This window comes from Kogia breviceps, chromosome 3, assembly GCF_026419965.1.
Source record: "Kogia breviceps isolate mKogBre1 chromosome 3, mKogBre1 haplotype 1, whole genome shotgun sequence".
Lineage (NCBI taxonomy): Eukaryota > Metazoa > Chordata > Mammalia > Artiodactyla > Physeteridae > Kogia > Kogia breviceps.
This window is the reverse complement of record NC_081312.1, coordinates 91674830-92116736: the sequence shown is the minus strand read 5'-3', so window position 1 is coordinate 92116736 and position 441907 is coordinate 91674830. Positions and strand designations below refer to the sequence as shown.

The 441907-nt window shown below is 39.3% G+C and overlaps 1 protein-coding gene across 2 annotated transcripts; it reads left to right on the top strand.

Moving 5' to 3' along the window:
• Window positions 1-156672: 156672 nt before the first annotated feature.
• On the top strand, window positions 156673-413254 carry FBN1 (fibrillin 1). 2 transcript variants are annotated; one of them, XM_059058585.2, is made up of 66 exons: window positions 156673-156751; window positions 157938-158282; window positions 191741-191823; window positions 194104-194202; window positions 203742-203837; window positions 207236-207331; window positions 269265-269462; window positions 272885-273010; window positions 282159-282284; window positions 287833-287991; window positions 295982-296161; window positions 296795-296935; window positions 298645-298764; window positions 301773-301898; window positions 303519-303641; window positions 306871-306993; window positions 308087-308239; window positions 310117-310170; window positions 311760-311885; window positions 314303-314428; window positions 315218-315337; window positions 315560-315697; window positions 316541-316591; window positions 318256-318381; window positions 320161-320388; window positions 322084-322209; window positions 322329-322457; window positions 323280-323405; window positions 323509-323634; window positions 324821-324943; window positions 326207-326332; window positions 328336-328461; window positions 336404-336526; window positions 336680-336802; window positions 338707-338832; window positions 340630-340752; window positions 342501-342623; window positions 343161-343325; window positions 345490-345558; window positions 345644-345769; window positions 346996-347118; window positions 347773-347931; window positions 350665-350736; window positions 354210-354335; window positions 357215-357337; window positions 361026-361151; window positions 363116-363232; window positions 364042-364170; window positions 364767-364886; window positions 367489-367614; window positions 371611-371760; window positions 372106-372171; window positions 372452-372568; window positions 374302-374421; window positions 376397-376519; window positions 377806-377937; window positions 379795-379920; window positions 380500-380706; window positions 382529-382654; window positions 382909-383031; window positions 394090-394206; window positions 394469-394597; window positions 395345-395464; window positions 407545-407776; window positions 410293-410467; window positions 411965-413254. In XM_059058585.2, exons 2-66 carry the CDS (start codon window positions 158119-158121, stop codon window positions 412352-412354), a joined length of 8616 nt encoding a protein of 2871 aa, XP_058914568.2. In that variant the 5' UTR covers window positions 156673-156751; window positions 157938-158118; the 3' UTR covers window positions 412355-413254. The 2 variants fall into 2 exon arrangements, with proteins under 2 accessions (XP_058914568.2, XP_066885316.1); XM_067029215.1 differs by lacking the exon at window positions 156673-156751 and adding an exon at window positions 157132-157308.
• The last annotated feature ends 28653 nt before the right edge of the window (window positions 413255-441907 follow it).

Sequence of the window (441907 nt, the reverse complement as noted above, 5' to 3'; positions counted from 1 at the left end):
GCTGCATCCCATATGTTTTGGATCATTGTGTTTTCATTGTCTTTTGTCTCTAGGTACTTTTTGATTTCCTCTTTGATTTCTTCAGTGATCTCTTGGTTATTTAGTAACGTATTGTTTAGCCTCCATGTGTTTGTGTTTTTTACGTTTTTTCCCTGTAATTGATTTCTAATCTCATAGCGTTGTGCTCAGAAAAGATGCTTGATATGACGTCAGTTGTCTTAAATTTACTGAGGCTTGATTTGTGACCCAAGATGTGATCTTCTCCTGGAAAATATTCCATGCACACTTGAGAAGAAAGTGCAATCTGCTGTGTTCGGATGGAATGTCCTTTAGATATCAATTAAATCTATCTGGTCTGTTGTGACATTTAAAGCTTGTGTTTCCTTATTAATTTTCATTTTGGATGATCTGTCCATTGGTGTAAGTGAGGTGTTAAAGTCCCCGACTATTATTGTGTTACTGTCGATTTCCTCTTTATAGCTGTTAGCAGTTGCCTTATGTATTGAGGTGCTCCTATGTTGGGTGCATATATATTTCTAATTGTTATATCTTCTTCTTGGATTGATCCCTTGATCATTATGTCATGTCCTTCCTTGTGTCCTATAACATTCTTTATTTTAAAGTCTATTTTTTCTGATATGAGTATTGCTACTCCAAGTTTATTTTGATTTCCATTTGCATGGAATATCTTTTTCCATCCCCTCACTTTCAGTCTGTATGTGTACCCAGGTCTTCAGTGGGTCTCTTGTGGACAGCATATATATGGGTCTTGTTTTTGTATCCATTCAGCAAGCCTGTGTGTTTTGGTGGGAGTATTTAATCCATTCACGTTTTTGGTAGTTATCGATATGTATCTTCCTATGACCATTTTCTTAATAGTTTGGTGTTTGTTTTTGTAGGTCCTTTTCTTCTCTTGTGTTTCCCACTTAGAGAAGTTCCTATAGCATTTGTTGTAGAGCTGGTTCGATGGTGCTGAATTCTCTTATCTTATGCTTGTTTGCAAAGCATTTGATTTCTCCATCAAATCTGAATGAGATCCTTTCCGGGTAGGGTAATCTTGGTGGTCAGTTCTTCCCTTTCATCACTTTGAGTATACCATGTCACTTCCTTCTGTCTTGTAGAGTTTCTGCTGAGAAATCAGCTGTTAACCTTATGGGAGTTCTGTTGTATGTTATTTGTTGTTTTTCCCTTACTGCTTTCAATAATTTATCGTCTCTAATTTTTGCCAATTTGATTACTCTGTGTCTCGGCATGTTTCTTCTTGGGTTTATCCTGTATGAGACTCTCTGTGCTTCCTGGACTTGGGTGGCTATTTCCTTCCCATGCTAGGGAAGTTTTCAAGTATAATCTGTTCAAAGATTTTCTCGGGTCCTTTGTGTCTCTCTTCTCCTTCTGGGACCCCTATAATGCAAATGTTGTTGTGTTTAATGTTGTCCCAGAGGTCTCTTAAGCTGTCTTCATTTCTTTTCATTCTTTTTTCTTTATTCTAATCCTCAGCAGTGAATTCTACCATCTGTCTTCCAGGTCACTTATCTGTTCTTCTGCCTCAGTTATTCTACTATTGATTCCTTCTAGTGTAGTTTTTATTTCATTCATTGTATTGTTCATCTCTGTTTGTTTGTTCTTTCATTCTTCTAGGTCTTTGTTAAACATTTCTTGCATCTTCTCATTCTTTGCCTCCATTCTTTTTCCGCCGTCCTGGATCATCTTCACTATCATTATTCTGAATTCTTTTTCTAGAAGGTTGCCTATCTCCACTTCATTTAGTTGTTTTTCTGGGGTTTTATTTTGTTCCTTCAGGTACATAGCCCTCTGCCTTTTCATCTTGTCTATTTTTCTGTGAATGTGGTTTTTGTTCCACAGCCTGCCGGATTGTAGTTCTTCTTGCTTCTGCTGTCTGCCCTCTGATGGATGAGGCTATCTAATTGAAGCATTACATTTTGAAAATGGAAATAATGTTTGTCATATAGTAAAAAATTTTAAACTATTAGATTTTTATGTTCATTTATTTGGCTAACTTATTAATGCTGTAGGTTGAAGATTGTATTCCAAACCATGCTTCATTTTCGGGTTCTTAGAGATGGCTTTTAAAGTGTCAGCTATTTGCAAGTGCTTCCTGAAAACGGCATAGCTTTCTCTCATGTCTCTCACCCCAAACATATTTTGGATTGTATTTGTGAGTTGATCTAGTATATTTGTACACTAGGCTAACTTGGCTAGTGGTTGAATGGGTGGCAAGGTGCATCATCACCCTCTGATAACCATCTCTAAAAGCAAGAACTTAGAAGTGAACCTTCTAGGGCTTGGAAAGCTCTGTCATCTTAACTGCAGAGAGGAACACACCAGCTGTGTGTTGACAAGCAGCTGGAGAGAGGAACACACCATCTCTTCAAAGTCTTACTTGTATTTCTGAAGATACAATGCCTTTTTCCCAATAATTAGGGTGTCATTTCTCACTCTAGGAAAATCCCTAAATTAACTGAATTTATCTTCCACATGGATCTTGTTGGTTCTTGATTATTTTGAGCCCTGGATATAACTGAACTGAGAATTAAGCTCATGGCTCTCCTACTTTTTCATCTTTGTTTGTTTTAAATCCTTGTCAGGTATTTATGCCCTCACCATCAAGGCTAAAAATGGAAGTCTTCTTGCTCTCTGCTCCTTTTATGGTATCCTTAATCTCTTTTTGATATCCATAATTTCAATAGGATTAGATTACTTTACTTCATACACCTTATACATAACCACCAAGAAAGGTCTACATTGATTAGCGTGTAAATGAAAGGAGTACACAGCCAAACTACCACAATTTTTTAAAATTTATTTTAACATGTTTATTGAAGTATAATTGCTTTACAATGGTATGTTAGTTTCTGCTTTATAACAAAGTGAATCAGCTCTACATATACATATATCCCCATATCTCCTCCCTCTTGCTTCTCCCTCCCACCGTCCCTATCCCACCCCTTTAGGTGGTCAGAAAGCACCAAGCTGATCTCCCTGTGCTATGTGGCTGCTTCGCACTAGCTATCTATTTTACATTTGGTAGTGTATATATGTCCATGCCACTCTCTCACTTCGTTCCAGCTTACCTTTTCGCCTCCACATGTCGTCAGGTCCATTCTCTACGTCTGCGTCTTTATTCCTGTCCTGCCCCTAGGTTTGTCAGAACCTTTTCTTTTCTTTTTTTTTTAGGTTCCATATATGTGTGTTAGCATACGGTATTTGTTTTTCTTTTTCTGACTTACTTCACTCTGTAGGACAGACTCTAGGTCCATCCACCTCACTACAATTTCATTTCTTTTTATGGCTGAGTAATATTCCAATGTATATATGTGCCATATCTTCTTTATCCATTCATCTGTTGATGGACAGTTAGGTTGCTTCCATGTCCTGACTATTGTAAATAGAGCTGCAAAGAGCACTGTGGTACATGACTGTTTTTGAATTATGGTTTTATCAGGGTATATGCCTAGTAGTGGAATTGCTGGGTCATATGGTAGTTTTATTTTTAGTTTTTTAAGGAACCTCCGTACTGTTCTCCATAGTGGCTGTATCAGTTTACATTCCCACCAACAGTGCAAGCGGGTTCCCTTTTCACCACACCCTCTCCAACATTTATTGTTTGTAGGTTTTTTGATGATGGCCATTCTGACTGGTGTAAGGTGTTACCTCATTGTAGTTTTGATTTGCATTTCACTAACGATTAGTGATGTTGAGCATCCTTTCATGTATTTGTTGGCAATCTGTATATCTTCTTTGGAGAAATGTCTATTTAGGTCTTCTGCCCATTTTTGGATTGGGTTGTTTGTCTTTTTGATATTGAGCTGCATGAGCTGCTAGTAAATTTTGGAGATTTATCCTTTGTCTCTAGTTTCATGTGCAAATATTTTCTCCCATTCTGAGGGTTGTCTTTTCATCTTGTTCATGGTTTCCTTTGCTGGGCTAAAGCTTTTAAGTTTCATTAGGTCCCATTTGTTTATTTTTGTTTTTATTTGCATCACTGTAGGAGGTGGGTTAAAAAAGATCTTGCTGTGATTTATATCATAGAGTGTTCTGCCTATGTTTTTCTCTAAGAGTTTTATAGTGTCTGGCCTTACATTATGGTCTTTAATCCATTTTGAGTTTATTTCTGTGTGTGGTGTTAGGTAGTGTTCTAATTTCATTCTTCTACAGGTACCTGTTCAGTTTTCCCAGCACCAGTTATTGAAGAGGCTGTCTTTACTCCATTGTATATCCTCACCTCCTTTATCAAATATAAGGTGACCGTATGTGCATGGCTTTATCTTTGGGCTTTGTGTCCTGTTCTATTGATCTATATTTCTCTTTTTGTTCCAGTACCATACTGTCTTGATGACTGTGGTTTTGTAATATAGTCTGAAGTCAGGGAGCCTGATTCCTCCAGCTCCGTTTTTCTTTCTCAAAGTGCTTTGGCTATTCGGGGTCATTTGCATTTCCATCCAAATTGTGAAATTTTTTGTTCTAGTCTGTGAAAAATGCCATTGGTAGTTTGATAGGGATTGCATTGACTCTAGATTGCTGTGGGTAGTATAGTTATTTTCACAATGTTATTTCTTCCAATCCAAGAACATCGTATATCTCTCCACCTGTTTGTATCATCTTTAATTTCTTTCATCAGTGTCTTAGTTTTCTGCATACAGGTCTTTTGTCTCCTTAGGTATGTTTATTCTTAGGTATTTTATTCTTTTTGTTGCAGTGGTAAATGGGAGTGTTTCCTTAACTTCTCTTTCAGATTTTTCATCATTAGTGTTTAGGTATGCAAGATATTTCTGTGCATTAATTTTGTATCCTGCTACTTTACCAAATTCATTGACTAGCTCTAGTAGTTTTCTGGTAGCATCTTTAGGATTCTCTATGTATAGTATCATGTCATCTGCAAAGCAAACTATTACAATTTAAATCTTTCTGAAGGGTGATGTCAGAGAGGAGGGAGGAACCCCATAAATGTCATTGTCACATAAATCCCATTTCATCATGGTTTTAGTCTTTTTTATATGCTTCTGGGTTTCATTTGCTAACATTGTGTTATGGATTTTCATGTGCATGCTCACAGCAGATATTGGTCTCTAGTTTTCTTGTGATATCTGTCTTGCTTTGATAAAAAGGTAATACTGGTCTTATAGAATGAGTTGAAAAGTTCCCCTGCCTCTATTTTATGAAAGAATTTGTGTAGGATTGCTATGATTTCTTCTTTAAATATTGGATAGAATTCACTGGATAAAGCCATCTAGCTTGGGCTTGTGTTTGTGTTATGTGGTAGGAAGGGAGGGGAAGATTTTTAATAGTAATTTATTTATTTTTCTTGTTATAGAGCTATTAGATTTTCTTTTTCTTCCTTAGTCTTGGTAATTTGTGAGTTTTAAGGAATTTGTTCATTTTGTCTAAGTTGTCCAATTTGTTGATATAAAGTTGGTCATAGTATTCTCTTATAAACCTTTTAATTTTTGTAAGGTTTGTAATTAATGTCCCCTCTTTCATCCCTGACTTTAGAATTCTGTGTCATCTGTTAGTCAGCCTAGCTAAAAGTTTATCATTTTTGTTGATTTTTTTTTCCCAAAGAACTTTTGGTTTCTTTGATTTTTTTCTGTTGTTTTTGTTTCCTATTTCATGAATGTTTCCCTTCTAATCTTTATTTCCTTCCTTCTGCTCGCTTTAGGTTTAATTCACTCTTCTTTTTCTATTCTTAAAGTGGAAGCTTAGATTATTGATGTGAAACCTTTCATTTCTAATATAGGTATTTAAACTGCTGAATTTCCCTCTAAGCATTGGTTAACCCATACTTCATAAATTTTCTTATGTTGTATTTTTGTTTTCATTTAGTTCAAAATATTTTCTAATTTTCCTTGTGATTTCTTTTTTGACCCATGGGTTGTTGAGAAATATGTCACTTCATTTGAGACTTGTTTTTTTGCCTAGCATTTGAACTATCCTGGAGAATGTTTTACATGCATCTGAAAAGAATGCATATTCTGCTCTCATTTGATGGAGTGTTAAAAAATGCCAGTTAGGTCAAGTTGGTTGACAGTATTGTTCAAATCTGCTATAGCCTTGCTGATTTTTGGCCTACTTGTTCTGTTAGTAATTAAGACTGGTGCAAATTGTTAATTTGTCTATTTCTCCTCTTGATTCTATCAGTTTTTGCTTCATGTATTTTGAGACTGTTTTTACGTGTATATACCTTTATATTTGTTACAGTTTTTTTATGTATTGGCCTTTTATCATTACAAAATCTGTCTTTTTATCTAGTAATATTTCATAAAATTCACTTTGTTAGATATTATTACAGCCATTCCAGTTGTCTTATGATTAGTATTTGCATGGTATATCTTTTTCTGTCCTTTCTCTTTTAATGTATTTGTGTCTTGATTTGAAGTTGGTCTCTGAAATACAGTGCATTGTTGGATCTTGCTTTTTTTACACAGTCAGACAGTATTTGCTTTTGGATTGGAGTTTTAGTCTGTAAAATTTAATAAAATTAAGGTTGGACTTACATCTGCCATTTTGCTTTTGGCTTTCTCTATTCTTTGCTTTCTCTATTTCTCCCCTGTGATATTTGTCTGCTTTTTTAAATATCTTATGCCTTTTTTGTTTCTGGGTTGCTCCTTTACTGCCTTCTTTTGTGTTAAACAGGTAATTATTAGGGTATCATTTTAATTACTCTTGAGTTTTTACTATTTTTTAAGTTATTTTCTAAGTGGTTGTTCTAGACATTACAGTAGGTAACTTATTGTGGACTACTTCAGATTAAAATTGACTGACTTCTGGTAGAATATAGCAACTTTATTCTGGTATAGCTTTATTTCATTCCCCTTTCTTTGTGCTATTAATTGTCATATATATTACATTTATATATATATTATTATGTATGTGTGACAAAAATACCATTATAATTATTGCTTTATACAATGTCTTCTAAAATATTTAAGAGAAAAAAAGAAAAAATATATATTCCTTTATATTTACCCACATATTTACCATTTCTGCTGCTCTTCATTTTTTTCCCATGGATTCAAGTTACTAAGTCTGTTGTCATTTCCTATCATCTGAAGGACTTCCTTTAATATTTTTGTGTGAGGTAAGTATGCCAGCAACAAATTCTCTCAGTCTTTATTTTGTACTATATTTTAAATTCATTTTTGAAAGATAGCATTTGATGGATTTAGAATTCTCTGTTGGCATTTCTCCCCCAGCCCTCTGAATATGTCATTATACTGCCTTATGGCCACCATGTGTTTGATGAGCAGTTAGCTGTGAATTGTATTCTTTTTCTATTTTCAGTGAGTTATTTTTCTCCTACTGCTTTTAAGATTTTCCCTTTGGTTTTCAACCATCTGAGCATGCTGTGTCTAGGTGTGCATTTGTTTGTGTTTATCTTACTCAAGGTTTGTTGAGCTTCTGGGATTTGTAGATTAATATTTTTAGCAAGGCCATTATTCCTTCCATTATTTTTTTCTGCCCTTTTTTTTGTTTTCCTCTCCTTCTGAGGATCTCATGTATATTGATATGCTTGCTGTTGTGCCACAGGTCTCTCAGGCTCTATAAATTTTTCTTCAATCTTAATATCTTGTTTTTCAAATTGGATAATTTTTATTTATCTGTCTTCAAGTTTGGTGGTTTTTCTGCCATATCAATTCTCTTGTTGAACCTATCCTGGAATTTTCATTTCAGTTATTTTACTTTTTGATTCTAGAATTTTCATGATTCTTTTTTATAGTTGCTATTTTTTTTTTCAGATTCCCTGTTTGAGTCATTGAGTCATTGTCATAATTCCCTTTAATTCTTTAATCATTGTATCCTTTAATTTTTTAAAACAAATTTACAATAGCTGCTTTGTAGTCTTTTATTATTATTGTGGTATGAACACTTAACATGAGATTTACTCTTTAAAATGCATTTTTAAGTGCGTAATCAGTACTGTTAACTATAGGCACACTATTGTACAGCAGATCTTTAGAAGTAATTCATCTTGCATAGCTAAAATTGTATACCCTTTTGACCCAACTCCCCATTTCCTCCTCCCCGCTAGAAACCACCATTTTACTCTGTGTTTCTGTGAGTTTGACTATTTTAGATATATAAGGAGAATCATGCAATATTTGTCCTTCTGTGAGTTGTAGTCTTTTTTTTTTTATTAAGTTCAACATCTGAGCACACATGTAGTTTCTCTTGACCTCTTTTGTCTTGAGTATGGGTCACACTTTCCTATTTCTTATATACTTCATAAGTTTGCTGTAAAATGGAGATTTTATGTAACATATTGTAGCATCTCTGGATTTGACATTTGTTCCTTTGGGGGTTGTTGCCACTACTTGGTTGTTGCTGTTTTGTTAGTTTTGTAATTTGCCTGGACTTAATCTGAAAAATCTCTTCCCTGAAGTATGTGTCTGCTGATTTTTCTGCTCAGTTATTTTAATTTGAATTTTTAGTTTTTAAGCGTGGCTTTTTAGAGGATGCCTCTGCATCTTTGTAGTTTAGTGGTCATCCAATGATTGGTAAGAGATTGTGCTCAAAAACCTTGAGTGAGTAGGTCTTTCACCCTCGGATGATTTATCAGTGGGTGTGTGGAGCATGTATTCAAAGTTCAGGCAATTTTCTAGTCTTCTCCCACTTTTACTTCCCCCTGAGCCTTTTCAGGGTACTCATCCTCCCTGTCAGCCCAGGGATATGTGAAGAGCTTGGGCCCTCTTAGGTTCCCCTCTATAGATTTCACCCACTACCAAAAGTAGAGTGTTTCTTTGAAATCTTTCTAAGCCAAATGGCATGAAATGAGGAAGCAATTACCTTACCATCTTGCCAGTGAGCACACAAGATAAACTGAGATCAAGAACAGATGTTCACAGACACTATTCAAAGCTATGGCCATTTGATGCTTAGGTACTGAGTGTAGTTGCTATGGAAGGAGCTTGGCAGTGTCATTCTCGCTACTTGGGGTGTTTGCTGCATCTGTAAGGGCTTGCTGTTTTTGCTTTTCACCTATTTTCATAAAAGTGAAAGTCCTCTGGATTTCTTTTGGTTAAACGAAAACAGGTACTAATCAAGTCTTTTGTAAAATGAAGTGGTGTAAAGCAAACTTCTCGAAAAAGTAGGAGAAACTGGTATATGCGTGCAGCCTCCCACTCATTTGCAGACTTTCTCCCTGCAAATTTTAAAATTAGTCTGCCCATATCTTGTCCCAAATTAGACCACAGTTTCAGCCAAGCAGAACTGTAGACTTTCCTTGTTTTTGTCCCTTTAATTTTGCTGTTTTTTCTCACGATTACCACTGGGGAAGGGCTCTTTGCCTTCCACTCCAGATCAAGTCTTCTCACTCTGCCACAGAAGCTGTTGGTTTTCACTGCCATCCCTACCCTCTTAGCACTTCTGCACCCATCAGGCTGGGGAGGAGAATAGGAGTAGCTCAGGTAAGAATTCCTCAGAGTACCACTCATCTTCCAAAGTTCAGTAGCTTCTCAATTTATTTTTCCCTTTGGTTTATTTCCGGAGCCCTGAAATGGTTGTTTTTGACTATTTTTTTCCAGTGTTTTAGTGATCTTATTTTATTTTATTTATTATTTATTTTTATTTTTTATTTTTTTATTTTTTTGCGGTACGCGGGCCTCTCACTGCTGTGGCCTCTCCCGTTGCGGAGAGCAGGCTCTGGATGCGCAGGCTCAGTGGCCATGGCTCACGGGCCTAGCCGCTCCGCGGCACGTGGGATCCTCCCGGACTGGGGCACGAACCCATGTCCCCTGCATCGGCAGGCGGACTCTCAACCACTGCGCCACCAGGGAAGCCCTGTTTTAGTGATTTTAGGGGGAGGAGAGGGGCTGCTGACCTCTTCACTCTACCAGAAGTTCTCTTATTTTTTTTATGAGTATTGCTGTTCAATCTCAAAATACTTATTTTTCCTCTATTTTGTTCATTATTTTATCTTGAAAAACCTCACAATCTATAGAAAATAAACACTTGTGTACTTTTCATTTAGATTTACCAATTGTTAAATTTCTACATTTGCTTTATATTTATTTGTCAATATACATATATATGCATATATGTAATATATAATTTTTTCCTTAACCATGAAAGTTAGTTGCAGACACCATGACAATTCATTCTTAAATACTTTAGCATGCATCTCCTAAGAACAAAAGCATTTTTTACATAAATACAATCATATTTAGGAAATTGAATATTGATAAACATATACAATCTATATTCAAAATGTGCCACATATCACAATAATGGGTTATAATTTTTCTTTTAGATCTTTGCTGTTTGCCTTCAAACTCAGGACTCATTGCTTTTCTTCATTTATGAAAAATGCTCAGCCATTAATTTTCAGTCACCAATTATTTATGAAATGTAACAATTGCTTGTTGATGTTCTAGAGGGATTCAATAGTTACTGAAACGGATGTGTTTCTGTTCTCATTAATTCTCACATTCTAGTTGCAGGAGACAATATATACGCATAATTTATGTAGTACTTTAGAAGCTGGTAAGTGCTATGGAGAAATATAAGGCCAAATAGGGGAAGAAGGAATGGGAGGGTAGAGGTCATCACAATTTTAAATGGAATAGAGGGGTTAGGTTACACTGATATGGTAATGTTTGGGTAAAGATTTGAAGGAGATGAATATAACTTCACCATTTTTAGATTGTCTACTTCTGAAGTTGTTATTACATATAATCCCATCCTCTGTCTCTCTTAACTGTTGTGTATTTTTATCTCTTCCTGTGCTGCTTTGTGTAATCCTCAGTGTCATCTTCCAGTTTACTAGTTCTGTCTTCATTTATTACATTTGTTGGGTTTTCTATTTCACTTCCAAGATTTCTAGTTGGTGTGTTTATATCTACACCTTTTGCTTCTTTTGTTTAGTAATCTTGTTTTTTAAAAATATTCTATTTCTTTATGTTTTTAGAGACTTAAAATACTTTAATGTTACTTCTAGAGTAATTATTGATATCACTTGGGAGTGAGGTCATATCCAAATCGTTGCTTTTGTTACCCTTTGTAGAATTAGTTTCCCCATGTGTATGGAATTCTAGCTTGCAGTCTAACTCCTTCTGAGTTGTCTTTCTCCATCCTGTCTAGATTTTTGTGGTTGCTTCCACCTGGACCCTTGGGTCCCCAGTCTAAGATCAGGTCTTATATAGGTGGTTTATGATCCATTAAGGTTATTCTAAATCTAGTCACTGAGCCAGCAGGCAGTTTGGCCTGGGTCCTGGTTGCAAGGCTCTGCCTGTATCCTCCAGGCTCTCTAGGTGCACAGCTTTTATATAAACTGTGGTCTCAGGTACTGATTGTAGTTTTTCAATCTCTACTTGGGAGCTCTACTTTGGTTACTAGTTTAAACAGTTATCTTGTCCTTTGTCCCCTTCAAGTAGGATGCTTTTAGTTCTTGCTATTCTTAGGAACTCCTGGCCACCTCTACTGCTTTTGGACCCGGAGGAGGTAGTACATTACTTTGAAGTCCTCAGAGATATCTTGGGGGTTTTTTGTTTGTTTGTTTGTTTGTTTTAATGTCTTTTTTCTCTATTTTTTTCCAGCACTGCTATGCTGGCAGATGTTGGGTACTCCCCCAGTATTAACTTACAATGCCATCAATGACTTAAAGTCTGCTTTGCCATGAATTCTGTGACTTTTGGCTATTTTCTTAGCATCTCTGGGCCTCAGTGTCTGCTCTCATTAAGGTTTAGGTATATCTCACAACTGGCTAATGATTCAGGTAAATTACATCTAAGAGTACATGAAGGAGAGTAGTGGGAAATACAGCTGGAAAGGTAAATTGAAGTTAGATCATGGGTGGTCTTGAATCCCAAACCAAAGAATGAGAAATGTAGTTCATAAAAAATGTAGAGTTGGTAAAGGTTAGGTAGCATGATTTAGAGAGATTAGTGAGGCCATGCTGTAGGGGGGCTTGTGAGGAGCAGAGGAAATAGGGAAGGACAGGAGGACAATGTCCTGGTATGTTTAGGTGGGAAGAAGGACAAAGTCAGGGTAGAAATAGTTGTGAGAAAGAGGTGATAAGATTGAGAATATTACAGCAACAGGTTTAACAGGATCTGCTGCCTGACTGAATACAAGGTCAAGGGGAAGAAAAGCACCAAAAAGGGGTTTAGAGCCTGGGTGATTGTGAAGATTATTGGGCTATCAACAATTATTGGGAAATCAGGACATGGTGAGTTTTAGTGGCTGTGCCTTCTATTGAATAGTGCAGTGCCTGGTCCTTTGGTGGGCACACTAATGATAACAAAACTATACAGACTAACTTCATGCTGAGCACTGTGCCAAGCACTTCGTTAGCTCATCTAATCCTTACATCCATCTTTTGAAGTAGGCTCCATATGGGCACTTTTTTAAAAATTGAAGTATAGTTGATTTACAATATGGTGTTAGTTTCAGCTGTACATTATAGTGATTCAATTTTTTTTTCAGATTAAATTCCATTATAGGTTAATACAAGATATTGAGTATAATTTTTTATGCTATACAGTAAATCCTTGTTGCTTATCTATTTTATGTATAATAGTTTGTATCTGTTAATCCCATATCCCTAATTTTCCCTCCCACCCCTTCTCTTTGGTAACCATAAGTTTATTCTATTTCTGTGAATCTGTTTTGTATATATATACATTTGTATTATTTTTTAGATTCCACATATAAGTGATATCATTTACTATTTGTCTTTCTCTGATTTGTTTCACTAAGCATAATATTCTCTAGGTCCATCCACATTGCTGCCAATGGCAATATTTCATTCTTTTTTTATAGCTGAGTAATATTCCATTATATGTACATACCACATCTTCTTAAGCCAGTCATCTACTGATGGGCACTTGGGTTGCTCCCATGTCTTGGCTATTGTAAATAGTGCTGCTATGAACATTGGGGTGTATGTATCCTTTTAATTAGTGTTTTTGTTTTTTTCAAATGAATACCTAGGAGTGGAATTGCTGGATCATAAGGTAGTTCTATTTTTAGTTTTTTAAGGAACCTTCCTAACATTTTCCATAGCAGCTGCACCAATTTACATTCCCACCAACAGTGTATGAGGGTTTCCTTCTCTCTGCATTCTCTCCAGCATTTGTTATTTGTAGACTTTGATGATAGCCATTCTGACAGGTGTGAGGGTGATGCCTCATTGTGGTTTTCATTTGCATTTCTCTAATTAATTAGCTATGTTGAACATCTTTTCATGTGCCTGTTGGTCACCTGTATATCTTCTTTGGACAAAGGTGTATTCAGGTTTTCTGCCCATTTTTTAACTCAGTTGTTTGTTTTTTGATATTGAGTTGTATGAGTTGTTTATATATATATATATATATATATATATATATATATATATATTTTTTTTTTTTTTTTTTTTTTTTTTTTTTTTGCGGTACATGGGCCTCTCACTGTTGTGGCCTCTCCCGTTGCGGAGCACAGGCTCCGGGCGCGCAGGCTCAGCGGCCATGGCTCACAGGGCCCAGCCGCTCCGCGGCACGTGGGATCCTCCCGGACCGGGGCACGAACCCACATCCCCTGCATCGGCAGGCGGACTCTCAACCACTGCACCACCAGGGAAGCCCTGTTTATATATTTTGGATATTAATCCCATGTTTGTTGTATCATTTGCAAGTTTTTCTCCAGTTCTGTGGGTTGTCTTTTTGTTTTGGTTTCTTTTGCTGTGCAAAAGCTTTTAAGTTTGATTAGGTCACATTTGTTTATTTTTGCTTTTATTTCTTTTGCCTTGGAAAACTTATCTAACAAAATATTGCTATGATTTATGTCAGAGTGTTTTGCCTGTGTTCTCTTCTAGGAGTTTTATGGTGTCATGACTTACACGTAGTTCTTCAAACCATTTTGAGTTTATTTTTGTATGTGTTGTGAGGGAGTGTTCTAATTTCAGTGATTGATATGTAGCTGTCCAGCTTTCCCAACACCACTTGTTAAAGAGACTGTCTTTTCTCCATTATTTCTTCTTGCCTCTTTTGTCATAGATTAATTGACCACAGTTGCATGTGTTTATTTCTGGGCTCTCTATTCTGTTCCATTGATCTATATGTCTGTTCTTGGGCCAGTACCACACTGTTTTGATTACTGTAGTTTTGTAGCATAGTCTGAGGTCTGGAAGGGTTATGCCTTCATTTTGTTCTTTTTCCTCAGATTTGCTTTGGCAGTTCTAGGATTTCTGTGGATTCATATAAATTTTAGGATTACTTGTTCTAGTTCTGTGAAAAAATGTCATCAGTATTTTGATAAGGATTGTATTAAATCTGTAGATTGCTTTGGTCATTTTAATAATATTAAGTCTTCCAATCCAAGAACATAGGATATCTTTCCATTTCTTTGAATCATCATCAGTTTCCTTAATCAACGTTTGATAGTTTTAAGAATATAGGTCTTTTACCTCCTTGGTTAAGTTTATTCCTAGGTTTTTTGGGGTTTTTTAATGTGATTTTACACAGTATTTTTTTTTTTTTTTACTGTCTGTTTCTGATATTTCATTGTTACTGTATAAAAATGCAACAGATTTCTGTATATTAATCTTGTTACTAGTTTAAACAATTATCTTGTCCTTTGTCCCCTTCAAGTAGGATGCTTTCAGTCCTTGCTATTCTGAGGAACTCAGAATATTGTATCCTGCAAACATGCTGAATTCATTTATTAGTTCTAATAGTTGTTGGGTGCAGACTTTAGGGTCCTCTACATAGAATATCATGTTATCTGCAAATGGTGGCAGTTTTACCTCTTCCCTTCTTGTCTTTTTCTTGTCTGATTTCTGTCACTAGGACTTTCAATACTATGTTAAATAGAAGCGGTGAGAGTGGGCATCCTTGTCTTGTTCCTGAATTTAGTGGGAAGACTTTCAGCTTTTCACTGTTGAGTATTACTTTTTGGGTAAATGAAATTGAGACTTAGAGAGGTTAAATAATTTGCTCAAGGTTAACACACCTAACACATTGCAGAGCCAGAAGTCACACCCAGGTCTTTTTTTTTCTTTTTAATAAACTTTCCACTTAAAATAGTTTTAGATTTACAAAAAGGTTGTAATGATAGTACAGAGTCTCCATATACCTCTCACCCAGATCCCCCTATTGTTAACAACATCCAGCATGATGTATTTGCCACAACTAAGGAACCAATTTTATCTAGCTTTTTTTCCCCCTTTTTTGATTTACTCCAGGGCCCATGGTCTTAATCCCTATACTGTCTTTATTTGGCTTGGTTTACGGGTGAGTTGGAATTCATTTTAAAGGGGAGTTCTTTCCTCTTTCCTCTCCTTCCACTTTTCCGCCCATGCTCCCATGAAAGAAAATGAGTTCAGCAGGCTTCTCCACATGTAAAATTTGTATAACTTTCTTTCTTGGTAGGATGTAGAATAAAACCAGGTCTTTAGTGCAGATTTATGGACTAGGACATTATATAGAGGTCATGTTGCAACTCTGAATTACCATCACAACTGGAAAACCCATAATACAATGAACCATCTTTTGTAATTTTAAAATTCAACCAGTAGTGATTCATCTAAAAAGAAAAATTAAAAGACGTTTACAAATTTCTTAGCAGTAAATATGCCATTCGAAAACTTCTTGATATTATTATAACAACATTTTTCCTTAAGGACCAGAACAGGAAATTAATTAGAAATCAAAATTGTGAATGGCATTGAAGAGAAACTTCTTTATTTTTAAAAGTAACATAAATGGAATGGCTTCTTCCATAAAGTTCAGGAATAATATGGAAACTTTGTGATCAAATTAAATCTTGTGCTCTTGAAAATGTTATCTAATGAGTAAATTGAATAGAACTAACAAAAAATGTGGTTTTAAAAATTGTTTTGTTTTGATTCAGACATAGTCCTTGCCTGAAAGATTTTGTTTGCTCACAACAAATTTGATTTTGCAATTTTACTAATCATGTTGCATACATTATGTACTGGACCAAATTCTGCTTTCTATAATTCTCTGACCTTATGAACCCTAGAAATTCAGTTCATTTGTAAATATAAGAACATAGGGTGAACCTAGTTCATGCATTAACACAATGGCCCTGTAGATATTAATGGGTTTCATTGGCTGCCGGTGAGTCTTTCCAGAGATTTTTTTTTTTAATGTGGTATAGTTTCACAGTCTACTCTGCAAAGTCGCCAAGACTTTGATTATTCATTAAACAGTTACTTTGATTCTTGGATGCTGAAGTATTCACATATTAGGTTTATAACCTTCCCATGAATGAATTCAAACTTCTGTTTTAACTGACTAAAAGTTTTTCAAAATTCTTACCTGCTGGGTTTCTTAAGGCTTGGCTCATGTATAAACACAAAGTAATAGCATATGCTTTGGGGTTACCTATAATGGACCAGTTACCATATTAAGTTCCATGCTTCAATTTTCTCACACTCCTTCCAACAGCCTTTCAAAGTAGGTTTTATCATCCTCATTTTACAGATGAGAAGGGAGATTGAAAGACATGAAGGGACTTAATGCAAGGACTCTCATCCTATGGCTGAGCAAGCAAGGTGTCTATGGGCCCATATGCTTACCAAGCATTGTCTATAAACCCAAACCATATATCTCTAACATTGATACTCCTTCTTCTCCCTGAATATATGTAGATGTTACTATATCATAAATTAGAGGCCTCCATACTAAAAATGGTTAGGAGTTGCTGCAGTGTCCTAAAAATGCTTTCTTAAAACCAGATTAGGTCTGCACTGAATAGCTCAAATCCAGTTAGTCCAACAGACTTTTCTCAGGTTAGGAGACTGAGGTAGTGATTAGGATCAGACTTTGGAATCAAAAATGGTTCAAATCTTTATTCTATCACTGATCAGTGAACTTAGATTTCACATCTGAAAATGGGTTTATTAGCTGACACTTGATTGTAAAGCCAACATTACTACCTACCTCTTCCTTCTTAGCAGCAAGGAGGGGGCTCTGTTTCTTCTCCTTATGACTTAGTCTCAGTTCTAGAGTCGACTCCTGTTTGGTGTGAGCTAATCACAGTGACCCCAATTCCTGTTTTCTCTGATTGGTTTAGGGGTGGAACTACGATTCAGTTCTGGACACTGTGATATAAGGGAAGGGCTAGAGGGCTTCTGGAAAATGTTTCTGCTTAGATCGTGCCCTTTCCATACTGGAAAGGAGAACTGACCTACAATGACAAATGTGCAACTCCTAGATCAGTGGTGAGAGCCACTTTCTAGATATCTCACCTACTGAAAGCAAGCTGTCATCCTCCAGTTGCCTCCTGAATAAATGTGATAGGAAGTTTACTTTTAAAGGTCTTTTCCATGGAGCAAATCAAATTATTTACATATATTTGCCCACTCTGAAGCAAAAAACGAACACCAGTAGAAATTCCGAACTTGCTCAAAAGCAAAACATGTAAGATTAACCCAAGAGGCTTCCTTAGGAGAAATGAAAAGTTCTGTTGTTCTTGGAAGAAGTCTTCAAGGATTATAGAACCAAACACATATGGGTATGGGCACTATAAGATACAAAAAGATCTCAGAAAAATGAATATGTTTGCTCTCTAAGCTCCTCAGAGTAATTAACATGTTGCTGTAGCTGACGAAATCTATGGCCAAATAGATAGAAACTTGCAAGTTGAAAAATTTGGAATCCTCTGACTTCCCACTTCTGCCTAAGACTGTGAGCAAACAGCTGCTCTCTTCCTCCTTTCCATCAGCCTGCTTAGAGTCAGGCTCCCAGAGAAGGTGCAGAGATAAGTGGCAGAGGGGCCAAAGCCCAGCGCCAGACTTAGCTTTCAAAATGTTCCACGTGATGAAGGCTCAATTCAGAACAACCCCTTGGCCAGAGAAAGGGTTTTGGAAACAGCAGAGTGGCTAACATTCTTCATTCTTTTGTGCTCATTTTCCAGCAAGGACAAATATTTGATTATATAATGAAGAAGTTATGTCTCCTGGCACCCAAAGAACTGACCTACAATGACAAATGTGCAACTTATTAAGCAAATTCCATTGAGCCTGCAACACGTACTAGTCATTTTCTCAAGACACGTAGTTGCTTTACACCAAGAGCCCTTTCCCAATGCTTCCAGCTGGCAAATCTCACTCTCTTTCGGATCCATTACTTCGTAATCACACAAAGCTTCTCTGTGGGTTTTTTTAAATAGAAAATAACTTGATGTGCTCTCATTCCCCTGTGCTGCCATGATTCTAGAGACCATAGATAATCATTTAAGCCCAAACCCATAACATACATTTCTACTGGAGAAAAACCAGAGAAAGAAAGAGTCCCTCCCTGATGTCTCTCATATGTATTGCCTTCTCTGCCGTGGGTACAGCTTTGTTTTCTTGATTGAGATGCACATCCTAAGCAGAGATGTCTGGTTTCTATTTAAATGGCTACAAAATGTGTTCCCTTTGTTCTGGAGTGCTCACTAAAGCTAGTCCAGAAAACTTGGCTCTATATGTTATTGGAGTTTTTCCTTTTCCAACAAAACACGTGGGATGGATGGTTGTGCCAGTGGTGAGCACAATCGCTGCAGCTCATTAAGTTAACTGGCACAAGTCCTGTGTTTGCTGAGGAGGAATAGAATCATAAGCGGAAATACCTCTACGGGGAGTAGCGCGTCGCTGTCATAACAGGTTAAGCATTGGAGAGGCTTAAGAAAGAGATAAGGATTGCAGTAGCTGTCTGCTATGTGTATTTTACCTGTATCTACGGATGTGTTGTGGTTGTAGTAGATAGAATGATCAATATATATGGTGAGAATTTGTTCATAAGCGAGTTTATATTGTATTAAAAATACTAATATACACAAATGGTAGGTTGAATGCTACAGGATGTATAGTGAAAAGCCTCCTTTCCAGCTCTGACCCATTTCCCTAGTTCTCCACCTTGAAGCAGAATCTGTTACTCTGCAGTCTATGTACACAGGTGTATGTGCATATATAACCCTTATTTTACATAAGTGGTAGCATATTATATTCACTGTTTTGTACCTTTCTTTTATATCAAAAAAATTTAAAGCAAGTGCATGAACAACAAATTGTCATGTTTTTTTAATGTTCAAAAATAATGAAAACCTGAAAATCGTGAAAACTGGATTAAAAAATCAGTCACATAAGTATGGGGTGGTTCTTCACCGATAATTTATGACTGGAGTGTAGGGTGACTTTCCAGTGGGGACAGCCATCCTTACCCCAAGGTTGGATGGAAGCAACCTGGCAAAGGAGGACAAAGATAAACATAGGTGTCCCCTGCTAGCCTTCTCTTCCTCCTACTGTCCTACTCTGTCCCTTCCTCCAGACCTTCCCCTCTGTGCCTTTTCCACCATCCATCCTGCTTGCCCACCCCTCTTCTGCAGATCACTCACTCAGTTCTTTTCATCCATTCTTTACTACCCCCATCTCTTCCACCAGGCCATTCTTCTGGATTTCTTGACTAGTGCCCTTCCTTGCTTTTGAGGTCTTCCTTCTTTAGTTGGAAGGCAGGAGCTACCTGTGATATTGGAGGTCATAAGAAGGACATTAAGGGTCACAGCAAGTGGGTCTGAAGAGGGTGACATTGAGCTGTGTGAAGAAGGGGCTTCAGGCGCTGGAATCAGGACTGCCTTCCACTGCCTTCCCTGCCTGCTCAACTGTAAGAAGTAGTATTATTCAACCAGAGAGGCAGAACCAGTAGGAGGGATAGAGAGGAAGGTAGGCAGATAGGTAGGTAGACAGATAATAGATAGATAGATGGATAGATGGATGGATAGATAGATAGATAGATAGATAGATAGATAGATAGATAGATAGATAGATATTAAGGGATTTATATAAGGAATTTGCTTATGCAATTGTGATAGCCGGATAAGCAGGTCCAAAGTCTATAGGATGGGCAGTAAAGAAGGGAAGAATGCAGCTTCATCCATTGTCCATAGGCAGGGTCTCTCTTTCTTATAAGGCCTTCCAAACTGTTAAGTCAGGCCCACCCAGGATAATCTCCTTAACTTAAAATCATATGATTTTGTGTGACTTAAAACCACTTACCGCCTGCCGACGCAGGGGTCACGGGTTCGTGCCCCGGTCCTGGAAGATCCCACATGCCGTGGAGCGGCTGGGCCCGTGAGCCATGGCCGCTGAGCCTGTGCGCCCGGAGTCTGTGCTCCGCAACGGGAGAGGCCACAACAGTGAGAGGCCCGTGTACCACAAAAACAAAACAAAACAAAACACTTAAATCTGCAAACTCCCTTTATAGCAGCACTTAAATGAGTTTTTGATTGAGTAACTGGAAGAAGGTATGTGAATGCATCAAAATGTCTGCCACTTTTCCTTCCGTCTTCCAACTCTTGCAAGAGAATATCTTTTATAGCCCACCGTATCCAGAAACATATGAGAAAGGGAATTCTGGGTCACACAGTTTAACCCAAGCAAATTGAAACACTATGAAATCATCACAAATAGTTAACATGCTGGGCAGTTGCTAGATGAATGTCCCAGTCCTCACCAAGCCAGATGCATCCTAGAAGAACTTGCAGCTTTATTTTTGCTTTACTGCTGCTTTTGTAGTGTCCTAAAGGAATGGCATGGACAAAAGTAGGACATTCTTTACCCTGTCTGGCTTCCAGTTGGGTTTGGCCAATGGTGGTGCTGGCAGGAGATAGGAGGAAAGAAGAATGAAGTCCAAGTGTTTAATTCCCTGGCTCCAGCCCTTGGATTACCTCAGGATGCTTGTGTCCCTGAACTAAATGGAATGCTTACCTCAAGGCATCCTTCTCTACACCAGCACTTCTCAAGCCATACATGGTGAAGGACCAGGTTTGGTTGTTTTCGTTTTTATTTCATCATGGACTGATCTTATTTTCTCTTATAATAAGATATTACAGGCTTGGTCGTCTCAGTGATGTTAAATTGTTATGAAAGTTTTAAACTACATTCTCTCAATTTTTATGCTCTCCTCTCATTGTAGACCACTAATTTTGCAAACTGGAACCCGTTCACAGGCCACACTTTGAGTAGCACTGCTTTCCATGACTCACTCTCTCTGAGTCAGAGTAATCTCTCCCTCCTCTCATCTAGTAGAGCTTGGAGATAACATCAATCCAGTTGTTACTCGCCCCTAGGGTTCCTTCATTAACTCTTATGGTTACCCTGTATCTACATCTTTGTAAATAAGCCATTCTCAAATCGTCCTATTTTGATTATTATATGTTTCCTGTTACACTACTCTGGTTTTTTTTTTTTTTTTTCATATTTATTTATTTATTTTTGGCTGTGTTGGGTCTTCGTTTCTGTGCGAGGGCCTTCTCCAGTTGCGGCAAGCGGGGGCCACTCTTCATGGCGGTGCGCGGGCCTCTCACTATCGTGGCCTCTCTTGTTGCAGAGCACAGGCTCCAGACGTGCAGGCTCGGTAGTTGTGGCTCACGGGCCTAGTTGCTCCGCGGCATGTGGGATCTTTCCAGACCAGGGCTCGAACCCGTGTCCCCTGCATTGGCAGGCAGATTCTCAACCACTGCGCCGCCAGGGAAGCCCAACTGTTTTTTAAAGCATATGAAATGGTCAGTACTTTTACCATCATTTACTAATTTATCAATTCAACGTATTTTTCATTTAATATTTAACAGACATGGTTTATTAAAATTTTGTTATAATTTTCTTAATTTATTTACTATCATTGAGTTATTTAGATCATAAGCTTTGGAACACTAAGACCATGCTTTGAATGTAGAAGATTTGAGTCATATGGTATACTAATTTGAGTCTGAGCTCTCTCTGGAGGATTAGTGGCTTTCCTGAAAGCTGTTTGCAAGAGGGACCTAAGTAACTCCGAGGAGATAACTTATCCTGATGGAAGAGGGCGTTCTCATAATGAGGGAGAAAATCTGAATATGGCTTGGTGTTTGTCTCTCAGATTAGTCTGTGGGGTAATGCCTGAGGCCTTTGGACGACAGTGCAGTTGTATTTAACCACCGAAAGCTGGTTCATGAAAATCTTTTAAAAAATCGACAGTACAAGATAGCATACCTCAATACTCCCTCTAACAATATGTAAAGCAAAGGAGATAGTAAGTTGCTGGCAAAGGTGGTGATTCCAGGGATGTCTGCAGTGTTCTGTGGATGTGGTACAAACTGTAGGCATCAGAACATCATACAGAAAGTTATCTGACATATGTGTGAGTTTCTGGACTTCCTATGTTTGCTCACATTCAGGTCAGATAAGTATTACCCAAATAGTGCATGGGGAAAAGTAGAATTTAAATTTGAATTTCAGGTAACAAATACTTGTTTATTATAGGTATGTCCCCAATACTGCATGGGACTCACACTAAAAAATTACTTGCTTACCGGAAATTTGTATTTAGTGGGGCATCCTGTATTTTAACTGGCAAACTTAATCATTAATCTTCTCTCCTTGGCCATAAATGTAGGCACATGACTTAGACCTGGATGGGGCTCTGCATAACACTCAAGCTTGGGCAATCAGTCTTCCTCTAGGATTTTATTATTCTGGTTGTTGAAAGAAAGAGACACTGTCTTTCTGGAATGAAGTCAGTTTTGAGATCCTCCTCCATTAGCCAAATGAAGGAAACAGTATACTGTTCTAATACAATACAGGGACTCTAGAATAAAATAACAGACAGAGAGAGGCAGACCTGGTGACATTGTACACAACATAATTTGAGTTGGATTTCTATCCCTTGTAACTGAAGAGTCTTGCTTCATATTTTGTGACTCTGGAAAGATTACATAAATAGCTCCACGTCACACAGTTAGAAGTCACTTCATCTTTCTAGGGTTTTTCTGACTCCAAAGTTAATGTTTTCTCTACTTTATCATTCTGCAACTACTAGGAAACTAAAAAAATTATGAAACCCTGAAGAAATAGAGAACACGGTGTGACTGAATTCTTCTAATACCTGGTCCTCTGAGCTGAGTCTCCAGTGGAGCCCCACTAAGGTACTTCTTTCTCCTGCCTCTGTCCTTCCTGTCCATTGAAGCTGGTTCCCTGATAATAAAAATGAGAGGCCCAGGTCTCCTAAAACTACTCTGAAAGAGAAGATGGACTAGTTATATTAAAAGTATAGTTCTTGAACGTAAAAATATTAAACCAATAGGTCAGCGGTCTCTAAACACCTTAATGTGAGGGGACCTCCCCACCTAAGGAATCTTTCCTTCATCATTCGGAGTGCAAAGAACTAGGAACACAGATAAGGTTCTGAGGTCTCTTTAAATATTGAACTAGTCAAGTGTTGGGAACACTGGAGTTGCTCTGACCTTTCATTAAGAATTTAGTTGTTCAGATGAAGTATCTTCTGAATTAAGGATTAGCGTATCTTTTGGCCACTGTAACTCAGTTGTAAATAAAAAGAAAACTAGAAATAAAACAGGTACCCCTAGTTCTAAGGAACTGTTCTTGTTCCATTAGCAAGAGTACAAAGAATGCCTAGCCCCTGGTTTAGGGCTGTACTCCACAGAGCAGAAGATTTCCACATGGAAATTGTGATTCCCTCACATCTTTGTATTTTAAAGCAATTAACTGGGACTGATCAGAAACAATAGACATTAGGCAACAGTTGCAAATATAATTTATGTAGGATACCCAAATTGAGTTGTGGTATGCTTTCATCTAATGTTTTACTCCCCTCTAGTGGATTTTTATATAGCACATGATGCCATAAGCATGGTATAGGATAGCAGATTTTAGAGGAAAAAAAAAATTTAATGTATTTAAAGCAGTTCATGTTCTATAGAATTTCTGTGCAATTCTGTAGAATTTCAAAGATTAAAAAAATGAAACTTAGAGTTCTGTTAGTTCATGCTCCTCATTTTGCAGGTGAAGAAACCAAGACCCAGAAAGGGGAAATGACTCACCTAAGATCACTTTTTTGGTTTCTAACAGAGCCTCTCATCACTAATGGCAATATTGAACGTATAAACCTGTGGTTTCCATGGAAGTAGAAAGCCTGCACATGTCCATTCAGATGTTAATAAACTGGGGAAAGAATATTGTCTTGGAGGAAATTGGAAATCAAGTTCAGTAAGTGTATTATGGGCTCTGAGCACTCTGGAGGGGAGGGCCTTGCACTGGTAAGGGAAGTTTAAGTGTTAACAAGGATACCTAGAGATGAAAATACTAACCAGGTAAGCCTGTTTGGCATCCTCTTTGCTAGTGCTAATGGGTGCAATACCTGCTCAGAGGTGGCCTTTGGCTTAGAGACATTTCTGTTTTATAGTCTGAATCTGACTGTAGTTTTCAGCTCTGTTTTATTCTCCTAAACTTTCACTATCATTCTCAAAAGAATTTCTGCTTCCCTCTGTTCTCCATGTAAATGTAAAGTTTCATTTTTTTTTGTATTGGAAGTTTCCATTTGAAATACAATACTAATATAATTTTTAAAACTTCCTATTATATTCTCATTCAATATGGACAATATATTGAAATTTTAATACTCTCTCACAATGGTGATTCACTTCAAGAATGTCTGACTAAGATCCTAATAGACCAGTCCTCCCACAGATAACAACTGTAAACTCTGGACAAAATAAACAAACATAAAAAAAAAAATACCTGAACAAAATTAAACAGATTATGGTGATAAATTAGTATTTGGAAGAAGGAAATAGCAAAGGGTAGTTTTCTTTGTTTTTATAGCTTTTAGCCTCAAGGCAGATTATGTTTCACCACATGGAGCAGTTAAAATGCCTATAGAAAACCAATAGTCTTTCTGTCCTGAAAAATCAGAGAACAGTTTAAGGCATCCTCAGCCACTAGAAAGTTAGGGAAGAATCCTAGCAATGAGAAAGTAAGAAAGGGGAACTAAAAATTCTGTGTAAAAATTGTGCTAAAATCTCTGCTGAGGCCAAATTCTGCATGAATCGGCCAGATTCTAAGTAGCTTAAATAAGAATAGAATGTCTGTAGTTTAAGTCCATCTAAGTTACTTACCTGCTAAACCAAAACAAACAAACAAACAAATAAAAAGTAATGCTTTCCTGAGGAATGTAACAGAATACAGTTTCCCCAGATAATGTTCACAAATGTCCAGGATACAAGCCTAAATTACTGAACATAATAGAAACAAACAAAAATATGATCGATTCTTGAGAAAAATGACAGTAAACAAAGATAATACCAAATATGATTCAGTTGTTGGAAATAGCAGACATGGATTTTAAAGCAGCTATTATAACCATATACAATGATATAAAGGAAAATATACTTACAATGAATGAAAAGATACAAAATTTCAGTAAGGAAATAAACCATGGAAAGAACAAAATATATTCTTAATTGAAAAATTACCTGAACTATAAAATTTACTTGATGAGCTTAACATCAGAAGGAGATGTCAGAGGAAGGAGCCACTGAACTTGAAGACAGATCAATGAATATCTAATCTGAATTACAGTGAGCAAAAAACACTTAAAAAAAAAGAAATAGGACCTCAAAGATTTGTGGTACAATATCAAAAGGTTAACATATGTATACTTGCAGGCCTAGAAGAGAGAAGAAAAAGTAAATGGGACACAAAGAAACATTTTAAGAAATAGTGGCCAAAATACCCCTAATTTTGTGTAAACTATAAATTTACATTTTAAAAGAGCTCAGCAAACCCCAAGTCAGAGAACAAACAGCTGAAAACTAAGGATAAAGAGAAAATCCTGAAAGCAGCCAGAGAAAAACAATACATTACATACAGGGGAAAAATGATTTGAATGACCACTGAAATCTCAGAAACAATGAGGACGGAAGACAGTTAACCAATATCTTTTTTTTTTTTTTTTTTTTTTGGTACGTGGGCCTCTCACTGTTGTGGCCTCTCCCGTTGCGGAGCACAGGCTCCGTGGCCATGGCTCACGGGCCCAGCCGCTCCGTGGCATGTGGGATCTTCCCGGACCGGGGCATGAACCCGCGTCCCCTGCATCAGCAGGCGGACTCTCAACCACTGCGCCACCAGGGAAGCCCTAACCACATCTTCAAAGAAATGCAAGGAAATAAAAACAACCTGTCATCCCGAAATTCTATATCAACAGAAATATTCTTCAATAAATGAAGGTAAATAAAGACATTTCAGATGAAAGAAAGCTAAGGAAATTCAGAGAACTTGTGATCATAACTGCACTAAAGAAATGCTGAAAGAAGTTCTGTGGGCTGTAGGGAAGTAAGAACAGATGGAAACCTAGTTCTTCAGAAAGGAAGGAAGGAAAGAAGGGAAAACATCAGAACTGGTCAATATAAAATAATTTTTCTCCTAATTTGTTTAAAATACATGACAGTTTTAAGCAAAACTTATAACACTGTCTCATGGGTTTACAATATAGAGTTGACGCCTGAAAAACACGGTTTTGAACTATGTGGGTCCACTTCTAAGCAGGTTGTTTTTAATAAATACATTGGAAAATTTTTGGAGATTTTTGAGCCAACTTGAAAAAACTCACAGATGAACCACACAGCCTATAAATATCAAAAATATTTAAGAAAAATTTGGGTATGTCATGAATGCATAAAATATATGTAGATACTAGTCTATCCTTACAAAAGCATAGGGTGAGTGATGCCTCTCTCTTCTAATTTGTGAAACTGTATATCAGCCTATCATCAAGGTAAGTGGTTTTTTAAAAAATATAACAATGTTTCTGATTCTGTATTATGAATATGACTAAAAATGTATGCCATAAAATTTTATAATGATGTATTCATTAGTGTATAGATTAGGCTACTGTGAAGCAAATGTATCAATTACACTCAGCTACTATAAAGCTACTATATATTGCTGCTGACACACTAGGAAGCCCCTACACTGGAGGAGATGGGGGGTGAGGGGGGAAGCTTCGGAGCCATGGAGGAGAGTGCAGCAATAGGGGTGCACAGGGCAAAGTGGAGAGATTCCCGCACAGAGGATCAGTGCCAACCAGCATTCACCAGCCTGAGAGGCTTGTCTGCTCACCCACCAGGGTGGGTGGGGGCTGGCAGCTGAGGCTTGGGCTTTGGAGGTCAGATTGCAGGGAGGGAACTGGGGTTGGTTCTGTGAACACAGCCTGAAGGGGGCTAGTGTGCCACAGCTAGCTGGGAGGGAGTTCGGAAAAAGTCTGGAACCGCCTAAGGGACAAGAGACCATTGTTTCAGGGTGCGCGAGGAGAGGGGATTCAGAGCACTGCCTAGAAAACTCCAGAGATGGGTGCGAGCCGCGGCTATCAGCAAGAACACTAGAGATTGGTGTGAAACGCTAAGGCTGCTGCTGCAGCCACCAAGAAGCCTGTGTGCAAGCACAGGTTACTATCCATACTTTCCTTCCTGGGAGCCTGTGCAGACTGCCACTGCTAGGGTACCGTGATCCAGGGATAACCTCTCTGGGAGAACACACGGCCTGCCTCAGGCTGTTGCAACGTCACACCAGCCTCTGTCGCCACAGACTCGCACTGCATTCCGTACCCTTCCCTCCCCGTGGCCTCAGTGAGCCGGAGCCCCCAAATCAGCTGCTACTTTAACCCTGTCCTGTCTGAGTGAGAAACAGATGCCCTCAGGCGACCTACATGCAGAGGCAGGGCCAAATCCAAAGCTGAACCCCAGGAGCTGTGCGAACAAAGAGAGAAAGGGAACTTTCTCCCAGCAGCCTCAGGAGCAGCAGATTAAATCTTCACAATCAACTTGACATACCTTGCATCTCTGGAATAACTGAATAGACAATGAATCATCCCAAAATTGAGTTGGTGGACTTTGGGAGTAACTGTATGCTTGGGGTTTGCTTTCTGCATCTTATTTGTTTCTGGTTTTATGTTTATCTTAGTTTAGTATTTAGTTTATTATTATTGGTAGATTTGTTTATTGATTTGGTTGCTCTCTTCCTTTTTTGATATATATATATATATATATATATGTTATTTTTTCCTGTTCCTCTTTTTGTGAGTGTGTATGTGTATGCTCCTTTGTATGATTTTGTCTGTATAGCTTTGCTTTTACCATTTTTATATTTAATAATTTTTTTATTTTAATAACTGTTTTATTTTGTATTATTTTTCTTTCTTTCTTTTTTTTCCTCCCTTTTCTGCTGAGCAATGTGGCTGACAGGTTCTTTGTGCTCTGGCCAGGTGTCATGCCTGTGCCTATGAGGTGGGAGAGCTGAGTTCAGGACATTTGTCCACCAGAGATCTACTGGCTTCATGTTATATCAAACAGAGAAAGCTCTCCCAGAGATCTCCACCTCAATGCTAAGACCCACCTCCACTCAACGACCAGCAAGCTACAGTGCTGGACACCCTATGCCCCCAAACTAGCAAAACAGGAACACATCCCCACCCATTAGCAGAGAGGCTGCCTAAAATCATATTAAGGTCACAGACACCCGAAAACACACCACCGGACGTGGTCCTGCCCACCAGAAAGACAAGATCCAGCCTCATCCACCAGAACACAAGCACCAGTCCCCTCCACCAGGAAGCCTACACAACCCACTGAACCAAACTTAGCCACTGGGGACAGCCACCAAAAACAATGGGAACTATGAACCTGCAGCCTGTGCAAAGGAGACCCCAAAAACAGTAAGTGAAGCAAAATGAGAAGACAGAGAAATACACAACAGATGAAGGAGCAAGGTAAAAACCCACCAGACTTAACAAATGAAGAGGAAATAAGCAGTCTACCTGATAAAGAATTCAGAGTAATGATAGTAAAGATGATCCAAAATCTTCTAAATAGAATGGAGAAAATACAGGAAATGTTAAACGAGGACCTAGAAGAACTAAAGACCAAACAAATGATGATGAACAACACAGTAAATGAAATTAAAAATTCTCTAGAAGGAATCAATAACAGAATAACTGAGGCAGAAGAATGGATAAGTGACCTGGAAGATAAAATAGTGGAAATAACTACCGCAGAGCAGAATAAAGAAAAAAGAATGAAAAGAATTGAGGACAGACGCAGAGAGCTCTGGGACAACATTAAATGCACCAACATTCGAATTATAGGGGTCCCAGAAGAAGAAGAGGAAAAAAAAGGGACTGAGGAAATATTTGAAGAGATTATAGTTGAAAACTTCCCTAATATGGGAAAGGAAATAGTCAATCAAGTCCAGGAAGTGCAGAGAGTCCCATACAGGATAAATCCAAGGAGAAACACGCCAAGACACATATTAATCAAACTATCAGAAATTAAATACAAAGAAAAAATATTAAAAGCAGCAAGGGAAAAACAACAAATAATATACAAGGGAATCCTCATAAGGTTAACAGCTGATCTTTCAGCAGAAACTCTGCAAGCCAGAACGTAGTGGCAGGATATATTTAAAGTGATGAAAGGGAAAAACCTACAATCAAGATTACTCTACCCAGCAAGGATCTCATTCAGATTTGACAGAGAACTTAAAATCTTTGCAGAGAAGCAAAAGCTAAGAGAATTCAGCACCACCAAACTAACTTTACAACAAGTGTAAAGGAACTTCTCTAGGCAGTGAACACAAGAGAAGGAAAAGACCTACATTAACAAACCCAAAACAATTAAGAAAATGGTAATAGGAACATACATAGTGATAACTACCTTAAATGTAAATGGATTAAATGCTCCAACCAAAAGACATAGACTGGCTGAATGGATACAAAAACAAGACCCATATATATGCTGTCTACAGGAGACCCACTTCAGACCTGGGGACACATACAGACTGAAATGAGGGGATGGAAAAAGATGTTCCATACAAATGGAAATCAAAAGAAAGCTAGAGGGCTTCCCTGGTGGCACAGTGATTGAGAGTCCGCCTGCTGATGCAGGGGACATGGGTTCATGCCCCAGTCTGAGAAGATCCCACATGCCACGGAGCGGCTAGGCCCGTGAGCCATGGCCACTGGGCCTGCACGTCCGGAGCCTGTGCTCCACAATGGGAGAGGCCACAACAGTGAGAGGCCTGCGTACTGCAAAAAAAAAAAAAAAAAAAGAGAGAAGAAAAAGAAAGCTGGAGTAGCAATTCTCATATCAGACAAAATAGACTTTGAAATAAAGACTATTACAAGAGACAAAGAAGGACACTACATAATGATCAAGGGAGCAATCCAAGAAGAAGATACAACAGTTGTAAATATTTATACACCCAACATAGGAGCACCTCAATACATTAGGCAAATGTTAACAGCCATAAGAGGGGAAATCGACAGTAACGTGATCATAGTAGGGGAATTTAACACCCCACTTTCACCAATGGTCAGATCATCCAAAATGTAAATAAATAAGGAAACACAAGCTTTAAATGCTACATTAAACAAAATGGACTTAGTTGATATTTATAGGACATTCCATTCAAAATCAACAGAATACACTTTCTTGTCAAGTGCACATGGAACATTCTCCATGACAGATCATATTGTAGGTCGCTAATCAAGCCTTCATAAATTTAAGAAAATTGAAATCATATCAAGTATGTTTTCTAACCACAATGCTATGAGACTAGATATCAATTACAGGAAGAAATCTTTAAAAAATACAAACACATAGAGACTAAACAATACACTACTAAATAACCAAAGGATCACTGAAGAAATCAAAGAGGAAATCAAAAAATACCTAGAAACAAATGAGAATGAAAAGACGACGACCCAAAACCTATGGGATGCAGCAAAAGCAGTTCTAAGAGGGAAGTTTATAGCAATACAATCATACCTTAAGAAACAGGAAACATCTCAAACAACCTAAGCCTACACCTAAAGCTATCAGACAAATGAGAACAAAAAAAAAAAAACCAAAGTTAGCAGAAGGAAAGAAATCATAAAGATCAGCACAGAAATAAATGAAATAGAAACAAAGAAAACAAGTAGCAAAGATCAATAAAACTAAAAGCTGGTTCTTTGAGAAGATAAACAAAATTGATAAAACATTAGCCAGACTCATCAAGAAAAAAAGAGAGAAGACTCAAATCAGTAGAATTAGAAATGAAAAAGGAGAAGTAACAACTGACCTTTGCAGAAATACAAAGGTTCATGAGAGATTACTACAAGCAACTCTATGCCAATAATAATGGACAACCTGGAGGAAATGGACACATTCTTAGAAAAGCACAACCTTCCGAGACTAAACCAGGAAGAATAGATTATATAAACAGACAAATCACAAGCACTGAAATTGAGACTGTGATTTAAAATCTTCCAACAAACAAAAGCCCAGGACACAATGACTTCAGAGGTGAATTCTATCAAACATTTAGAGAAGAGCTAACACCTATCCTTCTCAAACTCTTCCAAAATATAACAGAGGGAGGAACACTCTCAAACTCATTCTACAAGGCCACCATCACCCTGATACCAAAACCAAACAAAGATGTCACAAAGAAAGAAAACTACATGCCAATATCACTGATGGACATAGATGCAAAAATCCTCAACAAAATACTAACAAACAGAATCCAACAGCACATTAAAAGGATCATACACCATGATCAAGTGGGGTTTATCCCAGGAATGCAAGGATTCTTCAATATATGGAAATCAATCAATGTGATACACCATATTTATGTATCACCAATGTGATACATCACATATTTTTGTGTTACCATACACAAAAATAAACTCAAAATAAATTAAAGACCTAAATGTAAGACCAGACACTATAAAACTCTTACAGGAAAACATAGGCAGAACACTCTATGACATACATCACAGCAAGGTCCTTTTTGACCCACCTCCTAGAGAAATGGAAATAAAAACAAAAATAAACAAATGGGACCTAATGAAACTTAAATGCTTTGGCACAGCCAAGGAAACTATAAACAGGATGAAAAGACAACCCTCAGAATGGGAGAAAAGAGTTGCAAATGAAGCAACTGACAAAGGATCAATCTCCAAAATTTACAAGCAGCTCTTGCAGCTCAATGTCAAAATACAAACAATCCAATCCAAAACTGGTCAGGAGACCTAAATAGACATTTCTCCACAGAAGATATACAGATTGCCGACAAACATATGAAAGGAAGCTCAACATCATTAATCATTAGAGAAGTGCAAATCAAAACTACAATGTGGTATCACCTCACACTGGTCAGAATGGCCATCATCAAAAAATCTACAAACAATAAATGTTGGAGAGGGTGTGGTTAAAATGCAACTCCCTTGCACTGTTGGCAGGAATGTAAATTCAGACAGCCACTATGGAGAACAGTATGGATGTTCCTTTAACAACTAAAAATAGAACTACCATATGACCCAGCAATCTCACTACTGGGCATATACCCTGAGAAAACCATAATTGAAAAAGAGTCATGTACCACAGTGTTCATTGGAACTCTATTTACAATAGCCAGGACATGGAAGCAACCTAAGTGTCCATCAACAGCTGAATGAATAAGATAAAGAAGATGTGGCACATATATACAGTGGAATATTACTCAGCCATAAAATGAAACGACATTGGGTTATTTGTAGTGAGGTAGATGGACCTAGAGTCTGTCATACAGAGTGAAGTAAGTCAGAAAGAGAAAAACAAATACTGTATGCTAACACATATATATGGAATCTAAAGCAAAAAAAAATGCTTCTGAAGAACCTAGGGGCAGAATAGGAATAAAGATGCAGACGTAGAGAATGGACTTGAAAACATGGGGAGGGGGAAGGGTAAGCTGGGACGAAGTGAGAGAGTGGCATGGACGTATATACACTACTAAATGTAAAATAGATAGCTAGTGGGAAGCAGCCGCATAGCACAGGGAGATCAGCTTGGTGTTTTGTGACTACCTAGGGGGGTGGGATAAGGAGGGTGGGAGGGAGACACAAGAGGGAGGAGATATGGGGATATATGTATATGTATAACTGATTCACTTTATTATAAAGCAGAAACTAACACACCATTGTAAAGCAATTTTACTACAATAAAGATGTTAAAAAATAATTGCTGCTTCTTTGTTATCAATGCATGAATTGTTATACCTTTAAATATGAATTTATTTTTCACATTATCTTTTCATTTTTGATGTCTATTTAGGAATACATGTAACATGTACAGTGTTTTGTATTATATAAGACAGTATTGATATAGGTACTGACATAATTTGTCTTGTAAACAGATGATATAAACTTACAGTATTGATAAATATAGTGCAGTACTATAAATGTATTTTCTCTTCCTTATATTTTCTTAATAATATTTTCTTTTCTCTATATTATTTTATTCTAAGAATACAATATATAATGCAGTATAACATACAAAATATATGTTAATCTACTGTTTATGTTACCTGTGAGGCTTGTGGTCAACAGCATGCTATTAGTAGTTAAGTTTTGGGGGAGTCAGAAGTTATATACAGATGTATGGCTGCATAGGGGGTCATAGGGCTTCATAGGCTGCATGAGATCTTCAAGGGTCAACTGTATTTTGGTATAATACTTGTGACAATTATAGCATAAAGGATGGAAGTGGCTGATAGGTAGACCTATATGGTTGCAAGGGTTGTATATTTTACATGAAGTGTTACAGTGATATTACATCTTGATAACAGTTTGCATTGCACAGGTGCATGCATTTTTCAAAGCTCAATGAAAGTACATTTCAGATTTGTACATTTTACAGTATGTGAATTTTACCTCAAAAGAAAAGTACTACAAACAATATTAAACTCTAGTTTATAATATGCAAGCTGCAACATTTTAAGAGATGTGTACTAATGTCTGCTATTTATTCTGAAGTACATAAAAAATTGAAGATTAATGTATAGTTAGTGGATATTTGATAAAGCAAGTATAGTAAGTATTATTGGTATAACCAAAGTAGTAGATATACAGTTGTTCACTGACAAATTTCTTTAACTTTGCTATGTGTTTAAAATGTTTATTAAAAATTTTGGAAATATGAGATTAAAGTGACAGTTATAAAGATTTATATTAATATGCTCCTTTGTTGATTTTTATAGTGTAATGATGATATTTATTACTAGTTTAAAGATGACTTTTAACATGGCATAAGGACACTTTTTTAAACCCAAGCATAAAAATAAACACAGGTTCCAGAAATATATTTAATATAGAAGTATCTTAGCTTGGGCTGCTATAACAAAATACCACAGACTGGGTGGCTTAAACAACAAACATTTATTTCTTATTGTTCTGGAGACTGGGAAGCCCAAGATTAAGGTGTTGGCAGGTTTGGTTCCTGTAAAGAACCTTGGTTCCTGGTTTTCAGACTGCCGCCATCTCTGTGTTCTCACATGTTGATGAGAGAAAAAGCTCTGGTTTCCCTTCCAATTCTTATAAAGAGTTAATCCCATTATGGGAGCCCACCTTCATGATATCATCTAAACCTAATTACTTCCCAAAGAACCAACTCCATATACCATCACATGGTGGGGGGAGGGGGGGAGGGGGGTGTCCGAGCTTCAACATATTAATTTGGGGGGAACACAAACATTCAGTCCAAAATAAGAGGTACTAAAATAGCAAGCTCCACAGATTTTATCATACAAAAGTGCCACTTTTAGTATTTTGGTGAATACTTTCAGTATTTTAAAATGTTAATTTAATCTCCCTTTCATCAAGGTAATTTTATTATGCCATTAAATATTTCTCTAAAATATGATCTTAATCGGTAAATTATATGAAATTATCAAATTAAATTAATATTTTTCCTATTATTTGACATGTAAGTTATTCTTGAATTTTCACATAAATGTCACGTAAAAAGAGATCACAGAGTAAGAGTCAAGAATCAGAGGGCAGGAGACTTCTCAATTGCAACGAGTAAAATTCAAAGACAGTGGAACAGTGCATTCAAAATTCCAATGGAAAAATGATTTTCAATTCATATTTCAATAGTCAGCTTGTCAATAAAATGAATAATACAAATTTACCTCAAAAAAACACTATGGGATGTGCTTCACCAAAACAAGTTGGCAAACAGAGTGAAAGACACAGGATCCAGAGAAGGATCCAGTGCAACACAGTGGAGAAGGCAGGACATATTCCCAGGATGTTTGTGAAGGGAAGTTCCAATGGTACAGCAAGCCTAAGGTGGAATCAGTCTGGAATAATGGAAAAGGATGGAGATAGCCAAGACAGAGAATTCTTAAAGAAAAATGAAATGTAAAGAATATCTTATGAGTTGAACTTGAGACAGTATTTTTAATTCCGTTGAAGAATTGTGGATGAAGTAGGAGAGGTACATTTAAAAAAATTAAGGAAATATAAAAGAGCAGTATTTCCTTTAGAGAAAATAAAAAGTTGCCTGTGGAAAGAAATCTTATTGTATACTATAGGCTCATTCATGAATAATATTTAATTTATTATTATAAACACTTCATACTGATTTAAGCAAAAAGGTTAAGTAGTTATATTGAGATTATCAGGGAGGAAAAGTATATTATACGTCGGGGCAGGCAGGGTATGTATGAGCTAAAACTTTATTTTCTATGGTTGGAAATAAACTATAAAACTAAAAAAAATTAAGAATCAGTATAAACATGTTATTTAGAAATTTGGAGGTAAACACTAGAAGACACAGCTAAAGGAACCGAAAATTGTCCCTGGAGAACAGTAACTGGGAGTAGAAAAGGATGGGGCATGATTTCACTGTTTTTCATTATACATGTTTTTCTTTATAAGTTTCAAAAATTCTTAATGGGAGATGTGTATGTATTCTGCTAGTCTAAAAATTGAGTTCCTTGTGTTCCAGGTTGCAAGAAGCTCTGAGGAGGTCTTACAAAGCCTAACCATGTTATCCTGAAACTCCACATAATTGCCTTGTGTGCTTATACAACTGCTTTTAGTAGTCCCTATACCCTACATGTAACGTCGGGGTTCTGGGTAGAATTTCTTACATCATCACCAGACCCATCCTATGACATTGTCCACACACTAAGATAATGACTGGTTATCTCAGAGGTACAGTTGAATTGCTGCTGTGAAAGAGTGACTCACTTGAAGGCATGCCAACTGGTTAAAGGCTGGGAGGGCGCTAGACATGGTAGGGTTGCCCAGGGACCCCACAGCTCCCTATCATGGAGAGGTTTAAACAAAAGCTAGATTAAGGCTTAGGGGAATGTTACGGTGACTTTTGTATTCTCTATAGAGTTGGAGTAGGCAACTGTGAAGTACCTCCACCCTGAGATTCTGTGAAGTTTTATTCTTATTTAGAATGGCTCCTAGTTAGTATTTGAGACAAGGATTAGAACCCAGGAAGAGGTGTTAATTACCTCTTTACTTCTTTTCCTATCAGCATTAACTTACACTCAATATCTTGTCATTTTCTGTCGGTGTTCCATGTGTGTTTTAAAAGAGTGTATATTATCCATTTCAGAAGTCCATGTTCCATATGTGATCATTTGATTAGCTTGACAAATATGTTTGTTTAAATTTTCTATGTCCTACAGTTTTTTTTGTTCACTCAATCTGTGAACTATTATAGGAATGTGAAATCTCTAAGACAGTAAGTTCATTAATTTCTCCATGTAGTCATCTCAATTTTTCTTATATATTTTGAAGCTATCCTATTATGTCCATACACATTTAGAATTCTTATTCCTTCCTGGTTTATAAAACCTTTTTTTCTTCCAGTTTTTTTGAGATATAAGTGACATACAGCACTGTATAAGTTTAAGGTGTATAGCATAATGATTTGACTTACATAATCATGAAATGATCACCACAGTAAGTTTAGTGAACATCCATCGTGTTATATAGATACCAAATAAAAAGAGAAAATATTTTTTGCTTGTGATAAGAACTCGGGATTTACTCTCTTAACTTTATAACATACAGCAGTGTTAATTATATTAATCATGTTACATTCCTAGAACTTACATATCTTGTAACTGGAAGTTTGTACCTTTTCACTACCTTCATCCAATCCCCACCCACACCTCCACTGCCTCAGGTAACTACAAATCTGTTCTTTTTTCTATGAGTTTGTCTGTTTGCTTTTTGAAGTATAATTAACCTATAACACTATGTGAGTTCTTGATATACAACATAAGATTTGATATTTCTATAAATTACAAAATGATCACCACAAGTCATTACCATCTGTCACCATACAAAGATATTACATTATTTTTGACTATATTTCCCACACTGTACTTTTCATCCCCATAGCTCATTCATTTTGTAACTGAAAGTTTGTACCTCTTAATTTCCCTCACCTATTTCAGGTATCCCCCTCACCCCCAGCCCTCTGTCAACCACCAGTTTGTTCTCTGTGTCTATGGCACTCTTTCTGTTTTATGTTTAATTTGTGTTTCAGATTCCATGTATAAATGAAATCATAATATCTGTCTTTCCAGACTATTTCCCTTAGCATAATACCCTCTAGGTCCATTCTTGTTGCACAAATGGCAAGATTTCATCTTTTTTATGGCTGAGTATTATTCCATTTTGTGTGTGTATGCATATATATATATGCATACACACACACACATACCACTTCTTCTTTATCTATTTTTCTATTGATGGACAATTAGATTGGTTCCATATTTTGGCTATAGTGAACAAAGCTGCAAGGAATGTAAGGGATGCATATATCTTTTTGAATTAGTGTTTTGGTTTTTTAGAGAGAAAATACCCAGAATTAGAATTGTTGGGTTGTATGGTAGTTCTGTGTGTGTGTGTGTGTGTGTGTGTGTGTGTGTGTGTGTGTGTGTGTGTGTGTGTGTGGTACACAGGCCTCTCACTGTTGTGGCCTCTCCCATTGCGGAGCACAGGCTCCGGATGCACAGGCTCAGTGGCCATGGCTCACGGGCCCAGCCGCTCTGCAGCATGTGAGATCTTCCCAGACCGGGGCATGAACCCGTGTCCCCTGCATCAGCAGGAAGATTCTCAACCACTGTGCCACCAGGGAAGCCCGGTAGTTCTACTTTTAATTTCTTTTTTAAAAATTTTATGTATTATTTATTTTAATTTTACTTATTTTTGGCTGTGTTGGATCTTCACTGTGCGTGGGCTTTCTCTAATTGCAGAGAGTGGGAGCTACTCTTCGTTGCGGTGCACAGGTTTTTCATCGCGGTGGCTTCTCTTGTTGCAGAGCATGGGCTCTAGGCATGAGGCCTTCAGTAGTTGTGGCACGCAGGCTTCAGTAGTTGTGGATCTCAGGCTCCAGAGCACAGGCTCAGTAGTTGTGGCACATGGCTTAGTTGCTCCACAGCATGTGGGATCTTCCCGGACCAGGGCTTGAACCCATGTCCCCTGCGTTGGCAGGCAGATTCTTAACCACTGCACCACCAGGGAAACCCTATTTTTAATTTGTTGTTGTTGTTGTTGTTGGGGGTGGGAGTTTATTAATTTATTTATTTTTGCTGTGTTGCGTCTTCCTTTCTGTGCGAGGGCTTTCTCTAGTTGTGGCAAGCGGGGGCCACTCTTCATCGTGGTGTGCTGTCCTCTCACTATCGCTGCCTCTCTTGTTGCAGAGCACAGGCTCCAGAGCCCAGGCTCAGTAGTTGTGGCACATGGCTTAGTTGCTCCGTGGCATGTGGGATCCTCCCAGACCAGGGCTCGAATCTGTGTCCCCTGCATTAGCAGGCAGATTCTCAAAAACTGCACCACAAGGGAAGCCCTATTTTTAATTTCTTGAGGAACTTCCTTATTGTTTTCTATAGTGGCTGCACCAATTTACATTCCCACCAACAGTGCATGAGGGTTCCTTTTTCGCCACATCCTTGCCAACACTTGTTATTTGTTGTCTTTTTGATAATAGCCATTCTGAAAAGTGTGAAGTGATATTTCATTGTGTTTTTGATTTGCATTTCCCTAATGATTAGTGATCTTGAGTATTTTTCATGTGTTTGTTGGCCACCTGTATGTCTTCATTGGAACAATGTCTATCAGGTCTGCCCAATTTTTAATCATGTTGTTTGTTTTTCTGTTGTGAGTTGTATGAGTTCTTTGTGTATTTTGGATATTAACCCCTTATCAGATATATCATTTGCAAATATCTTCTCCAATTCAGTAGTCAGCATTTTCGTTTTTTTGATGGTTTCCTTTGCTGTACAGAAGTGTTTTAGTTTGATGTAGTCCCATTTGTTTATTTTTACTTTTGTTTCTCTTGCCCGAGGAGACATATTAAAAAAATATTGCTAAGACTGATGTCAAAGAGTGTATTATGTTTTCTTCTAGGAATTTTAGGGTTTCACGTCTTATATTTAAGTCTTTAATCCGTTTTGAGTTTATTTTTGTGTTTGGTGTGAGAAAGTAGTCCAGTTTCATTCTTTTCCAGGTAGCTATCCAATTTTCCCAACACCATTTATTGAAGAGGCTATCTTTTCCCTACTGTATATTTTTGCCTCCTTTGTCCTAGATTAATTGCCCATAAAATTGTGGGTTCATTTCTGGGCTCTCTATTCTGTTCCATTGATCTATGTGTCTGTTTTTGTGCCCGTACCATATTGTTTTGAATACTGTAGTTTTGTGGTATAGTTTGAAATCAGGGAGTGTGATACTTCCAGCTTTATTGTTCTTTCTCAAAATTGTTTGGGCTATTCAGGATCTTGGGTGTTTCCATGAAATTTTTAGAATTGTTTGTTATAGTCTGTGAAAAATACCCTCAATATTTTGATAGGGATTGCACTGAATCTATAGATTTCCTCAGGGAGTATTGTCCTTTTAACAACATTAATTCTTCCAATCCATGTGCAGAGATATCTTTCCATCTGTTGTGTCATCTTCAATTTCTTTCATCTGTGTCTTATAGTTTTCTGAGTACAGTTCTTTTATCTCCTTAGTTAGATATATTACTAGGTATTTATTCTTTCTGATGCACTTGTAAATGGGATTGTTTTCTTAATTTCTCTTTCTGATAGTTTATTATTAGTATATAGACATGCAACTGATTTCTGTGTATTAATTTTGTAACCTGAAACTTTACTGAATTCATTAATGCGTTCTAGTAGTTCTTTTTTTTTTTTTTTTGGTGGTGGTGTTCTTAGGATTTTCTGTGCATATTATCATATTTTCTGCAAATAGTGACAGTTTTACTTCTTCCTTTCTAATGTTGGATGCCTTTCTTCTCTTTCTTGTCTGATTGTTGTGGCTAGGACTTCTGATACTATGTTGAATAAAAGTGTTGAGAGTGGGCATCCTTATCCTTGTCTTGTTCCTGATCTTAGAGGAGAATATTACAGCTTTTCAACATTGAGTATGTTAGCTGTGGGCTTGTCATATATGGCCTTTATTATGTTGAGTTATGTGTCCTCTATTCTCACTTTGTGGAGAGTTTTTTAATCACAAATGGATGCTGAATTTTGTTAAAAGTATTTTTTTGCATCTATTGAAATGATTATATGATTTTTATTCTTCAGTGGGTTAATCTTGTGTATCATGTTGATTGATTTGTGGATATTGAACCATCCTTGCATCTCTGGGATAAATCCCACTTGACCATGGTGTATGTATCTTTTGATGTACTGTTGAATTGAGTTTGATAGTATTTTGTAGAGGATTTTTTCATCTACATTATCTATGTTCATCAGTGACATTGGCTTTTAATTTTTTGTGTATGTGGTTTCTTTGTCTGGTTTTAATTATCAGGGTGCTCCTGTCTTTGTGACATGAGTTCAGAAGCATTCCTTCCTCTTCAATTTTTTAGAATAGTTTGATAAAGATAGGCATTAATTCTTCTTTAAATATTTAGTAGAATACAGCTCTGAAGCTGTCTGGTTGTAGAAATTTGTTTGTTGGGAGGTTTGTTTTTTTGTTTTAACTGATTCCGTTTCATTACTGGTAATTGTTCTGTTCATATTTTGTATTTCTTCCTGACTAAGTCTTGGGAGATTGTATGTTTTTAGGAATTTATCCATTTCTTCCAGGTTGTCCATTTTATTGGCATATAATTGTCCTCAGTCATCTCTTATGATTCCTTTGTATTTCTGTGGTGTTGGTTGTAACTTCTCCTTTTTAAAAAATTTTATTTATTTGGATACTCTCTCTTTTTTCTTGATGAGTCTTTATCTTTTTAAAGGGCCAGCTCTTAGTTTCACTGATCTTTTCTATTGTTTTTAAAGTCTCTATTTCATTTATTTCTGCTCTGATCTTTATTATTTCTTTTCTTCTACTGACTTTGGGTTTCATTTGTTCTTCTTTTCCTAGTTTCTTTAGGTGTAAGATTAAGTTGTTTATTTGACATTTTTCTTATTCCCTCTTAGAACTGCTTTTGCTGTGTTCTTTATACTTTGGATTGTTGTGCTTCCATTTTCATTTGACTCCAGGTATTTTTTGATTTCCCTTTTGATTACTTCAGTGATCCATTAGTTGTTTGGTAGCATATTGTTTAGCCTCCACATTTTTTTTTTTTTGCAGTTTTTTTTCTTATAGTTGATTTCTAGTCTCATAATGTTGCTGGAAAAGATGATTTCAATCTTCTTAAATTTACTGAGACTTGTTTTGGGTTCTATCATGTGACCTAAACCAGATAATGTTCCATGTGCATTTCAGAAGAATGTGTATTCTGCTGCTTTTGGATGGAATATTCTATATAAAACTATTAAGTCTATATTATCTATCATTTAAGGTCAGTGTTTTCTTATTGATTTTCTGTACAGTGATGTATGTGGGGTGTTAAAGTCTCCTACTATTACTGTGTTACTGTCAATTTCTCCCTTTATTTTGTTAATATTTGCTTTATGTATTTTGGTGCTCCTATGTTGGGAGCGTATATATTTACAATTGTTATATTTTCTTGTTGGTTTGATCCATTTCTCACTATGTAATATTTTATTTTTGTCCTCTTGTTACAGTCTTTGTTTTAAACTCCATTTTGCCTGATACAAGAATTGGTATTCCAGCTTTCTTTTTATTTCTATTGGCATGGAATACCTTTTTCTGTCCCCTCATTTTAATGTGTGTCTTTAGAACTGAAGTGAATCTCTTGTAGGCAGCATATATATGGGCCTTTTAAGCAAAATCTATTCAGCCTTTGTTTTTTGATTTGAGCACTTACTACATCCACATTTAAAGTAATTATTGATAGGTATATATTTATTGCCATTTTGTTAATTGTTATGTTTGGATTCTTTTCTCTTTTTTTGATGTGTATATATCATAGTTTTTGGTTTGTGGTTACCATGAGTTAGGTAGATAGACAGATAGATAGATAGATAGATAGATAGATAGATAGATAGATAGATAGATAGATAGATAGATAGATAGATATTTTAAGTTGAGGATATCTTAAGTTCTAATGCATTCTAACAACTTTGTATTCCCCCTCCCTGCCTGTTTAATGTATTTTTACATCACATTTTACATCTTTTTCTTTTGTGTATCCCTTGACTACTTATTGTGAATATAGATTATTTTGCTACTTTTATCTTTAAACCTTCCCACTAGCTTCATAAATGGTTAATCTACTACCTTTACTGTATATTTGCCTTTACCAATGAGATTTTTATTTTCATAATTTTCATATTTCTAATTGTAGGCTTTTCTTTTTCACTTAGAGAAGTCCCTTTAACATTTTTTGTAAAGCTGGTTTAGTGGTGCTGAACTCTTTTCTCTTTGGCTTTCTTGTGAAACTCTTTATCTCTCCTTCAAATATGAATGATAACCTTGCTGGGTAGAGTATTCTTAATTATAGGTTTTTTTCTTTCACCACTTTTACTATATTGTGCCACTCCCTTCTGGCGTGCAAAGTTTCTGGTGAAAAGTCAGCTGATAATCTTATGGTAGTTTCCTGTATAAACTAGCTGCTTTCCCTTTCTGCTTTTAATGTTCTCTTTTTATCTTTGAATTTTGCCATTTTTATTGCATTGTGTCAACCTTTTTGGGTTCTTTTTGTTTGACACTCTGTGCTTCGTGGACCTGGACGTCTGTTTCGTTTCAAGGGTTAGGGAAGTTTCCAGCTATTATCACTTTAAGTAAGCCTCTACTCCTTTCTTTCTCTTTCCTGTTTCTGAGACCCCTATAATGAAAATGTTAGTATGATTAATGCTGTCCCAGAGGTCTCTCTCTTAAACTTTCCTCATTTCTAAAAATTCTTTTTTCTGTTCAGCTTATGTGATTTTCACTATTCTGTTTTCCAGTTTGCTGATCTGGTCCTCTGTATCATCTAATCTACTGTTGATTCTTTCCAGTATATATATATATATTTAAATTTCAGTTATTGTATTCTTCAGCTCTATTTAGTTTTTCTTTATATTTTCTAACTCTTTGTCAAACTTCTCACTGTGTTCATCGATTTTTCTCCAGAGTTCATTGAGTATCTTTATGATCATTACCTTGAACTCTTTATTGCATAGATTGCTTATCTCCACTTTGCTTAGTTCTTGTTTCTAGGGTTTTATCCTCTGTGTGTTTATTTGCATATATTAGGTAGGTCAGTTATATTTCCTAGTCTTGGAGAAGTGGCCTTTTGTAGGAGTGTCCTATGGGGTCCAACAGCACATTCCCCTCTTGTCACCAGAGCTGTATGATGTAGGGGTGACCCCTGTGTGGGCTAAGTGGGCCCTTCCGTTCTGGCAGGGATGCCTACTGTGGGCACACTGGTAGGTGGGACTGATCCTCAGCCTGATTGGCTGCCAGGCCTTGCTTCATGTGGAGGCTGCCAACCACTGGTGGGCAAGGCCAGGTCCTGGCTAGGCTGGCTGCACAGCCTAGGGATTCCAGCTGGTGACCAGTGCTGGGTCCTGGCTCAGCTGATTGTGGGCCCAAGGGGCTCTGGGGCTGTTCCTGTCCTGTTGGTGTGTGGTGCTAAGTCCCAGGATAGCTTATTAGAGACCTTTGGGGAGTCCAGGACTGATGCCAGCCTGCTGGTGTGCAGGGCTCCATCTTCCTGCAACTGGCTGCATACTTGGAGGGTGTCTGGGGACTGATTCCGACCAGCTGGTAGATGAGGCCAGGGCCTAGCACTAATAGCCTAGAGAGAGGACTTCATCATGGTGCTTGCCAACACCTTCTCATGGTAAAACAAGATCCCCAGAATGGCTGCCACCAGCATCTCTGTCTCCAGGAGGAGTCCCAGCGGCCTCCTGCCATTCTTGGAACCTTCTCTAAGATCAGCAAGTGGTTCTGACCCAAGCTCCTTTCAAATTACTACCTCTCTGCATCTTGGAGTGTGAGATTTTACATGCCCTTTAAGAGCAGAGTCTCCATTCCTTACAGACCTCAGGCTCTCCTGTATGCATGCCCTGCTGGCCTTCAGAGCCAGACATTCTGGGGAATTGTCTTCCCAGTGCAGAAACCCGAAGCTGCGGAGCCTAACGTGGGCCTTGGAACCTTCACTCCTTGAGGAGAACCTCTGAGATTGTGATTATCCTCCCATTTATGGGTCCCCTACCCAGGGGTGTGGATCTTAACTATTCTGCATCTCTGCACCTGCCTACCTGTGTTGCAGTGGTTATTTCTTTAAAGCTTTCATTGTGGAAAATATTTTCTGCTAATCTTCAGGTCATTACCATTGTTAATAGTTGTCATTTTGGTGTGCCTAAGGGAGGAGGTGAGCTCAGCTTCTTCCTACTCTGCCATCTTGGCCACTCACCTATTAAAACTTTTAAAACTACCTAGTGGCCTCCATTATCTTTATTAGTGGTTTCCCCTTCCATTTAAAATGAATATAGCTATAACAGATTTTTTCATTAGCATTTTCCTGGTCTGTCTTTTTCATCCTTTGGCTTTTAACTTTTCTGTTTAATGCTTTCCTTGTGCAGGATTTTAGTTCACTTACAAGGCAATCACACAAGTTAGATACTATTATTATTACCATTATATGTATGGTATGTCTTCTATTTCATAGTTGTTGTTTTTGTTTGTTTGTTTGTTTTTGCGGTACATGGGCCTCTTGCTGTTGTGGCCTCTCCCGTTGCGGAGCACAGGCTCCGGATGCGCAGGCTCAGCGGCCATGGCTCACGGGCCCAGCTGTTCCGCGGCATGTGGGATCTTCCCAGACCAGGGCACGAACCCGTGTCCCCTGCATCGACAGGTAGACTCTCAACCACTGCGCCACCAGGGAAGCCCTATTTCATAGTATTTTATTCTATTTCAGACTTTTCTTTTGAGATTATTTTCTTTCTTCCTGATTTACTTACTTTAGTAGTTCTTTAGTAAAGATAAGTTGAGAGTTAATTCCTTCAGTTTGTTTGTCTGAAATTTTATTCCTTTTAATTTATTTTATATTTCAATATTCAGTATTTCAGAGTTCTGGATTAGTTGTTATTCAAAATTCTAAATCTATGATCTAAGACTCTTGACTTCTTTTTCATGTTTTCTATTTCTGTATCTCTTGAATTACATTCTAGTTAATTCCTTCAGCCCTATTATTCACTACACAAAGACTTTTTTCAGCTGTGTCCAATCTACTGTTTAACCTGTCACTGAATTTCCAGTTCCAGTTTCTAAACATTTTGTGATTTTCAAAAACTGATTTCTAGCTACTTTTGATAAACTCTTATTCCTTGCCATATTTTTGATTGCCTCCATTTTTGTTTAAGCATATTAAACAAAGTTATTTCTGTTTTTGATTTTTCTAACATATCCAATCTTTATAGATGCAATTCTGAAGTTTGTTATTTCTTCTGCTTCTGACTCATGGTGTTTTGTTTCTTTATGAGTTTGGTGATGTTTTTTAATGAGAGCTCAAGTGCCTAGGGACTTTATCCTTAGGAATTTACCAAAGCCTTGGTTTAATTAAGGTGTGCTACTCTGCAAGGAATAATGTTTGCTTGTCAACATATCTGTGTGGCCTTTCCAACTTGAGAACAGTTAAAATAAAAAATAGGGGAGGAGCTTCAAGATGGCAGAAGAGTAAGACATGGAGATCACCTTCCTCCACACAAATACATCAGAAATACATCTACATGTGGAACAACCCCTACAGGACACCTGCTGAACACTGGCAGAAGACCTCAGACCTCCCAAAAGGCAAGAAACTCCCCACGTACCTGGGTAGGGCAAAAGAAAAAACAGAGACAAAAAACAGGGTCAGGACCTACACCAGTGGGAGGCAGCTGTGAAGGAGGAAAGGTTTCCACACACTAGGGAGGCCCTTCCTGGGTGGAGACTGCAGATGGTGGAGGGGGGAAGCTTTGGAGCCATGGAGGAGAGTGCAGCAACAGAGGTGTGGAGGGCAAAGGGGAGAGATTCCTGCACAGAGGATCCATGCTGACCAGCACTCACCAGCCTGAGAGGCTTGTCTGCTCACCCGCTGGGGCGGGTGGGGGCTGGGAGCTGAGGCTCCAGCTTCGGAGGTCAGATCCCAGGGAGAGGACTGGGCTTGGCTGCGTGAACACAGCCTGAAGGGGGCTAGTGCACCACAGCTAACAGGGAGGGAGTCTAGGAAAATGTCTGGAGCTGCTGAAGAGGCAAGAGGCTTTTTCTTGCCTCTTTGTTTCACGGTACGTGAAGGAGAGGGGACTCAGAGCACCGCCTAAATGAGTTCCAGAGATGGGCGTGAGCTGTGGCTATCAGCGTGAACACCAGAGACGGGCATGAGATGCTAAAGCTGCTGCTGTAGCCACCAAGAAGCCTGTGTGCAAGCACAGGTCACTATTCACCCCACTACTACCTGGAGCCTGTGCAGCCCTCCTCTGCCAGGGTCCCGTGATCCAGGGACAACTTCCCCGGGAGAACACACGGCATGCCTCAGGCTACTGCAACGTCATGCCAGCCTCTGCCACCGCAGGCTTGCCCTGCATTCCGTACCCCTCCCTCCCCCCATCCTGAGTGAGCCAGAGCCCACAAATCAGCTGCTCCTTTAACCCATCCTGTCTGAGCAGGTTCATATGCCCTCAGGCAACCTGCACACAGAGACGGGACCAAATCTAAAGCTAAAACCCAGGAGCTGTGTGAACAAAGAAGAGGAAGGGAACTTTCTCCAGCAGCCTCAGAAGCAGCAGATTAAATCTCCACAATCAACTTGATGTACCCTCCATCTCTGGAATACTTGAATAGACAACGAATCATCCAAAATTGAGGTGGTGGACTTTGGGGGCAATGATATATACATTTTTTTCCCTTTTTCTCTTTTTGTGAGTGTGTATGTATATGTTTCTGTATGTGATTTTGCCTGTATAGCTTAGCTTTTCCCATTTGTCCTAGGGTTCTGTCTGTCCGTTTTGGTTTTTTTTTTAGTATAGTTTTTAGCACTTGTTATCATTGGTGGATTTGTTTTTTAGTTTGGTTGCTCTCTTCTTTTTTTTTAATTACTTTTAAAAATTTTTTAATTTTTAGTATTTATTTTAATAACATTTTATTTTATTTTTCTTTCTTTTTTTCTCCCTTTTATTCTGAGGCATGTGGATGACAGGGTCTTGGTGCTCTGGCTGGGCATCAGGGCTATGCCTCTGAGGTGGGAGAGCCAACTTCAGGACACTGGTCCACAAGAGACCTCCCAGCTCCATGTAACCATGTAATATCAAATGGCAAAATACTCCCAGAGATCTCCATCTCAATGCCAAGACCCAGCTCCACTCAAGACCAGCAAGCTACAGTGCTGGACACCCTATGACAAACAACTAGCAAGACAGGAACACAACCCCACCCATTAACAGAGAGCCTGCCTAAAATCATAATGACATATGACATAATGACATAATGACATAATCAGAGACACCCCAAAACACACCACCAGACACGGACCTGCCCACCAGAAAGATAAGATCCAGCCTCATCCACCAGAACACAGGCACCAATCCCCTCCACCAGGAAGCCTACACAGCCCAATGAACCAACCTTAGCCACTGGGAGCAGACACCAAAAACAACAGGAACTATGAACCTGCAGCCTGGGAAAAGGAGACTCCAAACACAGTAAGTTAAGCAAAATGAGAAGACAGGGAAACACACAACAGATGAAGGAGCAAGGTAAAAACCCACCAAACCTAACAAATGAAGAGGAAATAGGCAGTCTACCTGAAAAAGAATTGAGAATAATGACAGTATAAGTAAAGATGATCCAAAATCTTGGAAATAGACTGGAGAAAATACAAGAAATGTTTAACAAGGATCTAGAAGAACTAAAGAGCAAACAATGATGAACAACACTATAAATGAAATTTAAAATTCTCTAGAAGGAATCAATAGCAGAATAACTGAGGCAGAATGGATAAGTGACCTGGAAGATAAAATAATGGAAATAACTACTGCAGAGCAGAATAAAGAAAAAAGAATGAAAAGAATTGAGGAGACAAAGGATTAATCTCCAAAATTTACAAGCAGCTCATGCAGCTCAATATCAAAAAAACAAATATCCCAATCCAAAAATGTGCAGAAGACCTAAATAGACATTTCTCCACAGAAGATATACAGATTACCAACAAACACATTGAAAGAATGCTCAACATCATTAATCATTAGAGAAATGCAAATCAAAACTACAATGCAATATCATCTCACACAGTCAGAATGGCCATCATCAAAAATTCTACAAACAATAAATGCTGGAGAGGGTGTGGAGAAAAGGGAACTCTCTTACACTGTTGGTGGGAATGTAAATTGATACAGCCACTATGGAGAAGAGTATGGAGGTTCCTTAAAAAACTAAAAATAGAACTACCATATGACCCAGGAATCCCACTACTGGTTATATACCCTGAGAAAACCATAATTGAAAAAGAGTCATGTACCACAATGTTCATTGCAGCTCTATTTACAATAGCCAGGACATGGAAGCAACCTAAGTGTCCATCAGCAGATCAATGGATAAAGAAGATGTTGCACATATATACAATGGCATATTATTCAGCCATAAAGAGAAAAAAAATTGAGTTATTTGTGGTGAGGTGGATGGACCCAGAGTCTGTCATACAGAGTGAAGTAAGTCAAAAAGAGAAAAACAAGTATCATATGCTAACACATATATATGGAATCTAAAAAAAAAAAAAAGAAAAGAAATTGTCACGAAGAACCTAGGGGCAGGATGGGAATAAAGCCACAGACCTACTAGAGAATGGACTTGAGGACATGGGGAGGGAGAAGGGTAATCTCAGACAAAGTGAGAGAGTGGCATGGACATGTATACACTACCAAATGTAAAATAGATAGCTAGTGGGAAACAGCTGCATAGCACAGGGAGATCAGCTTGGTGCTTTGTGACCACCTAGAGGCGTGGGATAGGGAGGGTGGGAAGATGGGAGACACAAGAGGGAAGAGGTATAGAGATATATGTATATGTATAGCTGATTCACTTTGTTATAAAGCAGAAACTAAGACAGCATTGTAAAGCAATTATATTCCAATAAGATGTTAAAAATGAAGAAAGAAAGAAAGAAAGAGAGAGAGAGAGAGAGAGAGAGAGAGAGAGAGAGAGAAAGAAAGAGAGAGAGAGAGAGAGAGAGAGAGAGAGAGAGAGAGAGAGAGAGAAAGAAAGAAAGAAAGAAAGAAAGAAAGAAAGAAAGAAAGAAAGAAAGAAAGAAAGAAAGAAAGAAAGAAAAAGAAAGAAAGAATAATGGTATTTTTGTTTGTTTTTTTTTTGCACCCAATAGAATTTCAACTGCAAACTGTGACTTTGGTTAGAAATTTCAGGAAATAATTTTTATTTCCTTCAACCTGAGGCAAGTATGAAGTAACAAAGTTTTCTTATAATTGACCTCTTTGGAGCTTTTGTTTCTTGTTTTTCTATTTTGCCCACTAAGGGTTATCTTCCAGAGGTCTCACTTTCTTCTATACCCCTTTTCCCATAGGCCACCAGGGATTGACAGATGGTTTTAGTGCAACATTTGGCTTCATTGTTGGCTCACCCTCTCAATTCATGCTGTCTTGTGATTTTGGGCCTCTGAAGATTTTCCGTATGAACTATTCATTTAATGACTTGTGCGTTTTGTAAAATGCATATATCTTTTATCCAGTATTTTAAAGTGTATTGTACTAGGAGGAAAATCTGTAACTATTTAGTTTAGCATATTGAAGAAAATATAAATACCTTGCTTCCTTTCATTGTTTCTTTTTTGACTTTTTCTGTTTTTCCCTCTCTCTTTCTTTCTTCTCTGTTGCTTTTATTTTTTTTAATCCTTTTTCATTATTTTATTTTTCTTTTTGTCATTTTTATTTTCAGTTGTCCTTGCTATTTTTTCTCTTTTCTGTTTACTCTTATGTTTCTTTTTTTCTGTGTTTTCCTTCTTGTCCTTTTATTCCTTTCCTTTCCTTTTTCCTCTTCTTTTTCCTTCTATCATTCATGTAATTTTTCACCAAAGGCCAAAGAATGATTCTTTGTTTAACACAGAATAATACTTTAATAGTCTCTTTTTAGGGCTTGCCTGGTGGCGCAGTGGTTGAGAATCCGCCTGCCGATGCAGGAGACACGGGTTCGTGCCCTGGTCTGGGAAGATCCCACATGCCGCGGAGCAACTAAGCCCGTGAGCCATGGCTGCTGAGCCTGTGCGTCCGGAGCCTGTGCTCCGCAACGGGAGAGGCCACAACAGTGAGAGGCCCGCATACCGCAAAAAAAAAAAAAAAAAAAAAGTCTCTTTTTAGAAAATTAGCTTACCCATCACTAATTAGGACAAAGTTTCTATGTCATTGGAATGAGATCAAATTTATAGTGCCTTTCAAATTTATAGTAAGTGCTCAATAAATGTTTTTGAATAAAACTTTATTAAAGGTTCCAAGTCTACTATGGTAAGCACATTGTGAAATCAAAGTGTGGCCAAGTAGACTGTACCTGTGACTCAGTCAAGCCTAACTCAAACTGACAGAGAAATCAATGGAATGTTAATTGATAGCAGCTGGATGACTGGCATGAGTGCACCCACAGCAAAGGACCAAGGATCTCTCAGGGAGTATAACATTTACATTTATCAGAGACCCCAGAGGCTTTTTAATGAGAATGAACTCTGGTTAAAATTAGAGTAAAAGGGAAATAAAGATAGTAATTTGGAGACTTTTGGTCTTAGCATATTTTCCACTTAATAGCCACGGACTTAGAAAATGAAACTCATGGAAGTCTCATAATAGTAATGACCTGGGCTTAATGACCTCAAACACCCCATTAGGTGGGTTCATGACTTGTTGGTTAGCAACACTGGAAAATATATTTACTAAGCGGAGAAAACAGAGATAAGTCCCAAATTTTAAGTACTCTTATCCGTGTCTTGGCTGGTAGAAAACAGGCTGTGGTGATTGACTTTGCCTCTTAGAGTAGCCTGAGAGGGATTGCTTACTCACTGGAATTGAAAGATAATCTAGTTGGCTTTGAAATTAATAAGACTGGAGTTTTTGTGGATTACTAGCTGGCTGTGTCACTGTAAAGACCTCCCACTATACAAAAAGTCCTAAGTTGATACTGGAATAAAGTCACAAGGCTAAACCTTACTGGCAGGTTCTAAGATATATTTTTGTTGGGGGACTTGGACAATCTCCTTTTGGGGGCTTGGGATTTTCCTAAGAGAAATTAGTAGTCACCCTGTCCACTAAATGAGGCCTCCGCTTTGTGAATATAAAGCTGGCTGATGCAACTAGATTGGAATACACTAGTTTGACTTTGGGTATGTTTGAAATATTGAAGTATAATTAGTGTTTAACTGTATACTGGTGGGTTATCTATTTTTTCCTTTGTCAGTAAACACCTTTATTTTCTGGAGCATAATAAAGCAAATTCCTGACTTTGTAGTATTTTATCCATAAATAATTTAGAATCCTGGCTACTGCTGAGAAGGGTCAAGGTTATACCCAGCTGGTCCAATAGATAGAGGAAGGCCCAAGACCTGAACTTGGTACATGATACTTCCTCCTCACCTGCTGATGCTAACATTTGCATAGCGATTTCTATGTATATGTCAGGAACATTTTAAGTGCTTTACATTTGTTAGCCTATTTAATACCCTTGATAAACTTGGAGGGAGTTGATTTACTTAGGGACCCATAGGCTATCAAACCAACTCTACCACCACCTCTGCCATCAGCACATGTTCCACTTCTGTAAGAAGTGCTGGGAACTGTGACAATTTGGACCACCCTTGGCTAGGGTTTCTCCTTTTTTCTTTCTCTCTGAGCCTCAGGAAGATGGAGCTGACTTTACTGCTTGCTGGTGTTTTACCTATATGTAAAAAGTCCATTTCTCTGAATAAAAGATCATTCATTCAAGAGAGAAAGATCTGTTTTCATTTTTGGAACTTGAAAGGTATTCGTGCCTTCATCAAACTAGTACTTGACATCATCTTTACATTTTTACCATTAAATATTGTTTATTTCAATATGGGTTCTGCTTCTTTATGATTATGAAGAAATGGAAGAAGGTATACTGAACAGATAGATTTAGTCTGGAATTAACCAGCTTACTTTTCCTCAGAGGTACAAGGAAAGTAGGTAAATCAATAAGGTGTAATACTATATCCATCTGCTATAAATTATTATCTACTATTGTGATCGTTCAGGTTGGAATATTTTAGCTTGGAAAAGGGAATCTTTTCCAACTCTAAACCAAGGAAGGCTGACCATTTGCATTTTAACTCAAAAAATAAAATTTGAGAGTTACTTGGATATTTTAAAGGGAACAAATGAAGAAATTGTATACTATTTTATTTCACAGTTTAAAAATTATGAATATAAAGTTTTGTCTCTGAGAGTTCAGGTATTTAAAAGAAGAATTTTTCACCAGAGAAAGGCCCTGAGTAGGGATCATCCTCCAAGATTATGTAACTATTTTCATATATAACTATTTCTATATGCGTGTGTGTGTGTGTGTGTATCCTTGTAGCACTCTTATGGGTTCATGTTTACATTTAATGTTTAGTCCTTGGAAATATTTTTGGTCAGTATTACATATTTCTAAGTAGTCAGATAGTGGTCACAATGCTTTATATTGAATAATCCATCCTTTCTTCAAATGTATAAAATCCCACTTTGTTCCCAGAGTAATTTCTTAAATATAAGTGTTTCTGACCTTTTATCCTGTTCCATTAGTGTCCATAGTTCTGGCACCAATATTATACACTGTTGAAATTCAGATAACTTTAAAATAAACTTTCATATCATATAAGGGAATTCTTCTGCATCAGAATTCCCTAGAAAGTTCTGAAAAATTCTGATTCCCTGGCACATTCCAGACCTACTCAGTCAGACTCTTAAGGAGAAGTCCGAGAATACATCTTTTTGGAAACCTCCCCTTCAACCAGTTAATATAGAACTATATCATGATATTTAATGGCTGTATAATATCTATTCTATGTGTATATATTTTATTGCTATTACAAACAATATTATAACAAATATTACTGACCCATAGGCATTTGTCCAACTATTTATTTAAAGTCAATACCTAGAAATAAATTTTCTGAGTCAGAGTGTGCATATTTTTATGAATTTTGATGCCTAATGCCTATTGGTCATTTAGAATGATTTAACACTCCCTCTTATTATTGTGTGAGAGTACCCAGTACCTACATCCTTCCCAATTTGGGGCATTCTATTTAATCTTTGCTCATTGTATAAATAAAGATTATTTTACTGTACTTTTTTTGAATTTTATTTTATTTATTTTTTTATACAGCAGGTTCTTATTAGCCATCCATTTTATACATATCAGTATACACACGTCAATCCCATTCTCCCAATTCATCACACCACCACCACCCTGCCGCTTTCCCCCCTTGGTGTCCATTCATTTGTTCTTCACATCTTCTCTGTCTCAATTTCTACACTGCAAACCGGTTCTTCTGTAAAATTTTCCTAGGTTCCACATATATGTGTTAATATACGATATTTGTTTTCCTCTTTCTGACCTACTTCACCCTGTATGACAGTCTCTAGATCCACCCATAACTCAACAAATGACCCAATTTCATTCCTTTTTATGGCTGAGTAATATCCATTGTATATATGTACCACATCTTCTTTATCCATTTGTCTGTCGATGGGCATTTAGGCTGCTTCAATGACCTGGCTATTGGAAATACTGCTGCAATGAACAGTGGGATGCATGTGTCTCTTTGAATTATGACTTTCTCTGGGTATATGCCCAGTAGTGGGATTGCTGGATCATATGGTAATTCTATTTTTAGTTTTTTAAGGAACTTACATACTGTTCACCATAGTGGCTGTATCAATTTACATTCCCACCAACAGTGCAAGAGGGTTCCCTTTCCTCCACACCCTCTACAGCATTTGTTGTTTGTAGATTTTTTGATGATGCCCATTCTAACTGGTGTGAGGAGATACCTCATTGTACTTTTGATTTGCATTTCTCTAAGAATTAGTGATGCTGAGCAGCTTTTCATGTGCTTATTGACCATCTGTATGTCTTCCTTGGAGAAATGTCTATTTAGGTCTTCTGCCCATTTTTGGATTGGGTTGTTTGTTTCTTTAATATTGAGCTGCATGAGCTGTTTATATATTTTGGAGATTAATCCTTTGTCCGTTGATTTGTTTGCAAATATTTTCTCCCATTCTGAGGGTTGTCTTTTTGTCTTCTTTATGGTTTCCTTTGCTGTGCAAAAGATTTGAAGTTTAATTAGGTCCCATTTGTTTATTTTTGTTTTTATTTCCATTACTCTAGGAGGTGGATCAAAAAAAAAAATGTTGCTGTGATTTATGTCAAAGAGTGTTCTTCCTATGTTTTCCTCTAAGAGTTTTAGAGCACCAGGCCTTACATTTAGGTCTCTAATCATATTGAGTTTATTTTTTGTATATGGTGTTAGGGAGTGTTCTAATTTCATTCTTTCACATGTAGCTGTCCAGTTTTCCCAGCACCACTTATTGAAAAGACTGTTTTTTCTGCATTATATATCTTTGCCTCCTTTGTCATTGATTAGTTGACCATAGGTCTGTGGATTTATCTCTGAGGTTTGTATCCGGTTCCATTGCTCTATATTTGTTTTTGTGCCAGTACCATACTGTCTTGATTACTGTAGCTTTGTAGGATAGTGTGAAGTCAGGGAGTCTGATTCGTCCAGCTCCATTTTTTTCCCCTCAAGACTGCTTTGACTAGCAAACAGAATCCAACAGCACATTAAAAGGATCATACACCATGATCAAGTGGGGTTTATTCCAGGAATGCAAGGATTCTTCAATATACGCAAATCAATCAACGTGATACACCATATCAACAACCTGAAGGAGAAAAACCATATGATCATCTCAAGAGATGCAGAGAAAGCTTTTGACAAAATTCAACACCCATTTATGATAAAAACGCTGCAGAAAGTAGGCATGCAGAGAACTTTCCTCAACATAATAAAGGTCATATATGACAAACCCACAGCCAGCATTGTTCTCAATGGTGAAAAACTGAAACCATTTCCACTAAGATCAGGAACAAGACAAGGTTGCCCACTCTCACCACTCTTATTCAACCTAGTTTTGGAAGTTCTAGCCACAGCAACCAGAGAAAAAAAAGAAATAAAAGGAATCCAAATAGGAAAAGAAGAAGTAAAGCTGTCACTGTTTGCAGATGACATGATACTATACATAGAGAATACTAAGGATGCTACCAGAAAACTACTAGAACTAATCAATGAATTTGGTAAAGTAGCAGGATACAAAATTAATGCACAGAAATCTCTGGCATTCTTTTCTTTTTTTTGCATTACGCGGGCCTCTCACTGTTGCGGCCTCTCCCGTTGTGGAGCACAGGCTCTGGACGTGCAGGCGCAGCGGCCACGGCTCACGGGCCCAGCTGCTCCACGGCATGTGGGATCTTCCCGGACCGGGGCACGAACCCGTGTCCCCTGCATCGGCAGGCGGACTCTCAACCACTGCGCCACCAGGGAAACCCTCTGGCATTCTTATACACTAATGATGAAAAATCTGAGAGGGAAATTAAGAAAGCACTCCCATTTACCATTGCAACAAAAAGAATAAAATATCTAGGAATAAACCTACCTAAGGAGACAAAAGACTTGTATGCAGAAAACTATAAGACACTGGTGAAAGAAATTAAAGATGATACAAATAGGTGGAGAGATATACCATGTTCTTGGATTGGAAGAATCAACATTGTGAAAATGACTCTATTACCCAAAGCAATCTACAGATTCAATGCAATCCCTATCAAATTACCACTGGCATTTTTTACAGAACTAGAACAAAGAATTTCACAATTTGTATGGAAACACAAAAGACCCCGAATAGCCAAAGCAATCTTGAGAATGAAAAATGGAGCTGGAGGAATCAGGCTCCCTGACTTCAGACTATACTACAAGGCCACAGTAATCAAGACAGTATGGTACTGGCACAAAAACAGAAATATAGATCAATGGAACAGGATAGAAAGCCCAGGGATAAACCCACACACATATGGTCACCTTATCTTTGATAAAGGAGGGAAGGATACACAGTGGAGAAAAGACAGCCTCTTCAATAAGTGGTGCTGGGAAAACTGGACAGCTACCTGTAGAAGTATGAAATTAGAACACTCCCTAACACCATACACAAAAATAAACTCAAAATGGGTTAAAGACCTAAACGTAAGGCCAGACACTATCAAACTCTTAGAGGAAAACATAGGCAGAACACTCTGACATAAATCACAGCAAGATCCTTTTTGACCCATCTCCTAGAGAAATGGAAATAAAAACAAAAATAAACAAATGGGATCTAATGAAACTTAAAAGCTTTTGCACAGCAAAGGATACCATAAACAAGACCAAAAGACAACCCTCAGAGTGGGAGGAAATAGTTGCAAATGAAGCAACTGACAAAGGATTAATATCCAAAATTTATAAGCAACCCAGGCAGCTCAATAACAAAAAAACAAACAACCCAATCCAAAAATGGGCAGAAGAACTAAATAGACATTTCTCCAAAGAAGATATACAGATTGCCAACAAACACATGAAAGAATGCTCAACATCATTAATCATTAGAGAAATGCAAATCAAAACTACAATGAGGTATCATCTCACACCAGTCAGACTGGCCATCATCAAAAACTCTAGAAACAATAAATGCTGGAGAGGGTGTGGAGAAAAGGGAACACTCTTGCACTGCTGGTGGGAATGTAAATCGATACAGCCACTATGGAGAACAGTATGGACGTTCCTTAAAATACTACAAATAGAACTACCATATGACCCAGCAATCCCACTACTGGGCATATACCCTGAGAAAACCATAATTCAAAAAGAGTCATGTACCAAAATGTTTATTGCAGCTCTATTTACGATAGCCAGGACATGGAAGCAACCTAAGTGTCCATCGACAGATGAAAGGATAAAGAAGATGTGGCACATATATATAATGGAATATTACTCAGCCATAAAAAGAAATGAAACTGAGTTATTTGTAATGAGGTGGATAGACCTGGAGTCTGTCATACAGAGTGAAGTAAGTCAGAAGGAGAAAAACAAATACCGTATGCTAACACATATATATGGAATCTAAAAAAAAAAAATGTCATGAAGAGATTAGTGGTAGGATGGGAATAAAACACAGACCTACTAGAACATGGACTTGAGGATATGGGGAGGGGGAAGGGTAAGCTGTGACGATGTGAGAGAGTAGCAGGGACATATACACACTACCAAATGTAAATTAGATAGCTAGTGGGAAGCTGCCGCATAGCACAGGGAGTTCACCTCTGTGCTTTTTGACCACCTAGAGGGGTGGGATCGGGAGGGTGGGAGGGAGGGTGACGCAAGAGGGAAGAGATATGGGAACATATGTATATGTATAACTGATTCACTTTGTTGTAAAGGAGAAACTAACACACTATTGTAAAACAGTTATACTCAAATAAAGATGTTAAAAAAATTTTTTTAAAACAACATAAACCTTGTAAACGCATTAAGTAAGCAATCCACACATGGTTACTTGAACACTGAAACTGAATCAGTAAATTGCTTCATTTAAAAAAAAAAAAAAAAGACTGCTTTGGCTATTTGGGGTCTTTTGTGTCTCCATACAAATTTTAAGATTTTTTGTTCTAGTTCGTAAAAAATGCCATTGGTAATTTGAAAGAATTTGCATTGAATCTGTAGATTGCTTTGGGTAGTAAAGTCATTTTCACAATGTTGATTCTTCCAATCCAAGAACATTGTATATCTCTCCATCTGTTGGTATCATCTTTAATTTCTTTCATCAGTGTCTTTTAGTTTTCTGCATACAGGTCTTTTGTCTCCCTAGGTAGGTTTATTTCTAGGTGTTTTATTCTTTCTGTTGCAATGGTAAATGGGAGATTTTTCATCATTAGTGTATAGGAATGAAAGAGATTTCTGTGCATTAATTTTGTATACTGCAAATTTACCAAATTCATAGATTAGCTCTAGTAGTTTTCTGGTGGAATCTTTAGGATTCTCTATGTATAGTATCATGTCATCTGTGAACGATGACAGTTTTACTTCTTCTTTTCCAATTCATATTCCTTTTATTTCTTTTTCTTCTCTGATTGCCATAGCTAGCACTTCCAAAACTATGTTGAATAATAGTGGTGAGAGTGTACATCTTTGTCTCATTCCTGATCTTAGAGGAAATGCTTTCAGTTTTTCACGATTGAGAGTGATGTTTGCTGTGGGTTTGTCGTATATGGCCTTTATTATGTTGAGGTAGGTTCCCTCTATGCCCACTTTCTGGAGGGTTTTTATCAAAAATCGGTGTTGAATTTTGTCAATACTTTTTCTGCATCTTTTGAGTTGATCATATGGTTTTTATTCTTCATTTTGTTAATATGGTGTATCACATTGATTGATTTGCATATACTGAAGAATCCTTGCATCCCTGAGATAAATCCCACTTGATCATGGTGTATGATCCTTTTAATGTGTTGTTGGATTCTGTTTGCTAGTATTTTGTTGAGGATTTTTGCATCTATATTCATCAGTAATATTGGTCTGTAATTTTTTTTTGTAGTATCTTTGTCTGGTTTTGCGATCATGGTGATGGTGGCTTCATAGAATGAGTTTGGGAGTTTACCTTCCTCTGCAATTTTTGAAGAGTCTGAGAAGGATGGGTGTTAGCTCTTCTCTAAATGTTTGATAGAATTCACCTGTGAAGCCATCTGTTCCTGGACTTTTGTTTGTTGGAAGATTTCTAATCACAGTTTCAATTTCAGTGCTTGTGAATGGTCTGTTCATATTTTCTATTTCTTCCTCGTTCAGTCTTGGATGGTTATATCTGTCTAAGAGTATGTTCATTTCTTCCATGTTGTCCATTTTATTGGCACAGAGTTGCTTGTAGTAGTCTCTTAGGATGCTTTGTATTTCTGTGGTGTCTGTTGTAACTTCTTTTTCATTTCTCACTTTATTGATTTGAGTCTTCTCTCTCTTTTTCTTGATTAGTGTGGCTAATGCTTTATCACTTTTGTTTATCTTCACAAAGAACCAGCTTTTAGTTTTATTGATCTTTGCTATTTTTTTCTTTGTTTCTATCTCATTTATTTCTGCTCTGATCTTTATGATTTCTTTCCTTCTGCTAACTTTGGGTTTTGTTTCTTCATCTTCCTCTCATTCCTTTAGGTGTAAGGTTAGGTTGGTATTTGAGATTTTTCTTGTTTCTTGAGGTAGGATTTTATGGCTATAAACTTCCCTGTTAGAACTGCTTTTGCTGCATCCCATAGGTTTTGGATCATCATGTTTTTCATTGTCATTTGTCTCTAAGTATTTTTTGATTTCCTCTTTGATTTCTTCAGTGATCTCTTGGTTATTTAGTAATGTATTGTTTAGCCTCCATGTGTTTGTGGGTATTTTTTTACGTTTTTTCCCTGTAATTGATTTCTAATGTCATAGTGTTGTGGTCAGAAAAGATGCTTGATATGATTTCAATTTTCTTAAATTTACTGAGGCTTGATTTGTGACCCAGGATGTGATATATCCTGGAGAATGTTCCATTAGCACTTGAGAAGAAAGTGTAATCTGCTGTTTTTGAATGGAATGTCCTATAAATATCCATTAAATCTATCTGGTCTGTTGTGACATTTAAAGCTTGTGTTTCCTTATTAATTTTCTGTTTGGATAATCTGTCCACTGGTGTAAGTGAGGTGTTAAAGTCCCCCTTTATTATTGCATTACTGTCGATTTCCTCTTTTATAGCTGTTAGCAGTTGCCCTATGTATTGAGGTGCTCCTATGTTGGGTGCATATATATTTGTAGTTGTTATATCTTTTGTTGGATTGAGCCCTTGATCATTATGTAGTGTCCTTCCTTGTCTCTTGTAACATTCTTTATTTTAAAGTCTATTTTATCTGATATGAGTATTGCTACTCCAGCTTTCCTTTGATTTCCATTTGCATGGAATATCTTTTTCCATCCCCTCACTTTCAGTCTGTATGTGTCCCTAGGCCTGAAGTGGGTGTCTTGTAGACATCATATATGTGGGATTGTTTTTGTATCCATTCAGTATGCCTGTGTCTTTTGGTTGGAGCGTTTAATCCATTCACATTTAAGGTAGTTATCGATATATATGTTCCTATGACCATTTTCTTAATTGTTTTGGTTTTGTTTTTGTTGTTCCTTTTCTTCTCTTGTGTTTCCCACTTAGAGAAGTTCCTTTAGCATTTGATGTAGAGCTTGTTGGGTGGTGCTGAATTCTCTTAGCTTTTGCTTTTCTGTAAAGGTTTTGATTTCTCTGTCAAATCTGGATGAGAATCTTGCCAGATAGAGTAATCTTGGTTGTAGCTTCTTCCTTTTCATCACTTTAAGTATATCATGCCACTCCCTTCTGGCTTGTAGAGTTTCTGCTGAGAAATCAGCTCTTAACCTTATGGGAGTTCCCTTGTATGTTATTTGTCATTTTTCCCTTACTGCTTTCAATAATTTTTCTTTGTCTTATTTTTTGCCAGTTTGATTACTATGTGTCTCCACATGTTTCTCCTTGGGTTTATCCTGTATGGGACTCTCTACACTTTCTGGACTTGGGTGGCCATTTCCTTTCCCATGTTAGGGAAGTTTTCAACTATAATCTCTTCAAATATTTTCTCGGGTCCTTTTTTTCCTCTCTTCCCCTTCTGGCACCCCTGTAATATGAATGTTGTGTTTAATGTTGTCCCAGAGGTCTCTTAGGCTATCTTCATTTCTTTTCATTCTTTTTTCTTTATTCTGTTCCACAGCAGTGAAGTCCACCATTCTGTCTTCCAGGTCACTTATCCGTTCTTCAGCCTCAGTTATTCTGCTGTTGATTCCTTCTAGTGTATTTTTCATTTCAGCTGTTGTATTGTTCATCTTTGTTTGTTCTTTAATTCTTCTTGATCTTTGTTAAACATTTCTTACATCTTCTCGATTTTTGCCTCCATTCTTTTTCCCAGGTCCTGGATTATCTTCACTATCATTATTCTGAATTCTTTTTCTGGAAGGTTGCCTATCTCCACCTCATTTAGTTGTTTTTCTGGGGTTTTATCTTCTTCCTTCATCTGGTACATAGCCCTCTCTGTTTTCATCTTGTCTCTCTTTCTGTGAATGTGTTTTTTATTCCACAGCCTGCAGGATTGTAGTTCTTCTTGCTTCTGCTGTCTGCCCTCTGGTGGATAAGGCTAAGAGGCTTGTGCAAGTTTCCTGATGGGAGGGACTGGTGGTGGGTAGAGCTGGCTGTTGCTCTGGTGAGCAGAGCTCAGTAAAACTTTAATCTGCTTGTCTGTTGATGGGTGGGGCTGGGTCCCCTCCCCACTGGTTATTTGGCCTGAGGTGACCCAACACTGGAGCCTACCCAGGCTCTTTGGTGGGGCTAATGGCACACTCTGGGAGGGCTCATGCCAAGGAGTACTTCCCAGAACTTCTGCTGCCAGTGTCTTTGTCCTCATGATGAGACACAGCCACCCCCGCCTCTGCAGGAGACTGTCCAACACTAGCCCGTAGGTCTGGTTCAGTCTCCTATGTGGTCATTGATCTTTCCCTTGGGTCCCCATGTGCACAGTACTTTGTGTGTGCCCTCCAAGAGTAGAGTCTTTCTTCCCCCAGTCCTGTCGAAGTCCTGCAATCAAATCCCACTAGACTTCAAAGTCCGACCCTCTAGGAATTCCCCCTCCCATTTCTGGACCCCCAGGTTGGGAAGCCTGACGTGGTGCTCAGAACCTTCACTCCAGTGGGTGGACTTCTGTGGTATAAGTGTTCTCCAGTAGTTGAGTCACCCACCCACCAGTTATGGGATTTGATTTTATTGTGATTGCGCCCCTCCTACCATCTCACTGTAGCTTCTCCTTTGTCTTTGCATGTGGGGTAACTCTTTTGGTGAGTTCCACTGTCTTCTTGTTAATGATTGTTCAGCAGTTAGCTGTGATTTCAGTGTTCTTGCAAGAGAGAGTGAGAGCACGTCCTTCCACTCCGCCATCTTGAACCAATCTCCCTACTGTAGTTTTAATTTGCATTTTTTGGAATATATTTATATGTGCATGGACACCATTTTTAGATTGAAAGCTCTGAAAATTATTTCTTTTTGGGAGTAGTGTATCTGTGTGGGAGTTGAGACTGGAGGCCCTCAGGAAGAATGAGGAGGATGAAGCATAACTTGAACTCACATTGGTGGAGAGTTCACTCTGGGGTAGATGGGATTTGGAGAAATGATACTGTTGTACTGTTTTCCTAAATCCTTCCTTGTAGAGGTATAGTACTTCTAGAAATTACTGAAGCCTAGCTGTTATTATCCTGGGGTGGGATGGTGCTGAGGGTGGAGATTTGTATATAAGAGGTGGAATTTTCTGTAAACACATGGACATCAGGCAGTTGTTCTGAAACGGGAGAGGCCATCTAGGAGAAAACACAGGTGGGAGTTTGGAGTGGAGTTTGTGAGCAACCATGCAAAAGAGTAAGTCTTGATATTTCAAGAAATATCAAATAGGAGGCTAGATTTCTTACAATTACCCAAGATGGAGGTTGGAATTATTTTATTTATACTTTTTTAATATCTCAAGTATTTTCACTGTGTCATACATATCACAAATATTTTTCTCCATTTATTGTTTCCTTTTTTAATGTTTATGGTGGCTTTTATTTTTTGACATATAGACATATTCTTTTCTTTTATGATTTTCATCTTTAGTGCCTAGCCGTTATTCGTATTTTTCCAGGTGAAGTTTTTAATCATTTGGCTAAGATTTTTTGTGTTTTTTTTTTTTAATTTTTATTTTTTGTGCTATGCGGGCCTCTCACTGTTGTGGCCTTTCCCGTTGCGGAGCACAGGCTCCAGACGCACAGGCCCAGCAGCCATGGCTCACAGGCCCAGCCGCTCCGTGGCACGTGGGATCCTCCCGGACCGGGGCACGAACCCGCGTCCCCTGCATCGGCAGGCGGACTCCCAACCACTGAGCCACCAGGGAAGCCCCTGGCTAAGTTTTTAAAATGGCAGTGAAATTCTGTGAATTTGATTCATTTAGATAAAATTGACATATTTGTGGTGTTGAATTTTTAAATTTGAGACATATTACATCTGTCCTTTTATTTTTTAATTACTTTGTTAAATTTTATATTGGACTATAGGTGATTTACAATGTTGTGTTAGTTTCAGGTGTACAGCAAGGTGATTCAGTTATACATATACTTATATTTATTCTTTTTCTTATTATTTTCCCATTTAGGTTATTACAGAATATTGAGCAGAGTTCCTTATTGTATACAGTTGGTCCTTGTTGGTTATCCATTTGAAATAGAGCACATCTGTCCTTTTAATTTTTTTTAACATCTTTATTTGAGTATAACTGTTTTATAATAGTGTGTTAGTTTCTCCTTTACAACAAAGTGAATCAGTTATACATATACATATGTTCCCATATATCTTCCCTCTTGCATCACCCTCCCTCCCACGCGCCCTATCCCACCCCTCTAGGTGGTCAAAAAGCACAGAGGTGAACTCCCTGTGCTATGCGGCAGCTTCCCACTAGCTATCTAATTTACATTTGGTAGTGTGTATATGTCCCTGCTACTCTCTCACATCGTCACCGCTTAGCCTTCCCCCTCCCCATATCCTCAAGTCCATGTTCTAGTAGGTCTATGTTTTATTCCCATCCTACCACTAATCTCTTCATGACATTTTTTTTTTTTTTTAGATTCCATATATACGTGTTAGCATACGGTATTTGTTTTTCTCCTTCTGACTTACTTCACTCTGTATGACAGACTCCAGGTCTATCGACCTCATTACAAATAACTCAGTTTCATTTCTTTTTATGGCTGAGTAATATTCCACTGTATATATGTGCCACATCTTCTTTATCCTTTCATCTGTCGATGGACACTTAGGTTGCTTCCATGTCCTGGCTATCGTAAATAGAGCTGCAATAAACATTTTGGTACATGACTCTTTTTGAATTTTGGTTTTCTCAGGGTATATGCCCAGTAGTGGGATTGCTGGGTCATATGGTAGTTCTATTTGTAGTTTTTTAAGGAACCTCCATACTGTTCTCCATAGTGGCTGTATCAATTTACATTCCCACCAGCAGTGCAAGAGTGTTCCCTTTTCTCCACACCCTCTCCAGCATTTATTGTTTCTAGAGTTTTTGATGATGGCCAGTCTGACTGGTGTGAGATGATACCTCATTGTAGTTTTGATTTGCATTTCTCTAATGATTAATGATGTTGAGCATTCTTTCATGTGTTTGTTGGCAATCTGTATATCTTCTTTGGAGAAATGTCTATTTAGTTCTTCTGCCCATTTTTGGATTGGGTTGTTTGTTTTTTTGTTATTGAGCTGCCTGAGTAGCTTATAAATTTTGGATATTAATCCTGTCAGTTGCTTCATTTGCAACTATTTCCTCCCACTCTGAGGGTTGTCTTTTGGTCTTGTTTATGGTATCCTTTGCTGTGCAAAAGCTTTTAAGTTTCATTAGATCCCATTTGTTTATTTTTGTTTTTATTTCCATTTCTCTAGGAGATGGGTCAAAAAGGATCTTGCTGTGATTTATGTCAGAGTGTTCTGCCTATGTTTTCCTCTAAGAGTTTGATAGTGTCTGGCCTTACATTTAGGTCTTTAACCCATTTTGAGTTTATTTTTGTGTATGGTGTTAGGGAGTGTTCTAATTTCATACTTCTACAGGTAGCTGTCCAGTTTTCCCAGCACCACTTATTGAAGAGGCTGTCTTTTCTCCACTGTGTATCCTTCCCTCCTTTATCAAAGATAAGGTGACCATATGTGTGTGGGTTTATCCCTGGGCTTTCTATCCTGTTCCATTGATCTATATTTCTGTTTTTGTGCCAGTACCATACTGTCTTGATTACTGTGGCCTTGTAGTATAGTCTGAAGTCAGGGAGCCTGATTCCTCCAGCTCCATTTTTCGTTCTCAAGATTGCTTTGGCTATTCGGGGTCTTTTGTGTTTCCATACAAATTGTGAAATTCTTTGTTCTAGTTCTGTAAAAAATGCCAGTGGTAATTTGATAGGGATTGCATTGAATCTGTAGATTGCTTTGGGTAATAGAGTCATTTTCACAATGTTGATTCTTCCAATCCAAGAACATGGTATATCTCTCCACCTATTTGTATCATCTTTAATTTCTTTCACCAGTGTCTTATAGTTTTCTGCATACAAGTCTTTTGTCTCCTTAGGTAGGTTTATTCCTAGATATTTTATTCTTTTTGTTGCAATGGTAAATGGGAGTGCTTTCTTAATTTCCCTCTCAGATTTTTCATCATTAGTGTATAAGAATGCCAGAGATTTCTGTGCATTAATTTTGTATCCTGCTACTTTACCAAATTCATTGATTAGTTCTAGTAGTTTTCTGGTAGCATCCTTAGTATTCTCTATGTATAGTATCATGTCATCTGCAAACAGTGACAGCTTTACTTCTTCTTTTCCTATTTGGATTCCTTTTATTTCTTTTTTTTCTCTGGTTGCTGTGGCTAGAACTTCCAAAACTAAGTTGAATAAGAGTGGTGAGAGTGGGCAACCTTGTCTTGTTCCTGATCTTAGTGGAAATGGTTTCAGTTTTTCACCATTGAGAACAATGCTGGCTGTGGGTTTGTCATATATGGCCTTTATTATGTTGAGGAAAGTTCTCTGTATGCCTACTTTCTGCAGCGTTTTTATCATAAATGGGTGTTGAATTTTGTCAAAAGCTTTCTCTGCATCTATTGAGATGATCATATGGTTTTTCTCCTTCAGTTTGTTGATATGGTGTATCACGTTGATTGATTTGCACATATTGAAGAATCCTTGCATTCCTGGAATAAACCCCACTTGATCATGGTGTATGATCCTTTTAATGTGCTGTTGGATTCTGTTTGTTAGTATTTTGTTGAGGATTTTTGCATCTATGTTCATCAGTGATATTGGCCTGTAGTTTTCTTTCTTTGTGACGTCTTTGTCTGGTTTTGGTATCAGGGTGATGGTGGCCTCATAGAATGAGTTTGGGAGTGTTCCTCCCTCTGCTATCTTTGGAAGAGTTTGAGAAGGATAGGTGTTAGCTCTTCTCTAAATGTTTGATAGAATTCGCCTGTGAAGCCATCTGGTCCTGGACTTTTGTTTGTTGGAAGATTTAAAATCACAGTTTCAATTTCAGTGCTTGTGATTGGTCTGTTCATAGTTTCTATTTATTCCCGGCTCAGTCTTGGCAGCTTGTGCATTTCTAAAAATTTGTCCATTTCTTCCAGGTTGTCCATTTTATTGGTATAGAGTTGCTTGTAGTACTCTCTAATAATCTTTTGTATTTCTGCAGTGTCAGTTGTTACATCTCCTTTTTCATTTCTAATACTATTGATTTGAGTCTTCTCCCTTTTTTTCTTGATGAGTCTGTCTAATGGTTTATCAATTTTATTTATTTTCTCAAAGAACCAGCTTTTACTTTTATTGATCTTTGCTATTGTTTCCTTCATTTCTTTTTCATTTATTTCTGATCTGATATTTATGATTTCTTTCCTTCTGCTAAATTTAGGGTTCTTTTGTTCTTCCTTCTCTAATTGCTTTAGGTGCAAAATTAGGTTGTTTATTCGAGATGTTTCCTGTTTCTTAAGGTATGATTGTATTGCTATAAACTTCCCTCTTAGAAGTGCTTTTGCTGCATCCCATAGGTTATGCGTCGTCGTGTCTCCATTGTCATTTGTTTCTAAGTACTTTTTGATTTCCTCTTTGATTTCTTCAGTGATCACTTCGTTATTAAGTAGTGTATTGTTTAGCCTCCGTGTGTTTGTATTTTTTACAGATCTTTTCCTGTAAGTGATATCTAGTCTCATAGCGTTGTGGTCGGAAAAGATACTTGATACGATTTCAATTTTCTTAAATTTGCCAAGGCTAGATTTGTAACCCAAGATATGATCTATCCTGGAGAATGTTCCACTTGCACATGAGAAAAATGTGTATTCTGTTGTTTTTGGATGGAATGTCTTATAAATATCAATTAAGTCCATCTTGTATAATGTATCATTTAAAGCTTGTGCTTCCTTATTTATTTTCATTTTGGATGATCTGTCCATTGGTGACAGTGGGGTGTTAAAGTCCCCTACTATGATTGTGTTACTGTCGATTTCCCCTTTTATGGCTGTTAGTATTTGCCTTATGTATTGAGGTGCTCCTATCTTGAGTGCATAAATATTTACAATTGTTATATCTTCTTCGTGGATCGTTCCCTTGATCATTATGTAGTGTCCTTCTTTGTCTCTTGTAATAGTCTTTATTTTAAAGTCTATTTTGTCTGATATGAGAATTGCTACTCCAGCTTTCTTCTGATTTCCATTTGCATAGAATATCTTTTTCCATCCCCTCACTTTCAGTCTGTAAGTGTCCCTAGGTCTGAAGTGGGTCTCTTGTAGACAGCATATATATGGGTCCTGTTTTTGTATCCATTCAGCCAGTTTGTGTCTTTTGGTGGGAGCATTTTATCCATTTACATTTAAGGTAATTATTGATATGTATGTTCCTATTACCATTTACTTAATTGTTTCGGGTTGTTCTTGTAGGTCTTTTCCTTCTCTTGTGTTTCTTGCTTAGAGAAGTTCCGTTAGCATTTGTTGTAGAGCTGGTTTGGTCGTGCTGAATTCTCTCACCTTTTGCTTGTCTGTAAAGGTTTTAATTTCTCCATCAAATCTGAATGAGATCCTTGCTGGATAGAGTAATCTTGGTTGTAGGTTTTTTTCCTTCATCACTTTAAATATGTCCTGCCACTCCCTTCTGGCTTGTAGAGTTTCTGCTGAAAGATCAGATGTTAACCTTATGGGGATTCCCTTGTGTGTTATTTGTTGTTTTTCCCTTGCTGCTTTTAATATGTTTTCTTTGTATTTAATTTTTGACAGTTTGATTATTATGTGTCTTGGTGTGTTTATCCTTGGGTTTATCCTGTATGGGACTCTCTGTGCTTCCTGGACTTGATTGACTATTTCCTTTCCTATATTAGGGAAATTTTCAACTATAATCTCTTTAAATATTTTCTCAGTCCCTTTCTTTTTCTCTTCTTCTTCTGGGACCCCTACAATTTGAATGTTGGTGCGTTTAATGTTGTCCCAGAGGTCTCTGAGACTGTCCTCAGTTCTTTTCATTGTTTTTTCTTTATTCTGCTCTGCAGTAGTTATTTCCACTATTTTATCTTCCAGGTCACTTATCCGTTCTTCTGTCTCAGTTATTCTGCTATTGATCCTATCTAGAGTATTTTTCATTTCATTTATTGTGTTGCTCATCAGTACTTGCTTCCTCTTTATTTCTTCTAGGTCCTTGTTAACTGTTTCTTGCAATTTGTCTATTTTATTTCCAAGATTTTGAATCATCTTTACTATCATTATTCTGAATTCTTTTTCAGGTAGACTGGCCATTACCTCTTCATTTGTTAGGTCTGGTGTGTGTTTTTATCTTGCTCCTTCATCTGCTGTGTGTTTTTCTGTCTTCTCATTTTGCTTATCTTACTGTGTTTGGGGTCTCCTTTTTGCAGGCAGAAGACTCGTAGTTCCCATTGTTTTTGGTGCCTGTCCCCAGTGGCTAAGGTTGGTTCAGTGCGTTGAGCAGGTTTCTTGATTGGGGAGACTAGTGCCTCTGTTCTGCTGGATGAGGCTGGATCTTGCCTTTCTGGTGGGCAGGTCCACGTCTGGTGGTGTGTATGGGGATGTTGGTAGCCTTATTATGATTTTAGGCAGCCTCTCTGCTAATGGATGGGGCTGTAGACCTGTCTTGCTCTTTGCTGGGGATAGGGTGTCCAGCACTGTTCTTTGCTGGTCCTTGAGTGAAGCTGGGTCTTGGTGTTGAGATGGAAATCTCTGGGAGATTTTCGCCATTTGATATTACATGGAGCTGAGAGTTCTCTTGTGGACCAGTGTCCTGAGGTTGGTTCTCCCACCTCAGAGACACAGCCTTGACACCTGACTGGAGTGCCAAGAGCCTTTAATCCACATGGCTCAAAATAAAAGGGAGAAAAAAATAGAAAGGCAAGAAAGGAAGGAAGGAGGAAGGGGGGGAAGGAAGGAAGGAAGAAAGGAAGGAGGGAATAAAGGAAGGAAGGAAGGAGGGAGGGAAGTAGGAAAGAAAGGAGGGAAGAAAGATAGAAAGAAAGGGAGAAGACAAAATAAAGTAGGTTAAAATACAGTTATTAAAATAAAAAATAATTATTAAGAAGAAAAATTTCTATTAAAGAAAAAAAAATACCAAAAACAAACAAACAAACAAAAAAAAACCAGGTCGGTCTAACCCTAGGACAAATGGTGAAAACAAAGCTGTACAGACAAAATCTCACACAGCAGCACACACATACACACTCACAAAAAGAAAAAAGGGGAAAATAATAGTATATCTTGCTCCCAAAGTCCACCTCTTCAACTTGGGAAATTTCGCTGTCCATTCAGGTTTTCCACAGATGCACGGCACTTCAAGTTGACTGTGGAGCTTTAACCCCCTGCTTCTGAGGCTGCTGGGAGAGACCTCTCCCTCTCTTTGTTTGCACAGCTCCTGGGGTTAAGCTTTGGACTTGGCCCCACCTCTGCGTGTAGGTCGTCCGAGGGCATCTGCCCTTCGCTCAGACAGGATGGGGTTAAAGGACCAGCTGATTCGTGGTCTCTGGCTCACTCAGGCACGGGGGAGGGAGGGGCATGGATGTGGGGCAAGCCTGCAACGTCAGAGGCCGGCATGACGCTGCACCGGCCCGAGGCGCACCACGTGTTTTCCCGAGGAAGCAGTCCCTGGATCCTGGGACCCCAGCAGTGGCGGGCTGCACAGGCTCCCGGGATGGCCTGTGTGGAGAGTGACCTGTGCTCGCACGCAGGCCTCTTGGTGGCGGCAGCAGCAACCCTAGCGTCCCACACCCATCTCTACTGTCCGTGCCGACAGCCGCGGCTCCCGCCCGTTTCTGGAGCTCTTTACGAGGTGCCCTTAATCCCCTCTCCTCGCGCCCCAGGAAGCAAAGAGGCAAGAAAAAGTCTCCTGTCTCTTCGGCAGCTCCGCACCCGTTTCTGGAGCTCCTTTAAGAGGTGCGCTTAAACCCCTCTCCTCGCGCACCAGGAAGCAAAGAAGGAAGAAAATGTCTCTTGCCTCTTTGGCAGCTCCAGACTTCAACCGGACTCCCTCCCCGCCAGCCATGGTGCACTAACCCCTTCAGGCTGTTTTCACTCTGCCAACTCCAGACCTTTCCCTGGCATCCGACTGAAGCCTGAGGCTCAGCTCCCAGCCCCGCCCGCCCCGGCGGGTGAGCTGACAAGCCTCTCGGGCTGGTGAGTGCTGGTCGGCACCGATCCTCTGTGGGAATCTCTCCGCTTTGCCCTCCGTACCCTGTTGCTGCGCTCTCCTCCGTGGCTCCGAAGCTTCCCCCTCCGCCACCCACAGTCTCCGCCCGCGAAGGGGCTTCTAGTGTGTGGGAACCTTTCCTCCTTCACGGCTCCCTCCCACTGGTGCAGGTCCCGTCCCTATTCTTTTGTCTCTGTTTATTCTTTTTTCTTTTGCCCTACCCAGATACGTGGGGGAGTTTCTTGCCTTTTGGGAGGTCTGAGGTCTTCTGCCAGCGTTCGGTGGGTGTTCTACAGGAGAAGTTCCAACGTGTAGATGTATTTCTGATGTATCTGTGAGGAGGAAGGAGATCTCCGCGTCTTACTCTTCCGCCATCTTCTTGCTCCCCCTGTTCTTTTAATTTTTTATGTTTTTCAGAAAATTTTTCTACTTGTATTGCCTTTGCTTTTTTTATGATGTACTGCATATTCCTTAAGTTTATTCCCAGATATTTTATATTTTTGTTCTATTTTGTAATTTCTAATGGACTAATATTGGAATATAAGGAAACTATTGATTTTTAAGTATTAATTAGTAAAAAGCTGGTTCTTACTAGTTTTCATAGTCTTTCCAGTTGTTTTTCCTGTTGGTCTAGGATGGCAATCATCAGCAGTAAATAATAATGATTTTGCCTTTTCCTTTTCAAAAAATATATATCCCTTGTTCTGTTAGCTTCTCTGCTTGTGTTGGTTAGCACTTCTAGAATGATTTTAAATCATAATGGTAACAGGATCCATTCTTGCCTTATATCTATTTGAAAAGAGAATGTCTTTGTAGCACTGGTTCTCAACGTCCCATCTCATGTTCTTTAAAAAAATAGTTCAGTAGTCAAATATATTTTGGAGACAAATATTAATATACTTAAGGCTCTGAAGTATCTGTAGTAAACATACTTGTTTAAATTTGTTTAATATATGCTTGCCACTTTCTAATAGTATTTAATAATGAACTATAAACTCCTCATCCCTTATTTTTTTAACACAAGAACTACAGTCTTATTCAACTAGTGCTTACATGTTTAAGTGTGTTATTGAATTTGGTTTTAAACAATTTTAAGCCTACATTACATAAATTCCTTTGTTTCCTATTTTACTAGTAACTGAATGACAACTCTTACAAAATAATTTTAGTATTCACTTATGATTTAAATGCATTTTCCTTTGATCAATGTGATAATCCATATTAATAGATTTTTTTAATATTAAACTATCTTTGAATTCCAAATATGAACTATTCCATGACCATGGGATTTCATATCTTTGGTATTCTTATTTGCTAATATTTAATATTTCTGGATTTACTCTCACAAATGGTATTGATCTCTAGTTTTCTTTAACATGTTGTTATCAGCCTTAAGCCAGCTTTATAAAATGAATTTCTCTGTACCCCAGACCAGTATTATAGCATAAAAATTCTGTTTCTCAAATATTTGAAAGAACTTGCTGGTGGAACACATAGGGTCTGATGTATATTTTGGAAGTAGTTCTTTGACAACCCTTTCAGTGTCTTTCATGGTATATCCAGAGTTTCTCTTTGGTCAGTTTTTGTGGCAGGTTGAGTGCATCAAAGGACCCAATTAATGATATCCTTGTATCCATGTTCTTTGCAGTGTGGCTTTGCAGCTCTTCCCATCAAAGTGTGAATTTCCTTTCTCAGCACCTTAAATCTTGGCTGATCTTGTAACTTGCTTTAGTCAGTAAAATCTGATAGAAGTGACAATGTTTCATTTCCAAGCTTGGGCCTCAAGTAGCCTTGTGTAATTCTGCTCTTGCTCTTGAAACCCTGCCACCTTTATGTGAATAAACCCAAACTAGCCTGCTGGAGGCTGACAGAGCACATGGAGGAAACTGCAGTGTCCCATCCAAGGCCATCCTAGACCGCCTGAAGACAGTCATCTGCTAAACATGTGCAAGATCCCAGGAAGATTAGCAGAACTGCCTAATCAATCTGCAGCTGACTGCAAACTAATGAGTGAGCCCAACAAGATCAGAAGAACCGCACAGCTGACACACAGACTCATGAGCAGTAATAAATGCTTATTGTCTTAAAATACTGACTTTATTATGCAGCTCTTGTTAACTAATAGTTATATTTCCTTAGAAAATTATCCTTTATGATGATAGTTTAAAATGTATTGCAGTAGTTTTATATGGCTTTCTCTTATGAATTTTCTGTATTTCCTTCATATTGGTAGTAATACCTTCTTTCTTAATGTTTTTACTCATTTCCTTTTGTGTGTAACTATGTCTTTAGTTTTGCCAACGTTCTATTTTATTGGTCTTTTCAAATAATACACTTCTAAAATATACGTAACTGTAATATGCTCCAGTATATAATTCTCTTATTTCTTCTCATATTTTCTCTTTTGTATTTTCCTGGAATTTATTCTGTTGCTATTTTTTTCTAAATTTTTTTCAGTTAAATTCTGACTTCATTTGTGTTACTTTATTTAATAAAAATGCATTAAGATTATGAATTTTCCTCTCAATTCAGCTTTGGCAGAATCTCGTGTTTTAAGGTACAACATTGTCATCTTTGTTATGTCTTATTATATATAAATTATAATTATAATCACTTTTATTTCTTGTTTCACTATAAAATTGTATAGAAAATGAATTTTTGGTTTTTAAGAGTGTTTGAAGTTTTCTACTTATCCTTTAGTTATAAACTCCCAATTTTATGGCACCATGATCAGAAAATATCATCACTACAATTTTGAGAATGTGAGAATTTTGGGGTGGCTTGGGAGAGTGTTACTTTCTGAAAATAAACCCCTCAATTTTCAACCAAAACAAACCCCTTGATTTTGCTTATTAGTAAAAGGTGAGACTCTTTATAGGTCGGGTGTTCAATAATACATTGGGTAGTTAATATTATATTATAGAAGAGAATTATAAAACAAACAAGAAGGAGGTAATAGGAAATGGGCACAAGAAATGTTGATGGAATAGCCAGGATAAGCAGAAAGGGAAAAGAAATTCTTGTTATCCCTGGTCTTGTTTGATAATGTTGCCTTTCTGTTTTAGTTTAGTTAAGGATTGTGTAAGTCAAGACACCCTGAATGTTGTCCCATCCCCCATTCTACACCCACTCATCCTAGTCTATGGGAATATAACTTTTATCACTTGGGGAAAAACAGCAATTTGCCAGCAGGTACCAATAGGTATGACAGTCATGGTGTGGACCTGCATGTAGGTTCTGTCACCTAGCCTGCCCTGGGGAGAAAGCTATGGGGTTCCCCACCTGGGTGGCTAACTGGGAAGACATGGTCCATAATGAGGACAGCCAGGCAGTAATGATCTAGGATGCCTAGATACAAGAAACCCACCAACCCTTGCAAATGACTTTTACCAACAATAATAACATATCCATGTCTAAACTCATACTACTGTGTTATATACAAGCTATATTCTTAATATATATTGATATGATCCCAGCTGATAATTTTGCTGCTATTCACATCTTTATCAATGAAAGATTGTATATAAATTTTTACCAGAAAATCAAAAGGAATTTCAGATCTCTTCACTATCAAAAATACAATACTTTCTTCTTTTTATCTCTTTCATTTAAAAAAATACAATTTTATCCAGTTTTGTTAGTTTTTAATATTAAAGAATAGGAGAAGAGAAGGGAATTAGTTATGGCTTGTTAATCAGCTGGGTCAAACCATGCTTGTCAAATGGATGATTTGAAGGAGGTAAAGTACTTTGAAAGAAATAAATATTGTGTAACAGTAAATCTTGACTAGACTCTGAAATAGATAAACAGAGAGTAAAATTATTCAATCTCTTTTTTAGGGGAAGAAATGCTTCTTTGCACATCAGGAAGGAAACCACCAGGGGGCCTAGTAGTGTACAGGCTTGGTAAGTTGAAGTTCGAGGTTAATATGGCTGCATCCTTCCACCCTGTGTTAAGTTGCTAAGAGCCCTTAGCAACTGCAGATATCAGGGAGCATTTCTGTTTTTCTTGCTAGATGTTTATGAAAATGAGAAAAAACCCAACACATTTAAACAAAATTCTATACCTGAGGTAGAAAATCTAAAGTCCAAAGGGCGGAATCTAGGCTTTTGCTTAATAATTATTCCATGTATGAGGACAATTCTGAAAACAAGTCTATTTTATCAGTAGTTGCAGGTTCAACTTCAGTAGCATTTTTAGTGGGGGTAATTATAACCTAATGGCAATGAATATAAATGAGTAAGCAGTAACTTGTGAATTTGTTGCTGATTGTATCTGTCAGGGTTTGGGACAAGTTTTAGAAATCACCCTATAGAGGACCCTGTTCTTCATGTGCCTCCTAGGTCCTTATTTAATGTTTCTTTGTGTCATTCCCCCAGCTTCTATAGGGCTTTGCTTTTAGCCACCCACACGTCACTGAGGACTGACCTTGTGTCCCTGGAGTCACTTTCTCTGCAAGCACAATGTGTCCCCCTGCACCCACAGTGTGGCCCATAGCCAGTGACAGATAGTGTGAATGTCTGAAAGCCCAGCTAGTTACCTTGCCTCAACTTAGGTCAACCTCTGAGATTATAATTTATCACCAGAGCACTTCTGTGAGATCTGGCTGAGACTGGAACTATGCCTATAATTTTACCCTCACTTGGCTTCTTCCCTTTCCCAGTCCCACTCCCCCAACCCCTTAATGGTTTCTCCTAGAAGCACTTCATTAATAAATTACTTGTGTACAAATGCTCATCTCAGACCTGCTTCTGGAAAATGTGACCCAAGACACAGCTTAAGTATTTTAAGAAGGGATTTAATACAGGGAAGTAGGTGCTTTCAAAATCATTGAAAGAGAGCAGAAATCAGAGGCCACCCTTAATTTTAAGAATATACTGCCACAGGGGACTTCCCTGGAGGTCCATTGGTTAAGACTCTGCTCTTCCAATATAGGGGACGCTGGTTTGATCCCTGGTTGAGGGACTAAGATTTCACATGCAGGCTGCATGGCCTGGCCAATAAATAAATAAATAAAATAAAATAAAATAATATACTACCATAGTCATAATCCAAGGGAAGCTGCTGCCACCATGGGCACAACTACTTCTCAGCAGCTAAAGCTGTTGACTAGACATCAGAATACTGTGCCTGGCTACTGTCATTTAGATGCCATGTCTTTAAGATGTTGCTTCCAGTTGGAACTGTCTAAAATCTAGAGCACATTGGGTCTGACTCAGTTCCAACTTCCTACTTATGATACTGCAGCTAACTTGCAGAGCCTATTTTAAATGTAGAACCTAGCTGCAAGGGAGTCTGGGAAATGTATTTTTTACTTCTCAGTTTCTGCAGTACAGGAAGACACCCTAAAAGTAAGTAGAAACAGTAACTGGTGGCTAATTGATCATAATCACACTAGGGATGACAGGAAATGAATCAACATGCATTAACTTCATGGACCTTGTGTGTAATGTGTTTTGCCTGGGACATGTGTCTGTTACTGTCAATTCCTACTCTACCCCAGAATTGGTTAATTGGTACTCATCTTTAGTGTTTGCTTTACATCACTTTTTTTCAAACTGCAGGTTATCACTAACCAGGTCATAAAATTACTGTAGTAGGTGTAGTAGGTATTTTTTAGCAAGAGAAAAAGTATAGAATTAAATGAAATGGAATAGAAAAATTGTATTGTTTCATGAGATGTCTGTTTTGGTTTTGTGTGAATAAGTAGGTTGCATTCTAGATTATATTTCTTAGTGTGGTCATGGTCAAAAGGCTTGAAAAACAGTCCCTTAAATGTAACTCCCTCAATTCCATGGTATTTTAAGTCTGGGTGTGATACCTCCCCTGTGTATTGCAGGGAACTCTGATTCACTCATGACAGTTCTTATTACACACACACACACACACACACACACACACACACACACACACACACACACACCACTCACACACATTCACTGTCTGTGCTTCTCATTAGACTCCAGCTCCCAGAGGAGAGGTCAGATTCTGTGTTTGTCTTGCTTTCTGTTACCTTGGCATGAGGTCTGTCACAGAGTAGCTTTTTACATCTGTTGAATGAATAAAGGAAAAAGGGAATGTTTTGGACCCTTGTACCATTTAGCTACTCCTAGGATTCGTAAGAAGACTGAAGACTCAGAGAAGACTTCGAAGAAGTACATAAGCTAGAAATGAGATTAGTAACAGGAGAACAGAAAGGATATCCCAGCACAGATCAACCAGTAATATAGAGCAAAAGCATCATGGTTCCTCTTCACAGAGGAGAAACTCTGACCAGATCAGCATAAAGACTCCTCCTCTAGCCTCACTGCAAAAGCTAGTCACCAGGTCCTTAGTGCAGGGGAATAGGAAGCATGTGAAAAACACATTCCAAATGGGTCTGTGTAATTTATTGACTAAAATTCTCATCTGAGTGTGGGTTCCATTATTCTCAAAAAGTCTTTATGTGTTCCCTAGGAAGTCTTGGGAATACATAGTTCTTGACCAACAAATGTTATGTAGATCATATCATTCCATTAAGGGTTAGGTGTTCCTACCTAACCAGAGTGGAGATTCTTATGAGTAAAGCCAGTAAACAGTCTCTTACCCCTTGGAGAATTCTTCTGGAGGGTGGGTATGCACAACTGCCATGTTACTTAATGAAAGGTACTGATGGTGAGTTGAGTCATAGTACAACAATATATTAAAAATAATAAATTAATAAAGTCAGCATATATTAAATATTTATCATGTGCCAGTGACTGTGATAAGAATGTTATGTCATATAATTCTTACAACTCTGGAAGGTTTTAGCCATATTTTACAGGTCAGAGAACTCAGATTCAGAGAGAGTAACTAACTAGCTCAAGGTGGTGGAGCAAAGGCCTGGCAGTGAGGACTCAAACCCAGATCCATCTCACTCCTGCCTCTATGCTCTCAACGACTCTGGCAAATCAAGTGGTGACTAATTGTCTAATCCCTTTTCTAACCCTTAAGTATTGCCTTCTGCTTCTTTGTGGTCCATGATCTATTTTAATTTTTCCTGTGGTTGATGACCCATGATATAAGATTCCACATTCATATACTATAATTGCAAAAAGCTCATGTGGATGGCCAAGAAAAACTTCCCCTTCAGATTGCAATCACTTGGAAACACTTGCCTTTACTCTCTAAGCTTGGATTTATGGTTGGAATACATAAGCATTCCGAGTTATTCTGCTTGTTCATTTATTTAAAAACAAATTTGTTGAATACTTACTACATGTCAGGCAGAATTCTAGACATTGGAGATACTGACCAAGTCCCTTATCTGACAGAGTTTACATTCTCATGTTGACATTATCTTACTGGAGGAGATACATAATTAAATTTCAATTTGAGGTCTATAATATAAAAGGTGGTAGGGGGAGGGGCAATACAGTGCGAGGGGATTAAGTGATATAAACTAAATATTATGTATAAAATAAGATACAAGGATATATTGTACAACACAGGGAATACAGCCAATATTTTATAATAACTCTAAATGGACTATAACCTTTAAAAATTGTGAATCACTCTATTGTACACCTGTAACATATAATATTGTACATCAACTATACTTCAATTTAAAAAGTGGTAATAAGTACTAATAAAACCAGTATTGGGAGATAGTGGCAGCTGTATATGTGTGTGAGTGTGTAATATATTTTTTCTGTAATGGTCAGTGTAGGCTTTTGTGATAAGATGACATTTGAGAAAGGATATAAAAAAAGAAAGAGTCCTGTGGATATGTGGGGTAGCACTTTCAAGGCAGAGGACCAAGCAGGGTAAAGTTCCTGGGGTAGAAGTGCATTTGGCTAGTCTGAGAAACAGCAAGGAGGCAGATTTCACTGTAGTTAAGTGAGGAGGAAATGGTAGAGATAAATGTAAGATAATATTTCATCTTATAGGCTCTGGTCAGGACTCTGGCTTTACTCACAGTGTGACATTATAGAACATTTATCAGAGGAGTAACATGATCTGAGTTACTTTTCCAAAGAATCACTCCTGTTGATGGAGGGAGGCTATAATAAAGGGAGGCAATGATGGAGGCTGAAAGCCAGCCAAAAGAGGAGGCTATGGGGATACCCCAGGTGTAACAAGGATTGGACTCTCACGGCAGTGGTGGAGCTGGAAGAAAGAGGTGAGAACCTGGATATAATCTGAAGAGAAACTTATAGGATACAGAGTTCAGGTGAGTGGATGGGGCTGGAGATATTTCAGAGGAGTTGTCAGCATAGAGATGGGACTGAATGAGACATCTGAAGAAGGAAGGTAGAGAGAGGGAAGAAGAGGTCCTAGGATTGAACTCCGGGACACCAGTGATCAGAGGTCAGAAAGATAAGGAGGAGCTGACCAAAATGACTGAGAAGGAGTGGACAGTGATGGACAAGGGAAACCAAAAAGTGTGGCATTCTGGCCAGAGCCAAGTAAAGAAAGTGGTTCATGAAGTGAGGGATCAGCTACATCAGATGCTGCTGAGAGGTTGAGTAGGACAGGTTTTAGATGATTGAGGATTTCCCGTTGGATTCGACAACTTTGAAACTGTTGACAATTTTGATAAGAGCTGTTTAGGGGAGTAGTGGCATAGAACAAATGAGAAGAGGGTGTTGCGATAGCAGGAGAGATTCAATGAACTTGAAGAAATGGCAAAAATATTTTTCTCAAACTAAATGCAGAGGAAAAAGAATAATAATAATTTTTTAAAACCCAGTCAGAACAGAACATCCAAAACCTGCAGGATAATTTCAAAAGGTATAATATACATGTAACTACAATACCAGAAATAAAGCAGAAGAAATATTTGAAGTAATAATGACCAGGAATTTTCCAAAATTAATTACAGACACCAAATCACAGAATCAGAAACCCAGATAACAACAGGCAGGATAAGTACAAAAAGACGACCCTTACACACATTATATTCAAACTGCTTACAGGAGAAGATTTTGAAAGAAGCCAGAGGAAAAGAATTCTTAGCTATAGAGGAACAAGGATAAGAATTACAACAGAACTTTCCTGGTGGTCCAGTGGTTAAGACTTCATGCTTCCACTGCAGGCGGTGCAGGTTTGATCCCTCGCTGGGGAAGTTCTGCGTGCTGTGGTACAGCCTAAAGAAAGAAAGAATAACAACAGATTCCTCATCATGTAAGAAGGAAGCAAAGTACTTAAAGTGATGAAAGAAAAAAAAAACAACCCTACCAACTTAGATTCTGTATCCAGTGAAATTATCCTTCAAAGTGAAGGAAAAATAAGATTTTCTCATGGAGATAAAACAGAAAATTCATTGCCAAAAGATCTGTCCTGCAAGAAATATTAAAAGTAGTTCTGTAGGGAGAAGGAAATTCATATTGTTAGAAACTTGGATCTATATAAAGCAGGGAGAAGCATCAGAGAAGAAATAAATGATGATGTATAAAATCATTTATTTTTCTTATTCTTAATTGTTCCAAAAGATAGCTGTTTGTTTTAATTAATGATAATAGTGATGGATTGGGTGATAATGTCATACAGATAAGTGAAGTGAAGGGCAGTGATGTCATAAGGGACAGGGAGATGAAGGGGGATACTCAGTTATGAGGTGCCTGCACTGCATGTGAAGTGGAACAGTGTTATTTGAAGGTGGACTTAGATTAATTATAAATGTATATTGCCAACTCTAAGTCAACCATTCAAATTTCTTTTAAAAGAAGTATCATTGATAAGAGAGAAAATGGAATTATATAAAATGTTCAATTAATACCAGAGAAGGCAAAAAAAAAGGAAAAAGAAAAAAAGAAACAAGGAATAAATATGATGAATACAAAACAGTTACAAAGATGGTAAATAAGTTTACATTATATATCTTTGCATATACCATTGCTTGTTTTAAGGGACTTTTTCATTATCCTCCATCTCTCAGTTCCAAACAGATCAGGTGTGAGGATACCCGCTGCATTTGTGGGAACAGTTCCCACATCTGTGAGAACACAGAACAACAGTGCCCTCAGTTTGGGTTCTTTTACCTATTCCTGGGACTCTTTTGCCTTTGCTACCTCCTTTGTGCAGTTGACTTGAATGGAACCCGGGGAGTCTTAGACCAGAGGGAGAACCCTTGACCAATGTTGGGGAAGAATTGTTTATGCCAAAGGGAGACTGTGCTGACTGTTCTGCTCATTTCTCTGCCCCACAGAGTCCTCAGGAAAGATGTCTCAGAATTTTCTGATAAGCTAATGTGGGTAGGAATGACAATAAACCCTTGGGGAAATAACCATACAATTCATATCCTGGAATTCCATGATGCCATCGACTCATGAGAATAATAAGCAAGTTCTGGCTCTGTGCTTCCTCCACTGGAATAGTCTAATTTCCAGGTGCATTTATCAAGTGTTAGTTTTGCTATAAGTCATATACCATAAAGTTTCAGGCATTGATATTGAGCTAATGAGTAATCATTCGATAAATATTGTCAATTGACATAATGTTCAATTTCAGGATTCATATGGAGTAAGTAAAAGGGCTCTTGCCAGTGCAGGACCTTCAGAAATATTTCCATGTTTTTTCTCCTCAAGCATCTCCTTCCCATGATGCCTTTCTACCTCTTCTTCCTCTATTAAAATTCTATTTTTAATCTTTATTTTTACCGTAGAATTAACATAGGCTCATTTTGTCACAGAAAACATATGCAAGTGATTCACTGTCATATTTATTTGTCACTGAATTGAGTCCATTCTTCATACCCTATATAGAATTTACATTTAACTTGATCATGATAAATGTGTTTTCAAGTACTGAGGAACAATTGCCTAGAGTTATGACATTCTGGAGTGACAAAAGATCCAGTTCTCACTCTTCATTTTTTCCTAGGGATTACAAGAATGTCTGTTAGGAAAAAAATAGAATCTGCCTTTATTTTCCACACTCAACAAATACTGGTCAGTTTATTTGCCTTCAGAGGTCCATCCAATATTAATCATTGTAAATTATCATTGTAAATTACTACAGCTTCAAGTTTCCAAGAGGGCATTTAAAATGTTTCCCATATTTTAATGCATTCAGATGATTTCACATAATTAGACCAAAATTTCCTAAATTGATGTTCCACGGATGTAATAGCTTGCCACAAAAATTTTTTGCTGAAATATTTTTGAGAAATTGTACTAAAATAACTTTAAAATATAATATACTAATATACATAATAAATTTCTAGAAAGAGGTGTATTGTTAAATACTTGGACGGTGTTTAATAGGACAGTTTTTAGAAGTCCCTGCATGATGAGTTATCAGTTAACAGGCAATTTTATTATTAATTTTTAGTAGACATTTTCAAGGGAAACTATGGTAATATATTAAAATTCAAGAAGTCTGAACTCACAAAATTCCTTAGTAACCTTGTTTGTGTTGTGTTTGTTTTTGTGCATGAAGTAATCACTAATCATGCAGTGACTTGGCTTGAAGATAAGATGATAAACTTTATGATAGTACCAATATTCTGACTGATTAGAAGAGATGAAAAGATTCTTAGGACAGATCAAATACTTAGAGTAGGAAGGTGGAGGTGGGGATAGGTGGGGGGAGATTCTTGATAAAGAACTTGGAAGTTGGAAGTAGGTCAAGGGGTTGGTGAAAGGAAGAAAAGAAGAAATTAACTGACTTCCCCAAAGTGATACAACAGATCAGATCTTTTGTATCTGATCTGGATCTGTGTACTGAATCTGTAACTGGATCTGTAGATCCAGTTCTCTCTGTAGAGAGAACATCCAGAAATGAAGCAGTAGCATCCACTTCTTGCTCCAGAATATTAAGGAACCTTCTCAATTGTTGGCAGTTTATGGAATCCTATTATCCTAACCTGAGGAAGAAGAGACATATCCATGGCAGTTGGTATAGACTCCTTGATGAGAAGAATGGAGCTGGCCAGAGAGAGCTCATACATGGTGAATAGGGAAGAATGCATTTCTCCTGGATTATATTTCCAAAACAAGATGGCCTGTGCTAACCCAAGTTGCTGCTGTGTCCTTTTGCAGGTTAACATGGAATGACTTACGTTGCCTCAGGAGACACAGACTGTTTATCAAGTGGTTACACTCCGCAGAAGGGAGCTGAAGGGCATGTAGCAGAAAATAGTGAGTTTGGAGTAAAAAAATCTGGGTCCCAATATAGGCTGTTGCTCACAAGTAGTGTGATTTGGGACAAGTTACTTAGCTTTCCTAAATCTGTGAGGTTTTTTTTTTTTTTTTTTTTTTTTTTCATTTCTAAAATGGGGATGGTGTCTGCTTATTCAGAACATACTAAGATGTCTAGAATAGAATTTTGCACATAGAAGCCACTTAAATGAATACACTTTAAAAGCTCCAAATTTTTTTTTTAAACAGAGAACAGGAGTATTTATTTATTTATTTTTAAATTTATTTATTTATTTAGGGCTGTGTCAGGTCTTCATTTCTGTGCAAGGGCTTTCTCTAGCTGCGGCGAGTGGGGACCACTTTTCATCGTGGGGCATGGGCCTCTCACTGTCGCGGCCTCTCTTGTTGCGGGGCACAGGCTCCAGATGCGCAGGCTCAGTAGTTGTGGCTCACGGGCCTAGTTGCTCCGCGGCATGTGGGATCCTCCCAGACCAGGGCTCGAACCTGTATCCCCTGCATTAGCAGGCAGATTCTCAACCACTACACCACCAGGGACGCCCCGCCCCCAAATATCTTTAATTAAGCTCTGATTAAAGCTAAAACAAGAGGCCCACAAGTTATTTCAAGTGAGAAATTTTAGAGACTAAGAAGCCACGTGGTTTTAAAACATCAAAACATGATATTTTGGGAAAGAGAAAACTATGGAGCTTCATTCTCTTAGTTCCTAGTCCCAGGGCTCACTTTCCCTGCCTGTCTCCCTCATCCCTACGATGCTTCTCTTTTAGAAATGGTTTCTGGCTCTGGGGGATTCCACACCAACATGGCTCAGGTCCTTATATTCTGAATAAACACAAAACTTCACTCAGGAGCGTGAATCAGCCTGTGCCCAGAAGGGAACACATGTTGCAGCAGCCCTGATGCTGGAGCCTGGGCATGATACAAGGAGTGTGATGGCAGCACAGCACCAGGTGGCCTGATGGGCAATATGGATATTCTTACTGTCCACATCTTCTCAGCACCCTGTCCAGGGAGCTTTAGGCAGGACTACTTCCTTTCTTAAGGCAAGTCCCTTGACTGACAATCAAACTTGGGCTCAAATTTGACCAGTGCTTTAAAATATAGTGATTAATAGAAAATTTGGGATCTAGTAAGACCAACATATCAGGAAGCAATTGCAATTGGAAAGATGGTTTGTTATTCACAGTTCCCAAGAGGATGGGGTAAGCCATGCCATGGCAAGGGTGCGGTTGGGGGGATACATGGGGAAGCACCAGGGTGCTTAAGAGGCAGAGGGAAAGGGAGAAACTGTTGGCAAGAGACTTTATTGTAGTTTCTGCAGCGATGGGATTTATAATTTGCATCAAAAGAGTTGTCATACCCTCCATCTAACTGAACAATTTGTATTATATTCTCATTGCATCATTGGTTTCTTGATGCACCATAATATTAAAAATAATGTAAACTATTCTAATTAAAATAGAATTATCAGCAAACCCAGAGGCAAAGGAAGCTTTTATGTCAAGGTAGGATGCTTTTGACCATTCAGAATTTGCATAGTGGCTGACTATGAGGAGAATTCTGAGCTTTCTGTGTGGTTACAAAGCAGGTAACTCAGAGACTAAAGATGGTAGACTTGACAATTTTGTGGTCCCCAGAGAGTAGGCTATACGTGAATGGGGTTTGAACTAAATAAACTCTATACCTATCTAGCTATAGGGACCATAAGATAACAGATGGAGCAGCTCAAGGAGAGAAGACAATAGGCCAGCTTGATCCCCAGTTCAAGTCTTGGTTTTCATCTCAAGAATACCAGACCACAAAGAACTAGGCACCGCTTCTGGTTACAATAGAGCCAGAGTATTTTCTGTGTCTCCATAGAGATAAATTGCTGTTGACGTCAATCCCAACATGCCTTAAACAGGGTGGCCAAAGGCTCCCTGGACAGGGTTGGCTGGGAAACTGTATGTGGAGTGAGCCATACTAGGAAGTGAGTGGAGGCAATCTTGTAATAGAACAGGGGATCCTGAAACAACGGAGAAGATGGTCATGTTGGTGCGCCTAACCTAGGACAGTTCCCCATGGTTTTCTGGTATTTATGTTACTGCTTATTTTTTCTGTAGCACTGGCTAATAAATTGAGGGCTGAATGGGGTGGTGAGTACCAGTCTAGCGCCCACACGGATGACTTCTTACTTCTGACTTTGTGAGTCCTTGCTCTGGATCTGTATCAGTTTTGTCTTCCTCTGCTACCTCCTAATCCCTCCCAGTTCACATATTTCCCTAATGATATCTGACTCACAGCTGGCTCTCTAGAGAGTCTGAGGAATATTTTATACTAAGTGACTGCATTGTTCACCTGTGTGAAATCAGTTGGGGGCCTTGCACTTTTGGATCATTTGTTTTTATGTTGGGCCACCTAAGAGAGCATTGGCTATACTGCTATCTAAGTTATTCCTCTCTCCTGTGGTGTCTGGCTCCAACCTTCTGGTGATACCTCAGGGTATATCCCCTTTACATTTGTTTTGATCACCCAACTGCCAGCTAGAACTGACTTAGATGTCCTGGGTGGTAAGATTTAATGAGTAGATTTTCTTGATTCCTACATAATAGAATTTAAAAATAAGTCTTGAGAAGCATTTAAAAATGTGTCATGTATTATTTTAGGCATGTGAACTATGAAATAATGGCAATAATGATGTGTTTAAACCCATTAAATCATGTAGCTAGCTGAAAATGTTCCATAAAATAGAGTGGGAGTAATAACTATAGGTCAAATGGAATTCTGAAAGATGACCACACAGGGACTCGGCAGGCTCAAGAACATGACTATACTCTGAGGCAGAAATCATTTTACTGGAATTTCCTGAGGTCCACAGAGAACATATATAGTTTATAAGACAAGGATAGTGTGAAGGTCCAGACATTCAATAACTGATGCAGAGGTCAAGTAGGATGGCCTGCTGGGATAGTTCTGCCATGTGTCAATCAGTGTTGGACAAGTTCTGTGTGTAAAGGAATCTGGAAGGCACTGAGGAATTCACAGCTGGTTGGCTCTAAGGTGCTTTTATGTATCCCATTTAGTTCTCTCATGAATCCTAGTAAGGTAGACAGAGCAAATAGTTGTCTCCCCATTTCACAAATAAAGAAATTGAACCTGTGGCACCTTTTAAATTTTAATGCACATAAGAATCAACTGGAGCTTCTGTTAAAATGCAGATTCTGCTACTGTAGGTCTAGAGTGGAGCCTGAAATTTTGCATTTCTAACAAGTTTCCAGATGATACTGATGCTTGTGTGTGTGGTAAGATCTTACAGGGCATGAATGATTCCATTTGGTCTGGTCAGGAAAAGTCAGAACGTTTCAAGGCATAGTGAAGAAATCAATGGACATCATATGTTTGCTTGAGTAAGTTTTACCCTGATGCTATTGGCTAATAGTTAAAGTATTTAGTACAGACCTCAATAATAGAACTTACCATGATGAATTGTATCTACTGAAGACTGAGCTGCTTCCTCTAGCAACCTGTAGGTTCCTTGAGGAGAAGTAATAGCAGTGGTGTTGGTGTTGATGTTAAGAGGGTGAGGTGGTAATAAGTAACGATGTAGACGTCAATCCTGAGAATAATAGTTAAAATTTATTGATCACTTACCTTGTGTCAGGCATTGTACTAAGTCCTTCATATTGCTGCCCTTAATCGTTACCACAATCTTTACCGTAGGATAAGTACTATCACATCCCTAACCGAAAAAGAGGTATTTAAGGGCTAGAGAAGATGAGTAGCTTAGAGCTGATCTTTGAACCCAGGTCTGTCTAGTTCAAGACAAAGGCCATATCTTACTGTTCTTTGCCTTTTGACAGCTGGCATAGAACTGGAGAGGGGAGGCTCTCCAGTTCTTTGGGACCAAGATGAGGTTGGGCTTCCTCATAACTGTCACAACAATAGAATAGGCTGCCCTGATGGAGTGAATGCCCTGACTCTATGGATTCTTGAACAAGGTGGGCAATTGTACTAACTTGAAGGTTTTCTGACTGTGTTTTTCAGAGCTGCTTCAGAGGTGACCTGAATGGAGTCTCAAGTATAGGCTTAAAGGGAAAGCTCTGAACCCTCCTCTTCTTTTATCAGAGTTAGCACTGTTTTATCTGATTTGTATATTTGGGTTAGTGTAAGGTTGTGTTTGAATAAGGGTTTCTGATGCTATACATATATTCAAAGTCTTCAGACCAGTTGATCTCTAAGATCTTGTCTAAAATTAACATTGTATAATTTGGCCAAGGTTTTATGCCCATGAGTGGGCAGAGCTTGGATTAGAATTCAGGTCAACTGGCGCTTTCTTCTAACCCATGCTATCCTGATGCCCAGACCTAGTATCCCCTTCCTCACACAATTCACTGACAAAGTTACTGCTCTGAGACCCAGTAGTCTGCAGAAAAGAACTGAAGGTTGAGTAACAAAACCTAACTCCTCCACTAATTAGCTGTGGAACTTGGAGCAATTGTGTATTTATCCATCAATATTTATTCTACCTCATTGTGGACCAGGCACTGTTTTGTGCACTGGTAATATAATGGTGAACAAGGCAGACAGAGTCCCTGTTCTCATTGAAAGGGTGATACAGAGAATAAAAAGTAGATAAACAGGCAATTTCTACGAATAAGGACCACCACACACACAAAAAGAAAATAAAATGAGTAAGATCAGATTGGAAGTGAGAAGCCTCGAATGAGGATTTACCTTGGGTTATAGCAGAGGCTCATGAATAGCTCTTTACCCTTTCACCTTCCAACAGGATGAAAAATTCTCTAGAAAAACAAAATTTTAAAAACCCCAAAGAGATCCACAGCTCTTTGCAGTTGGATCCATCCTTTTGGTGTTGGCTGACCATACTCGGTGGGAAGGAGCAGACATGCTCAGATCTTCTGAGACCCCATCTTCAGAAGACCTGCCCTGGGACCCTGAACAGATGCTCAGGTAGGGACAAGAAAGCCCCGGGTGTGGCTCTGAAATATTCTGGGTCTCCCTCCCCCTTGTTTCTCACAACCAGCCTAAGCTGTGAGCAAATGTCCTAAGAAACAAACATTGGCTTCCACGTGATTATGCTGTTCCCTCCTTCTGCCTTGCCTTGGCAGGCGGTTTGCTTTTGTAAAAAGAACACTTCACTTAGGAGGCCTGAGTTCCAGTTAGAGATTTGTCACTAACTAGTTGACTGGCCTTGGAGAGTCCTAAAATTTTAGAGCACAAAAAGATCTTAAGGAAATTCTTTATTTTACAAAGAAGGAAATGCGATTCCAAGAGGTCAACCTTAATTCAAGGTCATTTGGTGCATGCAGTCAGGTCTAGACCCTCAGGTCTCATGATTTACCGAGTGGTGTTCTTTCTATCATAAAATGTTCTTGCCCCTTATCTGGGCCTCAGGTACCTCATGTGTAAAAGGAAGGGACTGACTTGACTCATGGGCCTGAACAGTGCACAGATGTGCTTTATCCAGCGAGCATGGGGTTGTAAAAGTCCTTCAATGGGTAGAAAAGTCCTCGGGGTAGGTCATCGAGTCTCCAGTTTGACACAGATCCAGTGACTCCCTTTCACCATTCTGTCATCTGCCTATCCCTCATTTGCAAGACGTTAGGACCCTGGACCAGAGGATCCCTAAGATCCTTTCTAACCTTGAATGTGTCTGATCCCGAGTCTTCTCCCTTCACGTTTTTAGACAGCAGACAGGATTTCTGATGGGATAAGAGACTCCTTTGGACTGACTTTGTCCCTTTCTGGCAAAAATACCACCCATCAAATCAGAGAGGAGTGAGAAATTACAAAAGTTTAGTCATCTCAACCCAGGGAGGCCAAAATCTGACTAAAGACAGCCTCAACTTATTAAGTTTAACTTGCAGAAAACCACCGGGCAAGATCAAGGGGGCGAGCTCCTTTGGCCTTAGGAATAAAGGGCCCCTTGTAGCTAAAACTCCACCCTTTCGGGGAGACCCCTGCATCACACATGCAGAAAGTATGTGAGGCTGGAACACCATGTTTTCTGGGATGGCAGCCTCCCAGTGGATCCAATCTGAAGTTTAGTGCTGGGAGGAGTGATGTTGGCTGCAGACATTGGCTTTGAATGAAACAATGACTATGCATGCTTCAGGGAATTTTACTATGAGATCACCCCGGCTGTGCTGGGCTTTCTTCACACAGCCTGTTATCTATAACAGCAGAGTTAGAAAAGGCAATGAGCCTTTCCCCTGCCCCACAAAGTGAAACTCCTTCTCCACCCCTGCTGTATCCCTACCCGCAGAACACTGGCCTCAGATTTAAGGGGGATTTTACCTCACATCTCTCTGCAGTCGAAATGTAAATTGCTGCGTGGCTTGCTCCCTCAAAGGACCCGTGTAGCCTGAGTGACAAAACGTCAGTTCCTTTTTACCTCATCTTCCTGATCTCTTTATCCATTCATTTACTCATTTATTCAACAATTAATGCCTGCTATGTGTGTTTACTAGGTACCAGACGTGATTCTAGTTCTTGGGATACATGAGTGAACTAATCAAGAAAAAAATTATTGTGCTTACATTCTATCTGTGCAATAGGTAGTTATTCCGTATGTATCCTAAAAAGGTCTAGATTTTTTATGGGTATCTTTTTGGCTACCCGACAGTCTCTTTGATGGCATTTTAAGGGATACTAAGGGTCCAACACACGTTCTATTCACTCACTTTTCTCCTTACACCCACAGTAGCTGTGGGGAGCAAAAATATGATTTCCCAGATTCTACACCTCTTTTTCTTCCTCCAATTTTATAACCAGTAGAAAGCCTCAAGGCTTAATTATCATAGCCTCAACTCCCTCCCTAGCCTTCTGAATGCCCAAAAGGGGCTTTTTAAACCCCCTGGTTTATACCTAGAGTTTAAAGGCACTTCTCCAATGTCCATGTGAAAACTCAAGCTGCCTGTAAATGAACTGGTCTCTCTACAACCAGGTATCCATCCTGGTTTTGATATCTCTGTCATCAACACCAGTTTTTGCTTTTGTTTTTCCCCCTCTCATTTTCCAGGTTTGAAACCTTGTCTTCAGTCACTTCTGATATCTCTGATACTCAATCAGCTAATCGACTGCCTGCCTTCATCTTGTTGCTTGTGTCTGTTCCTGTCTCTTTGTTGTCACTGCCTCCCCCATCTCTTCTCCAGCTCATTCTTGGATCAGAACATCAGCCTCGCAGGGAACCTCCCTGACTTCAGCCCCCCACCCTGTCCCCACTCCAGTCTGTCCTGCACATGGACCCCAGACCACTGTTCCTTAAACATTGCTTTCATCTCACCACTCCCTACCCCTATCAAATGTAAATCCCTTGCCAGGTTTCTGAGACCTTTCATGGTCTGACTCCTCTTTACCGATCCAATAGCTTTTCCCATTTTCTTCTACACGTGCTCTCTGCTCTTAGTCAGGTGGGTCTCTTAATGTCCCTCAAACACACAAAACTCATTCCATTTATGTTCATGCTTTTTCTCCCCAGCCTGGGCAGACTCCTCTTCTTCCTTTAGCCTAAACAGATCACACACCTATCGTTTGGAGTATAACTCCAGTGTCACTTCCTCCATGAAGCCTTCGTTGACCAACTCAGAACCCCCTTCCTGTGAGCTTCCACAGGTCTGCAGTTCAACCACAGTGTTTAGCGATCGTTTACATTAGTCTTTAATGGTTTGTCCATTGTTTCATATATTAATCACATCTCCCCAAATGAGTCAAAGCTCTTTGGCCAGGAACACTGCACTACACCATACTATACAATTTCATACCTAAGTTTTTGAGTCTAAGCGCTTTGGTTGATTGTATTTAGGTAGACTCTGTCCCAATCCACATTTCCCCATGAAATAGAACACAATTGCACTTCATCGTCCACTCATAACTCCACCATGTCAGAGATAAATACAAGTTTATTTTTATTAAGAAAAAAGTGTATATAACTAGCCATGTTTATCCCATCTTTTAGAATCCTTATTTATGCACACAGATACATTATAAATTTTCAGGCACATGGTTTATTCTGGTGTTCTTGGTCATATCTTTTAAAATTTGTTTGAAAATACTAATCAAATAAGAATTAATTAAACCCCTCACTTTTTTTAAACCTTCTAGTCACCTTATACCAAAGGAGGAAAATAATTTTAAAAGACTATTAGAGAGGTTCACACATCTTCAACATGGGTATTTTCTTGTCAGAGGGCTAAGGTTTTACAATCATTTACATCGAAGAAAAATCACTTTATGCCTGTCAACGTGAAAAATAATTTGCTTAGAAGAAACGGGAATATGGTTGTTTATCCTTTGGCAATATATGCAACTTCAAACTCAATGAGCTAAAAATCTGTTCATTTTAGAATATAAATTGACTGTCAGGAATCTGTGTACCAAATGATTATGTGCTGCATATTTCTCTCTTAATTCATGCACACCATGTATTGTATAACATTACCTCATATGCCGTAATCATCACGTGTCACATGCAGGATACATAAAATACATCATGAATGTCTCACCAGATATCAAAGCCATCCAAGTATAATTAACTTATTTACAGACTGTTTCTAGTTCTTGCCCCAGAACATATAAACATCAGATATCAGAAGTCAGTCTAAATGTTTGAATATCCTATTGTAGTAAGTTGTAATATCTTAAGTTTGCCACTCTTCGGTTATCTGTACGTTTAGTCTGGATTTCTTTCAAGTGTACTTCTTGTTTTTTAATACTTTGGAGCAGTTTTAAAGATGACACAAACAGAAACTCCTTTTCATATTTAATAGGCTCATGAACTGTGAATTATTGCCTGTGGGTCGGTCACCATTTTAATGCACCATAGGTTTTTCCAGAGTTAAAAGACTCTATCTTGCTTCGTTGCAGAGCAAAACTTATACTCCTTTTAATTCAGGAGAGTCCATAGGGGATAGAAAAATCTGCAGAAGAGAATGGAGCTGATTTTCTTCATAAATCTCATGGACATGCTGAGGTTTCTAGCAATTTGGGATCTGTACTACCTCAGTGGAAGATAACACCCAGAACTTGGAGGCCACAGAAGGAAAGTGCATGGTGTGGCTTGGCCTCCTTTGTCTTTTCGCTGCAGGGTGATTGTGTCCACAGAGCTCTGACATAGAGGGTATGAGCTCTGGTCCATGATTTTGTACATGTCCCTTACTCACCAAGGGCACAAACCTTATAAACATAATCCTCCATCCCCACTCCATTCCCCTCTTCTTCTGACAGCTGCCTCATGTACCCTCTACTTTTCCCATGTGCATCAGTGTCTGGAACAACGTAGGGGTAACACAGGCCACACAGGTTGGGGACACTCTGTATCAAGAACAGTTATTTGCTCCCCTCACCTCACACTGGTTAGAATGGCCATCATCAAAAAGTCTACAAATAATAAATGCTGGAGAGGGTGTGGAGAAAAGGGAACCCACCTACACAGTTGGTGGGAATGTAAATTGGTACAGCCACTATGGAGAACAGTATGGAGGTTCCTTAAAAAACTAAAAATAGAACTACCATATGACCCAGCGATCCCACTCCTGGACATATATATGGAGAAAACCATAATTCGAGATGATACATGTACCCCATTGTTCATTGCAGCACTATTTACAATAGCCAAGACATGGAAGCAACCTAAATGTCCATTGACAGAGAAGTGGATAAAGGAGATGTGGTACATATATACAATAGATTATTACTCTGCTATAAAAAAGAATGAAATGCCATTTGCAGTGACATAGATCATCCTAGATATTGTCCTACTGAGTGAAGAAAGTCAGAGAAAGACAAATATCATATGATATTGCTTATATGCGGAATCTTTAAAAAATGGTACAAATGAACCTATTTACAAAACAGAAATAGTCACAGATGTAGAAAACAAACATATGGTTACCAGGGGGGAAAAGGAGGGAGGGATAAATTGGGAGATAGAGATTTACATATACACACTACTATATATAAAATAGATAACTGGTAAGAACCTATTGTATAGCACCAGGAACTCTACTCAGTACTCTGTAATGACCTATATAGGAACAGAATCTAAAAAGTGGATATATGTATATGTATAACTGATTCACTTTGCTGTATAGCAGAAACTAACACAACATTGTAAATCAGGTATACTCCAATAAAAGTTAATTAAAAAATTAATAAGCAACAAGAAAAAAAAAGCAGTTATGTGCTCCTTGTCTTGTAAGAAATAGAAATTCTTCCTCTCGAGAAAACTTGCTGCTTTCAAACAAAAAGAAGAAAGAAAAAGAAGCAATCCTTACTCCTTAGAAGCCCTCACCCATTCCTACTTTAAAAAGCAGGACCTTGTGCCTCTTGAAACAAAACCCTCAGACCAAGGGTTAAAATGTCTGAAGTTCAGAAGCATACTCAGACACTTGTTGCCAGTCAAGAATCAGTGGCTGAGTATCAGGGTTCACCAACCATCTACCCTGAGGCAGCTGGCTGTCTCCACGTTCATCCTGGTAAGTCTGCTAGGAAGAACCCCAATCTCAGGGTGGAGGAAGCCTGAGCTTTCCCAGAAGACCACAAAGGAAAGGAAAACTCTAAGAAATCTTGCCAGCTTGGATTGTAATTTCAGCACTTTTATGACAAATTCTTGTAACGTTTACTCATTTTTCCAATTTTTTTTTCCCAGAAAAGGGTGCATCTCTGCCTCCCAGGGTTTTACAAGTAATGCTGACACATTTTTGTAACAGCTGTCATTGAACGATACTTACTTTTCTCCTAGTTTTCATTATGAAGTTAGAATTCATTGATGTGGGACATATGAAATATTTTTTTCTGTGGTTTGAGACCATCTTGAGGCAGCAGCAATAAAGGAAATGGGTGGAGAATTGTTACTGACTCTATTGAACTTGAGTTCTCCCAAACTGAACACATTATCTTTCTATAAATTTATTCTGAGTTCCCTGAATACCAAATTCCTTTCTTTTGCTCATTCCAACTTTATCTCTTCTCTTTTAAACTAATCTGAAATGTGAATTATTTTCCCTAGTGAATGACATAGAATAACTATGTGGAACAGGGATTTACAAATAATAAGTAGTCAATAAATTGTTCTAGAATGAAAGAAATTCAACTGTGGTTTTAACTGTCATGCTTAGGAGAGGTGAATTCCAACAAATCTTTCTTTTCCTGCCTTTATTGACTTCTTTCTAATGCATATTTATAGTAAATTATATTTAGTATAAATGAGATAGTGAAAAATCACCCATAATTGCCTCATTACAATGATAATATATTGATGTGTATTTTTTGTATTTTATATATATAAAATACATACATACACACACATGCATACAAAGCAAGATTTTATTGAGGTAACATTGGTTTATAACATTATATAAGCTTCATGTGTACAACATTAAATTTTTGCTTCTGTGTACCCTACAGCATGCTAACCACCAAAAATTTAGTTTCCATCCACTACCATACTGTTGATCTCCTTTACCTATTTCATTCTCCCCAAACCCTTCCCCTGTGGTAACTGCTATTCTCTTCTCCATATCTATGTGTTTATTTTTGTTTGGTTTAATTTGTTCATTTATTTTGTTTGTTTCTTATATTCCACATATGAGTGAAATCATATAGTATTTGTTTTTCTCTGTCTGACTTATTTCACTTAACATAATACCCTCCAGGTCCATCCATGTTGTCGTAAATGGCAAGATTTGATCTTTTTCACTTTTTTAGGCTGAGTAGTATTCCATTGTGTGTATGTGTGTGTGTGTATATAAACACATGTATATACATACACACATGTATATATATATACACACAATATATTGTGTATATACGTGTGTATATACACATTGTGTGTATGTCTGTGTGTCTATATATATATATATAAGTATATATAGACACACACACATATGTATACATACACATATATATAAGCATACATACCATGGCTTCTTTATGCATTCATCTGTTGATGGACACTTAGGTTGCTTCTATATCTTGGCAATTGTAAATAATGCCGTTATGACTATAGGGTTACATATATCTGTTTGAATTACTGTTTTTGTTTTCTTTGAGTAAATACCCAGAAGTGGGATTGCTGGATCATATGGTAGTTCTAGTCCTAATTTTTTGAGGAACTTCCATACTGGTTTCCATAGTGGCTGCACCAATTTACATTCCCACCAACAGTGTATGAGGGTTCCCTTTTCTCCACATCCTCACAACACTTGTTTATTTCTTAACTATTTGATTTCCTATTTTTAAAATTTTCCATCATATTGTGAGCATTTTCCCAAATCATTAATGGCATGATTTTTAATAGGAATATCATGTAATATCATATGCCATATTCATATGAATGCATCATAATATATTTAACTATCACCCTTTTGTTAGTCAACAAGATTATTTCTAATATTTCAGTCTTATAAATATTGAAATAAGCATGCTGTGACCAACCTTATACAAAAATCTGTTTTTATTTTTATTTTTTATTTTTTTAACATCTTTATTGGAGTATAATTGCTTTACAATGGTGTGTTAGTTTCTGTTTTATAACAAAGTGAATCAGCTATACATATACATATATCCCCATATCTCCTCCTTCTTGTGTCTCTCTTCCACCCTCCCTATCAAAAATTTGCTTTTAGTTCTGAGTGTTTCCTTAGAGTTGATTTCTGGAATTGAAATTACTAGGTAAATACGTATTGACATTTTAAGACATTTTTATTATATATAATTTAAAGCATAAAGAAAATGCAAGAAGAGTAAAGTGAAACCCATGTACCCATCACTCAGCCTCAACAATGATCAACTTACAAACAATCTCACTTCTTCATCACTACCCACACTCCCACCCACAATCCTGGGTGTTTTGAAGCAGATAATACCTTCTAGGTCTATCCATGTTTTGCAAATGGCAAGATTTCATTCTTTTTTTTTAAATGGCTGAATAATATTCCATTCTGTATATGTACCACATCTTCTTTATTCTCATCTATTGATGGACACTTATGTTGCTTCAGTATTTTGGCTATTGTAAACAATGCTGCAATGAACATAGAGGTGCATGTATCTTTTCAAATTATTTTTTTTTGTTTTCTTTGGAAAAATACTCAAAAGTGGAATTGCCAAATCATATGGTAGTTCTATTTTTAATTTATTGAAGAACATCCATACTGTTTTCCGTAGTGGCTGCACCAATTTGTATTCTCAGCAATAGTACCTAAGGATTCCCTTTTCTCTACATCCTTGCCAACACTTGATTTTTGATGTCTATTTAATAATAACCATTCTGACAGGTGTGAGGTGATATCTCATTGTGGTTTTGATTTGCATTTCCCTGATGATTACTGATGTTAATCATCTTTTCATATGTCTTTTGGCCATGTTCTTGAAAAAAATGTCTGTTCAGGACCTCTGCCATTTTTGAATTGAATTGTTTATTTTTTAAATACTGAGCTGTGTGAGTTCTTTATATATTTTGGATATTGACCCCATGTCAAATATTTGCAAATATCTTCTCCTATTCGGTAGGTTGCCTTTTCATTTTGTTGATGGTTTCCTTTGCTGTACAAAACAGTTTGATGTAGTCCCATTTGTTTATTTTTGCTTTTGTTTCCCTTGCTTAAAGAGACATCTCTAAAAATATATTGCTAAGACCAATGTCAAAAAGCATACTGCCTATGTTTTCTTCTAGGTGTTTTATGGTTTCAGGTCTTTCATTTAACTCTTGAATCCATTTTGAGTTTGTTTTTGTATAAGGTGTAAGAAACTGGTCCAGTTTGATTCTTTTGCATGTAGCTATCCAGTTTTCCCAACACCATTTATTGAAGGGACTGTCTTTTCCCCATTGTATATTTTTGCCTCTTTTATTATAGATTAATTGACTATATAAGTGTGAGTTTGTTTCTGAGCTCTCTTTTTGTTCCATTGATCTATGTATCTGTTTTTGTGCCAGGACAATATACAGTTTTGATTATTATAGCTTTGTAGTGCGGTTTGAAATCAAGGAGATTAACATCTCCAGCTTTGTTCTTTCTTGTGATTGCTTTGGCTATTTGTGATCTTTTATGGTTCCATACAAATTTTAGGATTGTTCTAGTTCTGCAAAACATGCCTTTGATATTTTGATAGGAATTGCAATTGAATCTGCAGATTGTTTTGGGTAGTATGGACATTTTAACAATATTAACTCTTTTAACACATGAGCATGGTATATTTTTTCCACTTATTTGTATCATCTTCAACTTCTTTCATCAGTGTATTAGAGTTTTCAGAGTACAGGTCTTTCACACCCTTGGTTAAATTTATTCATAAGTATTTTATTCTTTTTGATACAATTGTATTTTTTCTTCATTTCTCCTTCTGATAATTCATTGTTACTTTATATAAACACAACATATTTCTGAGTACTAATTTTGTATCCTGCAACCAATTCATTTATTAGTTCTAATAGTTTTTTGGTAGTGTCTTTAGGATTTTCTATATATAGTATCATGTCATCTGTAAGCAGTAAGAGTTTTAATCTTTCCTTTCCAATTGGGTTGTCTTTCTTCTCTTTTTCTTGTCTGATTGCTGTGGCTAGGACTTCCAAAGCTATGTTGAATAAAAGTAGCAAGAGTGGGCTTCCCTGGTGGCACAGTGGTTAAGAATCCACCTGCCAATGCAGGAGACATGGGTTCAAGCCCTGGTCCAGGAAGATTCCCACATGCCGTGGAACAACTAAGCCCATGTGCCACAACTACTGAGCCTGTGCTCTGGAGCCCATGAGCCACAATTACTGAAGCCTGTGTGCCTGGAACCTGTGTTCCGCAATAAGAAAAGCCACTGCAATGAGAAGCCTGTGCAATGCAATGAAGAGTAGCCCCTACTCCCAGCAAGTATAGAAAAGCCCGTGTGCAGCAACAAAGACCCAATGCAGCCAAAAATAAATAAATTTATTTTTTTTTAAAAGAGTAGCAAGAGTGGGCATCCTTGTCTTGCTCCTGATCTTAAAGGAAAAGTTTTCAGCTTCTCACTGTTGAGTATTACGTTAGCTGTAAGTTTGTCATATATGACCTTTATTATGTTGAGGTATGTTCCCTCCATACCCACTATGTTGAGAGGTTTTTTTTTTCTCATAAATGGGTTTTAAATTTTGTGAAATGCTTTTTTTACATCTATTGAGATAATCATGTGACTTTTATTCTTTGTTTTTTTTTTTTAACATCTTTATTGGAGTATAACTGTTTTACAATAGTGTGTTAGTTTCTCCTTTACAACAAAGTGAATCAGTTATACATATACATATGTTCTCATATCTCTTCCCTCTTGCATCACCCTCCCTACCACTCTCCCTATCTGACCGCTCTAGGTGGTCACAAAGCACAGAGGTGTTCTCCCTGTGCTATGTGGCAGCTTCCCACTAGCTATCTCATTTACATTTGGTAGTGTATATATGTCCCTGCCACTCTCTCACTTCGTCACATCTTACCCTTCCCCCTCCCCATGTCCTCAAGTCCATGCTCTAGTAGGCCTGTGTTTTAGTCCTGTCCTATCATTAATCTCTTCATGACATTTTCTTTTAGATTCCATATATATGTGTTAGCATACGGTATTTGTTTTTCTCCTTCTGACTTACTTCACTCTGTATGACAGACTCCAGGTCTATCCACCTCACTACAAATAACTCAGTTTCATTTCTTTTTATGGCTGAGTAATATTCCATTGTATATATGTGCCACATCTTTATCCATTCATCTGTTGATGGACACTTAGGTTGCTTCCATGTCCTGGCTATTGTAAAATAGAGCTGCAATGAACAATTTGGTACATGACTCTTTTTGAATTATGGTTTTCTCAGGGTATGTGCCCAGTAGTGGGATTGCGGGGTTGTATGGTAGTTCTATTTGTAGTTTTTTAAGGAACCTCCATACTGTTCTCCATAGTGGCTGTATTTAATTTACATTCCCACCAGTAGTGCAAGAGTGTTCCCTTTTCTCCAACACCCTCTCTAGCATTTATTGTTTCTAGATTTTTTGATGATGGCCAATCTGACTGGTGTGAGATGATATCTCATTGTAGTTTTTTTTTTTTTTTTTTCTTTTGTGGTATGCGGGCCTCTCACTGCTGTGGCCTCTCCCATTGCGGACCACAGGCTCCGGACGTGCAGGCCCAGCGGCCATGGCTCACGGGCTCAGCTGCTCCACGGCATGTGGGATTTTCCGGGACCGGGTCACAAACCCATGTCCCCTGCATCGGCAGCAGGCTCTCAACCACTGCGTCACTAGGGAAGCCCCTCATTGTAGTTTTGATTTGCATTTCTCTAATGACTAATGATGTTGAGCATTCTTTCATGTGTTTGTTGGCAATCTGTATATCTTCTTTGGAGAAATGTCTATTTAGTTCTGCCCATTTTTGGATTGGGTTGTTTGGTTTTTTTTATTGAGCTGCCTGAGTTGCTTATAAATTTTGGATATTAATCCTTTGTCAGTTGCTTCATTTGCAAATATTTTCTCCCATTCTGAGGGTTGTCTTTTGGTCTTATTTATGGTATTCTTTGCTGTGCAAAAGCTTTTAAGTTTCATTAGGTCCCATTTGTTTATTTTTGTTTTTATTTCCATTTCTCTAGGAGATGGGTCAAAAAGGATCTTGCTGTGATTGATGTCATAGAGTGTTCTGCCTATGTTTTCCTCTAAGAGTTTTATAGTGTCTGGCCTTACATTTAGGTCTTTAACCCATTTTGAGTGTATTTTTGTGTGTGGTGTTAGGGAGTGTTCTAATTTCATACTCTTACAGGTAGCTGTCCAGTTTTCCCAACACCACTTATTGAAGAGGCTGTCTTTTCTCCACTGTATATCCTTCCCTCCTTTATCAAAGATAAGGTGACCGTATGTGTGTGGGTTTATCTCTGGGCTTTCTATCCTGTTCCATTGATCTATATTTCTGTTTTTGTGCCAGTACCATACTGTCTTGATTACTGTGGCCTTGTAGTAGAGTCTGAAGTCAGGGAGCTTGATTCCTCCAGCTCCATTTTTCGTTCTCAAGATTGCTTTGGCTATTCGGGGTCTTTTGTGTTTCCATACAAATTGTGAAATTTTTTGTTCTAGTTCTGTAAAAAATGCCAGTGGTAATTTGATAGGGATTGCATTGAATCTGTAGATTGCTTTGGGTAGTAGAGTCATTTTCACTATGTTGATTCTTCTAATCCAAGAACATGTTATATTTCTCCACCTATTTGTATCATCTTTAATTTCTTTCATCAGTGTCTTATAGTTTTCTGCATACAAGTCTTTTGTCTCCTTAGGTAGGTTTATTCCTAGATATTTTATTCTTTTTGTTGCAATGGTAAATGAGAGTGTTTTCTTAATTTCCCTCTCAGATTTTTCATCATTAGTGTTTAAGAATGCCAGAGATTTTTGTGCATTAATTTTGTATCCTGCTACTTTACCAAATTCATTGATTAGTTGTAGTAGTTTTCTGATAGCATCCTTAGTATTCTCTATGTATAGTATCATGTCATCTGCAAACAGTGACAGCTTTACTTCTTTTCCTATTTGGATTCCTTTTATTTCTTTTTTTTCTCTGATTGCTGTGGCTAGAACTTCCAAAACTAGGTTGAATAAGAGTGGTGAGAGTGGGCTACCTTGTCTTGTTCCTGATCTTAGAGGAAATGGTTTCAGTTTTTCACCATTGAGAACAATGCTGGCTGTGGGTTTGTCATATATGGCCTTTATTATGTTGAGGAAAGTTCCCTGTATGCCTACTTTCTGCAGGGTTTTTATCATAAATGGGTGTTGAATTTTGTCAAAAGCTTTCTCTGCATCTATCGAGATGATCATATCGTTTTTCTCCTTCAGTTTGTTGATATGGTGTATCACGTTGATTGATTTGCACATATTGAAGAATCCTTGTATTCCTGGAATAAACCCCACTTGATCATGGTGTATGATCCTTTTAACGTGCTGTTGGATTCTGTTTGCTAGTATTTTTTTTGAGGATTTTTGCTTCTATTTCATCAGTGATATTGGCCTGTAATTTTCTTTGTTTGTGACGTCTTTGTCTGGTTTTGGTATCAGGGTGATGGTGGCCTCATAGAATGAGTTTGGGAGTGTTCCTCCCTCTGCTATCTCTTGGAAGAGTTTGAGAAGGATAGGTGTTAGCTCTTCTCTAAATGTTTGATAGAATTCGCCTGTGAAGCCATCTGGTCCTGGGCTTTTGTTTGTTGGAAGATTTTTAATCACAGTTTCAATTTCAGTGCTTGTGATTGGTCTGTTCATATTTTCTATTTCTTCCTGGTTCAGTCTCGGCAGCTTGTGCATTGCTAAGAATTTGACCATTTCTTCCAGGTTGTCCATTTTATTGGCATAGAGTTGCTTGTAGTACTCTCTAATAATCTTTTGTATTTCTGCAGTGTCTGTTGTTACATCTCCTTTTTCATTTCTAATACTATTGATTTGAGTCTTCTCCCTTTTTTTCTTGATGAGTCTGTCTAATGGTTTATCAATTTTATTTATTTTCCAAAGAACCAGCTTTTACTTTTATTGATCTTTGCTATTGTTTCCTTCATTTCTTTTTCATTTATTTCTGATCTGATCTTTATGATTTCTTTCCTTCTGATAAATTTGGGGTTTTTTGGTTCTTCTTTCTCTAATTGCTTTAGGTACAAAGTTAGGTTGTTTATTCGAGATGTTTCCTGTTTCTTAAGGTATGATTGTATTGCTATAAACTTCCCTGTTAGAACTCCTTTTGCTGTATCCCATAGGTTTTGGGTCATCGTGTCTCCATTGTCATTTGTTTCTAAGTACTTTTTTATTTCCTCTTTGATTTCGTCAGTGATCACTTCGTTATTAAGTAGTGTATTGTTTAGCCTCCATGTGTTTGTATTTTTTACAGATCTCTTCCTGTAATTGATATCTAGTCTCAAAGCGTTGTGGTCGTAAAAGGTACTTGATATGATTTCAGTTTTCTTAAATTTGCCAAGGCTAGATTTGTGACCCAATATATGATCTATCCAGGAGAGTGTTCCATGAGCACTTGAGAAAAATGTGTATTCTGTTGTTTTTGGATGGAATGTCCTATAAATATCAAGTAAGTCCATCTTGTGTAATGTATCATTTAAAGCTTGTGTTTCCTTATTTATTTTCATTTTGGATGATCTGTACATTGGTGAAAGTGGAGTGTTAAAGTCCCCTACTATGATTGTCTTACTGTTGATTTCCCCTTCTATGGTTGTTAGTATTTGCCTTATGTATTGAGGTGTTCCTATGTTGGGTGCATAGATGTTTACAATTGTTATATCTTCTTCATGGATCGATCCCTTGATCATTATGTAGTGTCCTTCTTTGTCTCTTGTAATGGTTTTTATTTTAAAGTCTATTTTGTCTGATATGAGAATTGCTACTCCAGCTTTCTTCTGATTTCCATTTGCATGGAATATCTTTTTCCATCCCCTCACTTTCAGTCTGTATGTGTCCCTAGGTCTGAAGTGGGTCTCTTGTAGACAGCATATATATGGGTCTTTTTTTTGTATCCATTCAGTCAGTCTGTGTCTTTTGGTGGGAGCATTTAATCCATTTATATTTAATGTAAGTATTGATATGTGTGTTCCTATTACCATTTACTTAATTGTTTCGGGTTGTTCTTGTAGGTCTTTCCTTCTCTTGTGTTTCTTGCCTAGAGAAGTTCCTTTAGCGTTTGTTGTAAAGCTGGTTTGGTGGCACGGAACTCTCTCAGCTTTTGCTTGTCTGTATAGGTTTTAATTTCTCCATCAAATCTGAATGAGATCCATTGCTGGGTAGAGTAATCTTGGTTGTAGGTTTTTTTCCTTCATCACTTTAAATATGTCCTGCCACTCCCTTGTGGCTTGTAGGGTTTCTGCTGAAAGATCAGTTGTTAACCTTATGGGGATTCCCTTGTGTGTTATCTGTTGTTTTTCCCTTGCTACTTTTAATATGTTTTCTTTGTATTTAATTTTTGACAGTTTGAATATTATGTGTCTTGGCATGTTTATCCTTGGGTTTATCCTGTATGGGACTCTCTGTGCTTCCGGGACATGATTGACTATTTCCTTTCCTATATTAGGGAAGTTTTCAACTATAATCTCTTCAAATATTTTCTCAGTCCCTTTCTTTTTCTCTTCTTTTTCTGGGACCCCTATAATTCGAATGTTGGTGCATTTAATGTTGTTCCAGAGGTCTCTGAGACTGTCCTCAGTTCTTTTCATTGTTTTTTTCTTTATTCTGTTCTGCAGTAGTTATTTCCACTATTTTATCTTCCAGGTCACTTATCCGTCCTTCTGCCTCAGTTATTCTGCTATTGATCCCATCTAGAGTATTTTTCATTTCATTTATTGTGTTGCTCATCATTGCTTGCTTCCTCTTTATTTCTTCTAGGTCCTTGTTAACTGTTTCTTGCAATTTGTCTATTCTATTTCCAAGATTTTGAATCATCTTTACTATCATTATTCTGAATTCTTTTTCAGGTAGACTGCCTATTTCCTCTTCATTTGTTAGGTCTGGTGTGTTTTTATCTTGCTCCTTCATCTGCTGTGTGTTTTTCTGTCTTCTCATTTTGCTTATCTTACTGTGTTTGGGGTCTCCTTTTTGCAGGCTGAAGATTCGTAGTTCCCATTGTTTTTGGTGGCTGTCCCCAGTGGCTAAGGTTGTTTCAGTGGGTTGAGTAGGTTTCCTGGTTCGGAGGACTAGTGCTTCTGTTCTGGTGGATGAGGCTGGATCTTGTCTTTCTGGTGGGCAGGTCCACGTCTGGTGGTGTGCTTGGGGATGTTGGTAGCCTTATTATGATTTTAGGCAGCCTCTCTGCTCATGGATGGGGCTGTTGTCCTGTCTTGCTCTTTGTTGGGCATAGTGTGTCTAGCACTGTTCATTGCTGGTCCTTGAGTGAAGCTCGTCTTGGTGTTGAGATGGAGATCTCTGGGAGATTTTCACTGTTTGATATTGCATGGAGCTGGAAGGTCTCTTGTGGACCAGTGTCTTGAGGTTGGTTCTCCCACCTCAAAGACACAGCCCTGACGCCTGGCTGGCATAATAAAGGCCAAGAGCCTTTATTCCACACGGCTCAAAATAAAAGGGAGAAAAAATAGAAAGGAAAGGAAAGGAAAGGAAAGGAAAGGAAGGAAGGAAGGAAGGAAGGAAGGAAGGAAGGAAGGAAGGAAGGAAGGAAGGAAGGAAGGAAAGAAGGAAGGAAGGAAGGAAGGAGGGTGGGAGGGAGGGAAGGAAGGAAGAAAGGAAGGGAAGAAGGAAGAAAGGAAGGAAGGAAGGAAGGAAGGAAGCCAGAAAGGAAGGAAGGAGGAGAGGAAGAAAGGGAGGAAGGAAGAGAGGAGAGGAGAGAGGAAGAAAGGGAGGAAGAACAGGAGGAAGAAAGGGAGGAAGAAAGGAAAGAAGGAAGGGAGGAAGGAAGGGAGGGAGGAAGGAAGGGAGGATGGAAGGAAGGAAGAAAGGAAGGAAGGAGGGAAGAAAGGAAGGAAGAAAGGGAGAAGACAAAATAAAGTAGGATAAAATATAGTTATTAAAATAAAAAATAATTATTTAGAAGAAAAATTTCTATTAAAAAAAAATGGGTCGGTTTAACCCTAGGACAAATGGTGCAAGCAAAGCTATACAGACAAAATCTCACACAGCAGCACACACATACACACTCACAAAAAGAAAAAAGGGGAAAATAATAGTATATATTATAATAGTATAATATAAATAAATAATAATATAAATAAATAATAGTATATCTTGCTCCCAAAGTCCACCTCCTCAACTTGGGATATTTCGCTGTCTATTCTGGTTTTCCACAGATGAAGGGCACTGCAAGTTGATTGTGAAACTAATCCACTGCTTCTGAGGCTGCTGGGAGAGACCTCCCCCTCTCCTCTTTGTTCACACAGCTCCTGGGGTTCAGCTTTGGACTTGGCCCCGCCTCTGCGCATAGGTCGTCCGAGGGCGTCTGCCCTTCGCTCAGACAGGACAGGGTTAAAGGAGCCGCTGATTCGGGGGCTCTGGCACAGGCCGGGTGGAGGGAGGGGCATGGATGTGGGGCGAGCCTGCAGCAGCAAAGGCCAGCGTGACACTGCACTGGCCCTAGGTGCGCCGCGCATTCTCCTAGGGAAGCTGTCTCTGGATCCCAGGACCCCGGAAGTGGCAGGCTGCACTGGCTCCCAGAAGGGGCTGTGTGGAGAGTGACCTGTGCTCGCACGCAGGCCTCTTGGTGGCGGCAGCAGCAGCAGCAACCCTAGCGTCCCACACCCGTCTCTACTGTCTGTGCCGACAGCCGCGGCTCGCACCCGTTTCTGGAGCTCTTTACGAGGTGTCCTTAATCCCCTCTCCTCGCGCCCCAGGAAGCAAAGAGGCAAGAAAAAGTCTCCTGTCTCTTCGGCAGCTCCGCGCCCGTTTCTGGAGCTCCTTTAAGAGGTGCGCTTAAACCCCTCTCCTCGCGCACCAGGAAGCAAAGAAGGAAGAAAATGTCTCTTGCCTCTTTGGCAGCTCCAGACTTCAACCGGACTCCCTCCGGCTAGCCGTGGTGCACTAACCCCTTCAGGCTGTTTTCACTCTGCCAACTCCAGACCTTTCCCTGGGATCCGACTGAAGCCTGAGGCTCAGCTCCCGGCCCCCACCGGCCCCACCCAGGGAGCAGACAAGCCTCACGGGCTGTTGAGTGCCGTTTGGCACCCGTCCTCTGTGGGAATCTCTCCGCTTTGCCCTCCGCACCCTGTTGCTGCGCTCTCCTCCACGGCTCCGGAACTTCCCCCCTCCGCCACCGCAGTATCCGCCCACAAAGGGGCTTCTAGTGTGTGGGAACATTTCCTCCTTCATGGCTCCCTCCCCCTGCTGTAGGTCACGTCCCTATTCTTTGTCTCTGTTTATTCTCTTTTCTTTTGCCCTAACCAGGTACGTGGGGAGTTTCTTGCCTTTTGGGAGGTCTGAGGTCTTCTGCCAGCGTTTGGTGGGTGTTCTATAGGAGAAATTCCACGTGTAGATGTATTTCTGATGTATCTGTGAGGAGGAAGGTGATCTCTGCGTTTTACTCTTATGTCATCTTCTCGTCTCCCCTCTCTATTCTTTGTTTTGTTAATGTGGTACATTACCTCAATTGATTTGCAGATATTGAACTGTCCTTGCATCCTGGAATAAATTCCACTTGATCATGCTGTGTGTGCCTTTTATTGTATTCTTGAATTGTGTTTGCTAATGTTTTGTTGAGGGCTTTTGCATGTATGTTCATCAGTGATATTGGCCTGTAATTTTCTTCTTTTGTGGTATCTTTGTCTGTTTTTGATATCAGGGTGATACTGTCCTTGTAGAAAGAGTTCAGAAGTGTTCCTTCCTTTTCAGATTTTTGGGATAGTTTTAGAAGGATAGGTGTTAATTCTTCTTTAAATATTTTGTAGAAACACCTGTGAAACTGTCTGGTCCTGGACTTTTGTTTGTTGGGAATTTTATTAAAAATTTCATTCATTTTATTACTGGTAACTGATCTGTTTATATTGTGTATTTCCTTCTGATTCAGTGCTGGGAGATTGTATGGATCTAAGAATTTATCCAATTCTTCCAAGTTGTCTATTTTATTTTATTGGTGTATAATTGTTCTTAGTAATCGCTTAATGGTCATTTTTACTTCTGTGGTGTTGTTTGTAACTTCTCTTTTGTTTCTGATTTTATTTATTTGGACCCACTCTTGATGAATCTGGCTAAAGATTTATCAATTTTGTTGTTTTTTCGTGGAAACTGCTCTTAGTGTCATTGATCTTTTCTATTGCATTTTAAGCCTCTATTTCATTTATTTCTGCTCTGATCTTTATTATATCCTTTCTTTTACTAACCTTGGGCTTTGATTGTTCTTTTTCTAGTTCCTTTAATTGTAAGGTTAGAGCATTTATTTGAGATTTTTCTTGTTTTTTGAGGTAGATCTATATTGCTGTAAACTTCCCTCTTAGAACTGCTTTTGCTTCATCCCATAGATTTTAGGATGTTGTGTTTCCATTTTCATTCATCTCAAGGTATTTTTTTGTTATACTCTTTATTTGTTGATTCATTGATTTGTTTAGTAGCATGTTGTTTAGACTCCATGTGTTTTTGTTTTTTCCAACTTTCTTATAATTGATTTCTAGTTTCATATGGTTGTGGTAAGAAAAGATACTTGATATGATTTCAAGTCTTAAATTTATTGAGACTTGTTTTGTGGCCTATCATATGATCTATTCCGGAGAGTGTTCCATGTGCACTTGAGAAGAATGTGTAATCTGCTTCTTTTGGACTTGAGAAGAATGTGTCATCTGCTTCTTTTGGATGGAATGTTCTTTATTTATATCTATTAAGTTCATCTTATCTAATGTCTCTTTTAAATCAAATGTTTCCTTATTGATTTTCTATCTGGATGATCTATCCATTGATGTAAGTGGGATGTTAAAATCCCCTACTATTATTGTATTACTGTCAATAACTCCTTTTATATCTGTTAACATTTGCTTTATGTATTTGGGTGCTTCTATGTTGGGTGCATAGATATTTATGTGTGTTATATCCTCTTGCTGGATTGATCCCTTTATTATTATGTAATGCCCTTCTTTGTCTCTTGTTACAGTCTTTGTTTTAAAGTCTGTTTTGTCTGATGTCGGTATTGCTACCTCAGCTTTATTTTCATTTCCATTTGCATGGGAATATCATTTTCCATCCCTACACTATTAGTGTGCGTTTTAGATCTGAAGTGACTCTCTTGTAGGTGCATATGTATGGATCTTGGTTTTTTTATCCATTCAGCCACACTGTCTTTTTATTGGAGCATTTGGTCCATTTACATTTAAACTGATTATTGATAGGTATGTACTTATTGCCATTTTGTTAGTTGTTTTCTGGTTGTTTTATAGTTCTTACCTGTTCCTTCCATCTTCTCTTGTTCTCTCCTCTGACTTGATGACTTTCTTTACTGTTACTTTTGTATTCCTTATTTATGTGTAAGTATTACAGATTTTTGTTTTGTGGTTAGCATGAAGTTCATATATAACAACCTATGCATATAGCAGTTTATTTAACTTGATGGTCACTTAAGATTGAGCACATTCTAAGAGCGTTACATTTCTACGAACCCCCCCATGTTATGTTTTTGATGTCATATTTTACATCTTTTATTTTGTGTATCACTTAACTAATTATTTTATATATAGATGATTTTGCTACTTTTTTGCTTTTAATCTTCATATTAGCTTTATAGGTGGTTGATCTACTACCTTTACTGTATGTTTGCCTTTACCAGTGAGTTTCTTTTCCCCCACAATTTTCTTGTTTCTAGTTATGTCCTTTTATTTTTTATTTAAAGAAGTCCCTTTAACATTTCTTGTAAGGTCAGTTTAGCATTGATGAACTCTTTTAGCTTTGCTTATCTTGGAAACTCTTTATCTCTCCTTCAGTTCTGAGTGATAACCTTGCTGGATACAGTATTCTTGACTGTAAGTTTTTTCCTTTCATTACTTTGAATATATCATACCAGTCACTGCTAGCCTGTAAAGTTTTTGCTAAAAAATCAGCTTATAGTCTTATGGGAGTTCCCTCTTACATACTAGTTATTTTTATTTTGCTGCTTTAAGATTATCTTTAACTTTAAAAAAATATATTTATTGATTGAGTGATTTAATTTTTGGCTGCATCAGGTCTTAGTTGCAGCATGCAGGATCTTCATTGTGGTGTGTGGGCTCTTCGTTGCACCACACAGTCTCTCTAGTAGTGGAGTGTGGGCTTCAGAGTGTGTGGGCTCTGTAGTCGCAGCATGTGGGCTCTCTAGTTATGGCTCACATGCTCAGTAGTTGTGTCACACGGGCTTAGTTTCCCCGCAGCATGTGCAATCCTAGTTCCCCGACCAGGGATCGAATCTGCATCCCCTGCATCAGAAGGTAGATTCTTAACCACTGGACCACCAGGGAAGTCCCTCTCTTTAACTTTTGACATTGTAATTATAACGTATCTTGATGTGGGTCCCTTTGGGTTCATTTCATTTGAGACTTTCTGTGCTTCTTGGACTTGGATGTCTGTTTCCTTCACTAGGTTAGGGAAGTTTTCAGCCATTATTTTTTCAAATAGGTTTTCTGTTACTTTCTCTGTTTGTCTCCTTTCGTACCCCTATAATGCAAATATTAGTATGATTGATGTTGCCCCAGAGGTCCTGTAACCTATCCTCATTTTTATTTTTTATTTCATTTTATTTTATTTTTTATTTTGGGGTGCATTGGGTCTTTGTTGCTGCATGTGGGCTTTCTCTAGTTGCGGCGAGTGGGGGCTACTCTTCATTGTGGCACACAAGCTTCTCATTGCAGTGGCTTCTCTTGTTGCAGAGCACGGACTCTAGGCACATGGACTTCAGTAGTTGTGGCTCGCGGGCTCTAGAGCACAGGCTCAGTAGCTGTGGCATGCGGGCTTAGTTGCTCTGTGGCATGTGGGATCTTCCCCAATCAGGGCTCAAACCCATGTCCCCTGCATTGGCAGGAAGATTCTCAACCACTGTGCCACTAGGGAAGCCCCTATCCTCATTTTTAAATATTCTTTTTTATTTTTTGCTTTGCTGTTTTGATTGAGTGATTTCCATTACCTTGTTTTTCAGTTCTCTGATGGTTCTACTGCATCCCTTAATCTATTGTTGATTCTGTCTAGTGTATTTTTTATTTCAGTTATTAAGTTCTGATTGGTTTCTTTTTATATTTTCTGTCTCTTTGTTGAAGTTCTCACAGAGTTCATCCATTCTTCCCCTGAGTTCAGTGAGCATCTTTCTGACTATACTTTCAACTTTTTATATGGTAAACTGCTTATCTCCACTTCATTTCGTTCTTTTTCTGAGGTTTCGTCTTGTTCTTTAATTTGGAATGTATTCATCTGTATCCTTATTATGCCTAACTCTCTATGTTTGTTTCTATGTATTAGAAATATCAGCTACATCTCCCAGTCTTGAAAGTGTGGCCTTATGTAGAATGTGTCCTGTGTGGCCTGGTGGGGCAATCCCCCTCATCACCATAGCTGGGTGCTCCAGGGGTATCCCCTGTGTGGGCTGCATGTGCCCTCCTGTTGTTGTTGGGCCACAATTGCTATGGATCCACTAGTATGTGTGGTTGGCCCCCAGGCCAGCTAGCTGGGAGTCCTGGCAGCAACTGCTGCAGTTGTCTGGTGGATGGGGCTGACCCCCACCCTGACTGGCTGAGATGTTTGGCTGCAATTGCTGTGGATGTCATGATGTGCAGGGCTGGCCCCCTGGAGTGGAAGCTGCCTTGGAGGAGTTCTGATGCCAGCTAAGGGTGCCCACCAGGTGGGGCAGGGTGGGAGCTTCTTTGGAGTGGGAGGACAGTTCTGGCCCAGGCAGGTAGCTTGGGCAAGGCTGGTCCTCAGAAGAACACTGGGGCAGGGAGCATGGTATTCACTATGTTGATTCATAGTGACAGAAATGACACCCTCCAGCACTGGGCCAGTTAGATGGAAGGAGAGCAAACAAGATTTGGTGCCTGTCAATTCTTCCATCTCCAGAGAATGTCCCACCAGATCTCTGCCTCTCCAGCACACACTCTGAAAATTAGTCAATGAATCTATCTCTTATATGACCCAGGTATTTTTCAAGCTCCTGCCTATGCACTGGGATTTGGAGGAAGTGAGTCTGTGCATGAACTTGATTTCCCAGAGCCCTCCAGCTCTCCTGAACATAAGCCCTGTTGATTTTGAAAGAAACACGTTATGGGATCTTATCTTCCCAATGCAGGTCTCGTGGCCTGGGGGCCTGAAGTAGGGCTCAGACCCTTCGCTCCTTAGGGGGAAAACTCTGAGACTGTGACATCCCTCCTGCTTGTGGTTCATTGTACCCAGGGTGTAGGTTCTGACTAGACTGTGTCTCTGCCCCTTCTCCCCATCTTGATATGTCTTTTTCTTTATACTTTTAGTTGTAGAAAATCTGTTGTGCTAGTCTTTAGGTCATCCTTTGAGGTAGTTGTTCTATATGTTGTAGTTTTGGTGTGTTTGAAGGAGGAGGTGAAATCAGGATCTTCCTACTTCTACCATCTTGATCAAGAGCCTCAGGCAGCTCTTATGAAATACTTCTGATCTCTTTGTCTCACCAGTCTGTTTGGCAACCACCTCTATGCAGAGTTCTACCAGTTTTATTCAAGTGCAATGGTATAGCCACTTCCTCAAGATGGCCCCATAGCTACTTCACATGCCTCTCACCTTCTGAACACATATACTTCCCAGGAAAGCCTACTCTAAGCCCATGCTTGGAAGAATGACAAAATTAATGCCTTGTGGGGTAAAACATAAATGGATAAATGTTACTTCCTTTCTTTGCCTGGATACAGTTCTATGAAGCATTTTGTAGTGTTCCTTGTCCACTTGTTAACACATCTTGTACTGACTCTCCATCTTTCCCTGTGCTGTGCCCACACCCCCTCCTGTAGTAGGCCGTCTCTAAAAGGCCCCCAGTGTACTACCTCAAGATGTTCATGCCCTTGGGTAATCCTCTGTCCTTGAGTGTGGGCTGGACCTAGTGATTCTTCTAAAAACAGAATAATACAACAGTGGGAGGATGTCACTTCTGAGATTAAGTTGGATAAAGACTGTGACTTCCATCTTGTTTGCCCTCTCTTGCTCTCTCTCTTCCTCTTGGAACTCAGCTTTTGGGAAAGGCCACCTGCCATGTTGTGAGCCTTGTGTAGAAGCCCATATGCCAGGGAACAGATATCATCAACCAACAACCAGAGAGGATGTAAAGGCTGCCAACCCCCACCTGAGTGAGTTGGGAGCAGATCCTATACCAGTCCAGCCTTGAGGTGACCACAGGCCCAGCAGATGCCTTAATTGCGGCCTTGTGAAAGACCCTGTGTGACAGGCACTCACTTAAGTTGCTCCTGGATTTCTGACCCACAGAAACTATGAGATAATAAATGCATTTTTTTAAACAGCTTTGTTTTGGGGAATGCATTTGTAACACAGCAATAGATAATGAATGCATCCTACACCCTACATCACCCCTATCCTTCATTTCTGCTCGCTGGGATCCAACTCCACAATAAAGTGCTCACACATAGGTTTTGTCTCATGCTGTGCTTTCTGAGGAAACTTGGCGGAGACATATTTTCTTCATGTTCTCTGGTGTTTATTTGTTCTTTAGCTCATACTTTATGTTCCATGCAAACCTATTTATTTATTTATTTATTTACCCTAGAATAAGGTAAATCCTTTTGATCTGCTCTCTCCTCTCTTTTCTCAGCTCAGGATAGTTTTTCTGATTCAGTTTTCAGCTAAGTTAGTTATTTTCATTACCAGCTCCAAATGATAGTGACTTATAGAATTGATAAAGATACCTCTTATGAAAATCCCTTAGATATTTCTAATTAAGTTTTACATCACCCTTTATTTGGTTGATAATATTTTTGTGATATAAAAGGTTATGGTAAAAGCCTAATACCCTGGGGAATTCAGGAGAGGGACAAATCAATGCAGGACCAGGTGGCAGTGACTTGAGGACAATGTAGAGAAAGTGAAGAGTGTGCTATTAGCTAGCTTTAACAACAAGCACAACTGTATTATGATCAGCCTACATTTCCCATGAGATTTCACTATAAGAAGTGCAGGCTGCACAGTATCCTCCTCTTATGTGTTCCCCTAAGACTGCAGGTAGCCTTTCTGTGATTTCTTGTCTCCTTCAAAGCTACACTTGATATGCATTTGAATTAGGTTTCATTTATGTCAGAATATTTAGGGTGGGGCCATACTACTGTGGCTTATTCCAGGTTCCACCCTCTCCCAGGAATGGCCTTGGCAGTAAGCAAGTAGTGTCTTTATTTCACAGCTGGGAAAAACTGGTTCATAGCGAAGTTAAATAATGTATCCAAGATCAGAAATTGAGGGGAATGGCAGAGGACTTTATAACATTCTCCTATATGCAGAAATTATTCATTTTAACAATTATACTGTTTTCAAATAAGTATATTTGAAAGTTTTTTTTAAATTTAAATTGGGGATGACTTTTGGTGAAGTCCTCAAAATTTATCTTCAGTATGTCCAGTTTTCCACTTCTTTTCCTCCTTCCCTCTTTTTCCTATCTCTGCCTACCTGTGATGTTTCAACAAATGATTCCTTATCAAAACATGGTCTAGGCAAAAGAGCTGAATCTGTACCCTCATATAAGAGAATTATTTATTAGTGTTTAGGTTACTACTTATCCCTAAGAATTATAAATGAGTCTCTAATTGTGGAATATGGGAACTCCAAAAGCTGGGATAGAGAATTGGTGAACTGAGGTGAAGAGTGGGGAAAGAAGTTTGAAAAAAATTCTTTTCTTGGTTCTTGGAGCTTACCATGTAAGTTCCACTTACTTCTGTGGTTGGAATATGCCTTGCAGTGACAAGCAGGATGCCCCTAGGAGACTACATCAGGAATAGTTATCCTACTTGGCTCAGACTTTCACATTAAAAAAAAATGCACTATATTTTTAAAATCAGTTTTAGGTTCACAACAAAAATGAAGAGAAAGTACACAGAATTTCCAATTTTACCCTAACTGTCCCCACCTGCAGCCTCTTCCACTGTCAACATCTTGCACCAGAGTGGGACATTTGTTACAACTGATGAACCTACACTGATACATCACCATTACCTGAACTCCAATAGTATACATTAAGGTTCACTCTTGGTCTTATATGTAATATGCATCTGGGCAAATATATAATGACATGTGTCCACCATTATAGTATCATGCAGAATAGTTCTACTGTCCTAAAAATTCTCTGTGTTCTGCCTATTAATCTCTCCCTCCACCAACCCCTGGCAATTACTGATCTTTTAACTGTCTCCGTAGTTTTGCCTTCTCCTGAAAGTAATATAGTTGGAATCATACAGTATGTAACCTTTCAGATTGGCTTCCCTCACTTGGTAATAATAAGGTTCTTCCATATCTTTTCACAGCTTGATAGTCCATTCCTTTTTAGTGGTGAATAATATTCCATTGTCAAGAGGTATCACAGTCTATACATCTAGTTTACCTACTGAAGGACATTGGTTCCTTCCAAGTTTTGGCAATTATGAGTAAAGCTGCTGTAAACATCCAAGTGCAGGTTTTTTTGTTGGTTTTTTTTTTTAGGTAGGAGGCCATCAGAATTATTTTTTCTACATGTATGTATGTTATACAAAATTAATACATACACATGTATGCTTAACATACAAAATTAATAAAGAAAAAGCAAATATTTCAGTGTTCATTGTATTTTTTAACAGCTTTATTGAGGATTAATTGACATTCAAAAAAGTGCCATGTTATTTATTTTTTTATACAGCAGGTTCTTGGTAGTTATCTATTTTATACATATTAGTGTATATATGTCAATCCCAATCTCCCAGTTCATCCCACCACCACCCCACCACAGCTTTCCCCCCTTGGTGTCCATACATTTGTTCTCTACATCTGTGTCTCTATTTCTGCCCTGAAAACTAGTTCTTCTGTACCATTTTTCTAGATTCCACATATATGCATTAATGTACGATATTTGTTTTTCTCTTTCTGACATACCTCACTCTGTATGACAATCTCTAGGTTAATCCACATCTCTAAAAATGACCCAATTTCATTCCTTTTTATGGCTGAGTAATATTCCATTGTATATGTGTACCACATCTTCTTTATCCATTCATCTGTCGATGGGAATTTAGGTTGCTTTCATGACCTGGCTATTGTAAATAGTGCTGCAATGAACATTGGGGTACATATGGTTTTTTGAATTATGGTTTTCTCTGGGTATATGTCCTGTAGTGGGATTGCTGGGTCATATGGTAATTCTATTTTTAGTTTTTTAAGCAACCTCCATACTGTTCTCCATAGTGGCTGTATCAATTTACATTCCCACCAACAGTGCAAGAGGGTTCCCTTTTCTCCACACCCTCCCCAGCATTTATTGTTTGTAGATTTTCTGATGATGCCCATTCTGACTGGTGTGAGGTGATACCTCATTGTAGTTTTGATTTGCATTTCTCTAATAATTAGTGATGTTGAGTAGCTTTTCATGTGCCTCTTGGCCATCTGTATGTCTTCTTTGGAGAAATGCCTCTTTAGGTCTTCTGCCCATTTTTTGATTGGGTTGTTTGTTTTTTAATATTGAGGTGCATGGGCTGTTTATATATTTTGGAGATGATTCCTTTGTCCATTGATTAGTTTGCAAATATTTTCTCCCATTCTGAGGGTTGTCTTTTTGTTGTGTTCATAGTTTGCTTTGCTGTGCAAAAGCTTTTAAGTTTCACTAAGTCCTATTTGTTTATTTTTATTTCCAATACTCTAGGATGTGGGTCAAAAAAAATCTTGCTATGATTTATGTCCAAGAGTGTTCTTCCTATGTTTTCCTCTAAGAGTTTTATAGTGTCTGGTCTTACACTAAGATATCTAATGCATTTTGAGTTTATTTTTGTGTATGGTGTTAGGGAGTGTTCTAATTTCATACTTTTACATGTAGCTGTCTACTTTTCCCAGCACCACTTATTGAAGAGGCTGTTTTCTCCATTGTATATCCTTGCCTCCTTTGTCATAGATTAGTTGACCATTGGTGTGTGGGTTTTTCCCTGGGCTTTCTGTCCTGTTCCATTGATCTATATTTCTGTTTTTGTGCCAGTAGCATAGTCTTGATGACTGTAGCTTTGTAGTATAGCCTGAGGTCAGGGAGTCTGATCCGTTTTTTGTTTTTCTTTTTTTTACCTCAATATTTCTTTGACTATTCAGGGTCTTTTGTGTCTCCATACAAATTTAAAGATCTTTGGTTCAAGTTCTGTGAAAAATGCCATTGGTAATTTGTTAGGGATTGCATTGAATCTGTAGATTTCTATGGGTGTATAGTCATTTGGACAATATTGATTCCTCCAGTCCAAGAACATGGTATATCTCTCCTTCTGTTTGTGTCATCTTTGATTTCTTTTATCAGTGTCTTATAGTTTTCTGAGTACAGGTATTTTACCTCCTTATGTAGGTTTATTCCTAGATATTTTATTCTTTTTGTTGCAGTGGTGAATGTGATTGTTCCCTTAATTTATCTTTCTGATCTTTTGTTGTTAGTATATAGGAATGCAAGAGATTTCTGTGCTTTAATTTTGTATCCTGCAACTTTACCAGATTTACTGATTAGCTCTAGTAGTTTTCTGATGGCATCTTTAGGATTATCTATGTATAGTATCATGCCTTCTGCAAACAGTGACAGTTTTACCTCTTCTTTTCCAATTTGTGTTCCTTTTATTTCTTTTTCTTCTCTGATTTCCATGGCTAGGACTTCCAAAACTATGTTGAATAATAGTGGTAAAAGTGGATATCCTTGTCTTGTTCCTGATCTTAGAGGAAATGCTTTCAGTTTTTCACCATTGAGAATGATGTTTGCTGTGGGTTTGTCATATATGTTGAGGTAGGTTCCATCTGTGTCTACTTTCTGAAGAGTTTTTATCATAAATCTCTGTTGAATTTTATCAAAAGTTTTTTCTGCATCTATTGAGATTATCATATGCTTTTTATCCTTTAATTTGTTAATATGGTGTATCACATTGATTGATTTGTGTATACTGAAGAATCCTTGCATCCCTGGGATAAATCCCACTTGATCATGGTGTATGATCCTTTTAATGTGCTGCTGGATTCTGTTTGCTAGTAGTTTTTTGAGGATTTTTGCATCTATATTCATCAGTGATATTGGTCTGTAATTTTCTTTTTTGTTGTTGTATCTTTGTCTGGTTTTGGTATCAGAGTGATGATGGCCTTTTAGAATGAGTTTGAGAGTGTTCCTTCCTCTGTAATTTTTTGCAAGAGTTTGAGAAGGATGGGTGTTAGCTCTTCTCTAAATGTTTGATAGCATTCACCTGTGAAGCCTTCTGGTCCTGGACTATTGTTTGTTGGAAGAATTTTAATCTCAGTTTCAATTTGATTACTTGTGAATGGTCTGTTCATATTTTCTATTTCTTCCTGGTTCAGTCTTGGAAGCTTATACCTTTCTAAGAATTTGTCTATTTCTTCCAGGTTGTCCATTTTATTGGCATAGATTTGCTTGTAGTAGTCTCTTAGGATGCTTTGTATTTCTGCAGTATCCATTGTAACTTCTCCTTTTTCATTTTGAATTTTTTTGATTTGAGTCCTCTCTCTTTTTCTTCATGAGTCTGTCTAAAGGTTTATCAATTTTGTTTACATTCTCAAAGAACTATCTTTTAGTTTTATTGATCTTTGCTATTGTTTTCTTTGTTTGTATTTCATTTATTTCTGCTCTGATCTTTATGATTTCTTTCCTGCTACTCCTTTGGGCTTTGTTTGTTTTACTTTCTCTAGTTCCTTTAGGTGTAAGGTTAGATGGTTATTTGAGATTTTTCTTGTTTCTTGAGGTAGGATTGTACTGCTATAAACTTCCCCCTTAGAACTGCTTTTGCAACATCCCATAGGTTTTGGATCATTGTGTTTTCCTTGTCATTGGTCTCTAGGTGTTTTTAAATTTCCTCTTTGATTTCTTCAGTGATCTCTTGGTTATTTAGTAACGTATTGTTTAGCCTCCCTGTGTTTGTGTTTTTACACTTCTTTCCCTGTAATTTATTTCTATTCTTATAGTGTTGTGGTCAGAAAAGATGCTTGATATGATTTCAATTTTCTTAAATTTACTGAGGCTTGATTTGTGACCCAAGATGTGATCTATCCTAGAGAATGTTCCATGTGTACTTGAGGAGAACATGTAATCTGCTGTTTTCAGATGGCATGTCCTATAAATACCAATTAAATCTATCTGGTCTGTTGTGTCATTTAAAGCTTTTGGTTTCTTATTAATTTTTTGTCTGGATGATCTGCCCATTGGTGTGTTAAAGTCCCCCACTATTATTGGTTTACTGTCAATTTCCTCTCTTACAGTTGTTAGCATTTGCCTTATGTATTGAGGTGCTCTTATGTTTGGGTGCATATATATTTATAATTGTTATATCTTCTTGGATTGATCCCTTGATCATTGTGTAGTGTCCTTCCTTGTCTCTTGTAACATTCTTTATTTTACAGTTTATTTTATCTGATATGAGTATTGCTACTCCAGCTTTCTTTTGATTTCCATTTGCATGGAATATCTTTTTACATCCCCTCACTTTCAGTCTGTATGTGTCCCTAGGTCTGCAGTGTGTCTCTTGTAGACAGCATATATACAGGTCTTGTTTTTGTATCCATTCAGGTAGCCTGTGTCTTATGGTTAGAGCATTTAATCCATTCACATTTAAGGTAATTATTGATTGGTATGTTCCTATTACCATTTTCTTAATTGTTTTGGGTTTGTTTTTGTAGATCCTTTTCTTCCCTTGTGTTTTCCACTCAGAGAAGTTCCTTTAGCATTTGTTGTAGAGCTGGTTTGGTGGTGCTGAATTCTCTTAGTTTTGCTTATCTGTAAAGCTTTTGATTTTTTCATCAAATCAGAATGAGATCCTTGCCAGGTAGACTAATCTTGGTTGTTGGTTCTTCCCTTTCATCACTTTAAATATATCATGCCAATCCCTTCAGGCTTGTAGAGTTTCTGCTGAGAAATCAGCTGTTAACCTTATGGGAGTTCCCTTGTATTTTATTTGTCATTTTTCTCTTGTTGCTTTTAATAATTTTTCTTTGTCTTTAATTTTTGTCCATTTGATTACTATGTGTCTTGGTATGTTTCTCCTTGGGTTTATCCTGCCTGTGACTCTCTGTGCTTCCTGGACTTGGGTGGCTATTTCCTTTCCCATGTTAGGGACGTTTTTGACTATAATCTCTTCAAATATTTTCTCGGGTCCTTTCTCTCTCTCTTCTCCTTCTGGCACCCCTATAATGTGAATGTTGGTGCATTTAATGTTGTCCCAGAGGTCTCTTAAGCTGTCTTCTTTCTTTTCATTCTTTTTTCTTTATTCTGTTCCGTGGCAGTGAATTCCGCCATTCTGTCTTCCAGGTCACTTATCTGTTCTTCTGCCTCAGTTATTCTGGTATTGATTCCTTCTAGTGTATTTTTCATTTCAGTGGTTGTATGGTTCATCTCTGTTTGTTTGTTCTTTATTTCTTCTAGTTATTTGTTCTTTAATTCTTCTAGGTCTTGGTTAAACATTTCTTGCATCATCTTGATCTTTGCCTCCATTCTTTTTCTGAGGTACTGGATCATCTTCACTGTCATTATTCTGAATTCTTTTTCTGGAAGGTTGCCTATCTCCACTTCATTTAGTTGTTTTTCTGGGGTTTTATTTTGTTCCTTAATCTGGTACATAGTCCTCTGCCTTTTCATTTTGTCTGTCTTTCTGAGACTGTGATTTTCATTCCACAGGCTGCAGGATTGTAGTTCTTGCTTTTGCTGTCTGCCCTATGGTGGATGAGGCTGTCTGAGAGCCAGGTGCAGGTGTTTATGGGGAATAAGTTTTAATGAGAGTGTGATTGTTGGATTGTATGGTAAGAGTTTAATTTTGTAAGAAACTGCCAAAATGTGTTCCAAAGTGGCTGTACAGTTTTGCAATCCCACCAGCAATAAATGAGAGTTTCTGTTGCTCTACTTTCTTGTCAGTATTTGGTGTTGTCAGTATATTGGATTTTGGTCATTTTAATAGGTGTATAGGGGTATCTCATCGTTGTTTTACCTTATAATTCCTTAATTACATATGATGTGGAGCATCTTTCCAGATGCTTATTAGCCATCTGTATGTCTTCTTTGGTGGGATATCTGTTCAGGACTTTTGCCCATTTTTAAAATGTGGAATACATTGTCTTACTGTGAAGTTTTAAGAGTTCTTCATATATTTTGAATAACAATTCTTTATCAGCTATGTCTTCTGCAAATATTTTCTCCCAGTCTGAGGCTTGTGTTTTCATTCTCTTGAGACTCACATTTCTATATATGAAAAATACTTTCTTTTTCATGTTCATTTACTTCCTGGTTCCTGAGAAGCAGCCAAAAGAACTGAGGTGAAATGAAAAGGGCATTATGTTCTGGTACCCATGGGGCATGGAGAACCTAAAATGCACAATTTATTTCTTGTATCTTCTCAGCTGCTGACTTATATACATCTCATAACTAGCAGCTTATATAGTGGGACCAAGGAATGGGGTATGTGGCTTCTTGGATTGAAGTTACTCTTAGGGATTTCTGCTATATTCCTTGGAACCTTAGGACCTTGTTGTCTTGGAAGTTTCAGATTAAAAATATGTGTTTCTTTACCATATTGACTGCAGGACCAGCCCTGTCTCACAGACCTACTTATCAATGAAATTAATTAATTCCTCCATTGTGTATTAATATCATTGTGGTTTTAATTTGCATTTCTCTGATAACTAATGATATCAAACACCTCATTATGTACTATTTGCATATCTTCTTTTGTGAAATTTAAATATTTTGAACATTTAAAAATGCGTTCTCTTCTTATTAGAATTGTAGGAGTTCATTATATATTCTGATATAAGCCCTATGTTGATACATATATATATGAAACACATAAATAAGATAGATAGATAGGTCTGAAACAACCATTTCTCCTTTTACCTTTGTATTTTCTTAACAGTATCTTTGATAAGCAAAAGGTTTTAATTTTGAGGAAGTTCAATTTATCAATTTTTTCCTTTTATGATTAGTGCTTTTGTTTTTCCTATCTAAAAAATCTTTGCCTACCCAAAGTTCACAAAGATATTATACCCTATATTTTTATCTAAAAATTTAAAATTTTTATTTTTCACATAAATCTTTTCTGAGTTAAGTTTTTTTTATTGTGTGAGATAAAGCTCAGGGCTCATTTTTATGCATGTGACTCTGTTTTCCAGCATCATTTATTGACAAGACTATCCTTTCTTCCTTGACTTACCTTGGCACTTGTATAAAAATCAATGGATCAAAAAGTAGAAGGGAGACCTTCAATATGGCAGAGGAGTAAGATGTAGAGATCACCCTCCTCCCCACACATACATAAGAAATACATCTACATGTGAAACAACTCCTACAGAACATCCACTGAATGCTGGCAGAAGACCTCAGACCTCCCAAAAGGCAAGAAACTCCCCACGTACCTGGGTAGGGCAAAAGATAAAAGAATAAACAGAGACAATAGAATAGGGATGGGACCTGCACCAGTGGGAGGGACCTGTGAAGGAGGAAAAGTTTCCACACACTAGGAAGCCCCTTCACTGGTGGAGATAGGAGCTGGGTGACAAGGAGAAGCTTCAGATCCATGGAGGAGAGTGCAGCAACAGGGGTAGAGAGGGAAAAGCAAAGGGATTCCTGCACAGAGGATCCGTGCTGAGCAGCACTCACCAGCCCAAGAGGGTTGGCTGCTTACCTGCTGGGACAGGTGGGGCTGGGAGCTGAGGCTCTGGCTTCAGAGGTCAGGTCCCAGGGAGAGGACTGTGGTTGGCTACATTAACACAGCCTGAAAGGGGGCTAATGCACCACAGCTAGGTGGGAAGGAGTCAGGAAAAACTCTAGAGGCAAGAGACCATTGTTTCGGGGTGCGCGAGGAGAGGGAATTCAGAACACTGCCTAAGCAAGCTCTGGAAATGTGTGCAAGCTGTGGCTATCAGTGCGAACACCAGAGATGGGCATGAAACTCTAAGGTTGCTGCTGCAGCAACCAAGAAGCCTGTGTGCAAGCACAGGCCATTATCCATACCTCCCCTCCCAGGAGCCTGTGCAACCTGCCACTGCCAGGGTCCCGTGATCCAAGGACAACTTCCCCAGGAGAACACATGACATGCCTGAGGCTGTTGCAACGTCATGCCAGCCTCTGATGCTGCAGACTAACCCCGCATTCCATACCCCTCCCTCACCATGGCTTCAGTGAGCCAGAGCTCCCTAATCAGCTGCTACTTTAACCCCGTCCTGTTGGAGTGAAGAACAAATGCCCTCAGGCAACCTACACTCAGAGGCGGGGCCAAATCCAAATCTGAACACGAGGAGCTGTGTGAACAAAGAAGACAAAGGGAAATTTCTCCCAGCAGCCTCAGGAGCAGTGGATTATATCTCCACAATCAAATCCAAGGAGAAACATGCCAAGACACATGTTAATCAAACTATCAAAAGTTAAATACAAAGAAAAAATATTAAAAGCAGAAAGGGGAAAACAACAAATAACATACAAAGGAACTCCCATAACGTTTACAAACAATCTTTCAGCAGAAACTCTGCAAGGCAGAAGGGAGTGGCAGGACATATTTAAAGTGATGAAAGGGGAAAACCTACAACCAAGATTACTCTACCCAGCAAGGATCTCATTCAGATCCAATGGAGAAATTGAAACCATTACAGATAAGAACATTTAAGAGAATGCAGCACCACCAAACCAGCTTTACAACAAATGCTAAAGGAACTTCTCTAGGCAGGAAACACAAGAGAAGGAAAAGATCTACAATAACAAACCCAAAACAATTAAGAAAATGGTAATAGGAACATACATATGGATAACTACCTTAAAGGTAAGTGTATTAAATGATCCAACCAAAAGACATAGACTGGCTGAATGGATACAAAAACAAGACCTGTATATATGCTGTCTACAAGGGACCCACTTCATACCTAGGGACACCTACAGACTGAAAGTGAGGGGATGAAAAAAGATATTCCATGCAAATGGAAATCAAAAGAAAGCTAGAGGAGCAACTCTTGTGTCAGACAAAATAGACTTCAAAATAAAGACTATTATAAGAGATAAAGAAGGACACTACATAATGATCAAGGGATCAATCCAAGTAGAACATATAACAATTGTAAATATTTATGCAACCAACATAGGAGCACCTCAATACATAAGGCAAATGCTAACAGCCATAAAATGGGAAATCAACAGTAACCCAATCTAGTAGGGCACTTTAACACCCCACGTTCACCAATGGACAGATCATCCAAAATGAAAATAAATAAGGAAACACAAGCTTTAAATGATACATTAAACAAGATGGACTTAATTGATATTTATAGGACATTCCATCCAAAAACAACAGAATACACTTTCTTCTCAAGTACTCATGGAACATTCTCCAGGATAAATTATATCTTGGGTCACAAATTAAGCCTTGGTAAATTTAAGAAAATTGAACTCGTATCAAGTATCTTTTCCAACCACAATGCTCTGAGACTAGATAACAGTTACAGGAAAAAATCTGTAAAAAATACAAACACATGGAGGCTAAACAATACACTCTTAAACAACCGAGAGATCACTTAAAGAATCAAAGAGGAAATTAAAAAATACCTAGAAACAAATAACAATGAAAACACGACAACCCAAAACCGACGGAATGCAGCAAAAGCAGTTCTAAGAGGGAAGTTTATAGAAACACAATCCTACCTCAAGAAACAAGAGACATCTCAAATAAACAACCTAAGATTACACCTAAAGCAATTAGAGAAACAAGAGCAAAAAAACCCCAAAGTTAGCAGAAGGAAAGCAGTCATAATTATCAGATCATAAATAAATGAAAAAGAAAAGAAGGAAACATTTACAAAGATCAGTAAAACTAAAAGCTGGTTCTTTGAGAAGAGACACAAAATTGATAAACCATTAGCTAGACTCATCAAGAAAAAAAGGGAGAAGACTCAAATCAACAGAATTAGTAATGAAAAAGGAGAAGTTACAACTCACATTGCAGAAATACAAAGGATCATGAGAGATTACTACAAGCAACTATATGCCAATAAAATGGACAACCTGGAGTAATGGACAAATTCTTAGAAAAGCACAACCTTCTGAGAGTGAATCAAGAAGAAATAGAAAATATAAGCAGATGAATCACAAGCACTGAAATTGAGACTGTGATTAAAAATTTTCCAATAACCAAAAGCCCAGGACCAGATGGCATTACAGGCGAATTCTATCAAACATTTAGAGAAGAGCTAACACCTATCCTTCTCAAACTCTTCCAAAATATAGCAGAGGGAGGAACACGGCCAAACTCATTCTACAAGGCCAACATCACTGTGATACCAAAACCAGACAAAGATGTCACAAAGACAGAACACTACAGGCCAATTTCACTGATGAACATAGATGCAAAAAACCTCAACAAAATACTAGTAAACAGAATCCAACAGCACATTAAAAGGATCATACACCATGATCAAGTGGGGTTTATCCCAAGAATGCAAGGATTCTTCAATATACAGAATTCAATCAATGTGATAAACCATATTAACAAATTGAAGGAGAAAAAACATATGATCATCTCAATAGATGCAGAAAAACCTTTTGACAAACTTCAACACCCATTTATGATAAAAACCCTCCAGAAAGTAGGCATAGAGGGAACTAACCTCAACAGAATAAAGGCCATATATGACAAACCCACAGCCAGCATCGTTCTCAATGGTGAAAAACTGAAAGCATTTCCTTTAAGATCAGGAAGAAGACAAGGTTGCCCACTCTCACCACTGTTATTCAACATAGTTTTCCAAGTTTTAGCCACAGCAATTGGAGAAGAAAAAGAAATAAAAGGAATCCAAATCAGAAAAGATGAAGTAAAGTTGTCACTGTTGGCAGATGATGTGATGCTATACATAGAGAATCCTAAAGATGTTGCCAGAAAACTGCTAGAGCTAACCAATGAATTTGGTAAAGTAGCAGGATAGAAAATTAATGCAGAGAAGTCTCTTGCATTCCTGTACACTAATGATGAAAAATCTGAAAGAGAATTTAAGGAAACACTCCTATTTACCATTGTAACAAAAAGAATAAAATACCTAGAATAAACCTACCTAAGGAGAAAAAAGACCTGTATGCAGAAAAGTATAAGACATGGGATCAACATTGTGAAAATGACTATCTACCCAAAGCAATCTGCCGAGTCAATGCAATCCCTATCAAAAAATCTATGGTATTTTTCACTGAACTAGAAGAAAAAAATTCATAATTTGTATGGAAATGCAAAAGACCCCGAATAGCCAAAGCAATCTTGAGAAAGAAAAACAGAGCTGGAGGTTCAGGCTCCCAGACTTCAGACTATACTACAAAGCTACAGTAACGAAGACAACATGGTAATGGCTCAAAAACAGAAATATAGATCAATGGAACAGGATATAAAGCCCAGAGAGAAACCCACACTCATATGGTCACCTTATTTTTGATAAAGGAGGCAAGAATATACAATGGAGAAAAGACAGTCTCTTCAATAAGTAGTGCTGGGAAAAGTGGACAGCTAGCTACAAGTAAAAGAATGAAATTAGAACATCCCTAACACCATACACAAAAATAAACTCAAAATGGATTAAAGACCTAAATGTAAAGCCAGACACTATAAAAGTCTTAGAGGAAAACATAGGCAGGACAACCTATGACATAAATCACAGCAAGGTCCTTTTTGACCCACCTCCCAGAGAAATGGAAATAAAAACAAAAATAAACAAATGGGACCGAATGAAACCAAAGCTTTTGCATAGCAAAGGAAAACATAAACAAGACGAGAAGACATCCCTCAGAATGGGAGAAAATATTTGCAAATGAAGCAACTGACAAAGGATTAACCTCCAAGGTTTACAAGCAGCTCATGCAGCTCAATATCAAAAAAAAACCAAGCAACCCAATCCAAAAATGGGCAGAACACCTACATAGATATTTCTCCAAGAAGATATACAGATTGCCAACAAACCCATGAAAGGCTGCTCAACATCACTAATCATTAGAGGAATGCAAATCAAAACTACAATGAGGTATCAGCTCACACCAGTCACAATGTCTCTCATTAAAAATTCTGCAAATAATAAATGCTGGAGAGGGTGTGGAGAAAAGGGAACCCTCTTGCACTGGTGGTGGGGATGTAAATTGATACAGCCACTATGGAGAACAGTAAGGAGGTTCCTTAGAATCTAAAAATAGAACTACCATACGACCCAGCAATCCCACTACTAGGCATATACCCTGAGAAAACCATAATTCATAAAGAGTCATGTACCAAAATGTTCATTGCAGCTCTATTTACAATAGACAGGACATGGAAGCAACCTAAGTGTCCATCAACAGATGAATGGATAAAGAAGATGTGGCACATATATACAAAGTAATATTACTCAGCCATAAAAGGAAATGAAATTGAGTTATTTGTAGTGAGGTGGATGGACTTAGAGTCTGTCATACAGGGTGACGTATGTCAGAAAGAAAACAAATACCACATGTTAACACATATATATGGAATTTAAAAAATAAGTAAATAAATAAAAATGGTTCTGAAGAACCTAGGGGCAGGACAGGAATAAAGACACAGATGTAGAGAAATGACTTGATGACACAGGGAGTGGGAAGTGTAAGCTGGGATGAAGTGAGAGAGTGGTGTGGACATATATACACTACCAAATGTAAAATTGATAGCTAGTGGGAAGCAGCCGCATAGCACAGGGAGATCAGCTCCATGGTTTGTGACCACGTAGAGGGGTGGGATAGGGAAAGTGGGAGGGAGACACAAGAGGGAGGAGATATGGGGATATATGTATATGTATAGTTGATTCACTTTGTTATAAAGCAGAAACTAACACACCATTGTAAAGCAATTATACTCCAGTAAAGATGTTAAAAAAAAAAAATCAATGGCTTATATACATGTGCATCTACTTCTGGGCTCTCTTGTTTATTCCACTGATCTATGGAATATCCTTTCACTATTACTACACTGTTTGGATTACTCATTTGATTACTTAATCATAGGGTAAGTCCTCTAACTTTGAAGTTTATATTTCCAAATTATTTGGGGAAATTCTAGTTCACCCAAGATTGCATAGCCCTATCCCTCTCAGCTCCTTCTCCTTGCAACTAAGAGTCCCTAGACAAAACACAATTATGAGCATAGGAAGTCTCTGAAAGGTGGAAAAAAGAAAAATAGCTGCCTAGAGATTTCCCGACTTAAGGAAGAATAGGTGGTGAGTTTCTGAATTTCCCTATAACCTCTTATATATCTTGAACAGGGAGCTGCAGAAACCTCTAACCTAGAACTACCAACAGACACAGACAAATGCTCCCCCAAATCTCCCAAACAAATAGTAAATAACTCTCTTCCTCCTTGTCAAAGAATGGGCAAAAGGGTGGCCTAACAACAAAAAGCATTTTTGGCCATACCTGCCCCACTCCAAACACCAGTGGAAAAACCACAGCCCCCTCTCCCACCCCACAAAAACAGACTGTGTGCTCCAGTCCCCCAGCCTGTCATCAGGGCTGAGTGGGAAGCTGATCTTCGATTCCCTGCTCTGATTTTCACATCAGGGTAGTGTCTGCAGAGTCCAGTGGTAAGCTGAGACTCCATGCCTACTGAGCAGCAACAAGAACTAAGGAGGCAGTGCGAGGCAGTGCTAGTCACCAGTAGGTTGAAAGGAGAGATAGATGAATCCATAGTTATATTTGGGGACCTCAATACCCCATTCTTAGCAATTGATAGAATTACTAAGCAGAAAACTCCTTTGGCTATTTTAGATCCTTTGTATTTTCCCTATAAATTTTGAATCAGTCTTTCAATCTGCATAAAAGCCTACTGGGATTTTATTTGGAGTTATGTTTATCTATAGGTTATAGGTCTATAGATCAATTTAGGAAGAATTTGCTTCTTAATATTGAGTCTTTAGATCTGTAAACTGTTATATCTTTCCATTTATTTAGCTCTTTAAATTCTTTTTGCAGTGTTTCATAATTTTAAGTATACAAGTCTTGCACATATTAATACATTTATTTTCTATTTTTGATTATATTTTAAATATTTTTTTAAAATAAAAATGTCTTTATTTAGCCTTCAAGATATTTTTGCTAGATATAGAGTTTGGGACTAACATTTTATTTTATTATTTTGTTTCAATTCTGAAGGCATTTTCCATATTTTTCTTTCCTCCATAGTTTCTGATGAGCAGTCAATATTCATTTTTGTCACTGTTCCCCTGTATATAGTGTGTAATTTCATTGTCTCCTTTCAGGATTTTCTCTTTCTCTTTGATTTCCAGCAGTATCAGCATAGTTTTCTTCATGTTTATTCTTCTTAGGGTTTGCTGAGCACCTTCAATATATAAATATAATTTTCTCCAAAATAGGAAAATTTTGGGATTTTATGCTCTCTGCTCTCTCTCTCTCTCTCTCTCTCTCTCCTCTCCTTCTATAATGTCAAATACATGCATGTTTGACCCTACTGTGTTCCCATAAGTCCTTGAGATTCTGTTAATTTTTTCTCAGTCTTTTATTCCTGTGTTCTTCATATTGGATACTTTCTTTTGATTGATATTCAAGTTCTCTGACTCTTTTCTCTATCACCTCAATTCTATTGTTAATCTCATACAGTATATTTTAAATTTCAGATATTTATCAATTCTGGATTTTCCCTTTTGTTATTTTTTTTTCATTTCTATTTCTCTACCTTTTCATTCATTATGGGCATATTTTCCTTTACTTCATTGATCAGAATTATAATACCTGCCTTAAAAATTCTTGTCTGCTAATTCCAACAACTGGATCACTTTAGGGCTTGTCTCCATTAATTGTCTTTTCTCCTGAAAATTACTTGCCTTTTTCTGTTTCTTTGTATGTTGAGTATTTTGGATTGTATCCTAGACATTGTGAATTTAAGTTGTATAGACTTTTTATTTTGTTGTATTTCTCCAAAGAGAGATGTGATTTTGTTTTCTTAGGAGGCAAGTAACTTGTTGGACTCAAACTATGAACTCAGTCTCTTTGGCAATAGTTCAAATTACAGTTTACTTCTCATATCCTTAAATGGGTTTGTTGCAGTCTGTCTACCTATACAAATTTAAGGGTTAGGCGGATATTTGGGATGAATGTATACACAAAATTTGTGGCTCCCCCTCTCTGGCATTCTCCTTTTTGGGGTTACACCCTCACTTTCCAGCGGCTATGTTGCCCCAAACTCTGTACTCTGTTTCTTTGGTCCAGAAAGTCTGTGGATTGTCTCTCAAGTTTTAGTCACTCTGCAGAGTACTGGTTGCAGCCTGTCATCAGACTTAATGCCATAAAAATGGGATATGCACTGCACCCTGTGCCATATGCTCCCTTTTTTTTTTTTTTTTTTTTCCTGTAGTACGCGGGCCTCTCACTGTTGTGGCCTCTCCCGTTGCGAAGCACAGGCTCCGGACGCGCAGGCTCAGCGGCCATGGCTCACGGGCCCAGCCACTCCGCGGCACGTGGGATCTTCCCGGACTGGGGCACGAACCCGTGTCCCCTGCATCGGCAGGTGGATTCTCAACCACTGCGCCACCAGGGAAGCCCCCATGTGCTTCCTTTAGGTGTGAACTTCCCTCTATAATCTGACTGCTTTTCTTCACACTGCAGTCTTTTAGATAATTTTGTGGTTGTTTTTATTTTTGTTGTTTTGTTTTTTATATTTTTTCCAGGATTTATTGTTATTATCTGTGGAAGGGTCGGGCTAGTAGGAGCCTATTCAGCCAAACTAAAAGTAGACTACCCAATGGTAGTGTTTAAAAGTTTTTAAAAATCCATTTTACATTATTTTTTATGCTAGCAAATAGAATTATAATGGACTTCTATAAAGATCTGTGTGCTGTATCCTTGCTGAATTTATAGTTCTAGTCATTTTTTTGTAGATTCTTAGTGTGTTCGATATACACCATCATTCTAAATTTTGAACACACTATCATACTATTCCTTAACCATTTTTAAATTTTTTTGTGGTACGCGGGCCTCTCACTGTTGTGGCCTCTCCCGTTGCAGAGCACAGGCTCCAGACGCACAGGCCCAGTGGCCATGGCTCATGGGCCCAGCCGCTCTGCGGCACATGGGATCCCCCCGGACCGGGACACAAACCCGTGTCCCCTGCATCGGCAGGCGGACTCTCAACCACTGCGCCACCAGGGAAGCCCCTCCTTAACCTTTTAACATCTAGAATTTTTAATAATGTCCCCTTTTTTATATTCCTGATAATGGTAATTTGTATCTTCTCTCACTTTGTCTTGAAGAGTGCTGAACTTATATTATCCATAACAAGCTTTTAGGAATGTTGAAAATATTAGACCACACCCTAGGAGGTGTCACCTTGGGCTAGGCAGTTCCCTATGGCCAAGGGCAGTGTTCAGTTAGGGACACAGCTGTGAGCTGTTAGCAGTTAACATTCCCAGCAACTGGGGGATGGGCACATTGGTCCAGAAGAAGAGATCTTGGCAGAGAACAGTATATTATCCACTTTGGAAGAGAAAACACATTTTGAGTGTGAGATAACTGAGCAAAAGCAGGGTGTTAAATAGCAAGATATTTGCAGAGACAATATTAAATTTGGCTTGGTGAGGGCCAAGGGGCAGAGAGGCAAATGTGGAAAGTGCCCAAAACAATGCCCAGAAACTTGGGTTGCCTGGGCCCCTAGGGACCAAGGAAATTAGTAATGTCTAACCTAGACACAATGATAAGTCTGCCCAACTAACTATCAACATTGCTTTCTAATGCTCATGGTTATCCTGTGCTGCAGGGCACCTAGACTAATGGAAATGGATATTTATTTTTACTCAGTACTACATTATAAAATATTTCAAAACATGGGTCTTCAGTGAAAAATTAATAAAGGGAGACTTTGGTGGTAAAAAGTTGGAGGTCTTTGGCCTGGAGCATCTGGTGAAAGCCTTTTGGCTTAAAATCTGCAGCAGGAATATACTTCTAGGTTTCTGACCAAGAGGGTAATTCTAACGTACTCTCAAATCTTAAGTAAATTTGTTTTTGCATATTGTAGACAGGTTTTAAACAAAGAATTCTCTTCTCTTAAAAGAATAAAACACATTTGTAAAGTTTTCTTTAATTGATGTTATTTGAGTATCTACATGCAATTATAATATTTATCATTCACAGATCATTCAGAAGTGAGTGTGATACATGAATGTAGTTTCTTAACCATCCCCCCAAATTCCAACCACTGTTCCAGATGGAGGTGTGTAATTCTTTTTTATCCTGGTGTTTCCTAGGAGCAGAGTTCGTTTCTAGTGTCCCACCTTTCCTCTTTAATTACTCAAAATTATTACCCTGCTTGCCTTCAGAATCTCTTCCTAAGAATATGTCTGAAACTCAAAGAACAAATGCTGGTTAACAAGAGGGTTATCCGTTCGAGATCAATTTGCAGGTTTTTCAGGAATCAAAACTCTAAACTCTAGGAGAATGCAATTTCAATTAGCTAATGAATGTGATTTCTTACTGATGCTCAAAAATCTAAACCCCAAATCTCTCCATAGCAGACCTCGGCATCTCCTTGCCTACTGGCTACTCCACCTTGGTTGAGCTGCCTTCAGAATTGCCACATAAAAAAAGAATCAAACTCACCATCTTCTCCCTTCTGCATTCCCAATTTCTCTCCTCCTCCATTTCTCAATTTTGTTCATCCCCCATCCAACCATCTTCAAGTCTCAGTGTCATCTGGCTTTCCTTCTGCATTGCTGTTCATATTCAATCATTCACTCAGCCATGATGGTTCTACCAAAATCACACAGTCATTTTGCTATTCTGTTTCATGTGTGCTCCCACCTCTCTGGAGCACAGTCTCATCACCAAGGCCCAGAGGCTGCATTAGCCTCCTGACCTCCTTTCTTAAAGATTTCTGTTCTTCAGTCCTTCCAGCATGGTGACAAAATATTAATTTTCTAAGTCATGTCACTCCCATGCTTTAAGTTCTTTAATAAGGTGTATTTCCTTACAGTCCTCAGTCTTCTGGCCGCAACCAACTTTCTAATCTTGTTTCTCACCCTCCTTCCGCTTTATACAGCCCACCTAGTTTTGTCCACCTTCTACACAGGTTGTATACTTCCCTGTTTTGTTTGGCCTTCCCTTGTACAAGAATCCCCCTCCCATATGAGAGGAGGGCTCCACTGCTCTCCTGCAAAAGATTTTTCCAGTTTTCAACCCCTGGCTAATCTCCTCTTTTCTCCACAGCCTCTCTGGTTCTACTCTCTCTCTCCTCTGAACATCTAGAATTCCGATTCTCTGTCTACTTAGTATTTAAGTATATATTACTTAATTTTGTTGGTTCCACTTTCTTAGTGTACAGGGTTTAAAATATTATATTAGACATAACTGAACCTGTGTCTCCCTTCAACTGAAGGTGGATCCCAGGCTGATCCTTTTCTTTTGTGGAACACATAGGAGAAGCTGAGAAAGGGAAAAACTCTGCCTACCCAAGGTCAGTGGGCTGGGAGGGTAGGTTGCAGAATCCTAGGAGAGAGGGTCGGGGAGGAGAGGAAGAGAACTGGGGTGAGGACAGGTGGAATTGTTGATCTGAGAGATTTGGTGAGAGTGAAATAGGGTTTGAGGGAGGGTTTTGGCAATAAAGTCTTGCTGTGTGCAGCGTGGACTTTACACCTTTACACCTCCTCAAGAGAACTTCAGTAAAGACTTACAGTACTTTTTACTGAAGATTGTATCAGATGTTTTCTCATGAAGTCAGATTCTGTTTCTTTTTTAATGTGTGCTATGGACTGAATATGTCCTCCTCAAATTCATTATGTTGAAGCCCTAATCTCCAGTGTGATTATTTAGAGATGGGGTCCTTGGGAAGTAATTAAGGTTAGATGAGGTCATGAGGGTAGAGCACCCATGTTGGGATTAGTGGCTTTATAGGAAGAGGAAGAGTGAGAGATTTCTCGCTTTCTGCCATGTGAGGACTCAGAGAGAAGACTGTCATTTGCAAACCAGGAAGATGGCCCTTACTAGGAACTGAATCAGCCAACACTTTGATCTTGGACTTCTGATCACAAAAACTGTGAGAAACACAACTGTCTGTTGTATAAGACACCCAGTCTGTGGTATTTTGTTAACGGCAACAGGAACAGACTAATAAAATGTGACACTGTGCTGTGATAGGCTTTCAGGTGAGGACAAGAAGGGCTAACTCTGTACACACACACACACACACACACACACACACACACACACACACACACACATTCTCATCCAGTTTGTAAATTCTTTTGGAACAATATCTTTCATTTCTCAGTATCTCATACAATGCCACGCAATACCGTGACTATAAGAATCCCACTTGCTACCCTGACTTGTTGGTTTGTCTTTGGTAATCCTGGACATTTGTGCCCCTCTTCACTCAGTTCCAGAAGATCTGTCATAGTCTTCATGGGGTCTTCCAATGAAGTGCATGGGTCCCAGTGACTATGCAAGGAGACACATCAGGGTTTGGGAAGAAAAGAAAATGAAAACATATACATATATGCACACACACAAAATCATCCTTTAGAATTTTAATTTTTGGTATACTTTACAATGTACATGCAAAGCAGAATAGGCATATAATGAAAACTTCTTGGTAATTACAGTATTAGACTTGAAATCTCCTTTGAAAGGAGATAGTTCAGGATTCTCATTCCTGGATTTACTTCAGGGAGATGGTCACTTTAGAAATACAGATGCCTATGGCCCATCTCAGTCCTACTGTCTCAGCCTGGGCTGAGTGTTCGCAGCAGGAATATGAAGTTTAATAAACTCCCTAGTTAATTCCGAAGCAACCCCCTCATGGCTCTGTTTCCCACTGAAATCTAACACCTTCATTTTCCTGAAGAGAAAAGTGACTCTTGAAGAAATTAAATGACTTGCTGAGGACACAGCAGATTAGTAGCAGAGTCTAGACCCATGTCTTCTGTCTTCTAATCCTGTGCTTGTTATCTCACATAAAATGTGGTTCATTTTCAAACTATAGGCATAGTTTCCTAGCGTTTCCCAGACTCTCCCTTCTCCCATTCTATCACTCTGGATACTTCCCAAGGGTTTATTATTTGTGGAAAGATATCCAGAGTGATGTCATTAATATCATTGCTCGCAGACTCATGCACAAACCGAGAAAGTTCAAGCTGAAGCATGTTATGTTGCACAAATGACTTAGTTTCCAGATGGAATTCACAGGGGGCAAATTTTAAACCTACTAAGTCATGTTGATTGGCATTAGAAAATACAAAAGCATGTGAGCTTTTGTAGATGTAAGAAACACAAAGGGAGGACCTCTAGCAAACCTATTGTCAGCATAGGTGGACTGGATACATAGTAGTCCTAGCAGTTAAATAGAGAATTTAGAGGAAGGAACAGGTTTGGGGAGTTTGCTGATACAATAGTTATCTATTTCTGTAGAACGAATTACCTCAAAATTTAGTGGCTTTAAACAGCACACATTTTATTTATTTATTTATTTATTTATTTATTTATTTATTTATTTATTTATTTATTTAATTTTTTTTAACATCTTTATTTGAGTATAACTGTTTTACAATAGTGTGTTAGTTTCTTCTTTACAACAAAGTGAATCAGTTATACATATACATATGTTCCCATATCTCTTCCCTCTTGCGTCACCCTCCCTCCCACCCTCCATATCCCACCCCTCTAGGTGGTCACAAAGCACAGAGGTGAACTCCCTGTGCTATGCGGCAGTTTCCCACTACCTATCTAATTTACTTTGGTAGTGTGTATATGTCCCTGCCACTCTCTCACTTGGTCACAGCTTATCCTTCCCCCTCCTCATATCCTCAAGTCCATGCTCTAGTAGGTCTGTGTTTTATTCCCATCCTACCACTAATCTCTTCATGACATTTTTTTTTCTTAGATTCCATATATATGTGTTAGCATACGGTATTTGTTTTTATCCTTCTGACTTACTTCACTCTGTATGACAGACTCCAGGTCTATCCACCTCATTACAAATAACTCAGTTTCATTTCTTTTAATGGCTGAGTAATATTCCATTGTATATATGTGCCACATCTTCTTTATCCTTTCATCTGTTGATGGACACTTAGGTTGCTTCCATGTCCTGGCTATCGTAAATAGAGCTGCAATCAACATTTTGGTACATGACTCTTTTTTTTTTTTTTTTATATTCTCTCTTTTTTATTTACTTTCTATCAACATCTACCCCGCTTTGACAGAATAAGAAACCATTTTATTCATTAATATAATTTCTCTTCTAGTTGAATGTTAGTTGGCAATAACTCTAGGTCCGAACCTCAGAAATTCGGTTAAACTAGCTGAAGAGGTATGCACTGTGTTTAATTTACCATTATTCATTGATTTTGTGCTTTTTTAATCAGGTCTCGGATACTGCATTGCTATTTAATAAGTTGAATTTCAGCTCTGAGAATCACCAGTGTACAACCTCACCTTTATCCCTGAACTGATTTTATCTAACATATAAATTAGAGGAAGCATGCTTGAGGAAATACGAAGCTACCATGAAAAATTTAATGGTTACATAATTTAAAATACAAACAAGCAGGTGTTTTGTACAAACATACCGGTTTTTCTAAATGAAGCATTTCTCTTCACTAATTTTAGACTAAATAAAAGATGCAGTAACTAATTGCAAGAACCTAGATTTTACTTTCAGGAAAGCAAGAATCATTCAATAGAGAATGCATATGAGGCCTAAACCATGTAAAATGGCTATTTTAGCATACTTCTTCAAAGGACAGGGTTTCATTATATTTGAAAGTTCAACTCAACAGCAACCTCTAAGTCTGAAGCAATTAATAAAATGTGCATCTTATATAGAATTGCAGTACTATTAGGAAAAGGAGGAAGATGAGCTGTAAATATCAATTAATGAAACCTACTTATTTGTATATCTATTCATAGAGTGGAAACTCATAAAGCAAAAAGTATACCTATTTACTTTAAAAGATCAATTTTCCCTATCTAAATAAGCTCAGATAATATTTTAAAGTGTTTCTCTTTCTGCAAGAAAATATTTTGTGCAACCTTAAATATAAGTACTTCCACACAGCCACCATCCTAAAAAGTTAGTGGCTACCTCTTTGAAAATATTAAATCAAAATTAGGCTGACACTGAATTTCTATGTAATATGCACCTGCTTGTTGATACATCCTGAAGAAAGGGCACAAACAAGGAAGGATAGAGTCCTGGTTCTTAAGTAGTTTGCAATAAAAAAGCTATCATCAACAAAGAAAAGGGAATTATCGATGTGAAGATGAAAAAAATGACTTAAAAATACAACTATAAGAGAGGTGACAAGGCAGTTCATGACTGCCTTGTCAAATGAGTTGCAGAAAGTGACTGCAGGATTTCAAATGAGAGAAAAGTCATTGGGAGGAATAGGTGGTATATTGAATAGAGCACCAGTCAAGTAGGTAGAAGGAGTTTTCCATTTCTAGTTTTGTTACCGATTAGTTGTATGACCTACAAAAATCCATTTTCTTTCCTTGTAATTGTTTCATTTATTAAATGAAAGCTATGGCTATCATGGATGGTATATATAGTGCGTTCCAACTCTGAAAGTCTATGCTCTGATCATGACTATGAAAAGCTTAATAACGGAAGACGATAAGGCAGCTGAGCTGGATCTGTTTTAATGTGATTTGACCAGTCAAGAGGCAGCATGAGGATATTACCTGAAAGGGAAAGTACCTAAGCCAAGATGTAGATGTAGGTACCACAAGGTTTAATTAAATAGAATTCATCAATGTGGAATCGGTATTTTTTCCCTAATTTTCCTGATTGTGATAACACATTTTAGGTTATTTTTTTCTTTGACTATAATAAAAACTCTTTGTGAGATACCCAGGCTTCATTTCCCCAACGGTAATCAACATTAGGACATTGGAAGGTGACTCTGAATAGACTTCCAGTATATCGCTTTAAATGAACCATGGATTCCTTAAAGTAAGACACACAAAATTTCAGAACCTCTCTCTTCACAGTGGATCTCAGGTCAAATCTATTAATTTTCAGTTTTCCTATTTGAAATTTAAAGTGAGGAAAGAAAAATGCAAAACCTAGACTGATCAGAATCTTTCTCTATGCAGGAGAGGTGCCAGGTCCTAGTCTTTATTAAATTTCTTGTCATTTGATGAATTAAATATAATTACAATGAATTCACCTGGGATTTGATTATAATCTATGGAGTTTTTCTTTCCAATTATATAGTTTCATATTAACTCTTTTTTTTTTTTTTTTTTGAAAGCTCTGTTTTTTTATTTTTTATTTTTTTTTTTATTTTTTTTTTTAACATCTTTATTGGAGTATAATTGTTTTACAATAGTGTGTTAGTTTTCCCTCTACAACAAACTAAATCAGTTATACATACACACATGCTCCCACATCTCCTCCCTCTTGCATCACCCTCTCTCCCACCCTCCCTATCCCACCCCCCCAGGCGGTCACAAAGCACAGAGGTGATCTCCCTGTGCTATGGAGCAGCTTCCCACCAGATATCTAATTTACATTTGATAGTGTATATATGTCCCTGCCACTCCCCCACTTCGTCACAGCCCACCCCTCCCCCTCCCCATATCCTCAAGTCCATGCTCGAGTAAGTCTGTGTTTTATTCCCGTCCTACCACTAACCTCTTCATGACATTTTTTTCCCTTAGAGTCCATATATATGTGTTAGCATACGGTATTTGTTTTTCTCCTTCTGACTTACTTCACTCTGTATGACAGACTCCAGGTCCATCCACCTCATTATAAATAACTGAGTTTCATTTCTTTTTATGGCTGAGTAATATTCCATTGTATATATGTGCCACATCTTCTTTATCCATTCATCTGTTGATGGACACTTAGGTTGCTTCCATGTCCTGGCTATTGTAAATAGAGCTGCAATGAACATTTTGGTACATGAGTCTTTCTGAATTATAGTTTTCTCAGGGTATATTCCCAGTAGTGGGATTGCTGGGTCGTATGGTAGTTCTATTTGTAGTTTTTTAAGGAACCTCCATACTGTTCTCCATAGCGGCTGTATCAATTTACATTCCCACCAGCAGTGCAAGAGGGTTCCCTTTTCTCCACACCCTCTCCAGCATTTATTGTTTCTAGAGTTTTTGATGATGGCCAATCTGACCGGTGTGAGATGATATCTCATTGTAGTTTTGATTTGCATTTCTCTAATGATTAATGATGTTGAGCATTCTTTCCTTTGTTTGTTGGCAATCTGTATATCTTCTTTGGAGAAATGTCTATTTAGTTCTTCTGCCCATTTTTGGATTGGGTTGTTTGTTTTTTTGTTATTGAGCTGCCTGAGTTGCTTATAAATTTTGGATATTAATCCTTTGTCAGTTGCTTCATTTGCAAATATTTTCTCCCATTCTGAGGGTTGTATTTTGGTCTAGTTTATGGTATCCTTTGCTGTGCAAAAGCTTTTAAGTTTCATTAGATCCCATTTGTTTATTTTTGTTTTTATTTCCATTTCTCTAGGAGACGGGTCAAAAAGGATCTTGCTGTGATTTATGTCATAGAGTGTTCTGCCTATGTTTTCCTCTAAGAGTTTGAGACTGTCTGGCCTTACATTTAGGTCTTTAACCCATTTTGAGTTTATTTTTGTGTGTGGTGTTAGGGAGTGTTCTAATTTCATACTTTTACAGGTAGCTGTCCAGTTTTCCCAGCACCACTTATTGAAGAGGCTGTCTTTTCTCCACTGTATATCCTTCCCTCCTTTATCAAAAATAAGGTGACCATATGTGTGTGGGTTTACCCCTGGGCTTTCTATCCTGTTCCATTGATCTATATTTCTGTTTTTGTGCCAGTACCATACTGTCTTGATTACTGTGGCCTTGTAGTAGAGTCTGAAGTCAGGGAGCCTGATTCCTCCAGCTCCATTTTTCGTTCTCAAGATTGCTTTGGCTATTCGGGGTCTTTTGTGTTTCCATACAAATTGTGAAATTTTTTGTTCTAATTCTGTAAAAAATGCCAGTGGTAATTTGATAGGGATTGCATTGAATCTGTAGATTGCTTTGGGTCGTAGAGTCATTTTCACTATGTTGATTCTTCCAATCCAAGAACATGTTATATTTCTCCACCTATTTGTATCATCTTTAATTTCTTTCATCAGAGTCTTATAGTTTTCTGCATACAAATCTTTTGTCTCCTTAGGTAGGTTTATTCCTAGATATTTTATTCTCTTTGTTGCAATGGTAAATGGGAGTGTTTTCTTAATTTCCCTCTCAGGTTTTTCATCATTAGTGTATAAGAATGCCAGAGATTTTTGTGCATTAATTTTGTATCCTGCTACTTTACCAAATTCATTGATTAGTTGTAGTAGTTTTCTGGTAGCATCCTTAGTATTCTCTATGTATAGTATCATGTCATCTGCAAACAGTGACAGCTTTACTTCTTCTTTTCCTATTTGGATTCCTTTTATTTCTTTTTTTTCTCTGATTGCTGTGGCTAGAACTTCCAAAACTAGGTTGAATAAGAGTGGTGAGAGTGGGCAACCTTGTCTTGTTCCTGATCTTAGTGGAAATGGTTTCAGTTTTTCACCATTGAGAACAATGCTGGCTGTGGGTTTGTCATGTATGGCCTTTATTATGTTGAGGAAAGTTCCCTCTATCCCTACTTTCTGCAGAGTTTTTATCATAAATGGGTGTTGAATTTTGTCAAAAGCTTTCTCTGCATCTGTTGAGATGATCATATGGTTTTTCTCCTTCAGTTTGTTGATATGGTGTATCACGTTGATTGATTTGCACATATTGAAGAATCTTTGCATTCCTGGAATAAACCCCACTTGATCATGTTGTATGATCCTTTTAATGTGCTGTTGGATTCTGTTTGCTAGTATTTTGTTGAGGATTTTTGCATCTATGTTCATCAGTGATATTGTCCTGTAGTTTTCTTTCTTTGTGACGTCTTTGTCTGGTTTTGGTATCAGGGTGATGGTGGCCTCATAGAATGAGTTTGGGAGTGTTCCTCCCTCTGCTATCTCTTGGAAGAGTTTGAGAAGGATAGGTGTTAGCTCTTCTCTAAATGTTTGATAGAATTTGCCTGTGAAGCCATCTGGTCCTGGGCTTTTGTTTGTTGGAAGATTTTTAATCACAGTTTCAATTTCAGTGCTTGTGATTGGCCTGTTCATATTTTCTATTTCTTCCTGGTTCAGTCTCGGCAGGTTGTGCATTTCTAAGAATTTGTCCATTTCTTCCAGGTTGTCCATTTTATTGGCACACAGTTCCTTGTAGTAATCTCTAATAATCTTTTGTATTTCTGCAGTGTCAGTTGTTGCATCTCCTTTTTCATTTCCAATTCTATTGATTTGAGTCTTCTCCCTTTTTTTCTTGATGAGTCTGGCTAATGTTTTATCAATTTTATTTATCTTCTCAAAGAACCAGCTTTTGCTTTTATTGATCTTTGCTATTGTTTCCTTCATTTCTTTTTCATTTATTTCTGATCTGATCTTTATTATTTCTTTCCTTCTGCTAAATTTGGGGTTCTTTTGTTCTTTCTCTAGTTGCTTTAGGTGCAAAGTTAGGTTGTTGATTCGAGATGTTTCCTGTTTCTTAAGGTATGATTGTATTGCTATAAACTTCCCTCTTAGAACTGCTTTTGCTGTATCCCATAGGTTTTGGGTCGTCGTGTCTCCATTGTCATTTGTTTCTAAGTACTTTTTGATTTCCTCTTTGATTTCTTCAGTGATCACTTCGTTATTAAGTAGTGTATTGTTTAGCCCCCATGTGTTTGTACTTTTTACAGGTGTTTTCCTGTAATTGATAACTAGTCTCATAGCGTTGTGGTCGGAAAAGATACTTGATAATATTTCAATTTTCTTAAATTTGCCAAGGCTAGATTTGTGACCCAATGTATGATCTATCCTGGAGAATGTTCCATGAATACTTTAGAAGAAAATGTATTCTGTTGTTTTTGGACGGAATTTCCTATAAGTATCAATTAAGTCCATCTCCTTTAGTGTACCATTTAAAGCTATTTTTCTTATTTATTTTCATTTTGGATGATCTGTCCATTGGTGAAAGTGGGCTGTTAAAGTCCCCTACTATGATTGGGTTACTGTTGATTTCCCATTTTATGGCTGTTAGCATTTGCCTTATGTATTGAGGTGTTCCAATTTTGGGTGCATAAATGTTTACAATTGTTACATCTTCTTCATGGATTGATCCCTTGATCATTATGTAGTGTCCTTCTTTGTCTCTTGTAATGGTTTTTATTTTAAAGTCTATTTTGTCTGATATGAGAATTGCTACTCCAGCTTTCTTCTGATTTCCATTTGCATGGAATATCTTTTTCCATCCCCTCACTTTCAGTCTGTAAGTGTCCCTAGGTCTGAAGTGGGGCTCTTGTAGACAGCGTATATATGGGTCCTGTTTTTGTATCCATTCAGCCAGTCTGTGTCTTTTGGTGGGAGCATTTAATCCATTTACATTTAAGGTAATTATTGATATGTGTGTTCCTATTACCATTTACTTAATTGTTTCGAGTTGTTCTTGTAGGTCTTTTCCTTCTCTTGTGTTTCTTGCTTAGAGAAGTTCCGTTAGCATTTGTTGTAAAGCTGGTTTGTTGGTGCTGAACTCTCTCAGCTTTTGCTTGTCTGTAAAGGATTTAATTTCTCCATCAAATCTGAATGAGATCCTTGCTGGGTAGAGTAATCTTGGTTGTAGGTTTTTTTCCTTCATCACTTTAAATATGTCCTGCCACTCCCTTCTGGCTTGTAGAGTTTCTGCTGAAAAATCAGATGTTAACCTTATGGGGATTCCCTTGTGTGTTATTTGTTGTTTTTCTGTTGCTGCTTTTAATATGTTTTCTTTGTATTTAATTTATGTGTCTTGACGTGTTTATCCTTGGGTTTATCCCGTATGGGACTCTCTGTGCTTCCTGGGCTTGATTGAGTATTTCCTTTCCTATATTATGGAAGTTTTCAACTATAATCTCTTCAAATATTTTCTCAGTCCCTTTCTTTTTCTCTTCTTCTTCTGGGACCCCTGTAATTCGAATGTTGGTGCGTTTAATGTTGTCCCAGAGGTCTCTGAGACTGTCCTCTGTTCTTTTCATTGTTTCTGCTCTGCAGTAGTTATTTCCACTATTTTATCTTCCAGGTCATTTATCCGTCCTTCTGCCTCAGTTATTCTGCTATTGATCCCATCTAGAGTATTTTTCATTTCATTTATTGTGTTGCTCATCATTGCTTGCTTCCTCTTTATTTCTTCTAGGTCCTTGTTAACTGTTTCTTGCAATTTGTCTATTCTATTTCCAAGATTTTGAATCATCTTTGCTATTATTATTCTGAATTCTTTATGAGGTAGACTGGCTATTACCTCTTCATTTCTTAGGTCTGGTGTGTTTTTATCTTGCTCCTTCATCTGCTGTGTGTTTTTCTGTCTTCCCTTTTTGACACATTTTATTATCTCATAGTTTCTGTGGGTCACCAGTTGGGCACTGCTTAGCTAAGTGCCTCAGACTCAGTGTCTCTCATGGCTGCTAGCAAGGTGATGGCTGTGGTTGCAGTCTCTGCTGAAGACTTCCAAACTCACTCATGTGAGTGTTAGCAGAATTTAGTTCATCCAGGGCTGCTGGACTGAGGGCCTTAGGTCCTTAATGGCTGTTGATCTGAGACGTCCATCAGGTGCTTGCCACAGGCCTCTCATAGGGCAGCTCAGAACATGGCGGCTGGCTTCCAACAGCTGGAGCAAGCAGGAGAGCCAGAAAGGGTAAATAAGATGGAATCCAGAGTCTTTTTGTAATTTAATATTGGAAATTATGTCCCATAAGCCCCACTCAATAGGTCCAGCCCACAGTCAAGGGGAGGGGATCCCCCAAGGGTGTGAGTACCAAGAGGTGGGGCTCTTTGGGGGCCATATTGAAGGCTGCCCACCACGCCTGTGGGAGGACTAGGTGGAGATCCCCAGCAGGAACATGGACATCTGAATTTGAAGCTCTAGGGAGATATCTGGGCTGCAGATACAGATCTGGGAGTTAGAAGCATTTTATGAGCAGGAGGTGAAATCATGGGAATAGATAAAGTCAGCCAAGAAGAACATTTTTTTTAAGGTATCCAGCAATTACTAGTATCCACAAATTGTTAACTTCTTAGAGAAACTTCATACTCAAAGTAAAAACAAAAACATGTAGGGAAAGATACATGTCACTAATCAAAGCTACTTGTCACTCCTAAAGTGATTAAAACTTTCAGATTGGCCATGAAAATGTTGGTTAGGGCATTTGGCATTTCCTGTTAAGATTAGAATATTATTAAGATTCTGAGGAAAAGCTCATTCTCCACAAAAATTCCATAACATAGGTGACTACATGAAACCTGGAAAGTCTCCTGATGAAGAAAAATAGTCTAGCTTGTTCTCCATCAGTTTTAAACTAAAGATCTGATGGATCTCAGAGTTTCCAAGTTTGGGGTGGTAAATATTATAAATATTCATATGATTAATTGTAGTCATTGAAAGGCCTACTCCCACACTCCCACGATACACCTCCTGTTCATAAACAACCAGCCCAGGGCGTGTCACAGAAGCCTTGGAGAGTTAGAGCTATGTCATAGTGAAGGATGGGGAAACACCTCATATGACCACTTTGGCCTTTGACCTTTCTTCCCTCTGTGCCTTTACCTCATGCTCACCGCTTCCTCCTGGAATGTTCTACCCAGACTCTTCTATGCAGTGAAATCCTACCCTCTCTTCAAGGCTCTGCTCAAATTCCATCTCTTCCATTAAGGCTTCCTGACTGGACCACCCCCACGTCCCTCCTCTCTGGACTCCTGTTTTGGTGCCACTCATTTTTGGATACTAATGACCGGGGACATTTTCTGTGCTTGCTTTTATCTTATTCATCAGGGGTTGGCAAACTATCAGGGGTCGGCCTGTGCGGCAAATCTGGCCCCACTGTCGGTTTTTATGTGGCCTGCAGGCTAAGAATGTTTATTGCATTTTCAAATTGTTGAAACAACTCGAAGAATAGTAATATTTTGTTACATGTGAAAATTATAGGAAATGCAAATTCAATGTCCGTAAAGTTTTATTTTGGTCAATAAAATGCTTGCAGAAGTTTGCTTTCTTTTGCCTCTCAGCCCACAAAACCTAAAATATTTAGTCTCTGTCACTTTATAGGAAGATTGCTGACCCCAGCTACAGGTACTCAGTTCCTGCCTCCTGAGAGAGGGTGCTGCCCTTCAGGGAGGTCACCATTCTGACACTTTCTGGTTACTTCTGCTGGGTCTACCGTGGTCTGGAGCACAGAGCTGGTGTTTGGTAAATGCTGTTGAATGGAGCTGAGAGGGAATCTGTTTTTAATTTGCGTTGGATACAATGTTATGTCCTTTCTTGCTATCCAGGCCTTTTCTTTATTCCTCTCTGCTGTTGGGTTGGTATCTGTTATGTCTGGTAGAAAAAATGACAGGGAATACCAGGGTGGGTCACAGAACTCATGAAAAACACAAATGAAGTGAGGTCTGGGAACCAGAGCTTTTGTTTTGGGTGGAGAGGAACTGTTTGCTTTGGGGGATTGAGGTAATGAAAGTTATTTCAATAACATAATTTAACAGTTGTACATGCTTTCTGCCAGAAGTACAGCTAGGCAAACCTCGCCCAGGGACCCCAACTGCAAAGTGCAAAGGTTAAACACTGAATGAGTTCCCCTAACTGTTCAGCAGAACACAAAACTATACACACACCTTGGTTAGACTATGTAAAATATACCATATGGTCAAAGACTGGAGGGGAACTGAAAAAATACGAAGCGTGTTAGGGTGGTAGGATTATGGGAAAATACTTTAAAAAAACCTTTCCTTTAGTCACTAAAATATTTCTATAATAAACAAAGCTTCTGAAAATGATTAAAATGAAAAAATTCTTTTAAAAAATTTATTCTTTTTTTATTGAAGCAGTTGATTTACAAATTATGTTAGTTTCAGGTATACAATTAAAATGAAAAATTCTATTCCTTCTCTGCATGTAAAAATTTTTACCTGTTTCTTTTTTTCTCTTTTTCACCTTTCCCCCTCACAAAAATAGAATTTTGCAGTGAAGTGGGAATTTTTTAGAATCTTGAGCATAAATACAGACACAAACATGTACAAATTTTCCCTAAAAGAAATATATATTTGGCTTCCCTGGTGGCGCAGTGGTTGAGAATCCGCCTGCCAATGCAGGAGACACGGGTTCGTGTCCTGGTCCGGGAAGATCCCACATGCCGCGGAGCAACTAAGCCCGTGAGCCATGGCCGCTAGGCCTGCGCATCCGGAGCCTGTGCTCCGCAATGGGAGAGGCCACAACAGTGAGAGGCCCGCATACCGCAAAAAAAAAAAAAAAAAAAAAAAAAAGAAATATATATTTATGTCATTTTAGACTGTTCTCCATTAAACCTTAATCTCACTAAAACATTAAATGGGAAGAACATTACTAACCTCTCACTTAACACTGTACCTGCACAACCAAGTCTTAATCAATGGTAATTGTAACTGTAAGGCCCCCTTCCAATGCCCTAGACCTTGTGATTCTTCTAGGCAGAAATAGAGTCTCCTTCATGGTTGAATCCTGAGTTTCTGACAGTGTCTGGCACATAGTGCCTGGCTTTCAATTAAAATGGTTAAGTGAATAAAGAAACTAAGCAAGAATTTTTAAAAAGGGAGGGAACATATGTGGAGGTACTCTGCTAGCAAGAAGGCAACTTAATTCTTTTTTTAAAAAAATTAATTTTTTTATTGAAGTATAGTTGATTTCCAATGTTGTGTTAATTAATACTGTATAGCAAAGTGACTCAGTTATACATATATATATATTCTTTTTCATATTCTGTTTTTTACATCTATGTACTGTTTATTTATATAGATTATATGTTCATTGTAATTAATTTCTTTTTTCTTTTCCTTTTTTTTCTCTTTTAAACATATTTATTGAAGTATAATTGCTTTACAATGGTGTGTTAGTTTCTGCTTTATAACAAAGTGAGTCAGCTATACATATACATATATCCCCATATCTCCTTCCTCTTGTGTCTCCCTCCCACTTTACCTATCCCACCCATCTACATAGTCACAAAGCACCAAGCTGATCTCCCTGTGCTATGGGGCTGCTTCCCACTAGCTAGCTATTTTACATTTGGTAGTGTATATATGCCCATGTCACTCTCTCACTTCATCCCAGCTTCCCCTTCCCCTTCCCCGTGTCCTCAAGTTCATTCTCTACATCTGCATCTTTATACCTGTCCTGCCCCTAGGTTCTTCAGAACCTTTTTTTTTTTCCTTTTAGATTCCATATGTATGTGTTAGCATACGGTATTTGTTATTCTCTTTCTGACTTAACGTCACTCTGTATGACAAACTCTAGGTCCATCCACCTCACTACAAATAACTCAATTTCATTTCTTTTTATGGCTGTGTAATATTCCATTGTATATATGTGCCACATCTTCTTTATCCATTCATCTGTTGTTGGATACCTAGTTTGCTTCCATGTCCCATTTATTGTAAATAGAGCTGCAACGAACATTGTGATACATGACTCCTTTTGAATTATGGTTTTCTCAGGGTGTATGCCAGGTAATGGGATTGCTGGGTCATATGGTAGTTCTATTTTTAGTTTTTTAAGGAACCTCCATACTGTTCTCCATAGTGGCTGTATCAATTTACATTCCCACCAACAGTGCAAGAGGGTTTCCCTTTTCTCCACACCCGCTCCAGCATTTATTCTTTGTAGGTTTTTTGATGATGGCCATTCTAACTGGTGTGAGGTGATACCTCATTGTAGTTTTGATTTGCATTTCTCTAATGATTAGTGATGTTGAGCATCCTTTTATGGGTTTGTTGGCAATCGGTATATCTTCTTTGGAGAAATGTCTATTTAGGTCTTCTGCCCATTTTTGGACTGGGTTGTTTGTTTTGATATTGAGCTGCATGAGCTGCTTGTGAATTTTGGAGATTAATCATTTGTTAGTTGCTTCATTTGCAAATATTTTCTCCCATTCTGAGGGTTTTCTTCTCGTCTTGTTTATGTTTTCCTTTGCAGTGCAAAAGCTTTTAAGTTTCATTAGGTCCCATTTGTTTTATTTTTGCTTTTATTTCCATTTCTCTGGGAGGTGGGTCAAAAAGGATCTTGCTGTGATTTATGTCATAGAGTGTTCTGCCTATGTTTTCCTCTAAGAGTTTTATAGTGTCTGGCTTTACATTTAGGTCTTTAATCCATTTTGAGTTTATTTTTGTGTATGGTGTTAGGGAGTGTTCTAATTTCATTCTTTTACATGTAGCTGTTCAGTTTTCCCAGCACCCCTTATTGAAGACACTGTCTTTTCTCCATTGTATATTCTTGCCTCCTTTATCAAAAATAAGATGACCCTATGTGTGTGGATTTATCTCTGGGCTTTCTCTCCTGTTCCATTGATCTATATTTCTGTTTCTGTGCCAGTACCATACTGTCTTGATTACTGTAGCTTTGTAGTATTGTCTGAAGTCAGGGAGCCTGATTCCTCCAGCTCCATTTTTCTTTCTCAAGATTGCTTTGTCTTTTCGGGGTCTTTTGTGTTTCCATACAAATTGTGAAATTTTTTGTTCTAGTTCTGTGAAAAATGCCAGTGGTAGTTTGATAGAGATTGCACTGAATCTGTAGATTGCTTTGGGTAGTAGAGTCATTTTCACAATTTTGATTCTTCCAATCTAAGAACATGGTATATCTCTCCAATTGTTTGTATCATCTTTAATTTCTTTCATCAGAGTCTTATAGTTTTCTACATACAGGTCTTTTGACTCCTTAAGTAGCTTTATTTCTAGTATTTTATTCTTTCTGCTGAAGTGGTAAATGGGAGTGTTTCCTTCATTTCTCTTTCAGATGTTCATCATTAGTGTATAGGAATGCCAGAGATTTCTGTGCATTAATTTTGTATCCTGCTACTTTACCAAATTCATGGATTAGCTCTAGTAGTTTTCTGGTAGCATCATTAGGACTCTCTGTATAGCATCATGTCATCTGCCAACAGTGACAGCTTTACTTCTTCTTTTCCAATTTGGATTCCTTTTATTTCTTTTTCTTCTCTGATTGCTGTGGCTAAAACTTCCAAAACTATGTTGAATAATAGTGGTGAGAGTGGACAACCTTGTCTTTTTCCTGATCTTAGGGGAAATGGTTTCATTTTTTCACCATTGAGAATGATGTTGGCTGTGGGTTTCACATATATGGCTTTTATTATGTTGAGGTTAGTTGCCTCTATGCCTACTTTCTGGAGGGTTTTTATGATAAATGGGTGTTGAATTTTGTCAAAAGCTTTTCCTGCATCTATTGAGATGATCATATGGTTTTTCTCCTTCAATTTGTTAATATGGTGTATCACATTGATTGCTTTGCATATGTTGAAGAATCCTTGCATTCTTGGGATAAACCCCAGTTGATCATGGTGTATGATCCTTTTAATGTGCTGTTGGATTCTGTTTGCTAGTAATTTGTTGAGGATTTTTGTATCTAAGTTCATAAATGATATTGGCCTGTAGTTTTCTTTCTTTGTGACATCTTTGTCTGGTTTTAGTATCAGGGTGATGGTGGCCTCATAGAATGAGTTTGGGAGTGCTCCTCCCTCTGCTATATTTTGGAAGAGTTTGAGAAGGATAGGTGTTAGCTCTTCTCTAAATGTTTGATAGAATTTGCCTGTGAAGCCATCTGGTCTTTGGCTTTTGTTTGCTGGAAGATTTTTAATCAGAATCTCAATTTCAGTGCTTGTGATTGGTCTGTTTATATTTTCTGGTTCAGTCTTGGAAGGTTGTGCTCTTCTAAGAATTTTTCCATTTCTTCCAGGTTGTCCATTTTATTGGCATATAGTTGCTTGTAGTCATCTCTAATGGTCCTTTGTATATCTGCAGTGTCAGTTGTGACTTCTACTTTTTCATTTCTAAATCTATTGATTTGAGTCTTCTCACTTTTTTTTCTTGATGAGCCTGGCTAATGGTTTATCAATTTTGTTTCTCTTCTCAAAGAACCAGCTTTTAGTTTTATTGATCTTTGCAATTGTTTCCTTCTTATTTCTGATCTGATCTTTATGATTTCTTTCCTTCTGCTAACTTTGGGGTTTTTTTTGCTTTTGTTTCTCTAATTGCTTTAGGTGTAAGCCTATGTTGTTTTTTTGAGATGTTTCTTGTTTCTTGAGGTAGGATTGTATTGCTATAAACTTCGCTCTTAGAACTGCTTTTGTTGCATTCCGTCGGTTTTGGGTTGTCGTGTTTTCATTGTTATTTGTTTCTAGGTATTTTTTAATTTCCTCTTTGATTCTTTAAGTGATCTCTTGGTTGTTTAATAGTGTATTGTTTAGCCTCCATGTGTTTGTATTCTTTACAGATTTTTTCCTGTAATTGATATCTAGTCTCATAGCATTGTGGTCAGAAAAGATACTTGATAATATTTCAATTTTCTTAAATTTACCAAGGCTAGATTTGTGACCCAATATATGATCTATCCTGGAGAATGTTCCATGAGTACTTGAGAAGAAAATGTATTCTGTTGTTTTTGGATGGAATGTCCTATAAATATCAATTAAGTCCATCTCCTTTAATGTACCATTTAAAGCTATTTTTTCTTATTTATTTTCATTTTGGATGATCTGTCAATTGGTGAAAGTGGGCTGTTAAAGTCCCCTACTATGATTGGGTTACTGTTGATTTCCCATTTTATGGCTGTTAGCATTTGCCTTATGTATAGAGGTGTTCCCATGTTGGATGCATAAATGTTTACAATTTTTATGCCTTCTTCTTGGATTGATCCCTTGATCATTATGCAGTGTCCTTCTTTGTCTCTTGTAATGGTCTTCATTTTAAAGTCTGTTTTGTGTGATATGAGAATTGCTACTCCAGCTTTCTTCTGATTTCCATTTGCATGGAATATCTTTTTCCATCCCCTCACTTTCAGTCTGTATATGTCCCTAGGTCTGAAGTGGGGCTCTTATAGACAGCATATATATGGGTCTTGTTTTTGTATCCATTCAACCAGTCTAAGTCTTGGTTGGAGCATTTAATCCACTTATATTTAAGGTAGTTATTGATATGTATGTTCCTGTTACCATTTTCTTAATTGTTTTGGGTTTGTTATTATAGGTCTTTTCCATCTCTTGTGTCTCCTGCCTAGAGAAGTTCCTTTAGCATTTGTTGTAAAGCTGTTTTGGTGGTGCTGAATTCTCTTAGCTTTTGCTTGTCTGTAATGGTTTTAATTTCTCTGTCGAATGTGAATAAGATCCTTGCTGGGTAGAGTAATCTTGTTTGTAAGTTTTTCCCTTTCATCAGTTTAAATATATCCTGCCACTCCCTTCTGGCTTGCAGAGTTTCTGCTGAAAGATCAGGTGTTAACGTTATGGGGATTCACTTGTATGTTATTTGTTGTTTTTCCCTTTCTGCTTTTTTTTTCTTTGTATTTAATTTTTGATAGTTTGATTAACATGTGTCTTGGCGTGTTTCTCCTTGGATTTATCCTGTATGGGACTCAGCACTTCCTGGACTTGATTGACTATTTCCTTTCCCATATTACAGAAGTTTTCAACTATAATCTCTTCAAATATTTTCTCAGTCCCTTTCTTTTTCTCTTCTTCTTTTGGGAGCCCTATAATTAGAATGTTGGTGTATTTAATGTTGTCCCAGAGGTCTTTGAGACTGTCCTCAACTCTTTTCATTCTTTTTAATTTATTCTGCTCTGTGGTAGTTATTTCCACTATTTTATCTTCCAGGTCACTTCTCCATTCTTTTGCCTCAGTTATTCTGCTATTGATTCCTTCTAGAGAATTTAAAATTTCTTTTATTGTGTTGTTCATCATTGTTTGTTTGCTCTTCAGTTCTTCTAAGTCCTTGTTAAATGTTTCTTGTATTTTCTGCATTCTATTTCCAAGATTTTGGATGATCTTTACTATCATTACTCTGAATTGTTTTTCACGTAAACTGCCTATTTCCTCTTCATTTGTTTGGTCTGGTGGGTTTTTACCTTGCTCTTTCTTTCTTTCTTTCTTTCTTTCTTTCTTTCTTTCTTTCTTTCTTTCTTTCTTTCTTTCTTTCTTTCTTTCTTTTTTTGTACCTTGCTCTTTCATTTGCTGTGTGTTTATCTGTCTTCTCCTTTTCCTTCACTTACTGTGCTTGGGGTCTTCTTTTCGCAGGCTGCAGGTTCGTAGATCCCATTGTTTTTGATGTCTGCCCCCAGTGGCTAAGGTTGGTTCAGTAGGTTGTGTAAACTTCCTGGTGGAGGGGACTGGTGCCTTTCTTCTGGTGGATGAGGCTGGATCTTGTCTTTCTGGTGTGCCAGAATGTGTCTGGTGGTGTGTTTTTTGGGTGTCTGTGAACTTACTATGATTTTAGGCAGCCTCTGGTAATGGGTGGGGTTTTGTTTCTGTCTTGCTAGTTGTTTGGCATAGGGTATCCAGCACTGTAGCTTGCTGGTCGTTGAGTGGAGCTGGGTCTTAGCGTTGAGATGGAGATCTCTGGAAGAGCTTTCGCTGTTTGATGTTACATGGAGCCAGTAGGTCTCTGGTGGACCAATGTCCTGAACTCAGCTCTCCCACCTAGGAGGCACAGGCCTGACATTGGCTAGAGCATGAAAACCCTGTCAGCCACACAGGCCAGAAGAAAAGGGAGAAAAAGAAACAAAGAATGAAAAATAATAAAAATAAAATATTGTTATTAAAATAAAAAAATTAAAAATAAAAAAAATTGAAAAGTAATTTGAAGAAAGAAAGAAAGAAGAGAGCAACCAAACCAAAAAACAAACCCACCAATGACAACAAGCGCTAAAATGTATACTAAAAAAAGCAAAAAAAACAAAACAAAACGGACAGGCAGAACCCTAGGAGAAATGGTAAAAGCAAAGCTATACAGACAAAATCATGCAAAGAAGGGTTCACATACACACTAACAAAAAGAGAAAAAGGAGAAGAATGTATACGTATATAGTAAAAAAAGAAAAGGAAGAGAGCAACCAAGTCAATAAACAAATCTACCAATGATAATAACCTCTAAATACTAAACTAAGATAAACAAAAAACAAAAACAAATTAGATGCAGAAAGCAAACCCCAAGTCTACAGTTGCTCCCAAAGTCCACCACCTCAATTTTGGGATGATTCGTTGTCTATTCAGGTATTCCAGAGTTGTAGGGTACATCAAGTTGGTTGTGGAGATTTAATCCGCTGCTCCTGAGGCTGCTGGGAGAGATTTCCCTTTCTCTTCTTTGTTTGCACAGCTCCTGGGGTTCAGCTTTGGATCTGGCCCTGCCTCTTCATGTATGTCTCCTGAGGGCGTCTGTTCCCTTTTGGGAAGTCTGAGGTCTTCTGCCAGTGTTCAGTAGGTGTTCTGTAGGAGTTATTCCACATGTAGATGTATTTCTGATGTATTTTTGCAGAGGAAGGCGATCTTCACGTCTTACTCCTCTGCCATCTTGAAGGTTTCTCCATATTCTTTTCCTTTATGGTTTCACAGAATATTGAATATAGTTCCCCGTGCTATACAGTGGGACCTTGTTGTTTATCCATTCTATATATGCCAGTTTGCATCTGCTAATCCCGAACTCCCAATCCATCCGTCTCCCACCCCCCTCCCCCTATGGCAACCACCAGTCTATTCTCTATGTCTGTGATTCTAGTTTTGTTTCATAGATAGGAGAAGGCAACTTAATTCTACCTTTAGTTCTTTTTCAAAGCCAAGTCCCATTCATTCATATCACATCCCAAGAGGGAGTGATGGACACAGAAGCACAACCAGGCAATGTAACACACTAGGGCTCTGTCTATAGCTGCAGAGGTTTAGGTCTTTCCTTAACACACAGAGTGATAAGGAAGACTGGGTTGAGGTTTTAAAGTTGCCATCATATCACCGTCTTGAAAGGAAGTTTATGCATTTATCTGTTCATTCAACAAATATTCTTTCAGCTCCTGTTATTCACAAGGAATTCTTCTATGTGTTGGGGATGTGAGGGGGCTGGAAACTGAAGTAGAGAGGCAGAGAAGTTGACTACAGCAGCTTTTATGATCCCTTTGTTTCCTGGGAGATCTTAGTGACTGCAGCATGGAATAAATGGAGCTCTCAAATAGGATGCACTGTAGGTTCAGATTGCAATGAAGCTCCAGGGGTGAAACCTTAGCTTCCCAGAAGACATCAGGGAAGTGTTATGGATACAGGGAATGGCTCTAGTGTACTGCAAACCAAGATCTTGAGTGAGATTTTATGGCAGATGGATGAAGTGATGAAATGAAAAGTACTTTTAACTTGTTGTCAAAAGCATGGTTTTGAATCCAGCCCTGACTCCAGTTCTAGTTCTATGAATTTTAGCAAGTTTCTCAGTGTTTCTGAATGTGAATTTATTCATCTATAAAACAGAGAGAAATATTTTCCCTTATAAGTTTGTATTAGTTATCTATCCCTGTGTAATAGACTATCATAATAATTAAGTGGCTTAAAATTATAGCGATACTGTATATTTATTCTGTGAATTCACTGGGCAATTTTTCTGCTGATTTGCTAGGATCACACATGTGGCTGCAGTTAGTTGGTGGCTTGGTGAGGATCTCAGATTAGCTGGGACATACTTTTTCATCCTGAACTTCTGCAAGCCATGGCTATTTCAGGGCAGCATCTAAGAGGGTGAAGGAGGAAGCTGCAAGGTCTCTTAAGGCCTAGCCTTGGAAGTCACACAATGTCACTTCTACCATATTTCTATTGATCACAGGAAGCCACAAGACCAGCTCAGATTCAAAAGGTTGGGAAATAGACTCCAGTTCTTGATGAAAGATGATAAGAAATACTGTGGCCTTATTTTTCAACCTCCTATAAAGTGCTGGTGAGGATTAAATGAGATTATCTATGTGAGGATATTGTTTTTCTGCTATACGTATATATGGTTTTTGGTAGCGTCTATATGCATTATACTTTTGTAACTGCAAAATTCTACAACACTCAGTCAAAAGCTAGTTTTTGATGATATAGCTGGTTGTATTATAAATGATCTAGGGCTTCCCTGGTGGTGCAGGGAAGAGAGGTTGAGAGGCGTAGGTTGAGAGTCCGCCTGCTGATGTAGGGGACACGGGTTTGTGCCCCGGTTCGGGAGGATCCCACAAGCTGCGGAGCGGCTGGGCCCGTGAGCCATGGCCGCTAGACCTGCGCATCTGGAGCCTGTGCTCCGCAACAGGAGAGGCCACAGCAGTGAGAGGCCCGCGTACCACAAAACAAAACAAAACAAAAAATGATCTATTTACCACCATCAATGGATCAATGGAGGGAATTAGGACTACATGAGAGTCAAGTTAACTCATTTCATAAAGAAATGTTTTAGTTTGTATTGAATGGCTTAGTATCTGATTTTAGAGTATGCTTCTTATGCTCTTGGAAACAGTTTATCTCATAAATTATAAATATCCTCAAAAGTTCTTGAGATGGTATAGGGAACACCTGGACAGTGTGTGTGTGTGTGTGTGTGTGTGTGTGTGTGTGTGTGTGTGTGTGTGTATCTTACAAACATACATGCTCCCGGTTTTTGGTAATAGTATTTCAGTCATTCTTTATAGAGTAACCCCTTTCCCATGACATGCATTCTTATGGAGACCATCCATCAGGATGCTCCATCATTCTCTGGCCAGGACTGGGGGCAGCTTCCTTATGTTAGCTAGGCCAGTTGGACCCTAGCCTTTGAATCTGAACCCTGAGTGGGGTGGCAGAACGACCAAATGATTGGAATCAATTCACCCAAATAGTATCACCCTGAAGAAGGTCTCCATTTGTTTCTGCTGCCTCTACCCAGACCTGCCTGCACTAGCCCCCATATAATTCCAACGTCAGGGTCAATGAGCCCTCTTTTAACCTGATAATACTTAAGGCAATTTTTTTGCTTAAATTGTCTAGAGTTAGTTTTCTTGCTTGTAGATAGAGAACCCTGCTGACACATGTATTTATTCAGGGGATATAAAGTGATGAGAATGGTCTTGAAGCTAGAATATCAGAAGATTCCAACTGATAAAACAACAGCCAACGAACTAGTTATCTTTTGTAACAGTTTTTAGTACACTGTACACATTTCCTTGAATAAAGAATGTGACCTTGGCCTTAAGGATCCATAATCCATGTAGGAAGAATAAGTACAGTGATTAAAAAAATAGTTTAGCACAACAATATAATAAATATGCCAATTATCAGTGCCCAGCATAATGCTTGGCACATAGTAAGCATACTACAATTATGTATTACAATTAATAAATTATTAAATGAATGATTCAGGTAATAAGTACAATGAAGTTTGAACAAGAGAGAGAGATCATGAGCAAAAAGTCCTCATGAACAAGGAGCGACTTGAGCAGATTCTCTTAGGATGGGTGGAGTTTTTTGAAATGAAGAGGAGAAATAAGGGAATTCTAGCCCCATGGACTTATTTTGCAAGGAGTATGATAAGTTTAAAGAGAGGTGACTCCTGAATCATCTGGCATCAAGAAAATCTTATTGCAAATACATAATTTTCTTTATTTGCTACTGAATTTTGGTACTGGTAGCACACTGCTCTAATATATGTCGATTGCCTAGATAATGGGTGTATTTCTTACATATTTGAAATAAATCTTTTTCAGTAGTTATGTTTTCTCCCCCTTCTCGCTCCAACACTATAGTTAAACCATGAGACTTATTGCCTGAAGAGGAGAATATATGGCCTAGGACTCCCACCCAATATGAAGAGGAACTAGAAAGTCTCCCCTCTACTCGAGGAAGGGGCCAAGGAGAAAAAAGGAGACAAAAAAGGGCCAAGGCCTGAAGCAAGCATTTAATCTAAATTTCCTCTAGAGGTGAAACCCTGGAAGGCAGTTTAGGAGGTAATAGAAATGTTCAGAAATGTTGGAAGGGGGGACTTGCAGGGCACCAGTGTTCACTATTTGCTTCATGGGCAAAAGCCTTAGAAAAGCCCTATGTTCAGCTGCTGCTGTCCAACATGTCACTGAGGGAGGACTCTAAGAGAGAGTACAGAGTGTCTCACATGCTGCTGGAGTGTAGAGAAAGCAGGCAGTTTCGGGATTCCCCAGAGGGTGCGGAACAGTCCAGAAAACTGGTGGGCAGGACAAGGCCTTTGTGGATCTCCAACAAAGCCCTACTTCTCCTCAGCCATGGTCACTCTGCCCAGATTCTTTTCCCAGTCTGAACACCACCCTTACCTCTCCCTACCTGGGGAGCTTTTAAAAATGCCTGTGTCAAGGCTCCACTCGAGACTATTTAAATCAGAACCTCCAGGGATTGAGTCCTGGTGTCAGATTTTTTTTTTTTTTCTCAAGTTCCCAGGTCATTCTACTGTATAGCCCGGGTTGAGAACCACTGCCCTAAGTAAAGTCTAGTCATGTGTTTGGATTTAAGTTAGACATCACTTCCTCAGGAAAGCCTTCCCTGGTCAGCCACAACCTAGGTCAAGTACTCTGTTATATACCCTCCAAGCAAACAACCAGGACTTCTCCTTCTTGGCATTTAAAATTTGAGTCATCATTTGTCTCAAGTCTGCCTCTCCCTGTAGACTATTATGTGAGGGGAGAAACATTTCTGCCTTGCTCACCCAGTAGCGTGGTTCAACCACACACCAACTGGTACACAGTTTGTGTTCAGTAAATGCCTCTTGAACAAAGGCTCGCCTTTACTCAACCATGGGTGTGTGATCAAGGCTCCAATTCATGAATTTGGTAAGAGAATTTTTGCAGGTGAGGACTCAAACTAGACCACATACTTATAGGGCTGTGACTTTAAGTGGGCTTATATTTTTGACAGTTTCACTGTTTTTATCTTTGAGATCATTGTGTCATAACAGTTCAGCAGGCTCATCATCACCATTGCAGCCCTGTGTGGTCAATATTACTATTCCCGTCTTGCAATTGGAAAGAAGTTAAATAACTTGCCCAGGTCCCTATACCCTATTGTCTAGGCACAAATAATCGCAAATAAGGAAAACCCCTTTCAACAGGATTCCTGTTTGTTTGTGCTGTGCTCTTATTTCTGGCTTGACAGCTGGTGGGGGATTTCTGGGGGTCTCCAGTACCAGTGCCTAGGGCCCAGAGTGTGATTTCCTGCCCTCCTACACCATTATAGGGTGCAGGCAACACGGGGCCTTATCTATATAAGGATACCATAAATACTATATTCTTCAAAGTCACTGTGCCCTGCTTGTCCTGGAGAGGCAGCCTGTGTGTGTGTGTGTGTGTGTGGAGAGAGAGAGAGAGAGAGAAGAGAAAGAGAGAGAGAGGAGAGAGAGAGAGAGAGAGAGAGAGAGAGAGAGAGAGAGAGAGAGAGAGAGAGAGAGAGAGAGAGAGAGAGAGAGAGAGAGAATATGAATGTTTGGGGAGGTGAAATAGGTTGTAGGGTCGTCCAGGAGAAGCCCAATCTTAGCTGTGGGCTGAGGAAAAGGACCGCCCCTTCACTGCCTCCATCCCAAATCCCAGGTTCCAACATTCACAGGCCTCTGGGTCGGAATCCCACTCAGACTCTTGGAGCATCTTGGGTTCAGCCTGGGTGACTTGAACCAAGGCTCAGAACCGCACCTCGAGTGGGCTCTCGACGCCGGTGGCAGCGGCGGAGCCCCCTCCCCCGCTCGCACATCAGCCCCGGCCGCCGCCGCGCCCCCGCCGCGCCCTGCCCCGGCCTCCGGGCCTCCGGCCTCAGCTCTGTGCCCAGCCCGAGAGACACAGTGAGGCGGCGCCGGGCAGACGCGGGCAACCGGGACGCGTCTCCTCTCTCGCCGGGGCCGCTGGGGACTCCGAGCCGCTGTCTCCATCGCGCGTTCTAGGTACAGGTGGCACAGCCTTCCGCGCCCGCAGGGCTTCCCAGATCGCGGGGGAGGCTAATCTCGGGTCTAGATCTTCCAGCCGCACTGCGGGTGAAACCGCTACTCGACTTCTTCCCATTCCCTCAAATCCTCACCCCCAAACGCGAAATCCCAGGCCGGGCAGGACCCGATCACCTCTGCCTCCTCCCACTGCGCTAATCCTGCGAGCGAGGGAGGCCCCCGCGCCGAGGCGGTGGCTGGCAAAGGGGAGTGGAAAGGGAGGATGGATGGGGCCGAGGGTGGGGTGGTGATGAGGGGGATGTAGGAGGGGGTGTCATTTTCTTTTTCTTTCTTTTTTTTAAAAAAGTATTTCTCTCGCGAGAAACCGCTGCGCAGACGATACTTGAAGAGGTGGGGAAAGGAGGGGGCCGCGGGAGCCGCGGCAGAGACTGTGGGTGCCGCAGGCGGACAGGCGGCCACAGCTGGGACAGCTGCGGGCAGAGCGGGGCAGCGGCTGCCGCGGCCAGGACCGAGGAACAGCTGCCACCGCCTCGGAAGCCGGAGCCGCCACTTCTCCAGTGGGTGCTGCCGGGGTCCCGACAGGGATCGGGCGGCCACCGGGGCTGGAGCTTCAGCCACGGAGGCTTTTGCGTTTGCGCCGCGCTGAGGGCAGGGACAGGGACTGGGGTGAGGGGCTGTCCCGGAACGTCCAGAGCTGGCGCTGGCCCTCCCCTGCCTGACAGCTTCCTGGCCCGGGGCTCCCGGTGCCGGGCTCGGCGTCAGATGCTCGGGGGGCGGTGGCAGTGCCCGGAGCCGGCCGGGGACGGCGCGGCGGGCTTCCAGCCCCGCGGCTTGGCGGAGAGGACAGGCTGGGGAGCTGGGGCGTCAGAGCGCGCATTGCGCGCAATTCGTGATAGTAAAAAATAAACCCAGCGAGGTTGCCGCAGGGTTTAGAACTGCTCGGGACATGGGTACTTTGCGGCGCTTTTTTCAGGCGGCGCCCGGGAGGCCGAGGGGCTGGCTGGAGCCGCTGCCGCCGGGGGCCTGGGCTTTTCAGCCAGCTGTGGACCAAACGGTCTTCACTTACCCAAAGTAACTGCGCCACGCGCAGGCGGCGCGCGGGTTGGGCTCGGGAATGGGGACCCCGAGGCTTCAGCATCCCGAAGCCCTGAATGTCTCCCCCGCTTCGGCGATTTGTCTGTTGCAGCTGGCAGGGGCCGCCTGAAGTGGGAGCAGCGCCTGGAGAAGGCGGGAGGAGCCCGGCCCGGGGGACGGGCGGCGGGAGAGCGGCACCCCGGCGGCGCGGCGCGCTCCAGGGCGCAGCGGCGGCCCCGGACCGAGCCCGGGGCGCAGCGAGAGACGGCGGGAGCCGGCGGCCGCTCGACATCATGCGGCGAGGGGGGCTGCTGGAGGTCGCCCTGGGATTTACCGTGCTCTTAGCTTCCTACACGAGCCATGGGGCGGACGCCAATTTGGAGGCTGGGAACGTGAAGGAAACCAGAGCCAGCCGGGCCAAGAGAAGAGGCGGTGGAGGACACGACGCGCTTAAAGGGTAATAGAACGGGCCAGCTCCTTTGGTGTGGGTGACCCCTCCCTCTTCTCCCGAGTATCAAGATCCAGAGGAACTGACAGGGTCGATTCTCTACAGTAGAAGGATCCTTGACTAGACCTCCTGGGGGCTCCTTAGAGATGCAAGGGTTATCCAGTTATCGCCACGTTTGTGGCTAACCCACCTTGCCTCTACGCTTTAAGGATTTCTGCCCCAGAGGAGAGGTCATGGCTAAAAGGAATCTTGGGCCATTGTCGAGGCTGATTTGGGGAGGCGAGAAGGGTTCTTTGAGGAAGAAGGGGAGGAGCTGCGACTGAGAAGAGGAGCAGAGCCCATCCTTTCCCTTCATACCAATTCCGGTTGTGTTTAGGGAAAGTACTTGCCTTGTGGGTATCTTTGTGGATGCTCTGTTTGGAAGGGAGCAAGGAAAGAGGGATTTCAGGGGCAGACAGAGAAGACAAATAGTTAATGGTTGGTTCTCCTCAAAGTTATGGTTATTAAAATTAGGGACTGAATTTTCCTTTCAGATGTCTACACTGGAATCAGAGCAGGGCAAGTGTTTCTGAGAAGTTGTTTTGCGGTTGTTAGAAGCTCTTTATTTCATCCGGGCAGTAATGCTGTTGTGGTTGGCCTTGAAGGAGTGTTTTAACCTGTCGTGTGTGTAACTCAGGTGCAACTGAGCATTTCACCACCTTCTTATGCCCCTATTACAGAAAATGTTTCAGCAGAAAATATTTAAATCAGGCAGGTTGACTGTGTAAGGATTGCCAGTTCCCTGAATTGAAGAAGGGTGGGAGTACACTTCCCTTAAAATTGTTCAAATTGAAAAGGAAGTATCTCTTTCTGAGAGTGTTTAAATTCAAGCCTCTGGAGAAGCAGCAGGATGGATTATAAATGATCCATTTTGTCTCCTTGGAGGATCCTGTAATGAGCCTAGACAGTAAATACACAGAGGTTTCTATTAAGTTCTTATGATTCTCATTGCTGCTCTTTTTTGAGTAGTTGTGTAGTTTGATTATATGACGCTGAGTGACCAAGTGATGGTGTCCACTTAGATATGTGGCTGGACATTTCACGTCTTCTTTTTTGTTATGGGCTGTTGTTATTATATATATGTAGTGAAATTTGTGTTTGTATGGCTCAGGTATGGGAAGGAAAAAGTACAGTAAACTGAATGGACCAGTTTTTGAGTCCTGCTCTAGATCTGGGATGACATGATTGTCAGGGCCAACCACTTAGGCTGTGGTGAAATATGCATGATTTTCTGACCCTAGGAAATAGTTATGATTAACTTAGTTCCTTCCATCTTGGCCTTTGTGGAAAATAAATCACGGATTCCAACAGTGCTGGAGAGGAAATTTGCTTATCATGTTAAGCCTGATACTGATCAGGCAGCAGACATGACTTGCCCTGTGTGCACGGCCCATGGCCAGTTCAGTAGATGGACTGAAACTGATTTTCACCCGTTCTCAAAAGGACCTGATTTAGCCTAGCATTTTAACTTCAAAAAATATATTTCTGCCATATGTATTATCTTAATAGCTAAGCTTGATGGCATTGCTCCCATAGAGAGAGAGGAAGTAGGGGTTTAATTCTGTGGATGAAGGTCTGCAGGGAGACATTAGGCCTAGCCAGACATTTGTCTCATCTCTATGTGCTATCACCAACCAGCGTGTTTCCTCGGGGGGCCCTAACTCAATGTGAAAACAGAAACTAAGCCTTACTTTGTTGCTTAACAGGCTGTCCATGCTTTTACTCACACCAGCACTTAGTTCTTCTGGGTTTTACATTTTTTTAAGTTTATAAAGAAACACTTCTCTATGTTATAGTATTTGGTCACTAACGTGGACGTTACCTTATTGCAAACTCTTCATAAAGCCTTCCCCCAAACATGGTATTAATAGATCAGTAGTTATGAGTGTTCCTAATTCTCATGTTATCTTATGAGATTTTGCATACATATGAAAAGTTTAACAAATAATTATAATTAACCTTTATAGCATAATATTATATATTAATATGCTATATAATGAACCTTTATAATATAAAGGTTTTTATTTTTATAGTTGTTATGTTATCTAAAATGTTATGTGTATATAATATATGTATTATATACATATACTTGGGGTAAAAAATAAAAATTTAAAAGGATATACAATTAAAAATATTTAAATGTAAATACCTCTCAGACACCATTTTCTTATGTATTTTTCTAGAAATAGTATAATACATATCCAAATATATATATATATATAATATATATGTATATATACACACACAGATAAATATGTGTGTGTATCCTTTTTAATGCATGGAATATACTGTACATACTGTTCGAACCTTGCTTACTTTTATATATCTTTAGTGCATCCATCTATCAACTCATAGGGATCTACTTTGTGCATTCTCTTGGAGTATAGAATCCCATAATGATGGCTGGAACATTTCCCTAATGGTGGCTCTTTAGATTATATTAAATTTTTTGCTGTAACCAACATTCTTCTACTTGCATGTTTGTGTACATGTGAATATTTATATGTAATATAAATTAAGAAAGGAAAATAGAATAGCTGGATCAAAGGTTTACCCGTAAGTTTTAAACAAATGCCAATTTTGATCTTAAATTTGAATAGCATTTAAGATGTATTCTCTCTGCTTATTGCTATTACAGTTTCACATGAATAAGTCTTTTAACCACACCGTGCTGTATAAATCATCAGGAAAAAGAGCAGTTGTGTGTTCCATTTTTCCAGTTATTGCTTAAAACTTCTATTTTTGCTAGTTAAAATATTACCGGCTTCAGAACCAACCATTACAGTAAAACCTGTTTACCATTTTGATGCACAGTTTATGAAGTGAAAGTGATTTGTAACCTCTAAGTCCACCTGATGCCCAGTTGGTGGCAGCAGCTTTCAGCACCTCACTAATATTTCCTCTAGGTAAAAGGTGCTTTAAACTCATCAGTGTCTTCCATTTATTCGTCTGGGCTCTCCTACAAATTACTGGCTTCTTCTCTTTCTCTGATGTGACAGGTGACCACAGAATTTGCCTAAGTATTCTTCTTGGGATATGTATTCCTTTCCTGTCAGCTCCTTTGCATCCCAGACTAGGGGCCTGCGTGTTTTTTCCCTCTTTGGGTGTGTAGTCCTAGCCTGTCTTTCTCTCCTCCCATCCTGTTGCAGGTGTTCTTTTTTTTCCCCCCTTCTCACTGGGCAGCAGAAGTTGTTCCACAGTGGAAATTTAAGCATCCTCAAGTTTCTTCCCAGCTTTCACTGTGTTTTCTTAGAGTAAATCGCCAATTTCTGTTTTTACAGGAAATCCTTTTTTTTTTTTTTTTTTTTTTTTTTTAGGAAATCCTTTTTTTAATGGAATGAGTGTGGTCCCCAGTCACTCTGAAAAAATTACATTTCTCTGAATTTTGAAATGAGAGTTTTGCAAGTTTCAAAAACGTTTTCAAGTAATAAATGTGTAGTAGGTTTTGTTTGCCTGGGCACTGCTTAACGTGTGAAATGACTTTATGAGATAATAAAATCCTAGCTTTATTGTTTGAATTTTAGTTCAGTAGAGTTTTTCTCAGCTAAATTATTTTTTTTTCTAAATTTTAATTAATTAATTTATTTTTGGCTGTGTTGGGTCTTCGTTTCTGTGTGAGGGCTTTCTCTAGTAGGCTCAGTAGTTGTGGCTCACGGGGCTAGTTGCTCCGCGGCATGTGGTATCTTCCCAGACCAGGGCTCGAACCCGTGTCCCCTACATTAGCAGACAGATTCTCAACCACTGCGCCACCAGGGAAGCCCCTCAGCTAAAGTCTTAACTTCTGTGATTAGGCAAAAAGTGTGGGAGACAATCTAATTTAAAAAAAAAACACATAACTCTACTTGAATAGCAGTACTTATGCACCATTTATGTATGTTTGCCTTATTGCTTTAGCTCCCAAATAAGGAAATATTACAGTTTCCCATCAAAGGGAAAAATTCTTTAGAGTGAAACCTCCTTTTCCCAAATCTCTGATAAGATGGACTGAGAACTTCTGTGCTTATTGCCTGGCTTATAAGTGTATGAGACTGGTTGTATTTCACACAATTTGTCCCCTTGTGCATGATTCCTTTTGGTCTTTGTTTATTTTTTTCCAGGGGTCTTGTTACCAGAAAAATACACATGGAACAGTTCATACACAGGATAGATCATGTGATGGCAAACTCAGAGGGATTAATTACACAGAAGTGTTATTAAAATAAAAAACTTTAGCAGGGCACACAGAAAAAGTTCTGTAGACTTCATGAAGTCCATTTTACTTTATAAAGAAGACTTTAAGCCTTCATCTGAAGTCAGATAGGCTAATAATTAAATATGGGGAAAAACTCCTGCAGTGGTATGGTTTGTCATTTCATTTACTAAATAGATTAAGCTAAAATATTGCGACAGCATTAAAAAAAGATATTCTTAAATGAAAGGTTTCAGCAATTCCACGTTTTAAACAAGAAGATGGAGACAAAATATTATTTATGGGATTTATTTTGTAACATTTAAGACACAGAGATTATTTACAAAAATGCATATGTTGTTGGTATCACAAATTAATTTAAACATATTGATACATCAAGTTATAGTGAAATGAGGTTAGGGATGATGGAAATGGCAGTACAGACATCCCTACAAGCTTATTCGGAATTTTTTTAAAAAATAGTGAAACATTCCTCTGTCTTCTTGTATAGCAGGTACTTTAAAAGATTATAGTATTATGCTACTGGCTCTAAGCAAGCCAAATGCTGGACAAATTATTAGAATACTCACACATAATTTGTTTGCTTTTTCCTGCAATAAACCAAACAATAAGCCTAACCAATTTCTGAATTTTAGCCTTAATTTTCAAGGTGAAAATAAGATTCAAAAAATGCTTTCTTGAAAGAGAAATAAACTGTATTAACAATTTCTTTGCGTCTAGAAACTAACCCAACAAATAGGCCTATTCTAGAAACTTAGAATTTTGTTCCATGAAATTTTTAAAGAAAGCTGCAATCAGTAACATATCAGGCCTATTTCAGAATAGAGTTGCAAGAGATGTTTCTCTTTCCAGGGGAAACTGGTATGTGTCTTAAGTTCTCATCAATATGATGAGCTATTTAATTCTTTCTGTGTCATTTTTCACCTTGGTTGTATCCTATGGGAAAGAATAGCAAGCTCTGGTGTATCACTCACTATTGCACTGTACATATATTATTCATTTAATACACAGCTCCTTTATGAGGAAGATTCTACCTACTTGCCCATTTAACAGATGAGGAAACTAAGGGATGCAGTTTTTCATTAATTTTAGTTATTCCTCCAGGGACATAAATTAGTAAGAGATAGAGTTGGGCAATCTGGCTTCCTAGTGAGTGCTCTTAACCAATATATTTTAATGATTCTCAATTACAATAAATCCTATATGTGGTAACTTTCTTTCTTCCACATTCTTGATACCTTCATTTCACCAGAATCTTCTACCATTGCTGTGGAGAAAGACTCAATGTTTATTGAAGGCAGATGCAGTCCTATGACTAGGGACGCATCTTTGTGGGAATGGGATTTTTCAGAAAAGACTTCACAGTGAAAGTCTGTCAGGGGTCAGCAAACCGTGGACCAGACTGCCTGTTTTGTAAATAAAATTGTATTGAAACAAAGACATGCCCATTTGTTTACGCTTTATCTATGTCTGCTTTCACACATAGTGGCAGAGTGAGAGTAGTTGTGAGAGACAGTAGGGCATCGCAAAACTGGATTATTTGCTGCTTGGCCCTTTACAGAAAAGTTTTGCTAATCTCTGGTGTATGTGATAAACAAATGACTATTTAGTAGTACCGAGAACTTCTTGAAGGCTCAGTTTTTGTTTGTTTTATCATGGGGTATACCTAGGAACTGGGCACATGGTAAGAATTCAGTAGACAGTTTTTGAATGTCTGACCAATTTGATTGATTGACTGGGTAAGGTAAATTATATATATATATTAGAGCTTGGAGGAAGTATAGGAGAGAAATAAGGAAAAATTTGAGTGAAAAAGGCATGAAACAAAAAGGATATAAGGTGTTTGGGATTGAGGGACCTTGAGTATGACGGGCAGGGTTTGCACTGCATGGCTTCGGAGGGCACGGTTCATAGTGTAGCTAGTAGTGCCCCCTGAAGGTGTGCAGCATGCGACCGTGTGTGTCTGTCCATAGGTTGGGGTGGGAGAGGGACTGAAGGACACATGATGCTACTATCTGATTGTTGTGAAAGCTGAGGATGGTGAGCGAGTAAAGGATTCTAAGATGGGAACATGATCCGATCTCTGCCGCTCTGGCCAAAGTGTCAAAGGTATATGGTTTAGTGAGTAGGGAGACTAGAGGCAGGGAGATTTGGGAGGCTAACAAAGGAGTCAAGTCATGGTGAGAGTGGGTGATGGCCAGAGCAACAGCAGTGGAGGGGGTGAAGAGGAGGCTCGAGTGGCGGCATGAGCAGTACTTGACCACTTGGTTGTGAGAGGCAAAGGCGTGGAGGCACCTGGGGTGCTCCCACGTCCACATACATTGAAACTTATTATATGTAAAAACATTATAGCATCATTAATGAGAAACTAAAGAGAGACAAAGTCATTCCTAGTCCCTCTACTACAAGGAAACAAGCTCTTTTTGTTTGTGAGTGTTTTGGTTATCTTATTGCTATGTAACAAATTACCCCAAATTTAGTGGCTTAAAGCAGCAATAATTTTGTTATTTCTTATGATTCTGGAGGGCAGGAATTTGGACAGGACACAGTGCGGAATGTTGTCTCTGCTTCCCACAATGTCTGTTGGGTCTAGAATGAGTAAGATGACTTCTCCACGTGTGTGTTTCTGCTTCTGTGATCATGGACTGGCACCTGCAGCCCTGTTTACTTTGGTGTGGTTGATCCAAATGGATGGACAGAGGAAGGGACTAAAGGAAGCAAAGAGACTCGTCTGGCTCTGCTGGGGGCCTTACAGCTTTTAAAGCTATCTCCTATGTGATCTCCTGCCTAGGCCTGCCCCTGAGGATGGGGCCACTGAGTGTGTTTTTGGAAATGGGGAAACTGAGCCCCAGGTGCAGCTACCAGGCCTTGTTCAGGGAAAGTGTCTGTTGGGGCTGGATCTTGAACAATAGCCTCTTCATCTCTGGTCACATGTTTTAACCCCATATGTTGTCCACAGACTGAGCTGAATGGCTAAGAGCTGGCTGGAAGGGCTTGAGTGGGTTCATATGTTATCAGGGTTGGCTGGGTTTCTTGCATGCAGTCTCAGATTGTCTCCCTTTCCATATGGATCATACAGCAGCATAGCCAGACTTTTTACAAGGCAGCTCAGGATACCAAGAAAACAAAAGTGGAAGCTACCAGACTTTCTTCAGACAGCCTGGTCCGAAATTCCATGCAAGTCACAGACCTTGCTCAGATTCAAGGGCATGGACCAATAAGCTCTGCCTCTTGATGCAGGTGAGGGGCAGCCTATGTCTGCAGGGAGGGGAGGAATTTGGGGCAGCCTCTTTGGAGATAAGCTACCACAGTGAGGCAGCGGGTTTTTGAGAAGGATAATCAGATGTTTCAATTCTAACTGGATCGAGTCTCATTGACTTAGTTTCCCATTGAAGATGCTTCATTGTATTTTGCTTACTGCAACCTCAGAATGCAAAACGCTGCATGAATAATGTATCTCTGTGATCTTTTAGATTAATGTTAAGGGCATTGTTCTTAGTTTGCATTTAAAGAACTCACAAACCCCAGGAATAAAATCATAGTTCCTAAAAAACTGGCAAATTTTGTTTTTACAAATAAAAGAATTATAAAACTCCTAACTTTCCGCCCATTTCCTTTAGCCTCTAAGAAACTCAGGGACAAATTTAATGCAGTTACTTAATTTTATTAATTTAGGTATCTGATATGTTTTACATTTCTTCTACGTGAGATTTTACTTTCAATTTCTATTAATAGCCCCATTTCTGTATATCTGTTGGTATAATATACCTCAGAAACATTTTTTTCTGGAATCAGGGATTATAATTAGTAAATAAAGATAGATGTGCAATCGTCAATAGAATTGGTATTGTAGTGAGCTGAACTAGATTATTTTTTGCGTAAATGGAGTAACCACATTATTAACAGAATAAAATTGGGTTAGGAATACAGTTGTTTGGATTGTAGATCCAAAGCTCTGTTATATCAAATCCTAGTTTTAAGTTCTTGTGACTTACCACTTTCTCAAGTGGCTTTTTTTTTTGTGGAAGTTATCACTGAGTCTATTTATTCAGCCTCCTCAGAACGGAAGGGAGAGAGGAAAATTCGCTATCTCCACCATTCCCAGCCAAAGATGTATTCCAGACGGCAAGCAGGCTCAGAGCAGGGGAACTGTGCAGTTAGACAAGTGATTTGGTTCAGTGTTTTGAAGGGTTGTGAATTCCTAGACCATCAGTCATACTTACATTCAAATATAAGTATCCAAACACATCTAAGTCCAAATATAGTACAACCATTCTATGATGTTGGTGTTGGGAGGCAAGATTTATGTCGGCTCTATGGACGCATTATGTCTGCTGTTAAGTTCGTGGTTTTGAACTGAAGTGTAGTAAAATCTCTATTAATAAGGAGATGTATTCCAGAGACAGGCTTTTGTTTTCAGATGCTGAAACTGAGGCCCAGAGAAAGTTCGTTAGAAAGTGCTCAGGGTTCTTATTTTCTTCTCGACTTCATAGGTGTGGAAGCTGAGCCACACGGTGGCAAAGGCGGATTTAAGTAGAAGTGTGTTATTGGGTAGGAGATTAAGCCTCCTATTTGTCTTCTTACCCTAGAAAGGGTGACTCATATCTGCACGTCCTCAACTGTGCTGCAAATAAGCAAACTTCCTACATCATGTGGGCATGAACCTTTTTTTTGTTCTTATTTATTTGGCCGTAGGCAGTGTGATCAGTCTCTCAGAGGGCAAACCTGATGGCAGGCTGCGCACTGGAGTTTTAGCTCCACAGTTCTACCTTGCTGTCAGTGGAAGCCTCCAGATTAGGTGGGCTTGGGTGGGATGGGGCTTTTTAAGGGAGGTGATTGCTAGGGAAGGGGGTAGGGAGGGGGTGGAAGAAAGAGAAGTGGGAGTCTTCTCTGGGGGTCTTATGGGTAACTCCTTCCGTCCCCACACTCACACTGATAATTAGCAATTAAAGCATCAGATGTCCTAGGATGAGCCATGGCAGTTCTAGGTCTGTAAGCTCAGACTCTTCTCTTATAACTTGCTGACTCAGCTATCTACACTACTAATTTATAAATTTAGATTCCAAGCAAGAAGCATGCCAGTGAAGAAAAAAAATCTTAAATTCTTGTCTGTATCATCTATCCCACCAATTTTGTAGAACACTTGCCTACTCCAAGTGACAACTATTTATTGAGCATCAGCTATGTTTGAATTGGACCTAATGCTGAATTCTCCGAATGAACACCCTGTCTCAAGCCTGTTGATATTATTATCTTCTTCCAGTGATTCTAGGCAGAGCTACATGTGGACTCTCTTTCTCTCCCTTTACTGATGGGGTTAATGTCTGAGCTGATGTGAACAAGTGCCTTTCAGGGAAGGACTTGCTATACAACCTTCAAGTCGGCACCTAGTTTTTAGTCTTTCATGGACTGCTGCTGCTTCACACCCCAGAGTTTAGGCCACTGACCTCAAGTTTGCAAATTTTATATCCCATTACCACCCTGTGAGCTCTGTATCCCCCAGGGCCACATAGTTGATGTTTTAGCTGGAATCTGAGAAAGTGTCTGCACATTTCCTGAAGAGTTGGCTAGGAGTGATTTGGCAGTTCAGTCATAAAAACCCAGAGCTAGTGGCTGGGGTATACGTTATAATTACCACACACTGTTTCCTATTTGAGCCTGGTTGTGGGTAGCTGGGTAGAGTGGTATTGCTTGTGGGATTATATTTGAAAGGACCAAGGAGTCATTTTCACTGAACACTAATAACCATTGGCTCTGTTTTCAGGGAGGCTTGGAAGTGTGGATACAGACATGCCTGGGGTCAAATCCTGGCTCCACCACCTACTAGGAAGGAATCTCAGACAAGTGCCTTGACCTGTCTGAGCCTCAGTTTCCTCACTTGTAAAATGAGATTATAATACTCACCTTTCTGAGTTGTCCCAAGATTTAATGAGATAATACATTTCAGGTTCCTAGTACAGGGCCTGATGCATTTATCTAAAGTTAGATGATCATTAATATCTGGATACCACAGTCTCCACTTTCTCATCTTGGAGCTAATTACTTCCAGAAACATAGGAAGCAAACTTGAACTTCAAAAAATTTTAAATTATAATCTTAATGGAAACTTACTTTGTGTGTGGAGATCTGGTTGTACATACCTAAAGGCAATGTATGGATAAGGTTTTTACTTTTTTCAATTTCCCCTTCCCCCAAATTATTCCTTATTAATATTGCCCCCCCCCCACTGCCCCACCAATGCGCTCAAAGAAGTTTGCATTTTTTTACTGGCAGATCTGGCAAACAGTCTTGTCTCCTTCCTGATGAACACTTTTTTTTTTTTTTAAGAACCTTTGTGAAAGGAATTTATATTTTAGGAAATGGAAGCACTGGCCTGAAAACCACTTTCTTTGGCAGTATTGCAAAGAGATGCCCTGAGAGTTGGGACTGTTTTGTGGTCACATGGTTGGCCGTTTTAGAAATGTGCTTTAATTGCCTTATCAGAGTAAAGATTTGGTTATGATTGGGTAGACAAGATGACCACTGGTAATTCCAAGTCATACTACCTTTCAGCTTATGATCTCAGAGGTAAAGAGAGAAACTCTTTCCCAGCGTTCACACATCAGATCTCACTGAGAACTCTGGCACTGCTCCTGTCACATGCCCATCACTGTGACCAAAGAAATTGGGCACTTGGGCTGTCCAGGACTGAGGGATGTGGAATGGGTTCCTCTTAGGAAAGAGGAGTTCAGGTAGCAAAACAATAGGAAGGATGCTGAGTGGGAAACACAACACATCTGCCTCTGGACCAAGAAAGCTCCCTTTTCCACAGACCCAGTACTCCGTCTCGCTCCGTCGTTGCTGTTCTCTCTAGGCGCCTTGTGGACAGGCCTTGCTTGTGTGATTTGGGGCCAGGCTGACTCAGATTAGCCGCCCTTGAGAAGAGCCATGGCCTTCACTTTCCAACTGAGTATTCCCTTCCTTTGGCTTCATGCCTTGCAGCAACGTAATGCTCAGTCAGTACAAAGGGATTCTTATTTGTTGTTTTTCTTCTGTGCCCTATTTCTTTTGAGAAATTGAACATCTTTTTAGTTTTTTCATTTTCTTTTAATGATTCCCATTTTGATTTTAACAAGAGTTGGCTTTGAAGAGATCTTAAACTCTTGAACATCTGAGAAAGTGGACCAAAACATACATTATCTTAATTTAGACAAAGCTTTGATAGAATTCCTGTATCCTGCGCCCTTATACAGCAACCTCTGGTTAACTGATTGCCAGTAAACTCTAAGAAGTTGCGGTTGCTTCATATTTATTCACAGCCTATAAAAATAAGACTGCTTTAAGTAAAGAATAATTTAAACAGATAATAGTTATTTTTCTGCTTGTCATTAAAAATGTTCAAATTACCTAATATCTCTCATTCCCTTGGGGTAAATCACATAACCACCATTACCATCAAAGTTAATAAAAAAGCAAAAATATAGATACAAACAAACAAACAAATACCAGGTACTTTCTCTACTCTGCCAACTTCCCAGGAAATAAATAAACCTCAAATAACAAAATAAGCTTTTCTTTTTAAACTTTTGAAAACCTTTTAAGAATTTTACAAGAATATGTACGCCAGGTTTTCCTACTTCTTCTTCTTCTTCTTTTTTTTTTTGTCAGCAATTCTGACTTATTATATTGTTGGACATTTGGCAGAATTCTAGACAACATGTCTAATTTGACCTTGGATTGACCCAACTGCTCATATGCATTTGGGTCCCTCCTTGAAAATACGTTGACACATTGTTACACATCGAAGAATCAGAAAACATAACAGGCTTCCTTGCTAAATTATTTCCGCCTTTTGTTTCCTGTTTCCCATGACTATAAGAATTCTTGCATTTGTGAACATGTCAGCCCTTTTATGGACCGGATACAAATCAGTACCTTTCCCCTCAAACTCTTTTATTAACTGATAGATTTACGTTTGTCATAAAGAAAGATACGGTATCCTTATGAAAATGAATCATGTCAGAAAGTAGTTCAATGCCCAAGGGAACCCATTCCCTGGGCTAATATGCTTAATTATTTGCACAAGCATGATTAAGTCATTTGTTCTTGGATTCCTCGTCTAATGAACATTAACCTTATTTGAGTAGCCGCATATGTGAGATTCACAGAAGCATTTTGGTTCTTGCCACTTGCTTAAGATGGTAAACATGGTGGGATTGGACTGTTATTATATCTAAATGGGGATCCCCATCCTGCTCAAGAATGTTGAGTTGCATAGCAGATAGAAACGGTTATTATATGAATGAATTTAAAAAAAGCAGAAGTGTGGTGTCATGATATGTAGGAGAGTATGGCTATAGGATGAACTAGGCCAGATGCTGCTGCAAAGTTGTTGTTTTCTAACTTTTTAATATGGAAAATTTCAAATATATACAAAACTAGAGAGAGTACTTCAATGAAGCTCCAACTTTAGCAGTTATCAATGAATGGTCAATCTTATCTTATCTACTTCTCTTCCCTGCCACAGATTATTTTAAAGTAAATCCCTGAAAAATAATTTAATTAGAGAACATTTCATTATGCATCTGTAAATGGCAAGGACTCTTTAAGAAACAAACACAATGATAACTAATAAGAACCTGCTGTATAAAAAAATAAGTAAAATAAAATTCAAAAAAAAGAAACACACAATACTATCACATTTAAAATTAGCATTACTTTAAAAAATATCAAATATCTAGTGAGTATTTGATAATATTATTTTGATATTTGCTAATATATAAATTTGATTAGTATTATCAAATTTCCCTGATTAGGTTAAATTTTATTTTTTTTTATAGTTCATTCAAATCAGGATCCAAATTAAGTCCATATTTTGTAATTGGTTGATAAATCTCTTAAATATTTTAAAATATATAGATTGTCCCTCTGTCATTTTTTTCTTGTAATTTATTTATTGAAGCAATTGGTTCATGCTGTATATCACTTCTATGTGGAATGTAAAAATGCTGAACTTAGAAACAAAGAGTAGAGTGGTGGTTTCCAGGCGCTGGATGGTGGGGGAAATGAGGAGAGATTGGTCAGAGGGTTACAAACTTCCAGTTATAAGATGAAAAAGCTTTGAGCATCTAAGGTGCAGCATGTTGAGTATAGCTAGTAATATTGTATTAAATACTTGCAAGTTGCTAAGAGAGGAGTCTTAAATGTTCTCACCACACACACACACACACACACACACACACACACACACACACACGTAATTATGTGACCAAGTGCAGGTGTTAGCTAATGCTTTGGTGGTAATCATTTTGGTAATCAATTTGATATATAAATATATCAAATTGTCATGTTGTATACTTTAAACTTATACAATATTATGTGTCAATTATATCTAATAAAGCTGGGGAAAAAATAAAAAGAAATTGGTTCATGACCTGTAGAGCAGTGTTACTTAAAATGCCAGTCCATTAGATGCTTGTTTTCAGTCTGTGATGAGATGAGAAGCATGTGCCAGAATATAAATGCAGTATGTTACTAAGCACGCTATTTAGATGAGCTGATATTTTTTCATAGCAAGACTTTCTAGATGAAGGAAGCAGTGAGATGACTTACATTCAAGCTTAAGCTCCTTATCTCATTATAAATTAGTAATATATAGTGTGTGGACCAGCACTGGCCAGTCTTTGGACCACACTTGGAGTACACAGCTGCAGGGTTTCTTACAGTCTGTTGATAACTGCTTCCCAGTGGTGGTTCCTCTGTTCCCTATATTTGCTGTGACTTTCTAACTAGAGCTAGAAGCTTGATTCAATTCAGAATCAACTTTTTGGCAAGAAGACTTTGTAAGTGGTGTTTATACTTCCATTCGGAGGCATATCATGTCTGCTAGTCCCTCTTTTTGTGATGTTAGCAGCCATTGATGATCATTGTTGAGGTCCATTAATTTATTAGGGTAGCAGAATGGGAATATTTGAATTCTGTCATTTCTTATTGGTTTATTAGTACTGGAAAGTTTTACATCTAGTTTTGAACTTATGCTCAATGCCTCACAGCCACCAATGTCTGCAATGCTGCCAGACATGCTTTTTCTGCACTTGTCTAAACTGACCCATGACTTTGACGGTTGTGGAAGGATTATTCAATATCTAATGCTAGGCATAGCAATTTTGAGGTGTAACACTGTGGAAAATTTACACAGAAGGAGCCAGGCACTTGAGAGGGCAAACAAGGAAGGATATAATTCTGCAAGGGTTCATTCCTCTCCTGTCAGCCCATGATCTTTTGTGCAAGTCAAGATGGAGATACTCAATGCATTGAGTAGGAGTTTCAGGCAAGGGGTTATAAAAAGTTGGTGAGATTTTGGACAATGAGTGGAAAGAAGATGTTTGAAGATATTTTAACATTCAGAAGGGAATGTTTGTACCCTCATTTCAGCATTGCTTTCTCAGGAATGCTCTTTTTATTTAAGAAATAGGAGCTTTTAACTATACTTATTGTGGTAATCGTTTTATAATATATGTAAGTCAGATAATTATACTATATACTTTAAGCGTATGCAGTGCCATATGTCAATTATATCTCAATAAAACTGGAAAAAAACAATCAAAAAGAGATAGGAACTAATACTAATAAGCTTTAGTGATTCAAATGAAAGATTCTGAAAAACACTGGTATATCCAGATCCCCTTGGGAAAGGTATAAAGGGATTAGAGCTGCTCCAGTAGCTTCACTCTGAGTGTTTGTGGGGGATAGTGTGTGTGTGTGTGTGTGTGTGTTTGTGTGTGTTTGTGTGTGTGTGTGTGCATGTGCTCACACTAGCATACAAGCTGTACTTCCTGTATGTTTCATGTCAGTGAAAGATGTATGCCATTCTATGGGGCCTGACATATTTCTACTACCTGGTGTCAAACTCCCTGGGAAACTGATTTTAAAACAGAAGCTTTGTCTTTGGGAGCTGCTGTAGAGAAGATCTGGAAACCTTTTAGGTATGTTAGGAGGTAGAATGGGGTGGATGTGCCAGCAGCAGCTCCTTCTCAGAGGTTGTCACTATGTGCAAGTGTTGGCTAGTATTTAGCACCCACTCTGCTTGATGATGAAACACCAATACTGTCACACCTTCTCCAGAGCCCGAAAGGTATTGAGAAGACACTGCTGTCATCACTCAGGCTGAGAGGGGTATCTTTTAGATTGGATTTCAGGGAAGAGCTGTGCTGGTGTTTGGGATGAGAGTTGCCACTTTCTCCATGTAATGGACAGCGAGCCAGCAGCCTCTGAATTAAGTCATAGAGACATGAATCTGGAGAGTTTTTTAGAACATCATCTGGGTCACCCTGGCCTTTGTGCAGCTTGTTGTCTTCCTAAGCCAGGTCAGATAGCGGCTGCATGACCTGATGGTTTTGCTTGAAGCTACTTTACAAAAGACAAGATGTACCTGTGTTCAAGTGTATACACAGAACACATTCCAGTAGCAACTATGAGTAGGTGTTGAATTATCCACGTTTTGAATCTCTACATTGCTCCCCATCCACCACTCCCCCAAACACTGAACATGTTAAGAGCTGAGAGATATTTTTTACCAGAGGGAGCAGGGCAGGATATTCACCATGTAGCAACCTTCAGAAACAGAAGTACCAGTCTGTAGGAGTGAATGTTCCTAAAAATGTATTCCTTTTACCATTGCGTTCCTTTTCCAATATACTTTGTGAGATCTGCTTAAAAATTTTGTTTTTGCAGACCTAAGAAAAGAAAACCAGAGCACAAAAAATTATGCACAAATGAGTTTATATAAAGGAACACATTCTCTTTGGGGTATTTATGGAAACATCTTTTCCAATCTCTAATCTAAAAATCTTTAGTACTAGCCTTGGAATGTTTTATTAATAAATTCTTTTGGTTTCTAATTAGTGATTTATGACATGTTTCCATTGTGTAGCCTTTGAACAATTACTTCACTTCCCTGACTTTCAGGTTCCTCATCTGAAAATGAGGGCAGCAATGCATATTCTTGATAGGATTTGGGGGAGAGTCACACAATCATTTTGTAAATTATAAAGCTCTCTAAACATTGCTAATTATTCTTTTTATTCTACATGGTGATCTCATATGGACTAGATACATTCCTGATTCAGTCAGATTCCCTCAAATTTAAATTAGACGCAAGAGGGAAGAGACATGGGAACATATGTATATGTATAACTGATTCACTTTGTTATAAAGCAAAAACTAACACTGGGCTTCCCTGGTGGCGCAGTGATTGAGAGTCCGCCTGCCGATGCGGGGGACATGGGTTCGTGCCCCGGTCCGGGAAGATCCCACATGCCGCGGAGCGGCTGGGCCCGTGAGCCATGGCCGCTGAGCCTGCGCGTCCAGAGCCTGTGCTCCGCAACGGGAGAGGCCACAACAGTGAGAGGCCCGCGTACCGCAAAAAAAAAAAAAAAAAAAAAAAACCACTAACACACCATTGTAAAGCAATTATACTCCAATAAAGATGTTAAAAAAATTAGACTGTTTTTATTAAAATTGTTCCAATATCCAAAAGTTTAGAAATAAATGCTTACAACCTTACCTCAGTTGCAAAGCTTAAAAAAAATTTTGTCAAGTTCTTAATTCCTAATATAGTGAACTGTTAATTTCTATGAAATAATCTCAACTACCGCATGCCATTTCCTCTGCCTTTTTAGAAACTTAAACTCTATCAATGATTTATTTTCCTTTTTTTTTGTTCCTTAGCAACAACGTTGCCTCTGTTCTGATGATAAGGTTTCCTAGAGAAATGTTTTTAAAAGACCCATTGCCTGTTGACACTTGTGAAATCAGAGTTTGAGATACAAGATCTCCAAAGCTTTTGAAGCTGTAAAATATTTCTAAATGATCCATCAGAAACATGGAAAAATTTTACTGTTTTACCCCATGAATTCCATTTATGTGTGTCTTTTGTTATGTATTTGATTTTTCATTTTAATTTTTTAAACTTAAAAACGTGGATGAAATGACATTGATTTCTTATTAGAAATGATCTTTCTCATCCCTTTATTTTATTATTTAATTTCTTATAAACTTATTTATCTTTTCGTTAAATGAAATCCTTACCACTCTGACAGAATTCTCTCTAACTTAGGTTGTCTTAATTGGAAGTACATTTGAAATCCTAAACCTTCATTTACCATTTAAGATGCAGGTATTGTGTGAGGTGCTGGGCTTGTAAAGATAAATCTGAACTTTCTGTCTTTAAAGAGCTCACATTCTAAAAGAGAGGGTAATTACTCAGTTCCAGGGGATCTGAAACGCTCAAATAACTAGAATACAAGAGTGAAGCCACTAAATACAGTTCAAAACTGACCTGCTCCCTTGCTTCTTTTGGAAGCCACTCTTTTTGGAAATGGATCATTGAACCCTTTGGTCTGTGATCTAGTCCTGGGTCCTGATTTTATATCATAGTGGCTGGTGAGGTAGGATCTTCTGGTTTGTAAAATAATTCAAGTACGTTGAGGATTAGAATATCCAATTACTCCCCGTTTTTTAAGTTCCTGATTTATGGACTTAGGGATATCCCATATTGGCCCTAATGGGCTCCTGCTGGGGGTGGGGGATGGCACTGGGCCTGGGGCTGGGAAGGCTTCCATTCTGGCTGCCCTCTCAGGACTGTGTGGAATGGCCTCAGTTTAAGGTGGTTGGTTCTCACAGCTCACCGGGCAGCTTGCTGTAGCTGTAGGGACCATGGGCTTGAGTGGCCAATTTTTCCTCTGGTTGCCTGCCGTGGAATGTGTTTTCCCATAAAAGCAGCATTTTAAGTCTGTGGTCAGGTTCCCAGACCAGCCTACAATAGCCTATTTAGCTGATAATGTAGCTGAGAGGCTGCTATTTGGCTAGACTGGGGACCAAACCACCACCTATTAACATTGTTTCTATTGGAAAAGCCATTCCAAGTTCTAAATACCAATAGAGAAGTGACATTTTGGAGCCCTACCTGTTTGTCAGTTGGGAGCTGCCAGTACTTGGAACTGGAGTGTTGAATCACCCTGCACTCCCGACTCCTGAAGGATGCCATTCTTTCACCTAAGCCTGACCCCATTGGCTGGTTTCCCTGTCTTTTCCTGGGGCTGCCAGTACATTCAGAAGATACTATCTCCCTGGACAGAAATCTTGGTCTGAGAACTTCTGGGAAGTGGTGAGAGTCATGGTTTCAATCCCCTGTTTCTTCTGTGGGTGGTAAAGAGGTGGAAAGGGACCAGTTGGAGCTTGGGAGCAGTGAATTCCATAGACACCATCCTGGGCCTACCTGTTCTGGATCACCTGCTTACTTTACTTGTTTGTATTTCAATCATCTCTAGAATTTTGCCCACCCTTTACAAAAGTACAGTATAGATTTGACTTGAGTAAATGGAGCAAATATCCCAGTCTAAGACAATATCATGCTAGTCTTGAACTCATAGGCAAATCCAAGGGATTGCAGAGTTCTGGGAAGCAGTTCTTTAGAGGCATCACGTGTTTATGTGATACCACTGGTTAAATCCTCGTGGAGGCTGGAGAGATGTAACTTTGAGACATACTTTTTTGTTTTGTTTTGTTTTGAGGAAATCCCTCCTCATCCTTATAGAATCAAATAGTAAAGTGTCAACTTCATAAACAAATACACCTCTCCCCGTGTTTAGATGGGAGTCCCTTTTGTACACCCAACTAGGGGTGTGATGCCAGCGGGCCAGACAAAGATCCCTTGCTTTAGAGAGAAGTAGGTCCAGTGCAAGTTTACTACGACAGCGAGTTTGTCAAACCATTGCCTTTAGAAGCTTACGAGGCCACACAGGTGATTTAGTGGTCTGTGCAGACTTTTGTGTTCTCAGTATTGTGCAGTCCACAGTACCAGAGGCGGGAAGTGCCCCGTGTATCAGTGCGATTAGGACTTGCTGCACACATCTGTGTGCCTCTGGCCTTCATGGTTCAATCTCTAGTTTCCTGTTCCAGTGCACCCTGTGGCTTTAAATTCTTCCTTTTTTATTGCAAAGAAAAGCACACACATGCACATGTTCCACCTATAGAAGATTCCAACAGGATTTAAGTTGGCCGCCACTCCAAAATGACCTCCTGAATTTGGGGAACTGCCTTGGCAGCTCTCTGTTTCCTTAGCTAAGAAAGGCTGAGGGTGTGTGTGTGTGTGTGTGTGTGTGTCCCTGATATGGTGACCTAAATTCTTTGGCTCTTAAATTCTTGAGCTGTTGCTTCTGATCAACACAAAATTCCCACAAAAACACAACTTAGGGTATACAGCGAATAAAGCTGTGGAGGCCACACCCTCTCTCGGCTGTCCGGTGCTGAGTTACCCTGATCCCTGTGGGAAAAGCCTCCTTTCAAGCAGCACATCTGGAGGAACCTCTCAAGGCTGCCTGGTGAGCTTTGTGATGGTTGTCTTTTGGAATTGGCCACACATCACATTCTGACTCCATCGATGACTTTGATCAGTCTCAACAACCTACTGTAAGAAAATACACTTAAAACTTTTGTTGAGTTGAGTTGCCTTCGGGATTTTTGGTTTTCTTTTGATAAATAAATAAGTAGAATCAGATATTTATATATGAGTGTTTTCTCTACATTGGTTTTGCATTTTCTCGAAGGAAATATATTGATCCCTGAGTTATAAACATTGATAACTTCACTGATTAGAATAAATTAATGATCAGAATATCAGCAAAATAATCAAGGCATGAAACCATTATGCATTACTGTTTAACTGTCTATAACCTTTCAAATAAGCATGAAATATTCTTCCCTTAAATAGGTTCGTTTATAACAAATAGTTCTCACTATTAGTTCTCCATGTTGGTGGCATTTTCAGATGACCTATTTATGACCCCAAAGTTCATCTTTGTTAATTGTGCTTTGTACTTACTAAGGCATTTAGTCAGTGTTATCTTGTGTGCTTCTAAATGGACTCCAAGATGTTCTAGGCATAACAAGCATGGTTTCTCTGCTTGAAAAACTATTCAACTGGGATCAGAGCGGCTGGGGGCAGGTTTCACAGATGAGACTCTAGACATAAAATTATTTAAATTATATAATTATAATATAGCATGTGTAGGTTTTTGAGAAGTGTGTAGAAGGGATTAACATTCTGTGGGGGGAGGGAGGATGGAATTATACATTAAAAGGGAAAGATAGAAGAGCTAGTATAAAGATGGAAGAAGAGTTTAGATTTAGTGTGTGTGTGTTGGAGGAGGGGGCTTGTGCCTGACAGACCACTGAGTCGGTGAAGAGAAGGAGCAAGGAGCAGGGCAGGAGGGTGGAAGTTGATGGTGATGAGTGGGTAGGTAAGATAGGCCTACCTGGTGGGGATCTGAAGCTATTAGTGAGATGTTTAACATTTTACAGAGAGTAAAGATCCATCTCTGGATCAGAGGAGAACAGAATTAAGCATGGTGAACATGAAAACATGCTTAGCTCCATTGTCCTAACGGAGTAGAGAGGAAGTAGGAAGCCAGGAAAAACAGAATGTAGTATTAGTCCACCAGTGAAACACCAGGATTTGGACAAAGGATTTACTTATGGAGTTAGAGAATTTAAGAGTAGTTTCAGCAGTGGGATGAAATAAAACTAGTGACCCCTCTTAGCAACTGGGAAACATCAAGTTATAATTCAGAGAGTCCCCTTCCATGCTTACCCTGGATGATGAGGCTAAACACCCTTGTTCTGGGCTCCGTTAGCTCCCCAGGCAGACCTTGATGTCAGTGTTTTACCTGTCATATTGACAGGCTTTGCATACGGGTCCATCTTCTTTCGAGAGCAAAGACTATGTCTTAGTCAATTTGGGGGGAATGTAACAGTTTATTTATAATTGCATGGTAAAAATATTATTGTTATTTTACTTTTTAATAAACTTTTGATTTTAGAACAGTTTTAGATTTACAGAAAAATCACGAGGATAATACAGAGAGTTCCCATATATCCTGGACACAAATTCCTCTGCTGTTAGCCTCTTATACTAGTTTGATACATTTAATGAGCCAATACTGACATATTTTTGTTAACTAAAATCCATTCTTTATTCAGCTTAACTGATTTTTTAACTGAATGTCCTTTTTTATGTTCAGGATCCCATCCAGGATACCACATTACGTTTAGTTATCATATCTTCTTAGGCTATGACAGTTTCTCAGACTTACCCTATTTGTGATGACCTTGACAGTTTTGAGGACTATTGGTCAGGAATTTTGTAGATTATCCCTTAATTGGGATTCTTTTGGAAGGAAGTCACTATGCACAGCTCACACGTAAGGCGTAGGGAGTTATGCATCACCTTCTTGAAGGCAGAGTATCTACATAAATTATTTGGAATTTGCCAGCACAAGAGATTTCTCTCTTTTCTACCATTTATTTACTTATTCAATTATTTATTTATCAGTCTGGACTCATGGACATTTATTTTATACTTTGGATTATAATCCAATACTACTTTTGTTATTTTGTTATTTAAATGGTTCTAGCTTTGGCCACTGGGAGCTCTTGATTTGGCTCCTGTATCCCTGACAGGTCCCCATCATTGTGGGTATTTGTTTCTTTGTTTGGCACTTTCTTACTTTCTTTACTTTCTGTCACCACAAGATGCTCCAGACTCACCTTGTACATTTCTTGCCCAGTCCTGGAGTCAGCCATGTTTCCCAGGAGCCCTGGTTGCTTTTATTGGAGAATGGTATTAGAAACCAAGTGTTAGGTCTGGGTGTTAGGTATACTTGTCTTAGTCACTTTTATTTATCTAACACACTGCCTAACACATAATAGATTCTCACTAAATATTGTTGAGCGGCTTTGTGTTGGTGGACAAGATGATTATTCATGTGCCCTGTTGTGTGCTCAGCAGTGAACTTACTGACTACACAGGAAGATAAGTTATGTGATCTTGGATACCTTGAGTTTGAGGTAGTAACAGAACATTTGATTCTAGATGTCCTGATAGTAGGAACTGAAGAGAGAAAGAGAGGGGGAGGAAGAAAGGGAAGGAAGGAGGGAAGAGAAGAGGAGGGAGGGAGGGAAGGAAGTCTTGAAAAACAGACAGACATTGACTTTGGAGGAAAGCATAATGGAGTCACCAATCTACCAGAGATGGGAGAGAGCAAGAAGAGGATAAAGCTCCTGCAAACCAGAATACGAATGGTTCTTCTTCTTGTTCCTTTTGAGATCATTTTAATTAAGAAAAACCGCATGAGGTAGGTTAGAGAGGTTGGCTGGCTGGCTTGAGTCTTCAAAGGAGAAAACCAGGATTGTCTGTGTCCCAGCCAGTGTTGACTCAGACAATCCAGAAATGAGTCCCTGGGTCTGGAGAGCCCGGCTGAAGCTTGAGGAGGCCATGGAAGCTGTCTTCATTACCGGGGTTTGAAGTTTCATTACTCGACTTGTTGTGACTTGCAGATGGGCTGGAACAGTCACATGTGGTATTCAGATCACTGCTGGGAGATGTGACCTCTGCCTTCGGCTGTGAAGAGGGCCAGAATACAGGAAATAAAATAAGGGGTTACTGTTTGCAAAGTTTATTGAAGCAGTGGATCCCTTTATCAGATAGCACTCATGGTTTTTCTTTTTACCTTGATAAAATTTGTCAAAGAACTAATAAAATAACGATGTGTGGTTCACAATATATGTAGCTCATTTGTGTTTTATAGTGTTTTCATTATCTATCTCATTTTTGACAGTGAAAGTTACGATTATTTTTAAACTCTGGAACAGTGGGGTATTAGGATGTTTACCTTGAGACATGTTACATGGGCGTTTGGGCACCCATCATTATGTGGGAGGCATATGCTTTTTGATACCCCTCCACGCTTATACTCAAGAGGGCTAAATCATAACTTTTCTGCCTAAAGGTCAAAAAAGCAGGCAACTCACAGAGCAGGGTCCATCTCATTAACTTTTACCTAATGCTTGTTATTCTCTTTGCCCAAGGTTTTATCACTTCACAAGCTGAGAGACTCATGCATATGAAATAAGAGCCCCTTGAATTTGTCTTTATTACCCCGGTCGTGTCTGAAAAGGAGTTTGCACTTGGAATAGGAAGCAGAAAGGCTCTCTTGCTGAAAGACAGGCCAGACTCGCAGAAATGGGTTGACTAAGGAATGTGGACACACTGCAGACATCTTGCACTGAGGCTAATTCTTGCAATGATGTGGTCAGACGTGGTAGAGCCCAGCTGTTTGCTCCATTGAGAGGGGCTTTAGCTAGCCCACACAACCTCTGAGTGCTGTGTCTGAACTGGATCCAAATATCCAGCCTGCTGAGGCTCACCCAGCCCCCAGAGTGATTGGAGTTGGCTCATTGCAGAGCACAACATTCAAAGCAACTGGTAAGAAAAGTTACAGACAAAGACTTAGTAATTGAAAAAAATGTAATGTATAGCAGTAAAGTGGAATCTAAACATATTTCCCCCCTCCCCCCATAAACTATTAAGATACAGGTAAAAACCGTTTATGCTTAATCTTTGGTCAGTTGATGGACATTTTGTGATTTTTGTTATCCATGCCACCATGAATGCTACTGGGTGAATATCACCTTGTCCCCTAAATACATCTTTGCCTTAACATAGGGATTAAGACAGTGTACTCTAGAATAAGACTTCCTGAGTTCAAATCTCCATTCTCTACTTCCAAGCTATGGGACCTTGGCTAGTTTGTTAAACCTTACTGTTGAAACAATAATAATAAGGTTTAGCTCAAAGAGTTTCTATGAAGATGAAATAACGTATCTTTAGCACTTAGTATATCTTTTCCTTTTGAATTTTACCTTTAATTTGCGGAATGACACTGCCACTTGCATGGGGCTTTATCTCTGACTTTGTTTTGGTGGTGGGTTGGTAGGTATGGCTGATGAAGTGAAAGGGAAGAAGAAGAGGTATGATTGCTACACTTTGATTTACACAAAAAAGTAACTCCATTAATGATTTGTCTTCTTTTTTAATGATTTTCATGCTGAAACCTTAAGAGTAAAATCTTTTAGAATGGAAATCAACTCATCTACTTTAGACTTTACATATCTTAGAACTTTCCAACTTAAATAAGACATTCATTTATTTCTAGAATTAAAGTTGTTTTTCTCTGTGTGTAAGTAGAACAAATGCCACCCAGCTTGTTTGAACATGTTCTGTTAGTTTGCAGTTCTCAAAACTAAAGTCAGTAGAGGAGAAATCTTACATCTTTCTAATACTTCGCATTAAGCCACAAGACGTAGTAGTATTTAGTGTTGTTGAAGAACGAATGGTAAGGAGATTAAAGCAATTGTCATTTGACGATGTTGGTTGAAATTAAATAATATATTAGGCTTTCCCTGGTGGCGCAGTGGTTAGGAATCCACCTGCCAATGCAGGGGACATGGTTTCGAGCCCTGGTCCGGGAAGGTCCCACATGCCTCAGAGCAAATAAGCCCGTGTGCCACAACTACTGAGCCTGCGCTCTAGAGCCCGCGAGCCACAACTATGGAAGCCCGTGTGTCAGAAGCCCATGCTCCACAACAGGAGAAGCCACCTCAATGAAAACCCTGCACACTGCAGTGAAGAGTAGCCCCTGCTCACTGCAACTGGAGAAAACCCTCACACAGCAATGAAGATCCAACGCAGCCAAAAATAAAATTAACTAATTAAAAATATATATATATTACTTATTTAAAAGGGCAAAGTTATTAAACTCAAAAAAGTCAGAGCATGCAAAGAAAATAAATCATAATTCAACATTATGTAGAATTTTAAGAAATGCAGTAAAATGAAAATGTGATAACTAATGAAAGGGAGCTGTGAATGCCTCATTCTAATGAAGTGGAAAGCACCTGTTTATGAGATAAGAAGTTCCTACTTTTAAAGTAAAATTGTTGCTTTAAATAAAAGATGATGATTCATTCAATGAATGAATCCAGGATCTACTGTGTATCAGGAGACAGAGATATAAAAATAAAACACCTGCTCCCAAAGCACTAAAAATCTATAGGAAAGTTAACTAAAAATTACAGTGTACTATGAAAAGTGATGATAGAGGGTGTTTTAGAAACTCAGAAGAGGAGCTCCCAAAGGTGAAGGTACGATTGGAAAATCTTCCTAGAAAAGAAGGTGCGAGGATTAGGAACCAAGATGGTGGAGTAGAAGGACGTGCTCTCACTCTCTCTTGCAAGAACACCAGAATCACAACTAGCTGCTGGACAGTCATCAACAGGAAGACACTGGAACTCACCTAGCAAGACACCCCGCATCCAAAGACAAAGGAGAAGCCACAATGAGACGGTAGGAGGGGTGCAATCACAGTAAAAGCAAATCCCATAACTCCTGGGTGGGTGACTCACAGAATGGAGAACACTTATACCACAGAAGTCCACCCACTGGAGTGAAGGTTCTGAGCTGCACTTCAGGTTCCCAACCTGGGGGTCTGGCAATGGGAGGAGGAATTCCTAGAGAATCAGACTTTGAAGGCTAGTGGGATTTGATTGCAGGACATTGACAGGACTGGGGGAAACAGAGACTCCAGTCTTGGAGGGCACACACAAAGTAGTGTGCACTTTTGGACCCGGGGGAAGGTGCAGTGACCCCAGGACAGACTGAATCAGACCTACCTGCTAGTGTTGGAGGGTCTCCTGCAGAGGCGGTTGGTGGCTGTGGCTCACTACGGGGACAAGGACACTGGCGGCCGAAGTTCTGGGAAGTACTCCTTGGCGTGAGCCCTCCCAGAGTCCACCATTAGCCCCACCAAAGAACCCAGATAGGCTTCAGTCTTGGGTTGCCTCAGGCCAAACCACCAACAGGGAGGGAACCTAGCCCCAACCATCAGCAGTCAAGCAGATTAAAGTTTTACTGAGCTCTGCCCACCAGAGCAACAGTCAGTTCTACCCACCACCAGTCCCTCCCATCAGGAAACTTGCACAAGCCTCTTAGATAGCCTCATCCACCAGAGGGCAGAGGGCAGAAGCAAGAAAAACTACAGTCCTGCAGTCTGTGGAACAAAAACCACATTCACAGAAAAATAGACAAGATGAAAATGCAGAGGGCTATGTACCAGATGAAAGAACAAGATAAAACCCCAGAAAAACAACTAAATGAAGTGGAGATAGGTAACCTTACAGAAAAAGAATTGAGAATAATGATAGTGAAGATGATCCAGGACCTCAGAAAAAGAATGGAGGCAAAGATCGAGAAAATGCAAGAAATGTTTAACAAAGACCTAGAAGAGTTAAAGAACAAACAAACAGAGATGAACAATACAATAACTGAAATGAAAACTACACTAGAAGGAATCAGTAGCAGAATAACTGAGGCAGAAGAACAGATAAGTGAACTGGAAGACAGAATGGTGGACTTCACTGCTGTGGAACAGACTAAAGAAAAAGGAATGAAAAGAAATGAAGACAGCCAAAGAGACCTCTGGGACAACATTAAACGCAACAACATTCGCATTATATGGGTCCCAGAAGAAGAGAGAGAGAAAGGACCTGAGAAAATATTTGAATAGATTATAGTTGAAAACTTCCCTAACATAGGAAAGGAAATAGCCACCCAAGTTCAGGAAGTGCGGAGAGTCCCATACAGGATAAACCCAAAGTGAAACACGCTGAGACACATAGTAATCAAACTGGCAAAAATTAAAAACAAAGAAAAATTATTGAAAGCAGTAAGGGAAAAATGACAGATAACATACAAGGGAACTCCCATAAGGTTAACAGCTGATTTCTCAGCTGAAACTACAAGGCAGAAGGGAGTGGCATGATATACTTAAAGTGATGAAAGGGAAGAAACTACAACGAAAATTACTCTACCTGGCAAAGATCTCATTCAGATTTGGTGGAGAAATCAAAAGCTTTACAGACAAGCAAAAGCTAAGAGAATTCAGCATCACCAAATCAGCTCTACAACAAATGCTAAAGGAACTTCTCTAAGTGGAAAACACAAGAGAAGAAAAGGACCTACAAAAACAAACCCAAAACAATTAAGAAAATGGTCATTGGAACATACATATTGATAATTACCTTAAACATGAATGGTTTAAATGCTCCAACCAAAAGATACAGGCTTGCGGAATGGATACAAACAGAAGACCCATCTATATGCTGTCTACAAGAGACCCACTTCAGACCTAGGGACACATACAGACTGCAAGTGAGGGGATGGGAAAAGATATTCCATGCAAATGGAAATCAAAAGAAAGCTGGAGTAGCTATACTCATATCAGATAAAATAGACTTTAAAATAAAGAATGTTACAAGAGACAAGGAAGAACACTACATAATGATCAAGTGATCAATCCAAGAATATATAACAATTATAAATATATATGTACCCAACATAGGAGCACCTCAATACATAAGGCAACTGCTAACAGCTATAAAAGAGGAAATCGACAGTAACACAATAATAGTGGTGGACTTTAACACCTCACTTACACTACTGGACAGATCATCCAAAATGAAAATAAATAAGGAAACAGAAGCTTTAAATGACACAATAGACCAGATAGATTTAATTGATATTTATAGGACATTCCATCCCCAAACAGCAGATTACATTTCCCAAGTGTACACAGAACATTCTCCAGGATAGATCACATCTTGGGTCACAAGTCAAGCCACAGTAAATTTAAGAAAATTGAAATCATATCAAGCATCTTTTCTGACCACAATGCTATGAAATTAGAAATGAATTACAGGGGGAAAAAAAAGTCACAAACACATGGAGGATAAACAATACGTTACTAAATAACCAAGAGATCACTGAAGAAATCAAAGAGGAAATCAAAAGATACCTAGAGACAAATAACAATGAAAACATGATGATCCAAAACCTATGGGATGCAGCAAAAGCAGTTCTAAGAGGGAAGTTTATAGCTATACAAGCCTACCTCAAGAAACAAGAAAAATCTCAAACAATCTGAGCTTACATCTAAAGGAATTAGAGAAAGAAGAACAAACAAAACCCAAAGTTAGCAGAAGGAAAGAAATCATAAAGATCAGATCAGAAATAAATGAAATAGAAGCAAAGAAAACAATAGTAAAGGTCAATAAAACTAAAAGCTGGTTCTTTGAGAAGATAAACAAAATTGATAAACCATTAGCCAGACTCATCAAGAAAAAGAGGGAGAGGACTCAAATCAATAAAGTGAGAAATGAAATAGGAGAAGTTACAACAGACACTGCAGAAATACAAAGCATCTGGGCTTCCCTGGTGGCACTGTGGATAAGAATCTGCCTGCCAATGCAGGAGACACAGGTTCGATCCCTGGTCCGGGAAGATCCCACATGCTGCTGAGCAACTAAGCCCGTGCACCACAACTACTGAGCCTGTGCTCTAGAGCCTGTGAGCCATAACTACTGATGCCCGTGCGCTTAGAGCCCGTGCACTGCAATGAAGAGAAGCCTCGGCTTGCCACAACTAGAGAGAGCCCACGCGCAGCAACTAAGACCCATCGCAGCCAAAAATAAATAAATTTTTTTAAAAAAAGAAAAGAAATACAAAGCATCTTAAGAGACTACTACAAGTAACTCTATGCCAATAAAATGGACAACCTGGAAGAAAAGGACAAATTCCTAGAAAGGTATAAGCTTCCAAGACTGAACCAGGAAGAAATAGAAAATATGAACAGACCAATCACAAGTAATGAAATTGTAACTGTGATTAAAAATCTTCCAACAAACAAAAGTCCAGGACCAGATGGCTTCACAGGTGAATTCTGTCAAACATTTAGAGAAGAGCTAACACCCATACTTCTCAAACTCTTCCAAAAAATTGCAGAGGAAGGAACACTCCCAAACTCATTCTATGAGGCCACCATCACCCTGATACCAAAAGCAGACAAAGATACTACAAAAAAAGAAAATTACAGACCAATATCATTGATGAATATAGATGCAAAAATCCTCAACAAAATACTAGCAAACAGAATCCAACAACACATTAAAAGGATCATACACCATGATCAAGTGGGATTTATCCCAGGGATGCAAGGTTTCTTCAATACACATTAATCAATCAATGTGATAAACCATATTAACAAATTGAAGAATAAAAACCATATGATCATCTCAATAGATGCAGAAAAAGCTTTTGACAAAATTCAACACCCATTTATGATTAAAAAAAACTCTCCAGAAAGTGGGCATAGTGGGAACTTACCTCAACATAATAAAGGCCATATATGACAAACCCACAGCAAACATCATTCTCAATCGTGAAAAACTGAAAGCATTTCCTCTAAGATCAGGAACAAGACAAGGATGTCCACTCTCACTACTATTATTCAACATAGTTTTGGAAGTCCTAGCCACAGCAATCAGAGAAGAAAAAGAAATAAAGGGAATACAAATTGGAAAAGAAGAAGTAAAACTGTCACTGTTTGCAGATTACATGATACTATACATAGAGAATCCTAAAGATGCCACCAGAAAACTACTAGAGCTAATGAATGAATTTGGTAAAGTTGCAGGATACAAAATTAATGCACAGAAATCTCTTGCATTCCTATACACTAATGATGAAAAGTCTGAAAGAGAAATTATGGAAACACTCCCATTTACCATTGCAACAGAAGGAATAAAATACCTAGGAATAAACATACCTAGGGAGACAAAAGACCTGTATGCAGAAAACTATAAGACACTGATGAAAGAAATTAAAGATGATACCAACAGATGGAGAGATATACCATGTTCTGGGATTGGAGGAATCAATATTGTGAAAATGACTGTACTACCCGAAGCAATGTACAGATTCAGTGCCATCCCTATCAAATTATCAATGGCATTTTTTATGGAACTAAAACAAAAAAATCTTAAAATTTGTATGGGGACACAAAAGACCCCGAATAGCCAAAGCAGTCTTGAGGGAAAAAAAACGGAGCTGGAGGAATCAGACTTCCTGACTTCAGACTATTCTACAAAGCTACAGTAATCAAGGCAATATGGTACTGGCACAAAAACAGAAACGTATATCAATGGAACAAGATAGAAAACACTTTTGGTGGGAATGTAAATTGATACAGCCACTATGGAGAATAGTATGGAGGTTCCTTAAAAAACTAAAAATAGAATTAGCATATGACCCAGCAATGCCACTACTGGGCATATACCCAGAGAAAGCCATAATTCAAAAAGACATGTGCACCCGAATGTTCTTTGCAGTACTGTTTGCAATAGCTAGGATATGGAAGCAAGCTAAATGCCCATCAAGAGACGAATGGATAAAGAAGATATGGTACATATATACAGTGGAATATTACTCAGCCATAAAAAGGAATGAAATTGGGTCATTTGTAGAGACGTAGATGGATCTAGAGACTGTCATACAGAGTGAAGTTAAGTCAGAAAGAGGAAAACAAATATCGTATATTAACACATATATGTGGAGCCTAGAAAAATGGTACAGATGAACCAGTTTGCAGGGCAGAAGTTGAGACACAGATATAGGGAACAAACGTATGGACACCAATGGGAGAAAGTGGCAGGGGGTGGGGGGTGTGTGTGATGAGTTGGGCAATTGAGATTGACATGTTTACACTGATGTGTATAAAATTGATGACTAATAAGGATCTCCCATATAAAAAAATGGGTAAAATAAAATTCAAGAAAAAAAATAAAGGATGATGATCAAATTATAACAGCACATATTTAAGAAATTAACAGTTATAGATGGGCATTAATTGAGAAAGGAAAAGAATTCACTATTTCCCCAGATCCTCATCTCTTAAGGCAACCAGTTTTAACCATTTCTGTTTTTAGTTCTTCTCACATTTATCCCCCTGACACCATGTTCTGTGTTTGTGCTTCTATGTCTAGATTTAAACAGTACCTATTGGCTTCTTGCCATGAAAGATGGGGACATCACTCACTTAGATCTATACCTTTCACTCTCTCTTCTCCTTCCCATTTTTATTTTTTATTTATTTATTTATTTTTTTTCGGTATGCGGGCCTCTCACTGTTGTGGCCTCTCCCCTTGCGGAGCACAGGCTCTGGACGCGCAGGCCTAGCGGCCATGGCTCACGGGCTTAGTTGCTCCGCGGCATGTGGGATCCTCCCGGACCAGGGCACGAACCCGTGTCTCCTGCATCGGCAGGCGGATTCTCAACCACTGCGCCACCAGGGAAGCCCTCCTTCCCATTTTTAAAATAATTATAGAATGACTTTTAGCCATTCTATAATTATTTGGTATTTATAAACATTCGGTATTTATAATCATTTGGTACTTATAAACATTATATATCTAAACCTCTATTTCTTGGATCAATTGCTTTATTTCTCTCCACACCTTTCTTTCCAACCCGTTTCTTGATTTATGATACATAAAGGTTTAAAACATGTATATTTTGTTTTGTAACCATTGTAAATTGTAACATCTTTCATGTTTTGTCTGTAGGTTGATTCTAAAGGTTGAGGAAACAATAAAGAATGTCTATATTATTGTGATTTTTCACGTACCTTGGAAAATCTTTTGAATATCCTGCTTTGAGGACTGATAGGACTGATCCTGGACTTTTTTTCTTAGCTTTTTTACCGTTATATGTGTTGTTGCTCCATAAATACACTCCTCTTGTCAGACAATATGTCCTGATTTTTGTCTGAAAAACATAGTTACTCCAACAGCAGACACCCTACAAAGGCTAGGGATCGTCTGAAGTTATTCCAGGGTTTGATTTGGGGTTGGACTGAATCCAGTGGAGTTGTTGTAATGGGCTGTTGGTGGGGAAGGTTTGAGGTGGTTGACTTTGGCCTGGATCGTTATTTTAGATTGAGAGAACTTTTATGAAGCTTGGGTGTCCTCGTGCCCCAGCCTTCTACCCTATCTTTTCCTCTCACTCCCCTTTCTAAGATTCTGAGTAGCCCTAGGAAGTTCTGGGCACTCTGAACTGAAGCTTGGGGCACTACTTTGTCACAGGAGGGAAAAAGTCTTGAGAGCCTTTGGCTTAGAATTCCTAATAAAGTCTTTCTCTCAAGGCAGACATTTCATTATCCCAGTTGTAGAGAAATAAACTAAGGCTCAGAGAGGTCCTAACGTCATGCACATATTAAGCCTCTACCCAATCATTTTCTGTCTAGCCTTGGAGAAGCCTTGGGCTGTTGGGTATGGATTTGGGGCCCTCTCCCTGGCTCCTCCATCCTGCTTCCTATTTCTTTTTCTGACCTCAGCATCAGTTGGTCTGAAGTGTGCATCTTCCCCTGCAGAGTATTCCAGGTTCTCTGGGCCTGTAAAGGGAGTACAGGACAGTGCAAAGACCACCTCACTTCCCAATCCTGCATTTGGTTAAAGTAGTGAGTTCAGAGGAAATGCAAGAGGGGTCTGTGCATATACAGGTATGCATTTTAGCTCTGCAGTTGTTCTTAAAGGCTTATACTTATGGGACTACAGTATTTATACCAGCAAGCCTTGGAAAAGCTCCTAGTTTGTGAAATTGGTTGCAAAACCTTTGACCTGCCTTATCAGCCCCTGAACTCGAGGAACTGGCATCAAGGTTTAGGCCCTCACACATGGCAAAATGAAATGAATGAATGGTTTCTTTTGGGTCTCTGTGTGTTATACACTCTGCCTTAGTTTCCAGTGTAAAATTTGTTAGATCTTTACCCAGTTGCTCCCTTAAATTGTTAAATAGGATCATTTGGATCCTGAATGTATCCTGAATGGAGGCTTTGCTCCAAGACACATGATGAACTGTAAACAAGGAAGCCAGAGTGACATTGGCTTTATTTTCCTGTAACTGCTGGTATCAACTATGTTTCCAAATTTTGGCTAAAGAAATATTTACATGTTTTGGCTTTTTTTTTTTCCTGACTAATGTCAGAGTGTGCATTCCTGTAATTCTGGTGAAAGAAAGAATGTGGTCACATTTTACAGGGTAGCTGGGCCATAGGAAAAAATATACACAACTTCAATGAGTAGAAATATAAAACCTTACATTCAGTAGATTTTATGACTTTTCTTAACTAGATTGGTAAATTTATTGTTTAAACTAGTCTCATATGGCCCCATAAATTCTTATATCTGTGCATTGTGATAGAAAGCACTGCATTTTGTTCCTGTGGTTTTAATTTTCCTGATGTGCTGTATGCATAGGTGATATTAAGCATATCCCTATTGGTATCATTGTGTTAAAATGTCCCAAACTACTAAGCCAGCATTGAGTCCCATGAGTTTACTTTTCTTGTCTGCAAAGATTCATACTGTTTTAATAACTCAGGAATTTTTTCCTTTTATTTGGTCATATATTCTTTTTTTAAAAAAGAGTATGGAATTCTCGTGATTGAATTTGTTTTTGTTTTTGTTTCAGACCTAATGTCTGTGGATCACGTTATAATGCTTACTGTTGCCCTGGATGGAAGACCTTACCTGGTGGAAATCAGTGTATTGTCCGTAAGTAAATAGTCTGTCATTTTTCATGTTCTTGTTTTGTTGTTTTGGTTGCATGGTGATTCTTAGTATTCGGTCTTTTGTAACTGCATACCATTAATATGTTTATAGCAGAGCCTACCAGCTCTAAGATTTTCCTACTTTCTCTGAATCCAGCTTGGGAAATATATTAACTTGGTCAAACCACTGTTATACTTTAATTCAATGACTTCCTTTAGAATGTTTCTGAGATAGAGGGAATAGAGCCACAGGGATCCTTTGATCACGGTTTCATGTCACGGCATACCTTGTGCCTGGCTGCATAGACTATGTAATCACTTTGTGGGGTTTTGAAAAACAGTTTATCATTGCTGCTTTCCTTACTGTAATTTCTAACTGTGTTGGCCACCCACAAGCCCACCCAAACCTTGTATGTTGAATTTCAGTGATCGAGGCTAAAAGCAGATCTAACTCTTAGACAAAGGGGAGAGGAAGCAGATAGAGCATCATATGAGGATGAGTGAAAAGACTAGGGGAAGAACTCAGATAGTACCAGGAATTCCTCTACCGACTGTGCTTCTATGGCAAAGCCCCAGATTCTCATCATACCCCACAAATGTTGAGCAACAAATTACATGCAAAACAAGGTGCTATTTTCTTGCTTTTTTTTTTTTTTCTTTGCGGTTCGTGGGCTTCTCACTGTTGTGGCCTCTCCCCTTGCGGAGCACAGGCTCCGGACGCGCAGGCTCAGCGGCCATGGCTCATGGGCCCAGCCGCTCCGCGGCATGTGGGATCCTCCTGGACCAGGGCATGAACCCTCGTCCCCAGCATCGGCAGGTGGACTCTCAACCACCACGCCACCAGGGAAGCCCGCAAGGTGCTATTTAATGGTGATACTAAGTCAAGTTAGTTATGGCATCTGTCCTCCATGAACTTTTACAGTCATCATACCTGTGAAATAATTTTTGTTTTCAGAAAACTCCATTTGTATATTGGGAAATTTAGAGCTGAAAGGACACTAAGGAATTACTTCACCCCCCTTCTTATTTGGCCAAGAGTGGTCTGTGGAGAAGAAGAGATTTCAACCAGCATTCTCTTGGTGACCTGAAAAAGTTAATCCCTTTCCCAATTCTTGATTTTAACTAAAAGCAACTTACTCATTTGGCACATTGTGGTTTACTTCAAGATCAAAACTGACTCACTAAGAGAGGGATATAATGGTATTTGGAGTTTTCTAAATGAACTGGACAACAAAACCCTTTCCCTAGTGTTCTGTAGAATCTCTGAGAAATGCTGACTTCAGGTTTTAAATAAATGTTTGTAGGATCCTTTGACAACTTATTTCTTAAAAGTTTTCAACCTCCATCCTAGGCTCCTCTGATGTTTCAATGCACTGTCTATCAAGGGTATTATTTTTGGCCTTGTACATTTCATTTGCCCTTGCAAGTTTGTTCAGGAGTTTGAAGGAAAGGGTCAAGCCTATGAGTATAAAAAGTAGTGACCAAACCTTGGTCTTCTGTTAAATATAAATCATTTACCATTTGAACTTATTCTTTAGTCCAATAGCAGAGCATTTGGTACCAGTATGATATTAGTCTCCGGGTGGCATGAAAATGTTAATAATTCTCTAAAAGATGAATGGCTTCCTGACTGTAGGATCAGTACTACCGAAGTGGATTCACACGACTTCTCTCAGACTTTGGATGTAATTCACAACAGGACTAAATGTAGGATACAAGTTGCTCCATAGATCATATGTTCTCGACTGGCAGGGTCTTATCTAGATAAGTAGTCTTAGCAGGGCACAGTATTTTTATAAAAATTAGTAAACTTTAAGCATTTATAATAAAATAGGCTCCCAAGAATACTGCTACAACTTTTATATTATTACATCTTAAAGTTAGTATAAAAACAATGTGTGTGTGTGTGTATATAAATATACACACACACACATTGTTTTTATAAATATTTTATAAATAAACAAACAGGATTTTTGTCTATTTTATTTTCCCTTTATAGGATATCCTGGGCTTTTTGACAGATTGAGAGCTGTGGAATAAGCAAAGAGAGGCTGGAGAACCACTGATACGGATAAGGGAGTTGCCGAATCTTATAGCCAGAGTTTATTTAGTCCAACAGATTTGTTTTATAAATGAATAAATCTGAAGCCTAAGGTCACATAGGTCATGATGGCAAAGTTAACAAGGAACTTGATAGGCCAGGTTTCCTCACTTGAGGATTGGGGCCCTGTAAATCACCGTGCTCTGAAGCCATGTGCTAACAGACCTCTGGTTTTGTTCACAGCCATTTGCCGGCATTCCTGTGGGGATGGATTTTGTTCTAGGCCAAATATGTGCACTTGCCCATCTGGTCAGATAGCTCCTTCCTGTGGTTCCAGATCCAGTGAGTATAACATGTCATTATATATAATATTATTTTATGTGGTTATGCCCTATTTTCTCCTAAATTTGCTTTTGGCTTTTCTCTTGCCTGCAATACATTTTTTTTCACTAGAACATCTGCCTTCTCTGTTCTGCCCAAAATACTTGGAATGGCTTTCCTCAATCTGGGCTCTCATTTCCCTTCTTCACTTTTTATAGTGAAATTACCTATGGGAAATAGTTACTATGAATAATATAAAGATTATGGCTTCCTTCTGTGTAGGTATCACCTTATTCATTTTTGTATCTCCAATGTAAACACCATAAAAGATGCTCAATGAAATGATTGTTTAATGATGTAAACAATCATTTTTTGGCTCAAGAAAACTAAGCATTCTTCCTTGTGGTACTGAAATATGAATCTGATTAAACACTTTTTACAACTTGAGACCCCTGCTTTTGCAAGAAGAAAATGTAAGGAGTCATCATGGCAGTTTATCGGGGATGATTTATCATGAAGCACAAACATATTTTCCCTTTCAGAATTTTACCACTTTGTTCATTCTGTTCAGAGACTTTGCTTGCTTGTTCTATTGGTTTTTGTTTTGAAATGCAGGGTGCTCAGCAGTGAATTAGGGGAAATGTGGGGCTTGGGAAGGAGGTGAGTCATTGGTTGTTAAAAAAGTTGAAGTTCATGTCTATATAAATAGCCCCTCAACACGTTGACCATCACCAAGGCAAAAACTTAGGTTCCTTTTCCATTTCCCATTTCTGATGGGAAAATACACTCCTCTTACAGTGTGTTCTGGTATTGACAAGGTTTTAAGGAGAGTATTGTGGAATAAGTGCATTCTCTTTCATCGATTGCAGGTAGAGACTTCCGCAGGGTCAAGATTCATTACCTGTTAAGAGTCCTCACATTTAACCGTGGCTCTCATGAACCAGTTAACAGGATGGGGCAAGTAGTGCAGGGTAGCAGACCCTCTTGGTGTCCACTCACATACCTTGGCATTCACGGGTGACACAAGTGACTCTGCCTGGGAGCTCTGTAACATTTTTCTGGCCACGGAGCATGTAGGACAAGCTGGAAGGCTGAGGGGATTAATTAGAAGCACCTTTTAACCAATGACAAATGGAGAGTGTTAGATAAGTGCCCATGCTTCCTTGCCTCTCCTTTTGCATAACTGCAAAGTGTGTTATGCACTGTCTTCTGAAGTTCCCTAGTGGGATTGAGCCCTAGTTGCCCACAGTAGGAATAGGCTTGATAATGTACTTTATAGGCTTTCTTTCACTTTCCCAGTCTCTTACCAGTGTTTCCTGAAATTACTTCTAAAATAAACTACTCACATTTGAATTACTGTCTCAGAATTTGCTTCTGGTGGAAACCAAACAGATAGTCTAGCACTAAATACAGACAGTTGTAGGTTGGGATAGAAACTCCCCCCTTGGGCTGGGACTCATTTACTTATTGCAATGAGTGTAGCATGTTCTTACTTGATGTCAGATTGGTTTTAAATGTGTGTCCTCCAAGCAAGGGTAGGTTAGTTCTACATATCAGGAGCACTTGAGATGGAGGAATAGCAAGAGATAGAGAGCTCATCTGGCAGCACTTTGGGGAACATGTCCGATGTCTCCATCTCCATCAGGATGACCTCCAGGCTGCCTCTGAGGATTGAGAGCCTCGGTGTGGGGAAGGAGTCTACATATCAAGTTGGGAATAGAACCATCTCTTGGATGGGTTCTTGAACCAACCAACAACACTGCACTCCACTGGGGGAAGAAAATATTGCCAGATGACAAAACTGGGTATCCAGCTGGAAAAGTCTTCAATGATAGTGTGAGCTGCTAATGATTTAATCAAGTAAAAATCATGAGATGTGGAGAAAGGATGTTAACAAGAGCAGAGGGAAAAGCTGTGGTCCTAGTAGACTTTAAGCTAGCAGTGAGGTAGGAGGAATATAGTGGTAAGGTCTTGTGGGCCAGGTTAGGGTAGAGGCTGAAGTTCAAGACATGTGGGTGGTACTCTCTGAGATGGTTTGGGTTCATCTACAGTACTTGGACATTGGACAAAGCCCCCAAGTAGCTGGTGGATGAGAGTGGTGTGAGGGAAGATATGGTTTCATCAGGGGTTTTGAGGCATTTGGAGCCTTTAAAATCGTTGGCTTGGACTCTACCTGAACTAATAATGCCCAGACAGCTTGCACAACTAAAGATGGCACAATGTTTTAAATGAAGGGTAGCTGGGGATGATCAGAATTCATTTCTGATCTTTTTAAGTGATGATCTAGGGAACAGCTCTGCCATCCTATAGAACTTCCTGCCCGTGGTGTGGTAGACAGATTTGGATAGATCACTTTGCTAACTGCCCTGCTAACAGAAGAATAATCCAACTCAGTGAAATGTTTGCATTCACTACCTGTGGTTCTGCTAAGAGGGAGTCAATATCATTTTATCTGTATTTCCTATAAGAAACTTTGTACTTGTTATGTGATGGAGTCAAGGAGGTCTAGGCACGTTGTAGGACCTCTGAGGCCATAGTCTTCTCATTTGAAAATATAAAGAATGAAAGGAGGGTTTTTCTTTCAGGTTATTTTCAGCTTGTGTCCTGTGACTTTTAAAATAGAAAATGATCTCTTAGTGGCCTGAATGAGAGATCGCATTTCCAGAAAGTCCAAATTGCCAGCCAGCAATTCCTTTGGACACCATGAAGTTGTGGCTTCCCTTAACCTATCAGGAGTCTTGCTGCCAGTCATTGAGGCACCAGGGCAAAAAGAGGATTGGCTAGACAGGGTCAGAGCGGGTTTTCTAGACTTTAACTCCAGGTCTATTAGGACTTCTCTCTACTCTCTCAGTCTCTGAGGCCAGAGATGGATCCTGAGCAATCCTAATTCTCATAAAGACCTGTCATGGGTGATCCATGAATTCATTCAAACTCTTCTTAAATATATAGAAATATAAAATAGATTATCTTCTTAAATAATATACAGTATGTTGTTATAAAAGGTGCTCCCTAAATTTCACATTTTAGACTTTGGAGATCAATTTTATGTTCATCCTGTTTTATTCTTTATGTTTTTAAAAAGGATTTAAAAATTAAACTTATTATTTTGAGATAATTGTAGATTCACATTCAATCATAAGAAGAGCTGTGTAGAGATCCTGGGTACCTTCTATGCAGTTGTCCCCATGTTAACATCTTGTGAGACTATAGTGCAATATCACAGCCAGGATATTGACACGGATACAGTCAAGATATAGAACATTTCCATCACCACCAGATCCTTCATGTTACTCTCATATTCATTTCCTCCTACATTCTCCTTAATCCTGACCACCACTAATCTGTTGTCTATTTCTATAATTTTGTCATTTCAAGAATGTTATATAAATGGAATCACACAGTATGTAACCTTTTGGGACTGGCTTTTTTCACTCAGCATAATTCTCTGGAAATTCATCCTATTGTTGTTGTTGTATATGTCAGTAGTTTGTTCCCTTTTATTGCTGAGTAGTATTATGCACTATGGATGTAACACAGTTTGTTTAGCCACTCACCCATTGAAAGACATATGGGCTCTTTCTCGTTTTTTTGATTTTCAAACAAAGCTGCTATGAGCATTTATGTACAGGTCTTTGTGTGAACATAAGTCTTTATTTCTCTGGGATAAACGTCCAGAACCGCAACTGCTGGGTTGTATTGCAGTTGCATATTTAGCTTTTCTAGAAACTGTCAGCTGTTTTTGGAGTGGCTGTACCATTTTACATTCTCACCAGCAATACATGAATGACCCAGTTTCTCTGCATTTTTACCAGCTTTTGGGGTTGCCACTATTTTAAATTTTAGCTATTCTGATAAGTATGTAGTAATTACATCATTGTAGTTTTAATTTGCATTTTTCTACCTGCTTTTGATGTTTAACATCTTTTCCTGTGTTTGTCACCTGTATATATCTTCTTTTTTTGTCGTTTTGAATTTTATTTTATTTATTTTTTTATACAGCAGGTTCTTATTAGTTATCTATTTTATACATATTAGTGTATACATGTCAATCCCAATCTCCCAATTCATACCACCACCACCACCACCCGCCACTTTCCCCCCTTGGTGTCCATACGTTTGTTCTCTACATCTGTGTCTCTATTTCTGTCCTGCAAACCAGTTCATCTGTACCATTTTTTCACCTGTATATATCTTCTTAAGTGAAATGTCTCTTCACATCTTTTGCCTAATTGGATTCTTAACTATTTTACTGTTTATATAATTTAAATACTAGCTCTTTGTCAGATATGTGATTTGCAAACATTTTCTCCCACTCTGTAGCTTGCCTTTTCATCTTCTAACAGGCAAAACTTTAAAAATTTAAGTCCAATTTATCAATTTTTCCTTTAATGGAAAAAAATCACGCTTTTGGTTTCAAGTCCAGGAACTCTTTGCCTAGCCCTAGATCCTGAACATTTTCTCCATTTTTTTCTAAAAGTTATAGAGTTTTACATTTACATCTGTGATCCATGTTGAGATACTTTTTGTATGAGGTGTGAGGTTGAGGTCTAGGTGTAGTTGATACCTGTGAATGTCTAATTGCTCCAACACCATTTATTTCTGAAAAGGCTATCCTTTGTCCATTGAATTACTTCTGCATTTTTGTCAAAAATCAGTTGGGCATATTTGTGTAGATCTACTTCTGGGTTCTCTGTTCTATTCCATTGATCCATTTGTCTGTCCCTTCTCCTATACCATACAGTCTTGATTACTGCAGCTGTGTGGTAAGTTTTGAAAATTGAGTAGACTAATTTCCTGCCACTTTATTCTCCTTTTTCAAAATTGTGATTCTAGTTCCTTTGCCTTTCCATATAAATTTTAGATTTATCTTGTCTGTGTCTACAAAAAAAATCTTTCTAGGATTTCGATAAGAATTGCTCTAAACCTGTGTGTCAGTTTGGCGAGTATTGGCATCTTTACAATTTGGAATGCCTTTTAGTTGGATAAAATTTTATCATTTTTAATTCACTTCAGTTTAGTTAGAATTTGGGGTGCTGGTACTCCCAACATGAATCCAAGCTCTAAGGGTGTGAGAAGGCCAGGGGAACAATTGTAGAGCAGTGTGTTAGTGAGTTTGAGTGAGTGTGCTGCAACCACATGCTGAAAGTGTAAGAACACTCATAGGATGGGAAGGTGGTACTGTAGCTAGTCTGGAAGAAGTGACCTTGGAAAGATTTTTCAGGGTGGTGTGGGATTTATATGAACAAGAAGAAGAGGAATGGGTGGAATCTGCTCAGATTTGTCCATAGAAACAGTTGAGCTCTTTGCTTTCTAGTTAGCCCTCTATGGAAGTGCCTTTGTCACTGCTATCATATAACTTGTCTTTCTCTGGACCATTTGCAGCTCTGCTAGGTTTTTTGTTTTGTTTTGTTTTGAGACACTTTAGTGAAGTTGCTCTTCTAAGGCACCACAGATTATTTATGCACTTAAGGAAAATGTCATTGCTGTTATCTCTCCCAGCGAAAATTATTTCTGTCCTGCAATGACTATGGTTGCCCCTATGGACTGTTGTCTCAGGTGTCAAGTCCAGAAGTTAGTCTAGCTGTTTAATTTGCCTTGTATTTTTCCTAGTGCCTACATTAAAATCACATGTTGCCATATAGATACTTATTTGCAAATTTCTCCCAGTGTTCTTTCTGCCCCTTGTGCCTGCCAAGATAATGGAAGTTTTTAGAATCATTCCCAAGCTAATGCATCCCAAAGAAAATCATTACCTGAGAGGTATGTTGACCCATGTGCCAGCCCTGCATCTCTCTTGTTCCAGTAGCATGTTTACATCACTCTCTTTTGGTTGGTTATTTTAAGAATTAACTTGTGCTGGGCTATAATCTAAAGAAAGTTTCTTCTACTCTTTCTGATACCTGGAAAATGGAGGGCATTCAGTAAATATTTGTTGAATGATTGAAATGACTGACTGACATCTTCTGGAATGAACATAAAATTTGTTTGGGACTCTATGTGGATACAGGTTAATGGCAACATTTTCTGTTCGTTCTAGGATGTTGAGCCTTACTTATAACCCTTTGAGCCTGTCTGCCCATCTTTGAGGGGGAGTTCTTCTCAGGGCCAACTGCACGTGGCAGCATAGGCCTGTACACTGACACTTAAACTCCCCTAGTATTTTCAGTTTCTGGTAAAATCTATTCTAACTTGAGGTATTTAGAGCACCATATGGGTTCAAGTGAAGCCCTTATTTTTCAGTTGGCTTTTTCTAGCGACATAGAACATGGTCTCCTAATTGCCAGACATCTGGAATTCTTTGTCACATCAGAGTAAATTTAGAATATGCATCAATGGCAGGACTCAATCAAAAATAAAAGCAGTTTGTATATATATACTCTCTAAACTGTTACTGCTGTGTAGTGAAGCTACAGATCTAGTTCCTTTATTTCCCCACAGAAATCCTGAGTGATCACTCCCACCTTTAAGGAAATACTTTTTCCCCTGAAGATCTAAGACTCACAAAGAATGCAAATTTGGTAAACATGTTTGTGGCAAATCAGGAGATTAGGATGCTGTTATATCTGTTGATGAGCTTGCCCCTCTGGCCCAAGGAGACATGGTTTATTGGTTTATTTCGACCACTGGACTAACCATGTCTTATTGTTTCACATATCTGACCAGGTGCTTTTATTTTTTTAAAGGAGAAAGAATATTTTATGCTGGAAAAAGTTCACCTGAAAGACAGAGTAGGAAAAAGTATAAAAGCATATCAGGGAGGTTTTTATGATATTACATTTAAATGTAAGCTTACCATTCTTACTTTCTTCCCAGAAAGAAGAATTCATTCTCTTTTTCAATTTGAACAAATAATGTAAAGTCACTATTTAAACTACTGTTAGCTTTTTTATCTCAAAGTAGCTAAATGGCTTTGTTGCTCATGTGGGAATGGAAATTAGCTCTTGGCATGAACCACTTTAATTGAAATCAGTTTGTGGGTTGAGTTCCTATGCTGCTTGACAGATGACATCATTTCCTGTGCTTTTCCCAACCCTCACTGTTTTGCTAAGATAGGATGAAGCTAAGTCTAACTTCAGATTTTAAAGCAACTATACACCTTTTCCTGACCTACTTAGAATATTATCCAAATTTTTCATCAAATCATTTCTTTTGTATACTTGTAAATAGTTTTTTAGTTAAAAAAGCATTTTGGCTGAGACGTTTTAATAGAAATCGTAGGAGCCTAAAATAACTTTTAACCAGTTTTCTGGGTTGGATGATTTGTATACCAATGCTCCAATAAAGGAGTTATTTCTGCTTTTATATATGGGGAGACAAAGATAAAAATATTTTTAATAGCAACCTATTGAGTGCTGTATAAGTGCTTAGGCAACTACACAGTCTCAGTGTTTGAGCATAGCTTTTGGTGTCATTATCATGGAGCATGAATTAAGTAAACAGAAATTAATTTACCAAAGTTTTATACAGCACCTGTATACAGGCAAGGGATGCTCTGAGCACTTATGGTGACATAATTTTTTTTTTCTGTAGTGGGAATTTCTTTTTTTTTTTTTAACATCTTTATTGGAGTATAATTGCTTTACAATGGTGTGTTAGTTTCTGTTTTATAACAAAATGGATATAATTCATGATCATGATTCTTTCCACACTCCCCATTCTCATGATGCCTTTAGACAAATGTGCTGGGATAGGAGAAATAACTTTAAAAAAAAGTTTGATTATATAACATACATTTCCAGAGAGAATTATTAAGTACTCTGGAGTCAGAACAAAGAGGGCTAGTATCTAGTGGGGGAGGGAGGAGAGAACAGAAATCAGAAAAGATCAAAGGAAAGAACAGACATTTGCGGTGGGTCTAGGAGATAGGTAGGGTTTCAGTATTTGGTGAGAACTGTGCGTGTGTTATATGTTAGGGGTTGGGGCAAAGGGACATAGTGACAGGTTAAAGAGGAGATTCCGTGAAGAGACTAGCACAAAGTGCCAGGCATTTGGTATGGCACTCAGAAATATTTGTTGAGTGAGTGAGTGACTGATAAAGTACATTGGGGACTGAGTCATAGAATGTATTAGGAGTAGGCAAAGCAGCCCTGAGCACAGTCTCCGGATCGGGGCACAAACCCGTGTCCCCTGCATCGGCAGGCGGACTCTCAACCACTGCGCCACCAGGGAAGCCCATGGACGTAGGGAGTCTTTGATGGTGTTTCAGGAAGTATGTGACATGTTCTCGAAAAGGTGCCTCACTTTCAACTTGACTTAGCTCTTCAGTACTCTCTGAGGGCATAGTAAGTATTGGGTTCTGGCACCTTCCTTTTCCCTGTTGTCATGCTGAGATTTGTGTAGCACTTGACGAAAATGGCCCTTTCTCCCGAAGTCAGCAGCCTCTTTGGGATTCTGAACTGAGCATCCTAACAAGGGGTACTGAAGAAAGTGGCTGCTGAGAGGAGTCTCCTCTCTGCTCTTGGGAGAAGATTTGGACCCTGTGCTCCAAGAAGGCTTTGCATAAGAGCAAGCATAAGCAGCTGATTTCTGCTCTTACACAGAAGAAGGGCTTTTCGTCCCCTGATGTGAAATTGTTGAGCCTTTTTCTCTAGGGATTTACTCCCACAGCTTGGAGGACAGGGCAGAGTGAGCCAAATTTCCATGCCCAATCCTGGCATCCTTGTATAGGGATGTGTCAACAATGATTAATTCGATCAAGCCCTTAGTCTTCTCCAAGTAAGGTAGTTGACTGTTTCTAGAGGACTAAGGAACAGCCTGGGATTTTGAGAGTGCCTAAATTACTGAAGCAGAGGCAGCCAGAGCCCTGGAGGAGCCCGAGCCCACACCGCGCTGTCATTCTCTCTCCCAGGCGTCTTTCACTCCAGCTCCTTCTAGCGCCTCATCGTCTCAGTCTGTCAGCCCGCCTGCCCCTTGGTCTTCCTGCTCTGGGTGCTGAAGCTCTCACACTTCTGTAGGTGACAGTGTGATAAACAGTGGGTTTTAAACACTGTGGGTCTTAGTTGGTTTAAGATTACAGTTTAAACCAGCAGCTCTTTCTGAGCCGAGTCCAGCTGTCTCTGTTATCAAGAAGTCTTGTTATTAAATGCCGTTGTAGGTATTTTTTCCCTTCTTTTTGCTGCCTCCAAAATTTCTTTTAACAACATTTCTTGGAATTTGTCACCCTGAATGTTTTCCTGCCCACCTACCTGGGACTCTGCATCTTTTAACAAGAAAATTATTGCCGTCATAATCTTGTCTCGTCTGGTCCCTCAGGCGCTATTTTCTTCTTGGTGTAAATTACAGAAATGACATTGAGTGGTAAGTTCTGCTAAATTAGAGAAGTCATTGAGCATTAGTAAAGTAAGTATCGAAGAAACAATTACATTGCATTGTAAATGATTTTATGCGCACAAAACGACATGTTTAGCATTGTCAATTAGGTTATTTCTGCATAAATATATGAATCTTGATAAACCATTTTATTTTCTCTTCAAATCACTGCAGATCGACTCGTGTGAACTGTTGCTATCTATGTGCTTAAATTGCAAAAATAAATCAGTCTTTTTTTTTTCCTTTTCAAGTCCAACACTGTAACATTCGCTGCATGAATGGAGGTAGCTGCAGTGATGATCACTGTCTGTGCCAGAAAGGATACATAGGGACTCACTGTGGACAACGTAAGTAAACCATAGTTATAAGTATTCTAGATGTTAATCTATAGAGACAAAGAGAATACAGAGATAAGTGCTGGTGGATTTTCTTTGATTTCCTGGGACATGGCATTTTTAGAGATGTCCAGTGACTCTCACAGGTGAACAGATCACTTACCCAACACACAGAGCACCAAATTTCTGACTGGAACCTTGGAAATGGGTTGTTTGATTCATTTTTCTTTCATTTACCTCCACTACCCTGCTTACCTCATCTCTGATTTACACCCAAGGTGCAGAATTCTTGTTCACGCCAGATGTATGCCTTCCGTTTGATTGCTCAAAATCTCCACCATCTCTTGGATTTTCAATAAGCATCTCCAATAAAGTATTTCAAAACTCAACTTCGTCTTTCTCCCCAAACACGTTCTTTTTTCTTGACTATTGATGTCTGTACCTCTCTAGTTTCCTAATCTAGATTCTGCTCTTTTAATATTTATCACACTGCTGGCCAGTGTGTTTGTTCATTCATGAACACTATTTATTGTGTGTCTACTCTGTATCAGCCCCTGTGCTTTGCAGAGATGAAAATTCCTCTGAAAAAGCTCACTTTTTATTACACTAAGAAGAATATATATACCCTGCAGAAAATTTAGAAAAGTTTAAAAATATAAAAAATAAAATTTTCTACAATCCCACCATTCCAGATATTACCTTTTAGGCTTTTAATGCATATTTGGTACGTGAGATCCATTGTATGCATAATTTTTCATGTAACTTTTTTACTTAATATTTTATTAGAAGTATATTTCATTTTTTTGAATATTTAAAAATATATTTTAATAGTTGCATAATACTCCATTATATATAGGTTTTACTGTTTATTTAGTGAATTGTTAATGATGAGCATTTATTCATGTTGTTTCCAATTGTTGCCATTGTATATGTATTTGCTATGATGAATAATGTTATTATAAGTAAATCAAAGTTTATATAATACCCTCCTGACTGTCTACACACTGCAATATAGGAAGAATGACGATTGAGTCTTTGGCAGCCCACAGCAGTAGCATGGAGGGAGGAGAGGTAGGACAGCCTCCCCAATGTGAGAGACCCTTGAGCTGAGTCTTAAGGGGTGGGTAGGAGTTCGCTTGTCAGATGATGGGAGATGGGCCTTTTAGGCAGCCGGCACAGCATAAGCCAAAGCAGCAGAACATGACATAGCATGGGAGGTCAGGCTTTGGCGTTGCTAGGACTTAAGTGCTGAGGGAAGTGATGGGAAGAAAGCTAAGGTCAGAATGGAAGTCATGGGCCATTGGAGTGCCTTTATGCGTACCGTTTTTTCACTCAAAGTAGAACCAGGGAAGGGGAGTGACAAGACAATGACCAACAGCATTCATCTGTTGAGTTATTTACTCTGTTTACTGTATGCTAGGCACATGTTCAAACTCTTTACACGTATTAACTCATATCAACAGCCCTTTGAGGTGGAGGCCTTTTTTACCTTCTAGGAAATGAAAAACCTGGGGCAGTCACTTGTCTAAGACTGTACAGGGAGTAATCAGCAGAGTTGGGATTTGAACCCAAGCAGTCTAACTTCACAGCCCATGCATTTAATGCTATGAAATCCTGGCCTATACACTTCACTTACAGTGGTTTGCAGTGCTTAGCACCAGTAAATCTTTCTCTGTGGCCAGTGTAGAGTAGGAATAAACAGAAGCAGGAAGAATAGTACTAAGGCTATGGCTAGAGAGATGGTGGGGTGGGGATGGAGTCAAACGCATTTTCAGAAGGGGAATCAGATGGAGCTGCTGTGCATCTTCTGTTTCCTTTGATGCTCTCAGAGGGTGTGGAGCCCAAAGCCCAGTGCACGACAGGCACTCAGGTAACACCCGTAGAATTAGAACACCTTTCCTAGACTTCAGTTTCCTAATCTGTAAAATGGGAGGGTTGGCTTAGGCAATCTCACAATTTTTCTGCTTAAACCTCTTCATTCTCTCCTAACTGTAAATTAAGAAGCAAATTAGAACAATGAAAATATGTAAGCTTCTCTCTAATTTTGTGATGATCAATGGACTACTGCTATAATTTTTGGCTGTAAGGGGTTGTCTTAGTTCAAGTGTACTGATCCCAGTGGATGCTGAGACAGACTTAGATGCACAAGAGATTTATTGGGGGAAAAGCCTATGAAGAATCAAAGGGGAAGAAAGCAGGAGTCAGGACAGAGGGCCTTCAGACCATGATGCAGGTCACACCCCTGGGCAAGGAGAGAGGGAAGGAAGGACTATCACGATTGCATAGAAGGAGCCTCAGACTATAGTGCAACTTCACGAAAGCCTTTGTCAGGCTGATAGGGAGCCCAGAATAAAGATTGCCCATCAGAATCGTTTCATAATGGGCAGAAATGTACAGTCTCCACCATGCTTAGTCATTGGGTGGTAGCAGCCAGGAGAGTGTGCCCTTGGCATGAACATAGTAGCGGATCTGAAGGTATAGCAGCTTCAGGCTGTCGACCAACTAAGCTCCTCACTGTAGGTTTTCTCAGAGGGAGATCTGAATGGCTCAACTCCATGACTGCCACAGGGGTACAGGAAAAATGTGTGGGAAATATATGAAGGAGGAACTAATTTAAATGGAGGTGTTAGGGAAGCCTCATGCAGGAGTGAGGTTTGAGCTGGGCTTTGAAGAGTGGGAGGGACTGGGAAATTTGGCAGGGGCAGCCTACCACCTGTGGATTAAGACACCTAGAAAGAGGCCATGCATAAGTGAGTTGCAGGAAGTTGTACGGAGAAGAGTTGTTCGGGGCATGAGCTTTCAGATCTTATTTTAATGCCTTTCTTGAGAAGTAAAATGTCCGTCCCTCAAGGATCTCTGGACTTATCTTAGCAATATTTTCCAGAGATTCTCTTACAACATTCAATTGGGTCTTTATTATGGTGCATAAATTACTGAATGTCAGTATTCATGTTTTGTCGTTGGCAATTAATAGAGTGATTTAACATGCTGCATTTCTGTAAGGATGACAGTAGAGAGGCCAATGTTTTCCCTCATGAGAACCCTCTGGAAATTAAAGATAAATCATAAGAAAAGAGTCAGGTCGCTAAAATGCAGTTCTCGTCAGGGATATCTCTTATAAACCACCATTTTAGGTGCAGAACTGAAAGTATTGCTCACATGCTTCCCAGGATGAAACTGTCAGCATTAACACAGGTACATACTCACTTATTCCACGTAGTTTTACCTGAGTTGACTGAGGAACATCTGGGGAACTGGAACTGTTCAGTAACTGTTTAAAACAAATACCAGGGTGATTATTTAGTGTTTTTATTGTTGTCCTTTCAGGGGACAGTAAGTGTTACTTTATTAGCATCTACTATCAGAGGAAGCCCATTCAGCCTCTCAGCTCCTGTCTCCTTATTTTACAGCTGTCTGTGAAAGTGGCTGTCTCAACGGAGGAAGGTGCGTGGCCCCAAATCGATGTGCATGCACTTACGGCTTTACTGGACCCCAGTGTGAAAGAGGTAATTTTTTTTAATGTATCGGTGTAAAGATGTTCTAGTGGCTAAAGCTATGGTTGATTTCAACATGCATTGGGTTCTTGCGGCTGCTTTGTGAATTTTCCTGAGCTTTGAGGGGGTTTCTGAATTGTCACTGGGAAGGTTCCTAGGATGACAAGACAATGGCCCTAAGTCTATGCATGTTATTCAGTAATTCTTGCCAGTGGACTGCAGGACTCAATAGTGAGCCTATGCATAAGTACCAGTTGGCATCAAGATAATAGAGGAAAATTTTCCATAGAGTAAGTATTGAGCTCATTATTATCCTAGTAAATTAGGGAGGTGGCTCCAAATAAAACATCTGTATGGCAAGGGGAAAAATTCAGAATGAAGCAAAAATTGCACCTAAAGATCTATTAGGAACTATATTGGCTGTAGTGGCATACAAGCTCGGCATTCAAAGTTCACTAGAAATACTGACTGCTGAGAAACTGTGCTTTCACACCTGTAGTTTATTCAGTACTCGTCGCGGCCCACTGACATGTATATAATCATCATCACTTCCATCTGAGAAGATCAAGGCTTGGGGAGGTCAAGGGAGCTGCCTAAGGTCGCACACATAATAAGCAGCTTTAATTTGAATGTGGGTTTTTAGTTTTCAAGTCTAATGTATACTGCTGCACTTAATTAAAAGAGATTTCTACCTAATTTGCCTATGCATACAAATAGGATATTGAGATGTATGTAAATGTGAAGTATTCTTAAATACCCACTGCCCTGACCTTTGCTTTGTTGATCATCTTGTCTTTACATTCATAGCCATGTTTTCATTGTCCCTAGTTTTATAGTGAAGACTTTATCGTGAAGATTTAGGAGGTGCCTTTCATACAAAACTGCAAAAATACTCATGAAAAATACCCATTGAAAAATATTCATGAACTTTTTAAACTGCAGTCATCACCTTTATCCAAAGTTGTATAGAGATTATTTTATTCTAAGATGGAAAGTAAAGATTCAGTAACAAGTGTTGAATACATGTTATTTAAAAGCAAAGAGCACAGAGTGGTATGTGAGAAATTGTCTTCTGTTTGTATTTTTATGGGTTCGTCTAAATTCAGTTCTTTGCTGATAAAGCAACAATACCTATTTTAGCAACTAACTCTATTATTACTAGATAGATTATATTGTATCTCTGTTCACAAGGCCACTGCTTGGTATGGATATGTGAGGCATCATGGACTCTTGGCCTTTACATTTTACTTGGCATCGTTTTGGAGTCCCTCTTTAGAACTGCTTCTCTTTCCAACTTGATATATTTTTATTGACTTGGAGCTAATGTATATCAAACGGTCTCAAGAGTAATAAAGACAACTATTTTGATTAGGTAGTATCATTCTGTGGCCTTATTATTTACTCAGTGATGATGATAGAGGGTTTAAATTGTTGAGATTAAAGTTATTAACATGTAACTTGAACAGTGTGAAACTAATTCTGGAAGTGATAATAGTGGGCTTAATTTGTTTTAGAAAAATCACTAATAGAATGAAGTTACAGAGCATTTTACCTCTAAGAATCTGGTTAATAATTTGCTGCAAAGAATACTGATACCCATAGTTACAGATATTGATGAAACAGTCTAAACTAAAGAGGGCATGATATTTAACCATTCCACACTTATTTCTTCAAAGACTTGATCTTTGACCAAGATTAAGAAATGATGTGAATGGGTTAAGTTACTAAACTGCTAATCAAAGCTGGCATACTACTTAGGGATTTCTCCAAATTTTGGAGTATGTTTAACTGCTTTCCTCTGTGATAAGGGTATCCTAAAATTTGCACTTAGGTGTAAATATATGTTGGCCCCATAGAATCTTCACAATAATGATTATCTAAATAAAATTAATCCCTAAATGGCAGATTTTCAGGCATTTGTGGTTGTGGAGAGTCGGGAGGAAGCAGGCTCTCTTTAATCATTGCCCTTTGCCTCTTCTACCTGGGAATACAGTCCCAAACCTTCAGTGGGTGAAGGGAAACATGAGTGTGATTTCTCTCACCACATGGGAGAGGGGAGGCTCTTTGATTCCAGGATTGTATTTCCATTTTTAGTCTTCACTGTTTTCTGCTCTTGTGGAAGTCATCTGCTTACCTCTTTAAAGAATTAGAGGCAAGATATCCTATTACTTAGATGAATGCTTGTGATTTCAAGAGTGATTAATAAAAATATAGGACTGAGTCAGGACAAATCCAACCTGAAGCATAGGGAAGTATTCAGTGTCACTTCTGATGGTGGGTTAGTATACTTACTAAGTTGTTCAACTATGTAGGCCAGTTGCATTATGTTTTAAATGGAATGTGACTTTTTATTTATTGATTTTTTAAAAATAAATTTATTTATTTTTGGCTGCGTTGGATCTTCATGGCTGCGTTGGGTCTTCATTGCTGCGTGTGGGCTTTCTCTAGTTGCAGCGCGTGGGGGCTACTCTTCGTTGCGGTGCTCAGGCTTCTCATTGAGGTGGCTTCTCTTGTTGTGGAGTGTGGGCTCTAGGCACGTGGGCTTCAGTAGTTGTGGCTCACGGGCTCAGTAGTTGTGGCACGCAGGCTCAGTAGTTGCAGTGCACGGGCTTAGTTGCTCCATGGCATGTGGGATCTTCCTGGACCAGGAATTGAACCCATGTCTCCTGCATTGGCAGGTAGATTCTTAATCACTGTGCCACCAGGGAAGCCCTGGCTTTTTATTTTTAAAAATGAACTTCCAGGAAGTCTTTACTAATTTTCTTTCCTTCTTCTAGGAGGCTGAGCCCAGGGCCTCTTCTGCATTCTCTCTGAGCACTCTCTCCACATATCTTTTGATAGCACCTACCACATTGTATTGAAATAGCAGGTCTCCATGTCCATCTCCGCCATTAGAGTGTAAGCTCTTCAGCAGCAACTGTGGTTTCATCATCTTTTAAATTCCAAAGCCAAGCTTAATGCGTGATGCACAGCGTATGGCCAGTAAATGTTGAACTGAATTTATTTTGAAGCACCAGTAAATCTTGAGATATGATTATCAGATGATGAAAACGTATCTCCTGGAAGTAATTGCTGCTTGCCTACTTGTGGACAATTCTGGATATTTCTCATTGGTTTCATTTTAAACAGAGCTTGCAGTGTTGAGTCCTAATTGAATTTGGCCCCATCTTTCAGGGCCATGTGACTGTCATTTTTCAGTTGGCAAAGATGCAGAAAAGAAGGAATGTTTTGACCTAAGCCAGGTGGCAATAAACAAACAAGCAAACAACTTCCTATCATGATGTAATACACATGGAAGGGAACATTTCAAATGTGTTACAAGTACCTCTCAGGACAATCATCTTTGTCCCTGAGAGGTCTTGCAACTATATGTCTGCAGCTACATCAGAGAGCCAGTACAAGTGTAGACTGTCCTTTGGGGGGTGATACTGGCAAGATTTGGATCACTTTAAGCTAGTAAGTGAATCTTAATAACCCATGAACATGGTGTTTTGGTTTGTGATGGAGACAAGCAGTGGATCCATGCTTGAATTATGAATCATAACATTCATTCAACAAATGCAGTCAGACTGTGAAGCAAATTTGTCTCACTTGTAACTTTTAGCCAGTAAATATGTTTTTTTTTTTTTTTTTTTTTTTTTGCGGTACATGGGCCTCTCACTGTTGTGGCGTCTCCCGTTGCGGAGCACAGGCTCCGGACGCGCAGGCTCAGCGGCCATGGCTCACAGGCCCAGCCACTCCGCGGCATGTGGGATCTTCCCAGACCGGGGCACGAACCCGTGTCCCCTGCATCGGCAGGCGGACTCTCAACCACTGCGCCACCAGGGAAGCCCTAAAATATGTTTAAAAAAAAATTTTTGGCTAGTCAGCCTCATTGGGCAGGTGACAATGATACTATTGCCTGCTATGTTCAGAGGAAGAAAAGAAGAGGCCTGTGACTTGTTTGGCCTGTAATGTTTACTTTTTAAAAACTGAATGAGAGTAGTTATAGTCTCTAGCTTGCCACAATCCCTACTACTCCGTATTGTCTTACATCCTGCTCCCTTTATTCATTTAGCTTACTTTTTAGCCCCTGTGGGCACTTGAGTTTGCCACCTCCTGCTACATTCTGTATCAAAGATTGCATCTCTTTGTGTTTTGTTTCACATGCCAAGTTTCTTTCATTGTTCTTCCTCTTATATATTTTTTTCTGTAAATTTACATTTATGGTTTTTCTGATTGCCCCCTCCCCCTCACTTTTGCCTTCTCTCTGCTTGGGTCTTGAGCAACCAGTAAAACTTATCATTGCCTAAGCTCAGTGGTATGGTATGTTCGCATTTGTTATTAGAATATTGAAATGAGATCAGTGCCTGTTTTGGCAATGACAACATAAGCTAGTTGTGTATTGCCATAGTTACTGCCAACAAGACTATTGGAAGGACACTTTCTCTTGCCATCTTGCCTCAGAATGCAGACTATTTAAAGCTTGTTAAATGCTCTTATATTAAACACAGTGAATCATGTGAGTGGATGAGACTTCTCAAGGTAATGAAAAAAGAGAGAAGAATGATGGAGATAGACCTGAACTTGGAGACGGGGTGGGGTTACTGATGCACAGGCCTGAGGAAGAAAAGAACAAAAGGTAGACACTGAGAAAACATGGAGGGAGGCAAGAAAACTAAGGGAGCACTGAGCCAAAGAAACTAAAAGCAAGAAGGACTTCAAGAAATAGCTTGGGGGCTTCCCTGGTGGCACAGTGGTTGAGTCTGCCTGCCAATGCAGGGAACGTGGGTTAGTGCCCCGGTCCGGGAAGATCCCACATGCCGCGGAGCGGCTGGATCGTGAGCTATGGCCGCTGAGCCTGCACGTCCGGAGCCTGAGCTCCGCAACGGGAGAGGCCACAACAGGGAGAGGCCCTCGTACCGCAAAAAAAAGAAAAGAAAAAAAAAAGAAATAGCTTGGCAGTTGTTAGACTCTTCAAGGATCAAGAAGGAATAAGAATAGCAAAAGGCCCTTTGATGTGATAACAGGTGACATGGACTGGGTACTTAGAGGGGGCCAGGCAGTATGTGGAACACTTGACTTTGGTGATTTGCAACAACCTATGAGAAAAGTCCTATAATGAGTCCCATTTTATAGAGGAGCAAACAGAGGCAAAGAGAGGTCAAAGAGCTTGCCCAAGGTCAGATAGCTTATAAGTGGTACAATCAACAACTGAACCCAGCCAGTCTGGCTCATAAACCTGTGTACATGACCACTGTGCCATACTTGGGTTTCACTCAGAAAGAGGTCATTAATAACTATAGAAAATTTTCTGAGAAATTGTAAGAAGAAATCTAGAACTAAGAGTTTTAGAGTGAAAGTTATAGATTTGGGGAAAAAAGTCTTTCAAGAAATTTGGCAAGGTAGGTAATTTTCCTCTCTGGAGGAAGAGTTGAGCTAAGTTGCTTTTAAATCATTTTACAAGCCAAGAGAAAGGAGTCTTGAGTATTGCTTGGGTGTATGTAATGCAGGGTTTGGGGATATTTCTCTGTTTGATTGATTCTGATATTTTAAATATAATAATCCATTCTTGGAGAGAGGATGATTCCTGTCTGTTTGCAGTACATATAAATCGACTCCAAATGACTGAACCAACATTCTAAAATGTAGCCATAGAAAATGAATATTGTCGTTTAGTGCAGTTACCATGGGAGGTTATATAGTTTTCCTACAATATTACAACTCTTCGAGCCATATTTGGAAACTCTTTTTTGTAATTACCTTTACAGAGTCAGCAATTCATTCAAATGAGCATGTGACCATTTTTTTCCCTTTATGGGAGTCATTTGAGTTTTTAGAAACAGCCTAAAATAGTGTCAGTTCTAGTGACGACAGTCAATAATCAAACACATTAGTCGTTTGGGGTCGAAAATTGACTTAGGTTAAAAAGCAGTGAAAAGAATTGTCTTGCATGGTTCTTAAAACACATGGAATTAGATGAATGTTTTAATGTCAAACTTTATGTGAGCCAGAGTATAAAGCCTCTTGGAAGCATAAGTGCTAATAACAAGAAGTTTTCTATCATTACTCCATCTGGAGGTCTTCATTATGTACCGTCTGAATGTCAGCATGGACACGAATTCTTCGAAATCCTGAATCATTTGTTCAATGTTAAATTCCTACCCAAGTCTAAACTGTGAAGACAATACTTGGATTTTTCCCAAATCAAGAAAGTCTGTTGGCTGTTCTGCTGGCCATTAGTAGAAAAAAATATAGGGGAAAGCATTACTGAACTGATAGCTTTAAGAAAAAGGAACAATGGGGTGCAGATATGGAGTAGAATAAAAATCAAAGAACGGCAATAATTCATAGTCCATCAGAGAAGCATGACAATGAAAGTGAACTAAGTCTGGTCATCATACTTGCCCTCTTAAGGGATTCCAGTATTAATGGAGCTGGAAAAGGCATTTAGTTTCTTGTTTTTGTTTTTCTCCAGTAATAGAATAGAACAGAGGACAGGTAGGTTGGTTGTAATTCTCCTTCATTCTCTTATGTGCAGTTGATATATGAGCAACTCTTATCTTCATAACTTAGCTTCTCTGATGATTCACAAATGATGGTTTTTGCACAGGGATCTTTTTAAATGATTTCATAGAAGAGAGTTCAAAAAGCTATCCTGAAAGCAGTTGATAAGCATTTATTTTGTAAAGCCAAAAAAGCAGTGTCTGCATTGTGTCTAATGAATGGAAAAGACTAACATATAATGATCCAAATATATAAATAACCAGGTGGTACATTTCAGATACATTTGCCTCATTCAAAGAAAGTAGAATCATGGCCTACTCTCAAAGGGCTGTCTAGAAACCTTCATGGAATCAAGTGCTGATTTTCTTGTGCTTTTTTCCTTGCAGTTTTTCTGGAAGGTGTTAATGAAATGTTTGGAAGTAAATTTTACAGTGCTGCATTTATGACACTAATTTAACATAAGTTTATACTTTAGGCAGCTATTATTAAAGTTCCCAGAGTAAATGTCATAGGCTAACGTCCCATTCTCACAGTGTCTTTGGAAGGCAGAGCTCTGAGAACTATGCTTATTTTCTTTTCTCTAAAAAGGTAACAAGTAATAAACTGTTGTTTCTAAAAACATGTTGAAGCCCTCTGTGAGCCTAGCTTTTGGTATTTAGTCTAAATGGAAAGTAAATACTAATGTGTAGATAGCAGAGGCAGAATGCCTTAAGTGTTACTATGTATCTAAAGTGGTATTGCAATATTTCTCAGTTGGTGGCTCATTGAGTAAACTTGATTTTCCTAAAATAGTTCCAGGAAATACATCTGTTGACATAGGCATTCAGTTTCTGTGGTTGAGGAGCTGTGTGCAAGTAGGGAACGTATGCTACCATACCATGCACATGCCTGGTATGACCAGCAGGACTGGTGGAATGCAATCATAAAGTAGTTTAATTTTTGTCTCTCTCAGTCCATTCAGTGGGCTACTTTTTCCCCTGCTGGGGTGTGAAATTTTCTGGTCCTTTTCAGACTTTCTCCCCTGTGGGTCTCTCACATGAACAAAGGCATCTGTAGTTGACTTACAATGTTGTGTTAATTTCTTCTGTACAGCAAAGTGACTCAGTTATTTATATATATATATACACTTTTTCATATTCTTTTCCATTATGGTTTGTCACAGGATATTGAATATAGTTCCCTGTGCTATACAGTAGGACCTTGTTGTTTATCCATCCTATATATAATATTTTGCCTCTCCTAATCCCAAACTCCCATTCCTTCCCTCTCCTCCCCTCCCTCCCACAAGTCTGTTCTCTATATCTGTGAGTCTGTTTTTGTTTCATAAATACGTTGGTTTGTATCGTATTTCAGATTCCACATATGGCATCTCTGTTCTTATTGGTTGCTTACATTTCCTTCCGCAACCCGGGGTGACCACTGGTACCTCCAGCCATCTGAGGCCTCTGCTGCTCTAGGAGCCCTCTGAGAAAAGATCTAAGCTCACTCCACATCAGCTTTCTCCTACAGTGGCCCACAACTAGTTAACAGGAAACACTCATACATTTGTTTTGGCCACAATAAATTGCCAGAGTGCAAACCAACTTTGACATGGTAACAGCCTCTCCCATGAACCATGTCTGAGCGTCTGGCCAGCCAGTTTCCAAGTGTTAGACAGTCTGCAGTCCACAGCGTCCTCCAACCTCTTGTGGATACATAAACACACATCGTGCAGTCTGAGCATTCTCCTTGAAGCCCCTTTCATGACTTGTCATCATAATGTGGTCTTCCACCAGTTTCCTAGAGAGAGCTAGTGACAGTTCAGCCCTCTCCCAAGTAACTCCCGTCCCATCTCTTATTACCTCGGATGTTTTGATATTCCTGATATGCATGAGTGTTTAAGAGCCCTGTGACCAGATTGTCATCACATCCTTTGCAAATTCTGCATCATAGTGTCACATTTGACTTAGAATGTGGCATCTGTTGTCTTGTGCTCCAGTTCAAATATCCATTTTAACATCCTCTAATGTTATCAAAGTGAATAATTTAATAAGCTATTAAATTTGATGTTAAATTTGGTATCATGGTTTAATCTTCAGGGACAGTTTTTTAACTATATTGGTTTTTTTTTCTTTTCTTTTTTTTTAGCTCTTACGAACTTTAAAAAAAGATGAAACTAGTGTTTATCAGTAGCCACATTTAATATTTGGACCACTTTTCCATTTTTGGATACTCAGAACTAGAGCAGCACTAACTAATAGAAATATAATGTGAGCCACATACGTAATTTTAACATTTCTAGTAGCCACATGAAAAAGTAAAGGGAAACAGGTAAAATTAATTTTAATAATATATCTTATTTAACCCAATATATCCAAAAGTTTTATTTTAATAGGTACCCAACATTAAAAATTACTGAGATATTTTGCATTCTTTTTTCCATACTAAGTCTTTGAACTCTAATGCATATTTTATGCCACATCTCAATTTAGGCCAGCTAATAGCCACATGTGGCTAGTGGCTACTATATTAGATAGCACAGTTCTAAAGCTTTGCTTCTAGTCACATCATCACTCACCTAAGGTCTCTATCAGGTCTCTAATTTTCTTTCTTCCTGCTGCTGTTTATTTAACTTTTAAGAAAGCAGCATCTTAGAGAATCATAGCCTATGTTGATATGTAAAAGTAAACCAATTTAAAAAAAACCACAGAGCTAGGGACCTCAGATTACAGTCTAATTTCTTGGGATATTTGTCTAAGTGGAGTTTTGTTCAAATATAAGTGGTAAATGAAATCTCTTGTAGTCATGTCAATTAGATATAACAACTGTAGCAAATATTTCATAAAGGCTCAGCCCTAAGCTAGGCACTAAGATGGAATCAGAGGGGAGTATATAGTTCCTGTCATCAGGGACTTAAAATTATTTTTTGGAAAGATAGAAATACATCTATGAAAGAGTTAAAAAAGCAGGGTAAAGATATATTTAGTTAGGCAGAGTAGATGAGGGAAAGTGCTACAGATGAAGGGAAGAGACAGTACAAAGATGCAGAGGCTGGAATTGACCAGGGGAAAAAGGAGGAAACAGTCACCCTTAGGAAGTCCCTGCTATGCCAGACTCTCAGTGTTTGGAGACCTCCTAGGAGAGAAGAGGAGGGGGGCATTATGTCAACTTGCTTAACTCCAAAGAAGGAAAGGCCTATTTCAAGTCTCTCTGTGGTACCCTTCTATTCTACTGAACTGTGCTTCTGCACAATTTCTATATGAGGCATGGTATTGGGATTTTAAAAAATTCTCCTTTGTATATATAATTTAGTGGGTGGACTGGTCTATTTCTGAAACTGTTTTAGCTTAATCCTATGGGTAGGAGTCTGGAGACCCTACCAGTTTTATATGCTCAATTGAGAGTCCTATGCTTAGTGTTTACATTCCTTAGCAGTTATGGACTCTAGAGAATCTGTGCTGTTTTTGGTTTATAAATGTATATTGAACAAATATATGGGACTTTGTGGTCCAGATGATGTGCCAAAGTACTTTTTGCAGAACATTAGTCCCATGGGGGTTCCACGAAATGAAGTTTCCATGGTCAGAAGGATTTTGGAAACTCTATACCATGTCCTCTTCTTGAAGAGGCACTGGATGTGTTAGCATATTAGCTCTTGGGAGTCCTGCAAGAAGGTAACTCTTTTTACATAGTTTAACCCAGCATCTTCAAATCTATTAATTTTAGAATTAATTAATTTATAAATTAAATGTAATCCCTGGGGTCTGGTTCTTAAATATTCTAAAGTATGATGATGAATGGATAAGATGTGGTATATAAATACAATGGAATATTACTCAGCCGTAAAAGAATGAAATTCTGCCATTTGCAACAACAGGGATGGACCTAGAGAGTATCATGCTCAGTGAAATAAGTCAGACAGAGAAAGACAAATACTCTACGTTATCACTTATATGTGAAATCTAAAAAATAAAGTAAATAAACGTATATAACAAAACAGAAACAGACTCACAGATATAGAGAACAAATGAGTGGTTATCACTGGGGAGAGGGAAGCGGGTGAGGGACGAGATAGGGGTGTGGGATTAAGAGATACAAACTACTATGTATAAAACAGTTAAGCAACAAGGATATATATCATACAGCACAGGGGAATATAACTGTTATTTTATAATAACTTTAAATGGAGTATAATCTATAAAAGTATTGAATCACTATGTTGTATACCTGAAACTAATATAATATTGTAAATCAACTATACTTCAATTAAAAAAAATACAGTATGACTTAGGCAAAGTGAACTCTTCCATTAAATAGTGATAAGTTCCTGGTTCTGAAAGGTTTGATATGGTTGGCATGCATGCCATCTGGTTCTTTTCAGTCCTTGGGAGTACTACTTACCAGAACTAGCAGTATCAGATATTCTTGGAGCTAGAGCTTCTTTTTATAGATTGGTTGAATTCTCTTCTTTCAAAGTCAGGATTAAGATGTATTCCTTCCCCAATCCTTTCCTGACCATAGGGAACTCCATCACCAACCCCATCTATGTCGTTACAACTTGACTGACATCACCACCTCTGTCTGCCTGGACCCCATTCACATTTCTATTTGATAGTTAATGCATGTATTAAACTTTTGGTATTTGTCATGCACTTTAAGCTGAATCAGCCACATTAGTATTTTTACTTCTCTAATTAATTCTTGTTTTTCTTGCATTTTATTACATTTTTAAATAATTGGGTGACCTAGTCCTTGTCTTTGGGGATATATACTGATGGGTTTCAATGTTGTTCACTAAGAGGCGAGGAATGAGTGTATTCATCTTGTCGAAACTTTTTTCCGTGACATTGATTTTTGTGTTGAAATACTTACATCAGCATAAAAATATTTAGAATCCTATTTCATGGCTTTTTTTTGGTTTTTCTTTTGCGGTACGTGGGCCTCTCACTGTTGTGGCCCCTCCCGTTGCGGAGCGCAGGCTCCGGACGCGCAGGCTCAGCGGCCATGGCTCACGGGCCCAGCCGCTCCGCGGCATGTGGGATCTTCCCGGACCGGGGCACGAACCCGTGTCCCCTGCATCAGCAGGCAGGCTCTCAACCACTGCGCCACCAGGGAAGCCCTCATGGCTTTTAAGAAGCCTTATAAGCAAGTTAAAAATATTTTCTTCACTAAATGAAACACAAATGACATTAACTTAAAATATAGAAATATGTATATACAGAAATATGAATATATGTGAATATTTTATATATATTCAGTATTTTCTTTAAAAGTTAAATTCAGCCTATTAGACCCCACAATTTTAGCATTACAAAATTTGCTAATCTAGTTCTAGTTTGGGAGCTAATAATATGCTGATTTATATATAGTCTTCCAGCCAGGCTATGATCCCTCCCATAGACCAAAGAACAAAAACTGTATCTGCTACTTCTTGCTACCTCATTGAGTACCGAGCCCAGTGCTATGAAGAGAGTAGGTGTTCATTTACTTAATTTAACTGTGGGATCTCAAGGTTGATGAGAGAGAGTATTTAAATGTGAAATATACTTTAATACAATTTTATGTCTGCTTAATACAACATTTTTTTAAAAGTACTCTGAAAACAGTACCTACAAATACATCTGTATCCTATGGAATTGTTAGTATAGCTATTGATAATTGAAGTATGTGGGAAGTGAATTCTGTGGGACACATGAAAGGAAATGTTCTCCAACTTTCATACCATATTCCCTCTGCAGCAATCCCTTTCCTCTGAACTGTTTCAGAAGAGCTTTATAAGTAAACAAGAGGTTGGAATATTTATTTCCTCCGGAAATAAAGAACATTCTAAAGGTGCACTTCATAAAATAGGCCCATTTCTATCTCTCTCCCTGGAGAGCCCTTATCCTCCTGCCTGCCTTTTCTTAGGAGACATTGTTGACCTTCACTGTTGGACACTCAACCAGGTGAAAAGAGAAGACTTGCTGGTTTGGGGGCAGATTTTACCTACATTGAAAATGTTCTTTTAAATATGTATTAGCTCTTAGGGATCATTTCTTTCCTAACATCCCAATGGAAAATCTTATATTCTGTTAGGGATTCTGGTGAAATAGTCTTTAAATGAAAACTAGTGAACTTTAAAAGACAAAGGCAAAGCCATGACCCTCCAGAAACAAATTTTGATTTATTCTCTGTATAATGGTTTGTAAGCTTCACTTGCAGAGTGAGGAATATTTTAGAACTTTCCTGTTGCTCTGAGAAACATAAAAAAGCAGAGGCATACATCCATCTTAATAATATAAAGCTGGCTTTGGAAAGCAGTGTGTAATAGAAGTTAGAATTGCCCTCTTTGAGGAAAACAACCCTTAAATACTGTAGAGTAGTCTCTAATTTAAAAAAAAAGCATTATGTGGAATTGGATAGAGCTATTTCTTTTCAGACCTTATTTAGTATTTACTTCTTTCTACATTTTTCCACAGTGCCAAACAGAATGAGCTATCACAAAACCAAACAGAAGGTGATGACTCTGAGAAGTCATTGCAGCCCTTTACTGAGTCAACGTGAAGTGTGCACAGGCCTCCTCTGTTCTCATGCCTCCTGAGTTGTTATTCTTTTTTTTATCCTGAATGAGAGGAAACGATAGGGAAATTGTTTTCAAAACTAAATTTTATTCCAAAGGAGTCCTCATTCCAACTTGTCCATATCACATGACAATAATTTTTAATGTCTTTAAGATACCTAATTAGGAGACATTGTGCTTTATAAATTACCTCACCATTCCTGGAAAACTGGTTAAGAACTCAGAATCTGAAGAAAATCTTGCCATTTCTTGGCTGTGAAGTCTTGTCTCTCAGCCACGGTTTCCTAATCTGTATCATGGGAATAATAATAGTACCTATCTCGTGAGATTGTTAGGAAGATTAAATGAGATAATATACGAAGTACTTAACATGGGTCCTGGCACATACTTAATACATGTTTAATAGGTATTTGCTATTAACTTTCTCATTGTCATGAAACTGAGAGTAATCTTTGTTGAAAATGTTGTTTCAGAAAAGGTGTCATGAAACTTTCAGCTGCTACTACAGTTAACCTAAATGTAGAGGCCCCAATGTAACTATGTTTTCCACTTAGAAGTTTTGTTTTCTTACTGGAACAGCATGTTTTTTGGATCTCCTATACAGGTGAAGCCCAACATTCTTATTTTGATATCATATCAACCATAAGCTTTTTGTTGTAGCAAAGGCTAAGAACCCAGTTGTTGCAGTTGTAGCAAAGGCTAAGACCTCGATAGTGCAAATATTAACAAAGGGAGGAGAAAGTGAAGGGGTGAGTGACAACCATTTCCATGAAATGTAATGGTGACTGCAGCCCTGAAAAACATCAGTTTTCACAATAAGGGTTACTAAAAGATTTTGCTTACTTATATGCACAGATACAGAAAGAGAGTAAACTTGTCTCTTTGTAAAAGGCCAGCCGTGAAATATAAGAGATACTTAGCTATTTTAGAAACATGGCGTTGTAAAGTCAGTGAGAGGTAATAGAAAATTATCCATCACCAAATAAACTGAACACCTATGTAAAGTATATATTCAACTTTCTAGGTGGATATGAGAACTTGAGTCTATAAATATGGCATAGTCAGTTTAAGTGTGTGGCGAGGTGCTTTTACTTGTAGAATCCACGTGCCATATTCTTCTTTAGTTGCAGACGACTAAAAGTGTTAGTCCCAGAGGACTAAAGCTAGAAAAGCCAAAACACTGGGGTATTTTAAACATATAAGTTTCAAATCTTACTCATTAGAGTTCAGTTTTGTCAAATGTATCCCTAAAAGGATATGATAGTAATCTATAAAGAAAATGTTCTAAGAAGAAGAGATGTGAGTTTATTCATCATGTAGCAATTATATCCCAGGCACTATGCTACTGGCTGGAGATGTATAATAGTACATGAAACACACTTACCCCTGTCCTCTGGAGTTACATTCAGGTGGAGGAAGCAGAGATTAAACAAACACAGAAACACCTAAGTACCAGTGTGGCAAAGGAGATGCAGGAATATAGAGGGGATGAGAGCAGAGAATAGTGACACTTATGGACTGGTGGTCAGGGAGGCCTCTCTGAAGAATGAGAAGTCTCCAGCCATGTGCAGAGTGAAGGGAAGCTCTCTAGATAGAAGGAAGAATATGTGTAAAGGTCCTAAGATGGCAAACATCTGTGTGTTTGAGGAGGTGAAAGAAAGCTTTATGGACAGAGTTCAGACAGGGAGAGTGAGTGATGGGAGATGAGATGGGAGCAGTGATCAGGGCAACGTTGTAGGGGAGCACACTACACACAGCACATTAAGACAAGTGCAGTGGTGCTGTGACACCATATGCTCAGGAATAATAGGAGCACTGTAGGCTCTTCTACAGACACTAGAAGCCTGATGTTCAGGTTGTCCACAAGAATCTGCCCCCAGTACTGACCCGGGGCCGGGAAAGTTCTTGTAGATATCCTTTGCCTTTCAAGACAGAGGGATCTTGAGTTTTGTGTTACTTGTATTGCTTTTCCTATTATCCTTGTGCTTTCATAGGGACTCTGACCCCTAGCTTTCCCCCAGGAAAGTAATTAAACTGGAACTCAGATGCCCTTAGAATACATAAAACAAGTACATCATGAAAACGGCTTGTTCAGGCATCAAGTATTTTGAGATAATGCATGCTTTTGAGTGGACGCGTGCAGACTTGTCCCCAGGGTATGCCTTTTTATGTCATAATAGCAATTCTGGTATCAATAAATCATTCACTCTTTGGACAAGTCATGGCCACCACCTCAGTCACTAGATACATTTGTAATGGTTTCTGTGAACAATAACAACAGCCACCTAGCAACATACTGTTTTGGTCATGTCATTTTTATATGACTTGTGGGCTTTGGATGGATAAACTGTGTCTAATATATCTTGAAAATTGAACAGCAAATATTGGTGGAGGCCCACTATGCACAATACATGAAGTCATGCTGCATGGTGTGTGACTTTATATAAGAATGACGTGGGTGTTTTTTGCTAGTTTTTTAGTACTTTTCTGTTCCATGAGGGAAAGGCTGTATCTATCTTGTTTACCATTTTATCTCTTATTTTGGTCACCTAGTAGCTTGATAAGTATTTGTTGAATAGATGAATGGATAAGTGAATAGTTTTTAGGACAATTTTATTTCTTGAATTCCTTAGAACTCAAGTTAAGAAATGAGTGATCTAACATCTCTGCTTTTAATGGATGGTTTTTCCCCTTGCCATTTTTAAGCCCTGAGGAGTGTCAAATATAGCCAAGTGAATTCTGCAAAGAGTTAATATTTCAGAGAAGCCAAAGTTAGGTGATCCCTTCCATCTACGCTGTGCTTTATAGATGTACATACAACCTCATTTGGTCCTTGGAGCAATCTTGCAAGACTGTTCATATTGTACAGTAAAGGAAACACATTGTGTCTCGTCTAAGGCAGGTGTGTAGGAATGAGAGCTCTGTTTTCTAACTCAGCCTATGATGTGTGCATCCATATTCTCCAACAGATATTTGCCTGGCTCTTAGACCTACAATAATCTCTAGGATTGCTTTTAGCTATCATTAATTATCTTTTTATCTTAGCTCTATCTTTCTTCTTTCCTCTCCATTTCATGCACCTCTTTGTTTTTTAGTTTATGTTATTATTTGTTTTTATTGAGGTATAGTTGACTTACAATATTATATTAGTTTCAGGTGTACAGCATAGTGATATGAAATTTTTATAGACTATATTTCATTTATTGTTAATATAAAATATTGGCTATATTCCCTGTGCTGTACAGTATATCCCTATAGCTTATTTATTTTATACATAGTAGTTTGTACCTCTAAATCCCCTATCCCTATCTTGCCCATTCTCCCTTCCCTCTCCCTACTGGTAACCACTTGTTTGTTCTCTATATCTGTGAGTCTGTTTCTGTTTTGTTATATTGCTGAGTTTGTTTTATTTTTTAGATTCCACATATAAGTGATAACATAGAGTATTTGTCTTTCTCTGTCTGATATATTTTACTAAGCATACTCCCCTCCAGGTCCATCCATATTGTTGCAAATGGCAAAATTTCATTCTTTTTTACGGCTGAGTAGTTAGTATTCCATTGTGTGTGTGTGTGTGTGTGTGTGTGTGTGTGTGTGTGTGTGTGTGTGTGTGTGTGTATCACATCTTCTTTATCCATTCATCTGTTGATAGACACTTAAATTGCTTCTGTATCTTGGCTATTGTACAGATTGCTACTATGAACATTGGGGTGCATGTATCTTTTTGAATTAGTGTTTTCATTTGCTTTGGATATATACCCAAGAGTGGAATTGCTGGATCATATGGTAGTTCTATTTTTAGTTTTTTGAGCAATCTTCATACTGTTTTCCACAGCGGCTACACCAATTTACGTTCCTACCAACAGTGTACAAAGGTTTCCTGTTCTTCACATTCTCACCAGCATTTGTTATTTGTGGTCTTTTTGATGGTAGCCATTCTGACAGGTGTTAGGTCATATCTCATTGTGGTTTTGATTTGCATTTCTCTTTCTATTAGCAATGTTAAGCATCTTTTCATGTGCTTGTTGGCCTTCTGTGTGTCTTCTTTGGAAAAATGTCTATTCACATCTTCTACCCATTTTTAAATCTGGTTGTTTTTTTTCTGGATATTGAGTTGTATGAGCGGTTTATATAATTCGGATATTAACCCCTTATTGGTCATATCATTTGCAAGTATTGTCTCCCATTTGGTAGGTTTGTGGGTTTTTTTTTCATTTTGTCATTGGTTTCCTTTGCTGTACAAAAGCTTTTAAGTTTAATTAGGTCCTGTTTGTTTATTTCCGCTTTTGTTTCCTGGTCTTAGTAGACAGAGCCAAAAAAATATTGCTACAATTTATGTCAAAGAATGTTCTGCCTGTGTTTTCTTCTAGGAGTTTTAGGGTTTACAGTCTTATGTTTAGGTCTTTAATCCATTTTCAGTTAATTTTTGTATATGGTGTGAGAAAATGTTCTAATTTCATTCTTTTACATGTAGCTGTCCAGTTTTCCCAGCACCACTCATTGAAGAGACAGTAGTTTTTCCGTTGTATGTTCTTGCCTCCTTTGTTGTAGATTAATTGACCATAAGTGCATGGGTTTATTTCTGGGCTCTCTATTCTGTTCCATTGATCTTTGTGTCTGTTTTTGTGTCACTACCATGCTGTTTTGTTTACTGTAGCTTTATAGTACAGTCTGAAGTCAGGGAGCATGATACCTCCAGCTTTGTTCTTTATTTTCAAGATTATTTTTGCTATTTAAGGCCTTTTGTCACACACCTCTTTGGGTTGCTGATACTTGGTTATTTCCATTCTCTCAGTCTCTAGACGAAGTTTTAAAATAATTTTAGGTGACTAGGCAAGTCTCTTGGATTGAATTGGTTGGGAAGAGCTTGGTTTTAATGTAAGTAGATGTTGTATGATGAAAACACTTTTCCCTAGGCAAAAGACGAATATAGTGATGGATGTGGGAGTTTAGCTGAAATTGAACTGTGAATAGAATAAGAGAATGTAGTCCCAGTGGAACCTGAATACACACAGGCATGGAGAGTCTAGCTGTATGAATGAATGTACTGCTGCTGTGTCACTCTGCTCTGGTATAATTTCCATAAGCATGAAGTTAGACCAGCTATTTTGGAGTCTGTGTGCAGTGAAGGGTTTGGTTTCTTTTTATGATGAGTTTGTTTACTTGATGCACATGCCAGGAGGTTTGCATTTTTGTTCTTATAAAAACGACTGGGAATTTAGAGTAGCAGAATAGTCTCATCTAGAGCACAAGTTCCATGAGAACAGGGATTTTTGCCTGTTTTTGTAACAGCATCTAGAATAATGCCTAATGCGTAGTAGATGCTCAGTAAGTATTGAATAAAAGAATGGACCTGACATACACCCAGCCTGTCACTTTTAGCAACAGGACTGGGTTCAGAGTGGACCAAATAATTTATGTGTGACTATAATGATGTATGAGCTAACTCTGCCTCACTTACTCAAAGACAGTCAGCTCAGGCTGAGTTGGAGTTGGTGTTTGATTCTTGTCTGCCCCTCTGTACCAGTGTGTGCAGTTCTATTCACTGTTTCAATGGGTAGCTTCCTACCCCTCTGACTTACTCTACTTGATTATGAAGTTATAATTAGCTTTAATTTAACCCTGTAGGACAGAATAGTAACTATAGCTAATCTGTGGCTGAAAATAGGGGGATATGAATGAAAAGAATTAAAATTAATTGCTTTGAGTAGCCTGAAGTGACAAGCATTAATATGCTATCAATTTTCTTTTCCTGAGAAACATGTGGTCACAAGGAGATCTTTCTTTCAGAGGACATTCAAATTTGGGTGTGTGGCTTTTGGTATAGTCTAGCACCACTGGAATGGTTGAAGTAGATTTTGTTTCTTTTTTTTCCCATGCCCTTACCATGGTTGCTCAAAAAGACCCAATCTAATCTCTTGACTGTAAACTTATCTGTCATCTCTAAACTGAGCATTATCTTGCCAAGTCCCATTGAAAAGCCAATTTATGAAGTGTACTTGGGGTAGTATATAATACTATGTGAAGCATCTCAGAAAGCCTAAAAAGGTAATAACAGAGGGGATATAATGTGGAATTTCCAAGGAGAGGCTGAGAGAGAAAGAGACCAATTGATTGATTGATTGATTGATCTCCAAAGGGCAGGGAATATATTTCATATTTCGTAGTGCTAGGAAACTGAAGATTTTAAACAGATGCTTTTTAATTGCCCCAAGAAATACAAATGTCACGTTTGTTAGATTTTCAGGAACTAATGGTCCAAAAGACCCTGTGTTTTCTTTTAGCCATGGTGTGTGCATAGTGGCTGTATGTTCTTTGATAGTGTCACGGTCTGGGTAGGTACGAAGATCTGTCAGCTGAAAAGCAACTGGGAAAACTGGAGAGGAAGAAAAAGAAAATTGAAATAAGATGTTGGATTGAGAAATAACAAGAAGGGCGGATATTTCAGGCTTTCTTTTTAACTTCAGTAACTGCAAAAAAAAAAAAAAAAGAAGAAACACAAATGTTTTAATCTATCCCTTCACTTTCAACATTTACATTTTGTAGCTATCCACTGACTCCTATTTCTTCTTTAAACTCTAATTATACAATATTAAACATACTTCAGAAACTTCTTCACTAAATAAGTATAAAATGTTAACATGAGGTTATGCTATCACAGCAAGTATTCTCATCCAAAATATTTCAAAGAAACTACAGGGAAAGCCAATTACTGTCTTGAGAAACAAGGAAGAACTTGTTCCTTTATCCATCACAAATTTATTCTTAGACCCATTGTTTGGGCTCTTTTCCTATGTTATCTTTCATTAATTTGTTCCATCTTAAAATAACATTCATATTAATATAGGATTAACTGATTTCAGAATAAATAAGTTGTTTAATGGACTCCCTTTCTAACTTCAGGAAGTTAATACTAATGATTACTCTCTTAGTCCTAATGGTTGCTAAAAAGGATATGCGCCCTACCACATTTAGGGGAATTGGACGAATCGAATCTAAGTATGCCTGGGTTTGATTAAATATGGAAGAGGTATTTGCACTTCCTAGGACATGGAGCCTGAAAGTCCCTGATTTATAACTTAATTTTTCTTTCCTTAACACTTTGTGAAGGGATAGGACATAGAATGCTATTTTCTTACCTAATTCTTCTCTGGATCAATGTGGACTGAGGTGAGACTTATAGATTAGTTCAAAGAACTCCACCTGTAAGTTAGAAGATTGCTCCAAGTTTTCTCCTCATTGTTCTTCAGAGTCCTGAGCTATTCCAAACATCCATAGGTTTCAGAAGGTTAGCTTCTGGGAAGTTGAGACTTTATAGAAGATAAAAAATGAAAGAAACAATTCTCTTCCTTCCCTGCTTTTTTGAGAGGGTGGTAGAGATATATGTTCAACTGTATGTAGTTGAAACCACATTGCAAAAAGAAAAAAGAAGGACCATTATTAAAACTAAGCCATAGACATACCGGTACTCATGTAACTATTTCGTTTCATACTTGAAATTAGTCCTAAATTCAATTAGTATATTTTTAAGAATTGATTTTTGCCAGGGAATTATCCATTACAAGCACATAAAGAATAACTTCTTATCATTCTCTACGATAATTGCTACATTCAGACATTTATCATGACATCCCATAAGCTGTTTCATTGCTCCTGATGGCATCTCTGGTCCTCACATTGCATTTGCACGGCCTGCCCTCCTTTCAAAGCTGTATTCACCACTTGGGTATATGGTCACTGAAAGTATCTACAAGCTTCACCAAGTTGGAGATGTGTTTTTCAGGCTGACATTTTTTACTTAAAAATTAATCACAGGATGCACTTTGGAGAGCACAGGTCTAGAAATGGAACATTAACATAGGATAGTCAAACCACAAACATGTCTAGTCAGTTGAGTTCACAGTGTTGCCACACAGACTGAAAAAATAACATTATCACCAGCAAAAGTATTGTCTTGTCTATAACATTCAATCACTATCCCTGCGAACATACTTTTTGAACATACATGTGGAGGGAGGTACCCTATGCTTCTTACCTTGGAGATTTGAATCCTCTTCCTTATTTTTCTCTTTAAATGAATGAGCTAAAAATGAATCTGAACCATTTGCCAACTTTATTTTTTCCTTCTCAAATATTTGAACAAAAATACATATTCAAATCTTCAACTTCTTCTTGTGGACAGCCTATTCCAAGATTGTTTGTTGGAATAAAAAGCAACATTATTTTAGCAACAACTAAGTAATAACAGCTTAATTTCTTTTTGAATTGAATTGTTAAGCTGCACAAAGCAATTATTTTTTTGTGCCAACTGAAGATTGCTTTTACAACAAAATATGTATCGTAAATATGCTAATCTTAATTTGTATGCCATCTCAGACCTTATGGGAAGGGGTTGCAAATAGGATGATCATGTTGTATTAGCTAGCTCACTTCCTAACTTTCACTAATTAATTCATGCATTATGGAGAATCACCAACACACGAAATAGAAAAGTAAAAATGACACTGTTGAGTAATCACAAGCTGTTGACTGTAGAATCTTCAGGGAAGGAGGGGCAGTGAGCATTCTTTGGACAACTTAATTCCAGAACGAATAGGCTTTGTTTATTTAAGAGGCTCATTTGTCTGTTTCCTGATTGCATTCTTATTGTGCAAATGCCAGAGTGTATTACAATGGATAAAATGGGGAAAAAATAAAGTATAATTTAAGTGGGCCAGGAAAGAGTGGTAGTAGATGTTTGAATGTTCCCTTGGAGTTAACCAGTGGTTCATAAACCTGAAATACTTTATCTCGAGAACTGAGTTTCTGACTCAAGATACATAGGAGAAAATATTAGTTGGCTTGAGAAAGGAAGAACATTTGTTCACATAAATTTATACACAGATTCCTTTATCATGGGAGAATTGTAATTAGGGATTGAGAATCTTGAGAACATGATTGTGACCTAGTTATTCCTGTACTGCAAGTGCTCATAGGAGGTACTGGCTAGACCTGCAAATAATGAATTAAGAGATTCCAGCTGGGATATGATGAAAGCATTTTTGGGAATCTCTGTATCTTGGCTGGACCACATGGGTTATAACTTGGAGAGGCCTAAACTAATAGTAGTATATGACAGATTTATAGCCCAATTGATGCTGGGCATCAGAAAAAAAGGCTGAGGTTAAAAAAAAAAAAAGACTGGAGAATTATGAGCTTTAAAAGAATTGCCATTGGAAGGGAGGCTGAAGAAGGAAAGCATGAATTCCTTATATGAAGGGAAATAAAAATAATAAAGATTGATGGTGAGACATTGAATGGGAAGCATAGTAGTTTGTTTTTCACAGCATCCCTCTCCTCTAAGACGCCTTATCCACCTCTGTGCTTCGTAGCTCTCCCTGCCACGTCTTCCACCTAACACACTGTATAGCTTATTGATGATCTAGCTCTTCCACTACATTATTAAACTTTCTGAGGACAGGGGTTATGTTTTTGACCACCACCCTCAGCTACTTTTCTGTATCCTCACTGCCAGAGTAGTGTTTGACACATAGTTGGCTCTCAATGAAAGTTTGCTGAATGAATGAAGGAATGAGCCAGAAATTCATTTTAGTCTGTCTTTCTTCTTGATCCCTTCCTCCCTCCCTCCTTCCCTTCCTTCCTCTAGCAAGTACTTACCAGGATATACCAGGCCACAAAGGCCAATAAAATAAGATTCCTGTACTCCTGGAGCTTGCAGTCTGTTGGGCCAAATCTAATCATGTAAATGAGGGAGTCCAGGGCAGGGTGATAGTGCTGGGACAAACATGTGCACAAGGAGCCATGGGAATCTAGAAACAAAAGCATTTAAATCAGACTGAGAGATCAAGGAAGATTTTTCTTGGAGGAGTGGAAAATCAAGGGTTTATGAAACCTTGAAGGATTTGTATGAGCTGATGAAGAAAAAGACCTGGCCTGGAAGAACAAAACAGCATTATCAGGGAAACTGTAGGTAGCTCATTGTGAATGGAGAGATGCCAGAGCAAATGGAGTGTGTAGATAAGCAAAATGGAGAGTAATTTAAAAATCATTGACTTTACAAGGTGTTTCAGTGTTTTCATTGGGTGAGTCAAATATACTAAGGCTCCGTAATACCTTAGACAAATAGGCAAGACTGCTCACTATGATTATCCTACCTTTTCATTTCCCAGCTCCCTATTTGCTGATTCCCAGCTTGATATCCTAGGCTAAGGTTTAAGCAGAGCTCTAAAGTAGCGTTGCCATTTCCCTGCCACCACATTATTTGGAATGTGGAGACATTCTTTTTAGCTTATGATAACTGATTGCAAGGCTGTAGAGGCTATGTTAAGACGACAGTCCTTTCAGCCTAATTTTGTCATCTGTGAGCAGGGGTTATCTCTGAGAGAATACTCTTGCCTTCCATGTTATTTGCACATGAACGGTTTCCAATCTGTAATCTGCAAATGTTCTCTTCTGGACCCCATTTTTATGTTTAGCCTCTAGGAGTACCCAGCTGTTGGGTAAAGTGGTAGTTCTGTGTTAATTGGATCTAATATAACCTCCAAATTTTAGTATGATTATCTTTTTATATGATGGATTTGTCATCCATATTTGTTCATTTAAACTGATATTTAAAATTAAATGGGAAAAGAGTTTGAAAAAGAATAGATACATGTATATGTATAACTGAATCACTTTGCTGAACATCTGTAACTAACACAACATTGTTAATCAACTGCACTCCAATATGAAATAAAAATTTAAAAATAAGATAAAATAAAATACCATCCAATCTCCAACCAAAAAAAATTAAAGGAACAAAGCTACAGTGATTTTCTTAAAATTGGGTGCTGTTTTGTGTCTTGAGTTTCCAAAAGGGAGACTCCTAGTCATCCTGATCTCATGTCATCTGCAAGCCAGTGCATAGTCTTGACCTTTCCCATGTTTTTGATCATTTTAACAGTTCTTGGATTATTTTCTAGCTCATTAAATTTATATTTTTCTTTTTTATAATGATAAGAAGAATGGAGGTATTTAGTGTGTGGATGTATCTGTACATGGTGCCTACACAACGTAGATGCTTAGTACGTATTTGTTGAATGGGATGATATGAGATATTTTTATTTTTATTTTTTTATGAGATTTTTTTAAAACATATACCTGATTCATCTGTACCATTTTTCTAGATTCCACACATATGCATTAATATACGATATTTGTTTTTCTCTTTCTGACTTACTTCACTCTGTATGACAGCAAAAACTAACACAGCATTGCAAAGCAATTATACTCCAATTAAAAAAAAATTTGGTGCCTATAATTCCATTTATTTTTTAGAAAAATTCCCCAAACCAAATCCTAGAGTCTTAATGCCTATCATGTAGATAAGTGCTTGAGCCCTACAGGTTTATAATGGCTAAGCAAAACAAAAACAAAACAAACAAACAAAAAACATACACTTGAGCATTAGCAGCTTCCCACTGTCTTTAGGAAAAAGTCCAGACTCCTTTGCAAGAGCCACCAGACCATTTGCAGTCTGAAACTTCTAAACCTTTCTGTTCTTGTCTCTTGCTTTCACAAACAACAATTCACATTCTGCAATACATGTTCACAGCTCCATGCTTTTACCCTTCTGTCTGGCAAATTCTTACTGACCTGCCAGATGTGAAAGCTTCTTCCACTTAGCCCTACTGCAGAAGAATGACTTCTTCACTATTTCTAAAACATCTTGTATGTACATCCATGGTAATGTTATTTCACTTTACGTACCTATCTCCTCATCTAGGTTGTACACCCAAGACAGAGGTTCTGTCTTATTTACCTTTGTGTGTTAGGGTCTGATATTGTGCTTCTGACCAGAGCTAGGACTCAGCAATGTGTTTTGAATGAATGAATAAATGAAGTGACTAGGCCAGTGCCAGGGCCTGAAGATCACCCAGTCTTATGGTCCCTGCTCTATGTCATAAGGACAGGAGCCCTAAACTCAAGACAAGCAGACAGGATGAGCAGGCCAAAGATGCCAGGGCACCTGCAGGGAGGAGTGACCATGGCCAGCTTCTAGAAATCCATGGGGACCTGGCCTGTCTGCCCAGCTGTCCCTCTTCAGAGAAGAGTCCTTGAATGGTGCTGCCCTTGGTTTCTTGCCAACAGTCTGTCCCGAAAGATCAGGCTCAGTCCAAGGCCTGAAGTCTCATTTGCAGTGTTTCTTTAGTTGTTTGCCAGGCATCTGGTTAAAGGAAATATGACAGACTTCAAGGGACTGATGAGAATCCGAGGTCTCCTTGCCGGGCCACAAATCGTAATTGAGAGCCATGTTTTAGGAGCGTAATAGAGATTATTTTCCTTAGAACTATTACTTTATGTTTGCTGAAGCTTATTTAATACCCAACTGCCCATCCAGTTAGCTTTGTAAAAGCTTACTATTTTATAATAATAGGCATTGTGCTTTATATTTTTACTATATAATAAGCCACATTGTTTAATTCATGATTTATTAGATTCTGTTAGGGTATAATGAGTAATGGTGGTGTTTAGTACAGCAATGTGATTAGATGTCATTTACTGTGCCATGTGAGATAAATGTGTTTCATCACACGAGCTACAGATATGCCAGTTCCAGCGTATAATTTGAATTGTGTTGTGTATTCTGGGCCATTATTGTCACATAATTCAGACTACGTAGGCATAAATATATATGCAAAAATACAAACTTTCAAAAATTAGTTGAGACAATTCCAAAAGATAGATCTCAAAGAAAGATTTCTTTCCTAATTGAAATGCTTTATTACCTTCCTATTTTCAGATAATGTTCAAACTCCTAACCTTGGCAAACAAGGCCTCTTATGATCTGGTCCTTGCCTACCTCCCCAGCTCCTCCTCTAGGGCTCCCTGCCAGCAGGTACCTTTCATTTGTCTGAGGAACCACACCCACTTCTTCCTTTTGTTCTGCTGTTTCACACTTACAGGTTTTTCCCAGCACTGGTTGGCTTTGTCTACTTTCAATGCCCTTTGCCTATTGTTTTTAAAATTTTTTTGAAACGTAGAAAAACACAGAGAATAATAGGACAACTGTATGTAAACTCTCCACCTGGGATTAACAGATGTTAGCATTTTATGTATTTGCCTCTATGTGAAATAAACAAACCATAACATATCCAAAAAAGCTGGTGTCTTTCCCTTTTTTTTTCCTTCCTAGTTCCTTTGCCTTTTTCTCTCCTGAGTCAACTATTTCTTTTTACAGAAATCATATTATCTTTTCATGAACTTGGTAGTTGTAGCAGTGAGAACCTTTCATTTATAATGTTCAGAATTTTTTCTTGAAGCCCTTTTAAAATTTCAGCTTTTTACTTTAAAAATATCCTGATATCAAAGTAGTACATGTTTATAATAGACAATGTGAAAAGTATTTTTTAAAAGTCAGGAAAGTGCAAAGCAGTTGGAAGAAATGCTCACAGGCTCCTGGACAACTACTATTAATATTTAATATGTTCATTGGAGACAGTTTGGAAAAGGGGCAAAAACTACCTTACATACTACTATAATCACAGTTAATATTTCCTTGACTTTATTTACTTTTAGTTTTTATTTATCTTTACATAGTCATTTACCTTGCAATCAGGACATAAATGTAGTTTGTATTATATGTTTATCCACACATACACGTTTAAAAATATTACATAACCCCGTGTTCCCATTTTGTTGCACATTTGGTCTGTACCTTTAGTTTTAATTTTTTCCTGTTATATCACCATATATGTGTAACATCTTTGTACATAGAGCTTTTTCTATGTTCACAATAAAGTGAAACTATCGGTGTGTGACTATGGGCACCTTAAAGCTCGTGATACATCCTGCCAGTGTGGCTATATGTGCTTCTGAGTGTCTGAGTCTTGGTTTCCTCTTTGTTACCAACATATGAATTTTTTAAGTAATCAAAAGAAAATAAATCTTTGCTCATTCCTATTAATAGCCATCAGCTCTTTATAGAATTAAGTTCTTAAATCTTTATCTTGTTAACTTCAAATATTTTTTCAAGATGTTTTTGTTTTTATTGGTATATAGATATTTTTGTTAATGTTACATATGCATCTTTTCCTTATGATTTCATCTATGGCTTTTGAGATTTAAAGAGTTCTCCTGCTTCCAAAGATTTGACAATTATTTTGATTTATTTTCTTTCAGATTTTTTTTTTGCGGTTTGATTTTTAAATATATTTGATGCTTTAGTCCAATTTGAATTTGTTGTGGTCTTGAGACAGTACTAAAGTACCATTGTTTTGCCACACCTAGTTTAAGCCAGTGATGTATATGGTGGTGGGTAGATAAATTCCAGGATTTATCTTACATTTCTTTGTACCTGACTCGTATACGAAGTGTTATTTAAATCAGACGGATGGATGTTACTAAAATGTTGGGCTAACCTAGGACTTCCCATACTCATGACGCCCCTCTGTGGCCCAGTGGGAATCTGACATTTGTCCCTGAAGGGTGTATTGCTGTTGTTTTCTGGTTGTCCTCCAGCGAATTCATGCTGGTCTTTGGCCTTTCTCTTGGAATTATGATCTCTGCCTTCCAGCAGACAATTCACACTCAGCATTAGTCAACAAACCCATTTTCCTTAGGCTCTGGAAGGTCTAAAACACAGGGTCATTCATCTGCAGGCAGGATGCCTTCCAATCACCTTTCCTCTGGGACCTGCTTACCCATCTCCTGCGGCCTGGCCAGCAGAGGCCAGTTCGCCTGGCTTGGCCAGCACATCCAGGCCAGCTCTCCCTCCTTAGCTGGCTGAAAGCCTTTTTTTCGTAGCTCCCCTGCTCCAGAATAAACAAAAATTCTGTTTATAGCAACAACATTGTTTTTCTGTTTTAAAGGAATGAGTATGGGGCAAGTGATTCAATAACTGATCAAGAACTAACTTTAAAATAACCAAGACTTTGTAGTTAAAACAGCTTTTAGAACTACCCAGTTTAAATGTAGTGAGCTCCCTTTCACCCAAAGCATTTAACAGAGATGGGAAAACATTTTAAGAAATGGTGTACCGGGGAGTCATTTCATGAGGATAACCTCTTCACTCTAAGGTTCTAACGTTATATGAACCTCTCACTTCCTACCTCCTTTGTTTTTCTCAAAGTTGTTCCAACATTTATAGTAGCAGAGGTCCCAAACAAATTTTTAACTTCTGGGGTCAGTTTGGAAAAAATGAATTCTAAAAAATATAGGAAAAATACGATTGGAAAATGGATTAGTGATCTTCCCCAGGTAGTTAGAAATACAAAGCTTACTCATCCAGTGGGTGAAACACACAAAACAAAAAGAGTAGTAAGTCTTTGTAGCTAAGATAGAACTAGGACGTTTAACTTCAGACTTGTAGGGTTTAGTGTATGGCTCTATCAGTTGACAATATGTGCATCTTTTAGGTAAATATAAGAATTGATGAGCCAATTGATTTTTTAAGACAGATTTATGGAAGTTTAATTTGGATACCATAAAATTGGCCCATTCTTAGTGTACAATTCAATACTTTTTAGTAATTTTAGAGTTGTGCACCATTGCCATAATCCAGTTTTAAAACCCCACAAAAGATCCATTGTGCCTATTTGCAAACAGTCCCTGCCCCCAGCCCCAGCCCAGCAACCACTAAGCTACTTTATGTCTCTATAGATTTGCCTTTTCTGGACCTTTCATACAAATGGAATCTTATAATATATAGTCTTGTTTCTGGCTTCTTTATTTTGCATAACATTGTGGTATGTGTAATATGTATCAGTTGTTTGTTCCTTTTTATTGCTGAATAATATTCCATTATATGAATATATCACATTTTGTTCATCCATTCACCAATTGATAGACATTTGGATTGTTCCAGTTTGGGGCTAATAACCCTGCTGTGAACATTCATGTACAAATCTTTGGCGATATGTATTAATTTCTCCTGGGTAGATACCTAGGTATGGAATTGCTGGATTATACGCTAAATTTATGTTTAACTTTTTAAGAAACTGCCAAATTGTTTTCCAAGGTAGTTGGACCATTTTACACTCCCCTTAGCAATGTGAAGATTCTAGTTTCTCCATATCCTCACCACCACTTGTCTGTCATTCACATTGTAGCCATTCTAGGTGGTGTGAAATGGTGTCTCATGGTTTTAATTTATATTTTCCTCATGACTGAGGATGTTGAGTGTCTTTTCACTATACCTTATTTGGTAAAATGCCTATTCAGATCTTTTGCCACTTTTAAAATTGGGTTATTTTTCTTCTTATTGAGTTATAAGAGTTCCTTATGGTTTTTGATGCAAGTTCTTTATCAGATATTGCAAATATTTTCTCCCAGTTTGTTACCTGTCTTTATTTTTTAATGGTGTCTTTTGAAGTATAAAAGCTTTTGATTTTCACTATGTCCAGTTTATGTCTTTTTTTTAATGAATTATGCTTTTTGGAATTGTACCTAAGAACTCCTTGCCTAATGCAAGGTCTTATAAATTTCTCTTTTATGTTTTCTTCTAGGGCTTGTATAGTTTTAGATCTTATATAAGTCTATGATCCATTTTGAATTAATTTTTGTCAAGGGGGTGAAGTAAGGGTCATTTTTCTTTTTTTGCATGTGGATATCCATAGTTTTTGGTACAATTTGTTGAAAAAAAACTTGTTGAATTTCCTGGACAATTTTATTGAAATTAACTGGCCATGATTGGAAGGGTTTATTTCTGGCCTCTCTATTCTGTTCCATATATCTATATCTCTCCCCCTACTCCAGCACCATAGTCTATTGATTACTGGAGCTTTATAGTAAGTTTTGAAGTCTTCCAGCTTCTTTTACAAATTGTTTTGGCTATTCTGGGTCCTTTGTATTTCCATATACATTTTAGCTTCAGCTTGTCAATTTCTTCAAAAAATCCCACTGGGACTTCAATAGTTGCATTGAATCTGCAGATCAGTCTGTGGGGGAATGTTGTGTCAACAATATGGAGTTCTCCATTCCACGGACATGGAATGTCTCTCCAGTTACTTAGTTTCTTCAGTTTTCTCAGAAATGTTTCTTAGTTTTCAGTGTGCAGATTTTACACTTACGTTGTTCAATTTATTCTTATAAATTTTATTCTTTTTGATGTACTTGTGAATGGAATTGCTTTTTAAGTTTCATTTTCAGAGTGTTCATTTGTTGTATATAGAAATACGATTGCTCTTTATATACTGATATTATATTCTATGACCTTGTTGAACTTTTTTATTAGTTATAGTCATTTTTTTGTAGATTCCTTAGGATTTCCCATGTACAAGATTATGTTATCTGTGAATAAAGATAGTTTTATTTCTTTCTTTCCAAACTGTATGCTTTGAATTTCTCTTCTTTGCATTATTGCACTGGATAGAACCCCTGATACAATGTTCAAGAGAAGAGGCAAGAGCAGACATCCTTGCCTTGTTTCTAATCTTTATTTTTTTAACATCTTTATTGGAGTATAATTGCTTTACAATGGTGTGTTGGTTTCTGCTTTATAACAAAGTGAATCAGTTATAAATATACATATGTTCCCATATCTCTTCCTTCTTGCCCCTCCCTCCCTCCCACCCTCCCTATCCCACCCCTCTAGGTGGTCATAAACCACCGAGCCGATCTCCCTGTGCTATGCAGCTGCTTCCCACCAGCTATCTATTTTACGTTTGGTAGTGTATATATGTCCATGCCACTCTCTCACTTTGTCACAGCTTACCCCTCCCCCTCCCCATATCCTCAAGTCCATTCTCTAATAGGTCTGTGTCTTTATTCCCGTCTTACCCCTAGGTTCTTCATGACCTTTTTTTTTCTCTTAGATTCCATATATATGTGTTAGCATATGGTATTTGTTTTTCTCTTTCTGACTTACTTCACTCTGTATGACAGACTCTAGGTCCATCCACCCCACTACAAATACCTCAATTTGATTTCTTTTTATGGCTAAGTAATATTCCATTGTGTATATGTGCCACATCTTCTTTATCCATTCATCCGATGATGGACACATAGGTTGCTTCCATGTCCTGGCTATTGTAAATAGAGCTGCAATGAACATTTTGGAACATGACTCTTTTGGAATTATGGTTTTCTCCGGGTATATGTCCTGTAGTGGGATTGCTGGGTCATATGGTAGTTCTATTTGTAGTTTTTTAAGGAGCCTCCATACTGTTCTTCATAGTGGCTGTATCAATTTACATTCCCACCAACAGTGCAAGAGGGTTCCCTTTTCTCTACACCCTCTCCAGCATTTATTGTTTCTAGATTTTTTGATGATGGCCGTTCTGACCAGTGTGAGATGATATCTCATTGTAGTTTTGATTTGCATTTCTCTAATGATTAACGATGTTGAGCATTCTTTCATGTGTTTGTTGGCAATCTGTATATCTTCTTTGGAGAAATGTCTGTTTAGGTCTTCTGCCCATTTTTGGATTGGGTTGTTTGTTTTTTTGTTATTGAGTTGCATGAGCTTGTTTCTAATCTTGGAAAGAAAGTATTTATTATTTCACTATTATTTTTGATGTTGGCTGTAGGTTGAGGAAGTTCATTTATACTTATATTTATATTTTGTTGAGAGTTTTATCATGAATGGGTGTAGAATTTTGTCACATGCTTTTCCTGAATTTATTGAGATTATCATGTGGTTTTTGTCCTTCATTTTACTAATATGGTGTACTATATTTGTTGATTTTCAGATTTTAAGCCAACTTTGCATTCCTGGGATAAATCCTACTTGGTCATGGTGGATAATCTTTTTTATATAATGTTGGATTCAGTTTGCTAGCATTGTGTTGAAGGTTTTTGTGTCTCTGTTCATGAGGGATGTTGGTCTGTAGTGTTCTTTTCTTGTGATTTTTTTGTCTGGCTTTGGTATCAGGTTAATACTGGTTCATGGAATAAGTTGAGAAGAGAGCCAATTGATTTTTTTTTTTTTAATTAGTAGAGAGGAGGGAAGGATGTTGTAGAACAGTGTTTCTTTATCTATGGTGAAATTCCATTTAAAACTCATTTTTAATCTATTGTAAATAATAAATCAGTAGAAAAATTATACAAAAATATACAAATACAAGCTTCATTTATAAAATAGATTCACTTATATAAAATGACTCTGTCAAATTAATACAAAAGTTTCCAGAGGCTTATTACTCTTGTAAAAATAGTTATACAGTTGGCATAAGATTATATTAGTTTCAGGTGTACAACATGATTGGTGTTTGTATATATTGTGAAATGATCACCATAATAAGTCTAGTTAACGTCCCTCCCTAAACACAGTTCCAACTTTTTTTTTTTCTTGTGATGAGAACTTTTAAAATTTACTCTCTTAGCAGCTTTTGAAAGGCTTATCACTCTTAGTCTCTGTACTTACCTCATCCGAGTCTGGATACAAACAGTCCTCACAGATCTTCATGAGAACCAACTTTGAGTAGTGCTGGTGTAGACTCATGCTTCTCAACCTTTAGGGTGCATAGACATCACCTGGGGATTCTGTTCAAATGGATTTTGATTTAGTAAGTCTGGGACAGGGCCTGAAGGTTCTGCATTTCCGTCAGGCTCCCGGGTAATGCTGATGCTGCTGGTCCACAGACCATACTTTGAGTACTAAGACTATGAAATATAATGCAGATAATAAAATAAATGTGATATTTTTTATAACCCTGTCATAAATTGCTTTGGGACATATTTTGGTTTTTCAAAGATTGTTGGGTTGTTGCTCAATAGTCACGATTGTCTAGATACCAGTTATTTTTCTTGGCCTCCAACCTTCCTGGGCCTCCAACTGCTCATCCGTAAACCGACGGCGCTGGACTAGGAGATCTCTGAAGTCTCTTCCAGATCTCACAGTCTGTGATTTTAAGCATCCGTGTCAAAGGAGAATTACGGCTGCATCTGCATTTTCTTTTTATATAAACCTAAGAAAACAAGAACACAAAGTCTGTGTTACAACAGTTCTTAACAAGATGTTAAAAATTAACAACAAACACGCTTTACTAAATTTTGGATGATACAGAAAGATTAATATCAACTTTCAAGGATTTTTCCATGTTGAAGTCTTAAAAAAGTGGGTGGGCGTCTTGTTTAAACTTATAGTTGGAAATCTAATTAAAAAATAATTGACTTGCCTAAACTGTGGAGAGACAAGTAGAATAGGTGTTTATATTATGAAATTCAAGTTGACACAAAATAGCTGAAAGGCCTTCATTTCAGCCAAGTTGAAATGATCTCATTTTCCTTTATATTTCATTTTATTTACTAAGATACTTAAAACGTTTTCCCCCATTTCTTAAAAGCAAATGAAAAGGGTGGTAAATCAGTGGTAGAAATGTGTTGTCAAAACCTCCAGGGGCCATATCCTCAATCTTCAGTGTATATTAGCGTGATTCTGCTGTTCTTACTACAGATGATTACAGCACACCCTGCAATGCAGGGTGGAGGCTGTTGGTTAGCCTCCAAAGAAAGTGACTAATAATTGACCTAATGTACAGAGCACATGAATAACATATTCTCTGGGTAAGAAAAAATATGGTTTACAGGGTGTGTGAGAGTTCATATCCCTCTTTTCAGTTCTTCCAGAAGATTTAAGATAGTCAGCTGCTTTATTAAATTTTTAATTCTTCAGTCTCAAATTCAGATCATGCATTAGATGCCACTATGCAATTCAAGACCAGACTCCTGCTTCCAGGATTTTCTTAAATGAATTGTTTAGAATTTTGAAGAGAAATAGTATCAGTTTTGTTACATTTACATTTGCAGAGGCCTCACACAGTAAAACAACTTTATTTTAGTTTTATATATAGTTATGCAATTGTTTCCCTTGGTGAAGAGATTTGAAGTCTCCAAAATATATATGAGTTTTAATTTGCTGAGGAGGTTAGTGGAAGTTAGAATTGTCTTTTTCTTTTTTCATTTAACACATTGAACATCACTTGAATTATATACTTACTGTATTTCTGTTATTCTTGGCTCTTCTGCAAGATATTTGGTGGATTTCCTTTTATTCATTTAGTAATAATGGGGTCAGCTCGGCAGACCTTTTATTTTTAATTGACTAACTCTTTATTATGTTATGTGCTAAGACACATCCATTAATGTTAGGAAGGACATGGATCAAAACATTTTACAGTGGTTCTTTCTGGGTGAGATTACCGTTGAACTTTATTTTCCACTTTGTAATTTTTTTGTATTTTTTGAATATTCTATAAAGGCCATGTTTTTCTTTTAAAATTAAAACAACCACAACTATAAAAATTAACAAAATCTAGGAATTTCTAACTTTATTTCTGTAGAAAGAGAACTTTCCATGTATGTATTTAACATATATGATGCACCTACTGTAGGCCAGGCATTTTGGTGGGTCTGGGGTGATTAAGGCAGGTTAGACTCAGCTGTTATCCTGGATGAGCTCAGCCCCTAGTGATCATCTCACCAAAGTATGGTCAGTGGGGACCAATAAATGGTACCCCCAATGAATTATTATTACCTGTGAACTGATGATTTCATGCCTCTGCCATGGGGGTTTAAAGAGGATTAATTGAGATTGTGTATGAAAAGTGCTTGGTCTAATAGTTGACACATAGGAAACTTTGTTCATTATTATTGTACTTTGAACATTCATAGTGATGGGGAAGTTATTACCTCCAGAGGCAGCCCAATCTAGGCCTGGCCAGCTCTGGGAGAGAGTGAGACCATATTCCCCAGGTGATATAGGTCTCCGAGGCACCTCCCTCATTCCTGCGGTTGCTGTTGCACACGACATCCCCTTAAATAGCACTCCTAGCACTGTGGGCTGTTACCTTAGCTCCTCCTAAGCCAAGTTGCAGTTTGGATTTTTCTGAGAATGCATCCCTATTTGCATCAGGAGGGATAGTGATGCTGTAGATTGATGAGGGCCACCCGGGGTTTTGGCCTTGTAATTAACTAAATTGGTTTTATATTATTAACAGAATATAAGCATTTGAGAAGACAAAGATATAGCAAGGAGAAAATATGTGCTGGGTTATCTAAAGCAGTTCAGGTGAAGACACTGAATCCAGGAACTTCAATTCAATTCCCTCCAGAATATCTTTTCTCTGACCTCACAGCAAAGCACACATAAAACCCCACTGGCCTTGTATCACAGAAATGCTTCCCTGTCCCAGCAGATGATTCTAATACATATGCTTTATTGATCTGGTTGCAGGGGGCACTGTCCAACAAATAATCCTGTACAATCAAAAGCCTTCTTGGGGGATAATTTAATAGTCAGGGTGATGTTGGTGTCTGTGAGATGATGAGGACAATGGGTGAGCAAAGGTCAGCTAATCACAGGTTTATTGTTGTACAGTTAAGCTGCCACAGCGTCACTCTCGAGCTTTCCGAATGCTTGCCTCCCATACCAAGCATTACAGCCTTCCCCTAAAATTTCCAGACCACCCACTGTAACAATATAGTATATAAAAGGATCCAGATGCTCAGAAAGAGAACGGGTGAAGTGCAGAGCACGCGTGATACCTTCTCATTTGTCCTTCTCGATTTTGAGCACGGTTTTTACATAGCTGGCTCACTGGAGAGGTCAAACTTCATCTCCAAGTCTCCTTTCCAGAGTGTTTAAAAATGTATACCAGGATTAAATTTACCTCCAAAAATATGCATTTTAAGACTGTACTTGATTCAAGGGTCTCTTTGCCTTTCCAACTTTGCACCTCTCTTCACTATTCCCTAGAGGACAGAGGAGAAACAGATTGTGGCATGTGCACACACTGAGCTCTAAAGATAGATTGGACATGCAGAGTGGAGAGTATGCGTAAGAGAGTGATAACCATGAGAAAAGAGTACCAGATACGTGTGGGGTATCCATTTGCAAAATGGGAGAAGAGAACTGGCTAAATACAGATGACTTATTATAGTTTAATGCCTAATTGCTTGCAAGTTTTAAAAATGCTTCATTTTATACACGTTTTGGGAATGAGTGTATATTTGGAACTTAGGCCACTTGGCAGCTTTGCAGTGGTTCGACTTGTGGTCTATGGCTTTGCAATAGTTTGTTCAAAGTAGATTTAATGGATGTGACCCCTCCCAAACACTCCATTCAGGACAGGTGATTATAAGAAGGAATCTTTTCCTATGAGAATCATTAATTAATTTACTTACACTAACCCCTTTATTTTATCTCATCATCCAAATGTTTCCCCAGTCCCTGTTTATCATGTTACTATATTAAAAATTTTTTTTACCTAAAATGATATCTCACCCTCTAGAGAGTCAGCATCAGGATAGCAGGAGCTGGCTGCCTGTTTTCTGCTATGTCTTCAGTGCCTAAAACGATGCCTGGCATACAGTAGATTTTCAGTACGTATTGATGATAAAACTTGGTCCTTCAAGGAACACCAGCCAGGATTATGAGGAAAACATCTTCTTGGTTCGTTTGTTCACTTATTCATTCTTTCTTTCATTCCTCAAGCATTTATTGAGGACTTCGTATTTGTCAAGGTCTGTAGTGCTAGTTACTAGGTAAATCTTGCTCTAAAGGAACTTATAAATAGATATAAACACACCTAACTATAATGCAGTACAGCCTCTTCATTAAAGAAAGGACAGAGTAATGAACACTGGGTTTAAAATGTTTCATTAAAAGTTTTAGTCTTTCAAAATATTTATTAAAACAACAACAAAATTTTCCCTTCTAACTTAAAGGCTGTGGTCAAAGAGATTATGAGCAAAGGGTTTATGTGGGCTGCTCTCTTTGCCTGATTTAGACTGGGGGCCCACACTTGTAGGAAAGGTGCTTTCCCCATACCATGGGCAGAGCTTTTCTGCCTGTTTGCAAGTCAGCATGTCAGTGTTTGAGTGGTGATCCATCAGTGGGCCATCACTAAGTGCCATCTCTAAAAATAGCAGAGCTTTATCCTTGAAAATGAAAATGCTTTGGTTTTAAAAATATGTTTCTGTTTCTAATGAATCCAAGGCTTGGATTTGTTTAAAGGCATGCATATTTCCCTTTGCTGATGGCAGAAAACAAAACTTTCATGCCCATGCATGAAGGGCTGTTCCATTTACAGTCTCCTGACATTGACTCAATTCCCCATTTGTAATACACAACCTGGCCACCATTTGGCAAAAAAAAAAAAAAAAAAGTTTATGAAAGCAAAGAAAAACCGTAAGTTACTACGTTGTTTCAGAATATGTAAAGTTTCTCTGAAGTAGACACATCATAGTAACCCATGGTCTCTTTGGAGCCTACTGTGCATCAAAGTTGTCGAAGATGTCACAGCATCACAGCATGGACCTCCGGAGAGGAACCTTACAACCATCTGGCCCAGTCTCTGCCTTTTGTAGAGGATGCTTTGAATATCCAGTGCACTGAAGTTACTAACCTGGGATCACAGAGCTAATTGATGGGAGTCCCGACTTGAATCCATTCTCCTAACTTCCAGTCTGATATCTTCTAAAATGTGGTCTGTCGACCACTTGCATCCTAATTGCCAAAGGCTGCTCAGTAAAAATGTGATTCCTATTCCTCACAAGAATCAGAATTGTTGGGAGTCCAGTCTAGAAATTTGCATTTTAATAAGCCCCTCAGTTATTTTTATGGACATATTACTCTAGTCTGAGAAGTAAAGCCCCTAGTTGAGAGAGAGATTATTTTTCCATAGTGTAACAGTAGGAAATTTTTCATTTGAAGGTTGTTGATTCACTGGCTTAACTGGAGATTGTTGATAAAGTCTGAAAAGATAAGTGCGATTCTTTAAAAGTTTGAACTGAGTCTAATGAAGCTTGAGTTGGCATTTAATATATTCACATCTGCTTGTGTTTTCATGAATACCTTGATGGATGAATGTTGAGGGCACTAATAAAGTGGTTACCTGTTTGGTGAGAGGAACTGGGCAGAGGTTAAATGAGGGGGGAAGAGATTTTTTAGTGAATACTTTCTATGCTTCTTGAGTTTTGAACCCTGTGAGTGTATTGCCCACGTTGAATTTTAGAATCATATAAAGGTTTAAAGCACTGACATTCACCATAGGACCTTCGCAGGCGATTGCTCTGTCTCTGCTGCCCAGGCTACATGAACACATGCTCTGGAATCTAGATCTCTCCATAGCAGAAGGCAATGAACATTTCCAAAGGTCAAGGCCAGGAAGGGAAAGATTGCCAATTCAGTTAGTTTTAAGGAAATCAGTAATTGGCTTGAAAAGATAAGTCACTGTGATTGTGCACACATACACCCATGATCTTAAAGCCCTCCCTGACAGACCACTCGTCACTGGGAATTCAGGTGACCTTGGGCAAATCACTCAACCCTCTTGAGACGTAGTTTTCTAGTCTGTAATAATAATGATGAAAGCTCACTCCTTTCCAACTTGCCATTATTTTATTTAATCTTCACAATAACCCTGACGGGGCGAATAGTGTGGTACCATCTCTATTGTTCAGATGAGGAAGTTATGGCCCAGAGAGTTTAGTCTGTTTAGGAAGGGTCACATAGGTGTGGGGCGTCTAACTTCCACAACCAGATTCTTTCCACTGTGACACAAAGTGGCATGGATTGGACAATTTCCAAGGCTCCTTCCAGAATTAAAGTCCTTGAGTGTATGAGCTATTCAGCACTCGGTCAACTTTTGTCAGTCTTTGGAGAAGTCCAAAAGAAATTGAAGCCACAGGTCCTTAATTTTAGGAGCTCGTATTGTAATTATAGTATCAACATGAATACATGAAGAAGACCAAGGAGAACGTACAAGTTCAGTACATTCCAAATGCACATTATAAATATAATAGAAGTTCTTGTATTGCATAGCACAAACCATGCACCTAACTACCAAGAGGCTGGGGAATTCCAATTCCCAGCGAATAACATTCTCCTCCATAAATAATAATAGGAACACTCTTTGAGAATCCACTGGGGTAAGCACTTGTTATGCATTATCTCATTTAAACCTCACCCTACCCCTCTGAGAAAAATACTATCCGCTTCTATAGATAAGGAAACAGAAGCTCAGAGATCAAGTGATTTGAATAATTGTATTGTAGGTGGTGGAGCCAGGTTACTAACCAGAATCCAATACTGGTTTTCGATGTGTGAGCTTCACCACAGGCCTGTTTTGTCTTCATGTTTGAGAATGCATAGGATGGTTTTAGATAAGGGTGTGTTGTCGAGAAAATTTAACCAATCCCTGCCAACACCAAGGGCAACTTTGGTTTCAATTTAAGTCGCCTTTACTGTGTTCATTAGTAAAAGATGGGCCTGTGAATTCTGTATTCGTGCCTCAAAACTGTTTATTCTATCAGCCTGGCTTCTCCTGTGTTACCTCATTTTGTAATCCCTTATCTCATTTTGCCTCCCTCATATATGAAGTAGAAATAGACAAACTCCCCCTTGCAGATAACTGACGACTGACAGCAAATGATGGGTGCACTCAACAATTTGACAGGCTTTGTCTCTGTGAAAAAAGGGTTTTGCGGATAAAGTACTTTTAGTCTTTCTCTTCAGTATAATTAGTTCATTGCTTTTCTGCTACCAGATAGGAAAACTTTCCTCTATCACCCTCATCTTTTTATATGCCATCATCTCTTTCAATCTTTTCCCCACTGCCAGAGTGAATCCATTCTGCAACTGAACGCTGTGGAAACCTCTTGACAGTTCAAAGTCTTAGCATTTACCCAGTCATTCTGGGAATTGAGGACAGTTTACATTGTTTCCTTAGTTCACATGGACACAGGCAAGGTTCATAGCTTGCCTGGGTTGGCAGACAGTTTTTGAGGATTGTAAAACTGTGCTTTGCTCGGGTCCCTGGCTCCTTGCAGAGGTCTGCCTGCCTATCCTTGGTCTGTGTCCTCGGCAGGCCTTTTGCTTGAGTCAGACACCTCTAATGAGAGAGGTCTTGGGTTTCAGTCTGGGGGAACCCAGCCTCCACCCGCCAGACTTCCTGGAGAGCTCTCTGCCGATGCTGAAAGTGCCTGGAGCCTTGAGGATTGGATCGAGCTGCCTTTCGAAGGGGTCTCAAAATTCCTTAGACATAATATATTTGTGGCTACGATTTGTTAAGAAAGGAACCAGGCTGTTCTAGCCAATAACTTGTCGAAGGAACACATACCTAAGATAGAGAAAATGGTTTGCAGTGCACAGCTCTCTTACTCCCTTTTCTGGTGTTCTGCATTCGATATTTCCAGTAACTTTAAGTAAAGCTTATTTCTAAGCAGACCCCTGGTTTCTGCTCTTTGCATTTACCAAAACCCTTGGGGCATATGTTGAGTGAGGGCAGGGCTTTTTATTCACCTGCTTCCTAGTCTGAATAATAGCACACTTCCCCGTGTGAATTCCAAGGGCTCTGAAACAGCATTCTTTGTGGAAAATCAGGTAAGCAGGGCTCCCCCTATAAGGATGTGTATATGACTGTATATGCAGTGCTCCATAGCTCCCTGAGTAAGCTCTAACAAGAAAGTTGGAGCTGTATAGCACCTATAGCTACTCTTACATGACTTCAGAGATCACGTGGCTTTATAAAAATTAGCTATCAGGAAAACAGACCCATCTGTATCACCCCAAAGAGGCTTTGGTTCTTTGAAAACACATTTTTTTTAAAAGAAGATGTTGGGAGTAGGAGTTTATTAATTAATTTTATTAAATTTTTAAAATTTTTGCTGTGTTGTATTTTTATTTAGTTAGTTAGTTTTGGCTGTGTTGGGTCTTCGTTTCTGTGAGAGGGCTTTCTCTAGTTGCGGTGAGCGGGGGCCACTCTTCATCGCAGTACGCGGGCCTCTCACTGTTGTGGCCTCTCCCGTTGCGGAGCACAGGCTCCAGACCCGCAGGCTCAGCGGCCATGGCTCACGGGCCCAGCCGCTCCGCAACATGTGGGATCTTCCCGGACCAGGGCTCGAACCCGTGTCCCCTGCATTAGCAGGCAGATTCTCAACCACTGCGCCACCAGGGAAGCCCTGCAAACACATTTGATGTCCATTCCCACTTAATTTTCTCTCTGAATCTGAGCGCTCTGCTCTTCATTTATCTCTGTTTTTTGTATTAGTACATATACTGTAGCCAGATATTTTATATGATTTTGGGGGCCTTTTCATAATTCTGCCCAACTTCATATGTATAGAATTTCCCAAGCTAGTTGTCAATGTGCCAAAATGGCCTTTACTCTAGCAAAATAACTTCATGCTTTGCTTGACTGGGCTATAAGATGACTTAGATAATTTATGTTTCTCTTTACCACACTTTAGGAAGTACCTGCTTAGAAAGGGTTTTATATCCTGGCTTGGAATAGCTCTGATAATGTAAACCCTCCCTTCTGAAATTACCAAGATATCAAAAAACTAAGGCTCATGGTAATAATGTTGAAATGTTGTTCAAAATGATACCCAAGTATTTATAATTCTTTATATCCTGAACTATACTACTTAAATAAACTGGGGGAAGGTATTCTGGGATGGGAAATAGTTGAAGGAAACAAATGTATATGCATAGAAATATATAAAATTTGTTATAGGATCAAAGATTGAGCAGTTTAGATGGAGTAAAGAGAATTCAAGTAGGGAAATGGAAAATGGGGTTGGGTGGTAGGTTGGCTTGACTAAGAGGACGTGGGGTGTGAATTATTATTTATGACCAGCCTGTGTGGGTTGTTCTTTTACAGGAAAACATATTTGAGTGGAGAATAAAGCCACTCTAACTTGTGACTTAGCCACCAAAGGAAAGCCTAGTTATTCAGACCTCAAAGCCTTAATCCCAGCAAATTCACCTCCTAGTGGTACCTTAATTATAGTTTAGGCATAGTGTTTAAGGTGTAAAGTTTATTTATTTATTTATTTATTTATTTATTTATTTAATTTATTTATTTATGTGAAGTATAGTTGATTTACAATGTTGTGTTAAGTGAGAACCTTGCAAATGCAAACGTATCAAGTGATGGCCAATGTCATAGGTACCCTCTGCAAACAGCTAAGTATGCTCAGAGCAGCCTCAGGGGAGGAAGGATACCATAGAGAAAAACCCAGTAGCTGCCTAGTACCTTTCCTGAAACCTTCACCTCATCCCTTTCCTTTCCCTTCCCCAACCTGGACCCATCTTGCCCAGCCTTCTCAATGAAGACTTGGCTTGAACTTAGTTCACTCAACTTTGTCACTGACACACCCGTCGTACTGATGAAATCCTGGCTTAAATGGAGCTTGCTCAGCTGTGCTTTAGACAAACCCTTCTGGCTGACCTGGTTTAAACCTGGCTTTCTTGACGCCACCTCTGGCATGTTCCAAGGTTAAAAAAGACTCTGCTGCCCCTTCCATCGCTCCCCTGGAGGGGAAACCAATTGCCACTTGGAACCGGAGTTTATCAGGCTCACATCCAGAGTAGTAACATGATTTAGTGAGAATAGTAACTGGACTAGGAGGCAGGAAACAAGTTCTAGTGATGGCTCTGCTTTTCAATAGCCATGTGATCTTGGGCAAGTCATTTCTATGCCCTCATCAGTTTTTTCATCTGTAATGAAATGTTAGGGCCTTTTTGATCCTAGAAGCCAGGGATTCACGTAATGTTAACAAGCTCTTGAATAAATGGAGATTTTGATTCTAAGTGCTCATCTTTCCACCTACCACACTGCTTCTCTCCACAAAGCACAGACTCTTTCTGTTGTAGTTTTGTAGTGTGCACTCAACACTCCTCTTAGTCTTGAGCTGGGGAACCCCAGATCCCTTCCTTCACCGATACAGTCTTCTGCAAAGAAGGGCATCCTAAAAATCTGTGAGTTGGGGCACGTGATTCTGCTTATTAATGTACCTTTAAGAAGCTTTTTCTTAAGTTAAATCACTGTGTTACCAGCCCCTTTCTGGGTGATGATTTCAAAAGTATTACTAATAAAAACTATGTATTTGGGACCCTTCTAGGTATTTGACATATAATATTTCACCTAAACCTTAACAACCACATAAGGAGCTGTCCTTATCTCCACTTGATGCTTGAAGGAATTGAGTGGCACAGCGGGCATGGCTGGAATTTGAATCAGACTCCTTGTGTGGACAGCCACTGTCTTCGCTATGAGATGTACCTGCCATTGACATAAAAAGTACTACCTGGCATTCTGTGCAAGAAATTGCAGGGAGACTCTCTTGTTAAGGTCTCAAAGAAAATGATTGTTAACTGCATTTCAGATGCTTGGAATTTATGCTGTGCCAAGCACTTTTCCACTTAATTTTAAATCCATGGGTATTTCAAGGGGAATTTAACCCATATGTTTCTGATTCACTTGTACTTAACTCATCAGAGAGGATTGTTTTGTAAACCCTTGCCTCTTCTTATGAGCACTTTCAAGCTCATATTTGGCTGGCATTGGCTGGATTTAGAATCTGCCATGGGTGAAACTTGATTTTAAATCTTTCTTCCCAACCCCTATTTCATGGTGGTTTTATTCCGTCAGTGGATGGAAATTGAAGGTGAGTCATAAAGACTCTTCCAAAACTGTGCCAAGATTCCACTGATACAGAAAGAGAGCCACTAACCTTTGAGGTTTGTTGTACTCACCTAAAACCTTACCCCCATTAAGCTGTTAACCTATGCATGGTTATAATCTATGAGGGTAAAAATTAAATTCATAGATGTTGCATTTTCTCCTGAAATGATGTAGAGCAAAATTGTCTTCGAGAGATAAGGCATTTGTGGTGATTAGGTACATTACTACCTTTAAAAAACCCTTTCGCTTAAATCCTCTATTTGGGAGAGACTTGAGTTATACAGCTGGTGGAAAGATTCTCTCAGAGATCACCATTATAAATTTAGCAGGCAAAATCTTGTTTATTATCTTAGCATGTAGATGAGTTGGGTACATTCAGTTCTGATAACCTGCTGAGTTGGAGAATTAATTAACCTCACATGAGCTCATCTAAGGAATGTGTATAATCGCTAGTAGTTGTGCATGACCCAAAGGAAAGCAAGAACAATTTTTGTATCCGGTTAACAGCTTGGTTCAACAAACATATATATTAAGCATCTTCTGTTCCTGGCATTTGGGGATAGAGGATGAGAAGTCAGAGACACACAAGAGACTATCCCTCCTCCTAGGGAATTTACCATTCAGTAGGCTATACCTGTATGCTTCTATCTATGCCACAAGGCCAAGTGGTGTGAATGCCAAATAGGCAATGTAAAGGCAATGCACCAGGGGAGCTCAGAAGATGAAGGTGTTCATGTCGATTGAAACAGGGATTGTGTGTGTTCCTTGGGCTTCCCCCCAAATGAAATGTTTAAGTTTAGGCTTGAAAGATGAGAAGGCTTTTGAAGGGGGGAAGGGCATTCTGGGATGAGACAACCAGACATGTTCTTGGATAATACAGACCATGCCAAATAGTTTTCCCAGATCTCTGCACTGTGTGTAGACGTTGGGTGGGGTGAGTCTGCACAGGTGAATCAGAGCTCTAAAGCTCAAGCTGGGTTAACAGGTATTGTGTACATTCCTCAGTAACGAGCAGCTGGGATCAGCCTGACAGCCTTTAACTGGGCACAGATTTTTCAGTGCTGGGAACCTTTAGTCTTGGGTCAAGGAGAACAAGGAAGGGAACAAGACACAAAGGAACAGTGTGTAAAATTTACATAAATATGGACATACATAACATATATAGATGAAATTAACATACATTATACATGGTCTTATGTTTGAATAGTGCACAAATGACGGTCAGTTCTATCTGATGCAGAAGAAACCTATCTAAAGATGCATCTTATGTGAAAAAGAAACCAATCAAATGAGGCATCACAGTATCATTGTCATAGAATAAAAAGAGCTACTACTATACAAGATTAATTATTTTACATCCTTTATCTCATATTATTCTTACAAGCACGCTGGCTATTGTTATCCTTATTTATAATTAAAAGCGAAGATGAGAGAGTAAATAATTTGCCCAGGGTCACATAGCTGTATTAGTCACTCACACCTCAGTGTGCAGAAACAATGTGTATGTGGCTTAACCTTCTCTCTTCCTAATACTTTTTCAATGCAACATATGACACATGTAAAAATATATGTCATTTATATGTTAGTTACAAAGCTAATAAAAGGATACACACCACCCAACATAAGCAGTAGAACAATGCCAATACCTATTTGAGCTTCCCCATCCCATTGATGGCTTCATTCCACAGAGATAACTACCTCTGTTATCAATTTTAATGCATATATTTTTCAACTGACACCAAAATTGCTTCTGTGCTATCATGGTTTAAAGTGAAAATGTTAATAAAAACAAAATTGGAATAATTTGCATTTCATGCAAACACCTCAACACCACACTGAGGGTTTAAATATAACTCAAGATTTAAGAGTATGGGAAGTGGGTTACAGACACTGATACAAACACTGCTTTAATCTCAAGGGTTGTGATTTAATCCTGGCGTACATGAAGCCAAAAAAAAAAGGGACCTAAGAGGAGGTATGAAGTAACAGACAGAGCCTGAGCTAAGATATGAGAGATCGAAGTTCTAATTCCACCTGCCATCAATTTATTTTATGACATTGAAAAATTACTTCACCTCTCTGAGTTTTAATTTACCCTTATATAAATTATATGATCTCTTTGAGAAAGGCAAAGTAGTATAGTGAGAAAAGCACAGATTTTAGAATCAGAAATACCAAAATTAGAATTTTCATTCTGCCACGTAACATCTGTATAGCCTTGGGCAATTTTCTTTACTCTGAGCCTCAGTTTCCTCTTCTATAAAATGGGGTGGGAATCTCTTTCAGAGACTTGTGAGAATTGGGTGAGACCGCATGTAAAAGTAGCCAGCACAATGCTCTGTAAATGTTTGATTTCTTTTCCTTCTTCTGTAAGTTTCTTTCCAATTCTAAAATGAGAGGTTCCAGTACTCATCTTATACATAAATTTTTGAAGCACACCAGCTCATAATTATGGAATTTCCTGTGTTAAAGGGCCAAGCATTTCTCTCAAATCAGACTTGTCATTAGGAAGTTTGCCAAGGTCTGGATGAATCTTTTCAAATTAACAACCGGGATTAAGAACAAACAAACAAACAGACAAACAAAAACCAGTTCCACTCACACAGGAATGGGGGGAGGGGAGTGGAAAGTGTGATAAAAGTTTATGTATCACCCTTTTCCCTTCCCCTACTCTGAGACAAAACAACAGATTATGAAGCTAAGAATTCGTTTTTATTGGTTGTATAGACCATCTGTGTCTGCGTAAGGTATTAGCACTGTTACCCTATTTCAAGGCTAATTCCCCGTGTTAATGCAGAGGCCATAACTACCTTCCAGCCTCTCCGGATCCACCAACCTCCTCGGCATTTACATAGTTCTTTGCTTTCTGTTCAGTACATTCTTATTGACATATAGTTTGAAATTGCCACTGTTTGGGAATAGCTCCAGAATTCCATTAGTTCCAGATGTCCACTGTATTTGTTTATGATTGTTATGGTAACAAATTGAATACATATATCAATTGGGAACCTGGGGGAGGGGATAGTGGTCTTCATTTTCAGTTAAGGGATGTATATGGGGGACATCACTTAAAAAATATGTCAACTGTTAGGAAAATAGGATAGAGAATCATGCTCTTTTCAAACAGAGGTATCAGTGAGCTTATATTTTAAAAAATGGAGTGTATTTTACCAATGAGAGTTGGCAGTAACTCGTGAGCTTATATTAAAAAAAATGGAATGTATTTTACCAATGAGAGTTGGCAGTAACTCTTGTGTTGGTGATGATGCATATGACCATTTCTCTGTTGATTAATTTAAAATGTGTGTACAACAGAGAGCAGGGTATTAAGGCGGGTTAGCAGAGGCTACTCATGTCCCAACGCTAGACACCTTATCCAGTAGCCAGGAAGGAATATTAAGTTGAATTTCAGAATATGAGTTCATGAAGGAATAATATCTGGAATTCTCTTTTGAATTTGGGTGAAATTTATTTACACGCTTGACCTGCTTTGCTTAGTCTTTTTTGCTCTCAATCTTTAAAATACATGCTACATAAAAATTCGAGGAATGCAATATCTTATTCTTGGATCATTCGCTTATATATACATTGAATGACAACAAAATCTGTGTACTTGGTGTCTCAGAAATGAGTTTGTATGAAGTAATAGAACACCTAACCAAGATGGCTTAAACCAATTAGGGGTTAATTTTTCTTATGTCACAAATGGATTTGGAGGTATCAAAAATGTCATCAAAGGCTCTTTTTTTTCTTTCTGCTTTACCACCCTTAGTGCATGGACTTTTATCCTCATGATTGCAAGCTGGCCAATGGACTTACAGGCATCACATCTTTCTAAAAGGGTGAAAAGGATAAGGGACAAGGGGGCAGTCCAGATGAGTGTGTCTCATTTTATCAGAGAATGAAAAGCTTTCTTTGACTCTCCACCCTGTAGGCCTTCTCTTGCATCTTCTTGACCAGACCTGGGCACGTGTCCACTACTAGCTGGAAGGTGGCTAAGGAGAAAGTGATTGTGGATGGGGCTGGATCAGCTGTCCACTTGTGCCTTTTAACATGCACAGGGCAGGGCTTCACGAATCCAGGCTTGGACCTGATCTGCACGTCAGCCTTTCCTTTTGCTCTATTTTGCAAATCCCAACAATTGTTCAAGAGAGGGGGCCAAGCAAGAGAGTAGAGATGACTTAAAACAAATCATCAGCTCTTCAAAACAGAGTAAAAGGTATATGTCCTGTCATCAGCATTATCTGTTTTTAAGAGTAGCTGAATAGATCAGCAGTCTGTAACCATGTTCTGTGAGGGAGAAAAGGAAAAGTAGAAGAACTAGGACCTCTGGTAGGTATTTTGTGTACATGGTTTGATTTACTACTCGTGCAACCCCAGGTAGTAGAAGAAACTGATTTCAAGGGTAACTGCTCACTGTCACATTGATAATTTGAGACTTAGGATACAAATCAAATGTGATAGATTCAGGGAATCACACGGAGCAAATTATAGCTTGGGCAAAGGGGATGGAGGTGTAAATGATTATGGATTCAGAATAACTTGGAAGATATGGAATTTTCCATATTTGTCCATTTAAAAGTACTTGCATGCTTGTTACAGACCTAGAAACTAGTCTAGGCCCTGGGGATACAAAGTTTAATGAGATAAAATATTTGTCCTTAAGGCTCACAGTCTGATAAGAGGTAGTTATATAAGTCAGCAATTACTAGGGAGTTTAATTAGTGCCACAGAGGAAGGAAGAGGCAAGTGGTTAGGGAAGACTTCCAGAAAGGCAGTTAGCTGGAAAAATAGGAGAGGCAGGGCATTCCAGACAGAGGGAACAGCATTTGCAAAGGCATATGTATTGGAAACAGCACCATGAGTCAAGGAACTACATTTCACTCAGTGTCACTAGAGAGGGGCTGCACATAGGGAAGTGGCAAGAGACAAAACTGGGTAGGGACCGTTTTGCAAAGCACCTTAGGTTCCAACTTCAGTTAAGTTCACTCCTGCAGGTTAAAAGAAGAGGGGATCTAGAGCAAGGCAATGACAGCTGGGCTACAGAGGAGGGGCAAATTAAGAAGCTGTTGGGATGGTAAAGTCTGCAGGGTTTGTGGGGATGGTTGAGTACGGGGTACGAGGGCTTCTGTAACACGCCCCCCCCCCTCAGGTCTGTGGACTGGGTAATCTGGGCTATGATGACACCCTTCACCAAAATAACAAGTAGAGGAGGAGCAAGTCTGGTAGAAAAATGAGTTCCTGTCAGACACATCTTTCTACTCAACACTCTGCCCTTCTTGGGTGATGGAAACCATCTTCCCTCCCCAACCTGGTTGCTGCTGTCCTGATTCAGGCCAACTGAAAGGCCACCAGGGCATCTGAATGGTCCATGGCTCAGCCACTGGAAGTCCGTCAGACAGGTGGAGTGTCTGACTCAAGATCCACAGGAAATTAGTTGCTGAGCTGAGACTGAAAGGCAGGCTTCCTGACTGTTGAGGCTTGCTGCCTTTCAGTTCTACCCCCCTGTGGTAGTCTGCCTAAACAGGTGAGATACAATCATCAACAGTTGCCTGATGCCGTTTGGGGATAATCAGCTAGAGATTTGTGTATTAAGAGGAGTTAGCTACCCATTTATGTATGTCTGTGATAATTTTCCTGCAAGTTTATCTGTTTCTCTGTGGCCCCCTCTTGAATTACAATTGAGATAAGAGGACAGCTTGCTGAAGTGGTTTTGGTTTGGGCTTGTGTTGGGAGGGGTTTTATATTTTCACTTTTCTTTGAGAATGTAAAGTTATATATTTTATAAAACTCAGATAAATCTGGACAAGTTATCAAAGTAGTGGCACACTCTAATGAATGCCTTTTTATTAAATAGTGCAGAGGCTTATTACCTTTCTTGATAATTTTAAGAATCTGATGAAAAAGGTACAAATGAACACACTGTACTGGGTGAAGTTGGTTGGTGAAGCAACAAAACTAGCTTACGATGCAGAAAGGGAGATTTATTATGAGGAACCAGGGTGTCCCAGGAACTCAAGGGCAGTGGTGCAGCAGGGCTTTTTTGAGGGCTGGGAGCAGGGGCCAAATCCTCTCTCACCTCTCCCTGGGGCCACGTGGTCTCTGTCCTTGGTCCTCCCTGCAGACCTGGTCCCTACTCCCTGTAAATGGTCTGCTCTGTGCTGCTTCCAGTACATACTGGCCCACAGCTCCCGAGTAGCATCACCTGAGGTTCCAGCCACTGTAAAGATTAAGACCAGTTCTCCTCCATCCCATTTCCAAATATCTGGAAGAGAACATATGATTGGCCTGCTTGGACCTGGCACTCAGATACCAGGTTCACTTTGCCATGTCTCCAGGTCTACCATGTTGCTACGTGTGATTTACATACAATTCCAGGGCACCTTTGGGTCTCCTGAGTCCCAAGTGTGATCTTCAAGTTAAGAACCCCAGACTAAGGAAATTTGAATGCTAACAGCCCAGCAGCACTACGTTTTAGCTGTAAAACTATTGTTGGAAATGGAACATGCATTTGAGTAAAAGGTATTTGCACAGGCATAGAGCTTAAGAGCACTTGCTGTGGGCAGGAGTTGTGAATTTTGAATATCAGTAGTTAAATCCCAGGATGGTGAATATGATGTAGATTGAATTATAACACTCTCCAAGGTCGTGGATATTATATCCCTAACTTTTACCCTGAAAGGTTTGGAAATTCAATTTTAATTATTGTTAACATGCTTCGTAAATATCCAAGGGAATACAATATAGACCTGTTCATACATCCAGAGAGCCAAAATCTGGCTCAAGTTGTTTTTTCTTCCACAGTTGGAGAAAATTGTGGTGTTCGGCTTGCCTCTTGGGGCATGTTAAACCACTTTTAATGCTGTCTCTTATTATTTTCTAACCATATGCACTTTCCACACGTATCTAACTAACAGCCTCAGATGAAACCCCAATGTCTGGCCAAGCTGATGTAAATCTTTAGTAAGTGGTAAGAAAGAGTAGAGTAACACAGTGCCTCTTCAGTGTTCAGACAGGACACGATTTAATAGTTGTGGACTTCGTAGTCTCAGGCACAACTTTAGATTTTTTTACCAGTTCTATAGAGTGGAAGTTTCTGAACCATACAGCATTTTCCCACTGGCTGCACTAGGCAAAACTTAGCTACAACTAGATTGGCCTATGTGCCTATATATTATAGTATTTATATTTAGCTCTTCAGATCATTAACCTGGGATGTCTGGGACATAATTATTATAAGACTTCCAAAGAGCATGATGCATATTTGTAAAATTGCTATCCTGTGCTGTAAAAACAGTTATCACGTACAAACATATAAATGTCCTGGAACATCAAAACTTGTATGTTACCAGTGAAGCTGCCAAGAGGCCACCATGATTGTCCAGTTAGTGACACATTCTCAGTCCGTGGGATAGATCTTAAAAATGGATGACTGTAAAATAACAGCAAAAATGCAGTTCTGAGGTTCTAATGCTTTTAAGTCTTTGGTCTCTGCCATATTTTGATATCTGAGCACGCACAGATTTTTGTCAGGAATCTCCTTTTGTTGATTAATTAAACCTACTGATTGGGTTTCGGTACTGAGGCCTCGCCCATCCTCTCAGCTTTGGTGCCTGCCTTCTACACGGTTCACTCACGTGTTTTGAGTAATGCTCGTTCTTTCTTCCAACTTGTCTGTCTTCAGTTGAGTTCAGCGCCAGACTCCGAGCTGGAAACAGTCTCAGGAATTTTTCATTCATCAGACATTTTCTTCCAAAGAAAAATTCTGAGAATAGGAGGGTCACCTTGAGAACTACTTGATAGTATTGTATATTAGCATAGTTCAGTGGTGTGTGTGTGTGTGTGTGTGTGTGTGAGAGAGAGAGAGAGAGAGTGTAGGGGTGGGAGAGGGAGAGAAACAACCTATGTATCACATACAAATGAACATTTGGTTAAAAGCCAATTTAGAAATAACACTTCCCAACCAGTATATCTAAACTATCTCACTGTCGTTTAGCTGTCTTGGTATTACAGAAAGCCCATATTTATATGAGGCACTTCTCAGTTGTGGTTAAGTGCCTGAACTTTTGTCCTTGCTTTAAGTTTTTCACCAGATCTCTGAGAATTGATAATATCACTGGAATGTGGTATGTATCTGTTTCCTGTAGAATGAATTTAGGGCTGGCAGCTAGAATGCTAGTGGTCTTGGATTCCCTTGCCCTGTCATTTCATAGAAGCAGCAGTGAAGTTCCCCTGGAGGAAATCCCACCCACCACGCCAGGATTCCGTCACATATTGTTGGTCTGAGCCGTGTGTACTTTACACTCAGGTTTCTGTGAGACTTGGCCAAACGTGTTCGAAGTATGAATTTCAACCATAAAATGTATATATTAACTATCTGAATGTGATACGACTAAATGCTTGCTCACAAAGAGGAAGAAAAGGATGAGAAATTTCACGAAAAACTAAAATACACAGACCAAGACATAATTTCATAATACATAGGTTTTGTTTTGATAGCGTTAAGATTGTCAGAGAATACAGTTTTATGCAGAGCCAGCCTCATCGATTCAAATCACCTGTCCTTCACTGGGGACTTGATTGTGAAAATGTGAAGAACTTTTATACTAGTTATTGGTAGTTAGAGCCTAGTCTTCCCTCAGATTCTCCATATCAGTAAGTGACTGGCCGTATATCCAGCTACTGAAGCCAGAGACCCAGGAGACATCCTTGTCTTTTCAGTTTCCCTCACCCTTCACATCCAATCCATCTTTCAGTTCTGTTGGTCCTGCCCCCGCCTCCCCCCCGCCACCCCCGCGGGGTGACTAAAGGACATCCCCCACCTGTCGGCTTCTCTCCATTTCACCACCTTCCTTTAGTCACTACTACGTTTCTTCTCATTTCCACTCTTGAACCTTCCAATCAGAGTTCTTTAAAACGAACAATTGTGTTTTCAGTGGCTTCCTGTTGAATTTAGAGCCAAATCCAAACTCCTTACCGTGGCCTAGACTGTGCTGTGTAATCCAGTCCTTGTCTAATGTTCCAGTTTCACCGTGTGCCCCGTTCCCCTTCCTCTCTCAGTTCTGTTCACAGCGGCCTTCTCTCGTTACTAGAGAAGCCAGGCTACCTCCCAGCTGTCTCTGAAACCTGGAAAGCGCTTACTCTCATTTTCACAGCTGGTCTGCTCTCAGCCTTTAGGCCTCAGTTTAAATGTCACCTCCTCCAAGAAGTCTTCCCTGATAACCCTTACCAAGTCAGGTATCCGCAATTACTTTTTTTTTTTTTTTTGTGGTACGCGGGCCTCTCACCGCCGCGGCCTCTCCCGCCACGGAGCACAGACTCCGGACGCACAGGCCCAGCGGCCACGGCCCACGGGCCCAGCTGCTCCGCGGCACGCGGGACCCTCCCGGACCGGGGCATGAACCCGCGACCCCTACATTGGCAGGTGGACTCCCAACCACTGCGCCACCAGGGAAGCCCCGCAATTACTTTTTATCACAGCAACATGCTTATTTCATTTGTAGACTAAATCATAACCTCAAATCTATAATTCTTTTTAATGTATTTACCTGTATTTGTTGACTACCTCCCCCAACCAGGTTTTAAACTCCATGTGGTCAGGGACTTTATCCCATGCTGCCCACTGATATAGCACAATTAATATTTGTTGAATGAATAAAGGATCCCTGATTACATTTTACAGTTGTAAACTTTACTCATTGAACCTGATCACTGAACTCAGAATGTCTGATTTTATTTTATGCAGTGGGATATTTTTTTTATGGTGGTGAAATACATATACATAAAGTTTGCTCTTTTAGCCATTTTTAGGTGTGTGGTTCAGCGGCATTTTAAGTACATTCTCATTGTGTGTAGCCATCACCACCATCCATCTCCAGAACTTTTTCATCTTCCCACAGTGAAACTCTGAACCCATTAAACAATAACTCCTCATTCTTACCTCCTCCAGCCCCTGGCAACCACCATTCTACTTTTTCTCTATGAATTTGACTATTCTAGGTACTTCATATAAATGGAACTTGAAGTGGAATATTTCTAATCAATTTGTTTTTATTATCCCTGTACTAACATAGGCCTTTACCTTCCAAATATGAAAATCTCATTTATCATAAAAATCTTCCAATTTTAATGATAAAACATTCTATTAGGGTACTTCGGAAATTTAATTCATTGTTCATAGAACTTATATTTGGAACTTAAGCAGTATTACAGGGCACTTTTGAGATATATGAGTTGATCTAAGAATATGTTGGTCCTGGAAATTTTTATATTGAATATCATTGATCATAGGGTCCTTTACTCTTATGTTGTTAATCTTGCTTTTGGATGGTAGAGAATGTTTTCTACTTCGTGGCTTTGAAGAAAATATAAAAGAACAAATAAATCAAATTGTTATATAATACTATTGTTTTTGTCTTGCTGTTCAATAGCTGATGCTCTGTGGTGAAACTGCAGTTGGTTTAATGTGGCACTCATACAAGCCATTTTAAAAGTGAATAAATCAGAGCCAGCTGGTTCTTTCAAGTTGAATTTGCAGACCATTAAAAATTAAGACACTCTCTGTGATTTTATTATCTTGATGGTAAATATATCGCCTAAACCAGAATGTGACTTTTATCCACCCCCTAACTATTTTGTTTTTTCCTAGTAAAAGTAGTTTAGAGATAACTCTGGGGGGAAATGGCAATCAGTAATGACTTGTAGGATGTACAGTGCGGGTATGAATAATGTCAGGTAAGTGATTATTTGGAAATGAGATATTCTCTTCCCTGAACAAGATTATTTAGTGTTTTCTTCATCATGGAGCAGAATAAAATGTGGTAACAATTTTCTGTAGTTGAATTGCTGACACACAAAATCGGGTCCGCAGAACTATGGCTCGGATTTTGGTGAATTGCTTAGTCTATGTGTTAGATTAAATGCTATATAACAAATCACCTTGTTTCTGAAGTTTTTAAAAAATTTTACTTATTTATTTATTTTTGGTTGCATTGTTTTCGTAGCCACGCACAGGCTTTCTCTAGTTGCAGTGAGCGGGGGCCACTCTTCGTTGCGGTGCGTGGGCTTCTCATTGCGGTGGCTTCTCTTGTGGAGCACGGGCTCTAGGCGTGCGGGCTTCAGTAGTTGTGGCACATAGGCTCTAGAGTGTAGGCTCAGTAGTTGTGGCTCACGGGCTTAGTTGCCCTGCAGCACATGGGATCTTCCCCGAGCAGGGCTAGAACCCATGTCCCCTGCATTGGCAGCCAGATTCTTAACCACCGCGCCACCAGGGAAGTCCCTGTTTCTAGAGTTTTGAATGATATCTATATTAAAGTTTGTATGGAAATACTTTTAACTTATGAATTAAAGAAGTTAAAAGACAGAGGAAAACATTAACACAGAAATAGTGTTGTGCTTATTCCTATGCTTTATTTCTAAAGTGCTTTAAAAGAATTAGTTATATACAATTAAGCTGTACCACAGATACAGTTTGCTTAGAGTAAACATTTTGCATAGTATAGTTTAGAAGAATTTCCCAAAAGGTCATATTCTTTAAATAACATTATGTAGACCATGTATAACAGCCAGTCTTACATGCAGTATTTTATAGAAATGTATGGATTGGAAATTAGATAAAAAATTTATTGTCATTAAAAAAAAAACCCAGCTTGAATGAAATAGGAGATGCACTATTATTGTATAGTAAAAGTAGCCCTGAAAGGAATTCCCATCCCTCCCCAAGAACTTTTACTACGAAAAATTTCAAACCTACATTAAAGTTGAAATAATAATATAAAGTATACCCACATACCTTCTACCTATGCTAAATATTTAATATTTTCCCACTTTATACACATAATACTCTGTATGTATATATGTGTATATATATATATATATTTGTGTATAATATACTAATATATGTATATATTGTATGTCTAGTCATCTACATGTTATATATTATATACAATTTATGTATATTTAATTTGTATATATTAATATATTACATATTTAATTATATATAATGTACAATATAATTTATAATACATATTATATAAGTATGTATTATGTATGATAATTATATATTATATATATTTATGGTCTGTTTTGCTAAATGATTTGAAAATTAAATTGCATACATCATGGCACTTTAGCTCTAAACAATAAGGCTATCTCGTATATAACTGTAATACCATGATCATGTCTAAGAGAACAATAATTCCACAATATCGTCTAATATCCAGCCCATATAAAATTTCCCCAGTTGTCTCTTTTTTTTTTTTTTTTTTTTTTCAGTACGTGGGCCTCTCACTGTTGTGGCCTCTCCTGTTGTGGAGCACAAGCTCCGGACGCTCAGGCTCAGCAGCCATGGCTCACGAGCCCAGCCGCTCCGTGGCATGCAGGATCCTCCCGGACCGGGGCACGAACCCATGTCCCCTGCATCAGCAGGCGGACTCTCAACCACTGCGCCACCAGGGAAACCCTGTTGTCTCTTTTTGAAACAGTGTCCATCTGAGTTTTGGTTATTATATCTTTTTAATCTAAAATAATAACTCTACCTTCCTTTTTGTGTATGAAGGGTCATTCATTTACTTTTGGAAAAGTTCAGGCCAGTTGCCTTTGAAAATCACACAGGCTGAGTTTTCTGATTGCTTCCTTGTGGTGTTATTTATTTTGTTCTTCTATCCCTGTATGCCCTCTTGACTGGAAGCTTGGTCAGGAAGCTTGATGTAAGGTTTGACTATTTTTGGCCTAAACTTCTTAGATAATGTTTAGTACTGTGTATTTCATCATATCAGCGGCTGTGTGGAAAGATTTCAAAGTGGTCTGCAGTAGTGCAATTCTGGAGGAAATTAAGAGTTAACTTTTGGTGTTACTGATGGTAAGTTTGATCAATGTCTTTGGATCCTGCTTGGAGAATCCCCCTGGAATTTTACTCAAGTACCAGCTCCCACACTGGACAGGGAAGCTGAAAGTGGGAGATCATGGTAGTGGAGTGATGCCATGTATGTAAATGTGCTTTGTGACACTGGGAAGGGAGAGCTTGGAAATGTGAATTCCGTTGACTATTAGGACAGTGGAGTAGTTGGTGTTTAGCCTTCTTAAATTTTGATTCGTTGTTTGGTTTAGTGAGCTTGTGGTCAAAATAATTAATAAAGAATATGATAAAGTGCCTCAATCAACACTATGGAAATGAATACTACTTTGTTGTGATTAGAATGTCTCTCCTGGTTGAAAGATACTGAGTTATGCTGAGTGGCAATGATCCCAGCTTATGGTATGTCTCACATTTCTAAGGTTAGACTTTCAGGTGAGCAGTCAGCTATCTTGCAAACACTTTGCAAACTCACTTTGGGGGCTTTAACAAAATATGGATGCCCAGCCACCATGCCACATCTACTGAATCACATTCCAAGAGGGAGGCATATGGGAAGACAGGGGTGAGGCACAGGCATCAGTATTTGCAAAGCATCCCTAGGTGACTTGGTTATGTCCTAAGGGTAAGAATGATTGGAGTAAGAAGAAACAGCAGCAATTATGAGACTGATTACGATCATGGAAATTCTTTGCTTTCATTTTGCTCAGACCAAAAGTTCTCTGACCTCCTTTCTCAAAAGGTTGTATTGAAATTCCACACATTAGGAGCTTAATGTGTCCCAGGCTAAACTACCTGGAAGGAAGAAGCATGCTGTGACCCTCTCTATCATGGATAAATTGATATCTCATTGTTTTGTTTGTAATTTTTATGAAAAGATGGATTTAAAATAATTGGAGCCTAGTGCCCAAAATTATATCCTTTTGCCTTCCCTGCAGTTTGTGGTTTAGTGACTGGGTAGGAGTGACAAGAATTCATTGTACTACAGTTCTTTTTCTGTGAATGATGCATTTGCTTCAGGGGGAAGTCTGACTGCAAATCAAAGTGAAGTAATGCCACAGGTCACAGCATTCTGAGCTGCAGGGCTGGGAAGGAGCTGAGGATCAGAGGCTGCAGATATACGTTGGTTAGATCCCAAGCCTTGAGACCAAATCTGTTGGGACTGGGGAACAATCCTTGAGCCTAACCACTTATAATGGGAACGTGTAGATGCAGAATTTCCCATGAACCAGCCACACTCGAGTAAGCCAGTTAAAAACAATTAAAATTGCATTTTAATTTCAGAAAGGCTTGGCTTATTGCCCTAGTTCATGGAGGTCTTATAAGGAAGTGATTGTAGAGCAACTTGTGAACAAAAAGTGTTTTTAATACGATATTTTATTTGCATGAGGAATAATGATTTACGTTGAGGGAATGAGTCAGATATTATCCAAGCATTGAATTAGGCACATTCCCTGTCTAGAGCTGGGACTGTCTGAAAAAGAGTATGTAAATTTAGCCTAGTATCACGTAAGTGCTATGGGAATAATTGTAAATAATTGGATTATTAGTAAGGAATTGGGAGTGTGGGCAGATTTTTTCTGTGGTTGGAGTATTGGACTAAAAACAGCATAACTTTGGCAATCTAAACGAAGCACAGGACAAAAAGCACATGCTGCCAAATCGGAATGACATTTGAAAACCACGTTAATACAGCATTTACCTTCCAAAACATTTTTAGATCCAATTCTGTTTCATCCACATTATGCCTCTCCCTCTGCAATCAGCCATTTTTGTTGAAAATTTGACTCTACAAATCCACTTATGTCCACTTACTAAGCTGCATGGTCAAATGAGCTGGTTCTTCTCTTTGTCTGTAGCGATAAGGATCTAGTGTGGAAATGTGTTAAGTCCGTAGATTCTGTTACACATACTCAAACGATTTACCAGATATTCAGTGTATTTAGTAAAGATGGATCCCTATGGGCTCTAGAGATGCCTAATGAATATTGTCAGAATTAACAAGTGCTGTTTCTATTCCATGTGTTTCATATTGAAATGAGGGCAAAAGTTGTTGACCCTGGAAAAGTCTTAAGGGTTATTTTTTCTTCTGATGCAAACCTTCCGATGAGGAATCCACGTCTGAAGTCATGAACCAATGTTAGATAGGACTGACTCAGATTTTCCTAGCGTTTTCTAGTGGACCTTGATTTTGCTGGTGTCACTCACAAAACACTGTTATTTGCATGTACCCGGAATCTTTGCAATCCTCGTATGTAAGATAATTCCATAGAGTATGTTGGCAAAATGAAGAGGAAAAACAAATCCAAGCAGTGTTGAAAACTGCAAACTAAAATTCATGTTCCATTATGTTTTTTAAAGATTGAAAAATGGCATACCAACAAGAGTCTATTTGATTAAAGTATTTGCATTTGTCTCAGTAAGTCAAGAGGAAAATAGGAAATAAACCTAAATTTCCTTCCTCGTTACCTAACATTGAAGGTTTTATTTAGTTTTTGAATAAAAGATTATGTTGCTGTGATCTTTCTAGTCTCAAATATAAGATATATATAGTCATAAAAATCTTGATGGCTGTTGCATGAGATTAAATGGTTGAATAATTTATGATATAACTTGATGGAAAATTATGCAGCAATTAAAGCCATGTGTTAGAACAGTATTTACATGGGGAAATGCTTTTGGCCATGTTAAGTAAAAAAACAGCAGGATTCAAAATTGAATATTTGATGTAATTCCCATTTAGTGATAAAAAATAAAACACACATGTAATATTATGTAGGATAATATAACTGATATGTTATCCGGCTTTCTTTAGGTGCAATTACATGTGATTTTTATTTTTTTATTTATATGTTACTTCCTTTTCCTAATTGTCTGTAATAGTTATTTTCCAATCAGAGAGAGGGGTGGGATAGGGAGGGTGGGAGGGAGACGCAAGAGGGAGGAGATATGGGGATATATGTTTATGTATAGCTGATTCACTTTATTATACAGCAGAAACTAACACATCATTGTAAAGCAATTATACTCCGATAAAGATGTTAAAGAAAATTATAATATGTAAGAAACCATCTATCAGAGAAGTATTTAATAAATGCCCCTAAGTACTATTTGGAAGAACTGAGCCAAAGAAAGAATGATGACTACAGCATTTGACTTTGTCCAGGCATTTACTGTGTTTAGGAGCGACTTGTTTGCACACCACCATGGTGCTGAGTGACTTTTTCTTTATTGACAGAATGAAATGAGGGCAGAGATTTTACTCAACAGCTCAAGCATTTAATTTTTGTATTCTTGTTTGAATACAGTAACTATGGAAGACAATAGCAGATTTTGAATAGATCTGGCATATTATGAAGAATATTAAAATACACTTAGAATTTGATAATATAAAAGTAAAATGCAATCAGCGTAAAAAAAAATGCAGAAACACAGTAAAAAGACAATAATAAACTAAAGAAGTATCAGGAGATAGGGCTGGAAAGGTGGGCCAGAGAATGTAGAGACACCAGGAGAGCAAAGGTCTAAGGTTTGTTTTCTGGAAAGATAATGCTGGTGGTGTTTCTGTACCGGTTACACAATTTTTAGCCTATTTGCATATTCTGTACTAGTATTTACTTAATATTTTTCTTTAAATTGAATTAAAAGGGTTTTTAAAAATTCATTCTCATCATAGCAAACATATCTGAAATTATGAGTCTGGTAGGTTTGTACTTTTTAATAATAATTCAAATTAAAATTAATATATGGCTATTAAAACAAGACACTCTAAGGTCGTCTTGCATCCCATCATAGCACACTTTGGTAAGCACTGGCATGGAGAGAGGGAGATGTGGAAATGAGGACTTGACGTTTTGACCATTGTGTCCGTCTCTCAAGTGCTGCCATAATTTGGGCCTAATCCTCTTGCTGTGCTTGACTGGGTGAAGCTTTGTTTTTGGAATTTCTTGGAAGGCTCATCTTCTAGCACAGGCATTAGGGCAGTGCCATTGACCACAGGTGGCTGACTCATTCCAGCAAGGAAGAAGGGAGGGTGAGGAAGAACATTTAGTGATGGGGAGCAGATGGGATTGTAAATGCAACAGAGAGGCAGGAAGAGAGAATACACAGGATAGAGGGACGCGAGCTGGCAAGAGTCAGCTCTTGCCCAAATGTTGTCATGGTTCAGCCTGTTCACTCTTGTGGGTACTGTGATAAAGAGTTGTCCTTAGTGAATTGCATATCATGACTCATGAGCTACTTGGAGAAAGAAAGAAGAACATCAAAATGAAAGTATAGCCCAGTGGTTTCATTAGCACACCCAGTGATTTTCATAAACCTGTAGAATTCAGTGGTGCAAGGAACTTACCGGGGTCATTTAGTCCATCCCTAGACTCATAGGAAGCACTCTATCTGTGCACTTCCAGAAATGACATGAGGAAGCACACGGTGCTGGTGGTGGATAGGAGCCCACGAGTCTTGCCACGGCCCAGCCTCCCTTATCGGCCAAGGCCGCTGTAGAACAGAAAGGGTTATTATGGCCCAGATTTCTCCCACGGGGAGGCTGGGGACAGCCTGGCTTTGGTCCTCATTACATCTTAATCTTTCTGTTTGCTGGCTGCCGAATTCAGATTGACTTTCTCCCTTTTCAAAAAAAAAAAAAAAAAAGGAGACAGACTTTGTACTGGTGAGACTACTTGGAAATGGAACTTCTCCTGTGGTCTTAGCTTATCCCTGTTTACTTTAAGATGATCCTTTTGCCCAAGGGATACAGTGATTTCAGATCAGTGCCCTCACTCTTTAAATACCTGATGTCTTTTGCATATCTAACTTTTCTGCTTGTTTTTTGTTTTGAATGGGTTGGGTTTTTTTTTTTCCGGTTTGCTTGTTTTTTGCATTTGAAATTAGGTGGACCCAATCCAAAAGAAAGAAGTAACCATTTCCCTTTTTCAAGAAACTCCAGAGAAGAAGGTGCCATGACTTGCCTCATTGCAAGTTTTGAAATTCTTTGCTTTCTCCAACCTAAATAATAGTAGACTGTAAACTCTATGAGGGCAGGGATTTGGGATCTTTGAATCACTGAAGCACCTATATCAAGCATAGGCGCTGATTCATAATAGTCACTGATACAGTTTCTTAAATGAATGAATGTGTAAATGATATTATTATGTCATGTTTGGATAGCATGTCACGATTGTAAAGTATTTTCCATTAGCTCATCTGATCCTCACAACAGTGTCTTCAAAGTGGATAGGAACTAGTGAGGTTTTTTTTTGGTTTTTTTTGCGCTACGCAGGCCTCTCACTGCCGTGGCCTCTCCCGTTGCGGAGCACAGGCTCCGGACGCGCAGGCTCAGCGGCCATGGCTCACGGGCCCAGCCGCTCCGCGGCATGTGGGATCTTCCCGGACCGGGGCACGAACCCGTGTTGCCTGCATCAGCAGGCGGACTCTCAACCACTGCGCCACCAGGGAAGCGAAGCCCTAGGAACTAATGTTTTTATCCTCATTTCGTAGGTGAGGTAAATGGGGCTCAGAGGCGGAATGGTCTGCCCAAGGCTTCACACGGAGTCAGTGATGTGCGGTTCTATTCCTGAAGACCGGTTCGCAACTTGGAGTCCAGGAAGACAGGCCCAGCTGTTCTTCTGCATGATAGTTCCTGCTTTTCTGGACTTTCATGGAATTCTCCTTCTTTATTTTCAGATTACAGGACAGGCCCGTGTTTTACTGTGATCAGCAACCAGATGTGCCAGGGACAGCTCAGCGGGATTGTCTGTACAAAAACACTCTGCTGTGCCACGGTCGGCCGCGCCTGGGGCCACCCCTGTGAGATGTGCCCAGCCCAGCCCCACCCCTGTCGCCGTGGCTTCATTCCAAATATCCGCACAGGAGCTTGTCAAGGTAAACCCCGGGCCGATGGAGTTATTAATGGATTCATCTTATTTGCTCTGGAGAGCCATTCTCCAGTGAAGTTGGAGAGAATGGAAAAGCAGTGTCAGAGGCATAACTTCACGATTTCGCTGATGGCATGATATCCAACTTAGGCATTAGGAGCGTGGCTCCAGAGACAGCAGCTGGTCCCCCTGGATTTTTCCTTGCCAGTGGTTCCCCCCTCCGACCCCAAACGTGTTTCCTGGGGGGGTGGTATGATTCTGTTTAGAGCAATGCTGTATATTAGAACAATGCTGTGTATAAACACAAAGCAAAATTTCTGAATAAGGTAAGTTGTTTTTCTTAATTTTTTCCCCCTTCATTTGAAATTGCTGGAGTTCCTCTGTCTCATGGGCTGTACTTAGTTGACCTGAGGAAAACTATTCCTCTCTCCATTTTACATGCTACATTATGGGTTTCTTTTTTCTTTCTTTTTTTTTTTTTTTTTTTTAACAAGTCAGAAATAAATTAGGATTTGTTTCACAGTTTTAAATATCCCCAGATGTTGCCTGCTTCCTTCTTCTCCTGCCTCCCATGGAAGCCCTTACTCTGTTTTTGGCTTTTACTCCTGTTCTTCCAGCTGTACAAATTCTTTTATTGTCTGGATGTCTGGCAGGAAATAGGAGGAAGTGAACAGAGGCAGCTCCACACTAAACTGATGGGACTGAAAACTCCCAGGCTGTATCTGTTTCCTTTAGACATCTTCAGTGCTTTTTTAGCAAGTTGCAGTGGTTAGAGAAAACTCAAGGTATGCTTTTCTGAGGCAAATAGATACTAGTTCGATTTTGTTCTGTATGTTAATTCTAAGGATAATATGCAATGAAACAGAACTTGAGTTTAACCATGTGGATCTCCATTAAATTATACTTCAATAAATTTCCTTTCTGATAAACACGGTTGATCCTGGCCCCTGGCTTCTATGTACAACATGCAGCTCTTTTGTATGCCCTTGAATGTGTCTTTCTGAATGTTAGGAGCAGCAAGAAGTCACTTTGAAATCCTAGAGTTACAAAAGGGTAAATGGTACAATTTCATAAAATAAAGAGTAAGTTTTATCCCCCTTTTTCTTTGGTGCCTTCTTATTTTTCTCATCCTTGGAAAGTCTCAAGGAGTTTTGAAAAAATTCTTGGCCATGGTGTTTTGAAGTCAGCTAATACCCATGAACTCACAGAGAGTGACCAGAAAGCCAGATTCTGAGTACTCTACTGCCACCCATGAGTCCTAGTCAGAGGCTGAGGTGCTGAGAGAATTCAGGGGAAGAAATGAAGAGGGAGAGGGAAGAGCTGCTTCTCTTTAGCTTTGATATTCATTTCATACAACCTGGACTTTTCCAGCATTTTCTTTCTGTTCCTTCCTGACTCTTCAACATCCAATGGAAAAAAGATTTTTTTTATAAGAAGAAAATTTGTGAAAACCCATGGCATCAAAGTGGCAGTTATATTGCCACTGTGAGAATGAAATTCTTCATGTTTGGTTGGTTTTTTTCAGAGAAGGTCTGTTATCAGCTTGGGGTGCTCTCTCCTTGCTGGTGTTTTTAGTCTTTAGGCCACATGTGAGGGGCTGTGAGCAATGGGTTCAGAAAGGAAATTAATCTGTCTTCAGCCTTGGAATGTATGACCAGTGGAGAAGTGCCCTCCTGTATATTTCCTGTTGGCCAAAAATCATTATCAACAAGACTGTCTAGTTTTGCTTCTATGTTCAATTTTAATTTCAAATAACATTTTAATAAACATATTCAACATATAAAGAATGGAAAATTCTGGTGTAAGACAAAATAGAGATCAGCTGTAAAACATAATCTAATTATACTCATATATTGTCGTTCATCTGTGAGCCAGGACATTTCATGTAAAACAGTAAGTGATACTTTTATACCAAAGTATCAAAAGTGATACTTTTTGTTGTTAAGTTGGTACCCCTTTTCCTGCATGGCAACTTGTTTCAAAAACACAGATTATTAGAGATTTTACAGTTGGCAATTGCTCTGTCACTTCACACAATAAAGAGTAAAACTAAAGGGCACAAAGGCTTCCAGATTTCTAAAAAATATCCAGAGGAAGAAAAGTTAGACTGCCTCCCTGGGGTTTCTTATTAAACCAGAATTTTGTGTGTTATGGATGAAGAGATGGAGAGAATACAGGTACTTTTATAAACATCTTTCTAATGAACCTGGATTACTGATTACTGATTACTTTTGTTCCTGGAAGGTTAATATTTGGGGTTCCATGTAGGACCATAGTTATTTCCTGGGTGCTGGGGATTCAGCAGTGAACAAAACAGGCAAAGAACCTGCTCCCTGGAATCTTGTATTGAAAACATTTGATGTATAGAACAAAGCAAAGCAAACAGATATTTATTAGGTCAGCTAGTGATTGGTCCTATGGGGCAAAATGAGCTGAGTAAGGAAGGGTAGTGAGTGATGGAGGGCGAGGTGGGTGTTGCTATTAGACTGGCATTAGGAGGGTCCCCTGCTGCAGTGGAGCAGAGATCTGATGGGTAGGACAGCGTGAAGCATGAGCTTCTACAAAGAGCAGTCCAGGCAGGGGGCCATCACTGCAAAACCCTGAGGCAGGAGTGACCTTGTTGTATTTGAGGAATGTCAAGGAAGCTATTGTGGATGGAGAGGAATGAGAGAGGGCAGAGGATATGAGATGAGTTCAGAGAGTAGAGGGGTCAGGTAGACTCCTCTAGGACTTAGCATAGCCTTAAGTGTTAACCTGAGCTGGAACAGGATCCGACTTACCTTTAAAAAAGTTCCCCCGGGCGGCTGCTCTCCTCTCACTTCTTGGCCTAATTTCCTGTGTTGTTTAATTTTTATTGTTCAAGACAATACTCCAGAATCTACAGTGAACATTTTCCATCTCATTTGTATAAAAGCATTAGCTGTCTCATGTAGTCTGAGTGATCTCATTCAAATAAATTCTGTTTGAACTGAATCACTCCATACAACTCTTAAAGACAGTGTTATTATAGAAATGTGTTACATTTTGAGTCTAAGCATTTCTTGAATACCTCTAGTTATTACTGTCAATCTTTTTACCATAGTATCCTTGTACTTCGCAGCATGCATAATAAAACTCACAAAAGTTAGTACCAACATTCTCCTTTGCATGAGGGAAGATGGAAGGTAGGAAAATAAAGAATACTTGTGACTTCCAGTAGAACATTATTGACCAAGTTATGTTACTCAAATAATTTATTTCGCATAATGTAATTGTGAGAAACAGTGTCTCTCATCATGTTCCAAATATTGTGATGGACAAATAGCTCATAGATATAAATGTGATAATATAATTGTGGGCAAACTATCATGTTTTCTTCTGCAATGAATTTTACATGAATCTCTCCTCCCACACCCCCCTGCCCCATCCCTTGCTTCTAAAATCTAACAGATGTGGATGAATGCCAGGCCATTCCTGGGCTCTGTCAAGGAGGAAATTGCATTAATACTGTTGGGTCTTTTGAGTGCAAATGCCCTGCTGGACACAAATTTAATGAAGTGTCACAAAAATGTGAAGGTAAGAAATATCATGCTTTGCAGTTAAGGGGTGGAGGGGTGGGCAAAACCCAAATCAGTGACAAGCTTTTTTGCAAATTGTTCCTAAATCCTTCTGTCTTTGTCATTCCTGTGAATGTGTACATATAATATCCTTACCAGGAATACTATGCCTTTCTGCTATTGAACCAGAAAAAGCCTGCAGCTTTTTCCATTTTTATAGACCCAGAATAAGAGATCCATCTGAATCAAATTAAATATTAAAACATGAAATATTTTTGAACCAATATTTGGGTTAAAGTGTTCAAGATACATGTTTTTGTATCATTCTAGAGACATGAATTTAAATTTGATCATTACATATCATTCAGAATGACATAACTTCTGTTGCTTTTCTAGTCAAAATGTATGTTTGATTTTTTTTTTTTCCCTTTGGAGAGATCTATTAACCCTTATATTTATGCTCCCAGTACAAGTTTAGGATTTCCTTTTCTGCCTATCAAATGGAAACCTTTTAATGTTAATCAAACAAAAATAACTTGAGGTAAATTTATATATTTGCATTTAGTTTATAGATTGAGCTTCTAAAAATGTGTGTACGGAGAATGTGTTCATATTCACCACTTCTGCTATTTGCCAAAAAGAGCCCTGGCTTCCAAGTGTAATAAATATTGTTTTCATGAGAGGGAAACATCCAGGAAGTAACTAGGCAGCATTGAATTCTTTTCTTTAGTGAGTTCATATACCTTATATATGTAATGTCTGAAAATAATGTAACAACATCTCTCATCAAGCTTAGCAGAGAAAACTTTTTCCTTCATTCTCAACTTATTGTCTTTGGGGTGATATAAGATTTCATTTAGATGCAAGCATTTTTTGTTGAAAGCAATTGCTGTTGCATCTATATTACTAAACCCTAGCACTGAGGAATACTTCATTTTAAGTCATTTGTCAGGAATTGGATCATTAATCTTCTTTGTTGATCTCCAGGGTATATCATACATGCAACAGGCAGCTTTAAATCTGAATTACATTTAAGAAGTTTAACATCTACTTGCCCTGAAACTGGATAACTGTGTTAAAATTATCTTTATGGGTTAGAGTTGTTTTTAAGTTATTAATCATCCTATAATTTATAATGATATGTTCTTGAACATGTTATAAACAGTTGAGGTAGCTGTGAAAAATACTTAAGTTCTTTCTAAGGATGTAGGGCTTCTTAAGTTTCAATGAACAATAAAGTTGACTCTCTATAGGCCAATGTAATTTAGAAGTTATACTGTGGATTAAGTTAGGAGTAGAGAATGTTGATACTGAAAGGGCAAAGAACTTACCTGGTTTCACCCTTTTACGTTATATATTAAGGAATTGTCTTGGGTGTGTTAAGTGCCCTGACTGAGGTCATCAAACAGTGCTAAAATTTACTTCTTTTTTTAAAATTAATTTTTATTGGAGTATAGTTGATTTACAATATTGTGTTAGTTTCTGCTGTACAGCAAAGTGATTCAGTTATACATATATCCACTCTTTTTTAGATTCTTTTCCCATATAGGTCATTACAGAGTATTGAGTAGAGTTCCCTGTGCTGTACAGTAGGTCCCTATTAGTTATCTATTTTATATATAGTAGTACGTATATGTCAATCCCAATCTCCCAATTTATCCCTCCCCCCTTCCCCCTTGGTAACCATATTTGTTTCCTTTTTTTTTTTTTTTTTTTTTTTTTTTTGCTGTTCACGGGCCTCTCACTGTTGTGGCCTCTCCTATTGCGGGGCACAGGCTCCGGACACGCAGGCTCAGCGGCCATGGCTCACTGGCCCAGCCGCTCCGTGGCATGTGGGATCTTCCCGGACTGGGGCACGAACCCGTGTCCCCTGCATCAGCAGGCGGACTCTCAACCACTGCGCCACCAGGGAAGCCCGCTCTTAAGGTTTATTGCATGTAAAATCCACATCAACAATGTGTCATTTTTAGGCTTTCTCAGCTTACTATATTCAGTTTCAAGAGATGTAATCAGCTTCCAGATTTAGGGCCATATGCTTCCTATGGCTTGTCCTGTCTGTGTTTTGTTTTCTGGAATTATGAAAGCTTCCAGTTTCAACTAGAGCTGTTTTCCTGTGACACTTTCTTTCACTCAGACCAGTCAATTAACATCAGTCAGGATTGCTCACCTTCTCTCGCTGTGAACTAGATAGAAGATGCACAGAATTAATTCTCAGACTGAAAGAAAAGTGATTCAAAATCCTTTTATTAGTGCTAAGAAACCTATTATAGTAGTGTGACCAATGGACCAGAAATTCAGGCTGAAAATTACTTAATCCTTTTCCACAAATTTTTTTTTTTTCTGGCTACATATTGAAGTCAATAGCAAGATAAAAACAGGATACTTTTGGCTAGACCTTTTTTAAAAAATTTTCTCTTTCCCATCTCCTGTTATATTAAATTCAAATGATAGGTTTTTCCCCTTCCCTTTAATTTCTCTATGCAAAATTGATATTGGAAGAGAATGTCTTGTTAGTACTGCATTTATTCTGGCCTGGAGACTGGTTTGGGCATTGTTGCCCTGCCTTACTCTGGTAGGAAAGCAGTCGTAAAGTCCTCTGAGAATGCTTGGTGAGTGAGTCCCCTCCTTTGACTTCCTGGCTCTTCTCCAATTCCACCACCCCACCATGGGAATGGCATGACTTTGGGCCTGGGGTGATCTCCAGGCAGTCAATAGAAGGAATTCCAGGAAATCTGACCCCCACCACAGAGCAGATCAAGAGCCCATATATGCGCTAGGAAGATGGTCAGGCCACGGTGGGGTTCTGTGCCTTTGTGAAAGTGGTTCTGGCACCCTTGCCATTACTTTGAGTGGATTTTTTTTTTAAATTTGAAATAGACTATTTTATTTTGTTTGGTGATTTACAATTTTTTTGAAATTTTTATTAGAGTATAGTTGCTTTATAGTGTTGTGTTAGTTTCTGCTGTACAGCAAAGTGAATCAGCTATACGTATACATATATCCCCTCTTTTTAAGATTTCCTTCCTATTTAGGTCACCACAGAGCCTTGAGTAGAGTTCCCTGTGCTATACAGTAGGTTCTTATTAGTTGTCTGTTTTATACATAGCAGTGTATATATGTCAATCCCAATCTCCCAATTCATTGAATGGCTTTTTAAATGTATCTTCCTCTTGACTTAGAGAGGAAGGAACTGGGTACCTGGAAGCCCAGAATAATTTTTTAAAATTCAATCAAAAATTGGTTTCAGCCAATTTACAAGATGCTTACCTTCACGTCGTCAGTGATGGTGAAAGCAGCTTTGTGTGAGATCTTCCTTTTGCAGAATTCTCCCTTACTTCTTAAAATATCCTCCTTTTGGGGGCTTCCCGGGGGCTTCCCTGGTGGCGCAGTGGTTAAGAATCTGCCTGCTAATGCAGGGGATACAGGTTCGAACCCTGGTCCGGGAAGATCCCACATGCCGTGGAGCAACTAAGCCCGTGTGCCACAACTACTGAGCCTGCACTCTAGAGCCCGCGAGCCACAACTACTGAAGCCCACACACCTAGAGCCTGTGCTCTGCAACAAGAGAAGCCACTGCAATGAGAAGCCCACGCACCGCAACGAAGAGTAGCCCCAGCTCGCTGCAACTAGAGAAAGCCCACGCACAGCAACAAAGACCCAATGCAACCAAAATTAAATAATTAATTGATTTTTTAAAAAATCCCCCTTTTCTCAAAACTTTTTGAAAGTATCATGTACCTAGTTTTATATCAACACATGCAATTTAGGTACCTTTGAAATGTAAATTAGCGAGCTGAAGCAATTAAATAAAAATTATTAAATTTTCGTAAATTTAAGAAGAAAAAGATTGAGATTTATAGCTGTGACTTGAGAAAAAGGGAAGCAGAGGTCATGCCCACCTTCGTTGTTGATTTTCCCAGTGACTCTGGAGTGTGCCCCCTGGAAGAACACACAAGCCTTTTCTTCTTGGAAACCAAGTCCATATTTGCATAGGTTACTGTGGGAGGAAATTAAGAAATAAAACGTGTAATTAAAGGATTAAGTTTTATTTCTGGAAGAAGTCCCTTGGATTCCTAATTAACCACTAATATTTTGGGATTTAGATTATCACCAGCCCAGCCTTTAGCAGTTACAACACTGTGTGATGCAAAGGACTTTTAAAAAATGTAACTCTTAAATCTAATCTCTCCCTACTATGAAAGCCAGAAAACCTTAAGACTTCCCTTTTCTAAAATAATGGCCTATTTATCTGATGGCTACTTGCTATCAGGGACTCTTATCCTGCCAGACACCAAGGAGAATTCCTGGGGCTACTTAACCCATTGCTATCTTGGGGCTCCATCCTCTGCAGTTTGGTGCAGGCCCTGATTCACTGTTCAAGGTCACTGGCTCCTCCTATCCAACTGCTGAACAGAATCTCTGTGGTATAGGCACAAAAGCCCTGGGAATCAGGTAGACCTGGGCCAAATCCTGGCAATGTCCCTCATCCTCTGTGTGATCTTGGACAAGTCAGTTACCAGCTCTGAGTTACATCAACTTTCAAATGAGGATATTGAACACGACGATATCTGGGAGTTCTTTCCAGTTCTGCAATCAGGCCTCCATCTCCACATTTCTCCCTGTTTCTCAGTTGGGATCAGACAGCTGGGGCTACATGAATAAGAAACCATGCAAACTGGCATGCGTGGTGTGACTATAAACTGGTAATAAGGCTGATGTGTTTTTTTTGTTTGTTTGGTTGCTTGGTTGGTTTTTGTTTTTGTTTTTTTTTTTTGCGGTATGCGGGCCTCTCGCTGTTGTGGCCTCTCCCGTTGCGGAGCACGGACTCCGGACACGCAGTCTCAGCCTCCATGGCTCACGGGCCCAGCCGCTTCGCGGCACGTGGGATCTTCCCGGACCGGGGCACAAACCCGTGTCCCCTGCATCGGCAGGCGGACTCTCAACCACTGCGTCACCAGGGAAGCCCAAGGCTGATTTTTTTTTCGACCTGACTTGAAGTATCAGCTTGTTTGTTTTTTAGTCACATATTTTACATTGGATTTCAGGTGTCTAATAAAGCAATAACAATAATCTCACAGGCTCGGTGGCATTTATAATCATTAGTATCACATATTGCTTTTTAACAGCTGCCACAATTTTTAGTTGATTTTTTTCTCACTTTGTTAGTGATCTAGACAGTCAGGTTAAGTGGTTTCCCCCATCTCTCAGTCATGTCAACATCCATGATCTTGGATGGAGCTCCTGGAGAGCTGGGTGTCCCAGGGATGCCCGTCCCAGAACTGGGACCCAGCTGTATCCTATGTGCCCTCTACAGTCCTTCCTCCCCTCCTGCTAGAGGAGCCCCAGGTTAGGGAAGAGGCCAAGGGATGGGAAGAATGCCTGGAGAGAGCAGATGAGACAGAGGGACAAGAAGGAAGAAGAAGAACAAAGGACAGGGCAGCAAATCAGGAGGGAAGGGACCTACCATTTGTGTATCTTCTTAGGTCCACAGCAAGAAGCCAGTGAGACCATGGGCATAGCTACTTCCAGCAGCTCTGTCCTGCCCCACGGAAACAGGGGGAAGTGTTCAGAGCACGAAAGTAGCTCTTCCCAGCCAAGTTCTACTCCCCACCAGGCTCCTCAAACGGATTTACTTTCACAGCTGGCATTTGATACAGACTGACTTACAGAAACGCTGAGAAATCCACTGATCTCAAATTCTCTGCAGTGTAGGATCCCTGACATTCTGTTAAAAGGTGATAAACACAGTGTGCTAAGAGCCTGGAAAAATAATAGATTAGTATGAATGAGTTTCAGAGTGTAAGTGACTTTGTGATTGAAATGCTTTATTCCAGACCTTTATCGTCAGGGACTCCCACCATGGCCTGCTCGTGAAATCAGAACTCGCTTCCCTTGCTAGGAAGTGATGGGACTGAGAAGCAGGGTGGTTCAGGAAACTGGAAAGGCCCTAGACATAGAAAGGGAAAGGGTGTGTCACTGAGGAGAGGACGTTGAAGGGGCCATTTAATAAGTTCCTTCAAATTGAACAATTTGGCCTTGTACTTTTAGCTTTATCTGTGTGACAAGTAGGGACGTACACTCTACGTTGTGTTTCCTGACCTGCTGACCTTTGAAGGTGTGCATCCTAAGTGGAAACCCTGCCCCTTCCTCCTGCCCAGCCTGTGGCAGTTGAAGACTTGGGTTTAACATCACTTTATACATGAACCTCTTTGCTCTTGTTTCAGGTTTTACATGTGCCAGTTTTCTGAAGGCCTCAGTGGAATGCAAGAGCTGTACCTAGGCACCAGAATTATAGAAATCAGGTTCTACGATCATACCTACAGTGTGAGGGTTAGATGAGTTGACACACATAAAGCATTTAAACAATGCCTGGCACTCAGTACATATTAATTCTTCTTCTTATCCTCAGTAAAGGGTCCAAATCTAATGTAGCCAGCATGTGAAAGAAGATGTTTCCTAACCCTGCCACAGTTAATCCTTGTTTTTATTTTTACTTTTTTTTAATTAATTTATTTATTTTTGGCTGTGTTGGGTCTGTTTTTACGCGCGGGCTTTCTCTAGTTGCAGCAAGCAGGGGCTACTCTTCGTGGCGGTGTGTGTGTGCTTCTCATTGTGGTGGCTTCTCTTGTTGCAGAGCACGGGCTCTAGGTGCGTGGGCTTCCGTAGTTGTGGCTCACGGGCTTAGTTGCTCCGCGGCATGTGGGATCTTCCCGGACCAGAGCACCAACCCCGTGTCCCCTGCATTGGCAGGCGGATTCTTAACCACTGCGCCACCAGGGAAGTCCCAGATTCTTGTTTTTAAATAACTTTTTTTTCTGATATATCCTGTGACTTAAATAACCTCTTTGGATATTGATGTCTACTAAGTGTCCTTAAGAAGGATGACAGCAAGGGCTTCCCTGGTGGCGCAGTGGTTGAGAGTCCTCCTGCCGATGCAGGGGACACGGGTTCGTGCCCCGGTCCGGGAAGATCCCACATGCCGCGGAGTGGCTGGGCCCGTGAGCCATGGCCGCTGAGCCTTCGCGTGTGGAGCCTGTGCTCCGCAATGGGAGAGGTCACGACAGTGAGAAGCCTGCATACCGCAAAAAAGAAAAAAAAAAAAAAAAAAAAAAGGATGACAGTAGTCATTTATACAAACAAGTAGAAAAATGTTTCTTTCAGTAGACTGTATCTGCTCACATGATTTTTGATAGGCATCATGTGACTTAGACATTAACTTTTAGGGACATTTTGAGAAAGGTGCATTTGTGTTAATACCTTTGTGTTATGGTTATAACCTCCTCTCTCGTTAGATGAGGTTGTCAGATCCTCTAGGCTCTTTGATATACCTGTTTGGCTTTTTGTTGGTTTTAGGTAGTAGTGTGGATGGTAAATACAGAAGGATCGATGTTAAAGAACTGCCTTAAAATGAGCCTTGAGAGTATGGTTAGATTAAGTTCTAGACCCTTAGCCTCTGTACTTGGCTGTTTCTCTGCCTGACTTTCACTGACTCCACAGTGACGTTTATATTTGTCGTAGTAGAATATGCACCTTTCCCTTACACAACTTCACAAGGACAGTCTGGGTTAGCACTGACCCTAACATAAGCAGTGACATATTGCTTGTTTTAGCCTCTAGCCTAGCCTAGAAGAATGGGGGTTTTGCTTTTAAAAAGGTTAAACTGTATGGAAACAGTGTCACTGCTGTCTTTTTGACTAAGACACTTGAACTCTATTTTGGTCCACTTAGAACTCTATTTTGTTTTACCAGTGAAGAGCAGTACTTTAACTAGAGAAGAAATGTTCTTTTTTTTTTTTTTTTGCGGTACGTGGGCCTCTCACCGCTGCAGCCTCTCCCGTTGCAGAGCACAGGCTCCGGACGCGCAGGCTCAGCGGCCGTGGCTCATGGGCCCAGCCGCTCTGCGGCATGTGGGATCTTCCCGGACCGGGGCACGAACCCACATCCCCTGCATCGGCAGGCGGACTCTCAAACACTGCGCCACCAGGGAAGCCCAAAGTTCTTATTTTTAAACTACCCACACTGGCAGTCTGGCCATTGCAATGGTTCTAGGTGGCTTGGGTCAGACTGTCCCTCTCCCTAGGTCATTGCAGAAAGCCCCACTTGTCTTAGGGAAGAGGCCACATAGATACCTTGGGCCCTGAGTTCACTTTTAACCTAAGCAGGACATTCTCAGTTTCTTCTCTCCCCACACTGGTGCCACATCTGTTGACAACTGCCAGTGTCTGATTGTGGCTCTTGAAAAGCTCTCCTTGAAGGAAATGGTCTGATTTGTCTAAGTGACTTTGACTGCTTCCTTAAGGAGACCCAGTGGTCTCAGGCCCTGAGGACCAACCACAACTCTGACCTCAGCTGACCCCACAGGGAATTGGGGAATTGGAGTGTTTTGCAGAGTTGTGCCCTTTGGGGCGAGATGACCAGACCATTATCCTTCCTCCCTCCACAATCAGTCGGTGGATGTGGGCGCCTGGGAAGGTTGTAACCCTGGGTGAGGCTGCTCAGGCTGCTCAAGTGGTCCCTGAAGGGGCTGAGAGCTGGAGGCCATCTCCTGACAGCACTCCCAGATCTGGGACAACAGGTCATTTCCTGACGGGAGATTTGGATGAAGCATCTCAGCGTCCACCACAATTCACTGTCTGAACCCAGAGAAAACCATTGTAGTGGCAGTTTGGGAGCCCCTGAGAATACCAAGTTAGCCCTGTCTTGGTCAGCAGTCAGACCACATGGTCTCCTCTGTAGGATTTCAGTATCTGTGGAAAATCAGATCGAAAACAAATGCAGGAAGTGATGCAGAATATACAGTGGATAGAAAGGGAGCTTAACTCAATGCGCAAAACACAAAGAGAAAAGGGAAAACAAAATTTTAAACAAAATATTTGGAATATTAGCATGCTGCAGGGACTTGAAACAACAGTACAGTTTTAGATTTTAAAGGCAGAATTTCTTTCATTTTGCTCTAATCTTTCAAATTTGGTAAATTCCTTGTGTAAACCTGTCTTGAGAGAAGAAACACCCATTCTTTGAATTAACTATTTTATGGGCAGCTTTTATTCTCTAAAGATCGCTGTTTCTGGCAACATGATTTGACGAGTGTTACCTCTGAATTCTTATAATGATGAACGGTTTTATACTGTGTTCTACAAATACTGAAACTATTCTTTTCATTCTAGATATTGATGAATGCAGCACTATTCCTGGAATCTGTGATGGGGGCGAATGTACAAACACAGTCAGCAGTTACTTTTGCAAATGTCCCCCTGGTTTTTACACCTCTCCCGATGGTACCAGATGCATAGGTAGGTGTAATTATAAACAGCATGCACAGTTTATGTAAATCAGTTCCATAATAGACATCATTCTAAGGGAGACAAAATTCGTTAAGGGAGACATATAATTTCTCACTTGAGGTAAAATGTGCTTTTATGGAAGTCTGTTAAATAGTTGACCACCCTCTTGAAGAACAGAGGCAACTGTGGTCTTGTTTTGGGATTTTTGCCTCCCATAAAGACATGATCCAGGAGACCCGACAGATAAACTCAGTCTAAAATTAACTTTGCAGTTATGTGACCGTCAGATCTTGAAGCCATCTTTGACTCTTCTCTCTCTTTACCCCCACCTTCAGTCATTTCCCAGGACCTATGTTAATTTAGATCTGAAATTTTGCAATAATCTTTTAATTGCTCTCCCTGTTTCCTGGCTTCCCTACAATCCATCTTGTCAGATTTATCTTCCTAAAATGGTGCTTTGATTAAATAACTCTCTTGCTCAAAAACCTCTGGTAGTTTTCCATTAGGATTTGGAAATTAGTGGTTTTCAGTCTATATCCCATGGAATCTTCAGGTGCTGGAAAGCCCTCTAGGGCTGCTAGGGTTGGAGAGGGGGACAGGGCAAAGGGAGAGGCTGAGTGGAAAGGGTTCCTGCCTTCCCCTCCCCCTTCATACACACACACCAGGCAATTTTGCTTTTATCTGGGTGGGTGTTAGGCTTCCATATGGGTGGGTGTTAGGCTATCCATATTTTGCTATTACAAAATATCAATTAAATAAGAGGTTCTGTTGTTCAAAAATATAGATCTGACAATTGCTGGATTTAATGGTTGCTAAGAGTTCCTTCAAAGTCCAGTATTCTAGAATAAAGTTCAAGTTCAAAAATGGACAGCCCGATAGAGAAGGAGCTTCACTCTGTGACCCCTCCCAACCTTGCTGACTTCTCAGCACAGTCACTGCTTCTCACCCCCAAACAGGCCATTCACAGCAATTGCTTCATTCATGTTGCACCACTCAGAACACATTCCCCAATGCAAGCCTCCTTTCACACTCCTACTCAGGTTCTCTATCTTTGAAGGTCTCCCAGATCAGCTTACCTGAAAGCAGTTTCCCCCCACCCCCAAACCTAAGGATATCTTATTAGAAATGGTTTTATAGGGAAATTCTGTGTTTCTGTATGTTTTTATCTCCCTAATGAAGTTGTAATTCTCCTTAGAGAACACTACTTGCTATTCTTACATTCCTGGTGGTTCTCAGCACAATTCCTTGCATGTAGTAGGCACTCAGTAAGCATGTGTTGACTATCAGAATAACTAATTGCTTATTAATAGGGCCAAGCTGGGGAGCCTATGGCAGAAGGCCTCGGAGGAAAGTGAAGGCTATCTTTCGATGTTTGTTTCAGGCCCTTAGTTTCAAAGACACACAGCTTCACATCCTCACCACAGGCCATGAATTTCAGACCAAAACAGAATTGCACTTGAAATTCTGAATTCCTTTTTAGTTAGTCACACATAATAAAAGCTGAGGGCAGTCTCTCCATTGACACTTGAATAAGTACAACTCATGAGGGAAACATATCTGGACTTTTCCTTAGAAGCAATGGTCAGTGGTGCCCGGATTGCCTGATTTTCCAGAATCTATCCATAGATCTTGGAACTGCAGTGGAAGGATGGCAAGTGCAGTTCATGTAGCTCCTTTTTCTCCCCCAAACTGTCCCAATTAACACATGACCTCTAGTGGATATGCCTAGCAGAAGTCCTTTCCTGGCCAGATAATAGGTAGATTTTTTTTTTTAACCTTCAAAGAGAGCCCCAAACAGCATTAAAATGATTAATCCTTTTAACACATTTACATATCAGAAAGTTGACATTTTTAAAGTTCCTTCCTTTTTACCTAATATATCCACGCTAACTTTTTACAAAAGAAAGGAACTAAGATTCCTGGGTCACCTCCTCGGTGTGAGGTATTTTATGGAAATTATCTGACTTAAGATTCAAAACAGTACTGTAGATGGGAAGAAGCTGAGGTTGGGAGGTTTAGATAAATAATTTGCTCCAGTTGTTTAAGCAGTTAATAAGTGAGGGAGCTGGGATTCCAACTTGGGCTGAGTCTACAGTCCAGACTCCGCCCATTGCTTCCTCCCAATGACCATTGGATGCAGTAAATGTTTGCTTGCCATACCCCTAGGCAAGCACTATTCCTCCTTCCTTGGAACTTTATGATACCCATAATTAGCAACTTGCATAAAGTGATCCCAATGACATTTCTGCTTTCCCTACTGCTGATGTTTCCTGCCATGATAAACCACAGAGACCCCCAAAATTATCCCCAGTGGCAAGAAAATATGTATAGTCTCCAACTTTTAAACAAATCCAAGGTTTGTTGGCAAGTTGGTTATTTGGAATTAGTGAATCTAACCAATAGGAAACCCCATGTGTAGATAGTGGTATGTGGTATCTTCCTTATACATCTCTTTTAACCATGATATTCAAACTGTTACCTTCTGTTACCGCATTCTGCGACTCTCAGATCTCACCAGTTTTAACACTGCCTTTGTCGTGTAAGCACTGGTAGAATTATTGCATTTTATTTTTGGTTTTGTGATCTTCGTTTGGCGCTTTATAATACTTTGTGTAAGGCTGTCTTTTCATATTAGTGTGTTCTGTCTCATCAATTCCCAGGAGTCTTAGAGATGTCTGGTACCTAGCTTGGGCCTCACAGCTCCTAGCTCCTGGTTGGCCCCAACAATGTTAATGATTGGTTAGGGGAGACCTGCTGACAGGCTAGGATGACCTGCAAACACCTATTGATATTTAATCCATCGTATATTTGTTTTGATGTGATGTGATTTCTGGGTTCTGAGAGTAAGGCCAAGTGATTCAGAAGTGGAGAAAGGAAGAAAGTTTCTTACTCCTTTTCTGTCAGATGTCTTGGTCAGGGCAGATTTAAAATAGATGAAGGTGTCTAAGGTTTCTCCAACCTTCATTTACCTCCTCTAAGTCTTACCATGCTTCTCCCTCAGCTCCCATAGATCTTCAGATTACTTTAAAGGCACCCCTTACCCTCTATGCAAAGCGATCCAGCACCAGATGATTTCCTTTCCACTTCCTTCGGCACTACTGTCTGATGACATGGAAAACTTCAGGCTGCCCAAGGGTCAATTCCCCTGAATGGTTCCTGCTATTCACAACTCTTCCCACTGGTTTTCTTTACAATTATAAGTTGTGTAAATGCGTGTGTTCTTAACAAAAGTTCTCCTGCAAAAAAAAAAAAAAAAAAAAAATTGTAAAATGATTATTGTATATGCAGGTGCCATTTATAAATCAGGAGCTGCCAGCAGCCCAAATGTGGCTGGTAATTCTTCCAGTCCCACCATTCACCATTTTGTTCAAGAGTCTCCGACCCACTGATTTATCATATAAGTCAGCCAGCCGGGCAGTAAAATAATATCATAGATAATTTGCAAAATAATAGACATAAGCCCATTAAGAGCTTGCTGTTGGCAGCTGTGGGTCCCAGTTTTGCTCTGAAAGATGGCCCACACTGCAAATTGTACATACAAATTTTGGTCAAGTGTTTATACTGGGTTTTGACCACCAAATTCATTTAAAGCTGGGATATAAGCCAGTTTTGAACATCTCTTCCCATTCTTAATGGCCTTTGGTTTCCACGCCCCAGTGTTAATCCTGGGGTATATGAAGTATTAGTGTCTTTAAGGCAAAGCAAATTAGGAAGCAGGAAGTTCTGTTTCTCCCCCCTTCTGCACAGGGGAGGTGCCACCCATGTCTCCACAGAGAATTCGTGGTCTGCACTCCCCTCTCCAGCCATTTACACTGGACCAGGCTGGAGTAAAACTTGTTCTGCCTCTTTGCTGAGACTATTAGTCTGACCAGAGGGGCAGGAACTGGGACCACAGAAAATTTCTGGAAAGCACACTTATACTTGCTAGTGGCTTAAAGTACTTTTTAGAAATAATCTCGTATCCTTTAAAGCTGACCCATTTTCTTTTATGGTTTGTCTAGGTTTGATGTAGCCATCTTCACTCGACATTAATAATTTAAATGTTTCTAAGTCAGGCTTGGTTTTTTCATTTTATTTCATTTTATTAATTTATTGCAACCTTCAAGATTTTAAGGCTTTGTGTTTTTGAGAATGATGTAGATGAAAATAATGATAAGGATGACCCTCTCTGATCAAATGATGGTTACTATGCAGACTTACAAGGAAATATGAGGACAGATTTTTTTTTTTTTTTTTTTTTTTTTTTTTTTTTTTTTTTTTTTGTGGTATGCGGGCCTCTCACTGCCGTGGCCTCTCCCGTTGCGGAGCACAGGCTCCGGACGCGCAGGCCCAGCGGCCATGGCTCACGGGCCCAGCCGCTCCGCGGCATGTGGGATCCTCCCGGACCAGGGCACGAACCCGTGACCCCTGCATCGGCAGGCGGACTCTCAACCACTGCGCCACCAGGGAAGCCCATGAGGACAGATTTTTGACTACAAACAAATTCTTCACCTTACAGAAGTATTTCCCAGTTATATTCCTTCAAATGACAAGCATATTCAAAATACTAGTTACATTTCAAAACTTATTTTATAGGAACTGTACAGAAATACATTTTACTTAAAGAGAGATACACCCGTAACGTATGATAGTTAGATCCAGAGGTTCTGCACTTGGCTACCTACCTCCTCTATTCCACCGCATGACCTCAAAGGCTCATGAAGCAGTTAGGTTTCTCCTTTGTCATGGGCTCTTTTCTGGTAACCCAGAGTTGTACTTCAGTGTGTCAATGTTGTCACGACAGTCAGACATGATGTAACCCAATAAAAGTGATAGATAGAAATATCTTCCCCTGTTGCTTTGAGAAGATACCGTTCTGCCGCAAAAACAAAGTTCCTTCAAGGAGTATTGTATCCTCTAGCACTAAGAACTTGCAATCATGTACATTTTGAACTTGTAAATAATTAGTGCCTTGTCAAATCTGTTAGGCCCCCAGGACAAAAGGAAACCTCGATTAACGAGCAGTGGATCTGACTGCAAAATGGCTCGTTCCTTTAAAAAAAAAAAAATCTCACACATCTGACTCACGGTTTCAGACTGAAAAATAAGAAAGGTCTTTTAGAGATGTAACCTACAGTGCAGACTTCATGTTGTTTTTAAATAGATTTATATCAATATTTGCCTAAAGTGTCTCAAATTAAGTCGTTTGAAACCAAGGACAACACAGTCTCCCTTCAGTATAGAGACATGTCTCTATACCTAATTAACCCTCACCGCCAGTGATTTTCATCTTCTCTCTTTTCCTATGACCCGTATGGTTGTAATCATTTGTTCCCACCTTGGGGATGGAATGTGGGACTTGGGCCAAGTGTACCAGCTCACAGAGGCAAAAGGAGTGAGATGGAGGGATTTCTTACTGAGCGCTGTTCCCAAGTGGCGCTCACAGCTTATCTTCTAGGGCTGAGTGTCAGCTCATCCTGCCCGAGCCCCACTGGGAAATGTGGAGGTGCTGGGGCAAAAGAGAGTCGTTTTACGTTTGATCTCAGTGATGTGGATGGGGGTTTCTTTGTCCTCTCAGATGTTCGCCCAGGATACTGTTACACGGCTCTGGCAAACGGGCGCTGTTCTAACCAGCTGCCGCAGTCCATCACCAAGATGCAGTGCTGCTGTGACGTCGGCCGGTGCTGGTCTCCGGGGGTCACTATCGCCCCCGAAATGTGTCCCATCAGAGCAACGGGTAAGAGCCCTTCCATTCATCCACAGAGTATCTCTGCTCAACCCCCGCGAGCCCAGGGGCAATGTATGTGCTACAGATTTAGTGGAAACCCAGGTAAGTGAATAACATTCCAGAAAATGAAAGAGATGGCCTTCAGGGAAATTTCCCCAGGTAATGAACAGGGGAAATACAGAGGTCCATACAAATGACACTGTTCGCAGGTACTGTATCTTACTTAGCTTGCGTATTACCACTGGGTAGCAACCTGACCAGTCAGAAGAACTGGTTCCTTCCTAGTCTCCTGTATTTCTTTTGGCTCTCTGTATTTCTTTTGTATCCTCAAAAGCTCAGCAGAATGAAACTCAACTCCCTCAGAGCCTTTCAGATGAGTTATTCGGGATACACATTTCCTCCTTCCCTAACGTTTGACACTCTCCTCTTCTTGGTTGCCAAGTCCTGTTGATGTTTTTTTCTTTTTGATTTCTCTTTTCTATCATATTCATTTCCACATAAAGCTCATTTTCTCTCATCTTCACTATTGCAATAGCCTCCTAACTGGTCTTTGTGAAATCCACAGCTGCCACGTAACATTTCCCAAAGCCTAACTCATCTGAAATTCAATTTTAAAAAATTGTGTCTGGGGAAAAAGTAGAGAAAGGTGTCCAGAAAATTTTTCGCAGGATGAACTCAGGCAATATCCAGTGGTCCAGTCACTCCATTTCTTGAAAATAAAATTTTACTACTTAGCAGGGCATTTAGAGTCCCCAAATCTGATCCCAGTTCATCTTTTAATTCTTGTTCTTTATAGTAGCTTCATTTTCTAATTAAATTATGCAATCCAGCTTTCCTTGAACCCAGTCTGAGCATTTCTAAACTCAAATATTCTTTTTTCTCCAAACTTCTCCCCAGTTCAGGTCCTTACTCCCTACTCCTCACCCCTGCTTCCTCTGCCTGTTATACGCCCTCTTGTTGGTTGAGATTCCTCTCAGATATGACCTAACCCCTGCACATCCCAACACCACCACTGCTGAAAGTGCTGCCTTCTTGCTCAGTGCTCTAGGTTTGTACTGTTGCTGTGATACAGATCCCATCTGCTCAGGTTTGTGCCTATGTGTGTTCATATATAGCTTTTTTACTAGTTAATAAATCTCATTAGGGGGTTTCAGTGGTCATTATAGTGCCTGATTCCTTCTAATTTTTTAACGCTTCTGTGGTACTTAACAAGAACTTGCTGATGAACGTGCATTCAAGTAGAGTGTACAACTTACTAGGTGACATCTTTCCCACCAGTTCTAAGTAAAAATTGGGGTAATAACTTCTTCTCGGTCTGGTTCCTGAAAAGTATGTTTAAACCAGGAAATTTTGGGGGAGAAAATCAAGATGCGGATGGATGAATGTAGAGCTAATGAAATAGTTCAGAGTGTGCTATTCACAGAATATGAATGCCCCGTTATCATGGGTTATAGACCTGCTCACAGATGTTATTTTTAAATTTCTATTTATTACTGAGAATTATGTGTGTGGATTAAAGAAGCAAGAAAATCTTTCAATAAATTTTAACATATAACAAGTCATATATTTTGCCATATATTTTGACTGTCTCTGGCCTAAAAATATAAGGCACCCTTCTTAGTTCACTAGGAGGACCATTTAGTAGGTCACTGTTTAGAAGCACATGACTTTCTACTAAGACATACAGCTTGGATACCAGGAGAATCACTTTTTAATTGTATATATTAACTTAGGAATCAGTGGCATTGATGTGGATTCTTTCCTATGTTGAGACCTTGAATTAGAAGAGGGAGGACTAGAGTAGGCTTAGGTGCTGAAGACCTACTTTGGGACTCATGGAGCAGAAGCCCCGGTTCCCCTATGTAACTTTGCGGGGAGCTGCTCTCCCAAAGGGTACCACTGAAAGGTACGCAACCCTGAGACAGGCCCAGAGCAGAGCAGGTGGATAGAGTAAACTAATTTGCAGGTAGGTGTGCTTGTTTGTTCAAATGTTCCAGTGCCAGTACTACAGAACTCTGGGTTCTTAACTTCTGGAGAGTGATGACATAGGAAGGGTTATTTCAGACTGGTCAGCTTTTCACTTAAAAAAAAAAAAAATCAGTATCATCTCCGGGTTAAATGGAGATAGGAAAGTTGGACATCAGTTGAACAAAATTAGCCCCAGGTTGCTGATTCTGAATGTAAAGGGGCTCAACGGAAAGTTATTAAGCTGAAGAAAATAGGAAAAAGTCCAGAAGCCAGCCTGATACACTTTCATGGAGAGGTTGAGATGAATTTAATGGCATGCTTAAAATAATATACCTACCTAGTTAGCAGAAATTCTGATAAGCTATCCAACTTCTTTTATAGAGATCCTAAAAGCCTAAAAAAATAGGTTATTTGGTGCTTGGAAGCTAATAAGTACTATCGCCTTTCAATTAAATCCAACATAGTTAATAAATTCCTCTTCTGTTCAGTTTTCCATGTGAGGCTGAGAGTGGGATTTCGTCATGAGTTAGCCACAATCCTTGACTTCAGAGACTGCACAGTGTTAGTGGTAGAGAGTTGGTAGAAAGCAGGTAGCCAGGAAATGATGGGTATGGCACATCCAGGTGATAATTCTATAAGGAAGATCACTGTGGTTTGACAACAGGCATTGTAGCATCTGATTCAGGGAAGCATAAACAATATATAAATCCTTTCCAAATACAGTCAAGTACTACAGAATCTTTGTGGGTTGAAACACTATCAAACTCTTAGAGGAAAACATAAGCAGAACACTCTACGACATAAATCACAGCAAGATCCTTTTTGACCCACCTCCTAGAGTAATGGAAATAAAAACAAAAATAAACAAATGGGACCTAATGAAACTTAAAAGCTTTTGCACAGCAAAGGATACCATAAACAAGACCAAAAGACAACCCTCAGAATGGGAGAAAATATTTGCAAATGAAGCAACTGACAAAGGATTAATCTCCAAACTTTATAAGCAACTCATGCAGCTCAATAACAAAAAACCAAACAACCCAATCCAAAAATGGGCAGAAGACCTAAACAGACATTTCTCCAAAGAAGATATACAGATTGCCAACAAACACATGAAAGAATGCTCAACATCATTAATCATTAGAGAAATGCAAATCAAAACTACGATGAGATATCATCTCACACCAGTCAGAATGGCCATCATCAAAAACTCTAGAAACAATAAATGCTGGAGAGGGTGTGGAGAAAAGGGAACACTCTTGCACTGCTGGTGGAATGTAAATTGATACAGCCACTATGGAGAAGAGTATGGAGGTTCCTTTAAAATCTACAAATAGAACTATCATACGACCCTGCAATCCCACTGCTGGGCATATACCCTGAGAAAACCATAATTCAAAAAGAGTCATGTACCAAAGTGTTCATTGCAGCTCTATTTACAATAGCCAGGACATGGAAGCAACCTAAGTGTCCATCAACAGATGAATGGATAAAGAAGATGTGACACATATATACAATGGAATATTACTCAGCCATAAAAAAAAGAAACTGAGTTATTTGTAATGAGGTGGATAGACCTGGAGTCTGTCATACAGAGTGAAGTAAGTCAGAAGGAGAAAAACAAATACCGTATGCTAACACATATATATGGAATCTAAGAAAGAAAATGTCATGAAGAGACTAGGGGTAGGATGGGAATAAAACACAGACCTACTAGAGTATGGACTTGAGGATATGGGGAGGGGCAAGGGTAAGCTGTGATGAAGTGAGAGAGTGGCAGGGACATATATACACTACCAAATGTAAAATAGATAGCTAGTGGGAAGCAGCCGCATAGCACAGCTCAGTGCTTTGTGACCACCTAGAGGGGTGGGATAGGGAGGGTGAGAGGGAGGGAGACACAAGAGGGAGGAGATATGGGAACATATGTATATGTATAACTGATTCACTTTGTTGTAAAGCAGAAACTAACACACCATTGTAAAACAGTTATACTCCAATAAAGATGTTTAAAAAAAAAAACAAATGAAAAAAGATAGATGACAAGCAGAATTTAAGAGAAAGTGACAATATAGAATATAGGCAAAAAAACCCCAAAACATATATATGAAGAAGAAAAACAAAACAATAAAAAGTGCAAAAACTATTATTCAAGGTAACTTCTCCAAAATAATAAAATATTTAAAACTACATATTGAAAGATTACAGTGCATACCTGACAATATTGACCCCCCCCCCAAAAAAATACCTAGATATATTCTAGCAAACTAAAAAAAATTTTTTGCTCATTTTGATAAAAAGGCACATGAAAATTAAATTATCATCAAACTTTTCAAAAACAATGTTTTACCTCAGAAGAAAGTAGATTAACATATTAAAATATACGTGTGGAAAAGGATTTTACATTCAGCAAAACAGATTTTTTTTTAAAGTAAAATGGGGGCCTGATGAATATACTACAGGATGAACTTCACACATCCAAAATGATTAGAGAGACATCAACATAGGACTGGTCATGAGGATTAAGTATATAGTTACCTGCAGAAGGAGGAATACATAAGGGCTAAGAGAGTAAGAGTATAGTGTGTAGTGACTACATACTTTGAGAGTTCACATATAGAACAACTGAAACATATGGGGCAGAATGAGGAGAACTTATACTAAAAAAATAATGTTTTCAGTAACCATAGTATGATAGTATTATATTTGTTATTCTGAGATATTTGCTTGTATAACATGAGGTAGAACAAATGAGTAATTATGGAATATTCAAATCCTATCATCTCTATATCTTTGAAAACCAAGATTTTTAGTGTAGAAGAGAGAAGCTAAAAATTACAAAAGGAGACAGAGAGAGAGATGTAGTAGGAAAGAGTTTGAGAATAAAGATCCATGGTCCTGAATTTGAATTGAAAGTATCAACATAAAATGAAAGGACTTAGAGAAAAATTTGATCTCTGGTATGGGAAAGAAATGTACAAGTTGAGCCTGAACCATTTTATTCTAACAGATAGTAAGGATATTTGATAACTCTTAGAGAGCTCAGGGGTTAACTTGAACAATCTCCCACTAACCAAATATGGGAAATTTTGAGCTTCAATAATAAAATTTTCAATGGATTGGACTCCATTAAAATGTTAAAATACATGCTCTAATTTTAAAAATTGGTCACTGTTGGAGAATCATAGGGAACCAGTTTATTCACTTGAAATTTAGAAAAGAGAAATAATCATGTTTCAATTTTGCCTTTCCTTTCTAAACTATAATACAGGATGACCAAATAGTAACTGAAAAGTCTTTGTAAAAGTATTCCCACTTATAAGGGAAAAATAAATGATATAACTAGAACATCACCATTTTAAATCCCTAATGAATAAATATAGGTATTAGGCATCAGTAGTTCCTGACATCATAAAATGATAGAAAAACAGACCCTAGGTCACCCCTATATATTTGCCAAATGCCACTGATAGTTGTGCAAAAACAATAAACTTGAGGGTGATCCAGTTCCAGGATCCTATAGCCAATTTTGTAATAATGCAGAGACAAAGAAACCCGTTAAACCGCACTATGAGTATATAATCAGCAAAATCCAGATTATGGGAAATGCTACAGGACAAACAGCATGCATGTTTCAACAAGTAAAAGAAAGGGCTGGAGAGGAAACCTAAGATTAAACTAGAATTAAAAGACACTGAATTTAAAAAGAAATGCACAAGATTACAATGCCCAAGGAGGCACATTTGGATGACAGGCTTCCTTTAAAAATGCAAAGTAGGGCTTCCCTGGTGGCGCAGTGGTTGAGAATCCGCCTGCCGATGCAGGAGACACGGGTTCGTGCCCCGGTCCGGGAAGATCCCACATGCCGCGGAGCGGCTGGGCCTGTGAGCCATGGCCGCTGAGCCTGCGCGTCCGGAGCCTGTGCTCCGCAAAGGGAGAGGCCACAACAGTGAGAGGCCCGCTTACCGCAAAAAAAAAAAAAAAAAAAAAAAAAAAAAAAAAATGCAAAGTAAATACTATAAAAATAGGATAGTGGTTACCTACAAGGGAGGGTGGGGGCTGTGATTGGAATGGTGCAGAGGAATTGGTCTTCTGGGGTGGATTACAAAGTTCTATTACTTGATCTGGTGACGTTTACAGAATGTTTATCTTAGAACAATTTATTAGATTATATTTTTATTTGATGTGTTTTTCTAAGTGGTTTATTTTGCAATTGAAAATATAGTAAACAAATAAGTAACTATAAACTTGTATTCACCAACTTAAATAAAATGAGACTATTTCTTTAAAAAAAAAAAATTCCAGATAAACAATGCAGTAGTAGAATTCTCTGAAAACATAAACTTAACCTGAGTTGGAAATGTCAAATACGATTGAAAAAGTTTTAGTAATGGACCAGAAAAAAACAACAAGGTACATGGTAGCTAGGTATGTTTAGCCAAATGTAAATGGACAGAAGGTCCCATGAGGTTGAAATATGAATACATTTTGGTACGACATATCACTGTGTCATAGAATAAGTCAGATGCTAGTCCACAAGGAAAATAAAAATACTAGCCTAATTTCTATTAATGGATGAGGCTAGTATAGAAAGTCCCTATGGGAGAATCCCTGTGTGACAGAGGTAATAAAATAATCAACATTCTGGAAAGAGGGAAAAAAGAAATTTTAAAAATTATATAGTTTACTTATAGAAGGGAACTGTGACAAAATATGGCTATTTGTAGGAAACATGAAAATGAGTGGTTAAGTTAATACATTGCTTGAAACCTGAATACTGCTTAAAAAGACCTGTTTGGAAGCCTCCCTTCCCCTGAAATGTGTCACAAATCTAAACAAGATTTATTCTAATAAAGAACTGGCATTGTGAAAAGTAGGAGTCAGTCTGTATGGGCAATTATAGGGAAAACAGTTGACTAAGAGTGTACTAGTTTGGGGGATCATTCTGCAGCATTAACACCAGACTCACCAGCCCCTGGTATGCCCCATGGGCTGCTTCTTCTTTGTCACTTTGTTGTCTTTTACAAATAGGTATTCCTCGGGGCTCTGTCTTCTTTCTCCCATCTCTTCACTTTTCACACCTTCCTTACGTGAGCTCATCCGTCCCCATGGCTTTAAATGACGCCTATCTACTGATAACCCCAAGACTTAGCAGCAGCCCTGACTTCTTCTCTAGGCTTCAAACTCTCTTTTAAAACTGCTTTGTGACATCTCCATGTGGATGTCTGATATCTCAGAATTCATATGCTCAACGTATAGCTTTTACCCACCAAAGCTGCTCCCATCACAGTTTTTCCCATCTCAGCAAACGGCACCAATGTCTACCCTGTTGCTCAACTGGAAAACTAGAAGTCATTCTTGATTTCCTGTTCCCTCAGCTCTGACATTTACTCCTTCCCCAAACATAGCCCATTCATCTCTAAAATAATCTTCAAATGTGTTTACTTCTGTCCAGTTCCATCACTGGCTCCCTTGTCCAGCCATCCTTGTCTTGCCCTTGGTCTTCTGCAGTAGTCTTACCTCCCTCCAGTAACAGTCTCCAAATGCCAGTGAGAATGATCTTGTGAAAATGTTCATCTGATCATGTCCCACCCCTGCAGAAGACTACCAGTGACTTCCCAAGGCATATAAAATAAAATCCAAGCACTAAAAAGTGTGCTCTTTAGAGTCCTGTGGGATCCACAGGTGGGAAGACGGGGTGGAGATCATGGCATTTTATTCTATTCTTCCTTGAAGTGAATTTTGACATAGGTAAAGACTTCCTAAGTTTTAGGAGGGACATGTGGTACACACTCTGGGGAGTTTGATTCCAGTTTTGAATTATTGTTCCAGTCTGGTTGCTGCTGTAGGTTTTAGGAATGCTGACTTGGGACAAAAGCCAAGTGACTTGGCTTTTTTCCTTTTCTCCAATTAACCTACGTGGTTTGATGATCAATTTTATTCAAAATTTTTTTACAAAGAGTGACTTCCATGGGCCTATGGCTTATGCTACCCCTCAGCTGTTATGTTGTGCTGTGTTTTTTTTTTCCAGAGGATTTCAACAAGCTGTGCTCTGTCCCTATTGTAATTCCCGAGAGGCCAGGATATCCTTCCCCACCCCTTGGCCCCATTCCTCCAGTTCACCCTGTTCCTCCTGGCTTTCCTCCTGGACCTCAAATTACAGTCCCTCGACCACCAGTGGAATATCCATATCCATCTCGGGAACCACCAAGTAAGAGCTCAAAAGTCATCTAATTACGTTTCTTGCATTAATCAGGTTAACTTTTTTTGTGGTTGTTTATGCTTTTTAAGTCATTAAGTAAGTTTAACCAATCCTTAAAGATTTCATTTACAGAGTATAGTATATAAGTTTCTCAACTGGCCTATTGCATAAAGGAAAATGGGCAGTTTCGTATTCTCCAGAGATTAATGTCCTTTTGCTGTTGATGTTGTGGGAGAAATTTAAATCTGATTCACAGGATGCATTCATAGAGGAGGCATAAGATTACCCTTTGGGTTATATATCATGCAAAGCAGTTTTGCAAATAGTTAAATGCCAGTCACTCACTGCCTTTGTTGTTTCCCTGCGCTCGAGGCCTGAGAGTGAGGTGGAGGGAGCGGTGGGGTGAAGTGGGCAGAGGAGCAGGCTACAGCGAGGCCGCGGTACCTGGCAGCATGTGCCACGGTGTACAGGTGCTCTCTGTAGGCGAGAATGGAAAAATGCTCTGTTGACGCCAGGGGACCTTTGCCCAGTGTCCTCCTTCCTTTATGATTCAGCATCTTCCCCATTATTACTGGATTCTGTGCTGGTGGAAGATGCCCTAGTTAGACATGATTTTAATGGGGTTTCGTATTATTCCTTCAGGGGTGCTGCCAGTCAACGTCACTGATTACTGCCAGCTGTTTCGCTATCTCTGTCAAAATGGACGCTGCATCCCAACTCCTGGGAGCTACCGGTGTGAGTGCAACAAAGGATTCCAGCTGGACCTCCGTGGGGAGTGCATTGGTACGTGATAGACCACTAGCTTGGCACCAAGAGGCTACTGCAGTGCTGTTCCATGACTGTATAGGTTTTCTATGGCTGCTATAACAAATTGTCTCAAACTTAGTGGCTTAAAACAGCACAGATTTATTATCCTATATTTCTATAGGTTAGAAGTCCGACACAGGTCTTTCTGGGCTAAAATCAAGGTGTTGGCAGGGCTGTGTTCCTTTCCGAGGCTCTTGGAGAGAATCCATTTCTTTGCCTTTTCTGGAATCTAGAAGCCGTCTGTATTCCTTGGCTGAGGGCCTGTTTCTTCATCTTCAAAGCCAGCAGTGTAGCACCTTCGAATCTCTAACTCTCTGGTTCTCTCTTTGCCTTCCTTCTAACACGTTTAAGGATCTTTGTGATTACATTGGGCCCATCTGTATATAATCCAGGAGGTATGGATTCCACTGATTAGCAACTTAACTCCCTTTGCCTTGTAGCATACTCACAGGTTCTGGGGGTTAGGACATGAACATATTTGGGGAGGGCATTATTATGCCTACTATAGTGACTTTTAACTTTCATTGTAAAACACATTCAAGGCATTGCTGGTAACTCTAACTTAAGCCATCCTATCGAAGCCTGACCATTAAAATAAAGCATTAGAAATATCCCCAAATTATGAAACTTTGCATGGTTTACTAATTTGAATGGATAACTTACCAACTATCTCTAGTTAGCAAGGAACTGAAGCAAGGAGCTTTAAGCTGTTGATAAGGCAGTTAAGCTAGTGAAGGAAGGAAATGTAACACAAGGATAATTTGTTGGATTGGATAAGAACAGCCAGTTGCCATCTAATTTTTAAAAAATAAACTCTCTTAGGTCTATTATAAATCCCAATTCCAATTATGAATCAGGCAGAAATAAGTAGTTCTTGGTTTCTCATGCTATATAGTTTCCTGGTGATATGAAAGCCCCCTCGAGTAGCGTGTTAGCAGAGAGTCCTTCAATCCCGAGAGGTCATCCAGAGCTGGGTAGGAAAGGCAAACCGAAAGTCTAGCTCAGGGTTGTGAGATCAGACTTGCATCTGCCACAAGAAGCATGCGACTTCGGACAAGTGGGTTATCTTCCATAAGCTTTAGCTTCCTCATCTTCACAAACAGAGGAATAAAAACCAGTTTACCTGTAAGTATACTGATAGCTCTAAATGAGTGTAAAACTAGTGGGAGCCTGTCTAGGGGCAGGGTGGAGGTGGTAGCGGCCTTGATGGTGGGTGAGAATTGCCCTTTAAACAACAACAGCTTCATGGTTTGTTGTAATATTCATAGTGGAACTCAGAAAGGAATGCTTAGATATGGTTAGGCCTTCTTTTCATTGAAAAATTGAGCTTCAAGAGACACTCAGAATTCTGTCCAGAAGCCACTTCTGAAATATTAGTCTGTTTGATTCCCTTATGTCAGACCCAAGGAAGAGAAAATGCTTATTGGCTTGGAGTATTGAGTTGCTGCGTATTTGGCATTTTTCTCTGAAAAATGACACAGGAAAATAATACATTCTAACTGCTCAACCAGTTAAAGTGGCTGGTGACACCGTTATTGTAGTGGAAAGAAAAAACATCTTTTTCATTATGCTATTTATTTCTTAAAAGGAAAGTGTTTTAGCATGTAAAGGAAACCAGTAAAATGGTCTTAGAGTTATGAGCTACTGCGATCTAATGTCTTACTGAAATATACTGTGTTTTGCAGATGTTGATGAATGTGAGAAAAACCCTTGTGCTGGTGGCGAGTGTATTAATACCCAGGGCTCCTATACCTGTCAGTGCCGACCTGGCTATCAGAGCACACTCACCCGGACAGAGTGCCGAGGTACGTATGGTCCTAGCTCGGCACGTCGGACATGTATGCTAAGTAAGGAGGTGGCTTTGAAGGAATTCCGTGGAGTCTGAATAACCCTTGCCGGGAGAGGCTAATATGTTCCCAATGCTTTTTTGCACTTAATTCCAGAAATTGTTACTGTGAAGGATAGCATCATAAAATCTGGCAAACATTCAAGTTATTTTAAAAGATGTTTCTGTGCCTGTGGGAATATCTTTTCACTTCCTTTTTTTTTTGCCTCATCACTATATTGTCTTAACTTTTAATCCGAGAGCTAGCGAATGGGGTTGTCCTTTGTTGACGCAGAAACTGAGAAAAGTTTCAGGTGAAATTTTACGCAATTAATTGCTTTGTGGAAAGGCCTGAAGGATAGGAAGTGCCTGTAAGTTCTTGCTGCTTATTTCGTGTAGTCAGCGGCAGCATCACCTGGGAGCCAGTTGGAAATGCAGCATCTCAGGTCCCACTTGAGATCTGCTGAATCAAAATCAGCATTTTAACAAGATCTTCCAGGGACCCTTACGCATGTTAAAGTTTGAGAAGCACTGCTATAAAGTTTCCTCACAAAAATTTCCCTTCAGATTTGTTTATTAATTGACTTATTAAGCCACCCAATATACCTCTTATTGGATGACTTTGATGTACTGAGTTTCTGAGATAGAAATAACTAAGATATGCGCCCCACCTCAGGGGACTCAAATATCTATATCTCTATAAGTTGGGCACAGAATGATCTGTTATCATTGATCAGTAAAGCCAGATAAAAGCAACAGATCTCTGTTGAAATTAAATACAAGGAAAGATAGGGAGGTTTGTATCACTTTAAAAATTTGTCAGCCATTAATGAGTTAATTTTATTTGCTTCTTTTAGCAAATGTTCTTCATATTAGTTGAAGGCATACAGAGTTTTTATTTTTTATTAGTGACTGTTTTCAAAATCTTTGAATTTGGTTGTGACTTAGGGATTTCTTGCCATCAGTGTATTTTAGTACACTGCTTATAAATGGCAATTTTGAGCAGAAAAACCTGGAGCACAGCATTTCAAGCCGTTAATATTTCTATTAATGGCCTACTTACTGAATTACAAATATAGTTTGAATTTTTAACCGAGTTTAGAACCTTCTTTATAACTATTGTTTAAAATAATCAGCACGTACAAACAGTATACGAGGCATTTTGCAATCATGGAAGATAAACTGAAACCAGTGTTTCAGAAGACAGCACTACTAAATAAGCAAATAGAAGACATTCTTGAGAGCACTCAGCTGGGGCAGGGGCCAATCAATGTAGGTGCATGTTATTGCCATCACTCTGAGACTTAGTTTATTAGAGACTGAAGATTACCTAAAAGCCTCAAGCACTGTCTTCTTTAAGAGCTAGTGCGAAGTTTAGCCCAAGCGCAAGATCACATTTGGGGGTAGATGGAAGTTGCCACAGAATGGTCAGAAAGGCTGTACACTTAGCTGAGAAGGACACGAGGAACTGAACAGAGGGGACAGAAGAAACATACAGAAACACGGTAGAGACTTTGAATGGCAAGCTTTTCATTTATTTTGCAGCAGGAGCCCGATGGCATTTTCAAATTAGTGAGAAGAGAAAAAGCTGAACTCTTTACCCTGTTTATTTTATCCTTGGGCCTCCATAGATTATAGAATCCTAAAAAAAAAAAAAAAAAAAAAAAAAAAAAAAAACTAGATTATAAAATCTTAAAAAAAAAAGTCTGCTGAAGAATATGTGGCTTTTACTATTTTTTTGGAGTGTGGAGCAGGTCAGATTTTAGTAAGGATTAAGAAATAAACGAGAGAGAAAAAGATTGTAGGCTGTTGGCACAAAGATCAGACAGAAGAAAAGCCCAGACTGCCTCAGCTAGTCCAATGACTCGTGTGGAAACCACTGCTGGATCTGCCCAGAAAGAAAGTGCGTCTGAGGGTCAACCACAAGACACCATGCAGACACAGGGTAGACAGAATAACCAGTATGCCATGAATGCACATTCTTGTCGTCCAAAGGATGTTTAGGGCCCTTATACCCAGGCACATGGCCTCAACTCTGCATGGGTAGGTCTGCTCCCATCCAGCTCTGCTCAGTGCCCTGGCCTCTATCTCCTGGGGAATAAGCCCTGGCAAAGGTTGTATGCTCTGTAGACAAGGTGGTTTGTGTTCATCCTTTTTGATGTTCATCCAGGCATGTAGCCTAGAAACTGAGGGGAATAGATAATCCAGGGTAACTCGTTGTGCACTTTAGGTTAATTACTAATCTTTAAATGAGAGATCAGATGTGGGTTATTTGAGTTATTGTCATTTTTAACACTTCCATATCATGCTCTGTTGTTTACTTTGGCATAATATTAAACATGAAAGAGAAGAGGGGAAATGCCCCCCATCGTACCAGTATTTTGTTAGATAGACTACTCATAAAGTTATAAAAGAGACTAAGAATATATAAACAAATAAAACTGTATTTGGACCAGAACTGCCATAAGGAAGGTAGACATTTCAGAGTCAAATGATTGACAGTTTTCAGATGGAATTAGGTTTTTCAATTGTTTTTTTTGTAAAATGGCATTTCTGTTTAACTGTTCTGATACAGCTAACATCAGATCTGCGTTTTTGATCATGTCTTAAAAGACACCAGCCAAAGTTCTTTGTAAATAATGATATATACTGCCTCATTGAATTACCTAGGAAAATGGTGAAAAAGAACCTATTGTTTACAGAACTGAGATTTAGGGAGTCTTATTAGAAAGTAAAGTTAAACTTTACTTTAAAAGTAAAGTTAAAGTTAAATTATGTTGGCATTTTTTTCTTTCATATGTCTTTCAAACTTTTATTAGAAACCCTAAATTTTATAGTATTTAATACTGAGTTTAATACTGAAGAATATTATTTAGTAACCAAAACCCAAGACTAAGATCATGAGTTTAGAGATGGTGAGAGGAAGAAATAAAATAATTTAAAATCCCCTAAATAAAGCTATTTCTTCCTTTTTGACTTCAATTTTAGACATTGATGAATGTTTACAGAATGGCCGTATCTGCAATAACGGACGTTGCATCAACACAGATGGCAGTTTCCATTGTGTGTGTAATGCAGGATTTCATGTTACGCGTGATGGGAAGAACTGTGAAGGTAATATAGTGTAAAAATAATTACGGTATAATCATGTCATTCCCCTATTCCGTTGCAGTTTCAGTATCAAAAGTCTTTAACAAGACCAAGTCAAACATTGAGTGAAAGGTCAAAGTATCAAATATATATTCACCTATTGTTATCTGGGAGGATGCCTAACTTTCAACAGTATTCGTTCCTTTAATTTACATTTGTGTGAGTCAAATAACATTGTAAATATAGGAGCAGAACTTGCTATTTAAATATTCCTGGTGATGAAACTTTTGTAGTATAAATCATTACTTCCAAATTTTATACAATCAGAATTTGTACATTAAAAAAATAGGACACACCTAATCTCATATATTCTTCAGTCACTTATAATCCTTTTGTTTAAAGTGTCTATGTAGTAATGAAATATTACTAATGAGTATCTGAAAATGTAAAATTTGAGAGAAATGTTGAGGAGAGTCAGCCCTTTATATTGCCTCTTGAATTAATCACCTCACTTTGAATTGGGCTGTTTCATTTTGCCTTTTCTCCCCTAAACTGAAAATGTGACAATTATTGATGAGTTTCCATTTCTTAGACCTTTAGCAAAAAATGAAGAATGCTCCTTATCATCTTTCCCAATGTCTTCGGGAAAGATCCCAAGAATCTATTCATACATTAAAGGAATTTCAAAATTGTTCTTAGAAACATTTTTGGCAGAATATTATCTCAGTGATTCAATTCAAAGACTTAATGCCAAAATTCTCAGTTGGGATAGAGTCTTGTTTAAAAAAGAAAAAATCATAAATTACTTCGGTCTGACTAAAGCCTGTAAGTGAAAACACACTGTCTAGAAGAGCAAGTGCCTCCTAAGACAGCTGTAATATTAAATAAAATAGCATACTGATGAATTTAAAGAAATATCTGTATGCTCAAGGGATCCTAAAGGTTAGCTGTCATGGCTGTACTCTATAGTCAAGTCTTGCATTTTAAAAATACATTTTTCCTATCCCTATTTAAAATTGCTTCAAATTACAAGCAGTTCTCTGGTTTCTACTTTTTAAAGAATCAAAAAGTAGCCTAAATACATTTCACATTTCATCATTCTTAGTTTCGATTTTGTTTTTATTTTCAGTATATTAAAAGTAATGTGGATCTGTAAATATAACCATCAGGCTGTTAACACACCTTTCAGTTTGTAAACTGCTGTTCCTAAAAAGAGCCTTGGTAGCTTTTATTGAGTTAAATTTCATGTATATATTTATATGAAAAAATATATTTATATGAAATTTCATAGATATATATTATGAGTCTAATACATATACATGTGTATACACATATCCGTGCGAATACATATTACATATATACATATATGCTTGTGTAAATATATATGTATATATATACACACATGTCCTAAAATAAATTTAGCCCTATAGTTTGCATGCACATGTCAAAAATTGAGAACTTGAGATACATATTTCATATGGCCACTCTTCTCTTTGTAAGCTATAATTTGGATGAAATTAACCTTAGACAATAATAACAAAAAGTAAAGAAATGTGACGAAACAGAATTATATTGATCCAGATTGGCTTCCTTTGTAAGCTTACTCATCTGGCCATAAGAAAATATATCTTTTGTATTTTTCAGATATGGATGAATGCAGCATAAGAAATATGTGCCTTAATGGAATGTGTATCAATGAAGATGGCAGTTTTAAATGTATTTGCAAACCTGGATTTCAGCTGGCATCAGATGGGCGTTATTGTAAAGGTTTGTGCTATAAAACTCTAAATCATATTCTTCACCCGTTTTTTTCTCCTCTCTACATTGCTTAGAGTTACCACCTTTCCTTATTGATTCTCCCTATTTAAAGTACCCCTAACTCTGGACTAAGAAACCTGACTGGAACTCCTTCTTAAGTCCAGCCATCCAGAGAGCTACGATTTATGCCCAGAAGGCTGTTCTTACTTCAGAAAGGGTGTTTGGTGTCTTCTCAAAGGAGCCTGATAGGCTCCATAGCAAATGAATGAGAAGCTGGTCTACCATTTGGACTACCAACAGCTGTGAGCAGCTTTTTAAATATGCTGAGCTCTGCCTCTTCCTTACAGTTGAGGAATAATGACAGTTGGCTTCTTGATGGCTGTCATTTGCCACCTCTTACATCTTCACCTGGACAAAATATTGTAGACTCTTATAGCAGTAATCTCTTCTTCATAATTCCCTCCAGACACCTTAAGAAGCACAATTTATTTAAGCTTTATCAAGTCACAGAAGCAAAAAAAGGGAAACAGGATTAAGCAGAAGAAATAAAGGAACCAGGAGCCATTATTTAGCTTTGTAACTTTTGAAATAATCTTATTGCTCCAAGTAGTGAAGCAAAATGAAGATTTTTATTTGTGCTGTTGAAAATTGGGGTCCTGAGAAGAGTTATCAGGAGATAACTGGAGTTATCAGGAGAAGAAGTTAAATTTGTGCTTAGTGTCTCTGCCTAATGCGGTCAAGGATGAGTAATTATTGCCCTTGTGTCCAAGATCTGAGCTGCAGCCAGACTTCTCAGGGAAGCTCATAATCAAAATAGATCCAGGGATTCTGCTAAAATATGACATTCAAAACCATAGTTTCAGATGTAGAAGGTAGAGAGAGCATCAGACTATTCAAGATGGAGAAGGCAAGAAAAAGTCCTGTGGTGCCTCTTCTCTGGGTGCCCTTGTATTAAGTCCTTGTATTAAGTCTTCAGCATGATGTGTATTTTCTCTAGGCTTAAAAGAGCTTCTAGCCCTTGGTTGTTTACCTACATTCTCTATGACCTTCACATCAACAGCTCTTAATATCGTGGAAATCTGCCTTCACAGCAAGAGAAAGTTTTGTGGTTTTTTTTTCAAATTTGAAGTAGGAAATTGCTTTTGAGCTATGTGTCGGGAGGATCTTATAGTTGGGGACACGAGATTAACGCATGGAAATATTAAGACAGCATACAACAAAGCACCAAATTGTGCAGATTAAGTGCTGTACAAGTGAAAAAGAAAGGGAAAGGGAATGATTGCTAGAATATTTGGAACTAGGCTTCCAAACAAAATAACAGAAGGAAATGTGAAAGTCCCTTTGTGAACAGAACTTTTCTGAGAACACACACTCCTCTCTCTTACCTATGCACAGAGCATGCTAAGATTCACTTTCAGTACCTATAGGCTGCCAGTGACCCAGGCCACAGACCCTTAAGGGTGGCCAATAGATAATGCTGTTGTAACTATTTCAGAAGATATTATGACCTCATAGGTGAAGCTTGGTTTTGCAACTGTTTGCAATCAGTGAACCTAGTATCTTATTGATGAATGGATTGTTCCAGTCATTTGAAAGTGCCTGATGATTAAAAGTCTTCTCTGACTTTAACATTCTGGCTTAAGAATCAGAGCTAGAGAGAAAGAGAGGGGGGAAATGCTCCATATTCTTACCTGTGTCGTCTTTATTCTGATGTATAGAGAAGATGGAATACACACACTTGTAGTAAAGATAAAGGAAGAAAAAAGAAAAAAAATTCTTGTATGCTGAATTTCTTTTCCATCATTTTTCTCTTGATATCATGGGATAAGATTTGCTCTTAGTGCTGAACACTTGGCTCTGATCCCACAAAGATGTGACTCTTCAAAGCTGAATGAACGATGCTAATTTAATCGCTACAGTTAACTAATCTGATGAACAGCCTGGTCTTCCTGATCACTCTCTGAAGGTGGAGGCCACTCACTTTGAGCAATGCCCTCTGGATCTATGTTCCATCGCTGTCCCAAGTAAAAAGCCTGTGGATTACGTTTCAGGCTGTAGTCACCACTGTATTACGGTAGATCTCAATTTGAACAAAAAGGTGACCTGAATGACTGAACCAGTTTGCGTTCACGTATTTAAATATAACTGCTGTTTTAAAATACAATCTGTACACGGAATCTTGGACCATCTGAAGATATCTTGTGCCAGATAACACAAGCTATGTAAAACACAGAGGTGTTTCAGTCTCAATTTGCCTTTTTAAGGTCAGAAGAAAGGAAATATTCACCTACACCAGTTGTATATTATAAAAGGAGTTGTTATAAAATGACTTGTTTCTAAGTGTTATATGTTTTCCAAAACACAGTTTTGGTACCATTTCTATTTCCATGTTGGAAATAGAACATGTTTGGTACCATGTTCAGGGGGAAAAATATCTGCTATTATTAGTATGTGCCCAATAAAATCTTTTACCAGACCTCCCTAAGGATACACATACGATACTATAAAATATTTCTAATGCTTAAGAGAGATTTTTCTTTGATGGGTTCCAATTGCTTACAGTGCTGTTGTTGGCTAGGAATTGTCATCAAAATCATCTATATTCATTTTCTGTTCCTTTTTTATGGTGTTCCATCCAGGCTTTAGTTCTGTGTCTCCTCATGCCATTCTAATGTTCCCAGAGAGTTAAGGCGTGAGTGATACTGGAATGGACACCAGTCTGGGTGTTGGATGCCAAAAGGAGAAGCTTCCTGCCCAGGCCAAAGATGTAGTTTATTATCAAGCTAGATTTCTGACAGTCCTGGAAAAACTGCCATGTGAAACATTACACAAGACCCTTTGTCTTTTAGCTGTCACTTTCCTTCTTCTTCCAATTCGGTTTTTGCCTTTGTGATTCTTATGTTGGATAAAAAAAAAAAAAAAAAAAAACTCAGGAGAATGTTATTGAAATAGCTTTCTATGGAAAAGAAATAAACTCAGACAGTTTATCTCTCTCAATTTTTGTTCCTCTTCTCTCAAAGGAAAATGAAATGCATCTCACTGAGCTTTTATTGTTGACGCTGCATATTTTTGTAAACCTTCCCCATTTTCAAGTCTTAGAACTGTAAATATGTTATGGCTTTAGATAAAGTCACTTTATTTATTTTCTCTTTTTTTTAACATCTTTATTGGAGTATAATTTCTTTAAAATGTTGTGTGAAGTCACTTTATTTTTAATAAGTGCATTTCCCCACCACAGATATTAACGAGTGTGAAACACCTGGGATCTGCATGAACGGGCGTTGTGTCAACACTGACGGCTCCTACCGATGTGAATGCTTTCCTGGACTGGCCGTGGGTCTGGATGGGCGTGTGTGTGTTGGTAAGGTTAAAGCCGTAACTAGATGTACGATAGAGATCCACCCTCTGTCAGTCAATAAAATCCGCCAATAATAAATGTACTTGACTGTAGCAGATATGACACAATTAATATTTGTGGGGCAACAAACCAACAGGGTCAGTTCTTTTCTTGTATGACATGGATATTAGTTTAAGGGATAGAAAGACAAGCTGAGATAAATGAAAACCAAGGGAATCCCCACCTCTCCTTCTCCCTTGTCTTTCCTAATCACCTAGCTGTCCTCAATTTTCTCCAAGCCTCCTTTGTTGATAATGGTCTTTGAAATTGACCTGTATATGCCCATTATCTCATGGTGAACATTTCATTTTCATCTAGGGAATTAAATGTTCCAAGGGAGGTATAGAATGCAAAGGAGGATATGGATAAGTAAGAAACTTATATGATAATAGTTTTATGTGGCTTTATAAGAAGTGTGAGATTTGTTGATAAATAGATACAAAGTTTTTCCAAATTATTTTTAAGAAAGGTAGTCGGTAGACCCTCTGAATTGGGAGAGGATTGGACATAGCTGGAAATCCCTTCCTGGTGGTAAAGATGATACTGCTTAGTTAGACCAATATCTGCAGATTTGTATAAATGAATCTTTTACAGATTAAACATCCTCCTTTTTGCAAGTACATCTAATTCAGATATTCAATAATTGCATGTTTATTTTGAGGTGGTCTGTATTTCTAATAAAGATCTTATTTATCATAAGGTGAGATTGAATGGTCATCCATCATTCATTCAACATTTATTAAGTGCCTTCTCTGTACACTCCTGGGGAAGAAAAAAATGAGTGAAGTATAATTCTAGCCCTTAAGGACCTCACAGTTGGGTAAACCATAATCGTCCCTAGAGAACCAAAAGAGTCTAGTAATTGGTTTCCAGTGCTTGGAAGCTGAATGCTGAATGATTTGTTTCGTTTTGTTTTCTATTGGGACCTAATACCAGAGGCATTCTCTGTGAGTTAGAACAGGGACAATGGCTAAATAAAACCAGCTTCAACTTTGACCTGGGGGGTGACCATCTGTTTGAAGCGACAGTATGATGACAGATACTTCTTCCTGTGTAGACACACACATGCGGAGCACATGCTACGGTGGATACAAGAGAGGCCAGTGTGTCAAACCTTTGTTTGGTGCTGTTACCAAATCTGAGTGCTGTTGTGCCAGCACCGAGTATGCTTTTGGGGAACCTTGCCAACCGTGTCCTTCACAGAATTCAGGTATGTGGTGTCATGGGGATGCCCTAGTACTCCCAGCCTTCCGCCACCATCTGCAGTCTTTGCATTTGTGGAAGTCACGGGGAAAGATTGCGTCTGCTCTCCAGGTGCATCATGTACCTTGCTGGGGTCTTGGCAGGGGCTGCTCAGCCTCTGCTCAGACGTTCCTCACAGGCCCAGCCATCACTTGAATTAGGCAGCACATTCATGCCTCCCATCTGAACTCCTCCACCTCAGTAATAGTCATGCTCTTTAGGGTATGTGCAACGTGCCTTGTTTTCTAAAGTAGCTTCACAGTGTTTACATTGTGTAGGAACTATTATAGAAGCAGAATTCTACAGAGTGTAAAAGTAAATAATTTTCAGATTACCTGAATGTTTCCAACTTTTTTCCAAAAGGCCATTTGTGAATTCTGTTCAAATCCTTCATGCTGGTTTAGGTGTGCTTTTCCTAAATGATTTTATTCAACTCTAGGGAAAAAGTGTTTTTCTCAATTTGAGTGACATGGCATAGCGAAAAGAAAACTGGTCAGGGAGTCAGAATTCTGCTCCTCAACCACAGGCAGACAAATTACTTAATTGGAGGTTCCGTTTTTTGTGGGGTTTTGTTTATTTAGGAATTTTTCTCACCTAATTTCAAAAGGATTTGAGATGGCTTACATTAGTAAACAATTATAAAATAGAATATAATATGGAAAAGGGATCTTCATTTTTTTTCATCTACAAAATGAACTGCCTTAGGTAATCCAGAAGATCCTCTCCAGTCGTAAATTATTTCTGTTTGTAAGGCAAAAATAGTTTATTGAAATGAAAGCAATAGACTGTCAACATTTGAACGTAATTTTAAGGTAGCTTGGCAGTTAACTTCTAATGTCCTAAAATAGAATAAGTCCTAATATTGAAAACATGTAGCTCTGATTGGTTGATTTACATCTAGGATTCAGTTAGTTCATTTCTGGCCTAGATACTATCTATTGAAGACGAACTCACAATTTTTAAACATTTGCCATTTTGAAAATGATACTATTTGAAATCAGACAGAAATTAAAATGTATTATGAGAAGTTAGAGAAAGTTAAGTGGAAGACTTTAAAAGTCTTTAAAATGGGGGAATGCCAGTTAAAGAAAGAAAGCTTTATTCTGGATGACTGCTTCACCCAGTCATTTTATATATAATCTAACAATTAAATACATGTTTGCAATAATACTTCAATTATATAGTATACAATTTTAGAAATCTGATTCCATCACAAATTTGGGAACATATTCTATATACCTCCATTTCTTCAGTAAGATCCAGTTTTAACATTATGCAATACATTTCCTATGGATTTATATAATAGAATGAATCTGGCATCCTGATAAATATTAACTTTAAAAATACACATAAATGCAAGTGTAGGTACAGTGTTTTTTCTTGTGAGGGGAGGCTAGAGAATTTGCAGAGAGAAATGAGAAAATGTTAAGAACTTGATTGTACTGAAAAAAATACCTCGAACTAAGAAAAGAATTTATTTCCAAGATGGTGAGAGAGAGTTTTATTAACAGTTAAGAAACCACATTTTAACAGGCACATTTCACTGTAAGTGTAAAGTGTTCCCTGGTGAAAAAAATCAAGCCATAGGAAAAACACCTTTTCCGAAAGTGCTTGCACAAGGAGTTGCTGGAACTCGCGTATATCCTTATAAGTCGTTTTCCACGGTGATTGCGGAGCCTTTAAAACAGGAGCCTGGTGTGACTCCCCTAGGAGATGCCTCCTTTTCCGTTACCACTTTATTTCAGTTCCACTCACTTTGGAGGAAATGATGTGTGCAAAGCCAAGGGCAGGATCGACCTGTTCTGCAAACAAGGGAATCATTTACTATCTGTTAATTTATTGCAGCGGAATATCAGGCGCTCTGCAGCAGTGGGCCAGGAATGACGTCAGCAGGCAGTGGTAAGGACTTAGGACTTGTTTTGAAATTTACTAAGCACGTGCAGAGGCAGCACTGGGCCCTCCTGTGGGTTTCCACTTGGTCCCTTTACCCCAGTCTGGTCCGACCCCATCTCCGGCCATCACTGCGTAATCTACCTGGGACACTTAGAAGCCCCCAGTGACAGAACAGCTATGGCATAGCGGGTCCTGGGATTGCTGGGTGTGGGTGTGGCACTCATTACTGAAGGGTTGGGTACTCTCCCAGGGTCACTGATGTGAACAAGATACAGTGACCGTGGTGGCTCGTTCATGAGAAGGGGCAGCCTGGCCCTCCTTTGGATCTACCACTATCAAGTACAATTCAGGGTTACGAGCTCAATTGAACCTATGCACATTTTGAACACTTTCTTAATGGTCAAGTGCTCAGTCATTCTCAGGTGGCAGTAGGGAGCCATCTTGTGTTTTCTAGCAGGTGGTAATAGCAATTAACTGAGTTGGAAGAAAATGAAATGTTTAAGTGTAGAAGTTAAAAGGAGAGAAATACTGGTGCCATAAAAGAAATTAAAGGGGAGAATTGGAACAAGTGTAAAAATAGGTGACAAGAAAGAGGAAGGGATTACTTTATTAATAAAAAACTAAATGATTTGATTCAAGAGAGTTCTGAGAAAAAATAGACTGAATTGATTGTCAGTTCATTCTCTTGATTGATTTCATTATTATGTGTGGATAAAGAAAGGGCAAGGTGGATATCTGGAGGAGAAAAGAGGAGAAGTAAGGAAATGTATAATGAATAAGGAGTTAGTGGGGAATAAATAAGTTGTGATAGGGACCTGGATAAGGAAAAAAAAAAAAAGGTCAACCTTGATTTATAGAAGAGTCGGGCAACAAGATTTGAGACTAGCCACTCACTGACTGTCACTTGGCATCAACCTTGACTATTAGAGCTCTCCTCAGGCTGTGAGCAAACTGAAGAGGAGGACCCAGCCTCATCTGGACAGAGTAGCAGAGGCTTTTCCAGAGCAGGTGGTGGTTGAGCAAGCTTCGGACCAATGTGTAGGTTTGCTCCAGACATTCCCCACACAGAGTGAAGAGGGCATTATGTGTTTATGGCAGAGTAAGAGACTTAAAGTGAATAAAGAGTTCATATTTTAATTTAATCTTGAGAATACTGTCGAACCTACGAAAGCCTGAACCATGAGAATGACACAGTCACCTTGTTTTTAGGCTGTTAAGTCTGGTGGCGGTATAGAATGTAGATTGAAGGAGGACAAGGCTGATGGCAGGGAGACCAGTTGTAGGAACCTGGGCTCTGTATTTGATCAACCTTTCCACCTTGATGTTTGGACAAGAAGTCCAGGAGTTCTCTTGATTAAGGATTGGTAATCTTGTAGTTCTAGCTCACATGCCAAGTTCCTCTCAGGGACTGGTGGAAGGAAGACTTGAGTCAGAATATCTTGTAGTGAGAAAAAGGGATCAACTTTCTCATCAAGGAGAAACTTTATTTTCATGAGGTCCTAAGGTCTTTACAGTTATTGTAATGTTATTTTTTGATAGTTCATTTGCTGTTTACTTTAGAATGTTAATGATTTTGAACTTTTTTTGTGGTGTAGATATAAATGAATGTGCATTAGATCCTGATATTTGCCCAAATGGAATTTGTGAAAATCTCCGTGGGACCTACAAATGTATTTGCAATTCAGGATATGAAGTGGATTCATCTGGGAAAAATTGTGTTGGTAAGACGTTTCACCTGTTTTCTAAGACATTTCATGCATCATGCATTCCTTCTTTTGTTGCTTGAGGGAAACTGCTCTTGAGTAACTTAAAGGACTGGACAAATAGATGCTCTACACTTTGGGTGTCAGCATAGCTGAACCCTGACCATTTATATCTTTTGTTTAACTATGTAAAGGATGGAACATGGCAACTCTCCCTCTCATACAGCGTGCAGTTCTCTAATTGCGCAGGTTGAAGCTAAGTGCTGCCTCTACTAGATGCCTTTGTTATTAGGGCTCTGCTAATTGTCATTATGCGCAAAGTAGATAAAGCAGTTATTTTCAAAACAGCAGAAATCTTACTCTGAGCATTTTCACCTGCTTTCCTTCTAACTATGTGGCATTTGTACTCACATAAAAAGAACTCACAGTAAATCAAAGTATCTTCTCTCCCCCCCATTTAAATCAGCTTTCACCTGAGTTTCAGGATAAGCAAGTACCTAAAAAAATGGAGGATAGAAGCAGGTCATGGGGAGCCCCACAGGCTTATCACAAAACCCTCTTCTTTCGACTGCAGGTTTCTTTTTCCCTCCCTAACTTTTATTGGTGGCCTAAACCTGGCCCTTCCTTCTTTATGGTCTACAGTTGAATTTTGAGAAATGATTTCTTTCTCTCTCACACCCTTAATTTTAGGGCCCCTTTTTGGGGGGTACAGTTGTTATATGAGCATACATGGTACTTTCAAACTAGACTCAACTCAAAAAAAAGTTTTACTATTTCATTTTCCTGTAGGAGCCTCTCTACATTGGCAGACATGAAAAATCATTATTTATTTGGGCAGGCCAGAAAGGCACAGAGATGTTTTAGCTTCATCCAAAAATCATGCAAAAGGGAGAGTTTGGGAGGCAGAAGGGATTCTTCCTTCAGTGCTTTAGTGTCTACTCCACAGTTGGACCCATTATCATCAGGTCAGAAGTATGCTCATATTTCAGATTATGTTCAGAGGTGTGAAGCTAGGAATCAAAGATCTGCTCCAGCCACTTCCCACAGAGTTCCAGGGACTGGCTATTTTATATCTTAATATAAAATCTTATATTAAGATTTTTATATCTCATATCTTTATATCTTAATCTTCAATTCCTCAAATTAAAGTTCCAGATTCTTCTGACATCATCAAAGTTTAAGAATTGCAATATTGACCTTTTTGGGAAGTATTAGCATTCCTTATATAATTTTGACAGAATTCTCAGCATGCTATTTGCTCAGACAATACATAACTTTATACTTGATTTTCCCATGTTTTAAGAACTTTGTAAACACAGCCCTCCATATATGCGAGTTTTGCATTCACGTAACCTCAGATTGAAAATATTTGAAAAAAAATTCCAGAAAGTTCCCAAAAGCAAAACTTGAATTTGCCATACACCAGCAACTATTTACATAGCATTTACATTGTGTTAGGTATTATAAGTAATCTAGAGATGATTTAAAGTATATGGGAGGATGTGCATAGGTTATATGCCAGTACTATGCCATTTTATATAAGGGACTTGAGCATCCACAGACTTTTGGTAACCTGGTGCAGAGGGTGTCCTGGAACCAATCCCCTGCAGATACCAAGGAACAACTGTTAGTTGCTGATTTAAGTATATTTACTGCTGTGAACCCATGCAGCTCTCCAGTGCTGAATTTGTGTATCCTTTATGTAAGGGCTACTAGCTTGTCAAATGGTAATCTAAGCAGAATCTCTCAATGTATAAAACGTCTCTTGTGAATATGTAGTCTATTTTGTGGGCTGAGTGATGTACTTTAGCTCAGAGAGGTATAACAAACTGTTTAATTTGCTAAATTATCTAAGTAATACATATCCAAAGTTTGGCTTTGCATCAGACTTGCCTATTATTCAGCTGAAAGCAAGGAATTTTCCTCAGCTCTCTGAATCTCTAGTCTAAATTCCTCATGACAATTATAAATGCTACAGATTGCTTCATACTTTATAAACATAACTGGAGACCACTTAAATAATTCTAAAGAAGAGACACCCATCCTGGAACTAATACTTATCAAAAATGGACCATACTCTCTAAATATTTATTTAGTTCCTTAAAACAATAGGATTAGTCCTTTTAATTCTGGCACAGTGAAACAATTATATAAATATTAATGATTTCCAGCAAATCTAGGTTTTCTTCCTGCTAAAGAAAGAAGAGAATAGTGTCTGCTGACTTTAGACTTTGTAGACACCTAGTATAGATTATCAGCTCAAGCCCCTATTTTCCTAAAATAGGTAATTTCAGCAAAGATCAATGGTAGAGGAGTTTTACTTCTTTCCTTGATTTAATCATATCATATGACCTTAAAAACTTAGCCTAAAAATGCAAATAAATTGCATGCAAAGGATGGGATCCTTTAAAAGTTTATGTTTTTTGGTTTTCCAGATATTAATGAATGTGTATTGAATAGTCTACTCTGTGACAATGGACAGTGTAGAAATACACCTGGAAGTTTTGTCTGTACCTGTCCCAAGGGATTTATATACAAACCTGACCTAAAAACTTGTGAAGGTAAGATGTATTTTTGTTCTTATACCATGTACTTTGCTGCCTTTTGGAATGCCACTGGAAAACCACGAAGGTAAATTAGAGTCACTTCTATTTTAGACAGTTGTGTCACTTCGTTGAGATTCTGTGATCCTAAATGACACTCCTATATGCACTTTGTAAGCTACTGATGGTACTCACCTGCAGTTGGTATTTTATTTTCCATTTATTTTGCATTCAAATGCCATTTAAAAGTATTCACTTTGTATTTGCCTACAACTGGCTTTTTTTTTTTTTTTTTTTTTTCGGTATGCGGGCCTCTCACTGTTGTGGCCTCTCCCGTTGTGGAGCACAGGCTCCGGACGCGTAGGCTCAGCGGCCGTGGCTCACGGGCCCAGCCGCTCAGCGGCATGTGGGGTCTTCCCGGACCGGGGCACGAACCCGTGTCCCCTGCATCGGCAGGCGGACTCCCAACCACTGCGCCACCAGGGAAGCCCTACAATTGGCATTTTATTTGCCATCATTTAATAGATGAAGAAAATATTAGATATGTGCTATTTGAGTTAGTAATTCAGAAATCACACTAACATTTGCTCCAGATTTTCTGAATAAAAAGATTCAGCCATGTGCTGAACATAGAGATGTGCTCAGTTATTATTTTTGGCATTCCATCTGGCCTAGAAAAAAAAATCTATCTAGGTGAGCTTTACTATCTAATGAAGAATATGTGGTAGCAAATGAGACCAAAGTTTAAATATTCATTTGTGCCCAAGACTAGTTTTTAGCAGTAATGTAGACCTGTTTTTGTTTCAGACATCGATGAATGTGAATCAAGTCCTTGCATTAATGGAGTCTGCAAGAACAGCGCAGGCTCTTTTATTTGTGAATGTTCTTCCGAAAGTACTTTGGATCCAACAAAAACCATCTGCATAGGTATTTGTCTTTCTGAGAATGATTTTCCTATGTTTATCAGTGCTGCTGTATTTAATGTCTGCTTTTATTGCAGAAGGGTTTCAGTATGGAAGAACAAAGTTTTAAATGATCATTATTCCTTGTTTCTTGATGCTCTTCTTGCTGTAATTCCAATGCACATGTTTGAATTTTTGATATAGATTCTATTGTCTATTAAATATCATCACCCCCTTGCCCCTGCAGAAACCATCAAGGGCACTTGTTGGCAGACTGTCATTGATGGACGATGTGAGATCAACATCAATGGAGCCACGTTAAAGTCCCAGTGTTGTTCGTCCCTTGGTGCTGCCTGGGGGAGTCCGTGCACCCCATGCCAAGTTGGTAAGAGAAGCAGGTGCTGCAGCTCCTGTGCCCACTGGGCACTTTGCTCAGAAAGGGGAAGCCGAGAACTTTGTTCATTTAGGTTCACACGGGAATTTTAGAAGATTTCATTCTGATGACCTCAATGAAACATGTGGCTGAATAGGAAACTAAGAGAAGTGTCAAAGACAATAATTTTATGTGATTTGGTTAATTTATTGTTTTCCATCACCGCACTGTAATGTAGTTATCTGGAGTCGCTTTCCTAGATCAGGAATTCCTATTGGCTCTCTCAGGAACCTCATGATTAGGGGTCCTGAACTTTTTACAGGCACAGATTTTCTTCCCCGCAAAATGAGTGATGTAAAGGCACCACTGTTCATCACTAAACTAAAGTTGTTGCAAAGCTGAGGTTTGAGAGCCTTGCTGATTTAATGTTTAGATATATAAATGTGTGCATTTATATAGTGTGAATGCTGCAGGGCATGAGATCTTCCAGTTCTAGACTTTGTTTTCCACATTCATGTTACAGTAATCGTATAGTGTGATTCATATTTTAGAGCTAATAGCAAGAGAGAAATCGAGTCAATTTCCTTCTCAGTCATCACCTTAGTTTGATCTTTAGAGTACCTTTGGGTCTTTTAGGATATCTCAGATGAATTGAGCTTTATTCAAGGAGACATTTCATTCTTCTCCTTCACCTATGCAATCTCAGAGACACTTTGTCGTCTCAGACTTATTCATAGCAATAAAATCGATTTCATGTTAAAGGTCCTCTTTTGTGTTTCTTATATCATGTCATACAATGTCTGGATATTGTTATCTCAAATTTGTTTTTTGATTTTTGTTTGTTTTTTGGTGCAGATCCCATATGTGGTAAAGGCTATTCAAGAATTAAAGGGACACAGTGTGAAGGTATTTATGATTATTTATAAATCATAAATTTCTGTGTGCATGAAGAATGCTTATGTTAACTTGGACTGGATAAAGCTGTCATATAACTTCCCAGTGAGAAATGTGCAGCAGGAGAAAAAAAAATAATGAGAACTGCCGAACATAACAGACGTGAGTTTCACAAGCATTTATGCTATTGCCAGCGTCAGATCACTGTGGCCAAAGGGCAGGGTGGCTGAAAATGCTTTAGGCTGACCATAGTTTTGAGTGACTACAATTTCAAACTACTATCTATGAGGAAGACAGAAAAGGAAGTTTTTGATGAGGCTATAAAATTTGCATTTTTCTTGGTTTGTCCTGGTTTTTTGTTGTTGTTGTTGTTGTTTGTTTGTCTCATGGTCACAGATGATGAGAAGGACACACTCTATTGCCTCATTTTTGAAAGTCAACATGGATTCTCTCCAGTTTCCTGTGATTTTTTTCACATGGAGTCCCAGATAGACATAGGTCAGGGTGACTAACACAACCTGACATGACACAGCAGCTGAAAAATTTTTAAAACAGCAATTAGTCCCATATGTGGAATGAAATGAACTTTTTTTCTCAGCTAAAATAAAGAGGAACACTACATCCCCCACCCAAGGTCTTGTTTTCCAAATGATGACTGAATCCTTTGGCCTCTCTCTGGTCCAGACCCACTGTTAATAACTTATCTGACCTCAGCAGCACATTTTGGTACACAAGTGGCCAGAACAAAACAAAACAAAACAACCCAAAGAAGGTAAATTTCCCCCTCCCAATTTATTTCTCTTATGAGGAAAGATTTAGAATATTTTTTTCAACATCCCTGGCTTGGAAAGTTATTTCTTCTAAATAGAGACACAGTGTGTGTGTTTCTTGACTAACGCTCCCCTTTTTTGGCATTTGCAAGTAAGTGCCTTTCTTTGGGTTAACTTGATGGTGAATATTTTTCCAAAAAAATGTGCAGAGAACATAATGCTCTCCATTAAGCAAACTGGGAAGGACTAGTACATTTGAGACAGATGCAATGAATGATGAATGAATGAACATGAGCATCTTCCACTGCTCCCCAACTCAAGCTGGGGCTTTGACCCACCTTGACCACCAAGGCTTTGACAGAACAGCCTGAGACCATTGCTGAGTTAGAACTAGATACACACTTTCCTGGGATGTCTCAGTACTTGTCAAAGGAGACTCTTTTGACTGGCCCCACATATTCCTCGATGATGGATTTTTTTCTATGCTCATCTTCAAGCTACTTCTTCTTTGCTAGTTTGAAAGACCAGGCTTCTCTTTCTCTACTCACTTGCAGCCCTCTGGTCTCATAAAGCTAATTGTACGGCCCCTGGGAGCCTTACCTGAGATGTCTATAGTACCCAGACCTGTCCCTAAGAACTCCCACCAGCTCAGTGTCTTTACAACTCAAAAATTACTCCCTGAGACTGATGGAGAAACTGTTATATCTTTGGTAATAGGTGGGCTCAGTCTGGTTGCCTTTCAAACATCCCAGAAATTCTACATGAATTGTTTGGAGGCAAACTAGTTTGTAAACTTATCAGGTTTAAATGATCTTTTCAGTTGTGGTAATAATATGACTCCATGAATGGAATGAAGTAGAATATTATACAGATATATTAACTTCATGCTTTTTTTTTCCTTCATAGATATAGATGAATGTGAAGTGTTCCCAGGAGTATGCAAAAATGGCTTATGTGTTAACTCTAAGGGATCATTTAAGTGTCAGTGTCCCAGTGGGATGACTTTGGATGCCACAGGGAGGATTTGCCTAGGTAAATACTGTTCATTACTTTTCTAATGAATATTTCTTAACGATTATTAACAACTCAGTTAACAAGATAGAGCTGAATATTTGGTTCCAAGTACAGACACACACACATCCCAAATTCAGCATTTCTATTAGGATGCATTGTGGTTTCCTTGACAAATAGACTTCCTGACTCAGCTCTTTATTAATTCTTTATAAAAAGAGTAGAGAACATGTCAGTGAAGAGGAACTTTAGTTCTTTATTGTTATCCATCACAGTTATTATTCTAGAGCTCTTAAATCTGCCTCCCATGGCCATGGACAGAGATTTCTAGGTGATTGGTAAGAACACTTTGGCTTAATTGGAAACTGTAGCCTTAGCCTGCTAGGCAGGGCTGCTGTAAGCCAGAAGGACAGGTCTTTGCAGGAAACTCTTGTGGATATCAGGAGTGAAGAGTGTAACAGCCTGAGGAGTGAACCTGAGGGAACGAAGGCTGTTGTCAATATCAGCCATGATGAGATTCTCCATGACAACTGCTAGAACCCAAGTGACAATGATGTGGAAGAGACTGGACACCAAACCCTGAATTCTTAGAAAGCTGCCCTGTGGACTCATAGTAGCAGCAGATTTGAGATCCCACAGTCATGCTTGCGGGGTCTTAGGCTTATTCTGGTGTTACTACTATGGCTTCTGATTGCCAGGAATATGTCCTTTGGATCACTGGTTTCAGAGTCCATGACTCTGGAAGGGATGCTCAGCCATATTGTGTATCGGAAACCACTCTGAAGAGCATCTTTAGTGAAGGGCCACTGTAGGTGGTTGAAAGAGCAGCATGCAGTTAAGGGATTTGCATCCTTTATGAATTAGGATTAATCAGCCTTTAAATATAAAACTTTGTGGTTTATAATGTAGGCAATACAGAGTAGAAAAGCTGGAATTCAGAGGCTAGTGTCTTTTCATAACTATGGATGTCAGTTAATCCTATTCTGAGTCTTAGCTTCTTTGTTTATGAGGTATCAGCATGTAATGAGAACACTTTTCCAGGTTCTTCAGTTGAAACATGCTTCAGTGTTTAGTTTAGGATTCATTTTGAAATTAACCATCTTAATTAATAGAGGCCACCTGGATGTGAAGTTGCTCAGGCTTCAGTAACTTTCTAACATTAAAGGAAGCTCACACTCCCACAAGTATCCAGAAGAATGTGCACAAAAGCACATGTTGAGGTGAAAGAAATACTTGAGAAGAGGAGTGGATGGCTTTTCTTTGCTGTTTTTCCTCTTTAATCACAAGTAGGGCAGTCCTCATTTCAGAGTTTACTATTCCACCTCTCCAAAAATGAAGTGGATCTGAGAAAAAGGTGCTGGTGGTAGCTGAGATGTTCTCCAACAATAGAGACTGCAGTTGGCTTTCAGCTAGAGAGGAGATGTCAAGACATCATGGAGTGCATGCACTTGTAATAGGCATGGTCTGTACAGGGAGAAAACATCTCCCAAAAGAGCATTGCAGGATTTCTTTGAACACTGCCCCTTATGTAGAATTATCAGAAAATACCTAGAGTTCAAAGGATCCTTGCCGCAAGAAGAGGTGCACATAAATAAGAGCTGCCAGCTAAGAGTCTTTATTAAGAAGGAAAACCCACCACCAAGCCTAGGTTCCTTTGAGGAAAAAAAACTTAATTTCAGTCAATAAGTTTGTCGTAAATCGTCATGTGTCCTGCACTTGGCCTAACAGGACGTTGGCAGTTTGTGACAGTGAAAACAGAGTAGCTCTCCTCAGCTCCCCTCCGTTCGTCCCCTCTGGCAGATATCCGCCTGGAAACCTGTTTCCTGGGGTACGAGGATGAGGAGTGCACCTTGCCCGTGGTTGGCCGCCACCGCATGGACGCCTGTTGCTGCTCCGTCGGGGCAGCCTGGGGGACCGAAGAGTGCGAGGAGTGTCCCCTGAGGAGCACACCTGAGTACGAGGAGCTCTGTCCCAGAGGACCCGGATTCGCCACCAAAGAAATTACAAATGGAAAGCCTTTCTTCAAAGGTACAGCGGTTTCACTGGTTGATTGCTCTTCTTGTAGGTCAACAGGATGCGTTTTCAGGACCACAGTGTTCTACTGACAGAATTACAGTGAATGTCATCGGTGCGGTCATCCCTGGATCATTTCAGCGTGCCTTCTCTGATTTCTGAATTTTATAAGGCAAAATGTTCACTCTGTCATGGATTTTCTTTTTCTGCACCTCAGGACTTCCTGAGTCACTTGCCTCTCCCATTAAGCATTAAACAGATTTTAATACTATCCTAAAGCTAAGCATAAACACAAGAAAAATCTTCTTGGGAGATGTTTATGCCATCTACTAAAGCCCTAGAGGTAACCTTTATCTGCTGATTTGAAGCATTCAAGTCACTGTGGTCCACCTGGCTATAGATAACAGTGTGAGAAACCCAGTGACAGGTCCTCTTTGTCCAAATACAGCAAAATTCATTCCTGTGGCAAACACTCCAGTGACTTATATTTCAAATTTTATTTTCTTATGCTATAATATAAAACCCATGTAAAAAAAAAAGGAAGTTACAGATTTAATCTAATTCCAAAATTGAGTTAACTTCTTATGCACAATGATACAGACCTTGTTTACTTCAGCATATGGAAAAATCATAATTGGTTTCTCAGAATTCCGATTATTCAGGGAGGCCCAGCTTATGTTCTCAGTATAGAGTTTTGTGTCGGTTGCCCATGGTGTCTGGACCTACTTATTATACTTCATAACTAGATGGATTTCTAAAAATGGGAAATGAGTATATAAATATCACTTAATTATCCTTATATTAAAAAGTGTAGACTTTTTTTCTACTGAGCATTTGGTTCAAGAAGTCCTGGGATTAAAATTGTACTGTCTAAAGAGACAGTTTCTAGACGGCCCTCTGAAATGTCTCTCAAGTAAATTCAAAGGAACTTGGATGATTTGCTTGCAAAAGCTGTGGCAATCCATTACTGCAGAAGGACTAGATGTTCTTGAGATCTAATCTGCCAATTCTGTATCTCATGACATTAGGTAGAAATGAACTTGTATTTCTTGAGCTCTAGGTCTTGCTTTACAAAGGCCCCTAAAAGGGGAAACTCAGATTACTCAAATTACATGTTACATATGTAGTCTCCAAGAAACTCTTGTACACATTAATTATATTAATGCAAACTTCATATTAATTGAGAAAATATTTTAAATTAGTACACATTATTTGAAAACATGTTTTAAATAGTATACATCGTTTGTAAAGAATTAAAATTATAAATGGCATCTCCTTTGAAATTCTTATTTTTAGGTATTTAAAAAAAAAAGCATCAGAAAGCATAAGTGAATATCTCATTCCACCACATACTCAATTGCTTGCTGTAGGACAATATATTTGAAAATCTTCCACATGCCTTACATATAGACACTAGTGGTTTAGAATTTCTTATTCTTTCATTCAGCAAATAGTTCAGCGTTTGGTGTGTGCTGGGCTTTTAGAAGTCCAAATAAACCCACTCTTTACTTCTTCAATAATACCTTCTAAAATGTACAAGTTTAAAAGTTTAGATCTGTTTACAAAGTCCTATTTCTCATGGATCATCACACATTTTTTCAAATGAGTAAGTATGACCAAGACCCTCTAACTTCCTGGGTTTGAAATGGGGTGTTGAGATCTCCTAATTGGTCACTTATGGACTTTTCCCACATTTCATTTTCCTTGAAGACATCAATGAGTGCAAAATGATTCCCAGCCTCTGCACCCATGGCAAGTGCAGAAACACCATCGGCAGCTTCAAGTGCAGGTGTGACAGTGGCTTTGCTCTGGATTCTGAAGAAAGGAACTGCACAGGTCAGTGAAGGGGCTCACCCTGGAGGGATACCCTTTGGAACTCTTGGTCTTAAACATGTTGCCACAAGAAGTAAAGCTATCCTGAGGCTCATCTGCTGCCACTTGCTGCTTTTGTGCAGACATCGATGAATGCCGCATATCTCCCGACCTCTGTGGCCGAGGCCAGTGCGTGAACACCCCCGGGGACTTTGAGTGCAAGTGCGATGAAGGCTATGAAAGTGGATTCATGATGATGAAGAACTGCATGGGTGAGTGCGTGACCATTTGATCAGCCCAGGGAAGAAACGTTCCAAGAAGCTTTGGTGACTCATCGCCTATGTCGGTTCTTCCTGCTCCCCCAGTGCGCTGGTCTCCTGACCAGTGAGTCAGGCATTGGACTGTGGCAGAGAGAGACTGACATGTGGAAGGAAGGAGGGAATTCGTGCTCTGGGGCAGCGGGTGGCCTCAGACACCAGGTATGGGTCCCTGAGAAGTGAGTTTAACACCTGGAATAGACACCCCAGGGAAGAGAGAACAATTCAAACATAAGCTATTATTAGGGGTCACATCCTAGGGTTTCTGTTCATCATTTTTAGAAAAGGAGATTGATTAAGATAGTTTCATTAGATCAGGTTCCCTAGCAACGGGACTGAGATGGGGGTATTTTTTGAGGGAGTGCTCTTAGGAGGAACCACCTGTAAAGAAGTGAGGGAAGCAGCTTAGGGCAGGGGAAGAAGAGAAGCAAATTGTTCCACTGGACTTTAGCTTTAACCTGATCCCACAGGGGTCTTGGAGTGTGACTAGTACCCGAGAGCTGTCCCACCCCGAGGCCAGGAGGCTGAGATTCTATACTCCCACGTCAGTTCAAGCAGTTATTGGCCATGGGCAGCCCCCAGCATGGGAGCGGGGTGTAATTTCTCACCTCCCAGGCGTTTCTGAGTGAGATGGATAGCGGTTCTCCAAGAAGGAAACCTGTGAGCCATTAGCAGCCAGAACTCCCGGCAACTGGGCAATGAGTGCACTGGCTTGGTCGTGGGGCCCTGGCAGGACCACCACCCACAGCTTCAACAGGGGTCATTTCCACTTTGCAGATATTGACGAGTGTCAGAGAGATCCTCTGCTGTGCCGAGGAGGCGTGTGCCTAAACACTGAGGGAAGTTACCGCTGTGAATGTCCTCCTGGCCATCAGCTGTCCGCCAACATCTCAGCATGTATAGGTAAGGAGGAAGACCACTTACCTGCTGGCAGTTATTTGGCCCACAGCCCTGCCAGAGCCAGAGGCTTACGGCTGGGTGCTTGGTATTCTCATCTTCTATACAGACATCAACGAATGTGAACTGAGTGCGCACCTCTGCCCCCACGGCCGCTGCGTGAACCTCATAGGGAAGTACCAGTGTGCCTGCAACCCCGGCTACCACTCCACCCCCGACAGGCTGTTTTGTGTTGGTAAGTTCTGTATGGTATGTTATTTATTTTCTTTAGTCTCTTTCGAAAGCACTCATGCAATGTTCTCTGAGTTGCTTCCATCGCCAGTTACTTTTTTTTTCTTTCCTGTTTTCCTGGAAGGAAAGGTCTTCTCATGGTGGCTCATGATCTTTAGATCTCACCTCCCCCATCTGTTTAAAGAACCAATTCAGTGAAGCCTGTACAGTGTTTTAGCTCTAGCAAGTATAATTTGACCCATGCTGCTTTGACTAGTGAACGGTAGCACACGCTCTGTTTCTGCCTATGCACACCCAGGCACATCAGCCAGTGATTACTAAGGACCGCCTGAAATAAACACAGCCTGGTGAGTGCCGGGAGGAAGACAGAAAGCTTAGGGTGTGATCTCCACCCTTAGGTGGTTTGGAGCAGCTCAAAGATTCCAAAGAATAATTATTGGGAAGAAGACCATAGCATGTTTATAGCTTACAGTGCAATAGAGGCCAAGTCTGGCAGTCCTTAAAATGAGGTTTTGTGGGACAAGCGTTTTGCTTTGTGGCTGGCCCTTAGGAGGTTTAGTTGTGCTGGGAAGAGCGGCACAGAAAGCCCCATGGCTTTAGAGGCAAAGTGAAACTTTGTAGAAACAGCCAGTTTTTGCCTGGTTTGAGGTATACCCCATGTGGAACTGCCAAGTCTCACATGGTTTCTACCCAGAATCATAAATCAGCCCAAATTCTTCTGAAGCATGGCCCAGGACAACTCAGAACTCCAGCTCAGGTCCTTGAGAAGGATTGGAACCTCAGCCAAACTGAATGTCAAGTTTGTAACGGAATCTGTGACCCACAGAATTTCACCCACGTGCCCACTGTTGTCACTGAGATATGTTCTAGCGCCCAGCACTTCTCCTGCATTGTGTGTGGTACACCATATGTTGTGTTCATCTAACTCCCCAACTGCAGTGTAAATATTATGAAGGCAGGCAGAGTGTCCATCTCATTCACTGTTAGATTCTCATCTGTAGCACATAGTAGGTGTGTAGTTAATATTTGTTGAAGGAACCAAACAATGCAGTGACTTGCAGTTGCCCTGGGATGCTCTTATAATTTTGTATTTTGTTTTGTTTTATTTGACCCATGCATACCTGGAAACTGCAAACATGTGCCATCATCACAAACACAGAGGAAGGTGATATTATTTTCCTTTTTCTTAGACATCGATGAATGCAGCATAATGAACGGTGGCTGTGAGACCTTCTGCACAAACTCTGAAGGTAGCTATGAATGTAGCTGTCAGCCAGGATTCGCACTAATGCCTGACCAGAGGTCCTGCACTGGTAAGTCAGTTTTAGCTTCCTGGGAACTCTCTCACTAACAGGTCCCTACGTAGAGTGGTTCAGGGCCTGGGCTTTGGAGTCAGACAGTCCTGAATTCAAACCTTTGTTTTGTCACTTTTTTGGCTGTGCGTCCTCAACGAAGATCCTTGGCATCTGATCCCTCATCTATAAAATGGGGTTCAGATTGCCTGTGTGGAAGAGTAGGTACAGCACTCAGCATAGTACCTGGCGCATGCTCAGTAAGTGGAGTATAAAATACATTTTCTTCATTGATCAGAGTTTTGAAGAATCTGATCTCATGGCCTATTTCAGTGCTACTCAGGGTGTGTTCCTTGGACGGGCAGCCTCAGTACCACCTGAGAAAGGGTTAGAAATGCAAAATCTCAGGCCCCACCCAGACCTACTGAGTCAGAAACTCCTACGGGGGCATCTCAGTAGTCTCTTTTCACAAGCCTTCCAAGTGATTTTGGATCTGTGCTAAAATTTGGGAACTGCTGGTCTAATTTACACTGCCTGTTGTATCACATGGGCTAGAAGAGCCATGTAATCAGCCGGAGATGGGAAATGAAGTGGGTAATGTAGATTTTAATTTTGGCTCAGGTGAAGAAGAAAACTTAGGTTTAGGAACCAAAGTTATTTTATTGGTCCTAGTAAAATCTACATTAAAAGCCCTAGATATAAATTTAGCTATAAAAATTAAATTTTGAAAATCTAAGCAGATACGCTTATTTCAAGCCTTTTTTACCTTAAAATATCTGTAAAAAAGCAAATAATGGACATTAGGCATTTAAATTTGACAATTAGAAAAATAAGATTCATAATCATTTTTGAATGATAAATTTGTATCAGAGATAAAAGTGCCAATTAAATGGTGGTCTTTTTTTTTTCTTGAGTTTGGACTTTACCTAAATGTTTATTACATTTTATTAAAATTTTATTACATATGTAGTACTAGTAGTAGCTAATTTATTGAACACTTAGTATGTACCAAGTACTGATGAGCATGTTTTTTTTAATGATGGTCTTTTAAGTGCATGTGGACCTCCATCCTGAACTGTATGTTATAAATCTTGAAAATGGTTCTCCCCTTTTTTACCCAAGATAACCTGATGGGATAATTTATGTAAAGTGTCATTTGGATTTCAGAGCTAACAGTCTTATGCGAGCAGGCTGAGTTTACTTGACTTGGGTCACTTAACTTTTTCATCAATGATTAATGAAACCCGATCAACAACATGCCATTGTTGGTTTTATTCTCTGCAGACATTGATGAGTGTGAAGATAACCCCAATATCTGTGATGGTGGTCAGTGTACAAACATACCTGGAGAGTACAGATGCTTGTGTTATGATGGATTCATGGCATCTGAAGACATGAAGACTTGTGTAGGTAAGCAAAAAAGACAGAATTTTCCAATTTGCTAGTTATTCACAAGCACTGTTAAATTACATAAAGATTTGTTTGGGTAGTGAATAGATCCTAAGGGAAAAGTAAGAATATTTAGGAGCATAGTACTAATAATAATCCAAAGCTAGCACTCCAAAAAGCAACTTTCTTGTGACTGTGATATGATGCTCTTGTCAGATAATGTTGTATGGTCAGCTCCAGTGGTTGACCAACTAACCATTGGTCAACTCCAGTGACCAAAAGACATTTCTTTTATGTCTATGCATTATTTCTGTCCACTTAATCCTCCTTTTGCTGTGACTAGAGTTTAGGCTTTTAAATTGTTTGCTTAAGGCAAGCAAAACTTATTTCTGACAAGAATGCAATAAATTCTAGAACGGATTGTTTTGGAGAGTTTCTATTGCTGTCTTCAAATCTGTCAGACTTTTAAATGTAATATCTAATCTGCCTTTAATCCCATTTAGTATATTTTTAATCTCAGAAATTGCAGTTTTCACCTCTAAAAGTTTGATTTGGGTCTTTTTTTTTTTGATATCTTCTGTGTCTCTACTTAATATGTCCAATCATTTCTCTAGCTTTTTAAATACAGGAATACACTTATAATAACTGTTTTAATGTCCTTGTCTACTAATTCTATCACCTGTGTCAATTCTGGATCATTTCAATAAATTGACTTTCCTCTTCATATGGGCCATATTTTCCTCCATCATTGAATGCCTGGTAATTTTTGCTTGGATGCCAGGCATTATAAATTTTGCCATACTAGGTTCTGAATAATTTTGTATTCCTAAGCTTTATTTTGGAACATAGTTATTTGGAAACAGATCGGTTCTTTCAAAGTCTTGCTTTGAAGTTTTTAAGCAGCAGTTAGGGTAGAGCTAATTTTTTCTATTGCTGAGGCAAGATCCTTCTGGATACTCTACTCACTTCCCTGTGAATTACAAGGTTTTCCAGTCTGGTTGGTAGGAGAAGGCACAATTCTACGCCTTCTGGGAACTCTGATGATTGTTCCCTCTAATTCTTTTGGATAGTGCTTCCTCCAGATTCGAGAGTTTCCTTACATGAATATACTGACCACTACTCATCTGGGTGCTTGACTGGGACCCTCTGCAGATCTCTGGAGTTCTCTCTCCTTCTCTCTCTCTGTACATCTCTTTTCTGTCCTTTACTCAGCCCTATGAACTCTAGCTACCTTGGCCTTCCCCCTCACCTCTTCAACTCATGGACATTTCCTGGTTCCATCTGTCATCCCTCTCCCTATGCCATTGCCTTAAAACTCTCCCTACACAGTAATCTGGGGCATTTGTAGAACCCACCTGGTTTGATTTTTCTCTCAGGGATCATTGTTTTTGTTGCCTATATTGTCCCTTCTTGTTGTTGTTATTTTAGGTGAGAAGGTAAATTGGGTTCCTATTACTCCATCTTGGCCAGAAGCAAGAGTCTAGAATTGAAATTTTAAAAATCACATCACATTTGTGTCTTTCAAAAACGCTTACCGAATATTTGTGCAGTCCTAGAAATTAAAGTGAATGTCATAAAAAAAGATAACTTTTAATTTGGGAAAGAAGTGAAGTTTGTAACTATCTGCACTAAGACTACTAGTTTATCTATCTTTTCTTTCAAGATATGGAACTAAAATGTTGGCATCATGCAGTCTGAATTAAAATTTTCATCTTGCAACGGAATATGCTGTTTTAAAAAGTTTTCCAGACTGTCACATAAACAGGCTCTATCCCCAACCTCAAGTCAGTCAGTTTATTTGATTACTTGACCTCCTGCTTGTGGCCCAGATAAAAAGCAGGTCTGCAGGGTTAGCCTTCAATGTAGGAAGCAAATGTGAATGGGCTATGTAAATATACTTTTTTTTTTGAGTGAAAACATTTCATCTTTTCTATTTGTTTGTCATAGTTGCTTTATCTCAGGGGAAAATTTTCAGTGATATCAAACAAATGGTTATATGTATTAATAATATCTGTATTTTACAGATGTCAATGAATGTGATCTGAATCCAAATATCTGCCTAAGTGGAACCTGTGAAAACACTAAAGGCTCATTTATCTGCCACTGTGATATGGGATATTCAGGCAAGAAAGGAAAAACTGGCTGTACAGGTATGTTTTTTCAAATTGAACAATAAAACCATAAGTGGTTAAGAGATTGCTACCATAATTATAGATTAACATAAGTTTAAAAACTATTAATATTTTAATTGCATTTTAAAGCATTTTGTATAGTATTTTTTCATCCGCTTAGCCTGCACTTCTCTGAAATTTGTCACACTTTAGATTGGATCTAAGGTGAGGTTTTTTTCCCTTTACCTGTGAAAAAAAGGCATATGAGATAAATTACCACCATAAATAACACTATAAATGTCAACATTTTATGAGATTAAAGTAACATTTTCATATCAAAGTAGTTAACGTGCTAACTACCAAACATATCCCTTTATTAAAGCAGACCTTTCCCAATAGCCTCCATTGCCATCCCTTTCATTTAAGGTTTTATAAGTGAAATTACTTTTTAAAGAAACACATCCTATTGTAAAGCAATTATACTCCAATAAAGATGTGGAAAAAAAAAACCCAACACATCCTACAATTCATATATTTCATCAAGTCTCATCTGTCTTCTAGTTTCTTAAATTAATGTGCTTTTGTTCAATTAAGTTGCTTTAGCCCTAATTAGTCTTTATTCGTGGGACTTAGCAAATCTCATGAAGTGAGACTAAAACCATTAATTTTGCTTGTTTAATACCAATAGCACATAAGAAGGTATTTTCACAATATTTGTAGGAGATTATTCTGTTAAACATCAAATGGAAGCAGTCACTCTGAGTGAATGTTGTTCTTTCTGAGTGTTTAATTGATGTTTTCATACTTGAGGCAGTGAGCTTAGTACATGGAACAATAAAGTTTTACTGTAGTTACCTATAGTAATAAAACAGATTATGGCATATAACATAATTTAAAACATAATGGAGACCATGGTGGGCTTGAATTCGGTAGCTGCATCATTTCTTTACAAATAATAGACTTTAATTTCAAAAGCCAGTTTGGCAAGCCATTGTGACTTAAAACAAACGTTAAAATATTTGCAGATTGGCAGTGTGGTACAGGTACAGATCCTTTTCTTAATTATATCAGCGTTCTTCAAGAAAGTTCCCGATATATGCATTATCATTTTAAACTGTTCAGTTATGCAAAGTTTCAAATATAGATATACAGACATCACCAATAAATTACTATTAGTTCAAAAATGACAGATTGTAGCCAAATTATAAAAAGAGGCATGTAGCTAGAATGCTTTCATGCTCACTACATTAGTCTTCATATGAAGCATGTCTAGGGGTCCATTCTGATAAATGGCACAGAGTTTAAAATCTCTAGTCCTCATGTGGTCTCTGGGGTACAAATGATGCTTATATCAGCATATCTGTGGTTCAAGATTTATTTTTAGCTTTCATTAAAAATATAGGACTTAGGGTATTGGTCTGGTAGTAATGCAGGGGAAAGGAGGACAGTTCTATATTGCATTTTACCTAACAGAGGCTAGTACCATTGTTTGGCAAGGTTGAACTCACTGCAAGTCAACCCAGAGAACCGTGATGCTTATGAAGGGAGAAGTTAATCTAATGGGACAGTCTTCATTCCCTATAAGAAAAAGATCTCTAGAATTTCATGCTCCAAATTCCCACTAACAGAGGCATGTGCAGAGGCTGACTGTTTTAGGCCTCTTATCATGAAGAAAGCTTAAATTTTCATGCAACATTAATACCATTTTAGGTACATGAGGTATAATGCATGTAGTGCCCTTGGCACAGTGCTTGGCATACAGTAGCTGGTCAGTAAATCGTAGCTATTGTTGTCCTTATAAAATGAGACACATAGACACAGTGTCTAGAAGCCATTTTAATTAAAAACATAACTTCTAGTCTAGCAAAATTCTGTACTTCTATTTACTGATATGCTTGAAATCAGTTTAGAGAAGGAAAATCTTACTCTGTATATTAAAAGGCTTGTTTTTCATAATTGAGTTTGCACAGATACTAAGACTATAGTGACGAGAGCTGTGTACTCCACATTAGATGAGATGACAACAGTTTTACATTAAGAACAGCAGTCTTTTAGTAAATTACATGAACAGCAACATGGATTTGAAGTCCAAGAAATATTCTGTATCTTTCCCCAAGGGCCAACATCCCCCCTTCCCACTTCTAAATTATAGCCTAAAATGATTTTTCAATTGCATAAAATTCAGCTAGTACTGTAGGCAGAAGAATTGAATTTCATGGTCCTTTTGATATCATAGTAGCATGGTATGTGATATTCTCATGTAAAGGAGTAGACCTCTGGATTTTATTCCTAGTTCTTTTACTGGTTCATGAGTTTGAAGAAATCACCAGGGTGCTCCATAGTTATGCAAGTGTTCCCCTTGGGTAAGCAGCCCTGCAGTGAAATATGGAAGGAGAGGGTGTATTAGGGCAGGAAGAAAAAGAGGTTCTCTGTAAATCCTGCTATTAACAACCAAGGGTATCACATTTGATTGGAAATGACTTACACAAACAGGAATTGGCAGCAAGTTTGGTATACTCAAAAACAAGTTTTAAAAACTCTGAGCCAAAATGTTTTTTGAATCCCACGTAACTAGGGCTCTTTTAGCCTGCTTTTAGTTTAAAATTTGTGTCACTCACAACTTAGAATACCATCAGGTTACCTTGGTGACAGTATGTTAAAGACAAGTGTTTATAATGTCCCAGGCAACTAATGTAAATAGAGATATGTATCTTGCTTAATGGGATAAGGAAGCCTCACAACAAATAACAGTGAAGAACAGACCTGGAACTATGTTTTGATGACAGACAAGAGCAATATATCTACTTCTATTTCTGTACATATATAATATGTATACATACATATCATATGTACACATATATTTTAATGAGTACCTTGTCAAGGAATTATAAAAATATGTATGCTATTTCATAGGGAGGAACTTTGTTTCACAAGAACTTAAAAAATGTCCTCTGGGTTCCATTACAGCTTTGTCTAAATATTTCAGCTCCCTTGTCATTACTGATTGTTTCCATTTTAACAAATAAACATGTTCCCCCTCCCCCCAGTCACTTTAGCAGTGTTCAGAATCCACACACTGACTTACATTCCCAGCCCACACAGATGTTAAGTGTTTCTTTTTTCTCCTTAAGCTTTGTTCATATCGTGGATATGGCTGAGGGGAACGTTCAATTTAATGAAGGGAGAATGGACATTTTCCTGTAACCTAGAACACATCTCCTCTATCCTTGGCTTAAGGGGGCTGGATTACAGTTTTTCTGTGGCCCACACATACAAGGCTTGTGATGCCCATTCTACATAATTGTAATCAGACAACAAATTGAAAGAAGAAAAACTAGGGTGCTGCTAGGTGCCATCCTTGGTGCGTCCTGGCTTTCTCATGCTAATCTGTAAGAATGTACCTACCACCACATGCTCGCTCACTCAGTCAGTGAGTAAGGCATACAATTAAAATCAGGATTGTTTTCAATTAAAATAGCAGGATTGCTGGGCAGCTCCATTTCTCAGTCGTTCAGCTTTTCATACGAGACATGTTGCTGTTGGTATAGTCCATGAAAGAGAATCACGTACTTCAAAACCACCAGCACTCAGTGAAAATTTGCCTCATTTCCTTCCAGCTCCTTATCACTGCTAATTGTCCTCCACTGGCTGTCAGCCTGTGAAAACTCTGTGGGTGTTCAGTTAAATAGTCGTGGCTCAAATTTGGGTCCAAACTGAAAAATCCAAGTAGCCTTCACGTTTGGCCTCTCCATTCACCCTAACGCCCTCTTCCCCAACGCCTCACCAAGGAGATTCCACAGTGTGCCAGCCCTGCTGGACTAGGGTTCTCGTGACTGATGCCCAGATGGCAGGAAGGCAGGCGTTTGTGTGGGTGGCACAGCCTCTCCCGCCATGACTGTCCGAGGAAGCCAGAGCAGCTCAGAGCACAACCTCTTTCTGGAATGTCAGATTCAAGTGGAACACACCCAGAACCTGTGCATGGGGGCTGCTCAGACCACACCCTTGCCCTTCACGAGAGCCATGCAAGTAGGACCTTTGAGTCTCTGTGAGGGAGCTTTGGTGGGGTGAAGGAGGTTGCAGTGTCAGCCCTAAATTTGAATTTCTTTGCTTTTCTTGGCATGTGCTTAATCTTAAAAAGGAATTTTCTGTCTGGAGCAAACTTGTGGGGGAAAGAGAACATTTGTACAGAAAGAGATGTTCTTGGCAAGCGTGTGCTATGTTTCCCTCACATTATTGAAGAGTGGAGTGTTTGAATATGGTGTTTTTGTTTGGTTGTTTCCCTTATGGCTCAGTTTCCCCTTCTGTTTGCTTTTATAACGAAGTACAGTCTTAGGCCCAAGCCTGCCTTGGAAACAATTAATGAATAATAGTTGGTGTGTACACGCACACACACCCATGAAGAAACCTTTTATTCAGAGATGCCTTTAGGCGTTATGACCAAGTCTTTCTAATTCACTTGTGACATACCCGTAGCGTAAGCCGTTGAGATAATGACTTATACAAAGATTCACAAAATGGAAAATTGAATACGGGCACCTGAGTTACTCTTCCCTCCTAATTCCAAAGCCCACAATACACAGCCTCTTGCAAATATAATTTATTTTCACCCTGAAAACATTGTGGTAAAACTGCAAATGTTTTCTTGAATTAGAAATTTATGTTCATATATTATTCATGATAACAAGAAAGAGGGAGACTCTCCTTTTAAAAAACAATAGTTATTTTCTTAATTGCAAGATTAAATATGGAAGGTAAAAAACCCACATGAAAATAAGAGTATCTTTGGACATTAGAAAATTGAAAAGAAAAAGATAACAGGATTACTAGATTGACAGGCTATGATCATCTCTGAAAATTGTACTTAGTAGAAAAGATTAGTGAATATTTCTATAAGTCTGTTAATACCGCCAAGATTTTGAAAGCAGACCTTTAATCAGGACTTAGAATAAAGTCCTGATGTGACTAAAGAAATCAGCTTGATTCTGCAGCTGTGGCTCAAGACAAAGAGCACCAAACAAACAGGGGAAGGGAAACTGGGTTCCAGGTGCTGCTGGCTCTGCCTCTCACTGACCTTGGGGCCCTGACAAGTTCCTATGCCTTTGGGGACCTCTGCTTCTCTGAGAAACTGAAAATTAGGAAAGTCAAATTCTAAGGTCTTTGCACTTAGAAAATTCCTTGATTCTTTAACATCTGGAGGTTTCAACACTTAGGCAATCGAAAGTCATTGTTTCTACCTAACTCAGAGATCAGGACGGATAAAGGAGGGATGTTATGGCAGCACGCTGCAAGAGTGGTGCTTTGCATCATTAACTCTGAGGGGAGTGATTATCTGAGGAAGAAAGAAGTGTCTGTGGCCCTGCCTGGGAGCCCTTAGGTCAGGCTTCCTTTCTTGAATTCCCTGCCTATTTACCACTATTATCCCTGGGCTGGCCTTCCTCCTCATTTCCTTGGAATGTGCCGTGCTCAATTAGTCAGTTGATTAAAGCTCCCAGTCACAAGTTTAAAGCTGCCTGGTATGTGCTTCCCTTGACCTGCCTTAATAACTCAGTAGGTTCATGTGGCTGCCAAGGTTACATTAAAATTCACCTACACAATACGTTGTAACTGTAAGAACGTTCTTCTAGGTGTGTTTTCATTTTATACTTATTAGTGATATTGCAAAATATTCTTGTAGGAAAAATAACATTATTTTATTTTGTGTTTGCTCTAGAAGTTATAACAAAGCCAAAGATCTCAGGACCATTTCAGAACTTCAGATGGAACATTTGGCAAACAGCATGTTTCCAAACACTTTCAAATCATTTAATTGGGCTTCTTAAGTAAACAAAAGGGTAAACATAAGTTGCTTGCCCAGTTTATCTTTCATGTCACTATTCAAGTGATCACTGAAAATTCTTGCAGCATTTCATATGCCAAGATTTACCTTCTTAACCTAAGTTTTATGTTAGACATTGGTTTCCATACAGAATCATTGTATCCATACTTAGTTCTTGTTCTTAGTTAATGAAAAAGTTGGTTATGAGGTTAAATGCCTGTCTTTCATTATGAAACAGATCAATTTCGGGAAATAAGATTCTGGTACCGACTCCAATAATGATCACCAACTCCCTGTCTTACAGTTCAACTCAATTCTGACAACCACCTACCTGGAGATATGTCAGATTCCACAGGTTAAGGACTCAGTCCCACAAAATTGTCCGCACTTCAAGATGCCAGTCGCAAGTCTAGGTTGTCTGTTATGAGTGCTTCTGACCAGTTGGCTCGAAATCAAAGGTTCCCACCACCTCCTTGAATTTGATTAATTTGCTAGAGTGGCTCACAGAACTCAAGAAACCAGTTTACTTGTTAGATGTATCAGTTTACTATAAAAGAGTATAACTCAAAACAGCCAGATGGAAGAGATACATAGGGCAAGGTATGGGGAGATGGCACAGAGCTGCCATTGCCATCTCTGAACAAGCCATTCTCCCCAGATCCTCACTGTTCACCAACCTGGAAGCTGTCCAAACCCTATCTTTGGGGGTTTTTCTAGAGGCTTTATGACAGAGGCACGATTGATTAAATCATTGACCTTTGGTGACTGATTCAACCTACAGCCCCTCTGCTCTCCCTAGAGGTAGGGGGTGGGACTGAAAATTCCGCCTCTCTAATCAGGCCTTTGGTTCTCTTGGCAACCAGCCCCCATCCTTAAGAGCTTGCCAAACTCACCTCATTAACATAACAAAAGACACCTTTTTCTCTCTTAGCACTTAGGAAATTCCAAGGGTTTTAGGAGTTCTGTGCCAGAAACAGGACAAAGACCAAATATACACTTCTTGTTATAAATCACAATATCACAGGAAACAAAACACATTTTACTTTATAATTTATAGTCTCTTTTTTAAATTAAATTTTATTGGAGTATAGTTGTTTCACAGTGTTGTGTTAGCTTCTATTGCACAGCAAAATGAATCAGCCATACATATCCCCTCCCTTTTGGATTTCCCTCCCATTTAGGACACCACAGTGCATTAAGTAGAGTTGCCTGTGCTATACAGTATGTTCCCCTCAGGTACCTATTTTATACATAGTATCAGTAGTGTATATGTGTCAATCCCAATCTCCCAATTCCTCCAACCCCGCCCTCTTCCCCCTTGGTATCCATACATTTGTTCTCTACATATATTCTCTTCTATAATGCTTTTATATTATAGAATCTATCTTGGCTAAATTTGGAAATGGAATTTTGAAGAATGGAGAATTTTTGAGAATTTGAAGTCTTTTAGCAATGTGGCCCTAATCTGGTTCTCCCTTTACTGAAAAATCTCTCTTGAATTGACTTGAGTTTTACAGGAAATATGCAAGAAGGCTTGGGTCCCAAAGTGCTAGCTAGAGAAAAGATAGTTCACACACTGCCTTAAGGAATATTCTCTGCAAATGCTTGAATTAGCAATACCTAAAGTAAAACTTTTATAGAAATAAAGCGTGATTTAAAAATATGGTGTTTTACATTTAAGAATAAAATATATTTAGTGTATAGAATATGATTGAAAAAGTTTTCTAACATGCCAACAACATTGTACTCCTTTGTCTATATGAGATATGAAAGCAATGTGCATCATTTCTCTATAGTTGATTTAATAAAAATATTGGGAATAGAAACAAATGACCATGAGCATTAATAGGAGAGAATGTTAGGCAACTCACTTTTTAAGATCTTCAACTGGAAGGAGCTTCATTTTGTTTTGCAGTTGCTGGACACTTACATTAAAATAATGGAAAATAATTAGAGTTAACAACAGCAAGTAGCAGTATGTTATTCTTTATAAATTGAAATTTAAATCTGTTCAATTTATGTAGCATACATGTGGATGCTAAACCAATCTATGTCATCCTGTGAGAAATGTGAAAGCAAGTCGACTTTTGAATATTGCTAAGTTATTTAAAAGACCCAAAAGGCATCTTTGCTAAACTTTTTTTAAACCACTGGTTATTTTTCCAGACATCAATGAATGTGAAATTGGAGCACACAACTGCGACAGACATGCTGTATGTACCAACACGGCAGGAAGCTTCAAATGTAGCTGCAGCCCCGGGTGGATTGGAGATGGCATTAAGTGCACTGGTGGGTTGGAAAATAACAGAAACTGCTTCTCATGAACTGCATGGATTATAAATATGAAAATATCAGTTCTGTAAAGAAAAATTTAATTTGTGTTTTACTGATTTTAAATGTCACATTTTCTGTTCATAATGATGTGTGACCTCTTTCCTTAAGATCTGGACGAATGCTCCAATGGAACCCACATGTGCAGCCAACATGCAGACTGCAAGAATACCATGGGCTCTTACCGCTGCCTCTGCAAGGAAGGATACACAGGCGATGGCTTCACTTGTACAGGTAGGCTCGTGTTGGAAACAGCTGTGTAAACGGCAGTCAGAAAAGCAAGGTACTCGACGTCTTTCAAACCATCAATTCTTTTCTGAAGGCTGGGTCAGTTATAGACAACTTGAAACCGAAAATATTGGTTATTTGAAACGACATTCCTGTGGAATGGAAATTTGTAGCCGACTCAATTAGGGACACCTCAGAAACTAAATATATATTTACAAAGATGTATATATAGTTATATAGTTGATATTATGTGTCACTGTATGTAATGATGTCATGAGTTTAAAATAAATCACACTTCCTTTCATAACCCTTAGACTTTATACTTTTGTGCCTGTTTCTCACTGCTGACTTGTTTTCCATATTTAAACCAATGTGAACTTGCTGTAGGAACCTATGTGAGGAAAAGAAATTAGACATTCTGGATCCGATCAACAGCATATATTTTTCTTCCACTTGCCATCGTTGTTATCATTCCACATTAGTATAAGTAAGAATTTCATAACTGCTTTGAAAGGAATTCATTCACTTCCAATTTTACAATATATTAATGACATTTTCTTCTCAGTGCTAATGGATAGTCACAGAATTAATGTGAACTATTACATACATTTAAATATGTATGATTAGAAAAATGATTGTAAAGAAATGATATATACACTTATCATGACCATGTATATACAGACAGCACTTTTTAAGTCAGGGCATTGGTATTAAATAAGATGTTGATGGGCTTCCCTGGTGGCGCAGTGGTTGAGAGTCCGCCTGCCGATGCAGGAGACACGGGTTCGTGCCCTGGTCCGGGAAGATCCCACATGCCGCGGAGCGGCTAGGCCCATGAGCCATGGCCGCTAGGCCTGCGCGTCCGGAGCCTGTGCTCCGCAACGGGAGAGGCCACAACAGTGAGAGGCCCGCATACCGCAAAAAAATAAATAAATAAATAAATAAATAAATAAGATGTTGAGGTACATTTTTCATTGGCTGTTAGGTAGCATAGAAGCTCATAGGACCTGAAGCATCAGTTTATCCTGAGAACTCTGATCACAAGAAGTCATTTAAACATAAAAGGGGCTGAGGGCCAGTAAGTGATTTACCTGGATTTTGTTTTAGCTCACTAAAAGTTTTATCATACTTGAAATTGTTTTTGCTTAACCCAGTGAAGTTTTGTCATCATAAACTTCGCATTGCTTTTTTTTTTTTTTTTTTGTGGTAAACGGGCCTCTCACTGTTGTGGCCTCTCCTGTTGCGGAGCACAGGCTCCGGACGCGCAGGCTCAGCGGCCATGGCTCACGGGCCCAGCCGCTCCGGGGCATGTGGGTTCTTCCCGGACCGGGGCACGAACCCGTGTCCCCTGCATAAGCAGGCGGACTCTCAACCACTGCACCACCAGGGAAGCCCCCCCATTGCTTTTTAGAAAATATTCCAAGTTTCATGTACCAGGCATGTATGGTTCATGTGTTTGATATTTAACACCTGTGATTAGTAGCAAAACTCAGAAGAGATTAAGCAGGAATTTTTGGTCTCCTCTGTAGTTGCTATTCTAGGTCTTTTGCTGCCCATCTGAGCTGAGCCTGAAGCTTGAGAATCAGGCACAACCATGACGTGTTATTTCCTGTCATGGATGTGTCCTCATGTTGATGATCCTGCTTGCAAAAGTCTTAGTGTGAATGATCTGTTTGACTTATTACCCATTAGAGATAATTTAGCATTCAGGATTCTGTATCTGAACCCCATGTTTACTATATATTCAATATTAGTATTCAAAAGAGAAAATTGAGTTTAATGTGTCAAGCAGAAATTAAGATGAAATACTGCTACACTCAGGAAGCTGACAATTATAAAAGTTGTTGGACCTGAGGAATCAGAAAACTCCTAACTAAGGAAGAGTAACCTGTGTTTCTTTCTGGCTGTAGATCTTGATGAGTGCTCTGAGAATCTGAATCTGTGTGGCAATGGCCAGTGCCTAAACGCCCCAGGAGGATATCGCTGTGAATGTGACATGGGCTTTGTGCCCAGTGCTGACGGGAAAGCCTGTGAAGGTAAGTGATGGGCAAGCTGCCAGGGGCCTTGCAGGGGCTGATGAGATCAGGTTATTTAAACATTTCTGATGCCTTTCATTTGTTTGTTTTTTACACCAAGTTGTGTTTTGGCTTCCCATCTAACCTGGTCAGTTCAGTCTGTGGAGAGATTGGGTCTCCAGCTGGACAATTTCTCTTTGTGCAGAGAAAATCTCAGCTATTTGGCCATAAGCTGCACATCCAGCCTTGGCCAGATGATTTGCAAGAGTACACCCATTAGTCATAGGAGAATGGGGATAACCAACTCAATGCAATATATTCATCCCTATTGCTGGTGGAAAGAGCTCAAAGTGCTGGTGCCCTGATAGTGAAGGATTCTTTTCAAATATGGAAACACAGTTTTTAATCTCTGCTATGGTTTTGTTTCTAGAAATAAAGGCTTTAAAATAACAGCAGAGTGGATAGTCTTGTCCGTAGGTAGAACAATGTCCTGGCTATGTCTCACATGGTCTCCAAATATCTAATACATATGAACGTGGAATAGTCTTTCACAAATCCACTTAGTAAGGAACCCCTAGGGATGATACCATATGTCAAGATGTCTCTCAGCGTAAGGCTCCATCTTCCTGAGAAGTGTTGGTCAGACAGGAAGAGTCCTGAGAGCCTGTTGGCTGAGGATGGATCCCACTAAGAAACACAAGATTCTTCTCTTTGCCCACACTTGTCAAATTTAAGCACATTATCCCTCATTGAGAAGAATTAGTGACCACAGTGAACTGAAAAAATTTCAGTAGAAATAAACACATGGTAACGATTGACAGTAGAGGTTTAAACAAGACCCTGATTAATGTCTTAACTAATCGTTGTTGCTTGTTACTAGGACATTAACTCAAAGTCAGCCTTCAGCTGTGACATGTATACTAATTCCCTCATATAATTCTATGTAAATACTTTTCTTTGTTATGGAACCATTGGATGTTCTTTATACAGTTTATATGAAATAGGCAGAGTTTGATATAAAATTCCTCTGAGGCAAGAAACTAATTATGCTCTTGATCATGTGCCTAATGCCTTGTTTACTTCTGTTACTGTGAACATCCAAGGAAAACAGGTACTGTGCCACCTCTGGGAGCAGAAATAGGCACGGTGAAAGTTTTGCTTCCCTTAATGCTATAAGGGAGTGTTTTGTTTGTTTGTTTGTTCTTAATATAAATCATAACAGGCAGAGTGTTCATGGCTATTAAAAGCCAGTCTCAAGGCTGCAGATGTGCCGGCGAGCCAATTACACAAGCAGCATGTTAACGTGAGACAGGGACAGAGGCCTGGAAAAAGCTTCCGCAGTTTTTAGATGTCCATCCACAATTGCAAACACACACCATGGTACTAGGAACACAGAGGACTATAAAAACTGATGATAAAAGTTACCACAAAGCCTTTGTGGTTCTTAATATTTTAACTCACAACAAAAACAGTGAATGTATAGATAAGAACAACCAAAGAATTTAGTCTAAGTTGACTTGTTTGGCTCTTACTTCACAAAAGCGATGGGGAGCTACGTAAAACACCACAGTGAGATATATTTACATAAAATGCTTAGCCCACTGCTTGGCATGTAATAGGGGCTGAGAAAAGGGAAATTCTCACCTAGGAGACTTCCTTACAGATGACAGATCATCTGAAAGTCTATAGGAGAAGGACCTAGGTCGAGGTCAGATAATCTTCATTTTCTTAATAATAACATCGTTTGCCTAATTACATTAGGCAGTTTCTTTAGCAAACAAATCATTTAATGTCTCCCCCTTTTCCTCCTTTCCCAAGATATTGACGAGTGCTCTCTTCCAAACATCTGTGTTTTTGGAACCTGCCACAACCTCCCTGGCCTGTTCCGCTGTGAGTGTGAGATCGGCTATGAACTGGACAGAAGCGGGGGAAACTGCACAGGTAAGGCATCCATTTGCATGGAAATCTGCTCCCAGGCGTCCCAGGGGACCCAGCTGTTGGGGCCTTGCAGGGTCACACAGGGATATTCGCAGAGTCACAAAAGAAAAGCAGGGATGAAGAAGCATTAGGAATCACAGAATAAATTTCTTCAGACCTGGAACTGATTAGATACGAGCATGCAGAGGAAAAAGTTGAAGAGAGTTGAAGGTGCAGAGTTAGTAGCCTAGCATCAAGCTCATGGTTACAGAGGCATGTTCCGGGCTTGCCGTTCCTTTTCTCCTTGGGCACATTTTTGGAGAGTTTCCTTTTGCAGGCTGTGCCCTGGGATCATGGGTTTTGTCTTGAACTTCTCTGCTGAGATACCCACTCCTTCCGAGCCCTGGCCAGTTGGTGGTCACCAGAGAACACGGTACCTAGAAGTCAGCCACCCATTTCTAGTGTGTCGATCATTTTCTCATAGAGCAAAGAACTCTTCAGGAACATTAAAAAAAAAAAAATTAGAAAAGCCAAAGCGGGCACTCTGTAGACCCTCACTGGTTGATCTCGGCACTGAGTTAAGACTCTGAGAGCCATTTTCAGTTCTCCACCCTAGCGTCCCCTTTGATTCAACGATACTAAGGAAATAAGTTCCATTCTGTACGGGCTCAGGAGTTCAAGAAAACCCTAATTTTTCCAGCTGCCTAGACAAGCCGTGACTCAGTGGCTCTCCAGTTATGACCACCTCCCTGAAATGGCTCAGGACTAAGGTATTCTTGCCCAAGCACACCTACTTCTCTTGGTTTTTCAAAAAACTATTATGATGCCAAGCCGGCCTCTAGCACACAGCAGGAAGTCACCTCTCCACCGCCATGCCCTCTCCTCAGTTCTCCAAATCACCACCAGCATCATCCTACCTACCCTGATTCCTGTTGGTCTCTCCTGTCCCTCTAAGGTCACATGCGATTTGAGCAAAAGAATTTTCCACAGTGGAACCTCCAAGAGGGTTGCCAGGTCCGAGCAGGAGGGCCGGAGCAGAAAGTATCATCCTCATTTCCCAGTCTCTTCTCTCTGAATGAGCGTGTCTGTTCTTGAATATTTTACAAGTATTCAAAATAGACAAAAGGATTGCACAAGGGTGGAATTTGCCAAACCCCATGTCTTAAATATCTGGAATTCTGTACATGTTTTTGGAACAGAAACTGAAAGGGAAATATTCAACCCAGCATCGGTGATGGGAGAGAGACTCTTAGCAGGCCTGAAGAAACACGCTAAGCCTTGTGTGTGTGTTTGTGCTTTGCACTCAGCTGCACTGAGGCAAGCACGCCCAGCGGGGGAGGCAGCAGAAGTTGCCTGCTCCTGACGGTTCCCTGGGACATCTTGCTCTCATTTGATAAAATAACAAGCTGCACATATTAAATATATTTTCTTAAAACCTGTGTCTGAAGTTTTGGTTGACCGAGGTCACAGTAGTGTTTTGCTTTCAGTTACCTTCACTGAAATATTTTTCCTAGTTCCAAAGTTATATTTTCTCCTGATGACAAATTTGAATGCTAAATGTGTTCCAGGGGGAAAAGACCAAAGACTATGACATATTTCCTTCCTGAGGGGTTTTATTTCAGAAGTGGAAGACTATATTTCTAGGGGTAATTACAACTGGAAACTCTTAAAAATTCTATTTGGGAGCCCTAGATTTGGTGCTACTGTTTTATGGTGATGCCTTCCCCGCGTTGGCTCGGGTGATAACTCTGCCCCTTGCCGTTTGGTTTTAGACGTTAATGAATGTCTGGATCCAACCACATGTATCAGTGGGAACTGTGTCAACACCCCAGGCAGCTATACCTGTGACTGTCCACCCGATTTTGAGCTGAATCCAACTCGAGTTGGCTGTGTTGGTAAGATCTTAAAAACTTTTCAGAGAAACATACTGTTTGTTATTTTTTTTTTTTTTTTTTTTTTTTTTTTTTTTTTTTGCGGTATGCAGGCCTCTCACTGTTGTGGCCTCTCCCATTGCGGAGCACAGGCTCCGGACGCGCAGGCCTAGCGGCCATGGCTCACGGGCTTAGTTACTCCACGGCATGTGGGATCTTCCCGGACCAGGGCACGAACTCGTGTCTCCTGCATCTGCAGGCGGATTCTCAACCACTGCGCCACCAGGGAAGCCCTGTTTGTTATTTTTAAAGCAACATTGAACGTTGTTGCATTCTCAAATTTTGAAAAAGTAATCGTACAAAAATTTAAACATTTCCTAAATATGGTTTATACTTTCAGGTCCTTCTCTCTAGGTAAATTCCCAGTATATGTGTTGGGGCACTTTTTAGTTTCTTAGTAAATTATGGTTATTAAACAGTTTGGGAAGTGGGTTTGAATTTTCTCAACCCTTACGTAGAAAGAATTTGCCTGACGCTTTTTTGTTTGTATATGGTAAATAGATACCCGCTCTGGAAATTGCTATTTGGATGTTCGACCTCGAGGAGACAATGGAGATACAGCCTGTAGCAATGAAATTGGAGTTGGTGTTTCCAAGGCTTCCTGCTGCTGTTCTCTGGGTAAAGCCTGGGGTACTCCTTGTGAGCTGTGCCCTGCTGTGAACACATGTAAGTGGACATCCTCCTATTTATTATTATTATTCCAGCTCAGTCCAGTTCTCCTTTCTAGCTCCAGAGAATAGAAGCCACGGAGGGAGGGAGCTGCCACTGGTCTCTACTCTTTAATCAGGGAGGAGAGATCAGTCCTTCCAGCCCTGTTGAAGAATCCCACTCCCAATTTGGAAGTCAGAACATGTCCCCAGTTGGCTTGCACTAAAAGGTCAAGTAGGGCAGGCAACATCTCATTTCTGTCTGAGTGAAAAGAAGATAGCAGTATTTTAAAGAAGATTTTCCAGGCTAGGTTACTTATATCATATTAGGACACATTGATCTCTCCTCTTATCATCTACTGGCTAGTCTTAGAAGCTCTAGGACAGATAGGGGTTTCGCTGGGTGAAAAAGAAGCAATTAACTAAGCAAATATGAAATGGAAAATCATCCCATTCTTATGGTATGACTTGAAAGAAAGCTTTAGAGTGTGATTTTAAGGACATAAATAATGTCTTCTAAAAACATAAAAGGCTTTCCTTTTTCCTAAGTGGATGCTGTATTACGATTTAGAGTCAGATGTAGCTTCTGGGGCAAAGGTCAGTGGCTGCTGCTTACAGGGTATATTGGGATAGGTATTGATTCTTTTCTTGCTGAAGGGTCACTTATTTACTTTTTCTAAAATTATTTGTTGAGTACCTAGAGGATGTACTTTGTGTGTGCAGAGGTGATAATTTTTGGATAATTGGATGGCTAATTCTAGTCTAATGGGTAGTTCCTGCCTTCCAGGAGTGTACACTCTAGCAAAATATGACCTAAACATAAGAGCTGTAATTCAATGTAGACTTCAATAAGGCAGGAAAGAAGAGCAGACTCAGTGCCATGAGTGCGAGAAAGAGCACACCTGGTTCCAGTTAGGACTGTGTCACTTGCCACCCATGTAACTTTGGAGTCAGCAAGCCTGTTTCCTCATTCATAATATGCCTCATAGGATTAAATGAAATCACTCATGTAAAGCACTCAGCACAGGGACGGATGCTTGGCAGGCACCTCCTTCTCTCCTTTATTCAGAAAGGGAAGTCAGTTGTGGTTGGCAGTGTGTGGTGATAACTTGGTGCATTTTTTAATCGGGGCTTGAAGGAAGGGTGTGACATGAAAGAGGGGACTTAAAAAGAGTGGATGATTGCAGAAAGGGGAGAGAAAAATAAAAGAGGAGGATAGTTAATTTCACTGATGTTGAAAGAATCAAAGCAAGATGGTTAGGTGGGGTGCAGGGACAGTCAGTTCTATTGAGTAACAATGATTAGCCAAGCAATAGAGGTCCACCCCACTTCAAACTGGATCAGAGCTAGAACTGGAATACATACATATATGCATTTATGCATATATACATATAATTTCAGAAATCGAGGAGGAGGATTATCAGATTTGGAAAGACCATGATCATTATGAAAAACTGATTCTTACAGATGCTTGTCGGGATGATACAGCAGATTCGGGTCATTCTTATCTATGTGTTCCTGTATGGATCACACTGCTGGTGCATGGCACTGAAAGAAATGTTTTCGAGTGAAATACTTGGATGACAGAATTAATGGAGGGAATCAAAGGACACTCGAAAAAGTTGGTTTTGGAAACCAGGGGAATTAGTGTTGCCATCAGTAGAAACAGAGGGGCAAGAAAACTCTCTAGTCATTAAGGAGAGAAGTGGGATGGGAACCAAGAAAGAACAGCTTTTCCTAAGGCTTTGTTTGGAAAGGGTTTTGGAGACAAGCTGATTAACAATATTAAGGGAAGTTGTGATTCCCAGGAAATAAGACTGAACAAAACGTAAAAATGGAGGAGATGGTTACAAAATAAAAAGGGAAAGAAAAATCATTAAAGAGAAATAATGATGGAGATAGAGAATAAAATAGTTCATAAGAACGTAAGACCAGAGAGTAGGCGGAAGGTTCAGAGACTGAGGACAGTAGCCTTACATTTGGCACATATAGAAAAAGCCATTTGAAAGGACAAGTAGATACAAAGATGTTAACCTGCTTCAGGTGAGTGGGGTAACTGCCAAAGATTCCTGAAAATGAATATTTTCAGATGGATATGTCAGTTTTTCCTTGAGGATGCTATCTCTAGAAATTTTAGATTCAGAAGAACTCAGTCTGATTTTTTTGTTTGTTTGTTTCCATAGCTGAGTACAAAATTCTTTGTCCTGGAGGAGAAGGTTTTCGACCCAACCCTATCACAGTTATATTGGAAGGTAATTCTGTTTCACTTATCTTAAAGTGCGCACCTTTGGAACTTCCTCGGGTTTATTTACAATGCTGTCATTGTCATTCTGATAGATATCGATGAGTGCCAGGAGCTCCCAGGGCTGTGCCAAGGCGGAAAATGTATCAACACCTTTGGCAGTTTCCAGTGCCGCTGTCCAACGGGCTACTACCTGAATGAAGACACCCGAGTGTGTGATGGTAAATGGCCCTTTTAGGATGACAGGTTCTTTGAGATATTAAGAACTGACCTCAAAAACCAGCATACAGTTAGTCACCAGGGAAACTGAGACTCTAGCAATACAGCACAATAGTCTAAGTGCGAACATGGCCAGGAAACAACGCCACACATGTGGCAGCTTGCGCTCATGTTAGTGACAGAATATCATATCCAATACATCCTAAATCTCCCTCTTTTTTTTTTTTTTTTTTTTGAGAGAAATGGTGTTTTGTTATCTTGAGCCATAGTCCTTTTTATGCCTGCAGAGTTTTCCATGCTCTTCAGAAAAGCCATTTTTATTGGAGTAGCACAGGTCTCATTTCAGTGGCTTCTATATTCTGGATAGTTCTGGGCTTTTCCTCTTGTCCTTTACCGCTTATCATTTGTACTAAGCATTTAAATGAGCTTCTCTTGGGAGGCAGCCCCTTTGGTTTTATGATGCAAGTGATGACTCCTCTTCATCCTGTGTTACTGGGAAGATGGAAACTATCGGCCACTGTTAGCTTTCAGAGCACGTGGTCCATTGACCAGCATGGGGAAATGGTTTTCATCTATATACAGGAGTCACACAACGGATTTGGGAAGAGACCTCCCTGTGTCCTGGAGGGGAAATATTCCTCTAGTTCTCCCAAAGGCTTATTAGGTGACCTCGGCAGTGTCAACCTTGTTGAGTATTAGTCAAGCATCACAATACACATCACACAGCTTAAGACCCATGGAGTTAACAAAACTTAGAATCAACCCCTGTGTTTGAAAATGGAGAAGGAGGCGTGATATACCTACTTCTGTGCTGTCTGACCAGCGCAGAGTCATGAAGCCAGTTTTTGATGGCTTCAGGCTGTATCATATCCTTCCTGAGATTTTGTGAACATATGAAGTACCTAGCTATCTTCCTGAAAGATACTTGAGAATTATAATTTCTCCACATTACCGTCACTACACGTGTTTGAGGATGTTTTGGACTCGTTTATTAAGAACTCATATCAGAAGGTAAAATTTCCTTCTCTAAAACTCCTCTTCTGCAAATGCAGACATTAGCACAGACTAAGGACACTGATGAATGAAACATCCATTTTCCTTATCCAGGTTGCGAAGTGCCCTGTGGATTTTCTCCAAGACCATCAACATTTATATTGACCCTGAGTACCAGACCATTCCAAAGAGTGAAATTTCCGTATTCACATACCACTTTCTCTTTGGATTATAGATGTGAATGAATGTGAAACTCCCGGAATCTGTGGTCCAGGGACATGTTATAACACCGTGGGCAACTACACCTGTATTTGCCCTCCAGACTACATGCAAGTGAATGGGGGGAATAATTGCATGGGTAAGTCCCAGCTTTTCTTTATAGTGCATGTTTGGTCCTCATCTGCAAAGAGAAAAAGAGCTTCCAAGCCAGCAATTAGTCCTCAGCATTATGTTACTCGTAAGAGCGAGTACTGCCACCCTTTCACTGAGAGAGCCTCCTCCCCTGTAAAGCATAAGCTGGGCCTTTTCTCACCACCTCGTGTGGGTGGTTGGGAGTTTTCTTTAAAATGTAATGTTGGAAAATCTCAAACAAAGGTTTAATAGTACTTCTTTTGTTTGGCTTTGGGTGTATCTTTATACAACTATATTTACAGCACTGACCTAGAGTATTAAAACATCATGAGTCGGAAATGAGAAAGTCACTGCCAAATAGCAGTGGAGAATTGTTACTAGGAGACTGGGTGGAGAGTCACGTAAAGTTTATTAACACCGCAGCTACATAATGACTAAGTTCTGTGCACAAAACAACAGGGAATATATTTCTCAAAGTCCTTTTGCTTGTAGCAGCATAGGATGACGGAGAGCTGTGTGAGAGCAGGCTTTTCCTGCCCTGATTGAAGTCAAGTTACAATACACTTCAAAAGAGATTCACTCCTTAAGTATCCCCTTAGAATCTCCCTGTCGTGATTTCCCCACGGCATCACCAGTCTCTTAACTTCCTCCTTTCTCCTAGATATGAGGAGAAGCTTGTGCTACAGGAACTATTACGCTGACAACCAGACCTGCGACGGAGAACTGTTGTTCAATATGACCAAGAAGATGTGCTGTTGTTCCTACAACATTGGCCGGGCCTGGAATAAGCCCTGTGAACAGTGTCCCATCCCAAGCACAGGTGAGTTTTAGTTTCACCGTTACCATGGTACATTACCCACAAATTGTTGGGGAAATGAATCTCAGCCAGGGAAGAAAAGGGTGCATCATTGATCTTCATAAGAAAAGATTAGCTCACAAGGGCAAATAGTTAAACTCACAGTTGATCTTGGTCCTTGCAGCTGAAAACTGAGTCACAGAATATGCTTTCTAATTTATACCCAGTTTCATTCACCAGACGTACAGACTCAGTATATCACAAAAATATAAACATTGTTATCATTGTTATGGAGTCTGCCATATAACTAAAAGTCTGGAAACATTGGGCAAAGCAGTATGACAAATAAGTAAACCATAGTCCTATCAATTTTACTTATTTACAACTAATCTTGTTCCAGAAAGAATTCAAGGTGGCCCACAAAGATGCAAATGTAAAATAAGAAGGCATAATGCAAATGGCAAGCAAGGGTAAGAAACTCAGAGCAAGGAACAAGGGTACACAAGATCCAAGCTGGGAACTCCTACACACTTGCCAGCAATGAGCAATAACTTGGGCTCTAAACCTTCTAGCAGCTCATATAGAGAGAGATGTGATCGAATCTAAGAGTCTCAATGACCACAAAGCAAAATCAACACTAAAGAAGAGCAGAAAAGATCAACTCCTTGATATTGAGATCTTAGAGAAATTTCTTCTTATATCCTCATACAGAAAAATCCAAATAATGTTATCTGTTTGGAAAAAAAAGTCTAATTTATATCTTAGCAGTAAATGAAGCAAAAACTTTGGTGCAGTGTTTTTATATGGTAGATGATATATGTCATATATATCATGATGACATCATTTACTAATGATGATCTAGATTATCTTTATGATTTAGATTGAATGAACTACCATGCAGAGTATTGATCTGAGAATTGTGTGGTACCTACTCCATTCCCCACAGTGATATGTAAAATCCTAAACCTATTGTCTGGTGCTACCTGACAGTGCATAAAACAGAAGGTTCTTTTTTAGTAAAATATACCATTTCATCTATTGTTTACTCTGGAAATAGTCTAATAACCGTTACTTAGAATTACGAGTTGTCTCCACTCTGCAAGATGTTGTTAGACCAGAGGTTGGCAAACAAGAGCCCATAGGCCAAATCCAGCCCTCCTCCTATTTTTGTATGGCTGAAAATAATTTTGACGTTTTTAAATGGTTGGAAAAAAAGTCAAAGGAATGATATGTCATGACCTGAAAGTTTTATGAACTTCAAATTTTAGTAAATAAAATTTTACTAGAATTCAGCCCCACTAATTTATTTACATGTTATCAATGGTTGCTTTCGTGAAATAGTTGAGTAGTTTTAACAGAGACTGCACAGCTTGTAAAACCTAAAATATTTACTTTTTAGCCCTCTAAGAAAAAATTTGCTGACCCCTGATCTTGACCAATGGCCTTCAAATCTTTTGATCATACATACCTATCGTTAAAAAACCTGGAGGTTACACACACTTGCTGTGTGTATTTACAAGTAAAAGTATATGTGTATATGTCTCTCTATATTTGTTTTCAATTATATTGAGAAATGCATTGATTATTTTCATAAACTGTTCTATTATAAAATATACACAAAATTAATTTTAAAATTGGATTTTACAAAGATAGACATCCTAGTATTTTCTTTTTTACTTTGATGGATCATTGTACATTCCCCTGCAGACCACTTTGGAGATCTCTGATAAAGACTATCATTTACTTTCAGAAACACCTGTCTGAGTTTTAAGAATCTGCATACTCTTAATATAAAATGCAAGGTTTCGTCCTCATGTTGAATATTGGCCAAATCCAGGCATGGCTGTTCATTAGCTATGCAGTCTGCACACATTTTAGGAGTCCCTGAAATTTGTCTGGATGGTCAGTAGAGCTGGCGTGACACTTGTTGAAAGTGGACCCTAACTCCTTTTTTTATAAGGAAATAAAAGCACTAGGAAAAGAACATGTTACATTTTGATTAAAATACTTTTGGAAACCTTTTACTAATTTTCAGTAGGTTTGACCCATAAGGCAATGGCCGTCTTGAGCTTAAATTGATACCATGCTATACTGGTTACACTCATGATCTGGAATTACAGAGTCGCAGAGTTAAAAGGGACCACAGATGACATTTAGTGCATCCTTTATTATCAACTTTGATGAATTCAGGTGAAGGAGAGAAAGATAAAGGGTCAGGGGGAGGGAGTGAGAGAGAACAAGAGAGCTGCACCAAAAGAAATCCAGCTCCAAAACTTGAAGTAATGAGGTAAGTTGGTTGTTTGACGTGAATTAGTCATTAATGGACCTCATATCAAGAACTTAGCTAGATTTGCCGTGGTCTTCCCCAGTCTATCGAGGAAATGGCTTTTGTATACATTCGTTAAATCCTAGATCCCTTAATGCAGAGTCCCTGGGTTCAGAGCTGAACAACATCCTTATAGAAACCCAGATTCCTACAGGCAGGATCATACAAATGAGTGGCATATGATATAGAGACCTCTGCTTCTGCCTCATTATTACATCAACATGAGGTCACTTTTCCTTCAGTGTTTGTCTTAAGGAGAAGTTTACACTATCTGTAGGAGTTTTCAGATTAATTTTTTATTTTAAATTTTTCAAAATACAGGTAAATACCTTTCAAGAATGTATACAAAGTAATTTTGTTCAGCCTAATTATTGCTCTCTGCTGACCCCTATTCCCACCCTGCTCCCCCCACCTTTGTTCAATCACTGCAGATGAATTTGCTACACTCTGTGGAAGTCAAAGGCCAGGCTTCGTCATCGACATTTACACTGGTTTACCTGTTGGTGAGTTACGATGCCTTTGCTGGAACTTTTTGTCTCTGCCTTTCTGTTAAGAAGAGGAAGTATACGCTGTTATAGTCTCAGTTTGCTTTTTTTTTCTTAGAAGGAACAAATCATTTAAACACTGCCATTCAGCTTTATTGAAACTCTGATTCTTAGTTTGAAACAAACAATACAGACACCCTGTGTAGCTCCACCTAATTGACAGCAGCATTTGTCGGTCATGATTAAGGGGACTGGAAAGCTTTTCACAGAATTACAGTCAAGCTTAGTTAAACCAACCCTAGGCATCAACAAAGAGAGATTCTGGGAGTAGGGCCAGTTGACGTTTGATTTGACTATAATTCCCAATCCTTCCATCTGACTAAGACCTGAGTTTAATATGACTGTTCATACCAATCCGGTGGATCAAAGAATCTCCTCAGGTCATCTGCTTTGGGATTTTTAGATGTGAAATTTAAAAAAAAAAAAAAAATCTTTCCGATCGGAGGCCCTGTCTGGTAACTGGAGCAGAGACCACTGCAGTGCTAGTGAAGCTTATGCAAGATTCAGGAGTATTGCACAGCGTTCAGCCAATGGAAGTGATGCCTTTGTGGTTTAAAACCAAATAACATAAAAGTAGATGGAAAACTATCGCATTCTCAGAGTCTTCCCCCAGTGTGATTTATATGGATCCTTAGATGCCCCTCTTAATTCTGAGCAGTTGTGTCTAGTAGCAAACATCACCACTTTGTCTGTTCCACCTTATTCGTAATAAGTAAACTGAAATCCACATCAGCCTTTCCAATGCCCTTGTTTAAGAAAACAAGAGTCTGGTCCAGCAATCAGCCTGCCTCTCTTAGTGCCAAATACATATGGCTCCATGGCCTAGTCAACGTCCAAAGAAACTTCATGATTTGGAAAGAAAACCTGTTAAATGGCATTGGCCTGAAACACCCAGCTCTAGCTGCTTTGTTTTTCCCCTTCCCAAAACAGAGCTTTTCATCTCCTTAGAATCTCTCATCTGAAGGTAAGTGGTCTTTAATAGTAGAATCCATCGTTCTCCGTGGATGGACCAGGCGTGTACCCCAGCAAGGCATACCTTCTAATGCTGGTAGCAGGCAAAGAATCAAAATAGCATTAACATCATCCACTAATAAAGCTGGAGAGGCTTCAGACATCATCTAGTCGACATGAGCTAGGCCTTGCCTTACAGTTGAGGGGACAGAGGCCTAGACAGGGGAAGGGACTCAGCTGAGGTCACCTGGCTAATTAATAACAGAGCTGAGACCAGAATCCAGTCCTGACTCACAGCTTGCTTTGCCTCTAGCTCTTGAAAGCTGGAAATGTGATAGTTAGCAGTATACTTATTGTTAGCAAATTCCAGCATGACAAAATATTTAGATGACTGAGAAACTTTGTTTTATTTAAGCTTTATACTCTTCTTCTGAAAGGTCTGAAGATTGTTGGCATATAGAACCCATTCGTGTGGGGTTAAAACTATAGCAAGTTTATTAATCTTGTCTTTAAACATAAACTTTTCCAAGTTGAAGTTCAAATGGAATCCAGACAGGAAAAGAAAATATAATTTTTAATATATGCTTTTGCTCTTTTATGCCTAACAATGGCTAGAAATTTGACCCAGCCTGTTATTGTTAAACTTGAAAATACATCTCTTATATTTAAAACAAATGAATGTGAACATAACATTTCATGATTTAACCCGTACATAGTTCAAGAATGTCTGAATTTTTCTTTTCTTTTTGCTGATAGTGCATAGTTGTGATATTTCTTTGCCTAACTTTTTAAGAACATGAATGACAAATGTGTGAAAAATCTAAAACATAAATTACTTGTATTCAAAATGGAAATATACCCTTTGATATTCTAAGCTGGTTTTTTTCCATTAAAGAGATCAATTTGTCTTCAAACAAAATCAAACCCTTTAGAAAAAGGTCCAACATAAATCCACATCCTGTCAAATTTCTCCTTTAAAACAGATTGGCTTTAGGGTGTGATTCTTCTGAAAGCTCTTGTGAGTTCCACTTAAGTCTATAGCCATCTTCTTACAACTTATGCAAACAAAGTATCTTGCAGAGGCTCCTGACTATGATATGTAAAGGAAAGTATCTCAACTACAATAACAGAAACCTAATGGATTGGAAAGACCCAAACTTTACATTCCCTCCCTGCTTCTGAAGTGTTTTGTGAAACTGCCAGAGGGCTGGTAGAGGGGCCCTCTGGGATAACAAGCACTTCGCTAATGGTTTTGTGAAGATTGTTTGACTGTGGAAAAGCATACGGGAGACAGGACAGCCTGTTAGCGGATTCCTGGTATCGAATCCCAACTCTGCCTCCTGTTGGCTGTATGGTCTTTGGCAAGTTCCATGCTCTGACTTGGCCTTAGTTCCATCATCTGCATCATGAGGATAGTCAGAGTACCTAGAGACCATCTCACAGGGTGGCCCTGATGCTTTGGTAACTAAATCCAGCTTAAATGCTTGAGAAATATACCAGGCATATAGCAAGGGAGACACTACTGTTACTGTCACTGTTACCGTTGTTATCCTAGAGGACACTGAATGGTCAGGAGTTCAGAGCAGGTCCAACAGCGAGTGGACCCAGCAGGCTGGTGAGGAGACCAGGCTTGCCCACATGGCTCTCTCACCAGCTGGCCAGCCTGCTTTAGCAGCCTGGGTCCTGGCCCTGCTCTCACTCCTACTTTGATCCTGTTTTAATGCTCACCAACCCCACTTCCAGGTACTGGTTCTTAATTGAATACATTTTAATTGGCACTTAACATTTGTCAGACAGTGTACCAGGGGCCGAGAATACCGTAGCGTAGAAGCCAGCCCCAGTGCCTGGGCTTGGGAAGCCACAGTCTACTGTGACAGTCCTTCCTTGGTGCTTGCTCTCTCTTCACGGTCAGCCCAGGCCCAGCTTACATCCCCAGCCCTGACTTACCTCCATTCGAAAGCCACGTGAAGGAGAAAGGGGGTGTTGGAGTGGAATTTGGAAGCTCAGAGTTGGCCATGACCGTGGGCTCCTCCTCTGTTCTTCACCAGCCCTCCTCTCCCATTCTAGACCAACACCACCACACGCTTGGGGTAGAGAGACCGCTTTCTCTCGGCAGTCGCTTTTGTTCTACTCATCTGGTGCACAGGGCCCAGTGGGTACAAAGATGGCTCCTACCTGGACAAGGCCGATGTTATAAAACAAACCCAGAAAAACAGACAGTCAATCAGATAGACACACGAGTGTCTGACAAGCAGTCTAGTTATCTCAGTTTTCTCTTCACTGACGTTCCCGCTTCCATCACCACCCCAGCGCACACGCACACACGCGAGCATAGACACACACAGACACACGCACTTTCTCTTCTTTGGCTTTAGACCTTACATAGAATGAATTAGAAGCAGCTGACTTTCCATTCCAGTTTCCCCCGCAGAGGGACCGTGTGCCGTTCCGTCACTCACACGTACCTGCTCTGTCTCCAGATATCGATGAATGTCGGGAGATCCCAGGAGTCTGTGAAAATGGCGTGTGTATCAACATGGTTGGCAGCTTCCGATGTGAATGTCCAGTGGGCTTCTTCTATAATGACAAGTTGTTGGTTTGTGAAGGTAAGAGAGGCTGTCACTATATCACATCCAGAAATGAGCCAACCGATGAGCTACATACTCACACACACACGTGGCCAGTGTCACAACACTGGAATTTCAGAAATCCATCTAACTCTAGCAATAGTGAAGGGCGCCATGTGGATCAACAGACGTTTCATGCAAAAATTCCCTAACACGCAGTGGGAAAAGCAGGGATGTCCATTCCCCAGCCCTCTCCCCCCACACACAATGTATTTGATTTCCCAGCTGATATGGAAAAGCCTCGAGATCCCGGGTATGTCCAATAGGTGGCTATTGTTTCACATTGCCTGCAAGTGATCATGAGTGGTGGGCAGTCATCTTGAGCTGAACCTCAGAATCAGCGTTCTCTTCCAAACGGAGCCTTTGCTCCTCCCAAGTGAAAACAAGGTTAATGCAAATATTTCAAATGCATGAGAGAATCCCAAATGGCAAGAACAGCAAATTCGATTTTATATGAAGAATGTTGGCATGAGTGCAAATGGTACTTTTTTCATTTTCAAATTACCTCCGCTTGCCATGTGTTTGTGCTGTGATTCTGCGCATTCCTTACCGCACTTCATATTTTTCCAACATCTGGGGAAGATAGTGTTCTTTTACATTTTAGTAAAAGGGACGTTACTGGTTATTAAATATACCATGGGCCCTAGGACAGCGAGAATAATTTTCTATTTAATACTTAAACTTAGAGTCTCTAGCAGAGGTTTTGCTCATGTTAGAAAGGCTTATTGCTCCTTAGAGCATGTATTAGAGCACATAGGTCAACATTTTAATATTAAAAAATCTTTTTCTCCTAAACTGGGGATGACTTATAGACCATGAGTCAAGTTACAGCCCCAAGCACATGCTTGTTAAATTCTCCTCACCAGGCTTTCTGTTCCTGTGGCCAAGTTGGCCCACGTCCCTTCCTCTGCCTGCTCTGCGGGGGAGTGGGAAGAGGGTGACAGCCGTTCCTAGCCTTCCTAAGGAGATAGTCATTTTGGGCTTTGGTTCGGGCCCTGGGCTTCAGGTCATCAAGGATCAGGTGTGGGGAGGAGGCACGATGTGGGAATGGAGAAGAAAGCCCACAGCAGGTGACCTTATAGTGCGAGAGGTGGCTGCCCGCTCATCATAGCCACCGTCTTCCACCTGTCGTATGTGCCTCAGGATGTCTGCCGCCTTCTGTGGCATCTCCCCTTCTCTTCCATTCGGAGCTGGTTACTTTACCCAGGTGCCTGTTTGGCACCTGTATCTGCTGAAGCAGCCGCCGTTGGCCAGAAACCAGAGGTAAGGCCACCCAGGACCACCACGTCAACCTAGACCCTGCTACACACATGACACTGAAAACCTATGGCTGCACCAGTGTAAGGCACTTTGCTGTCAGGGTAGCATTCAGTGGATATGGAGATGACAAAGCGCTCCAACTTTTGGTTTCCGTTTCGTAGGATATTCATCTTCAGGGTGAATGTTTAATCCAGGGTCCGCTGCTTCCCAGCACACTCTTAGTTCGCAGAATCGGAGGGTTGATTTAGTATATGCCTCAGCCAGACTGAAATTGGAATGGATTCCAGAAGTGATTTAGGGAGCATCCATGCGTCTGCCCTCCCCAAGTATGTATATAATCAGATGTTAGGCATCTGATGCATTATAGAAATGCTTGTCTGTGACACCGACTGGCTTCTCCAACTACACAAGGTACCCTCTGTGTTTCTGTACACCCTTAACTAAGAGCAGGGCAGGCCTGGTGGTGAGGTGCTCCTGGGTCCAGGGTCCACTGTAACCCAAGGTAGGCATATTCTGCTTCTGTATCTGTTGTACAGAGAGGCACACCCCGTATTAGACGGAAACTGCCGCTGACTGCCAATAGTCCTGAGGTTTTCCCACCACAAAAGCACACACCTAGGAGGCCTAGGTTGATGTATTTGCCGCCCCCTTGTGGGAACTTCTTTGGCTGAGCCGACTTCTGCATGAAACCCCGGTACTGGTGCGGAGCTGACTCCCACCTGTGTTACAGGCTATTCCCTTTACTGGATTTAGACTGATTTCGAATGTTTCATAAGATCAGGGGAAGGGAATATGTATTTTGCCCCATGCTATAGCCTGGACTATGCAGTAACTTTTGCAATGCCATGAATTTCAACTGTATTAGGTAGCTGTTAAAATGTTTAAAAGATAGACAACTCCCTGAGCACAGTCAAAGCCCTGGAGCACACCATATCCATTTTATTCTTTCCTTTGATAGTGAGCGTTTGGTTATTTTCAGTGGTTTTATGTACAATCTCTCATGTTAAGTCTCCTTGATTTGACTGCCATGTGGCAGAAATTTAAGCAAGAGCCTGTGCAGCCCTGCAGTTCAAAGCGCTGTCTGTGGACCAGGAGCGCCAGCATCACTTGAGAGCTTATTGGAAGCACAGAATCTCAGGCCTCTCCCCAGACATGCTGAATCAGATATGCCTTTAAAAAAAATCCTGAGTGATTCATATGCGCATTAAGGTTTGAGATGCTCTGCTCTGCAGACCTCACAACCTTCCAGACCAAAGCAACCCAACTGAATCCTAAAACCCCCAGGCTTTGAGCAAATATAAGATTTCCTAGGATATTGGTCTATACCCGTATCAAGTCCTGGCCCTTGAAGCTGAGTTTCACACCTTTTTCTAGACATTAGCAGCATTAGAACCCATATGTGGTGATAAATCAAGTATTTGCATTTCTGAAAAGTATTTGTAAAACAGAAAAATTAGAAAACAGAATTTCCATCTTCCATGGTTTGTTCAGTAGAACCAATCGAAACAAGAAAATATAAATCCATGTTGTGTGAGAGGCTTCATCAACTTGACACCAGGTTCTGCCCTCCCTGTAATTCAGTTCTCTCCTGCTTGTAGATATCGACGAGTGTCAGAACGGCCCGGTGTGCCAGCGCAACGCGGAGTGCATCAACACTGCGGGCAGCTACCGCTGCGACTGCAAGCCCGGCTACCGCTTCACCTCCACAGGGCAGTGCAACGGCAAGTAGTCCCCACCGCCCAGCGCCGCCCACCCGACGGTCCAGCCCCATTGAGCTGCAGATACCTGGATTTCTTTGAGATGGTTAGGTTGAAGAATACATGACTTCTGAGTTGTAGTAACTAAACTGGGAAAAGGGAAAATTGTTGAAAAGTTTTCACACTTAGCTTTTTTCTCCCTTTGGAGGTATGACGTTTCCAAACTTGCCTCTCTGCTGCCCTGCTGCAAACACCCACTCCCACAAATGCACACACACTCACACACACACACACACACACACACACACACACACACACACACACACACTCCCTAACTGGTATTCAGGACCAAATACTTTTTTGTCCTTTCCCATAATCCCCCTGGAGTGGGTGAGCTTGTCACCATTCTGGCCACATACCCCAAGTCTAGATGGCAAAGCTCTCCTGAGCTGGGCCAGATTAAACTGCACAAACCAAGGAAAAAGAACCAACAGTATCACTTTTTCTCCTAAACAGCTTACACAGCTGAGGGCAGCAAACGTTGAAAGCCTTTTATTTGCTATGTCACCTACAGTAAAATGAGAAACTATCCGCTAGAGGTTAAGTTTTTTTGTTGTTCCCGTTTGTCAGGGATGTGGTAGAAATAAGAAGGATGAGCATGTTACCAACTTAAATTGATGGTAAAATTATTAGGTGTCTGATGGTGTCTTGTAGCCAGTGGTATCAAAATAAAAACACTGGTGTTTCAACCCAGAAGCAAAGTAATACCTCAGGATGATTTTCATCTGAGTTTTTTAGTAATTATAAATCACTGTATACTTAGAAAGGAGGTCAGGAAGAATGTGTTATTTTGCTTCTGGCTCATTTCACAAGGAATTTCCTGGATATTTTATGCATTTGTGAATGAAACAACACCAAGGAACGTGGTCAGATTTTCCTTGGATTTCCTTGCCCACCAGTGATTAAGTGGTGGGAAGTGTACTGCTTTCCGTAGGGTATTTTGCATTGTTTTATGAGACTTTGGTGGGAAGAGGGTGTAATACCAGAACAAAAACTCATTTTGAGAATCAAGACTTGTTTTGGGGGTTTAAAGGAACATGTGCAAGTATTTAGCATTTTGTCAGCAGAGCAGTTGTTATCCACGTACTGAAAAAAAAAAAAAAAAAAAACAGGACAGGAAAAGTGAGGACGTCTCTGATATGAGTCACAATGCTCTCATGAAACTTGGCATTCATACCACTTCCCTGCATTTTGCTTGTAATTTATATTTATTTGAAACTGCGTGAAATAATTCCAATAAAAATAAGGAATTGCTGATAATATAGAACATGTCATTTCACACCATTTCATGCTCAAGCAAAATGAGGGAAGAACTATTTTATACATCAAGACAAGACGTCCAACCAGGGCCTGCTGGGGCTAACGCCCTGTCATGTTTTCTTGTAGAATATTAACATAAATAAAGCTCATCCGGCATTAACCAGCGATAAGTACTGTGAAGGAGTGTTGTCTGTAGCCAAATCTTCATTTCCCTCATTCATCGAAATCCTCACAAGAAAGGGAATGTACTTGAATTTGAGTTTTGCAGCTATTCAGCCTCTAGGGCTGAAGACTTCACTCTGAAAATGTCTTCACTTACATCTTACTTTTAAAATCTTTTAAAATGTCTTTAAATACTGTCCTATACATGGCATTTTTCAGACATATTGTAAAATACTCCTGTCTTCCTGTGTTTAAGATGAAAAGAACTAAAATTTTCTTATCATAATAAGATTTTTATTTGAATCCATAAGTACCTCATTTCAACAGCTGGCCATAATACCCTCACTGTTGCTGACAGATTTTTAGAGAACGGTTAGGTATCGAAGCCAAGGATGCTGGTCTGACCTGAGTAGCTGTGGCATTAGAGCAAATGCAGCCCCCTTCTGAAATGGATTGCCCAGCTAAAGACATAGTCTTCCCATCCATTTCCTCATGGTCTCCTCTCTTTCTGCTGACTGTGTGGGTGTTTTCCCTTGGTACCCTGTTTAAATCTCCTATCTCAACCTCAGACAGAACCTTCTGGGAGTTTAAATCCTGGTGCTTGTAGAAACCTAGTTTTTTGGTCTCAGTACAAAGTGAACTTCACAATTAAGTTCTCTAGAATTGTAATTTTCTGTTTCACCAGTAGAACTGCAAGGTAATCCACGTTTCATTTTTTAAAAATCATCATGAAATAGGCAACGTAGGAAAGAAAATTCCTAATTGAGGATCCCTTTCTAATAAGATTCTTAATGCTCTCCATTTTCTGTGGGTCCCAGAGGTAAGACAGACCTGGTCCTTGCATTCTCCCAGATCCATATTACCGGAGGTTACCCGAGGTTTGGGCCAACGCGCCTCAACATCAGCTCCCTCCACAGAGCTTTGCAATGGAAATCATTTTCCTCTGCCTATCTCAGGGGCAGCTTGCTCATTTTAAATCTGTTTTCTCTGATGGGAATGATCATAATTTGTTCACTAGCATTTCTGCATAGGCTAGCCATAGCTCCTAAGCTACTCTATCCCAATTTCCCCTCTTTATGATATACTCAACCCCACCTGAGACTTTTAAAGGATATGGTGACTCATCATCTCTAAATGTTTTGCGTATTGGAAGGGAGTAGTTCTAAAAATGGCAGCCTCAGCACGTGAAATGGAGGAAATATACTCTCTCCTGGCGTGGGCACAACTGCTCTGTGCAGCAAAAAGTGCCTGTCCCCAGTTGCTTTCTTCTCAGTAGACAGGGCAGGCAAACAGCAAGTTTGGATTATTCAGCTGAGAGCAGGGTGCTGCGGTGCTCTACAACATCTACACCCAAGGCGGCATTCTGCTACTTGCTTTCTTTTGTGACAACAGGAAAATCAGGATAACGCAGTGCCCGTTGAGTTACATTTTCCTTAAACGTAGAATCTTGAGAGCTTTAGAAAATTAGAGGCATAAGTAGGCATGTAATTATGTCATCTATGGACTCCTGCAACAAATTTGGCCCCTCAGATAATCAGATTTCAGGAGAGCATCACTTGATGACAAATATAATTTAAAGCCTAAAGACTGGCAGAAGCAAGATGAGAGGGCTTCCTTTTGAAAGAATATGGATAAAAAAGAAAGAAACATCATTAGGATTGTCAAGTGCTGAAAGGAGCCATGTGTAGACAGGAAGACTTGGATCAGATGGAACAAAAGGTTATAGGAGTGAGACAAAATAATGATGTGTAAGTGGAACAAGGGACGATGCAGGCTGTCCATCATGAAAGCCTATCTTAGCAATGGGATTTGTTTGATTTAAATTTCTAGAGGAAGCCATGAAGCTTCCATGGTTTGAGGCACCAAATCTTGACTAGACAAAATACTTCAATCAATTACACAGTCTAGGATACTGCTTAGGCAGATAATCAAATGGATTATCTACCAGTTTGGATTTTTCTTCCCCATTCTACTTCTAAGTTTTCTCATCTTTTAGAAGATTGTTTTGGATACCGCCCCTGTTTTTCATTGCTTGTGTATTGTTAATAAGGTCTGAATGTGCCCAGTAAATGAGAGTAAGTTTTAACCAATTTTGAGTCAAAAATAAATATGTCAGCATCTGTTTTACTGGCTTAGGTTAGAGCTAGGATTAATCCTGAGAGCACCACCTAGAAGTAAGTTATTTGATTTGATTTTGTCTTCTAAGTTTTCACTTAGTTTTTATCTACAGATCGCAATGAATGTCAAGAAATCCCCAATATATGCAGCCACGGACAGTGTATTGACACAGTTGGAAGCTTTTATTGTCTCTGCCACACTGGTTTTAAAACAAATGCTGATCAAACCATGTGTTTGGGTGAGTATGTGACTATCATTTCATTTTTTCTTCATAACCCATTGAAAAATTCATTTGTATCTGAATATATTTAAAGTTAACACTAAACCTTTCAGTAGTTATTTTGTTATTTATAAAATAAAAACAAGCACGTGTGTAGCATTAATATCCTTTGGTATTTAATTTTAGTAATCTGAACATCATAAACCTCTTTCTTGATAATCATTTGGCTGTCAGTTCAGAAAAACTTTTGACTAAGAGATAAATTGACAAAGATATTGAGACAAAAAATTCCTATTTATTAATGTTTAAAGCCTATTATTCTTTTATAATATTTATGTGAGTTTGCCTTATTGGAAAGGGTGCAGCTTTTGATTATTTGAGTATGAACATTTTTTGAGACGTGTCTGTAGTTTGTATCAGATCCTTAAAGACAAATTTACAGATCATTTTCCTAGGGGAAAAGAGCTCAAGATTTTAAATCTCTTCCTTGGTCTTAGTACTGCATCAGAATGTTGATTTAGAATAAACTTCAAATATGTAATCAGTCAGTTTCTCTCTTTCCCTCCTTTCTGTTTCTACTTTAAAGCAACATCCATTAAGTCTTCTGTGGACTTCATGAACATGAATCAGTTTCACAGCTGGAAAAAGAACAATCAACAGAGTAATGTTTAAAGTGCTTGCCTTTGGCTGTAATTGGATTTATCCATTAGGGAACATTCTCATAAAGTTTGGTCATCTTCAGAGCAGATAAGTTTTCAGTTAAAGATTATAATAGGCCCTGCTCATCACTGGAGAGATAATCCCTACATATTAATGAAGCCCTGCCCAACTTTCCTTCTCCCTCTTCCATCTGAATTATCTAGAACCCTCTACCAAAGAACCTGCCCAACTAAAGAACGTCACTTGCTTGGCTAAAAATGAAACAAGGCAGAAGTTTTTGACTGCTGGCAGGGTGACTCATCTGGATGCAGTCGTCAACCACAGACACACATGTTGGAGCCACACTGGGCTCAGCAATAGCTTCTTGATTTAAGATCACAGATAACTTATCTTTATGTCTAAAATTTGAAAGGAAAGGAAATCCTAACTCTAAACACTACATTTGGCTAATCTGAGGTGTTACCTTCCACTCCTGCCCCATCTCTTTGTGCTTGCCCTCCTCATTCTGCCTGTTGATATAACCAACCAGCAATATCAACTTTTTTTATTTTAATTTCTTATTTCCTCCTTAATATAATGTACACCTACTCTTTATGAGAAAGATGATAGCTGCTGTCACAAGATGCAAAGACACAGAAGATGCCAAAATAGCTTTACAAATAGTCAAAGTGAAAAGTCATAGACCAATAAAAAGACAAAATATACTGCAAGAGAGGAGAGCCAAATTAGGGGCCATCACATTGGGATAGTTTAGGAGGGAGATAAGTCACCATTTCATGGGAGTGGTTGTGGGTTTTTAGGGGTGGACTGGGAAAAAGAAACATGTCTAAAGTTCCAGGTGAGTTAGAAAGCTAATTTATTTTGTTGCTGATTTGGGGGTAATATCAGGTGATTCACTGCTTTTTGGTAAACTTTTGAGAATCTTAAAGGCTGAAGTTTGCCAAAGGTGGCAGTGAATCAAGACCCAGATGTGCACAGAATTTTCCATTTCCAAGTGAAAGTATTTGAGAAAAGTGGCAAGGGTGGAGAATTCTAGAAGTAAATAGAATAAAATAGTTCTTGTCCAGTTCTCATGTCCTTAGCTTGCCTCCTTTCACATGACAACCAAGGAAAGGATCTTCTCCCAAGGCTTAGAACATTGCCTTTTGCTGGTTTCTCACAGGGAGCTGCCACTGCTGGAACTAATACCAACATCGAATCTAGAAGTTCTCAGCCTACGTACGACATTTTGTGAACTCTAAAATGCCTTTTAACCACAGGTAACCATATACCCCCTTCTTCTGTTAATAATCATGTTTTTCTATGTCCTTTGTTCCTGCTAGACATAAATGAGTGTGAAAGAGATGCCTGTGGGAATGGAACTTGCCGAAACACAATTGGTTCCTTCAACTGCCGCTGCAATCACGGTTTCATCCTTTCCCACAACAATGACTGCATAGGTGCGTGTGCAAAACAGTCAGCCACCAAAGGAAGGCAGTTTTATGTGTGTTCTTTGTAATTAGCATCATCTCCAGTATGCTGGCAATCTTTTTTAATATATGCTATCTTATGCATGACAAGTGGCTAAAAGAGTTGTTAAATACAATGTGCTAATTAAGTGTCAAATATAGTTACTACATCTATTACTTTTATTAATATACTCATTAGCAGCTATAATTTTTATGTCTACTATGCTGCGAATTAAATACATTTCAAAATAAATTGAATATGTTTTAAAACATACAAAAGCTATCCTTTGTATAGAAATTACGTAGTTCAGGAGCAGTGCGGACCTACTTGTCTAGATGTTTCACTATAGCCTCCCTTCAAAGAAGTTAAAATTCTTCTTATAGAGTATGCTATATTATTCACAAGCAAGGGTAAGGAACCAAATTTTGTATTGTGCTAGAGGCTACTTTTATGTACTTCTGATTACAAGAACACTTAATAATACCCTCAGCTGTACTGTGTATTAGTAATTCAGTTTTAACCTTTAGAAATGAAACCTAAAGGATGATCAAGGTGAAACTCATATAAAATCCTAATCTAAATGATCAATCTATAATTAGTAGAATTATGTCATCTTGTCAGGTGAATAAAGCCAGGTGTGTTGTTATAAACTAGATTACATTGGAATTTCTTATAAGTCTGCCTGAGCCAGCAAAGGCCACTGAAATTCAGTATAAATATTTTTCTTTTTAAAAGTTTTGATCATTGATGGGATTATGACATTTTCTTTGGAACATATCAAAGGATATTTTTTTGGCAGATGTTGATGAATGTGCAACTGGAAATGGGAACCTTTGCAGAAACGGCCAATGCATCAATACAGTGGGGTCCTTCCAGTGTCAGTGCAATGAAGGCTATGAGGTAGCTCCAGATGGGAGAACCTGTGTGGGTGAGTGCTGCTTCAGAAAGACCCTCCAAAGGTCATCCCAGAGGCCACTCCAGGAATCATGCAGTCTCTATCACAATACTTCCTTCAGAAGCCTGGAGGAAAAAGATCAGAGTAGAAGTACACTGATCCTGCCTGTATGTGTGTATGGTATATATACCTTTGTCTTCCCCTTTATCTTTTAAAATTAAGTGTTTGTAATTATAGAATCAGTTGCAACGTTCAATGTAGCTGTTAAATTGTTCTATAAACAATTATAATTACCTTTCTTTTATTCTTTTTCTTCAACATAGCTTTGTGGTAAGCTCTTATACAATCCTTTGGGTGTCCTCAAAGATCTTCATACCCATTGACTTTTCACGTGCTATGCTTTCCTGGAAAGTAGATCAAATAAAATATGGTTGTTAAGTACATTGCACACTTCTGAAAGCTAATAAAAGTTGATTTTTATTGAGCTGTTAGTTTTTCTCCAGGGTGGAGTTTGTGGACTTCAGATTTATGTATTTCTTAGATTTTATTCCAGTTTCTTTCAATTTTAGTTGCTTGATGGAAATCATGCCAGTGGGAACCTCTTTCTTCTTTTTCCCTTTTCTCTGCAGATATCAACGAATGTCTCCTAGAACCTGGAAAATGTGCACCAGGCACCTGTCAGAACTTGGATGGGTCCTATAGATGTATTTGTCCCCCTGGATACAGTCTCCAGAATGACAAGTGTGAAGGTAGGAGGGCTATCAATATTTGGAAATTAGCAGTATTGGTTACTGCATTGACATTATCAAATTTTTGAGATGGTGTGATGGTGTCTTCATTTTGGAATACTTTACCAGAAACAAATCCAAGGGTAGGGTACGACTTATGGGCTCAAAATTAGATGGTGAGACAGGAACATCAATTCTCACGCTAATCTCTGATGAAGCTATTTTGCTCTGTGTATATGGGTGATCACATGACCCTGACACTTTCCCAATATACTTTTATGAAGCAGGTAAAAAGTTCTGGATTACATGTTTTTAAGTGCCAATGGGTTGCAACTAAACATAGCTTCCTGATTCCAGTTAAAATCTTTAAGTGACCACATTCAAGGTTGGATGAATGTGGCTATATAATTTGTCCATGTTATTCTGACTTGTAGAATGGTAGAAATGTGTAACTGCAAATAAATTCTCAGCAAATTTTATAGTACCGCATTCCTCAATACGTATATCATTGCATTAAATGAAGGACATTAATTGCCAGAACTTCATCAATGAATAAGTGACTTTAAGGAGTCACCTAGTCCATGCTCCCACCTTTAAACAAGTCTGCATCTAATCCATAATGAGTAGAATTGTCCACTTTTAATATCATCAATGACAAATGTTTATTATATATCTAATTTAACTCTCAGTCAAGAGATAATATTATCAAGGGATAATATTCTAAATGAAAACACTTTATCAAAATTAGACCTAAATACAAATTAAGTGTTATTTTACTTCTATTAGAGATCAGCTTTATTCACTCCATGATTAATGCCAAATTACCCTAAAATGAACAGAATGAAAATGTATAGAAAGAAAAATGACTTCCAGAATAGTTCATAACTGTGTTCATTCTAAATCTTTGTCCCTACCCCTATGAAGTTGGTACCTACAGTTTGATTTCTACCGTAACAACAACAAAAACAAAAAGGAGACATCTGCGCATTTTTACAAAAGTTGACTTTTAAGCAAAGGTTGGACGTCGGGGTGGAGGGAGTGTAGGAATGGAGCAATTCAATCATCAGCAGCAGTTCAGATAATAAGCCACAGGAAACATGATGCAACTATAAATGCAACATAAGAACATGAAATGATGAAGAAGCTAGTTTTGCATTGCACAGGAAGATACTTTGCACTGCACATTTCTAGAAAATCTATTGTGTGGTATTTACAAAATTAAGTCAAGATAACAAAGTTAATATCCTAACTTCCCTTTAGTTGGACCTCGTGGGAATAAAGCTGTGTAATGCAAATACATTTTGGTGTGGGTAGAACTCGTTGCACAAACATGAAAATAAAGAGTCGCAAGATACGAGGGATATCTGTTTCGTTGAAAAAAAAATTTCCGTAAAAATAGCATGGCTCAGAATCAAGACTTACCTCTTTTTCACTACAAATCCCTGCTGAAAGTCAGGGAAAAAGATGGGTACGTCTCTTGGAAAGAGTGGTCATACTTTTTCCACAAGTAGGGTCATCATGTACTTTACTGACCAAACCAAGACAGTTCTGAGGAGGGCACTATTAATAACGAGTCCAGGTCAACAGGCATAAACTAGGACTCTCCCAGGCAAACGAGAACATACTCAAGTCATTGAAACTTCCCTGCAAACCATCCTTAATTACTCCTTTACAGTAGATAAGGTATATTAATATGCTGAAGGAAACATGCCACAATTATGTGTGTCAAATTCCTATTATCTATATGATAAAAGAAAAACTATAGTCTATACACAGAAGATATTTTTGTGTCTTCAGACAAATTAAACTGCAAATGAGAGACAGGAGCCTCATCTCTTGTGATATCTTTAGTTTGTATTGCATAGGATTATTTTCATGAGTACTAGTGTCCTTGTAAAAGTCATAGTTTTAGGATATTGTATCATGGGATATTGGGGAAAGCACTGTGGACAGATGGGTGGAGGGGAACAAATTTGGTTCAAAGGCCTACATCTCTCACGGGGTAACTCATTGGCAACACAATTAAAATTTCAGAGCGTCTGCTTACTGTGTAGTGGTGAAGTCAGACTCTAGAGTTTCTTGCTTCTTTCCTAGTTTAGGGTGGTATGAAATTACTCCAACTTTTCTAATTATCCAAGAATTTCAGTCTGGGTAAAAGATGTTTCTCAGTGCATCCCTAAGAAGGCACTTGCAGAATCCATTTTTACAATAAGAACCATCAAAACTAGTTTTCTAAAAGTCATCACAGGGACTTCCCTGGTGGTCCAGTGGCTAAGACTTCACCTTCCAATGCAGGGGGTGCAGGTTCGATCCCTGGTCGGGGAGCTAAGATCCCAACATCCTCGTGGCCAAAAAACCAAAACGTAAAACAGACGCAATATTGAAACAAATTCAGTAAAGACTTTAAAAAAATGGTCCACATCAAAACAACTTAAAAAAAAAAAAAAAAGAAAAAGTCATCACAGCCTAGAAGTCCTCTCACAGCATCATGATACAGGAAAAATCTTCACTGTTAGAAAAGTTTTGAAACTCAGTTACACTTTGTACTTTTACATTGTGCATTTAGTATCCGATGGTGTCTCCATCATGTTTTGACCTTGTTTGACACATGTACTTCTTTTAGATATTGATGAATGTGTTGAAGAACCAGAAATCTGTGCCTTGGGTACATGCAGCAACACTGAAGGCAGCTTCAAATGTCTGTGTCCAGATGGGTTCTCCTTGTCCTCTACTGGAAGACGGTGCCAAGGTAAGTGCTTTTGACTTTTGGCTTTAGACTTTCATTACTCTGTGTTTATTTGTTGTGGTTTTATTTTTTAAACATGGCGAAGTTTTGATTCTTTGTGAAAGAGAAGATGGAGTGTTTTCATTCATCCAGACGTCTAATGATTACCATATGTCAGAAAGTTCACTTTTACTTTTAAGGTTAAAAACTCATCCATCAAATTATGGTTGCTTGTACAACAACTGTCCTGGCACTTTAAACGTGTCTCTCCCCCTGAGAACACAGATGCTGATAGGTCAGTCAGCAGGGGATCAGCCATGAGCCACTGAACATGGCAAAGCCTGGGGGAAGTTCAGTTACAAGTTCTCGGCCTCTGAAGAGGTAACCTCTGTAAATATGGGCCGAAACTAGACTTGCAGACAGAAAAGTGCAGATTAACTCATGTGCTCCCGGGATATAATGCCTATCTCTTACATCACAAGTTTTCTAAAAAAACAGAGAAATAAATGTGAACTGACCAGGATTCTTGCTGCCCCACAGTCTGTTTTCAGGAATGATAACTTGTGAACTTAAAAAAAAAATCAAAAGGAGAGCCTGAACTTAAGCATAACACAGTTTATTATGTCTCAGCAAACTATTCAGATTTCACTAAACAATCAATTGTGTGTGTCTGTCTACTTATACAGACTAGTTTAGTGAATTCAGGACAAAAAAACACATGCAAACAGACATATCCTCCCCCCACCCCCGTCCCACCCCGTTCCGGTGGTTTTTTTGTTGTTTGTTGTTGTTACCATTTTTTGTTCAGTTTTTTTTCCTTGGTTGTTTTGTTTTGTCTTTTGCTTCCATATTACCAAGTAAGAAGCAACGAATATCATTTAAGATTCCAAATATTGGGCTTAGGGGTCTCAGCCTTGCCATTTATAGCCTAGGGCAAGTCATTTAATCTTTTGGAAGCTCAATTTTCATATTTCTTATTTTTAAACAACAATAAGAATACCTGCCCAGAGCTTCCCTGGTAGCGCAGTGGTTGAGAGTCCCCCTACCAATGCAGGAGACGCGGGTTCGTGTCCCGGTCTGGGAAGATCCCACATGCCGCGGAGCGGCTGGGCCCGTGAGCCGTGGCCGCTGAGCCTGCGCGTCCGGAGCCTGTGCTCTGCAACGGGAGAGGCCTCAACAGTGAGAGGCTAGCGTACCACACCCAAAAAAAAGAATACCCGCCCAACCAGTCTTATTGAATACATGAAAAAGCTTTGTTCATTTCTAAGTCCTTCATAGGCTCTTTCTATTGTTGTTCAAATTGATTAACTGTTTACTTTTCAACGGGTCATTTGGTCACCTAATATTTAGGGGTGTGAAGGGGGAGAGTTGAGAATTCTCTGTTGGTTTGATCCTGTAGGTAGCTACAGGAGGCCCATGTGGATTTCTGTGTTATGGGTGGGATGGTGCTTGATTCAAGCAAATATTTTGTCTGTATGGTACAGACCAGCCAGATAAATTCTTACTCCTACTCCCTTGTCTTTGTGTGCCTTTGGCTTGGCCAGAGTTTGGAAAGAAAGCAGTGAGAAACCAGGTGTGAATCTGCCGATGTGGCAGGCCAGAGGAAATTCATAGGCTATTAATTCAATTTGCACTGGCCTGTCACAGAGCAAGCTAACGCTGCAGGAAGAATCAGCCCAGCTGTGAGCAGCCCTGCCACATGCTCAGCTCCAAGAGGCAGAGCCAGAATTGAGGAATGCAAGCAGGGAAAGTGACTTTTGTAGCTCTGATGAAATTTCAAAGGTCATTAAGACTCTTTGCAGACAGACCGGTAAACAGGCATCCTAGCAAGCCCTCATTAAAGGATGTGGGCATACACAACTCTCTTCCCTGATGCAAGGCACCTTTAATTAAAAAACAAAACCAATTCTAGAGGATCATCACAAGCAAATGTAAATCTCCCAAAGAGCACAGATTTTGCTAGAGCCAGGGCATTAAGAGCTCGGTTTTTTATTGTAAGATGACAAATTAGGAGTCAGGCTTCTCTTGTCCATAAAATGAGAAAATTCCACAGAACCACAGACAATGTTTTTGAAGGAACAAATGTGATATAGGACTCAGGTGAACAGACCCTGGCACCTAAAGGCCACAGATGTAAATGAGCCACTCCCACTTACAAAGTTCAGTGAAGGGAATTTGTCACTTAGGCTCACTCTAAACTTCATACCTAGATTTTTTTTCCCCCCCGGGGTGAGGTGATAGAGTGGTGTTGGGGAGCTGGGCTGGGGTATGGAATAGGGTCAGTAATGAAAGGAGAAGAGAATGAGAAAATTAACAGACCAATATGAGCACATGCATGTATCTAGGTTTAAAAGAAACATTACAAGCTGAAAGACAAAGGAGAGAATTGAGTTTTGATATAATTATTGAGACATTTTTGTGAATAGTCATTAAATTATATCTTAAGACAGTTGTAGGCATAAATAATAAAAACTGGACCAATAAACACAAAACACTGTATGTGATGATGAACTTGAAGAATACAGCACATCAAAAGGTGTCCTTCAAGAAACTACAATTTGTTAAATCTTGACACTTCTCAGCAAAGCAACCATTTAAATAGCAGAGATGCTGCAGGACAAGGATAGGCTTTTATTGCTCTTCACCTTCAGAAGAGTAGTTTGCTGAAAGGTGCCTTTTAGGTCCCAGCCATAATGGATGTGAAAATGGAGTAGAAACTAGAGAGACAGTTTATCTAAAAGAGTTGGTAGCCATGAAGAGTTCAACAAGTTCATTGGAGAGGTCAACAGAATTTGACTTACTGGAGCCTGGTAAATGTGGCTGACTGATTGATTGATATTTTCATAAAAATTTTTCTGCTATGATCTTTGGCAACTCAGTTATTCTTACCTTGTCTCCTTTTCCATGAAATAAAAGATGGTGAAATTGTCTTAACTGTAATCATAAATGGCTATAATAATATGCTACCTGGAATTGAAAACAGTGACAGGAGAGAGCAGACCTGGTCATACATAAAGAAAGGGGGATTGTGCAAAATGGATATGAAAGCATTTCCTTAAAACCTGCAGATTTTAGCTTCTGTGTAACTCAGAGGAGTTTGCAAAGCTTTGGAGGTCAAATTTGAGGGAAAACATACTCCAGGCTCTCGGATGAGCTCACTTTTTAGAGTCGCCCAATTTGCTCTATAAGAAATGGAAAAGTCAGTTACCAAAACTGTCAAGCAATTTTGGAGAATTTTGTAGGAACTAGATCCCAGCCCCATGTTCCATGTTGGAGTTACCAGGAAATAACTGATATGAAAGAAATATATTCTTTGGAAATACAATTATTCTCCTTCACATCCACCCATCTCCCTGTCCTCTTTACCTTCCCTCTCTCTGTGGAGCTAAATAAGCATCTGTGTGTGTGCAAGTGTGTACACACACGTGTAAAATCTGTAGAAAACCTCACATATATTTTGTAGACAGAAACTGCGTGAGTAGCTGCTTCAGTGAATTACCATTGAGTTGTATTTTTGCCAGTCCACAAAACTGCCACAGCTTTATTTGCTCTATGCCTGGAATCTGGGGTTTTATTTTGGCTCCAGGGCTTAGGGGACACAGAATAAACAGCATAGTGTGATATCACAGTGAGTACTAGAGCTGGGAGGTCCACCTTAACTTAGTGTGCTTGCTAAATGTTATACCATCTCAGTGTCTCCATCCTGAAGTCACTGATGACGTCAGCATTGAAATGTGGCAGTGCTGGTTTTTATTATTCACATCAGGTTATTTTGGAACACTGGATAAAATGAGAAATAATAAGGTAAGAGCCATATAGAATTGTTCATCAGCTCTCACTACAAAAGTTACTTACCACTTTAAAGGGCTCAGCTCAATTACTGTTATAATCACTTAAAAAGTGTGACTTTAGTAAAGAGAATAGATCACATTTAACAGGGTGGATTGTTTCTTACTCAGTATTATACAATTATGACTTAGTAGGAAAGCAACTGAGGGGTCTCTTGAATTTGTGCCGCAGATTTGCGAATGAGCTACTGTTACGCGAAGTTTGAAGGAGGAAAGTGTTCGTCACCCAAATCCAGAAATCACTCCAAACAGGAATGCTGCTGTGCCTTGAAGGGAGAAGGATGGGGAGATCCCTGTGAGCTGTGCCCCACTGAACCCGATGGTATGTCTACTATCTGCATTTCTCTTTGGCCATTCAAGGTACAGGCTGTAAGACTGTAGACCTTCAAAATGTAAGGCAATTTAATTTTAAGTCCAACTAAAATGTTCACTAAAATTATTTTATCTCAGGAGCTAGGTAGTTATTTTCTTCTGAACTATGTTATGACTCAAAGCTGCCCAAGTAGTAGGTACACCAGCTCTGGGAGCCTTGTTATCTTTCTCTGGTTTCTGGGCTTGGCTTGTTCATCATGTTCCAGTATGTGCAGCTTCCACACAATACTTGGGGAGGAGCCTGTAGTTAAGTACCTTTGGCCCACCTATTAACGAGAGTTCATCTCCACCACAGAGGCCTTCCGCCAGATCTGCCCCTATGGAAGTGGAATCATTGTGGGACCCGATGATTCAGCGGTTGGTGAGTGGCTTGTGCTGGATTCACAGCATTTCTTAATATTTTCAACCAGCCTCTTCCTTGTCCTTTCTCTAGCTGTTATTTCTCCACATTTATCTTGGAAAATTAAGCACTTTTTTTTTTTTTGGTCGTTTCATTTAGATACCAATTGTATTATTGTATTGCATGTTAATATTGTAATACTAGATATTTCATCAATTAGGCACTGAAATGATCATAATTTACCTTTGTGTTTCCAAAAATACATTGTTATTCACTATTATTTTTTCCTCCTTTGCTTAAGATATGGATGAGTGCAAAGAACCTGATGTCTGTAAACACGGGCAGTGCATCAATACTGATGGCTCCTACCGCTGCGAGTGTCCCTTTGGCTACATTCTGGAAGGGAATGAATGTGTGGGTGAGTAATAAAGCAGTTTCTGTTATTGGGATTTTACAAATCAGAAATTAAGCTATTCAGCATTCACACTAGGAAAAATAAGTACCAAGATGGGACAGAGATAAGTTTTATACACTTGTTCACATATCACTCATCTAGCAATACTAGCTGAGTCCCCACCATGTACCAGGCACTGTGCTATGTTCTATGGCTACAGTAGTGAACCAAGCCAACATGGTCCTTCCTTGCATGGACCTTACAGTCTGATGAGGAGGACACTGAACACGTTTGAAGAGATAGTAGAAAGGACAGCATATATAATGAAAGCCTTTGTGAAATTTAAACGTAAAAAGCTGTTAATGGTCATAATCTTATTCTCTTAGTATGTAAAACAAAATTTACCCAGATTTTGTTACAGTTAGTACTATGAAAGGCTGTGTACCCAGTGTACGTTCCTCTTGTTTTAACCCCTTATTAAAATTTCAAAGAATGGTTCCTACGGCTGACCTTTGACCTCTTTTATCTAAGAAATCCAAAGCCATTCAATGTAACCTAAATTAATAATGGCATAAATGCTGAGGGTTTGTCTGTGTCCGTTAGAAGATGTTCTTTCCATATAGGGAATCGGGGCATGAGGTTTTAACTGCCTTTCTAAGCCTCAGAATGTAATATCATGCAGATGGATTAAAATATTTCTAATTACCTTACAGCTCTAAAAACCAATGATATTGTGATTTTTATTAACTTGAAAGAGATGTAATATTCTTGAGAGTGAAATGCAATTTCATAGCAGAACAAAGGCAAAGTTGTCAATGTTTTCTATTCAGTATCTTCAGTTAGTGCTACGATGTATATGAGAAATAAGCATCCTCACCCAGGGTTTCTCTGGGTGAGGTTTCTCTTGCCCTCACTTGCTGATTTCAGAACCTAACATGAGACATAGTACTTGATAATAACCCATCACTCTTCTGTGCTCTAGACAGCTGAGATAGCAATGTTATTTCTCTGAAATGTTCCTTTCCCAAAGGAAGGTACTCTCCCCCAAGAGCTGTGTCAGAATAAGAACAGTCAGTATTCTAGATGGATGGGTTAGGAGACATACATATTTTTTAGACTTCCTTGGTAAGATTTGTTCTCTCTCCACAGTTGTTTAGAGAGATCATACCCTAAACACATTTCTTTCTAGCCTTTCTTCTGCCTAATGTAAACCATCTGGTTTCAACAAAATCGACTTGAATCTTGACTTTATCTTGTGTATTAATTTTGCTTAACCTCTGGTCTCTTATTTTGCGTATGTTTAGTCTTCTATTTTATATCTGGCAAAAATGCATCATGTTTAAGACTTCCTGGAGAATGATGTAATGTAAGGCCAAACTGGAGATGTATTTCTAGCTTTAAGTAAGCAAAAACTTTTGACTTGTGAGAGAAGCCTTGTTTTAACCCTTTGAGTATCTATTCCCAGTAGATGTACTTCATAATGTAGGAGGCTGGGGACACTTATGGTGAAGAGCACTGTTAGGGCTAAGAAGCCCAGGTACCATTACTGTTACTGCCTCTGCCACTTAGCAAGTCAAATTTCACAGCTATAAATCTGTGGCAATAAGACACGTGCACTCCTTTCTCAAGGACAGAATGAGAATAAAACAAGATGTTAGACATCAAAATATTCCAATAGAAAGAAAGGTATTCTCTGAGTCCAAGTCCATTTTTCTCCCAATCCATCATGTTTTGACTACACTTCTGATCACCTGCAGATACTGATGAGTGTTCGGTGGGCAATCCTTGCGGAAATGGAACCTGCAAGAACGTGATTGGAGGTTTTGAATGCACCTGTGAGGAGGGATTTGAGCCTGGTCCAATGATGACTTGTGAAGGTAAGCCTCTTAAACACAGAATAGTTGGTTACATGTTCTGATCACAGGGACAGTACTTGGTTGATTACAATTCTGAATATTAAATACCACTCAGGGTATATAAAATAAGGAAAATCTGGGCCTGGTGGGCCATGCTATCATTTCTTCTCTATGTGGCCTCCTCTCTGCAGAGAGTATCTGAAAAATATGTAAGTGGTTCATGGCACAAGTTATGCCGCATCTCATGCAGAGTTCTTGTTGGTGTCTCTACTACTGATATTTATTTTTTATTTTATTAAATTTATTTATTTATTTATTTATTTATTTTTGGCTGTGTTGGGTCTTTGTTGCTGCACACAGACTTTCCCCAGTTGCAGCGAGCGGGGGCTACTCTTTGTAGCGGTGCACAGGCTTCTCATTGTGGTTGCGGTGACTTCTCTTTGTTGCCGAGCATGGGCTCTAAGTGCACGGGCTTCAGTAGTTGTGGCATGTGGGCTCAGTAGTTGTGGCTCACAGGCTCAGTAGTTGTGGCTCGCGGGCTTTAGAGCTCAGGCTCAGTAGTTGTGGCACACGGGCTTAGTTGCTCCATGGCATGTGGGATCTTCCCGGACCAGGGCTCGAACCCGTGTCCCCTGCATTGGCAGGCGGATTCTTAACCACTGCGCCACCAGGGAAGTCCTCTACTACTGATATTTAGATACAACACCTGCCTTGTCTACTACCCTCTTTCTTATTTTCCACCCCCCCCCCCCGCAACCTTTTTTCTTTGTATCCCGTGCGCCCTTTCTTTTTCTTTTTCTTTTCTACTCATAGAAACATCTACACACTGAGATAACCACCAATATCCTTTAACCGTCTGGGAGCAATCACAGCAAAAGAGGCTGTCCATACTCTCTAAGCAACTGTCAGTATGCCTGGTAGGATATAAGGAAAGAAAGAGGGATGTAAGGAAAGGGAGGGAGTGTCTAGAATAGTGGTTCTCAAAGGGTGGTCCCTGGATCAGCCACATCAGCATCACCTGGGACCTTGCTAGAAATGCAGATTTTCAGGCCTCATCCCAGACCTCCTGAATCAGAAACTCTAAGAGTGGGGCCTAGCAGCCCTCCAGCTAATTCTGATGCACTCTCAAGTTGAGAACCACTGGTTTAATAAAAGAATGAAGGGGAGGAGACAGTAAAGTGGGTATTAGAGTGAGTTCTTCATAAGAAATATGACCCATCAGTCCTCATAGTCAGAGTTGTTGGTGAATTTTTAAATCATGACCTAGGTAGGGTCTCACTGATGTTCTCAGTCAGGATCATTGGCCTTAGGAAGAAACATGATAATCAAGATGGTCTGTTTTAACCCTGCTTTTCCAGAACATATTCTGATGGTCCCAAACCATGCAATCTACAGAAATCACTTCTGTTAATCTATCATTATTATTATTCCTAGCTATTTAAGGCTATAACTTGGGCATCAGTGTGAAATTATTCAGAACACCATTTTCTTGGGCATAAGAATCACTGTTACTTCACAGGAGCCTCTCTTATTTGGGGAAGGGGAGGTGGTTAATGATATTGGATGGGTTGCTTCTGTTCTGACAGCAGTTGACTTGGCAGTTGTTTTGGCTGAGTGGGGGTAAAACTGATCCCCACTCCATGTGACTTTAGGGAGAGGCAACTGGTCAACTTGAGACTTCAAAGCCAAGATTTCAGAAAAGCTCCCTATATGTAGGGTGACCTGTAATTTCTCATCCACCTAAATAAGTTAATAGTTATACCAGCACAATAGGCATAAACTGAGTTTGTACTGGAAGAAGCAAGATGTATGATCACCCTACTTATACCAATTATAAAACAACCAACTCAATTTTATAATTCTTTGAACATCAAAGACTGCTTGGCCTATCCATGTTTATGACAGTGAATGAAGCATTACCACTTTTGCTAAAAATATATTCCTTTTTTTGTTTGATGCCTATGACCCATTATTCTCTTACTACATTCTGCCACAGATATAAACGAGTGTGCCCAGAATCCTCTGCTCTGTGCTTTCCGATGTGTGAACACTTATGGCTCATATGAATGCAAATGTCCCACTGGATATGTTCTGAGAGAAGACAGAAGAATGTGCAGAGGTGAGACACTCATGTTCAAGGTCATCTAAGCTACGGAGCCCTAACTTTGTCTATGATGGGAGGTGTCCCTACAAAGCTTCCAATTAGTAGAGGAAGGCTGGGAATTGGGGAGCACTGCTGTAGTCCATGGATAATACGGGGGTTGTCATTGCTACCTTTTCTCCTAAATTGTAGCTTAAAGCTGAGTCGAGGGCTGCACTACAGATCCTTTTTAGTTCACCATGCATTGCATGCCTGTGACATGCCAGCCATTCTGCAAGGTGTGAAGATATAAAGAAAAAAAAGACATTTCCCCACATGCAAGAAGCTCAATATGAAGAGGTTGAGACAGATATAATCATATCCCAGTATGATAAATGAGAACACAAAAGAAGGAATATGAATATTAAAAAATAATCCCCATCACTAAGGGATATGATAGTCCGAGAATGGGGTAACACATGGAATCTACTTTAAACAGTGCTTACTGAACACCTGCAATTTCCAAAGCACTGGACTAAGCTCTGTTATACAAAGATGGGTAAATCCTGGGGATCCTTGAAGAGCTCTGATTTGCTCCTCCCAAAGTCTTAAATGAGCAGCTATCTGTTCTCCTCAAATGGCTTAAATAGAATTTTTCTTAAAGGTAGGAAAATTCCCTAAGTGAGAGCTCCATGTCACATGCAGGCTAAAGTCCAAATTTTTCAGCTCAGATAATATAACGGGGAAAGATAAAGAGAGGGAAATGCCATAGGACAGAAAGTAATGAATGAAGAAGAGCCACACTTCCAGAAAAAAAGGAAATGGAGGGAAGAACCAGTAGAGAAGAAGATATTTGTGGATGCTTGTCTTTTCCCCAAAGTATAAAAACCAAAACTTTCATTATTATATTTCACAATGATTCCATTATTCTGATATTAAGATATAATCTATGATATTGTTATCAGTATTGTATAATGGAAGCTTTGGTTTATTATTATATCCATATGATAATGCTGTTGTTATAATTATCATCATATTATGAAAGCCTTTTATAAGGCCTTTTTAGTTCAATTCGTCAAAAAGAATTGGAAATCACACTTCCTGCCTTTGAAGAATTTATCAGAGAGAAATTTCTTCATTAAGTTCAAAGGGGGTTAGAAGACTCCTTCCCATCTTAAGAGACCATCTCCCAACAATGCAAAAGGAAGTAGGTTAATGCTGAAATAGTGTCAATGAAAATTAGTTATTGAATACCATTTTGTGTTGAAAAGGCAGGAAATTAAGGCAGCTCCTTTTATGAATTTGTGGTTGTACATTCTTTCCAGATGAGGATGAGTGTGAAGAGGGAAAACATGATTGTGCTGAAAAACTGATGGAATGCAAGAACCTCATTGGCACATACATCTGCATCTGTGGACCTGGGTATCAGCGAAGACCCGATGGAGAAGGCTGCGTAGGTAAGGGCATCCCCACCAAAGGAGCTTTGAATGAGTGGGAAGTGGCAAAGGACAGAAGAGACATGGGTTCTGAGTCCTTGTGGACACTGTGTTCTTCTTGCCTCTCAACTCATATCATGACTTCCTATAGACGTCCCCTTGCCTCTTGATTATCTATGAATTCCACCAGCAACATCATTCTTTTCCTCTGAGCTGGCCTTTGCCTGCTGTCTAGGCCCATTTTGCTGCCAGGATTAGAAGACCAGGTATTTCCTCTAGTCCCTTCCTTTACTGTTTTTATACTCCTTTGTTGTTTTGGGGTCAGTTCTTCCCACCACATTGGAATACCTCTCTATTGACTTAACTTTCTTCCACCACCCTGACATTGAGTCCAGATGCCTGGTCCCTGTGGACCAGGAGCATCACTAGACCACGGGGATCTACATCCAGAGAAACTGGTCTTGTCTAGATTGAGGCCCAGGCACTGGCATTTTTTAAAGCTCCCCAGGTGATTCTCATGTGGCTTCAGCCTTGAAAACCATAGTAGACCAGGGATTGGCAAACCACAGCTCTAGGGCCAGATTCAGCCTGGCAGTCTGCCAGCTGTCTTTGTAAATAGACTCATATTGGAGCCCAGCTGTAACCATTCATTATTTTCCATGGCTGTCTTCATGCCACAATAGCAGAGCAGAGTGGAGCAGTTGCAACAAGAGATCAAATGGCCTGCAAAGCCTAAACTGTTGACTGTATATTATATAGTAATACTATAACATTACTATTACTTACAGAAAATGTTTCCTGACCTCTGCTTTAGTCAGTAAATATAAGAAAAAAATACTAGAAAATTCCCACATGTATCCTTTTCCTTTTTAATATTCAATCACATCAGGAAAGTATATTTTATGTTGTTGGTCAAGAAGCTTAAGAACCTCATTGTCCTCTTACTCTGTAAGACACAGAATTAAACGGAAGTTGAAGAGCAGACTTTCAAAGCACAGAAAAAGCATGTGGATTTATGATCATACACTGGATCTTCTGGGATCAGTGATTTTCAGCCTCAGGTGCACACTGGAATCACTCGGAGAGTTCAGGTCCCACCTCAGATATTCTGATTTAATTGGTATCAGGGTGGCCTTGGCATTGGGAATTTTGAGCTGTTTTAACGCTGTTCTGAATGTCACCTTCCAAGCCTCTGCCTCTCATAAGGAGATCTCTGCCTCAGGGGCTTGAAACCATTCTCAGTTGGAAGCACTCAGGCAAATTACTTTCGATCTTTCTAAACAATCATAAGACTCTCCAGCTATTTTAAGGCTTTTTTTACAACCTGGGAGACTGAATTATTCCTTAATATTATTGAAATATTATAATAAGCATAATCTACATTGAATCAGAAGATTAGTATAGATAAACTCCCTCAGGTCAAAACTGACCATCACAGACATTATTCTAGTGAAGTATTGTAACATTTCTTTAACAGATTGATCTTAAGGGTTTTTTTCCTTCATTTAAAATAATCCTTTGAGAATCCTCTACATGTACAGATATGGAAAGTTTTAAATTTGAAGTGAAAAATGTAAATGTACCTCAAATGCTATCATCTGTTTAAGTATATAAAAATGCTATCAATTATGTTTTTTAAAGGGTGGAGGTACATGCATGAATGGTTGTATTTGTTTGTATGGGCATAATTCACCTCTAGAAGGGTACTTTAGAAACTGGCAGTAACACTGGTTGCTTCCCAGCAGTGGAGTTTGGTGGCTGGGGAAAGGGGAGGGAGGGGCACATTTGCTGAATATTCTTTTGCACCTTTTGAATTTAGAACAATGTGAATAGGTTACCTATACCTCTTGTTTTTGGCCCTTCAATTAAACCACACAGATGAGAATGAATGTCAGACCAAGCCTGGGATCTGTGAGAACGGGCGCTGCCTCAACACCAGGGGGAGCTATACCTGCGAGTGCAATGATGGCTTCACAGCCAGCCCCACCCAGGATGAGTGCCTTGGTGAGTACAGATGACAAGATGTTTTTGTAAACCACCCCCCCCCCCCGGGACACTTGAAACCAGATCTCTTATTTGAAATGATAGAAACTGTTGAAATTTGAGCAAGGGTTAAAAAATGTTCATATTTTGGAGATGACTCAATGACCGTGATTGTCCACTGGGTTTAGCGCCACCCTGCCGCTAAATTCTTCCTTTGCTAATTGTATCATTGAATCACTTGCTTGGAACTTCTTTCTCAGCTGCCTTTTTAAGCCCTTGATACTCAGGATCAGTTTCCAAGTGTTTCTCTGCCCCTCTCTATAGCATGACTACTCCCCCATATTTCTGGGAGCAGATAGAGTGATAACCTTGCTGAGGCCAATGCCTTTCTGCCCACTTACTGAATTTCTTGTCTTTCTTGTTTTCCCCAGATGTCATCCTTTCTCTCTTACTGCCGTTTCCAGCTTTCCCTTCTTGCTCCTTCTCACCCAGGGTAAAGTGTTACATCCTTCTTGGTTTTATATCTGACCAAATTCTGAATACCTTGTTATGCTCCTGAAATTCCCCCAAATTCTCTTTGCAATATCATGTCCCTTCCAGACAACCGGCAAGGGTACTGCTTCACAGAGGTGCTCCAAAACATGTGTCAGATCGGCTCAAGCAACAGGAACCCAGTCACCAAGTCTGAATGCTGCTGCGACGGAGGGAGAGGCTGGGGTCCCCACTGTGAGATCTGCCCTTTCCAGGGCACCGTGGCTTTCAAAAAACTCTGCCCCCATGGCCGAGGGTTTATGACCAATGGAGCAGGTACTTTATTTTGTTCTGATTTTTGACCAACAGAGCAGGTACTTCATTTATAGTCCAAAAATACTTTCAGGGAATTTGTTTCATGAAGAACAGATGAGAATACAGAATCTATAATATGGGCCTAGGCTGAGTTGCATAGTATAGGTTGACAAAAAAAAGTCTTCATTATGGTATTTTAGACATTCATGTTGCCAAAGTGTCCTTGGTCTGATTAAATTGTGTGTGCTTGAGTCCCTGCCTCTGCATTACGAGTCCTCAACTTTTCAAGCCAAAGTTTGTTATAAGTCAGTTATAAGTCAGTTACTCAATATAATTTTTTAGATAAACTTTGGAATAAATGGTCACTAAATTCTTAAACTAGTCCACCAATGTGTATTTTATCTCATAAAATTGACTGAAATATACTGCATGAAAGAAGTGTAAACAACGCTGATACACAGTAAGCCTTCCATATCTGTAGGTTCCACATCCATAGATCCAACCAACCCTGTATTGATATCGATTCGAGGCTGATTGAACCTGCAGTGCCAACTAAACTATGCCATTTTATACAAGGGACTTGAACGTCCATGGATTTTGCTATCAGTGAGGGGGTCCTGGAACCAATGCCCTGGATATGGAGGGGCGATTGTATTGGCAATTAAGACAATTGCCTCTGGAAAAGTGCAAGTTGCTTGAACTTGAGAGGGATGAGGAGGCTGTTGAGGTGTCTGAGGCAACTCTAAAAAAAATTTCAGGCCTATGTTTATCAACAGTAACTGCAGTTGTTTTTAGTCTCATGAAAGAGAAGGAGAAAGACTTTTTGAGATCCTTGGGAGGAAATTAGAAGTGAGAGGAGAAGAAAGAGATTAAAGAGGATTTGTGTTCATGTTAGAAGGATGTGGCTAACGGTGGAATAACAGAACTGGATGTGGTAAAAGACAGAATAGATAAGATGGAATGACGAAAAGCAGTTTATGATTCTTCGGAGGATATGAAAATGAGATGGTGGAAAGACTCATTTCTTGAGACCAATGCGGGTATGCTAAATTGCATTTCAGAGTAAACTTGAAAAAAATCAGGAAAAATAAGAGCTGTTGATAGAAAATGGTTACTTGGCAATCAAAGGCTAAGAACTCACTTGGTATTGGCATCCTGCCAAGCAGTAAGGAAATAGATGGGTCAAGATATGGGGGACAGTGTCTTTAATGCCCAGTAGTACATACTGACCAAATCTTTCTCCCTGTGGTGGAGCTGTGAATAAGGGTCTCTCTTCCCTAGCAGGCTGCAAAAACTCAGCCCAGTGATCCACTGATGCCTCCCTCAACCAAAGGAGGGAAGTTTAGTCCCATTTCCCCAGTAGTATGCAATTTGTTATTTTTCAGGATTAACTTTAAACACAACAAAAAGAATAGAAAGAAAACTTGCCTTATTTTGGACATACACTATTAGAAGAAAATGGGATTTCCTTATCAAAAGGATCTTCTGCTGTGATTCATTTATGAGATATCTGGAGGAGGCAAGCTTGATGGCATGAGATCGAGCAAGGAACTAAATATGTCTAGATGAGATGGTTGTTCTCTGGACCCAATGGAGAAAAACAATATAAATTTAGAAGAGCAATTATTAAGTTTTCCCCTATAGTCTAATAAAGTTATTCATTTCCCTTTCAATACAGTTACCATTACATATGAAACTTATGCTGTCATCCCTTTGGTTTAATTCCTTAGGTCCATAATATAGTCACACAGTTTTCGTATTTACAGTGAAGTGACCCCTATGTATGAATGTTGTCCATTTTATAATGTCTTTCTCATTTTACTTTCTACTCATTAAATTATAGATATTGATGAGTGCAAGGTTATTCATGATGTTTGCCGGAATGGGGAATGCGTCAATGATAGAGGATCATATCACTGCATTTGTAAAACTGGCTATACTCCAGATATAACCGGAACTGCCTGCGTAGGTAAGTGCTCTATTTCTGATGCTCAGGTTTATTCCCAGGTGGAAATTGTACATTATGGTGAGAAAAAAAAAACCTCAAACTAAAAATCTTAAAAGCCTATGTAATTTCTTAAGGAAATGTAAGACAGTGATCAAAGACTACACAGAATTTATTTTTTCTTTCCTCAAAACTAGGATTCTTTGTTAGATGCTGTGGGTATTGAGCATTAGGCATCTTTTTAGATGGGCAGTCACATTGTATCTCTTTGATCATAGATCTGAATGAGTGCAACCAGGCCCCCAAACCCTGCAATTTTATCTGCAAGAACACAGAAGGGAGTTACCAGTGTTCATGTCCGAAAGGCTACATTCTGCAGGAGGATGGAAGGAGCTGCAAAGGTAAAGTAGAATTTACCTCCACCCACTCATCTGTCTCATGGGCACATGGTCGGATTCCTTGTGCCTTTGAGGGATCCAAAGCTGAAAGACCCTCTCTGCCGTCAAGAAATGCTTCCCTGGGGTAAGTGCCTCCCTGTGACCCACCTCCTATTCTGGTTGGAGGGAGGCTGAGGCCAGGGAGATTGCAGAGGACCAGTGGAAGTAGCCATCCTCACTGCCTGCCCCATGGGCATCCACCATGGGGGATGCCCATGAGCATCTCAGACAGCAGGGCAGCTCTCCAAGGCTCAAGTGGATCAGACACCTGATCACATTAATGCAACAAATAGAAAACAGGAGGTAATCAGTCTATTCAATAACTATATAGCCCAGCATGGTCCTGCCTACCTCAGGTTAATCAGTGCCATGATCCTAGAGAACACTGTGCCTAATTAAGTAAACACTTTGTCTAGGTTTTTGTTCTGCAAAATAGGCCCATTCCTGACCCCCAGCAGCTTATTTGAGACACAGATATTACAAAGAATTAAGAAACAGCAAAACTCTCTGTAGAAATTCCTGATCAACCAGAAGTTATCCTTTGCAAAATTATATTGGTATAAATTTGTTCTTGTAATAAGAACGTCACATATTGAGTGAATAGCACAGTGAGTCAGACTCAAGGATAATCTGAAGAAGGAAAGGTAGACCAGATGGCAGAATAAGAGTTAGTATGTTCTGCCATGAAGACTGGGAGGAGAAAAAGGGAAGTAAAGGAGGTTAAACAGTAGGATGGAGTGGAAGAGGAGAGCAAAGAGAAGTAGAGCCATCAACCCTTTTCCTCTGTCTGCTGAAAGGGGGAGAGTTAAGAGGCAGGTAATACAGGATAACATATGGACAATGCTTGAAATTTTCCTGTGCAGCACAAGTCCTATATAACCCTGCAGTATGGGGAGAGGAAGTTGAGAGAGCTACTCAAAAATTCTGTCTTAAAACATAGAACGTATTCTACATCTGTGGATCAGAGTGAGTTCCAGGCAGCATGAGGCTACAGCTCACAGACACAAACTTATTTGTGTAAATGAAAAACCAACTTCAGGGGAAAAATGTCTCTCAGTGTGTATACTATCTGTATGAATCAAAACAAATTTACAGCAGCTTTCTAACTTGTGGGGGCAGAAAATCCTAAAAATGTCTAGCAATTAAGAGATGGAAAATGAAAATAAATGTAAAGTAGTAATGTTCTTTTACAATGTATTAATATGAAAAACATCTGTAATACTCTTATTTTAGGGATACAAAAAATTTTACAGATCTACTTACAATATAAGACTCCTATTTTTCTCATAAGGTCTAAATTCTTCTACATACTTGGTATATATGACTAAATATCAAAATGAGTGGTGCAGATACATGTATTATTGAAACAGAAGAAAGAGGCTAGAAGGATGACCCCAGGGGAAATGAAGGACCAGCACTCACCCCATGAGAGATGGGTAGGAACCAAGTAATAGGAAAGAAGGGGATTCTTGGATTCCCCTTCTTGGATGTGAAAACAGCAAGTGTTGCTGTTCTTAAGGGTGTAGTTAAAGATAGTATTGTAAGGTTGGAGGCAGAGACAAGATGGTGGGTTAGAAGGATGTGACCTCACCTCTTACGAAAAGACCAAAATCACAACTGCCTGCTGAACAACTATTCACAAAAAAACCCCCACTGGAACCTACCAAAAAATATGCACAAAGTCCCCTACATACGAATGAGTTCCATTCCAAGAGTGCGTTTGTAAGTCTAATTTGTTCATAAGTCCAACAAAGTTAGCCTAGGTATACAACTAACACAATCAGCTCTATAGTACTGTACTGTAATAGTTTTATAATACTTTGCACACAAATAATACATAAGAAAACAAACACACAAAAAAAGAAAACATTTTTTTTTTTTTTTTTTTTTTTTTTTTTTTGCGGTATGCGGGCCTCTCACTGCTGTGGCCTCCCCCATTGCGGGGCACAGGCTCCGAACGCACAGGCTAAGCAGCCATGGCTCACGGGCCCAGCCGCTCCGCGGCATGTGGGATCTTCCCGGACCGGGGCACGAACCCGTGTCCCCTGCCTCGGCAGGCGGACTCTCAACCACTGCGCCACCAGGGAAGCCCAAGAAAACATTTTTTTTTTTTTTTTTTTTTTTTTTTTGCTGTACGTGGGCCTCTCCCGTTGCGGAGCACAGGCTCCGGACGCGCAGGCTCAGCAGCCATGGCTCACGGGCCCAGCCGCTCCGCGGCACGTGGGATCCTCGGGGACCGGGGCACGAACCCGCGTCCCCTGCATCGGCAGGCGGACTCTCAACCACCGCGCCACCAGGGAAGCCCAAGAAAACATTTTTAATCCTACAGTATAGAACCTTGAAAAGTACAGTACAGCTACACCAGTGCTGTTTTTACACTTCCTTCCAGACATCCTGGGCTTGAAATAAAGATACTGTACAGTATTGTATTCTCTACAGTAAAGTACACAAAAGCACAACCACTTGTAGGGGATGCACACACAACAATGTACACCAGACACATGAACTAACTTGCATGACTGATTGGACATGTGAATGTACATTTGCATTTTTGAAAGTTCACAGCTTGAAGGTTCATATGTAGGGGACTTACTGTATCCTACATCCAAAGACAAAGAAGAAGCCAGAATGAGATGGTAGGAGGGGCGCAATCGCAATGAAATCAAATCCCACATGAACTGGGTAGGTGACCCACAAACTAGAAAATAATTATACCACAGAAGTTCTCCCACAGGAGTGAAAGTTCTGAGCCTGACGCCTCCCTAGCCTGGGGTTCTGGCAACACAAAGAGGCTCCCCCAGAGAAACTGGCTTTGAAGACCAGTGGGGTTTGACTGCAGGAATTCTACATGACTGGGGAAAACAGAAAATCTGCTCTTGGAGGTGCACACAAGATCTCATGTGCACCAGGACCCAGGGAAAAAAGCAGTGACCTCATAAGAACCTGGGCCAGACCTACCTGCTGGTAACTGGAGGGGTCTCCTGCAGAGGTAGGGGTGACTGTGGTTCACAGTGGAGACAAACACTGGAGTTGGTGGTTCCGGAGAGTACTGATTGGCATGAGCCCTCCTGGACACTGCCTTTATCTCACCAAGACCTGGCCCCACCCAACAGCCTGTAGGCTCCAGTGCTGGGACACCTCAGGCCAATCAACCAACAGGGCAGAAACACAGCCCCACCCATCAACAGACAGGCTGCATAAAGTCTTCCTGAGTAAACAACTGCCCACTAAACACACCCCGTCACACAGCACTGCCCACCAGAGGGATAAGACACACCTCCACCCACCAGTGGGCAGGAACCAGTCCCTCCCATCAGGAAGCCTGCACAAGCCTCTTAGACAGGCCTCATCCACCAGGGGGCAGACAGCAGAAGCAAGAAGAACTACAATCCTGCAGTCTGCAGAATGGAAACCGCAATCAATCACAGAAAGTTAGACAAAATGAGACAGCTGAGGAATATGTCCCAGATGAAGGAACAAGATAAAATCCCAGAAGAATAACTAAATGAAGTGGAGACAGGCAATCTACCTGAAAAAGAATTCAGAGTAATGATAGTAAAGATGATCTAAGATCTTGGAAAAAGAGTGGAGGCACATATTGTGAAGATACAAGAAATGTTTAACAAAGACCTGGAAGAACTAAAGAACAAGCAGAGATGAACAATACAATAACTGAAATAAAAAAATAGACTAGAAGGGATCAATAGCAGAATAAGTGAGGCAGAAGAACGGATAAGTGAGCTGGAAGACAGAATGGTGGAAATCACTGCCATGATCACAATAAAGAAAACAGAATGAAAAGAAATGAAGACAGTCTAAGACACTTCTGGGACAACATTAAATGCACCAACATTTGCATTATAGGGGTCCCGGAAGGATAAAAGAGAGAGAAAGGACCTGAGAAAATATTTGAGGAGATAAATAGCTGAAAACTTCCCTAACATGGGAAAGGAAACAGTCACCCAAGTCCAGGAAGCACAGAGAGTCCCATGCAGGATAAACCCAAGGAAGAACACACCGAGACACATAGTAATCAAACTGACAAAAATTAAACACAAAGAAAAAAATATTAAAAGCATGAAGAGAAAAGAAACAACATACAAGGAAACTCTCAGCTAATTTCTCAGCAGAAACTCTGCAGGCCAGAAGGGAGTGGCACAATATATTTAAAGTGATGAAAGGGAAATATAAGAATACTCTACCCAGAAAGGCTGTCATTCAGATTCAGAGAAATCAGAAGCTTTACAGACAAAGCAAAAGTTAAGAGAATTCAGATCCACCAAACCAGCTTTGCAAAAAGTGCAAAAGGAACTTCTCTAGGCTGAAAAGAAAAGGCCACAACTAGAAACAAGAAAATTATGAGTGGAAAAGCTCACTGGTAAAGGCAAAGATACAGTAAAGGTAGGAAATCACCTACACCCAAATAGGATATCAAAACGAGCAATGGTGAGAAGAGGAGAGTACAAATACAGGATATTGGAAATGCATTTGAAATTAAAAGACCAGTCACTTAAAACAGTCTTGTTTATATATAGACTGCTATATCAAAACCTCATGGTAACCGCAAACTGAATATCTGCAATAGATACACACACAAAAAAGAAAGAGGAATCCAAGAGAACAAAAGAGGAAGGGAAGAGAAAAGACCCTCAAAAACAAAGCCAAAACAATTTTAAAACAGCAGTAAGAACATACATATTGATAATTACCTTAAGTGTAAATGGATTAAATTATCCAACTGAAAGACATAAACTGGCTGAATGGATAGAAAAACAAGACCAGTATATATGCTGTCCACAAGACACCAACTTCATATCTAGGGACACATACAGACTGAAAGTGAGGGGTTGGAAAAGGTATTCCATGCAAATGGAAATCAAAAGAAAGCTGGTAGTAATACTCATATCAGACAAGATACACTTTAAAATAAAGACTGTTACAAGACACAAAGACAAAGGAGGACACTACATAATGATCAAGGGATCAATCAAAGAAGATATAACAATTGTAAGTATATATGCACCCAACATAGGAGCACCTCAATATATAAGGCAAATACTTACAGCCATAAAAGGAGAAATTGACAGTAACACAATACTAGTGGGGGACTTTAACACCCCATTTTCATCAATGGAGAGATAATCCAGACAGGAAATCAATAAGGAAACATAGGTCTTAAATGACACATTAGACCAGATGGACTTAATTGATAGTTACAGAGCATTTCATCTGAAAGCAACAGAATACACATTCTTCTCAAGTGCACATAGAACATTCTCCAGGATAGATCACATGCTGGGCCACAAAGTGAGCCTTAGTAAATTTAAGAAAACTGAAATCATGTAAAGCATCTTTTCCAACCACAACACTATGAGATTAGAAATCAACTAAAAGAATGTGGAAGCTAAACAATATGCTACTAGGGACTTTCCTGGTAGTCCAGTGGCTAAGACTCTGCACTCCCAATGCAGGGGGCCCAGGTTCAATCCCTGGTCAGGGAACTAGATCCCACATGGTGCAGCTAAAGATCCTGCATGCCACAACTAAAAGATCCCATGTGCCACAACTAAGACGCGGCACACCCAAATAAATGTTTAACAATATGCTACTGAACAACCAATGGATCATTGAAGAAATCAAAGAGGAAATCAAAAAATACCTAGAGACAAATGAAAATGAAAACATGACAATCCAACACCTACGGGACGCAGCAAAAGCATTTCTAAGAGGGAAGTTTATAGCAATACAATCTTACCTCAGGAAACAAGAAAAATCTCAAGTAAACAACCTAACCTTACACCTAACGCAACTAGAGAAAGAAGAACAAACAAAACCCAAAGTTAGTAAAAGGAAAGAAATCAAAAAGATCGGAGCAGAAACTAATGAAATAGAGATGAAGAAACAATAGAAAAGATCAATGAAACTAAAAGCTGGTTCTTTGAAAAGATAAACAAAATTGATAATCTTTTAGCCAGACTCATCAAGGAAAAAAAGGGAGAGGGCTCGAATCAATAAAATTAGAAATGAAAAAGGAGAAGTTACAACTGGCACTACAGAAATACAAAGGATCATAAGAGACTGCTACAAGCAACTGTATACCAATAAAATGGACAACCTAGAAGAAACAAATTCTTAGAAAGGTACAATCTCCAAAGACAGAACCAGGAAGAAACAGAAAATATGAACAGACCAATCACAAGTACTGAAATTGAAACTGATTAAAAAACCCCAAACAAACAAAAGTTCAGGACCAAATAGCTTCACAGGCAAATTCTATCAAACATTTAGAGAAGAGTTAACACCTATCCTTATGAAACTGTTGGAAAAAAATTGCAGAGGAAGGAACACTCCCAAACTCATTCTATGAGGCCACCATCACCCTGATAACAAAACCAGACAAAGATACCTCCAAAAAAGAAAATTACAGGCCTATATCACTGATGAACTTAGATGTAAACATCCTTAAAATACTAGCAAACCAAATCCAACAATACATTAAAAGGATCATACATCATGATCAAGTGGGATTTATCCCAGGGATGCAAGGATTTTTCAATATCTGCAAATCAATCAGTGTGGTACACTACATCAACAAATTGAAGAATAAAAACCATATAATCATCTCAATAGATTTGCATAAAAATCTTTTGACAAAATTCAAAACCCATTTATGATAAAAAAAAAAAGAACTCTCCAGGAATTGGGCATAGAGGGAACATAACTTAATAAAGCCCATATATGACAAACCTACAGCTAACATCATATTCAATGGTGAAAAGCTGAAAGCATTTCCTCTAAGTTTAGGAACAAAACAAGAATGTCCACTCTCGCCACTTCTATTCAACATAGTTGTGGAAGTCCTAGCCATAACAATCAGAGAAAGAAAAGAAATAAAAGGAATCCAAATTGGAAAAGAAGTAAAACTGTCACTGTTTGCAGATGACATGATGCTATACATAGAAAATCCTAAAGATGCTACCAGAAAACTACTAGAGCACATCAGTGAGTTTGTTAATGTTGCAGGATACAAAATTAATACACAGAAATCTGTTGCATTTCTATACATCAACAACAAAAGATCAGAAAGAAAAATAAAACAATCCCATTATCATCTCATCAAAAAGAATAATACACCCAGGAATAAACCTACCTAAAGAGGCAAAAGAACCGTACTCCGAAAACTAAAAGACACTGATGAAAGAAATCGAAGATGACACACACAGATGGAAAGATATACCATATTCTTGGATTGGAAGAATCAATATTGTCAGAATGACTGTACTACGCAAGGCAATCTATAGATTCAATGCAATCCCTATCAAATTACCAATGGCATTTTTCACACAACTACAACAAAATATTTTAACATTTGTATGGAGACACAAAAGATCCCAAATAGACAAAGCAATCTTGAGAAAGAAAAACGGAGCTGGATGAATCAGGAGGAATCAAGTATAGTCTCACTTCAGACTATACTACAGTGCTACAGTCATCAAAACAGTATGTATGGTACTGGCACAAAAACAGAACTATAGATCTATGGAACAGGATAGAAAGCCCAGAAATAAACCCATGCACCGATAGTCAATTAATCTATGATAAAGGAGGCAAGGCTATACAATGGAGAAAAGACAGTCTCTTCAATAAATGGTACCTGGAAAACTGGACAGCTACATGTAAAAGAATAAAATTAGAACAGTCTTGAACACCATACACAAAAATAAACTCAAAATGGATTAAACACTTAAATGTAAGACTTGATACCTTAAAACTCTTAAAGGAAACCAAAGGCAGAACACTTTGACATAAATTGAAGCAACATCTTTTTCAATCTGTCTCCTAGAGTAATGGAAATAAAAATAAACAAATGGGACCTAATTAAACTCAAAAGCTCTTGCACAGCAAAGGAAAAACCATAAACAAAATGAAAAGACAACCCACAGAATGGAAGAAAATATTTGCAAATGATGCTACCGACAGGGGATTAATCTCCAAAATCTACAAACACCTCAAGCAGCTCTATATCATACAAACAAACTACCCAATCAAAATATGGACAAAAGATCTAAATAGACATTTCTCCAAAGAGAAATGGAGAAATGTGTCCCTTGGTCCCACAGATGGCCAAGAGGCACATGAAAAGATGCTCAATATCACTAATTATTAGAGAAATGCAAATCAAAACTACAGTGAGATATCATCTCACACCAGTCAGAATGGCTATCATCAAAAAGTCTACAAATAGGGCTTCCCTGGTGGCGCAGTGGTTGCGAGTCCGCCTGCCGATGCAGGGGACATGGGTTCGTGCCCCGGTCCGGGAAGATCCCACATGCCACGGAGCGGCTGAGCCCATGAGCTATGGCCGCTGAGCCTGCGCGTCCAGAGCCTGTGCTCCGCGACGGGAGAGGCCACAACAGTGAGAGGCCCGCGTACAGAAAAAAAAAAAAAAAAAAAAAAAAGTCTACAAATAGTAAATGCTGGAGAGGGTGTGGAGAAAAGTAAACCTCCTACACTGTTGTTGAGAATGTACATTGGTACAGCCATTATGGAGAACAGTATGGAGGTTCCTTAAAAAAAAACTAAAAATAGTTACCATATATTCCAGCGATCCCACTCCTGGGCATATATCTGGAGAAAACCATGGTTCAAAAGGATACATGCACCCCAATGTTCATTGCAATGCTGTTTACGATAGCCAAGACATGGAAACAACTAAATGTCCATCAATAGAGGAATGGATAAAGAAGATGTGGTACATATATACAATGGAATATTACTTAGCCATTAACAAGAATGAAATAATGCCATTTGCTGCAACGTGGATAGACCTGGAGATTATCATACTAAGTGAAGTAAGTCAGACAGAAAAAGACAAATATTTAAATATGATCAATTGCTTATCAATATAAGCAATATGATATTGCTTACATGTGGAATCTTAAAAAAAAAATCACACAAATGAACTTATTTACTAAACAGAAACAGACAAACTTAGAAAACAAACTTATGGTTACCAAAGGGGAAAGGTGGGTGGGAGGGACAGATTGGGAGTTTGGGATTGATATATATACACTAATGTATTTAAAATAGACAACCAACAAGGACTTACTCTATAGCACAGGGAACTCTGCTCAATATTCTGCAATAACTTAAATGGGAAAAGAATTTGAAAAAGGATACATGTATATGTATAACTGAATCACTCTGCTGTACACCTGAAAGTAATACAATGTTGTTAATCAACTATACCCCAATATGAAATAAAATTTTTTTTTAAATCACTGAATTGTCCCCCTCACCTGTTTGCAGGTAAGCTTCAGTAACTGTGTGATGGTGCTCTAGCAAGTCCCCTGGGGTCATAGGGGAGGCCACCTGCTGGCAGGAGACATACAGCTGCCAATCCTGCAGAAACCAGAAAAGCAGAAACAGCAACTCCCCAGCAGTGGAAAGAGCACAGGATTGGCTCCTTCTTAAGAGATGTCAGCACTGGGAGAAATATGGGCAGTTCTTTAGTTCAGGTCCACTCCAGGTATTAGTCTAGCCAGGAACTGGCACTGATTTGCAGCTCCAAGCACAGCTCTGTATACAGTGATAAAAGAAGATTACAAGAAAGAGAGGGGGCTTCCCTGGTGGCGCAGTGGTTGAGAATCCGCCTGCCGATGCAGGAGACACGGGTTCGTGCCCTGGTCCGGGAAGATCCCACATGCCGCGGAGCAACTAAGCCCGTGAGCCATGGCCGCTAGGCCTGCGCGTCCGGAGCCTGTGCCCCGCAACGGGAGAGGCCACAACAGTGAGAGGCCCGCGTACCGCAAAAAAAAAAAAAAAAAAAAAAAAAAAAAAAGAAAGAGAGGGAGGCAGGCAGAGAGCTAGGCAGGAAGGAAGGAAGGCAGATAGATTTCTAAATTCTCTACAGTTTTTCTTTTTTTTTTTTGATTAAAATTCAACTAAAAGCTGGAACACACTTTGTATCTCTTGAAGGTTTAAAATAGCTATGGAGTTCACAAAGAGCCACAAGCTCTGGCAGTGAGGAAAGAGGCCTGGTCAAAGCGGAGGATTTTATTGAGAAGTGGAAAATAATGTTGGATAAATACTGTAGGCAGTCTTTAAAAAAAAAATGCTATTGGCTTATCAGAATTTTTTTTGTTTCCTTCCTGATTACTCAATTTTGTTTTATCCAAAGGAGAATCTAAACAAAAAAGTTAGTTTTGTTTGGTTTGACCTGGTTGACCAGCTCATTTGAGAAGATTAAAAACAGCAAACAGGAAAGAACCAAGCAGAGAAATTCATTTCCACCCTCAACATTTTTTTAAAATTAATTTATTTATTTTTGGCTGTGTTGGGTCTTCATTGCTGCAGGTGGGCTTTCTCTCGTTGCGGCGAGTGGGGGCTACTCTTTGTTGTGTGCAGGCTTCTCATTGTGGTGGCTTCTCTTGTTGTGGAGCACAGGCTCTAGGTGTGCAGGCTTCAGTAGTTGTGGCTTGTGGGCTCAGTAGTTGTGGCTTATGGGCTTCAGTAGTTGTGGTGCACAGGCTTAGTTGCTCCATTGCACGTGGGATCTTCCCAGACCAGGGCTCGAACCCATGTCCCCTGCATTGGCAGGCAGATTCTTAACCACTGTGCCACCATGGAAGCCCAACATTTCTTTTTATATTTTAACTTGAATAGATCTTCTCAGTGCTTTGAAAATTTTTGAGAATCCTTAATCTTTTATTCCATTTTGTAATTCATTTAAATTTTATAATTTATTGGACATTTCTTTGCTGAGAAATTTCTGCATTTCTATAACTAAAGGGAATGGGTTTTTCTTGGATCCCCAAAGAAATGCATTTTTGGTCTGAATTGAAACCATGCTTCATCTTTCAAACCCTTATCTCCTGGGTTCCTCCTAGCCATTTGCTGTGGCTCTCTTCTGACCAGGTCATTTGAGATGTAGAAAAGAAAACTCAGAGCTGCTCCCTAGGGCAGCTTCTAGGTACCTGGGCTTCAGCTCAATTCCAATGCCCATCTTGCATTTTCTTATAGATCTTGATGAGTGTGCAACTAAGCAACACAACTGCCAGTTCCTGTGTGTTAACACCATTGGCAGCTTCACATGTAAATGTCCTCCTGGATTTACCCAACACCATACTGCCTGCATTGGTAAGTGGGAGGGGAAAAATCCTATATGGAGTACAGCTATTCCTCTAAGGGATTGTTTTCAAGCATTTCTGCTGTTGGAATAAGAAGATAAAACTCAAAAAAATATGTGAGTACATGTATGTGTGTCTGTGTGTGTGCATGCATGTATGTGAAAAGTTATTGGCCTTTTCTGAGCAAATCACCCTTCTTTCTTTCTTTTAAATAACACAAAGACAGCTTCGGGGAAGTTTCACCCTCTCCTTTCCCCCACTGTTTCTTACAGATAACAATGAATGCACCTCTGACATCAACCTGTGTGGGTCTAAGGGCATTTGCCAGAATACTCCTGGAAGCTTTACCTGTGAATGCCAGCGGGGATTCTCACTTGATCAGAGCGGTGCCAGCTGTGAAGGTGAGTAGAGCCCTTAGCTTGATCCAGCTGGTCGGTCCTTGTGGAGGTGGCCTATAAACACCTGCATCATCATCCTCTATGAGACATCAGAACTGAGCACAGGGGAGATAGCCAGCTGAAGGTTGCACGGGTCCTATATCTTAGAGATCCACCTTTTGTCTCAAGCTTGATTGTGTCCATAACACATGCTTCTCCTGAATATAACAAGACTTTTTCTGCTCAGTTGTTAATTTAGTCTAATAGGGAATGACCCAGTCAAGAAAAATAGCTAGATTCCTGAATTTGACTAATTTTCTAGTCACTGGATCCAGAGTCTTAGAAGGATTCCCTTAATGTGGATTAAATATATGAGGAAAAGCTCTTCTGCTAATATATGATTAAATGTTTTACTTATATTTTTTAGGATTTTGTTTTTGTACTGACATTTTGGTTTCTAATTCTGGCACAAATAAGGAAATGAAAATAATTTACACAGCTGTCTCAGAGTGCTCTTGTGCCTTGCGTTAGTTTCTCCATCATTTTTATTCATGGACTTTACCAGGGATACATGAATGGTTTTTTCCTTGGACTTATCAAAAGCTCCAGAGTAGATATTCTTGAAGTTTTGGGTGGTAGAATAATTTTTTAAGGATCAGATTTCTTACTAAAATTGCCTTTCACTTTCATATGCACATAAATGTTGCTTCAGAGAACACCTCTGAGACAAGCATTGATGTGACTTAAAGGCGACTCTGCCTTCTTTTTCAGATGTGGACGAGTGCGAAGGAAACCATCGCTGCCAGCATGGCTGCCAGAACATCATCGGGGGCTACAGGTGCAGCTGCCCCCAGGGCTATCTCCAGCACTACCAATGGAACCAGTGTGTTGGCAAGTAGTTTTGCCTTGTTCTTAAGATAAACTGCTATCAGCTCCTATGAGTCAGAAAACTGCTTGCTTTCTAAAAACTTTCAACTTGTCATTGAAGCAACAAATACTCATTTCAAATTGTCCATACACGTTGAATCCAGAAGGAAGTCACAGCCTTTGCAAAGTAGCAAACTAAGAAAAAAAAATAATGATAAAGGGTATTTTGAGGGCATTTGAAATGAAATGTCCCCAGAATTCCTTGACTCCCAATATCCCCTTGCTCTCCTGCTTCGTTGCTAGTCATCAGCCCACATGGAGTTCTCTTCACCTTAGAGGCCAACAAAATCCTGCTTCTGACTGTAGTTTATCAGCCAGTCAGAGGCTGTTATGAGCAACTTTTGGCCAGAAGACGCAGAAGTGGTTCCATTGAGTGCTATGCGTCTTTGGGGCAGAGTGCAAGCAGCAAACACAGACAGTTTTTTTCAGGATTGCTAATTTGTTTTGAATAATAAGGGAGTCCCCTAGAATCTCCCATTAAATTGAAGCTTTTTTTTTTTTTTTTTTTTTTTTTGCGGTACGTGGGCCCCTCACTGCCACAGCCTCTCCCGTTGTGGAGCGCAAGTTCAGAGGCCATGGCTCACAGGCCCAGCCGCTCCGCGGCACATGGGATCCAGGGCACGAAGCCGTATCCCCTGCATCGGCGGACAGACTCTCAACCACTGCGCCACCAGGGAAGCCCTGAAGCTGTCATTTTTGATTCCACAGTATCATAGGAAAATAACTCTTAATACATCAGGGAATCCCAACATTACAAATTTAGAGGGACCCCAATCCATTTAGCCCAAGCCCTTTGTTTTACTGATGAAGACTTAGAAGCCCAGGAAGGAAAGGTAGTCTGTCCTTACCGGTTCTTTGGTGGCAGGACCAGAGCTAGAACCCAAGGCTCTTAACTTCATGTTTTAGGGCTGCGTTTCTAGTGTCACCTTCACTTTTTTTTTTTTTTTTTTCATTCAGCAAGTAGCACTGCAAGCTTTGTGCTCTGGTGACCTGTTTTGGCTGCCACTCTCTTGGGTACAGAGCCCTACTTAGCAAAAACAAAGAGCAACTGCCTTCTGGGTGGCTGCTCCACATTGCAATGCTTGACTTTACTCCAAATGAAGACACATTTGGTACATGTTCATTTATCAAATGTGTGTCTCTCTCATCTGGTTTGATTCTTTACAAGATGCAGTTTTACAGAGGTGAGTAGTGTTGGCTAAAATGACCACAGTGCTAGAGTTTAGGCTGCACAGCTTGCTGATAATGCAGGGGACATGGGTTCGTGCCCCGGTCCGGGAGGATCCCATGTGCCGCGGAGCCGCTGGGCCCGTGAGCCGTGGCCACTGGGCCTGTGCGTCCAGAGCCTGTGCTCTGCAACGGGAGAGGCCATGGCAGTGAGAGGCCCCCATACCGAAAAAAAAAAAAAAAAGCCCTTTGTTATCAGCTGAGGAAGGTCTTGGATTTTAATCACCAGTTTCTGACATTGTTCACAGAACTTCCAGTATGAGCTTTGTTGATTCAATACCCAGCATATGAGCCTATCTGCCCTTATTACATAGGTCCCTTGAATGAAATTGGAGCTGTGGAGAAGAGTATAAAAGAGGTGAAGGTCTGTCACTGCTGGGCCTTACCCTCCTCTTCCTACACTCAGTCCAGAAATAGTAGAGATAGCCAGGTCATGCCCTTGTTGCCTGGAGATTCTATTTTGGCCCCGTGAAGATCATCTCCTGCCTGGGACTTGTAGAAGAATGAGTCTGTTAGGAAGTGGGAAGAGAGGGGAGGATCAAGATGGCAGAATAGGAGGATGTGGAGCTCACATCCCCCAACAAACACATCAAAAATACGTCTACATGTGGAGCAACTCTCACGGAAACCCAACTGGAAACTGGCAGAAGACTTATTCAACCAAAGTGGCAGGAAAGATCTCCATGAAGCTGGGTAGGGTGGAAAAAATAAAAAAGAAGGCATTGGAACGCGACTGGAACCCCTGGGACGATCTGTGAAGGAGGGAAGGTCCACGTGAACAGCCCTCACCCTGAGGAGCTTCCTTGCCTGCTGGGAGGTCTGCTGGGACAGATGGAGGGAGCTGGACTCTGCTTGTGAGGAGTGCACATGTGCCGGCTTGCTAGCAGGGCGGAGAGAGACCAGCACTGACAGCTGCCACCTTGCCATACTTCTCAGTCTGAAACTCATGTGGGGCTGGACTGCCAGTATAAGCAGCGACTAAGTGCTGAATCTCAGGCAGGGAGGGTCTGGCCATGGTGGATTTTGTCAGCACACATACCAGGTGGTGCCACAGAAACACATGACTTGGGTGGACAGGCCATGGAAAGGAGTATGCAGAGGTTGTTTCCTGGCAAGAGCACTCTCTCCACCCATTCCACCCGACAGCCTGGAGCCGGATTTAGGGTGGGCAGGTCCTCAGAGTGGCCTGTCACAGAGGCAGTCCAGGCTCCAGACAGTAGCACAACCACCTCGATTCCTGTAGCCACAGCACCCTGGCCTCCAGCACCAGCCTACTCTATACCACAGCCTAGCACTAGGTCTGGGATGAACACAACAGAAAGGGACACAACCTTGAATGCTTCTCAGCAGAACCATGGACACCTGCATGGGTGGCACTTAGGTTTGCTGTGACCACACGGGCCTTACTTGCTTCAGCAGTCACCTCCTTTGGGACACAGCACACACTCAAGGGCAATGGAGCCTGACCAAACCTGACCCTCAGGGCTTCTACTCCAACAACTGTGGAGGAGACACCACCCTGACAGGGCTGTGACAGCCACAGAGCAAAAAGGAGGCCCCACCCAACATCCAGTGCAGGCTATGGATGCACAACACCAATCACATCCTCTATCAAAGGAATAATGGCCAGCACACTCTGAGGAAAGATGTGGCTGGCATCCATACCATAAATAGACTTCTCACCAAAAATATTGGAATCACACAGTCTACACAGGGATGCTCCTACATAAAACACCCCTTCAAGACCACAGTAGATAACTTTCTCTTTCTCTATGAATTTAGGAGAAACAGTTAAGTAAAATGAAAAAGCATAGGAACTATTCCCAGTTAAAAGAATAAGAGAAACCCCCTGAAATAACAGATAGTGAAATAGACCTCACCAGTCTACTAAACCCAAGTTCAAAAAGGAGGTAAGAAAAATGATAAAGAATTAATAAAGGTTATCAATAGAAATGAAGATTAAACAATGAACTAGAAACTATAAAGAGAAACCAGTCAAAATTAGACAACTCAATTGATGAGATAAAAACCAATCTAGAAGCAATGAATAGCATACTAAATAACACAGAAGAACAAATAAGTGATCTGGAAGACGGAATAATGGAAATCACCCAATCAGAACAGCAGACAGAAGGAAAAGTGAAAAAAATGAAAGCAACACATGGGGCCTATGGGATAATACAAAGTGTGCCAATCTACACATAACAGGGGTTCCAGAAGGAGAAGAGAGAGGGAAGGGGATCTAAAGTGTATTTGAAGAAATTATGGCTGAAAACTTCCCAAACCTAAAGAAGAAAACAGATATACAGGTACAGGAAGCACAAAGGGTCCCAAACAAGATGAAACTAACAGACCCACACCAAGACATATCATAATTAAAATGGCAAAAGTTAAAGAGAGGATTCTAAAGGCAGCAAGAGAAAGATTCAGTTACAAGGGAACCCCCATAAGACTATCAGCTTATTTCTCTGCAGAAACTTTGCTGGCCAGAGGGAATGTCATGATATAATCAGTCTTGAAAGGGAAAAACCTACAACCTAAGATACCCTACACTTAGCAACATTATCATTTAGAATACAAGGAGAGAGAAAAAAATTCTCAGATAAACAAAAACTAAAAGAATTCAGCAATACTAAACCTACCCTAAAAGAAATATTGAGGGAATTCCCTGGAAGTCCAGTTGTTGGACTCCATGCTTCCACTGCAGGGGGCATGGGTGTTATCCCTGGTCAGGGAACTAAGCTCCTGCATGCCATGTGGTACAGTCAGGAAAAATATATATATATAGAGAGAGAGAAAGGTCTTCTCTAAATAGAAAAGCAAGAATCTATAGGAATGGGATAATCCCAACAGGAAAGGCAAATATATAAAAGGATTGAAGATCACTTAAGCCAGTACATACATTAAAAAACAATCAAAAAATTGTTGTAAAAGTGATTATATCTACAATTAATAGCAAAAGCATAAACATGAAGATGTAAAATAGGACATCAAAATCAATTTGGAGGAGGGGACTAAAAAATGTAGATTGTTTAGAATATGTTTGAGCTTATATGACTATCAGTTTAAAGCAAGTAGATATAGTTATGGGTCAACACACTTGAAAACCAGGGTAACCACAAATTAAAAACATAAAATAGATTCACTAAAACCAAAAAGAAGGAAACTCAAACATAATATTTAAAAAACCATCAAACCACAAAAGGAAAAACAAAAAAGACATGAACAAAGAAAAACTACAAAATCAACTGGATAACAAGGTTTAAAATGACAATAAGTACATAACCTCTCAATAATTATTTTAAATGTCAATGGACTAAATGCTCTGATTGAAAGACACAGTGGCAGATTGGATAAAACAACAAGAACCTATAATATGCTGCCTACAAGACACTTCAGGGAGAAAGACAAACACAGATTGAAAGGGGATGGAAAAAGATATTTCATGCAAATGGAAATGACAAGAAAACAGGGGTAGGGATACTCATATCAGGCAAAATTGACTTTAAAACAAAGTCCATAAAAAAAAAAAGAAGGACATTATATAATGATAAAGGGATCACCACAAGAAGAGGATATTACACTCAATAATACATGCACCCAATATAGGAGCACCTAAATATATAAAACAAATACTAACAGACATAAAGGGAGAAATTGACAGGAATACAATGATAGTAGGAGACTTTTACACCATACTGACACCAATGAACAGATCTTCCTCAGTGAGGCAGCAGAGGTCCTAAATGACATAACAGACCAGTTGGACTTAATTGATATCTACAGGACACTACATCCAAAACAAAAACACCAGAATACACATTCTTTTGAAACACACATGGAACATTCTCTAGGATAGACCACTTCCCAGGTTACAAAACAAGCATCAAGAACTTTAAGAGGATATAAATTATTTCAATCGTCTTTTCTGACCACAATAGTATGAAATGAGAAATCAACTACAGAAAGAAAAATGGGGGGAAAAAAATGAACACGTGGAGACTAAACAACATGCTACTAAAAAACCCAATGGGTTAACAATGAAATCAAAGAAGAAATCAGAAAATACCTCGAGACAAACAACAATGGAAACACAATCTTACACAATCTATGGGATGCAGCAAAAACAGTTTTAAGAGAGAAGTTCACAGCGATACAGGCCTTCCTCAAGAAACAACAAAAATCTCAAACAAACAACCTAACCTACCACCGAAAAGCATTAGAAAAACAACAAGCAAAACCTAAAGTCAGCAGAAGGAAATAATAAAGATCAGAGAGGGAATAGAGATTTTTTAAAAACCCAGAAAAGATCAGTAAAACCAAGAACCAGTTTTTTTAAAAGATAACCCGAATTGACAAACCACTAGCCAGGCTCACCAAGAAGAAAAGAGAGGACCCAAATAAACAAAATAAGAAATGAAAGAGGAGAAATAACAACTGATACCACAGAAATACAAAAAATCATAAGAGAATACTATGAACAGTTATATGCCAATAAGTTGAAAAACACAGAAGAAATGGGCAAGCTTTTAGAGACATACACCCTGCCAAAACTGAATCAAGAAGAAACAGAGGGCTTCCCTGGTGGTGCAGTGGTTGAGAATCCGCCTGCCAATGTAGGAACATGGGTTTGTGTCCTGGTCTGGGAAGATCCCACATGCCACGGAGCGGCTGGGCCCGTGAGCCATGGCCACTGAGCCTGCACGTCTGGAGCCTGTACTCCACACGGGGAGAGGCCACAACAGTGAGAGGCCTCCGTACCACAAAAAAAAAAAAAAAAGAAGAAACAGATAATTTGAACAGACCAATCACTAGAAGTAAAATAGAATCTGTAATGAGAAAAACTCCCTGCAAACAAAAGTCCAGAACCGGACTGCTTCACTGGGGAATTCTACCAAACATACAAAGAACTTATACCTAGCCTTCTCAAACTATTCCAAAAGATTTAAGAGGAGGTAACACTCCCAAAGTCATTGTATGAAGAAGCCACCATCACCCTGATGCCAAAACCAGACAAAGACACTACACAAAAAGAAAATTACAGGCCAATATCTTTGATGAATATAGATGAAAAAATCCTCAATAAAACATTAGCAAACTGAACCCAACAATACATAAAAAGGATCATACACCATGATCAAGTTGGATTCATTCCTAGGTCACAGAGGTGGCTCACATGCAAAATCAATGTGTTACACCACATCAATAAAAGGAAAGACAAAAACCACATAATCATCTCAACAGATGCAGAGGAAGCATCTGATAAAATTCAACATCCATTCATGATAAAAACTCTCACCAAAGTGGGTATAGAAGGAACATATCCCAACATTATAAAAGCCATTACGACAAACCAACAGCCAATATAATGTTAAACAGTGAAAAGCTGAAAGCCTTCCCACTAAAATCTGGAACAAGACAAGGATGCCCACTCTCACCATTTCTATTCAACATAGTATTGGAAGTCCTAGCCACAGCAATCAGAGAAGAAATTAAAGGTATCCAAATTGGAAGCAAAGAGGTAAAACTGTCACTATTTGCAGACGACATGATACTCTACGTGGAGAACCCTAAAGACTCCAGACAAAAACTGTTGGAATAAATGAATTCAACAAGGTAGCAGGATACAAGATTGATATACAGAAATCTGTACCATTTCCTTACACCAACAATATGAGAAAGTAAAAAAAAAAAAAAAATCCTGTTTAAAATCACATCAAAAAAATGAAATACCTAGGAATAAACTTTACCAAGGAAGTGAAAGACCTATATGCTGAAAACTATAGAACATTAATAAAGGAAATTGAAGATGATTCAAAGAAATGGAAAGATATCTCATGCTCTTGGATTGGAAAAATTAATGTTGTTAAAATGGACATACTACCCAAATCAATCTATAGATTTAATGTGATCCTTATCAAAATTCCTGTGACATTTTTCACAGAACTAGAAAAAAATCCCCAAATTTATATGGAATCACAGAAGACCCAGAATTTTCAAAGCAATTCCAAGGAAAAAGAACAAAGCTGCAGGCATAAACCTTCCAGAATTCAGACTATAATACAAAGCTGCAATAATCAAAACAACATGGTATTGGCACAAAAACATACACATAGATCAATGGAACAGATAGAGAGCCCAGAAATAAACCCACACACCTACAGTCAATCTGCAACAAAGGAAGCAAGAATATACAATGGAGAAAAGACATCTTCGGCAAGTGGTTCTGGTAAAGCTGGACAGCCACATGTAAATCAGTGAAGTTAGAACACTCCCTCACACCATATACAAAAATAAACTCAAGATGGTTTAAAGACCTAAATATAAGACGTGACACCATGAAATTCCTAGAAGAGAACATAGGCAAAACATTCTTGGACATAAATCGTAGCAGTATTTTCTTAGATCAGTCTCCCAAAGCAAAAGAAATAAAAGCAAAAATAAACAAATGGTACCTGATCAAACTTAAAAGCTTTTGTATGCAAAGGAAACCATCAACAAAATGAAAAGACAACTTATGGAATGGGAGAAAATATTTGCAAATGATGAAACCGACAAGGGGTTAATATCCAAAATACACAAACAGCTCATACAACTCAGTATCAAAAAAACAAACAACCCAATCAAAAAGTGGACAGAAGACCTAAATAGTCATTTCTCCAAAGAAGACATACAGATGGCCAATCAGCACATGAAAAGAGGCTCAACACTGCTAATTATTAAAGAAATGCAAATCAATACCACTATGAGGTATCATCACCTTACACTGGTCAGAATGACTATCATCAAAAAGTCTACTATCTCCAAAAAAGTCTACTATCATCAAAAAGTCTACATCTGGAGAATGTATGAAGAAAAGGGAACCCTCCTGCACTGTTGGTAGGAATGTAAATTGGTGTAGCCATTATGGAGAACAGTGTGGAGGTTATTTTAAAAACTAAAAATAGAGTTACCATATGATCCAGCAATCCCACTCCTGGGCATATATCCCAAAAAGATGAAAACTCTAATTCGAAAAGATACGTGCACCCCAGTGTTCACAGCAGCACTATTTACAATAGCCAAAATGTGGAAACAACCCAAGTGCCCATCAACAGATGACTGGTTTACAAAGATACACACACACACACACACACACACACACACACACACACACACAGGAATATTACTCAGCCATAAAAAATGAAATATTGCCATTTGCAGCAACATGGATGGACCTATATAATATATATAAGTGAATCACTTTGCTGTACACATGAAACTAACACTATTGTAAATCAACTAAACTTCAGTTTTTAAAAAGTGGGAAGAGGTTTGGGGGTTTTGATGCCCAGAAGATACCAGTTCAAACTGGTCTCATAATTCTTGGGGATTATTGTTACCCAGAATGAGCACTGTATTGCCTTGGGCCAGAATAGCTTCCCCAGAGCCATGCAGAGCAGATCTCTTGGACCAGCCCTCCCTGGATCCTTGCTCCTAGGCAGCCAGAAGTTCACTCTTGGAAGATGGATGGGTTTATAGGGTAAAGGGCCACGGATATCATTGCTTTCTAGAAAATATCAAACTTGCAGCTTGAAGTTGGAGCTGACCCATCGTGACCTATAGGAAATTAGTGAAGGAAAGGCTGTTCTACATTTGGAGTTCTCCCAGTGGCTCTCCCTTAACACCACAGCTAAGACACACTATGCAAGCCTGATGCTGGAACCTTTGAGTTTAGAGGACAGAGTAAGTAGGTTTCCATCTGTTTTTAAGGAGTGTCTTTCAGAGACTCTAATACTCTTTCATTCAAATTAGAATTGTCTCTTTTTATGAAAAGAGCAAAACCCTCACCAATTTAAGTAACAACTGAAAGAATAAAACAAAGATTTTGGCATGTAGAAAAATTCCTTGTGGAGCCATTTGCTCCAGGGTGCACACACAGGATGAAAAAGGTCAGGAAAAGTGCAAAACATGTTAAACAAATCATGGTATTTGTATATTGATAGAAAGGGTGAGTGCACAAACAGATTGTTTGCAAGTTGTAAACACTGAACATCTGCCAATTTCTTATCTTAATCCGTGCTCCACTCTACCCCACCTCTCCAACCCAGATAAGCAAGTTTAATTTAAACTTATTAGATTCTCAGGGAGGAAAAAAATGTAAAATAAAGTAGAAAAGAATGTGAAAAGGGGACAGGGAGAGTTCTTGACAGGAAGAGATACTCCAAGTTAAAAAGAGAGATACTCAAACTTAGAAAGAACCTTAGCAATGATCTAGTCTGATCTGTTTCCTAACATATCAATCCCTCTCCAACCTAGAAAGGTACTCACCTTCTCCCCAGATAGCCCAATCTATGCATAGGAAACTTTAATTTTTAGAAATATCATTTTCATAAAGGATGAACCTTTTCTCCCGCTAACTCCTAACAATTGGTCCTATTTCTGCTCCTTGGAACAAAACAGAATAAATCTAAGCTCTGTATTAACAGGTCTTCCCCACATATACCCATGCCTTAGAGGTTTTATCAGCCAGAGTCCCAGCAAGTAACAGATGTCTGAGCCCAACCAAAAGCTCAGGATACAGGAGAGGAGCTTGTGGATGCTCCATTCCCATCAGCCGTGCAGAGCCGAGGGCAGGTGAGAAGTCTGGAGGTGGATAAGCAAGGCAAGGAGAAGACATTCAGCCCAGAGACATTCCCTTTACCAAGGCAACTACCCTCAGTTCTTCAGATTCATCCTTGGATGCCCATGGTCTCCATTAGTTTCTATCACACAGCTCACCTCTAATTTAAAATAAGGGCAAAAAGAACACAGATGATGGCATATTGAATAATTTTGTTTTAGGAACCTTAGAACCTAAGTGACCTTGGGTGGGTACTTGAGAGTCCTTGGATATAAAGGATCTCAAACAGATGCATAGCTAGGCACTGAGCCATAGCAGGCAGCTCAACCAATAGCTTTCTTATCATATATCTACTCCTTCTTCTCTCTGTCACTACATACAGGCAAGAAGTGGTGGTGAGGGGCAGGTCGAGAAAGGAAGTGGGAGGAAGAGAAAGAAGAGAGGAAGGAAGGGTGGAAGGCAATTTGATTTGTGTGTGTGTGTGTGTGTGTATGTATATATATGCAAGTATCCTGACCTCACCGTTTTTACCCACCTGTTCTCCTAATTTAAAAAAAAAAAGATATTTTCTTAGAAACAGTTTTGTTCTTGAAAAATGAATCTACCTCAGCAAATGAAAAAGTAAAAGAGAAAGGACCAGTTTAAATGTGGGTGAGTCTCCTGAGAGACACTGTGATATAAAGGAAAGCATGTGACTTTTGTAGTCAGACAGACCTGGGTGTGCATCTCTGCCCTGCGGCTGCTGCTGGGAGATCTTGGTGGGGCTTTCTGAGTCTTGCTTTCTTCACCTGGAAAATAGGGATTTTAATACCTACCTCCGTGACTGTTAGGCAGGTTAAGTAAATGGAGTGAAGTACTTAGTATCCCAACTGCCATACAGTAGGCATCTAATAAGTGTTAGTTGCCTTTCTCCTCCTCTCTTCCATTGGAAGAAGGTATTTGCTAAGTGAGGAGAAGGTCAATCACATGCATTCATATGAACATATGCCTGAAAATGGGCTCTAGCCATTAAGAAATGTCTTACCAGCAAACTTCCGTGCTGCCCTACAAAGGCAGGTCTACAAAAATACATTGGAAATTTCAAAAAAGTATACATCAGACATGATGAGAAACTTGAGGGTTTTTTCCCCTTTGAGTTGATTTGTTAAAGTTTGATTTCTTTTTCCTACTTATTGCCATCAGACTTGGCCGGTCCCTATCTGTAGCTGGTTCTGCAGCATCTGTGTCTCTTGTAGGTTTTCCCCAATTACTGTCTGTGAAGTCTGCACGGAATCTGTCCCAGCCATACTTAGCTTTAGACATGGCCTAGACTCTGGGCAGGAGGTGGTTGGGATAAGGGGGCCCATTAAGAGGTGGGAGCAGACATACCAGAAGACACTACTCATCCACAGGGCAAGCACCTGGGGGCTTCTATGGACTTTTTTTTTTTTTTTTTTTTTTTTTGTGGTACGCGGGCCTCTCACTGTTGTGGCCTCTCCCGTCGCGGAGCACAGGCTCCGGACGCGCGGGCTCGGTGGCCACGGCTCACGGGCCCAGCCGCTGCGCGGCATGTGGGATCTTCCCGGACCGGGGCACGAACCCATGTCCCCTGCATTGGCAGGCGGATTCTCAACCACTGCGCCACCAGGGAAGCCCTTCTATGGACTTTTGAAAATGAAGTCCTAGTGGGCCGACACTTTCTGCAGGATGTCAGCCCTTGCCAGCCCTACTCATCCTGAAAAAGGAAGACTGAGAAAGCAGCCTCCACGAATATGGTTCATCTCTGCTGTGGAGATAAACATCCTATTAACTGGGCACTTGTGAAGCAAAGGTGCAAAGAACTGATTCCCGCCCTCCCACCCTGAACCCTGAACCTTAGCCATGAACCATCCCCACGTTCTTCACGGGATGCTCCCGTAGAGCAGAACATACAAGTGTTGGCTTCAGATGAGAACTGGAGTCTCCTGGTCCTCAGAATGCCATACCCTAATGTACTCTGCCTGGTGGACTTGACCTCAGAAACCACGTTTGCTCACCATATGGCTATACACCACATCTGTTTCCACATCTTTCTCTCTTGTTCCCTTTCCCACCGCAGCCACCTCTGCCTGTGTTACCTTCCCAAGAGCCTAGGGGAGGGCCAGCTGGCCGGCAGCAAGTGGCCTGATCCAGACACCTCCATAGAAACCTCTGGCTGGTATCACATATGCGGTGTCTTCTGGTTTTTTTTCTGCAGATGAAAATGAATGCCTCAGCGCTCACATTTGCGGAGGAGCCTCCTGCCACAACACACTGGGGAGCTACAAGTGCATGTGTCCTGCTGGCTTCCAGTATGAACAGTTCAGTGGTGGGTGCCAAGACATCAACGAATGTGGCTCTTCTCAGGCCCCCTGCAGTTATGGCTGTTCCAATACCGAGGGCGGCTACCTCTGTGCCTGTCCACCTGGCTACTTCCGAATAGGCCAAGGGTAAGCACTGCTAGCCATGGTCGTGGTTGGAGGCTTTCTCGTTCATAACATAATTAAGTATATTTAATTCAAAATGACCTGTCCTAGTAGAGTAGAACCATACTTTTTATGATTCTTGAGTTAATTCCAATTAGCTCTGCAAAGGTTTTAGGTTATTTTATTTGAAAGGGGACATCTAGTTTTCTGGAAATTCATAGAATGTCAAACAAAATAATGAAATGACATTGTAAATACCTCGCTCTATGGCTTATCTGTCTCGTTCTCTTGATCTTCACATCTTGTTGGAAAGTGATTAATCTCTCAGGAAATACAGGGGCTGCGACCCATGACAGAACTGCACTCAGGCTGCACTTTGCTGATGCAGCCTTCTCCTGGGGCAAGCAGGATTCTGTCTCGACTTAAAATGCCTTCTCATCTAGCTCCTGTTAGGAGAAACCAAAAATATACCTTTTGTGGAGTCCTTTACAGTTTTAAAGTATATTTTACATTTCAGACTTAAATTTACATTAAAAATTGCCAAAATAGCATTAAATATAAGAGTTAAAAGAATTACTGTATTTTCCAGGTAGAATACTTCACCACATTGTATGCGTGAGAGCTGGAGCATGAACGATGTGTTTTTATTCTACTTAGTAATTTAAAAGTTAGCGTTTTCAAAGTTTAGGTCTTCTTCCCCACTGAATTAATCTGGACTTGGTTGTCTTGGTTTTGGCTATTCTGTGAAGGAGCTCAAATTTTAACTTTTTAATTAGGAACACAGACATTAAATATACATATACATACAAACCAACACACACACTTATATATTCTCCCCCCCACACAGTCACAGATTCCACAACACACACATACATGTATATATCAAATTGTTAATTTTGTGGTCTTTGATTTCTTGACACACAAACATCAAGTGATTCATTCTGGGGTGTGTAGAAGGTAAAAGAATGTTTCATGGGAAGCACACAGAATGCCAGCAATAGGACTCAAATTTCCAGATGTTTGTGTCTGGCTCTCAGTAGACTCATTCTTTATAAGTTTAATGCCAGAACCGTTTTCCCAGCAAAAACTGTGACACTCCAAACTGGCTTCTGGCCAGTGGGACTTTATAGTCACACTTCTTGTAAGTGGTGTTCCAGGGATATGAAAATACTGGAAGGGAGTTCTGAGAAAGGAGCCAAAGCCTGTGAATTTGGGGTTTGCCTTCCAATAATTTAATGATTATGTGAATGCACACACATGTATACTGGATGAGCATTTATCATTTCATCCATTTTATTGTTTCTACACATTTCATGGTGCAAGATTAAAGGACAAGGAAAGGAAATGTGTCGGGCTCAGCAGGATTACAGAAAATATTAGAAACCTGTAAATTGCTGCAAAACACAAAGTGTTCTTATTGGCATTATATTTTGAATCTTAAAGGCATAAAGGAAAATGAGTTATAAAGAATAGATCAACGAATACAGAAAGAGAAAATAGTATTTGGTCTACATTATGGACCCAGTAGTAGAGATCTACCCATTTATAACAGTTTGGGCTCCTCCGTGAGTCACTAGAATGGACCCTACTCCAATGTAAAGATTCTTTTAGGATCATTCAAATATTTCAACACATTTTGAAAGAGGAGCTTAGTAAATACATTCCAAGTGGCCTATGAAATAGTAAGCAGAATAACAAAACAAGGTACTTGTGAAACATGCAAGCCTCCCTCCATAACTTGGCTTTAAAAACTGAAAGGCAAAGAAAAACAGCTGAACTAGTTTTCTCTTGGGCATGGGTTTGTTTATCCAGCCTCACATGAGTCAGAGCCAGTGGACCTAGTGGTTTTGAATGATTTGAAACAATTTCCCACAGTTGGGTAAGCTTTGATACATGTATTTTATATATTGCATATCCTCACAGTTTATATCTAAATCAACCTCAGTTATCACCTAGAGCTTTCTTCTTATCTCGAGGAGGAGCTTCAGCCAAAGTGAGAGGTCTGATAATAGGAGAGATTGCTCAGAAGCTGGAGTGAAGGCTGGTGACAGCGGTGGTGGTGGAAGTGGAGGTGGCAGTGATAGTATCAGTTAAGCAGGAAGAGAGCAAGGAACTGCACAGTGATGTCTCATACCTTCCTCACTCATGTGGAGCCTGTTTCATAAAAAGAAGGCATTTTTATTGAACCTCCCGAGTCACATGGTCTCCCGCAGCCTCTGTTCTTCTTGTTTCCACTCCCCGTTTCCTCCCCAGCAGTACAGCAAAACACCTGCCACATTTCATTTGGGAAGTGAAGGGACAAATAAATATGCAAAACGGGGCCTTGAGAGACAGTAGAAAGAAAGCAGTCAACCCAGGGAACTGAGAATTTGAGGCCAAACACCGAGGGCTTCAGTGTTGTTCTGAGAATCAGCCAATCATCCAGTGAACAAATAATCAAGGACTGAATGTCACTAGGGAGGGTCCAGGCTTCACCAGAACTCTTGCTCCTCCATCTCCCAATTCTAACGAAAAACATCTGTGTTTCCCTTCTACCATAGGCACTGTGTTTCTGGAATGGGCATGGGCCGAGGAAACCCAGAGCCACCTGCCAGTGGTGAAATGGATGACAATTCCCTCTCCCCAGAGGCGTGTTATGAGTGTAAGATCAACGGCTACCCCAAACGGGGCAGGAAGCGGAGAAGCGCAAATGAAACAGATGCCTCCAACACTGAGGTAGGTCAGAAGGTGGTTTCTCCTGATGTCTCCTATTGCAGAAAGGTCCTCAAGATTCCTATGGTTTCCTCCAAGGATGCCCCAAAGTGTGAAAAATCTCCCTGAGGAGAAAAATCCAGACATTCCCTGAGCTCTAGGCTGTATTTTACAAGGGTCTGTGGGGCTCTCTGGAGTTTCTTGCTGCTTTTAGGGAGTGGCCATTCAAAGGTTTTCACATACTTGCTCATTTCCTCTGTCTCGGCCTCGCCGAAAAGAAAGTCAAACACCCACCCAAAGTCTGCTGAAAGGACAAGGTCTGAGATCCAGGACAGCAAGTGGGCAGGACAGTGAAGTGACATAGTTCTCCCTACACAGGGATGACAAGTTCTGAAAGCTACAGGCTCCTCTACTGAAAAGAGCCATGTGGAGTGTGAGGGAACTTGGATTCTAGACAAAAACAACATGGAGCTCAAGCAGCCTGGTTTTCTTTGCCTACGGCTGCTGCAGCCTTTCAGTCAACTCAGAAATGCAGATACTCACCCAGACCTCTGGCTGCAGGCCCGGAGAATCCAGCACATGTGGTCCCAGAGAGGCAAGCAAGAAGCCAGTGAAAAGCACTGAATATTAGCAGATCATCAGAGCCAGGAAGTAGGTTCATAGGTGTGTCTTTCGGTGGGGATGGTTTTGCGTCAGTGAATAAAATTGAAATAAACTGGTTCTTTCTTAGCATCAGTGCCGCAACCCATCTGCTGTGGTTTGGGAAATGATGGACTTGAGGATGTGGGGAGGGGGAAGGGTAAGCTGTGACAAAGTGAGAGAGTAGCATAGACATATATACACTACCAAACGTAAAATAGATAGCTAGTGGGAAGCAGCCGCATAGCACAGAGATCAGCTCAGTGGTTTGTGACCACCTAGAGGGGTGGGATAGGGAGGCTGGGAGATGCAAGAGGGAAGAGATATGGGAACATAAGTATATGTATAATTAATTCACTTTGTTATGAAGCAGAAACTAACACACCATTGTAAAGCAATTATACTCCAATAAAGATGTTAAAAAAAAAAAAAAGCAATCATGTGCTGATATCCAGGAAGAAAAAAAAAACTTGACTGTGCATCTGAATCATTTGGAAGGCTTGTTAAAACGGATTTCTGGAAAACATCCTCAGGGGTTCTGATTCACTAGGTCTCAGGTGACACCAAGAACTTGCATTTCTAACAGATGCCCAGGTGATACTGATGCTGTTACTAGGGGACCACACTTTGAGACCCATTGCAATAGAAGACCACCAAATACAAGTGATTTCAACTTTCTCCTTGACACATTTATTTTTTAATATTATAAAAATGTGCCAATTTAACATTTGTGGTTTAAGCAGTATTTTATGAATACTCACTTTCAATACAGTATATACAACATGAGAAGAAAGTTGTGTTAGTGTGAGAATGTGAGTCACTTTTTCTTTAGTAAGTGGCATATTTACCTTTTATTTAACACATTGCCATGTGTCTTTCCAGGATCAGCCTGAGATAGAAGCCAATGTGAGTCTTGCAAGCTGGGATGTTGAGAAGACAGCCGTGTTTGCTTTCAATATTTCCCACATCAATAACAAGGTCCGAATCCTAGAACTCCTTCCAGCCCTCACAACTCTGACGAATCACAACAGATACTTGATTGAATCTGGAAATGAAAATGGCTTCTTTAAAATCAACCAAAAGGAAGGGATCAGCTACCTCCACTTCACAAAGAAGAAGCCAGTGGTTGGAACCTATTCATTACAAATCAGTAGTAGTCCACTTTATAAAAAGAAAGAACTTAATCAGCTAGAAGATAAATATGACAAAGACTACCTCAGTGGTGAACTGGGTGATAATCTGAAGATGAAAATTCAGATTTTGCTTCATTAATTCACCATCCAGAGACCAAATAAAACAAAGATAGATAGGTAGAACTGAATTTTTCCCCCAATCAGAATCTTCATATTATAGGTACAGTCTTTCACCACGTAAATTGCTATAAATAAGCACTATTCTTGTATTACAAAAGCAAGGTACAGGTGACTACCCTAGTTCAAAACAACCACTTTCTCAGGCTTCTCATGTATGTAGCTAAGCTACCTTGTCATATGTGTTTATTTTTGAAAACTGGGACATGTATTTCCACTGAGGGTTGGCCATTCATGCTGATGTGCCATCCTTCTAGCAGACGTACAGGAGTGTGCTTTCAATTTATGGACTGTTCTATTTTTTCAAATTGTAAAACTTTGCTTCTCCAAATACAAGTATTAGGTTGGCCATTTATAATATCTATTTGGTGCTAGTAAATTCTCAAACTAGATTTATAAATGCACTGTAATATTTACACAACTTAGAAACCAAATTACAAGTATTCAGTTCAAATACTTCATTAATTTCAATCAACCAAAGTTAGTTCAGTAGCTTATCTCAGTTATGAGTATAATACATTACATGTAAATTAAGTGTGTGTATACTGTAATCGTGCTATTTTTTATCATTGAAACATTTATAAACTAGAATAATAATGCCCTTAATGTGAGGGTTTGTAATGGTGCTTATTAAGACCAAAGACTTGTTAAATGTATACACCAAGTGGTAATGAAATTTCTGTGACTGGCCCACACATGCATGGAGGTCTGGGAGGACCAGGAAACAGCCTCAGCAGCCAGAGGATCACCAGTGCATCCTTCATCACACCTGTGCAATATGCCAAGATTACCCTCGGCCATTCCTGTCAACAAGGGGTCCATGTCATAAATGACACAATAAAACAGTCTCTTTTTTAGTGTACCCCTTGGCTTTGTGTTCTTGCATGGATGTGGGATTGGAGGGGCCATTCTGGAGACTAAATAAAGTCTCCTGAAATTAAACTATCCTGGATCTGTTAGTTACAGCATCTAAAGGTGCCAAATATATAACCACTAGAAGAAAATTTAACATATTTGAGTCAGTCCTTTGTTTTATTCATTCAAGACAGTGGAGTTCTCACCAACAAGATATTTAGACTGTAGCATTATTTCTAAAACATGACCTAATTAATCCTGTGACTTTTAAACTACTAGATTACAGTACTTAAAAACATCCAGTTCATTGTCTTAGAGCACATGCGTTCCATTATAAAAATTTATCATGCCCCCTCCCCTCAAATATACACAGTGTTGGCAAGCTTAGGCGTTCCATCCTTTTTTTCTCCCCTAAACATCTGTTGTTAGTCAGTGCTAGCCTAATTACAAAGGGATAATCCCAAATTGAATCCAATTGAATGCTATAACTCTTGTTTTCTGAATGTCATAATTTGAAAATGCTGTTTTATTTTAAGAGCAATATTGAATATTTAACAGTTAAGCTTGTTCAACTGATAATGAATTTTTTAAAGCCCTTAGGGCATTTAAGGCTAGTGAAAATAAAAGTGAAATGAGGATGCCGTATGGAGAAGAAACCATACAGGACACAGAATAGTCCTCTCAAAAATCTTCAGAAAACTAGGCTAATGAAGATGGAGCAGGTATATTCTAGAAGACAAAACCAGGGTCAGTTGGTATAAAGCTCAGTTTAGCACTTACCTTCCTAATTGTCAAGCTACCCATTGAGAGAACGTGTTTCCTTGCAATGTGGTGAGCTCCCTTGTCACTAGAGTGTTTCAGTCTAGGCAGCCAGTGGACAAGGATGCTTTCTTCCACTAACAGGCCATGAACATCTCAAAGTATTTTTTTTTTAATCTATTATTTTGCCATCCAAAAAAGTTTCATCTCTATTGAGCATCAATTATGAGTGAGTCGAATGACTAGTTTGGAAGGGATTTGTACCTTGGTTAGGAAGTTAAAATGACTCAAGATTTCCTTTTATCTCTGCGCCTATGGTTCTCTGATGGAGGTGTACTAAAATTGTTAGAGAAGAATATATAGCATATGGTAAACAACAGCTTGCAAATGGAAAATGTCTTTGATAATTTAACCTGAACTGCATTATATTCAATAATGGATTTTCTTTATAACAGAACAAAATAGAGTTGGCACAGAGTAGATCACTTTGATACTTTTAATAGTCTCAGTGTGGATTTTATTTATTTAAGAGCCAACAATTCTCAACAGCATATTTTCCGTGTTTCTGACTGTAACAAAACATTTTCCTCACTGTTCCATTGTAAATATTCCTCTTGCTGGAACTTTTTTTAAATTCTGAGATTTAAACCTGTACCTTTCAATTGTCTGTGACCTTTTGATTTTACTTTCAATGGTTGAAGAATTTGGTTTTATAAATCTCAGAAGCTTGAAAAGTCTTGTCTCTACCCCTCAGCCCATTTCACTTGCCAATAATTATTTTGTAAGTAGGGTTGAAATGAACTCAGCTGGCCTCATGAAATGTTTAAACTTGCACAAACAACGACATTTTTGTTCAACAAATAGGACTTCACTCAGCCAAAACTGCTTTGGACATTGCCATTACAAATACTGTTCAACTTCAGAAATCATGTTTGTAAACTAGATAAGCCAAAATAAAGGACAATTAGGTTGATATTATATTAGCATACTTAAAAATTATATACCTGTAAATTGTTAGGTTTTTTTTTAAGTCAGTCAGCTTTGTCCACAGAATGTACTATATTCTGACTTTAACTGTAGTTCCTAGAGATAGGTTACACGCGTAATTATTAAATGGTTTAAAGACATTGTTTTTAAATGCTAGTAGATTACTGGGAGAAAGATTAGTTTTCACATACATTACTGAAGACAAAATTATTTCCCCCTTGGCAATTTTAAACACTTTCTCAAAAAAAAATGGCAAACCAATTTACTTTTTAAAGCATTTTGATACCCAATATGAGCCTAACATTATGTACTATTAAAAAAGGATTCTCAGTATTACGAGTTTAGGGTTCGAGAGAAACAAGGTGGCTCTGAATTTGATTTTGCAAATTCCCACGTGTATCCAAGATTGGGTTCACTTACAAGATTGGGTCTCAATGAAAGGTTCTAACATTCTCACAAATGTCTTTATAAACATAAGGGTCTTGTACATTTGATACCTGACACACATTTGGCAGGACCTGGCAATGTCACCAAATCTGTTATTTCAACTAACTGCTAATGAATCCAAAATGTTTTTTTGGCAACGTCATAACCTCTTTTCAGGACATAGGCTGTTTTGCATCCTTGATGTAAGCTGGAATTACGACCTCTACAAATAGAGGTCAGTTTCATTTTTACTGTTGGACAATGGAAGGTGCCTTCTTTTTAACTGAATGAAGTCATAGCAGGTAAGTGGCTGTGATTTCCCACTAGCTCAACTCTCTGCTCTCTATCCATTCCACACAAATATTCACTGTCACTTTTGGTCTTTGCAGCTACTCCCATTTCATAAATCAATGCATTACCCTCTCTATGTTCCCTTTTACCCCTCAAGGGTTGGTTGTAGTGTCAGCTATAAGGTATCACATTCAGTATATTTCTAGAATCCTTAGCTTGAGTTCAAAGTTAAGCAACACTGAGGTAGAGACGGTTAGCAGAAAGCAGCTGCTCCATTCAGCAGTTTCTGGGTAACTTTCATACCCCACATGATGTGTTTTTTGCAGCTGTACTGAGACTTGCAGAAATCAGAAGAGGTCTGTTCCCTTTTTAATGTAAAATTCTCTCTGGTGGAGAATTAAATCAAACCTGAATGATTTAGCTTTTTCTTTTCCTGGAAATGGAGATGTGAAAAAATCCCTATGATAAACACACATCCCATCAATCCCCCAGCCAGTTACACAAAAAGGTCACAGTCCTGTATAGTTGTATCTGCATGGCAAGCTCTGTTCTGGGTTTCCCCAACAGCTCTGCTATGACCAGACCTATCAGGAAAGATTAACAGGACCCTGATATATCAGAATTTCAAAAGCATGACAGGCTGGATTGGGTTTGTGTCCATGTATTTTTGTTGCTACATGAAATCAACATGATATGCTATTCAGTCTTTCCGCCTCCAGCTGCACCAAGATTATCCCCCTTCAGCGTGTTCACTGCACCTGTCTACAGCAGTTCTGTGATCCAGCTCCAGTGATCCTGTGTCTCAGGAAGGTTGCAAGTTCCTCTGAGGCCTGCTGCTTCCTACACACTTGTAAACTGACCACAGCAGGCTCTCTTGTGGGTCATTCACCACAAGCATTGAGCCCAGGAATCAGTCTACTGTAGAACCACCTCCGTAGGAGAAAACTGCTCCTGATCATGCCCACTCATCCACATCCACTCTCACAGGCCTCTCACCCACGAGGAGAGGGCATGGAAGCTGGGACACCATTCCTAAAGGCTCTCCATCTCAAGGTTTCTTTCCCTCAGGGTCTGCGATTCTTATTTCACAGTTCTGACCTTTCCTTATCATATCAAGAAAGTTTGCTGAGAGTTCAATTCATTCCTGAGGTCCTCAGGAGCACCGGATCCAGAGTTCTGACACTGTAGGCAATCTGGAGTCAGAAAACTGTGTTCAGGAGATTGGCCAAGATGACCAAGTAGAAAGACCCCGAGCTCACCTCCTCTCACTGGAACACCAAAATCACAGTAATCTGCAGAACAACCATTGATGAAAAAGACCAGAACCTGCCAAAAAAGATGTTCTACAAATAAAGACATAAAGAAGAGACGGGATTCCCTGGTGGCGCAGTGGTTAAGAGTCCGCCTGCTGATGCAGGGGACACGGGTTCATGCCCCGGTCCGGGAAGATCCCACATGCCGCGGAATGGCTAGGCCCATGAGCCGTGGCCGCTGAGCCTGCACATCTGGAGCCTGTGCTCCGCAACGGGAGAGGCCACAACAGTGAGAGGTCCACGTACCGCAAAAAAAAAAAAAAAGAAGAGACAGGTAGGAGGGGAAAATTCACAATACAGTCAAGTCCCATGCCCCTGGGTGGGAGACCCACAAACTGGAGAATTACATTGCAGAGGTTCCCCCAAAGGAGAGGCTCAAGCCCCTTGTAAGGCTCCCCAGTCCAGGGGTACTGCACCAGGAAGACAAGCCCACAGAGCATATAGCTTTGAAAGGCCAGCAGGGCTTTCTTCTGGGAGTCACAGAGGGCTGAGAGAAAGAGAGGTTTTACTGTTAAGGGGTGTACACAAAATCTCACACGCTCTAGGACCCAGGGCAGAAGCAGTAATTTGAGAGGAGCCTGGATCAGACATACCTGCTGATTTTGGAGAGTCTCCAGGAGAGGCAGGAGGTAACTACAGTTCACCCTGGAAACGTGGACACAGGCAGCAGCCATTTTTGGGAGCTCCTTCTACCATGTGGACACTTCTACTTCCAGTGCCATTGTGGAGTCCTCCCCTCTAGCTCATTAGTGCTAAGACCCAGTCCCACCCAACAGCCTGTAGGAGCCAGCGCTGAGATGCCTCAAGCCAAGCAACTAACTGGGTAGGGACACAGCCTCACTCATCAGCAGAGATGCTGATGCCCCTGAGCCCATAGCCACTTCAGAACGTGGCCCTGCCCACCAGAGGGCCCATGACCCAGTTCTACCCACTCGTGGGCAGGTACCAGTCCCAGAATGCCCTGGGGCCTAGCCCTGCCCTCCACAGAGCCTGCTCTAGTCTCTGGACCAGCCTCACCCACCAAAGGGCAGGCACTAGACTCAAGAAAACCACCATCCCATAGCACATCAGCAGGCCACACCCTGCCTTGTGACCAGCTGGACCCAGCCCTGCACACTAGCAGGCTCACACAAGCTTTGAGACACCCTGAGCCCCATACCCAACCAAGTCAGGAACTACCTCCCACTATCAGAGATCCAACACCAGCTCTGTGACCTCTGAGTCTTACAACTGGACTCCAGGAACTGGCTCTACCCACCAGTAGGCTGACCCTAACTCCAGGACCTGGCTTCACCCACCAGTGGGCAGGCAATAGCCTGAGTCTTCTGGACCATGACTCCACCCACCAGTGAGCCAGCATAAGGCCTGGGGCCCCCTGGGGTTCTGCAGTCAGCCACCTCATGGCCCGGTCCCACCAACCAGCAGCCAGCAGCCTCTACAGAAGGCAGGGCCTGGCAACCAACCAGACCAGTGTCCAACCAAGCCTACCAGATTGCCCACAGAGTCAGCCTACCACAACAGAAGGACCCACACAGTCCTCATAGGGGAGCCTCTAAAGCATATAGCCCAGTAACAAGAGGAGAGTGTGCTGCTGAGACACATAGGACCTCTCCTACAAAAGGCCACTTCTTCAAGCTTGGGAAACCTAACCAACCTACCAGACACAAAAAATAAAAACAGTAGCTTATGCAAAATGAGGCAACAGAGGAACACATTCCAGACGAATGAACAAGAGAAAAACCCAGAAGAACTAAGTGAAATGGAGAGAGGTAATCTACCTGAGAAAGAGTTCAAAGAACTCAGGAGAAGAATGAATGCATAGAGTGAGAAGTTAGAAGTTTTTAACAGAGTTAGAAAACATAAAGAACAACCAGATAAAGAATACAATAACTGAAATGAAAAATACACTAAATGATACAAAGGAATGGGTCAGCAAGCTGAAATGATACAAAGGAATGGGTCAGCAAGTGGAAATCACTGATGCTGAACAGGAGAAAATGAAAAGAAATGAGGACCATTTAAGAGACCTCTGGGACAACATAAGCACACTAATGTTTGCATTTTAGAAGTCCCAGAAGGAGAAGACAGAAAGAAAGGTGTTGAGAACATGTTTGAAGACAGTAGCTGAACACTTCCTTAACCTGGGAAAGGGAACAGATATCCAAATTCAGGAAGCACACAGAGTCCCATACAGGTTAACACAAAAAGGAACACACCAAGACACATGACAATTAAAATGGCAAAAATTAAATATAGAGAGAATATTAAAAGCAGCAAGGGAAAAGAAATAAGTTATATACAAGGGAATTCCCAAAAGGCTATCAGATGACTTTTCAGTAGAAACTGCAGGCCAGAAGGGAGTGGCATGATATATTTAAAATGGTGAAAGGGAAAAACGTACAACCAAGACTACCCTACTCAGCAAGGCTCTTGCTTAAATTTGATGAAGAGATCAAAAGATTTACAGACAAGCAGAAGTTAAGAGTTCAGCACCATCAAAACAGCTTTGCAAGAAATATTACAGGAACTTCTCTAGATGAAAAAAGTCAACAACTAGAAAGATGAAAATTACAAAATGAAAAAGCTCATCAGTAAAGGCAAACATACAGTAAAGGGAGAAAATCATCCACATACATAACTAGTAAGAAGGTTACAACACAAGAGTAGTAAAATCATCTATATCTACAATAAGCAGTTAAGGGATACAGAAAACAATTAACTGTAAAATATGTTATCAAAAACGATAGTGAGGGGAGAGGGGAGGAATGTACAAATGCAGGACTGTTAAAATGCATATAAAAGTAAGATAAGCAATTTAAGTCACATCTATATATTTCTAAATATATAAAAAGCTTCATGGTAACCAGAAACTAAAAATTTATAATAGAAATTTAAAATGTGGATGCCACATATATACAATGGAATATTACTTATCCAAAAAGAGAAACAAAATTGAGTTATTTGTAGTGAGGTGGATGGACCTAGAGACTGTCATACAGAGTTAAGTAAGTCAGAAAAACAAATATCATACGCTAACACACATATATGGAATCTAAAAAAAAATGGTTCTGAAGAACCTAGGGGCAGGACAGGAATAAAGACACAGACATAGAGAATGGACTTGAGGACACAGGGAGGGGGAAGGGTAAGCTGGGACGATGTGAGAGAGTGGCATGGACATATATACACTACCAAATGTAAAACAGATAGCTAGGGGGAAGCAGCCACATAGCACAGGGAGATCAGCTTGGTGCTTTGTGACCACCTAGAGGGGTTGGATAGGGTGGGTGGGAGGGAGACACAAGAGGGAGGAGATATGGGGATATATGTATATGTATAGCTGACTCACTTTGTTATAAAGCAGAAACTAACACACCATTGTAAAGCAACTATACTCCAATAAAGATGTTAAATAAATAAATAATAAAATGTGAATGCCAGGCATGGAGACCAGATGGTGGAGCAGAAAGACTTGAGCTCACTTCCTCTCACAAAAACACCAAAAATCACAGCTAACTGCTGAATAACCATCAACAAAGAGACTCAAACCTACCACAAAAGATAATCTACACCCAAAAATGAAGAAGTCACAGCGAGACAGTAGGAGGGGGGCTTTCAAGATATAATTAAATCCCATACCCATCAGGTGGGCATAAATTACTGGAAAATAATTTATCACAGAGGTTCTCCCACAGGAGAGAGGGTTCTGAGCCCTACATCAGACTCCCCAGCCAGGGGGTCTGGCATCAGGAGGAGGAGCCCCCAGAGCATTTGGCTTTGAAGGCCAGTGGGTCTTGAGTGCAAGACCGCCACAGGACTGGGAGAAACAGAGACTCCACTCTTGGAGGGCACAGACAAGTTTTCATGTGCACTGGGAGCCACAGCAAAGCAGTGACTCCATAGGAGCCTGAGCCAGACATAACTGTGGGTCTCAGAGGGCCTCCTAGGGAGTCAGTGGCTCAGCTGTGGCTCAATGTGGGGGCAAAGACACTGGCAGCAGAGATCCCAGGAAATACTCATCTGCATGGGCTTTCCTGGAGGTTGCCATTTTGGCCAAGACCTAGCCCCACCCAAAAGCCTGCAGGGTCTGATGCTGGGATGTCTCAGGCCAAACAACCAACAGGATGTGAACACAGCCCCAGCCATAAGCAGACAAGCTGCCTAAAGTCTTCCTGAGCCAACAGCCACCTGTTAAATACCCCACTTGAGATGACTCTGTCCACCAGAGGGACAAGAGCCATCTCCACCCATCAGTGGGCAGGTACCAGACCCTCACACCAGGAAGCCTGCACAAACACCTGGACCAACTTCACCCACCAAGGGGAAGACACCAGAACCAAGAGGAAATACAAACCTGCAGCCTGAGGAATAGAGACCACAAACACAGAAAGTTAGACAAAATGAGATGGCAGAGAAATATGTTCCAGGCAAAGAAAAAAGACAAAACCCCAGAAGAACAACTAAGTGAAGTGAAGATAGGCTATCTACCTGAAAAAGAATTTAGAGTAATGATAGTAAAGATGATCCAAGATCTTGAAAAAATAATGGAGGCACAGAACAGAAGAATAAAATAAATGTTTAATAAAGAGCTACAAGCAAATGAACAATACAATAACAAATGAAAAATACAGTAGAAGGGGTCCATAGCAGAATAACTGAGGCAGAAGAACGAATAAGTGAGCTGGAAGACAAGTTGGTGGAAAACACTGCTGCAGAACAGAATAAAGAAAAAAATGACCAAAAAAATGAGTACAGGGCTTCCCTGGTGGCGCAGTGGTTGAGAATCCGACTGCCGATGCAGGGGACACGGGTTCATGCCCCGGTCCGGGAAGATCCCACATGCCGCAGAGCGGCTGGGCCCATGAGCCATGGCCGCTGAGCCTGCACGTCCGGAGCCTGCGCTCCACAATGGGAGAGGCCACAACAGTGAGAGGCCCGCGTACCACAAAAAAAAAAAAAAAAAAAAGAGTACAGTCTCAGAGACTTCTGGGACAACATTAAAAACACTGACATTTGCATTATAGGGGTCCCAGAAGAAGAGAGAGACAAAGCACCTGAGAATATATTTGAAGAGATAATAGCTGAAAAATTCCCTAACATGGGAAAGGAAACTCACTCAAGTCCAGGAAGCACAGAGAGTCACATACATGATAAACTCATGGAGGAACACACTGAAACACATTAATCAAATTGACAAAAATTAAAGACAAAATGAAAAAATTAAAAGCAACAAAGCAAAGCAACACACAACACACAAGTGAATCCCCATAAAGTTATCACCTGATTTTTCATCAGAAACTCTGCAGGCCAGAAGGGAGGGGAACAATATATTTAAAGTGATGAAAGGGAAAAACCTACAACCAAGAATACTCTACCCAGCAAGGCTGTTGTTCAGATTCAATAGAGAAATCAAAAGCTTTACAGACAAACAAAAGCTAAGAGAATTCAGCATCTCCAAACCAGATTTACAACAAACGCTAAAGGAACACTGCTCTTGGCGAAAAAGAAAAGGTCACAACTAGAAACAAGAACATTATGAATGGGACAGCTCATTGGTAAACACAAACATACAGCAAAGGTTGGAAATCATCCACATACAAATGTGATATCAAAACCAATAATGGTGAGAAGAGGAGAGTACAAATGCAGGATATTGGAAATGCATTTGAAATTAAGAGACCAGCAACTTAAAACAGTCACGTATATATAGAGACTACTGTATGAAAACCTCATGGTAACAGCAAACCAAAACTCTACACTACATACACACAAAAAAAAGAAAAAGGAATCAAAACACAACACTTAAAGATAGTCATCAAATCACAAGAAAACAGAACAAAAGAGGAAGGGAGGAAAAAAGACATACAAAAACAAATCCAAAACAATTAACAAGATGGCAATAAGAACATACATATTGATAATTACCTTACATGTAAATGGATTAAATGCTCCAACCAAAAGACAGACTGGCTGAATGGATACAAAAACAAGACCCATATATATGCTGTGTACAAGAGGCCCACTTCAGCTCTAGGGAGCAAATAAAGACTGAAAGTGAGGGGTTGGGAAAGGTATTGCATGCAAATGTAAATCAACAGAAAGCTGGAGTAGCAATACTCATATCAGACAAAATACAGACTGTCACAAGAGACAAAGACGAAGGAGAACACTACTTAATGATTAAGGGATCAATCCAAGAAAAATATATAACAATTGTAAATATATATTCACACAACAAAAGAGCACCTTGATACATAAGGCAGATGTTAACTGCCATAAGGGGAGAAACTGACAGTAACACGATAATAGTGGAGGCCTTTAATACCCCACTTTCATCGATGAGAGACTGTCAAGACAGAAAATCAATAAGGAAACACAGACTTTAAATGAAACATTGGACAAGATTGACTTAATTGATATTTATAGAACATTTGCCAAAAGCGGAATACACATTCTTCTTATGTGCACATGGAACATTCTCCAGAATTGATCATGTGCTGGGCCACAAAGCAAGCCTCAGTAAACTTAAGAACACTGAAGTCATATCAAGCATCTTCTCCAACAACAACACTATGAGATTAGAAATCAACTACTAGGAAAAAAAACTGTAAAAATCACAAACATGTGGAAGCTAAGTAATATGCTCCCAAATAACCAACAGATCACTGAAGAAATCAAAGAGGAAATCAAAAAATACTTAGAGACAAATGGAAATGAAAACACAATGATCCACCACCTACGGGACACAACAAAAACTTTTCTAAGAGGGAAGTATATAGCAATACAATCTTACATCAGGAAGCAAGAAAAATCTCAAATAAATAACCTAACCTTACACCTAAAGAAACTAGAGAAAGAAGAACACATAAAACCCAAAGTTAGTAGAAGGAAAGAAATCATAAAGATCAGAGGAGTAATACATGAATAGAGACAGAGAAAATGATAGAAAAGATCAATGAAACTAAAAGCTGGTTCTCTGAAAAGATAAACAAAATTGATAAACTTTAACCAGACTCATCAATAAAAAAAAGGGAGAGGACTCAAATCAATAAAATTAGAAATGAAAAAGGAGAAGGTACAACAGACACCAGAGAAAGACAAAGGATCATAAGAGACTACTACAAGCAACTATAGGCCAATAAAGTGGACAACCCAGAATAAATAGACAAATTCTTAGAAACATACAATCTCCCAAGACTGAAGCAGAAGAAATATTGATAGAAAATATGAACAGGCCTATCACAAGTACTGAAATTGAAACTGTGATTTAAAAACCCCCAACAAACAGAAGTCCAGGACCAAATGGCTTCACAGGTGAATTCTCTCAAACATTTAGAGAAGAGTTAACACCTATGCTTCTGAAACTATTACAAAAAAATTGCAGGGGAAGGAACACTCCCAAACTCATTCTATGAGGCCACAATCACCCTGACACCAAAACCAAAGATACTCCCAAAAAAGAATATTACAGGTCAATATCACTGATGAACATAGATGCAAAAGTCCTCAACAAAATACTAGCAAACTAAATCCAATAATACATGAAAAGGATCATACACCATGATCAAGTGGGATTTATCCCAGGGATGCAAGGATTTTTCAATATCTGTAAGTCAATCAGTGTGACACACCACATTAACAAACAATAAAAACCATACGATCATCTCAGTAGATGCAAGAAAAGCTTTAGCCAAAATTCAACACATATTTATGATAAAACCTCTCCAGAAAGTGGGTACAGAGGGAAACTACCTCAACATCATAAAAGCCACAAATGACAAACCCATAGCTAACATCACACTCATAGGAGAAAAGCTGAAAGCTTTTCATCTAAGATCAGGAACAAGACAAGGATGTTCACTCTCGCCACTTTTATTCAATGTAGTTGTAAAAGTCCTAGCCGTGGAGGGAAAAAAGAAATCCAAATTGGAAAAGAAGTAAAACTGTCATTGTTTGCAGATGACATGACACTCTACATAAAAAATCCTAAAGATGCTACCAGAAAACTACTAGAGCACATCAATGAATTTGGTAACGTTGCAGGATACAAAATAAATACACCAAAATCTGTTGCATTTCTATACACTAACAATGAAAGACCAGAAAGAGAAATTATGGGAACAACCCATTTACCATCACATCGAAAAGAATAAAATACTTAGGAATAAACCTACCTTAGGAGGCAAAAGACCTGTACTCCAAAATAAGACGCTGATGAAAGAAATCAAAGATGACACACACACAGATGGAAAGATATACCATGTTCTTGGATTGGAAGAATCAATATTGTCAAAATGACTATACTACCCAAGGCAATCTACAGATTCAGTGCAATCCCTATCCAATTACCAATATCATTTTTCACAGAACTAGAACAAAATTTTTTAAAATGTGTATGGAAACACAAAAGACCCCAAATAGCCAAAACAATCTTGAGAAAGGGAAACAGAGCTGGAAGAATCAGACCCCCTGAATTCAGATTACACTACAAAGCTACAGTCATCAAAACAGTATGATACTGGCATAAAAAAAGGACACATAGATCAATGGAAGAGGATAGAAAGCCCAGAAATAAATCCACACACCTACGGTCAATTAATCTATGGCAAAGGAGGCAAGACTGTACAATGAAGAAAGGACAGTCTCTTCAATAAGTGGTGCTAGGAAAACTGGATAACTACATGTAAAGAAATGAAACTAGAATATTCTGTAACACCATACACAAAACAAAACTCAAAAGGATTAAGGAACTAAGTGTAAGACTGGATTCTATAAAACCCCTAGAGGAAAACATATGCAGAACACTCTGACATAAATGGCAGCAGTATCTTTTTGGGTCAGTCTCCTAGAATGGAAATACAATCAAAAATTTAAAAACAGGACCAAATTATACTCAAAATCTTTTGCACAGCAAAGGAAACCATAAACAAAATGAAAAGACAACCTACAGAATGGGAGGAAATATTTGCAAATGATGTGCCCGACAAGGGATTAATCTCCAAATATACAAAAAGCTCATATTGTTCAATATCAAAAAAACCCCAAAACAACACAATACAAAAATGGGCAGAAGATCTAAATAGACATTTCTCCAGAGAAGACATACAGATGGCCCAGAGGCATATGAAAAGATGCTCAACATCACTAATTATTAGAAAAATGTAAATCAAAACTACAGTGAGGTATCACTTCACACCAGTCAGAATGGCCATCATTAAAAACTCTACAAACAATAAATGCTGGAGAGTGTGTGGAGGAAATAGAATCCTCTTCCTACACTGTTGTTGAGAATGTAAATTGGTACAACCATTGTGGAGAACAGTATGGAGTCTCCTAAAAAAAAAGAAAACTAAAAATAGAACTACCATATGATCCATCAATCCCACTCCTGGGCATCTATCCAGAGGAAACCATAATTCAAAAAGATACATGAACCTCAATGTTCAATGCAGCACTATTTACAAAAGCCAAGACATGGAAGCAACCTAAATGTCCATCAACAGAGGAATGGATAAAGAAAATGTGGTACATATATACAAGGAATATTATTCAGCCATTAAAAAGAATAAAATAATGCCATTTGCTGCAACATGGGTGGACCTAGAGATCATCATACAAATGAAGTCAAACAGAAAACAGACAAACATCATATGATATCACTTATATATGGAATCTAAAAAATGATACAAATGAACTTATTTACAAAACAGAAACAGACTCACAGACTTCAAAAACATATTTATGGTTATCAAAAGGGAAAGGTGGGGGGAGGGATAAATTAGGAATTTGGGATTTACATATATACACTACTATATATAAAATACATAATCACTAAGGACCTCCTGTATATCACAGGGAACTCTATGCAATATTCTGTAATAACCTATATTGGAAAATAATCTGAAAAAGAATGGATATATGTAAATTGCAACTGAATCACTTTGCTGTACACCTGAAAGTAACACAACATGGTAAATCAATAGTATTCTAATATAAAAAAGAATTATTTAAAACAAAAACAAAAATCTAATAGATACATGCAAAAAAGCAAAAGGAATCCAAAGACAATCAAATCACAAGAAAACAAAAGATACCTAAGAAAAAACAACCCCCAAACAATTAACAAGATGGGAAAAGAACGTAAGTATCAATAACTACCATAAACATAAATGGCTTAAATGCTCCAATCAAAAGACAGGGTGGTTGGGAGAGAAGATGGTGGAAGAGTAAGACGTGGAGATCACCTTCCTCCCCACAAATACATCAGAAATACATCTACACGTGGAACTGCTCCTACAGAACACCCAATGAATGATGGCAAAAGACCTCAGACCTCCAGAAACACTCCACATACCTGGGTAGGGCAAAAGAAAAAAGAAAAAACAGAGACAAAAGATAGGGACTGGACCTGCACCAGTGGGAGGGAAATGTGAAGGAGGAAAGGTTTCCACACACTAGAAGCTCTTTCGCGGGCAGAGACTGCGGGTGGTGGACGGGGGGAGCTTTGAAGCAAAGCAGAGAGATTCCCACACAGAGGATCGGTGCTGGTGCTGACCAGGACTCACCAGGCCAAGAGGCTTGTCTGCTCACCCGCTGGGGTGGGCGGGGGCTGGGAGCTTAGGCTTGGGCTTCAGTGGGAAGCCGGGAGAGCACTGGGGTTGGCAGCGTGAACACAGCCTGAAGGGGTAAGTGCACCATGGCTAGCCGGGAGGGAGTCTGGGAGAACTCTAGAGCAGCCAAAAAGGCAAGAGACTTTTTCTTCCCTCTTTGCTTCCTGGGGGCCCGAGGAGAGGGGATTAAGCTCCAGAGACGGGCGCGGAGCTGCCAAAGAGACAAGAGACTTTTTCTTGCCTCTTTGTTTCCTGGTTTGAGAGGACAGGGGATTAAGCGCACCATGTAAAGGAGCTCCAAAAACAGGCGCAAGCCACGGCAGTCAACGCGGACCCCAGAGATGGGTGTGGGACACTAGGGCTGCTGCTGCCACCTCCAAGAAGCATGTGTGTGAGCACAGGTAACACCTCCCCTCCTGGGAGCCTGTGCAGCCCGCCACTGCCGGGGTCCCAGGTTCCAGGGACAGCTTCCCCGGGAGAATGCATGGCGCTCCTTGGGCTGGTGCAGGGTCACGCTGCCCTCTACTGCCGCAGGTTCGCCCCGCATCCGAGCCCCTCCCTCCTCCCGGCCTGAGTGAGCCACAGCCCCCAAAACAGCTGCTCCTTTAACCCCTTCCAGTCTGAGCGAAGAGCAGATGCCCTCAGATGACCTACACACAGAGGCGGGGCCAAGTCCAAAGCTGAACACCAGGAGCTGTGCAAACAAAGAGGAGAGGGGGAGGTCTCTCCCAGCAGGCTCAGAAGCGGTGGAATAAAGCTCCACAATCAGCTTGAAGTGCCCTGCATCTGTGGAATGCCTGAATAGATAGCGAAACATCCCAAGTTGAGGAGGTGGATTTAGGAGCAAGATATATTATTATTTTCCCCTTTTTCTCTTTTGGTGAGTGTGTTTGTGTGTGCTGCTGTGTGAGATTTTGTCTGTATAGCTTTGCTTTCACCATTTGTCCTAGGGTTCTAACCGAACAGGGTTTTTTTGTTTTTTATTAATAAAATTTTTCTTCTTAATAATTATTTTTTATTTTAATAACTATTTTATCCTACTTTATCTTCTTCTTTTCTTCCTTCCTTCTTCCTTTCTGTGTCTTCCCTCCTTCCTGTATTCCTTCCTGTCTTCCTACCTTTCTTCCTCCCTTTCTTACTCCCTTACTCTCTTCTTTCCTTCATTCCTTCCTTTCTTGCTTGCTTCCTTCCTTCATTTCTTCCTTCCTTCCTTCACTTCTCCCTTCCTTCCTTCATTTCTCCCTTCCTACCTTCTGTCCTTTCTTTCCCTCTTCCTTCATTTCTTCCTTCCTTTCTTCCTACCTTCCTTTTTGCTTGATGGCTTCCTTCATTTCTTTTTCCCTTCCTTCCTCCCTGTTTTCCTTCCTTTCCATTTTTTCTCCCTTTTATTCTGAGCCGTGTGGATTAAAGGCTCTTGGTGCCCCAGCCAGGCATCTGGGCTGTGTCTCTGAGATGCGAGAACCAACCTCAGGACACTGGTCAACAAGAGACCTCCCAGCTCCACGCAATATCAAACGGTGAAAATCTTCCAGAGATCTCCATCTCAACACCAAGACCGAGCTACACTCAAGGACCAGCAACCTAAACTGCTGGACACCCTATGACCAACAAAGAGCAAGACAGGACTACAGACCCATCCATGAGCAGAGAGGCTGCCTAAAATCATAATAAGGCTACCAACATCCCCAAACACACCACCAGGCGTGGACCTGCCCACCAGAAAGACAAGATCCAGCCTCATCCACCAGAACATAGGCACTAGTCGTCCCAACCAGGAAACCTACTCAACCCACTGAACCAACCTTAGCCACTGGGGACAGTCACCAAAAACAACGGGAACTACGAACCTGCAGCCTGCAAAAAGGAGACCTCAAACACAGAAAGCAAAATGAGAAGACAGAAAAACACACAGCAGATGAAGGAGCAAGGTAAAAACCCACCAGACCTAACAAATGAAGAGGAAATAGGCAGTCTACCTGAAAAAGAATTCAGAATGATGATAGTAAAGATAATCCACAATCGTGGAAATAGAATAGACAAAATGCGAGAAATATTTAACAAGGACATAGAAGAAATAAAGAGGAAGCAAGCAATGATGAGCAACACAACAAATGAAATTTAAAATACTCTAGATGGGATCAATAGCAGAATAACTGAGGCAGAAGAACGGATAAGTGACCTGGAAGATAAAATAGTGGAAATAACTACAGCAGAGCAGAAGAAAGAAAAAAGAATGGAAAGAACTGAGGACAGTCTCAGAGACCTCTGGGACAACATTAAACGCACCAATGTTCGAATTATAGGGGTCCCAGAAGAAGAACAGAAAAAGAAAGGGACTGAAAAAATATTTGAAGAGATTATAGTTGAAAACTTCCCTAATACGGAAAGGAAATAGTTAAGTCCAGGAAGCACAGAGAGTCCCATACAGGATAAACCCAAGGATAAACATGCCAGGACACATAAAAATCAAACTATCAAAAATTAAATACAAAGAAAACATATTAAAAGCAGCAAGGGAAAAACAACAAATAACACACAAGGGAATCCCCATAAGGCTAACATCTGATCTTTCAGCAGAAACTCTACAAGCCAGAAGGGAGTGGCAGGACATATTTAAAGTGATGAAGGAAAAAACCTACAACCAAGATTACTCTACCCAGCAAGGATCTCATTCAGATTTGATGGAGAAATTAAAACCTTTACAGACAAGCAAAAGCTGAGAGAGTTCAGCACCACCAAACCAGCTCTACAACAAATGCTAAAGGAATTTCTCTAGGCAAGAAACACAAAAGAAGGAAAACACCTACAAGAACAACCCGAAACAATTAAGTAAATGGTAATAGGAACATACATAGCGATAATTACCTTAAATGTAAATGGATTAAATGCTTCCACCAAAAGACACAGACTGGCTGAATGGATACAAAAACAGGACCCATATATATGCTATCCACAAGAGACCCAATTCAGACATAGGGACACTTACAGACTGAAAGTGAGGGGATGGAAAAAGATATTCCATGCAAATGGAAATCAGAAGAAAGCTGGAGTAGCAATTCTCATATCAGACAAAATAGACTTTAAAATAAAAACGATTACAAGAGACAAAGAAGGACACTACATAATGATCAAGGGATCGATCCAGGAAGAAGATATAACAATTGTAAATATTTATGCACCGAACATAGGAGCACCTCAATACATAAGGCAAATACTAACAGCCATAAAAGGGAAAATCGACAGTAACACAATCATAGTAGGGAACTTTAACACCCCACTTTCACCAATGGACAGGTCATCCAAACTGAAAATAAATAAGGAAACACAACCTTTAAATGGTACATTACACAAGATGGACTTAATTGATATTTATAGGACACTCCATCCAAAAACAACAGAATACACATTTTTCTCAAGTGCTCATGGAACATTCTCCAGGATAGATCATATATTGGGTCACAAATCTAGCCTTGGCATATTTAAGAAAATTGAAATTGTATCAAGTATCTTTTCCAACAACAATGCTATGAGACTAGATATCAATTACAGGAAGAGATCTGTAAAAAATACAAACACATGGAGACTACACAATACACTACTTAATAACGAAGTGATCACTGAAGAAATCAAAGAGGAAATCAAAAAGTACTTAGAAACAAATGACAATGGAGACACGACGACCCAAAACCTATGGGATACAGCAAAAGCAGTTCTAAGAGGGAAGTTTATAGCAATACGATCATACCTTAAGAAACAGGAAACATCTCGAATAAACAACATAACTTTGCACCTAAAGCAATTAGAGAAGGAAGAACAAAAAACCCCCAAATTTAGCAGAAGGAAAGAAATCATAAAGATCAGATCAGAAATAAATGAAAAAGAAATGAAGGAAACGATAGCAACGATCAATAAAAGTAAAAGCTGGTTCTTTGAGAAGATAAATAAAATTGATAAACCATTTGCCAGACTCATCAAGAAAAAAAGGGGGAAGACCCAAATCAATAGATTTAGAGATGAAAAAGGAGACCTAACAACTGACACTGCAGAAATACAAAAGATTATTAGAGATTACTACAAGCAACTCTATGGCAATAAAATGGACAACCTGGAAGAAATGGACAAATTCTTAGAAATGCACAACCTTCTGAGACACAACCAGGAAGAAATAGAAAATATGAACAGACCAATCACAAGCACTGAAATTGAAACTGTGATTAAAAATCTTCCAACAAACAAAAGCCCAGGACCACATGCCTTCACAGGTGAAGTCTATCAAACATGTAGAGAAGAGCTAACACCTATCCTTCTCAAACTCTTCCAAAAGATAGCAGAGGGAGGAACACTCCCAAACTCATTCTATGAGGCCACCATCACCCTGATACCAAAACCAGACAAAGATGTCACAAAGAAAGAAAACTACAGGACAATATCACTGATGAACATAGATGCAAAAATCCTCAACAAAATACTAGCAAACAGAATCCAACAGCACATTAAAAGGATCATACAACATGATCAAGTGGGGTTTATTCCAGGAATGCAAGGATTCTTCAATATATGCAAATCAATCAACGTGATACACCATATCAACAAACTGAAGGAGAAAAACCATATGATCATCTCAACAGATGCAGAGAAAGCTTTTGACAAAATTCAGCACCCATTTATGATAAAAACCCTGCAGAAAGTAGGCATAGAGGGAACTTTCCTCAACATAATAAAGGCCATGTATGACAAACCCACAGCCAGCATTGTCATCAATGGTGAAAAACTGAAACCATTTCCACTAAGATCAGGAACAACACAAGGATGGCCACTCTCACCACTCTTATTCAACCTAGTTTTGGAAGTTCTAGCCACAGCAATCAGAGAAAAAAAAGAAATAAAACGAATCCAAATCGGAAAAGAAGAAGTAAAGCCGTCACTGTTGGCAGATGACATGATACTATACATACAGAATGCTAAGGATGCTACCAGAAAACTAGTAGAGCTAATCAATGAATTTGGTAAAGTAGCAGGATACAAAATTAATGCACAGAAATCTCTGGCATTCTTATACACTAATGATGAAAACTCTGAGAGTGAAATTAAGAAAACACTCCCATTTACCATTGCAACAAAAACAATAAAATATCAAGGAATAAACCTACCTAAGGAGACAAAACACCTGTATGCAGAAAATTATAAGACACTGATGAAAGAAATTAAAGATGATACAAAGAGATGGAGGTATATACCATGTTCTTGGATTGGAAGAATGAACACTGTGAAAATGACTCTACTACCCAAAGCAATCTACACATTCAATGCAATCCCTATCAACCTACCACTGGCTTTTTTTTTTTTTTTTTTTTACAGAACGAGAACAAAAAATTTCACAATTTGTATGGAAACACAAAAGACCCCGAATTGCCAAAGCAATCTTGAGAATGAAAAATGGAGCTGGAGGAATCAGGCTCCCTAACTTCAGACTATATTACAAAGCTACAGTAATCAAGACAGTATGGTACTGGCACAAAAACAGAAATATAGATTAATGGAACTGGATAGAAAGCCCAGAGATAAACCCACACCCATGTGGTCACCTTATCTTTGATAAAGGAGGCAAGAATATACAGTGGAGAAACGACAGCCTCTTCAATAAGTGGTGCTGGGAAAACTGGACAGCTACATGTAAAAGTATGAAATTAGAACACTCCCTAACACCATACACAAAAATAAACTCAAAATGGGTTAAAGACCTACATGTAAGGCCAGGCACTATCAAACTCTTAGAGGAAAACATAGGCAGAACACTCTATGACATCAATCACAGCAAGATCCTTTTTGACCCATCTCCTAGAGAAATGGAAATAAAAACAAAAATAAACAAAGGGGATCTAATGAAACTTAAAAGCTTTTGCACAGCAAAGGATACCATAATCAAGACCAAAAGACAACCCTCAGAATGGGAGAAAATATTTGCAAATCAAGCAACTGACAAAGGATTAATATCCAAAATTTAAGCAACTCATGCAGCTCAATAACAAAAAATCAAACGACCCAATCCAAAAAGGTGCAGAAGAACTAGACATTTCTCCAAAGAAGATATACAGATTGCCAACAAACACATGAAAGAATGCTCAACTTCATTAATCGTTAGAGAAATGCAAATCAAAACTACGATGAGATATCATCTCACACCATTCAGAATGGCAATCATCAAAAACTCTAGAATCAATAAATGCTGGAGAGGGAGAAAAGGGAACCCTCTTGCACTGCTGATGGGAATGTAAATTGATACAGCCACCATGGAGAACAGTATGGAGGTTCCTTAAAAAACTACAAATAGAACTACCATACGACCCAGCAATCCCTGTATTGGGCATATACCCTGGGAAAACCGTAATTCAAAAAGAGTCATGTACCAAAATGTTCATTGCAGCTCTATTTACGATAGCCTGGACATGGAAGCAACCTAAGTGTCCATCAACATATGAATGGATAAAGTAGATGTGGCACATATATACAATGGAATATTACTCAGCCATAAAAAGAAATGAAACTGAGTTATTTGTAATGAGGTGGATAGACCTGGAGTCTGTCATATAGAGTGAAGTAAGTCAGAAGGAGAAAAACAAATACCATATGCTAACACATATATATGGACTAAGAAAAAAAATGTCATGAAGAGATTAGTGGTAGGACAAGAATAAAACACAGACTTACTAGAGCATGGACTTGAGGATACGGGGAGAGGGAAGGGTAAGCTGTGATGAAGTGAGAGAGTGGCAGGGACATATATACACTACCAAATGTAAATTAGATAGCTGGTGGGAAGCAGCCGCAGAGCACAGGGAGATCATATCTGTGCTTTGTGACCACCTAGAGGGGTGGGATAGGGAGGGTGGGAGGGAGGGAGATGCAAGAGGGAAGAGATATGGGAACATATGTATATGTATAACTGATTCACTTTGGTGCAAAGGAAAAACTAACACACTATTGTAAAACAGTTATACTCCAATAAAGATGTTTAAAAAGAAAAAAAAGAAAGAATTTTTTTAAGAATATAACAAAAAAAACCCAAAAACACTACAATGAGATATCGTCTCACACCGGTCAGAATGGCAATCATCAAAAACTCTAGAAACAATAAATGCTGGAGGGGGTGTGGAGAAAAGGGAACACTCTTTTGTGTGTGTGTGTGTGTGTGTGTGTGTGTGGTACGCAGGCCTCTCACTGTTGTGGCCTCTCCCATTGTGGAGCACAGGCTCTGGACGCATAGGCTCAGTGGCTATGGCTTATGGGCCTAGCCGCTCCACGGCATGTGGGATCTTCCCCGACCAGGGCACGAACCCGTGTCCCCTGCATCGGCAGGCGGATTCTCAACCGCTGTGCCGCCAGGGCAGCCCAAGGGAACACTCTTGCACTGCTGGTGGGAATGCAAATTGATACAGCCACTATGGAGAACAGTATGGAGGTTCCTTAAAAAACTACAAATAGAACTACCATACGACCCTGCAATCCCTCTACTGGGCATATACCCTGAGAAAACCATAATTCAAAAAGAGTCATGTACCAAAAAGTTCATTGCAGCTCTATTTACGATAGCCAGGACATGGAAGCAACCTAAGTGTCCATCGACAGATGAATGGATAAAGAAGATGTGGCACATATATACAATGGAATACTACTCAGCCATAAAAAGAAATGAAACTGAGTTATTTGTAATGAGATGGATAGACCTGGAGTCTGTCATACAGAGTGAAGTCAGAAGGAGAAAAACTAATACCGTTTGCTAACACATATATATGGAATCTAAGGGGAAAAAAATGTCATGAAGAGATTAGTGGTAGGATGGGAATAAAACACAGACCTACTAGAGCATGACTTGAGGATATGGGGAAGGGGAAGGGTAAGCTGTGACAAAGTGAGAGAGTGGCATGGACATATACACACTACCAAATGTAAAATAGATAGCTGTTGAGAAGCAGCCACATAGCACAGGGAGATCAGCTCTGTGCTGTGTGACCACCTAGAGGTTTGGGATAGGGAGGGTGGGAGGGAGGGAGATGCAAGAGGGAAGAGATATGGGAACATATGTATATGTATAACTGATTCACTTTGTTGTAAAAGAGAAACTAACGCACCATTGTAAAACAGTTATACTACCATAAAGATGTTAAAAACAAAATGAAGAACCAACACAGCCAAAACTAAATTAATTAATTTTAAAAAATTAAATGGAGAGAAGTAAAAATGAAAACACCTTGATCCAAAATATTGGGGACCCAGCAAAAGCAGTTCTAAGAGGGAATTTTATAGCTAGTGTTATAAATTTAGCACAGGAAACAAGAAAAATCTCAAACAACCTAACCTTACACCTAAAAGTAACTAGTAAGAGAACCAAAGGAAAGAAATCATAAAGATCACAGCAAAGTAAATGAAGTAGTTTCGTTGATCTTTGACTTTTTGTGTGTGTGTGTGTGATACGTGGGCCTCTCACTGTTGTGGCCTCTCCCATTGCAGAGCACAGGCTCCAGATGCACAGGCTTTGTGGCCATGGGTCATGGGCCTAGCCACTCCGTGGCATGTGGGATCTTCCCAGACTGGGGCACATACCTCCGTCCCCTACATGGGCAGACAGACACTCAACCACTGCGCCACCAGGCAAGCCCTTTTCTACTTTTAGTCTAAGAGTTGGTTCTTTGAAGAGATAAAGAAAACTGAAAATCCTTTAGCCAGACTCATCAAAAAGCAGAGGGCCCAAATCAATAAAATCAGAAGTGAACTTATGATCAAGTGATTAATGCAAGAAGATATAACAATTGTAAATATTTATGCACCCAACATAGGAGCACCTCAATACACAAGGCTAATGCTAACAGCCATAAGAGGGAAAATCGACAGTAACACAATCATAGCAGAGGACTTTAACACCCCACTTTCACCAATGGACAGATGACCCAAAATGAAAATAAGTAAGGAAACACAAACTTTACATGATACATTAAGATGGATTTAATTGATATTTATAGGACATTCCATCCAAATACAACAGAACACACTGTCTTCTCAAGTGCTCATGGAACATTCTTCAAGATAGATCATACCTTGGGTCACAAATCAAGCCTTGGTAAATTTAAGAAAACTGAAATCATATCAAGTATCTTTTCCAACCACAATGCTATGAGACGAGATATCAATTACAGGAAAAATTCTGTAAAAAATAAATGCATGGAGGCTAAACAATATGCTACTAAATAACCAAGAGATGACTGAAGAAATCAAAGAGGAAATCAAAAAATACCTAGACACAAATGACAATGAAAACATGACCCAAACCCTATGGGATGCAGCAAAAGCAGTTATAAGAGGGAATTTATAGCAATAAAATCGTACCTCAAGAAACAAGAAATGTCTCAAATAAACAACCTAACCTTACACCTAAATCAATTAAAGAAGAACAAAAAAACCCCAAAGTTAGCAGAAGAAAAGAAATCATAAAGATCAGATCAGAAATAAATGAAAAAGAAATGAAGGAAACGATAGCAAAGATCAAGAAAACTAAAAGCTGGTTCTTTGAGAAGGTAAACAGAATTGATAAACCATTAGCCAGACTCATCAAGAAAATAAAAGGGAGAAGACTTAAATCAATAGAATTAGAAATAAAAAAGTAGAAGTAACAACTGACACTGCAGAAATAAAGGATCATGAGAGAGTACTACAAGAAACTCTATGCCAATAATAATGGACAACCTGGAAGAAATGGACAAATTCTTAGAAAACCACAACCTTCTGAGAATGAACCAGGAAGAAATAGAAAATATGAAAAGACCAATAACAAGCACTGAAATTGAAACTGTGATTTAAAATCTTCTAACAGGACCTTCCCTGGTGGCACAGTGGTTGAGAGTCTGCCTACCGATGCAGGTGACACAGGTTCATGCCCCAGTCCAGGAAGATACCACATGCCACGGAGGGGTTGGGCCCATAGGCCATGGCCACTGAGCCTGCGAGTCTGGAGCATGTGCTCCGCAACGGGAGAAGCCACAACAGAGAGAGGCCCGTGTACTGTGTAAAAAAAAAAAAAAAAAAAAAATTTATATATATATATATATATATATATATATATATATATAAAACGAACAAAAGCCAAGGACTACATGGCTTCACAGGTAAATTCCATCAAACATTTACAGAAAAGCTAACATCTAGCTATCTCAAACTCTTCCAAAATACAGCAGAGGGAGGAACACTCACAAACTCATTCTACGAGGCCACCATTGCCCTGACACCAAAACCAGACAAAGATGTCACAGAGAAAGAAAACTAAAGGACAATATCACTGATGAACATAGATGCAAAAATCCGCAACAAAATACTAGCAAACAGAATCCAACAGAACAGCAAAAGGATCATACAACATGATCAAGTGGTGTTTATCCCAGGAATGCAAGGATTCTTCAATATATGCAAATCAATCTATGTGATTCACCATATTAAAAAATTGAAGGATAAAAACCATATGATCATCTCAATAGATGCAGAAAAAGCTTAACAAAATTCAACACCCATTTATGATAAAAACCCACCAGAAATTAGGAATAATGGGAACTTAACATAATAAAGGCCATATATGACAAACACAAAGCCAACATCGTTCTCAATGGTGAAAAACTGAAACCATTTCCTCTAAGATCAGGAAGAAGACAAGGTTGTCCACCCTCACCACTATTATTCAACATAGTTTTGGAAGTTGTAGCTACAGCACTCAGAGAAGAAGAAATAAAATGAATCCAAATCAGAAAAAAAGAAGATGTCACTGTTTACAGATGACAAGATACTATACATAGAGAATCCTAAAGATGTTACCAGAAAACTACTAGAGCTAATCAATGAATTTGGTAAAGTAGCTGGATACAAAATTAATGCACACAGTGCTCCTGCATTCCTATACACTAATGATGAAAAATCTGAAAGGGAAATTAAGGAAACATTCCCATTTACCACTGCAACAAAAAGAATAAAATACCTAGGAATAAACCTACCTAAGGAGGCAAAAGACCTGTATGCAGAAAACTATAAGACATGGATGAAAGAAATTAAAGATTCAAACAGATGGAGAGATATGCCATGTTCTTGGACTGGAAGAATCAACATTGTGAAAATAACTATACTATCCAAAGCAATCTACAGATTCAATGTAATCCCTATCAAACTACCAATAGCATTCTTCACAGAACTAGAATAAAAAATTTCACAATTTGTATGGAAACACAAAAGACCCCAAATAGCCAAAGCAATCTTGAGAAAGAAAAATGGAGCTGGAGGAATCAGGCTCCCTGACTTCAGACAATACTACAAAGCTATAGTAATCAAGATAATATGGTACTGGCACAAAAACAGAAATATAGTTAAATGGAACAAGATAGAAAGCCTTGAGATAAACCCACACACCTATGGTCACCTTATCTTTGATAAAGGAGGCAACAGTACACAATGGAGAAAAGACAGCCTCTTCAATAAGTGGTGCTGGGAAAACTGGACAGCTACATGTAAAAGAATGAAATTGGAACACTCCCTAACACCACACACAAAAATAAACTCAAAATGGATTAGAGACCTAAATGTAAGGCCAGACACTATCAAACTCTTAGAGGAAAATATAGGCAGAACACTCTATGACATACATCACAGCAAGATCCTTTTTCATTCACCTCCAAGAGAAATGGAAATAAAAACAAAAATAAACAAATGGGACCCATTGAAACTTAAAAGCTTTTGCACAGCAAAGGAAACCATAATCAAGACGAAAAGACATCCCTCAGAATAGGAGAAAATATTTGCAAATGAAGCAACTGACAAAGGATTAATTCCAAAATTTACAGGCAGCTCAATATCAAAAAAACAAACAACCCAATCCAAAAATGGGCAGAAGACCTAAATAGACATTTCTCCAAAGAGGATATACAGATTGCCAACAAACACATGAAAGAATGCTCAACATCATTAATCATTAGAGAAATGCAAAGCAAAACAATGAGGTATCACCTTACACCAGTCACAATGGCCATCATCAAAAACATCTACAAACAATAAATGCTGGAGAGGGTGTGGAGAAAAGGGGACCCTCCTACACTGTTGGTGGGAATGCAAATTGATACAGCCCCTATGGAGAACAGTATGGAGGTTCCTTAAAAAACTAAAAACAGAACTACCACATGACCCAGAAATCCCACTACTGGGCATATACCCTGAGAAAACCATAACTCAAAAAAAGTCATGTAGCACAATGTTCATTGAAGCTCTATTTACAATAGCCAGGACATGGAAGCAACCTAAGTGTCCATCAAGAGAGGAATGGATGAAGAAGATGTGGCACATATATACAATGGAATATTACTCAGCCATAAAAAGAAACGAAATTGAGTTATTTGTAGTGAGGTGGATGGATGTAGAGTCTGTCATACAGCATGAAGTAAGTCAGAAAGAGAAAAAGAAATACCATATGCTAACACGTATATATGGACTCTAAAAAAAAAAAAAAAATGTCCTGAAGGACCTAGGGGCAGGATGGGAATAAACACGCAGCCCTACTAGATAATGGACTTGATGACATGAGGAAGAGGAAGGGCAAGCTGGGACAAAGTGAGAGTGGCATGGACATATATACATTACCAAATGTAAAATAGCTAATAGGAAGCAGCCACAGAGCATAGGGAGATCAGCCTGGTGCTTTGTGACCACCTATAGGAGTGGGATAGGGAGGGTGGGAGTGAGACGCAAGAGGGAGGAGCTATGGGGATATATGTATATGTATAGCTGATTCACTCTTTTATAAAGCAGAAAGTAACACACCATTGTAAAGCAATTATACTCCAATAAAGATGTTAAAAAGAAGAAATGAAAACAAAAAGTTATACCTGATACCATAGAAATAGAAAGGATCATGAGAGACTATTACAAACAACTATATGACAATAAAATGGATATCCTCTAAGAAATGAATAGATTCTTAGAAATGTACTATATCCCAAAACTGAACAAAGAACAAGTAATATAGAGAAGAATTTACCAGAAAACTACTAGAGCTCAATGAATTTGGTAAAGTTTCAGGATACAAAACTAATACACAGAAATTCGTTGCATTTCTAAACACTAACGACAACTATCATAAAGAGAAAGTAAGGAAACAATCTCATTTAGCATTGCATCAAAACAAATAAGACAGGTCTGGGTTTACGGAGCGAGAAGATGGCCGAAGAGTAAGACGCGGGGATCACCTTCCTCCTCACAGATACATCAGAAATACATCTACACGTGGAACTTCTCCTATAGAACACCCACCGAACGCTGGCAGAAGACCTCAGACCTCCCCAAAGGCAAGAAACTCCCCACGTACCTGGGTAGGGCAAAAGAAAAAAGAATAAACAGAGACAAAAGAATAGGGACGGGACCTGCACCAGTGGTAGGGAGCCGTGAAGGGGGAAAGGTTCCCACACACTAGAAGCCCCTTCGCGGGCGGTGGAGGGGGAAGCTTCGGAGGCGCGGAGGAGAGAGTAGCAACAGGGTATGGAGGGCAAAGCAGAGAGATTCCCGCAGAGGATCGGTGCCGACCAGCACTCACCAGCCCGAGAGGCTTGTCTGCTCACCCGCTGGGGCAGGCGGGGCTGGGAGCTGTGCCAGGCTTCAGTGGGATCCCAGGGAAAGGTCTGGAGTTGGCAGAGTGAAAACAGCCTGAAGGGGTTAGAGCACCACTGCTAGCTGGGAGGGAGTCCAGTTCAAGTCTGGAGCTGCCAAAGAGGCAAGAGACCTTTTCTTCCCTCTTTGCCTCCTGGTGTGTGAGGAGAGGGGTTTAAGCGCGCCACTTAAAGGAGCTCCAGAAACGGGCGCGGAGCTGCCGAAGAGACAAGAGACTTTTTCTTGCCTCTTCGCTTCCTCAGGCGCGAGGAGAGGGGATTAAGGGCACCGCGTAAAGGAGCTCCAGAAACGGGCACGAGCCGTGGCTCTCGGCATGGACAACAGAGACGGGTGTGGGACACTAGGGTTGCTGCTGCCGCCACCAAGAGGCCTGTGTGCGAGCACAGGTCACTCTCCACACCACCCCTCCCGGGAGCCCATGCAGCCCGCCACTGCCGGGGTCCCGGGATCCAGGGACAGCTTCCCGGGGAAAACGCACGGTGCGCCTCGGGCCGGTGCAGCGTCACGCCGGCCTCTGACGTCGCAGGCTCGCCCCGCATCTGTGCCCCTCCCTCCCCCCGGCCTCAGTGAGCCAGAGACCAAGAATCAGCT

Excerpts from the sequence above, each read along its gene's own strand:
- FBN1 (XM_059058585.2), top strand. The coding sequence starts at position 158,119 with ATGCGGCGAGGGGGGCTGCTGGAGGTCGCCCTGGGATTTACCGTGCTC. Across the intron at positions 191,824-194,103 it reads TGGAAATCAGTGTATTGTCC|CCATTTGCCGGCATTCCTGT; the intron begins GTAAGTAAATAG and ends TTTTGTTCACAG. Across the intron at positions 380,707-382,528 it reads GTTTATGACCAATGGAGCAG|ATATTGATGAGTGCAAGGTT; the intron begins GTACTTTATTTT and ends ATTAAATTATAG.